Here is a 576,716-nt window from a genome sequence, read left to right as displayed (position 1 = left end):
TTCTTTCCTCTTCCCTCGCATGCTTCGGCAGGGACTTGCCTCTCCATTCCCCTTGTATGACACCAGCCCGCTATCCAATCCCTGCGTGTCGGTGCCATGAATCATCAGGTTTGTTCCCCTCTCTACCCTCTCACAATGTCCCCGTGGCCGGTATCATTCCTCCCCACCAACAAAGCCCCCTTTTAGGTCATGCAGACGCCTCACCCTCATTGGAATTTTTCAAAATGTGCTTACTCTGAGACATGGGCTTAGTTATCTGGGAGTTCTGGTCTATGTCGGCTACACAAACACAATCGTGCACTCAAGCAGTCATCAACAAAGCACATGTATGCACCAGGTCTATATCGGGGCAAATTGCAACTTGATTTTGCAGATAAAGAGGCCAAGGTGTCATTGTCTGAAGGTATGTTAGTTGGCAAGGGGGCGGTTGAAACCAGCAAGATGCCTGCAACTCTATCCTGCAACATCATGACTGTGCCCCCTTTGGGTGGTAGTGGTGGCAGCCTGTGACAGCTTAGCTCCAGGCCCTACAGGTAAGGGAAAAAGAAACAAAACATGTCGGCATGCACCTAGAGCTGCAGGGCCGCACTCTTCAATGGGCATCCCTAGGCAATTACCTAGCATGCAAAATGCATGCACCAGCCCTATCTGGACTGAACAGGCATGCCTGTGCAGTAAGGGAAGCCAGACTGAAAGGCATCTCCTTATATGGTTGCACTCATCTTTCGAGAGCAAGGTGCGCCCTGCTATCTTGGCATCCTTGCAGGTCTTACTTATAGAAAATACAGCCTGGATGTTGGCGCCACCTTGTTTAGTACTGGGGTGGCCAATAGCAATCACCCCAGATTACAGCTGTGAGATGCGCTATAGAAACTACTAGACCTGCCTGCCCCCCTCATCCCCGAACCAGTGAGTTTACACGTGGCTAGACTTGTGAGGGTACCCTACTGTGAAAAGGAGGGGGGGGGGTTCTTTTTGGTAACTATCCCTCAGGAACCTGAGGCCTCTGTGGAAGATCAGACTGGCCCCCTTTTCTGGTCTCGAAGTACCAGAACCTACAGGGTAAAGGTCAGAACACAGTAGATCAGACCTACAGGGTAAAGGTCAGAACACAGTAGGTCAGGATGCACAAATATAAAAGTAGAGGGCTATTGCAAGCTACTCCTATGTTACCTCTTTCATGTCTGATGTATGTATAAGCTCAAGTAGTAAAGTGTACCCATCTGTTGCCTTTGTGCAAACAGTGAAAGAGAATTTACCACACTCACAGGTCACCATAGTGTTCAGAAACCCGGTTCCTACCAAGATGTACACCTTAAGTTGATGTACATACAGTATTGATTCAGTCTAAGAATGTATTCCATCATTCACAGGGAAAATGCTCAACTCTTCTAGACTTTACATAAATAGATTTGGATAACTTGGGGTACATTTTCACCCTTATACCCTTCATGTGTCTTCCTTCAAAAGTGGAGTTTAAAAGTTAACACCAAAAATAATATGAACAGCTTGATGTCTATTTGTCTTGCTCTTGGCAGTCCAACCCTTTTGAACTGCCTTATTGTGAAACTGTGCCTGGAACATTTGGGCATAGGGTTCTGACATCTAAGGTTACCAGGGTCACTTTTCCCCCCTTTGGTATTGATCTTCTCCAGCTTGCATGTGAAATCAGTCAAATGTTTTAGAAACCGTTTTCTCACTTTGCTCAAGCCTCAGACAGAATTAATCCCCACTCTTAGACAAAGGTTGTACTATTCTGTTCACCTGGGACACTGCTGGGCGATATGGGGAATCAAAGAGAGGTATGCACTTTCAAGACCTTCTGCATCAGCAATTGTTCATACCATGGAATGGGGGCCCTTCCTCCTTCACAAGTAAGTATCAACACTAAACTGCCTCCCGGACACTTGGGTCCAGCAATGCTACACTAGTGCCAGTCCCCCACTACAACAAGAAACGGCAACAAGGATCAGTTTTTTCAACTATGGCCACGAAACTGTGCAACACACTAGCCAAACCTCCCCTCCTGGACGTGAACCACCTGACTTTCAGCAAACAGCTCAGGACTTGGATTTTCAAACAACCACTTTGAAAGAAATGAAAATAAATAGCAATCGACTAAAAATGGTGCACCAGAAACTCCGCTTCTTTACAACAAGCCATTTTCGAAACTCTTGGCAGTACGATCTTTGGCAAACCAATTTGGATTCATGGATTCTCTCCTGTGTGACACTATTCTCAGTGAAATCTACAACTAAGAGCCAGAAAGCGACAACAACCTAAACCCAACAAACTCCTCACTATTGAAATAAATCTCACATCCTTCCACCTCCCACACTCCTTCAGACAACCTCCAGGTGCAGTGTACTTAACAGATTCAGACCCTATCCATCTTATGTCAACTACAATTCTGCCATTTTTTGAACACCACAATCTGGGGGATGCCCATATTACTAACCTGCCCAGTAAGTAACAACCATAAACACAGATATTTTAATATTGGCACAAAGGTAACTGGTACTTCCGACATGCTATCAACACCAAAGGATTCTGCATCTGCCTCCCTGCTATCCAACTAACACACCCTGTCCTTCTTTCTAAGAGAAACATGTGTAGCAATGCCAACATTATTGGCAGAAGGGCCCTATATGAGACCACATCACATTATATTGCACTTTAGGCAAGCACAACATATATATGTTATGTGGTATTTGCTTAGCACCTGTTGCCATTTGTAATGGCTTTTAAAGCACCCTTGGGCAGACTGTAGTCTGAACTTATGTGAAACATTAGAGAATCGGATTGCGCGCAGGTGGCTGATATAGCTTTTGCTGAATAGCGCAACGGTAAAGAATAGGTTGGGGTGGGGTGAGATTAGGATTAAGGAGGACGGTGTCAATGGCTATGTAGTTTTTTTTTAATTTCTTTTTAAATTTATTTATTTGTTTTGGTAGCAAAAATTAATTTACACCTTTACAAATAATACATATCACATAAAATTCATGTAAAATCATAAAAACTTGATCAAAGTTGATCGATACTTGAACAACTGAAGCATGATAAAACACTTGAGCATATTTCCACTACATCATCAAAAATCGCAAATGGGAATCTACAACATCAGGTAGCATACCTAACATAACATGACAATAATAATATGGCATCACAGCCCTCCACCAACTTAAATACTCCCACAGACAATTGGCTAGTGCAATCAATCATAAGGAAGACAAAATCTCAGACACCCAAAATTACCCACTCCAGAAGGTCCTATTGAGTGACAACAGTTTCTCCTCAATTATTGCAACAAGTCTGACAGTTGCTAGTATGATAGAATTTGAGTTTCCTTGCATACATCTCAGCCATACTAGGTGACATTCAAACAGGGAATAGGAGGTAAGATATGCGTCTAAGCAACATTGCCTATGCTTGAAGAAGAAATTGCAGTACATGAAGAGATGTTCCATAGTTTCGGGCTCAGATGTATTTAGGCAAAATCTGCATCCCTCCCATTTTGCCAAAGCCCTATAACAGGCCCAATTCCTAATACGAGCACCCGTCTGGATGAGGTCCAGGCGGAAGCGCATGTAAGACCTTCTTGCTGATTTGTCTGGGAAACATAAGATATATGGCAGCCGAGGTGTAACTGCATGCCTAAAAGTGGCATAGTTGGAAAAGGAAGAGTAGCCTCCAATCTGATCGGAAATATGAGCCCAGGAATTTTTGAAGAAGCACCTTTTCACTTTAGCAGGGGTATAAATCAAATCCTCCTGCGTCATATTCAATGAAGTTAAGATCGCATGTGTCATCTCTTTCACTTTGGAAATCGAAATAGGACACTTTCCAGCAAGCATTGCCTGGAAGTCCTCGTAGAGTGAGTTTGGGGGTGGAGAAATCATTTTAGAGAATGCAATTACAGTCCGCCAAAGATATTTGTCTTCTAATGGATATAAGCGCAATTCATGTATAATGATAACGTTGGGTAGATATCCAGGAAGCCCCAAAATCTTCTTCCAAAGTTTACCTTGTAGGAGATTTAGGAGGGGCCCCAAATTCAGAAGGCACATGTTAACTGCATACAGGAGGATGGGCTCTATTTTCATGGTATAGTATTGTATAAGAGGCAGGAGGGAATAACGACAGTATTTGATGAAAATAATTCTCATTTGGGCCAATAGTGGGTTAAACTTGGCATTCAACACTGTGCGCCTCTTGCTAATAGACGTCCCATTCGATAGGTGATAGCCCAAATACGTAATCTCTTCTTTTCTCAAGATCGGCTGGGCATTTATTGTAAAATTAAATCTCGGAAGCTTTTTTTTGGCAGTGAAGACCAATATGTGTGATTTGGCTGAATTAATGGTCATATTATTCAGTGTACAATATTTACAAAACAGGTTTAATTTATTTTGGAGTCCAAACGGCACTCTATCGAATATTATGACGTCATCAGCAAATGCTAGCCAGTTGAGCCGCATGGAACCCAGTATTGCCGGGAAAGAATTGGAACCGTGCCAAATCTTGTCAATATCGGCGAGGTAAAGATTGAATAGGACCGCAGCCAAATTGCAGCCCTGTTTGACACCTATGTACGTAGGTATGTTGTCAGTTAATAACCCTTCCGCGTTGATACGGACCCGGTAGGATGTATTCTGGTGTAATGCTGCAATTAGCGCTACTAGTGGAGATGGTATACCATATGCCAGCATCTTTTGCCAAAGCCGAGTGCGAAGTACATTGTCAAATGCAGCCGAAAGATCCAGTGCTGCCATGTATATGGTGCCATTTGATTTGGAGTGTGCATTCCGAAGGAGATGGGCTAAAATTGAAGCATTTAGTTGAGTGCCCATTGCTCTCCGAAAACCGACCTGGGCTTTTGAGAGAATTTTTAGGTCGTGTATATGGACTTCCAATTCTGACAGGATCAATCGTGCAAAGATTTTCCCAGCTGTGTCTATAAGGGCAATAGGCCTAAAATTTAAAGGATTGCTTAAGGCACCCTTTTTGTGTATTGGAATAGTTATGGCCGTCAGCCATGATTTCGGAATATTGCCAGTTTTGTGGATCAGCTGATAGCAAGGAAGGAGGTACCTGGCCCAGAAATAAGGATCGTCTTTTAGGACGCAAGGGGGCAGCCCATCTGGACCAGCGGCTTTAGAAAACTTCAATTGGGAGATTGCCCATATAATATCTTTTATGTCCCAAGGACAGACCCGAGGAAAGGACAATTGCATATTACTACTTTCTATTTTGGAATGCATAGTTGGCAGAGCATATTTTTGAGAAAAAACTTCTCCCATTCCGGTCCCGAGATGGTTGCCACAGAGCGGATATCCGCCTTACCTGACGGGTTTCTTAAACTGGCCCATATCTCTGGCGTTTTTTTTTTACAGAGCAGGTTAATCATACGTTGGTTGGCGAAGGTGTAGGCAGCCTGGCGAAGAAGCTTTATTTGTGCTTAAATCGCCTAGTGATGTAATTTTTTTCACGATGATAGATAAGAGGGCTGAATGACTTTTTTCTTAGGTTAACCAATTCGCGATTTTTTTGCTTTTTTAAGATTGAAATCTGATTAAAGTTTAGATGGGCATCCGGGGGGATACCTTTACACAAGGCGTCCTTCACTAAGGATAAGAGGTGTGTCTGAATCATATTGATATTTATTTCATTAATTTTTTCGATATTTCCCAGCGATATGGAGTCATCGTGACATAGTATGAGATCTCTATTCACCAAGAACACCAGTTTCCTACACACGGCAGGATTCCAATTGACAGAGATGGTATTTCTGTCGGGAGCCGCCAAACAGGCAGGAGCTGAAGGCATATAGGCATCACACCCCATATGGAGTCGCGAGCACAGCATGTGATGGTCGCTCAGACCCAGGTCTAAAATTGAGACTGGTTCAAGCAACCCAGAACACACTTTGGATGCAAGGACATAGTCGATGAGGGATGATGCACTGCCCCGAGACCATGAAGTATGTAGAGAATGAGGTGCCAAGTGAATTGGGTAAATGCCCCATTTTTCAAAGAAACTTATCAGTTGTTGCCCTCTATGAGAAGCTTGTTGTGCGTAAAACGAGGAAGAAGTAGAAGAGCATAGTGTATTAGAAAACTGGAGATATGAGTTTAGGTCGCCTCCAATCACAATATCATGATTGGGGCACGAGACAGAAGCATGGCCCAAAATCCTGTCCAGATCCTCCAGAAGAAGAGTAAGAGAAACTGACTTAGGATTCCAATACAGCGACATTAGAAGCAAGGGCGAGACCTTGGAGTGTTCAAACGACAACTCCACTAAGATACATGATATAGAAGTATCCAGTATAGAGGTCACTGCTTTTAGACCATTTTTAATAAGAACAGCAATACCCCCGGAAGGTCGGCCTGCAAGTATGCGGCTTGCTGGAACAGAAAAGCTAGAATAACCATCGAGAGTAATCTCCTTTAGGGTCATAGTTTCCTGAAGAAATAAGATGTCTGGTTTCTTATCAGGGACAACCCGCTTATGCCATCCTACCAGGTTGGCCAGGCCACAACAATTCCAGGATGAAATAGTCAAACTGGCCGATTATGAGCCCTGAGTGGGCCCTTTGATGGCTGCGGCTGTTTTTATCAAGGGTTCCAGCCAAGCTAGCCCACACAGTGCTTGGGTTAGCGATGCTAGTTGGAGTGAGAGTTGAGTAACCTGGGAGTCGGACGAATCTAAGCCTGGACCCACTGGACATACTGGCAAAGTGGGAGGCACCCAGTCAAGAAAAGCCCATGCACTATCCATATCTGGAAATAGGCATGGTGTGATACCAATAGAGTGAAAGTCCTCAGCAAACTCCAATAGCATTTTAGTTATAATCTGCGATTGGACTCTGCAGAGGGCTCTATGGTTGTTGTGCGTTGCCAATTTGACCCAGTCGAGGTCCTTAGATGAAAGATTCCTAAGAGCTGGAATCTGGAAAAACGAATTCATCAAAAATGACCTATTTATGCGAGCAGGGCCATTTATCTCTGGATTACTAGTCCAACCAAGAATTAGTTTCATGTCCTTTGGTATGTGCGTGAAGGACAAGGCGTCAGGAATGGGTTTTCCAACAAGTGTTTGCGGGAAGTGCACAACCTCCACATTAGGAGGCCGTACCGGAGACGCCAAAATCTCAAGCGCTTCTGGTTGGAGAGTAGGACAAGCGCGATCTTCGACTACCGCAACGGGAGGTGCTGAAGGAATAGCATCTACTACCGTACCATCCAAAAACCCTTCCAACTGTAAGGGGGCGCTACTTGGGCTCACAACAGGTGTCACTATAGCATCAGCTGGGATCGTAGTGCTCGCCTTTCTAGGTTGGATGTTGGGAAAGAAGGAATAAAGCTGAGATTGCAGCTTGACCGTGGGAATTCCTTGAGGGCCACGAGGGGCGATCTGAGTGTTGCCATTTTTCAAAGCTGCAATCTGTAGATGTTTCCTACTTTCCTCATCAAGATCGCATAAAACCAAACCAAGGTCATCATTGCTAGTCCCAATACCCGAGTTTGCTTTAGCTTCAGGGAGGAACTGGGCACAAACGGGAGTTGGTGTTTTAAAGATAGATTTCTTCTGGCTAGCCTTGGTAAGGTTTAAGCGTTTTTGAGCTCTTAGGAAGGACTTCCTTGCTTTACGCGAGACAAAATGTCTTCCTTCGTGCACCACAGGTCCTTCCTTCAAGTCCGGGAATAAATCCGCCACCGTCGATACAGGACTAGGCGGGGCCTCGATAATGTCAGTCAGGGGAGAGGGGCTGTCCGGAGGAGCAACAACACCTTGAGTAACTTCGGATCCTTCTCTTGGGGAATCTATGGGATCCAAGTGATTCTGGGTTACGGCCAGCTTGTAAAGAAGCTGCTCTACCTGTAATAGACGTTCGTGCTGGAGTTTAAGAACCTCCACCATGTCTATAGCCTCCGAGTTTGCATCCTCCAACATGACCGGCTTATCCCCTTTCACAACCTGGAAATGAGAACTCTGTGGAGAAACTATAAAACAAAGTCCCGGATCAGTTTGGGAGCCTTGAGTGGAAGTCAAAATAGTAGTAGGGAGGTGGATTGCTCTAGCTAGGACATTCTCTAGCATTTTTTCAAAATGGGCCAGATAAAAGGATCTGGAGTGTTCTTCTGCTAAGATAAAGCCTTCCAGTCTGGCCATCTTGTATTTCATAAGAGATAATGAAGACTGCATCTCCCTTATGGAGCAATGTGTAAGCTCATGCCCCTTGTCCAGCAAGTTGAGAATGCGTGAAATTACGGGAAAGTTGAAAGGTTCATTGAGCTGAGTGTGTGAACAGAAATCCTCTGGGGTAGAAGCTGATCCAACTTCTCCCTTTAGAGCTGCAAGGTCTGCCTCTTCGTTCGCCAAAGAAAAAGGGTCCACACCTCTTGAAAGAAAAGGCCCTATCGGCAACTGTTCACCAGCCTGAATATTGTCATAGGGAGAGGGGGCTCCTCCTTCCAAACCCCTATTATGGGAGGTCGACGGGACAATCCCGTGGCCGCCATCTTTTTCATTGTTGGATTCTGAGGGGAGGTGTAAGTGAACTTGTTCACGAAAGGGAAAAGCAGACGACGCAGGAGACGAGGGGCCCAAAGATAGCCGCACTCTTTTGCTTAATTCGCTGACAATGGTAGGTGCCAAAATAGAAGTATCGGCGATACACGGAAGGCCTCGAAGGCCTTGCATAGGAGAACAATCTGATTCATGACCATGACTAATCACGTCACCCTCATCCCCGACATACTCATTGGCTTCTTGGACTGAGAAGGTTGACACTGCCAAAGACGGGGGCAGACCATGTAGAGATAAGGGGGTGACCAATGGTGGTATAGCCGTTATGACAGTCTCATTACACCCCTCTTGGCCCAGCCCAACCCCCCTCTCTATTAGTAAACTAGACATAGGTAATGAAGGTTCATATGCTGCCGAAGACTGAGGGAGGGGAGTGAATTGGGTGTTAGTAACAGACTCTTGAGCGGGTTCCTGCGAAGGAGAGCCGGTTTTACAGCCACTTCTTAGAATCGGGCTCATGCTCAGCAGCTGTACACACCCCAAAACCAAACAGTGAAAACCACCCCTTTTTATCCAAGGACAAGGGTAGTACCAAACAACAAAGGGCCAGGTAATGCAATAACACAGGCCCACACTCCTAGAAATACCCTCCGTTAATTCACTAAGAGATTTACCAAAGGGTATGCATAAACTCTAAACACATGAGAAAAACATATTAGAATTATGCCAGAGAAGGTACACATATATCTAGCCTTGGGCGCAATGAAGAAGGCGCCCCACACAAGGAGACTCCCAAGGACCTGACCCCCCGGTTCACAGACTGATGGGCCGCCGACTCCCAATGCAGGAATTGGCAACAAAAATATCGGATGGATTGCACCTTGACTGTGGTAAAGGGAATACCTGAGCACTCGCCACCCTAAACCATGCAGGACGCAACTGGAAGCCTAAAAGCCGCCCCCGCGCTCCACGCGAACCGCGAACAGCCAACAGTACTTAGATGGTACTTGGCAGGTGCGCAGCGCGGGTGCGCGAGGAGGCTGGATTTTAAGGAGGCTTCCTGGGCGTCACACGGCACAAGGGGGCGGGGCCTACTCTGAAAGGGAAACCTAGGGGGGAGGAACACAGAGGGAAAAACGTTAACCACACCTCCAAGGCAACGCTGTTAAAGTACACAATTGAAACAGTAGGGCAGCAAAAATAGTATGACGAAAAAGGTTCCCTTCCCAGGGAACAAATCAAGCGAGAGGAAGCAAATCAAGTGGGCAGGAGCAAGTCAAATAGTAGAGAACAGTCACCTCCTTTCCTCGTTCGAGGGCCAGGCAAACTGTGTGTCGCACAGTAAGACGTCCTCCCAGCTTTCAGGGAGTCCAAGCCGTGCACACGGCAACAAGAAAAAGAAGCGCGGTGCAGCGCAGGACAAAGGCAGCGCTGCGGGAATAATCCAAAAGACAGGGCAGTCCAATCCACAGCCACAGCCAACAGTACTTAGATGGTACTTGGCAGGTGCGCGGCACGGGTGCGCGAGGAGGCTGGATTTTAAGGAGGCTTCCTGGGCGTCACACGGCACAAGGGGAGGGGCCTCCTCTGAAAGGGAAACCTCCTTTCCTCGTTCGAGGGCCAGGCAAACTGTGTGTCGCACAGTAAGACGTCCTCCCAGCTTTCAGGGAGTCCAAGCCGTACACACGGCAACAAGAAAAAGAAGCGCGGTGCAGCGCAGGACAAAGGCAGCGCTGCGGGAATAATCCAAAAGACAGGGCAGTCCAATCCACAGCCACAGCCAACAGTACTTAGATGGTACATAGATGGCTATGTAGTGGGACTCAGTTGTTGAATGTGTAGCGCAGCGCTTCGTGGAACGGGCGAAAATAGGTTGCTAGATCGGCCCCAGAAGCAATTCATTGCAGTTGCAGGTTACTTTAGGCAATGATTTGGGAAGGTAATCACAGTGAGTAGTAAGTGGTTGCAAACAAGTAATCATTTCTGATATCGTGTGCTAGTGTCCAGAATTACCAAGAAAGGAAAGGCGAAAATGTCAGGTAATGTGCCTGAATATGGGCCAGTAGAGGGTACCAGTTGAGTTCCACTTTGTTCGGGTGGGGGACATTTCCAACTGTGGTGTATGTCGGATGGCGGAGCAGTTGAAGGCATAGTACAAGGTGTTGAGACTGTAAGACAAAAGGCACCTGCGAGGCTGTGTTAGTGGGTCACAGGAACAGCGTAGGGCTCTAGGTGATTCACAGTATCTTGCAACATGAATCTAGATGTTCCTAAGAACCAATTTAATCTTAATATTGGTGTGTGACGAATTCCATCCATACTGATGTTCAACCTAGGACATGTGGATTCCTGAGCACAAGAGGGGCACTTGAACCGCTTATAACATTGAGCCATCAAAGCGGAAGGAATAAATTACATAGTCCTACCTTGTCAGTGTGATTGACTGTCTCAGTCAATGGTGGTCCTTCGAAGGGTTCTTTGAGACAGCGGCAGAGGGAAGAATGAGAATGACTGATCAACCAGGATTTCCTTGAAAGTTTAGACAAACCGGTAGTGCCATCGCTCAGATGTACCTTGTTGGGACGATAGAGATCCAAAGATACAGGATATGATTGCTCGTTCCTAGGTCAAGGGTTTCTTGTTCAAGGTCTTTACTGTTGTGGCAAGTGTCCATCCTGAATGAGGTGATGGATTATTGATCACGTCAAGAAATTAATTGCAGGCTCACTTAGGTAAGTGAAATGTGAGCATGTTGGGGCTATAAGTGAAGGGCAAAGTTACCAATTTTAGACTTAAGATAAGTGAACATTGTTAAGGACTTGCGGATGGGACCTCACAGCATTCGTCCAGATACCTAGCAGAGAAACCTGGACCCATGAAGGACTCACCATCGCAAGAACGGAAGACTCAGCCATGGGGCAACATATACTGTCTTTATCATCCAATACAGACAGGGATCACACAGGAAGAAACAATTCTCCAGCATTCTCAGCTCCTGAGCATATGTCACATGGTTTTGTTTGCGTGTGATGTCACAAAAATCGAGTCCACCCTAAAAACCTACAGGGCGTCCTCATTTGTCAGTTTGGGCTAACTACATATACAGAAACTATACATTAGTATATTCTTTGGCTCACCATATCAGGTGGCTCTGTCTAAGACTACCCCTAAATGTTACACACTACACTGTTGCAGGGTCACAGGAATACCATTGGCCCATGCAACATTTCATACCACCTGACAAATGGAGCTTCTGGATTGCTCCCAAGCCTGGGATCCTGTCTGGTCACAGAGCTGAGCATATCTTTTCAAGGTAATGGGAAAGTACATGGAGTGCGGTGTGTTCCATATTGTTACCACTGTCTGTTCATGTAAGTGGAGAGAGTGCCTGCAGGTTGACGTTTTGGGGTGCAACACTTGTATCATTCCACTTCGTCTCGCTAGGAACAGCTTCTCTTCCCACCACAAGTAAATGAGTATTGTCCTGTTCTGCTGGGTCACTTGTGAGAGGACCGCAAATCGAGCTCTTCTATCTGCAATTATGATGATTTTATTCTGAATTCTTGCCGGTGGCTTGCTGCCTTGGGACAGCAAAGTACACAAAAGAGGTGGGGGGATTAAACTGTGGACCAAAACACCCCCTAACTTTAGGAACACCTAAAAAATATAAACTAAAGAATGATCCACAGTGTAGTATCACGGTATCACGTGTCCAGCCTCACTAATTAGAAGGCAGGAAGAGGGGTAGAGAGAACACAGTACACATATCTCTAAACATTAGTGCTTTGCTATTTTAGGCTCTACACAGTGGGAATTGGACCAGTTATACAATTGTCAATTTTATTTAACCTTCAATGGTAAATATACATCATAAAAATGCCAACATGGCATAATTCATCATTTCATACAAAACTAACACAATCCTTAAAAACTTTTGTACATAAAAAGAAGAAAAAAAAAAGAAAAAGACAAGAAAGAAAAAACACAGAAACGACCAAATCACATCAGTGACAATTTAAGTACACCGGGAGAGAAAGAGTGCACATATAATCCTAGGGAACCACAAAATCAAGGATTACAGCATAAACACAAAAAAAAAAAAAAAAAAAATTCTAAATCAAATTATTACTACTAAGTCTAACCACAATAATGGGGTTAAAAGGAAAATAACACAACTCAAATAACTACTAACTTCCACACTACTTCACTCCCATTTAACCCGACATGTTTCATTCCTCACTCATTTCATACACACGCAGTCAGGGGAAATTCATCAGGGGTGTATACTTAAAAGCACGATATATCTCAATCGGTCGTTTTACGCAGCGGAACTGAAGTTACCGCCTCTCAACCTGAATAGTTCAAGGTGAACATTTAATGTTCCACACCTATTCTGCCAACTTCCGCGTTTAAGAACTACGCGAACACTGGCTTTAGCAAAGGCACCTGGACCCATACAATTTACAATTAATTCAAAAAGTGAACTGTTATAGCGTCCGATACAAAAACAGTTATTTTCTTGTAGTTGTGGTAAAGTTCGGACTACCCTCTCGCGAGGAACGGACACGTGACACCTTACGGTAGCTTGCGCAATACTTCAATAAAGAATGGTATATGGTGGATGTCTGAGCAGATTCAAGTGCCCTCTATCAGATCTCTACACAGGTTCCACTAAAAGGCGCTTCCAGTCATCTTAAGTTGATGGCGTTGTGTGTAGCTCTAATACACTACTGCACATAACGAAAATGTTGCCGTGTTGCACCACTCAATCACGTATGTCGTTGCGAAGTCGACATCCCTTCGGCGCGGCCAGTAAGTTACTGGCGTGTCATCGGGTGGAATGCAGCCCAGTTTCTTGTGAGTCTCGTCGCGTTTGTCAAATTCTGGCAGGCATTTTCCATGCGCCCCTGTCCTTGGCTGTGAACACTAGCTCTGCGTCTCGTTCTGCAGAGATCATGCCTCCCCTTCCATGTATCCGAGGCCCATCTTTCCAACCTGGTTCACTTCAGTCACCCTATAGGTTCCCTATGTGTTTTCATGGTCTCTTATGGTTAATTGCAATAAAGCATATGCAAGCTTGGTCCAAGTATATTCTGCATATTGCGGTTTTGCTTTGGCGAAAGAAAGGAAATATTGTTAGCATTATGTAAATGTACCCATCCTCTACCTACAGGAGTTATAAGCATGTTTTTCATGTCTACAAGCAATAAAGTAGTGCAAGTTTGTCTAGCTTCATGAATGGATGCGTATTTGCTTCATGTCTAACATGGCTATGTCGTGATGTCCCTAATGACATCATCGATACCTGGCTTTATTGTCAGTCAACCCGGTCCATTGATGAGACCTCCCTCTCCTCAGAACCATCAACTGGATACCGTTTAAACGGCTGTCTGAGAGACATTTTAGCGTATAATGACCCAGCCTACCCCAAGGGATTCCCATTCCCTTCTTAATAGCCCTTGAGCCACTTTATCCTCACTTGTCTACCATACCATCAGTCTGATATGATGCTCTGGAGACGTGGTACCCTAGTCTCCCAGTAAGTCCTACATCTCCTACACCAATATTCACCTTGGTCTTATCCTTTTTTTTCCCTTCTACCCTTCTTACCTCCCTAATCCTCCTGTTTATAATGCCTCTTGAACACCACATCCTTTATATGCCCTTTGGCATATTTAGACTATTCCCCTTTTAGATTTAATATATTTATTTTCTGTAGCCCTTGTTGGTTATTACTTAAGACATACACTACCAGACATACACTACCAGAGATGGCTCCTTGATTTTTCTCCAGGTCGTTTCGTGAGTGCGTCGTGTTGCGCGATGACGTCACATGTTTACATGTGATGTCGTCACGTTCGTGACGTCGTGATGTGGATGGCACGGGACGCGGGCAGCCATTTCCTGCCTTTCAAAACGAATTTTTCTTCGTATAAACACACAGGGCGGATAGGCAGCCCTTCCTTCCAGTATATGGGAGCAGGATTACTCTTTGTTCAACTTTGGAGATCTAATAAGGTAAGACCCTGAAACAGATTACTTAGCCTACATTCTACACTTACACTCCAGTGTATTTCACTGGGATTTACCTACTCTTTATTATGAAACCTTATTGGTTATTGAGAGCCTCTCTACTATCCCCATTTCTCTCCTCTTTAAGAGATTCAACCCACTTTGGGACCTACCCAGGAAGGACAGGCATCACCCTTCACTTCTTTGAATCGGCATCCACCCCCACCACGGCAGGGCATGGACATGAAAACTTGAACCCCAAGAATTACTGAGAGTCTAGTTATGGCACCTTATGCTCCCTATAAATTTCAAACCAAGGTACTTATTCTTGCAATATGGCTTTATAACACTACATTCTTGTAAGTGTTTCATTAAAGTTTGGTTTCCTGTACCTAATGGACTTTCCTTGATTTTTAGGATATATACCCTCTTGGGGCCACAGAAGATTTGATTGAATTTATGTTCAACTACTTAAACCCATAGACACAACCTTGGGGCACCAATGTGAGATAGGAAGTACTTTGCTAGCTTGACTAATGCAATTAGTAAGAAATACCTGTTGTTAACTATATGAGCAAGATTGTATCTGAGAATTATTATTTCTCTTATAGATATCCAGAAACATCGTCCTTGAAGTTTAGAAACTGAAGAAAAGCTATGGATAGAAGTAGACCTTTACATACTTTAACACTTACTCCAGAAGAAGGGATTTTTCCCGAAACGCTTTGAGTTTTTAAGTATTGTCACGTGTGTGAGAGATTTCAGAGACTGATAAATGTTCTGTAGAATTGTACACTACGCAACCAAGTTAGTTGTGAATTATATGTATGTAAAACAGAGAACTACGGTAACAATATTTGTGAAATAAACAAATATATGTATGAATACTTCTCTCTGAGAATCCAGAGGAACTATATTATCTAATTTCTATTTTTTTCTAACCCACTTGTTGAAACATTTACGATGGAACTAATCGTAAGAACCTTTTTCATATTTTTATGGTCCTTTATGATTGTAAAGAATTGCATTTAAAGAACCAAATGTATTGGCTGTCTACGGACAGTAACCTTGAGTGTGCAGGGGACGCGAGGGGTCCACATCTCGTGGAATCCCTCCCTTTTCCAGTTTTCATAAACCCACAACCTAGTGTCAGGGTTGTGTTACACTCCTCTGCACCTCACTACCAACCCTAAAAACCAAGAAAGAGGTAGTTTCCTCAATGAACTTTAGGTGTGCACATGTGTTCTTTATTTTCCTCTTATGGTTAGTTGCAATAAAGCATATGCAAGCTTGGTCCAAGTATATTCTGCATATTGCGGTTTCGCTTTGGCGAAAGAAAGGAAAGATTGTTAGCATTATGTAAATGTACCCATCCTCTACCTACAGGAGTTATAAGCATGTTTTTCATGTCTACAGCAATAAAGTAGTGCAAGTTTGTCTTGCTTCATGAATGGATGCATATTTGCTTCATGTCTAACATGGCTATGTCGTGATGTCCCTAATGACATCATTGATACCTGGCTTTATTGTCAGTCAACCTGGTCCATTGATGGGACCTCTCTCTCCTCAGAACCATCAACTGGATACGGTTTAAACGGCTGTCTGAGAGAATACCTCTTCTCATATCTGTGATACATTGGTGCATTTGGTGACTGGACAACCAGCGAGTTACACCTTTCATTCTTCATTCTGCAAGTTGATAGTCGCGTAGGGGTTATAAGGGCTACTCCTGGCACACTCTCTTTAATCCCCAAGCTGGTTGACTTGTCGACCACACCTGTAGGCTTATGCACCTTCAGCTTTGGGAGCCAAATCTTGGTTACCCCTCCTAGGTGAAACAAGACCATACATCACTGTACAGTAACCCCCAGAATGCACTCCAAAAGGGTCCCTCCGAACCCACAATGACTTTAACAATATGTTGTTCTGGAACTTCGCACCACGTCAAAGCCCCCCTAGGTGTCCAATAAATCTTGCATGATCATCCAAACTCCATGTCGCGTAACTGCAATCTCCTCATAGTTGCACCAAACCCATTTTCCCCTATAGTCTTTGGTGCCTCAGGGATACTCTAATACTCCAGCCAAAAGCAGAGAACAGTCTGTTATTCGGGTTCTCAGCATATCTTGAGTTTTTATTATCTTGTCGTTGTCTGCTTCCAAGTCTACTAGAGCCCAAATCAAAGCCTTTGTCTCTACGGCCTCTGACAACACAGCCAAACTCTTCAAAATCTGCAAGGAGCTGGCCAATCCTACTGCAGTCTCCACCTCTCCTGCTACCTCCCAGACACTCTGCATGGCTCTGGCTGCTCACTTCACCACTAAAACTCAGGACATCCTGTCCTCTCTCTCCTCTTCCTCTCTTGGCTCCACTCTGGCTGCCTCTCCCTCTCCTCCTCCTTTCTCCTCTTTCTCCTGACAATGTTTCTAGACAAGTCCAATCTATGAAAGTGTCATCCAAGCAGGCACTCCCCTGCTCCTCCAGAACCATCAAGGACCACATCCTCACACTTGCTACAACCTTAGACGATTTCTGCTATTACTCTTTTGCCACTGGAACTTTCCTCTTCCCCCTAAAGCACTCCCTTGTGCACCCCTCTGAAAAAAACCTTCTGCTGATCCTTCCTGTCTGGGAAACTACCACCCAATCTCTATCACTCCTTTCCTGGGCAAACTCCTGGAAAGGCTGGCCATCTCCCAGTTTACTCTCCACACTGAATCTGTTGGTTGTCTCCATGATCATCAGTCTGGCTTCAGAGCAGCCAGAAGCACAGAAACTGCTCTCCAGAACACCCTCAAAGATCTGCTCACTAATTTCAACTCTAGCCTTCCTTCTGTCCTCATCCTACTTGATCTTTCCTCTGCTTTCGACATAATCATGCCATCCTGATCAATCGTCTCTATGAGAATCTGGGCATCACGGATCAGGCCCTAGCTTGGTTGACCTCCTTTCTCCTGGATCAACCCTCCCAGGTCCAACTTGGATCCTTTCTCTCCCCCACCTTTCTCTCCACATGTGGTGTTCCCCAGGGCTCTAACCTCTCACCCTGGCTTTTCAACATCCACTTGGCACCTTTGGCCCACCTTATCTCTGCCTTCTCCTCTAACTTCCAGTGTTATGCGGATGACACTCAGCTCTCCTTCAGGCTCCCCTCGGCCTCCTCCCCTCTCTCGCTTATTCCTGACTGTCTATCCACGATTCAGGAGTGGTGCGCCTCCAACGATCTCTGCTTAAATGCCAATAAGTCTGAGATGCTTATCATTGGGACCCCTTCTCCCGCTTTCCCTCTTTCACTCTGGCTGCCCTGCTTGGGCCCTCTTCCTGTGCCTTCCTGTGAGGCAACAAACCTTGGTGTGATCTTCAACTCCACTCTCTCTTTTTCTCCTCCCATCACTCTACCTCGCTAAGAGGTCAAACTGCCAGCTGCACCTGCTCAGAGGTACTTTTCCTTTTCTCACTTTCACCCAGAAGTTCACTGTCTCTAGAGCCCTGCTTCTCTCTAGGCTGGACTACTGCAACAGCCTCTTTCTTAATCTGCCTTCCTCTACTCTCCGCCCTCTGCAACTAATAGAACAGGACTGCAAGACTTGTCCTTGGCCTCAAGCCCAGGGATCGTATCTCTCCAGCCCTAAAATCTCTCCACTGCCTCCCCCCACACTACATCCAACTCTCTCTTCCTAAACACCTTCCTACTTGAGCGCTTCAATCAGCCGCCTCCAACTCTCTGAGGGTCAGACGCTTCTCCAGGCAGAGAGTGAGTGGTAGGTCTCTCTCCTCTGCAGGTGCCTCCCTCTGGAATGGCCTCCCTGCCCCTCTCAAACCTGAGCCACACCATTTGAGGTTCCGGAAGCAGCTCAAGGCCTTCCTTTTCACTTCTCCCTCTCACTCTCCTGCTGACCTACCTGTCTGCTGCGCTGATTAATTGCCTGGCTACCCTCAGAATCTCAATGGGCATCAGGCACCCCCATGACCAGTAGCCCCTGCACTTCCTCCGGGCCCACCATGGACTTGGGGCTGTATCTGTAACCCTACTGTCCCCTGCCTCCTTGCACTTACCAAGGACCGCGCTTCCCTGGCTGCACTTACTTAGAGAAATGCAGCCCTGATTGCACTTTCCCCGTTCCTCCCCCCTGCACCTGCACAATCTGAATGACACAATGCCTAGTGAGAAAGCTAGGGATATTCTCCCATTTGGACGCAGAGAAACCTCTATTCGGGTGCCCATGGCACAGTCATCACCTTTGGCTCCATACCCTGAGGGTGGACTAGTGCGGGAGCATCGCCTGGGTAGGGGAGTCTAGGGTCATTCTCATGAGAATACCCTAGGTGAGACATGGTATCCCCCTCTCACCAGTTATCCACAACCACACAACCCCTCTGTCTTTGTGGGGTATTTTCAAACACACATCTCCCCCCCCCCATTTTTGCATAATACTAAGAAGAAGTAACCTGGAGGGGTGAAGATTACCAGTGAAAACCCCACTAAGACACAGAAGAAAGACTACAACACTCTGACAGCAGGCTGTCCCCTTAATGAAGTCAGGCAAGGTCAGGCAGACCCAACCCTAATCACACACCTTTTACCCATTAACATCACACAGGTGTATAAAGGGAAGCTGCCGGGGAAGAAAGGTCAGATGCATTTGGGAGAGCAAGATTGAGGCTGCAAGGCTGAGACCGGCAGAGGATCCCGCTTCAAATCACAAACACCAAAAGCAAGCTGGGAAGATTGTCTGAAGCTGAGAAACCAAGGAGCTCTCAGGTAAGTCCTGAGGAGGACGGCATGCAGCGAGGCTGGCCTAGTGAGAAAGAAGGGCTGCAGCATGTCAGAGGAGCCATTCCTCCTACTTGTTTGATTCAGGCAGCCAGGACCTTGCTGTTTAGGTCCGGACAATTTATTGTTCCCTTGGCACCAGTGCCGACCCCAAGGATGTAGAGGGGCAGGTGGGGAGACACTGACCTCATCCCCACACCAAAGGATGGAGCTGCTGACCTTGCAATGCTGCCCGGTGTATCTGATCAAAAGAGAGAGTGAGAGAGACTTGGTTGAGCAGGTGGGAAGCGGAGCATGTGAGAGAAGGCATCGGGTAAAGAGGGCAAGTGGCCTGAACTCAAAAAGGAAGGTGAAAGCTATCGGAAGTCTCTGTAAAATGAAAGCCAAGTCCGTGAAGTGAAGGGAAGTGATGTGAACACTAAAAAGCAAACGAAAATAAAAGCCAAAACAGGGAAATCATTAAGTAGAGGAAAAGTGAATAGAATCCCCAAGAAGGCTTGTTTGAAATCGAACTGAATGTAAAGTAAAAGGAATTAATCTTAAGAAATACAAGCACCAGAATGCAGCAGTATCAGAGTGGTCATGTATGGGATTAAAGCAAAGTCATATAGTTTTGAAAGTCTCTGCCAGTAAAGCAAAGTGAATATGGAAGTAAGAAGTTTCTATAAGGATATCCAGTCTCAATTGCGTAAGCCTGAAAGCGAAGCGAACTTTAAACATTATTTTGCACTCCATGGTATTCTAAGAATAAGAGACTTTCAAGGGGAAAGAGACTTTGTCACAGAATGCCCTGGTATTTGTTCTGAAGTGCATCCTCATGCTGGAAAAGACAAAGTGTGTGCTAAGCTCGAGTATGCTGCCTTGCCCTGTGCTGAAAACATGGGGAAGGGAGGCCAAGGGTCTGAAAATCATGACATATAATTGTGAGAACACTTCTTTCTTTTTCGTAAAATTGTTTCCCACACTATTTGTGGACACTGTGAGAAATATGTAGTCTGCTTTATTTTTATTATTATTTGCTAATGTTTATTAGCATTGGCCCTTTTTATTTTGACAAGACACCACTAGGACTGCATTATTATTATTTGATGGTCGTACCTTGCTCCCATATGTAGATTTAGGATTAGATAGGTGTTTTTCAAACCCTTTTTGAAGTTCAATAAACACCCTTGAACTGTTGTCACTTGTGTCTGTCTTACTGTTGATACCACGCCTTTCTCACATAAGATTGTTTGTTTTGTCCTCCCTCTGTCTTCCCTACCTTGTCTTATCGCGCCTAGAAACACTTGTGTACAGGCATGTTATAAATACTCACATCGTATCATACTAGTACAATCATTCCTATACTCTTTTCAGTCATCTTATAGCATTGTGTGATGCATATTTTGATAACACAGAAAGCCAATAGTACTAATAATGGCGCTGCTGCTAATGCTTTCAGTCCGTTGGCCATCCATGTTGGTATGCATGAGAAAATATGACAGCCAACCTTCATCTTTTCCTGCAGCGTTTGCCTCTGCCTCCATTTTGCCATGCATCTCTGATAACCTGGTAAACGCCTCTGTGAGTGTGCCCTTTTCTTTCTCGTTTGCTAGGAAACGTACAGCAGGACGATCCGATTTTGGTGCAAACGCCTCCTTCCATGACTGTTAGTAGATCTAAAGATCTAAAGCAAATCTATTCTGTACCGCTATTAACCTCACTGCTCAGAGCTCTTCTTTGATTGCGTTTAACGCCTTGACGGTCAAATGTATTGTCTGCATCAGCTCCCATCTCGTAATCTGGAGCCATTTTGCGTTCGTGCTGGCCTGCACAGCTGGAAGGATGGATGCAAAGAATAATTCTGTGCTGCTAAACATAAAAAACACAAGTGAACAGGGTCACTCCTACCCATTCAAACAACCCAACAGTCTACTTCATGTAATGCAAAAGACACACCTTCAAAATAACTGTACATTTTTATAATTGAAGAACAAGACCAAATTGTCTAGTTGTATATTAAACACAGAACAATCCAATGGACAAAAGATATGCAGTAGATGCGTGACGCTGAAACACATACATCATCGAGACATATGAGACTCGGATTTCAATGAAAACATTCTAATGAATACATTTCCTACTGCTATGTAACAACACAACACGGGGTCAGGAACATAAAAAGCATTGACATAACACGATATTTACAAAGTAAAACAGTGATAGTGCTGGACACCGTGATTGAAGATGAAAAGAGTCTACAAAGAAGTGTTTCAGCTGTTTAGGTTACAAAATAAACCTTTCTTGAGATGGCCTTCATCAAGATGGATGAACTTGTAAGGTGGAGTGTTATATGTATGTACTGCCTGTCATATTGTTATATGTCAATGCTTTTTATGTTCCTGACCCCTGTTGTGTTGTTACATAGCAGTAGGAAATGTATTCATTAGAATGTTTTAATTGAAATCTGAGCCTCATATGTCTCGAAGATTTATGTGCTTGAGCATCACGCAGCTACTGCATATCTTTTGTCCATTGGAATGTTCTGTGTTTAATATATAACTAGACCATTTGGCCTTGTCCTTGTTATAATTATAAACATTAACAGCTATTTTGAAGGTGTGTCTTTTGCATTACATGAAGTAGACTGTTGGGTTGTTTGAATGGGTAGGAGCGACCCTGTTCACTTGTGTTTTTATGATAGAGCCCTCCTGGGCAGAATAGGGTCTCAACCACGAGCCTGTCACATTATATGTTCTGCTAAACAGCCTTTGCTCTGGTGGTTTTGCATCCAGGGCCTCGTCCATTTTTTATAATGCATAGTGTCCCCTCTTTACTCTGGTCAGCTCTACAGACTTCTTCATTCTCTTGTTAGAGTCCATCTTGGGGAATCCATCTACCTTGATGTCCTTCTGGGGTACTACTAGTGCCGGTGTGTTCAGATGCACAAGTGAGTCCATCCCTCCCCAGTTGGGTGGCAGTTTCACATATGCTTTTGATCCGCAGGCCCAATAATGGCCCATTAATACAGCTCTTCTGACTTTCCTACCTGTAACTTTTACTGTCAGCTTAAATTCCTTGTTTTCTCCAACAATGACTGGACCATCATTCTGGTAGGATAATACTGCTTCTGAAGGCACGCCAGAAAAAATGCAACCCGCTAGGGAAAAAAGGTCATGAGATTCTTGCAAGGATAACATGTTTTAATCACACAAAAATTAGATATTCCAACTAATACTGTGCTGCTCGAGAACGTTCTTCTGCAAAATAGTACAAGCAGAAAGTTATAAGGAGACACATCGTCAGTACTATGTCACATATACAGTAAAAACCTGCGTGGCTGGTTGGTGAGACCCTATACATGGGTGGCCTGCTGGATAGGGGATACCAGGCTGCTATTGGTCCCAGCCCCGCCCATCCATCTTCTATCACATGGGGTCAGCTGGGCTAATTTCTCCAGGGAATGAAGGTCACGTTCCTCATTCGTTACTATTGTAAAACAATACTACTCTATCATTATGGCATGCACCTGGGAAGCTCTGGGACTGGCACAAGAGGAGGCTTAAGATCCTGCTGACCCACACATTCTTCTCTTATTCCGTATTGCATTATCTGCTCACAAGGTTTCCAACCTCGCTTTGGGCTATGATTTATTCCACCATGCACCTCGTATTACAGAGTTTGTCATTATGAAATGAAGTTGTGTTCTTTTAGCTCTTTTATGACCACAGGGTTTTGGTTGGTGGTCTGAGGTCCCCTAATATCACGGAATTCAGGGGTCTTGGACTGGGGCAGTTGTGCGTGTCATAACTCATGAGGGCCTGTGTGGGGCTTGTAGGACTGCTTTTGGCCTGGCTGTGATAACCATGCATTTCAAGGCACCTGGTACTGTCTCGCAGCCTTGCAGGTCACATTCCTTCTTGGGATAAAATGTATTTGCAGCAGTTATGGAACAAAGGGAAGTTTCTATGGGAGCTAACAGTGTGGGTCTCTCCATCATCAGCGCTTGGTCCTGTTCAGGTTTTTTTGTTGGATCTGTGCTTACCGTGCAGCCATGTAGGACCAAATGTTCCTACCAGAACTACAAAAATGCTGCTTCCGTATATATGTGCGCGCTAAGTCTATGCATTTGTAACATTAGGTTTGCGCAAGGTGTCTTAGTACACCCTACTGCCCCTTGGTACATCGGGATTCAACTCACCCTAAATCACCTAGGGGGTGGGGGGTCGGTGAGGTTAATTTCCTTCCCAACACTCCTTTGATTGGTACTATAGAAATTGTCCCAGCTTCGATCTCTACCCATGTTAATAGCTTCGCACTTGCTTCCCATTCTTTTAGGCATTTGTCATTTTCATCTTGTACTACTCGAACTGGAACTATTAGGAGCACATGTGCCTTGCTCCCCACCACTCCTTCTTTCCATCTGTCAGCTGTGTATACTTGTCCATACACCAGCATCTGTGGTCTTTCCCAGCATCTTGATTCTTCTCCCATCTCCACTGGTCCTCTTTTGGGACATGGTAGCTCTTTTTGTGTCAATACCCTTGTTTCTCCCATTTGTGGACCTTCGGTTATGTATTCTATGGCCTGATCTTTCTTCCAGTATTCATCCATCATTTATTGAGTCTTTATATAGTTAGCTTCAACTGGAAAAGTCTTTTTGGACATCCATCTTAATGTAGCTCTTTTCCCTTGAAATCTTCCTCTTGTGGTGCACAACGATAAGTGCATAAGGCATTGTGGTGCTGGGATTTCAGTTGCCACAAACGTTCTTGAGGCACTCATGGCATAGGGCAGGGTTGCACAACTGGTTTTCTCAGAGGGCCGAATGTACATTCAAAACTGGGTACCGTGGGCCGGACTACTAATGTGTTGCATGGAGTGGTTGAGAGGTGACCACACGACATGAGCAAGGGGCTGAAGCAAGGAAAATTAAACAGAAAAAGCTTCCTGGTCATGAAGGTGGGGCCCTCGGAGAGTAAGTACTGTGACTAGGAATAACAGAACTAGGAGTATTGAAGATTACCGGTAAAACAGACCCCCAATCTTACACATTTTAGGTTATCGCCAGCAGATAAACACTTAATTTGCAAGTGCAGAGAGCTGCATCACCATTCAGTACCATATATTTCACAAAAATTAACACATGTTACCGTCTTCACATGTTTATCTTCAGCTGCTGCCCAACACCACATTCACAGTCTCTCTCTCTCTCTCTCGCACTCTCTCTCTCTCTCTTTCTCTGTCTCTTTCTGTCATTCTTTCTCATCCCTCTTCCACACTGTTACTATTTCTGTGTCTCTGTCTCTCCCCTCTTTCTCTGTCTCTCCTTATGTTACTATTTCTGTCTCTTTTTGTTTCTTTCCATCTCTTCCCTTCTTCCTCTCTCGCTAACATTCTGTCTCTTTCTCTCCTCTTCCTCTACCTCCCTCTCATGCAGAGGAACATTTTGCTAGAAGGTCCGGGGTGGGGCTCTGCTACACCCTGTAAGCAGCACTCCATAAGCTTGCTTCCTCCTACCTCTGGGCCCTACACTCAATCAATTGGCCAAAACCCTTATTTGCATTATGTGGTTGTGTGCTAGGATTATTTGGTATTTATGAAAGATCGCATCAGCATGAACATTTAATTTTGTACTGCCCTCCCCAAAAGCATGACAGGTGTTCATACACACCGATAGGGCCCCCATTCCACTCCAAAGATTCTAGCCCAGTCCTGGTTTTCTTTGTTAATTCTGGCACTTGCATTTCTTTTGGAAATTAAATGAACCGCAAAGTAGAGATTGACAAAGCCTTAATATACAGCTTCATTTAATGTTCCATTTGATGATTTTCACAGCTGCTTCTGTTCCTGGCACTCCCAAAAAGAACCATTGTGGACATCTGTCATAAAATACTGTAGAGGCCCTTGCCCTGGTTCCCTCTTTTTTGTCATTTTACAAAATGATCACCAATCACATTTCCCTCCACAGCATGCCCGGGCAAATAAACTTAAAAATAACACTGTGGCGTGAATATGAAATAGAATTCACCCCCCACACCCCTGGTTCTGTTGCTAATCTAGTGTTGAATCAGAACGTTTTTGTTACACCTACACTCTTGTCACTATGCAAGTGTGGCGCCATGAACTGGGCACAAAGTTAAAGTCACTTTGCATTTCAAAGGGCAATGACATGTTTCTTCTCAGCACCTTAATTCCTCTTGAAGGAACATGGAAGTGATGTTAAAATGTCCATTACAAATGACCCTCTCTACTGCTGGCCTCCTAGCCATCAATGGTCCCGGGCAAACTGTTTGTTTACTTAAGCAATTAAATGCAGCCGACTACTTGAAGTGGGCCGTATCTCATCGCAAAAGTAAACACTCCTGGCGGGCCGCACATCACAGGATGGAGGGCCGCATTTGGCCCGCAGCCGTATGTTGTGCACCCCAGGCATAGGGCATGAGTGAGCCGACATAACAGCTCTCTCCAGTAGTTTGTTTACCTACGTTGGTCATTTGCTTATACCACATGTTATTAGATAGCCGGGCCGAATCAGTTAGATATGAATCAATCTGACTTAAATCTAAGTCTGCACTGGGTCTACTTCTCTTTACTGGTTTGGCAGTGTTTGTCGCCTGACCTGATATGGTGGCTATGCCTGCCTGGAAATGTGTTACGTAAGTAGGGGTCACAGCGTGTGAATCCACAAAAAATAATCTTTGTACGATGACAACAGATGGCACAAAATACCAAAATTGCATTTCTAATAATATTACCCATTACTTACTCCTGTTCGGTATTTTCTGTTGCTCCGAATGTGATGAAAAAATGCACCTGAAATTCCTAACAAATGTGTGATTATGTTGTTAATATATGTTAGATCAAGCTCTATGGGTGTAGTATTGTGCAAGTGCGATGAAGAACAATCGCTCCCACATAATTCAGATTCTGGTGTCACTGAGCAATTCTATGACAGATGGGATTCCGCGATTAAGACGTGGATACGTTTGGGCCAAAAAAGCATGAAAGAATAGACCCGGAGGTGCCCTTTCCTCTGATTCAGACTGTATGACGAATTGTAGAAAGTAATCCTGGAACGGCAGGGGCCTCTGGGAAAGATTGGAACACAGAAATAACAATTGCTACTTTCACGATGAATAGCCATTTGTAAGAAAAAGACAGTGGGCCTCATTACAGGTCCAGCAGTAACCTTGCTGATGCTACAAGCGGATTGCCGCCGTACTCGTTATATTTTACCGGCACCTGACTTCCTGGTGCCACCATCTCATTACGAGTCCAGGGACCTCGGAAGTCAGGCACAGGTAAATTGTAAGTCCCCATTCCCATTGAGTCCTATCGGACTCTATGGGAGTGGGAACACAGAAGCACTGGCACCGTTAGCAATGGTGCTGGTGCTTCCATGACCAGTCTGTCTACCGTGGTCACTGTGCCCAGCTGCGTAAGACCTGTCAGGCACAGCAACCATGGCAGGCAGGCTCAGAGTTTGCCAATCCAGGAAGCAAGGGTGCCAGTGAGCTTACCAGCACCCTTGTTTCTGGACCGGCAAACTGCCTTCTTCTTCTTTGTGGCTGGCAGAGGTCTCTGCCCAACAGGTTTTCACATCTCCAATGTTATTCCAAGCTCTTTTCCCCTGTATTTTCACTGCTCGATCGATTGCTTCCTCCACGGTATAGGGGCCACTAAACTTAGGCATGTACCACATCCTGGTAAAGTTCCTAAGCAGCACCGAATCCCCTGGGTAAAGTGGTGGTGCTAAGCGATTTTCTTTGGCATCTGGGACGTTGTCCTCGTCGCTCTTCTTTGATCTCTCCCGCCGTGCCTGCAGTTGACGAGAAATAAAAGATGCACTAGCCATCAAAGAAGCTATACATTCATTTGATATGATAGTTTATTTATATATCGCCTATACACAATGTGTTTCAAAGCACTTCACGGCAAGGGAGGGAACAAGGGAAAATACAATGACATTCTTACAGGCCATGAACAACAAGACTGTGAAATTAACTATCGTACTCGGCCTGCCGACATTTCAGATAGTGCAAGAGCTAAAACACAGATAGGAAGGAAATGTGAAACAGACAGACGACTACCGTTCTAGGCCTGACAACATTTCTGGTACAGCCGGAGATTAACAAGAGGTGAGGGAGGGGGGAGGAGAAAGGAGGGCGAGGAACAAAACAAGCGACTATTATACTAGGCCTGACAGTTCAGATAGTACTGGGGGGGGAACAAGTAACTGGAAGGGAGAGAAGACAAACATTTGTTGTTATACTAGGTCCAGGGACAATTCTGATAGAGTAAGTGCATAGAAAAAAGTAAGGGAGGGCGGGAAGAGAGAGGGAGAATAGAGAGGGAGAAGGGAGAGGAGGAGAAAACAGAGAATAAAACTGTTAGATGAACACCTGATGCTCAAATGCAATCCTTCCCTAAATATTATAACATACACTTCCAGAATTGTTGTTTATTTCACAGAACTTCAACCTCAAGGGAAGCACTTACAAATATATAAAACGCAGGTGCCAATCTTGAAGCTGTATTTCTGTGAGGTTCCAACACATCAGAAATTAAAAACTGCAATGTTCAACAGTGGGTCTGCATCACTGTTGTCATCTGAGGCTGTTCCATACATCTGTTTACCGAAAACACTGGAGACAGAATCTACATGCGCTGTCCAGTTACCACCTCGTGTGGCATTAAACGGTGGTCGGTCGGACACAGGCTGGTTGCAGAATTGCAAACAGGGCTAAGGGCAGCCAATGGAGCCAGCTCTTATTTAGAGTGGCCTTTATTTTAACTATTTTAGCTTTCAATGGGCCGTTGAGGCATTCACACATTTCATTCGCTTGCGGATGATAAGCACAGGAAAACTTATGCTGTATCCCAAGTGAAGTTGTTATGTGCTGGAATACTTTGTTAGCAAAGCGAGGACCATTGTCAGACTGCAGGACCTCCCCCCTTCCATTGTGGGAGAACCTCTCTAACCAGGAATGTTGCAGCTCTAAGAGCATTGGGGTGTGAACACGGGTACAGCCTCGATCCATCAGGAAAATAGGCACACAACCACTATTATATAGTGGTAGCCCTGACATACTTGGATCATATCGATATACTCTACATGAAGATGTTGGAAAGGACCTATTGGACAAGCAATGGCTCCCCTCACTACCCTTAAGGTATGCCCTGCAGTAAAATGCTTTCAGGTAATAGAATTCTCTACAAAGCTGGTCACATGGTCCACTAAATTGGGACAAAACCACTCTTCCCCAATGTGAGCAGCAAGTACATCCTCCCCCATGTGGGTAGGGTGGTGTGGTTATGTGAGTGCTGTCTGTAATAATGATAGTGGAATCACCAGTTTGCTTGTACTTTCTTGTCACCATCAGACGTCTGACGGAGATATAGAACATCCCCTTCTTACCCATAATTCCTTTTCGTCCCATTGCACTTCCCTGTAACTCCATTATCTGTGTCAATGGCAGTGCACTGTACCCTTCCTCTAACACCATCATATGAACAAAAATACATGTGTGGGATGTATCAAAGTCTGTAATATCAACCAAATATGATGCACGCTTCTGCGTCTGCTGCTTCTTTGTTGCCCCTGGAGACGAGGTACTCTCCCCTCGTGTGGGCCTGGCACTTCACGAACGCTATGTCGGCTGGTAGTTAAAGGGCCTCAATAAGTCTGCCCAATAGGGGTGCGTGTTGCATTTGCGTGCCATCAGCATGCCGGATGCCCCTCCTCTGCCATTGTGACAACCCAGAATGTACTGTAGCCATCACGTAGGCGGAGTCCGAATACACTGTCACTTCCTGGTCCTTGCTCTGCTCTTATGCCAGTATAAGAGCCACTAATTCTGCTTCTTGTGCCGGAAAATGCGATGGCAACCATGCGCTTGCTACTACTTCAGATGTCCTGTCTGTCTTCATTCTCACTACTGCTGTCCCTGTGTATATTTCTCCCATTGTCTGGTCTATCGTCGAAGAACTGTCAATGTAAAGCTCTCCCCCCCCCCTCAAGTGGCTTTCTCCCACCTTTGGAAGGTCGTCATACTGCTCCATGTATGTGGTGCAAACGTGTATGTAGTCTCCATCCTCCATTGGTTCACCTACAGATGCTGCTGGGTTCACAGTCCTGCATCTTCCAATCTTTATGGCTGGATTTGAGAGTATTACCTCATACCCCGAAGCCCTCTGTGTGGTCAGGGTACTCTTGGGCCATTCGAGTATTGCAAAGAGAGCGTGCTCCACAAAATGGTAGGTGCTGCACCCCATTGTGTTACTCGCTGACTTCTCTACTGCAAATGCAGCAACAGCCAGTGCTCGCTCGCAAAGGGTAATGTCCCCTCATTACTGGATCTAATTTCCCATTATAGTTTGCCAAAGGCTTGTGTCCTAAAGTAGTATTCTGTGTGAATACTGCAGTCATCACTAGTCCATTGGAGTGTGAGAACAGATAAAATGTGTCCTGGTAATCTGGGATCCCTACAACAAGAGCTGGCTATATTGCTTTCATCAGCTACTCAAATGCATCTGACATCTCTTGAGTCCATTGCAGTGTGCCCTCTCCTCTTTGTGCCTCCTTGAGTGCAATTAACAAAGGTTTTGTGTATGTGCTGTAGTCAAACAATATAATAATTACATAGACCTAAAAACTGTTACCACTGCCTCACTTTTGTAGCTGTTGGCGTCCTACGGATTGCCTCTGCCCTTTCTGGTGTCACTCTTTGCCCTTCCTGTGATATTAGCTGTCCAATTTACAGCACTTCCCTTTGGTGATACTGCAATTTCGCCTTATCTACCTTGTACGCCTTCTCTGCCAATACTGTCAACATAGGAATGCTAAACAAAATTGTCACTGGATTTGGAACTAAAGGAAATTCTGCCTCAACAATCTGGTTCAAAGGGCTCAAGTCCTGTATAAAATGCCAAGACGCCCATGTTGCCTTTTTCAAAGGGTACACTGCAGTATTGCTTTGTGATTCGGATGGTACTAGAATGCCCTGTTTCACTAATGCTGCAATTGTCTCATAGACACCCGTATCTGCCTCTCTTGACAAGGGATACTGGTTTGCCCTTGGTAAAATTGATACTGGTTTGAGCTTTATCTTTACTGCCCCTATCCCTTTCAGTAGCCCCACATCATAGGGACTTGTGGTCCTTAAAATTCTCCCTAAGTCTTCCTCGCAAAATGGTGGTGGTGATTTCTGCAACATAGCCATTCCCTGTGCTACATCCCTATAGTATTCTCACCCAATATGTAATGCTGTTGTCAAACACCACTTTGTGATCGGATTGATCGTCCTGGACCTGTTCCTCATCAGTCACGTCAGTCAACCTGTACTCTTCCCACACTGCAAATCACTGTCCCCCAAGATCGTCTTGTGTCATCTGTCCCATGTAATGTTATCCTGTCTTCCCCCACTATTACCGCCTCAAATTCAATTGGGGCCACTTTCCCTTCAGGTTCATATAATGGAACTTCTGGCCTCAATATAAACTCACTAGGTAATCGCCATAGCGCTCCCTGAATCCCTGGAAGTCATGCTATCAATACCTCCACTCCATATTGTAACAGTTCAATGTCTGATGGTACCCCGTTTGTACTGTGTGCCTACAGTATGCCTGGATAATCTCCCTCACATTCGTGTAATGAATTCCTGGTGTTGAAAACACTATCCCCTGGTCTATAAATGAGCTGGTCATATTGAGTTTACTCATGTCCCTTCCCATTATGTTCAATGGTGTCTGTCGGGAATATAATAGTGGCAAAGCTAAGTCCTGCTCCCCTATAGAGTGTGACCGTTCATCTGTAAAAGGAACTGAGTCTGTCACCCCAGAGGATCCCTGCACATTCACAGCATTGGCTGACATTGGGTATCTTCCTTCCCTGATACAAGATCTAGTTGCCCCTGTGTCCAGAAGAAAGGAAAAAGTCTTGTCACCTATCGTCACCCATATACGTGGTTGGGTTTAACCAATAGGATTGAATACATCAGCTCCATCTGTGGGCTGTCCTGTTGTGGACATAATGACATCCCTGTCCATGTGAATGGGTTTCCCCCCAAAACAGTCACGCCCCCTAACTTCCAAATGGGAGTTGATCCCATGGAGTCTGCGAGTGTCAGTGACCCAGCATCCTGCTGTGCTGCTTCTGGTGGCTGCATGTGTCTCTGCATCTGTGGTACAGGTGGTGCATGTGGGTATTACTGTACAGGACCCTGCATTTTGCCTGTGTCATAGGCTGATATGTTTGCATGTGCGTGTCTTGGGTCTGTGCCTGTCACTGTGTTTGGTCCTGGGTATAATAGTCAGTCTGTTCTGCCTGGTATGTGGGTTGGTGCAGCATTCACCGATTCTATTGTGTCCCACCTCTGCTTCTACATACTCAAGAAATGTGCCCTTTCTGTCTGCACAATCAACACTGGTGGTCCTCCCATCGGTCTCCAAAAGACCCCCTGAAACCTCTCCAGTCCTTGCTGCATATGATGTCCATACCCTCTTCCCATTGGTGCTCCTCCTCTCCTTCTAAACCCTTGGTGCATGAAACCCAACCCCTCAAATCCCCACCACCCCCCCCGCTGGTGGCATCTGTACTGCGCATGCTGCACACCTGCTCCTTCCCCGCTGGTTAACATTGCTCCTTCCATTGTATACTATGATCATTTTTTCTGCACTAGTTTTCGTTCCCCCTGTTTTCTGTCCTCATGCTTCTTTCTTGCATTAGCCGACAATATTGTACTATAGTCAGCTGAATTTCTGACAAAGGTTTTTGTTTCCATCCCCGCTAGTTTCTTAAACTGCTTTTGCACCGGTTTAGGTAACTCCTGACACAATATATGGTAAAATAATCCCACTGTTTTTTCCCACGGTTCACGTATTTCCAACCTCCATTTCTCTTGAATAGCTTGAATCTATTGAAGTGGATCCTTGTTCCCTCATTTTGCATGCCATAATCGCGCTAATGTCTGAAGTATCTGGGTACTGTACTCTTAGAGCGTGCCACATATTACTGAACGGCGCACCATTGTGTGTCATGTTCTGTACTGTTACTCTGGGATAACCGTCTCTTTTCCATACGCTATCATCTGCTACATCCCCGAAAATTGCTGAAAGCAAACTTTTCATGTCACCCACTGCCAATGTTGTCCCTGCTGTCAGTCTCTCCAGCTCCAGCAGTCAACAACAGTAACTTACATCTTAAATTGTCTTTGTCCATCTGCTGCCATGGTATGTATTGAGGTCACCCTCCTCCCTTCTCTAACAGTGGACACTGTCAGTCCTATACCTCCGCCTTGTCCCCTGATGTCTTTGGTGGCTGTAAATGCCCTTGTAATTTCTCCTTTCCTCTGCTTCGACAGGTCCCTAAGCCTCTGTGTATTAGGGGCAATGTTGCCTGTACTGCACGATATACCTTTAGAACGCTGCAGCTGTCCCCCCTCTTCTTCTCTTAGTCTGTCCATGTCCTTATCGTCTCCTCATGATGTGTCTATCTGGGCTTGTCCCACAGGAGTGGCGAAGGGGCCTCTCCTCTTTGTCTTTGCTCCCCAATAAATCGTCATCTGATGCCATGTCCTCATCGGTACTGTCCCTGTCCTTCTCGAAGCTAAGCCTCCTCAATACTGTGCCTCCCCGCTGCTTTACTCCTGATTGGCCTGTACTTCTGCGTTCCCCACTCATTGTGGAATAGACCTTGTTTCGGTCTATATATGGGGTAGTCCTGCTGCTTTCCACACTTCTGTCTTGTTCTTTCTTCCTCTGTGTCTCCTCTTCCTCGTTATCCCCTGATCGTACTAAATCCATGTTAATCTGTGCTACCCTTAAGGAGTATCCTCCTTCTCTGCGCCTTCGCTCCCTGAGGAGTCATTCTACTTTTACCTTCCTTTTATCCTTATTTGTGTTTGCCTTTCACTATCTTCTTCTGCCATTCTTTTTGCTATATCCTCAAGCTCTCTCTGTCTTCTTGTTTCCCTTTCCTTTCGCTCTTGTGCTTCTATTTTCTGTTTCTCTCTGCGCACCCTTCAATTTTCTTCCATCTCTTCCCTTTACCGTCTTTCTACTTCCTCCATTATTTCTGCCTACTCTCTCACCTCTTCAGTGTACCTAATTACTTACTTTTTCCATGTTCATGCACCCTGCCTCTCTTGCAACCTTCCCGTCCAGCTTTAGCAATATCTGTCCACCTACCCATTCATTTGGGAAAATTGGCACTTGCCCCTCAATGCATCCCCCTTTCCTCAGGTCATTTTCTTTCAACCTTGCCTGGATCTTGCTGCACTCCTTGTAATCGTCGCCTGTGTTCTGCGCTCCCTTAGTTACCTGTTCGCCTTGTTCCTCCTTCTTACTGTAAACTGGAGGTGCAAATGTGGGATTGGTGTATCCTGCCACTGTTTTTAACTCCCTCACTGGGTATAATCCGTGGGTTCCCGCTGCTGCTCATTCGCTCTCTATTTGAGGAGGTGAGGGGGAGCCGAGGGTGAGTCACTTTCTGCCTCTCGCTGACTCAGCATCTATTCTAACCGTGCCAGGTCCCCTTCCTTGTCCTGAAACATTTTCCACAACTCTAATGTGGCCATTCATTTGCTTAACGTTTCCCCCTTGTAGGCTTTGTGTATGTACGTGTTTAATTGTTGCTGCACATATTTGGAAAAGCGCCCCTCTTTAGGCCAGGGTGTTGCCAATTTGCCCTCCGTACCGCAAGTCCATTCTGTGCTATATTTACAGATTCTGTCCTTAAATCGCGGGAGGGACTAGCACATATGCTGTAGGGGCGTGTCCTTCATGTTTTTACCTGAATATATCATATATCAATACTAACTTCACCTCAAATTGGGATTTCGATGCATTCAAGATACACGCAATTTTGTTCACCTCAATATCATGCAACAAATACCACTTGTAACCATTAAATTACCACATTAACCTCAGCCTCTCCAGCTCTCAACGAATGCCACGGGTGTGTTCCATGCACCACCCTTCTATAGCTCTCTCCGCCCCAAAGGCTCAACTGACAACTCTGCTCATGCGCTGTCCACGCTGTGCTCAAAGGCGTGAACACTGTTTCGATACTCAATTGTAGTTTTTCTCCACCTGAACGCTGCGCACTTCCCATGGACCTTAACTCCTACACAATAACCTTGTTGGTGACGTCACCACTACAATGAAGGAGAAATCGCTGACACCTGCCCTTTCAATTTGTCCGCTCATACAGTCCCAGAATACAATGACAAACCTGACAAAACATTAATAACCTATACGCAGCTGCCTTCCTGCCTAAACAACATGGAACACCAATAATTCATGTGGGCCTCTATCTATTGCTTCGCCTTACAGATAAAACGTTTCCGAAAGACTTAACAAGGAGAGCACCTACCATGATACAAGCTAGCTTTGTTTGCTAAGCCCTATACACATGGATACCATCATCCATGACCCAAGCTAAAATGTTTAACCCACAGCAAAACAGATATTTACATACCTTTTGTCATTCGTACCCTTAAGTCAGTCATTTAAGATAACTACCCAAACTGATCGGCCCAAGACCGAATGTTCCGTAGCCAAGAACAATAGTTAAACAACAACGCCCCTTACCAAACCAGAACCCTGACAAAAATATTAAGCAGAAACCTTTCCACACCTGTCCCTTTTTGCTATATAGCTTAGTCTATACTTACACTCCATGGTCCGTTGCCGTTGTTCGGGCACCGAATCTCCCCCAACCTGCCACTCTGCCTTTCTGGTCTGCTGGGCGTCCCATGGAAAGCGAGCAGGAATTTCTCCAAGGCAGTTCCTGACAACCTCTTCACGGTGTGCACTTGCCATGACTCTCGCGGTTTACGCGGGTCACCTCACAGCCTTCCAGGCATGCTGCAGGATGAGACGGTCTCTTGCTTATCGAACGTAGCAACCATCCTCTGCTGCCAGCTGTTAAGGACTTGTGGATGGGACTTCACAGCATTCGCCCAGATACTTAGCAGATACTTAGCAGAGAAACTTGGGCTCATCAAAGACTCCCTAGCGCAAGAACGGAAGACTCAGCCATCAGGAAAAATAGACTGTCTTTATTATCAAATACAGACAGGGATCACACAGGAAGAAACAATTCTCCAGAATTCTCAGTTCCTGCACATGTGTCACACAGTTTTGTTTGCATGCAACATCACATAAATCGAGTCCACCCTAAAAACCTACGGGGCGTCCTCATTTGTCAGTTTGGGCTAACTACATATACAAAAACTATACATTAGTATATTTATTGGCTCCCCATATCAGGTGGCTCCACTTGAGACTACCCCTACATCTTACAAACTACACTGTTGCAGGGTCGAAGGAAGACCATTGGCCTGTGCAGCATTTTATACCACCTAACAAATAGAACTTCTGGATTGGCTAGAGCAGGTCCTCCCAGGCCTGGGACCCCATCTGGTCATAGAGCTGAGTGTATCTTTTCAAGGTAATGGGAAAGAATATGGAGGGCTATGTGTTCCATATCGTTACCACTGTCTGATCACCTAAGCCTGAGAGAGCGCCTACAGGTTGCAGTTATGGTGGGCAACACTTGTATCATTCCACTCCGTCTCGCTCGGAACAGCTACTCTTCCCACGACGAGTAAATTATCATTGTCCTGTTCTGCTGGGTCACGTGTGAGAGGACCGCAATACAAAGTTCTTTTTTCTGCAATTATGAGGATTTTATTCTGAATTCCTGCAGGTGGCTTGCTGCCTCGGGAACCAGGTATTTTCCTCATGCTCCTGTTCTTGGCTCTTGGCTGTGAACACCAGCTCTGCCCCTTGTGCTGCAGCGATGATGACTCCCCTTCCCTGTATATGAGGCCCATCTTTCCAACCTGATTCACATCAGTCACCCTATAGGTTCCCCGAGTGTTTTCATAGTCTCTTATGGTTAGTTGCAATAAAGCATATGCAAGCTTGGTCCAGGTATATTCTGCATCTTGCGGTTTCGCTTTGGTGAAAGAAAGGAATGGTTCTTAGCATTAATTAAATGTATCCGTCCTCTACCTGCAGGAGTTATAGGCATGTTTTTCATGTCTACAAGCAACAAACTAGTGCATGTATGTGTAGCTTCATGAATGGATGCGTATTTGCTTCATGGCTAACATGGCTATGTTGCGATGTCTCTAATGACATCATCGATACCTGGCTTTATTGTCAGTCGACCTAGTCCATTGAAGAGACCTCTCTCTCTGCGAAACCATCAACTGGATACGGTTAAAATGGCTGTCTGAGAGAATATCTCTTCTCATATCTGTGATACATTGGTGCAGTCGGTGACTGGCTAACCAGCGAGTTACACCTTTCATTCTTCATTCTGCGGGTTGACAGTCGCAAAGGGGTCATAAGGGCCATTCCTGGGACCCTCTCCTCAACATGTTGATAGGTGGATGTGTGTCTGTTCTGCCTTATTAAAGCATGAGAATTTCTTGTCTGGGGGCTAGCCCTTGGATTGACAGGATGTCGCCAGGCTTCTTAACTCAAGTGAGTATACCATGACTCCTAGCAGCCTGTGGTGCTGCATGCCTTTTCTAATAACAGTATAGAGGTGGCAGAATAGGGTCCAGAAGGGCGATAGGTTTGCAGTTGAGGATGAGGGTTGAACTCAGCTCTTGCCACTGGTTGAGGATCCCCTGGGACTTGCAGGTTGAAGAGAACTATCCAGCGCTGTGGGGACCCAGAGATCCTAGAGAGGGGAAGTTGAGAGTGACAAGTCATGAACAACGTCTGGATCAGGATGGTCCGGTGACACTACAAACTGATCTGTCATGAACCATCGGACGCGTCCCTTCTGGACTTCCTGGTCCCTGACACATAGGGGCTTGCACTCAGCAGTACTCCCAACACGGTTGTCAAACACGGAACGCTGTTTACCAGCTTCCGCATCGGACGCATCACGTTCTATAAAGAAGACATGCCCCCGCGGCTCTGCGCGTCTCAACGCTACCGCTTGCAGTGGCTAGACGTGTGCTGCTGCTGTAGTTCGCTCTTGCTAACTTCTTTGATTCCTGGTTCCTGGCCCCTATTATTCCTCCTCATCCACTCCTTCCCTCTTTGCCCTCTCTTGCATCCTGGATCTCTGTGTACCCGTTTCCGAGTACACTCTTCATCGTGTTCCAGGACTTCCCGGACATTCTGAACATTCCAGGAGTCGGAACGCTGAACGCACGCTGGAACCCGAGGACATACGCACAGGGTTATACAAGACCTGAACTGTGCGCAAGAAGACCCCATCGAAGAACTCCAATAAACAACGCAGACAGGTGAGAAGGGGGGAAACCTGTGAAAGATCGAGACGCCAACAAACAGAAATTGATACGGACATGGAGGCAGCAGTTCAAGTCCTCATGCGCGGCATGCAGGAGTTAACAACAGAAGTGCAGAATCTTAAAGCCGAGAATGCAGCATTAAAACAATTAGTCCTGTCACGAGATTCCGCGACCAAGGAAAGCGTATTGCTGGGCGGAGTAGTGGATAAATATGATGGTTCATCAAAAACCCTTCGCGGATTCCTTGATTCGATTTTAGTCCACTTTACCTTTAAGCACTACTACTTCTCTACCCCCAGGGCAAAGGTGGGCTTTATGATTTCACATCTTTCTGGGAATGCATTAATTTGGGCTACGCCCTTAGTTAATTCTGGAGATGCCCTTCTGGATGACTATGATGGGTTCGTACAGGCTCTAAAGACCATGTTTGACCGCCCAGAACAGGTCTACAGTGCCCAGGAATGCCTACTGGATTTCCAACAAGGTTCCCAGGATATGCTTACCTATGTGACACGCTTTAAGCAAATAGCCAAAGAAGCAGATTGGTCCTCAGAAGCCTGCTTTACCCTTTTTCGAAGAGGACTGAATGAAGAAATAAAAGATGAGCTAGCCAGGGTGGCTCGCCCAGGTTCCTTCCAGGCTCTTATGGACCTCTCTTTACAGATAGACTTCCGTATCCAGGAAAGGAAGGCGGAAAAGAAGAAGACTAGAGTGCCTTACCAAAAGATCTCTATAGAACCTTCCTCTAAAGCTGAGACCACTCCTGCCCCCGCTACAGATCCAGAACCCAGGCAACTGGGGGCCTTCCGCGGACCCATATCCCCGCAAGAAAGAATGCGACGATTCATACTGGGCTGTTTATGTATTGTGCCTCAGACAAACATCTTGTGAGAGAATGTCCCTTAGCTCCTCCACGGCGTTCGGGAAATGCCAACTCCCAATCCTAGATGGAGCACAGCTTCGGGAGAGAGATGTTTGCCACATCTATTCCATCCTTGAACTCTCCTGGACAAAACAATCTTGTGATCTTGCAGGCCTTTCTATCGCCATCCAAGAAAGAAACCTACCCCATTTTAGCATTAGTGGATTGTGGAGCAATAGGGATATTTATAGATCAAGATTGGGTCACTCCCCACCACATTCCATATGAAACTCGAGGTATCATGCAACCTGCAGAGGCTATCGATGGAAGACCTCTCTCTTCAGGACCTATAACCCTACAAACCAAAGAGGTCCAGCTCTCGATAAACCATCATCGAGAGGTGATCAAATTTGATATCATAAAGTCTACCCATTATCCAATTGTACTGGGTATGCCCTGGTTACAGAAGCACGACCCTTACATCAACTGGGAAGCAGGATCCTTGTTTCTTGGTCCCGAGCATTGTATGTCTCACTGTCTATCCCTGGATTCCTCGTCGACATCTTCTGAAGGTATGCTGACAGACCACCAAGGCCCATTCACGGTCTCAAATATTATCCAGGTCCCTAGGGATTACCAGGATTACACTGATGTGTTTTTAACTGCCATAGTTCAGGCCCTACCCCCTCACAGACCCGAAGACTGCGCTATTGATACTGAACCCTCAGCAGTGATTCCTTTTGTAAGGATGTTCATTCTATCCGAACCAGAGAAAAGGGCCCTTCCGAGAATACTTGGATACCAACCTTGAAAATGGCACCATACGACCATCCAAATCTCCGGCGGGAGCTTTGTTGTTCTTTGTTCCCAAGAAAGATACTAAGGAGCTTAGGTCTTAGGCCTTGTCTTGATAATCGTGGTTTAAATCAATGCACCCTCAAGGACCGTTACCCATTGCCCTTAATCTCAGATATCCTGGAAGCGGTGAGAGGAGCTGTAGCCGTCACGAAATTAGATCTCAGAGGTGCCTACCATCTGATCCGTATAAAGGAGCGTGAAGAATGAAAAACAGCCTTTAGAACACCCTTTGGTCACTTTGAATACCTGGTCATGCCCTTTGGACTCGCCAATGCCCCAGCGGTCTTCCAACATTTCATGGATCGGGTGTTCTCCGATATGCTGTTCCTCTTTGTCATAGTTTACCTGGACGATATCCTGATATACTCCAAGGCCCATTTTAAGCATGAAGAGCATGTTAAGGCAGTCTTACAGTGGCTATGTGAACATAAGCTTCTGGCTAAACCCGAGAAATGCCTTTTCCATGTCTCTACTGTTCACTATCTAGGATTTGTCCTTAGTCCAGAAGGAATTGGAATGGACCACTCAAAAGGTAAAAGCCATACTCTCCTGGCCTGTTCCAACTACCGTGAAACAGATTCAATCCTTCCTGGGGCTTGCCAACTTTTACCGGAAATTCATACCTTCCTTTTCTGAGATAGTTCAACCGATCATTACATTGTTGAAAAAAGATACTCCCTTTCTCTGGACAGCAGCCCAAGACGAAGCGTTCCAACGATTGAAGGCGGAGTTTACACAATCCCCCATCCTGGCTCAACCTGACATCGATCGACCTTTCCTAGTGGAGATGGATGCCTCTAACTACGCCATCAGAGCAGTTCTAAAGCAGGAATCCGAGGACAACTTAGAACATCCCATCACTTATCTTTCACGAACCCTAACTCCCAGACTCATTATTCTGTTTTGGAAAAGGAACTGTTAGCCATCCGCCAAGCCTTCACAGAGTGGCGTCATCTACTCCTGGGAGCAAAACATCCTGTTCAGGTCCGTACGGACCATCGGAATCTTCAAGTTTTACAATCTCTGGAATGTAGGAATAGTCGTCAAGCCCGTTGGGCCTTCTTCTTCGCCCAGTACCAGTTCCAGATCCATCATGTCCCTGGAACTGAAAACATAATTGCTGACGCCTTATCCCGACGTCCCGACTACGAAACTCTTGAAGATTGGTCCTTCCCAAAGATGTTTCCCCACACAATTTTTGTAGCCCAAGCCATCAGCCTCCTGGAAGACATTCGGATGCAAACCCAGTCCTCTGAGATCTGGAAGGAATATACAGGGAAGAATCCATGGAATCTTAGAACAAAAGACGGGTATTTGTTCAAGGATAATGGCCTGGTCATTCCCACACAGACCACGACAAAGGATTATGAACCTCTGTCACGATACCCTTCACTCAGGACATTGTGGCATCGCCAATACTCTCCGTCTAATACAAAGACAATTTTGGTGGCCAAAAATGAAAGTTGACGTTCAACTGTACATCCAAGCCTGTGCAGTCTGCAATCAAAACAAGCATGATAACAAGAGACTGGCGGGTCTCCTACTTCAACCAACACTACCGACAAGGCCCTGGGAATTCATCGCTACAGACTTTATTGTGGAATTGCAACCTTCAATGGGGTTACACGACTATAATGGTCACCATTGATTTATTCACTCACATGGCTCATTTTACACCATTGTATAACATACCATCTTCCTCAGAACTAGCTGGAATCTTCCTGGAACATATATTCCGACTTCATGGACTTCCTTCCAAGATCATATCAGACAGAGGACCTCAATACATATCTCAATTTTGGAAACACTTATGCCGTATACTAGGAATTGAACGTGCCCTCTCCTCAGGTTATCATCCACAGACTAACGGAGCTACTGAAAGTGTGAACCAAACCCTAGAGCAATATCTTCGTTGTTTCACCACCAAGGTCCAGGACGATTGGTTACTCTTGATACCTGTGGCTGAATTCGCCTACAACAATTCGGATCACTCGGCTGTCAAGACCAGCCCTTTTTTTTGCAGCGAAGGATTCCACCCTTCGGTTCTACCATCCATTCTCCCACATCCTACACCAGTACCTACAGTCGACTCCTTGATTGAAACCCTCATAAACGTACACAAGGAAGCCAAAGAACACCTAGAAAGGGCCCGAACTAACACCAAGCATTATGCGGACTCCAAAAGAAGACCAGGGCCTTCCTATGTAGTGGGTGATAAGGTCTGGCTATCCTCGAAACTACTGCCCCGACATTTACGACTGAATAAGTTGGCTCCCCGGTACTATGGCCCCTTTTCCATAAAGGAAATCATAAACCCAGTGGCCTTCCAACTCAAACTACCAGACTCCTGGAAGAGGATCCATCCAGTGTTTCACACATCTCTAATGAAACCATACGTCCAGTCCTCCGGACTGCCCCAAGGTCTACCCCTGTAATTGTCGATGACCAGCTGGAATACGAAGTGTCCAGAATATGTGACTCCAGGTATAGACGTGGTCAGCTACAGTATCTGGTTGAGTGGAAAGGGTACCCTCCCAGTGAACGCACCTGGGAACCAATCTCAAACCTAAATGCCCCCAGATTATTCAGAAGGTATCATCTTATACACCCGGGCAAACCCGGAGGAACAGGCTTTCGGAGGAGGCATGCTGTCATGAACCATTGGACGCGTCCCTTCTGGAATTCCTGGTCCCTGACACATGGGGGCTTTGCACTCAGCAGTACTCCCAACATGGCCGTCAAACATGGAACGCTTTTTACCAGCTTCCGCGTCGGACGCATCACATTCTATAAAGAAGACACGCCCCCGCGGCTCTGCGCATCTCAACGCTACCGCTTGCTGTGGCTAGACGTGTGCTGCCGTAGTTCGCTCTTGCTAACTTCTTTGATTCCTGGCCCCTATTATTCCTCCTCATCCACTCCTTCCCTCTTTGGCCTCTCTTGCATCCTGGATCTCCATGTACCCGTTTCCGAGTACACTCTTCATCGTGTTCCAGACTTCCCGGACATTTTGAACGTTCCAGGAGTCGGAACACTGAACGCACGCTGGAACCCGAGGACATACGACAGGGTTATACAAGACCCGAACTGTGCGCAAGAAGACCCCATCGAAGAACTCCAATAAACAACGCAGACAGGTGAGAAGGGGGGAAACCTGTGACACTGATCTTTAAGAGAGTACAGTTTCATTCAAGGTTGCTTTCTGCTCTTATCAAAGCAGAGCAGGTCATGTGATTGCACATAATGCTTGATTAGATGAACCACTAGAGGTAGCAACTGTAGGGCGCCTAGTTTAATTTGGGGACAGGACATGTTATGCACTCAGTTGGGCCACCTTACTAATTATCAAGGGGCTTACCATACCGAATGCTCAATTCATAGGTTTTCACTGGAGATAGAGGGGAAGTGCACCAGTTTAACTTGGGGTATAGGACACTGTACGCACTTAGACAACCCTTGGGGGTAGGAATGGTGACGCAATAAGATGCTGTTGGGGGGCATAAAACACTACGCATTTAGACAGTTGTCTCTTTTGGTGACAGGAAATTATACCCTTGGTCTTAGACCATAGGTGGCAATGTCTATTTACTTTATTTGCCTATTGCACTCAAAGAATGCCACTGGCGAGTTACTTCCCAATCGTAGTATGCTAACCCCACCAGAAGATGCAATTGAATGCCCGGACTACCACTCTGGGAGATTTAGGGGTCAGTAAAAACCTGACAGAGCCACATCGAACATAAAATCAGTCCTGAGTTTAAGGTATGTATGAATGCACCATCTCTGTGGACACATGCTGCAGGCTCAGCTCTCCATCCGTGGACTCCAGAATGCTGCTATGGCTATGTCAAATTTGGTCTAGCTGTTCACATAGCCTTCCGCACGAAAACCCCAATGTGCCTCAATACCTCTTCCATTAGTATACAGCGACAACCTACATCAAATTCGGTCTAGCTGGGCACACACCGACTCTCTAGCACTATGTCTTGTCCACCGACAGCACCCACCCACTTACCCAATCAATTGGGTTGCTTGCTGGAGCCTAGCCAGCCCTCCCAAGTCCTAATCCTGGCAGAATGCACACACGCATCTTAAAGTCCACTCTTAGAATATTTTTGCCATACCTGGACTTATGTCCTGGAGGGCGTCCCAACCACAAAGCGCATTGAGGCCATACAAAAATGAGAAAATGTTGCTATATAAATGACGACTACAATACAATATAAGCAGGCTCTGGGATGGATTAGGTTAGTTGTGAGTGGGGTAGACTTGGGGCGGAGGCATGCTGAATTATGTATAAAATCTTGTATAGGTAGTTTATTGAGTGGTTCAGCATAATTAGACTGACTGTGGGGAGGGAGGGGAAAGTTTTGAAAGCTTTCCTGAAGAGGAGGTGGTCTTCTTTGTGGTGATGTTTACTGGGAGTGAGTTTCAACATTTTGGAGTTTGGGTTGAGAAGAAGGTGAGACCAATACGAGTTGAGTTGGGCACTGGAATTAGGAGTAGAAGAGCTGATCCAGATCTCAGATTTCTGGTGGGCCTATTGTGTGAAAGCCCTTGCTGCAGGTATTCAGGAACTTTATTTTAGAAGGCTCAGTGGGTGATATACACTGCTTTAAAGGTAGCTTGACGGGGTTATAGGTCAAAGATTCGAATGCAAAGGATCGAATGACAAAAGGGTCGAATTAAAAGTACCTAAAACAAAAGGGTCGATTTTTTTGTTTTTTTACATTTTTGGGGGGGGGTTCCCCCCCCCGAAGCCCCTTTTTTTGTGGTCAAAACCAAAAAAATAATCGACCCTTTTGTTTTAGGTCAAATTGACTCGATCCTATGGCATTCGATCCTTTTGGATTCGAATCTTTGACCGGACACCGCTTGAAGGCCCATCGGAAGCCGATGGAGAACTTGGAGGGCAGGTGAGATGTGCTCTCTTGGGCCTAAGTGTAGGAGCAATCTAGCCGTAGTATTGTGGACTCAGGGTTTGGACAGGTGAGAGGCGGGAGCTCAGGGTATAAAATGATTGCGGTAACTGATAGGAAAGGAAAGATCCGTTGGAGGATGCAAATGTGGAAGAAGCAGCGTTTTACCACTGAGCTGATGTGATGTGTCAGGAACAGGTTGGAATCCATAAAACAAACACAATTATTTACTTTGTTGGAAGGGGAAGGTGAAGATCCTAGAGAAGGGGGACAGATGATGGGTTAAGGGAAGAGGGCAATTTTTCCACATAGCATGATCTCGGTTTTTGTCAGGGTTGAGCCGGAGGTGGTTGGCCGTCATCCAATGTTTGATCTTGGAGAGGCAGGTTGTGAAGTCAGGAGGGATGGAGGAGGGATTATTAAAGATTTTGAAGAGAATTTGGGTGTTATCAGTGTAGTTATAGCCTGATAGCCTATGGGATCTTATAGGGACAGGCAGTGGGCTCAGGTAGAGTTAAAGAGTAGTGAGGAGAGTGAGACACTATGGCGTACCCTGTAAAGGGCAGGAAGAGGAGGAGAATGGCAGCAAGTGTACAGTTTGAGATGTTAGAGAGAGAGGATGCAATCCAGTTTATAACTAGATCCCTAATGCCGAGGTTGTGTAATCTGTTGGTGAGAATCGAGTGCTTTATGGTGTGTAAGGCTGCTGCAAGGTCGAGAAGGATGAGAGCAGCTCTTCCATCTGACTCTGTGTGACTTTTAAGATCAACCAAATGGGAACTAAGCAGGATTCTGTTCTCTGTAAGGGCTTGAAGTCTGATTGAGAAGGATCTAGAATGTTGTTGAATTCAGAAACATGACTATGTTGTGAATATGCTGCTCAGTCAGCCAGTTTGTCTATGAAGCAGTTGTTCGAGATGGGTCTGTCATCGGTCATATCAAGGGTAGGCTTTTTAAGGAGTGGTTTGACGGAGACGGTTTTCAATTCTGCAGGGAAGAGGCCAGAAGTAAAAGGTGTTTATGGTGGAAAGTGCAAGGTTAACCGGACAGGTTAAGGAAAGGATTTCTTTTAACAGGGTGGCAGGGCAGGTTTCTCCTGCTGGTCCGCTAATTGACAGATGCTTGAGGAATTCCTGGGGGTGATTGGAAAGAAGGAGGAGAAGAGAGGAATGTTTGTGGGAGGTTGTGAAGGGATTTGAGAGGTGGCTGGGAAGAAGGTGGGGAGGGTTGAGATTTATGACAGGATGGAAGTGTGTCTCTCGAGGGCTTTAGCATAGAAGTGGTCGAAGGATTGTCAGAGGGATTGTGTGAGTAGAAAGTTAGTGAGGGAGGCAGGGGCATCGAATTCCAAGATGAGTTTAAAGAGATCTCTGGCTGGGCGTATGGCTTTGGAGATTCTGTTATTGTAAAACATATTTTTTTTGTTCTGCTCATTTCTACATGATAGTGCTTGAGCTGACTAGCACAGGCAAGTCTGTTTAGTGTTGAATGGTCTGAATGTCATCTGCGCTCAAGAATAGGATTAAATATTTTCATTCTTTTGAGAGTTGGGGAGAAGCATCTGCATGGGTGGTGTCTTCTGTTTGACAAGGCTCTAATGGGCAAGGAGGAGTTGAAAGCACCAGTGAGCCAGTTATCAAAGTTCGAGACAGAGAACTGGGATGGGGGAAAGAGGTGGGCTGGGAGTCTAGTAGTTAATCTGCAAGGTTTGGAATCACTTTGATTCCTGAACAGTTGCAGCATTGGGTTTGTGGTCCAGTAATCACAGCAGGGTTGCGTGAGCCACATGAGAAGAGGTTGTAGATGAAAGCGGAGTGATCCGGCCATATGAGCGGTCGTGGTGGGAGGGCAAATATGTAGTCAAATGATTCAAACATTACATCTAAGGTATGTCCAGCTGAGTGAGTGTTGTCTAGGATTAGAGGGGTTAGTGGCATTGTTTCTAATATGTCAAATAGTGAGTGTGTCATGGATTTAAGGGGCATATCAAACCAAACGTTTGAGTCCCCTAAAACCGTTAGATGGGGTGCGAGACCATGATAACAGCAATGGAGTTATTGAAGGATTCAGCAAAGGTTCTAATGTATCCTGGGGGTCTATATAGAAGTAGGAAGGAGTATGATGAGATGGGAGAGAGCAGGACATTGACAAGGAGAAATTCATAGTCATGGATTTGGGGAGGGGTATCATTTGGAAGAAGGGGATAGGGAATCTTTTTGGAGATCGGCTATGCCACCAGCTATACTGGCGTAGGTCTGGATGTTCAGTTTGTATCCTGGTGGGAAAGCCTCATGTTGAACTGGTAGGAAGTCTTTGGAGAAACAAGTTTCACTGATGAATAGCATACCAGGACACTCTGTGATGATCATATAAATTGTGTGGATTTTTAGAAAATGATCTGGCATATATGAGTATACATTTAAAGATGCATTTCATTTGTTTTTTGGGGGCTCTGTGTGCTGTGGAGGGACCGGGTCCGAGGGGGGCACAGGTGTTGTCTGGGATATATTGGGGTTGACCTTCAGTAAGATGGGGCAATGGAGGTGACAGAGGTGATAGAGCATATGGCCTGTGGGGTTGTGTTGCAAAGGCTGGGATGGTAAAACCAGTCTGTGCACCATGACCTGAGGAATTAAGGGGTAGGCAGTGGTGGATCCCATTGACTGAGGTGATGGAGCATAAGGTCTGTGGGTTGTGTTGCGATGGCTGCGATGGTAGAACCAGTTTGGGCACCATGCTTTGAGGAGTTAAGTGGTAGGCAGTTAGTGATCACATTGCATCGAGACTGTCTGGGTAATGAGTGAGGGTCTGTAGTGAGAATGAGAAGGGGCGATCAGGAGAAACTTTCCTTTCTCTCTTGTCTTGACGGGAGAGTGGTTGGCTTGTGAACAGGGAGCAGCATACTGGGGAGGGATTTCACTGGATTATGGGGTGTATGGAAAGGGAGTCTGTGGGGTTTTACATTTTAGTGGGAGATGGGGGGGAATTCATAGTGAGGGTGTGCATGTAAGAATAGGGGGTGGTCCGATGAGTGGGGGGTGGAAGCTAACATTTATCTCAAGGTAGCTAATGATGTATGGCAAAGATCGGGAAGGATGGCATGGCCAAACTTGAGGTGATGATGCTGGATGAAGTCAGTGTTCTGTAGTTTCACTGTAGGCAGCTGAAGTGGGTGCGAGAGAAGCAGACTGGTAGGCCACGAGGTAGATAGTGGCTGCTCACTATGGAGCATATATGGGCACCATACACGGTAAGGTGGTTGGGATGTGAAGGGACGATTCTCGTAGATGGGAGGGGAGCACAGAGTGGGGAAAGATATAGCCAGCAGGTATAGTTGACAGGGGTGTAGTAGTTGAGGTGGCTAAAAGAGGAGCAGGTAAATGTGTAAGAGATGAATTGGGAAGGTGACCCATTGCTGGTAGGCATTCTAGGCTTTTAGATGAAAGGGCCTGTCGAGCACGTATGGTGCACAGGCTGTTATATGGAGTCGTTGGTTGAGATGTGGAGTGGATTGTGAAGCGATGATAGGGATGGGCAGGTAGTGCGTTGGAGTTAAAGCGTGTGCATGTGGGGAGAGGAAGAGTGCAGAAGGGGCTCCATGGTGGATGGGTGATAAGGGGGAAAGAGTTGTTTGAAGGGGGTTGGATATGGTGGTTGGGTCTACTGAGAAGACAGAGTGGAGATGTGGACGATGGTATTGTGAAGTTTATATCGGGTTGCGTTATTAAGGTGGGCCCGCCGGGCATATGGTGTGGTTGGTACAAATGGGTGAGCACTGGGGGTCTGATTGGGGTGGGATGTGTTTGAATGAGTTGAAGGCAGCAGAGGCATGTTGAATGGACAGGGGTACGGGAAGGATCCTTGATGGGGAGGTTGAGGCTGGAGGGCTAGGGGATCGAGTGGAATTTGTGTCTTGGGAGGATGGGTGAGTGGATTGGAATAAGAAAGAGTCAGGATTAAATGGCCTTGTAAAGAAGTAGTAGTGGCATTAATTAAGGCACAATACAAATTAAATATAACAAACACATTACACATAAAAAAAATAGCAGCAAATGCAATAAATTACAAGTGAAGGAAGGAGGTTTGGTGCAGGTCTCAGTGGAGCTTAAGCAGGGGGCGAAAGGGGCTAGTCGTGGAGAGTTTCTAACAGTTGGGTGATAGGGGACAATAGAAGGGTGCAGGTGGATTCTGAATGCCCGACAAGTGTGGGTTTTTTCGGTGCGCCATTTGTAGCCTTTACATTTCAAGCTGTTTGCCATATTTTGAGACTAGATGAGTGTTATTAGGGTCCTGGGGAATTTATCTGAGTCTCTAACCGGGGATGGTAAAGTCTAGAGGTGGAGATATAACTGAACCAGGAGACAGTGTCCTTTAAGACAAGGTAACTGTATCTGAGATGGATGCCGATGCAGATCTTACTCAAACATCAATAATCAGACCGGCTCAAGAAATTGGCAAATGGGTAAGCTGTTTAAATAACAAGTCTTTAACACAGGGAGTACAATGGACATCAACGGATGCCGCACAGACTTATCTCGAAGCATTTCATAAAAAAACAAAACATTTATAGTAAAAATTTGTCATGAGTGACATCAAGATACATCTAATCGGGATTATGGTTGGTCAACGGGGAACATCGACATGTACTTTCTATGGGTTACAGGGACCCGATAGGATCTCTAAGGTCAGGTGGGCAACTAAGCCCATCCCAAGTGAAAGTCCTCTTTCGTGTCATGAAAATATATGACATTATTGGCTCATCAAACTATAAACTCCTTAATACGTGGTCCTCTATAATTGGTTGGCACGCTACTATCCTTATGGAAGGCTCCACACGCTAGCAGCATGCCACTGGGACTCCAGGTGCTTGGGGGTTTAGCCTCATTATGTCTCCCCACCCAGTTAGCCCAACATCCATCATCACTCCTGTGGTCTGCCATTCAATTAATACCTTTGAACTCAGTCTTGTAGAGGCTCACTGCACCTGGGAATAAAAGGGAGTGAAGCATGGCCTTATCTTCTGGTCTAGGTGTAGCTCGACCGAAAGTCTATTCTCATCCGAGTACATGACTGGAGACCACGTTTCAGAGCTCTTAGTTGTATTTTAATAACATTAAATGAAGAAATCTTGACACCCTCGATGATTTTATTACACCTCAAACGGAAGCTAAGCTTGCTTCTCATGTTTTTGTATCTTCTTGAGTACATGGCTAGGCTCTCACCAGCCCCAACTCTTGACACTGAGCCAGGCAAGCCTTTCTCAAATCTTCCCTTCGCCGTGAGCTATTATTCTTTCTTGCGCCACACTTCAATTCTTCCATTCACGGAGTCCAAGGTTGCTAAAGTGCGTTGTGGAGCATCCAGATTCTATACATTCCTATGTATATATATTGGTGCATCGCTGCAATCCATTCACTACCTAGCCAGCCTTATGATTACTTTGTATACTTGCGTTACTGCATCTGTACAATTGTAAAATGGTTTTGCATTTTCTCTGGTGCTTCTTCGCACATGCAATCATTTTCTCAGGGGCGAAATGTTACATTTTACCTTACTTCACCATCAGGTTCTATAGGGTCTACATCTTTACTTAATTCATATCTCTTCTCTGTGCGTCACCACAACTTCATGTGACATCACCAGTCCTTTCCTACATTCTTTTTCACACTTCTTCCGGAACTTCCTTCAGAAGGTGCCCATTTCTTCATGGATACATATAGGGTCTGGGGGCGTGGCTAGGCGGCCATAGAGAAAGACGTGCTTCAGACCGTCTCCTGCCAATCCGGAATGATCCTTGGGTGCATCGGCACCGTAATCCTGAACATTCGCCACCAAAGACAGATCAGAGTCAGTGGGAACGCTAGCTGCTTGGAATGACTGCACTCCACCCGAAATTCACCAAGCATTGGTGCGGTTACCGCAGAAAATTGTGCTGGCGGTGAAGGACAGCGCCTGGAATCAAAGATGGCGGCTGTGCAGACTTTCTGAACATAGAAACGGAAGGAATGAGGAAGAGGCCTCGATGGGCAACCTGAGGGGCAGCGTCCCTGGTCGGCCGAGATGGCGGCTTAGAGGATAATCGTGAAAAGCCCAAGCTGCGCTGCTTATACAGGCGGTCATCGGAATCGGGAGTGCACGTGCGCTCCATAGAACTGGCGGCGCACAAGCACCATGCAGACCTGAAGCAGTCGCCACAGGACACTTCCGAGGGGCCCCGAGAGCGGTTGCACATACAGTGGTGGCATCCATCCGGAACTGGAGGGAGGCAGGGGCCAATAGTGGGCCCCCAACATACGGCTGGCCGGCCGGTGAGACTGCGGGCCTACTCATTTTACGGCACTGTGACAAGGGGCCAGTAGGCCTCACCTGAGACCACGGGAATGCCAGATGGCAGGGCAGCGTCCAAACTGCTCAAATCTAAGAAGAAGCAGCCTACAATGGAAGATTTCACCAAGACCCCGCAACAGGCGGAGGGGGCGAGACCGTAAGACAAGAATCTACCAGTGGACATCACCACTACACGCGTCGACCAGCAGATCCTGGAGGCAATTGCAGACCTTAAGGCATTGTGGGAAAGCAAGCTAGAGGCAGCCACTGCCGAGCTTAAGGCAGTGCTGGAGCTCAAAATCGGCGCAGTGCAGGAGGAGGTCAACTTGCTCAGGTTGGACTTGCGGAAAATGGCGGAATGCACATATGAACTAGAGAAAGAAGTGACCATAAACACGACTGCCTGGACCTCGCACGCGTCAGAGATTCATGTCCTGAGGCAACAGGTGACCAAACTGGAGAATAGAGCAGAGGAGGCCGAAGGACGAGCTCGAAGGAACAATGTGTGCATAGTGGGCCTTCCGGAGGGGGCAGAGGGCCCTAACCCGACGGACTATGTTGAGAACATGTTGCTTCAGGAAATAGGGGCTGAGACCTTCATGCAAGGCTTTGCGGTGGAGCGCGCACACAGAGCGCTCACGAGGAAGCCCCCTCCGGGTACCCGCCCGAGGCCGATCATCGCCAAGATTCTAAACTATCGGGACAGGTGAAAAGGAGATTACGAGCTGCTGTGTTGCGATACATGTTGATGTACCCAACTAAACCGAAAGTATTCCACAAAACCAAAGCTCTGTTTTTCGAGAGTCCGAAGGATGCGTTGGAATGGTTGGATGGCCAGAATTGCCCAGAGGAGGCGGACGGCCGCAAGAAGGACGATACGGACGAGTGAGGCCCGATCATGGGACCGAGGTGCTGTACATATTGTGACTCTGGGACTTGATTATAATATAATGTAGCGATTTGTTGACTCTCAGGGGCAAAGTACTTTATTGCAATACGAGGGATGCACAATGTATCACAGTAATCATTAGGAGACGAGTGGGAAGCACTCTTGACCCCAATAGTTAGTATATTAGTTAGGTCACCTAATATTGGTGACACCCTGCCGGGTTCCCGACCACAGTATTTTGAGGTGGGACCAAAAGCGGGGGAGCCGGAGATCCAGGGATGGAGCTGGGCATTAGTTTGGGCGGGGTTGGGGGGTGGGAGGGAAGGGGAAGTGTGCAGTGGGGAACAGCTGAGTGGGGGGTGGAGATCAGGCTAGTTGGAGAGCCCAAGTTGGGGGAGAGTGGGGATAGAGCTCAATTCCATGCTGGCCAGGACTGGAATGGTCACCCCTGGGGGGGGGGGAGGAGGCAGAACATTTTTTACACGGTTATGGATAGCCTCCGGAATGTAACCTGGAATGTAAGAGGTCTCAACAGCTACCTGAAAAGGAAAAAAGTGATGATGTATCTGAGAAGGCTGAAAGTCGATATAGCATTGCTACAGGAGACCCATTTTACCAGGGACAAATTAGAGGTGGTCAAGAGAAAGTGGAGGGGAACCACCTCAGGAGCTACATACTCGGCATATGCAAGGGGGTGGTCACGTGGGTAGCACCTCATGTACCTTTCCAGCTGCTCCAATCTACGCCAGACCCGGATGGGAGAATGCTAGTGGTGCGGGGGATGTTGGAGAATAGGGAGGTCAACATTGTGAATACATATGTTCCCAATCAGGACACAGCGGCCTATTACAGGGCCCTATATGACAAAATTAGCCCCCTAATGGGCAGCGCTAACATCTGGGGAGGCGACTTTAACTGTACAATAGATCCCAAGATGGACAGGTCTGATAAGAAATTCGAGAGACCTACCCCTGCGGCGAAGGCACTAACGGCCCTACTGCAGGATTTTGATCTAGATGATATTTGGAGGTTGCTGCACCCGGGGGACAGGCAGTACTTGCACTATTCGGCCTCCCATGACTTGTACACCAGATTGGATTACATGTTTGTGTCCTCGGGCATGGCCGGGGAGATGATAGGTTCGGAATACAAGGCCAGTGTGCTCTCGGACCACTCCCCCCTAGTGGTGGAGTGGAGGCATCGGCCCCCATGGCGAGAATCCCGACGTGGAAACTCAGAGCTGAGGCCTTGCAGGATTCGGGATTTCGAGAGGACCTAAGGGAGGCCATAACTGAATATTTCGATATTAACACTGGCAGTGTGCAGTCGGAGGGCACCTTATGGGAGGCGTTTAAAGTAGTAGTGTGGGGCGTGGTCATATCTAAGGGCCTCATTACACGGATGGCGGTGGACCAAGGTGCTCTTAGCACCTTGGTCCATGCCGGTAAAATACCGGCACCGCCTTGGTGGAAAGGGGAATTACCGCTCTATTCCAAGGTTGGTGGGGCAGTAATTTCCCCTTCCCCCATTGCCCTTCCCCATTCCCATTTTTGCCCCATAGGGCTCTATGGGAACGGGGAAGGCGCTAATTACGGCACCGCAAATTGCGGTACCGTAATTAGCTCCCTGGTCCCTTTGCAGGTTGGTTTTTAACGCCTACAAAAAGCAGGCGTTAAATTCCCCAACTCGCAAAGGGACCTCATAGTAAGGCAGTAAGGGTTTACCGGTACCGGTAAACCCTTACCGCCTACCGTGTAATGAGGCGCTAAGTCTAGAGTGCTCCAAGGGGGCATGGAGCGGGAGCTACAGGAGACAGAGAGGGAGCTTGAAGAGATAATACGGATGGGATGCACCTCACAGGAAGATGCAGCGAGGGTGGCCCCACTCCAGCAGGCTAGCAATGGGCAAAGGGACAGGCTCTGTAAGTTAAATTACAAAAAGTAGATTGAGAGGCAACATGCGGGAGGTGATAAACTGGGCAGGTTGCTAGCGTGGCTTTACAAGAACGAAACGCCGCGCCCAGTGATTAGGGAGATAAAAGGATGAAGATGGCTAGACCTGGGATACCCAAGGAGGAGTAAACGAGGGATTTCTCAGATTCTACAGGCGCTTATACGAGGACACGGGGGAGGAGATGAGAAGTGAGACCCGGGAAACCCTGGAGGATAAAGGACTGCCCAAGCTTAGTGATCAGGAGCGGGAGGACTTAGACGCCCCAATCACTCTCGATGAACTAGAAATGGTGGTACAGCACTTACCGACATGTAAGGTCCCAGGGTGAGATGGGCTGCCGAATGAATTTTATAAAGCATACAAGCAGGAGGTGCTCCCCCCGCTGCTCGCCATGTTAAACGAGGCGTATGAACAAGGGGAGTTGCCGATGTCCCTGAGGGAGGCAGTAATAATCCCACTCCTGAAACCAGGCAAACCAGGCTCGGACTGCGGATCTTACCGACCCTTGTCCATGCTTAACCAGGATAGTAAGATTCTCACTGCCGTGTTAGCAAACAGGCTTAAACGCGTCATAGGGAAACTGGTCCACACCGACCAAACAGGGTACGTACCAGGAAGGAATATAACGGACAATCACAGGAGACTCCACCCCATAATCGAGAAAAATGAGAAAGACCCTGGCGAAATGGCGATAGCCTCGTTGGATGCAATTAAGGCCTTTGATTCGGTGAGATGACCGTGGCTGCTGGCGGCGTTGAGGGAGTATGGCATGGGGCCGGGGTATTTGAGGTGGGCCAAAATAATGTATAGCTCCCCAAACGCCAGGGTGAAAACCGGCGCCATGATCTCGGACAAGTGGCAGCTCAGCAGGGGCATAAGACAGGGTTGTCCATGGTCGCCCATGTTGTATATCCTTGCTCTGGAACCGCTGACAATCTGCCTCAGACAACAGTATGGGGAGATTGGCATCCCCACAAAGGGATGGACGCACCTTACCTCGCTGTATGCAGATGACATCCTGTTATACCTGCGCTTCCCAGAGGAAAACTTGCAATTTGTCCTGGAGGTGATGGAACATTATGCCACCCTCTCGGGCATAGCGGTGAAACCCAGGAAACCGAGTCTGTTCCCTTTGGGAAGATCTAGAACGGTCCAAGTGGAGAACTTGCCGGTCTTGCCGATACCCTGGCAGACCAGGACCTTTAGCTATCTAGGCATTGATATATACCACTCAGTGGAGGACGAACACAAACAACACGGAGGAGGCAGTAGCAGGTATTAAGAACAGTACGGGGTTCTGGTCTAGGCTCCCCTTGGCCATGATGGGTAGGGCGGCGCTGCTCAAGATGGTGGTCCTGCCGAGACTGTTGCACTTCTTTGTGAATATTCCATGTATGCTCCCCAGACGTTTTTTTCGAATGCTCCATAGTTTATGTAGGGGCTTCATCTGGCACAATACCAGAAACAGGGTGGCTTTATGGAAGCTGCAAAACCCGAGCGACAAAGGGGGCATACATTTACCGAACTTTGAACTGTATTATCTGGCAGGACAACTTCAGTATGTGTCCAGGTGGCTGTCCGAGGAAGAGTCCGCTGAGACCAGGCTGCTGTATAAATACCCGGCCCCTTATTTTTTGAGGGAGGTGGTGTGGTTACCCAAAGCTAAGGTGCAGGGAAGGGCAGGGCTCCTGACACTGGGCTGGGAAATCTGGAACAAAACGTGGCAGCTGGTGGGGATCCCGATTCCGTGCTCCCCGCAGGTGCCGTTGGTAGCGGTATGCGGAGAGGACCCGCAATTGATAATGGCGGTCCGTAAATACTGGGAATCGATGGGAATTGTGACCCTTGGGGATGTATGGCAAGAGGGCGAGGCACTAGATTTCAGTAGGCTGATGGATGACACCGGAGTGCATGCAGGCCAACACATTACCCATACTAGAATTATTAGACTGGTGTTGGACAGATGGTCTGTGGAAGAGTTATCAGAGGAACCAGATATGGCCATTGAGACAAAGTATGACATCTCGGAGGGAGGGCATGCAGTGTCACGCATATACGAGTTACTGATGTCCAGGGTGGGTAAGGAGGTGTTGCAATTGAGACGGGATTGGGAGGATGAGGTGGGAGAACCCCTACTAGATGGACAATGGGACAGAGTTCAGAGGTACCACAAGAAGGTGTCTCACAAGGCAAGGCTTTAGCAGATACAGCTCTATGTCACCCATAGGGCATATATGACCCCCAGTAGGATTTCCCAGTTTGGGAACCCAGCGGCGCAAAAGTGTCCACGATGTGGGGAGGCGGAAGCAGGGTTAATAGACCTATATAACAATACTTTAGAACTAGCCCTCAACCAGATAGCTCCTCTCAAACAACGAAAAGCCAAACCTATTGCCCACTCCAACAAATGGTTCTCAGCAGAATTAAAAGCTCTCCGTAATATTAAAAGAACTGCAGAAACCAGCTGGAGAAAAGCCCCTTGTTTCTCCACTAAAGACAAATTTGCTTCAGCTGCCTCCACCTACAAATCAGCCATCTTAAATGCTAAGAAAAAGACCTATAACTTGAGAATACAAAATGCCAAATCTGGCACCAAAGAAATCTTCTCTATACTAAGAGAACTTGAATCACCATTGCCTCCTACAGAGGACTGCATCAAAGACAAGGCCTGGTATAATAATATCCAGCTCGCCGTCGCTAACAAAATTGCCCTCCTACAAACTAAGATAGAAGCAAAAAAAGCTAGCCTTGCCTCCAAGCAGAACCCCAGCAGCAAAATTAACCACACTATCCCTATCTGCCCATCCTTCCACTTCTCACCAGTCACAGAAGAGGAAGTAATCAAGATAATCGCCAGCCTCAAACCATCCAACTGCAAAGGTGACATTTGCCCAGCATCTGTCATCAAAGATGGCGCTAATGAGTTAGCCCCTCTCATCACCTCGCTGATCAACTCCTCTTTCAAAAACTCAGTGGTCCCCAACAACCTTAAAGAAGCGTGGGTCCTACCCCTGCTCAAAAAACCCAAACTAGATCCCAACATCCCCACAAATTACAGACCCATCACCACAGTCCCATTTCTTCTCAAAATCTTGGACAGGGTAGCCTATCTCCAAATACAACAACATTTGGAAGACAACAACCTCCTAGGCCTGCGACAATCCGGCTTCAGACCAAGGCAACTCCCCTCTTGGATCTAAAAATCCAAATGGATGACGCCAAAGACAAGTGCAAACTGGCCATCCTGCTCTTGTTGGATCTCTCTGCTGCCTTTGATCTGGTTGACCACCAGATCCTCACTCAACACCTCTCCTCGGCTGCTGCATTCTCTCAGAATGCCACTAAGTGGATCCAGTCATTTCTGTCTGACAGGGCGACTAGAGTCTTCGCCCCCACTGCGGCTGCGGACCCTATCCCAATCACATGCGGAGTGCCGCAAGGCTCCTGCATTTCTCCCACACTTTACAACATCTTCACGAAGCTCCTATTTTACCGTCTTGACGATCTGGGTGTCAGCTACACTAATTATGCAGATGACACCCAGGTCCTCATCACGCTCACTGGTAGCTATGAAGAAGATGTTGCAAAGCTTAATGATATCTATTTAGAAATCCAAGCCTGGATGGCCACACACAGTCTTTGCCTTAACGACGATAAGACAGAATTGCTTATCGTAGGCTCCCAGGCTCGCCTCAACAAACTGAACCAAAGGTACCAATCCTTTACCATTGATGGCAACATCATAAAAGTTTCCAAAGAGGTTAAAACATTAGGTGTATACCTCGACTCTACCTTATCACTAAAGAAACAAATAAACTCTACCATCTCAGCTACCTCATACACCAATAAATTGATCAATGCCTGTAGGCCTTTTCTCTCCACCTCTAGCTGCCTCACCCTATCTAGAGCGCTGATATTGTCTAAATTAGACTATTGCAACACACTCTACTTAGGCACTACCACTAAGAACTTGAATAGACTCCAGATCCTGCAAAATAATCCACTTAGATGTGCCCTCAACCTCCCGCGCAAGGCAAACATATCCACGGTTAGAAAAGAAGTCCACTGGCTCCCGATCCGTGACAGAATTAAGCTAAGAAGACTGGTCATCACCCACAAGTGCCTATCACGTACAGCCCCACGTTACCTTTCTGACAAATTCTCTAGACACTGCCCCATTAGACCCACCAGAACACCTTACCTGCACCAACTAAAGATCCCTAATTATAACCTTAAAACAGCAGGAGGCTCCAGTTTTCCATTGCTCGCAGCACAATGTTGGAACACCCTCCCCACTACAATTAGATCGGAAGCCGCATTCTGGCCACTCAGAGCCATGGTAAAATCATGGCTACTAGCCTAAACATCCAGACTCTCACCGACACGACCGGCCAGCCGCCGCTCTCTACCTGTAGTAATGTTTACTCTATCTACAGCCTATTCAGGACCAACCTGTAACCCGGTCCGCATTAGCCACTGTAACTTTTTTTGTGCCTATTCTCTGTACATACTTTTCTCAGTATATTCTACTCCTGTATGTAAACATTCAGAGCCTGGACTAATGTATGCTCTGTCTGTTGTATTATGATGTTCGTTTAACGACATGTAACTCTGCTGTGCACATGATTATGCGCCCAGCTACCTGAGGGTTCGGACGCGCTTTATAAATAAACAAACTAAACTAAACTAAATTAATATATATGTTCTGGGCCTGCCCGGAGGTGGGCAGATTCTGGACAGAGATCAAGCTGCACCTGGAGGAGAAAGGGATCCCATTGGAGGTGGAATCAGTATGGGCATGTTTGCTGGGGGTGCTCGCCAGACCGCGTAACCTGAAGCATGCTAGTAAAATGAAGGACCTGGCCTACATTCTGGCTAAGCGCAGAATCGCAATGTGCTGGAAGGCCGCCCGGCGCCCCAGAATAGAGGCGGGAACGGACCTCCTAAAATGGGCGGATGCTGAAACGACAGTCTGGTACGAAGCAATCAGCAAGGGTGGGGATGAGGAAGTGGGACCCTTGATTGAATGGAGGCAACTGGTGTCTACACTAGCAGGCACCCCCAAAGCGGGTCCTGATGGGGACTCTGCGCAGGAGATGTGAGAGCACAATGAGACTTTTTGGCGGGCGGCATGGAAATAGGGGCTCAGGATAATGGGGAGGGAGAGGGAGGACTGTAATGTTTGATGTATGACTATATTTTAACAGACTTAAATGTAAATGTCCTTTAAGTTGTAATGTTTGGTGTGTTGGTTATAAAAATAAAAAATATTTATTAAAAAAAAAAAAACATATAGGGTCTTCTCCATGGATACCTTGTTTCAAGGGCTTTTCGTGGTATTGGCACTCTCACTGGTACTGCACATGTCGCAATTTCCGGTGGCCAACATATAGGCAGAATAGGGGCGGAATCTCCGGTAGAGGTACTTGGCCCCTCCTCTACAAAACGTTTTGCGTTATTTTAGGGAGAAAGATCAATGGCCTGAGGTCAGATCAGACCGAAAGGACATGCTTGTATCTAAACCTGACTAGAAGAATTAGGCATCTCGGTAATATCTACAAAGATCCAAGTGGGGCGCCATCAGAGGAATTCTTCTGGTATCCTTAATCTGAATTATAAGTTGTTTGAGGTGGGAGGGAAGAGAGGAGGGAGGAAAGGAAGGGTGTGTTAAACATTTAAAGAGTATGGGATAGAGCTCTAATTACCTCAAGCTCAGCTCTCTCTTATGGGTCATTTGTTGTGTAGTTGCAGATTACGAGCGTAACTAGGTTCAGTTGAGGCAGTCACAGAGCTCAAGATGTGTAGGTGGTGCGGATACAGTGAAATCGAGGATCATTGCTGGCAGGTCCTACGAGAGTGCAGTGACTCAGGTAACTATGATGAAATGGAATGAAGGGTCTAGTACCCCTTCAGAGATGTATTGAGTTGTGTACAAGTATTTCAGGGGCACTCTTTAGTAGTTCCTGCTGGCAGAGAAATAAGTGGCCCAGGGCTCCGAGGAGATGATCGGCTAGTTCTGTAGTTTATTGATTAGAGGAAAAACCTTTTGTGCCTAAAAGAGGGTTACTACAACACTTCCCTTGCACACTTGGGGTAATTGCTTAATTGATTATGCTTCCTGGAGTTGATAAGCACGCTATGGAGTATTGTGCCAGTGACTATGTGGCAGCTGGAACCAATCTTGTGTGGGACTCTGCTGTATGCTATGGAGGTACAGCACACTCGTATCTAAACCTGACTAGAAGTTCTGTAGTTTATTGATTAGAGGAAAAACCTTTTGTGCCTAAAAGAGGGTTACTACAACACTTCCCTTGCACACTTGGGGTAATTGCTTAATTGATTATGCTTCCTGGAGTTGATAAGCACGCTATGGAGTATTGTGCCAGTGACTATGTGGCAGCTGGAACCAATCTTGTGTGGGACTCTGCTGTATGCTATGGAGGTACAGCACACTAGGCACAGTTTATTGTTATTATTATTCTGGTATTTATTGAGCGCAGACCTGGCTTCGCGAAGCAACAGAGCACCTCATGGAGGTATACAACAGTACAGATGCATAACGGAGTGCTTTTCAGAGGTACCAACAGAACAGATATACAGTGGGCAGTGGGATACAGAGGAGGGGTACAGCTGTACCGTGTGGCGGGGAGGAGAGGTGTGGGGGGCGTCTAGTGAGTCAGGTGGTGTGAGGAGCGATGTGATGGCCTAGGTGTTGAGGCAGAGAGATTTCTTGAAGTGGTGGGTCTTGAGTTCTTTACTGAATTGTAGGAGTGTGGAGGCGAGTCTGATTTTGAAGGGGAGGAAGTTCCATAGGCTGAGAAGGCTTGTTTTCTGGTCCTTTCCTTTCTGCAGTGGCGGATTTGAAGTCTGCACGTGTCCTGGCTTCTGGTGGTGCAGTGTCCGCCAGAGATGCTGGGTTTCTCCTCAAGGTAGCTGCTTGACTTGAGGGTGACTGCCTTATGCAGCCAGGCTTGAAGGTGATTTGTGCGTGCAGTGGGAGCCAGTGAAGGTCGATGAGGGCCGGTGTGATGTGGTTGCATCTGCATAGACCCTTGATGAGGCATGCAGCCACATGTAGGACACTTCTCAGGGGCAAAAGGACAATGGGAGGTCTTTGAGGAGTGCATTACCCCCATTCAGGCGGGTTAGGACCAGTGCTTGAACAGTGGATCTAAAGCTGTAGGGAGGGATGAAGGCTTGACTTTTTGCAGGAGGGAGAGCTGTTACCAAACTCTCTAAATTTTCCTAGCAATGTGTGTCTTGAAGGAGAGGTATTTGTCGATGTCGAACCCGAGGGACTTGTCACAGGAGCTGAGTGCAGTGTAGTGGAATAGAAAAGATTACGAACCTCAATGGCAACTGCCAACAATTAAGGGCTCTGCTGTACTACACATGCAGTGTGCATGCATATAGAATTAGTAGTAGGCATTATGTGAACAGCTGGACCGAATTCTTTCTTGTGACGCAGCTGTATGATATGGGGCGCTGTGCTGTGTCCATGAAAGGTATAAGATCACATGCAACAATCAATGTGGATAAGGAAAAAAGACATGGCCACCACATTGCTGCACAGATACTGACTGCATGAGATGGCTTTTCAGGCATTGAATATTGGACAAAAACATCTTTGAAGATAAATAATGCATAATTAACATAGACAAATACAGATAAGCCAGTTAAACGGGGCCATCCTTCCTCCAGACTCTGCGGATCCTTTGGACTCTCCTTTTCCCATCTGCCTCCGGCACTCATACTGGCTGAAACCCTTGCCGATTATAGGCTACCCCTACCATGGAAGCCGAGAATACGACCCCTTTCGCTTCTCAATTAGACTTTATCCAGCAGATAGATAAATGTATAACATTCCTTACAGAGGTGAGAGGGGATTTACTAAAGTAGAGCACAAGCCACATGTTGCCATGTTCAGGAACAAGCCATAGACTAGTTTAGGGACGGGGAAAGGGTGCTTGTGTATTCATATCCTTGATATTAACACAATTCAGGGCTCCCACAGATCCTGTTCTCCTGAAAGCCTGACTTCTTTGGTAATCCGATAAGTGACTTGGTATCCCTCAGAACACAGCACTGAAGGTTATACACCCCGTGCACCCTATAAAATCGCTCAACAGTTCAGTAATGTATCATCATTAATGAATTATGCTCACAAAAATGAAGGACTAACATATTGACAATTATGTTAATGCTCCTCAAAACATTCCTTTTCCTGCTGTAGCGATTAAAGATAGGTCAAGCAGGTAGGCATTTTTGGCCTCACTGAGTGATGTGTAGCTAATAAAAGATGCAAAGAAAATAATGGATTTTTCCATTGTTATCTAAATAGGATGAAGGCGCATTAAGACTATGGACTTCTTGTTTTTTGGTTAGACGCCAAACACACATTTTCTTCTGCTGCAAATGCGAACTGTGCCTCCAGGAATGTAATGGTAGTCACGTTCTTTGAGGGTGTCCCACACATTCCGAACCTCTGAGTATATCAAGCTTCAGGGGAATATCTAGAAAATTCGGACTCACAAAGAGCACTTGCTCTAAGGCTCTGGTCTCTTGTCGGAGAGTACTTCTAGACAGCACCTTCAGTTTAAGGAAATCCACCACGGTTAGCATTCTTTCTGAAAAAGATCCTATTGAATTGAAGGAGATCCTTCTTGCCGATCATAATCTGTGCCCATCCAACGGGCAGTAGGGGAGGAAAGTGGCACCAGAACCATAGAGGACAAACGGGTGTGTGGATTCATCCCCTTTTCTATGCTCACGAAAAGAAAAATCCCTAATCTTAGGGTTCATAAATGTCCTGAACCTCCCCAGTAAGGCTGATTCGTCTTGAAGTGAGCCGACTCTCAATGCTGCGCTGTGCCCCGGACGAAGACTGGCCATACATGGGGTAGATGAAGATTCCAGAAGCCTGAGCAATAATTTAGAAAATATATAAAACAAGGGGTCTTGGTGGAGGGATGGGCAGGATTCCAATCTGCTCCTTGTGTTCGAACGAGTCCGTCAGGAATGGTGAAAGCACCCTCTCAATCATGTGACACTGCTGGAAGGCCACCTGCTTGAGGGGGCAATTCTTTTAAAAAGGAGAAGGGGTCTCATTCATGGTCATCCAATTCTGCAAAATCTCCTGGGCCCGACAAGTCCTGGGAAGGGCGTGGGTTAGAGTTTTTCCCAAGACTGGCGAATGCATGATTTTTGTTTAAAGCTATTGCCATTCTTTCCATCCAAGACATGCTGGTGTTTGCGATGGTTTGAGGGATCCCTGTGAGAAGAGGAGCACTGCGTCCAAGGGGTGGAGTGGGACACAAAAGAAGCCCTGGAAATAATATTCAAAGTGGCCCCAAATTACAAATTTTCAGCAAGCCCAAGCCTTTTCCTGTGAAAACATTTGGAAATAAAATGTGTTACCACACAAAAGAGGCCCAGGGTGCAGAGGCCTACCGGGAAGTCTCCAGAGGCCCCTGACTGCATCCCAGCTTTACCTTGAGGACATACTATGCGGTATACTTTTTGTCGGTGCCTGGTGTATTTAAGGCTCCTTGGAGTCCTCCAAAACCTTAAGATAATTGGGAATGCATGAGAGAAAAAAGTTCCAACGAGTCTTTGGAGCGAATAACATGCCCAGACATTTCTGTAAAAGCATGCTTGCTGAGACGCTGCCCTTTGGCCTTCCGACTGGTGAAACAAACCACAGGGCTCCCCATAGCACAAGTCTTGCTATTAGATCTTTTCTCCCCGTTCGGAGGCTGGTATCAAGGTCTGGTGGATATCCCCTGTGAATGGCGGATATTTGGTGGTTAAAAGAACCCAATGGTTCATTAACAGGTAAGCCATGCACAGGAAACATGTCCCCCAGGACATGTATCTGCATCAGGGATGTATCTGCATCGGGGATGCCAATACTTCAACAGAAGGGGAGTGGGATGAAAAGCGAGGCGTTTTTGAAACGCATAGCCTTAGAGAAGCATAATCTGTAAAGACACGCACAATTGAGTGGTGGGTATAGAGAATTTAACAGAAGCAGTTCTGTCCTGCACTCTAGTCTGAGGCCTGGAGACCTCCGTTTCAATACTGGGGGTAGTAGCATGAATGTTTAGTGCTACACATAATATTAATGTTCATGTGTACAACTATGCCCTAGAAAGTTTAACGTTTTGAGCCTTCATTTCAATGTGATTAATTCTGGTTCAAACAAGATATTAGTTTTATGTTTTATTTGGCACAGATGTAATGAGATGCTACATGAAAGAAGGTTTTAGTGAACTATTCCTTTTGAAATAGACCGGCTGGTTAGAAGAGAAGGAGAGAATATATATATATATATATATATATATATATATATATATATATATATATATATATATATATATACAGCTGAGGTTGGTGACTTGTGCTGCATACCTTTTGGTGGTCGTGTTAAGGTAGCTCTACACATTAGAGTAAGAGGTTAACTACTGATTCTAAATTATGTCTCTGCAGATAAATTAAGGGTTATCCTGCAAGTATCAAGAGTGAACAGAGATTATTGCCCGTATCCATACTAGGAAGAAACATTTAGGTAAATGTTCTTCATAATGAAACAAATGGGAACTTATGAGATTGTAGAAAGAGTTCTGAATGGGCAGTGTTTTTAATCAGGTTTTATTTGTTGTTATTATTTTAGAAATTATTCAGATTTCTTCATTGGATGGTGTACAAAGAGATAGAAGAACAAAAAAGAAATTAAGAAGATACCAAAACATAATACTTATCTTGTTCAGAAAGTATAAGTTATAAGTCACTTTCTAGTCCTGAAGAAGACGAACATCAGTTCAGGTAGAACTAGATTAATTTTTCGTCTAAACTAAGTGTAAAAGGGATATTTACAAATTAACAATAGATGAGTATTGGTTATCCATATACTTCTCTGGGATACCTCTACTTGATTTGATTTAAATACTTGAAAAGATTGTGATCTAAACTTGAAATGATTTTTAAAAAGTCAGAACTCAAATATTTTGAAAGATTGATAAAAACATAGGAGAACTGGTGCAGTAAATGAACAGTGTTTCCTAATAAGCTAATTGTGCACACGTGTGTTCTATTCATTTTGCACACTGAATATGTTTTCAAAATATGCTTCGGTGTATATATATGTACGAAATAGGTGTTTTTAGAAATGCAATTTTTTGTTTGCAAAGATCTGAGAGACATTTAATGAATATATTTTTAATGTATTTCTTAAAATAAAGTATGTCATTTTTATGGTATTCGTTACTGACCGATGGCACTCTTCATTACAGTCTGATGTCCTGAATTTTTTAATAATTGGATGAAATTTTAAGTTCCGTGAGTCATAATTTGTTGTGTTTTTTCTAAATGCTTAATTCCTTCATGCCCACAAGGAATACCCATCCTTTTGGTGTAGGCTATGTCAAGTAACCATGCAATAGTACCTATGCCGATTCCTACTGAACCCAGCAGAAATGGTCTGTTGTGTCCATGGGGCAGTAAGGCGTATAGCGAACTGGTGAGACATCTATCCCTGCCGCTTGTGAAGGGATGCGAGTATTTATGTGGGGGCGGATCCCATTGACTTTGGGTGAACAGCGCTGGGATACTTGTATTATGGAGGTTATCAGGATGGCTACGTCTGAGGAGGTACCTAAATCAGTGGTGATGCATCCCCATCATTTTTATCCACATATTAAAGATTTGAAAAGACTTAAAAGATGTGTAATCAGACAGTTGAGGGGATTGAATCTTACTGATGAGGAATTTCTGAAATCTATGAAACTTGAGGCCCTAAGACAGACATTTTGGTAAGGCCTTGAAGTGTGAACTTCATCTTAGGGATAACAAGTCCATGATGAGGACCGTTCTAAAAACCAACTCAAGGGAATCCTGGCTGTGTATTAACAAATATAAAGGTCCAGGCAAAGCTTCTGGTGGGGATGTCATCCAAGAACATATATGGGTCTCCTTCTTCTCAAACAAATTTGGCATACTTTCCTCTACGGCTTCATGCTATCGTGATGTCTTGAAAAATCCTATATTGCATGAGTGCTGAGCATGGTATACCGAGGACATTGTTTGGGCGATAAATAGACTCAAACTGTCTAGAGCACCTAGAGCTGATGGCCTTCCGCCTTTCCTTTTGAAAAAAGATCTGGATGCTTGTGCCATTTTCTTGAAACCTTATTTTGATGAAATTTATCGTACCCTTACGATTCCTCTTTCATGAACTGAGTCTATCCTTATTCCGATTTACAAAAAGGCCAATGTAAAGGAGCGTAGGAATTACAGGCCCATTGCTCTTACAGATTCCACCAGCAAAGTATTTTCCATCTTGCTTTTAAGGGACATAAATACCTTCCTAAGCAAATCCAACAGTCTATCTCGTTTTCAGATGGGGTTTCGACAGGAAATAGGGACTTTGCTCAATGCTACGATGCTAAAACATCTTCTACACAAAGTGAAAACTACACAGGAGGGGGTCTCACTGGATCAATCCTCGGCATTAGATTTTGTAGTGAGGGAGTGTTTGTGGGATATGCTTCTTGGGCTTGAGGTTTCTAGAAAACTTGCCCAACTTATTGCTCTCCATCACCAAAACTCTAACTTACGAATCCGACTCAATAGTGATGGAGTTGTCAGACAGGATATTTCGGTGAGGGGTGGACTCAGGCAGGGCTGTACTCTTGCTCCCACACTCTTTAATATGCATTTGTGTGACATTGAGGACCTTTGGCGTATCCATGATCTGATACCGGTGAAACTGGGCCACCTTAGCATTCATCCATTGATTGGCATTCGCGGATGATGTCATCCTTTTTGATAAGAGACCGCAGGAGGCTTAGTATTTTTTATGATTACGCTGTGAGAAACAACTTGGTGGCAAACGCTGATAAATCAAAGGTGGTAGTATTTTCCAATAGGAGAAATCCAAAGACCGTGCGTTGGTCAATGGGGACAGGTAATGTCAAATGGGTAGCCTCTATTAGTTATCTAGGCAACAACTTGACTAAAATCTCATATGCCAAAATGTGGAAAGAGTTGCTGAGGGCTAAAATGATGCCCTTAAGGTCACACATGAAGCACATCATGAGGAAAGTGTGTGGCTTTTCACTTCTACCAGTAACCAAATCTTATCTGGGGAAGGTAGAGCCAGTTTTACTTAATGGGTTGGACTTGGCTTTGGTTGAACTGGTTCCATGTGGGGCTTTATGGAAGAATGCGTTGGGATTGGCATCCTCTGTTCCTAATGCTGTCATACGACACAAACTAAATCCTGTCTCTCTATATGCTAGACACCTCTGGTGACAACTGACAATCTATTCTAAGTTTCTTAGACCCCCAACTAATTCCTTGTATGTTGATTTACACCAGGTTATGGATCATGGCACTGTGTCCTCAGGTAACCAGTTTAGGTCATCCATGAGTCACCTTCTGGCGCGAATTGGGTCATCTGACATGGAACCTTTGGTCACTCCAGAAAAGGTGAAATCTAAACTGTTCCAAGATGATATGAGAATGGCCATTGAGTCCTTGTCCTTATACACATCTTTTCGTGAATATGCCAGATTTCCTCAGGTGCTCTTTATATCTATATCAAATGATTTCCCCGTTACAAGTATAGGCAGGCATTCCTACGTTACAAGTTGAACCAATTCCACACTAGAGAAATAATGAAGCATTGGACTTCGCCATCTGGCAATAATATCTCTCCTATGGTTTGTTTTTGTGAATTTTCCTCTATTATTGAAAGCCTTCAACATTGGATTATGGATTCTAAAGCCTTACAGATCGACTGTTTTCCAGAAGGAATTTGACAGCTTTTCTACAGTCTACTCCAAAGACTTGCTTTGGTCTCGTTTTATGTGGGGGACAAACTTCTCTAATATCTCATTGGTTCATTTTTTAAATATTATTGATTTTAATTGCTGAAATCATCTTTTTATCATGTTGCTGTATGTGTGTGCTATGCGCTTTTTCATATTACTTTTGGATTAATTTGTGAAAGGTTTCATGTAAACCAAAACACAATAATAACTTTTTTAAAAAAGAAAACAGCACTCAGCTGTAGGGCCAGTAAGAGGCTCCTGCAAGCCGATGGTGAGAGCACCATTAGTAGTGCTCCACCTTTTATCCCTGTGGGGAATAAAAATGGGCGTCAGGTGTGCGTGATTATGGTCAATTGCCTGACTTTGCCTGACCCTTGAGTTGGAACATGTCAGGTAAATAGTTTTGGTATCAGTCCAATGTCTTTCGTGGGGTAAGACAGTGTTTGTGTCGGAAAGGGGAGGGGTTAGTGTGTCCGATTGTCCTACGTGGCAGGATAGGGAAAAGGTGTTACATGGAATTACAACCTTCGTGCCAGGGTGGATAATAAACTCAGAAGAATGAAATTGGTAGAGTTTGGGTAACAAATGGGAATGACCAGGATTATTATCGTAAAATGAACAGGGGGATTGTGGGAACAATACTATTTTGTTAAAGTAGACTGGGTGATCGGGAAAGAATAGGCAGAGGGACGTGGAGAAGAACAATTGCGAGTATTTGGGCAGGAAACAGGAAAAGAGGGAGTCTGGGAGAGATAGCTTCTGGGTACAACAGGGTTTGGGATCCTAGAGCATTTGTTATATACATAAGTGTTATGGGAGTTGGGCAAGAGAGATTTATAGGAAGAAAGGGAGACAGATGTGGTACAACCTACAAAGGTCTCAGAGAGCTCTTCTTCCTCTCCTTCTCTGGTATAATACCACGTCTCACCTGGGGTATTTCCCAGAGCACAACCCTGTGTTCCCCTACCTAGGTGATCCTCCCTCGCTCGTCCACCCTCAGGGTTGGCATCTGAGAGCGCCAGTCCTCCCCATGCCACCTGAATAAGGGATTCTCGAGGTCTACTTGGGAGAAAACCCTCAGGTTTCTCACATAGTGCACTAAAAACAGCTCGATCACCTACCTCATGACGCAACTCCATGTAGTTCCTCAAATGTTCCGGAGCTCGAGGGTGGGAAATGTGATCCCAGTGGCCAAGCCTCCTCTTTAAGGGATGGTGTGACAGAGCACGTGTCAAAGTGATTGTCAGCACCAACACAATCCAAGGAAAGGCAGTATGGGCCCACGCCAAGTGGTGCTTCGCACATGAACTACTCCCCAAAAAGACTACCATTATGCCCAATAAAAACGTGGGGTGGGGAAAAGTGGATACCTTGTAAGGAATCAGAGGATAAAGAAAAAACAGAACTCTGCTGAGCTGCCAGTCTCCTCCACATGGCAAAAGGTGATCTGACTGCTTTCATCAACAATATGTTCCAGACAGGCTGCTTTTGCAATTAGCACATGCGTTTACTGTGCATACGGGAGGAGAGGACCAGGAAGTGGCGACTGAAAGTGTTTGAGGTTAGGCGGGTGGTAGGGCTGAGGCACGTGTGTGTGTGTGTGTGTGTAGTTGGTGAGGTGTGGGCAAGGGGAGTGTGCTATGAGAGTAGTTGTTTCAGCAGTGACACTGCAGAACACAGGCAAGCAGAGGTGGGGGGGATCAGAGAGGGGGAATGAATGGGAGTTGCAGGGGTGACCACACATTGGAGGGCACACACTTATAAATGAGGTTCCCCTCAGTGCCGAAGCCTGGCTCGGGAAAGTGGGCCTCAGCGAAAACAACAATGCTGCAATACATCGTCGATCCCAAAAAAGAGACGCACAGGCACTGCCGGTAGGCGCGGCTAATGCATGTCAAGGCCACCCTCCATGCGTGCACTGGCCCTGCCCGCAAATTTAAATAAATTTACGAAAATACCTTTTGCTAGGCAAAATGTGCCAGTACCCTCCCAACGGGGTGGACAAACAGAAGTATGAGGAAAAGTGAAAAAACAGAGCATTGGCCTCAAGCTTATTTTGGCGCACATTTACCCTGTGTTGCACATTTCATTATTCAAACCAGTCTACCTCTTGCATAGATCATTGGATTTTCTCATTATTCCTTCTTCAGTCATAGAAGTAGAGATAACTTGGAATTCTGCCTTTTCTGTTTTGGGAATTTCACGACTGTCCAACAGAGCTCTTTGAGGTCTTTTGGTATATCTATATCACAGGCCTGACTTACTGGGCTACCTTCCCAGTTGCCCTTTCTAGATCTTTGGCCTACCCTACTGCAGTGTTGGTGGAAGATTCTCCAGAAAACGCAGCACAATCAGTGCTGGACTCTAGACTATCCAGTGGCCAAATACAATATCTTGTGGAGTGTCATTGATACACACACCTAAACGGATTCATGAATTTCACTTAAGGTTTCTACCTAAAACCACACAAGCAATAAGGGGTCTTGAGGCTGGTGGGGGGTCGGGGGGATACTGCCTGATCCTCAGAGGTGTCACTCGAAAGTCATTAGTAGAAATTATAAACAGCTCTGGAAAATATGGGAGAAAGCGAGATTAAGAGACAGGTTACTAGTGCTAGCAGACGGTTCTGATGCACAGGACAGTGTTGCTACCCAATTACTAGTGTCCCCTGTGTTTGTCGCAAAACTAAGTTCAACAGGCAGGACGCAGTTGTAGAACTTCCGGGGGAGCTAAATTATCATTGTAAATTCTAAATTCAGACATGGCCGCCTCATTTTCTCAACTCCTCTCTTGCCTTGGTGAAATCCTTATGTTTCTTGTTATCCTCCTTCCCAGTGTCTTTCCCATTTCCTGCACCACCTTTTTAAAATGTTCTTTTTATTGCATTTCCTTATGTCTTGAATGGGCCAGATGAGTGTAATTCTTTTGTTCCCTTCCTTTGTCGCCAAGGTTTTTTTGTTTCATCGACAAGATTTCCGATGGCTACTCGGCTTCTTTTTTCAGGACTATGCTGCTGTGCACACTTCCTATATTGTTACCAGTGGGATTGGGTGTTCGGGGGGGGGGGGAGAAAGGGGGTTGGGTGACTTTGATCATTTTTGAGAGAAGGTGTCCATCTGTACGCAAGAATTCTCTCCCCCGATTTCCTCCAGCAAACCCAACTTTAGAGCTTTGTTACTCTTACCTGGAGTATCAAAGGGTAACAGGAGGGATCCTGCTCCCGAATTCTTTCAATGTCTACACCACAACTATAGGTTCTTGACAGAATACAAGGTGACAGAGTGGCATAACACCTCGAGCTGTCTTGAGAAACTCCAGAACAGGGTCTCTGAGCAAGACAATTACATGTGAAGAAATAATACACCCGTTTTGGAATTGACTAGGGCTGCCCCATTGGCTTTCTGCGATGCACAATTACAAAGTTCTTAAAATGGACCTTTCCTCCAGTGAGGGAAAACAATCAAAATGTAAAGGTCCTATAGACCATTAACCCCCAGACCTCGAGCAGACCCGACGCTTTGCGGTGAAACTTTTTTGCTTTTCATAGATTCCATCACTAATTGTGCCAGCGAGCTAAAGAAAGTAGAATGGAACGGGCACCATTTCAAACATCTCATCAGAGGTCTGGTTCAAAAACTATCCAAGCAAAACTCAAGGCCAGGGGGAAGACCTTGCTCTAAAATAGGTGCCAGTAAGGCAAGTTCAAGTTGAAGATAGGGGAACAGATCCACGTCTTTAGAGACCATATTAAGCTGTTTCTTTCATACACAATTACTCCCTCCATGGAAAATCATGCCCTCCCTGACTCTACCCAATAATCACATGTCCTAGTGTAATAGCTGTAGTATATATGCCACACCAGCAATAATACATTTGGAGTTGTTATGGTGGTTTTGCTCATGCTTATATTGGAAGCGGGACACTGTAGGTCTTCTGTTGTTTACCTCACCAAAGTAACAAATTCCAAGTTGGTGGTTTGTTGATTTTTGCCACCCCCAAACCTCTCCTGATCCAATGGTTATTTGTTTATGGGGTTCTCTTTGGGGCATAGGCCTTATGACGAATTTGGGGAATTCATCACTTCTCCCTTGTGAGGCTAAGGAGGTGAGCCTGCTAGGCAAGCCCCACCCTAGCTCTCTGGGAAAGTGGGACTTCACTGGGAGTGACAGGACAAGGACTCCCATTCCTATAAGGAACTAACTCCCTATGAGGAACACTCTCTCTTCTTATATGGGAGTGGAAAAGACTGCTGGTACTTCTGTTTTGCATTGCGTTCCAACCCTATTGACATTACTCCCATATGCTGGTTCAAGGTAATGCTGGAATCCCCTTGAACTCAGCAGCTGACAGAAAAATGTCCCTTTGAAGGACGGCAGTGGGAATAAAGAGCCAAGGAATAGAGGAGGAAAAATCCTATGCAGAGGCAAGCCTCATGATTTGCGAACGTCCTTTTGGGCGGAGCAGCACTACATCGCAGAGCAAGCAATAGCGTGGAGAACTGAAGAGAGGAATGTGGAACGCTGGAAGGACTGCACTGAGAAAGGCGAAACAGAGACAGGGCAAGAAATGAATTACCTGGTTGTGTGACCACGCTGCAATCGTGGTGGCCCTGGGACTCGCAAACCAATGCTGAGACCACAGGACAGCGGAGGAACAAATCCTCTGTTAGGGTGGTGAATACAGAAACTGACAAAACGGGCAGGAGACGAACCATCTTACCTGGTGGCATTACCTCACTGAAGTTGTGGTGAGGATGGGGCTCACAAATCGACATTGGGACAAGGGAACAGTGGAGGAAAGAATTCTCCACTCTCAGTGCGAGGATCACTGGAACGGGCGGGACGGGAAAAAAAGGAGCACGCCAGAGACCCCAACCAACTGGAGCACACCCAAAAGCAGAGAAGGTACCAGGTTTGCCCAGGTTGGAGGGAGGCGAGTGGAATTAAACAAAGAGAAAAAAATAAGTATGTTTCTACAAAGAATAAGGAATTCCGTGGACGAGAGGGGCCTGGAGAGTCCCAGAGAGATAAGAAGGGAAACTGCCATGTTCAATCAATATACGCAAGGCATGATACGGGGGAAACAAAGCGAGATAAAGAAGTAATCCAGAGGACCAAAGTGGCCAGGAGAGCACTAAAGATATAAGAGACATTGCTACAAGAAGAGAAACTGAATGGCTCAGTCAATCTATATAAGGCACAAAAGTAGGGGAAAGAAATGGTCCAAGTTGGTCGAAATGGGCTAATGGTATAAGCCCCTCCATTCGGTTTCTGTAAAGAATTGCAATTCTTTTCCAAAGGACGTGAAGAGATTTGAAAACTTTGCTTTTGCGAACTATCAAGAACAAACATTTGTCCTATGATCACTACATTGGGAGAGATCCAAAAAACATTCACCGTATGAAGCAAGAGCTGGGAGGCTAAGGCTGTTGCTCATTTTATGTTTTTTTTTTCTAAAGTGGTAGGGCCAGATAGTGAATAGGATTTGGACTGAGGACTACTTTTTGGTTTTGAAAAAAAAACGAGCACCCTTAATTTAGTTTGTACGTTGGGAAATCCTTCTCAGCAATAGGGACACATGGGCATTTTCCTTTTCTTAGTAAAAAAATGAAACCCTTGAAATGTCAAACTCAAGTCCGACTCCTTCTGGTTCACCACAGTCTCAATGATATTGTGTCAATTATTTTATTTTGATCATTAAAATACATTTCTCTGAAACACACATGTTCCCGGCACACACCATGCACTAGAGCGAATTGGTCTGTACAGGTCACGAAGAGAGTATTCCGAGACATGGCATCACCTGACATGGATGTGCAGCTTTATGGTGGCGGGAGGGTTGAGGGGTCTTTGGGTGAGGGGTACAAACGTCTAACTGCACCTGATGGCCCCAGTCTCATGGAAAATGAAGGTTATTTTGATCCCGCTGCTAGTGGTCCAGGTGCCTGGTTTTCTTTTTATGGCACTAGATGCTTTGCTCTGATCGTGTAAGCTACTGCCAACACGATCTATGTCCTTCATACTGTCCTAGAGCGATGTTAAGTGGTGTAACAGCAGAATTTACGCAGTTTGCATATTTCTAATGCTAGGAATGTTAAATTTGAACTGGAGGTGAAACAGGGCCAGGGCGTGCTGCTGACTACGCATCCAATACAGTTTCGTTAAGTTCTTAAAGACATCTGCTCTGTGGGTATCTCACAGGCTAAACCTTGTTCGAGGAAGTTTGGTGGTGGCATGTAGGGTGAATTCTAGAAAGGTTAGTAGGGCTGAATGGCCCGTGCTTGACTAGACTGCTTATCAACACTACTAGTTCTAGAAAAAGTTACTAGCTATAATTTGTATTGTGGGAGAATGGGAGCAGATGGAAAGGGTCTTAGTCGGCTGTCTTCCTATAAGGTGAATACTGGGAGTGGAGCTTCTGGTATTGCTATGAAAGATTTTCTTTTTGTTGTTTTAAAACGGACCTAAATTTTGAAGGTCCGTAAAGCCTATTTTTCCTTTACTTAACCCGCTTAGCTCATCTGTTTTGGGGGCCCCCGATCAGTCAGTCCCTATGAAATTCCTTGTTCGTTTTACACTGAACGCATCACCTTAAGTAGAGGTGTGTTAGTTACTTACCTGTAACTGTATTCCTCCAGCATTGGTATCTTTCATTGATTCACATGCTTGAATATTCTACGTTGTCAGACTCGGAATCCTCTGTAATCTTTTCTTTAAAAAAAAAATATATAAAGCTGATAGCACGGGTCCTGCGCAGGATGAAACGGCAACCATGTCAAATGATCCACATTGCTCCAGAGTGGGCTCACCAGGTTTGGTATCAAATCCTCCTACTCCAATCCCAAGAGATGCCCATTCATCTCAAAACACATCAAAGCCTGTTGACACAGCAGAACAACAAGGTTCTCCACCACAATCCAGTGAGCCCATCACTCAAAGCATGGTTCATGAGCAACGAAAGTAAACAAATCTTACATTACCTTCTGAATGTTGGGACGTCAGAGCATCCAGGGCGCAACCCACCCGGTCAACATACACCAAGAAGTGGACCCACTTCGCTGCATGGTGTGAGGCTTCTCAAATAGACCCATTTACAACATCTGTAGAGCAAGTGTTACCTACTTATTACATCTGGGTAAGACCAGACTTTCCCTATCCTCCAAAAAGGTACACCTTTCAGCCGTATTAGCATATACCACAAGCCTGCTTCCAGTTTGTTTTGTTACTTGCTGATTCAGCGGTAAAAGTCTTCCCCCCAAGGGATTACTCTGCACATTCCCGGCAACACCCGAACCGGTGCCTGCTTGGCTTGGAGCTTAAAAACAGTCTTGTCCGCGCTCATGGAGGCACCTTATGAACCCATCCATAGATGTGAACTAAAGTTTCTGTCCTGGAAGGTTGCTTTCTTAGTGCCCATTACGTCAGCTAGAAGAATCAGCGAACTCCAGGCCCTCTCAACGGAACCTCTCAACGGAACCTCCCTTCACCATATTCCAAAAGGACTGCGTCATTCTCAAAACACATCCTCAATTCATGCCTAAGGCAGTCTCTGAAATTACCCTCTCAGAGCGTATTGTACTACCTACATTCCTCAGTATTCACTCTTCAGCGGCAGAACGTGTGCTTCGCTCCCTAGATCTTGCACGAGTCCTGAGGTTCTACATAAAGCGAACCAAAGACTTCCGTACTTCTGCAAGACATTTTGTGGCATTCGCAGGTTTAACTAAGGGACAGTGCATTTCCAAACAATGCCTCTCGCATTGTGTAGCCAATTGCATCAGCCACTGCCTGAAGTGCAAGGGTGATCCGTTCCCTGGCCCACCAACAGCTCACTCCGCCAGAGGTAGAGCAGCATCTGTCGCTAACCATGCAGGAGTGGCAATAAAAGACAAATGTAGAGCGGCTACCTGAAGCACACTCCACAAGTTTGCCAAGCATTACTGCTTAGCAGAAGACACCAACAGGGAATCAGCAGTCGGACAGGCTGTCCTCCGCCACTTGTTCCTTTAAGGTAGGAGCAGCCTATTTTCTCCCTCCTTCCCTACTGAATGTGTAGCTTAAAGTAAGTTGCCATACGCTATTTATGCTGAAGTTTAACCTTCAATGTGTTGCCAATTATGGCATGCTTCAATGCTTGGTATTCTATTCAAGCATGTGAATCTATGAAATATCCCATTCTGGGGAAGTCTTAGTTATTTACCTGTAACTGTATTTCTCCAGCATTTGCATCTTTTATAGATTCGCATGCGCCAGCCCTCCTGCGCTAGGAGGCTGCTCCCATTTCCAGGCATCCATGAGTTGTAGTTTTATGCGGCTCAAAATCTGAAGATGGCTGACTGGGGTGGATCCTATACCCTGCCACCTCTTTGGTTAGGGCCATAAGAACCAAAGGAAGGTGGAGGGACTGCACAAATGAGTGCCTTTTCAGGCTCAATAGGCAAAGTGTATTGCTGTTTTTTTCTGTGAAAAAGGATATATATATTTTAAAAAACTATAAGAAATTACTGAGGATTCCCAGTCTGACAACAGGGAATATTCAAGCAAGCAGATTTATGGAAGATCCAATGCTGGAGAAACTTTGTACCCCTTTCTCTTTTGTTTTTAGGAAATTTATAGCTACTTGTATGATTTGTCCAGGACGGGCTGGTGGCAGCGGATATTTTTGTGCCATGTTTTATATATTCCATGTGCACATTTGCTTTTTACTGCATACTGTTATTTAGAGTACCATATACTATAAAATGGAAGTGCCACAAGATTTTGCCTTGTCCTTTGGCTGTGCCTCATCGCGAGTTGGACGGTAGCCCTTAAATGTGGTGGTAACGTAATAACCGCCACATTTAAGGGCTGGTCCAATCATGAATATGGATACACATACTTCCAGCTCTGAGCTGGAGGTGAATGCGCCGGCTGAGAGGGCATTTTTTGTGCTATTAGAGCCAGCGCAAATTGCGGTGACTCTAATAGCGCCCACACAGCCCTGTTGGGTCCAATGGGCCCAATGGGGAATGGGGATTTACTGCTTTGCCGCTACTCATGATCTGTCTCTAATAGTGCCGGATTGAGTAGTGGTAAGTGGTATTTGCGTTGGCAGTATCCCGGTGCAATTACCGGCAGGATAATAGCAACCTCGTTATGAGGCCCGCTGTCTCGTATTTTAGCCTTAATCCTGCCCTCTCAAGGTGGGATTTGCCATATATATGCTAAGCCCTTTCCCAAGCAAAGCCCTGGATTTCCTGGGCCAAGCACAGGTGTGTGTTTGTGGTCGGACGCGGGTACTGGGACTGTCCGGTCCCACTCCACCTCAAAGCCAATGTGTTGCCGAGCAGATATAGTGGCCATAGGCTGTCCATGATTGGACAGCCACTGCCAATTTGAATGGCACCGATACTTACCATTGGTGGGCTCGGGTCAACTCAAGCTCGAATTTAAAATGAAAAGAAGTCCCCTGCAGCCATTCTTGAGATCATTGTTGGAGCCAAGATCACTTTGAAGATGAGCATCCCACTGAAGACCCAGAACTCATTGCTGCACCCAACCAACATTGTCTTGTTCAAAAGCCCAACTCCTTAACCGATTACCTGAAGGCTTTCATCAGGGTTTTAACTCCTAGACTGTTGGAATAACCAGCCTCAATTCCTGATCGAGGATCCTCCCCTTGGAGTCCCTCGACTAATGGAACAAAAGGCAGTTGTAGCTCTTCAACATGAAGAGGGGCCTTCTTCGTTTCTGCTACAAGGGTCAACTTCTACTGTTTGATTGCGGTGGTCATCACCGTCTCCCACCTACATCGTGGCCTGGGGGGCTCTTCAGGGTCATCAGCAACACAGTGGTCCATTCTTTATTATAACAGGGGCGTCCAGCTGTCCACTGAGATTTAGCCAGAGTGTGGAACCGGCAACTAATCAGACCCGAACCCTACCTCGACCATCCCTGTTCATGATTGGTGGAGTTCTGGCCAAGGATTCCCCCCTGGGTCTGTCTCTAAGGTGGTGGGATTAGGAAAAGACATTTTAAGAACTTTGCTTCCTGTGTTCTTTACTACTTGAGACTTCTTTGCCAACACTTGTTAAGCCTACAAAAGACTCCAAGTCCCTGCAAAGAGTTACATTGTGACTTGTGACTTTTGGGGCACTTGGACACCATCTATTATAGCAAGGGAAGCACCTGTAAAGAATAGGGCCTTATTTCTTATAAGGCTGTGTACTGTGCTGTATTTCCTTTTATTTTTCTGTTCCCAAACTGGTTCAATACTTACAGTTTGTCTTCCCTCACTTGCTATACAATATTACAGTGTTCTATATTTGTGCTCTAACTGCATTTAAAGTGTTGCTCTGTAGCCAAATCACCCCAAGGTGAATCTACTTGTTTTGATAGAAGTGTTTGTTCAAGGCCTAAAGTAAATGTAACTGATTTGATGCATTCTGCCTAAATTGATTTCCTAAGAGAGCTCGGTGTGCTCAACAGAACCCTTCAACGCCCCTCAGACACTCCTAAGTCTAACCTTTACTGCTCGGCATCACTACCTTGATAGACTTTGGCTCGACAGTGGCTTATTTTCCTGTTCACCAGACTAGGGTGGCCTCTTAGAATCTGTCCATGGGGCAGATTCTGAAAATCCATCTGAACAGACATCTATATGTACATAATTATAATGCAGAAGTATGCTCAACTACATATATTGGTCAGGTGATCACTCACTTGTGTTTTAAGACGGTTGTCTTGCCCTGTGCATTTCGTGTCGACCATAGTACTCTGTGACCACACATCTGTGCCTGAGCATTCATATTGTTGGAGGAGGCGAGCCAGACGAATGGCTAACATTATGAAGTTGAGGAGCTGCACAAGGTGCTATAAATCTATCCTCTTGCCAGGTACACCTATTGAACTACCAAGAGTACGAAATGTGCATCATGGACTGAAAGGAGGAGGAACAGGCCCAACAAAAGGAGATCAATGTTATCACTACTGAAGAAGAACAAAGTTTCTGCACGTTCAGGATACAACCAGTACATTCAATAAGTACTCTGATACAGGTATATCTCGCGCAGACAGCAACAGGGGGGACTTCAGTCTGTTGAGTAGACATGCAATATGCACAATCTTGGATAATGTGAAAGATACAGAAGGGAGATATTTACTTGCAAAAATCAACATCAGCATCTCCTCAGATGTCCTTGCAATGTGTATGCATCAGTCATGGGCCAGAAAGAATTATTTGAAGAGGTGGGCCATAAGATTTCTAGTTTTGCAGAAGAGGCGGGGATACTTCCTGGCATCTAGCTTCACTTTAGAACCAGGTTGGATAGGTCTCCATTTATTCACATTATGGATGGACAGTACAGTTAAGGTTTTCATATCCTTAGAAATATTCTGGGTATGGTGGACCCCTATCAGATGGGACACCCTGATTCCTGGGAATAAACATGCTTCTCAGCCCACAGGCAAACTCGTCTCATATAGGCTTTTTCTAAGTTTCAAGGATTGTACTGGCAGATGTAATTACCACCAAAATTGGTTACATTTTCATTTCAGATCATGCTCCTGTGCTAAGAATGTTTATAAGTGGAGCGTATGTACTTGTTGAGATGATCTAAAACGATACAAGAGGGGTAGATTTAAAGGAGTTATTAAGCATATGCAAGAAAGTAGAGGAAAAACTGGAAGGTAATCTGTAAAGTCATATCTAGCGGTCCATGCTGAGAACCCCCTCAGGCAATTAATGAAAGTGCATGTCAAAATTAACAAGATCTCTAATAGCAAGGCAGAATTTACACTGAGGTGTACAAAACAACGGTATTGGAGTTTAGAGAATGAGTGGGCAAACTACTATTACTACTAGCCCACCCACCATCATGAGAAGCTAAAGAACTCCAGAGTGAACGATGGTCAATGGGTATTTCTTGCAACACTTCCTTAAACAAGGTGTTAATGGAAATTAAGAGATGTAGATAATTCTCTTTCAAAAATAGTGCTCTCTCTTGCTGATGGGAGTAAAGGTGCTGGGCTAACTGAACCGACCCCCCCAAGAAGGAAATGTGTGCAACTATTAGCAAAATGAAGCCAGGTGATCTACACGCCTAGACACATACCTTTTACACGGTTAAAAATTGTTTAGCTCCTGCTTCAAGCAAGCCTGAAATCGACAGCTACCAGGAGCGGCTTTTGGCACCCTAGGCCAACTGGTGCCTTACAAACATGCACACGTGACATTAACTTTGAGTATTTGAGAATGTTAATAAAGAAGAATTAGGACATATGTGATACACATTTAAGCATAATGGATTATACATAATGGGCACATCTGCCTTTCCTATGGAAGATAGGTTTGTGCTATGCTGGGTGCTAGCTCCTGGTTCTCCTGTGGTGACTCCTGCCTACTGGGTGATGCCTGAAAACCAAGAGCTCATTTTAGGTCCTGCTCATTGAATCCTAATGTCAAGCCCTGCCTTTAGGATTCTTCTCTGAGATTTTTGATGCAGTAATCACATTTTTAAAAGATGTTTTCAATTAGTTCTTGGCTTCTGGAAATAAGACAGATTCTAGGAATCGTACCTTCATATCACTCATACTCAAACCAGGCAAATGGTTGTAGTGCACAAGCTACAGGCCACTGCTTAACATAGATGGAACAAGTTACTTACCTGTAACTGTTTGTCTCCAGCATGGGTCTGGCATGGACTCACATGCACATGAATATTCCCTGTCAGCAGGCTGGGAATCCTTGGTAAGAAAAGAAAAGCAGTATTGCTTTAAAAGCTTGACTGCTGCCTTTCACCTATTATCCAATCACTGAAGACTGGGTCATACTGCACCCATCCAATGATGGTCCCCCAACAGGAAGGACTGGAAGCTTTAAAAATCTGCCTCAACAGAAGAACTGACATCACGTCCACTCCCACCAACTTCATCCTGGAGTGTATCAGGCTAGCGATGACCGAGAACTTCTTTCTTTTTCAAAACCAAATTTACCAGCAGGTGAAAGGGGTCAGCATGGGGGCTACCTTTGCCCCTGACATAGCCAACCTATACATGGCCCAACATGAGGACGACAACATCTACCATGATGATAACCCCTACAAAGCTCACATCTTGCTTTGGCGCCGATACATCGACGATGTTCTCCTAATATGGGAAGGGAGCAAAGAAGTTTTGCTTGAGTTCCACAAATGGCTGAATCAGAGAGACTCCCACATACAATTCACCATCGAATGGGATCATCAAGCGGTAAATTTCCTGGACCTCCACATCTACCGCTCTGGAGACTCTGTAAAAACAGAACTATACAGGAAACCAACCGACAGGAACAGCCTACTCCATTTCATTAGTTTCCATCCACTAGGACTCAAATACAACCTACCGTACGGACAATTTCTTCGTGTACGCAGGAACTGTACGGATAAAGACAAATTCGAACATCATGCCCACCAACTCCAAAAATGCCTAAGCGAAAGAGGCTATCCCAAAAAATCCATCAAAATGGCCCGCAAAAGAGCAGCCAACACCGACCGCACTATCTGTCTGACCAACAACACCAAGGAACCCATAGACCGGACGGTCTGTGTCACCACGTTCAACCCTATCAGCAACTTGTTACAAACCACCATAAACAAGCATTGGCACCTGATTAAAAACAAAGGCACCTTGGACAAAAAAACCTTTATTTGCTTTTAAAAAGAACAGGAACCTTAGAGATATGTTGGTACATACATTTCTCGAACCGGAAAAACAACAAGACACACTATGGGACCTACCGCCCATAGTAGGGCACTACTCATGTGGAAAGTGCTTCGCATGTCGCTACACCAAGACCAGCAAGACATTCACGCATAAAAATTTCATCTGGACAATGCAAAGCCATACGAATTGCGAGAGCAAAAACATAATCTATGTGATAAAGTGTCCATGCGAGCTCATTTACATTGGGAAAACAACCAGACCCATTAAACAAAGGATAAGTGAACATCGATCGTGCATCAAGAACTCCATACAGGATAAACCACTAGTGGAGCATTACAGCAGAAAAGGCCACACCAATGAGCAATTTACCTGGACCATCTTACAACAACTACAACAACAAAGAAGAGGAGGTGATATCAATCTAGCGCTCACGAGGCTCAAACAGAAATGGGTCCACAGACTGGACACAGTAAGGACTGGACTTAATATCACCGTAGAGTGGAAACACTTCTGGGACTAAGTGACCCCCGTGGATTCCACTGGCGATTGACCAGTACAGGTCGTCCCCGAGTACTGGTTCACATCCTGCTGTCCTCTGTCTGACACTGTATGTTTGCATATTTTTCTTGCAGTTTTTAACATCAACATATATGCCATTGAACAACTGTGTATATACAGCATTGTATGGTCCTGCTTTACATTTATCACATAAGAAACAATATTGCTTATACTGTCTTGCGTATATGTGGATTTTTCTACACTAGCTGTCGACTAGGACCTTAATAGTGTTTTGTGTATATCGAGCCTTCATCACACAACATTGTGTCCACCTCCAAAGGACATTTTTGTGCATAGTCAGGACTTTACATGACACCATGCTCAATCTCTCACATGTCTCTGACTTTTTGATTGACTACATTTCTTTTTAGCTATCCACCTCTTATAGTGTCCATTAATCTGTAGCAGTTTACTTCCTGCCGCACTCCCATTGTACTTAGTCCACAATAGTCCAGCCCGTTCTTTCAGACCTTCCGTGCCCCCTCGCAAGCTCACACATACGTGTCATATCTGTTGCTTGTCATGCCTCCTCTTTGTTGGCCCAATGTCGAACACCAATAACCACGGCCATTACTCAATCCTATCTTTGCCCTACCCTACTCTCATCATTTGGGCACCCTATTGGCTGGCCGGCCCGTCTGGTCTGTTTTTAACCTATGGTGTCTGCACTCCTCAGTAGCATCCATTACCGCGAGGAGCGCAGACATTGCCACAACAGGCGTCGGTAAATCACCTTGTCGATTTATGCTCTTTCTCTCATTTAGACAGTTCGGAACAGACAGCCTAGGTACCTCCAGCATTTCCCACCTAATCCACTGTCCTTTTATAGTCCTACTCGTGCACTGTAGAAACCTTTAGCCTTCTGGTAGACATCTTTTAAACGCGCACGACAGCACCATGCTTGGACAAATATTGGAAAACTTTATATACCAAAAAAACACGGCGATGGCTACAGCCAGCTTCCACCCTGATCCAGCACAAGTACTCCGGACTTTGCACCCACCACAAAATCGTATCTCTTGCACGCTCGCATCACCTTGAATCACAGTAAACTGGGTTTTACAGCCCATAGTTCACCGTGGCGTTTTTAACTTGATTCCTGCCACCGACAGGATACCAAATCGATAGGCATCACCTGATCGTTTTGCTGACAAACACCACTCTCACGAGACACCCCCACCACCGGTGTTCATCATTCCAGGTCCAACACTCACCACTCCAACACATCCCATGCTGGATGTACATGGGCCTCGTGTTGTGCTTGAAATACACTGACTCCCCCACATGCGGGGATAACGGTATACTTACCTTTGTCTCTACAGCTCCCAGAGACCATAGGCATTAATAGCCTGAGTGACCCGAGTCATACGAGTCTTCCCATGTCTCCAAGAGTCCGGCAACCATAACAGGACTCTAGCACAGCGTCCCCGCTGCACCACAGCAGACAGTAAGCTGTTCTATGGCAATACACTCAGAGTGTATTTTTAGGCACCATTCAGCCATTATTTATTAATACGTAAATGAAACCTTAACTACCCGAGATCCTGACAGCTCTCCCCTTCCTCACAGATTTCTTTTACCGACAGAACCTGTAGTAAGAAACCATCCTGATGAAGGCCACTACAACCTCGGGCTTAATCCCAGCCCAGCTTGGCCAAAACACTGTCGTGTCGATTTTCCGTGGCACAACCCCTGTTTATATATGTTTGTAGAATAGTGTTGTGTTCACTATTGCTGTTCTAGTACCCCCGGACCTATCACAGTCCTGGGCTGCACACTGTTGACACCTTCTGTCATCAATCACTTGTACTGTGTACTCGTGCATCACTGTGAAAATTGTTCCTCCAGAAAAGAGGACGATACTCATTTGTATTTCGCAAAAAAAGAAATATCTGTCCACCTAACCTTTCGTGCTTATCGAAAGTTGTGTAAATGTTTAAAAATACTAATCTGTGCAAAATCTTTTTGAAGGCAAAATAAAATAGCTTCAAAAACATGACAGCTGCTCTCGGATCTCTCACCCTGATTTCTATCTATTTACCTACAGGTTGCAAATAGATGCCTACTAGTTTAGTCAGAACTGAGGGAGCGACAAGGCCAGTGCCAGAATTCTGGTCACTATTAGGTTGTGGGCACGTTCTTTGGAAATCATGATAGCATACATTCTAGACAATGTATGGTGGCACGCAGAAAAGTGTGTGCAGCTCTAAGACGGATCCAGAATTATCTAGGAGTTCATCAGGGCTGCAGATGTCAGTTGCCTTTAGAAGGCTCTGACAGTGTGTTGAAAGGCTCATCAGGGGCTTTGGATCTATCAAGATTTGGGTCCAGGGTTTTGTTCCAGTTCCCTCCAGCAGTTCTACAACATACATGCTGTTTTTATATTTGGACACACATTTGCTGAAAGGGGGATAGGTCTCCTGATGTGGGAACACGGACATGAAGTCCTTACCTGCTAGATTGCCCCGCATAATGGCCCAATGTCCCGCTGTGTCTCGTGGACACATTTCATTCTGGAAGGGGACATTGTATTGAAGTAGAATTAGGACACAGATGGTGGGCTATAATAATATTGTCCTTTCCATCGTTCCACCATCTTTTGAGAGTCCCACTCCACCAAGGTGCGTTTCTTGTAACAATATGATCTTGGTGTGGTATTTTCAGATGTATGAAAATATCTTTGTTCTTTTGATGGATATGTTCGCCCCATTAACATTGTATGTGAGGAAAGATAATGTAGTTGGCATTGGCATTGGGACACCCACCCTACATGGTCTCTTAGATTATGTTAGCATTACAGATCCTTATTCGATCGGTTGGATTCTCTTGAGCGTCTTTCTGTTCTGTCAGGGTATCTCTTTGCAAATATTTGGGGTATTCGATTTGCCATCATTCTGTATATAGGTCTGTGGATTTGGTGATAAACGTTCATGAGGTAGTTCACGGGGATGCCTGCGGATCTGCCCCTATTGCCTTGTTTCCTGTTTGGAATCAAAGGGATACAGTCGCAAAGCCTTAAGTGTAGCATATCTTGTGCCTGATCAGTTCCTTTTTTACCTCCTCAAACTGCTTTCTTCTTTCCAGTATTTCAGGGGCCAGATCTTGGAAGAAATCAATTTTATGGGCATTCCTTAATAGCTCCTGCTTGTTAATGGCCAGTTTTGTCACCTTATCCTTAAGTGCGAATCTTAGAAAACCCACTATTCTGGTTCCTGGAGGCCGGTGTGGCTCTTGGTGAGGTTGTAGCGTGCGGTGTGTCCTGTCCATTTCTGTATGGTCCTGGATCTCCAGTTGCAGTAATGTGTCAAGATGCTTTAGGATAAAGGCCTTCATGGCCCTCTGCTTCCTCCGGTACGCTGATTCTTCTGTTATTGCAACTGTCCCTTGATTCTTGATCATCAAGCTGCTCAGAGAGGAGCTCTATACGTTGAATAATGTTTGGGTCTCCATTTTTCGGAGCCAGCATCTCATCTTCATGTGTGGAAATATGACCCTATGCCTCATCCATTCTGGTATGCAGCGAGCCCAAATCACTGCAGATCTCCTGTAGGTCACTCTTTATGGAGAACCCATCACCTAGCACTGACTGCAAAAGGGCATACATATCTCTGGCCATCTGCTCCGCCATCATCCAGTCCTTTTTCTTTGGCTCCTCATGAATCCTTACTACTTGAGACACTTACATTTGTCTGTTGGCTTTGCCAACCCTTGTTCAGCCTACAGAAGACTCCAAGTCCCTGCAAAGGGTTACATTGGGACTTGTGACTTTTGGGGCACTTGGATCCCATCTATTATAGCAAGGGAAGCACTTTTAAAGAATATGGCATTATTTCTTATAAGGGTCTGTTTTGTGTTGGATCTCCTTTTATTTTCCTGTTCTCAAACTGGTTCAATACTTACCGTTTGTCTTTCTTCTCTTGCTATACAATATTAGTGTTCTATATTTGTGCTCTAACTGCATTTAAAGTGTTGTTGCTCTGTAGCCAGATCACCCCAAGGTGAATGTACACATGTTGGTAGTGTATGTTTAGTTATGTACTTAGCAGTGATTTGTGATTGATAAGGGTTTATTCAAGGCATAAAAACAATAACTGATTTGATACATTCTGCCTAAATTGTATTACCAAGAATGCTGTATGTGCGCTCAACAGAACCCTTCACCACCCTCAGACTCTCTAAAGTCTAACCTTTACTGCTCAGTCACACTACCTCGTTAGAGTTTGGCTAGACATTGGCTTCTTTTTCTATTCACCAGAATAGGGTATCCTCCTAGAAACTGTCAACAGGGTAGATTCTGAAAATCCATCTGAACAGACAATTATAATGCAGAATTATGAACACCTACATATATTGAAGAGTTGGTCACTCACTTTTGTTTTGAGATGGTTGTCTTCCCCAGTGCATTTGGTGTTGACCCTAGTACTGTGTGGCCACACAACTGTGCCCAAGTGTTTGTTCATATTGTTGGAGGAGGCAAGACAGACAAATGGCTAACATTATGAAGTTGAGAAGCTGCACAAGGTGCTATAAATCTATCCACTTGCCAGGTACACCAATTGAACTACCACGAGTATGTAATGTGCATCATGGACTGAAAGAACGAGGAACAGGCCCAACAAAAGGAGATCAATGTTATAAATACTGAAGAAGAACAAAGTTAAAGAGGCTTTCCTGCAAGTTCAGGATACAACCATTACATTCAATAAGTACTCTGATACAGGGATCGCTAGAGCAACAGAATAGAGGGGGGACTTCAGTCTGTTGAGTAGACATGCAATATGCACAATCGTGGATACTGTGAAAGATACAGGAGGGAGATATTTACTTGGAAAAATCATCATCATCATCATCATCTCCTCAGATGTCCTTGCAATGTGGGTGCATCAGAGGCCTGTTTTCTAGCAGCCTCTCTTTGGGTAGCTTAATTCTTACCCAGTTGGAGAGCCATGTTGTTATTTCCTCTGCCCTGGTGTACTCAGGCTGTCTAGATCCTACCTGGGCAGTGTGTGTCTTCCTGGCTGCTAAACAACAATATATATTGCCGGGATCGCTTATATGAGGTTTGGGAGTTCCAACCCATCCGTTCCTGCTTCCAGGAGAGGCCGCAGTACCATTCCCTTAATGCCACTGTGGCCGCAGTCTTGCGTAGTCTGCAGACCCCAAGACGTGGAGCATTGGACCTACACAGCGATCAGGCCACCTCACGGACAGGTTTCTGCACTGCCACCGGCCTTAATTTGAAGCTGATCATTATGGAATTTTGTCTGGAGGGTCCTCACACTCTCATTGTCTATGTGGGATGAAGAGTGTGGTGGTAAGGGAGGCAATCCCCACCCCTTGTCCAGAGGAGCTCCCTAAAATGTGTCTGCATGAACCAGAGCTCAACAGTAACCCCTCAGCCCTATTGTTAAAGTATCTCATGTCCCTTCACAATGGGGCTAAGGCGAGGGTGCTACCGAATAGAAAGATCTCCACATTTTATTTCCTGGAGTGAACTGCTTTACTCTCTCTTTTTAACTGGGCCCTAGAGCCCTTATTAAAATATGTCCGTTCTGACCCCAACATCTCTGGTGTATTACTGAAAGGTCAAGATCATAAAGTTCTGTCATATGCGGATGGTGTTATCGTCGTCCTCTTGTTGAGATCCTTCAGGCATGCACTAGGTGTGATCCCGAGATAAAGTTTGTAATCGAAAACATCACTATATCAGAACAAAACAGAAGCTACGCCCAACTTGCAGAGCTGAGGGTTGGGAGATGTTAGCGGGTTGGGCACCAGGTGAAGAAGCAATGGATTCAAATAATTGGGCATGCACATATCCCTTGAGGTCATTATGGTTATGTGTCTCAACTTAAACATGAATTTTGATAAGGTGAGGGCTGAACTTAACGTTCACAGAGGTGGTGCAAGTGGTTAAAATGACCATCATGCCTGAACATGTATTTATTCAGCTCCATCCATTACCACGCATACAAAGGGGAACAAAAGCCACTATGTAATCTACTTGTGCAGACATTTCATGTGTAGACAACCCATCAACCCTTGTCCCGCCTCCCGAGCCCTCCTCTTTGCCCTGATTGGCCAATTCCTCCGTTTGTAGTTCTCCAGTTGAATTCGCTGCACATCCGCTCCCTGTGCCATTTCCCATCTTGGCAACAGGTGGGCGTGTGCTTTGTGACCCCCTGGTCACCCTAGGTACCATCATGGCTGTGCCACAAATTTAAGGACCATCGCGGGCTCCCCAGCCGTGTCCAAGCTTCCCCTTCCCTTGTCCTGCCTCCCGATCTCTCCTTCTTGCCCTGATTGGCCAAGTCATTACTTATCCTGGACCAGACCTGGGCAGCCCCCTGCCCAGCCGCAGGGGCTGGTAAGGGCCCCGAAGCAAAGGGCAGCTCCTACATTGGCGGCTCCAGACAGTATCTGCAGTTGTCCGCAGGGGAAGCCAGCCGTCAACCGACAGCAACTAAAAAATGAAGTGTGGCATGGGTGGGGAGTAAAGCAATCACTCTACTCCAGAAAGCCCTGCCACTCTACATTACCTTACCAAAACATAGACTGCCATGCGAACATCACTTACAACACTCTTACTCAGATAGAACTGTGAGCATCAGCCTAAGTCTATCCGAGACAAGATTGTAATTTTTGCCTTGCGTCGGATCTAGACAAATTTGTGCATGTTAGCAAGTTCCACACTTACATAGAATTTTGAGGGTTAGTAAGTATCACATTAGATAGAAGTGGGACCAGTGGCCGGCACTGGACCCAGACAGAATTTTGAATGATAGCATGTGCCACACTTAAATGAATTGTGAATGATAGCATGTACCACACTTAGATGGAATCGAGAACATTTGCCTGAGTCACATCTAGATAGAAATGTGAATGTTAGCATGTACCACACTTAGATGGAATCGTGAACATTAGCCTGAGTCACATCTAGATAGAAACATGAAAGTTAGCATGCTCCATACTTAGATGAAATTGTGAATGATAGCATGTGCCACACTTAGATGGAATCATGAACATTAGCCCGAGTCGCATCTAGATAGGATTATGAATGTCAGCAAGTGCCACACTTAGATGAAATTATGAGTGATAGCATGTGCCACACTTAGATGGAATCATGAACATTAGCCCGAGTCGCATCTAGATAGGATTATGAATGTCAGCAAGTGCCACACTTAGATGAAATTGTGAATTGATAGCATGTGCCACACTTAGATGGAATCGTGAACATTAGCCTACCTCACATCTAGATATGATTATGAAGGTTAGCATATCAAGTGCCACACTCAGATGGAAGAATGAATGATAGCAAGTGCCACATTTAGATAGAATTGTGAACATTAGCTTCCCCCGGACCCAGATAGAGCATGTGCTACACTTAGATAAGATTGTGAACTATAGCCTGCGTCACAACTAGATAGGCTTGTGAATGTCGGCCAGTGCCATATCTAGATAGAATTACTATCGTCAGCCAGTCCATGTCTAGACTACATCGGAAATACTATCAAGGCCAGATTTAGATAGAATTGTGAATACTACCTTGCTTCACATATAGACAAGTTTTTTTCGAAGGTGGGCCAGTGCCACATTTGGATACAGTTGTTGAATATTGGTGGGCGTCATATACAGAAAGGATTGTGAATATTAGCCAGTACTGGATCTAGAAAGAAATACAGAGATATTCACCCGCCACATCTAGAAAGAACAGGAACATTTTGCACATCACTTCTATACAGTGATGCCAAAACCCAACCCACTAACAATTTCACCCCTCTGCATACACCTCTCAAACTCTAACCAAACAACCACAATCCTATAACCCAACTAACCACACAAACTTCACTACACTGCAACAACAAAACAAACAAAACAAACCAAACCACACAGACTAGCACAACAGCACATGACGGCTACTGACCGGAAAGCACCCCAAGCCCAGCGAACAGTGTTTACTGGGCTGAGGCTGCCAATGGCACATCACTGCTCTCTTGCACTTTTCCCGCTCGTTCCCACAAACTCACCCCCCCTTCCCTTTTCAGAGCCGCCAGAGCGCCAGGGGACCACTCCGGTGGTGATAGTGTGCGGTACAAATATCCTTTAACATTAACATAATTTCTTGAGACGGTCTGCTGGACCTTGGTCAGCATCCTTCTTATAATAGGCACTCGTCCAGAGTGCTGAAGTGTCAGACCACGACGGTGTTCAAGCCAAATGGTCGATCAAATTAGGCCAGAATATTCCTGACTAGTAGCTGAAAGTTATAGCATACACATTTGGTTCAACGGTCACCATAACCTACATATAGTTTAACAGACATACTTGCCAGAGTATATTGGTCCCCAGAGAAGACTGCCAAGCTGGGGCAGAAAACAGACGACTCATGCTGGCCATGTAGAACCACCGGGGCCACAATCTCACATATGTTTTGGAAATGTAGACTGTCGAATACCTTTTGGGATAAAGTATTCACTTGACTAAACATGCTTCTGGGCTCCTACTTTACACACACGCACAACTTGAACATCCTATACCATGACTGGTCAGTAGATCTAGCACGTTTTGTAGGTAAGCAGAGGTTCCTTCTACTTTGGAGAACTCCTGGTTGTGTGAAAATTGAAGACTGCCTGGCCGACATGAACACCCTTGCTAGCTATGATAGAATTAAGTTTAAACACAAACACTTATAGAAGATAAAAGATAATTTGCCAATCTTTCCTTGATGTTTATGTAGTAGCTCCTTGCTCGGTTCTGCCATGGCAGGGCTCTGCCCCACAACTTGCATTACTTTAGTAGCCCTTGCACTTCCGGTCACCCCTATCCTCCATCCCTACTTGCTCAATCCCTAGGGTTTGGTCAAGTGTCCAGTTTCTGGGTATGTGTCACCTGCCACCCCTCCACCAACCCACCACAGCCTTTGTCCTTGCCTAGCAGATGTTGTATGTGTAGATAGACCGTGTGCAGGGACATCTAAACTGGCATGCCAGCTGATGGGATCTTTAAGGCGTCGTCCAGTATCCAGATTACGTAAAATAAATGTCTTTGTTCTTTATTAGTTTCCTTGCAAATATATATCTTGTTTTGTTTATTCTTGTGTAGATGTGAAAATCCCGTTTAAAATGTGTTACAATAGTGTCAAGACTGTCGTGTGTTTCTGGCACAGTGTACCTAAGACAACACATACAGCACCAAAACGCCCCCTTTGTAAGAGACACTGAAGCTGAACTTGCAGCCATCGGTAGCTATGTTAAGAATGTCCCAGTCCAGTCTGTGCTAGGACCCATTTCGACAAAGAATCTGCTGCAGGAAGAGGGTCATGGCAAATATGGTATGACTGTGCTTAGAAATACTCTGTTCTAAGACCACTTGTTTGTGCAGTACTCACCAATAGGGCAAGTGATTCCCAAGGATTGAGAGGTCTTTCTTTCTTTGTCACTTGAAGATATTCATCTCCAGCCAATCATTTTAAATAAACTAACTCTTTCAAAGCTGAAAAAGCAGGCAGAGCCAAGGGGAGTGAAAGTGAGTTTACGCTCCAGAGAACTCATTGTTTGTGAAGTGATTATGTTCAGTGTCCACAGTATGTGAGTGGGTTTCATTAGACCAAATCTCCAAACATCCAGACTGAGCCAAAATCGGTTGAACAACTTAAGTTTCCACGCTTGCTCGATCCACTTCTCATTCCTCACAAGAGCCTTCTCTCCTCAATGCCCTGGACAGAACTGGACTGGTTTAACAATTACTGGCATCGCCAGGGCAGCGTGGAGCCTCCTTGGAGTAGGTATGTCCATTACCTAAAGATTAAATCCAGGTGATTAGCACCTGGAACGCCACGCACACTTTACGGCTGCCAAAGACCCTCTCCAAACGAGATCCATTTGACCCAGATTTCTTTATTAATACACGAGCACAGGTCGTTACAGAGGTTTGTGCTTTTAGAAACGGGTACTGTACATGGGAAGAAAAGCAGGTCCTGTGGATTGGAAACCAATTGAAGGGCAGGAAAGAAGGATGCTAGAAAGAAAGGAAGGAAGACAAGGGAGGGAAGGCGAGATGAAATAGTTGTATGGGAAAGATGGAAGGAGAACCAAGGGATGGATCTGGAGTGAGGTAGGAGGAGCAGAGCCAATGAAACAGCAGGTAGAGGTTCCCCTCAGCTGATGGGAGAGCCTCCAGTGTAGATGGCCTGTAAAGGGAAGGGGCAGATTATTTTTTCACTTGGCAAGTGAAATCCTAACAATGATGCATTTGTTTGGGCTGGCAAGGGGGGTAGAAGAGTAAGAGACAACAACTCTTGTCCAGAAATGCAGCCACCAGCAACAGAAACGGGTCTGTGAGGCTTTCACACAACTTTACAAAGATAATCATGGGATTCAAGTTCCCACTCCCACCCCCAACGCTCCAAGGACCACATCCCATACTACCCACAAGTTGCGGGAATTCCCTGGTATGGAGTTCAGCAGACTGCATTAGTGGAGCAGGTTTTTATGACAGTAAGAAGCTTATCACCCACCCACTCCTACAATGAATTATGTACTTTATAACCTCCGCCCTCTTGCGATAAATTGGGAGCTTCTAAGACCTCTTCTTGCCTCTCACCTTTGGGTTGTGTTTATAGACCTCTCCCCCATTCCAAGCCTCACCCTTACCCTTACCCTTACTGCAGGAGCTGTAGACTCCACACCCCCTCACTCTTGCCAAGGGCTCTGCCGCTGCAGGTCCTAGTGTGAAAGTGCTAATCTGCGTATCCGCCCCTCCTGCTATAAACTGGGCTGCTTTAGACAACACCCCACGTTACAATAGGCTCCACCTGCTTCAGGGCCCATGGCTCTACTCTTACTCCTGGTTGGGCTGCTGATGTGATCGTCCCCAAATTCTTGCCATGAGCTGGCTTGCATAAGGCCTCCCTTCCACCCCCATTATCTTACCGTAGGCTAAACTGTATCCACGATACCCCACTCACCAACTATGGGCTGGGCCTTTCCAGCGGCAAACCCCCCTGTGCTGCTTCGATCAGAACTGCCGTAGATGCCACCATACATATTTAGCTCAGGCCTAGTGCTTCTGACACTCTTAAATTTATGAGCTACGTCATAGCATCCCCACCCCTTTATTTGGCCTTCTTTGGAAATCCCCTTACGCCCACCTACCCACCCACACTCTCCGCATATGCTGAGCTGCTACCATGCATAATCTTACCATGGCAAGCTTCATACCATCAGCGCATAGCCAACTGTTCCCATGCCTTCTCCAAGCAACTCAGGAGAACCCTTACCCATTGTTCCCATGGTCTACTGATGTGTTGATGCATTCCACAGGAAAGCATGCGGGGGTGGCAGAGTGTTGATGGTAAAACCTAAGCGATTATCAAATAAGCACAGAGGTGGGGGTATCAAACATCTGCTCCAAACCTGTCTCAGGCCCTTTCATTTCTGCAGTAATCCTAATGTCACAGACTGAGCCCATAGACGAAAAGCCCATGACAACGTCCGTCACTGCCAGGTTTCCTGATGCAGGACACCATGGTCCTCCCAAATCTGGGTGCTTTTTAATAGTTTATGAGAAGACCCAAGATGCATTGGGGTGAAAGGGACTTGCCTTAGAGTAGGGCCGCTGTCTTCCTATCCTTTCACCTCAGCGTCCTTCATTTGAGGATATGTTTCTTTGGGGCAAGTATCTCCAACATGACCTTAAAGGCAAACGTCATACTCTCCACCATTATGTGCTTGCATATACTAATGCTAGCTCATGGCAGGATGAGAAGTTGCTTCATAAAATGCTGTTAAAAAGGAAAAATAATCGACGGCTGGTAATCACATGCAACGTCTTCCATGTGTTTAACCTTCCACCTCCTACCATGCATCACCCACAAAAGATGTCAAAGTTGATGCTTCCAAGTGACAATAATCGAGTTCTGACATGAGGGTGGTGTGTTGGTTACGGGAGAGAGCCTAAGGACTGGAGCATAGGAGTCACCACCAAGGCCCCCTGCTGATACATTCTGTTCTCTCCTAATCCAAACCCATGGGAAGAGATTAGCAAATCAAATCTCAGTAGAAGGTGATTGCACAGTCATTTGGGAAAATCCAAGTGGACATTTCAAGAACAGCTTGGACAAATTGGGCAGCCAAAGATTCCAAGTTGGCCAATTGCCTGTCAGATTTCCAGAACGGATCAGGCCCTCTGGAGAATGAGCCACTCAGATTTCAAGAAAATACCATTAACCAGCTAAAGACATCTTCAAAGTGCTTCAGCTGCAGTCATTAACACCATATGTGACCAATGGCCATGGAGCACTAACTTCAGGTGTCTCCAGTTAGAGCCATGTCAAACTTCAGGACTTGACTCACATCGACACTGCCGATTGTTTCCTTAGCCCTGCCAAATCAAGGGCCTGCAAAAGAAGACTGGCAGGCAGGGTTCTCGATTTAAATGAATATGTAAGAGAACACAGGAAGAATTGAAGTCTATGTACTGAATGCAGTACAGGCTCATCTCTCGGAGAAACAGCATGTAGATTAGATGGCGGATGTACCTGGATGTTCCAGCTGCGGTCTTTAAAAAAAAAACATCAATAAAAACGCCCTTTAAAGTTACCATCGCAACTTTGAAAACCAGATATTCTGATTGTGAAGCAGGCAACCAATCCAGGCAATACCCCCGCCATAATGGCACTTCCATATAACAAGCTGAGATATGAACTTGTTTGGCTTGATTTTCTTCATCCCTTGAACAGTATTGGTACTTCTGAAATAAAAGTTCATCCTTTTAAGATTTGCAATAGATGGACAGAACGTGATCGACTGCTTTTTGGGGCTTAGGTTTCTTTTCCAAAGCACAAAAGCTTAATCTGCATTGTCTCATATTGCACTTGGCTGAACCTTTTCTGGCAGCACATAGATCTAGATAGGATACCGAGGAGAAGGGAGCTCGCCCTTTAGGGATGAAGCTTTCAAGTTTGGGCAACATGGTGAGAGGTGGAAAAGTATCCCTTCCTACATCTCAGCTCGAACATCAACACCCAAAAATCACAACTAGTGCTGCCAAGCCTGTGTCATCCGAACTAGCGATGCCGGTGTGCTGCAACCGAAGCTTCACTTGAACTTTGTGTACAAGCCTGGGCAGGAGCAGGGCAACGACAAAGCTAATGCAAGACTTGCATAGAAATGCAGCAGGACCGATATAGCGACAATTCCGACCAGGATTATTTGCAGTATTGTCCAACATTAACGCTACGATAAGCAGGGGTGCAATTAAGAGGGACGTGGAGGGATGGATTGAGGGAAAACTCAGAGGGAGGAAGAGAGAAGACTAGTGAAGAGCAGCAGGGTGCAGGAACATCTGAGCAATATGGTGTTCTGAGTGGGGAATGTAGCCTGATAGTTGCAAGGGCAGAATAGGAATTAGCTAAGTAGAGGTAGGTCTTGGGGAAAGTGGCTGGACAAAAATAGTCTTGGAAAGAGAGGCTGTTCACAGGGTAAAGGGGAACCCGGCAACAAAGGAGTTCTCAGAAAATGGATGCAGTGATGGAGGTCTCGTAAGAGTAGAACTTGGTAGAGGATTTCCTGGATCGGGCAGCTGGATAAAGGGTAGCCTTGAAGAGAAAAACTGGGTAAAAAGTGGTCTCAGAGAGAGCAGCTGTCAAGGGAAGATCTCATGGAAACTGACTGACCAAAGGGAGAGGTTGTGGGAGTGGGGAGGGAGTGTCTTGGGGTTGGGGGGGTCTAAGGTCAAGTGTCAGATGCACGAGGTAGAGCCAGAAGGCAGTCAAGGTTTCAGTGAAACAATGCTCTTCTTTTGCTCATTAGCACTGCTGTGAGCAGGAGATGCACCGCCTATTAAATATTTCCCCATGGCCTTATCAACCTCAAGAAGAGCTGGTACTAAACTGGAAAAAAGGGGATGCGGGAGGGATATGCAACCTCTACGTCACAAGACACTGAATCAGCACGGTGGTCTCAGTGAAGGTGACTTGCTTCTCTTTAGCACTCCTTACTAAAGTACGGCTGACTGTGATGAGCAAATAATTCAGTATCACGTGATTTGTGATCCATTTACTGAGAATTGTTTGCTGAAGAAATGATCTTCACCTGTATAGGCAATGGAGAAGAGACCTCTCCCCCCTGAACTAGCCGGTGGGAGGGGGGGGGGATAATATTTACAAAATTAGAAAGCCTCTGCTGAGTGTTGCAACATGGCCAATTTTTGCTCCTCTCACAAATATCTACTCTTTGCATGTCCTTTCAGTGCATGCCCTTGCCCAAAGTGCCGAACATGATTCATCCAGCTTTATTTAGAGGGCGCCATTGGTGTCATTTTGGCAAAAAAAACAGAAAGAAGGCTGAATGGTCTAGAGGGAGGTTACTAAAGCCTTGTGCCATTCCGGTATGTTGGCGTAACCACTGCACACTGTGCATAGCTTGAAGCAGTTATACAGACATACATCTGAAAAGAATGGAGCATGCAAGGACAGTTCATGGAAGGAATGGAAATCTTAGGGACAGGCTTAAGATAGAGGTGCTGCACCCAAGTAGAAGGTAAGACCCTCTGGTGCAGAGCGCGTTTTATTCATCAACCCGCAGGAAGAAAAGAAGGAAGTGTGTAGCCGGTGGCGTGGATAAAAATGCGTGTAGGTTGCAGGCCCTTCGTTTTTATTTTTTACTTTTTTAAAACAGCATCTCTAGGAAGCAGGTTTTTCCTCATCGCTATTTGGGGCAAGACCCCATAATTTGAAAATGGAGAAGAGAGTGACATAGAATTATTCAACACATTAATAATGGGAGTAGCAGAAAGGAGAAACGAAGAGTCAGGGGAGCAGTGGAAGGGTAGAAGAGATAAAAGGGGGAGGGAGGAGGAAGAGTTGGATGAGATGAGTGAGGGGAGGTAGGGTACGGACAGGGGAAGCGGTAAATTCTGATCTTCAAAGATGGAGGAAGCAGAGAAAAAAGGATTTCGATTAGAGGTAGAGTGAAAGAGCGGTGGGGGCGGTATAATTCCAGAAAAAAGAATGTGAGGGGATGACAAGGTACAGTGGGGCAAATAGAATAACGTACAAAGGTAAACAGGGGTGCGCAAAAGAAGAGGCTAAAAGACAGGAAAGGGGGGAGCTAAAATGGCTCTCCCTTTGGCGATGGCAAAAGAAGAAATTCTTGAGTTCGCATCACATGAATTATTGCCAAGGTTTCTAAATTCGTGCAAAATCTTCAAGGCCCTCGAAGGAATTACAAAGCTGGATTTTGAAGGAAAAATAAGGGAGTGGGATTGTTTCTCCAAACCAATCAGGAAGCAAAACAATAATGCTCCTAACCAATCACAAAACAAACTGAGTGTAGGCCCAAAACAGGCGAGAACCAGTCCAAGGAGGCAGGGGCGCTCTGAAAATAGGTGCTTGCACTACAGGCCACCTGAAAACAAGGATATAAAGAAGTCCTTGACAGTCTATACCCCCATAACACAGAAGATAGACCCCTGTACATTCCCTTGCTGTAAGAGGATTAAAGGCATGCACAGTTCTGCATCCCTGTACAGCCCTCATTCCCTCCAACTCAGGAGAGGAGCAAGGCCTGCAGTCTCCGCACACTTGGTAATTGCATCATCTGGCCTGGAGACATGGAGGAGGGGCGGGGGGGTTAGAAGCAAGGCAGCATTAAAAGTCCCAACCAAATTTAGAAACAAACAGGAGCACAGCGCTACTACCGACGAAGAGAAAACGGTCAAAAGAACACACGTCTGATCCATTACAAAAGACCCATGTAGAGCAGGGCCCTGGCAGCCAGCAGATGGGTTCCAGAAGCTTCCTGCGGTGAGCCATGGCTCGGGACAGTCCTCTCTGGTAAGGATACGCCCAGTGAGGCTTGACGTAATACTCCGTCACCGTAAAATGCTTCAGCAAATATGGGTACCCGGTGTTTCTAATTGCTTTATTGTCAGTTTTGTTTTCACGTAGAGTGTGCGTTTCACACACACGAGACGGAACACATCTTTCAGTAATGCTAAGCGTTTCCTCCAAAGCCTTCCTCTTCTTCATCTTCCTCCATTACGGGGTCTGCATCCCAGCATGTGATGTCAATTTCTACAAGAGGAAAGAAAGAGGGAGGGTCAGTACAGATAGCTTGACAGAGGTAGGTCAGTGCAGAAAGAGGCCTGGACCAAACTCTAGAAGAAATACAGGCTGGTTTTGTGGAAGTCAGATAACAAACAAAGAAAACAATTTGCATTAGTAATACCCCTACTCAGGGGAGTTGCTAGGTCTGGACAAGACCCCGGGCTAAGCTGATGTCGGAACTGTTGGGACTGGGGGCTAGCTAGTCTTTTGGCTGCATCTCCTGAGATTCTATCCGGGGCTACAACCAAAAGATCAGGGGCTATAGCCCACTTAGCCCCCCCCCCCCTAGCAACCTAAGGCTTCTCCACCTGAAACTCCATAGGCCAGGTTACTGCTCCAAAGAACAAATGCCATTGACGGCAACGAAAATGAAGAGCTGAAAAATGCCAGCTACAAACTTAAGAACTAAGTCTGCATTATACAGACCAGCTGATTTTCACACTCCAAGATACTTACTATAGAGGCCTTTGCAAATACACCACAGCCCACCATGGAAAATGGAGCATGGATTAATAGGAGTTATTTTCTCAAACAAATTCAACAAGCACCAGGGTTGGTCTAAGATTAATAAGCAACATGCCTACCGTCTTGTACAATGAGTGAAAATGTGCCCAAAAGAACCAACACGCTGATCGCTTGTTAAAGTCAATGCACCTCTTATGGAAAATATGTGGGTGGCACATACAAAAAGTATCACGATTCAACACAGTAAAGAAACAAAAAAACAAGATCCCAGCTACTTAATTAAAAAAGAAAATAAATGTAATTAAAACCTGGGAGGTATATTATACCTGAGTTCGTTTAAAACACAGCCTCCATAGCAGAACATGTGATTTTTTGGTAATGTTCTTTCTGATGGATACTGAGGTATTCTCATTACATGCTTGTGCTGATCTTTTAGTGTGATAGGTTTATAGTCCTGTGGATAGTCCAGTCCAGCACCTTTCCATTAGAATGTGAACTCTGAAGATTTCTGGTATCAGTGGCACTTGAGACACCGAAAAGGGAGGCGGCGTCTCTGGTGTTTGGGGAAAACCTTTTCAGCACCAACAATGTGCAATAGTTCATTACTACAGGTACGACATGGCCTTAGGAGCAGCTTTACAGATGGTTAAATGATGGATGCAACCCATTTAAATATTTATTATAGACACATATGACAAATGTTACTTCCAGTAATAGCTTTTCTGTTGCTTTGCATAATGTGACATCTAGTGGTTGATCTGGAATATTAAAAGTTGCTTTCTTCAAAAGTAAAATCGGGCATCTACAGGGGCATTCCCATCATACTATCCCTTATCTTTACATGTGCAGATGACCATTTGTTGTCTGTAATTTAGTTGGGCTGAGAGCATGCTGTGTTAGAGTAAGAGCAATGTGTTTTGGGTCATGCCTGCAAGGAGTGACTGGGTGAGCATATATCTAAACAGATACAAGCTCCAGAAATACTATTACTAATCGTCTATGCAAAGCATGTGACTCAAAACAGATTCACAAGCCTCAGAAGACAATGCCAGTATTTGTGTGTGGCAGAGTGTCAGTTGAAGGGATAGCAGAAAACAAGTTTCTAAGAACTGCTTGTTCAACCTGTGAATCTGAGTTTGTTTGCAGATATATGCAGTTGTGTTTTACAAAAGTATGCACTGAGTTCTAAGTTACCACCTTGCAAATGTTTTTTTAGTGGAACACTGCCTGTGAAGGCCTGTGTGGCTCCCATAGTACTGGTGGTTCATCTTTTGTGGTCTTGGTGTTTTATGAGCTAGTATAAAACACTCTTGAATGCACCTTTCAATCCATCTTGCAATCCTGGATTTGGTGACAGGATTGTGGATTTGGTGACAGAATTGTCTTCATGGGCTGCTACAAAAGACATGAACAATTTTGCAGTTTTTAAACATTGCTTTGTTGCATCCAGTTAAACAATAACATCCTTTCACATGACCAGTGGGACTAATGCCTGATTACATTGTAGCTTTTGAAAGAAATCTCCTTGCCCACTCGCATGGTCGAGGATATTTTATGTAGGGCAAGAACAATTTGCATTTTCCTCGCCCTTCATGGTGCGTAGTTAGCTATTTATTGAAAATAAACCTTCTTTTCAGTAAATAGCAAATACAACAAAGCCAGCTGTGAGACAGGCATGGTAACAAGCGAGACGCAGCCTCAAAGGATACGTTTTCAAAACCTTGATTTCTAAAAGTTCCTGGGTTGGTGTAATGCCTATCTGGTCCCAACACTAAAGGGATGGTTCTCTTAGCTGATGTTTATAAGGGCCATCAAAATCTAGAAGCCCAAAATAAAAATCTGTGTATAAACCTATGCTTGCCTCACTCTTTGACAAACATTTGTTAAGGAAGTCTTTCAAAAGAAAAAGGTGGTGGCTCAACAAAAATAGGAGACCAGGATTGGTTTCAGGTGTTCTTCTCACCAATGGTAGGTTGAAAAGCTTCAAAATGAGGAGTTCAATCAAAAGGGACAGTTCATAGGACCTTCTCCATAGTTAAAACAGATGTCTTTAATGCCTCGGGGTTCCCTTCCCCAAGCTTAGGCCTCTTCCCAGTTCAAACACAATACACCTAGTGGGCCTCAACAGGGTTCCCTTGCCCAAGCGTAGGCCCCTCTTTAGCTTAAATGAAAATATAAGTTCAGCTTGACAGGATTTGCCTTATTTTTCATATACAATTCTCTCCACGAGTTAGCATCAGAGGCTTTCGAAAACAGCAGGTTATTTTTTCATCCTAAGCGCGACCACTCCAAGCCTTACCCCTCCCCCCTCTTAGATTGTCTTGCTCTTGACTTTCCTTCTTGTGCCCACTGGCACCTTTCTTTTCTTTGCCTGCACACTTGCACTCTCTTTTTCGTGCCCAATCGCATCCTTCTTTCCTTCTCTTGCACACCTGTGCTTTCTCTACCTGTTCTTGCACACTGGCACCTTCCTTCTTGCTTTCTCGACCTTTCCGTGCCCAGGGGCACCTTTTCCACTCTGCCGGATCGTTTGCAACCTTCTCTCTCTTTTCGGGTCGCTTGCGCCCTGTTAAATATTGCACGTTTCCTTTGCGCGCTCTGCTTTCCGACTTTCTCTCACTTTCTCTCTATCTTAGTACTTTTATGTCAATCTGCTATCTTCACAAGTTTTCCTTTTCTTTCCACTTTTCCTCTCCATACCGCTTCATTCACATTCTTCTGCCCAATCTGCTTCAGTCAGTCGCATGTTCTAGAGTCTCTCTCAATCTCTCTCTCTATGAGACTCACCCAAGCAGCATTGCGGTGACCAGCGGTTCCTCCTGGTTGTGCGGGCCTGAGTTCAGGGTCTCACCACCTGCTCCTCACACACCATTGGGGCCGGCACTTCCCTGGCCACCTGACCAGAGGATCCTGGGGAGTAGGTGGGACAACACAGTTGGGTTTCTCACACAGCTCATTGTTAACACTAAGCCCTGCAAGAAGCAGTTGAGGGAGCGCTCTTGAGCTGACTTGAACTGTCAAAGGGAAACATGTTTCCCTTTGACAGTTCATACCCCAGTACGCATGTCCAAGGGGCCATGCAATGCCAGGGGAATTTTGCTTCTCCAGCCTTTTGCCCATTGGTGAATCAGACTGCGTTACTGCAGCTCTAAATGTGTACAGGGTGCACTCCTGCAGTCCCTGCACATTCTAAACTGCCAGCGGACCCTACCTGCTCCTGCGCTCCCCGATTCCAGTTCATGTTGCATGCGAGCCATTGGAGGAATCCAGTCCTCCTGATGGCAAAAGAGCAGTTTCTGGACTGGGGCTGCTGGTATGAAAAAAACAATGTGCATGTGTGCGTGGCATGTGTAGGAATGAGTGTGTGGTTGGGTGCGCACATGAATGAAGAATCTTCTGAATGAGAGAGTGTATGGTATGTGTGCTTGAGTGAAAAAGTTACGAATGCTGTTAATATGTGTGCGTGAGTGCGTGAATCCCCAACTCAGAGGCCCACTCACCAGCACAGTCAACAGGCCTTTGATTTGTGAATGAATCAGAGACCCGCTCGCTGTTCCGCTTTGAGAGCACCCACTTCGCAGACATCCACACATCAGAGGCCCGCTGACTGTGAACGGGTCTCTGATTTGGGGATGCAGGGGAAAGGGGTACATTTTTCACTGGTCATCAATGTTAAAACAAACATATCATCTTGTTTGCTTTAACCGTGACGCCCAGTAAATGCCATGCCAGAGACATAAAGGGTAACCAGACTGGCTGCAGCAATGCATTCCAGTCTAGCCACAAAACAATTTGGTTGAAGCAAACATGATAAGAGTTAAGTGGCTAGACTGGCCTACGTTGATGGAGACAGCCTGGTTACGTTTTCTGACTCTGGCATGGCATTTTTTACTGGGCAACACATTTAATTTTTTTTACATTTTTGGGCTTTTTACCTTACTTTACATTTTGTTTTGGGTCAAGTACCTAGACATGCAGGATTAGTGCTAGGTTTAAGCATTTGCGAAGTTGGAAGTTCAATAGATTATTTGACATGACACAGGGATATGAATTTGGCAAACTAGGGTCTGTCCTAAAAAAATAAAAACTTGTCTTTGTGTATTAGTACGAAGATTTCTTCCACTGAAGGTGGCTGTAACCCACTCATCCTGGTTCTGGAAGGGATAGCAACTAAAAGGTCTACCTTACATACGTAAGATGTTTTAGGGAACTTTTGTGAATGGAATCAAATGATGGCATGGTTAGTCACTGCAGGTCCATGTTTATAGCAGATGGTGAGACTGATGGATGTAAGCAGTCTACTCCTCCCATGAAGGCTTTGACAAAGTGCCCTCACCAACAATAAACCTTTTGTTGAGATCCAGTTCATACCGCAAGGACTGCTAAATGCACTTTAAGGGAGATAAACACCAATCCAGAGTCAAGACTTGTCACCAAGTACATGACTATATCCCTTGGAGTTCAATTTACAGTATTGATGTAATGTTTCTCACAGCAAATGATAAACCTTTTCCCCGGGTTGTAATAGCTGGTCAGAGTGTTAGGTTTGCTTGCTTCTTGTGGAATTGTAATGCAAATTGATGAAATATCGGCCCTTGGGAGGCAGGCTGCAAAAGTGAGCCCTTGTGGCTCTGGATGAGTGAACTACTGATGCTGCAGTGTAAGCAACGCACTTCATTGAGGCCAGTTTGATGGGAGGTTGTACTGCAATATGCAGAAGATGTATATTGCACACTTGTTTCGCCCACGCTGGGGCAATCAGTGTTGGTGTCCAGCTCTTGTGATGAGTTTTTACACTGTTCTGTGCATAAGGGGGAGGGGGGCAAAGCTTAAGCAAATATCCCTGAACAAGCAGGGGCATGGTCAAAATGGCGATCGGAACAGACTGAGCTCATGAAGCTCTGAAAGAGGCCCAATTTCAGGTAGGGAGGGGTAGCTGTGAGCCGCAGTGTAGAGAGGGAAGAATGGATGTTCTGGTTAGAGCACATTAGGCTGTCATTTTAGTGTAGATCTAAAAACACTGCACACTTTTGGAGATCATAGCTACAACATAGTCAGCGGCCATCTTGGTGTGACGTGAGAGACACTATATTCTAGGGAGTAATATTCTTTGGGAAATGTACATCCTTGTTCTGCCATATGCGAGTCCATTGGCAGTACTACAAACACTGCAAATCTCATACAAATCCATTTTGTTTACCTTAGACCGGTCTACTGAAGTGTGTACTCTCAAGTGCCTTTGGTGCCACTTGCCTGCTTTGTCGTTAGGAAAGATTTTCCTTTTTGCATCTGGTTTTCCATTTACCTCAATGGAACCCCCAGCTATTTGGTATGAGCTTGAACTCTGTAATGACTTTTGGTGGCAAGTAAAATCTTTCGCTTTCCTTCTCTTGCTCAACTTACCTATTTAGTGGTGCTCGTCAGTCCATATAGTCACCAGCTTAGTCCCTTGCAAGATGCCTGTGTTTTGCTGGTGCACATCACCTTACTGTGCAGTGCTACCGGGGAACTGTATAGCCTTTTACCACAGTAACATTTTGATACGTCTAGGACGGACTGATAGCAGTGGATTAAGTTCTTCTGATTTTTCATCGTACTTGTGTGCATGTTTGTTTTTTATTGCATCATATCTTTTCAGTACAGTGACCGTGCCATGTGGTTTTCGCCCCGTCCTATGGCCATCTATTTCTTTGGCCTTTCTTCCTGCTTTCTTAGGATGGAAATTGCCATATAAGGATTTCGCTTTGACGGAATCCAGCTTGGATTCCCTGCAAAAGTTAAAGTATATGGAACCTGCCTAGATATGGGGCAATGGGAGATATGGGGCAACGGGATAGTCATCCAAATCCACATTCCAGCCAGGGGATGTCTGTTGCAGGGCAGATTTAAGGCCAGAGGCGGTCTATGATTGGACAGCCTTGATTAGTTTGAATGGTGCAGACCGTTGCCATTGGAGGGCCGGGGCAGCCTCCAGTCCAAATTTGAAATACGAAAGGGTGCCCTGCAAGCGTTCAGATCGCCGAATGGAGACTTGACACAGAAGAAGAAAAGCACCAAGCTGAAGACCCAAAGAATGCCACTAGACAGTCCTGGTCAAGCCCACCTTTCCTGCTATACTTCAAAAAGACACTGTCAGTGCTTCGACCCTTGAACCTTAGGGCCAACAATTCAAGGCCTGCGCCGCAGGTCCAAAGAGCATGCTGCCTGATCGACATGCTACGTTCTACACAACGCTTGAAACTCGATTCCGCCATGCTTTAAACGCCACGCTCCCGACCCTCTGCGGCAAAGCCCGTGCAGGTCAAGGGAACAGTGTTGTGCGCCGCAGGTGTTAGGCGTTGCAGAATGAAGCATCAGATCTCGACCACCATGCCACCTCTACCGATCCCTCACACTACTGATTCGTAACTTTAATTTCAGGGCCCAAAGCACCAGATGGCCCCAATAAGATGGCCACCATCCTCCAGGCACCGAATCCACATGCCACCATGGAAGCCTGCACACTGCCTGGCCCTTGGGCAGCCCCACCCCACTGCTGCTACGACACCCCCACAGGCAAAGGGTAATCACGTGGCACCTTTGTGTATTGCCAGAGTCTACTTGACTGTGCGCACTGGTCTGGTTTCCCCAACGCTGCTGCAGACACACGTCCACTCCCTGCCTGACAAGTTTTCTCCTTCATGCATTACCTTTGGAACTTCTAGCATCCTCCAACCCCAAACGAATACTTGCGCCTCTTTGCATCCTCTGACAGAAGTCAGGATTGCACTGATCAATCCACTTGTGCACCTCATTAATGCAATCTCATGTACGCATAGACAAGACACTCGCAACAAGCCCACACAGAGAGATGCCACTGTGCCTTGCCCTGGCCCTGCCCGTAGCAGCATATGCACAGAGACACAAATGCGCTCCTCCCCACTTTGTACACACCCACGCAGAAACCGGCTATTGCCCTTATCCCCGCCCGATCAAGCATAGGCAGACAGCAGCTACCGCGCTCCTTCCCAACCCGAACACGCCCACACAGAAAGCGGCTACCACGCTCCCTCCCCCCCCCTGAACAAGCCCATGCAGAAAGCGGCTACCATGCTCCCTCCCACCCCGAACAAACCGACGTAGAAAGCAGCTATCACAGTTAGCCCCACCCCGAACAAGCTTTTGCAGAGAAGGGCTACCACGCTCCTTCCCACCCCGGACAAGTCCAAGCAGAAAGTGGCTGTTCCGCGCCGCTCCACAATTAACAAGCCCTTGCAAAAAGCGGCTTTTGCGCTCTGCTCTGCCTCAGTCCCGATCAAGCCCACACAGAGATCGACTACCGCGCTCTGCCCTACCCTGAACAAGCTGACGCAGAGAACGTTTACCGCATTCCACCCTTCCTCAAACAAGCCCATGCAGAGAGCAGCTATTGCTCTCGGCCCGGCTCTAGTCCCGAAGAGGACTACTCAGAGCAGCTACCACGCTCTGCACTGCCCCGAACATGCGTACGCAAAGAGCAGCTACTGAGCTCTAACCTGCTCCAGCCCTGAATAAGCCTACACAGAGAGCAACGTCTGCACTATGCAATGCCCTGATCAAGCCCACGCAGTGTGCAGCCTTCACGTTCCGCTATGTCCCAGCCCCGAACGAACCCAGACAGAGAGCTGCAACTGCGCTCCACCCTGCTATAGCCCCTAACAAGCCATCTCCCATAGACGGCACCTGCCCAACTACTAATGGGCCTCACAACACTACCCAAGGGGAGCCCTTTAAAACTACACCAGCTCCCATACGTGGTCGGAATGCAAGGTTACAATAGAGGCCACCCAGAGTTACCCCCCGCTATCTCCCAGCCTCCTCCCGAAGATGAAAGTCTCACCTGAGGGCCAGAACTCACCCTAGTTGCTCCACCTCAATCATGAAGACAACACATGACTCCAACAGCCCAGCTAGCACAAAAACTACCTACGCCACACCATCCCACCCTGCCACTCACAGCCAGAATTCATGTCTGAACCCTACCACCACTGTGCGCTGCCCCCACATTGAGGATCTCAGCAGGCCTCTTATTGAGCATGGAATAGAACATGACACCTCTACTAGTGCACCCCCCACCATTTCGCCTTTGAATCCCTTGACCGCCTTACCACCCGCCACCCTGACCCATCCCCCGGAGTGCAACCCCCTCCCCCTCTATTTGGAGCCCTCATTAATGCTAGGTCACTCTCGGCTCATAAGCTGCATATCAATGATCTGATAACCTCGCAGAAACTAGACCTTCTGGCCCTCCCCGAAACCTGGCTTCACCAAGCCTCTGGCTCAGCACTCTTTCTAGCCATTCCAGGCAGTTATTCCATCCTGAGCTGCGACAGACCGCTCACACGAGGCAAAGGTGTAGCACCTAGGTACAGAGACTCCCAAATCAGACTCTGCAGCACTTCTACAGAAGCACACAGAGCGTCTCTCCAATAAACTCAGCATTTCCTCCACAGACACTATCACTATACATATCCTGTATCGCCAGCCAGGCCCATCAGCCCCCACATTAGCCAGTGCCCTTACAGACCTCAGCTTTAAACACTGTGTGGCCTCACCCACCCATTGCAAAGACAGACCCTGGACTGGATTGCCGATCTGAACAGACAGATCCTGATCACCGCCAACACCCCTTGTCCTTGGTTTGACCACCACATACTGAGCTTCTCCCTGCCTACACCGAAACCTCCACTCCCTTCACTACCCACACTACCACCCATATAGCCCGCAGCTCCTGCAAAATCACCAAAGAGTCGATTACTCCCTCACTTTCACCACTGAGTCTGGATTGTCTTAAGGCCTCAGACCCCCAAAGCCTAGGTGACATTTATGCCAGCACCATGACCAATGCAGTAAATCTAGGGGCTGTGCTCCTCCCTAGAAAATCCAAACCAACGGGCCACCTTAACCCTTGGTTCACTGATCTCCAAGCTCTGCGCTCACAGAAGAAACAAGCGGAAGCCATTTGGAAGAAAAACCCATGCAACCACCATCATTTGAGATTAAACAAGATTGCCATAGATTACAAACTAGCCATCTCGGCAGCCAAAGCGGAAGTTTAAAACTCCAGAATCGCCAAAGCTAGTTCTAACTCTGAAGACCTATTTAAAATTCTTAGGGAATTAGAATCCCCTGTCCCTGCCCCCGATGGCCTCAATAAAGATGAAACTTGGTGCACTAACATACGGAATTCCATACGCATCCTACAACAATAGATTGCTAACAAACTAACCTTAATCACCCTGTCCAGTTCACCCCCCATCTCTAGAACACACACCACACACCCATTCTACTTTAGAAACATCTCAGAATCAGAAACAACCAATACCCACAGAAACCTCAAACCCTCCAACTGCAAAGGAGACATCTGCCCAACAGCCATTATCAAAAGATTGCTCCGAAGCCCTTGTCCCATTTATCACCAAATTTATCAACTCTTCATTCTCCAACAACTTGGTTCCGGCAAGCCTTAAAGAATCCTGGGGCCTCCCCCTACCGAAAAAAACATCTTTGGACCCAGAGGGGCCTAACAACTACTGCCCAATCACCACTGTTCCCTTCCTGCTCAAGATCCTTGACAGAGCTGCATACATGCATATCCAACACTATTTAGAAGCAAATCAGATTTTAGGGGTTCGACAATTTGGCTTCCACCTAGGCCACGGGACGGAATCTGCCCTACTGGATTTAAAAATCCAATTGGATGCCTACAGAGATGAGGGTACCCCAGCCATCCTACTACTGGATCTCTCGGCCGCCTTCGACCTGGTAAACCATGAAACCCTTTGTCACCCGCTCAACCACCTCTGCCAGCTTTTCCCTGGAGGCCACGGCGTGGATTACATCCTTCCTAGAGGGTAAAGTCATGAGAGGTACTGTTAACGAGTTGGTGTGTCAGGGGTAAATTGTCATTTGCCTGTTGAAGCTTTTGTATCATGAAACTGGTTTGCAACAGCACCCTGGTGCCTCAGGGTTTAGGCACTATACAAATGTAAAAATAAATAAATAAATAAATAAATAAGGACTCTGCACAAGGAGCATGCCATCAGAAGTCATTGCAAGTGTTCTGAGTCCACCCTGTGGGCTGCCTACTTTTGCAAAAGGCCTATCCAGTGCATTAGTCATCATCCAGAGTTGGAACTTGGGACTCTGCATATCTTTGTCTTGCAGCCCCAGGCTATCCCTCATGCAGTAGCTGCTCTCTTGCACGAAGAGTGGCCTTCCTGCAGCCGAATCTTCAATGCCACATTTTGCCTGTTGCCCCATGTTTGAGGTGAACTTCGGTACTGCCAGACTCTGACGCATTCTGGGGGCTCTTTGTTGTGGGACGTGCTGTGGCTGCCCTGCTGCAAGAAGATCTTCAGAACCATTCCATCAGAGTATGGACACGCCATCTGGCCGGAACCAACCCCAAAGCAGACTTCGGCCACTTCACCCATATCCCTTGGACCACATGCAACCGGACCAATTGCAGAAGTGGCCCATGGAATTCTAAATAACCTAGAGGTTGGCACTCAGAGAATACTACCCATTTTCACCCCGCCCCTCCCTCCCAATCCTAGGAATTGTATGGGCCTAAATCAGTGGATTACTGGCCAGAATCCCTTTCGATGGTAAGTGTGGTGGGGTTGGGAGTGCACCCATAAAAACTGGTTATCTTTGAAAATCCAAGTGCTTTATTCTGCAACCGTATCGAACTGTTGGCTTGGCCAAGGTTTATTCTAAGGAGACTTAAGACTTCATGATCCTTACACAGGTACATACCTGGAACTTTGACTATGTTGAGTCACTAAGGTCTATGTATTTACTTGAAACAGAAGGACTGATTAAGCGGTACAGGCTTTATATGAGGCAAGGTATATGTTTATTGTTTTTAATTCACTGTTTCCTCATGTAACTGCTTAAGAGTGGACCCAGTTTCAATGATTTGAACTGCTTTTACTGTGTATTCAAACGTCTATAGCATATGTTTTGGGAATTACTTCACTTGCTTAGATTTAAGGCCTAATACGTTAGCATATGTTTGTACTTGAGCTGCTGGTCTTGAGTACTTGTAAGGTTAACTGTCTACTATGCCACCACATATCGACTAGAGGCTGCCTTACTGCTCATTCTGCATTACCATGATAGAGTAGTTTGGCCACATCCGAGTGTAAATTACCATGCTCACCAACTAGAGTGGCTTCTCAGAAAAACAAGGCTGATCCTGAAAATTCAGCTTAACAATCATACAAATGAGCCAACTGAAAGCGAAGGGCATGAAAAGGGGAATTGAATGCCTATTAAGGATAGTTTTGCTGGCCGGCATGCACATGAAGACCTTTACATGGCAGAGGGTGGGGTGGTTATGGAGAAATCGCCTCTCGTCAACCTATAAACTGAAATGTCGGATTCTGAAAACTAAGTGCTCAGTGAGAAGATACAGAATGGCACAGAAACTCACATATATTCAGAAAGACAAACAAAATAAAGGAGCGCTTGCAAGTGAAGATAAACTACAAGGTCATGGAAGAGGCATTCAGCCATGTAAGTCAGAGCATCAGGAAATTATGGCGAAGTCGAAGGACTTTGAAGATGGAACCTATAGGAATAACATCAGACTGCTCAGCCTAGCCAAGGGAACAGAGACTGGCCATTCAGAGCTGTTCTTAGAGAAGTTGCTTCCAACATTATTTGAGAATCCCATCCAACTTTGAGGCACAATGGTTGGCGGAGCACATCACACTCCAACACAGAAGCCGTTACAAGGTGATATGCCAATAACTATGATGATCAGGATGCTAAGCTATCAAGACAAGGCTAAGATACTTAGAGCTGCACCTTTTCAGGGGAAGTTAAATGCAAGGAAAATTGCCTTACGTTTGGGTTATAATACAGGTACAAAGACTCAGGTAATTCTTAGATGGTGTGAAGAAGCTTCATGGAAAGAACATTAAAAATACTTGGTTACCTCCAGCCTTAGTTTGCACCAATATACATGGGAAGAGATCCTTATTTGCAGGTACGGGTGCTGCTATGCTATTTGCTTTGTGTAGGACATGATATAATATGTTTCCCATGGTTGGTCATATGTGTTGCTTTCTAGGTCATTTACTTTACAGTTTTGATGCAAGTTGCACAAAAGGTATCGGTCATGGGTAGCGCTTGTGGACATGAGTTTTAATTTATGAGTACATTAAACAGTTCTTGAGGTGGCTATTCCACATTGTCTTTGCCGGTCGTTCTTATTTCGTGTGTGCATTGGTCCGCTCCTTCTTGCTTAGCTTGGTGTTGGGAGTTGAGAGGTAGGCCCTCATTCATGCACCATTCATCTATTTGTTTTACTTGACAATGGTGTAGGTGAGCATGCTGGGATACAGAATGGGGAGGACCATTTTCATATGAGATACATGATATTAGGCAAGTTCACTTAGGGGGAGTTGATGGAAGGGCGATGAGTTATGGGATATTGTTTTCTTTTGTTTGTTTAGTGACAGATGTTCCACTCCTGAATGTATGGGCTCACGCTCTTCTGGTTAGATAGGTACACATGTTTTAATAGCTGATCTGCTATGAATCTGCTATGAATCGCATGTAAAGGCATCAATGGGGTGCTCAAAAGAGAGTGGGCCTTACATCCATAGAACAGTTAACATTGCACTATTGCACGAGAAGCAGCATGCTAAAGCAAAGCCTTTATTATTAGTTCAAAGATGAAGAGACTATTTTCATCAGCTGCGGGGGAGGTGTGGGGGGGGGGGTCTGGTTGAACCCTTCTGTACCAGTGCAGTTATCCAGAAGCTATTCTGATGAGCAGGGTAGTTTTTGGGATATCAGGGATGCTGTGTGGGAAGCATATCTTTATATTTGGTATACATGCACCTAGCATGGAAGCAGTCAGCATCATATCTAAGATGGTGCAGGCCATAAGGCTATGGAGCTGACTACGATTGCATGCTTCACATGGTTTGTTTTAGACACATAAGCTGGTACTTTCTGGCACTTGGGCACAAGAGCTCGATCATGAACTGTGGCGACAACTGACTTGGAGTCGATGGCTATGTGGAAGAAACAGCAGCTGCATCTAAGGGGATATTCCTTTCTCTCCCCGGTAAAGGGAACATTTTTTGATTATGGATGTGGGAGCAAATATTGTAGTAAAAACTAATTACCTAAATCGTTCTCATTCTGATCATTCCCCACTTAACGTCCCTCCAAGCATAGGCAGGGGTAGTACTTCTGCCATCTTGTTAATTGATGTGGAGTTCCATTCTCATCGTGGGGAGGAGGTGTGGGGGGGGTATTCCTCTTTGTTTTTAAAGAAATGAGGGTTTGGTTGGAAATGTGGGGACTTTTGTAAAGCCTTGAGTTTCTATATAAAGGGTTTCTGCATGTCGGTGTCTCAGGAGTTAACACTAAACAGGGAAATAACCCAGGAAGAAAACATTAAGTTATTTGGCAGTCGGAGCACAGATCTGATCTCTCACTTGGCTGAATGGCTATGGCGAGAGGGGACTGGTCAGAGAAGTGGGTCAAATTTCTCCAACCTATTTATTAGTCCTATGTTGCTATTTAACACGGCAAGGGGTATAAGGCAGGGAGAATGCTTACCTGGCTGTTAAACAGGCAGAGTGGTGAGAAACCTATTACTTGTGTGGTGACTGTGGAGCGTGGGCTATCCTATAACCAGCCAATCATCAATTGCATGTTTCAGGAACACAAATCTATCTACACTCAAAAAATTGGTTCAGATTCAGCACACATCTTTGATTGCTTGGTAGATGCCTATCTGCCTGTCTTTGTGCCATTCAACAGGAAGCCCTGGATGGCCTCAATGGGTTGCAGGAGGTGAAATAGTCCATCACTCAATTGGCTACGGTTAAGACGCTGGATGTGGATGGAATACCTGTGGAGCTATATTCAGAGTTTGAGGATACACGGTCAGCTTACCCATGAAGGGTATATACCAAGGCTGTAAAGGTAGGCATTCTCTCATGGTCTATAAAAAGCACCAACAGTTTTGGTATTGAAGCCAAGGAAACCAGCTATGACATTTAGCTCCTATAGGTCATAGTCCCTTACAAATGTTGATGGTCAAAGTATTAAGCCAAATCTTAGCCACAAGTTTGGAAATGGTGATTGGTGGCAGCTTTCCTCCCCCTGGGATGTGATCCAACTTTGTATCTCTGTTGTCAGTTTGTGATTTATGATTCAGCGAAGAACAAGTCGAGGGGCTATGTGTCCCGATGACAAAAAGACATTTGATCAGATAGATTGCGAGTTTCAACAGCAGCCAACTGAGCTTATGGGATTGGGGAGACTTTTGCAGGCTGGTCCCATTTATTACACAAGGAGCCTGGGGCTAGGGTTAAAACAAATGATAGATCAGAGGCCTTGTAATACAAAGGGGGACTAGGCAGGGTTGTTCACTTTGAACTTGCTTTACCTTTGCTGTGGATGCCTTGGCTTGTGCAGTTGGGTCACTATCTGGTGATAGCGGCAATCAGGTGGCTAAGGAATCACATGCGTCCCTCTGTGCTGACAACATCTCACTGTACACTAGTGCCAAGACAGAGGCACTTAAAATGCATGCCCGATACTTTTAATTAATTAGAAAGGATCAAGTGTTAATATAAATCTATGGACATCAGCAGTTTATCCATTCAAATTGCGACCCAATGACCGTGTGATCATTATCTCGATTTCAGCTGAGCCTCAAATATTTGGGGATATGGGTGGACATGGAGCATGATAGAATTAACCACATTAACAGCACTAAAAGATTGATAGCTTATCACAAGCTGTGGGAAGGGAAGATGGTGTTAACTGCGTTCATCATAGACGGGGAATATTGTGCTTGCTAACATGGTCATGCTGCATAGGTTTCTGTATGTGTTTGAATCTTATTTTCCTACCTAGGCAACTGATATGTAAACTGGCCAACTCCGTAAACTATTATTTCAGGCTCCTTACAGTGCTTGATGTCTCAGGAACAAACTTTACCTCAACAACAAAACAAAAAACACACAGACTCGCACAAGAGTACACGACGACTACCGGCCGCAAAACACCCCAGGCCCAACGAACGGACCCACCGGGCTGAGGCAGCCAACAGCACATCACTGCTCTCTTGCACTTTTCCAGCTACTTCCCACTAACCACCCTTCCCCTCCTCTTTCAGAGCTGCCAGAGCGCCAGGGGACCACTCCGGTGGTGATAGTGCGCGGTACAAATGTCCTTTAACATTAACATTATACTGGATGGGCTGGAAAGATGGGAACGATCCACAAATCTTCTGGGCATGTTTCAGGTGGGATTTAGGAAGGGTTAGAACACAACCTTCTTTTATGGCTGTTGGATGCTCTCACTAGGACAGCCAGAACCAAGGGCAATCCCATCATTGTATGTGGCTATGATAGACCTCCGAGGCATATTTTACACAGTTAATAGAAAGTAAGTGTGGATGAAAATAGAAGCTTTTGGTTGCCCGAGGGATCTCTTAGTGGTGGTACGCTGCATGCATGAGATGACCACTGCACAGGTCGCCTGGATAGTAGGGATGCCGTCACGCAGCCTATCAAAATTGGTAGAGGTGTGAAGCAAGGCTGTGTAATCTCCCTCTACTCTTTAACATATATATGGTGGATTTGCCTGACCATTTGAGACACGTAAATTCCTGCCCTCTGAGAATTTCAGGTGAAAGGGTCTTCTATCTGTCATATACGAACAAACTTGTTCTGTGTGACCACACCTTTTCTGGTCTCAAAAGATCTTTTCTTGAATTGCAAAGCTATGCGCAATGTTACGGATTAAAAAATTAACTATGAAAAGACCAAACAAATGCATTTCTCTTATAAACAGATCTCGACTCGAAGGATGGAAGTGGCAGGGAACCATATTGAATATGTTGACCACTTTAAATATCTGGGCCCGGAGCTAACACCGAGGGGTGAATACATGGCAGTAATAGCGGCAAAAAGCATACAGCGATAGCCCTAACACAAATGATAATTAAATGTATCAGGGAAGTTTCAGGATATAGCTTACACAGTATCCTGACTTTATATAAACAAAGTTTCTGTGCATCCATATTATAAGGGCTGCAGGCATTATGTATGGATGAACTAACATGGTTGAAAATGATTGAGGGCACATTTTGGAGGAAAATACTAGAACTAGGCCCTAGTGTTCCTGTTGAAATAATCAGACTGGAACTGGATCTTGTTTCATTGGTTGCCCAATCCTTGAAAAGGCGTTGCCTATTGTATTTAAAATCTAAATTAACTCTGACTTGTCCACTCTTGAAATAGCTGGGAGAGGCAAGTGTCTCTAATGTACTTTGCGGACTCGCTCATCTAGCGAATAAGAGCTTTTAGGTAATAAATTGCCAGACAGACTGGGATTAGGACTATCATGTGCTAAGAAATAGGTTTGTGAAAAAATTGGGAGGAATGGGATTGGTCAGCCAATTACAACCACTTGGCCACATTGAGTAGCCTTGATGCAGTAATGGGAAAGCTTGTGCACACATTCAAAGGACCACAAAATTATTTGAAAATATGTCCGTATGCTGAGCTATGTAAATTCTGCCTCTTGCCTAGAGTTAACAAATTACCAGTTCTGGCATCCATTGGGCCTTAACTTAATATCTCCATAGAAAATAGGGGATGTCGTCTGTTCGGTACCAAGGGAAATATGGAAACAGCACATCATGTTCTTGCAGAATGCTGTGAGCATGGCCCCCTTTACGAGCAATTATTGGGTCCTTTTGCGATTTACCTCGATAACATTAAAAGTGATTCATTATGGAGCTACGGCTTAAATATGGACAGTAAATCGCTGCACATGGAACTTTACCATGTATGGATGGGTGTTATGGCCACAGGGAATTTAGTTAACAGACAAGAATTATAGAAACCGACTACTCATCATACTTTTTCGTGATTTTATATTTTTTGTGATCTTTTGTACTAATTTCATCTGTGTAAATTAAAAGAATAGGATATTATGGATATAATTATTGTGACATTTGTGATATCAGATGGTTTTTATGATGTGAATGAAACATTTTGAAACAATTATTGTGATATTTGTTATATGTGAAAGTTCTTATGAACTGTATACATACACTTAAAAAAAGAATTTAAAACAAAGTATTATAGGTGAATAGGGCACCTACAGCAGCATACTATGCATTGAAAATGGTTGACGAGTAGGGGGGTCTAGCGGTACCAGACTTCTGGAAGTATCATATTGTTACTCAACTTCAACAGCCGTTGCTTGGGGTGGTGGCAAGTCTATAGATCATCCCAACAGAATGATCAGTAATTTGAATGCACCTGTAACCTTGAATAATCTGCTGTGTGCTGAACACAAATCTATTAAAACATTACCCAGCCAGATTAACAGAGATTGGGAAATCTGGCCCTATTGCATAGAGGCACGCAGGGTGTCCTGCTTTACTACACTGACATTCCCATTTGAGGGAAATAGATATTTCAAGGGTACAAGCCACACTACGTGAAGGGTCAAATTGAGTGACAAGGGCTGTGCTATATTGGGGACCTTGTACATCTTAATGAACGTTACTTTTCTCTTTAATGACTGTCGCCACCTGTGGTTGTGGAAACGGACATTTTTGAAATACTGCTTTTGTTGTAGCTTTTGTATCGAAAATGTCGCTGAGTTCCTTTTTCAGACCGTCTGATCTACAATTGTTGTAATTATGAGAGACATGACTGGGTGTAACCAGAAAATCACTGTACTAAACAAAGTTTTAATACCATGAAGATCTCAGATGCGTTAGAAGGCTCGGAGCAGCTGGGATGTGGACTTCGGTCAGCTAAGAGACAGGACACAGTCAGAAATATGGACTTTCCAACTCCAGGCCTCGAGGGACGATCGTGTTGGATTTTCAGTATACCCGTCATTAATATTCATGAGATAAATTGACAGCCAATGATTCTAACTGTATGCAAATGTTTGCGCTCATGAATATTAAGGAGGGATATTCTGAAAACCCGTCAGGTTTCCCGCACTCGAGACCTGGAGTTGGACAACCCTGTAGCCATACCAAAGAAGTCTATAGAAATGCACGTTTTAAGTTAATTAAATTACTTTTTGGGGAATGTATAACCACAATGCTTTGAGGTAAATTTAAAATGAATGCTATTAATGAATGTCCTAGCTGGGATAGTTCTTCGGTCAAGTGCCACGAAAAATAGGACAAAACTATGAATAGCCCAAGGCCTCCTCCTGGTTAACAGGCTGATTGCTATGCCATAATGTAATGTACCTTTCTCTCTCTCTCTCTCTCTCTCTGTATGGTTGATAGCCATATGTGTAATAGGTATGTTGGCAGCTGTAGGTATGTCACATTGCTCATTTATTGACATCTGGCTTGCTGCCTATCTGACATGCCTACGCCTTATAGATAAGACACTTTGTTGGGTATGGTGCCATATTTTATCATCCAAACTATTTTCTTTGTATTTCCTCTATTTGGTGTATCTGTCATGGCGTGTGAAATGCATCAACTGGTTATGGTTTTATGGTTTGAAGGTGGATGTTATTGTATAACCATAATATGTTTGTCTCTTAAAGCTTATTTACATGAAACTGTGACGAATCTAGCGAGGTCTTCACTACTTCACCGGGGGAAATCTTCCCTCAGGTGGCCAGGCAAAGCTACTCGACTCTAACCCTGCGGGTGGCTACTGTGGGAGGACTACATGAGGGAGGCCAGCCCTCGGGGAGGCGGAGTAAACCTGCTCAGTCAGAACAGACACTTTCTCATTTCTTTATACTCTGGCAACACTCACTTGCCCACTCCCCATTCCTGTATGGCATATTGTGGTTTAGGTGTAGAACCTCCAGTGCTGGCTAATCACCTACCATATTTATATTTCCCTTTGATTAATAACACTGAGACAAGGAAGAGGACTGGAGTAATGAAGATCACTAGAAGCGGAAAGCAAATGCTGCGTTCTAGCTTTTGGAAAAGGTTAACAGGTGCTGTGATGTTTATATACACGACGCCTAGAGATAAAAGGAGACTCACTTTTCCCGACATCGGTAGCGACACCAAAACACAGCGAGCTGCAGTGTGGAGCGGAGAAGATGCAAGAAGTGCTGTCCAGGGAAGTTTAACAGGGGATGGTTCACTGTGCTTTTGCCACTGACAGCAGGGGCTGTCAAGTTAAGGAGGAGGCAAAGTGGCAACCAGAGGGCTGATGTCACGCCCTCTCAGCTGACGAGCAAGCAGCAATGTGAACGGTGAGACGCCAAAGCCACAGACGGAGACCGGTAAGCCCAGAGAGAGAGTGATTAGGAAGCTGGTGCACTTCATGGCAGATGCTGCGTTTCCTTGATGAAACTGATATGCCCAAACAAGGGAGCTGGGATACCGGGACAAGTGAACAAAAAGAACAAGCCTGTTGAAAAGGCGGTTGCTGATCCAATTCATGAGAAGTATAATGAAAGAATCTTGGAACTGTATGAAAGAGAAGACGATTCCTGATGGGAAGTGCGAGTCTTGGACTTGCAACCAAAATATTGGACATAATAAGAAAGTCCTGGCAAGAGATTAAACCCGACATACACGCGTCTGGTACCCGCACCCAAGTAATGATATTAGAAAGTCCTTGCAGGAGAGCAAACCAGGCATAGAGCGAGTCTGTGACCCGCACCCAATCAAGATTATTGAACTTGAGAAGAGGAGAAACAGAGCCCCAAATATGTAGAATTTAGGGGAAGGGAGTATCTGCCCCTGTCATTGTGGAACTGTACAATATGTGACATGTGGAAAAGCTGAGAAAGCTCAGGTACCAAGACACACTGCTTGAGCTTGTGGAAATGTGGAAAGCTGCGAGCACATGTGCATAGACACAACTATTGAGCTTGTGAATTGTGCAACTGCAGAAACTTTTAAGGGAAGAAGGATATCACTTCATATTGTGGAATGGTGTAACTTGAAGTTAATAAACTATGTAAACTGGAGGAAACCCGGGGGAAGAGTCCTATCCCCCTTGAGAGTGTGGAGTATATTAATGTGACATTGAAAAGCCAGAGAAACACAGGGGAAGGCAAGACACCCTTTTCTAGTGGTACTTTATCGATTTCTTTTTCACTTCAGAGCTTCGTGTTTTGGAATTTTGGAAAGAAGCTGCATGTGTTCAGTTACAAGATATCAACACCATGTTATATTAAGTGTAGTGTGGGAGGTTCTGTTAGGGAGAATTCTCTAAAATGTGTTAATTCCCTCCCCCTTAGAGACCCCCAGCAACTTTGCTGGATTTTGAGGACTTGATTTTTTTTAACCTGGAGAAAGTGTGACCCTTTTTCCCACTCTCTCGTGCATTTTAATGTGTTTTTATACACTGCGTTTCTTTCGGTTATTGAGTCTAACCAACTTCATAGGCATCATCTTTTACAACTGTGTCACAAAGCACCTTCAGTGCTACTGATTTCCCAGAGCAGTAAAGTGAAATTGACTTTACTTAGCATTGTAACTTTCTAGACCCAGCACACACTATCTTACAATAGAGTGCTTCAGTGGTTACTTAGTATCCCCTTTGTCTAGCATCTAATGTAGCATATTATATGCTACCCTTTCCTCAATTGACTGGCTGGTGACAATGGGTTCGTTTTGAACTACCTTGGTTTGCATTTACCTCGACCGTTCGCGGGAGCCATCTTTTTCAAAATGGCGTACAGCCATCTTTACTAAAATGGCACCTAGTCTTCTTTTTTCGCCAGGTCTTTCTGGGAAGGTCCTTCTAGAGAGTTTCTCTGTGCGCCATACCAGGTTTGGTCACTTTGTTCATTTCGCCTTTGGCAGAGTTTCAGGAGTAAAACCCGCCTCTGGCTCCAGAGTGTCTGGGGTAGGCAGGAAGCGGGGGATGTCCCAGAAACTCCCTGTAATTAGTCTCCTAGGAGAGCCAAATGCACTCTGTGCTAATTGGCAGGCTGACTGTCCAGCAAGGACAGCCACCCTGCTGGGTGAGTGACAGCTAGGCTGGAATGAATGAGAGAGAACTGAATAAAGGCGAGTCTTTTGGCTTCGAGGGCAGAGTCGACCACTGGATGAAGGAACCGAAGAAGAGCTTGAAGAGGACGCCTGCTGCAACTCCTGGACCATTGGTTTGCCCGGTGAAGCCCTGCTGCAGCGACTACTTGCCAAGCCCCTGCAAGGACCACTTCTATCTTTGAGTTTGTGGGACCAATCAACTCCAAAGTAAGCCACCCGGACATCCATCTCAGAGCTGGTTGATTTTCCTCAGAGTTGCTGCAGGAAACCGAATAGGCAGGGAGAGGGACACAAGATTGTGTGTGTTGGACTAAAGCTTTTGGAAGATCCCACAGACTCTCAAGAAGCAGGACTGACTGAGCCCGATTCCTCCCCCCTCAGCCGAGTGCGGGACCCCAGAAGCCAGGAAAGTCCACCTTGACAGCCAGGAACCGCGCCTGTTATTTGCTGTACCGCAAGGAGCTGAAACGCAAAACAGCCACTGAAAGTGAAGTTTGCCAGTTGCCAGTTCTGACAGTCCCAGTGCAGTGCAGGAGTCCCCCAACGTCCTCCCTCTTCTTCCCACGACTGAGGCCCAGGAGCAGTAAGATCTGCAGAGCTGCACAGGAACAGAGGTCATCAGCTGCATATTTTCTTCTTTACCAATTTACTGTAACATAAGTCTAAGAGAACTTCCCTCTTACTGTAGAAGTGCTTGTAACTGTCACAACTCACAAGTCTAATCAGCTTGTGGCCCTACAATTGATTCTTCTTTTCATCAAAGACTCCTAAGAACTTGTGCAAAGACTTTTCCATTTACTTACCTGAAGTGCTGCATCCTATACAAAGACTTTTGCCTATGAACCTTGGCTTAGCCTATTCAATTGAATGACTCTTCTAATTGCTATCTGAAAGTGTTTGCCCTCGTTATGAATATTTGTAGTTTCTTGTGTTCTAATAACCTTTGCCTTTTACCAACGTTTTAAGAGTGTTCTGCATGCCAACAGTAAGATATTAATGTCCCCAGCACCCTTGTTACTGAAGTCACCTGTGAGTGTAGGTTGTGTCTCAGGGCCATCCCAAAAGGGTCTTGTCCGATTCAGAAACTCGGAGTTTACAGTATTGAAGTGTATTTGTGTGTTACTAGTATATTGCTCCCTTCTGAAGAAGGCTTTACAACTGACTGATAAATGAATAATTGCTTATGCAAGAAACTTTAAGTGTAAGAGTTTATACCAAAGGTTGGGTTGCCTATACCTGTAGTCATAGTTGCTTATAGTGTTCCCAGAGGGTACTGCATTCAAACTTTGCCTACCAGGGTCATTTATGGACACAGGACAGAGAACCTTTTGTTTTGGACATTCTGACACAGCCGTTCCTTTGTTTTGTTGAGGCAGGGAAACCCCTCCTGGAGTTAGGGATAGGTAGGATTTCCCCAACTCCCCCCTTTTCTGTTATTAATAAAGGTCTAATCAATATCTAAAATGCTACTGTGTCTGAGTGTAAGGAAATTGACCATCTGTGCGGTGGGTGTGCGCTTGCCTGGGCGTTTTTGAAATTTTAAAATAAATTGAACGATGGTAGATGAACCTCTGAAAAATGTGTGGGGCTAATCAGCATACATTTTGCTATGCTCACTGCACGACATACGCATATGCCTGTGTACTCTGGGTGGACACAGCCTACAGGCACAGTCACCCCCTGCCATATTTAGTTGGGATCTGACAGGTGGAGTACAGAATGCATCTTGTGTACTCCACCTGTCAGGGGGAGGGCCAAACCTTTCCCCTACCATGGCCAGCCTAATAAACTAACAAATGCACTGCCCTTTCATTTAAACAGGCCCACGTGGGTCCCGGCTGCAGAGGCCAAACAATGAAACAGGAAACCCCAACACCCTTTCATATGCACTGTGTCAACCTGAAGCCAGCACCCGCCCCCAGTATCAATTGACATTGAAATGTCATGTCTGGGACTGCGTGTTTACAGTAGCCATCTCTGAAGGCCCCTAGTGACATTTTACGACACATTGCTCCCTTTGTGTTGAAACCAATTATCCTTGAACTGTTGTGATTATTTACTATACCAACTACCCTGCTGTCAGTATCCAGAGTGCATCCCCTTTCCTTCTTTGGAACCGTCTGTTCTCTGCATTCCTTTACAGGGTGGGTTGTATTTCGTAGTGTGCTAGAACTGTCTGTTGTGAGAATAATAAAGTAGACCTTTTTATACAACCTTGTCGGGACAGTCCATTTATCATTGGGTAACAATTCTATTTTTGCTGTGTTGCAACTAACCAACCATCTACGACCTTTCGGCGATAAGTCTGCCGTTCCGTCCACGTTACCAAAATTGGACAAAAAGGTTTATTATATGCTTGTGTTTCCAACTCTGTTCAGATCCCTTGGTGTACTAGAGATGTGGGGCTGATTGATGGCTTAGAAACTGATATTCATCCTTGGACCACGTGTGCCCGGGAAGTTGATAGGTCACACCAAGACTTATGCTTGATCCCCTACTAAACCTAAATAAATATAATCCGCAAATAAAATATCCCTGGGTAGGATTCCTTTTCTGCATACCCCCAAACGTAGCTGGGGCATGCACCGTTTACACTTGTTGCTAAAATCTATCTATATTTGGAGTGCACTGCCTTGAGCACATTGGTCTGCATATTTTTATGTTGAGCTCGCATTCATGTTCTTGTTGAATATTTCTGCTCATGCCGTCTGCCAGACATGTGTCAACTGCTGGGATATCCAGTGCTTGAAACCAAATGTTCCTTTGAATGCCCCATTTCCAAATGTTCAGTGATCTTTCGGATGGGGTGACGGAAAGTGCCCCTCGCTTTTGGTTCAAATAAAAACATTGCTGTCGTGTTGTTCATTTTGTGTCTCAAAGCAGTAAAGCTTTGTGCACTGCCTTCAGTTCCAAGACACTGATGTACAATTGTGCTTTATTGGTTGTCCATCTTTTTGATAGTTGATGGAGATGTTCTCCTCACCACTGGAAAGAGGCATCTGTGCCAATGGTCACTTGAATGGTGGAATTCTGCCCTTTCATATGTTTTTGGGGTTCCACCACTGCAGATGTTTCCCAACATATCCAGTATGACCACTAGATTCCCACAGCCCCCCATTTTTTTTGTGACGATTGTGAATTGAGACATTTTTAAAAACAGCCTCATGTGAAGCGACCCTTCACATAGCAGGTAAATACATGACGTGAACATGCCTAGCCATTCCATTACTGTTGGTACAGGTGGAGGCGCTCCTGGCTGGTAAAGGGGCACAATCACTTCACTTGAAATGCTTGTGCTCTTTCTTGTGATGGAGAGGCTAGCGCCTCCTTTGTATTTTGCTGTGCCCCAGAAATGTCATGATTTTGGATGAAATTAGGCTTGATTTGATTTAATTATTGGAGAACGCCCAACTGATTAAGGAGAGAGATTGTCCTCCGAGGGTTCTTGTAGCACCGCTGTGCGCCATTTCCAGTTATCAGCAAGTTGTCTAGATGGAGTTATACAGGCATTTCCTAGGTGCACAAATCTGTGGCTACCACCAACAAAAACTTCGAGAATACACGAGTATCTGATGTTATGCCAAAATAAAGAACTTTAAAAATGAATAATAATCGATTTGCCCAACCTTGAATCGAAGGTACATGCGAGTACTCTGGAGCATGAACATATGAAAGTAAGCATCTCCCTTGTCGAGGGTTGCCATGTAATCCTCCTTTTTTAGTAGAGGTTTGACCTCTTATAAGGAATCATTTTGAAATGTTGTGGTCGGATCAACTTGTCTGCTGGACGCCAGTGGAGGCAGGGTTTCATTTGGCTGTCCTTCTTGGGGACAAGGTAGTAAGTTGAGTATACCCCCAAATTCCTTTATGGAAGAGGTACCTCCTCTATGGCCCTCTTTCCAAGACGTGCATCGATCTCGGTTAAGAGTTTAAGTTGTTTTGGGCAGCAGTTTTTTGGTGGCATGTTGGAAGGCTTCTCGTGAAATGCCGCACAGTATCCCTGTCTGATTGTATCTAGAACCCATTTGTCAGATGCAATGTCTTCCCATACTCAGGGGGGCGGGTGGGAGCCGGTGTTTTGTATGCGGGGGCCTGATCGATTTGCATGGGCGCGTACTGGTGTAAGGACGGTTTTTCTGAAGTCCAACTAAGGGACTCACAAAACCATACAATTGAGACAGTACAAAACCCCACTCTTAGGGCCTCATCACGAGTTGTGCTGTTGCCCATAAATTTTTATTACCGCTGTATTTAAAGGCTGGCCCAATAATGAGTTGGGGGCACTAAATGGGCTGTTTTACCTCCAGCTTTTTTTTCTGGAGGTGAAAATCCCATTTATAGTCCTGTTTTTGGTGGCATTACCGCCGGCTGTATTAGCGTGCGGTATTAGCACTGAAAATGCCCCATTGGATCCAATGACCCCAATGGGGAATGGGGATTTAATGTCAGCGCCCAACCTGTGATCTGGCGGTAATACCGCCAGACCGGTGGGCGCCAACGTTATTACAGTTGGACGGTATTACAGCCGGGATATTGCCCAACTTGTGATGAGGCCCTTAGTATAAGGCTGTACCCACCTGAGTATTTGGTAGTGTAGACAGAGCAGCCAGGTTCATCTTAGGAGGGAGAGAGGGCTGTAGAAGTACAAAGAAACTGTAGCATACAAATAGTTAAAAAGCCACCCTAACACCCAGAAGTGTTATAGAAAATAAAGATGTATTATAAATACAAATAGGCCAAGGTAAATCTTGGTGGGTAAGTACTTTGTAATAGAATCAAACACAATACAAAAACACAACCAATGCGTAAGGTACACAGACCAAATCATAGACTTTGTTCAGAATAACTAACAGTATTTCTAGGCAAGTCAGACCTAATCATACACATTTAGAACAGAACACACCTATTCAGGGGGAGTAAAACCACAAGTTACTTTTAGATTATTTACAGTAATTCAAGGGTAGTAGACCTTGTCAGTTATGCAGTGACACTCAGTTAAGGAATCACATAGTAAACCAACCATGTTACCCGGATACTTTTCTAAATAGTGGAACACAAATTCATGGAACAGTATAGACCTATAACTATATTCCGGATAACCCTCAGTTATACTATGCAACTAAGACCTGATGTTGTAATAAACTATTACAGTTGCTTTTCATATCAGTGGAACACAGACTGTTGTAAGAAGTAACTCTCTTATTTTAGGATGACACCAGGCAGACCAGGGTTAGTAAAACCCGCACTCTACTTATTAAGAATTGCACACAGCCATTCAAGGTAAGTAAAACCCAAGGCAGACTTATTCTAGACAGGCTATACATCAGGTCAGGGGTAGCAAACCCCAGTTGGTAAACATATACACTTATATTCTGAAAGAAATAGTTAGGTGAAGCCAACATCATTACTTTTGTGAAGAAGGGGATCCAATTCACAGGTGAGTAAAATGACCTTGTATATACTTTTAAGAAGGGCAAACCACATTCAAAGTAAGTAAAAACTTTTGTAACTGCTCATATTTCAAAGGGACAGTTACCAAACCAACTCTTTCACAAGTAAATAACTTTTTAACACTTATTCTACTTTTCAAGTCAGCATCCTTTTCTTATCCAGTCCATTTCTACTCTATTACAGGAGTTCTCTCAGAGGCAGAAGAGGGACCCTAGTGGTCTAGGTGCCAGGTGCCAGCTGTAGGCAGTGTGAGATAGGGTTCAGTTGCAGTAAAAGTCAGAGTTCCCAAGGAAGTCTCTTCAAAAATAGTACGTTCTTCACTTTAGAGTTAGGTAGGGTCCAGGGACTTCAGAGAAGACACCCTAGAGGGATTCCAGCAATGGGCCTGGGTGAACTGGATTAGAGGGGACTCCCAATCACATGAATCACCCCCAAAGCTTCACAGGAATCACAAAAAGTTTAAGGTAAGTAATACCCCAGACAATACAGTTAACTCTGCACAGAAGAAAGAAGAATTTGCAGCAGGACGCCTTCTGGATCTATAGCCAAAAGCCGGGTCAATGAATTCCTTGTTGTTGAAGACTGAAGACAGGGCACTGGAAGGGACTTTGCAACATGAACCAATGGGGGAATACTCCAGGCAAGAGTTACTTTGTTGCTGCATTCAGCTCTGTCGTTTAGGCACCCTATTTCAAGAGCCAGGTGAAGACTAAATATCGTCTGTCGGATTTGCGTCGCTAACCTGGTCCAGCACTCTCTGGTGAGGGCACTTCAAGTACTCAAATTATGTCTCTGGAGAATCAGGAGAAGGCCCCCAAAGTTTCAGAAGACCATGCACTGCACAATGGCTCGAGGGTCCAGGGTATTGGGGTATTGTAGCCCTGCAAGGTCGCAGCACAATGTGGAATGGCTCAAAATGCAGTCTAGTAATTCACACAAGGCTCTGCGTTGGGGGGGGGTCATCATTTCTGGGACCCCCAGGTTGATTGGAAGGAAGGGTTACAGCAGGCTCTGGTTACACAGCAGGCTCTGCATTCGCTGGAAATCGCTACAGCTGTCTTTCCTTCATCTTCCTCTTTGTTTTCAGCTTCAGTGGTTGACTGTTCAGCAGCTTCCAGGTTCAGAGTTTTTGTCAGGATCTACAGCACATCTTCTGCGTTCTCTCCCTGCATTTTACAGCAAGGGGCGGTCTGACTGTCCAACCAGGACAGCCAGGCCCCCACTGGGAGTCGGTTCCGTTCAGGCAAGGTGAAAGACAAAGGGCTGCAAAATTTTAGACTCGTCCGTTGCTTCCTGCCATCTCAGACACTCTGGAGCCTGGGCGGGGAATCCAAAAGAACTTCCACTAAGGTTGTTTCCACCTAGAAAGTCTGGGGAAGGCCCCAGAAACAGCAAGTACACACTAAATGACGAAAAAGGAAGGAGCTCACCATTTTAGGAAAATGTGGGCCCTTCTGTGCATTACCAAGGCTGAAATAACAGCCTGCGAGTAATAAAGACTAACAGTCATAAAGGTAAACAGCCTGCCACCAGCCATTCATGTAAAACTAGAAAGGGGATATATTTTATCCCCCCAGCAGTCCACATAAGGTGGGGTGTGCTGGCTCACGTATACAAAATGTAAAGGGGATGGAAATCCCTCTTTAGTACTTGGGAACAGGAGTTCACCCACGTATATGAAAGAGAAATTAACAGGGGAGCCTGAAGGGTCAGCCCAGCCTAAATCCAAAAGTTGTAGGAAACTATAACTTCAACAATACACTATGGAGAAACATAAAATGGACACCCATGAAAAGAGTAAAAGGCTAGGTGAAAGGGGAAAAAGATAGCCCCTCACCTAGGGATACAGTAAAATAATTAACAAGTCCAAGCAAAAGGTTCTGGGGTTGACACAGATCAGGAAGATTTATCATGAATATGAAAATCTTACCAAACAACTGGTAGTCACTGTTTGGTAATGGTACCAAGCCTTGCTAGGGTACCACATGCACAGCATCCTCTTTGGTGTTGCGTGTATTGTCCTAAGGGGAAGGGGAGAAAACAACTGTTTGGCAAGTACCTTGGGTTTGTGTACAATATAAGTTTGTGGAAAGTCTTCCCTGATAGGGTATTTGATAGTTTGTGGCATTTGTGTCCCAAAAAGTCTTTGTTGATGTGCCTCTATAGAATTACCGGCGCTCTGGGAATTGTCAGAGGGCCTTAAGGATATTTCGATCTTGTTTCGTCTCAGAGGCTTTCATCCATCTTTTTACTCATAGGTGTTCGCTATATAGTGGTTTATTAAAAACACCTGTGTTCCCAGTTCATTTCTGGTGACCCTATGCAAGGATTATTGTTTTAATACAGTGGCATGGGCCACTTGCGAGTGTCATCGCATTGGATATGCATATATTGTATACTGCCGTACAACCTATATTCTATCTAGGCCATACAAAATGTCTTCTGCTTTCCTTTTATGGGCAAACAATAAAATGATGTAATTCTTGTAAAAAAGAAGCATTTTTGTTGGGCTTCAAGAGGGTTTTACAATGTACCCTTTGTGTCCACCAGCTGGTTATCTCAAGTATTATTGAAGACTGACATGAACGTTTAAATCTACGAGAGAGAGTGTGTGTACAGCTGACTGCCAGGAAAATAACGTGGGCAGTAGAGGTTAGTGACTCAGTTATATTCCACTTAGAAAGGGTATGTTTTGATATAGCACCGCAGATGAGAATTGGAGGTTAATATCCTATTCTGCACTGTGTCATGCAAGTGTATATATATAAAAAATGTTTACCTGCTTTTGCGATTGGAGACGGAGGTTTTCCCCGCCATGTAATCAGCAACAAACGTATGGGGCCTTGTCCTAATGGAGATAGACAGAACACTGTGCCTCACCTATCAGACACAGTGAAAATGAGCCCGGAAATCACTAAAGGTGGTGGGAAGGATATGGATTGGGCTACTGTAATCTCTCTGTGGTAAACATTGGTCTCGTAAAGCAGGAGTTGGTGTGGGCACTACTTGGGATGAGTTGTCACTATGCCTAAAATCTTGGAACACTCGCAGCAATATTCATCTATTTCCTAATCCGCTCTGTATGAACAATCTGAGACAAGCAAACTGTATTTGCCTACAAGAAACTTGGTTGACCTTTATACCCTCTCTGGATGGCTATATTGTTTTCACTTAATCAGCCAAGCAAAGCGTAGACGGCAGGCCGACAGGGGGTCTGTTGACTGCAGTTGAAAATTCCTTGGGTCTGAGTGGGCTGATTATCACAAACTTACCATTTGGTGTTTTGGGGTAGACTTTCTACTGCAGATGGCAAGGCAAATCTTTTAGTTATATAACATCTACTGGCATAAGGGCATTGCACAGGTGGATTCCATTGTGAAGAGTGTGTCATGTCATTGAAGAATGGTCTGGGAAATTTGTAAATGGGAAAATCATAGTGGTGGGAGACCTGAATGCAGATTGTGACTCAGCATTCCCCTCGAGTTCTTGATGGGATTACAACTGGGCAATCAGGGAAGCGACTTTGGGGGCAGAAATGGTATGTGGGCTGAGGAGGTAGGGGTCTACAGCTCTTAGTGGGAAAGAAGTCTGATCATCACTTGCAGACTGATTGGCATACCTGGCATAGAGGTTATAGTACCGCTCTCCTTCACTACATCTATCTTGATCCCTTTCTAATGATTCACTGTGTATCATTCGATGTATTGATTAACGTCTGGAGCGATCATTTCATTCCATTTTAACAGCTAGGTTTGATTGGACATTGTGCTCTTGGGAATTCCAGCTGCAGACCACAGTTACTGCTAATATGGCTGGTAACGCATTAAGATGGACGGATATTAATATTTGTAAACTGAATCTGAATGTAAGGAATGCACTCAGTGTATCCACATTTGAGTGGAAGCTTAACAATTTCAATGTAAGTGAGTTTTAGACGTTTCTTAGCTCATTAGTTTCTGGGCTTGTCCCAGGGAATGGTAACGGGAGAATGGGACTGGCTAGACATACTCATTGTTACAATGTGGAGTTGTCTGATGCAAAAAAGAACATGCAGAGGGAATTGTGACTTATCCGTCGAACCAATCCAGATCAGGCTATCTGCAACAAGTTGATAAAGAAGGTCAAACAGGCTTACAAAAATTACAAATATTACTGTAACTCAATGAAACACTGTCTTCTACAACAGGATGCAGAAATGATGCTGGGGATTCTGATTAATGCCAAAGTTGGTGCCTTTTGACATTTAGTCAATGGGCAAGACCCTAATCACGCAATCTCCCTACTCAATACAATCTCAGAACTGGAATGGGTACAGTTCTATAAGAGTAGGTTGGACCACCTATGATTGCTTCTGTGATTGCCCCCGGTAGTCTGGGGGAGCTAATTGGGACCCTCAACTAGATCTTAATACCATCCATTCCTTGATTACCAAAGGCAAGAGATCTCGAGCCCCAGGGCCTAATGGCCTTACGAATAACACCTTTAAAGAGGATCAAAACATCTGGGTAAATCTTCTGTATCTGGAATTTAGGGACATTATCTCAAAGGGAACAATGGCTAATTCCTGGAGTATGGCCCATGTGGTCCCTATCTTCAAGTGTGGAAGCAGGGCGCATCCGACAAATTATCAACCTATCTCACTTTTTGATGCCGATTTCAAGATTTTCTCGATGTTCCTGCTTTCACATCTTGAAGATGGGGCAAGTATTACTCATCCGCTGGATCAATTCCAGACAGATTTTAGGAAAGGCCATTCCACCAATATCAATGGCCTTGTTCTCAAATGCGTGCAGGAAGAGGCCTGGATGTCATCAAGGGGCTGTACTTATATGGCCTCAATTGACTTGACTGCCGCATTTGATTGCTTTGACCAGGGCAGACTAAGGGCTAAATTGGCTAAATGGGGTATGCCAGAGGGGCTGTTGAGATTGATCAGTGGGGTATATGACAACTGTGGGTTCCAGGTTCGTATCAGCCAAAAAGGCGATGTATCTCACAGAATACAATCTTTTCGGGAGGTCAGACAGGGCTGTGTTCTGGCCCCCAGGCTTTTCAACCAATATTCTCTGATGTCGCGCTCTCGCTTGAGAAAGAAGAAGTCTAATTGCTCCAAAGGTAGACCAGGCAAAAATCATATGGCTTGCATATGCAGACGACCTTTTGATTTTTGACCTAACCAAGGTCGGGCTACAAAGGTCATTAAACAAATTTGCGAGCTATGCCAAAGACAATGGGTTCGTCATCAACCCTAATAAAACTAACATTCCTACCTTTAGAAAAGCGTGGGCAAAGAGTATCGGGCCTGTTGGTTTTCTTGGTGGTATCCCGCTGAAGCTCTCAGATACAGTTAGGTATCTGGGTTTGAACTTTGCCACCTACAAAGGGTCTAAAATAGTCACTGAGGCCCTGGTTCATAAGGCAAAGCTCTTGGAAGCCCAGATTGTCAAGATTGATAGAAAGTTTGGAAGATTCTCCCTCAAACCTGCGGTAATGTTCTTTGAAGGTAAGAGTGTCCCAAAATTGATCTACGGTCTGGAATTAAAATCAGATAAGGTACATAAAACCCTGAACAGAATTGAGGACAGTATTTGGAGGAGAATTGTCGGGATCCCTAATGCAGGACCCATACCAGCAATTCCTTTTGAATTGGGGGTGGTTTCCCTGTGGTTGATGGTACAATGGGCATGACTCTCTATTTTTGAAAATTATGGCTCCTATCCCTAACTCCCTGTACCAACTATTGGGAAGAAATCTGAATTACTCTTGTGTCTTAACCTCCCTTAAGACAAGATCAGAACTTGTTGTTGGTGATATTGGCGTGACACTGGAGACACTGGTTTCTAACCCCATGAAGGCTAAAAGGGCCTTATTTGATTTGATTCAGACCGTAGATTCTTTCCATTCTTACTCCTCCTTAAGCCATCTGATGCATGACAATAGGTGGAGAGGTTCTTTAAATAAGATCTTGCTCCAATTTCCGAATCGACTTTACCAAGGCATTCTACTTAGGGCACAGTGGAATCTGCTACCTACCAGTGAAATACAACTAAGGAGGGGGCAAATTGGGAATGAAGATGCCTCCTGACGATTCTGTATGGAAAAATAGGAGACCTTAAGGCACCTGGTCCTTGAATGTGAATCAACACAGGGCCTTAGAGCCAAATATTGGACACCTCTAGATATGAACTCCATATCTTTCAATGGAGACTTGGTTTGGAATCGTTGTCTCAACATCCATACTATTCACAACGGGTTGGCTCCATCGGGTTTTATTAAAAGCCTGAACCAGTAAAGTCTGTAAAATTAAGATGCCTGTTTCCATTCTGTACTTTGCTGGATGTTTTACGGATTAGGCCTTGTTAAGCTAAGCTACCCTAAGTCAACTACCCTAGTACCATCCAGGTCTTGATATTCTTATGTATTAAGTTTGTGCTTAGTAGATGCGGATTACATCGATTATGTCTCAATGTACTGTTAAATTTGAATGCACTCATTTTGCACTGATTAGATGCGGATTATACTGTCTGAACTTTATTCTACTGCTAAATATCCTGTATTATTGATTCTTTAGTAATCTTTCTGGTATTGTTTGCTCTTTTTCTTCTTTTCTTTTTTTATTAGTACTATTTCTTTTAAGTATTTTATTCTCATGAGCTAATGAGTATTTTATGATATGGGTTATTATATTTGTTTTTTTCGTTAATTAAGTACTTATGTCTGTGCTTATACATTTGTAAAGGTTTAAACAAACCAATTGCAATAAAAAGAAATATATGGTAAATGTTCTAAAATCTTTACATTTAAAATAATGGGAGCACATGAGATAATGTGGTTTTTAATTTGGTTTTTATTTGTTGTTTGTGTAATTTTTTAGAATGACTAAAGACAACACGGGATGGTGCAAGAAAACTAGAAATATATAAAAGAAAAACCGATATGCTGCCTTCAAGTCCTGAGGAAGATGGACATCAGCTCTATTTTTTAACTAGATGTACCGTCGAAACTAAGTGAAATGGAAACTTACTAAGTAAGTGTTGAGGGCCTTTTCCATTTATATTTGTGCTCCTTCTAACTACCTTTAGTTGATGAATGTTTGAATATGTTTTAGTTGCAATTTTTAACAAACAACAGTATATATATATATATATATATATATATATATATATATATATATAATATATATATATATATAAATATATAAATATATATATATATATATATGCTTAATGTTACAGATGCCTATAGTCGGGATTATTCAGACCAGTGGCACATATTTACGAATTTGCATTATTTACACTTGCAGATTTGCCCATGTATGCTTTGTACTTTTTGCACAATATAGTAACAATGCAAATTTACACACTGTTAACAATGTTCTTTTTTTATGAATAATGGATTGTTTATAATGACATTTTTAAAAATGTTAGAATAAAGAATATATTTCTAAATAAATTATTATTATGCACTTACCTGTCGCATTCCTCTACCACTATCTCAACCCGAATTTAATTTGATTTACATTGTTTTTGTTCCGTGGGGCATCATACTTTGTGGTTTATTCCTTTTATGGGAGAGCATCGCTAGTGAAGTGGAGGCAGAACATTGCTTTCTGGCCATAATAACAACCTTTGAATCTGTAATTAGTTGGCAACTAATGAACCTAGGGTTAGTGGCGGCTGGTTTGTATTTTTTACCAATGCTGGACCTGCCCACTTTAACAGTGGATGGAGAATCCATCGAGAACTTAATTTGTTTTTAAGTGAGAGTATAACAGGATGTACTGAGCCAAAGAATTAGGTTCATCACTATGTACCGACTAAAATCCCTCTTTTCAGGTTCCTGCTGCATGTCTGTATTAAAATGTGCTGCAGCCCGCTTGAGTAACGCCCCATCAATATCTGTTGGGGAATCCTAGGATGGAGGTTCTATCTCTTCTGAAAAGTCTATAGGTTACTTGTGTGTATCCATCCAGGCCTTGCACATTCTTAAAAATTCCACTAGATCTGCAAGTTGAGTTCCTTAGTTTACATACTCGACCTAAGAGAAATACACTTGCCCCAAGGTGACTGGTGACAAAATATTTAACATTGCTTTTTGTAAAATAGTGCATGTCGCCATAGGCACACTTCATATTTGGTGCAATGTTGTGAAGCATGAACAGTGAAACTTGTATTTGCCATTTACTGCTAACAAAGTGTGTTTGCAGTAAATGAAAAATAAGTTTCCAACATCCCCATACTTGCCAGCAAGTTGAAGTATTGTGCAAATAATACTCGCCCTTTTTAAAAAAAACTACTCGCCAATGCTAGTGGGCTAGTAGATTTTGTGAACCCTGTGTATATCCATCCTCTTCCTCTGGAGCAGTGCTTTGATTGTCGGATGCAATCACTTCTATTTAATCCACACCTACAAAGGTTTGCAACTTCCTACACTTTGAGGGTGGAGTTTCTTGCCCCATAAGACCTGCATTTTTCCTTCCATTTCCTTCCTTAGAAGGTTAACTTTGTATAAGGTTTGCATTCAAGCCTGTTCTTTCCATGAGTGGGTGTCCCCTCCTATATCATAAATGTTAACATTTCCTAATCCTCAAGATCCTCTTCTATATCTTCCTCTCTATAGACCTCTGCCTTCTCTTACTGTTCTTGTTGCGCAGTGTTTCCCTGTTGGGGTATGTAAGCATTGCTCCTTCATATGGGGTATTTACTACTCAATGGGGCTAAAGGAGAAGCATTTAGGGAGTCGCAAAATGGTGCTTGAAATGGCTCCCATTGAGGTTGTATGCTGGGTTCTGATGTTGTCTTCCTAGAGTCATCTTGTTGTGCAAGGTGCCCTTAAGGGCATGTATTTTGGGGCCCTTTGGGATCTGGGGTGGGGGATGTTAATTCGATGTTTTTTGGAGCCTTGCTTTTGATGTGTTTTTTCAGCACTGTGTGGTTCGGTGGTTTGCTTTGTATTCTCTCCACCAATCGTTTCGATGGCCTGTGTTCTTGGCACTAATCGTTTTGATAGTTGTGGTTTTCATGGACTAGGAAGTAGGTTTTGATTAGTTATAATCTTGGAGGCATGCTTAAGTGTGGAGCCTGCTATTTTTGGTGATGCACTTGTGTTTCAGTGCCAATATTTTGAAATCTTGACCTGTAAGAGATCAAGGGCCTTCTTTCCCTTCACACTCGTTTTGACTGCTAATGGTATGCCAGTGCCCATTGTTTGGTCAGATACCATGGATCCTTTCTTCCCCTCAGCCATACGGATGCCACAGGTTGCAGGCAATAGGCTGTTCAGAGATGGGGGCATCAATCCAACCATTGGGCAAAGCCAAGAACTAATCATTAAAGAGACAGCAGGAGGAAATGAGATCACTATCGAGTCCATTGCACCAGAGCCCATGGGGCTAAAAGGGGTTTGGCTAAGGCATTTAGCGCCTTGGATCCAAAGGTATCGCACATAGCTGCTGATGCTCCCCTGACAAGAGGAGTCTGCTGAAGTGGACTACTGGACGAACTGCTGCCCGGAGAAAGGCAATGCAAACCTAGAGAGGCTGGAGGAAGAGGGGGATATCTGTTAAGCACTGGAAGCCATAGAGGCGGAAGGCTGGCCTGAAGGGCACTACAGTGCCTCAACTATTTGTGGGTACTCAGAAGCCAAACCCTTGGGCTTTCCACCTGCAACATCTGGGGAAAGATAAGAGGTTCCAGGCCCTGGCAGCAGGGGCTAATGCCTATGGGTGAGACCTTCTGTGAGTCCTGTAAATTAAGGCCTAGTAGAGAGACCCGTTGTGAAGCGGAACCCAAAGCCCAAGAGGCATATTGTGAATGCTGCAACCACAGGACTATGAGTGAGGCCAACTGTTAATCCGGTACTCATGATTCAAAGTCGGCATAGAAAGAAGGAACCCTAAAATAAGGGAAGACGGAGGACAGAAAAATCCCAGAAGAAACTTGTGGTGAATCTTGAATGCAAGGTCCAGGATGGACTCTGGTGACCCTTAAGATGCCCAAGGAACACGTTTGTTTTTTTATTATGATAGGAATGGACTAGAGTAGGTTTTGAACTTCTGCTTTGGCCAAACCCTTGAAACATTGTGTGTTATTAGCATAGGTACCCATCAGGTTAATGACTCATTAGGTTTGACATTCATTTATTTTAAGACCTTTCTGTTGACCATATCATTTGGATATTTCTTTGTAGATTAGGGTTCCCCTGGAAGGGTGAGAACTTGATAGAATAGGTTTTGGATCTTATGTTCAATCGCGAATGAAACACTGGCAGAGATAAGGGACCATTAATTTCAACCCATCCTGACACGGTTTCATTTAGAAGCGCGCCTTCATTGTTAGGATTTCCTCAAGTACCTGTAAGGTGTTTACCTAAAGCTAACAATTCTGTTAATTAAAATAAAAATGTTTTATAGGGCAGCAAATCAGGAGTGACGTGCATCATTTCCTTGTGTTCCTCACAAAATATATATGCACACATATATACTCTCATCTTTTGAAGACCCCCAATTTCAACCGCCTCTCAATTGGGGAAAAAGCTTCCCGGTCTTGGGAGCCAAACTCTAGAACAATCTGCCCTTAGATCTCAGGAAAGAACAGGCCTACTGGACCTTCCAAAGAAATCCAAAGACCTGGCTGTTTAACTGACTATACCCCTCCTAAGACTATTGCATCCCCTTACTGCACTGCTCCCCACTGTTCTAGTGCTCACTATGTCCATTTTCTTTTACTGTTGATCCTATGTATTGCACTGCCCCCTCCCACTTGCGTGATCTCAATGTCACCAGCCTAGTAAGATTGTTTTCTCTGTCTTCCCTCTGTTCCCCTTCCCTCGTTGCGCTTTGAAACACTTGTGTATAGGCGCGTTATAAATGCCATATCATAGCATATGTCCTATGTAACATGTAACATTGCTCCATTGTACCTTCTTATAAATGTAACAAAGTAGCCAAGTATCCTAATGTAACTAGCGCTGGGATACCCAAGGGTTTTGTGCGCCGTAACAAATGAAAATACGTACATATGTACTACGGTCCACCTGTTTTCCATTGGGCTACAGAGACCAAAAGGTAGGACAGAACTGCCAAGTTGCCTAGTCTATACAGGTTCAGAGGTCTCTCAAAGTATCCACATAGTCTAATGGTAAGTGAATAACAGCAGTCTATGGGAGAAGAGTTTTATCCATCAGAAATAACATTTTCGGTTAAGTAATGGATATCTTCCTCCTACAAATCCCCCCCACCCCTCTTTTGAAAGCCTCCCAAAGCAGTACCATACCAGGATGGTGGGTGGGCATACTATGAGATGCAGAGCCCAGACGAGAAACAACTGCAAGAACTCAGGCTGGAATGCTTGGCCAAAGTGTTCAGATACAACATGTGGCAGCTTAATATCGAGCGAGGGAACATTCATCAAGAGATGGTCTGTTTGTGAACAACCTTGACCTTCTGTACCAGACACCCCAAAGTAGAGAATCCTAGATCTGGTAAACTTTGCACCTTGTAGTTAAGCGGTGTGACTGCTTCAAATAAAAGTAATGAAGCCTGCCTCCTATTTTAAAATGTGGAGGGATGAAGGCACCAGAAGATGTAGCTTCTGAGATCAATTAAAGCCAGAGACCATTTATGGAAGTAAGGAGAACCATGCGCCTATAGTCTTCTACAATGAAAACACATCAACAGGAGGGTTCACCTAAAGCACAGGTGGTTTATTCCACAGTAAGTGAAGTGATGACTGTTCGAACACATGCTTTCATTGTGAGGAGCAGCAGACAAGGATAATGCATAGGTTTAAAATGGAGCCATTGCAAGAAATATCAATAATATATAAAGGGCTCCAGAGAAAGGTAACTAAGCAACCCCTTCAGAAACTGTGTCAGTTGCAATGTCCACCCGGATACTGTGAAGGTGTGTTTTCAGAACCAGCTCTGGGGAGGGTTTCAAGAGAACACCATATTTTAGTGAACAGGGAAAAGGCACATCTGGCCAAACTCAATCAAGGTAGTAATGCTCAGCAGTAAGGCTGAGACTTTGGGAGGTATGGGGGAGGTGGTGTTTAGTGCTACAATGAGACACACCCACAGAGCACTAAAATCACATTAGACAGTATGTTCAAAATTCACTATTAGGCCTCAGGAGTCTAAGCAAGAAAAAACACAGGTAAGTAGCACTACCAAATACATACTGCACTTAAGGTAGTTGGAAATGGTTCAGCAATGAAATATGAAAACTAACCAGTAAGGTAAGTGAAAACAGTTAAGGCACATGTTTTGGTGTGCGTCCTAGTCAGGAGGCGGGCAATGCATGCCTTGCAACAATAAGGTTCTCTGAATATAAAAGGTTGGGGGTTGGTTTGTGACTGGGCACAGTCTATTGTTTTTTTTTGCCATTATCCTGCTTCTTCTTCGCTGTGCTGCCTATTGAGCACTTCAGTTGTTTGGCAGGGCTTCAATGGAATTATTGTTTGTGGAGTGCAGACAGCTTGACTTGCTCTTGTTTTCGGTTTTCCATTTACATTTTACGTTGGCACACAGCTGATTGATTCTATGCATTCTTGTTGACATGTATATACGGTAATGGTGATGTACATGATGGCTTTAAAATATGTTTGCCTGATTATTCTGGCTTCAATATGAATGTTATTTGGATAGGGGTGCTTTCAAAAGAGTCCCACGTTGTTGTTTCTCTTTTATACCTTGTTGTAATGATTTATACCTTTTGAATGGGAGAGTGATGATTTATGAGATATATATATATATATATATATACATATATATATATATATATATATCTATATATATATATAGGACTCTAGGGTTACGGTTTAGCAGTAGGGTTTAGTATTTGTGTACTTTATTATATTGCTCTGGTTATGGGCAGTCTACATTTGAAATGGTTGTAAATTGTTAAATGTTGTGTATATGTGGTATGTTATATGTATGGGGGTGACTTCAATGTTCTATGGCATTGTCATCATGAGAATCTCCTTTCTTGCAATATTTGGGAGTTTAGGTATGCAAGATTTAAATCCCAGTGATTCGTTGGCTGGTTTACATTCAATTGGTTTTACTTTATTTTACCTTTTCATTTTTTCTTTTTCTTTTATATTTTATTTAAATTTTATTTTAGCTGGTCTGGATGGGTGTCATGAAACCTCGCTTCTGTCCCCTCGCTTCTGTCCCCTCGGGTCAGGCATCGTACCAGAGTGACCTCACAAGCCCCCCCAATATGGCAGATGCCACTTTCGGATCTGCGGTCTAGCTCCTGGGAAAACTAACACAGCTAGATAAGCGCCCAGCCCCTGAGGTATGGTGCGTGTCAACGCTTGCAGTTTCCGGTCGCTGTTTTCCTTGTGTTCGCCTACCTTGGACTCTCTTCTCAAGCGGTTCCATCCTTTTTCCAACCTTCCTGGACTGTTCGACCGTGTCCGTGTCCTGCAGTCTTACCGCGGTTGCCCTCGGACCACGGCTCCTCCTTCCTATTTTTTCCAATAGCTGTGGTTACCTTCGGACCGCTGCTCCTCCTTCCTGGGCTTCCAAATAGTCACAGTGCCTTCGGACCGCTACAACAACTCTCTGGGCTCCTGAATCCACGAACTTACGTGGTTGCTCCGACCGCCCCTACTCTTCCCTGGGAATACTGTTTTCACATCGGATAATTGAACTACTACCCGACAGAGTGGCGTCGGAAGAAACCCGTCCTTAACTCCACGAGACCTGCACCTCCAAGAAGCACGGGCAGCTTGAATCAACAAAGAAGAAACACTCCAAACTCTCACAGGTGAGCCCACAAGCGGGTTGTGACAATGGGATCTTTGAATTTTATTACATGGAATGTTAAAGGGCTAAATTGCCCTAAGAAAGGGAGAAATGTAATGGCTAGATTGCAACGTGAGGAAGCAGATGTAATTTATTTTTACAAGAAACTCATCTAACAGACAATCCAGATAAATTTTATGGGGCCTCTAAGTCCATGAAGGTTCTGTTAAATTGTTATTCAGGAAGTTCGAGGGGAGTGGGTTTATTAATTCAGAAAAGACTAGGTATAGTAGTAGAGAATGTACTTATGGATGCAGATGGTCATTTTTTATTAGCAAATGTTAAACATGAAGAAAAAGTATTGACATTGGGTTCGGGATATAGTCCATGCTCTAATGGCATACATTCTTTTAAGGAGTTGAAGGATTCTCTCAGCAACATGAAGGGTGAACACATTATTCTTGGAGGTGATTTTAATTGTATTTTAGATGCCAATTTAGATAGGCTATCTTCATGCAGGTTTACGGGTCATGGGTTGAGCCGTGCTTTTCATGAGTTTATAGATACTTTTGCCTTGGTGGACAGTTGGAGATTGTTACACCCAGTCGAAAAAGGATTTTCCTTTTTTTCTCCGGTTCATAATTCTTATTCAAGGTTGGATTAGTTGTTGATTTTGGAGAGATTGGTTGGTGTAGTTACTGATATGGAAATAGGGGAGCGATGCCTTTCTGATCACTCATTGGTGAAGTTGATTACGAATCGGAGCATGTTTAGACCCACTAATATTAAATGGAGGCTTAAAACGTTTATATTACAAGAGGAGAACATATGTGATGCAATTAATGCTTCCATTGTTCATTTCTTTGAGGATAATGTGGACTCTGCTGATTGTTTGGTGGTATGGGATGCTTTTAAAGCAACTATACATGGAGAATTAACTGGACAGCCAGAGCGAGGAGGGAGGGTGAGATGAAAGTTAAGGATTTGGAATTTGACCTTAAGGTATTGCAGCAATCATATGCCTTATCTGGTAAAGGTGCGGATAGGTTAAAGATGGAGTGTGTTAGGGATATATTGAAGAAAATTTTAGATGAGCAAGCTGAAAAGGGGTTGCATTTTATGAGGCAGAAATATTGGGAGGAGGGGGATAGGAGAGGACGCTTACTGGCTAGAAAACTGATGAGTTTGTCAGAGAAATCGGTTGTACAAAAGATTGAGGATGAAAAAGGTGGGTTAAAGAGTAAAAGTGCTGTTATTTGTGAATGCTTCAGACTTTTCTATGATTCTCTTTACTCGGATACCTTGCAGGTTGAAGAGGACAAACTGAGTTTTTTTGCTAAAATTGACATCCCTTGTTTGTCCGAGAAAGGTAGGGAGGCACTCAATGCTCAGATTTCAGAAATGGAAGTTGGGGATGCCATTCACCAACTCAATTTGGGTAAATCTCCGGGTTCAGATGGATTACCCGTGGTGTTTTGTAAATCCTTTGATTCAGTTCTAGTGCCCAAGTTGTGTGTTTTATTTAATCGGTTTCTCTCGGATGGGGTATTATGTACCTCGATGCAAGAGGCGATTATTACATTAACTACTAAACAGGGGAAAGATTCTACAAAATGTGCTAATTATCGTCCCATTTCTTTGCTAAATGTAGATGCAAACATTTTTTGCAAAAGTCATGGCTATACGGTTGCAAAAATATATAGAGGACTTAATTGGTGGTTCACAAGTGGGGTTTATGCACAACAGACATGGATATGATAACATTAGGGCATTATTGAATATAATAGGTCTATAGCATGAGAAGGTGGAAGAAATACTCCTTATTTTCTTTGATGCTGACACAGCGTTTGATTGTTTGAATTGGTCGTTTCTTAATTTTACATTACTTCGGATGGGCTTTGGTCCACAATTCTTAAATGCAACAGGTGCTTTGCAATGTAATATTTCAGCTAACATTTGGGTTAATGTTGTTTTGTCTCAAGCTTTTCGGTTATTCAGAGGACCTAGAGAGGGTTGTCCACTTTTGCCCTTCCTATTTAATTTGGTTCTTGAGCAATTGTTGATATATCTTAGACAGGAACAGAATATTTGTGAGTGGAAGTTAAGGGATGGGGAGATGAAGGTTCTGGCTTATGCTGATAATCTGACAGTGGTTTTGATGAATCCGGAGATAGGGTGGCCGTTACTGAAAAATATGCTACAGGAAGTAGGGGTGTTATCTGGGTACAAGGTAAATTGGGGGAAAACTGTAGTTTTTCCACTTAAGATAAATCCACTAACTGAAAGATTGTTAGAATGGGATTGTCATTGGGCTGATGTATCAGTGAAATACTTAAGTATCTATTTAGTGCGTGACATTAGAAGATTGGTTGAGTATAATGTGGATAGATTGAAGGAAGTGATGATCAAGGATATACAATGTTGGGATAGATATTATTGCCAAAGGTTTTATATTACATTCAATCTCTCCCCCTCAGGTTTACTAAGAAGGTGCTCAAGAGTATTGATATACTTTTTATGGATTTCTTATGGGGGAAAAGAAATATGCCGAAGATCCCACGATTTATCAGGATACGTAAAGTTAAAGATGAGGGTTTGGGTTACCCAGTGCTGGAAAATTATTATCAGGGTTTCTTATTAAAGAAGGCTTCCTATTACTTCTGAGAAGTAGGGACTTAGACACGTATTGGCTTTTAATGGAGCGGGAGAGATTATATCCTTTCTCCTTTCTCTGTGAATTGTTTATATTCCTGAGAGAATACCAAAAATCTAGAACAAAATTGGAAACAATGGTAGTTTCGAAATCTGCTCCCGTCTCTTGGATTGAAGGGTGTGGACAGTCTTTATATTTTTATGTTTCGGTTAATTTGGCTGAATCCAGGTTTGCAAATTGAAAATAAAATGCTTAATTGGAGAGGTTGGGCCAACAAAGGAATTTTAAAGCTAGAAGATGTTTGGAAGGGAGGAATGATGGTTCCGTTTGAGGATCTGGTTAGCTGTTATGGGTTGAACAATAGGGAGTTCAGGAGATATAAATCTCTGGAGCAGTTGCTGAGGGAGAGGTTACACATGTTGAATTGACCTTTGAGTTGTAGACCTCAAATATGTGAGTTATTTACCATTATGCCAGGGGCGGTTTCAACCTTTATTAAGTCGATGCCTTTGCAGGAGTGTATGTGAAATTCTTGGGACAGACTGAGAATGGAATGGGAGTCTTAAATGGGATTAGCGTTATCTGAGGAATCATGGAATTATGCTTGGATAGTGGCGGTGAGAGCCAAAGTTGATCTAACCCTGCGATATATTCATCAGCGCTTTTTAGGACGTATTTATTGAACACGTGTGAGGATGTGTAAGAGAGGATTGGCAGATACAGATTTGTGCTGGGGGTGTAACTGTACGAAAAGAACTTTCCAACATATGCTTGGAAGTTTACTAGAGTGTTGGATTTTTGGAAGGATGTTTTGGATCGGGAGGATTTGGTGGCAAATGATTTGTTCCCAAGTCAGTAATATTTCTCTTGGTTGGTAGTAGAAGTGGAAGTATATGCGATTCTCTGGATTGGATTGACAGCGCATTGTTGATGGCTATCAAACATATAATGAAGGTGTGGAAATCTAGGAAAAAAACGCATTGTGAACATTGGATATCAGATATGCGAACACTTTCATGGTACGAAAAGACACAAGCTCTGAAGCATGATAGGGAGATTGAATATGATGAAATATGGGGATTGTTAAATAGTTTGATTAGATTGTAGAACTTGCTTAGTAGGTGTGACAATGATATCGGGGATGGGGTGGTGGGGGGGTGTTTGTCTTGACTACTGTGTTGTTTCTGCTATGGCTTGTAGTTGAACTGTGAGGTGGGGGTGGGTCTTTTATGGTAAAGTAATATGGTAATTGGTAATAATATGTGATGTTTGGAAATTGTTTCTATGGAATTTTGGCAATTCTATTCTCACATGTATGTTCTAATGTTTTGTAATTTTGAGTGAAAATGTTAAAGTTAGAAAAAAAACGAAAACAGTTAAGGCAATGCAAAAGCAATGTTAGCAAGGGAAGTAATGAAAAATCAATGGAAACAGTTTACCCTTCCTTATTAAATAAGGCCCCCATCATTTGAGACGCCCTTCCCTGCTAAGGTAAGTATGCCTTGTACCCAAAGCTTCACAACACCCAGGTAAGTACCAGTTTGCAGGGAGCTGGACACCTGAAGAGAAGAGACACGTACTGGTAAAGCCAATGGGTATACAAAATGTTCCAGTAGAGAAGAAAGAAAAGGTAAATTCAAAAGACTAGGCGTCCTCTCCCAATTCCACCACCACTCTAGGGGAAGCCTGAATAAGGATCTTTTGACATAACTCCACCATCACAACCAGACAAGAGAGGTAGGGCGAGTACTTTGTGCCCGTCAAATCCTATGGCGGGGTGTGCGGATACAGGTATGCAAGCCCCCCACCCCTTACTTCAATTACACCAGAAACCTAGCGTTACTAGATTAGTTAGTTGGGCCCTCTTACATCAATCATTGGTCTCGTTTCAGGAGGTCCAAAGGTTGCAGCTTAAGTAGTAGTTTTCTGGGTGGGTGGAGGCAGCATTTCCACATTACAGACTGTCCCAGGTACCTTGCACCTAGATGAACCAGCACCGTGAGATAAAGACAACTGCAGGTCTATCTGAGATTTAGACGGAAAACGAATCTTGGATAAGAGAAGGGGCTCTGCATCCATTCCAGGTCGATCTACTGAGGTTCACACTGATCTTCATAAGGAGCCAAGTATCCTTAACAAGAGAGCAGGCTTGAGAAATCGCTGGTGACGTGCTAGGAAGGTTTGGCACCCTGACCTCGCTGTTGTCCCGTCGGACCCCTGCTTTTTCATCAAACCAAGAACTGCAAGGGCGCTTTGCCCGTTTAAAGTCATGGGAACAACTGCTCTCTCCACCTCCTACTTACCCTCGCAAAGAGCCTCTTCATAAGTGTTCCTGAACCATTCAGTGAACTGTCCAGCTCAAAACCAGGGTATCCCACAGGAACACTGCCACCCCGAGTCTCAACTCGAGACTTTGGGAATCACTAGCTTGTGGTCCTGGGCCCTCTCCTGACAAGACTCATTGTCCTAGCTCCTCGTGGATACGATTTATGAGAGTGCGCCACGCCACAAGCATTTGTGGTCCCTGTGTCGCCACGCTGTAGTGACCATCGCTGTGCCTGCAGATCTACCCTATCGTATCCTCGGACATGCTGCACCGGAACAATCCTTCTCCTTTCTTCGAGAACAGAGTAAAGGCTACTTACTGTGCCGCCAAGGATGATTGTCCGGTCCCGCAGCCACCGGAGCATCCTGAAACTGCAGGGTTAACACCTAAGAGCGAAATGGGCTAGACTGCCAAAGTTTGGTACGCACTGTGTTGAGGGTTGGTGAGTCGGATTTTATCACTTACCGGTAGCCCCCTGGCACATCCATCCCTTTTTACGCATGAGATTCCCTTTCAAGATACTCACCTTGGCTGGGAGTGCCTGCACTCCCCAGCTATTCTCGAACTCCGAAAGTCACTCTATCCGCATGGGTAGACCCTCCTCAAGGAACAGGAATATATTCTTCATTGCCTCAAGCCCCTTCCTGAGCAGCTACAACCCCCTGAAGAGAACACGCCTTTTGTTTTACGCACGAACGCTCGTTGTTCACGCACAACTGTACTTCTAAATTCGTAGGGCTGGACTACATAAGTTAGGGATTGTTGATGAAGGACTGTCTAAACTGATCTTTGTACCCAACTAACTCCTTTCTGTTGCAAGTTGTGGTTATTTCCCCCCTCCCCAATCATCAGACTTGGGCTAATCTCATTATTGTATATATGTTACATAGTGAATAAGCTTGTGTGGTTATTTTTGTCTTGATAACTGTGGTTTAAGCGTGTTTTTTTTTTTTTTTTATAAAGGGCTATACTAAATGCATTTTTGATATACATCTGTCTAAGGATAATCTGTGGAGTTTTACTGTGTGTGCTCATTGTGGGCTTCCGATCACTCTTACTCCTCCTGAGACTTAGTCTTGACCACCTGCCAAGCTACCCTAGATTGGTCTGCTTTGTCCAGAAGGTTCCCCTGTTTCACTAAACTAGGGTGGCCTCCTAAACTTCTCTCCACCAGGCCAGAGTTTAGAAATACATCTTAACACAGAGCACCAGTACTTTACTTTTACAAAGGAAATTCAGCAATCGAGCACTGTATTGTAGCAAAGTAAGTGAAGAAAAGACAAGGTAAGTAATAAACCAATTTGAGAAGTAATATGTAAAAATAAAGGAGTTAGAACACAATACACAACCTTTTAATGATATGATTCTACACTTTAAAAGGCTTTCCCTTGCTAGACGAGTTTGGGCCCAGGCTCCTCACGGTCACAAGAGTCCAAATAAACCCTATGCAGGAAGCTAGGAGTCTTTTAAGAGGTCTGAATAAGTGTTGGCAAAGCCAACGTGTAGGCGCAAGTGTTTCAAGTAACAAAAAACAAAGCAAGCAAATCATTGGGCGGTCCTAGCCCAATCCTGCAACCATAGCAGAAGCCCAGGGGGGGATCATTGGTAAGAACTCTAATGATCATGACCAGGAAAGGAAGAGGTAGGGCTAGGATTTTGTGCCTGTTAACCGCTATGGGAGGGGGTAGAAACAGGTATGTATACTCACCCCCGTACTCAGATTCTATCAGAAATACCTTCTGAGGCTTCTGACTCTGCTGGCCCCACTTACTTTCTTGCCTTGATTCTGTTGAAGCGGGTCTAAGGGTTGCTGGAGCACAATTCACTTTCGGCATCAGGATTTAGGTTGGGCAGGCTGGTAGTTCTGCACTGTGGCAAGACAGTTCCTGACACTGGACAGCAAGACACTGGACAGCCGGACAACCCTAGAACGATGAAGAGGTGACCACCAGCACCAGGGGACCACCAGGGCACAATACAGGTGGGGGATGGCGATGAACACTGATCAGGCAGCGGAAGACCACCCCCGTGACAGAGATAAAGGATATGATACTGCAAGGATCTGCAGAGGAAGGCCTCTCATCGCAAGTTGGGGTTCTGGCGAGTCCCATGTCCGAACTTGGGATGGAGACCAATGCAACGAGACAGGATGATTGTGAGTCACTTCAGACTGTTTCCAAAAGGTCAGGATCCTCAAGCAGGGGTCGAGACTGGTTTTTTCCATCAGTCCAAGGCCTGAAGCACAGGTGAAGGCCCTCAGAAGATCCTACAAAGGAGTAGGGCTTTGCTGGGACAGTTGTTTAAGGCTATGCTGGTTGGATGCAATGGCGATCCACAGGGCTGCAGTGGGATTCTCCTCTTCAAATGGGGTCTTGGCTCCCATGACGATAGGAAGAAAGGCTGCAGGATTCTTCCTCTCAGCTAAATTCGAGCTGGAGTTGCACCCAAGCCCACTAATAGTGCAGATCTGTACCATTCAAACTGGCAGGGGCTGTCCAATCATGGACATCCTCCGACCACCACATCTGCCCAGCAACAGACACATTCTGACCAGGATGTGGTCTGGGACCAGACAGTCTGAGCCCCCACATACAGTGCTTTGCACAGAAAAGCCAAGGCTTTATCTGGGAAATTGTCATTGTAATTGGTTATTTATAACCTGCTTAATACCCAGAGGTTTCTAACCACGGACTCAGGGATTGAACCTATTTTGTTCAGAGTCATCTTGCTTCCAAGACAAGCGTGTTGCCCATAAGCTATCCTGACGGATAAGTTACCTTATAAGTTATTTTATATGGAATATACAACCTTGAGAGGGCAAGAAGGTGGTCAATGGATAAGATGGGCAAAGGACAGGGAGAAAACCCATGGCAGAGCCATTTTAGAGCATATGGTACACTAAATGGTATTATGGTGTAAAATGCACATGAGCTCGCGAGAAAGTTGAAAAAGAAAAACAGTAGAAGTTATCAGCTGCCACCAGCACTTCTTGGACACATCATGCAGTTACAAAAATGCTATTTAAAACAGAAGGAAAGGGAATAAAAAGCAACACTGCCACACATCACTCACTGTAAGGCAATAGGTGCAGCTTAAAAACAAGAATGAATTTCTTGTAATGGGGACAGTGTCCCACTGCACTGATTTCCTCAGGGAACGGATCAGTATCCCTAAAATAGATGAGCTATGCAAGCGAAACAAAGTAAATAGATTTTACTTACCTTCAAAAGTCAGATCAGGTTGCAAACAAAAGCCAACCTTTGGGAGGGTTCCATAGAGATCTATGTAGACTATGGAGAGAACGCAGCAAAAAGAAAAATCTTTCCCAACAAGCCTGAATGCTCTTCCCTTATTAGAAAGTTTGGTCTATTATCTGGTTGGAAACCCCCTGTTGTCTTTAGGTTAGGTAGTTTTATATAACTCAGAGGTATGTGAAATTATCTCCCGAACATTTAACACTTTATGTCACTGAAATAGTTTAAAATGTATGCATAGTTTAGAAGTGTTATATGTGCTCGACCAAGACACCTTTGAGTGTACATATGGTATGTTCATTTGTATATCTAAAGTACTTCTTCACTCAAGACCCCTTTGCACAGAGAGAAAAGAAAACAAAAACTGATGGGATAAGTAAAATAGTCAGTTCTCCCCATTTTTCTGTAGCACATGCAATTTCCAAATAAATGTGAAACTAGATGGTAATTTGTTCCAAAGGAGAGGGGCCAAATATGAGAGAGAACGTGTGCTAGAATGACTCCTCCTGATCCAAGGAACAGTCTGAAGAACGTTGAAGAAGATCTTAGATCTTGGTTTGGTTGATATCTAGTGAACTAGGAATAAATAAATTGAGGACCATTTTCATTGATAGCCTGATGAACAATACATACATTCTCGACTTGCACTCTTCTCAATTGTTAACCAGTATAGATATCTGATGACAGGTGACACATGTTCTCTAAGGGGGGTTCTAGTGAGCATCCACGATACTGGATACTTGCTAAACTATTTAATAAATATTAGGAAGGTCCCAGAAAAATTGTGTTTGAGAAATCTAAATGTGAAAGAATCAAGTCGATTACAGATTGGGCCCTGTATGGTTCTTCTAGGTATAGGAACATCTTACCTTTACTGTCTGATTAATCTTAGGCTCTAAGGTGAGGCCTTGATTTTTCTGAGTTGATGGTATAAGGGAGGCCCAAAGAAGGTGGCAAAACAGATGCTATATGAATTTTAGATGAATGATCTGGCTCAGTTTTGGTGTATTTGATTGTAGCTTATTGGCACTCATTCAGTTATTAATTGCAGGAAGACATCCATTTAAAGTTCTAGATATTCAATGTCCACACACTCAGTTCGCAATCTTCTGCGTATTATCCACTTAGTTGAAAAAGCACAATCCGTATGATGGTATTACTTTTAAGAGAAGGTGGAAGCAGATATTAAAATGTAAAAGGGATAGAGCAGAGCAAGGTGAACACCACACAATACTTTCCAAAATGATGACCAGATGCATAGAAATAAACTGTTGATGACCATTATACCTGGCAAAGGTTCAATGACCTTGTAGTAAGCAAGCTCACTGGCCCTCGCTGGGTCATTACCAGCCCAACAAAGCCTTTGTCGGGTCAGTTGTGTACGCGTCCTAGCCGCAGTGGCATAAGAAAAGGGACTACGTGTGGTCCCTTCTCACCTTCCGTGGCAGCCATTTTCTTGTTTACATTTTTCTTTGGGCACCATGGAAAGGGAGAAGGGACTTCTCCCTTTCCATTGGAGCTGCGCTCGACAAGGTTCACCGAGCAAAAGTCGTGGTGGACCAAAGACACACAGCAAATTGAGAACACACACACCCTCCCTTAAGGTGCATGCTCCACCCTCCTCTAGAAACTTGTGAATGGTAATCAAGGACCACTTTGCCAGTCTTACCTGGAGGCTTATTGTAGAACACTGGCGGCGCTTTAGCAGTTAATTCTTCTGCCTGTGCAAATTCGTCATCTTGTGATTGGCTGAAATAACCCTCACTAACCTGAAAGAAAAGGTAAACACTCAGGATTGGATGCTAACAGTTTTGACAATAAGCGCACACAACAGTTTCCTATCCACCTACGCTTCCCTCCTATTCTTGCTGCCCCTTGAGTTTGGTTTGATTAGAAGAATATTCGGTTTGAAAAACACGGATTTAGCTCGAGTATCGGCCTGAGTGAGTTCAAGGGATAGAAGGAATAATGGCAAAAGTGTTAATGAGGGAGATATTGTGTTTAGACATTTAAGATAGCTGTCTCCAGTTTGGGACAAAATGATTCATAGATGAGGGAGAGAGAGACAGTCACTGAGGGAGAGAGAGACAGTCACTCAGTGTTGGACAGATGAAGGAAATTGTGGAAAGGGATAAATATACTCCTCCCACCACACTCCCCAACAAGGGGGCAGAGGGAGCTCTGAGATGTAGATTTCCCATAAATCAGAAGACAGAAAACTTTAGTACAAAAAATCAAGCCCCATCCATTGTTGCAGAGAGAGGGGACTCTGGTGCTCACCGTGGCTCCTTCTTTCTGGGGAGTTTCTCCGTTGGTCATCAGGTGAGCTTCTTCTAACTCCACCAACACTACAGGTATTTCATGAGTGCTTGAGGCCTCCTGAAGAGCATGCTGGTAGCTGAGCGTCATTTGGTGAGGTCCCTCAATGTCGATGATGCTCTGAGGGTCATCTTCTGGCTCCAAGTCACAGAAGGTGGCTGGTGGTTCAGGCAACTCGTCAAAGTTCAGGAGATTATCGTCCATCACACCCCCCATGCTATCTACGGCTGTCATCTGCATGGGTTCTGTGGTGGCTGTAGGCACTGGGCCTTCCTCCAGGCCAATGCTAGCCTCCGGATTCCCTGGGCAGGGTGCTGCCCAGGCACCGGCCTCATCACTTTGCCAGAGGTCTAAAAGACTCTGGCTGTTCTCTGCAGCGATGGCCCCCACTTCCGCAGGGGCAGACTCTGCATTGTCCATGATTCTTTCTGCTTCCTCAGGTAGGGGTGCTGCTGGAACGGCCTCTGATTCTTTGGTTTCCATGAATACCAGGTCATCCACCTGTACCAAACCTCCAGCTGGGGCCCAAGAAACCTCGGGGTCTGGGATGTGAGCCGGGTGAGAAGGCGGGCATGCGTCCACCAGCTTGGCCTCTTGTGGCACCTGTCCGAAAGGGTTCCATGGCTCCTCTGTCTCCTTGGCACATGCAGGCAATGCCCCTTCCTGGATGGAGTCTGCCACAAAATCTGCGATTAGGGAACCTGTGGGGATAAAATAACTGGCATTATTATGAAGTAGAGCATGGAGGATTCTACCTACAATTGTTAGTAATAAGGGGGTGCCTGACACTTTGTCCACCTTTTAATGTACTTTGCCCCACGTGACCTTCAGTTTCCCTCACTACTCCACCATGTCTAGGACACAATCAGCAGCTCTGCTCCCTAAAGAATTAATGCCGGGGTGATTTAGCCTATGGTAGTCCACGGTCATTAATTGCCTATGTAACATTCTTTGCCTTCAATAGTGCATCATTTTTTACACAAAATGTCTCCCTTTCCAGTTTACTTTATCTCCCTCCAGCTGCGGCAATGCTGATGTTTGGCCACTTGTGCAAACGCAAGTGCCTTAAGAAATAAGCCAGCAGCGGGGTACTGCCCTAAACAGACATTTTAATGAGCATTTAAAGTGGTAGTATCCTAGGCCTGTTGTCACAACAGTGTTTTGTACCTCCTCCTGCTGAGGACACTACAATCACAGACCTTAATGCGGGGCTAATGCGCCTGACAATGGGGAGCTAAACTTCTCTTAAAGTGGGTGTTACATTGATACCCACTTAATTAGAAAAACAGTAAATGACTAAAAAAAGACTCTCCTTAGCCCGGTGTCTAGATGTGGGCCTATGGTTGGTAGAAAAACTGAGTGCTTCCCTTTTTTTTGTTAATTGGGGGGGGCCTGTTCAACAGGGAGGAGTATATATAAGAAACACAGAAAGGAAACAAGCTACCCTGCCCTTAATCACGTAAGTGCGTCGACTGTCAGAGAGGTGTAAGACATTTTTTTTAATGTATTCTGCTACACACAATTCATAATAAAACAAACCACAATACACAGTACATCCATAGACCCTCACAACATGGTACATTGTTGCTCTGTGACCTGCGCAACATGTCATTTAAAAAAAAAAAAACAGTTTGACCACTACGTCAAGGGAGTGAGGGTGAGGTTAGTAGCTTTGACAGGTATTCAAAAGAAGAGAGACTAACTGCTCTCTGTGGTCAAAACAAGAGCGAGTAATTGCTCTCAATGGTCGACAAATTGTGTTTCCGGCATCGTGGGTACGTTCTGTCTAGCATCAACTGTCAAGTTCATTTATCCCAAGGGGCCTTCATCAGGACACGAAACATTAAACATGATGTTGGTGTACTCCCTAGTTCCTAAGGATCTTCATCCGGTTTGTGTACTGCTATTTGTTTGGCGCGTAAGGGGTAGGTAGGGTCATGAAAAAACGTATCACAGGACCAAGTGGTGTGACATCACTCACCACCTTATAAATGGTACTTTACCTGCAGGGTGAAATCCTACGTTTTCAGAAGGAGACGCAGTCTATTTTTGTCTCTGAAATGTTCCTGTTGTGCAACTCTCACAGTCACAGATGTTAATCGGGGTGTTTAATGTTTTGTGTCCTGATGAAGGCCCCTTGGGACAAATGAACTCGACAGTTGATGCTAGATACAGCGTACCCAAGATGCCGGAAACACAATGCGTCGACCATAGAGAGCAATTAGTCACTCTTCTTTTGAATACCCGTCACACCTACTAACCTCCTTCCCTTGACGTAATGGGCAAGCTGTTTTATTTTTTTTAAATGACAAGTTGCGCAACAATGCACCTTGTTGTAAGTATTTGTTGATGTACTGTGTATTGTGGTTCATGCTATTATGAATTGTGTGTAGCAGAATACATTAAATAATTTTTCTTACAGCTCTCTGACCCAGGAACTGATTATTGATACAGTTCAGTGTTCTCCATAGTCCATGCACCTGCGTGATTAAGGGTGGGGTAGCCTGTATCCTGTATGTGGGCCTATTACATCAGGTAGGTACACAACATAAATTAACAGGGGAGAGGGAGGTCAAGGGAACTACAAACCACAAAACTCAACAAGCAGGAAAAGCCTGCCATGGGCCGGCTCAATTCCGTACAATCTCCTAAAGACACAGCCCACCCACGGTCAACGTAGAAGTCCCTAGAACTGGTGGTCAGCAATTAACACATAGGTAGGGACAGGGTTATGAAGGCAATTAGACATTTTAACCAGGGAGTAAAAATATACCAATGATCCTCAAGTCCTACACCAACACTTCACATTAATTTAGACCATCCAGGGCATAGTATTAAAAATAATGAAAATGAACATATACTAATCCATCATAGTCTTTGAGGTTGGGAAACAGTTTCAAACCAAAGCCAAAGGCTACCAAGATTTTGCATCAACAGTTACCTTAGCAATTCATTTCAAAATAGGTACACCAAAATTAGCTACAATGTTAAAAATCCATTCACCATTGGAGAAATGCACAACGTGAAATTAAAAATAAATGTAAAAAGAAAAAGCAAAAACATCAGTTAAGTACTAAAACTAGGATTCCTGGTCCAGAGCTTACTGAACCCCTTGTGGATGCAGGAAAAATGCCCAGGGGAAGGTAAGTACACCCAGAGCCAATTTAGGAGAGTTCCAGAGTATGTCATGGGAATCAATAGGAAGGAGGGTTTAAGTTACTTACCTGTAACTATTGTTCTCCAGCATGGGTCTGCCATAGATTCACATGGTCATGAATATTCCCCATCGTCAGGCTGGGAATCCTCGGTAAAAGAAAAGACTGTTTTACTTTCACTTACAAACTGTATTTCTCCTTTAAACCAATCACTGTCCTCTGGGTTATACTGCCCCCATCCAATGACAGTCCTCTCCCTAAGCCCCTCCTCTGGCAGCCATCTTCAGGTTTGGTAAGCATGTAAAGTGGCAGTCTGACCAAGAAAAGCCGGGGAGGGGGGAGGGTACGCATGTGAATCCATGCATGACCCATGCTGGAGAACAATAGTTCCAGGTAAGTAACTTAAACCTTCTCCAGCATGGGGTCTGGCATGGAATCACATGCTCATGAATAACGAATACATAGAAGTACAACATTACACAACCACGGGAGGTGGCAAGGCTCAACAGAAGCAATTACACTTACCCCTGGAACAGACTCACCTCAAGCAAACAGGTTGTGTAGCATTGCTTGGCCGACTCTGGACTCCTCCCTGGAATCCCTGTTGATGCAGTAGAATTTCGTGAAGGTGTGAGTGGACCTCCATGTAGCAAACATGCAGATGTCAAGCAGGGGCACACCAGACAGGAATGCCGGACAGCGGTCAGTAAGACAACAAATGACAGTGCGTGATGCAGTGGGAGAGCCATCTTGAAATGGAAGTCTTGGCCACGGCCTTCCCATGGTTCACAGCACCAAAGTTCACGAACACCTGTGAAGTCTTCCGAAAACTGTTTGTGCGGGTGACGGACTTTAGGGCATGAGCAACGTCCAAGGCACTTTCCAACTGAACCTTCGGCATGAAGGAGGGGTGCGTACGTAGCACCACCCACGATTCGTAGAAACGCAGATATGTTTGTTTGAGGATAGGGCATGGATCTCACCTACCCTCCTGGCAGAGGTGATGGCCACAAGGAAAGCTGTTTTGCACGAGAGGAACTTGAGCTGGGCCTGATGCAGAGGTTCGAAGGGAGCCCCCATGAGCCTCCTCAGAACCACGTTGAGTTGCCACGCCGGGGCAGGAGCCTTCACCAACGGGAAAGATCTGAAAAGTCCTTTGAGAAACTCCTTGACGAGTCAATGGGACCAAATTGAAAATCTTCCTGACGACCTGGTATAGCGGGAGATAGCCGCTAGATGTACCTTGATGGAGGCGTGCGCCAGTACGGCCTTGGCTAAGGATAGCAAGTACGGCAGGATCTGTGGGGCTGTGACCCTCAAAGGGGTAATCTTCTGTGATCGGCACCACGTAGCGAAACGCTTCCACTTGTGACTGCAGCACTTCAAGGTCGACGACGTCCTGGCTTTTGCGAGGACCTCCCTGCAGTCCACTGGGAACTCATATCCTCCAAACATTAGGGCTGCAGGAGCCAAGCCCTCAAGTTCAGTGATCCCGAGTAATGATATAGGATTGCGCCTCCTCTCGTGAGAAGATCTGGAACCACTGGCAGCTTGGGTGGAGGCGACACTGATAGGCTGAGAAGGTCCGGGTACCAAATCTGCCGCGGCCACGCCGGGAAGATGAATATCAAACTGCATTGGCACTGTCTGAGTGTGTTGATGACTCAAGCAGGAGAGCTAACAGAGGAAAAGCATACAGAAACAGCCCTTCCCACGAGAAGGGACCACATCCCCCAGGCTCCTCAGTCGGTGGAATCTGCTGACAAACGTCTGTCATTTGGAGTTTGCCGCTGTCGCAAACAGATCGATCTGGGGCCTTCCCCACTTGACAAAGATCTGGTCCACCTAGTCCTGTCGAAGTTCCCACTCGTGGCAGGAGCGCAATTTCCTGCTGAGGGAGTATGTAATGGTGTTCTTGACTCCCGTTAGGTGAAGAAGGACGAGGAACATCTCTTGTCCAACGGCCCAGTGCCACAAGTCCTGCGCTTCCTTGGAGAGCTCTCGGAATCAGTGTCCCCGTTTCCTGATCTCGAACATGGTGGTGGTGTTGTCCACAAAGATCCTCACCACCTTGCCCTTCAGAGACAGAAGGAGGGACTTTAGGGGCCAGAACACTGCCTGCAGCTTCAGGATGTTGATAACGAGATCCTTCTCCTCTGGCAGCCACAGACCTCTGGCGTGCAGGTGTCCGTGTGGGCTCCCCAGCATTCCAGGGAAGCGTCCGTGATGACCATCTCCTGGTATGGAGGGTTTTGCAACCCTGTGCCCCCGGACAATGTTGGAGCAGACACCCCATTATTCTATTGCCCGACGGAACTCCTTGTCGAGCGGGATCTTGTCCGCAAAGCTTCTGGACACATGTATCCAGCGAGCGTTCAGGAACTCCTTAAGGGGTCGCATTTGCAACCGGCAGAACCGGATGAGGTAGATGCGGAACAATATCATGCTGAGAAATTAATTGATGGCCTGCACCGTGGCTGTCTTCAACAACGACAGTTGCTGCACCTTCCCTTGAATGGTTGCTACCCTCTCCTCCGAAGGCGATGCCAGGTGAGACACCGTATTGAGTCTGGCTCCTAGGAACAGGGTGTTCTGCGATGGTGTTAAGCAGGACTTTGGATAGTTGATGGAGAATCCCAGATTCGTCAGTAGCTGGACTGTCTCCATGTGTCTCCCGCAAGCGAGCCCAGATGAGCCGGGTTTACATGAATGCCCTGTAGACGTAGATGAGAAGCCACCAGCGCCAGGCATTTTGTAAACACTCTGGGGGCTGACTTAAATCCAAAAGGCAGAGCCTTGAACTGGTAGTGCTGACCCTGCACTACGAAATGCAGAAACATCTGATGTTTCTGGTGAATGGGACATGGAAATAGGGGTCCTCCAGGTCCAGTAACGTCAAGAAGTCTCCTTCCTACAGTTGGCCGAGCACATGTTGCAACGCGACCATCCTGAAATTTTGGGACTTAAAACTCCAGGTTGTGCCCCTGGGCAAGAGCGTCCAGCACCTATCTGTCAGTGGTGATCTTCTTCCACTCGCTGACGAACCTGGTCAGACAGCTTTCCACCGGGATGCACGTAGGGGGCCCAATGCCCCAGCCAGTTCAGGCCTGCTTCGGAGCCGGCGTCCTGCCCTGCCGGCATTGACTTCACTGTTCTCTGCTACCGTAGGCCAAGGAACAGCCTTTGTAGGCTTCCTGAGTCGTGGATCTGGAGGGCTGAAGGTACGAAGAGGAGAAAACTTTTGGCAGACCTGCTCGACTTTCCCCTGGAGGAGCGAAAAGAAGAACAAGGCTGCTGCAGAGTACCCAGGGAACGGCCCGACTCCATATCCATCTTGATGGCTTGGAGGGACTCGACCTTCCCAAACAAGTTCTCTCCGTCGAAGGGCATGTCCAACACCTTCGCCTGGACCTCCTGCCATAAATTTGTGGCCTTCATCCAGCCTTGTTGACAAATGCAGACACTGTTCCCCCATCTGCCGAAAGCCTGTGTCCAGTGCCATTATGGCGTGATCAGATGCTACTTCCCCTTCCTAAAAGAGTGATTGCCTCCGTCCTCTTATCGTCTGGGAGGAACTTCAGAATAGGTCTCAGCTTGTACCACAGCTCTGTCGTACCTGGCAAGGATCGCCAGTGCGTTGGCCGCCTTGGTAGTGGACGCTGCGGTGTAAATCACCTTCATCCCATGGCGTCCCATGGCATCCATACTCTTTCCCTTGCGGTTTGCAGGGACCCAAGACGACAAAGACAGGTTAGCCGACCGTTTCCTCACAGCCAGTGATGCCACCAAATCCGGCGATGGTTGCGACCTCAGGCACTTGGGTGGGGGTCCGGCATCCGATACTTCTTCTCCAGTCTATCCTGTTTGGCTGGAACCGTGAAAGGGTTCTTCGTGAGGGCCAAGCCCTCTTCCCACACGTCATCCATCCAGAAGGGGCACTGCCATGATGGTCTTCCTCTAGGCCTTGCGCCTCTGGTACAAGAAACCCTCCTTCCTGGTTTCCCTCGGGCACAAGCTGGAATAGCACAGAGGCTCTGGAGATCATGGAGTGGAATGACCCCACCTTGACACCCTAGATGGAGAATCCAAATGTGGAGACTCGCTGTCCGCTGCAACGATATCTTCCTCATCGTCCGTAGTCATGGCCGTATGCGTCCCCGCGTCTGCCTCTGCTCGGGGAGAAGGGGCCCGACGCAGATGACGCTTCCACTTCTTTGTTGGAGGCTGAACAGGGACCTCGGGGGCCACCAAAACCGGGTCCTTGGGCATCCTCCTCTGGATCTGACACCTAGGTGTGCAGGGTTGACAGAATGTCCAGAGACGCATCCCTCAGCTGAGCTGGTGGGATCGGAAAACTAGGCCCTGAGCCATCGTCCTCCTCTTCCACATCCTCACGGACTGAGTGCCGGTTTCCCACCTTATTGCGTGCCAGCAGACTGCCAAAGTCACTGTGGCTGTGTCACACCTTGGGGGGCAGGAATACCTTCTGTGCTGCGGGGCTACCTTCACAAGGTCCGCTCCCTTAGCAGCCGTTGCCAATTCCATCGTCGACGAAGTCTTAGCCTGTGCCGATTGGGCCTGTTTGGGCTGTTCGGCCGCCTTCTCCTCTGTTTGCGGCTTTCTGGGATTTCTCCCCCAGTTTAGCCAGGGTAGAGGATTTCCTTTTCGAAGAGGAGCATGATTGCCGGCTGGCAATGGAGGCAGGGGGTGATGTTGATCGTGCCCTATCCACCTTGGGACCTGCTTCCGCAGTAAACCAGGTGGACTCAGACTTGCGGTTCTTGGCCTTGTCTTGGGCCCCCACGGATGAGGCACCCTCAAAGGACTTAGGAGACCGCTTCTTGGACCGGCCGGTCCTGGTTGAGGCATGACCCTGTTCAGATCAAGGGGCAGAGGGTGCCTGTCCCTAGTCGTCTTCATGGAGAATCTGAGGCATATTTCGCACTCCACCTCATTATGGTCTGGATGCAGGCAGTAGAGGCATTGCAGGTGCTTGTCTACTACACACACATTCCGTAGCCCGCATTTGGTGCAGGGCTTGAAGAGGGACCTTCAGTCTTTGTCTACCGTCATGGTCGGAGGATGCAAATTAGGCCAGATGGCCTTCACCCATCTTCGACGATCTTCACCGTTGAGGGGCGCAGAAATTCACTGACAACGGATCCCGCTGTCAGCAGAAGGAGAAGAGAGCACATGGGCTCTTTTGAAACAAAAATAGAACCTTTGTCCATCGAAAACACAAAAAACAGAAGTAGCTCGCAGAGCAAAAGGGAGGACTCCCAACACTGAAGTGTGCGGTAAAAATCTGAAGATGGCTGCCAGAGGAGGGGCTTAGTGTGACTGTAATTGGATGGGGGCAGTATGATCCAGAGAACAGTGATTGGTTTAAAGGAGAAATACAGTTTGTAAGTGAAAGTGAAACTTTTTTCTTTTACCGAGGATTCCCAGCCTGACAACGGGGAATATTCATGAGCATAGTAATCCATGCCAGTCCCCACCCCGGTGGAGGCAAGTCTGTTATAATCCACTGATGCAGAGTCTGCGGCAAACAACCCCAGGGAGGACCAAAGAAGACCCCAATGAAGAGGCACACAAGTTGATGGAGGAACCAGAAGCCCCAAAGGAAGATGCAGGGGAGGAGTCGTCTATGGGAAATGCAGTAGGGACCATCCACCAGAGAATCTTGGCACCTACGGGTGAGTTCCTCAAATAATCGCCCATCCCAGGGCCCAAAAGTAAGTACTCACATCAGTGGTTTTGATGAAAATGGCTCCAGCAACACAAAACAAACCGGTAAGTACAGGGCTTCCTTTCCAGATGCAGTTTACGGGATCAGGTAAAAGATTAGGGAAGGCGAGTAACCCTGAGAAGGTGGTGGTCAGCAGCTCAGTGGACAAAAGATAAAGGCAGAACAGCAATAAACGATCCTACGGTGGGGAAAATGTCTGCAGAATCCCTTGGACTTCCTAAACTGAAGATCTGACATTTGTTGAGGTCTCAACCAATTTCTTGAGGTGTGCAGCGACCCACAGCCAAGTGGAATATCCTAGCAGTAAACGGCGGGTGACTATGGTACACACTCCAGAAAATGGTTGCGTAGTTGTGGGCTCGATTCAACAGATGAGGAGTCACCAGGAGTCTTCAGGAAGCCTGGATTCGACCTCCAGTGGTGAAAACCCCAAATCAGGTCATGGCCAAGCCACCACACCTAGCAAGTATTGCCTTCAGCAGTTTGGCAGACCAGCCTCCTCCAAGATACAGCAGCAAGAAAGAGAGAAGCAGGGGCAGGACAAAGCCTAAATACGCTTACACAAAGGGGATAGTCAGACAGCCAATCACCAAAAGGGGCTCGGCAAAAGGTCAGATGAGCAACCATACAGGTTGGTCAGTGAGCCTGCCACTTAGCCACCCCACAGGAACAGAGAGGCCTAGTCCATATGGCTATATTGGCCTACACCACTGGGGACCAATAGGCCTACCACCATTGTGGGCTCACAAACCATTGTGGGCTCACAAAGAGCACCCATGCTTAAAACAGCAAATTCGGCCTACCTCCTGGTCACCTAGACAAAAGAAAGCCCTGAATCACTAAATGGCAAAGTGTATGATTTAAAAAAAAAAACATTTGTACCCCAATGGCTACCAAAAAGGTACACTGAAATGGCTTGAACTCCTGATGAAGCCAAAGCCAAAGCCAAAGTACAGATGCCACAAACCTATTCCCTGAAACCTGTGTATTGTGATAGAATCACCAATGGGGGAAATGGGGGGCCTGGGAGGCACCACCCCTGGTACGAGGAAACTCCGGGGCGACACAACACAATATACCTTTATGTAAGGTAAACAGGGATGCATGGCAGGGGGAATTGAGAAGATGTCACTCTGGCCATCAAAAAGAAGCCAATGAATCAAAAGAGCGCGGGAGAAAAAGGTTGATACACCCCAAAACCCCCAAAATAGGAATTCAGACATAACAGCCATGAATAGAATTCCTTGAAAAAATTCCACCGGTGAAAGAAAAGAGTAGCGAGGTGGCAGGCACATGGAGGCAGAACTTGTTGCCACATATTTGTGCTGTGCCCTCTATTCTACATTTGTATATAATTGCCAAAGGTTTTGTGCAGCTAGTCTATGCTATGAATCATCTGGAGGAAGGTGGTTCAGGTATATTAGTAACATCCAACTTATACGAACACTGCAAAATACTTGTGCCAAGGAGGATACAATTGTGTAACATTCTTGTACTTCCTATGTGTCTCTGCATTGTCGAGGTTCATTAAGGCAGCTCATCTATGGACATTCACAAGGACGTGGCTTTCAGAAGGCTGCACATAGGATCCATCACATGCCCCTCTACACTTGGTGGTACCTCTCATATATTACCTTTGGGTGCTTGGCAGGGCGTGTCCGGAGGCCCCTCACCGTCATCAAAGATGGGGGTGCTGGAGGAAGGGCTGGAGTCTGGTGGGCTGGTGGCAGAGGAGCCAGGTGTCCTTTGAGCAACATCTGATTGACTGCCTGTAAATAAGGGAGATCAGAGATCTTTGTGGAGGCCAGAAAAAGTATGTGAAAGTTTAATAGAGCAAGATACGTTCTGGGGAACAAAGTCCTACTGAGAAATCAAGAAAATAGTGAGGTCATCAATCAGAAACCAAATGGGGAGAAACAGGTGCCATGGAAGAAAGTAGAATGTGTTTATGGGGTGGTGGGGGGAGAGGAGCTTCACTTAAAGAAAAAAAGAGGAGGCATACATGAAAACCATAAAAGGAAACATTGTCTCATAGGAACAGAGGGGACAGGGAGGCAGGTGTTTGCAGGTGGCAACTTATTGACAGATACCAAGAGAATCCATGAACAACTAACTGGGAGAAGGGATCTGTCAAGGAACTGAAGGAGGACTACGGAGTAGGTCAATTAAAGAAAAAACTAAATGGGGAAGTAGATTACTCACTGGGAAACTACAAAGGAGCAGGAGTTTCAAAGGTAATGAGAACTTAACCAAGGTCTCACTGAAAAACCAGAGTGGAAAAGTGACATAATTGATGAACAAAAGAAGAACTCAGTGGGATTGAGGGTTGTCAACTTGGAAATAAATTGGGTTGGTTAATCAATGTTTGGAGGGCAGGATTCATGGAGAGAGATACGAAGGGGGTTCAAGATCACCACAATCATTTAGACTTGGAAAGGATAAATATAAACCACTCAATCAGGGAACCAAGAGGAAGGCAGGAATACATCAGACAATCTAAGGAGGGTGGATAAGTATCAGTGGGGAATAAAGATGTGGTGCAGCTAGGTAATCTGCAAACTGGGTGGGAGACAGAACAAGTATAGCATTGCAGAGGCTGGAGGTTGCCATGGCTAAGGGATACACAGATGACTCAAAACCATAGAAGAGTTGACTGTCACTTATTTTGTACATACAAAACAGGGAATAGGTTTTGACTGAGCGCACAGCATGGATTAGGGTTTGCACCAACAACAATCTGGTCCTCCTTAAGAGCATGTTCTTCAGTCCTTCCTTTCCTCTCTCCCTAGTTCAAGACTGCCTCCTCAGGGGGCACAACAAACACTCACAGTCTCTGACATTTGTATTGTCCAGAACTCTTCAACATGGTTCTGTACCTTTTACTGGATCGTGTCCGATGTCCTCAGGGTGACATGTTAGCCCTCCTCAAAGCTCCCATCAGGTACCTGGTACCATCAGGACCTGGTTAGGTCTTCCAACCGGTGCCTGGCAGTTTTCAAGGTGGTTGAACTCCGCGGACTATGATCTTCCCCTCCTAGTTGTTCAATAATCTCATCACTGAAGTGGGCCTAGGTTTAGTCTTGTTAATTCCTATACAAGACCTTGCTCTAGCCCCCTCTTACACAAGTTAAGAAGACCCTTTTCATCCAGAAGAGAAAGAACTTTACAGACTTCGCCTTCCTTTAGGAAAGACTTTCTTTTTTTCTGCTTTACACCTATAGACTTTAATGAGACGCTCTTTCTTTTTGATTTGTTTCAACTCCTGGCCTTACTTTGGAGCCAAATAGTTTTTTGAAACCCCTGTTGCACAGTTCAAAAAAATAAAAACAATACAGGGTCTGCAAGGGCAAGGCTTGGTGACCACCCCTCCCCATCCAAATTGTTGCAGGTGGGGTGGGGGAACGGTGGAGTCAGTGGACTTGCCTGGTGCTCTCCAATATTGTTTTGTATTTTAAAACTCTGAGCAACAGGGATCGCCCAGCCTGTCCCAAGCTGCCCCAGTTGCTGCAATTTTTTTTAATGATCGGGGCTCCTTCAGTGCACGGCCAGTTACCCCACTAGCAACAATTTCAGGGTCGCCAGGCCTTGGCCCAGCTGCTGCATTTAATGGCCTGGGGAGACGCCATGGTAAGGCCTTGTGGACCCCGAGCTACAATTGCAGAGGTCGCCGCGTTTTGCCCTGGCAGTCCAAGCTGCTGTTTTATTTTGATCTTTTAAGGGCCTGGGGGGATGGGGTGAGGTGGCTACCAGGGCACGGCCTGGTGCCCCCCTCCAGCAACAATTTCGGGGGTCACAAGGCCTTGCTCCAGCTGCCCCTAATGTTTCTTTGTTTTTTTTTAAACAATGTAGCATCAGGGTCACTAGGATAAGGCCCAGCGACCCCTGCAAAAAATGCAGGCGTCACCAGGTCTTGCCCGGCGCCCCCCGGTGCAGCTTTTTCTTTTTAAATTACCTGCGGGTAGGGGTGTTGCTAGGTCTGGAAAAGACCCCGAGCTACGCTAATGTCGGAACTGTCGGGACTGGGGGCTAGCTAGCATTTTGGTTGTAGCTCCTGAGATTCTATCCGGGGCTACAACCAAATGACCAGGGGCTAAAGTACCCTTAGCCCCCCCCTCCCCTTGCAAGGCGGCTGCCTACAGGGCCACCAGGACAAGACCAAGTCACCCACCAGCAGCAATGGGGGCGGGGGGTTCTCTGGGCCTTGCTCTGGCAGCTGCCGATGCCGAGTTGTTTTTTCTTCCTTTAAATGCAATATATGGCCCGCCGGTCAATCGTTGGAGCCAAGTCCCACATGAAGAAGAGCAGCCTATTGATGACCAGAGGACAAACCCTCCAGCTGATCAGCATCAATTCCAGTGAAGTCCTGGTGAAACCCAGCTCTTTTGCCTGATCTCAGAAAGACCCTTGTTGGTGCTTCCACCACTGGACCAGCGGGAACAACCAGTCTTGACCACTGCTCAAGAATCCATACCTTCTGAGCTTTCGGAGGTGTGCCTCAACCAACCGGCAGACTGACAAGCTTTCTCCTGGGCCACCTAACTGCAGCCATCACTGTTCCAAGTGCATACTTGGAACATGGAGGATCTTCAACTTTTACTACAAGACGCTTGCACCTGCATTTTCAGGCTTCTTGCATCAACGGAAGCCCTGCAGGAACAGCTTCTTTGTTTGTCCCTGGAATATTGACAGTTGCCACCTGATTGTGGATTAGAGTTTACTTACCTGAACTTTACCTACCTTTTTAACTTTTGTATCATAACCACTGCCATCATCCAATCCCTTGGTAAACATACCTGAAAAGTATAGCTTTGGAACTGATGACTTTAAGGTACAAGACCCCTAACCATTTTCGGGCTGGACTTACTGAATTGTCATGCACCCGACTACCTGCCTGTATTACCCTGGCTACTGAAACATATGCTTTCTTTCTTCTCCCAAGAGTGAATGTATATATCTGTTTTATAGTAAGTGTGCAACAATATTTTCTTAGAGTTTGTACTTGCTTAGTGTGTATTTTAAAAGGCATAATAAATCATTGTATATTTTTGTACGTACCTGTGTAAAGGGAATTATTGGTGTTATTCTGTGTGGGCATATTGTCATTGCCCACCTGAGTCTAAGCCTTGTCGCTCTGCTTTCCTCGATTGGGTTTGGCTAGATCGTAGTGTCTCCCTGTTCACCATAATAGGTTGGCCTCTCAAAATACACCAGCAGGGTTGATTTTGGAAATCCATTTTAACCCCTTCTTACCAGGGTTCCCCCCTCTCACTTCTGTCGAATGTTTCCCTCCTCTCCTGCTCTGACTAACTCTCTCTCTCACTCACTCACTCTTCTGGCTTGTTCATTGCCCTCTTCTCGCTCTTGTGTTGGTGTTTCTCACGCTCCTCATCCTTCCGTACTTCCTCTGGGACGCCTCCTCCTCTCCCTTTATCTCAAATCTCTTCAGTGTTCCTCTGATGTTCTTCCACCTCCAGCTTTACTCAGTTCTCTTTTCTTCACTCTACCTCGTTTTTCCCTTTCTCTCCAATGTTCTCCTTTTGTCCTCGCCTTCAAACTCGCTCTCTGTTACCCTCAAGACCACCACGTTCTCCTCTCCGCTCTCCTTAGCTCTTTTTGCCTCGTCATTTCTCCTCGGTGCTTCATGTTCTACTGTGCACAAGACTCCCCCCGTAGCTCAAGGCTCTGACTTCATACCCTTCCCCTCTGCTGTGATCAGTTATACTGCGTGTGAAATTCAACTGTCTTAGGGGTGTGAGAGGTTTGAGTGCTGTTGATGGCAGAGCAAACCCCAGGCATACTACCATTTCCAGATGTGGTTGGCATTGCATAATGGAGCATCCCCGCTTGCTAAGATAACAAAGCACTTGCCTGCCCTCTTGAATTTAGTTTGATAACAGTGCACACTTGGGCAACCCCCTACGAGGTCGTTCAGACCTTCAGTTTGGGATCCCCTAGCGGTACGGTTTCTTGCACATTCGTGAAACCTGTGGGCGTGCAGGAATGCATATGGGTGGCACCGAAGAAATTCTCTACTAGCACAATGCGTCTCGTGGTCGCCTACAGAGACGGGCCCACTTTATGTTGTCCTCCAATTTACTTTATTTCTCATGCATAGGATTCCTGGGCTATAATAGGAGTCCCAGGGAACTAGCGGTTTTCGTACGAATTAAGCTAGGAGTGGGATGCAGAATTTGGGAGTCCCAGATATCCCAGTTCCATTTCCGCTATACATAGCAGATGGCAATCCCTGGTACCCAGGATCCACTGGAGAACTGAGAAATCCATAATGTATAATGTGGCCCTGTTCCAAGGACACTGGTGGGGTGAGAAGATCACACTGTTCAGTAAAGTAATAAAGGAAGAGTGGTCAGGGTTATAGAGGGAAATAGTCATCTTAGAATATCACCAATTTTATAATAAGCATGAGAGGGATTGATCGGGGGTTGTGCGGGCAGTAGGAACCAGTGGTGTGATCAACCGTGCTGTAGAAACAGAAGGGGCAGACAGTCAGTGTTCCGAGGCACCAGAAAAGCAGGCAGGGGTTTCAGGGATATGCTTTGAGAAAAGTTTACTATTGGGATTAAAATGCAAGATGGCTGTGGTGCTACTTTTCACTACATACACATTTCATAAGTGCATAAATCATCGCTCTACCAAAATGCCACCCGAATTCTCTAGACACTTGGGCACTCACCGGAAGGATTCTTCCACTCACACTCCCGTACAACCCCAGCCCAGTCCCTCACTATCTAGAACAGTTCAACACCTGTCCACTCATCTAAACCTTCCTTCTGCTCATAAATCAGCATCACTCCACTTATCACTTGCTTCAGCTCCCACCCTGTTCCCAAAGTGGCCAGGTCTCACCATCAAAAATATGCATACAGCCCAAAACAACTGAAGGCCTGATGGCCCTCACCTCACATTTATTTCTGAACTGTCACTCATCATTTACTTGTAATTCTGCATGCCCTCCTGTGCATGTTGTACACTTACCTGGTCTGTGGAACACAAGGGGAGTAGCCGGATCTGAGCTGGAGGAAGCCACCCTCTCCTGCTGCTTAAAGAACTCCAGTGGGTTCTCCGTCCGCTGAGCAATGATAGCTGCTGCCTCCTGCCAAAACAAAGCGTGGGATGAGAAGGGAGGATGGATTGAGGCGAGGGACAATGCAAGAGGAGGCTAGTGGGGAAATAAGCAAAAGTAGGATGTAGAAAGGAGCAAATGAGCTAAGAATGGATAAGCAGAAGGAAGGAACGAACGAACGAACGAACGAACGAGGGAGGAACAGAAAGAGGGCGGGGCTAAGAAGGGAGAGAGTTGAACAGGCAAAGGGAAAGAAATTACCAGAGCAAGGGGAGACATTAGAAGTAAGTGACTGAGGAGGCGTTGAGGTAGAGGCATGAAGAGGACCAAGGATGTGAGGTGGCAAAAATGGGTCGATATCTTTGATGTCCAATGCATTACGGAGATGCACCATTGACACAGACTTTAAAGGAATGGTGGCAAAAGTTGCGAATCTAGAGAATGCTTCAGCTAAAAGGCACTGTGCCTGGTTTCTTACTGCAAAAGTAGAAATTAGAAGAATCGATTTCCAACCTTGCCATTGTTCTCTACCATTGCGTCAGAGCCCAAATTATGCTCAAGTGCTTGAAACGGTCTTACATTTACTAGGTCATTGCCAACACTTGCAGATCTCAAACATGTGGTGGAGTTAAGTTATATTCAGCTGAATAGTTTAGGTTGGTTGAGTACCTTTGTTACAACTACTTATGGTCTGCTAATGGACCTGCATGCTTCTCTACCGCAGCTCTGATCTACGCTGCTTCTCAGAACAGAAGACCTATAAATGAAATGTTAACACTATACTCTCATGGCTGAGATTTAGTCTGTGTGCCCAATGTTGGCACATAAGGCAATAAGAGCAAGAGCGGATGATCATGCAGTTTTATAAACAGGGGAGCTGGAATTAGAATCTGGGTGGCCTGATTTCAAAGACAACAACTGAACGCGGTTTATGGGCTTTCTTTGGAATCAGCAACAGAATTCTTTGTAGTTATCAAATCTCTATCTAATTTGCCCTAGTAGCTAGCAATCTGATAGTTCCTATGCTAGTCAGACATAGCTTTTTTCTGTGCACTTGCTCTTCCAGGTTCCTGTGGAAATTGGATACAGACAGATATTTGCTCTTAATGGTCAGTCATGGTCTATTTCTGAATGTTCTAAGTACAAGCTGGGCACTGCCGATTTCTATTGCAACAGTTTTGCTGTTCAACTTCTATTAGGGAGTCCCAAAGTCTTTTCAGTAGGCCACGATTCCTGCATCGTGTATCCTCTTAGGATACAACTCTCCAATAATAGGCTGCTCCCAGTTAGTCCATTCTTTACTTTCAGCCAAGTGGTTTTCTTCTATTTCGATTCCAAGCCCAACTGACCCAGTCATCTCTACCCCTCAATTTTCTTTCAATTGTGCTGTTAATCTGTTTTAGTGTTGCTAGTCTTAGTTTCTAGCAGCATGCGCATAGGGTTGAATTCACAATTTTCAAATGTGATATTGTAGCAAACACCGTGGGTCATGCTGTTTCATTTGATTATATTTGAGGGATTTATCAGGCACCACTTCAGACTAAACTGTGTCAAGGCATGGGAATTGCTGCTGCTAGCCCAAAGCTATTTAAATAGGAGAGTTAACAGAAAAGCCATGCCTTACGAGCTTTGAAATATTTAAAAAAATATCTAAGCTCTGAATACAGTAAAGAGGTAAGCTCCAGAGTTTCTGGACAGAGATAGCAAATCTTGCTTTCTAAGTATTTTGGAGCAAGACCATGTATGCACTTAACTCAACTTTTTTACTGGAAGCTAGTTCACAGATTGCCATCAGAGGGAAAGTGAAGCCTTTCTATGAAGGCTGAAAATGAGTTGGACTGCCCAGTTCTCAACTTTTTGTAATCAAGCTAATTGATATTCAGGAATGCCCATACACAAAGAGGTAAGCTCATTTATTTTAACGGATTTCCAAATCGACCTGCTTTCGTTAAGGTGTTATGGATTGACTTTAAATGTGCCAAATAGATAAAGCAGGCCAATTAGATGCCTTGGACAACTGAAGTGGGGCGATCTAGCTACACGAAGATTAAATATTGGCCAAGTAATCTGAGAAGGAGTGATCTGAATCTCTTTTGATCTTTCCCCAAATCAAGAGAAACCTATTTATTCTTACTATGATAACAAGACTTTAGAATGTTAGTGGATTGAAAAACTGGGAGGGGGTGTATAAATGTAAACACATCTGACATAATGATCTGACAATGAAACTTGTATAGTTTTGTTATACTGAATTGAGATAGCCCTGAAAAACTTGGTACGTATAGTGACACTTCTGTTGCGTGGCAACCCCCAGGAGAAAGTTCAAGTTTAACCCTGTAAGAATATCTTTGAAAGATTTGGCCACAAGTCATTCCAGGCTGTTGAAGCAAAAGGTTAAAGTCCTTTAACACTAACAAATTCTTGATGTCCAAAACCTCAGTACAAAGTCAAGCAAACATAATAGTTGTTCTTAAAAATAAGGCAATTCCTCCACCACAACACTCTAGTCTATGAAGCCAAATAATAGCAAAGTTGGGGGAGGGTGGATTAAAGTATGAAACATGGCTTCATACTTATATGAAAAAGGTTTTCGTGATAAAGAAAAAGGTCTAAACAATGATCAATTCGTAAATCCAAAAATATCATGAGCATGACAAATAGGAGATCTAGCCTTAATCATGGCACAGTTAACAAGAGAAGAACTAGAAATAGTCATTTATTCGATTGGGAAAAATACCTGGAGCAATTGGTAAACTACCATTTACTGCTGCGACCATGATAAATTTTTATGAAAACCTATATTTACACTATAAAGCCTCTATTTGGTACAATCCTGGTCTCAAGATTACAAGACCCTAAAGTGGCGGTGCTGGATCTTGAAGGGGATTTAAAGCATAGGAGATATAGTACGGGATGGGCAGATATTACAGTTTGAGGAATTGCAGCAGAAATTTGGTCTGCGTAATAGGGAGAGAAATAGGTTTAGAGAACTTGAATCCCTCCTGATACATGTCCCCTGTCATCCATGCCGTTAGACAGGGAACCAGCAGGTTGTGCTATTTTTTCTACTTCACCACGTATGGTATCCACTTACTTAATTATAATGCCAGTGAGCTGTTCTGTTGCTGAATCTTAGAGAAAGTTGATGGAGAAATGGGAGGAGGAAATGGGATGTAGAATTACAGATAGTGAATGGGGACAAATGTGGTGTGTGGGTTATAAAACTAACTTGGTCCGTAAATCGAGAATCATACATCAGGAAACTTTAGGGCTTCTGTATTGGATGCCAGTGCGCATGTGTAGTTTGGGTATGATTTACAATGATGTATGCTGGGGATGTGGAAGGGCGAGGGGAACAAGTATTCATATATTATGGAACTGTCCCAGGTCATCAGAGTTCTGGAGGGATGTGCTAGACAGATTAGACACAATAATATCAATGAGCTTTCCCAAGATGGCTCTGCAAGTTCTATTGTTATCCAGTAAGGGGCGATGTGAAATTGCTCTGCAATATAGTCAATGGATTGACAAAGTGTTAGTGATAGCAGCAAAACAGATACTGAGTGTGTGGAAGACCAGGAAAAAAACACAAGTTGAAAAGTGGGTGAATGATGTGCTGATATTATCCGAATTTGAGAGAGTTACATTTCAGAGACAAGGTCGGGAAGATATTTACTGGAATCTCTGGACACCTTTTGACAGCTTGTATGGTGGATGAATATTTGATTGAATTATAAATGGTTGAAGTAACATTGGGTTACTGAAAGGACTCCTGAGCAGTAAAACAAATGTGACCCCGTCCCGTTTTTTTCTCGTCTTTAACAATGTTTGAATATTTGTCTTGTGTTGTTTGATGTACACAGTTGATTTATTATTGATCCGATTATGTTTACAGAAAAGTAGAAATTTCTTCTGATCCACGTAATCTACACTTGATTCTGTGAGGTTAATATTTGACTTGATATAGTAGCTTTTGTAGAAATGTATGACTAAATGATTATATTGTTTGAAGTGTTCAGTGCTATAATCATTTATTTTTTCTATTGAAAACATTAAAGAAAGAGCTTAAATAAAAGAAATAGGCATGGCAAGTAGACAGGGCAAGTAGACAAAGTCTGATTAATATTAAAGAGTAATCATTTTAACTACTGCGCAAAGACAGGCCTGAGTATACATTTTTGTTCATACTGAATCATGGCAGCAGATTTGATCAGGAGAGGAGTGTTAAGTATTAGATCTTATGTTGTGGTAGTGTAAATAGTTTTTGGTTGATAATATGGGACATAAATTAGATATTCCATCCTGTAAATCATTTGGGCATAATCAGAATTGTATACATGTCCAAATAACTCAGGGTACTTGACTTTCCATTATAGATATGTCACCCACATTTCATCCTTAGTATTGTGCACACTGCTGGGTTACTTTATAAGTGCTCACAGATTTTCATCCATGTCTGGTTGTATGTGTAATATAGCAGTCTCTGCCCACAATCAGGCACCAATACAGTCATGACTACTTGCTCTCTTCATTTTGATCTCCCACGGTCTTAAATATATTGGAAGGAAAGTAGATACAAATTAACCTGTGTTAATATGTATGGGTCTGGGGCAGAAGGATGAGTGTTTCTACTAAATCCAGAACTAAAGTTAGTAATAAGTCTTGCATTGACTGCCCTACTCCGCTGCACTGCCCTGAAGTATTGGCGAAGTGGCTGTGCTGAGAACGCAACATGGCGAGAAGTTAGCGGTTTACTGGAGACCTGCTCAGTGATACATCTTTAAACGCACCTCCACCTCAGACTCTGTCCTCTTTAACTGGGTTTCCTCTTCCGTCTCTGGCTCAGCCTGCAGTGAAAAGAATCATGAGAGAAAAATCAAAAACAAAAAAGTCAAACAGTGAAAATCCACCTAAAAGTCAAAACATCAGATCTTCAATTCTCCTGTGACATGTGTGGGGGGAGGCCATCTTAGGTATCCAAAGTAGTGAGTACCTTAGTCATTATCCCCTCTATATCTCCCATGCTTACAAATTATTCTTCCTGGTTTCCCATGTTCCTACCATTCAACAGACATTTTGTAACAAACAACCTTTAGTGGAGATTTACAGGAGCACAGTGTCTCTTCTTTTCTTTCACAACATTTGAAATGCCTTTCTGATGTGCCTAAAACAGGATGGTGGCAAAGAACTGTGCGTTACCACTTTTTCTGGTGCACTTAGATGCACCATCTTTTTTACTGCGATAATGCTATTTTCAGAACCATATGTTATGTTATTTTGCACTTATATAGCGCCTTATATACCATTGGTATCGTATTGGTATACTCAGAATGGCTGCTTTTCATGGTTTAAGACCAGTCCAATATTCATATTCTTGCTATCTCAAGCTGGAAACCACCAAATAAGTGCATGCACTTTAGCGGGACCCAGCCTTTTTTGCCATTGCTTTGTAAGACTGAAAATGGTTGAAACTAGGATTGGGACTGCCTGGTTCCAATTCACATTTCTCACAGGTGATGTCTATTGCTTGGCAGATGGCGACTCCGGATTGGACAGTCATTTCGTGTTTGACTAGTGCAGACTCTTCCCATTAGTGGGATAGGGCAGCCCCAGTCTGGATTTTGGATAAGAGGAGAATACAAATATTACTTACCCAGTAATCATCTTTCTGTGGCTTGTATAGGCATAGAATCACATGCTTTGCTTAGTCTGCCATCTAGTGGTTGCCTGGGAGTATTCAACCTTTTTTTAAATCTGAAAAACAGGCGTAACCCCTTGTTTTCTAGCCCTGGCCCAAGTGAGTGCACACATTACATTTTGTCAGGGATAAAAACTGACCACACTGGAACCAGCCCATCACACTAGACCAACTGGCTTGGTGAGGTGCTGAACAACCTACACTTAGAAGATGGGCCACAAACCTGGGTGCCTGATAATAAATAAGGCATAGTACACCAGAGGGGAGTTTTTTTTGTAACCCTTGTGGTAGCCTATATTATAAAAACGTAACCGAACATTTACACTTTTTTCTGCAGTTTGCCTCCTTCATTCTTCCATTCATGGTTTGTCCCTGAACTATTAAAAGCTAAAGGATACCCTTCCCAGGCAATCCTTACACTACACCAATAACACAGCTGAACCTTTACAAATCTGCAAGGAACTTGCCCATCCTACTGCAGTCTACTCATCTCCTCCTCCCTCCGAGACCCTCTGCACTGCAGTGGCCTCCCACTTCTCCACCAAAACTCAGGACATCCTGTCCTCACTGTCATTACTCTCCTCCATACCCACCCTCTTCTCTTGTTTCCCTTGGCCCTCCTTCCCCCCATACTCTCCTCCTCCTCCTCCTCTCCCATTGCACCAGATGAGGTCTCTAGAGTAGTCCGCTCTATGAAAGTCCCCTCTACTAAACAGGTGCTCCCCTGTTCTTTCATAACTATGAACATCTTGCCCCTTCCTTGGCTGACCTCTGCAACCTCTCCTTTGCCACTTGCTCTTTCCCACTACCCCTCAAGCAGTCCCTTGTGCACCCTCTACAAAAAAAGCCATCTGCAGACCCTTCATGCCCAGCTAACTATCGCCCTATCTCCATCACCCCTTTCTTGGACAAACCCATGGAGAAGTTAGTCATCCCCCAACTGACCCACCACACCGAAGCGGCTGGCTGCCTCCATGACCACCATTCTGACTTCAGAGCATCCAGAGGCACGGAAACTGCTCTCCTGAACACCTGTGAAGACCTGCTCTCAAATCGCTGGATTCTATCTCTTCCTCTGTGCTGATTCTCACTGATCTTCCTTCTGCCTTTGACACGGTCAATCATGCCATCTTCATAAATCGTCTGTGATATACTGAGTATCACATACCGGGCACTGGCATGGCTGACTTCCTCCCTTTCAAGCACAAATGGGTCCCTTTCTCTCCTCCACCTCACTCTGTCTGTGGCGTCCCTCAATTCTCTATCCTATCTCCATGGCTCGTCAACATCTGCCCTCTGGCCCACTTGATCTCCACCTTCTCTCCTCACTTCAAGTGTTATTCTGACGGCACACAGCTCTCCCTTAAGCTTCCATCCTCTTCCTCTTTTCCTTCCTCTCTCATACCAGACTGCTATTCAGGCGTGTTGCTCTGCTAACGATCTCTGCCTTAATGCCAGTAAGACAGAGATCCTTCTCATTGGGACGCCTAGTACCTTTCCTCCCCACACTCCCTGGCCACCCTCCTTGGGTCCTCTAACCTCAGTCTCACCTCACCCCCTCACCTCAGAGGCTAAAATCCTTGGGGTCATCTTTGATTCCTTGCTCTCCTCTCTGCACATCACAGACCTTGCCAAGAAGTCCAACTTTCAGCTCAACCTCCTCAGAGGCATTCTCCCTTTCCTCACCTTTCCCCGGTAGCTCAATGTCTCCAGAGCTCTGGTTCTCTCTAGACTGAACAACTGCAACATCCTCTTCCTCAATCTGCCTTTCCTCCCTTCGCCCTCTTCAACTAATCCAGAAAAGGGCCGCGAGACTCATCCTTGGCCTCAAGCCCTAAAATCTCTCCACTGGCTCACGTGGACTCCAAGAAACAAATTCAAGACCTTCTGCATCATGCACAAGGCTGTCTGGGGCCTGAACCTCTCTACACCCAGCTTTCTCTCCCAAAATACCTCCCTAGTAGAGTTCTTCGTTCCTCTAGCACCAACTCTCTGCAAGTCAAAGTTTCTCCAAGCAGAGAGTGAATGGTAGATCCCTTTCCTCGGCAGGAACCTCCAACTGGTACTGTCTCCCTGCCCCCCTCAAACTTGAGCCGGATCACCTTAACTTCCCGAAACCTCTGAAGAGTTTCCTCTCCTCCTTCCCTTTCCCCCTCCAGTGCTAATGTCCCTCTGCTACTGCGACTGGTGCCTGGTCCTTATGATTGTTACAGGGCCCAGACCATCCTCAAACAGTGTCCTCCAGCATCCATTTCCTGCTCTTGCAGTCTGGCACCCTCCCTCCAGACTAGCACCAATCTGGACCACCCCATCCATTGCACTTGTTTTTCCCATCCTCCCTCCTCCCTGGTACTTTTCCTCGTGGCTCCCCTGAGCACCCCCCACACAGACCTGCCCCCTACTTCACTCTCCCCTGTACTTTTGTCTCTGCACTTGCACGGTAAGAATGTCCCAAGACCTAGCATGACCGTTATTGTTTTTTTTCCCTACGTCCACCCCGCCTTTTTTTGCCTCGAGGCACCTGGAAACAATTGTGTATAGGCGCATACAAGTGTCCCATAAATAAATACGTGAACCATAGGAACCATAATCACCTCTTTCCCTTGGGCTTCCCTTCCCTACCATTTTCTCCTCACCCTCCTACCCCTTTAGTTTACCAAATGGCAGCTGCAGTCTGCCCTTAACTTACAGTCCAAGTCCCTAGTGTGTCAGTCATGGTCTATATACAATAACCCCAATGTACAGTACCTTTAGAGTGTTGCATTTGTACTCTCCCCGCCGTCTGCAAACCACCGCTCTCTGCCATGGGTGGCCCATTAGGGGCAATGAGGGCTATCCTCATGAATCTTATTATTTCCTCCTTGTGGGGGGTGTGCAGCTGCTACTCAGGGCGAATGAAGTCCAAACGTCCAACGTAGTGCAGCATTGTTTACAAGCCTAGCCCGTGGTGAGCTGGAGCAGATAATGCCTCAGCTGGGCTATGCCCAGATTATATCCACCTGGATGGAGCCTATGACGAACTGCTGCACTTCGTCCCTGAGCTCCAGACGCCACGTCCGGGTCTCCAGGAGTCTTGCACAGCGTGCCGCTCTCCCAGTCTGACCCTGGGGAGGGTGCAGACCCCGCAGGCCCCTCGGTTGCGTCAAGGAAGCCTACTTCTTCCCCGCCTACCCCATATGGCCCCGGGTCGGGCAGCCTTCTCCAAGTACTCAATCTTCACCTGGACCACCACGCACATGAAGCCTGGTGCTTTATTTTCTCCCAATCCGTTAGGTCTGGCTGCGGGAGGGACATACGCCTCCAAGGCTGCGCCAGTGCCTGGGGCCGTCCCACTGACGCGGCCCAGGGCACTTCTTCACCCGAGCCACACCCATCACTTGGTCCAGCCCTTGAATCTTTGCTGACCCACTCGAAACCACAGGGTGGGCCTCTGTTCTTGGGCTGCGCTCTGTGCATTTCCCCTTTATGTCCTTCTCTGTCCTCTTCTCGGTCCTTCCAACTGTAACCTTTCAACGGTCCTCGCCTGGCTTGGAATCTTCACTCAGGTTAGTCCATTCTTGTGGGCAGGGGAGTCCTGTGCATTGTCCTTAGTACCAGTGATCTATGTGTCCCGAAGGTGGGGAAATTTAGCACGGTCAAATAAAGTCAAAACAGAGTCAAATGCATTCACATTTAATTAAACTGTTTAAAAACCCACACCGTGTCTGTGTTTTTCTTTTATCAGATTCTATCCTTAACATCCCCTTACCTATGCCTACCTATAACCCCATACCGGAAATGTCGCCATTTGGGATGGGTGTTAGACAGGCAATTAACAGGGGCCTTCCTGTCACACTATTCCTTTCCTATGTGTACAGGGACTCACAATCCCCAACACATTGACATTCTCAGATTGTTTGTTTTTCTGCCCTGATGTAGATTATTGTTGTGTACTTAGCTGAGCGGTTGGGCAGGCACATGAGATTCTAAGCAGATACGAGCCACAGAAAGAAGATCAGTGGATAGGCCTTCTGGGGTTGTGAATCTGCTTAGATTCCCATGCTTTACTTTGAGTAGCAAGCAGTACCTGCAGAAAGTGGTGGGCAAGCAGCGGGTCAGTAGGGAATGGATGTTAAGAACTTCCTGCCCTACCTGTGAATCAGCTCTTGCTTGTGTGTGGACGCAAGAGTGTTGTGTAAATGTACGGAATTAATTTCAATTAGCAGTTTTGTACATTTCATTTAGTGGTACGTTGGCAATAACAGCCAGTGATGCCCCAGTTCCAAGTGTGTAATGGCCCATTGGTGTAAATACCCATCTTTTATGAGCTACTGATCAACAAAGCTGAATGCATTCGACACTCCATCTAGCAATTGTGGCTTAGATACATGACCCCTCTTTTGGCCCATTAAAGAAAACAGGCCAGTTTTTGTTTCCTTTGCAGTGTTTTTGCCTTGTTGAGGTAGAACATTATCGCTCAACGAACATCCAATGGGCGTAAAGCTCTTTCTCCGCTGCTTTGAGGGTTTTCGAAGAGAGAAGGCAGTTCGATGGAGTGATTGACGTGGAATTTTAAAATGTATTTTGGTGGAAAAGCAAGGGTGAGTTCTTAAGATCACCTTGTGCCTGTGAATGGACACAAAAGGTTTTATAACGGAGTGCCTGTAATTCACTTACTCTTCTAGTGAATGTTATTAAATAAGCAACTGTGCAAGTGAGGCCCCTTCGTGTGGCCTTATGCGGTGGCTAAAAAGAATCCCCCATGAGCCTTTGCAGAACTGTGCTGAGGTCCCACACAGTGGGTGGACACACTCGATGCCTTCCATGAAAGCCTCGACTACAGGGACTTTCCAGCAGGATATTTTCTGTTGAGATGTATTCTAGGCTGCTAGTGCTGCCAGGTGTACCTATAGGCGCTAGAAGTAGACTACGATATCTGCAGGTGTGCAGTGAATATGCTTGATGCCTTTCAGGTGCACCATATGACAAAACGTTTCCACTTGTTGTAAATAACAATGTCTAGTCTTGGGTTTTCTGGTTTTCCTTAGTATTTCCATGGTCCTATGGTCATTCATCACCCGTTTTTATTTCGCTGCATTTTTTGCCTGAAAAAAACTCCTGGAATTGTGTAGTTTATTTGGGGGAGCCTCCCCCCCAAGGCAGCCTTCCCCAATGTATTCCCTATTCCCCTCCCCACCCCACCTCTTATATGCCCTTACCTCCTAGCCCCCTATTTTTCTATATTTTTTTCTCAGGCAAAAAACATTTGGGAAAAAAAAACGGGCGATGAATGAACGTCGGGCCATTTCCATGCATCTTGTTCTGAGTTGCAACTATCCAACCTCTAGGGCTTCAGGAGCTATGCGGCTAGGTTCCATGCCTCGGGGCACGGGTGTGTTAATTGTCCTTTTTGTTGTGTTAGTAAGCTGTGTGCTGTTTGAATTTTTTATGCAAGGTAGAATTGCCATCCTCAGGAGGTGGGGATACCATGTCGGTCTCGCCCACATTTGAGCAATTAGTATTGGAGTTAATGGCTCGTGGAGTAGCGTGTGTACTACTCTGCGGGATTGCGGTATGGGGGCGAATACAAATATCATGGACCAACTCATCCGTAGAGCATTTCCTAGTGACCCTTTCTCTGGGCACTTGGATGCACAGTTGGGGCATTCAGCATTCTGGGCTGTTGCAAACAGATTCAATGTTGGCTGACCCCACATATTTTAAAATCGGTTTGCGTTGATCATGGCTTCGTTGAAGCACTCGGCCTAAGTGGTCTGCCAGGTAGTTGCAATCTCCTGGTACATGCTGTGATTGGTTGTAAATTCCCTTTTTGACACACCAGTGCTGCATGTAAGCTGCGTCATCTGCATTCTTGCCCTTGTTTGAAACTCTACAACATCCCGCCACGGCATTCCTGGAGACAAAAGCGCTACCTCTAACGGTCCACAACCAGAGTAGGCTTTTGTTTAGGAGGGCATCCCTTGGTTCTAGCTTGTTCATTGTCAGTTTGGGTACCCGATGAAGATTGGCACATCTAGGCCCTCCTTGATCATGGCTCTTAAACATACTCCCTCTATGCCGTGGACCGTGCACTCTAGTTTCCTCCTGGCTGGAGCGTGGTCTACCCACAGAGCTTGAAACATGGCCGCCCAATAAAGTGGACTTTGCCATAGATTTGGGAACCCCGGATCTTAACATTACATTCACGGGGTAATCTCCCAGGTGCTAGTGTGTGGCGTGCAGCATTCACTTCAGGAGTTACTGGACTCAGATGGACCTGTTCAGTAGGGCATTCCGAGGGTAGATTATTAGGCCTCTTGCAAGCAATTAGAGAGGTACAGGACTCCCCCTGTGGCCTCCCTCCTCCTGTGAGTCTATCAGAATTGAAAGCAGTTTTCTCATTATTGCCAGCTCGACAAGCACTTGGTTGCACTTGCAACCCCCCGGCTGCGCAGTCGTCCTCAGCAGGAGAATCAGTGACCTTTTCAATACCAAGATTGGTCACGTTTCGTGGGGGCTTGGGAGCCCTAAGTGGGGTTACGGGAAGAAAATAACTAGCCCCTGAGCTTGTGGGCACCAAAAACTCACTCCAGGCACTAAGAGGGGGGCAAGAGGGGAGATTGCGTACAGATGCATCATGAATCACACTGACCACTTTGACCAGGGAGGGTGGAGCAGTCGTATATGATGAAATGTCAGTGCGAGGATCAGTGGCAGGTGCAGGAAGACGACCCAGGCTGGAGGTCGCAGAAGTAGAAGCAGAACTAGAACTTGGTGGCATGCTAATATTTGTGGATGCAGCTGGGATGACAGCCTCCCTTGCAGGGAATACCAGCTTTGCCGACCCGAAACATGATAGGTCAGATGGTGGATGCTGGATAGACACGATGGGGGCCAAAATGGAATCGGGGAGCTCACAGTGCTGGGAGGTGCCAAGTGAAGTTGAAGGGGGAGAAACAATCATGCCAACAGATCCGTTGACTTGGTCATCAACCGTGTCTCTACATGTAGAGTTCCCTCCAATGGTGGGCATACTTCCGTTGATGGCTGGGGCTTTTTGGTTCTACTCTATGCAACCTACACTGGGGCGCATATCAAACAGACTACCCAAATTACAGAACATCGCTCCGTGGTGGCAATCATCTGGTGCTGTAGGAACCCCTCCAAAAGAGTCTTTACTGTCCCCCAGAAAATGGTGAATCTTTTCTATCAGCATGTAGGCTTCCCCACAGGATCAGTGAGATTGCTGGTAGATTTATTAATTTATTTATTTGAATTTGATAGCTCAGTCATCCCAGTTATCCAACCAGGAGCAGGGTCAGTGGTGGCGACTTTAGATTACCCCCCTGTTGCCACTGCCTCCTTACAAACAACATCTTGCGCTGGGACTTGTGTACTGAATGACCTTGTGCATCTGGAGAGTATTACCGTACCAGAATGCTGTCCAAGCAATGACCCGCCACCCCTTCCCACAGCAATTTCCAGCTCGCCCCTGAATTACTTCCACCTTCACCTTCACCTTCGACTTACTCTCGCTTAAGATCCTCAAGAGAGAGTTTGTCCCATCCTGGGTTGGCCAAGTGTACCCACACTGCGCTGAACACCTGCCCCGCCAAACGCTGCACCCTTGCCCCACCGCTGGCTTCACCGCTGCAGGGCTGCCGATATATGTCCAGGGGAGTATGGCCTGTAGTTTGCTGGAACCAAGGAGTGTTTCCGTGCCGCCAAACACTGCACCGTTGCCCCACAGTGCAGCAGCAGCGGCCGGTATATGTCTAGGGGGGCATGGCCTGGTGTTTGCTGGAACCAAGGAGTATTTCCGGGTGGCCAAACACTGCGTTCTTGCCCCGCTGCAGGCTTCACCAATGCAGGGCTGCAGCAGCGGGTATATGTACAGGGGGGCGTGGTCTGGAGTTCGGGCTGCCAAACACCACACCCTTGCCCAGCCATGGGCTTCACTGCTGCAGGGCTGCAGTGGCCGGGATATGTCCGGGGGGGCGTGGTCTGGAGTTTGCTGGAACCAAGCAGTGTTTCTGAGCCGCCAAACACTGCGGCCTTTCGTCACTGGGTATTATTTTATGGAAGGCCCACTGCAGCCCACTGCGACCTGTTGTATCTGGCCATAAAAGACATAGCATTGGCTTTTCTGGCACTATATGCCGGGGTAGTTGCTGCCTTCCTGCCAAAGGCATATATGCCATGGGTAAATTTGCCCTTTTGCAGGCAGTGGGAACTACTAATGAGTCGGGTGCTAACTGGCGCGTGGTGTAAATCGTGTCAGATGTGTAAAGTTTGTATTTCTTCTCAACCCTCAGGTTTACTGGCTCAGTTGCGACTGGTTTAATTAAAGAGGTTATGACTTTTTCCTCCAAGATGTCCTCTATAAAATTGACATCCTCATCTGGATCCTCAGTGAGGAACCCAAACCATTGTGCAGCCCGACTTAACCAATCTATATTGAAAACTATCCTCCGGGGCAGTTTGGCTAGGGTTAAAGAGGATGAAGCTGGGGGTTCTCCAGGGACACCATGACGTAATCGTCAGGGTCGACATACTCCTGGAATCCTTTATGTGAGTCGGTATTCATGTATTCGGTATGTATCCCCCTGAATGTCAGGTTGGTCCTCTGACCTAGATTTCATATTTTAGTAGTTGCCGTGAGGTAGCCCTGTCTGCCGCTGCCAGTTCTTCCATGTTGCTCCATAAAAGAGACCATTTTAGATGTGGTTTCCTTAAAACCCTACATAGACCAATGTTTTTTGGGGTCGAGGGGTATTCTCCAACACGGCCACATTGAGATTTCAGGTATCTTGGCTCAGAACATGTTGACACCTGGATTGCTTTCCTCTTTCCACTCTTCTGAGTCCATAATATCGACTAGGCCCTCTTGCTTGCTACATTATCGCGGCTAGTGTTTTAACTCCCTCTGTGAAACTCTCCTTAATCTGTTTGTTTTACTGAGTGGAGGTGGAAATGGATGAACTATGTTTGGAAGCCCCCTTCTCAGCAGGTTTAGATGTGTGTGTGTGCCTTGTGGTGGAGTACTGGCCTATGATTCCTTCTTGGGGACCAAGCAGAAGGAATGTGTGAAAGAATTCAGAGTGACCCCCCTATCCCTTTCACAAACCGATTTTTCCCAAAGTGTGCATTTACCTCTGAAAATACCTTGAGCAGTGGAACTTTCGGGACTTCCTAAAACCCCTTCTCAGGTACTTGTGTGGACTGAATGCCTTGGGGACACTGGAACTTAACTTAAGCAGCCCTTCCAAAGCAAGTAAAGTTGCTTACCATTTTTGGTTGTTTTATAACTGTGCAACCACACTTTCTGCTCCCCACTTTACTTGAAATAGTTCTGCTATTGCCTTACTTGATTGCTTAGCACTGTGTGTACGTGGAAAGTGTGGTACAGTCCCCTTTGGGACAACCTGTTGTGTAGATACAGGAGTAGATACTAGTGTGTGTGGTGTATAGTATTAATTTTTACCTAAATGTGTTTGGGCCTAATAAGAGTACATTATAACATCTGTGTGGATAACTATTACTTGGCTATCACCGAGTGCTGTTAACTTTACCTTTATTCCAAACCCCTGATCACAGTCTTCGTTACTGCTTATCCTATGCTACCCAAAGTGAGTTTGCTAAGGACAAGTGTGAAAAACCCTAGTTCTGAAAAACCCTCCTAACAATTAAATGATGCATGTGTAACTGCAACCGGTTTCTGCACACGAGACAAGTTTGCTGCCACTCTTTCCTAGCACTTCAAAAAACCCAGAGGAATATTAAAGAGGCAGCACAAGATGTATCGGTGTACATGTCTAGAGAGAGTGCAGCACTCTGTATTTCTATCTTTAAGAAACGTGCAGGCATCAGTGATGAGACCCAAGGAGAAAGAGTGAACACCAACTCCTGGGGGAACGTTACCCACTGGTGCTGGGGAAAAGCTTGATCAGGGCATGGGATCTCGTGATGTTCCACGTGCCTTGGTAGCAAAAGGTATTTCTAGTTCCCTGCTGAGGGGTGTGAAGAGATATATAAGTGGAAAATAGGTCGTCTACCAAGTTAGACCAAAACTCTGGATGGACGGACTGACAGGTAGACTGCGCACGCACGCCCACACACACAAAATCTCCCACCATGGAGGGACAAGACATTAGTTCAAATTGCCACCTGGACAACAATGTTGGAGGCTAAAGTCCCAGATGGCTCCAGAAACACTCCTACTCGCAGAGAGAGTTCAAGGGTTTTATTGATCTTTTTTTTTTTTTTAAATCAGGTTGCTAGACCGTCCCTCTTTCTCGCATCTAAATGCACCAAACCCTTCCTAACCCAGGTGTCCATACCCCAAGTTAGTAGATGCTACTGGTTTCTCCCTACTGTTCTGACTGCACTCGGAGGGGAGCCCTTAAAGCCAATGCCTTTTCTATCTAAGCTCCCTCAGGGACTTCCTCTACTAACCATATGCCATCAATGTTGTTAGCCAACTAACAGTATTATAGGGTGTGCCTTTCAGACACACTACCCAGCTCATTTTCCTAGCATGCCCGTGTTCCTCTCCCTTTCTCTGTCTGATGTTCCCTTCTCAGTACTCTCCTTCTTACAACTCCCCCCACCTTCTTCCTTTCTACTGCTTAATTCTCCCTCGGCTGTCCCTCTAGGTCAGTCCCTCTCTCTCCTGCCTCCACCATTCAATGTTGAAACTCCCTCCTCGAGAATACTACCACTCCACCACACCTTCTCCCCAGTCACACTCCTTTCATTCTCACAAGAACTTTTCACTTACCCCCTAAATCCCCTCCAAAACTATTCACTGATCTTCCACACACTCCCCACATAGTACCACTTGCTCTCACCAACGAATACCTCACCTTTTCAATTCACATCCACACTCAAGTTCACAGTCCTTTCTCCTACTGTTCTTTTGGTCTGCCACTGCCTCCTCCTCTGACCTCACCCAAACCAAACGTCCTCTTTCCCGATACTCCTCTTATCCTTCCCCTCCTTCTCCCATTTAAGTACTGGCTGTTACCAATCTGGTATAGTCTGCTCCGTCAGGGAGGGTTTCAAACACTGGAAGTTACAAATAGCAGGCTAAGTCCAGCCCCTTTTCCAGGGACTCCATTTCACCAAAATGCCAGGGGTAGTGGAAGTGACCTCACATGACCCTTGACCCCCTGATGACATCACAGGAAGTGATGTCATTTGATCCCACCCCGAAGTGACATCACAGGAAGTGATGGAACATGACCGTTTACCCCTTGACAAAACAGGACGTGGCATCACATAGCATTGTTTCTAAGTGGAGTATGAAAAAATGGTTACAATATTACTGTAATGTGTTACACATTTCATACAAGAATGAATCCCACATGTAACGGCAGAAAAAAACATGCTATAACTGCAACTTGGGAAAAGCAAAATACATAGTCTGAAATGGATGCTTATTCTACTCTAAATGCTTTTCGGAGGATTTTGTCTGCATTGTGAATTTGAGGTGTTTAAGAACAGACTAAATCAGTCACTCACCCCCTGAAGTTTGCCTGAAATAAACCTTTAATGAGTCTAGCAATTAGTGTATGGAATTCCAGAAAGACAAATAGTTCAAATAGCCACTTGGCATTGGCCAAAGCCCAGGAGCTTCAATTTGTAAAAAAAAATATTTTAAAATAAAGAATAAATATATACATATATATATATATATATATATATATATATATATATATATATATATATATATTTTTTTTTTTTTTAGGGGTAGCAAGGGAGACCACAGCTGTAGGAAAGGAGACCTCAGGGGTCGCAAGTGCGACCTCTGGTGACCCCTAAATGACGTCCCTGCCCTTTTCACTATGCGTGGCCGCAGCAAGGACTGCCTGCGTTGTAAAGTGTCTAGGTTTGTGTTAGCCGGCCTTGACCCGACTTATCCCAAGTTCATTCATGTTTTGTTAAGCGGTTGCTGCGCCGGTATAAGTGCCCGGTGAGCTGGAGTGGATTTGCTAGGGCATTAATACATGCCACCGGTACTGGGGAGCGGTGCATGATGCCGCCGAGAGCCACGTGAGGGTTCCGGTTCTTTTCCCGCTGGCTCCCTCTCTGGACTCTGTATCTCAGATTGGGTGCGTCTTTGATGGGTTGCAGTGTTGCGGGGGGGGGGAGGGGTCAGGTCTGTTATTGCCTCATTCATGGTTCTAGGAAAGAAAGAGAAAACATAGCCAGTACTTTCTTCCAGGGTTATGGGGTGATGCAAGCTGGTACAGGGGGGGGGTCGGGGGCACATGATATTAGGCCCTCTCAACTGCCACTGTGCCCTGTGGGGTAAGACGGGCTCTGGCTTCCATCAATTCATCAAAATGGATAGAGTCGCCTGTACAGGCAGAAATCAAGTTGCCAAGAATGGCTTACAGGCACTGGTCCACAAAGAAGGTGGTATGCCGAATACTGGCGAGGAGTGCGCTACAGGTATAGAACGGACCAACGTGCCAGGAAGGAAGAGCTGGATGATGGGGGAGCAGAGGCCCACTACAGACAAAAGGATTCCATAGAAGGGGGAGTTGGACCTCAAAACCGCACTACTCCTAGACCCAGGAGCCTCACCTGACGACAGGATCAAGTAATATAACAGGACCTAGCGACAAGCACTCAGTGCAGAATGTGGGAAATCAGCTCCTGGAAGGGTAGGGGGCTAGCTAGCTGCCTTTGGGGCTTCAGAGTTGAGGGTACTTGAGCCCATGGCCCAGTAAGGATCCGGGCGACCAAAATGAGCAGAAAAGACACCTGAGAGAGCAGGTTACAGATAAGCCAGAGAAGAAAGGGGCAGCCAGCCAACAAGAAAAGGTCCCAAGATGGTGGTTGTTTAGGTGAGGGCTGAACAACTATTAACCCATGAGTGGGGCAAAAGCACATGCCCCAAATAAAGCCAAACCTATTAAAAGTAGGTAATGTGGCAGGAGGATTAGGTTTAGCTCTCAGGGCGGGGTTGCAGGCGGACACAAAAAAGGTAATATTAGTCCTAACACTTATCCATAGCAAGTACACTACACTGATATGCTAAAACATATGTTACACATATAAATATATCATCAGTCCAAATAAGTAATGGAGTACATTCAACAGTATAACAATACACAGTAGATCATAAAAATAGTAAATGTCGGAGGGCTCTCCTCGCCCCTTAGATGCACAACATAGTGACACAGGGTGGAGAGGGGGGCAGCGGGTAATGGAACCAGGCATTTTAACAAATAGTTAAAAAAATCCCCTGCATAACACCGTACATTGTCCTACTAGACACAAACAACCCATTCCTATTTTAGATTGTAGGCCCACTAGCTAGTGGTAGGAACACTAAATAGACAAGAGGTTGTAAGCAAAGTGAAGCAGACAATTTAACACAGGAAAAATAGGGCATACAGGCCCCAAAGGACAACAGCAAAGCTCCACTGCAATTCAGGCCTTCTAGCCATAGTATGTGAATAATATAATTGCACACATCAGTCAAAGACAGTTTTAGAGGGTGGAAAACAATGAAAAACACAGCCAACAGCCTCCAGTGCCACGGCTCCATTACAGACACAGTTTCCAGTGCAATTCATTTCTGGCAAAAAAAGGTAGTCCCCAAAATTAGATACAGTGTGCAGCTACATTCAGTTAAAGAAGTTACAGGCATTACATTGAAGCATACATCCAAAATGACAGGCAAGTGCTGCAACTCTAGTTCTTTGCCTAGAACTCCCTGAATCCCAGAGGAGCACAGGAAAAATATCCAGGTGCATGCAAGTACTCCCTGTCACTTTTGGAGAGTGCCAATTGGAGTACTTAGTTCCACAGATTGAAACAGGACAAAGTCAGTAGGCCATTCACGTGTATGAGAGTCAAGTCTCACCTCTGCCACACAGGTGCACATTCAGCAGGGAAGAAAAAGCAGGTAGACCATAGGATAGCCCAGTGAAGGTGGGATGACGAACCTGAAGTACCAGGAGGATGCAGCAAAGCAGGAAGAGCCCCCCCACCCCACTTTTATACCATGGGAAATGCAGTAAAGCCTTGCTTCTGAAAAGACTCGACCAGGGACCACTGGGGGGGAGGGGGAAATCTCAAAAATAAATGCCCACCCCAGGGACCAGGAGTTTAAGAAAAACTGCTCCAGCAGCACAAAGAACCTGGAGCCAACTATGACCCAAATGACCAAAAGGCAAAATAAACTGCCATCCCATGACAAATCCCCTCAAGCCAGCCACAAACATACCATTGACGACTTGAGGAAGACTAAGAGGATTTTGGTGGCTCGGTGGACAGAGGAGGATGGCCCAGCCACAGAAGATGGTCCCATATGGAGACGATGGTGAAAGCAACCCATGTCATACTAAGGAGCAGATGAGGCAGGGTAGAGGTGTCCCAGCACCCTTCCCGGCGATTGTTATGACCTGCATCAAGATGGGAGACTCTAGCATTACATAGCAAGCAGCCTGGAAACGTTTCCAGGATGGACAGCCCGACAACACATCAGTGGAGTAGGCAGGACATTGGAGGAAGTTTGCGATGGACTTTTAGCAGCAGAAAACCCTGACCGAGATGTACCTAATCAACTGTATTCACCATGTATGGCCAGATAAGAGCCCAAAAATGAATCAGCAGCTGGACATCTTCCAGAAGGTAGGTTAACCTGCTCCATCTGAAAATTCCAAGACGAGAGAAATGGCAGGGATGCCCCTTTATACCTCTACTCATAAGAGCTGGCCACCAGTCCACAGATGACTAAGGACAGAGGGTCCAGGTGGCCACCCATTCTGCCGGTCCTTCGAACTGCCGCTCAGCCAAGGGCATCCCCACAGAATACCAACAAACACTAATAAAGAGGCTGCCATGTGGGCTCACAAAGAGCCCACGTGTGCAGTACTAAAAATCTTAAGACTTCCTTGTGGTTCCCTAGAAAAAAGAAAGCCCTAAAATCCAAAATAGTTAAGAGCAGGACTTATACAGTGGTACCAAAAAGAACTACCAAAAAGGTCCCTTGGGTTGCCTGTGCGGTAAAATAGGTTGCATCCCATGTGAAGCCAAAACTAATGGGCAGCTGCCACCAGCCAACTCCCTAAAACCAATACAGGATGAAATAATCCTTATGGGCATAAATAAGATGCTTAGGAAGCACCCCTGGGACAGAGAGCCTTATAAGCGACCCAGACCATATGATCTATAACAGTGAAAAAGGTTTGCAATGGAAGAGAAACTTTGGTAGAAGTCTCTATGGCCACCAAAAATAGACCAGAGATAAAAAAAATAAAAGGGGTGAATAAAAGGTTGAGGAGTGGTTTCCTTATGTTCACCCTCTAGCTCCATTTAGACCATAGATGTATTGCAACGTGTGGTAAGTGATGCATGGATATCTTCAACTGGCGCTGTGCTGAATTGTTATCTTTAGTTGGAGTAAATCAGAGCTTTTCAGTGCCTACTACTGGTACCATGGTCACTACTAGAGGGGAACTGGCTGAAGGTCACACTCCGAAACCCTGCGGGGCGGTTGGAGAAGACAACTGAAAAGGAAACTAGCATCATCGCATCTCAAATCGATCAGGGCACGTTTAATCGAGCGTCACTGATGCAGGGCTATGGGGCACAGGTATAGACAGACCTTTGCCTGGACAGCATCACCAGCCCAGGTTAAAACATGTGATCATTCTAAAGTATGGGAGGCCTTATTTGCAGAGTCCAGCATCCACGGGACACCCTTAAGTCTACACGCGTGCGCCATGGCCTGCTGCCTCCATTACAGATTCTTAAATCCTCCACAAACACAGCTCTCCACGCATGAACTTACGAAGACAGACTGCTCCTTTAGTCTCTGCTTGGCCTCCTCCTCTTCAAGGGTAAGCTGCTTCCTCCTGAAAAGAAATGAAAAAGGTAAGAATGCATCAGGGAAGTATCAATAACCAGGTCAAGAGACAGCTCAAGGGCTCCCTTAGGAAATGCAAGGGGGCAGGAGGCAGTGGAGCACCTGAGCACACTGTTGTGGGATACGCCTACAGAGAGCAATGCCCTACCACTGCAAGCTTAATTCAAGCAGTGCCCTGACAATGCCTCAAAAGGCCACCAATGTGATTTCCTTGCAGAATTGAACAGTTCCTGGTGGAATGGGAGCATGCTTCCTTCTCAGAAGTGGCGAGCATGTTGCCAGTGTGAGCTTCCCCCTCAGCAGTGTTCTGCCATGGGTATACAATCAGATTTGGTAACCTCTCCTTTTGTGAGTGAGCCCAGCTAGAGGAAGAACATTTTTGGGAACCCTTAAGTGAACAATACAGGGTGGGGGGGGGGACACACAGTGGAGCCCCATTCACTGCCCCCTACCCTCCACAGGAGGCTAGCTTTGCTCGAGTGATAAAGCCGTGTTTCCATGTAACAGGTCTGCTGCAGAACATAGCGACATACATTGGGGCTTACCACCCGGAGCAAATATTTTGAAACATTAATCGTTAAGTTCTCAAAGCGCTTTCTTTCTCGGCACAATAAAAGCTGTGCACTGTTCTTTTGACAACTTGTTGGTCAGCACCACTTTGTTTGTTTTTGGTGATGCCCTCAGGTTTTATAAGTGTGTCCCCCTTTGGGGCCCCTTATGAGCCCCAAGGGTGGGAGATCCTGTGTAAGTGTCCTAGTCTGACTCAGACAGTTGAGTGGAACCTGGGAAGGACTAGGCAGAGTCATTTTCTGATTCCAGTGCCAGCCAGGAGCTCACAGAAGAATGTGGGTGTGCCTGAAGGGGGTGGCTATCTGGCATGCATTTGGAATTCATATCCCCTGGGTTTGTCCAGAAATGTTGGTGTACGGTCGCCAGCACAGATTGGCTGGCCGCCAAATGTTTAAATGGTGCCGTGTGTGTATAAATGGTGGTTATTATTTCCCTCTGGCTTGGCATTTAAGGTTACACTAAACACCAAGAACGTTGTCAATTGCTGGGATTTGAACTTACAGCACTATGTTGACTGACCAGAGGATAATGATGGAAGCCTGGCTCAGCACTTAATGAAGCTCGGCCTCGTCACTCCTAACCAGAAGGGACTGTGGCTGGAGCTCTTTTTCCTTGATTGAGAAGGGACAGCTGTATTTGCTCTACATAGGGTGCGTTTGTGACTCTTCAACTCTCACGACTTTCCTGTGGCGCTTAATCACAGAAACTGAAAAGTGCAGGCTCCTGACAACTTGACAGAGTTGTTGCCTCTGCTGGACCCTTTATTCGATGCTCCATCTGTGTAGCGGAACCCTGGTACCATTCTCCTTGCGGAAATATCTCCAGACGGCTAACCTGCAGTACTTTCTTTAACCTGTGACCCCAGGCTATGATCGCTATTGCTGAAACAATGATCTCGAGTTGCTGAGCCCCCATTTCTTCATTTGTATCTCTTTAGGGGGGATCCATGCGACCACAGGCTCCTTTTTCCCATCTTTAAGGGCCAGGATCTGCTTTTGCTGACCCTGTTATTCTGGCCGACATCCGTTACCCTTTCTGCTGCTGTTCAAAGGTATCCACTCCGCATTCTACCGAGCATTGCGGCTTAGGTTTCTTTTTTCATCAAATCATCTTTTCAGAAGTTCCTTAATACTGCTTGAACAATGATTCTGCTCTGCTGATGATGTATGCTGACACCTGCCCATCAGGAGGACAACTGCTAACTCTCCTGCTACTCAGGCTACCGCTGCAGGGTCCACACCTACGCTGATACAAGCAAACATCTTAGTTAGAATCTGTTGGAGGTCCCCTTAATCACCTCCAGTGGTTTGTTTTCATTCTTTCGTGGCTGCAGGGCTCCCTGGACGTCATTTCTCATCTCTGCAATCTCCCACCCTGGAGACGAAAGCCCTGTAACTGGACATCATCTTGGAGATCCCGTTGTCCCTCAAGAGGCCTTCATTGGTCTCCTCTTGCTCAAGGAGCCCCAAGCACATGCTTCTTACTTACCTTCATTGAATAACATTGGCACATTGACATCCACTGTTGGCCTCAGGAGAACGTTGTTTTGGGTTTTAAGTACTCGAACCACATTTCTTGATCTCGTGCAAACACTACTATGTCACATTCTAAAAATGTAGTAGTTATTCCCTATTTACAACTTCATAATAAAGAATATATTGTGTAGACCTTACCTTATTGCATAATCAAAACTATTCACTGAGCATCTGTTAGGCAGAATTCAATTTTGGGGGGTCATTACTGCTACTTATGGTTCCCCTAAACCTTTTGCTGCCGTTTTTGTTTTTTAGACAATTTTTTTCTGTCAGAGTAGGCTGATGGAAGGTATTTGTTTTCGGCTACATCTTGTTGTAGCCTTTTTACAACCAGTGGCGACTCGCTCACACTGGGCGACACCAACTTGCCCATCATCAGGTATGAACCAAGAAAGTCCTGTGAAAACTCTAGAGCATCCTTGGCTGCAGAAAGCAGCCGAGGGTTCTCCTGGGCTGTATTAGTTGTTAAGGAAACGTGTTTTTTCTTGGCTTCCAGTATCCCAGACAGTCATGACCAATGGGCCATGCAAAGCCTGGGGCGTTTTGCATCATCTAGTATATTTTATTGGGCAAGTAGGCTAGGATATTGCAGGTCTTGAGTTTTGTAAGGGGCACTGCAGGCATCCTTGCACATCCGGAAAGTCTGGTGTTGCATGTTGATTGTGCTCCTGCTCTACCATGCACATTAGGAGCCAGACAGCGAGAGATTTGATTAACACCTCCCACTGCTTTCTGGTTTCTGCCTGCAGGGTGCATGGGAGCCCCAGGGCCATCGGAGCAGTGCGTTTGGCAGAAACTCTTATACCCCTGCCATTTCATTTTGAAGTCTTGAAGAACAGCCATAATTGTCATTCTGCATGTGTAGGTTCTGGGCAGAGGCTATTCAGCATATTGTTTGCGACTTCCATCTGATTTTAGGTGGATAGGTCCTCCCACACACCTCAATCCACATGTGGGCGTGTCTGAAAGTATGGCTTGGACGTTTGCCAACACATTGGATGATGCCTTATTGTGGATTAGTTGGAAGGGCTAAACCCTTACCCTGTGTGTGTGCATGTGTGTAAGTAGGGGGACTCCAGGCTTTAGAACAGATTTGACTTGGAACTTACATGGAAGAAAGCTGGAGAAATCTCCAGAGTGTCTGGCCGGGCCCTGTCCAATTTGCTTCCCCTGCTATAGGAATCCTAGTGTAAGGCTCCCATCCTACTTCCCTCTGGTGTTTTACGCTGGGATTATAGGTCTACAGCCTCGGATGCTATACACATTGCCTTCCTGTCCTTTAGTATTTGCTGGGCCTACGTTGGAGCCTCTCTGCTGCCTGGATGGACTGAGTGGCTTACTGATGCTCCTTCTCACCTCTACTCCTTCATGGGACTTCTTGGATCGGCTCAAGCTACTGCTCTCCATCATGGGACTGGCCCTGCAGCCTTGACCAATCCTTTCTTCTCCACTAGCTCTAATCTCGAAACTGAAACCTACCTATGCAACCAGCATCCTGTGCCACCCCCCGACCCCCACCATGAGCCACTGCCGGGAGAAGCTGTCCCTGGGTCCTCCGATCCTGTTGCTGGACCCGTCCTCCAGGGCGCTGAGGCTCTGGGTGCACAGTGATTTATGTGCACCCCTCACGGTCACCGTATTAGGACTGTGGCCCTGTGCCTCACACTGCAGCCATCTTTGCCAGGGCCTTTGGGGGTGGAACCTGGGTCCGGAGCACTTCCGGCAGGGTCCTGCAGACTACAAAGCTGCATGGATTTCTCCTTTTGCACCTACGGACTGCAAGTAGTATATACTTCCCTTTTACCTACATCATTTAGAGAACTATTGGTTTGGCCACGTTAAACCTTGTGGCCAAACCTTCTGGAACTCTCTAAAAGTGACAACAACATGTTTTACCTGTAAAGTCATTGTCCCTTTGTTCCCCTTGGACTAGTGGATTTTCTACTGCAATCCTTTCTGTTATAACATTTCTGTGATTTTATATCCATTTTAGAGTAATAAACCACTGCAATTCACCCCCAATGAACCTACAAAAACAGAAAACATTGGGTCTATAAAGGTGCCTTTCGGTTTTTAGGGCATTTACTGTTTTTCTCACCTTTTAGTGATTTATGGGACATCTAGTACCAACTCACTGCTATTCCCATCTAGTAACATACAAGGTGACTAATATTTTCACCGATGTTGCTACTATTTACACATGCTGCGTCTATGTTATAGTACTTCTCTGAACTGCATTGATGCAATACTTCTATTTAAAAAAAAAGTATATATTTAGTATATATTCTGCTGCCAATTGTATTGTGTGGGGCGTAATTTGACCTTGATACTAGCGCTTTCTGCTGCTTAGATTGAAGAAACACTGCTGTGCCACGTTCCCTGGAGTGTGTTCTGGAATAACTTGTGGGACAGCTTCTGCAAATTCTACTGGAATGGTCCCATCACCAGAGGGCTTCTGAAAACTCTCTCCATCGCATTGGTAAGTGGGATCAATATACCAACACACCTGAGAAAATTAAAATTTTACTTAATTTATTAGGGTATTATTACTGTGCAGGGGCAATATTATTAAACAGGAAAAGTGCCAGGATATCCCAGTGTCTTCTAACTTAGGTTCTGTGAAAACTCAAAGTTCACAATAGCTCTCGGGGATCAGGTGGCGTTAACTTCGTAAGAAGGGCACCTAGATATGGTGCCCAAAAGAAAGTCTTTATACAAATAGTCTCTGGTTTTCCAATGTCCAGAGCTTGACTTTCTTTCAGATGCCTTGGTGTTTTAGAAGTGCTGGTCTAATGGGGACCTCAGCCCTTTCCGTCTCTTCCTCCTCCTCTTGGTGGGCTTGTTCTTAGAGGCCTTCGTTGCTTACTTTCGTTGGGGATTCCTCAGGTTTGACCCCTAAAACAAACCCCTCCCCTTCCAGGTATTTGTTGCTTTCCAGTAAGGAAAGAATAAGGGCATTGAGTGCGGCACTTCCCATAGACCAGGTTGAGAACTAAGGCAGTTTGTAAAACTACTCTCCACAAGTGGTTCATTCTGCCCCCATGTCCATTCAGGCTAGTCCTTCCAGCCCCCCTACCCCCAGGTGGAGTCTTCTACTAGCTCTGTTTCGCCCTCAGACATTTTCCTAGTCAGTCCACCTTTCCATGCCTTTAGATCTTCCACCAACTCTTGGTCTCCCCTCACATGCTCCTTGTTAGGGAGAATTCTCATAAATGTGCTAATTCCCTTCACCTTAGAGACCCCCAGCAACTTTGCTGGATTTTGAGGACTTGATTTTTTTACCTGGAAAGAGTGAGCGCCTTTTTTCCCACGCTTTCATGTGTTTTGATGTGTGTTTTACTCTTGTGTTCTTTGATTATGGAGTTTTTAAGGTAACTCTATAGGCATCTTTTCATGTGTGTTACACAGCACCATCAGTGCAGTAACACAGCAAAGTCTTTTTAAGCTATCACAAGGTTTAAATACCTTCTCTGGGATAAACTACTGTTTCCCAGAGACTGTAAGGTTCAATTGACTTTACTAGTCTTTTTAAATTCCTAGACCCAGCACACACTATCTTCCTATAGAGTATTGGAGGGGTTACCTAGTATCCCCTATGTCTAGAAACTCATGTAGCAGTCAAATGCTAACCTTTTCTATCGAAATGGCTGGTGGCAGTGGTTTTACAATGAACTACCATGATTTTTCCAGACCGCGAACACGGTAGTTAAAAATCGTGGGAGCCATGTTTTTCAAGATGGCGCCTTAAACCCCTTTGTTTAAACAGGTCCCGGTCTTCTTTTTTCACCATTTATTTTTTGGAAAGGTCCTTCTAGTGTTTGTCTCTGCATGCCAAACCAGTTTTGGTCCCTTTGTTGGTACGCCTTTGGCGCACTTCAGGACTGAAGACTGCCTCTGGCGCCTGAGTGTCTGGGGTGGGCAGGAAGTGAGGGAGGTGCCCAAAACTCCCTGTGCTTAGTCTCCTAGTAGACCCAAATGCACTCTGGCGTGATTGGCTGGCTGACTGACCGGCAAGGACAGCCATCCTGCTGGCTGAGCGGCAGCTAGGCTGGAATGAAAGGGAGAAAACCGTTTAAAAGGCGATTCTCTTGAAATGGAAAGCAGAATCGACCACTGGAACGAAAGAACCAAAGACGAGCTGGAACAGGACGGTTGCTGCAACTCCTGGACCGTTGGTTTGCCCGGTGAAGCCCTGCTGCAGGTCCGAATCACCAAGTTCACCTCGGCAGAGAAGCCCCTTCAAGGACGACTTCTTCCTTTGAGTTGGTGGGACCAATCAACCCGTAAGTCACCTGGATACCATTCTCGGAGTTGGTTACGATTAACCAGGGGGAAGGGCACCAGCTTGTGCGCTTGACGACAGCTACTCGAACCGAAGATCTTCCATTTTGCCAGCTTGTTTGTCCCGACCTGTGCAGTGCAGGAGTTGCCCAACGTCCTCCCTATCGTCCCCACGACTGAGGCTCAGGAACAGTGAGATCTGCAGGAACTGCCAGGTACCACCATCTTCAGCAGCATCTTTTTCTTCATACTAAGCTACTGTGCCAACCCGATTGAGAGAACTTGCCTCTCAGGGTGAAATTCTGTGAAACTTTCCCAATTTACAGGCCTAATCAGCTTGTGACCCAACATACAATTCTTTTTCATACAAACTACTTCTGAGAACATTGGCAAAGACTTTAGCCTTTACTACAAGAACTGCTCTTTCCTATCCAAGACACTAGTCCATTGACTTTGGCCTAGGCCTATTGAACTGAATCGAGTCCTCTAGTGAACTGAAACTATTTGCACTGCCTAAGAAAGTATTTGTGATCTATTCTATTAACTTGTGCCTTTTTACTCCCATTCAAAGCAACTGAAATGCCATTCTGCTCCTATTTCAGGGGAGCCTAATTTACTCAGAAATGTATTGGTTTGGTATTGAAGTGTGTTTGTGTATAATATTAAGTTGCCTCCTTCTAGTGAATGATGACTGTAATAAATGAATAAGTCTTTTACCAAGAAACCTTGAGTATACGTGTCTACTTGAACCACTGTGATTGTAAGACCTCTGTGTAACATCCTTGTACTGCTCACATTCCCTCTTGAGATAAGCCTGGCTGCTCAGCTCGCTACCAAAAACTGTGTAGTACAGACTTATACCAAAGGCTAATTTTGCTTGCACCTGTAGTCCTGATTGTATGTGGTGGTCCAGGAGGGTACTGCATGCAATTCTGCCTAACACTCCTTCATTCCGTATCCCCCTCTCCTCTGAAGATGCCTCCTCCCACTTTCTTGTTATCACCTTGTTCACCAGCTTAGGCACTTCTTTCACTAGTGTCCAATCACCTTCACTCCTTCACGTAGGCTGTCACCACTCTTCTGATCACCCTGTTCAGCCCCTTCATTACCCCTCTCCTGATCACATTGTGCATCCCTCTGTGCACAATTGTCTCTACTTCCCAGACCTTTTCATTACTGTCTTCACTCCTTTAAGCAAAACTGTCTCGACTTGCCAGATCTTTTGATCACCTTCAACCCTTTGAGCAGGACTTCCTCCCGGGTCCCCTTTACTGCATTTGGCCACCACTCCCATCTCTGAGGAGTCATGAGAACAGGATATGTAGAACAGTTTGGTCTCCTTGATCTCTCCTCCACATCCCAGTCACCCAGTAATCTGGACCTGCTCCCAATACAAGTCTCAATGCTCTCACCTCCAGCCTTCTGGAAAACAGCTCCCGACACCGATCGAGTCTCCCTCACCAGCTCCTAATCCAATCGCTTCCAATCTCAGACTGAGCCCTTGGGTTTTTATAGGGTTTTCCGCCCCCTATTTGACTGGTGAAAGGAGACTTGGCTTGTCAACTGGAATGGAGATTGGCTGTCTGGCTCTCTCCCCTGAGATGGCCAACTGCTCTGATATGGGAGTTAAGGTTGGCTCATCCAACCTTAACTCCCATACCCTGGGTGGTCTGCAGCGTTTGCTGAATCCTTTTCCTGCCTTCCGGTCTCTCTCTGGGAAAAGGAAACTCCAGTGTGCCTTCAGGACGATGGTGTAGGGATTGGCTGTAGTGCCCCACCCCAGATGGCTTCCAGTTTGGCTGTAGTGCTTGGAGCATTTAAGTCCCTCCTCTTTGGTGGTCCTTTCTAGGCTTGTCATGCTCTAACCCCGGTCCCCTAGGTGGCCTCCCAATGCTCATTGGTGCTTAACTGTGTGACAGTGGAGGCCTTACACGATGGATGGCTGGTTTACTGTTGAGAGTCCCTTCCCAATTCAGGTCCCCTTCTCCCCTCTCTAGATTTAGATGGTTTGTCTACACACGAAAGGGGGGGGGGACGAAGTTTTAAGGCACTCTTGATCCCATGCCATGTTCCTTAAGTCCCTTACAGCTTCATGGAAACAAAAGCACTGTTTTTGGTTTGGGCAGAACTGGATTTTCCTGATCTGATATCTTCTGCTTCCCAGGTGTATGCGCTTTGCCCCCAAAAGGGACCCTGTCCCTAGTTGGCTCCATATGCACTGACTGATCCCAGTCCCAGACAGGGTCCAAGTGAGGGTGACCAGCGGATCTTTCCCTTACCATCCACTGTGCCATCTCCCCTAACTTGGGGAGATATCCAGTCCCCTTGGTCACCCCACTGGAGGTACCCAGAGTGAACCAGCAAAATGTGTTACCTCTCCAACATATTTTATATCGTCTGAAGGGAAACCATGACTGCTCAGACCTTTCTACTCCTTGTAATATCAGGAAATCACAAAAACACCCCTGTAATCCAAACCGGTTTATATATCTGGGCCCTAGAAATAAGGAATAAGGCAAATTGCACTAGCAGTCTGCTTATTGACATTTTCTCACCTGATCCGAAATAAGGAGGTTTAAGTCGCCATTCGAAGTAAATAGTGCGATTGTGTAAATCCCTTGCAAAACCCGACCCGTTTGAGCTCATAGCTTACAGAGGGTGTGCTAAGCAGGAAGGCAGCCAGATGAGATGTCTCACTGCCTCGCCTGGTGTACATTCCTTGCATCAGTGATTGGCCCATAATTATTCCTTTAATCACAGTGCCTCATCTATCCCTGAACCTTGACCTAATGTGCCTGACCGCCAACTTGCATCCGCTCTTGGTACCTCGATGCCTGCTTTTGGGCCTTACAAACTTTAGACCCAAAGTGCACTGCCCACTCCTCAAACAAGCGCTTCACTTGTTCGCTTGCACCGCCATATACCACTTGACAACGACGCCATACGTACCCCAGTAATAAGACTTCCCCCCCTAGTACCTGTGCTCCTCTATCTGCTGCTCCCGCTCCTGGTATCTCCTTTCTCGCTCCTCTTGTTCCTTTTTTTCCAGTTCCATGCGCTCCTGTTCAAAGCGCAGTCTGTCTTCCAGAGCTTTCTGTTTCTCCTCCTCTTTCCGGAGCTCCTCCTCCTTCTGCAAATACCAAAATCAAAGCATAAATACAGGACGCAAATGCAGACTCTTTTTAGATAAACTAACAGAGGTTGCACCACGAGACCATCTTCAGCCAAATGGCCTTCCACTAGCATCTAGAACTCCTTAATCGCAAGACTCCTGCGCAAGCCACTGGAATACCCCATCAACAAGAACTCCTGCCACTCGGTCCTTTTTAGCTACAGGAATCCCCTTGGACTCCATGCCTCCAGCCGAAACAATCCTCTTCAGTTCCAAGTTTCATTATTAAGCCACACCTTCCACCCACCCCTGCATACACTAGAACTGGTGGTTTAAGGAGATTTGGGGGAAAACATCTGCTCTTGGGAGATAGTCGCATTTTTTTTTTTAACTCTGCACCCCCATATCCTCACCCCCCGCCCCCCCCCAACCTCCGCACACATGCATGCAGAGAAATGCGTCTGGAAAAAGGCAACGAATTCTCCTGCTAGGAACTGTAATGCAGAGTAATCTACCAAACCCGATCTGGTGACTGTGGTGAAATTTCTTAGAGGATTCCTGGGGAAAGAAACTTACCTTTTCTGTCCTTTTATTTCTTTTTCCTCACTGGACGATATGTTGCCCTTGTTCGACACAGTAATACCAATTGCCGGTGACCTATGGCCGGGGCCCAGTTTCATGTAGGTGGTAGAAAAACATGTGTAGGAGCCTTGAACACAGTTATTGCAAAGCATCTTTTTTGTTTGGGGGAAAAATAGCCCCTTTTCTAAGACAAACACTGCAGTTTACAGATCTGAAGCATACAGCAAATGTACAGGCCCAATGTTGATGCTCCCATTCAGTGCTTTAAGTGGGATGGTAAATCGAGGGGGGCTCTTGTTAGGGGACATGGCCTAATATGGGTGTACTTTGGCCATGCCCCATAACAAGAGCCCCCCCCCCCCTCATAATCCATTAATTGAAGGGCCTGTGTGGTGAAAGGTTTGCCTGCGGGGTCGATGGAAGAACATGGAGCAACCAGGATTTCCGGTCCTTCCATTAACTCAGCCCACCGATAGTAGCCAATCAGATCGAGGTATGGGCAGATGAGCGTCATTTGATGTTGATTTTTGTTTTTAAATGTGGGTGGAGTCTCTGGTGAAAGAGGCGGGGCATCTGATGACATTCTCCGGGTTTTTCTTTAGCAAATGTAGTCAGGTATGCTTCACCCAGGAGGGGAGTGTAAAAAAAAAAAAAATGAAGGAACTGCTTCAAAATGTTTCTGCCTGTGCATGGATGTCTAAGGTTTTCTCCCTTCTGGGCGTTATTGCTGTGGCTGCAATGTAAACCAGGGAGCGTCCCAGGTTTTGGTTTAGATAAAAAGGGTTGTCTTGATATCAGTGTTCTATCAGCCTTCACAAGGCTGTAACTGATGTTTCTTCCTCTTGTGTATGTTACCACGCTGCCATTTATGCTACCATCGGAGGTTTGGGGAAGAGTTTGCTGAGTTATGCATCCAACTGTGTGATCTTCCAGTTTTTCTTTAGCAGACGTCAAATGTGTGCAATTTGTCTCGAGAATTTCATTAAGATAGGAAATACTCTGGGCACAATGGGTGAAATGTACAACTTTTAATTCAGTGCGTTGACCAATGAGTATTGTGGGTCAGCCATCAAAAAGAAGAAAGTATATATTGTTTCGATATAAACTGTATAGTAGTGGGAATTTTGGCAAAGAAGGAACTCCCAACCAATTTGGTGGCCACTGTTACTCACTCTGGATAATAATGTAGGGGAGGAAGTATAGCTCAGGGGCAACGCGTTTGTCTTGGAAGCAAGACAATGCGGCGCAACACAGGTTTGAATCACGATCTCGCGCTCCACCACTCGCTGGTATTAAGTGCGCTATAAATGAACAATAAAATAAATAAATGTACCTGTAAGATTGTAAACATGGTAAATACATTCTTACTGCACCACCCATGTGGACTTATGCTGAGATAGGGATATCCATAAAATAGTCTTGCAAATTAGTCATCCAATGGTAGATATAAACGGAATAACCATTGCGCACCACAAACATAATGACCTTGGGAATAGGGTATTTCACACCCCTGTGAATTAACCCCAGTTGGTAATTATATATTCGATTGATCCATAGATATGGACTCCCATCCACGGATGAATAACAAACTTGTTGGGAAGATCGCACTCCTTATTTTTTTAGTCAAGTAACCTACAGAAATCTCACTAAAGATTGAACTTGCGTAGCACTCCTTTCTTTACATAGTTGACAGAATTGCGCTATGTGGTCATCATGTGCAGAACGTGAAAAAACAGAGGGCCATTTTAGCCGTCGCCGAATCTTGCCGATCATGTTAGAGTGCCGTTAGAGTGCCGTTAGAGTGCCGTTAGAGTGCCGTTAGAGTGCCGTTCCAGCCTTTGTGACCGCAATGTAAGGTAATTTTATTGGATTATGAACATTTATAAAACTATTAGTCTCTAGTACTAAACTAATACAATGGTAACGCATCCATGAAGAACACAGAATCTGCCTTTGGATGGTTATAAACACCCACGATCAGAAAGGGAAAACTGAGGAGGCTCGGCAGCCATTACACAGAATCAAATTGCTTACAATCGGGACACCCACGGTATCCACGCTGAGTTGCCACTCACTTTGTTCTAACCTGTGTTAATTTATTACCTTGATATACATGAAGGTCCTAAATTAGGATTACAAATGTTTTCCTACAATTTTCTAGCCGATGGACAACAGTTGAATCTACACCAATAACTATGTATTCTAAATTCATCGACCTTGAAGATTCAATCAAGAGACTGAGGGTCTTGACAAGTAGCGCTAGTCCATAGCCCTTATGCTGAGACAATTCTTAGACATATACTATGAGAACTGTGATGTTTGAATGCTGGGATTACTCACATGATCCACTTTTAAGCTGAGGTCCATAAGGAGATGAGATGCTAGAGAATTGTGAAGCGAGAGTCTATCTTTCGAAGCCAGGTGATTAATAATCAAATTCCATGTGAAATTCACAGAACTGAATTACTAATAATATAAAGCCGAATGAGACTTACTGTATCCTCTACTTATTCTTCAGAGGGCATATGAAAGTTGAAGAGAAGGAATCACTAATTGTGCTCCTGATGAAGGGAATGACGTGAAATGCATTGAGGTATTATTTCTTGTGTCTAATTTATAAAAATATTTTCGTGAATGTTGGCTGTCTAATAATTATATAAGCTGATTTTGACCATATAATTATCTAAAACAGATGCCACATATACTTCGTTTTTAGTAACCGTAAGAACGGTGAGTAGGGGACGGGAGTGTCCAATGCTTAAGGACACTGTATTTTCTTTTCATGACTATAGCAACTTCATGGGCCAGAGTCCAGCACCCTAAATATTATTAATTTCGTGAATATCCCCATTAAAGACTGCATTGAAACAGTGTGCGCCCTGCTCAGCGACGGTTAGACATTTCCTACCCCTGTCCAGAAGGAAGACAACCCAAGGGGACAGGTAAAACACGGCCAGCCATTTTGAGCACTGCAGTGAATACAAGGCTGCCATGCAGTGAAAAATATACAGTGCAGGAGTGCACCCAAAACGTGGAAAGCAAGCCACCAGGTGGTCTGTGCTTCACTGAGTATTTAATCATGCCTAAAGTCAAAAGAAAGGGGAAACTTGCTGTCCCTGCAAAACACATCTGGGAAGCAGCAGGGTAGTTGTGTTATAACAAGCATGGGATACAGTACCATCCAGCCCCTTGCACTGGTAGTACGAGGAAATGAGTCGAGCAAGGGAAATATGTTAAAAAGGAACTTTCAAAACAAATAAAAAATCATGTCTCCAAACAGCCAGCAGAAATGCTTGCAGTCCCATTAAAGTAGATGGGAAAAGTGCAAACAGGAAAACTTGTTCTGATTCCCCGCAGTTACAGTCTGTGTCTTTCTAACCTTGAGTGCCTCCTCGTGGACCCAAGCCCTGCCATCATAAAGAGGCTATAAAACCCAGGCCAAACTACAGAAGGGTCACACATGCTAGAACCATGAGACTCTATGGCCTTCACATCAGTCTAAGGTCCCAGTCTCTTCCAAAAGAGACACCATCTCTTTTTCTGAAACCAGTATTATCGCTAAAACCCTCCATCTTCTAGAGGTTACTGTCTTGAATTCTGTGACATGACCAATCTTGGCGACCTTTGGAAGAAAAACTCCAAGGGCACAGGAACCGCATCCTAGGTGTACCGAAAGCACTAGTTACATCAGTCGGATGTGTGAGCATTCAAGGTCTATGGCAGATAGTCTTGTCCATTGAGCCTTCCTGGCAAAAGGCTCCCAAGGCTTTTCAATTAGCCCTCTATTAACGTTAGTTTCCGCGTGAGCTGGAGAAATGTGCTTGGTGGGCACCCCACATATGTCAGGCTGGAGCTTGAAGGGCTGCAAATACTGGCGCAGGAGCCCAACCGCAGTAAGAGGGAGCACCCTTTATAAAAAAAAACGACGTATTTCCTCTTAGGACTCTAGTTTGTAACCCCCATGTATTTTTATGAAGGTTATTTCAGCTATACAACGGGTCCATTGGCTAAGATTAGATTACTTGGCCTGTGTATCTCTACAGTGTACCTTATGAACGGTCCATGCAATTTGTGGAGGCTAGCCTAACTCTACAACCTCGCTACCCTTTGGCAAACAGAGGCACTTGGTCCTTAATCACAAGTCAAAAGTGGGACTCCGAGTTGCTGCGTTGTCAGAGAACCAAGGCACACTTCTCAAAATATTCTCATCAGTGGCCATTGATAGCTACAGACCTAGTACAGGGTTACATTCACACCTCAAATTCCCCTCCCCTCCTTGGTTTGCCCCACACTTTGGGCTTCTTTTATACCTTCTAGTTTGAACCCCTCCCAACCCCTGCCCCCGTTGGTTTCACCTAAACACCGTCTTGCCCTAAACCACATTATTTGCCGCATACTTTGGTATTTACACCCCATATCTTGGCTAACCCCAGTACCTTGACTTGCCCTCTACTTTACAGTTTGCCCGCCATACCTTGGCTTGGCCATGCACCTGGGGTCTTCAACACCATACCCCAGTTCCCACTAAGCAATGCACTGTACCTTGGCTTGCTCCCAGAACTGCTCCCGGTTGAGGTGCTTCATCTCTACGGCTGCGTTTGTCTTCTGGTAAGTTGTGCCCTGGAACAGAGAGTGGGTCCGGCACGGGCCGGGGGAAGCGGGGAAAGGGTTAGGTAACGGGGAAGGGTTGAGATGAGGATGATTATGGGAAAAGGGGTAACATGTTAAGGTAAAGGGTGGGCAGATGGAGATGGGCAGGGAGAGGGTTAGATTGAGAGGGCACCATCAGGTAATCCATTTCGAAAAATTCAAAGCTAAACACATATGAGTGAACTTAAATAGCTGCCCACAACTGTGGGGGTTAGTGCATGCATCGTGCAGAAGACCATTAGCGATGGAAGCCACGAGGCCTCACCCCGAGAGTCCCAGCGATGTTACAGAACACCCGTGAGAATGGTGCAAAGTAAATGCAGCACAGAGCTCACTACAAACTACGGTTAAAGTGAGTACCAGAATTTAGGCACAAGAGTAAGGAACCAAAGAAAAGCCGAGCACAAGCATCAACGAAAGCACCACACACTAGAGCACACAAGCAAGTCAAAGACAACAAATGGGAGCACATTCACCTGCAACCACGATCAGACGACACAGCAGGCATAAGATCATACAAACTCTTCAATGCTGTTTCTTTACGCACTCAGTGTCCTAGGTGGGTTTAATACTTTTAAAGGAACACGATAGAGGCCTATACTGGACTGTAGAGTACATGTTTCTCGTGTGCTTTTTGAATTGTCTGAAAGCATGTTAGATATACAGAGCACGATCTAAGCCGTTTTCTATTGTGCCTTTTGCTGTCTGAGAAATTGATGTAATGCGCTCCTGACTAAGCAGTTGCACCTAGTAGCTAGGGCTGTCACTGTACATGGGGAACATAATAGGAAGTCAAAAGATGCCATGAATTGCCGCTTGGGTGGGGGATTTAGTTTGACCAAGTCTGTAGAATTATTTGAACTACCCAATTACCATCCCAAAAAGGGGGTAAAATGGAATGTTTAACTTGACAGACGAGAAGGGCATCGGGTTGACGCCCTTCCGTTCCAGTGGGGCCTGAAATGCTGCACGTTAGACCAAGACATGGCCTGCGACGCAGAACCACCCACATGGATGCATTCATCCCAGGACACTTGCCTACATCCTATATTAGACTATACCCAACCCTTGCGCCGAGAATAAGGAATGATGCAATCTAAAGGTGTGCATTAACAAATTAACAGACAAGCTTATAGATCTACAAGGTCCTATGAATAGCAGAATAGAGCTACACAATTCCAAAAGCACTTGGATGGCAGTGGTTGGTGTGGGAGGGGTTTAAAAACCTCTGTACAGTCTAGACTTTAAAAACATCTGCGTACTACATAGCATCCTTGGTCTCGACTGCTGCAGTCTAATGATGTCATCTTCTTTGTTCTCCAGAGGGAGAAGAGCTGATCATAGAACTAAATTGTGGGACGGTTCGCCATTGTAGCGTTTGTAGGGAGGCTCAATGTTTTAAATGGTGGCAACTTCCTCTAATGCTTGGTTTGGGAATCCGCTCTCTGACAAAGCATCAGTGAGATCTAAGCACACCAGAGCACAAGTGAACCCGCGCACACACCAGAGTATGAGCCACACTGAAACATACCCAGACCTACACACCCGAGTGCACAACATAAGTTGAACGTGGACACACCAAGTGTGCACACACAGTGAATCCAGGACACACCACAGGGTCCAGCCATCAGAGAAACCAGGACACACTGGAGTAAAAGTATCAGGGGAAACCAGCACAAGCAGAGCATTCCCAAAACCAGTGCACATGCCACAAAGTCTGCAAAACCAGAGCACCTGCAAAACCAGCTTACACAAGAGAAAACTAGCATCAATGCAACCAGCAGAGAGCAGACCACTGTCATACGTGCAACCAGCACACCGCAGCCTCAGTTACAGAAGCGCGGTTAAGAGCATTAGTGATAGCAGAACACACAAAGCATGAGGATCCGTGAATGGTTCAACGTAGCAGCGCCAAACACGGAACCCACACCGGAGCACAGATGCAACCAACACACAAGCGCACGTGCATCAGTGAAACCAGCATACACAAGAGCAACGTGAATCCACACTGTGCAACATCAGCTATGCAAGCACATCCCAGTGTACAACTAGCACAAACAAGAGGACTGGTGAAGCCAGCACACCAGACGGCACCCGTGAAACCAGCACACATCAAAGCATCAATGAAACCGGGACACACCAGTGCATCAGGTAAACAAGCCCTCACGAAAGAGAAAGAATATTAGTGACCTCTGCACAAACCAGAAGACAAGAATCAATGAAAGCACCCACTCACCCGACACCGAGCATGAGCCAAAGCAGCACCCACTAGTACAGAGGTGAAAAAGACTCCACCTAGAGGTACAGTCGTCAGTGAAACCACACACCAAACCAGAATCTTCAGTTCACAGACGGTGCACAAGAGTGTGCAAGTTGTACTGAGAGGACCAGAGTGTTTAGGCCACTTATGGAGCACCAGAATGTTAGAAATCGAGCCACTGCATGTTCCTTTACCTCCAGTCCGAGCGACATGTTCGCCTCTCCATCAGAGGACTGGTCGTGGGTCATGCCCTGGATGGGAGAAAATGGCCTTCAGCTAAAGATGCAAGGGCAGCATTTGGGTCAGAAAGGACATAAGCTACTCCTAGATAGGTGACCCATTGACCCATCCACTTTTACACGTCTCTGGGAACTTGCTGCAGCCTTACACCAAAAGCTGCGAAATGTTGGATGCAGTCTTGATCAGTCGAGAAGGCCCCATTGACTTCTCACTTTCCGTGTTAGAAGGTCCACACAAGTATGAAATGCCTGGGAACGCCAGCCCTCTATGGCTCACGCCTACGCGCATCAGGATACCTACAACTAGTGCACAACATGGAGGCTCCCCCAATTACATCGTTGATTGGTGCCTAACATCGGTCTCCAGCATGCAACTGTCAACAAACAGGGACATCTCGGTGTGTGCTGCGCCCCTGACTGTATCAACAACTACTGTATGCGCCAAATCCTGACCCGTCCCTTTGGTGAAAGAATTAGTAAATTGTCCTCCATGGAAATTCTAGACATAATAATTGGTTTGTTGACACTATTTGCTGATGTGCAAAATGGAAACACAAATTCTGTTTCACCTTCCCACAAAGCAGCACGCACCTTAAATGGTGTTTTCTGCAACACGAATGTCACACCATTATCTTCCCTCCTAATCCCACCTTGTGGCGGTCACCTTTCTTTCCCATTTACCATCTTCTCCGAAGCACCAGCAAAGGAAAAAACCCACTGAAGGACCCACAACAATTACTAGACCATAGAAAAAGACCCAAACGAACACCTTGTTAAAAGGCCTTCAATTAAAATCATCCAATCCCCAGACCACAACCGAAGATGAGAGCAGGACATTGGATGACCAACTCAACAAGATTTAGAAGCGGCTAAAACACCACCCTGGATAACAGAGCACAAAAAGGCATTCCCATTTTCACAGAAGAAAAGTTTCCAAATGGTTCACTCCCAAGCTGGACAGAATTAAAAAAAGGAAGTGCAAGAAAATCTGGAGAAGCAGCAACTTTCTGGCCAAATAAATGTTCTACCCCCAGCAGCTGTGGTACTAGGGAACAGAAACAAAGCAAACCATGCCTACTACTCACATTGCAATGAATCAGCACAACATTGCCAGAAAGAAGTCTTCAAAACCATCCAAGAATTCAGGCTCCCTGCAGCCTGAAACAGGACTCCTACACCCATGCAAGAACTCAGGAATTCATTACGACAGTTCAGAAACAGAATTCAATAAATCCAGCCGGACAGGAAACGACCCACAGTGCCCTATCCTACTTGGGAAGCAATAACCACAGATTTAAATCTTTCCCCCTAACTACCTCCTCCCCCCCTCATACCCTCCTCTCTCACCCTCCCCCCTTCCCTACTCCTACCATTCATCACCACTCCCCTCCAATCCTCTCCCTCTCCCCTTCCCTACCTATCCCCCTCAGTTAATTGCTCTTTTCACTGTTTTTGTTGAATGATTCACTATGTATTTGCTTCAGCTGTTATTGTTATTGTTTATGTATTATGTTGCTCATTTGTACAGCGCTTTGGCATAAGGCGCTTAATAAATCAATAAATAAATAAATAAATAAAAATTTCCCTGTGCCGTCATTAACAAATTTCCGTCCTTTTCACCATATACTCCAGCAACCTAGAAGTATTGCCGGAAGACCATTATATCCCCCTTTGCCCCCAAATCCACTATGCGATAACTAAGCAACCGGGACGAACGCCCATACTTCCTATTGCTCAAGGCCTCTATCAAGCAGGCATCAAGCCTGCTCACATTCAAAACAGCCTTTCTTACACTTCTCTCCCAAAAAACCCACGGTCGATCCAAACAATCCACCAAACTATCACACAATCTCTGACAACTCGCTCACTGACAAAATACGTAAGAAATTCATCTACCAACGGCGTTGAAAATATGCAGAAATCAACAACCCCCAACCATAAATCACAACATGGATTCCAGCAGAGAGGAACAGAATCATAAGAGCTCGATTTAGGACATGCTAAAGAAAAAAAATACAGACTGTTCGCCGAGTGCACTCATTCGACTGGAAATCTACTGGACACCACTAGTCAAATGAGAAGCTACTAAAGGCTTGACGATGTTGAGGCTAAAGGGAACCACCCTACGCTGGATTGCTTCCTTCCTGACCGAAAGAACAGAAACTACACTTGTGACCCCTTTCAGATCACTGACGCGCCTCCTGACGTGTCAAGTTCGCCTCCTGGGTCTCATCAGTGGCATGGGCCTCACACAATTCAATTACACAAACATACTAATTGTTCAAAAATGTACCAAAGTCCCCAATTACGGACTCGTCCCGACCTCAAGACACGGCTAGCACATATGAACTCTTGGATGACCGCCAGCAGGCACAAGCAAAACCCATCCAAAATGGAACTTATGATCTGTGATGCAATACCATCTAACCTTGTGGCACCTCCCCAACCGACGACTACCTCTTCTGTGAGAAATCACAATATATAGCGGTCTTAAGCTAGAACCACAGATTAATGCCATTGGAAGGTGCTGTTTTGTCCAAGTCTGCACCTTATGACACATCATGTCCTACTTGACCTCCGCAGACAGGACCTATGGTAGTTATCTCACTAGAGCTGTTACAATTAGACTAGGCCAACAGCCTTTACCTTCGACAGATGGAATATCTATTCAGCACACTGCAAACAATTCAGAATGTAGCAGCCAGACTACTGTTAAGACTAGAACGATACAAACAGCAGTCCAGCAATCCACACACTCCACTAGCTCTTAATAAAAGATGACCATTTTCAACACTCTGTGCCTTACCCACTGCTCTTACTAGGGAAGGGAACTAGACCCCATCACAAGCATACCATCGAGAACATTGATCTAGCAACAACACACTGTTAATGGTACCATATTTCTATGGAAAAATACATGGAGGGTCCAAATTCTCTGTTCTAAAAAGCACACTCCCCAGTCCATCACCCCCATCCTGAAGAGGACCACTCAACCTTTAGAAAGCAGCGAAACACTTATAGCACATAATTCCCGCCCAATTATATAAATACCTGCCTCATATTCACCACATGGAAGGTGCCTTTTAAAACTACACAAGCCACCAGGAATCCTTATAGCACATGCTGACTAACCCACTGGAAAACGGGCTTCCTTGGATTAGACTTCAAACAAGGGAATGAAATCGCATCAAACAATCAAGGACCACAAGATTGTATTGTACCAACCAACAGGGGCATAGCATAGCACCTTGAGGGCGCCCAACACGACTTGCCCCCCCCCCCGATACCTAGCTTGCCCTCCCCCTAGACTAACCGAATTCCCTGTAAATCTGCTACCACCTTACACTGCCTACACACATTCTCCACTGGTGGCCGCCACAAGCCAAGCAGATACCACATACACATTACTAAGCGATGACTAAACTCTACTCTTTAATCCCATCACATGCCCCACATCAGCAGGTAACGTAACCCAAAGTGCTTTTAGCAACTCCGATCTTGGGCTCTCCCCTCTGGATTACATAATATCCCTGAGGCTTCTCCACCAAAACATGTGTGAGCACCCCAGCACACAGGGACCACGTACTTCTCAATTGTGCCGATAAACACCTCAGGTTTCCCCATCTGCCTCTCCTGCCATCCCACTAAACCGCTACATCGGAGCTACACGTAGCAAGGCCAAAAACAAATAGCAGAAGGGCTGGGTATGGGCAAATGAGCTATAAATGAATACAAAGTTTATACTAACATTGATGTGTTTCAAAAATCTCAAAAAGACAATGTTTTACTATAGAACCAAGTCACAGATTTACATTTTTCACTTTTCACACTGACAGATACAATTCAGTGCCCAGTATATCAATTGGTACATCCACAAAGCTAGTACAACACGTCACGTTACGCGGGACCTTCATAATGCCATCTTTCATTAGATGTTTTTAATAGGAGGGCACACCCGGTAACAGTGCGCTTTGCGTGCTGTATATAGAACTTAGATCTTTGAGTTAGGACAATTTTTTCATTTTACTACAGAAGCTGCTCAAGTCAATTATATGACATGAAGAAGAATTAATTGGGTGTGGATACCGATAACTTAAGTTCTTGAAGTACCAATAAACGATAGGGTACACAACATCACACTAAGCGTGAGACCTACGTAATGCAATCTTGAGTTACATTTGAGTGCAAATGAAATTACATGCAGACAGTTTCTGTGGGATGCTAGCCTTTCTGGGATGCTAGCCTTTCTGGGATGCTAGCCTTTCTGGGATGCTAGCCTTTCTGGGATGCTAGCCTTTCTGGGATGCTAGCCTTTCTGGGATGCTAGCCTTTATAGGATGCTAGCCTTTCTGGGATGCTAGCCTTTCTGGGATGCTAGCCTTTCTGGGATGCTAGCCTTTGTGGGATGCTAGCCTTTCTGGGATGCTAGCCTTTCTGGGATGCTAGCCTTTATAGGATGCTAGCCTTTCTGGGATGCTAGCCTTTCTGGGATGCTAGCCTTTCTGGGATGCTAGTCACAATAGAGCGATGCCCTAGAGCAACAAGACGCAGTGAGGACTTTTTCAGCAGATGGGATCTACTACAACTTTGGTCTTTGCACCAATAAACTACAGAATTGACATCTGTGGCATACACATACTTTTATTCCAGCAGCTGCTGGAGGAAATGTGATCCCACTGAGAGGAATTCGGGTTTGGATACCCAAAAGTAAAAAAACCTTGCAGTATCAATAAATGGTACAATATCCCAGCAATTCGGAATACTACTCAAATCTTGCTTAACTGTAGGAAAGTACATATAGTGAATAGGGAACTTTAATGTTGATCCTATAAGGATTAGGAGTACATTAATGAGCAACACGAGTCAAACATATAATTGGAGCATGTTGAATAGTCTCCATAATGGAATTGAAGAGGTTACTTGGATATGTTATTATACCTCTATTGAGTGATGTACAGTCCACAAGCCTGAAATTCGTTTCAGACAGCAGTTCTCCTTTGCTTTTGATGTTTTTATAAAAAGACAAATGTTCTCTCCTGAAGAGGGGTCAATTAAGGCTAGACACACTTAGATAAGAGGCTCCCCCTGTGCTCAATTTGTGGGGGTGCTGCCAGGACTGAGCCCTAGAACTTATTTCTGATCACCTGCACTTATTGTCTCAGACTCAGTTTATGAGGTGGTGTTTTGCCAACTTTGTTATAATTGCCAGTCCACAGTGCGTACAGGCCACATGCCCTGGATCTGGGCCACCTAATGTTATCCATGAACCTGATGAGGCAAGCTGGTTCATTCATTTTCATGAATAATGATCCGAATGGTGTCAGCAGTGGGCCCTCTATATGGCCATGCCCGCGTGACATGGACACTGCTCTGCTACTTCAATAAATGGTAGCCCTGCTGCAGCAGCATGGATGGCTTGGGTGCATGATGCAGGCAGCAGATAGCGCCAAGGTACCTGCTACAGCTAACTAGTTCGTTGGACAGGTACAGCTCTGGCGCTGCTGCGCACCTGCAGATGGGGCCAGGACCTGGGGTGGACTGGGAACCAAAAGAGGCCCTGGAAATAATTTTCAAAGTGGACTCATATTTCACATTTTCAGCAAGCCGAAACCTTTTCATATGGATTTTTTTTGAAATACCACACAAAAGAGGCCCAGGGTGCAGAGGCATACCGGGAAGTCTCCAGAGTTCCCAATAGGCCAGTCCACCCCTGCCAGGAGCGGGCCCACGCGGGGCCGCCCCTTTCTCTTCTGGCACACAGGCAGCATTAGGGTGATACACACATGCTTTCCAGGCCACAAACTCAGTTAGCACCTGCTGGCACGATGCTGTGATAAGCGCTGCACAGTCATTGGTGTCATTTGTGGGGCAGACAGGAACATAACAAAAAGAACAGAGCTGCCAACAGGCAGCAGCAGCACCACCAAGGAGCAAGGGCAGGGAAAAAGCCACTGCTGAATAGAAGTGCCGGCGCGGAGTCCCGATCGCCGACATATAGAAAACGTGTTACACCGTTGGACAAATGTAGGAACAATATTTACGGAATTGCCTAAGATTTTACTATAGGAATAAAAAAAATTCTGACTGTTTCCTGTGGCTAGACGGTCAAAATGCTCCACTTGCCACCTATAGAATCAGAGGAAAATGATAACGAGGAGGAAGGGTTAAACAGTTTGTGTATCACTTCAAGAGGCTTTATTTTGAGTTAAGTGATATTTGTAAATCGCACATGTGCCTTGGGTAGAGCACCCATCCCCTGCACCACCTCCTCCATGGGAGTTGCAGCTGAAACCTCAAATATGTTGCCACTATGAGGGGGCCGCAGTGGGTGGGGGCAGCAGTGGGCGGCAAGCTGCTTCCTGGCTTGACACAAATGCCATGGAAAATAGTTGAGCCCTGGCACTATTTGTTTTTTTTTTTTTTTTAAACAAATTAAGCACCACGTGACCTATTGCAAGAGTGGACACTGAACGGTTTCGGTCAACGTGAAAAATGCAAACAAATGGATATTAATTTATTTGTTCTAAAAAAATAAATAGATTATGCCTTTGTGGTTTTTGAAATTCATGAACTTTAGTATGAGCGTTCTATTTTCTGACAATTAAATCAATTGTACCTGAAACTAAGACGTGTGTGCATACAATGCATACATTTTGAAATTAACTCTATATTATCTTTTGAATTTACTTCCATTTTGATTTGTTTCCATTAGAGAGTGCATTGAGGTTTGCACACAGCTAGTGCACACTAGACAGTGCATGGAGGTTTGCACACAACTAGTGTACATTAGAGAGTGCATTGAGGTTTGCACACAACTAGTGTACATTAGAGAATGCATTGAGGTTTGCACACAGCTAGTGCACACTAGACAGTGCATGGAGGTTTGCACACAACTAGTGTACATTAGAGAGTGCATTGAGGTTTGCACACAACTAGTGTACATTAGAGAATGCATTGAGGTTTGCACGCAGCTAGTGCACACTAGACAGTGCATGGAGGTTTGCACACAACTAGTGTACATTAGAGAGTGCATTGAGGTTTGCACACAGCTAGTGCACACTAGACAGTGCATGGAGGTTTGCACACAACTAGTGTACATTAGAGAGTGCATTGAGGTTTGCACACAACTAGTGTACATTAGAGAATGCATTGAGGTTTGCACACAGCTAGTGCACACTAGACAGTGCATGGAGGTTTGCACACAACTAGTGTACATTAGAGAGTGCATTGAGGTTTGCACACAACTAGTGTACATTAGAGAATGCATTGAGGTTTGCACGCAGCTAGTGCACACTAGACAGTGCATGGAGGTTTGCACACAACTAGTGTACATTAGAGAGTGCATTGAGGTTTGCACACAACTAGTGTACATTAGAGAATGCATTGAGGTTTGCACGCAGCTAGTGCACACTAGACAGTGCATGGAGGTTTGCACACAACTAGTGTACATTAGAGAGTGCATTGAGGTTTGCACACAGCTAGTGCACACTAGACAGTGCATGGAGGTTTGCACACAACTAGTGTACATTAGAGAGTGCATTGAGGTTTGCACACAGCTAGTGCACACTAGACAGTGCATTGAGGTTTGCACACAACTAGTGTACATTAGAGAATGCATTGAGGTTTGCACACAGCTAGTGCACACTAGACAGTGCATTGAGGTTTGCACACAGCTAGTGTACATTAGAGAATGCATTGAGGTTTGCACACAGCTAGCGCACACTAGACAGTGCATTGAGGTTTGCACACAGCTAGTGTACATTAGAGAATGCATTGAGGTTTGCACACAGCTAGTGTACACTAGACAGTGCATTGAGGTTTGCACACAACTAGTGTACATTAGAGAATGCATTGAGGTTTGCACACAGCTAGTGCACACTAGCCTGCATTGAGGTTTGCACACAGCTAGTGTACATTAGAGAATGCATCGAGGTTTGCACACAGCTAGTGCACACTAGACAGTGCATTGAGGTTTGCACACAGCTAGTGTATACTAGACAGTGCATTAAGGTTTGCACACAGCTAGTGTACACTAGACAGTGCATTGAGGTTTGCACACAGCTAGTGCACACTAGACAGTGCATTGAGGTTTGCACACAGCTAGTGTACATTAGAGAATGCATTGAGGTTTGCACACAGCTAGTGCACACTAGACAGTGCATTGAGGTTTGCACACAGCTAGTGTACATTAGAGAATGCATTGAGGTTTGCACACAGCTAGTGGACATTAGAGAATGCATTGAGGTTTGCACACAGCTAGTGTACACTAGACAGTGCATTGAGGTTTGCACACAGCTAGTGCACATTTGTTCCCAGTTTATCCTGTATGGCTTTTTCCAACCGACTCATTTTTCCTTGCACCAATACTGTTCAGGATTACATTAGACTATTATAAATAACAAGCCAGTAAGACCCCTTCAATATTACCTAATGAAATGTACATTTGAAGAAGACCGGATGCTCTAGGCCCTCATTGGATGGGCCGTGTTGAATAGAGGCTCCTCCCATGCATGAAAGCAATCCAACTGCAGGCTATGTAACCATTGTTGGTTAGACTGGAACACGGTCCGAGCTTCCAGTTCAGGCTCACAGGATTTGATTGGCACGTATGTCGAGGCACAGGAGCAGACTCAGAGTCCAGGCACCCAACTCAAAGTCTATGCCATCTTCTGGATGCTTCGCACATAGGCCTGCGGCTTATATTTTGAATGCCCTTTTCCGTCCATACCGGCATCTAAATACCTAGGAGTGGTAGCTTGGATGGCAGTTACCGACAGCTCAGCCTATAAACGGCTGGGCCTGGGGATGGGGATGGGGGTGGAGGGGATAGGGGCTATTTGGCCAATCTGTGCGATTGTAGTAGAGGTGAAACACGTCAAGAACGCAGATGTGAATCACGTGACATTAGGAGGATGAGAAGTCTGCGGGAGTGATTTTAGAGTAACTTGTGAGATGTAGAGTGGCAATAGGCATGACGTTTGCCCGAGAAGGGAAAGGCTGTTCAATCGGCAGTCCTTTGGGCCTGTGACCAGCCAGCAGAGTGCCTGGAACCTGTGCCATGCCTTTGGGGGCGAGCATGGGTCTGCTCAGGGCTTGCTTTGCTACCTTCTTCCCATTCGGTACTCCCACCACATTTTTTGGCAAATATGCACTGTATGTTATAAACTGGAGACTGCAGAAGAGCTAATGTGGATGAGAAGAGCTCCCCAGTGCAAGAGACTGCCTGGCTCTGCTGTGACTGCTCTCGCGTCCAAGAAGGGTCAATCTGCGAACCAGACCTAAGAGACTGTTCTCTGTAGGAGCATGTGTAGACTGTTAATCTGGATACAGTATAGGTCAACAGGTAATGAAGAGTAGTTCAGCAAAAAAGTATTCTATACCTGTCTGGCTATTTATGGATTGGTTATTCTTTTATTAATTTGCGAAAGGTTGAATATAAACCAATGCACAATAAAAAATAATATATATATATATATATATGGGATACATTACTCACCGTAATCGTATTTCTGATGCTTGTATCTGCTTAGATTCACATGCTGTGCATAGGCCGACATCTAGTGGAAGCTGCGGAGTATTACAGTTTGTTTTTCGAAACTCGAAAATGGGCGTCGACACAGGCGTGCCAGTAATACTATCCCTAGTGTGACGTCCACTGTACCCAAGATCCCTCACGCGTCTAGGATCCTCAGATTGTATTTTTTCTGACATGAGGAAGCATGAGGAGTAGCGTGAGTACAGATAATCCAAGCAGATAGACAGAACGGTAAGACTACAAGCAATCATGCGCCTTCTCTCGGAGGGGAGGAAGGGTGGGTCGCATGTGAATCTAAGCAGATACAAGCATCAGAAATACGATTACGGTGAGTAATGTATCCCTTCTGAGGCTTGTGGAATCTGCTTAGATCACATGCTGTGCATAGATTAGCGAGCAGTACCAGAAGAAGGAGGTGGGATGTGAGAAGGGTCATGAGCAAACAGGTGTCTTAGAACCGCTTGTCCCACTTGTGTATCTGTCTTGGAATGAGTGTCAATGCAGTAATGCTGAGTAAAAGTGTGAATAGAGCTCCAAGTAGCTGCTTTGCAAATGGTGTCGAGGGGAACATTTGCAATGAAAGCCAGAGTGGCCCCAATGCCTCTAGTAGAATGGGCCCTTGGCGTAACAGGCAGAGTCCTTTCAGAAAGAGAGTAACACAGCTGTATACAGTTGATAATCCACTTCGAGATCGCGCCTTTAGAGACGCGATCCCCCTCTCTGCCTGTAGCTACGGAGACAAACAGTTGATCTGTTTTCCTTAGCGGTCTGGTTTTATTTACATAGTAGAGGACCGCCCTACGCACATCAAGGGTGTGTAGTTTCACCTCAGCCGAGCTTTGCGGGTTCTGGAAGAAAGCCGGAAGCTCGATGGACTGGTTTACATGGAACTTAGATATAAATTTAGGTGAGAACCTAGGGTGTGTGCGTAAAACCAGTTTGTCCTTGTGGATAGTAAAGAAAGGATCCTGCACTGACAGAGCCTGAATTTCACTGACCCTTCTTATAGAGGTAATGGCTACTAAGAAGGCCGTTTTATAAGTCAGGTGTTTGAGACTACTTTTATGCATGGGTTCGAAAGGGGGGCCCATGAGCTTAGCTAGCACCACATTGAGGTCCCATCCTGGCGGTGGGTTCGAAATAGGAGGGTGAAGTCTCTTTACTCCTTCCATGAAGGCTTTAACTACTGGTACTTTCCACCACGATACTTTGTTATGGGATGTGGTGTAAGCCGAGAGGGCTGCCAGGTGTACTTTCAGAGAGTTAAAAACCAAACCTGCGTCCAGCAGGTGGAGCATGTATGTTACAACGTTGGAAGGAGTGCAATCAACTGGGTTGATTTGTTTATTCTGGCACCAAATAACGAATCTCTTCCACTTGTCAAAGTAACAGTGCCTTGTGTTTGGTTTCCTGGATTCTTTTAGGATGTCCATACACCTTTGTGGTAAATTGAGATGCCCAAACTCTATGACCTCAGGAGCCATGCTGCCAGGTTCATTGAGTTGGGTTCCTGGTGCACTGTTTGACCTTGTTGCTGGGACAGTAGGTTGTACCAGGCTGGGAGTTTGATGGGCTCGCACACCGCCATCCTGCGTAGGTGTGGAAACCATGGTTGTCTCGCCCACATGGGAGCAACTAGGATGAGCATCATCGATTCCTTGTTCATCTTGTACACCACCTTCCTGATGAGAGGAGTTGGTGGAAAAGCGTACGCAAACATCCCTGACCAGTTCATCCACAGGGCGTTCCCTTGGGAGTCTGGCTGGGGGAACCTGGATGCAAATCCTGGGCATTGTTTGTTTCCGCTTGTGGCGAATAGGTCTATAGTGGGGAAACCCCACTGAGCGAAGAGATCTTCTACGATATCTCTGTGAAGGACCCATTCGTGTTCTTCTGGGAGGGAGTCTCTGCTTAGGGCATCCGCTAGGGAATTGAGCTCCCCTGGAACATGTTGTGATGACAGGAAGATGTTCCGTCTGAGTGCCCATATCCAGATTTTCTGGGCAAGCTTGGACAGATTTGGCGAACGAGTCCCTCCTTGTTTGTTCAGATAGAACATGGCTGTCGTGCTGTCCGTCTGGATCTGCACCGACAAGTTTAGCAGATGGGGCTCGAACGCCTGAAGCGCTCGGAATACTGCCAGAAGCTCTAGCAGGTTGATGTGGTTCTTGGCTACTGAGTGAGACCAGAGACCCTGAGCTGTGTGGTGGAGATGGTGAGCTCCCCACCCAGTCAGGCATGCATCTGTAGTCACCACTGCCTGTACTTCGGGATCGTAAAAGGGTTTTCCCCCTGCGAGATTCTCTGTTGTCCACCAGTGTAAGCTCTGTACGAGTGTTGGCGAAACGACCACTAGATCGTCCCACTGACCACTTGCCTGAGACCACCGTTTCGCCAACCATTCCTGCATGGGACGCATGCGCAGACGCGCGTGGGGGACCAGGTAAATGCATGACGCCATCATGCCCAGTAACCGCATTGCTTTGCGTACCGTTATTTGTTGACCTGACTGATAATGTGGAATTTGCAGTAGTATATTCCGAATTCTCTCTTCCGAAGGGAAGGTCAACCCTTTCTGAGTATCTAGGATTGCTCCTAGGAACTGTTTTGAGGTGCTTGGCACCAGACTTGACTTCTTCTCGTTGATAGAGAAGCCTAATTCGTGGAGGAGGTCGATAGTCCTCTGAATGTTTGACCTGCAAATTCCTGGGGTTTCCCCCGTTATGAGCCAGTCGTCCAGATAAGGGTATACAGGGATTGCCTCCCTGCGTAGGTGTGCAGCTGCCACCGCCAGTACCTTGGTGAATACCCTTGGTGCTGAAGCTATACCGAAGGGCAGTACCTTGAATTGGTAGTGGCGACTGTCCACCTTGAAGCGCAAGTATTTTCTGTGCGCTGGGAGCATGGAAATATGAAAATAGGCATCTTTCATATCCAAGGTTGCCATGTAATCCCCCTTTTTTAGGAGGGGGGATTACCTCTTGTAGCGTGGTCATACGGAATTTTTGGGGCTTGACATACTTGTTGGCAGGCCGTAAGTCCAATACTGGGCGCATTGTCAAATCTTTCTTTGGCACAAGGAAGTAAGTTGAATAGATACCCTTGTTTACCTGGTGTCCTGGGACGAGTTCTATCGCGTCCTTTTGTAGCAGAATGGCGATCTCCTCGAGAAGGATCTTCTGATGTTCTAAGGAGTGTATTCTTTGTCGTGGAGGGTGGTTCCGGGGACGCTGCAGTAATTCTATACAATATCCTGCGGACACTGTTGACAGCACCCATCTGTCTGAGGTGATCCCTTCCCAAGCCTGGGTGAAGTTGGAAATGCGTCCCCCTACTGGGGTTGCGTGAGAAGGGACCCTGAACTGAGCGTCACTGCTTTGGCGGAGGCGTGCCACCTCCCTTGTTGGGGCTGCCTCTGCCTCTTCCACGACCTCTCTTGTTACCTTTACTGTAACTTTGGGTAGACTGCTGGTTGTTGTTCCATTGTGTACCCTGTCCTTGGGCATAGTTGCCTCTATGTGAATTTTGGCCGCGTGGGCGACGAAAATTATTGTTCCCCCTCTGGTTCGGGGGTTTGTTGGTAAGCTGGCCAAGGGATTTGAGAGTCTCGTACTCGTCCTTGGCATTTTTAAGTGCGTCTTCGACCGCTTTCCCAAACAATAGATCTGGTTCCACCGGCTTGTCTATTAATGACGCCTGTTTTTCTGTCTTGAAACCCGACTGCCGTAACCACGCATGTCTCTTGATAACAGTACCTTCTGCTATCAATCTTCCTGCGTTGTCTGCAGCGTCGAAAGTTGCTTTTAAAATGCAACCAGACACGGCTCTCCCTTCTGCCGAGATCCGAGCCAACTGGCCCTTTAACGGTTCAGGAGCAGAGGCTATGAGCGCCGCGACCTCTTCCCATTGATGGCAGTTGTAACTTGCCAACAGGGTGGTGGAGTTAGCAATCCTTGCTTGGTAGGCGGACGTTGAGGCTACCTTCCTGCCAAACCCGTACAGTCTTTTGCTCTCCTTGTCGGGAGGAGCTTCCGACGACGATAAGGGTGTCCCAGCCCTCTTCCGAGTGTTGGTAACCACTAGGGAGTCTGGTTTAAGATGACCTCTTATATAAAGAGGGTCAGACTGGGCTGCCCGAAAAAGTTTTTCGACTCTGGGGTTGACGGCTCTGGTGAGGATAGGATTCACCAGGGATGGATCGATTCTACGTTGGATGGATTTAAGGATAGGGATGGTCTGAGCGACCGGCCTCCTCTCTCCCACCAACTCTTCTGCGAAGTCCCTTTCCTCCTGTACACCGTGGGTGTCGATGTGAAAATGTTCTGCTGCGCGAGCAAGAACTTCATTAAGGAGGGGTTGGTTATCAACTGGCGAGTCGGTAACTGGGGCTTCGCTCTCTACCGGGGAATCTACTCTGTAAATTTCCTCATCTTCTACCTCCTCCAGGTCCTCATCCTCCGCATAGTATTCAGACCCGGTTCGTTCCTCCATAATTGAAAACTCCTGGTCCCCTTCAGGGAAAGGTTGTCCTTGGTATCTGGGGTGTGGAGTAGAGTATGGATTAGAGTAAGGCTGCACCTCGAAGGGGTCAGGTCTTTCGACCCGGGCCTTTTTACTTAGGGGGATAGGATCAGAGGAGCCTGAGGGTGTGGCCCCTTGAGGGTCATACGAAAGGAAATGTTCTGGGTTTTTGTCATAAAAATCCGCTAAGGAAGACATTCTTGACATGACCCTGTCTATGTCCTCACTGGACCATTCTTTGGAACAGGGTATGGCTTTAGTAGGCAACTTAGAGGACTTATCAAGGGTACCCTTGCTGGATGTTGCTGTCCCAGTAGATTTATGTTTATCTGTCTGCTTGGGGTGGAAGGATGGTCTTACAGGAGTGGAAGGCTGAGCTTTCCGCTGTTTCCCTCCCTCCCCGTGCGTGGAAAAATGTTTTCCCTGCCCCTTAGAGGCCCCAGAGACTTTCGACGCCTGGCGCCGAGGGTCGGGAGAGGTATTCTGTTTGGAGCGTGGGGCCTCGCTGGTGTTAACTGCGCTCTCGGTCTCTTGGAGCGCGGCCTGGGGGTGGAAGTCGTCTTCGTCTTCCGACGATGGAACTTCCGTTAATCTAGGGAGCGAGGCACTCTTGGCAAGAGTGGATGATTGCCTTGCGTCATGAGGCGATCTCGATCGAGAGCGCCCAGAGGACACCGAGTCGGACCGTTCTATCCGTGCCTCTTTCCGAGAAGTCGACGTCGTCGAGGTTCGGTTGGACTTAGTGTGCTTAGTGTGTGTAGGTGTAGCGCTTGCGTCGCCGGGGGTCTTCCCCATAGCCGCCCTGCCGGACAACCTCCCGAGGTCGGGGACCTGCGCTCGGCAGTCTTTCGACGCCGTAATGCCCTCGCCGTCCGAAAGTACGGCGTCGCTGCCATCGCTGAAGGCGCCCTCCGCTGCCATGGCTGCCTGCCTGGCGTGGTGGGCCCAACGCTTTGTCGACCAGTCCTTAAGTGTTTTAGGTTTAAACCTACTACACGCTCTGCAGTTCGCTTCGGGGTGGTCCCTCGGCAAGCAGAGATTGCACGTGGCGTGCCTGTCGACCCAAGGGTATTTGCGATTGCACTTGGGGCAGAATTGGAAAGGGGTACCCTCCATACGCACCTTGAGGCAGCGGGCTGATAAGTGTAGGAAATATATATGTACCTATATACCAAGAGTGAAGAGTATGTACCACCCCCCACTCTCCCTACTTGCAGGGCCGAGGCCAGCGGCCTACTAGGCCTGGGCCGAGGCCAGCGGCCTTCCGAGGCCCAGATCCGTCGTGCAGCAGCCGACGGTCGATGTCTTCTCCAGCCGTCGTCGAGATCGATGGTCGACGTTGGGGTGGGGAAGGATGTCAATAAATAATTTTAAATTGCAATATAATAGCAAAAGTATGGCTAAGGCCAGGGGACTCCGCAAGATGCTTCCGACCAGTATGGCGGAAAAAAACAATCTGAGGATCCTAGATGCGTGAGGGATCTTGGGTACAGTGGACGTCACACTAGGGATAGTATTACTGGCACGCCTGTGTCGACGCCCATTTTCGAGTTTCGAAAAACAAACTGTAATACTCCGCAGCTTCCACTAGATGTCGGCCTATGCACAGCATGTGATCTAAGCAGATTCCACAAGCCTCAGAAATATATATATATTTAAGGACTGGAATTCATGTGCAATAGGGAGATAGGCATCACCTTTTTGCTGTTTTGCACAAGTCTATGGTTTACTACCAGCTAGATGTTCACATGCACTAAGCACTTTATAGCTCAGATGCACTAAGCACTTTATAGGCTACTATAAACTCGGAGTATTATATCCGGGTAAATGCTGCTTTGCATATTTGCACCGGGCAGTTCGTTTACAGTGCATTCCAGCATCCTTCGATGCCAGTAAAGAGTCCTTTTTACTCTAATATGTGAATGGCCAGCAACATTGCTGTGAGGATAAATATCACAGCTACTAAAGCCCAATCCGTTCATATACTGCAGCAGTTTTATGGGCAGCACTGCATTACGTGCTTAACTGCTTAGATGGCATTTTTCCATCTTTCTCATTAGCAGTAATTCTGGACAGCAGATTAAAGCGTTCCACTGCCCACATAATTTTAAGGTAACAATTGTAGACACCCAATCACGTTGATATTAAAGGCATGCACAGACTATTAAAGCATGATAAATGCATAGCAGTTACTAATTTTGGGAAATGTTTTGCATTTTGTATTAACTTTCTCTGGTAATTATATTGCTCGTTTGAGATTTTTATCTAGCCTGTGAAAATGCAAACTGTAATGCAATTAAGTTGTGTGATCACAATATAATTTACATGTTTTCACTAGCTTGTAGCGACTGCGGTCTTTTGCATGTGTAAAGATGTCTGCCATTGAGGAATCGCATTAGCATTTAACTTCCATGGAGACACTTCATCCGGTGTGCAGGGGATAGAGATGTATGAGCCTTTTTAAAGTCACCTTGTCTATGTTTACACTTTTCTACGTGACCAAGCGATTTGTGTACCGCGAAACGCGTCGCTTTCTGTTCCTTTTTCCTTGCCATGCTGACTTTAAAATAAAGGACTGTTAGTCTAGACGAACTTTGGTGTTTTTGCCTCAGTGCAGAGAGTCACCTTGGCTTTCTCTACTGTTCTTGGGAGTGCATCCCGTCAACTTCTTCCCATTTCTATCACGGATCGGGCAATTAGTTTTATATATATAAGGTTGTCAGCAAGCGGCAAGTAACGCCGCGAAATGCGTCGACTTTTCTGGGAAGGCCGAGAATGAAAGATGGCTGGATATTTGAGAGCCAAGTTTTTTAACCAATAAAGAGGTTATTACGGATATGCTCGAGGCGGTCTTATTTTTCAAGCATGGTATGAAGGAGAGTGCTCCTCAAATCCTCGAGTGCTCAGGGCTGACGGCTAGTCAGTTTCTTGGGATATTTTCTTGTATTTTTATTATTTTTGTTTGCTTGGAGCACTCGTTTGCATTTTAAGGTTCCTGTTTTTTTTTTTATTTAAATATACTTGCACCACATATCCATGCCTAGAAAACCTGCTCTTTGTTTTGATGTTTAGGTTGTTGGGTTGCACTGCATGTTGGCTTCCCCCATCCCTTGATGAACAGCAGCCGTCTTGGGCTCAACTGCGCCTCAAGCGAGCCAAGGAAACCAATGCTTAACAGTGCACATTACTTCCCCCAAGGGTCCTCACCAGAATCCCTCCCCAGTGGTTCTAATCCAGAATGAAGGCCAAGCTGGGGGTAGGGTAGCGAAGACACATCCACAGTTGAGCGGGAAAAGTGTGGCAGTTCTCCAAAAAACTGGGAGAGATTTTCCAGAGCAGGTTTTTACCAATAGACCACAACAAGAACTAGATCACCTTGTAGTACTGAAAGCAGTCTTCCACAGCACTGTTGTCGGAGTCTTTTCTCCCTCTTTCCATTAACAACAAGTTTCAGACCATGCGTCTCAGTCTACGTGAGCGGAGAGTATCACATAGGCACTCAGGTCTGGCCTGAATGGATCACGTGAAGCAGGCCAGAAGCAGGTCACCCAACACCCTTTCCTCCTTTTGTCACATAGGAAAAAAGTAATAACAGCCCATTTAACAGTTGTTTTAACCTCAACATTAAACCACCTCCAGAAGCGGTGGGCATGCATACTCCCCGCGCACAGTGTACATCAGTCAGATGTTTGCATGCACAGTTTCTCCTTGCAGCCTAATTGTGGAGGGAAATCACTCAAAGGGAGGTAGGAGGCTGTGATTCACAGATTGTTTCTGCTACACTAAACGTAACATGGCTCAGCCTCACTCATGTTGTGAGACTTGCCATACCACTGCTGCTGTTCCATGTTGGTTGCGTATAACCCGGGGGCTCCAAGCAGGATTTTGTGGTTTAGTAGATGGCTGTTTTTGCAAATGACTGTAATATGAAGTTCTTGTTCCCTGTTGGACCCTGATCTACAAGTGCCATGATACAAAGGAACCATCAGGATAACTTCGGATACCTACGGACTCTGACGGGGCAGTAGAGACAGGTTTGACTAAGTGTGGGGGGTGGGGGGAAAGAAGAGAAAGGGCACACGACCACTCCTAGTACAGGGGCTCAGAGACCAAGCCACTGGCATCCTCCAAGCCAAGTCCTCAAAGCAGGAGGGTCTAGGTTACCTCCACAGCGGAGGCCCCACACTAGGTATGCATGCACATACACACAAACTGCTCAGTGCCAGACTAACACACACACACACACTAACACACACATACCCACACCCCACCCGGCTATAACCGTACACACAATGAGAAACTCCTGCCACACCAAGAGCACAGCAACGTGATGCTTACAGGGCACACTAATGAATAGACAAGGCACCCTGCCCCCACCCATCACTATCTGCATGTTTCAAGGCAGACCCCAAATGGTTTCTCCAAACCCCACAGCTCTATTGCTGTTTCCATTACCACAGGTTCGTTGCTTTCCTCCTCTCGCACCCGCAGTCGGTTCAGCACTGGACTGGAGAGCCGTGCTGTGCCATTGGATAGGCGCTGCCCGATTGCACCCGGCTCGATGTCCTCCACACTGCTGGCATTGACGATGATATCCACACCCTGTGGGAAGAGAAGAATGGGGGAGAAAGATGCACGAGGAAGTGGTGAGATGAGAAGAAAGAGGAGCGCAGAGTGGTTGAGAGAGCGGGAAGGGGACGAGAGGGGTGGGGAAAAAAGGAAGCAGGGTGGGGAGATGAGGAATAATGAAACAGGAGCACAATGAGGAACCAGAACGAGGGAGGGTGGCCGAGATGTGGCGATCACAAGGTCAGAGAAGTAGATGAATGGGAGGGGAGCGATGAACAGTGAGATGTGTGATATAGACATCAAGAGGGAAAGAGAAATGATGCGAAGGGGTTCAGTGGGGGGGTGTTGGAAGGAAGCAAGAAGGGGTGACATTTATGGGAGAGTGAGATAAGCGGAGAGAGGTGGGTAGACCGAGAAAGAGAAAAGAAACAGAAAGAGGAGGAGAGATGGGAAACCAAAGGGGGAGGGCGACGTTTGGGGAGAGGGTGAGATCGAAAGGAGATTAGGGGGAGATGAAGAGAGTTAAGCAGAAAGGGGGAAAGGCAGGTTAGATGTGGACACTAGGAATATTAATACTCCTAGACCTCGCTTCCTCGTTTATGCCTGTGTAGCACCATACAGACAACTCCTGGTAACAACAGAGGGGCAGGGCCACGAGGCAGAGGGCAAGAGAGCTGGGGACAGAGACAAAGAGAAAGGGCTCATGGAGACAAAAGGTCAGGTAAACAAGGAGGCAGAGGTAAGGAAAGGGTGAAATAATGAGAAAGAAGGTGGCGAAAACACAGAGAAAGTGGGCGTTGGATAGACCAAGAGATCGATAAGGAGAGGGCTAAACAGATTGGGAGTACGATCCAAGTCATCACTTGCCAACAGAATCTCACCAGTCAATCACCCAATAGATCCCCATTATCTCTCTCCCTATAGAATCTCAGGAGTCAGTCCCATCTAGACCTGACCCGGTTACCCCCCCCCCCCCAGAGCCCCAGCCTGACCTTCCCCTCTGTGGAATGCCGCACGGCACTCCTGTGATGAAACCCACATGTAGTTCCCCTATGGAGTTCCAACCTCTGACTTTCCTGACAGAATCTCATTCGCGGAATCTCCCCTTCTGGTTTTTTTTCCTGTATACAGCCCCACCGGTCACTCCCCTACAGAATGCCAGCCGTCACTCCTTCCACTATAAAATCCCGTCACTGTGGTCAGACCGCCTACAACCATGTGTACAGCTAAACATGGGCTCTCAATCACCTGAATCTTTAGACAAAAGCAGACGAGAAAGTGTGGCAGCAAAAGAGAGAGCGAGAGAAAAGGAGAGGGAGAGAAAAGGGGAAACATCATGTGAGCGCAGGAGGAAAGAGGAGCAAGTGCATGAGAAAATCAGGGAGAGGGTGAGCAAAACGGAGGGACGTGCAAAGAAATTGGTGAGAAAATGGAGAGAAAAGGGCAGAAGGAATAAAAGAAGAAATAAGAAAGAGGGAACAGCGAGAGAAATGGGGGAGCAAGAGAGAAGCATGGGTGAAGCATTAAACAAGAATTAGAAATCAGGGCGCTAAATAAAGGGGAGAACATCTTCAACCAAAAAAACGGAATTTCAGTAACAAACATTTATTTGCCAAGTGCGTGGTCTTTGCAATCCGTCTTTGGGCTAAGATGGCAGGCAGGGGTGGTAAATAAATTTGGGCCAAAATCACAAGTCTGGGGACGTGAGGGACAACTATTGGATGGCGATAGAACAGGGAAACAGATGGGGAAGAATCGGGTGGATGGTTCGGAGTCAATCAATGAGATGGGTTGCAGAGGCAAGGGGGAAGCCCCAGAGGGCAGGGAGGATACATTCTATTTGGTGGTGAGAATTCAATGGGTGAGGGGATCCATTCTGGAAAGAAGAGACATTTGATTGACAGGGTGGGGTCAGGGGGCAGGGAAGGTGGGGAGCAACCCCATTTCATCAGGTTGAGGGTCATAGCAATATACATCTTGCTAGCATATCTGATGTTCCCAGCATTCCTTTCATGTGCCTCGAGACTGCAGCCAGAGTACCCCCACTGAGACACTTGCTCATTGAAAATGGTGCTGGCAGTCAGGTGGAGCAGGGAGTAAATGACGCGAGGGACTGCCCAGCCAGTCTTGCTTTCCTTCCATTAAAATGTTTTGAGAAACAACAAATGGCCCTATTAATCGCGAGTAAATAAGAAGGGCCCCGTTTTAACCCCGACACCCCTAACCCATGCTGGTAGGTATAAGAAATGACAAAGGACCAATCCACATCCATCAACAGACTAGAACTAGTTCAAGAAATGTTGGGTTTCTTCTGATTGAGATGTCAAAATGAGCCAACTCCAGTAGCCTTCCACCATTTCTATCCAACAAGGAGTCTCCATCCTTGGGGAAACTGATCAGTCCTTCAGAATACCAGTACTGTATTTTTACATTGTACACAGCACCTTACGCTGCAGTGCAATGGGGATACTTTTGTATCATATTAGCTTTTCACACATGGGATTTTCAGCACCTTTTATATGTGCCTTATGACAAGCTGGTGCCAGCAGTTACATTTTGACAATGTTTTCATTATTTCTGGTGTGATCATTTGCCTTTACTCCGCATGGCTACTAAACATGGCTAGTAACAAAAGGTCTGTGCACAAGATTTTCGCTTGTTCTTTAGCTATATTGTAGTTTGGCCTTCTTCCTGCCATCTCAGGTCTGGAAAGTCCTTATAAGATCATGCACCTGCCCGGGAACGCTGCTGCATTTGCGGGCTAGTGAGCCGTTGTGTGGCCCAAGAAGGGGGCTGGGATGGTCTAGTCCCAGTCCACAACACCGGTAGTAGAAATGCAGCTACTGGGGCAGACGTGAAACTAGCAGTTGTCCCTGATTGGACAACTAATGGCTGTTTGAATGGTGCAGATCCTTACCATTGGTGGGTTGGACTTGCTTCCAGCTCGGACTTTGGATAAGAGGAGGTCTCCTGCAGCCATTCTTCAGATCTACATTGGAGCTAAGAATCCTTCTTAAGAAGAGCAGCCCATTGATGACCAAAGTACAACTTCTGCAGTGACCCAGCAAGCATTCCAGCGACCATCCCGGGGATGCCCTGCTCCTCTGGCTGATCTCGGAAGATGCTCGTCGGTTCTCCAGTCCTTGGATTAGTGGCACCAATGATTTGACATCCTTGAGGATCCATCCCCTCAGAGCTTTCAGAAGTGTACCTTGCCTGCCCAGTGGACTAACCAGCTCCCTCATGAGCTACCTTGCTAGAAGCGTTGCCATTCAGCGTTCAAGCCCGGAACTTTGACGGTCGCCTGCTTGTGCCGCAAGTCTCATTCTTCACGAATTTCAGCTTCCTATCTTTAAGAGCAGCTTAAGTGACTGACACCAAGGAAACCTGCCGTCGCCTGCAAACAGTGATCGTCGCAGGAACTCGCCTTTCTCCATCCTGTGAAATGTCCTGAAGAGGTCTGCATCATTGGAATCCACATTTCTCCATCAATAGAGATTGCATCTTGCAGTTGCAACCGACTAGAGAATCCTTGAACCGTCAACACCTGGCCACCTCTCACTGCAACAAAGGATGGAACGCTGCACTCCCAGTGACCACCAGTCGACCCATTGTGATCCCTAATCAAATCAGAGTCAGGGGGGTTAAGTAAGCATAACTGTGCCTAGGATAACATTGGGAACAAGTCCCTTTGTGTCCCATCTCCCTCTTACCTACCTTTGATCATCGAACCTTGGTCAAGCATCTTGCCCCTGGGTTAGCCTTGGGTCTGGAAGAGAGAGGAGAAGTTACCTGTCCTCTGTTAAACTGTTGAACCTTTAATACTATTCTGTAAGACCAGCAAACGTCTATTGCATCCGTCTACAGAATAGATACCCGTGAGAAACCCTGTATTGGAACCTGTCACTTTTGGGCACTAGGCCCCATACATCTTAGAGTTTGAACAACTAAAGTTTATGGAATTGAACTTATGACTGCTTCTGATCCTTTGAGCTGCATCTGTTTTACTTACCTGTTTTTCATGGAAAGTTATTTGATGATGTCTACTGATGATTGCATACATTTGTATTATAGGGTAGTGTGTGATCATACTACCTGCTAGTTTCATTGTCAGTGGGCCTCATTACACAGATGGCGGTAGGGATTTACCGGTACCGGTAAAATACCGGTACCTGTAAATCCTTACTGCCTTACTACGAGGTCCCTTTGCGGGTTGGGGGATTTAATGCCTGCTTTTTGCAGGTGTTAAAATCCAACCCGCTAAGGGACCTCGGAGCTAATTACGGCACTGCAAAATTGCGGTGCCGTAATTAGTGCCTGCCCCATTCCCATAGAGCCCTATGGGGCAGAAATGGGAATGGGGAAGGGCAATGGTGGAAGGGGGATTTACCGCCCCTCCAACCTTGGAATGGGGCGGTAAATCCCCTTTCCGCCAAGGCGGTGCCGGTATTTTACCGGCATGAGCCATGGCGCTAATAGCGCCATGGCTCACCGCCTACCGTGTAATGAGGCCCAGTGTGTTGTAAAGGTCTAAATAAATGACTATTATTTTAACTGATTGACCGCTCTACTCACTTACCTGGAATGGGTGTTGGCTAAACTCTCAAAGTTCCCCTCTCTACTATAACTAGGGTGGCTTGGTAAAATCTTCCCACCAGGCCTGAATTTAGAAATCTATCTTAACAGACATCTTTAACCCCGTACTTGCCAAGGACGAGGTTGCTTGTCCTAGGTGCACGGGGAATCCAGTAGGCTCATTTTTCTTGGCAGTTAAGAGTGCTCGCAACATAGCAGTGGACTTTTGTTGAGGGCTGTAAGCCAACCGAAGCTCCTTTTTTTAAAGCCAACAGGGGATTACTTTATGAATGGTAGAGGACCAGCAATTACTGTCTTTAGATGGTGTAAAGAGTCAACAGGAAACCTTACTTGGCTGGAGCAGTTTTGCAGCTTGAACGGTCAAAGGCATGTGATGCACATAGACTTAACGAGTGGTGATTGGATCGGTGTTGTAAACAGGGTCTTCAAAAATGTGAAATCAGTATGGATGAGTCGGTTTAGTGAGAATCGCTCATGATGTTAATCAAAAACACACACACACACTGTTCTTTGTATGCCATTCTTGTTAATTATTGCTGTGATAAAAACACGTCTTGCCTTCAAGTCCTCAGCTATTTGGGCGGGACATACCTAATGAATAACAAAAGAAAGCTGAAAAACTGTTGTTCCAAATGTACAATAGAGTTGTGACATTTCCTCTGCAATCCGTCAAGTGAAGATGTCAGATCGCAGTCCTCATTCTTTTTTGTCTTAGACAGATTGACTGGGGCCTACAAGAGACCTAAAAAAGGACTTATTCGAGTGCGCTTTGGAAGAGGCAAGGTAGCAGTGGTAACCAAGAAGTGTGGGAAGCATCAGCAATGGAGTAGCAAGCTGCACTGTGGGTAAGAGGGAAAGGCAAAGAAGTTCCCTGAGATCAGAACCAAAGAGTGTTGAGAGACAGAGATGCCAATGGACGCAAAGGGTAGGCTCTGCCGGGAGAGGACGTGACCAACCCAAACTAGAGATGCTGCAGGGGGTTGGGGTGGGACCTCTCAAACGCTGCTGTTGGACAAAGGGGAGTTTGCAAACTAACAAAAGAGCACACATCAAAGAAACGTGGTTAAATGGAAAGGCTGAAACATTTAGGAACACCGGCGGGGGTGCATCGCTGGTCCATTGAAGAGAGGCTCCAACAGACCAGTGTGATGAATCAAGGGTTCTCGTCCCTTCTCCTGAAGGTCAGCCTGCCCCACAAGACCCTACCTAGGGGTCTGGGCAAGTGGGACCTCACTGGGAGATATTACCCCTTAAGGGGACAAGGACTCCCGTTCCTATGAGGAACTCCCTAAGCGACACAGCCTAGTAGCATACATGGGACTAATTGCTACAAAGACTAATGTACCACATATCTGTTTGGTTGATGGCAGAGGCGTTGCTAGTTGGGGCTGGGGGGCTATCGCTCTGGGTCTTTTGGTTGTAGCTGTGGATAGGAGCTCAGGGGCTACAACCAAAAGGCTAGCAAGCCTCGAGTCCTGACAGTCTCAACATTAGTGTTGTCCCAGATCTTTTCCAGATCCAGTAGCACACCATGCTAAAGTAAATGCTATGTAAGTATCCTATGCCGGGGAACCTCCCTGATGGGAGCATGCCTGGAAGAGGTGGACCAGAGAACAGTCCCTGAGCCTGTGACTTTCAAAGAGTGACTGAATGCCCAAGTGAGACGCTGGAGACCCGAAGTATCCAACAACGGGAGAACCACTGTACTGCATGAAAGCAGAGTCCTGCTGCAGGTGATGCTGAGACCACGTCTCTACCATGGTCGGCAGAGCACCCAACCCAACACACCGAGACCATAAGAGAAGATTAACTGGAAGCACAAGCAGCTTCCAAGCCGTAAAGCCAGTGTACGCTGTAAAGGAAGCCGGGAACGGGAGACCAACAAGAACACAGAATTAAAGTGATTGGGAATGCAAGCAGCTTCCCAATCGCCAACTCTGCGAATGGCAGCAGGAGAGCCGGAGATGAGGGTCCCACAAAGAGAAGGAAGGAGAAACACAGTGCCTGAGAAGAGCACTCGAGCGTATGCAAATACCTGCAATGTTCCCCAGACTGCAGAGAGGTAATGGAGAACGAGAGAAGCAGGAGGCCGCCAATGAAGATGAGAAGATGAACTCACCCCAGTACTCACAAAGAGTTACTTAAAATAAACCTGTGTAATTGGAACTGTATAAAGCTGAGAACGAGTTAATTGAATAATCCTAGATGGGAAGTCTATGAAGGTTCCAAACCAGAACCTAATAACAAAGGGAAAATACTATACGAGTCACAATCTGCAAAGATAAGTAGCTGTAAACTAAAGTCTGGTAACAGAGGAGGACAGACAAGTTTGTCAAGTACATGAAGTGGCAGAATGAGAAAGAGAGAATCCATAAGTGGGCAGAAACCACAACCAAGCTAAGAGAATCTGGATCAAAGGACTGTGGGAGAGCTAAAACCTCCAATCAACAAATGAGAAAGTATCACGAAGAAGGTTGGCCCAAACACTCTGTTAAAGAGAGTATCAAATCCAAGAACATTGTACAGGAATTACAAGAGTTAATTCAAGAAATAAAGACTATTACTGAAGATTCTGCTAGATAAATAACAACCAGAATCAAGACATTGATAAAAGAAAATAGCTGTTGGAAAAGACTGCTATATCAGAAGAATCAAGCCAATCTCCTGGAACTGTTTAAGTTTAGTTTCTTAGTGGTAGGGTCAGGGTAGAACTAGTTTTGGACGGAGGACTTTTCTTCCTTTGGGACTTCCTGGAAACAGACAAGCAGCTTTCATTCCTTGGTCGTTCTCGTATTTAAATAAAAGTAGTTTGGAAATTTCTTCCAAGAGTCCGACTCCTCCTTCAGACCAGCTACATAGGGCAAGGTCCAAAAGGAGGGATAGAAGTTAAGTCACTGCGACAGCGAAGGCGCAGATCAAACTGCCAGGAACCTACGGAGTGCCGGAGCCACAGGCCATGAGGGAAGTGGGGAAACATTGCCAGAAAAAGACCATGGGTAACGCGCAATACAAATGGTAACCTCAAGGAGTTAAAAGGTTAGCCCGCAGTTGCCAGTTTAAAAAGGATCCAAGAGTTGAAAGACAACTGAACCATGAGTTAAAAACGCCAAATTATGGAAACTAGTACAAATTTCCAGAATCTGAGTGTGCACAACCTGCTCTTTCAAGAGTGCATTCATTTTTGTTGACTTTGCCAACGATAACATTGTCATCTTTAGGTAAAACCGGTACAAAGCCATCAATCAAGTGGAAGTAAAGGTTCAGCTTACTGTAATTGATGAATGGTTGAACAACCAGCTCAGTCTTAACCAGACTATGAATTAGCTCCATGTACCTCAAGCAGGTCTAGCCAGCATAAAAACAAAATAAACCATCCTATGCTGCCTTCGCTGTTGCAGGTTCTAGCATTGATGTCCTGTACAAAGTTAAAATTTGTGGTGCCATATTTGACTCTACCTTCTTCATGAGGATCTTTGTTAGTTCTTTTGTACCAGCACCTACCATCTCATGCTACTGCAAAACCCCAGGCAAATCGGACCAGCACCATGTAACTATTACACATACTGTCCTCGGTGCCAAAATAGATCACTGCAATGTAGGATTCCTGGGAGCCTGTCAGATCATGAACAGTTTCAAGATTCTGGTTAACACGGCAGCCAAGATAGTCTTTCCTTTCCCCAAAGAGTTCACATTATGCCCGTTCTCCAGAAACTCCTCCCCCCCCCCTTTCCAGTAAGGAACAGAGTTCAATTTCAAGATGCGGACTCTGAGGTATAAAGCCTTATTCTTCAAAGCTCCTACTTATCAGAAGGACAGAGCCACTTGGTACACCCCGGTTTGCCCACTTCGCCCTAGCGACACAGGGAACATAGCCGTCACTCGCTTTAGACGGGTCGGATCCATCGAGCTAGTTTTCAGAGAGTCAAGCTGTCACGGAACGGAACTCCTTCTCTGCAGGAATTATGCCTGACCACTCACTGTTGTATCTTACATGCACATTGAAAACCCTATTGTTTTTGACACCCTGCTATCCTCTGTCGATCTCCAGCACTTTGATACCTGTGAGGCTGCTGGTGCTATACAAATGCAAACAAAAGGAAGAGTGGAAAAAAGAACTAAAGGAAGAGTGAAAAGGATTCATTCTAAGAACTGTAGTCCAAATTTCCAAAGGATAACAACTGTGGACTGATGGTGGTGTGAAAGCTCTGCATTCTGGGAACTGTAGTGTGACAAAGCCTTGCTCTGGGGACATCCAATGGATTAATCACTGGGATGGGTGCCTGTCTAATGGAGCAAATTATGGGCACGGTGGGCTGAAGAAGATCCCATTGTCACCTTCACTTAGCCCCAGTCTCATGGCAGGGAACAGTCACATGGCACCAACCAGCGGCAGGGTCCCCTTTTAAGGGGCCCATTACCTATACCCAGGAAATAGACACCATATGGAAAAAGAGAAGCAGAGCACTCGCTTCATCTGAAACTGGGGACTCTGTAGCTACTGCTCCTTTAAGGGAAACGAGGAATAATGGTCCCACAGAACCAGCCGTCCCCTGCCTGCATGCTCGCCTCTGCTCCTGTGGGCACAGGAATCGCATCTAAATCTACACAGGGAGAAAGAGGGACCCGAAATAGATATGGCTACAGGCAAATAAATTGGGACTGGTCTAGTGTGACAAAGGTGGCAGTGTGGAGGCCAGAGTGGCTCAGGGCGATTGAAAGGCACAAGAGGGAGGCATGCTCCTTGTGAACATAGGTTGTAAGGGCAAGTCCATGAGAAGAAAGCAGAAAGGTTTGCCACCTTCTCAACAAGCCAAGCTCCTCATGTCCCTGCCCCGCGCGTTGGAACTTTCCACATCCGGCTCCTTGGCCCCTCACTCATTAGACATGAGATCCTGAAACTTCTAAAGTAGTAGGGCACGTCAAGCTGCAGAAGCTGTGGATCCAAAAAGCAGACCACAGCCACCGACAAGACCAAGATAAGCTGGAAAAAAATGCAGTAAGGGGGCACGTTGCCGTGAAGCCAGTGCTACTGAGGACCGTCAAAAAAGCTCCAGCGAAGACAAGCCCCAGAACTGGGAATCGGGGACTTATTTGCTCAAAATGTGCGGCCCTTTATTCACAGTTGGCCTCCAAAGGGAACGCCAGAAGCATGAGGGGTTGGAGAGTAGCCATTGTGAACTGTAAATTAGCCAGCGTTTCTACTTAACTTATCCTACTATTACATTGGCCCTTCATGCCTACCCAGTTAATTTTTTTGATTACTCACTGTAGAAGTTCACAAATAAAAAACTTGAAGTTTAAGTGAAGGAGCCTGTCCAATGCTTTGATCCGGGAGGATAGGCCAGAGGCAACGTGCTCGCTTTGGAAGCAAGACGACACGTAGCAACACAGGCTCTATCCCCGGGTCCGTGCTTAGAAACCTTTGGGTATTAAGCACGTTCTAAATAACCTTTCATATCCTATCATATCATATCCCTGCGACAGACAGGCCAGAAATAATAACTAGTGGACTGGAAGGTTGCCCGGAGAAACCAGCAATAGTTTGGAGTCATTCATAAGCTTCCAGCCATCAACTGTCCGCTCTGCATTTGCTCCCCAGAGTGGAATGGGGATTCCCAGAGGTGGATCTCAAGCATGCCTTGCCTAGAGAGCTAGGCTGCACCTGCAGATGCCCCGGGAGACCAAAATATGTCAAGGGTCGCTTGGGGACTTGTGAAGAAGGGATGCAAACTTGCATTTTAGGGTGGGCTGCCCCTTTTGGGCAAGGTCCAAGCCTTGCGTATGGTCTTTCCCTTTCTGCAATAGCATGGTAGGTCTGGGGGCTTTGCCTAGAGCAGTTGCCAGCGATTCCCTTGTAACCTTCCAGCCATCGACCTTCAGTTTTGTCGCGATCATTTGCAAAGCTTCACACATTTTGGAAAAGATGACTGTAGCAAGTATAATAACACTTGTTCCAGGAGCTGTAGGCAGAATCCCAAAGTCTCAATAGTCTCAAAGAGACAATTTAGCAAAGGAAGCAAATGCCGCATGCTGGGAATTGGAAGGAGGATCCTAAAAGCATTCTGAACATTGTTGCATATGAAGAAATTGAAAAGAGAGAAATATGGAATCGTACATAAAGAACTAGATCCTCACAGACACTGAAAGAAAGCTCATGTAAATAGAAATGTCAGTCAACTGAATTCTGATCGCACTAGACGAAGGGGAGGCAAGGACCTCTGTCACCCAAGTAAAATAGTTATCTCAAGATGTCCTTTAATGTACTCAGAGTGAGTTGAAAGGAGATAGCCGCCACACTAAAGAGTGCGGCTTCAGACCACAAAACAAACGGCACAGAGAATCCTGCTTAGGGCAAAACAAAGAAATGTTAACACAATCCCTCATCACTGGGCTCAACGACTCTGCAGAATGGCATAAAAAACGCTGTATGTAAACAGAACATACACACTTATCTAGAATCACAAACGGTACAGCACATGCCACGCTTGAGAAAAAGGAAGCAATTCTAGTGCCATTTATTAGTCAGCAATAGCAACTACAATACACATTCTAAAATACCTACTCCTACAAAGGGGAAGGAAGTGAAAGTATTTTTGATAAAAGAACTACAAACGATGCTGTAGAAAGACTAGAGTGCAACAGAAACAAACTAAGGACTCGTGTTCTACGCATAGAACGAACCCATTTTCCTGTTGTGTGGTCTTTTCCCATTAAGAGCATCCCGGGGAGACACTAAAAGCAGCAGAGCAAAACGGCAGGGCTGTCCTGTCCCTCCTATAGTATCCCCCATTCAGCCTACACCACCTGCTCCTATACATTCCTTCCTCTCCCCATCGGCAGATGCATGAAGCGTATACTGCACGAGGACGGAAGCGGACTCCAGAATCGACAAAATAGGTTTGCCTTTAGATTTCACAGTGCCCCTACAATACAATAAAGAGGTAGGCAAGGGAACAGGTTGGAAAGGGGTTAAACTCACAACTGAAACCCATTCAAAATGCTGTACCCCCCTACAGAACTTTCTCCCAGGATACGTCCTGGGTGGCCTCTCAAAACAGTGGCATGAATGACAACTACATGCATGCCCATTAGAACAGGTAACATGCTGCCATGCCATACACCAAAGGATAGGTGCATCCATGCAGGTAGAACGTGTCCTGACATTTCATTGCTATTTACAGGACTCGAAATAACCAGGTGGCATTTAATGGCCGAGGAGGGCCAAGAGCATTAGATGAGCTATTCTCTGCCCTCTTAATGCTGGGAAACAAGCGCTCTACAACACTGCGCGTGCGTGCTAGCCAACAGGCTTAAGTTAAAGTCAAACTTCCAGAAACAGAACTGGAACGGAACCCTTCTAGAAGAATGAGAATTCCAATTAACAACTTAACTAAGGATGAAATAACACTGAAATTAAAGGACACTTACTAAGAAGTGTAAAGACCTAATTGTGACGGGAATATATGAAAATTACCTCTACTGAGGACAATTGAATACTGCGTTGGTACAGAAGAGCATCAAAAACAAAGTCTCTGGAGAAGCATTTATCTGGTGCGCTTCCACTAGCACAAATAGCGAGAAACACGTGTTGGTCAAGTATTTTGTTTTACTAAATTCCTTTCAATTGTTGCTATGTGGATATTAATAATTTGTCAAAAACACTTACAGTTTATGCTTACACAATCATTACTCAGGGAAACAACTGTATCCCGAGCCAGGACATTTACTGTGATTACTATGTACAAAAATAAACTTTCTTTTGTTTGCTTTATATGAGTAAATACATGACATGTACAAAAAACAAAAGTACAGATTGCCCTGTCATTTACTGCAAATAATATGCCACTCGTGTCTTCATTCCTAATGTGGATTTCAGGTTCTGTAACACCTTCTGACATGGTTTTATTATCCTAAAATTCCGCTTAACATGGCACAAATACCTTGTAGAAAATCCTGGCACCCAATGGCAAGTAACAGTCTCGACTTAGCACCAATGCCTGTATTTCCTTTCTGACGCGGCACTAATTCCGCCATCTCCTGCCGACACAGCTCTGTTGCCTGTAAAAGCCCTAGGTGTGTATGAAAGGCACGTTCTGCAGGTGGTCCTGGTGCGACACCAGTGTACAAGAACTAGCACATGAAGCTTAACTGCATTTAGAAAGTAAACCCGGGTCTAGTGCCAAGAAGCCCCTTGAGATGTAGGGGTAGAGTGTATATGGAGGCTTTTGTACAGAAACGTGGATACTTCTCTCATTGAAAGAGCAGCTGCCTTTGCTTTGACCGGTTACACCGCAAAAGTCATTATGCCGCGTGTGTTCTGAAGTCTGGACACCAGATTTTCAAAAACCGTTCACTGCTTTTGGTTCTTCTGAAAGTTGACATAACCAGTAAGTGGTTAGTGGATAATGTAGCGCACTGGTTGGAGCAGATGTCTTAAAATGTGTGGCTGAGAAATGTAGGGTTCAGTGAGTGAAAAGGTCTGGTTACTAATCCTGTTTAATCTGGGCCCTTTTTTCACACCCATAAGTGTCATGGCACCAGTTTCCCACAAGCCCACCTAGTGCGGCTGACAAGATTGGAGTTAAGAGATAGTATTCGCGCTCAAAAGTCCATAATCATTTGATGAACCATACATTCAAGACATTTATTTTTTGATCTCCAATATCAAAATGTGTTTAATCTGTATTGATCTAAGAACAAAGACAGCCGACACGTGTTTTGACCAACCCAGCCGTTCTCAAGGCCCAAACTGGAACTAGTTCTTATAGAGCCTTTGTGATGTATCCGTGGTTTGTAACTTGTGATAAATGTGGTTGGTACCTTATTTGGATTGGTCCCCAATAGCTTCCATTCAATCGTCCTTGTCTAGCGATGCTTTTACTCTAGTGGGGCTGTGCAGTCCTATGACACCAACCGTCAAGGCCCAAATGGTCCTGTAATGTCTTGTGTCATGGCATCCATTTCCTGCAACTCACACTAATGTGGCAATATTGTCCCGTAAGCACCCTGGATGTGAGCCAATGTCCTTTAACCCCGCCTCATGTGGTACTACCACCGTTAACTTCTTTGGATGAGATTTCACATCCACATGCACCCCATAAATCCAGATACTAAGAAGCAGCCACTCACCTGGAAGAACTCTGCCACCTTGGCCACGTGGCTGGCACAAGCACACTTGCGGGCATCTGGCACATCTTCTCCAACCTGCAGCGCCACACCAAAAAAAAGGTAGCGAGAAAACACGAGGCATGAATTCAGGCACCACAGCACCCGCACCCCGAGATCTCAGCCAGGCTAGTACTGAAGGAGAACTTCACCCCACTTATCTTACCTACACCTCCCAACAGCTCTGCATTTAATCCAGCCCCCAACCCACATTCCTTCTCCATGCCTGAACATCTTCTGGTCTCTGGCCTCGTCTGGCCTTTGCCCCTAGCACCAGGATTCCCCCATGGCCATTGCACAGGAATAAGTGACCGTGCCAGATAAATGGCTCCGTTAGCACTGGAAGGAGCGCTCGCTTTCGAACCCGCACAACACCGGCAGGTGGTCAGTGAGCCAACCCAGTCCCGCTACAGCCTGCGTGGCACTGCGGTTTATTTGGAGCACCTCCACAAAGTAGATAAACCAGAGCAAGCAGATGGGGCACGACCAGACTTGTGGGTGCCAAGGAGAAAGGTGGTCTATGCTGCAAAAGGTAGAGCTTGTCAAGCCTGAACTTTCCTTGCCCCTTAAGGCACTGGAACTTAAGTAGGGGTGGAGAGCGGCGTAAGGGACAAGCCAAGCTAAGGCATTTCTATGGCATCGCTGGAACCAACTGCCCACTGTTCAAATGATCTAGCACCACAAGGAAACCTCTCACTGATGGCCTTGACCAGTCATTTATAGCACGGGACAGTGGTCTATGGGTACAGAACCCCATTTAAAACATTCTAAGGTTGTCTGTGCCCAGAACACCCCCCACACACCCCTCACCCTTCTTCCCCGTCCACATGCCTCAGCTCTACCTAAACCCACGCCTCTCGCTACCGCGCAGGCACGCGGCACACATTCTGAATGAAGCACTCACCCAGTTGACGAGGACGTATCGTGGCAGAGTAGCCTGGGGATCCTTAACACTGCAAAACCCGTACATCACCTTCTGATTTTCAAAATGGCTGGACAAGTCTGGCAGCCCCCCTCCTGGTGTGTCAGAGCAAAAGGAAAAAAGCGCATGAAGGAGGAAGGAACGAGAATTGGGAATGAAAAATAGAAAAGGGGGAAGAGCGAGAGAAAAAATGGGGCGGGAGAGAAAGAGTCAGAAGGCAGGGATGAGCAGGAGATGGAACATGAGGCGGGGGGTTGGAGGGGGAGAAATAAATGTGCCCAGTAGAGAAGAGGAAGGGAAACAAGGCAAAGGAAGAAATAAGAAAACGGGATTGAAAAAGATCGAGTAATACATGTACAAGTGCTTCCTTTTTGTGCCTAGACTGAAAGGTGTTTGGTTAAAAAAGAAATTAATTAGGGAAGGATGGACGGTAAGCTCAGGAAAAAGAGGGTAAGGGGTTGCGTAAAGGGGCAATACAGGGTGAGCAGGATGAGATGGTAAAGGGCAGTGCAGGCAGGTGTGGGTGAGATCTATCTAACATGCCAGAAGTCAAATTTAAGAGCAAATTAAAAATAGAATGAAGGTTTTGTCAAGAGAAAATCATAGCAATATTATGTAAATAGAATGCAGAAATATTCATTAGAGTTGTTGTGCTCCATGAGAAGGCGCGAATACCACGTGCTTGCTCAGGATTAACGAGGGCACCTTATTTAAAAGCGACATATATAGTTCAGGCAAGGGAACAATCTATGATCTAGATGGCTACAAGGAAACGTAAACTTCTGCTGCATTGAACGTTGAGTGGGTAATATTTATTTATTTACTTTACCGTGATATAGTTTAATACAAACTTTTCACAAAACATAAGAATTCCAATCAGTTTCAAAATCAAAAGAATCCATACAGCCATAAAATGATTGCATAGCAATACAACAGTACATCAAAGTATTAAGAAGGAAAAGCTCAGGTTATTATGTCCAGAGATGACAGACAGTTCATCTGTAAATGTCTAGGATAGTTGAGATCTTCCTCCACAGAAGTGGGAGGTAAATGATGCACGTGTCACTGTTCCCCCTTACAAACAGCTCCCATCCTCCATGCATCCTTTCCGCATCCGTCATACCCATAGCCAGCAGTGTAGTTTGTCTCAGTAACCCCAAAGCCTCGCACTCACCCAAAAGAGCTTTCTAGGATACCTGCCCCACACAGTCAGCATTCCCAACGGATACCATACCAAGCACCCTCAATCTCCCTAGTCCTGACGGTGTTGAATTTCAATTTAATATCGTTCCGAGGGAATTGCCAATAAAGTGTTGGATATAGGGGGCCGGTATGTTCCGATCTTGGATATGCAAGTAGTATTCAGATGCATGGTTTTTAGTCACTAGATTAGCCATTGACTGCTCTAAGCTATTCTCATTCAGCGTTTCCTTTAGTCAGTGCTTAAATGTGCTTAATGTCATGCCCAGCGTTGGGTTTCCTTGCTGTAGCCAACGGTTGGTGACGGTGTTTAATTGGGCCACGTGGCTCTGTGGCAGTAATGCTAATCAGGTAGATATGGCCATATGTATAAGGCTCACGGGTGTGTGAGCTGGCACGATTGCGAGATTCCACGCTGTAACCAGGCAGTTTACTTGGATTCTTAGGGCTACGGGCAACACGTTATATTCAAGGAGGACCATGTCAATAGTAGTTCGCTGTGGTAGTCTTGGTGGCCTTTTTAACAAGGTGCGCTCTAGTTTGCGGACCATTGCGAGGTTTCGCGTAGCCCTTACTTCTGCTGCATACAGGATAGTAGAGGACACCTTAGCTTGATAACGTTTGAGCAATGCATCAATTGAGAGCCCTGCTGCTTTATTGGCTAGAGAGCTAATGGTGCCAACGAGGATGGAGATTCTGGTCCGGATGTACTCTAGGTGCACTGTGCCTTGTAGCTTGTTATCAAAGTGCAGACCCAAGTACTTGTAGTTGTTAACCACTTCGATTTGTCTTCTGCCCTTCTCCCACTTTGCTTGCTTTACTTTTTTCCTGGGCAGACAAAATACCATGATTTTGGTCTTCAATGTATTCACCACCAGCGAATTGTAGTCTGTGTATTCCTTCAGGTTTTCCAGGGTGATCTGCAAGCCCCGTGGAGACAAATCAAGAACGGCAATGTCGTCCGCATAACCCAGCCACGTCACTGCAACTGAGCCCAGATTCGCGGGGATGGCGGCCTGACTAGTCAAAGTGTTGCCAATATCAGCTTGGTGGAGATTGAAGAGTATGGGGCAAGGTTACAACCCTGCTTAAGGCCTCTATGTGTGCCTATCCATGCAGTGGTTCTTTCATGTTGGTCCGTCCTCATTTTGACTCGGGTGTTCTCCTGAAGGGAGATAATCGTGCCCTGTAGGCAGGGAGGAATGCCCCAGTGTAAAGACTGGAGTGGGGGTGTCTGTACTCCTGCTCTCTATATGGCAGTGGAAGCACAGGGCACCCCAGCCAAGACTCTCTATTCGGTAGCTATGGGCGAGCAATCAAGGCTTAAGCTCTCAGGAGGTGATGCAGGCTGGTTCTTAAGTACAGTGTAGTCCCCAAGCACCCACAAAGGAATGTCCACACACTATGTTAGTGAAAACACAGTCATTATATAAATATGGATTTGATTATGTACACATCACCATAACACACTTTGTGCTCAGGTTAATCTAAAATGGTAAATATCTACAATTTCTATGTGGTACGTCAATTATTCTTTGATTCCATTAAAATGCATCAACTGTACTCAGTTCAAATGGCATACAAATCAGTTAATAAAGTGAACCACCAATAGACATAAGAGGAAAGCAGGTTGGTTAAAACAATAAGCAGAATACTGGGCCCCTCCCACTAGGCACAGTTCTGTATGAGGATCCCCCCACCTGGGCAACCTGTAAATAAAGATATAAAACAAGCCCAGTCCATATATTGTCTATTAGAGTCTTATTTCCTTCTATAAAGGTTCTACCACCCCAATGTACCTGGAATAGCCGATTTCTTTGATGGGTCGTCGACAGATCCTTCTTGAGTGACCCCCTTTAAGGCAGGAGTCACGGATCGTCGATAGTCCTTGTGGAAGGTGAACCTTGGTGTCGAGAGTCGTCGATTAAAAGTTTTGATGGTGTCGAGGCAGCAGCTTCGGTGCTGGCGGTGCTCGTAGATGATCAGTCGTGGACGTCCTGCGAGTACGAGGCGTTCGGTGCACCTCTGTGTCGATAGTTGCTGCAAAGAGTCACTGAAGAACTTTAGCCCAGCAAGGGCGTCGGGTCATTGGCGTCTTTGTGATCTTGGGGTGGCGGGAAGCGCACCTGCGGATTCTCCTCGCCACGTCGGCAGGCTCGACTTTCTCCGGTGGGACAAAGCAGTCGGCAGTGCTGGCGAGAGAGTCCTTGGATTCAAATGTCTTAATCAATGGAGCATTGCGGCTCTGGTCGTCGGCGGCACGGCGTCAATCTGGTCGCGCTTCTTGGCAACATGGTTTCGACAGGCCTCCAGCGGTTACGGCGGTCCTCCGAACCCTGGTCGATGATGGTGGATGGAATGTCCGCTTGCTTTACTTCGGATTCCTCTGCGGTCCCAGTCTCCGGTCCACAGTCTTTTGAAGGCTGGCTTCCAGGGAGCTTCGGCGAAGATTTAACTGTCTGCACGATTTTCCCTCGTAGCTCGGGGAGAGGTCTCCTAGCCAGGTCCTCTCTCGGATAAGTCCTCAACAAATTTGACAGCTTTTGGATCCGGTTGAAGTAAATGCAGCAGCATGTCTTCTTCCAGTTGGGCTTCAATGATAAGCATCACATATCAACTTCAGCTTCTGAACGATTTCTAGCAGTGAGAGGCCCACAGATTTACTGTTCTGTCTCATTCACTCTGCTGGGTCACACTCAGGCAACCAATCACTCAGAAGGGCATTCAGGCAGTCAGGGAGCCAATCAGGCTCACAGTGTATTTAGGCAATTCTCCTCCATCCAGACACTCACAACAAGTAATGTGTATTGGGGCAAGTACCCAGCCATTTAGCACTCCACACTGCATTCATACCTGTTTCGGGCATGGCTGTCTCAGTCTGTCTCACGTACCAGAAACCAGACACCCATAACAAGAAGTGCATATTGGTCAGACACTCCATTCACCCAGATCCCACTCCACGGGTGTACCCACAACATACAGTCACTGGGAAGGCTCCAGTCAGTCTGGCCTGGACTTCACCACAATACCATATATGGAACTTCCACCCAACAGCCAGTCAGGGGGAAGGGACAGAGTCAGGGCTTCCCAGGACTTTGGGAAAAACAAGGTAACAGGCACTAGAAAGCAAGAGGCCACAGGGGACATATTGTCTCCTAGCAGGAATCAACTGATTCCAATGGCAGGGCCTGGATATCCCAAAATGGAGGATACTCAGAGCACCTGTCAATTTCAGCATGGAGCTGCCACCAGCCCATACCCTGCTCTGTGAGCCACACACAGGTGCCCAAAAACATACACTAGGGGTACAGGGTTGCACCCTCATGCATGGGTGCCATAAGGGTATCTCCCAAGGGTCTGTACACCAAACCAAAAAGAAGAAAAGGGTGCACTGCCAGGATTCTCACATGGATTCCAGGGCAGAAAACAATACAGAACGCACATGAAAAAGGACTACAGAACAAGGACAGGGAGGCCTTGTCCCTCAAATGCATTTCCAGCATCTCACAAAGCCACCCAGTTTGCCCCAAAGACGGTTACGGTCTACAGTATTGAATGCGCGCCGAGATCGATAAATGCCACGTAGACTGGAGTTTGCCTTACTATCCATGCCTGCTGAATGATTGTGGTAAGGGCCAAGGTGTTAGTGGTGGTGTTGTGCCCCATCCAAAAGCATGTTTTATTGAGAGGGGGAGATTCCACAGCCCCCTGCCCATGATTCTAGTTCCTGTAGGAGTACTCTGGAAAAGATCTTAGCTGGGGCATTAATCATTGCCAGTGTACAATAACTTCCTGGATCAACTGGATTGCCCTTCTTATATACAGTAACAACAATACTGTCGTGCCAGGATGAAGGGATTTTCTGAGCGATTCCTGTAGTGGAGAAGAGTACATCTTGGGCCTCAGACCAAACGTCAGCGGCAGATTTGATTAGTGAGCTGCAAATGCCATTGGGTCCCGATGCCCTAGAGGATTTTGAAGTGCTAATGTGGCTAGTAATATCTCTAGGTGTGAGGCAGTATGACCAGATGGTGCGTCGGTCGTAAGCACTCTGTATCCCCCCCGGGCAACTACAAGTGCCTTTTCGATATGCAGTTTCCAAGACACTATTTAGGTCCCTAGTTGCCTTGCTCTGCGAGGCCCCTTCTCCGATGATATGCTAAAATTCACGTGAGTCATTAGATTGAGATTCAAAGACCAGAGCTTTCCACTTATTACATTCGATCAGGTACTTATGCATTCTCAACCATTTGGAGTACCCGATTTTAAGTCCTTGTGTTTTCAATGATGATCAGTAGGATCTAGTCCAGTCATTGCGAGAGTGCGAAGGTCACTCGGTAGGGCTCTCGTTTGCGATCTCGTATAGCCCTGTCATAGGAACGTCTATGTTTTTATTAGTAGTGATAGCAACCCTGCTAACTGACTTACTTCTGACCATGGCACTGTAAAGATAGCCAGCAGGACAAGTTTTGCCTCAACACAAAGTTCCTATACTCACGAGAAGCGCGATATAAATCAATTAGGAATGAAAAGTTCGGGAAGAGGAACGGACGCAAGGGTGTCCTCTGGTTCTCCGGTTTGCTGGCTCCCTAATAAACCCAGTGGAAAGTCTATTTGCAGTGGAGAAACTTTGCTGCAAATGTTGGGGGGGACATGACCTCTGAAGAAAAGGTGCCACATTCAAACGAATGGGGACAAAATAGTGTGCCATGAAAGTTGGGGGGACAAACACCCCCGTCGCCCCCTAAAATTACGCCCATTTCTATTTGTTTCCCTCCCACTCGTTCATTTCTCCGGTTCGGTCGAACAACACACAAAACAAGAACAAACAAATGCATTTGCGGTTTCCTCATCAGCCGAGCCTCTTCTGTCATTCCACCAATCAACAAACTTTCAGGAAACCGCACTGATAACCTGGGCATTCGTCCATTAGCTATGCCATTTGCATCCAACATTTCTCATCCTGTAAGCCCCTTTCCTTACCCTCCAGTAAGGTGCTGCATGAGACATTTCCTTTGGTTTGGCATAACAAGGCCGCAGGTTTATTTTTACATATACATAACCACTGCAAACAGGTAATAAAATAGTTCCAAAAGTGTGGCGACTGCTCCTCGTCCTGCTTCCCCCTTTACCTCCATGTCGATTGCAGGCACAACTCCCCCAAGGCCTTCGAGTCTGTGAACCGCCTGCCCCTGCAGGTCTTTGCGGACTGGGGGAGCGCCGTTTGTTGGGGGGAAGTTGAGCCCCAATTGCTACCGCCAGACACCCCCGCCGTTTAGGCTCCCAGGAGGCGCTGTCTAGAATGAGCGAAGCCCCTTCCGGTTTAGCAATGGCTCATTCGGAGTCTTTGTCTTATCATAGGTTGCCACAACCCGCCTGTCCATCCTGCGACAACGACGTCCAGGCTCTGTCATAACTGTAGGGTGGGAGGGTGGAAAACGAAATCCTCCAATTTAGGCGGGCGCCCGGCTGCTGGAAGAGCTGCAAGTGCTCCTGTGCCGGGTGCCCGCCGTTTATATCCCCAAAGCCCCTCCTCCTTCTTTTGTTGCCCTTCGCGGGCTTTCCAGGGCTCTTGGCGCCCTTTCCTTTGTTTCCTTTGCCGCCCTCTCCCCAGCCCCTGTGAGGAGGGGGGGGCGAGAGAGCGGAAGGAGAGAGGCCCCTGCCCCGGTTATCGGGGTGCCTCCTCCATTCACTGCGCTCCCCGTTCGTCACCTTCATAACCTGGGCATTCGTCCATTAGCTATGCCATTTGCATCCAACATTTCTCATCCTGTAAGCCCCTTTCCTTACCCTCCAGTAAGGTGCTGCATGAGACATTTCCTTTGGTTTGGCATAACAAGGCCGCAGGTTTATTTTTACATATACATAACCACTGCAAACAGATAATAAAATAGTTCCAAAAGTGTGGCGACTGCTCCTCGTCCTGCTTCCCCCTTTACCTCCATGTCGATTGCAGGCACAACTCCCCCAAGGCCTTCGAGTCTGAGAACCGCCTGCCCCTGCAGGTCTTTGCGGACTGGGGGAGCGCCGTTTGTTGGGGGGAGGTTGAGCCCCAATTGCTACCGCCAGACACCCCCTCCGTTTAGGCTCCCAGGAGGCGCTGTCTAGAATGAGCGAAGCCCCTTCCGGTTTAGCAATGGCTCATTCGGAGTCTTTGTCTTATCATAGGTTGCCACAACCCGCCACGCCAAAGGTGGGTTACCGCCCACGGTGGCTCCCCCCTTTCCTTGCTTATAACTCCAGTAATTTTGTGCAGATATTCCAGAAAAACAAGTCCATTCCTTGTTCTGACAAATGAACTCTGTCCTTCAAGTAATACTCCGTATTTTTAAGATTGATCAAACCATGTCTGATATGCTGAAAGCCTCTCCCTCTGCAAAACTTAGCCATAGCCCAATTCAGCTTCCTCCTTGAATTCTCCACAGCCGCCTGACTCTCAGCGCTCCTCCATTCGTACCTCGAGATGATTTCCGACCACACGATTTCAGTTTCTCCCATTACCGCCGATAGCTCCTGTAAGGAAGACATCATTTCCTTGAGCAAGATCCCCCTCCCCAGTCATTGCCCCCGAGGTGCACCACCGACACATCGGGCCTCCGATGTTCCTTCAGGAGTCTGCGCCTGTGCCCCTGTAGCTGTGCCCATTTCATACCCGGCACTCCGTGCCACTGCACCCGGTCTTCCCTGGCGGTCAACAAATCCTGCTTGGCTGTCCAGCTTGCCCTGGCCCTTGACACAAACGAATGATCCACCGCCCAGGCGGACCGTCGCCTTCCCTTCTTCGATGCTACTGCGAGGAGATAGGAGGGAAGAACCGCTAGTCTTACATTTTTTCAGGCCTGACGTACCTCTTAAAACAACCTGACCTCCAGCCCCTAATCTGCTTGATTGCCTCTGCTCCCAGGCCCATCCATGCCGCCGACGTGGCTACCCCTATCCTCAAGGAATGCGTCCCATAAACCCCTCCGCTGCCATTGTCATGTCCAACACCTTTTTAAACTGAAACAGGCTTAACACTGACCCATCGTTATGTACTAGAAAAGGGGGCCTCCTCCCCCGTGTGAATCCTCCAACTCAAATACCTGCTTACGCATCCTACTGGACAAGCCGGACTGTCCCGGGTACCCCCTTACACATGCTTCTGCCTTTCCCTGTCTGATCGGTCTTGGATCTTCTCAGAAATATGTATAACCGCTCTCCTTGTACCCCTATGTCACAGCTCCTAAGGAAACTTAAACCTTTACCCTTCTTGTTGGCTGGCACCAGCTCGCTTACCCTTAAGGCCCCAAAAAATGCCAGTGAGAAGGCTGCTGCGAACAATGCTTTTTCATAATCATCTCGACACGCCACCACCAAGCTCCTGATCAATTCGTGCAACCTCCCCACATCTATGGGCCGCCTCTCGTCGGGTTTAACTGTCACCTGTTTAGGCCAGCCCCTCATTGCTATAACAATGTAATGCTCTTTGGTGGGATCGGGTCTGCCCCCCAACTTATAGAAATGCGCAACCGTTGCCAGGTGATAGACCACCCAAGATCTGGGCCTTCCTTGTTGCCAACACCATCCCACAAAGGCCCGCACTGGCCATTCCTTCTCGCTCTCGGGCAAGGTGTTGTTTTGGAAGGCCATGAATCGATCCCAGCACCCTCTATATCATCGCATTGTGCCTGGTGCGAGTGCCGTGTCTATCAGCGAGCTCAGATCTCCCCAACCAATCCCCACCATTGTGTCTGGAAGGGTGTCATCCTTGTGCTTGCCTCTGGATGATTTTCCCGAAACTTTCCCCACTGTAAACGAGAAAGAGAATCAGCGGCCACATTCTTATCCCCGGGTATATGTTGTACCCTGACTTCTGCATTCAGCTGCAGCAAGCACTTTGTGAGCTCCCTGAGTAGCCCCAACGCCCTGCCGTTCTTGCAGGCATCGCAAGCCCTGCCATCATTCACCCCCCAATCCCGAGCAACTTGCACCATAACTTTAGGGAACCCCCTCAGCAAGAACCTACCCGCACCCCTGTAACAGCTGAACACTACCGTGCCATACCCATATCCAGCGTTTAATCTTTCCTCAGGGCACTGGCCCGCTGCCCAATTACTTCTCCGACCTTTGAAACCTTCTTTTTCGTATTCAGGATGCCCCTGTTATGCGCGTGTCATCCCATACTGAATGCCTTGATTCACCCGCATCATCCTTATCACCCCTGCCACACAACCCAGCCGAATGCACCTACCACTGTGGCTATCTCCGCTTCCCAATCCCCGTTACGGCCAGTAATTCCGTGTATAAACCGGGAAGACCTTCCATAATCCCACCTCAGTGCCCTAGGTGCAGCTCTTCACTCAAATACCCTGGCCCTCTTAACACGGGTGGAGCCCTACCATTCTATCCTTATCGCTTCCACACCACTTCTGTAATAAACCTCCAGTGGTTAGGGCCGGTGGGCAATGACCAAAATTTGGTGGACGATATGCCAGCCCCGTTAACTGCTTGTCCCCTTCTGGCCTCTTTCGCTACCCATTCCTTTCCATGGCCTCTCGGATGAATTTGCACGCCACTGCGTGCATTACTTACTGTTCCCGGGAGCCTTCACCTGCCCCAATCCCGGGTGGCCATATTTTCCAACCCATCTACTAGCTCTTTCCCCAATCACCAATAAGTCGACCTAGTTTACCAAGACACCCCGCAGCTTCCCACTATGCCGTGAATGATGCAATCACTGTCATAGTGTTTTGTGTAAACAGATCAGCACCCACACACGCAGCATCATGTGCCTATAGAAGAAACGCACCCAGCAACATTGTGCCTACCCATCGTATAATGCACATGCAGAAAACAATATACTGACACAAAATGGGGAGCGGCATTAGGCACGCGCAGCAGCGTGCAAGCAAGGTTATTTTGCCCCATATCGCCCCGCGTGTTTTTCAATTGAAAAGGGGGGGCAGCTCAAGTCAAGTATATTGGGTGGGAAATACCATAGTGGGAATGGGGGTAACACTTTCATGGGACGGGCGATGAAGATTAGTGAGCGGATGCTCCGGTGCAGCTCAAGCCTGCAGCAGACGTGGCGGTTGCCCGAAGCTGGGTCAGCCTGGCGCATTACATTGGTCTACCAATTTAAAAATGGTCCCGTCGTTGCAACGTCAATTATTTCCCTTTTGGACCGACTGTTCAAATAATTCCCAGGGTGGAGTTTGACGGTTACATGTGTTGTAAATTGTGCAATTTAAAGACTACCGTACAGTAAAACTGGTCCAAACTACTAGATGCACAGTGAAGTAACACACCATAGGTGCTCAATTGCAGTGTCCCATTCTTGGCGGGCATAACCGTGCATGCAATAACCAAGTTGGCCACTACTACTACCGCCAGCGCAACCGCAATGGAAGCATACACGCCTGCCTCTAATGAACACCTTAGTATTTGTGTCTGAAATATGATATGTTATTTATAACGCGCTTAATACCCAGTGGTTTCTGAGCGCGGGCCGAACCTGGGGTGCTTTGAATCGTCGTGCTTCTAAGGCAAGCACGTTATCCCTTGAGCTATCCTCCACCTGTTCATAAAGTTTGAATGCAGTTTTAAAACCTGTGTCTGACAACTCTCGCAGTGCTAAGCTAACAGAGAACACCTGTCTGTTCGCATGCTGCGGACACCCCCGCTCCCCACTTCAACATTCCCACAAATGTGTGACCTGGTTGTGCATACGATCAGTACCCCAAGCCCGACCAACAAGGTGCAATATGTAACCCCACAAGTTCTGTGCGAAATTGGACAACTTTTTCCAACAATTTTTCCTTAGTAAGAATGCTCCTACTTGACTCCACCACGGTTGCACTAATGCAGCTTCACCTGACTGAGATTTAGGAATGAACACCCTGCTGAAACCCCAACATGCTGCTTCTGCGTCACAGCCTTGTAAAAGCTATGCGTCCATTTTGTTCGCTCTCCTGAATCACACGTCCTCAATCGCTGCTGGCATTTTGGCCTCCCCGGCGCCGTAGCTCTACCTCAATTTTATTTAATGACGTGCTTCACAGCTCGCCTTTATCTGTCGCACAGGAATATTTGAGGCCCTTTATTACTCTAACTTTTTGAGGTGCTTTTGATTGGAAGGATCCCTGTGTGGCTTCTCGCTCCCTGTTTCCTTATTTCCTCTTCCTTTGTTCACTGCATGGGGTTACACTGGCGCCCTGGACCTCACCCAGAGGAAACAGACCCCACGGGATGACGTGAACCCAGCACAGAGACGTCATGACCCAAAACCAAGCCCGGGTACTATTTAGGTTTGCTGTGTGCCCTCAAAAACCCGATCGGGTCCATAGTCATATGACCCAAATAGTGGAGATGCCATAACATAACAATGGTTACCTCGAGTTAGCAGTAACCCCTATAAGCAACGCGAAGAGAGATAACTATTCATACAGTCTCCAATAGCTTTAAGGCTGAAGCCGGTCCTTTTAATCACGAATTTTTTTTTTTTTTTTTTAATTATTATTGCATCACTAGAACTGGCACGCGTATGTCTGCGTGTGGAAGTATGAGTGCATAACCCGATAATCTCGCCTCTGTTAACCCTCATGCGATATGATATTGACAGTGCGCCCCATCTGCATTCGCTAACCCTTAACCGCAACGGTCATGTAATCCGACCGCGGTATTACTTTAACGTGGCTAATGCGCCAATCCCCTCGTCAGACCACCGAGCCGAGGTATCAACCAAACACCCCCGCCCGCCTCCGTATCACACGAGTGGTGCTTCTAACCCTACCACCTAGAGATTTTCCTAGAGATTTTCCCAGCATTAAACGTGGGCCAGCTATCATTTGCGCCCCAGGGCCCCTAGTAAACCGCATTAAAATCGGTTTGGCTCAATGGCGCCCCTCTCACAGCAGAACTAGCTACACAGTGTTATATGCACCTACCACGCTCCGACGCACGCCTTTGTTGCCGTTAGTCCCTTACCCGACGCCGCCTTGTTGCTGTACGAAATTCCGCCTTTGGTGAAACAGTCATTCCAGCACTGGAACCCTCTTCTGCTGGAACCGAAACACGAACTGCCTCACGAACCAGCAACATGACCAAAACGAAATACTCCTTGCAGCTAGGTCTCCAGGCGAAGTTCCACGCAAGGTCCCCACGGCCTCGAAGTCCACAGGAAACGAAGTCCTCTGCTAAAACGAAATCCTCCAATTTAGGCGGGCGCCCGGCTGCTGGAAGAGCTGCAAGTGCTCCTGTGCCGGGCGCCCGCCGTTTATATCCCCAAAGCCCCTCCTCCTTCTTTTGTTGCCCTTCGCGGGCTTTCCAGGGCTCTTGGCGCCCTTTCCTTTGTTTCCTTTGCCGCCCTCTCCCCAGCCCCTGTGAGGAGGGGGGGGGCGAGAGAGCGGAAGGAGAGAGGCCCCTGCCCCGGTTATCGGGGTGCCTCCTCCATTCACTGCGCTCCCCGTTCGTCACCTTCATATTGGTCCTTCTCACCTCCTCCTCCTCCCACCCACATGGGCGGTCCCAATACTCAGGCCGCCATATATGCTGTCCCAGCCCATCCCTTGTTGCTGTCCTTGTCCGATCACTGCAGGCTGGGGCGCCGAGATGTTCGCGATGGGGGAGTGAGTGGGGAGGTAGTGGTGTCCTCCTTCCTTGCATGTGAGGAGGGACTAATATTTCTATGTAAATATTTTGGGGACAGCGAATTCCAGTAACTGTTGACTGCATGCGAGAGGGGGCAGGGTTAACCCTGATGTCTTCTGGGTTTTGTAGGGCCAAGTCGGGGTTGAACGCTGGCCGCCTCATACAAGGAACTGCTAACTGCATGCAGGGCGGTGCAGGGCTGACCCTGATGTCTTCGGGGCACTGCTGTGCGGGGTTGAACTTGGAGTTACCACTGACCACCTCACAGGCACACACGCTAATATTCTCTTCCATGCTCACGAATGCATCAAGGACTGAAGCTGCAAAAAGCAACACTTTGTAGTGTCCATTTCCTGGAACACCCCCAGAAAAGCATTTAGGGCAGGTCTGGTTACTGGCAGCGCATTTTCAAGTGGGTAATATCCTGACCGCTGTGCAGCATGGATTTTCAACACTTCTGCCAATCGTGTTCTGCTGAGATACAGTCACACTGTGTCTGCACAATGCAAGTTCTAAGCGCTTCAATTACTTTAAAAATGTCAATCCATATTATTAATAGATGGTTGTTTTGCGGCTGTGCGCTTTCTCAAGGCCTTTCGTGTATTTCTAGGTTGTAAATGTTTCCTATGTTTACGGCCAACTACCACCTGTATTTCAGGGCATTGGCGCCAGGTTTGTCAGACCTGCATTCGAATATATTGTTGCCAGTTTGAGGGCGGGGGTACAAGACCTGGCCTTCTTGGCGTTTTGGGTTTCATAAAACGCAAGGGATTATAAGAAGCAATGAGTGGCGTGGTACAATTGTCCGCCATTAATCTCACAGCATGACATTTTTCAAGATGGCAGCCTTTATGATGAGAGAAGATGAAAGTCTTGGAAATGCTTCCATGGGTTCTTTTGATCCATACATTTTCATGGGAAATGCTACCTGGGGATCTTTCTCGAATTTTGTCACTACCCTCCCGCAGACATGCTCAATTCTTTTAGAATTTCTTTTGCATTTTGGAATGGCCAAAATCAATTGCATCTCCAAAAGCACTCTTCCTATAGAGAGCCTAACTTCTCGCCAACTCTGTAACATACAATATATAGTATCCATGATGTATAACCATGTGCTATAGGGATCGAAATAAAGAGTTGATGAACATGAGCAAAAAGTAGGCGGTATCAAGACTTCAGCCAGTGAGCAGGAACTACCTCAAGTGAACGAGGAACTAATAATCCATAGCATTCCCCAGACCAAACTTCAACAGGATATGCAAACTATAACTTTTTGTCCATTACGAATGACCCGTTATATGATATTTTATTTATATCGCGCTCATACACAGGTGTATGCCTGAACATCTTCTATAAGATTCGTCAAACTCATGGTTTTCAAATATTCGCCAATGAATATACAGGTGAATTAAAGGGTTGGTTGGGCTTTACTCATTTGACTTTTTCAGCCAAGGGTTTTTTCGGATTATACATTTTGTAATTGCCTGCAAAGTAGACCAAAGTAGTGAGACACTTGACCAGCGCACGTGCGTACCAAAAGTCTCACAGTGTATTAATACAGTAGAGATGAATGCGATATACTGAGGAGGTATTGAATAGCTAGCCATCAGATTACGAACATGAAAACATTGTCATCTATGACCTTGGCATTTTATGAGATCTGATTAAATCATTGAAAGCAGCAGGGAAGTAATAACAGAGTCCATCATTGGTAGCTTCATTATTTATGTCTGTAAATGCCCTGAAGAAGCCTGCAAAGGGTGGTTCAAGTAGAATGCGTCAACCCATCTTGTGAAACACGTGTCGGAGAAGCTTTATTTTCATCATTAAGTTGTGGTTAAGGAGGTCAGCGTTGTAAACCAAGGAAATTGTTTTTTCATGGGCAAGGGCACATAATTCCAACATCTGGGTATAATCGCGCTTGACACCTGTATTACAAACGTGACATTTCTGATCGCACTTTTGGAAGTTTGGACTTTGGAACAAATGCCTAGAGACACAGAGTTAGTGTCACATAAGTACATTTGTGTGGCGCCAGTTGGTTGGGGGGAGCCAAACGTAGCTCTTCGTAGGTGTAGTGCTCAAGCTGGCCAGGCTCTTCAGGGCTATGAAGTAAATAGCTCCTAGCTCCCAGCAATTTCAATTGCGCTATTATGGTCCAATAATGTAATTAACAGGTAAGATAATGAATAACAAGGTAGAGCGGTGTACAAATGTGACAAACCACCAGGTGGCAAAATTGGACAATAATCTACAAGTTAGCCCTCAAGTGATGTTTATATTGCATGTTAATCGTAGGCTCCACAATGGCTGAAATCATGAATTTAAGCGAATGTTGGGCATATAAGAAGCCTACTATGTGATAACATCTATTATGACACACTATCAGCTTGCCAGCCACCACTGTCCCTCAGACGACATTAATATTTGGTTTCATAATAAATACTTCCGTTTGGTTTAGCAAGGCATATTTCTTCTTCAGACAGGGAAAGCGAGGTGAACGCGGGAAGCAGAATGAGCTGCCGAGAAAAATAAATACCATGCTGTATTTACATTCACCAGTGGGTCAGGAGTTGCTAAAAGGGGCTTGAACCTGCTGATAATGTTGACCTGCTGGAGGATTCCATTTCACCGCTCCTGTCGGCGGTATGCAGCTGTTAATGCCACCCCCAGCGTGTTGATACGCAGCGCTTTGTTTACCTTTGGCTGCTGATTAATCAAAGGATTCGTTAAGTTGCTTCACAGCCGCTGCCTGCTTTTTCCAGCTCGCAGTGTGCAGCAATGGACAGGTTTGACTGGGGAGAGATGTTCATAGATGGCTAATCACGTGCAATGATTTCGATTATTTAAAGTGACTTACAGGCTACAGAACAATAGGCCTAATTGACTGTGTTGATATTCTAGCCTCCCCATTGGTTGAAATACATAATTGTTATGTAATCGGGTCTTCGATAGTGGCACCTGCCAATTTCATGGTATCTTGGCACGTACCACAAGAATTATGTACGTTCCATGAATTATGGTATGTCATGGAAAAAAAACATCTAACTATGCAATATATAAGTGGCTTCAAAATACCAGGGACCATATTAGAAGCCATGTTATATAGGAATTTGTGAAAACATGTTCCTCTAACTTTTGACATTGACCATGGAGGTTCATCACATTTTGGCAATAGTTAAACCACATCCAAACACATGTGTCAAATTAGGTGAACTCCTTAATGTTAAAAAAAAAAAAACATTAAAAAAGGGGTTTGTTTGGATTACGTTTTCCACACAAACCCCAAAAAAACACTTGCGACAGTTCTCACAATTGTTCACTTCGAATGTCGCGATTTTTGCCAGAAACCCAGTTCGTAAGTGTAACAGGTGCACGCTATGGCATCGAATCAGGCAAACACGAGATTCTCACTTTTTATAACAGATAACAATTGTATCCATAATTCGGGCACACAAAGTAGAGGCTTAGTTACAAAAACAAGCAGATTAATGTGAATTATGAATAAAGATTATGCATGTTCTTACACACGTGCAGTAGAGGCATAGTTACGCAGACACTTACAGATGAGCCTCTCTCTCTCTCTCTCTAATAAGGATCAAGAAGGAGGATTCCATACCAACCCACACTACAGCACATCCATACATTCATAAGATTCGTCCTTTCTGTGAAAACACGAATGAAACATGTGCAAAAACAGCTTCCTACAACCACTCCCTACGTTTGCACACATACAAGGATCCAGATAGGCAGTGGCGCAAAATACAATCGTACCACCCACCAGTGGCGGCTGCTATCGTAGGGCAGCCGGGCGCCGCCCCCCCAGAAAAAAAAACAAAAAAAAAAAGAAAGAAGCTAAAAGAGATTCAATCAGAGGTTCTCTGATTGAATCTCTTTTAGCTACTAGTCGTGCTGCATTTCCTTTGCCAACAGCGCCGGGGCGCTGTGGCAAGGAAACAAATATACTATAGGCCGGCCCGGCTTTGACAGTGGGGCGTGTCCCAATTTAGTATAAATTGTTTCTATAGTAGAGTGCATGGAGCTCGTAGCTCCACGCACTCTACGTAGCCCTCAGAATTAGAAGCCTGGCGGGGCGCTTCAGGGGTGGCCCCGCCAGTAGAAAATGTGCGCAAACAGCGCACTTTGGTTTCCCAATCCCTCCCCTGACATGGATACAGTAATGCCACTGGCTGGCAAACAGCCAATGACATTACTGTATCTATGACTGGCGGCGCAGCGTGCGTGCGTGCACCTGCGCCGCCTTCACACGTCTGGGTCCGTTTCTCTCAGACGACGCGACGTCGGACACAAGTGCTGCTGCTCTGCACCAGGCCAGCCACCACGCCAGCCTACTAGAGCCCAGCAGCGCCGCGGATCTGGTAAGTACCCCCCCATTCCCATCCCCCCATGTTTGTTTGTTCTGTTTGGGCCCGGGGAGTGCATTTTACTTACGTTGTCCCCTCCCCAGGCCCAAACTACCGTGACAGTCCACCACGGGCAGGCCAGGCCCAGTCAACACTGAACGACGTGTAGACCATGGCCTACACATCGTTCAGTGTTGGCTGCCAGTGCCGAGCTAACTGCCCGTCAAGTCGAGCCTTGGTGGTAGCGGGCTGCCCGCTAACACCCAGGCAGGGGCACGCAGCCCTGGGGCCTTTTACCCCCGCTCCATGCCGGCACTGCCGTGGGCCAACTTGCCTTGGGCCACGCGGCCGGACAGGGCAAGGCCCAGGGCAGGCGTGCGCTGCTGCTGCCTGCTGCGGCCCGCATCGCAACTGCTAATTGTCCGCCGAAAATATAAAACGGCGCACAATTAGCAGATGCGTTACATCTGTGCAGACTGCAGAGCCTGCTGCCTGATGCAGGTTCGAATGAATCCCGGCAGGACCAAACTCGGCCTTTCATCCTTCCGAGATCGATAAATGATGCCACTCAGTGAGTCTCCAGTGGGCAATCTACAAGATGGCAATGGGTCAAAGAGGCAAGTGATCACTGTCTGGCGGTTAGGTGCATATGTAGAGGATGTTCTGGCCGCTTCAAGCTTCAGCGTGAATGTTGTGATAGAAAATCCAATCAAAGCCAAAACTATGTTGTTCGAAAATGACGGGATGCAGATGATTGCCACTGCCAGCATGAGATCTCATGCACTGTATAAGAACCACTGGGAGGTCTGCCGACGTATTTCATATGGTATGATAGGTTATGATATGATAGGTTATTTATTACGCGCTTAATACCCAGATATTTCTAAGTGTGTCCCCGGGGACCGAACCCGTTTGCTCCGTGGCGTCTTGCTTCCAAGGCGAGCACGTTGGGGATTTAACAAAATATTCCAGTCCGTATTGGTGGATGCAATTTCTCAGTTTCAGAATTAATGTTATACAAACTGTGGAAATTGCAAATATCCGTTCTGGCAAGAAACTGCCTAGTGTATGCTCTCTGTGCCAGGTGAGGGACAGTGTGCAGACTAGAAAGCACATTGTAATGGAATGCACTGCACTTAATGATGCGAGGGCGACACTGGTCAGCAGATTCGTCCTTGATGTGACATGGAGCTCAAGTAAAGACTTCTGGTATAGGGTCATAAGCAGCCACAAAACTTCCCTGTTGGTTCCTTTGATAAAAATGTTAGGCTCGGATTGATAATCATTAAAGAAAACTGAATGTTCGCGGGAAAGCAGAGGAAAGGGAAATTAAAGAGTAATATGTTTTTATTATGGAAATGTTGAATTATATTTTTAGTATTTTGTTGCTTATTTTCTCCTTTTTCTTTTTACAACTTGATGAAGCAGTATTTATAAGTGGCTAAAAAATGAGCACCACACACTGGGCAATAATAAGCAGGGCTCAGATATCTCATATCTGAGGGTTCGTAGCGCAATATAATAGCTAAATTATTACATTATTATTATTACCACTGTCTTTAGGCATGTCTGGTACTAAAGTAAAGATCTACCTACAAGTTACAAACAAGCTATTTGCAGTTATTTTGTGGGTTACCTTGAATTCTTTGTTTCAATGGCCTTATGCATGTTAGGATTTTGTGTAGAACAGTGAGAAATGTGAAGTATGTTTTGATGTTATGGTTGTTGGTTGATTATAAAGCACTCAACATAATAAACTTAGTAAACTATTTCTGTTGCATTTTTCTCCATGCAATATGTATGTGCTATTTCTGAGACCTGTGCATTCCACGTGTTGCAACTTTGAGAAACTGAAGCAATGGCAACTCAGCGTGGCAGATATCCATTAAAGGTAGGACAAATGTCGCATTAATTAAGTGGTTAAAAACTAAAGTAATATTTTAGCTTAGTTTCCCCCTTTCAGAAAATGCCTAAAATCCCACCTTAGTAAGAGGATGAGCGCATGTGAATGCCAGTAACAGCATGACAAACAGGTTTCCATCATTACTGACTATATAATTAATTTCTTTATGCATACACCATAGTACCAGCTATTCTCAATACAAGCTGCTGTAAAATACACCATCACACTTGCACACGTAAGAATAGTGTACCACCATTAATATGTAAAACCAAATGCTTTTTTCATATTTCGGTGGGTTTTTTGGACAGTAAATTGCACATTTTGTAGGCCATTTTTCCAAAATGTTCACAGGGAGAGAACCACCCCCGCACCCCTTTTGGGAGGGTGGGCTCGCGCACTCGCTACTAAATTCGCCCTGGAAAATTTACGCCCCACCAGCTTTCAAACTTACCAGCCGCCACTGCCACCCACAACTGGATCTGAACAGACATGGCCAAAACACATGCACAAGTGCCACCGAATGTGCTTGGACTTGCACACTGGTATGGATGACACATGAGAATATACACACAACTAGCATCAACATTTGCTTGTGTAAGACCCCAGACTCAGATAATTCATGCGCAACTGGCATATGTGCCACTCCCAGCTGGATTCTTCAAACATATACGCAACTATAGCCCACACACATAGGGAAACAGATTCACATGGGTACAGCAGTGTACTTGCCACACACAAAAATGGGGGCCATTTATTTTTACAAAGGGTTTGTGTTACTACCTGTCAAACGTCTCTTCTACAAACATTCCAAAAACTCAGTCGTACAAAGCCCACAACAGGAAAACTCAAACCTTAACTCCCCAAAAGCCACAATTTCACAGCACCTAATTTGCATATTAGGTAGCATACATCATCAATATAGTTAAAGTGAGCCTTGAGAGTCAATGGTGTAATTGGAGTTAATGTTTCATTTGTAGTATTGTGGACTTCAGTGTTTGTAGAACCCTGTTCATTGGCATGTTTTAACGTTTGTAGTACTACCTTTTACTACGTAGTAACCTCGACTATTTGTTGAAAACATGTTTTAAACTATTTTTATTTTTTATTTTTATTGTGCATTTAGTTTACAAATCGAAACTTTGCACAGAACAGTTAATGATAATTTGCCGATTTCGAACAATCTGCAAAACGTTTACAATAGTCTCAAAGTCATCAATTCATAAAATACATAGGGCCTCATTACAACGTAGGCAGCCACGGAATGAACGCTGTCGGTAAGGGACCGGCACTGTTCATTCTGGGCCACCACATTGCGAGGTCTGCAGCGGGTCCTGCTCTGGACGCCTGGCCAGACCAGATGTGCAGAGCGGGACCCGCTAGCAGACCAGGATGCTAACAACAGGCGCATCATTAACGCGCCCGTTGTTAGCATCCTCCCCATTCCCATTGAGCCCTATTCGGGCTCAAATGGGAATGGGGATGTACCGGGTCCGGGTCCCCCGAAAGGGAATTACTGGGCCCCCCGCCCATGGTCGGAATGGCCCGGTAATTCCCTATTTCTGGGACCCGGACCCGGTACCCGGTTTGGGGGTAGCCATGCCGCTAATAAAGCCATGCCTACCGCCTAACTCGTAATGAGTCCCATAGAGCTCAACAATCATACAATCTTAATAAAACTCCTCAATTTACACACCTTAAATGTTCATTAATAATCAATTCATGATTCCATCAGATTCATTCTCAATAAATATTGATACAAGAATTAAACTAATATTGATCAACTAAACAAAAAATGAAAAACTGCATCGAGATGGTTTGGTGCTGAGATGGGCAGTGGGGTGAAGGGAAAAGAAGGCAGTAAGGCAGCTGTTGGGTGGTGAGATCGGTGTACCAGGGCGTAAAACAATGGGGAGGCCAGACAGGAGAGATGCAGGGGTCCGAGTAGGCAAGAGTGTGGCGTAGGACTAAGGTGGGAGGGCAGTACCAGCAACTTACCTCCTGATGAGGATACGGTGAGATCATCTGTGTCTCCATCGTAGGTGTAGAGGGCCCTGTGAGAGAAAGATTTGTATGGAGTTACTAGCACCTGACCAAGCAGAGAAAAAACACAGCGAGTTTCAATAGGACCCCATTCTCCCCATGCGTATCCACTTGCTCCAGCTAGTGTACCCCTTCTCTCCTGTCCCACCATGCATGCTTGCTTGCCTAGTACCTCTGTAGGCATGCTAGTCTATCTAGATATAAACCCTATTACACCCCCCGTAGCCCGGCCACGCACTGTCTGCTCACATAAAAAGTGCATACAGTGGAAGCAGGTCATCAACCACACAAGCCAGGCAGACATGCCTGTAGATTCTTCAAGATGCATTTACCTGGAGCAACACATGTCGCTGACTGGCCTAGACCTTCGTATCTGAGCACAGAATGTGAGATATTGCTTATTAAGTGTTAAAGGGGTGACTGCAAAAAAGCAGATCAGCCGTGTTCCCTTTTTTATTTAGGAAGACTACATTATCTCCCCCAAAACTTTATCTTTAGCCAGAAGTAAACAGATGCTGTCACAAGATACAATGTTAAATGCCAAAGCATTAAGTATATATAGAGCAAGGAATGCTGCACTCCCAGATGTGTAAATACAAACAGTACAGGACATAAATGTTCTCATCAGTTTCCACTTGGTCCGCTATCCCCAACACCCCAGCACAGCAATACCTCTTATCTCGATTATGCTGGCCTACTACATCACATGCTAGAAGAAGACCAGTCTTAAGTAGTCATTTTAGACCCTCCAGGAGGAAATCCGCCATAAATTAACTCAATCGACTTTTAGAAACGAAGGTCTATTAATAAGCACCCTGGGGTGGGCTGGGGACCATTCAATTGGGATGCTCAGATCGCCTGCTGAGTCCACTGGTACAGTAATTCCAAGCAGGCTGTTGCTTCCGCCATCACTTCCTCGCTAGCCCTAATGGCTTACCCTGCTCCCTTCCCTTTCTTTCAAAACTATTTGCAACCTGGGCGTTTTGCTGGGGTTCTTATAAACATAAAGACCTTGGCACAGGCTGCATCATGACAGCTTACAGTCGTAGGTAATGACCCAGGCTTCACTCTGATCGCTAGCTTAGACTGGCATCCATTACTTGCAGGGGTCGACTGGGAACCAAAAGAGGCCCTGGGAATGTCTTTCAAAGTGGCCCCATATTACAAAGTGCAAGCATGATGAACCCCTTTCCCTTAAACTAATTGTAAACGAAAATGGGTAACCACACAAAAAAGGTCCATGATGCAGAGGTCCACTGGGAAATTTCCTGAGTTCCCTGTAGGCCAGCACCCGCCCCCACCACCCGAATACATGCCAGTACTGTCAGAACCCAAGGGCTTTATCGCTAAATTAGTAACAGACAACATAATACAGCTAATCTTGTATGAAATGGCACATTTCCTGCAGGAAGGACACAAAAACACATCCAAGCTGCTCTGTACCATCCACAAGCTAATGCGCACGTTGAGCGAGCTAACCGCTTCATGAAGCCTGCAATTGACTGCATCTAAAACTGATGGAAAGGGATTGCACTTGCAATGGTGACAGCACAGTGATTTAAGTCAAACGCCATTAGAAGAGTAAGTCCATTCCAAATGATTTGAGGCAGGACTTCCAAATTAAAACAAATCCGTCCCTAGATATCTAAAATGACAGTGGTGCCACATAAATCAAAACGTCACGCGCTTGGTGGAAAAGAAGCAGAAATTTGGAAAGCAATTTTATGATAAGCATGAAGTGACAATGGCCTCTTCAGCCAATTGACCTAATTAAAGCAAATCTTATCACAGAAGAAAGACACTCTCTCAAAGTAAACAATACAATTGTAAATGATTATGACTGGTTGCACTGGTATCTTCAAAACGATAATTTCAAACTCATTGGAGAGCCTGTTCGGGTCCATCTGCATGCAACTCATCCACAGGACGACTAGCCTGTGTAATTAGTTTGAGAATAGCCCAATACGTGATTAACAGTTATCTAATTAAAGGTCTGTATAATGCATCATTAATTTTTATTGATTCAGATAAATTCCAAACACAATCTTGGCGGCAACCAAAATGTTTCATACTACTACATGCATATGTTTCAGTCACGAAATTCTATGAGAAAACAGAATACCATGAATAGGTTAGGGTTATACTTATGATATTGTATTTATATCGCGCCCATACACGAGGGTTTCAGAGTGCAACGAGGCAAGGGAGGGGTTCCAGGGAGGATAAAAACAACGATCTTTCTAGGCCCAGTGACATTGAGAACGTGCAAGTGCGGGAGAGAGGGAAGGGGGAAAGTGCAACGGGGAAGGGAGGAGTGGAAAGTGCTGAAAATTTAGCAAAAATAACAACAGATGGCAAGTGCAAGAATTAGGCACAGACAGTGGGTGTCTGATAAGTGCAGTTAAGGGGACAGTAGGGTTGCAGATACAGACCCAAGTGCAGAGGTTGCCAGGAGGCAGTGCTGGTATGCAGCTAGGTTGGCAGGGAACTGGGCCCGTATTTAGAGGGTAGCCAGGAGCCCAGTGCAAAACAGGCAGATCAGCAAGGGGGAGGAAGAGAGAAGTGCTTTCAAGCCTTGTTTCTTTAAACACAGCAATGTCTACTGATTACAAAATTCAGGAATAGTAAACTAAGCCCATATATCTTGAGTATTTCATCGCCCAACGCTAATCCCACCCACAGGTCTTTAAATCTCTCCATGGTCTTGCTCCCCCTTATCTCTCCTCTCTCCTTTTTCTACACTCCCTCCTGCTCCCTTCGTTCTGCTGACCACTTCCTTCTCACTGTTCCTCCATCCCCTTGTGCCCCCTCCCGTTCCCGCTCCTTAAAGCTCCCAGCCCCCCTGCACTGGAACTCCCTACCTCTCTCAATCCGCTCTATTCCTACCTTCTCCTCATTCCGCACTTCCCTTAAATCTCTCCTTCTCCATTCCCTGCCATGAAACCCCTTCCCCCTTCTAGCACCCGCCCCTTCCGTCATCTTTTTCCCCTTGATCATCTCCCTCCCCCAACACCCCACTCTCATCCTTTTCCCCTCCGTTTCCCCCCTCGTTCTCCTCCCCTCCTTCTCCGTCCTACTGCACTACTCTCCCTACTCCCTTCAGTTTAATTGCTCTTCTTACTGTTTTGTTGGACTGATTCATAATTGTAATTTGCTTCTACTGTTATATGTATCAAGTTGTTAAATGTTCAGCGATTTGGTGTAAAGCGCTATATAAACAAAATAAATACAAATACAAATACACAGGTCTTTAGAAAATATATCTACTTGTTATGCCACAGGCAACTACCTAACCATATTCCTTAAAATATCACTGCTCTTACCCTTATTTCTTTCGGTCATTCCTCCCAATTTGTACGTCTGCATCATTCACGTGATGTTTAAATGTAAACAAATAAATAACAGATACTTTCCCAGAACTATTTCAATCTGTCACGCTGCTTGCCAAAGTAAGTGACCAAGATTCGGGTTAGGGCAAGAGTCACATGATGTTCCACAGTGTTTATGCGTGTGAATCTCATTCATCCAAACAGTGTCCAATAATAGCACCCTTAAATAATGAAGTGGCGAGAAAAGAGGTTAAATTCAGGAAGGGGAGGCGGGAGGGGTGGGTTAAAGGCCAGGTGGGTTATTGATTCAAGGGAGCCAATGGAAGACTGACTCCCTTCACCCCATTTTCCACACCAAGGTAGGGCAACTGGGCGATGGACTAAAGAGGCAGGTGAGAATTGGGGTGGGGAGGGTCATTACGAGACAGTAAAGATTGAGCAAGGGAGACTGGTATAATGATGAAATGGGGAGAGGAGATCGGTGGGTATAAGTAGGTGTATGTGGAGACTGAGAAGGGGAATGGCAGTAATAGGGTGCAGGTTTAAGTGGGTGAAAGGGTGCAGTAGAAGGTTGATGCTAGGGCGGTAGGAATGTATTTGGCAGCTCGAAAGACAGGTCCACAGAGCGGTGGTGTGAAAGGCGGGTTACAACGGGGGCAGAGTTATCAACTGACCCGCGACTTGAGGGTTTGGCCAGCAATAAAACTCCAACCCCTCGCAAGCCGCTATGTGGTCTGAGATGTCCTGCCCTCATCATGTCCCATCCGAGCAGGCGTGCCACTGGGATCGAACATCGGACCCTTCCTGTTTCAACGACATCCCGACAGATCTCCACCTGCCCGACCTAGCACTGTATGCAGACGATGCTGCAGTCATCTCCCAGTTGTTCAGTGAGTGAAAAGGAAGCGGTAAAGAACCTGCAAACTTCATTGAACACCATCTCGATGTGGTACAGCGATTGGCAGATAGAACACAACACCAGCAAGACAACTGCCACACTGTTCACCAGAAAGATCAAGATGCATGCGCACATCAGCCTCAACGGGGAGACCATCAAGTAGGAGAGCAGCAGCCGCTACGTAGGTGTGACACTGGACAGCAAACTCAACTGGCAAAGCCATATCGAGAAGACTCACCAGAAGGCATCAGGAAAGCTAGCAGCGCTGTACCCACTCCTGAAGACCAAGGCCATGCCACTCCGGAGAAAGATCAATGCCTACAAGGCTATCATCAGACCTACCCTGATTTATGCCTCCCCAGCATGGATGACCTGCCAGGGGCGACGCAGCACGAGTCTTCAGAAACTCCAGAACAAGGCTCTGTGGATAGCGGTTGGAGCCCCACTCTTCACAAGGACAGAAAACCTTCACAGAGAACGGGACATTGAGATGTTGGATGAACGTTTAGCTCATCTTCATGAGCAAGAACTTGTGCCAGGACTGGACTAGAACTCAAACCCTCTGAAAAGCCTTACTTGACAAGTCCACACAGACCATGAAGAAATCCAACCCATGACTATACACTCAACTGGAGAGGATACAGTAATGAGGCTCAAGCCTCAATTGCAGCTGATGGATAAAATCTGTCAGCAAGAAGAAGAAAGCAGAGCGAGCAAGGCCGCTAACAGTGTCAGCAAACCCGTGAGCAGGGCAGGCTGAGATAAAAGGTCATTACTTACTAAAGTGATGATCCTTTTACATACAGAGTCTTTAAACTCTGTACCTGGCTTTAGTGAGGTCTGCTTCTGCCAGTGACAGCTTGGACCTCAGGTGACCTAAGGTTTTTAGATTTTGCATGCCACATCTCCAAGAGAAAAAAAAGTGCTTTGGAGACAAGCACACAAGTTACGATTGGTGGAGCTGGCTTGAAAAGAATGTTCATTTTTGAAAATAAACCATGCAATGATATACAAGGGATTTCAAGTGGGTTAATTGCAAGTCCAGATCATTTTGCGTGCTCCATCCCTCCATTTAGTATTGATGTTTCAATGTGTCAAGGAAGTCACTGATATTTAACACACATTCCAAGGACAGTGCTGCCCAAGATCACAAGACACTTCAGTGCAATCCCATCGCTTCTGAACACCCATCAAAGTGTAACTCAAATGTACAAGGGAGAAGGTCAGGCTAAGCACAAATCAGCCAACAAAGGAACTGCCACCTATATTGGGGCAAATGCACGTGTGTACGCTATTCCAAAAAGGTACATAAAAGGAACTCTGCTGGTTTCTAATTCTAATCCTCCTCTAATCCGGATTCTGCAATCATCCTCATTGTGGAGGTTTGTATGTATGTATGCATTTTGCCCCAGATCGCCTGGGCAGAGCACTGATCGATGAGTTTCCTGCATCTGGAATGATTCTGCAGTTTTATTTAGTTTTTGTTATGTGTTAAAATGCCATTGGGGAAGGGCTGGACGGTTTGTGAACGTGAATGAGACCATATGGAATTGCGTGCACTGCATTGGTGGGGAATGTGAAGCGGCGAAGGTGAAGTTGGACAAGGGGTCGGGGCGGGCAGGTCTGTACGTCGGGGGCATGTATAGAAAATGTGCTAGTAGGCCGGGAAAGGGTGGGCGTTGAGTGAAAGGAGGCGGGTAACGAAAGGGTACACAAATGAACGGCAGCTGGGTCACAGGAGGATGCGTTAACTGTAAATGACACCGAACCCCGCCAGTGGAAAACGATTCACCATTTTGGTATTTTCACAACGGGCCTAACCCTCAGGCCACAAAACGTGTGCCCCCCAAACACCTGCTGCTGAGCCGCAGGGCCAGCTCGGGTCCCAGGGATATCGACACCTGCCCCGGCCGGGCCGAAAAGACCACCATGCACCAGGCAGCCAATGCCCCTCCATGCCATCCAGCAAACACTGGCACTGTCCCTACACACCCCTCACAGCGCTGGCATCTCCTCCTCACAACCACACCATCCTAAAAACCAGTGCATTTCTGTAACCCCTACCCTCGCCCCCCAGACTCCCTGCCCCAGGCAGTGGCATGGCCTTTTCTTTCCGCCAGCCCCCTCCATCGTTCCACCGAGCTCGATTAAAACGCTGACAGCAGCCCTCGTGTGACCTGCTCATTTTCCAGGCTAGGCTCACGTTTGGCCTTTAGAGTCATGCCAGGCTACCTAGCACTGCCCTGGCACTCCTAGTCCTGGCTGTGTTACCAAATACTATATGTGTTACTCTGCTTTCCTTCGAAATTGTGTTTTGTTGGGTTTCTAATGCTACATATGTTAGGCTACAACCAGTCATGTTAATTTCCTGGTGCATGTTATGTAATTTTGTTCTGTTAGAATCTAAAGGTTTTGCTCCCAAAATGTACAGCGACTCAAAAGGTTAAACCAAAATGGTTACCTTGGTACACATTTCCTTTGCTTTTATGGGGGGTATTCCTCACAGATGGCCGTTAGACATCCACATCCACTCACACACCCCATCTCTACCTAGTGCGGTTCCACCCACGTGCTTTTCCCCCATTGCAATTTCGATTGTGTAACCCAATTGCATTTTTCAATTTTACAGGACTTTGCTCCTGTTGAGGTGTCTCTTGCTTTCCTACTTTGGACAGAACATTGGCTGTTACGCCATATATTTTGCTAGCTCATACCCCATAGTAGACTGGACAGAGACCACCCCATGAGCTGAAAACCTGCTTCTCCCCCACCATTCATAGATCAGTTCCCTGGTCATTCCTATTGTACTCCATCAGAGAATCAGGGGGGCTGTCAATATGAGGCTTGAGCTCACCTGAGCCCCATCCACAAGGCCCAAAAGCCCCCATTCACTCTAGTCACCTCCATAAAGCTCCTAGCAGGCCTCAAGAACTTCCAGAAAGCCCGGTCCAGGCCATTGGTCCCAGAGGAGTCACAGTTCAAAGCACACTCATTTAGGGGTGCCTATAGCTGCTCCCAGGTTTTCCGCCTAAAAAGCCTGGCCATCCACTGCCTATATATATTCAGTAGAAGGAAATGTCTGCCCTGTTCATTATTTCAAAACCATTACGCTGACGTGCCCCTGTGTCACGCAAGGTCTCAAAGCCGACCACCTCAGACAAAGACATACATCAGACTGTAGTGTTGGGATGTTGCGCTGCCCCACACCCACCTTTGGGAAGACTTTCCTGAGGGCAACCCACTCATGGCAGAAAAACCTTGCCTCCATGACAACAGTCAGCACCCAGAAGCCCATGAAATGGAATACAATGCACTTTACAAATAATGCTGGATATAAAATTCTGCTGCAGCTCATTGATCTTGCTCAACTAGGTGGGGACACCCTCTCCCCTCTTTGAAGACATTCCCTTTCGGGCAGTGAGGACCGCAGGGGGAAGGGGGGAAATACTCAGGGGGCTGGGTTCCTGCGTGAGCCTGTGGAGGATGGGTCTGGGGGTGAATTGGAGAGGAGTCCCAGTTCACACTTGTCCCTGTTCCTAGGCTTGGGCCAGTCACTTTAAAACCATCAGATCCCCTCTACAGGCTAGTGCCAAGGGGCCAGTCTCTCACCACTCGACTAACCCTTACTATCCCCATTTTTAAAAAAAATGGAATTACTTGCAGTAATAAGGCATCCCCCTCCCAAATTCGGGCACCAGTAGCACCTTTAAAATAAACCCCCAGCTCCAGATAACAGAAACCTTTGCCTTTATGAAAAGACATTTGCGTTCATTACACGGACCCCTGTATTCATATCAGGAAACAAACGAAGTTACAGAAGCATTGTGTAATAATGGAAGACACTCATGAGTTAACTGGAGCTTTATTGTCAGCATAAAGCCTGAGCCCAGCAGGACTCAACCAGCATCCAGCTCAACTGTTAACCACTGGAACATGGAACACCCATCACAGGTAAACAAGCTCTGCTCTATGTTGAATCATAAGGTAAACATTCCACACCCATGATTCGACACCATCCAACTCGCAATATAACACATTGTCTCTTGCCAGAGTTTCCAGTATTGGATATAAACTCACCAAGCAACTGTCAGTGTGGGTTGCAGGGAGCTAGTGTTTGGTGAAGACAGGAGAGGGTGGCAAGAATTGGAGGCTTTAGGAACCGAGATGGTTGGAAATGAGGTGGCGAGAACTGAGAGAGTGGTGTTTTTGAAGAAGAGGCAAACGCCACGTGTCAGAGAGTGAACTAAAGGACATGTTGGTAGTAGGTTGGTGACAACAGGAGCGGAAGGTGAACAGAAGAAGGTGGTGTATTAAGATTAGGGAGTGAGAGTGGACAGAACGACGAGGTAGTAGTGAAGGAAGTGACAAGATCTGAAGTGAGGGATTGACAGGAAGAAAGAAGTTGAAGGGAAAGATGGGAACTAACAATAGCGAGGTCAGAGATCAACTATAGGGGGTGGAGTTGAAGGTAGAACCCTGGTTTAAGAAAGAGGAGCAGACCTCAGCATCCAGGAGTGCACAGAAGCTGTAAGAGGAAGAAAGTGGAATGGAGGTCTGAGGAAAACAGTTGAGATCAAGGAGTGCGGAAGAGGGCGAGGAAGGCCACGGGCAAGGCAGACAGAATGTGAAGTTACTGGAGTTGTGCGGGGTGCGGGCAGGATGTCGGCTCTAGGGAGGACTAGACAGTGAGAGGTGTTAATGGTCAGTTCAGAGGTGAAGTGGAAGAATCTGGCCATGCTTAGCCTGCCTTGTGGACCCCTCCCCCCCACACCCCTGTATAGCTCTCCCCTTTACTTTGACCAGTGACCAGTCTGCCTACAAGGGCCAGAGTTAATCAAGGGTTACAGAGCCCTGAAAAGCCTGCATCTGGTTCTTTGTCATGATTTCGATTTTAGGCGGCCTACAAAAGCGAACAACAAGACATTCCCTCGCCATCCCCACCCCTACCCCTACAACCCGACCTCTAATATCTCCCCCCTCTCTAGCGCGATGGATTTCATATCGGGGGGTTTCACCCCCAAACCTCCATCCCTCATCTCCCCCGCCTACTTCCCCACCCAAGACTTCCCCCAACCCAAAACATACAACACACACACTTACCCAGTCTCCATTGTCAGCGCTTCAAGGTCCTGGCATGGCTGTCAACCCCTGTGCGCACTTGTGCGCGGCAAGGGCATGCCAGATTTAGAATGACTGCTCTCTGCGGTCACGGAGCAGTCTTTCTAAATCGTTTTTTAATAGTAATTTTTTTTAAAAAGGTAATTTGACCTAATACCCGGCATCTAGATTAGTCAAAAGAAGAGGGTTTGGGAACCTGTGAACCCACAACGCGGCAGAGTGGGAGTGGGGCCGTCTCTAGAGTAAGCGAAGGACTTGAACATTGGTTCACAAGACTGAAAATCCTTGCGGCTACCCACATTTGGTGGGAGAGAAAATTACTTGCAGCATCTTGGCTATTGCTATTTCTTGTGGGAGTTCCCATTTTCGTTTTAGTTGGTCCATTTCCTGTACATAATCCCCAATTTAAATTATTGAACCACCATTGCGTGATCTTGGCATCCTTCCTGATCATAGGTGACCTGTGTGACATGCTGTCACAGCATATCTTCAGTGCAAGCAGAATTGCCTGGGCTTTTTTGATTTTTAATGTGAAATGATTGTGGTAATTGTGTCTCAAAGTGAGATGATCCAACTGGACCCGTCATTCAAAATGCTCCCTGCTAACAATATACAATATAGTGCAAACATGTAACTCTGCTGAGACAGTCTACTGCACCCACCAGAGCGGCCCTGTTGGGAATATGGCAGTCACAGTGTGACATGTGCATTTACATGGCTGGATAGGGCCTACTGCAAGCTCAGACCACCGAGGACAGGAACCTGCTCGCTGGTGTTGGCAGACCCCGCAAGTGCCCGATAAAAACCTCCCTGGCTGGGAGTTGCAAAACAAAAGATTTTACCTTGCCCCTGGAGACCACTGATTGGGTCCCCCAGCAACCAGAAGTCAAGAAACAGCTCTTGACCCAGTTTTCCAGCTTCAGTCCCTTTTCAAACTAGCTCACTCATATTCAAGCTTTTCTAACCACTGCAAGCACACAGAACATCCTTTAAAACTTGCTGCTTTTGATCTGGTTTCTAGCCGCTGACTCAGTGTATCATCTGTGTGTGATTCAGCCATTTGCACAGATTGCCACCGGAGAAGCGCGTTGCATTGTTGGGCCTCTAGTCAGACTCGACTCTACCCATCACCCACCCGTTCTTCATCCGATTTGAGCCTGTCACCACTAGAGGAGCGGCACCACATTCTTGGACCGTCTCAAGGAGACAGACTGTGCCGACACCCGTGATCAATGGGAAAGGAACGACACAAAATGCCTAGATGATGGCACAACCTATTCCAAAGCACCTAGAAGCCTGGATCGATATTGTTGAGCACCATCACACGGTACATGAGGTGGTTTGGTCTCCCTGGACTGCCTTAAAGCGCCCTTGTAACTAGTAAGCCCCTACTCTCGACATTTGTTTTTAAAGACATCTTCAGTGAACTTGATATGATTGCTGAAATGATTGCCTGAGCCCCCCGGTCTTCAGAGCCAGAGTGTCCCCTTTCATTACCGGTCTGAATATTCTGTGTCTTCCCTTAGAGGGGTGTGTTACAATTTTTTATTAGTGTGTTTGTATTGTTAGTTTAATTAAAGTATCCTATTTTTAGAGATCTTTGTTTGGACATTTGTGTATTTTGGTACCACAGTACTATTGTTACTTGGATTGATTCTGTGCTACCTCACATCACTCATGAAAAATATAGCCTGCACTTAAGCCATGCTCTATTAAAGAGGCAAATGAGGCGTTCCTGATTGACTGTGTCCATTTCACCTTTATAATTGTGATCATTGCTGGTTTAGTACTAGTCCAAGGCTGAGTAGGAGATGTATCCATTACTCAACCATATACTCTTGCAGAGCAGTAGTCATTTCGTCATAGACCCCCACCACGGTGTTGTTGTTGATACTCTTGTTCAGAGGAGAATTGCCTGGCGTTTTGGTGCTTTTATGGCTCTGTGGATGGGATTAAACTGATATGCAAATTGATACATTTATCCAATACTTGGTAAAAAGTCATAAGTTGTAGACCCTCCTAATATTTGAACGATCCAATTGAACATTATAGCCTGGTTCGTTCTCAGTAGAGGGGCTCTCAAAACATTAGAAAATGCATTCATCATAGGCACGCAGTCCTCCTTCAAGGGCATCACAAGATGGATGCTGAGTGAGAGGCAAGGAAAGGTGACATTTTAAGCTCGCGAAGGAGCACTAATCACCTCCAGGTGCATCTGAACAGGTCATATTGAGGGGTGCTCGGAGTGGATTCCCTTTTTCATACAGGATTACCCAGGATTAGATTACAGACAACACCTCTCAGGTGGTGCTTTTGCCAGACAATTCTTATTGGTTCGAAAGAGTTGATGGTCACTTTGGTTTCAGGGTCTTCAAAACAAACCCTGAACCCATGTACCAGTGAGCTTATGCCACTGTGGGTTATGCATATCCAGTGGCTCGGGCATACTCCTTTGACCTAGCCCCTCCCCATCCCTTTGCTAGCTGCATTTGAGGGCTCTTAAAAAGTATCCAAACGTACGTACTTAAGTGCCTGGTGAAATTTACTCCAATTGTGTCACCTTTCTTTGATTTTGGAATAACAGCTTTGGATCCAGGAATGACATGTTCCAAGCTGGAGAGGCTGGTATCTGGGGCATAGAGGTATGCATAAGTACAGCAGCGCATTTAACCAAATGGTGTTCATGGTAGCAGCCTCACCGTTCTTTCATCTCTTACTCTTTCTGGGTCAGTCTTCCCCTCCCGACCAGTCTCTCCCCGTGCCCATCTTTCGCACTCACCCCTTTTCTTGTAAACATACATCTTGGCGCTTCAAGCAGGATGCGCAGGCGGTGCTGTTTATGCCAAGGCAACGCAAGAGTGCCAGAGGACTGGGAGGTATGGGCGGGGGTGGGGCTGGGGAGTGAGTGGCAAGTTTGTATACGGAAGCTTTGGATGACCATCTGCGTATGGGTGATGAGGTGGCGGCTGCTCCGATCCCCCAGATCAGTGCCACCACGCCGACACGCACCCCAAGCCTTCCTGAGGAGATGAATCCCAGCCAGTGACTTCCCTTCTTGCTTCAAGTGTCTGGGAAGGACTCGTCCCACTCCCTCTGGGAGATCCAGCACGGAGGAGTCCTGATAGCACCAGTGCAAACGTTCCACCTCACTCCCACCTTATCAACAGAGTCGGCTCTTCCGTCTCTCGCCTTTCTACCACCCGTCTCTCTCCCGCTCCACATCGTCGAGTCTCAAGGCAAGTGTGCACCAACTGGGGAACAGCCTGGCATGATGCAGGGGAGTTGCACTCTCAATGACTAGTGCCACCCATTACTCGCTCTATGTTGGCAACATCCCCACTAGGCAATGGCTTCAGAGCTGGGGGTGGGGGGGGGGGCCCTGGGATTCCCAGCTCTTAGAGGAAACTCAATTCCAGGCTTGAATGATATTTTTGGTATTCAAAATACGATAATTTACCTGTTGGGGAAACTCCAAAATGTTCCAGAACATAACAAGACTGCACGTAGGGGAGGCCTCACATTGAAAGATGTTTCTGATCAGTAATGTAGGCATTCATGGTCCCTGATTTTATTAGATTTAGGGATGGAAGGGGCCCGGGAGGTGACCATTTTATACGACACCCCCATTACTGGAAAAATAAATAGGGAGGTCGAACAAGGTCGCCCAAAATGAGTCGACCAAATGTAAAACAACCAAATGGCGGCTATTTTAACCACAAACCAAGCATATTTGGTGGCGTTCACTCTCTCCGGGCCCTTTCTGGGAAAAGGAATTACTTTAGCATAAATAGCACCGAACATGCACTTCTCTTCACCAAGCCCCAGTAGAGCGAAAGTCGACTGATGTGACCTTTCACACATCATGCGCCAACACCCCCGCCCCAAAAAACAGCTCTTCTAGGTTTCCCATCATTTGCACCCTGACAGCATTAGCTGTTCCAGGGCTCTGCTCCTTGTTCCTGGAGTGAGTATCTGATCTCTGCCTACCTCGGTCCTAATTTCAACTTAAAAGGAAGCCAAATCCTTCTACATTCCTCCTCTCGAAGGGTTAAAGTACTTGCGTTAAGCTTCGTGTATTCTTGAGGTAAAAATATACTTTTTCTGCTCGTTGGTCTTATAAAGGGAATCACCCCTCATTGTGTGGTGCCTTCAAGCCCTCACGGTTCCTAGTGATTGCATCGAATGCAAAAGCATTGAATGCAAAACCATCGCAAAATAATACATCGAAAAAATGCATTGCTTTTTTTTTTTAATGGGGGGTCCCTCATCCCGTTTTTTTTACCCCTTAACCCCGATTATAGTAAAAAAAAAAAAAAAACTTTACCGCATTTTTCCGATGCATTTTTTTCGATACTTTTGCATTTGATACTATGTATTCGATGCAATGCCTGGATACCGCCCTCACCCGCCCGCCGCCCCCTCTCTCTACAATAGCTCCACTGCAGCGTTCACCATTGTCGGCTACCTCGGCCCCCCTTTGCCGCCCAGCATATTAAAATGCCCCTCCTACTCTACCAGCTTGTCCTCAACAACCCCCAGGCCTCTGTGTACTTGGCAGTTCTCTGGTCAACTTGGCTGTCTCCCACGCTCGCCCCTCCTGCCTGCAGACAGCGGGCTCTGCTGGCTGCCAGCCCCAGCTTTTGCGCTTAGCTGTCTGTTGCTACAAAACAGCAGTGGGGATGGAGTCTTCGAATTCCGCTTCTGAAAGTGGGAACGGTGCAGTTCAGGAAACACTATGGCCTGGTCTCATCCATATCTCCTCACTAATGAATCCTTGAAACCTTGAGGTACCCCCTGCTTATTGCATTTGTGGTGGCTAGGTACGTGCGCCCGACCCAAAACACGAAGACATTGCAACCTTGGCACACAGTACAACAAACTCAGAGTGACTTCTGTGGATTTTTGGTCTGACCATCCCTGCCCCGTGCATACCAAACATTGGGCCTCATCACAACCCTGCTGGTATCCTTGCTGTAAACCCTCCAGGATACCAGCAAATGCTATTACCGTTTGCGGCACTCGGTCCACCGCATTGCCTCTGGATTACGAGTGCCAGAGTGACAGTGTAATTCCCCATTCATGGAGTCCCATAGGACTCCATGGGGGGGATTTGCCATCATTACCGGCCCCGGCAATACCAGGACAGGTAATGACAGCATATTTGGCTGGTAAGGCGCCTGCCTTACCTCTAACTTTTAACTGGAGGTAACAGGTGCCCCTCCCACAAAGTGGACATCCAAGAGGAACCTTACTCCAATTGGGGTAGGCGGAAATGGCAAGACAACACTTCCTGCCAACACCTGGGTGACAATGGGATGAGAAGAACAAGTTACTTAACCATAGTAACGTTCTTTCGTCTGAATGTTCCTCCCACGTATTCCTCATCTTACGATCTCTTCATATCCAGCTTCTGCTAATTCGGAAATCTTTTCCAGCAGAGGGCGCTGCCCGTCAATGCTTGTCTACTCGATGTCCCTCGGAGGCCTCCGTCTCGCTGTCGACATCATCGATGGTATAATCCGCATGCAGTGACAGTTGCCTTCAGTTCCGTTTTTAAAGCATGTAGAGGATATCCTACACCCGATAGTTACTCCTCCAGAAAGAGCAAAGACTGCAATCACATGGAAAATTCTACTTCACGGCAGACTGGGAAGGGAGAAACATCCAGTGGGTAAGTAACTTGTTCTTCGAATGGATTGTGTCCTCCCACATATTACCCATTTTATGATAACCTCCCAAAGCAGTGAATGTATTCCTGGAGGAGGGTCAGAATTTTCAGACTCACTTCCTTCATAGGTCTGTGTGCACAGAATGCAGCACTGCCTTTCCAAATTAACCTTCCTGGTTTGAGGAAGAGTCCAGATTATAGTGTTTGGTAAAAGTGTGTACGGACCCCAATGTGGCTTGCGCACGAATATCTTTAATTGGGACACCCCTCTGTAATGCAGAGGAGATAGCCATGCCCCTGGTCGAATGAGCTCCAAGACCCTCCGGGAGATCCTTTGCCGCTAATCTGTAGCATTCAGATATTCCCAAAATGATCCATCTTGACAAAGTTTATTCCAAAATTGCCATACCAAACTTGTGGCCCTTAGGAGGAGAGGGGGGGGAGAAGAGAGCAAGAGGGCAAGAGAGAAAGAGAGAGAAAGAGAGAAAGAGAGAAAGAGTGAGAGTTCTCTTTGTGGATGACATATTGGAGGGCAGATGGACATGTCCAGAAGGTCCGGGTACCATGCCCCTCTGGCTCAATCCGGAGCCATTTGGATCATGAGTTTCCTGAGCCTCCTCAGCCTCCTGATGACTTGAGGAATGACAGGGACTGGAGGAAACGTGTGCAGGAGTGGAAACTCCCAGTCCACCATGAATGCGTCTCCTACAGCTCCTCTTGGGGGTAATTGCCTTGAGCTATACAGAGCGCAACTCTGAATGTTTCCAGTGCTCATTGCAAGCTTATGGCCCAGTGTAGGTGGAGGGGACCCCCACTTGCCGGATACTACCTGGGAAGGTTGCCTATGAGATTGGGTTATTCATCAAGATGGTTGAAAGGTCAATTCCCGTAAAGAGCACAGGTATTTCATTTTAAGTGCCACAGGTTTAACACCCATGTCTGGATAGGAATTGGAAACACTTGGACACTTTCGCCCTCAGAACCTCCATGGATGCAGTCCATCAACAAATTAACCCCAGGTCAGACAGTAACAGTAAGTGATAATGACAGTGAAACAGCCACATATGCAGTCTTCAGAATCACTGGGGCCATTTACTTCAGTCATTCATCTCATTGCAGGAGGTCAAATAGGTGCAGTTTCAGTAGGTGTTGGCTTTAGGTCTGGTTCAGAGTTCTGGTGCATGTGTGGTTATAGCAGACTTGCAGCGGGACAGGTCAGACAACCTGGCAGAGTGACCACTAGGACTGCCATGATGTGGATAAACCTCCCCCCCCCACATCCCACTCAGGACACAGCAGATAAATAGAAGCAGCATAGAAACCCCGGTCAGGGATCTACAGACTCAGTTCGAGGCAGCAGCAGATGATGAGCTCCATTCAGAATGGAGAGCAAATTATGCAGGATGATCTACTCAGGGTCACGGATGGAGGAGCTCTCTCATTGTTCGATCTCTCTGCGGCCTTCGACACAGTTGATCATGCTACACTGCTTAGCCACCTGAGGGAAATTGGTAACTTGCAATGAAATGGTTTGGTTGCTTACTTTTCGAGCCAATGCCAGCAGGTTATATTGGGTGGGGAGGGCTTTCTTTCAGATCCTACTCCCTTGGGCTGCAGAGTACCACAAGGATCTTCTCTGTGATCCCTGCTTTTTAATCTTTACCTAAGACCATTATTGGACATCCTGAGGAGTAATGGGATTAATCTTTGCCGATGACACCCAGGTGTTCATTAAAATAGGGAATGTTGATGAAACATTCCTCAGGGTCAAAGAGTGCCTCGATCAAGTTAGCCTTTGGAAGTCGGAAAACCAGCTACAAATTAATCCGGCTAAGACTGAGGTTGCTCCGTTTGGACCTAAACATCTTGCGGTAGGAAAGCATCCCCAGAACCCATGTCTTTGGACGCTGAGCCAAAATTTGCCTCCAAAATAAATAAATCTAGGGTGCATCTGGCAGGACAATCTTGGTATTGAAGGCCAGGTAAGTGCCACTGTCCAAGCAGTGTTCTATTCTCTGCGCATGTAACGAAAATTCTTGCCATTCATTCCAGACTATGATCATGCGGTTGTAGTAGGCTCATTAGTGAATTCACATCTAGAGTACTGCAACATCCTTCTTGCAGGGATTCCGGTCAAGCAGCACCAGGGACAGAACAGAACACACAACAGTTCTGTAAGACTTGTCTGTCGACTGGACAGCTGCTCTCATGTCTCGGCCGCTCGCCAGAATCTCCATTGGCTGGCGGTGGAAGACAGAATTAACTTCAAGGTGGCTGGTTAGATTTTCTAGAGTTTGAAGGATTCAGCATCTCCCTATCTAGGGGATACACTTAGCTGGTATCAACCGATTAGGATGTTATGCTCAGGGGATCATTTGTTGAAAATCCCTCGCTCTTGTATCACAAGGGGAGACACAAGGTTGGAACAACATGCCTCGAGAAATTAGAGCTCTGGAATCTATGAATTTTTAAGAGTCTTTAACACCTTCCTCTTCAAACAAAGGGCCGATAGAGGCTCTCTCAGGGGTTTAGTATGTCCTCATCTGAAAAAAGTGTCCCTTATACTATGTGTTTATTCTGTTTTGCTTCCTTTTATACCAGCTGCGCTTTTATATGATCAAGTTCGTTCTGCGTGCGTTTCATGAATACCTCAAATAGAATCAGGTCATGATGTTCCGGAGTCACAAGCTGATGATCCATCAGGTTCGAACGCAAGACAGCGTCGATTGCAGCAGAGAGCCCTGGTTGGTGAATGTCAGTTCACAGGATGGTCCCGGGACACCTGTGCTATCCACTGATAACAGGATGATTATTCCACCAGTCCAAGGGAGAAAGCCTCTGGGAAAAGGTCTTTACTGGTAACAGGAGAGGAAACAGGATACCCAATGATTGGCTTTGGCAATCCTGGATGCTTCTGCTGCAGTCCTCCGCTCTTCAGTGTTGGTCTTTTTGTTTACAGATTCTTGGCTACAGTGGGTGGCCTCCACAGTGGCTCCAGACCACCTCTTATTCAAAATCCTGGTGGCGTGGGGGGTTGCTTCAGCTTTCCAATGGCAAGAATCTGCACCATTCAAACAGGTGAGAGCTATGCCTTCATCGGCAGGCACTTTCCCCACATCTATCCATCAACGGACATGCCCTGGAATAAATGTGGTTTGGGAACAGGCAGTGCCAATCCCAGTATCAAGCAGTTCCAGTCACACAAAGGGAGCCATGAGCAGAACCCTGCAAACGTGCATGCCCTTATTTTGGGCATTTCCAGCTTGAGAGGGCAGCAAGACAATCAAAAAGGAAGATGGTTAAAGGACAGATCTTAAAACACGGGGGTGGGTTTTCTGAGCATATGGTACTCAAAATGGCATTATCGCAGTAAAAATTGGTTGGTAGTGTATAAAAAAGAAATCTGTAAAACACGATTCACTGCCGCCAGCATATGATATTATATAATATGGCATTTATAACGCGCCTATATACAAGTGTTTCAAGCATCTTCTAGATACATCACAAAGGATTCAAAGTTGCCTGGGAAAAAGGATACAAAGTGCCCCTATAAAACTCAGTGGCGTGTGTTACAAAATAAAATGAGGGTAGAAACATTGACCCTGTACTGGCAGACGTAGGAACGGACCAGTGGCACCAGAATAATGGAGTTGAGCAGGCAAGTGAAGCTAAAAAGGATTTGTGTACCTCCAAAGTCAGCCAGAATTCCAGAACAGACAAATATGCTGAGGACTCATTCAAATCAATGGTGGGGACGCTGCATAAAGAAACCTCCCCAACAGGTATCCTGGGAAGGTACAGGGCAAGGATTTACCTTGGATGGTAAGGACTGTAGGGTAAAGCATAGCTGTACCTGGGTAAACAACAGGATCCTCACACATGACATTCAAATCACTCTGCACACGCAATGTAGGAAGCAAATGCAGGTGTCTGATCTAAAGCAGTGTGTGTATGTGCATGTGTGTGTATATATATATATATCTCAAGTTGTGCGCCCTGATGCCCGCATGCTGTCGGCGCGTTATAAATAAAGTTTATTCAGGACATAGCATTTAATCAAACTCAAAACAGGGAAAATTGCCACATATTACATACGTTAAAACAACCGAGTACCATTGTGATTTAGATTAACAATCCGTAGTACACGAACAAATATACATGAGGACTATCAAAACGTGCCCCATAAGGTGTGCATAAAACGTATAAAAACCTGGCCCAGTAATCATTGTTTGAAAGTTTAAATTCAAAGATACATAGGTGAAATATATATGTACATATGTTACAAACTACATACGATGAAGAAAACACAGCTTTCAGACCACACATAGGAAGGACTGCCACTAATAAATAAATATATATATATATATATATACACATACATACACACCTCTAGTAATAGATGGTGTTTTGCAGAAAAGGCAGTCCATCAGCCCAAACCACCTCTCTAGGCACTACTACTGATGGCTATTAATATTGGCTCTCAAAATAGATGATCCATGACGCTTCTCATATTCATACCCAATGTCCAGAGATATTTCATCTGCAAAGGCTCCAAAAGGAGAATAACACTCTTCCCTACTAGCTTGCTTGAAGTACACAATATTCTATGGCTAGAAATGATGTAGAATTCCATTTAGAAAACTATGTGCAGGAAAAGTCAATTAAAGGCGCAGCGTTATTACCCAGATAGAGATGAATAAAGTATATGTATAAACCTTCATGGACTATTCAAATATATGCTTGGTGAAAATGTTTTTTTGATTATGTTGCAAGTACAAAAGAGGAGAATGTGGTGGCAGACAGTTGCATGAACCTTATCAGCTGACATGAAAGCTATAAACAGACACAAGCAACACTCTACACTGACGTAGTCAAGTATAGTACAATGGGAAGTCGTGTTGGCTGGCTCTGGAGAGCGAGCAAGGGCAAAGCTGGAGCTAGGAAGTGAGAAAACGCACGGTGCATTGTGCAAGTGCCAAGGGCGAGCATGCTAGTTCTAACTGCATAGACTTTCATAATAGCCTGGCACCTAAGTGACACGGCCCATAAGGTGTTGCGGGATGTAGTATCGAGGGACATAGCATGCGACAATATGGAGGCAGGATGTTCGAACTATAAGTGAGGCTGCTTAGACAGTGGCCTAAGCATGTGACTGCCAGACAGAAAAGTGCAAGGAGTAAACAGTTCTCACTCTAATAAGGGGTCTGTAAGCAGGGGCCTAAGCAATGAAGTCTTCTATGTTAGCAAGTCCAGCTGCTGTGTACACAAAAGGGGCTGCATCCCCCCCCAGGGATTTATTTGGTCTGACGGGATTCTTCAACGCAATGAAAGAACATTGTGACCTGTTGCTACCTGAAAATTGCAGTCTGGAGTTTGCCTGCTTCCACAGTGCCCATGCAGAGTGCACCCAGAGGGTCTGGGGGTTAGGCCCAACATCCTTGGACAATGGGAGAAGCAAGTCAGAGCTCCCATAGGCCCTCCTGTGATTCCAGGTGCCAGTCACTGGTCCCCTAGCAAATGCATAGCATCCCTTATGATGTTGGGGAAAGGTAGGTGGGACATACAGTGATGTGTAAAACCCACTGATCCAAAGGGGACACAGCGGGCAGTGTACATGATACAGGCTGTTAGTTACTGTTAAACTAGGGGTCAAGGTTACAGGACCCAACGTCTGGAATAACTAGTCTAGGACTCGGCCCAGAACAGGCAATGCCCCCCGCATACCCACCACTCTTACCCGTTCCAAGATGGGTCGTCTTCACCAACCAGCCTCTTCCTGCTGCGATGCCCATCGGTTAATCAGGCCGTCTCACAGGTACGACCTTGAGTCCAAGTCACACATACACAACAGCAGCTAGTCAGGGCTCACCCGCACCCAAGTCACCAGCACCAGCTCCCAAGAGTTGTCATGAGTGCAACTCTCTTGTATCAGTGATGTGGCACCGGCGTTCTTCAATAGTTGGATGCAACACACGTGCTGTGGGAGATTCTAAGTCATTCTACCATCCACAACCGATCTGAACCAGCAGATGGAGCCCACAGAATGCCAGGCAAAGATTCTGCTTGAAGGAATTGTATAAAGAGGTTTGGTTCTAGTGTACTGGTTGGCCATGTTTTCGAAACATTTTATCTCACCAAAAGCCCTTAAGCAGAATCAAAGTTCTGGTCCACATAAATAAGTTGCTCCAATACAATTCTCTAATTTTTGCAGTATTCCATTTTGCTTCCAGATTTGTAACCGTTAACCGAGTTCCCCTTTGTGCTCGTGAATAGTAAACAGCTGGGTATTGCCATGTCTAGATATTATACCAGTTGCACCATGCTCAGTTTCCTGAACTTTGATGGATAAATGGGTGCCTCCGGGAACAGGATATGTTTTGAGCAGTGCCTTTCAAGGCCTTCTCTCATAGATCAGTAACCAATACACGAATCTGCATTGCAGCTGCCCACTGTGCTTGGAGACTCCATTTTTCAAAATAGTCTACATCCCCAGCCTCTTACTAGGGCTCATCGCTGGCACCCTCAGTATGAAAGTGCCACTTTGGGCCCCTCTGTGTACCAGTGATGTGGTTTTGGATAAACAGGCGCCATGGGAAGCCTGTAAAGGTTATGCTTCAAGTCCAGTTGCAATTCCCATTTTCGATCATCCTCATCATAGCATCTATGTCATTTCCATTCTAATCAGCATGAGGGTCATTCCTTTTTGGAAATTAATTTGCAGATTTGACTTTTAGTGAAGGGAACATATTTCAAACATAAAACCTTTCAGAGTTAAAGGCAAAGATGTTCTCTTTAGTTTGTTGCGTAAACACTATTGGCCCCCAGTGAACTTTTCTTTCTTTCTTTCTTTCTTTCTTTCTTTCTTTCTTTCTTTCTTTCTTTCTTTCTCTTTCTTTCTTTCTTTCTTTCTTTCTTTCTTTCTTTCTTTCTTTCTTTCTTTCTTTCTTTCTTTCTTTCTTTCTTTCTTTCTTTCTTTCTTTCTTTCTTTCCAAATCCTCACATTGTTTTATGTAAAACTTCAGGTATTCGTTTCTCAGGGATGCCGAATATCATTTTTACTTCTTATCCGTTGTGTTGGTGAAATTGATCTACCGGAATTCTCAGTTGAAGACACCTATTAACTAGCAGAAGAGAACGTGCTACGTGAAATCTTACTTGTAGCTGATCTTTTTCACGATTGTCGCTTCTGGGGGTGAGACGTGCACGTTTCTGGACCTAGTTAGACAATCCCCCTTTCTGATGCTACAAAGAACTATTTTAATCTAAGCGTCTGTCAGATGCAGCTTGGGCGAAAATGGTGTGGTTGGCTGGGCGCTAAGTCCCCGTGATGAGAGGAAGCACTACGCTCAGAGTCCTGCCAGTGACTGGGACTGCAGAAGTCACCTGGCTTACCCTCTCAAAGGCCAATTTCCGGGCCAAACCCGATGTACAAGCCATACCGGCATGCATGGCAGAGAAATTGCCACGGGGTGGTTAGTGGGAGGGAGTTGGAAAAGTGCAAGAGAGCAGTGATGTGCTGTTGGCGGCCTCAGCGTGGTGGGTCCGTTGGCTGGGCCTGGGGCGTTTGCGGCCGGTAGTCATTGTGTACTGTTGTGCAAGTCTATGTGTATTTTTGTTTTGTTGTTGCCATGTTGTGAAGTTTGTGCGGTTTATTGTGCTGTAGGTTTGTGGTTGTGTTTGGTTTGGAGTTTGAGAGATGTATGCAGAGGGGGAAATTGTTAGTGCAATTGGTTAGTTGGCATCTCTATCCTGACTTGAGGTAGTGGGCTTCTGTAATCTCCCCAGATGGGTTTCGGGAGCACCACTATGCTTCTGTCCTGATCTGGGTCCGTCCGGCCTTCAAGGTCCCTTTCACATCTGGTCCCCTCATCCCCCAACCTGCCTCGCAGCCCTAACGATCTTCCCTTCCCACTCATATGGCCAGTGCACCTGCTAATGTCCACAGCTCAGCTATTGTGGTGATTGCCAATATCCCGACAATTCCACAACACTGTGGTACCTGGTGGCAACTAAGGGGCGAGTGAGGGTGTTGGGTGGGATTAGGGTGGGGTTGTTGACTCTGTCTCCATGGGTGTCGCCTGTGTTGCACTCTACCCGGCGTCACTCGTCCGGGTGCCATGGGAGCTTCCCAGTCGGTTCTGGGAGCTGTCCGTGTCTACTCTAGTCATCCCTTTTCCTTTCTGTTTCGGTTTTCAGTTTGAGTCTGTGGTGTTGAAGAGCCAGGTTTTTAGTAATTTCCTAAATTTTAGGTGATCTTTGGTGTTCCTTATTTGTTTTGGGATGTTGTTCCAGGTTTTTGCAGCTAAGTGTTAGAAGGAGGTGCCTCCAAGTTTTTTCTTGAGTTGTGGCGTGCTGGTTACATTTTAGCAGGGGGATTTGTTCAGGACTGCTCATAGATTCATCAAGTGCGGAAGCCAGGTTTTCTGGTTGCGCAGTTTGCAATATTGCAGGTTTCCAAACCACACATAGCATTGCTTCTTCAGTTTTGCAGCAGTCTGCAGCTGTGCCTGGCAGGCTCCAGATAAAACGCTCTGCGCCAACAGAAGATTCCATGCAGTTCTTCTAAGTATCACTGGGTGGCAGTGTCACTTTATTTACTTCATGAATGTAATGGAGAATGGGGCGATGATTGGCTCGGCTCCAGTTAGGCTCTTCTCGAACCAGAGCTGGCATTTGGAGTCGGGCTCCAGCCGGCTCGGATTCCCCCCCTTCCCAACTACCCATCCCCCCAAGCCCCCCCCCGCAAACCCCCCACCTCTAGCGTACTTACACGAATTCAATTGAATATTTAGACTTTTTTGGGACAAGCACCAGAAGAAAAGTCACGTTTAAGTCTCTTCACTTGCATCACTGAACGCTGCTCGTTCACAAGACTGAATGAAATACACCATCCCATAGATTATAAAAGGCAAAAAGGCACACGGAGGTCATCAGAGTTCCTTTCTAAGGTCTCTGAACGCGAAGGTGGTTTTGAATATGCTTCGTATGTAAAGTAGGGGACGCCCAAACTCCACTTTTAATAGATTACGTCATGCTCTGGCTAACCGAAAGGATCTTGCAGCTGTGCAGAACTTGGAATCCAAAAGCATGAATAAAAAAAAAATATATATACACACAAAACAAAAAACTCCCGTCCAGCATGTAAGGCGCACAACGCAGCCACCTACGCAGTTGGTGGCAATCCGTTTCCGGAAATGTACAGACAGACAGACAGACACCTGCTCTCGTGTCCTGAACTCCAGCAGTGCTGTAAATAAAACCGAGGGGCCAACCAGCGCCCCCTCATCAGCTAAAATGAACGCGAGCTGTCAGGGAAGGCGTCCACAAGGAAGGAATCTGAAAAAAGCCTCACTTTAATTAAGCGTTTAAGTGCCACTATGGGGGCTGCTGGCTGGCGTCGGAAGCCCACTGTGACAGGCCATTACAGCAGTGATGTACAGGCACACGCATTAGTACAGTGCGGCGGGGAAATTACAGTTTAGGAAGAGCGTGGCCTAAAGCACAGACCAGAAACTCAGGGTGCCAAGTGCTATTCACTTTTACTCAAGGTAGGGAAGGGCCACAAAGACTCCATTCGAGAGCCCGCCCCTCATGGTCCATGGCCCCTCCCCAAGCCCGGACCCAGCGCCAGTAATTGCAGCAGGTGCAGCTTTTACGTGCATATATTTACGTCAGGCCTGTAATTTGTGTCTGCGTGGGATTGGTCTACTTGCCAGGAGGACAGTCTCTTGCGATGTCCCAGTTTTACACGAGCCAAGAACCGGGTTTATTCTTCGTTGTCACCAATGCAATCCAGACCAGGACACGGGGTGAGCCTCGGGCACTACAATGAAGTTCCCTGTTGTTGTATAATCTTGTACAGATGACAGGAGGCGTGATGACTGGCAGGATGGCTTTATTCAACAATTAACAAACTGCCATCAACATATAAGTATTGTAAGGCCTGGGGCTAAGCAGTGTTGCCTAATAGCAGTTCCTGGTCAGGGAGACAGGAGTGTCCAACGTTTGTACAGGCCCCCAGGCCCAGATCTCGGAGGAGCCGGCAGGACGCGTCTTGCAGCGTCGTCTGGTGCTCCCGTAATGCGCGCGAAGCGCGCGGGGGCGGTCCTAGCCACCTACGCGAGATCTCGCGAGAGTAGGGTACTCTCGCGATATCTCTACACACCTCCCTTTGATAAAGAAAGAAGAGGTTCATTGCATAACATAGTCAGTGTATCTCACCGGTCTTCTGTGCTCTCTTCTCGGGCGGTCACCCTTCCCAGTGCGATCTTCCTGCTGCTCCTGTTCGGGTTCCGGCAAGGGTGATCCCGGTTCCATCTCTGTTTCTTCCCTTTCTTTGTCGTTTCTCTCGGGCTCCCGTGGTTCCCTTCGCTCGTTGTCTATTCCTTCTTCGGCAGATGTTCTCTCCGGGGTTCTTGCTCTTTCTTTTCTCTTCTGATATAAGGCTACCCTTTCCAGATTCCATGTGCGCCCGTCCTCTGTGCGGACATGATTGGTTCCCCTGTGGACCACTTTGGTGGGTCTGCTGAACCGAGAGCCCGTGATTTGGTCCTTTTTTGGTAGTCTTATTTTAACCCAATCTCCCCCTCCAATGTCTGACACTTGCCGGGTTCTTCTTCTTTGGTCACTCCATGTTTTCATGCGTGCCTTGCTGTTTTCAATTCTCCACACTACTTCCGACATATCCACGGCTTCATCTTCTCTCACTTTGGATAACCACGGTGGTATGAGCGTGGAGGCTGCACTCCTCCCTCTCAACATCCGAAACAGAGATATTTGCGTTATTCCGTTGGGGGTGAGTCTGTGGGCCGCTATGGCCTCCTTGGTAGTTTTTAGGGGGTCCATCCCCGAAGCCGTGGCTAGTTGTATGGCTCCCTTGATGAACCTGTTGGCCCTCTCAACAAGCCCATTTGCTTGGGGGTGGTACAAGGCCGCCTTCCTTTGGCCTATATTGTTCTTTCTTAGGAATTGTTCCATGTCCCGTGAGATCAGTTGCACCCCATTGTCAGTTACCACTTCCTTGGGGAGGCCTTCTCTTTGAAAAATTTCTGTGAGGACTTCAATTACCGTCGCTGTGGTAATGTTCGGGACGAACTCTGCCTCGACCCACTTGGATAGGTAATCAACCAGCACTATGCCGTACCGATGTTCTGGTGCCATCGCTTCCAGTGGTCCTATAAAGTCTATGCCCACTTTTGACCATACCGCCTCTGGTATTTCTGTGGGAATTAGGGGTGCCTGTCTGAGTTTCAGTCTTTTGTCACTATTGAGGCACTCATGACAACGCTCTATCATGGTGCGAATCTCTTGGTCCATGGACGGCCACCAGTAGGCCTCCCGGACTCTGCGCCGGGTCATCGTGTTTCCCAGGTGACCAGCGTGGGCTCTGCATAGGATGGTGCTCCTCATGCCAATTGGTGGGATTATCTGGTCCGTCTTCATTATAATTCTGTCTGTTTCCGATATCTCTTCGGCTACCTTCCAATAGGGTCTCATACCTTCCGGCACCATTTTTTCCCCTGGCCACCCTTCCTTGATCCACTGACGGATTTTCGCCATGGCCGGGTCTTTCTTGTCCTCTTCCAGCCAATGTTTCTCGCTGAGTTCCATATACTCAGGTGCTTTTATGTCAGTGATCGATGCTACTATGCATTCTCCTCTTAGAAACGTGGTGGCCTTGTCTTTACCTTCGGGCAATCTAGACATGCAGTCAGCCTGCGAATTCTTCCACCCCGATATGTGCTGCACTTCGAACGTGTACTCCTGCAGTTTTGCTGCAATGCGTGCCAATCTGGGTGTGGACACTTTGGTACCTCCTGGGCTGAGCATGTGGATGAGGGGTTTGTGGTCCGTCACCAACTTGAATTTCGTGCCCCACACATATGTTCTAAAATGTTCTACTGCCCATGCACACGCCAACATTTCCTTTTCTATGGTGGAGTAATTTTGTTCTGCCGAGGACAAAGCCTTCGAGGCAAAGGCTACCACATGTTCCGTGTCCCCCTTCTTCTGCGTCAGAACTGCTCCGAGTCCGTATGCACTGGCATCCGTGGTGATGACCGTATCCCACTCCGGGTTAAATGGCTGTAAACACGGTGCTTCCATGATGTGCCGTTTTATACTTTCAACCGCCTTCCTCTGGGGTTCTTGCCACGAGAATACCGAACCCTTTTTGAGTATGTCACGGAGTGGTGCTGAGGTTTCAGAGAACAATGGAATAAATTTAGCGTAATACTCTGCCAGTCCCAAAAATGATCTTACTTCATCTTTGCTGGTCGGTTCAGGTGCTTCTATGATTGCATGCATAAGGTTTTGTTTCGGGCTTATCCCTTTTTCAGAGATTTTGTACCCCAAGTATTCGACCTCTTTCACTTTAAATGCACATTTTTCATAGCGTAGTCTCACCCCTGCATCCTGCAATTTGGTCAGGACCGTTTTCAATGTGGCGTCATGCGTTTGTTCATCCCCTGCATACACAAGGATATCGTCCTGGAAATATGCGACATTTTTGACCTTACGTAACAACACATCCATCATGCGTTGAAACGCTGATGCTGCCGACGATAACCCGAATGGCATCTTGGTGAACTGATAGGTGCCAAATGGTCTGATGAACGCTGTGAGGGGTTTTGACTCTTCATGCAATTGTATTTGGTGGTATGCGTTTCTCATATCCAGTTTTGAGAAAATCTTGGCTTCCTTCATCAACAAAACGAGTTCATTTATGCTCGGTAGCGGGTAGTTGTCGGTGATGACTTCTAAGTTTAAGCTGCGAAGGTCTATACACACCCTTAACTCATGCGAGTTCGGTTTCTTTATCAGCACCACTGGGCTCAGCCATTCTGACGCTTCAACTTCTTCAATGACCCCCTCCGCTCTCATTTTGTCCAACTGATCCCTGAGCGTGTCTCTTGCGGTTGCTGGCACTGGCCGCACGCGATGTTTGACCGGGACGGCATTTTTTTTTAGCATTATTCTATGGACAAAACCCTTTATGTGACCCGGCTCCTCCGAGAAAAGTTTTGGGTAGTCACTCTTGTCTATGGGCCCATCCCTCGCGCAGACAGACAGTACCTGGTCTTCTGTGCTGGGGTCCAACTTGATTTTGAGCTTGTCTTGGTCGTCCCATCCCAGCACTGCTGGGCCTTCGTGGCTGAAATAAATTCTGGTGGTGGTTTCTCTTCCTTTAAACTCCACCTTCCCTTTGATATATCCCAGCAGTTCAACTGACGCCCCTCCAAATACTGTGGGTTTGTGGCGTGTGGTGAGAACTTGGACCTTTTCTTTTCCGACCATTTCCTTGTATGTTCGTAGAGGTATTATGGTGAGATCCGATCCAGAGTCCGCCATCACTCTTGTTTCGCAACCATCAATTTTGATCGTGCAATGGGGCTTTTCTCTTCTTGCCCTTGTGCTGTTTACCATGATGACTGTGGGTCTCCCCTCATCTTCTGAGGACGATTCTTGCTCCCTAGTGTGATCGGTGTTAACACTGGTGACCTTCTTGTTTCTCCGCCGACATACCACCGAAAAATGGCCAATGCGTTTGCAGATTGAGCACTCCTTATCTCTAGCTGGGCACTCCCTATCGAATGCCAGGTGTTTCGTGCTGGTGCACCTGTGGCATTTCAGAGGTTCTTTCTTACCTCCTCTCCCTTCTCTTGTGTCCGGTGTATATCTTTCTTTCTTTGAGTGAAATGTGACAGCTTGGATTTCCGCAGAACCCTGGGTTCCCGTGAGTTCTTTTTTCGTCTTCCCGCGGTTTCTTCAACCGCCCTGGCAATTTCGATCGCCTTCTCCAGTTGCAATTCTTTCTCCATGATGAACTTATCTTGAACTTTTCTGCTGTTGGTGTGGACTGTCAACATGTCACATATGAGGCTCTCTGCATTGTTGCCAAAATTGCACAGCGCTGCCAGTTCTCGCAGCTTGGTGACGTAATCGTCGACCGGTTCGGATATTTCTTGTCTGCGAGTGTAAAAGCGTATTCTATGCAACACCGTGTTCTCTTTACTGGCAAATCTCTTCACTATTCTCCTAACCGCCTCCTTAAAGACGTCATCGTTGTCGCCAGCCACCGGGATCGGGGTAAGACTCTCAAACACCCGCTGTCCTTCCACTCCCAAGGCATTAAGTAACATAGCCCTGCGCCGTGCCGCTGAAAATCCTGCCCCTCCTAGAGCCTCTACATACGTCGTGAACAGGGGTTGCCATTGCGGCCACGGAATTGCCGGTTTACCTGGAGTTTGCAGGAAGGGGGGTGGCGGCGTCGCTCCTTGCATGTTTCCACGTGGGTTGTAGTGGTGATCCTCATCGCCAAATTATGTTGTATAATCTTGTACAGATGACAGGAGGCGTGATGACTGGCAGGATGGCTTTATTCAACAATTAACAAACTGCCATCAACATATAAGTATTGTAAGGCCTGGGGCTAAGCAGTGTTGCCTAATAGCAGTTCCTGGTCAGGGAGACAGGAGTGTCCAACGTTTGTACAGGCCCCCAGGCCCAGATCTCGGAGGAGCCGGCAGGACGCGTCTTGCCGCGTCGTCTGGTGCTCCCGTAATGCGCGCGAAGCGCGCGGGGGCAGTCCTAGCCGCCTACGCGAGATCTCGCGAGAGTAGGGTACTCTCGCGATATCTCTACACCTGTCCATGGCGACCGTAGCAAAGGAGAACTCTGCACCACCCTTTCATGACGCTGGGCTGGTGTAACAGAGCATACATACAAAACAAATATCTCCAGCATAACAGTTACAATTGTTTAATAACTAAAGGGGATTCGTAAATTAAATATGGGTTGCCCGTCTGGGTACACAATTTACTTCTATTGACCCAATTCAAGAGGACACTACAGAGGAGAAAACAGCAAACCTAAATTGATGAGCTTTCTTGCCAACAAATTGCCTAATGCCCGTTGGAGGAAAAGAATAGGGGCAGGGAAAAGTCGGTAAAAGACAAAGCAAAAAAAAAAAACAGTGACAAAGCCAACAGTTTGAGCTTTTGTGTAGATGGAATCAGATTTTTTCCAGGCACTGCTATAATGGTACTACCTAGTCATAATATACCAACTGGCAGATGGTGTCAGTATCTGGGCATATCATGTCAGTGCATGGCAAACGCATATACCAGAGCCAGAACTGTTGGCTTTGCCAGTGCCTTTTTTTAAACCAGGATTTTAGTGCAAGGAATAAATGCAAGGATACACAAACCACTCATAAATCAGGTGGCCGAAGGCCCACCCGATTAATGCATTTTTTATTAAACCAGGAGCTGGTTTGTAGCTTGAAATAACCCATTACCCTTCACATGGCTGTGCAAAAAGCACAGTGCGAGCTCAAAGAGATCCCTGTGGGATGTGTTTTGGGAGGGCAAGGGAAGTTACAGATTGGGAACAGCCGCATAGATCATGGCCATGGATCCTCAATGAGTAGGTAAAGAACTAAACTAAAACCAATAGGCAGTGTGCCCTTACACACACACCATCGCCCTCTCATATGTTCACTTCTCAGGACAACAATTTGGCTTGTAGGCAGCACTTACAGCTCTGTCCAATAGCCCAGACTAAAAGCCAAACACGCATTGGCAAAGCTAACAGTTTCGACTTTTGTGCAGGCATGGGAAAGACACTTGTCGGCACTGCCATAGTGGTATTAACTGGCCATTGAGGGTAGCAGGTGGAAAATGGTGGGAGTACCTGGGCATCAAATAGCAGTGCCTGGCACATGCTTAATACCTTATACACAAGCCAAAACTGTTGGCTTGGCCAATGCTTGTTTTCAACAGGACTTCAGTGAGGAACATGCATAGTTCTTATAGATCGAGTGGCTGAAGGCAGACTTGGTTAAGACATTTTAATTGCAACTGTTGCAGGTTTACAATTCCAATTAAGTAATTGATTCTCAGAAGACTGCTTTGGAAAACACTGGCAGGAACTTGGAACACAAAGTTTGATGGTAAAGCTTGATAAAGTTAGCTCAAAGAGATCCCAGGAGGATGTGTTTTGGGCAGGGAGGGGCAGGACCTGGATGGGAATTACCATAGGGATTAGCGTAGCCCTGTGCAGTCAATGGGTAGGCAAATGACCAAACACCCACAAGCTTTGTGCCCTTCATCTTGTGCAATTTCTCCCCATCATTCCCGAGGGCGTTCAACCTGTCAGCGCTTTGAGGTCATACCAATGATATATAAGGCGCTATATAAATGGCAAGTAACATAACATCTGTACTCTAATGCAATGGTTTGGGCTTATGGGTGTGGCCAGCGCCACCTAACAGTGCAAACTAAAACGGTAGGAAGAGCCACAATTTACACAAGAAAGGAAAAATGCATACAGATATTGTATATCATAATGGATAACAAAGTGCTATAGTCCAATGTGTACTGAGGTGCTTTGGTGGAAAGGCTGGCTGAAACAGTGGTTTGGAGATGGCATTATAGGACATTAAAACACTCACTAGTTATGGATTCCTTTTTTATGAAGATATTTCCAGTTTAAATGCCGCCAGCGCCCCACATCATAACAGCAAACAGAGCAAAACGACCCTAAGACGACGTACATTTTGAGAATGAACTAAGAAAAGGCCACATAAAACGAACAGCTCTGGTCATGTCCCCAAACGTGATCACGGAGATCCTTTAAATGCTGCCCTGTGGACAGTCTGCCTCATCAGGAGTGCGGCAAGAGCCATGCTGGTAAATACCGGCACAGCTGCCGCCAGAGTCATGAATTTACCAGCACCCGGCAATGGGGACTTAACGGGGTATTCCAGCCCCGGCGGACCCGGTAAATCCCCATTGCCGGGTGCTGGTAATTATTACTCCCCATTCCCATTTGAGTCCCATTGGACTCAATGGGAATGGGGAGGCCGGATGCACCGGCACCATTCATGCATCCGTTGTGGTCTGCTCGCGGGGGCCCGTATGCCCACCAGGTCAGGAAAGGCACCCGCGAGCAGGACTCGTAGTTTGCCAGTCCAGTAACAACGGTGCCCTGGCACCGTTGCTACCGGATCGGCAAACTTGTAATGAGGCCCATATCTGTGCCAAAATGGCCTCCCTGAAGTAGAACGAGGTCAGCTGCTTCATTTCACCTTAAAGAGTCCCCACAGACATCTGTTAATAAATCTGTCCCAGATAAAGAAAACTCTTCTATGAAATTAAAAAACATATATATTTTTTTAGAAACATAGCTCCAAGGCTCAACAAAGCCTTGAAGGACAGTAAAACGGTGAAATTACAAAAAAACATGGGGTTGGATCCGGTTCGATGGGATGTTAGCATCCGCTGCAGGCAACAAGTAAAGCGAGAATGTGAAATTCAGATCAAAGCTGCATATTGTCAGGCCATGCAAGCAGCCTGGAATCACTGGCCACTCTCTTCCAAGAATATGCGGTTGCATTCGCCCCTTTCCGGAAACAAAGATGGGACGTTCCATTGTAAACCGAGGTGAAGAGCTTCCTCTAGGCTTCAGGCTACACCGAGAGATGTGCATGAATGGCACAGCTTCCTGGAGAAAGAGCGAAACCCTTGATCAGCACCATTCATTCCTCCTCAGATGCTATTTTACCATCTTGTATCCAAGATCACGCGGAAGACGCCATTACTCCTCTACTAACCCGGGTCCACTCCTCTCATAACTGCAAGGCATCTATTCGAGTAGTGTGTGTGTGGCACGCCTAGAAAAGGCACATTTGAATCCATCGGATTAGAATGACCCCTCTTCCCCTTCTCTGTAATGCCAGAGTGGTAGGACATCCGCTTCAGTTGCACATTGGCCAGGACATACTTCTCCAGTCCCAGCAATCTGGAGTCTAGCTTGTCACCTATTATTATATTATTAAACATGTGGCCGTTGGGGGGGGGGGGTCTTTGTGTTCGGGGGCGACGCAGTGGGTGTGGAGCTCCGTCAACCAATATGCAGACAACACACAGTTACAATTGCATCTGAAGAGGTCACCTGCTGTGGACATGCACTGCCCAGACACCAGTGCATCCTACAGGGACACCTGGGTGGCCTTGATCTAGGGGCCAGCTTCAGAATGTAAACTAATCTGGGAAGAGACCGAGGACGTCATTTAACAGAGTGCAGCCTGGGACTGATAAAGGTGGGTGAGCAAAGGCTCGAGCCAGTCCCGGCCTAACGGCTGGCTGGAGCACCACCCTGATGCCATGTAAGTGGCTGGGTAAAACACGAGGGAGTCCCACCCGACTGCAGGAAAGCAATGTGCGAAAAATACAACGTGCCCACCTAAGGAACTATCTGCTGCCTGACTTTCTGTCTGGTACTCACGCAATCCGGGAAGTGTACGGATCAGCCTTGGAGAGACTGATGGGAGAGATGCATTTCATTTATTTGCATTTATCAAGCGCGCACACAGCCCGGAGGCATCGAGGCGCTGTCACACGAGGATGGCTTAGTTACAATACCTAGGTAGGCGGATAGGTTACAATAGTCCACCTGATACATGGCATAGATACATTGCTTAGATAAGTGGCTAGATTACATTCGCCCGTACCTGCGTTTAGATACCCAGGATTGGTAACAAGTGTCATAGTGCTGCACAGGGTTACATGTTGAGCTGCAGATCAGGATGCTAGGTCAATAGCATACAGTTGTTTGACTTCAGGCAACAGTTCAAACTCAATAGGATACAGTTGTTTGGCATTAGACATGGAGCAGTGGCTGTGTAAGGGCCTTAGAAGTGGTGTGTGTGAAGTTGTGCGCAAATAGTCTGGTTTTGATTGCTTTCCAGAAGGCGAGATGAGAAGGTTCAGCTCTGAGGGCATGAGGCAGGGAGTTCCAGTGCCTGTACACAATGAAAGGGAAGCTGGCACCCCCACCTCTAGCGCCTCTCTAGATTGATCTAGAGATCTCTCTAAACACCCACCCCCCACACACACGCCCTCCATCAGTTCTTTCAGGCCCATAATTTCCTGAAGGCGTGTAGCTGGCAACTCGTGAGAGCGACATGCTGATGGAGATTGTAAGGTTAGCTCCCTAAACCCCAACATCTCTTTCGAACCCACACAATAACGGTCCAGGGAGGCTACTCCATCCTCACCCATGCCTACAAATAAATGCCCCCCGCCCTCATCCTGTGCCTGTTCCAGTTCCTCTCCCCAAGGTTACCCCCACCTGGTCTGGTCCCTCCTCCCCCAGGAACAAGGCGACGCAGCAAAGAGCGAAAACACAGATGTAGCCCCCGCTCAACAATGCCCAGACCACTTCCATTAAGCTGGGGCAGATGCTACCATCTCCACCTGCGAAAAAAAAAACGGTGGGTTGCTGTCCTGTGCACCCTTCCGTCTGTCCCTTAACCCCCATCAACTGGCATATTCAGTAAAAAGAAAAAAAAAGAAGAATACCACACCAGCAGTAGGCCACCTTGAAAGTTGCAGTGAACATGTACATTTGTACGCTGCACCATCCCTGCTTATTCAACCTGTGAAGACTAAAGCAGCATGCCATTTAAAAAGCACCCACTACCAGATAGAATGTACTCAGGAAATCAGGTGCACAAAAAGTAACCAATATAATATCACACGTCAATAAAGAAAGAAGGTTGAAGGGCAGAGTATGCCCAGTTGTGAGCTTGAACCCGGGTCCTTAAAGCTAAACAAAACTGCCTGACAGATTGCGAATATACCACCTGTGAAGGCATCATGAAATAAGACACAGACAACGGATTACATTTTCTAAATAAAATGGTTTATTTTCTAAAATGTCAGAATGGAGTAAGGACAAACTTGCCCTATGCTAAGGTGGGATTTGCCTACCTGAAGAAACTAACGATAGTCTTGTGTCAGTAAGTGCAACTCAAAAGTCTGTCTGTGTCCAGAACCTACACTTGCCCTCACAACTAAGGATAAACAATGTGTAGGGATGTCCGCAACATAAGAAACAGTGTTCAAGTACAGAGCTTCTTCCAGCTTCCCCTTCCTCAAGTTCAAAACAGTCAAAAAAGGTCTCGGGGTTCCCTTCCCCAAGAAGTCAACACAGTTCATAAAGGCTCTGGGTTCCCTTCCGCAAAAAGTCGGCTCTTCCAGCTTCAAAAACCTACAATCAGTTCACATCTCTTGGCTCTCAAATAAAGAGTTCCAGTTCAACTTTGTAATTATCCAGGCTTTCAATAATTCCCACAGATTGCTCTTTTTCTCATTCACTTCAGCAATCCCGTGCAGCTTCTTTATCTTGCCTATCCTTGTAGGGGTCACTCGGTCTAAGCGCAGTTGTCAGACCACACGTTTGACTAAAGGTCACGTAACCAATAACCAATGGCACTCTGTTATGCTTCTGTGTTCTTTGGCGGTCTCCCCAACAGGTTTTCTCTCTCTGCACCCGTGTCATAAGTTAACACTAATTTCTGATTCTCCTTAGCAATCTCTTGGCTTTGCCACAACGTTTTTTTCAACACAACTCACTTGTGATGTTCACCCTTTTCCACCACCTTGTTTTCACAGTATTCATAAGTGCTCAATTGCTTTGCACTTTATTCTTGAATGTCCATCACTTGCTTTTCACATGTTCATCATAACTTTCCTTCAGTTTGGTATTCAATATTACCGTGTTGTACTCTTAGTAGCATTCATAACATTTTGCAGCTTGTTCGGCATTCAAAAACCCTCAGTTGGGGTTCCAAACCTAATTATCACAGGTATCAGTTGGTTCGCCATTAACGTATGCATTCTCGTAGGCCCTGGAGCACCTGGTATGAGTGTTCCCTTTATTTCACTCACTGGTATACGCCACTCCTGCAGGCGTCTTTCTTCTTTCCGACTTCCCTTCTCTCCAATTGTGCTATTTAGGAGCCTGGCGGGCAGCGCTCGCCGTCTTTGAACCTAGCTGCTTTTTTGCGCCTAGCTATGCTTTCCCATCGCGGAAGCGACCAGTGGCCTGAACACTCAGGAGCCTTCAGTGTCCCACAGCTCTTGCTGTGGACACAAGGAAAGGGGCACTGCAGGTGGCTCTGGCCTCTCACAGCCCGCACAGACCCCCGCGCCACTTTCACCCTCCTGCTGCACACATCATAACCCCCCGGCCCATCTCCAGCCTGCTCCACGCCGGTCAGCCGTGTCCTGCCCTCCAGGCCGGTTTCTCCCCTTTTATCTCTGGTGGTCTCTCCTTGTATGCACCTGTGGCCTGTTAAATGGTTGCAGGTGCAAATGCTTGCCTTCAATTGCTGGACCATAATCAAGCCTCTTATCTAGACACGCCCGACTCTTGCAATGGTTCTTCTCTACAGTCCTTTTCCTCATCTCAGTATCAAAGTGGTGTAAATGAATAGGAGTGTGTACAACTCCCAGTCGCCGCCGCCTCCTCGTCCCAGTCTTAAAAGGTTAAAAGGTTGTGGGATATTTTGTGTGTTTGAAAGAGGGAATGACGGACAATACCCTATGAAGGCAAGTGGAGGGTAAGGTCACTTCTGACAAGGGAAAGGGGGATACCATGTCTCACCCAAAGACATCCTCTCCCCACGCCCTCCACCCAGGTGATCCTCCCTCGCATATCCACCCCCAGGGTCAGGATCCCAAAGCGATGGCCTTTCCCTGGCAACCTGAGAGAAGGCTCCCGAGGGAGTAGAAGTGAGGATGCTCTCAGGTTCCTCACACACCCCAATACGCATCACTGGCGTTAAATGCCATTATATGGGCATTTGAAGCTCAGATAAATGGTTTGGCTTGGTGCGCCTTTGGCTCTTATAGCTAAAACAGGCCCACCTCCTTTCTTTACTTACTGTCGGTTTTATTACAGAGTGCCAAGCCTCTCGGTTTTTCCTAGAACTGTACCATGAGCTATGATGACCCCCATGTACAGACTACCACCAGAATTTAGTAGATTTAGAGATAGCAGGTATTCGGAACGGTACCTAAACAAGGCCAAAAAGACAACGAGGGAAGTTAAGCGCGATGATCCGATGAGAAGAAAAGAAGTACAGGCAAGATGGTGGTGATGCAACACATGAGTCTTCTCACAGGCTCATTGCTAGATATTCAAATCGGACTTCGGAGAGGATAGGAATTATCAACATTTACCCACATCAAGAGACTCGCTTGTTGCCAACTATTATGAAAGAAGTCAGAATCCGGGGATAGATAGATATATTATGTATATATTTATATATTTTCTTTTACATAAATACAAGGTGTATAGTACATTTGCTTGAATTGGACACACTGGTGGAAACACACCTGGGAAATATGGACCTAGTTGTTGCAAAGTTGTATTAATTACAACAGTAGCCCTGTAATTTCCGCCCTGATATGCCCGGGCAATAGTCACTGTGGGAGCAGTACAATTAGACCACTCAAACAGAGGCCTCAGGAACACCCAAGGGCAATTAGGAAAGCTGATCACCATAGCCTATGGCCCTACATTTTAGAGATGAACTTCCGTCGGATCCAAAAACTATACATTTCTTCCAAACTAGTGGACACAATCCTAGGTTACATGTATTCTTGTTAGGGATGGTCTTTCATTGGCAATATTGGAATTCATATCATTTAACAGTATTGATACTGGTTGGATGACGATAAGTGATGGATATTCGCGAGTACCATATTTGCTCTGAAAGCTAGGATTAGAGTATGTGAATTAACAATGTAAAATGTTAATAGTACTATCGTATTGACGTAGGTATGTATATGCGCTCTCTACCAGTTTTCATGGAATTGGGATTGAATGTGTATCAGAGGTTTAAAAGCATAATGCTTGGATTTCATGAATATCTGTAATATCTATGCACCCAGTCCAATAACAATGTTCAGATTTTAGCTTCAACCCGGAAAGGATTGCCTTTAGTGCATATAGGTTGTCTGATGTCAAAGACTGATTATCCTTGAAAAATCCGGACATGACTTGCGAAGCACTTTGAATGTAGGTGGGGCATGAGGGGGATCCGAGCATAAAGACATGGCCAGATAATGCATTCATCTATGGAATGGAATGTGCATGTTCCCCCTTACTGTAGAATAAGCTCATGGAACTATGAGGCAATCCAATTGCAGCCTCGTTTTGTTCTTGAACCCATGTTATGCATGTATGGGATTTATAAAGCACAATCCTAACTGGGAAGCAATGGGGGATTGTACACAAAAAAGGGACACCCTGAGGAGATATTTTATTTATTTATTGCTCGCTTGTTAGGCACTTATACAGCAAGTACATACTGTTTCAAAGCGCCCACAGGGCAAAGGGAGGGAACAAGGGAGTGATACATATTGAATCTACAACAGACCAGGGGAAAGGAAAAAAGGACGAACCTACTATGCCTTGTGAGTATTCGGAATGTGCAAGTGCAGCAAGGCAGAGGGCAGAGGAGGTAGGTGCTGGAGTGTCCCTGCTTGTGAGTGAGCAACAGATGAAGTGCATGGTTTTGTAAGTGCTACACAGCCTAGAGCCGTGTTGGGTGTAAGTGTGAGCATCCAAGTCGGAGGGAGTGCCAAGGCAAGTGCTGAGAGTAGACAGAAGCTGGGCGATTGGGTGTGGGAGGTCAGGGGCCCTGAGGATGCATAAGGGCCCCGGACACCAATCACAGCAACTGTGAGATTAGCAGAGGAGAGAAGATGGGAAGGGGGAGGTAAAGAGGAAAATCTTGAGGAGTTTCCGGAATTTAAAGAAGTCCTGCTCAAGGCGCGGAGGGAGGGGGAGGCTGTTCCAGAGTAGGGAGCGAGCTGAGGGAAGCGATCAACCTTCTGCCCTCTGTTTAGCAAAGTGTTTTACATTCAAAGAGTTGGTGCCGGAGGAACGTGGAGGTCTGGAGGGAGAGAATTTAGTGAGATAAAGTTGAAGATAGTGAGGTCCCCGGGCCCAGACATCCTTGTGGATGATGCAGAGGGATTGGAATTTAATCCATGCAGCAACCGGGAGCCAGTGAGGACTTTTTAGGGCAGGAGAGATGCAGTCCCTGGGCTTAAGGCCAATGATAAGTCTCACTGCCCTATTCGGATTAGCTGGAGAGGTTGTAGAGTGGAAGAAGGTAGATTCAGGAGGAGACTATTGCAATAATCAATCCTAGAGAGAACCAGGGCTCGGGTAAAGTTGAGCTACTGGGGGAAAGTGAGAATTCCTTTGAGAAGAAATAGCTGAAAGTGGGACTTCTTGGCAATGTCCCGAGTGTGAGGGAGGAAGGAGCGAGAGAGGAGTCAAAGATGACTCCAAGGTTTCTGGCTTCAGAAGAAGGAGCAGGGGGAGAACCCATGGAGGAAGGCCAGAGTGAAGGGAATAAAAGGGGTGCAGGGGTCCAGATGTGAAGGATCTCAGTTTTACAGGCACTGAGACAGTTATTGTTGGAGGTGCACCGGGACTGAATGGCAGATAGGCAGTCAGGGATGATGGAAGGTGCATGGGGGTCAGCAGGAAGTTTGAGAAAGAGTAGAGTGTTGTTTGCATGACACTGGAAGTTGGGGGGGAGGAGATGAGGCATGCCAGCAGAGCAAGGTAGATGTTAAAGAGCCAAGGGGAGAGGAGAAGGTGCCCAAGATGACTTGGGACAAGCGGTCAGTTAGGAAGGATGTCAGCCAGTCCAGTGCCCGATCAGACGTATGGAGGATATCGTGGAGTCTTTGTATTAGATTGGAATGGTTCACCGTGTCAAATGCAGAGGAGAGATCGAGTAGGATGAGGACAGTAGGGGAGTTGGAGTCCAGAGATGCGAGCAGTTCTTCATGGGTGTTCAGAAGAGCAGTTTCCAAGCCTCTGGATGCTCGGAATCCAGATTGATGGTCGTGGAGACCACCAACAAGTTTGGTGTGTGAGTTGAGTTGGGACAAGACCAGCTTCTCCAACAGTTTCCCCAGCAAGGGAGTGATGAAATAGGGCAGTAGTTGGCAGGACAGGTAAGGTCTGCAGGAAGTCTGTAGGAAGGATATGAATGTAGCAGAGGTAGCCAGAATAGGTGCGTGGAAGAGGGGAGGTGCCAGGTATCCCCAGTGGTTATACCAACACTACAGTGCTCTGTGGTCCTGGACCAAGAAGACTACACTTCTCAGCATGCATGTCTGGGCAGACAGCATGCTGAATGTCATATTTGACACATGACACACAGGTGCTGCAGACTTAAACCAGAAAAGGGGAGTTGGGTACTGCTTACTAATGGAGACAGATGGCTATGTTTTGCAGTCCACATCAAACTCATGTGAGCAACAGTCCCGTTTCTCATTTCTGCCCTCACAATCCTCGTTTTCCTCTTCCACCCAGTCTGCATCCCAGTCTCCCTCTGCTCGGCGCTATGCAGGTGCCTTTCTGTACCCACCTCCTTGCCATCCCTGCTTGTTCTCAACACTGCTTCCTTGTCTTGTGCTAGTCCTCTGCTCTGAAGTGTAGGGTCACCTGCCACTGCTACTACCTTCTTAAATGGAGACTGCTGGCCTGAATGGTACTGCGACGCTCCTCTAAAACCCTATACAATATGGTGCTATGGCAATAGTTTAAAGTGCCCTTCTAGTACTTCTTTGAGTCGAGAACTGCCAGCTGTTTCTCTGCACTCACATTTTGGATCTTCTTGCACAGCGGGTGTGTTTTGGATTGAGCCTTTGCTCTCGATTGCTTATTGTGAATGGATTACTCCCCCTCCCCCCCGGCCTCCCCACGAGGCATCCCTATAATCTCTTACCTCACCCAACAGGACTAATAACCATTACATACAAAATAAATATTACCTTTGTGTTCCCAGAAGAAAGAGGTAATTGGTTTTAACCCGAGCACAATCCTTACCACGAAGGAAGGACATTTTGAAAGACAAAATGGTTGTATTCTCAGCAAAAAAATGGTAGCTAAAAATGGTACGAACATTGTTACTGGTTCTTTTTAGAATTGTGCAATGTTCATTTCTAATTATCACATCCAGTATATATTAAAACCATAATAAGAATGTCACGCTGGTCTTATTTAGCAAAGCAAGTCAAAACAACATAGACATGCACTCACCTTGCTAGTCTGTATTTGCTGCCCCCGATTCCCTCAACATGAATTGGCTCCTGTCAATACTATGTGCCGAATAAGTTTATATCCCGGCAGGAAGTGCAGCGGACAGGTGCATTGGAAGTGCCTTGCCCGTGCTGAGGTCCGGCCAAAGTCCTGCCCATCTGAAACCATCCGCGGCACAGACGCGCTTTGGGCCACAGCTCATATGCCTAGTATTAAATGCTATTCACGTGAAGAACCTATCCTTGCTGCTCCTGGTGATACTACCTTCCCGGTAGGATGATCTTGTGTCTCGATCTCGGCTACTTATAAGCTCCAACCCACTTGCGCAGAGTCACAGGTAAGATGTGTTTTACTGAACGCCAGATCTGTGGTGACCCATGCTGGAGATTGTTATGATCTCTTGAAGGATTTGTCACCTGACTTGACGTTCATCACCAAAACCTGGCTGAAAGATACATCAGAGTCTTCGCTTATCCACACTCTACCGGTGGAGTACAGTATTGATAGACTTGATAGATCTCCCCCACGGGCTCATGGGGGTATTGCACTTAATACACCACAAGGACCTCCTCTGCTCTATGCTAGCATTTACACATGCTCTTAATATGGAGGCATGTCTTTTACGTATGGAATTTTCACCTTCTTGCTCAATGCACACTTTGCTTGTCTATAGAACTGACTTTGTGGCTCTGCTCACTGACTTGTGTCTACAATATCAGTACTTTGTTGTACTGGGGGATTTTAATCTTGACCCCAATAATGTTAAAGATATAGTGGCAGCTAACTTTGTCTCGTGTCTGGGTGACCTTAATTGGCAGCAGCTGATTGTTGGTCCAACGCATATGTCTGGCAATTTTTGGATCTTATATTTGCCTCTTCCCTCTTTGGTCACGGTCTATCCCAGTTTTTCCATCCTTTGGACGGACCACTGGGTTGTGCCTTTTTCTATTCAGGTTGAGCCCACATGTCATCTCTCGGCTCTCTCCCATGTCCCCCCTCCCGTTGCTGGTTCAACATTCCTACCACCACAGTCGCTGTGGGGATTATGGAGTCCTTGGCCCTGTTTTTTTCAGTTGATCTCGATTCACTGGCTCTGGCCTTTCTGTCCACAGCCGACTCTCTGGCTCCCCTGAAACCCTCCAAACCTCGAGCCCACCCTTTAGAGCATTGGTTTATGGAGGCCCTGGCTGGGCTTGGTCAGCAGAGCTGTTGTGCTGAACGTAAACGGCAGTTAGTTTATTGCCCACTAGATTGTTTGGCTTTTTGCAAAGCCACGTCAGTTTATCAACTCGCCATCTTCAAAGCTAAGCAAGTTTACTTCTCTGGACGTATTGAAGCTGCTGTAAACTCCTTTCGAGAGCTGTTTTAAAGTGGTGCAGGCTCGTTCTGCCCTGGGCAAATATAGTCATTCCTTCTATGCAGCTTTGCACTTCATTGTTTAACTTCTTTCAAGACAAAATTGGAGCTTACCGCCAGAAGATCTCCAACTCTCTGGCTTCGGATAAGCAGGAGACGGGGACTTTTGTGGAAGCACCCGCCACAGTTCTTTGGGAGACATTTCCCACCTTCTCAGAGGCAGATGTTATCTTGGCCACCCCGCAGTTTGAAGTCCATTTTCCCGGTGGATCCTATTCCTCTTGCAACTTTGAAAGAGTTTTCCCTATATTTCTGCCTCTGTGTCGCCAGCAGTGAACTTTTCTCTTTTGCACGGCCATATACCTACTTCTCTTAGACACGCCATTGTGATTCCGCTTTTAAAAATGTCTGTCTTATTTCACTCCTGTCATTTTCTATGAAGCTGGTTGAATCTTTGGTTACCCCTCTTCTCCGCTCCTTTCTCGTGGGCTTTCACTGTTTAAATACTTTACAGACGGGTTTCATACCGGGCCGGGGCACTGAATCCGTTCTAATCTCCGTTCTTAATGATCAGGCTAAGATTGTCAATTAGGCAGGGTTGGTGCCTTGATCCTCTTAGATGTCTCTGTGGCTTTTGACACGGTTGTCCATTCCATCTTGCTCCAGCGACTAGCCACAGTGGGGCTCTCTGGACAGGTTCTGAAATGGTTCTCTTCCTTCCTTGCTGATCTTTCCCAGTCTCTCTTCCTTTCCCCCATGTATCTCTGCCCCTTGTCCTCTGACTTGTGTAGTCCCTCAGGGATCTGCTCTTTCTCCCCTTCTCTTTAATATTTATAGTCTGCCTTTGACCTCCTTGATACACACCCTTGGGTTTCAGTGTTATTCTTATGCTGACAACACCCAGATTCTGATGTGCATTGATTTGGCTCAGCCATCGACAGGGGAGCCGTGCCGACATTGCCTTTTGGCTATCTCAGTCTGGAGGGGTGCCAACGGGCTCCGGCTTAATGGCGACAAGAGCAAGATCTTGGTTGTTGGGGCTCGACCTGAGACACTTCTATGGTGGGCTGATTTCTGGCCACGCGAGCTGGTCCCTGCACCACAGCGGTACGCTGTAGTAAAATATCTGGGTCTGAAGTTCTCGGACTCCCTCTTCCTGCTCCTTCAAATAATCTCGGTCTGTCAAGGGGTTTACTTTAAGCTTCATACTCTTTGTAAAGTTCTCCCCTTTCTTCCCATGGGACATCACCCACTGGTGGTCTTGTCTCTGGTTGCTGGCTCACTGGATTATTGCAATTGTTTATACCTGGGCCAGTCGGCCTATCTGGTGCAGTTTTAACAGGAGGGAGTGCCCAACACAAGCCCAGAACAGAGGGATGTAGATAAATGTGTACAAAAGGAAGGTTTTGTCCTGGCTGTAAAAGTCTAAGCTAATTGCAACTTATTCAAATGCAAATAAAATTTGTTGTGTATTCACTACCCATTGGTGGCACCATTTATGAATATCCATGGGTAGGTGTACATGAACGACAATGATAATACACATGCGCTTACATTGTTCCTCTTTTTGAGAGTAGGTACAGCTTTTATTAAGTTGCTGCCCTCATCTACTTAAGCACTTGTTTTATGCAAATACAGAAGGGTGCAGTCATTCTGCACATTTAACAATCATAAATGAATAGAAACTAAATGAAAGTCAAAACAAATTGGTGCATGAGTATACTGCATAGTGGCAACAATAGAGTGAGACATATATATAAACTACTTCTAATACATCCTGTTTTCCTCATTATCCAACATGATGTTTTAAACAGGTTTGAACGTTTACCTCACCAAAATAGAGCTAACATAACTTGTTATTCCTCTAAAATAATGACCTTGGATAGGTCTAACATAGCCAGTCTAAAGGGTGACCAAAGTAATGGCCTCTCTGGTGCAGCACCTGCAGATTCTCCAGAACTCTGCGGCACGGCTTGCCACAGGTGCCTCTTGGTCCATCTCTGTTTCAGGTGTACTCAAATGCCTGCATTGGCTCCCGATGGCCAGCCGGATTAAGTTCAAGGCTTTGTGCAGTGTGCACCGTGCTTTTTATGGTATTGGCCCTCAGTTCCTGCAGGAGTGTTAGACGCGACCGTGTGGGGGGCTGCTTATTTTCTGTTGCAGCTGCACAGTTGTGGAACTCTCTGCCCACGCCTCTGTCTTACAGAGGATCATCTCAACTTTAGGGGGGCTGTGAAAACTGCTTTTTGGAGCCCAATTTCTGATGTTGGTCTTTGGCTTTCTTGGTCTGTCTCAGTATAGTGTTGCCTTAGTGCCATGATACCCATTGAGGCGAGAGTTTACGCTTTATAAATGGTTTAACATAACATAACAATCCTTTCTATTATACTCCATAAAAATAGCCCAATGAAAAAGGGCGGAGGGACAAATGAGGATGATCGGCTGCTTTGCATAAAATCAAAGAGCCTTTTAGAAACATAAGATTGACCTCACATCATTAGATTTGAAGAATATGGTGATAAAAGCTTGGATTACCAAGTACATGTTGCACAACGGGCTTGCTATTTATTAGGGAGATTTTACGTAAGCCCTCTGGTCAGTGTCTTTAGGTACATCTTCCTGACTTAACAGGACCAGTGTTAGCCTCAAGATCACCAGGCTCTCTAACTGTGAGTCATGGCAGAGGAGCTCAGGTCTCGCTCTCACATCGTGGAGTGGGGGGTTGGAGGGTAAGGGTAGAGTATACACTTCTCAAACAATACCACAGTGACTGGTTTTCAACACTATACTTTTATTAATTTTTCAATTACAGGCTTTATATTTAAAACTAAGGCAAGGGCTAAAAAGTTATGAGTACAGGAAAGTAAAACTTTGGGGGGAAAAAAGAAAAAGGGTTCAGAAAGAGCTTTTCTTGGGAGGAAAAGGCAGTAACTGAATGTAGAACACTTTCCCGAAATAGGCCAGAAAGTCACTAGACCACGGAAGACCAGTTGCACAGATCAGGGGCAGTCTTTGTCAGGGAACAGTTAAATGGTTCAAACGTTTCCCAATGTGCTTTTTCTGTAGTTGCACTGGGCGTCAAGCCTCAGAAGACCCTTGGTGAGGAAGAGGAGGCCCAGGGATGAAGAACGAAATTAAGAAGAGGCTCAGCAGCAGTGCCAGAGGCTCATGGGAGTGATACCCTTGGAATGAAATGGGCGTTGTACCGGATGCAGTTGGCAGTTTCCAGTGGCGGTTACTGCATACATTGTTTAGCGGCCACCGTAGATCACAGCTATGAGACTGTTGGGAAGGACAATTATTCTTGATTTCCCGGGTCGAGGGGAGTGGGCTGCAGTCGGTATTTGCTGGTGAAGCAGGGTTCCCACATCCTCCTCGGGCGCAGATTTTGGCTTCTGAAGATGGGGTCAGCTTGGAGAGACACCCAGGAAGAACAAATATTGAAAAATGGTTGAATAAGTCACCCCAGAGAGGAGGAAAATTCTTGCCCGAGGTCTTGGGATTAAGAGCGTCTAGTCAATCCAGCACAGAGTCTTTACAGTACTGGCAGCAAAGGGGGGGGAGGTGAGATCTGATCCAGTTGTTCCCAGTGGATCAGGGGAGGAGCACTGCACTCTGTTCCTAATGGCCTTCTTTTGAGAGTAAGAAGAGCTTTGCTGCTGGACTTTTTGGAGAGTCAAAGGATGCTGGTGCAGAACTTCAGTCCCTCATTGAGCGGCAGGCCTTCCAGAGTGCAGGTACATCGCTCCAGCTGTGGAAAAGGTGGGTGGCAAAGGGCATATGCTTGTATCCCCCTTGGGAGGTAGTGAGTGAAATCAGCACCCATTCACACACCGGGCCTCATTCAAACGAAGGAGTGTTCAGCCATTGGCCAGTCATCCCTCCATGCACAACTTTGCACACAGGAATGGTTCACACATAAAGGAATACATTTGCCCAGTCCTATACAGGCTACTTCCTCTTACACAAGCACACGCAAAGAGGGAGAATGGATAGTCATGTGACCAACTCGGGCCTTCAAGGCAGAGACAGACTCCATTTCATGAAATGGAGGAGGGGGTCAAAAAGGACCCAGCCAGGTAACACTGATTCTATCTGGGGGAGCCATAGTACACAGGCTAAAAAGCCACCACCAGCCTAGACACCCGACTACCAGAGAAGGGGTTGCTTTTCTGGGACACTATGGGGTACTCCTGCCTTGCGGTACAGAAGGACTATTAGAGCAGAGCACACCACAAAAACCGAGATACACTCAGTCAGTCTTTGGATTAAGCCTGGTTTGCAGAAAAAGAAGTCCAAAACCCAGAAAAGCGGGCAAAAAGGTACAAGTAGCTACATCAAGCGGTTGAAACAAAATATGCCTTCTACCAAACAGTGCCCATTTATTGGTTCACAGCAATTAGCCCAACATTAAAGTGTTTGTAATCTTGAACCACATGCCATATGTACTGGTAAGGACAGCCTCAGAATTCGGAAGCAATGATTAAAAGGCTGTGACATTTAAAACTGGTGTCTGGACTGCACCCCTCAGCTAGGTTGCGACCATGTATGTCCAACATGTGAGGCAATTCCATAAGGAGGCGTGTGCCAGTGACACATGACAAGGTACAGTTGGGGATGAACATGCATGGAGAGAACGTTGTGAACAGGACTCCCGGGTGCTTTGGAAGGCAGTGGAGTACAGCTACATGGACAGCATCTCTAATGGCTACCATGTTCTGAACACCTATTACAGAGGTTCCAAAGGCAACACAGCGTAGCAGTGACTATCTCATGGGGTGTGGCTACATTGCAGGAGGAGTGACTCCAACCCAGTGGTAAACCTTGGGTCTATTCCTGGCGAAATGGCCGGCCTAAGGAACCAAGTATGGATGAGAAATGGATGACGCATGCTTTGACGTAACAGTATCAGTATCCAAGCATGGTCCTCAGACCACGTAGTACAAACAGGAGCCTGATGGGCAGCCCAGAACAAAGCAGATGTGAGCTCCTAGTATCTGCCAGCTGATCAGGCACGGAGAAGTGTGCAAGCCAGAGCACTTTGTTGTGGCTGTAACACACACACCATAGCTGCAGAGGAAAAGTAACTTGTGAAACCAAAGGGGACTATGTGGAAGTAAGGTATGGGACTACTTCCATGGGAGCGATGTGTGAGGCATATGGGGTGTGGCAGAGGCAGCAGCCAAGGTAAGAGGAAGCATGGGCCACTGTAGACTTGAGAGACCGACTCTGCAGGCCAGCAGGCGTCAGGAGAACATATAGTGAACACGTTTGCAGACCATGAGTTGGGACCACATCCTTGGCTCATGGGGTCCAGACAAGTGTGGCAAGCAGGGTTTGAGGATGCTATTATGAATGTGGTGTGAATTGTTAAAAACAAAATCTGTCACTCCATTGGGGTGCACTATCCCTCCTCATTTCTGGAGAGAACATCTGCATTTTAGAAGAGGTGAGGTGGGCGCGGGGTCCGGGGGATGTTGGGGGGGGTGTGGGAGGGTGGTGCACATCCCAAGTTCCCAATGCGCAGTCATTCTTCACGAATGGTATATTTAGGGCAAGGTGAAGCCTCTCCTTCCCACCGAGAACATCGCAACAGTGGTGCGAGTACTGTCCCCATACAGAGGAGGGAATGGCCTCATAGAGGGCCGGGGGGGAGGGGGGGCTTTCTAAATAGCCCCTCTCATTGCATGGAGCACCGCCTTGCATGAAGCAGCTAAACTGATAGCAGGGGGAACATTCGACCAACAACATCTTCGCAATAGCATCCATTGAAAGCGGGCATCATAAACAGTGCAGGGAAAACCAGTGAATTTTACAGAAAAATTGCAACCACCGGAGGTGCTCAAACTACACGACATGTTGATACTGGAAAATAAGCGTGCTTGACCTCTAACTCCCGGCCCCTACCCCCACACATAGTCATCTTGAAATTACGTCTCCCGGTTCTGCACCTGGGGGAAGTAATATGAGCGCGCCTTTGCACACTCAGGCATCTCCAAAACGCTGCACTCAATCCTGCAGCTTAAATGTCAAACGATGATTTCATCCAGAGGTTCTCAGTCGGTCAGGCTCCCCTTCAAATCACCCTCATTTCTCTTGGTGAGGTGATCACACCCTGAGGAGAAACCTGAAGAATGTCTTCTGAGCTTACTGTGCAACTAACCATTCGGACTGGCGTATTGTTACATTTTTTGGGGCCTAAAAATTCGCTAAGTGGCAGTCGCGTTTTCCCCCCCCAGTGCAACGTTTACATTTCAGCTACAAAACGGCGCCGCGTTTCTACATCTTATTTTAGAGAGGTAAATTTGAGGTAAGTAAGTTCGGAGCCTTTTTGGATGAATTCTCGACTTAACGAAGCTAAAAAAGCGCGATATTACAGCCCAAATCGGCGAGGCACATTAGAATTCAGAGCAACGCGCCTTCTCGCGGCATCATAACGTGACGCATTACAAAAAACTGGACTGAGAACTGGAGAACGGACATAAAAAACACACACGCAGGCAGTGCTGCCCCGCTCGACGCTTCTTCTCTGCACGTGCCTTAGTCAACCTCGTGGAATTAGAACAAGCAGTACAACTAAGAGGCATTTCCACACCATGTTAGGAGCCATCTGAAGGCCCCAGAATGGATCTGCCCAGACGGTGCATGCAGCTAAACAGCGAGGGAGCATGGCGTGCTCCAGTTCACACAGAACCGAGGAATCCCTAACGGAGGGGGTTGCGCGCGAAAAATGTTCCCATGCATTATATAGGCCGCCCGCGTGGGAGTGGCGCGCTAATGGAAGTAATTGCCCCAAACTATTGCAGGCCTGCGGCCACATCCCGAACGCCATCATCTAGGCCACTGCTACCTTCAAATGGAGCGGCAAGGGCACAGTCTTGTGCAAAAACAAACCACAACCCAGTTTTGGAGGGATAAACAAGAGTGATGGATGGAACGCGTCCAATGAATCGCCAACAAAGGAAATAATAGCTCTGGGAACCCTGGTCTGCAATATTTCTTACTCCATTTGCACAATTACAGATGGGGACCGGCAATATGCCTAGCACAGTGGGCACAGAATGCTGCCATCTGGCCACACATTCCTCTATGCACTCCACACAGACCACCTATTTATTTATTTGTTTACGCTTCAGAACTGTACACATTAACACAGCAGCAAAGCTACTCTCGCGCAATTAAGCTAATCCACACCTCTCTTTCAGATGCGCCAGAGCACCTGGAGACTACACAAATGGAAGCAGGGCACTGTATAAATCCTAGTCACATACCCCCCTCCCCAAAAAAAGATGCAACCTAAGAAATATTGCAAGAAACTCAATTCAAGCCACACCAAGATGGTCCAAGACTGTGTCTAGGGTTGCTTGTGTTCCCATGCAGAGGAGACATGCGGTAGAAGTACGAGTTGGAGTTCGCCCATTGGGGGCAGGTTCAAGACAGACTGATGTATTCATTACTAGTCTCCTTCTGTTAGGAATCAGGTGGGCTAAAACAACTTTTGGCATGAACAGCTGTCCAGGGAAGTGCTAGCGGTTTCTTTGTGGGATCGCTATTGGATTGCGTGCGCTATTTACCACTCTTAAAACCTAAAAGAAAGGTCGGCAGCAAGTAATAATCTTCCCTCAAGATTCCCACAGAGCTTGTAGCAAGTAAACAGAAAAGATTGTAGTTCGAGAGGATATCTTGCGCTCACACCATACACTTGATCTAAGTTTTAAATTTTTACAAGTCCAACATCATTATTCATAAAGTCACTCCAAGTGTTTCTTCAATATGAATGTTTTTAATTCTTCTAGAGAAAAACACAGCCGACACGTGTTTCGACCACCAGGTCGTTCTCAAGGCCCATGCACACTCCCTATATCTCTTAAATTTGAGATCTCAATGTCAAATGATCACACTTGATCTTATGTTGACAATTCAGAGTTCCAATCCTGTACGGATGAGTTAATTGAGTTAAATGAGTATCGGAAATTCCTGTAGTCTTATAATTGTGAGTTCTAGGCTCCAAAATTCAAAAATCACCATTTACTGGGCTTGATCCCAATCTATGTTCATCTAGCTAGATGAGCATAGATTGGGATCAAGCCCAGTAAAGAAGTGAGAGAGGCTGGTACTGGCTAATACTGCTTCCCAGTCCTCGCTGTGAAGTACTGGAATGCCCTGCCACCCACACAGAGCTACAGAATCCTATTGGGCTTCCCGCAAAGCCTTAAAAATGAACTGTTCACCTAATCCCTATCCTTCTGTATTCTTGCCTTTATGCCTCTATGAGAAGTATTCTTTGCACGCATGCCTATATGACAACTTCATTATGTTAATAAAAAATAATAATAATAATTTGGCATTTATATAGCGTGACGAACCCTCAGGTATCTGAGGGCTGCTTATTAACACCCACGGTGTGTGGTGCTCATTTATCGAGCTCCGAAGGATGAAAGGCTGAGTTTGGCCCAGCCGGGATTCGAACCTGCGTTAGCAGGCTCTGCACGGATGTCAAAGCGAGTGCTCTACTCGCTGTGCCACTTGACCGGCTGTTAACTAAGCACTGTCCTCACGGGCCCTGTGTAACCGGATTAGCGCCCCAATGCCTCAGGGCTTGTGCGCGCTACATAAATGAAAAAAATAAAAGGCGAGGAACTGGTACCACGTGCAGTGCCAAGAGGCAGCACCAATGTGCCGCACTTGAAAAACCGCACTGGTGAGCAACCCAAGAAGCTGCCCTGGTGGGTGATGTGAGAAATGTCACAACCCAGAGGTGCTCACCCCACTTACCAGGATCATGGTGGAACATGGGTCATTGGTAGAGAATATATGGAGGCAGGCCAGAATGACACGTTAAGGCCTGCACACACTAGGATCAACGAGAGTACAATGTGTGGCACACATCACAATGCAATACAATGTTAGGGACGCACGGGGGTAGGACATCTGTCATGAGAGCGCAGATGCAAGGTGGAAGGGCATCACTGGTTGCCTAGCAACTCTCAAAACGAGGATTTGCCTTAAAGCCATGGCAGAAGCAGGATATAAATAAAACACCTTGATGATCCCACGGTTTATTGTTCCATTTTGCGTACCACCGTTTCCGTGGAGGGTGGCTTACTGACCTACGGTCTGGCATATTTGCCCCTTTTCCTGCGTGTTTTTCTAACACCATGTCTGGCTGTAGGCATTGCGTCCCAGTCTGACACTGCTGACTACTTTACGGCTCACTTCCAGCTCCTGCCTAGGCCTTTCTGGCAGCACACAGGCAGCTCCTATTCAATTTGCACCGGATGCAGGCCTACCGTTCCATCTCCGGCTGCTCCACATGGTAATGGCCCAAAAGGTCGGCCTCACAATTACGACGGCCGAAAATGCAGACTTTTTTTAGACCCCCCCCCCTACACCACATATATATGTGGGGGGATGTATATGATATAATATTAAAATGGGGGCCTGCAGGGGGTCTACCCCGCATATATGTGGTGTAAAGGGGGGTTAAAAATAAATAAATAAAAACATAAAAATAACAAAAAAAAAGTTGCAGTGATCACATAGATCCCACCACATCAGTTTCTCTTCAATCAACACGGACTTTGGGCTTGCATCCAATTTCCCCATTTCCCTTACGAACCATCTCAGCGGCCTTTCTGCTCCATAGTCCCAGTTTAGCCTCCGGTGGCTTCATTGGTCTTCCACCAGCCTAACCTGGAGAAGCTGCGCTTTATTGCCCAGCTCAAGTGCCTTGCGTGGTCTTCATACCACTGTCCATTCCAGCAATTCAGCAAGACGAGCTTTTCGTGACTGAGATCCGCCCCAGGCTCAGTTTAGGCAAACTTCTGCCTGACCAAACTCCAGAGTTGAGCCGAATCGCATACTCGCAGCCTGGCAGATTGCTGGCACTCCCAAACCACACTTAAACTCTCTCCTCCATAGTAGACGATGGCTGATGCAATGCACACTTAAATCAACCCCCGATAGAATTTCCTGCCCCCAATGAACTGAGATTTAGGTCTCCTTATAAGTCAGTCATTGACAAAAAATGTAAAGGACATGGATGTCATTCAAAGTGGTTATTGGGTCACTTTCGTTACCAACATATAGTATGTGTGTTTCATCAGTTAGTCAGTCACTTAATGTGATCTCATGTTTCCAGCAAACACTGGGATTTAGAAAAAAAACAAATGATCGCATTTAAATTTTACAAGCTCTCCCGCAGCAAGTCTAGCATCCCTTCCCCAGTCTCCACCTGCAAGACTGTTCAAGAACTCCCCCTGCACATGCTTTCTGTAACCAGCAAGGCCAAACTCTCCCGAACCAAACAACGGAGTTCACGAAAGCTGCGTCAGGCCCAATCAGGGGAAATTTAGTTTCAAAGTTCATCCAAATAAATTCAATAATGATCAGATACAGGGTGAGGGATTACAGATTGGATAGTGAAACTGTCAGAAACAAGCAAACTTGGAAATCTGGGGAGCACCAGATCTATTACCAGTGCAACATGGAACTCCCCGAAGACAAACCTCACTTTTCTCCTTCATTTTACGGACATAAGGAAAGTCGGTCGGGTATACCCCTACAGGGTGCACTTGGCCAAAGAACGTTAAATAAGGATATAAAATAAACCAGTCAACTGCGCTCAACCTAATACGTTTTGTTAATGGACCTTATAAGAGGGTGAATTGCTTAACACCCAAAGTTGATTATGCAACAGTATACATTGTAAACTGATCCTCTGTCTTATCAGATATAGTTATTTTACAAAATTCAAACACAGATCATGATTCTTAAACAGTCTAATTTAATTATTGTAGCCACAGCCGACATGTGTTTCAACCAATGGTCTTTATCAAGTCTGATATTCATTCAATGTTAACTTCCAATACTTTCACAGTAAGGCATGGTGCGGTATTCATGCAGAAATTGATGGAGGGCTCGTTTGAGGGATAGGCCCTGTCCCAGGGCAATTCTGAATACTTTGTTCAAAGTTCTCATGAACCGTTCTGCTTCTCCATTCGCTTGGGGCCATATGGGTGATATTTTCAGATGACAAATTCCATATGCTTGCATGCATGCCAGACAACCTTCATCTTAGATCGGCAGCCCATTATCCGAGCATACCTCCTTCGGAAAACCATGGGATGCAAAGACCGTTTCCAATGGCGGTAAGACATCACCCATAGTAGTGGAGGCCACAAACTCGACCTCTGGATACCTCGGCCACTGATCAATGACAACCAGGAAGTGTGTCCCCCAGCTGGTGGATCCGAAATCCACATGTTCCATCTCCCATGGTTTGCAGCTCCGTGACACGCACTCAACCCATTGCTCCTTTTGTACCAGGGCTGAAGCCTGGCACCAAATACAGTTCTTCACAAGACCATCGACATGGACTTCCAGCCCCGGAAACCACACCTTCATCCATAGGCGTGACTTGGTTTCAGCAACCACCTGATGTTCATGGTGTGCCAGCTCAATAACCCTTGGGACAAGGAATCAACCATCTTCAAACCTCTCATGACTAAACCATCTTCCATGAAAGTCAACTAACCCCTTACACTTCATAGCTGTTCCAATGCAATTCGTGCAGAATTTGTATGCTTGTCCACACTCGCCAATGCCCATTTCCAGTCCCCTTTTGTGACTGTCACGCAGAATCCTGAAACAATCATCACCTGCAGATGCCTCTCTCAGTTCCTCAATTGACAAAGAGTTTGACTTTGCAAATTCCGTTAGCAGACAAACAAAATCTTCTGTCTCCACTGTGTCCTGCTCCGAGATAGAACTAGTACTAGCAGGGTGCCTTGATAGGTAATCAGCAGGGTTGCTGGTGCATGGACAATAGATCAACTGTATCTCATACTCAAAAAATGCCAGCATCCATATTTCAATCCTCCTTGGTGGCCTGGACGAAGACCCTGCCATTATTGGCACCAGAGGCTTATCGTCTGTGATGACAGTTACAGGTGATCAATAGATATACAGGTGAATGTGCCTGCAACCCCACAGTACCGTAAGTGCCTCCCTCTCGATCTGTGAGTAACGCTGTTCGGCTACAGATAACGCCCTACTAGCAAAACACCCCTGGCCTCACACTTCCGTTTCTGTTGGTTTGGGCTACCACAGCCCCCAGCCCAAATGGGCTTGCATCCACCACCATCTCCCTGGCCTTCTCAGAGTCAAAAAACGCTATGGTCCCATCAGCACTGAAGGCCTCAATCTCCACAAATGCTGACTGCTCTAGAGAGGTCCATTGCAAGAGTCTTTTTTTGTTAGGTTGCGCAACGGCTCAGAGATCGTGGCAAGGTCTTTGATAAATCGCATGCAGTAACCATCCCCTGAAACTCCACACCTCTGAGGCATTCTCTGGGGGTCTGGCTTCTTTGATGTCCTTTACTATGACCGTATAAGCCGGGATGCCACCTTCCTGGCAAAAAAATAAATAAACTCGAGCCTCCTATGCAGAAACTTACATTTTTCCTTGCGCCGGGCGAGTCCAATTGAGCAGATTCGCTCCAGTACTTTCTCCAGTCGCTCCAGATTTTCCACCGCTGATCTATCAAACACTAGAATGGCATTACTAATGTTCAGCATGCCATGGATGCCAGCCAACGTGCCCCTTATGGAGCACTGAAATACCTCAGCCGCAGAGGAGACACCAAAGCTGAGTCACTTAAATCTGTAGAGCCCTGGGTGGGTAGTGAAAGTCGTGATGTGATGACTCCAGGTGCAGGACTAGCTGATGGTATCCCCATCTTAGGTCCGGTTTGAAAAACAAAACAGTCCCCTGCAGATCAGCCACCATGTCATCGATGGTAGGCGTTCTATGGCTCTCACGCCTGATGGCTTTGTTGGGGAGCCACATGTCAACACAGATGCATAAGGAATCCGGTTGCTTTGGTTTACGAGCCACCACGATCAGGGACACCCAGGGAGTGGGGCCGTTCACCGGTTCAATGATGTCTAACTTGACAAGATTATCCAGTTATCTTTTGGCCTGTTCCCTCAGATGGAAAGGGATCCTCCGATGTTTCAGTGCCACAGGCTGTACTGATTTGTCTATGTGTAGGCGAACCAGTTCTCCTTTCAGTTTCTTAATCCCAGAAAACACATCTGCAAATGTTGTCACCTGTGACTGTACATTCTCAATATACACCCCAAATGCAAAATTTACTATTTCTAGTGCTTCAGCAGCGGCACAACTCAGGAGCGGGTCTTGACTCAACTTTGTGACAAAACATCCCACCTTCATTTTTCTCCCTTCATGACTAAGGTCAGAGACGAACATCCCTCCAGCAGCAGGGAAGTCTTACCACCAAATGTAAATATTCACACTTTGGATATGCTCAACTCTGGACGACCCTTGTTGGGGAGCGGGGACGATCGTCCCAGGCCCCCAAAGAGGTTTTGGCGAAGGCAGAAGAATAAGAGTGCGCTCTAAGGACTCAAGGAGGGATCAATTAAGCTGGATTAGAGTTAGATCATCATATGTTTAGGTATAGATCGCAATGCTAGTGAAACGCCATTTTAGAAATCAGCAGCCATTTTAAAATTGAGGCCTAGCGCCGCGCTGCAGCAAGGGCATCAGGACCAGGCCCAAAACATAGAAATGAGTGTGTGCATGAGGGCTGTGTCATAATGTAGGCATCCGCGTGGAAGGCCAAAACCCTGTATATTCATAAACCTCTCATTGTTTGTTATGATTAGTCTTCCCTGGGCACTGATGTCTGCACTTCACTATGGTTTCCATGGTGGAACACAGGTAGCAAATTCCAGATTGAAATGTGTTGGTTAGAAAATCAGCAGTTGGTAAAGATTGCGGCAGAGGCTGTGCGCTGGGGTTTTTTGATGCTTAAACTAATTGAATTAAATTTGTCTGCAAATCTACCTCAAGAGTGGCATCGACTCCTTTCACTGGTGACGAGGACACAGACTCAAGAGAAGAAGCAAACCCCCAGCAGGTGCAGTGTCCAGCAGCGTGGTGGTGAGGTCCAGCTCGCACCCGGCTGAGGAGCCTGATCAGAGGTAAGAAGTAGAGAGTGAAGGGTGCCTCCCGCCAAGTAGCAACTGGCCCACTGCTAGCGAGGGGGTGCCGCCAAAGCAGCAAAGGAGAGTGGTAAAGCAGTGTGGGAAGTGACACGCTGCCTCTGCTGCATGCCCCACTCCGTCAGCAGTGCTGCACCACCATCAGTGTCCCACTTCGGGAGCAAAGATAAGACTTTCTGCCATATCCACGGGACACCAAAAAGGAGGGTCGCCTGTTGCGCGAGCGCTTCGTCGCCCTTTACATGCAGTGCGCGCGCACACGCCATACATGGAGAGGAGAGCGATGTGCGCAAGCAAGATATGCAAAATGTTCCATTCCAGATTCAGCTCTTTCAAATTAATGAGGGAAAGGAAACCCAACACCAGAGTATCTCCGCCTTGGTCAGGTAGAGCATGTGATACTGATTGTGTGGTGGAAGAATTGAGATTGAGAATGGATGAGAAGAAAAATAAGTGGGTGAGGAAGGTAAATGATAAAACAGGAAGGAGGTGCATGGAGGTGTCAGTGGGCGATTGGGTCCACATATAAAAAGGAAGTTGCGAAAAAGAAAGGAGAACTATTATATTCCATTCCTGTGCAGTGATGGAAGTTTTGAGAGGAGCACAGAGGGTTCGTGGAGGACAGGTGTGGAATTTGTCCAGAAAGGCACCGATGAAGCGTTTTCAACAGGGTGACCAGCTTCTCTGGATATTGAGATGCTATCTTCAAGCAAAATGTTCTGTGGAAATAGTTTTGGCAAATGTGTTCTTGAAAATCTCAAGTGTTGTGTAAATAGTTGAGGGAGGGAGATGCGTTATGATTAGTCTTCCCTGGGCACTGATGTCGGCACTTCACTGTGGGTTCCATGGTGGAACACAGCTAGCACATTCCAGATTGGAATGTGTTGGTTAGGAAAACAGCAGTTGGTAATGGTTGGGGCAGAGGCTGTGCGCTGGGGGTTGTTGATGCTTCAACTTATTGAATTAAACCTTTCTGCAAATCTACCTCAAGACTGGTATCGACTCCTTTCAGTTTCACACTAGCAGTACATGTTTCCCAGAAGGAATGTACCCTGCAAGGCCATGATAGGGCAGACAGCACCCTCTGGAATGCTATGCCACGAGAAGGAGGGACAAAGCCTCCGACCTTCACCGGTCCAAATCCTAAATTATTGTGGCCAGATAACCCCGCTCCAAAGACCCCAGCATTCAAATGTACCAGTCAACTTCAGACCACCGACCATAAAACTGTTAGGCTGCTCATTTATCAGGAGGACCACAGCAGAAAAGAGGTCACCCCACCTGGGGTCCCTGTGATCTGTGCTGCAAGGTGCCAGGGGGAAAAGTAACAAAATGTAAACTCGAGTGGGAAGAACTGGAATGGTGGTGACGCGTCTGGGAATCGAGCAGGGGTTTAGAGTTATTGTGACCTCGAAAGTAGCCTCTGCGCTCATGTCTGCAGTACAAGGTGCACATTAGGCCACAAATGGGAGATGCACTGAATTGTGTTAGTAATGGCCAATTAGGAGCTTCGCGCTTGATGACGTACGAAGAAGAATCCCACGTGGAAGGACCAATGTCCTGGCATCCCTTATGGAGCAGGCCACTCATGTATAGGGTTGCACCAACCAGCTACCTGGATTTGTAACCTATGTGATGTACATCAGTTGCAACGCTTTGTACCTTTAAAAACTATTGCTCATGCTGATTTTGTCAGAGTGCTCCATGGCAGCAGAGTTCTTTGCTGGCACATACTTATATTTTTGTGAGAATAAAACGTGTTCTCCTTGCAAGAGGTGTGCTGGGCATTTTTCCCTAGTAGGTTGTAATTTTTCTGGTGTGAGCATTTAGGGGTTACTCTAAAACCGCCAGCATTTCACCCTCCAGGTGAAACCGGCTCATATCGAAGGCTAATTTTTAAAGCTGCTGGAGCCTGTCATGCCCTGTCCTTCACTTGCATGCACAGGAGTGCATGTTCATACTCAGAGCCCAGGGCCCGCTGCTTACCATCTGCCTTCTGTAATCCTTCACAAGGACCAAACCCCTGCTAAGATTGCCGCTGCTACTGCCGTTACATCCAGAAGCAACTCGGATGCCCCAGAGCCCTCCTACAAGCTCCTGCATCCTGATTGGCTGCTCCCTGCAGCAAAAGAGGAATCCCCCTTGAACCACCAGGTGAAACCGGCTCCTATCGAAGGCTCATTTTTAGGGCTGGTGGAGCCTGTCAGGTCATGGCAGCCGGGCTGTCCGGGTGAAATAATGCCAAGTTCCACCCTTCAGGGACGCATTCACCATAGATGTGTGCCCTTTACGCAATCTGACCCACACCCCCTGTGCTAAGGTAAGCGGTGTTTTTAACTCTTCACTCGCATTCACAAATGTAATCCCATCTACATGTTTATGCCCACCCCAGCTCTCCCCTCCCGTCTCCGATGTATCTTCATAATGCAATACCGAATCAGTGGCTCCCTGCGTTATACTGAGCCCGATTTCAAGATCAGAATCACTTCCGATGGTCCCCGCATCCGATGCCTTTCCTACCCACCTTTTACTACCTTGGTGCCACAGCGCACTTGCCTTGCACTGACCACGACACCGATAGCACCATGATGCCTTTGAATACCCACTTCCGATGCTACCCACACTGCATGTAGGCGTTTTCAGGCAGATCTCACCTTATCCTGACTAACCGCTTGCCACTGATCCAGGCTTCTTACTTGCAACACAGACATTATGACTTTTAGCACCACGTTGCTGCTTATGTACTTCACCAGAATCGCTAACACAGCAACTACCGGATATGACCTCTAGCCTCCGACTCCTGTGTCTGCACTTATCTGCTTGCCCTATGTAGCCCCTGTACCATGAGGAGTGGCTACGTTGGTCCATGCATTTACCCCAACTTTAGTTTGACTTCTGTACTTGTACTATAGATGTAGCCCCCCCGCAACATGAGGCGGGGCTTTGCCAGTATGTGAATGTACTCCTACTTTGACTTACCAACCCTGCGCTGTGCCTGAATTTTTAAACTGCCTGTAACTACTGAATGTGACCTACCTAGCGTTGTGCTATGCCTGAATTTTACCTGCCTGTTACTACCGAATATGACCTACCCAGCCCTGCGCTGGGCCTGAACTTTTACCTGCCTGTAACTACCGAATGTGACCTTGCGCTTTCTGTAACTAGCGCCTAGATGCCTCTGGGTTTTGTACGCGGAAACAAATGTAAAAATAAATCAATAGCGTAATGCGACTGGACCATGACATTACCCGATGCTCCAGTGTCAAAGAGAACAGGGCCATTGGTCCCATTCACACACGCAAAACATCAGGGTTGGCGTTTCCTCTTCTGGTTAATCTCGCGCATACTTGATATGAAAAAGACATCCTCTACATCATCCTCAGTTTCCCAGACCTGCTCTTTCGGTTCCTCGACATGTTCTACCTAGGATATTCTGCGGCTTCCTTGGTGTGAACGGCCGAGGCCTGATGGTGTTGGGAAGGGGGACGATCATGCCAGACACCCAAGCATTTTCGAATGAGACAAAGGCCTAGATGTGTATGATAGGGGCTCGAGGCAGGTACAGGGGGAGGGGGGTGGCAGCAGGGGCTATTGTGTTGGGAGGGTAGTGCATGTTGTGGGTTTAGAACACACTGGGAATCCAAAGCCATCTTGGGTAATAGCAGCCATATTGAAATCCAGGCCCAACTCTACACTACAGCCGAGGCTGCAGGCCTTGGCCACACACATGGGAATTTGTGTAAAATAGGTTTCATCATAGGCACTGGGGAGAAAGGCCAGAGCTGCAGAGATTCATAGACCTTTCATTGTCTCATGTTGCCAGCATTTTGTGTCCAAGGAAGAATGGGCCCTGAAAGGCCACGAGGGGGGTTAACTGCTCCCTGCGAAAAGGGATCCCACAAGAAGGAGGGCACGAGCCTCTGACCTTCCCAGTCCCAGCTCTAAGTAATAGCGCCCAGCTGCCCCCGTCCCAAGACCCAGCATTCCAAGGTACCAGTCAGTCCCAGACCACCGACCATGAAGCTGTTAGACCCCCACCCACCCCGAATCGACCATAAAAGATCAGAAAGCAGGGACAGGCTGCCTACACCATGGGTTATTTGATTTGTGCTGCGAGGTGCCGGGAGGGGAAAAAACAACAAAACAATCTGTGGTAAGCTTTGGAAGAGCACCGACGTGTCTGGAATCAAGTTATGGTGACCTCGAAGTATCCTCTTAAATCTTGTCTGGAGTACCAGTTGCACACTAGCTTAGAGATAAAGATTGTATTGTTTTTCTTCACCCAACAAGCAAGAAATTGTAGCCACCTGCCTGGTGACGTAAAAAGAAGAAGCCCACGTGGAAGAAGATGGACAGACAGGGCTGGGACCAATGGCCTGGTATCCCTTATGGAGCAGGTAGCTTATGTATAGGGTCACATGAAACTACATCATTGATGATGCTGTATGCCTTAAGTATTGCTCATGCTGATCTTGCCAGAATGTTCCGCTGCAGCAGTGTGCTTTGCTGGTACATCTCTATTTCTGCGGAAATAAACCTTGTTTTCCTTGCAAGAGGTATACTAGGTCTTTTTCCTTAGTGGCTTTAATTTTTATTGGTGTGAGTGTCAAGGGGTTTCACTACACTGGGCCTCCGGACGGCGTAACTGGCACAGGAGCTTGGCACACCCTTGCAAAGTGGCTGATAACCCTGCACATTCACACGTGTGATCTTTTGCTGGACAGTCGGTCGAGTGCGGAAAGTCATACCCACACTGCGGGCAAGACCGTGGCACTTCAGCCACTTTCTCTTTTCTGGGCTACATGGTTTGCCTGACAGGCCTGGGTGATTGTTGCCTGCCAATGGTACATGAATCTTCCAGCTTGATTGAGTACATGGCAGAATCCATTTTAGATGCTCGAGCGTCTGCCAGCTCACGGGAATTGGCCTAATTCAAGGTTACAAGCCAACGTGATGCCAAGGTCTCTTAACATCTGCCTCCTCGCCATGCTAGACGAACAGCCTTGTATGAGCTGCTGACGAACAACCTTCTCATTATTCCATGCACATGAGATTGCCAAGTGTCTTAATCTGCCATGAAACTCATCTAGTGATCCATCGTCCTTTTGTTTAGTTGAGCACATCACAAAACGTTCATAATCAAGTTTTCCCACAGTAAAGCATTGCCTGCCCCGTATTAGTTATCTGCAGGTCGCAATGTTTTAAAGATGTTATTCACTGCCGGTCCAGCAGAATACAGCGGTGTGGATTTCATGGCATGATCATTTATCTCACCCAAAGCATTGAAGTACATCTCAAGCCACTCCATCCATAGGCTCCACCGTGGGCCAAGAATGGATGAGGCACCAGATACGGCCAACTCCAGTAGGGGGTGGGGCCGTGATCCATGTTGTCTCGGTCCCAGTGCAGTCACAGGTGCCGCTCCAGCGTCATCAGCCATCCTGAGGCACTAAAATAGGTACAGTTCTAGCACAAAGCTCAGTGTCCAAGCACAACCTCACTGCACACTGAGTGCACAAGCATTACCGTGGGAGCCGCAACTCAGGAGGTGAAGGGCACTTCCAGGTGTGCCATGACCGTAATCCTAATAGGGCTACACACCCAATGGGTGGATGACAAAGAGCTAGAGAGAGGGAAAGAATCCTTTCTTTGGTTCCCAGAGGCGCACAAGCACTCCCGGGAGGAGCCGTAACCTCAGGGAAAGGGGAGGACAATCCAACACATGCCTTGTTGAAGCCTGAGCTTCCACACATGGTGAACACACTCACCGCGTAGCACGGAGCAGTGTGGCACGGCTCTGAGCAAGCAGAATGGGCGTGCAGAGCATCACGTGCATCTGAAGAGCAAATGGCGTTGCCGGAGACGCACCGCTGGGTCCGTCGATGACAAGTGTGACTGATCAACAAGCAACCTCCTTGTCGCCAATGTTGTGAGCCAGCAGGGCCCGGTACAGCTGGAACCTAGGAACACCAATAAGGGCACGCAGACACTTATTTCAAGTTCGGGCTCCGCTTGTGCACTGACTTACGTGCCTTGCATGACGCCCCATTTACATGGGACACTTGTTTTGTCACACATTCGGTCTCTTAAAGGGACCTCAGAAAACCCACCATAAAAGAAACGCTAGAAAATTGCTGCAACATGGGAGGCGATGAGGTGGGCCAGATCCCATGGTTCACCTTTCTTTCAGTGTTGAAGCCTGTTAAGTGATCTGGTTTGGTTTAACCTCATACAATCACTTCCTACATTCTGGGTGGTGAAGATTACTCCTGTATCATAATTTAGGCAGCATTTACAACTGGCCACGTTTCTTATGGCTAGACTAACCCTTCCGGTGCATGTGAGAAGTTGGTGAGGCACTGGAGCGATATGGTCCATTCTGCATACCACTTTTAGAAGCTAGGTTAGAGCTCCCTGAATGGCCTGAAGCTAATGGATAAAATAGGCCGGGCACCCCAAATCAAGACATTCCCATCATCTAAGCGATAAGGGATAATCTTTAACAAGAGCAGAGGTTTACAAACTTATTTTGTGCCGAGCCCGACCTAGAGTAAAAATGGTTCCTGGGCTCAACCCAATGTTGGAAATTCCCTGATGTTTAAGAGTGTTGCCATCTAGCTCCCCCGCGTCAAATAGTCTCAAGGCCCCTCTAGGATAGCCAGCTCCACAGCCTGTAGACCACTGAACTAGAAGGCGAGAGAAATGGCAGAATCTGGCAGAGGACTAGGAGGTGCCAAATGAAACCAGCAGCCACAGCAAGGATAGCACATCCAGTGATAAGGGGTGTTTCATTGTAAAAACCAAAGTTCTTACTGCAAGAAACGGGTGGGGGATGCTCTAGTCAGAGGCGGCCTGAGGCAAGAGTCCCAGAGTTCCTCACTGGACAACTCTATACACACCTCGGTTGGATCAGCCTAGAGCTTGGGCCTGTGCCCACCCATCGACTAAGCGGAAGGCCATCAGACAGACACTCCACTGCATTACAAGTCAACCCCCATCCATGCAAAGCAGAATTGGGGTGTTGTCGAAATGGGAGGCCAAAAGGAGTGGATGACAGAGGCTAGACAGAGATTATAGCTCTATGAAATAGCAACAGAGAAAAGTAGAGGGTTTGAAGTAAAAGGAGGAGACCACAACAGATAGTACTCGGTCCTTCAGAAGCAGGAGCCACCATGCCAGAGCCAGGCCACCATTCCTGGCCGCTCCAGCCTACGCAGGCCATAGAGGAGGATGGTGTGGACAGATGCAACCCTCATTCAGATGCTGCTTTTGCGTCATTGTAAGACATGCAGTCACAGTACAGTGCGGTGTAAACACCTGAGGAATGGAGGGGCGGAGGAGGATGGCGGATTAAGAAGCGCCGTCTGGAGGGGATAGGGTGGTCCTACCAGGGGAATAGGCAGGGTGATTAAAGTACAGAGGGAAAAACGAGGGCTGCATACAAGGAGTACAGAGGGGACCGAGCATACCGGCTGGAGGGGGCAGGAGGGGGGAGGTTTGAGGTGGGGTATGGTCTGGGGCCGGGGTAAATGTGTTTAGTACTGTGAGGAGCATGGTGGCGGGCATATTTATGGAGACGGGCAAGAGGCAGGCGTACTGCATAGCTTGTTTTTTTTCTGCCCGCCAAGCTCCCTTTCAACCCGCACACAACATACCTTCCATTAGAGCTCTTTATAAAAGCACTGTCGATGTTCTGGTCCAAAGAAGGTACGCCAAGCTCCCGCTCGATATATAGATGTCCACATGAGGTTGCCAGTTCTTGGTCTCTTAGCAACAAGGACACAGAAGGAAGCCCCGTCTCCATTCTCCGATACCAAGCATACCTTCCCCGCACGCCTCTGTAAATCTAAGCGATTTTCTTTTCCGCACACGGCCCGTCGGCTTCCCTTTTGTTGCACACGGTCGCCAGCAGCGCGTGGACATGCAGCGTGCAACAGCGTGTCGGCGAGATAGCTCGGCGGGTTCACGTGTCGCCGGCCGAGGTCAGCTGGATTATGGAGGTGACAAGATGAAGTAACGATGGGGACGGGCACAGGTGGTCATCCTTCGGAGAGTGGTGAAATGAATAACACTTAGCCGGATATCTGCCACACCCAATGAGAACAGCTCTTGAAAGGTCTGGCGGGGTTTTCGGGATGTAAACAAGTATAGCGTGGAGATTCCTCACAGAGGGTCCAGGGGAGCAGCTCAAGATCAGCAAGGCGCTACGGTTTACAAGGAAAGAAACTCAGAGAGCAGTGGCATTCCAACGTGTTATGCGCCTCCCTCACCCACACACATGCCATATCTGCTTATATTGTCTACTGAAAGCAGGCATTGGACCCCCTTTCTGAAGAGCCTCCTTAGGGGGGCCAGCCCCACAGTTTGAAGACCACAGAATTAGAGTGAGAATTGGGTAGAGTGCCAGGACCGTTGCAATGCCAAGGTGTTCCCACTGGGCAGGAAACTGGTGAATACAGAATGACACAGCACATATCCTTCTCAGGAGGGAAGTTTGGGGATCACTTTGTAGACGGTGAGGATTGCATCTCTTGATGGAAAGCAAGAAAGGAGTTGGGGCCTTACAGACATGAAATCATTATTTACAAAGATGCAGAGTAGAATTGTAATTAGCAGGCAATTTTAAATGAATGAAACAAATCATATATGTTATAGGGCCTGCGGTAGCAGCCCTGCATTTATGATTAAGTTGCTCAACCCATAGGAAGAGCACTTTTTGGGCGGCTTATAACTTCACCCCCCCCCTCCCCCCCACATATGAATCCTCACAAAACTTTGCAAAACAGTATATGGCCCCGCCAGATCGATCCTGCAAAGTTTGGTGAGGTATTATGAAGGCGGGGGAGGGCAAAGTTATAGGGGGGTCGTAAAATGTGTGTTTTTTCCCATAGACGCAATGGAAAACATGTTTTGCTCACATCTACAGCCCAAATCGCTGGACAGATTTTCACCAAATTTGTGGCATGAGCGCCGGCTTGGACGTGAAAGTGTGATAAATTTTGTGTAAATACATCCAGTCGTTTTTTTAAAACGACCAAAAAGTAGGTTAAAAAAATGTGTGATATCTGGGTTCGGTCTGCGGACGGGCCTTCGATTGGCCTAAGGGGTGGCATGATGTTTGCGGACATTGGACGCATCAGCTGATTGGTCGATAAAAAAATGTGAGGTGTGACAGATTTTTAGAAATGCCCGCCATATTGGATTTGTGGGCAGTGCCCATTGTCCGCCGACATCGCATTAAAAACATTAAAAAACACAACATTGCACTTGTTAAACTAATTCAACCATCTCTGGGGAGGTGAGATGTGATGAGGATGGGATGGGATATGGCCTTAAAAAGCCAAAAAAACAGGTGTTTTTCTTCTCCGATGTCCGCTAACAGTCCGGGGCAGTCCTATGATGTTCACACACATATTAGATATTCAGGGGCATCTATGCTTATTTGTGCATTACAGGGTTGGTGAAAAGCAGTTTTTGGATGGCTTATAACTTTGGCGCCACTCAATGAAATTGCATGAAATTTGGGAATTTCATTCTAGACCGGATTCTGAATGGTTTTGAAAAGTGTGTTGCTGTTTTGTCAAGAGGGAACAAAATTAGAAGGGGGATCCAAAATATTGTAAAGGCTTATAAATGTGGTGCCATTTGACCAAACAGCAAAAAACATTGCAAAATGATTTTAGATCCAGAGATAAATGTTTTTACAAAGTTTGGTGGGATTCTGTCAAGAGGGGGAAAAATTAGAGGGGGGGGTCTAAAATATTGTAAAGGCTTATAAATGTGGTACCATTTGATGAATATGCACAAAAGTTTGCAAAACGATTTTAGATTTAGATATAAATGTTTTACAAAGTTTGGTGGGATTTTGTCAAGAGGGGGCTAAATTAGAAGGGTTCTCAACATTTTTAGATGGCTTATAATTTTGTTGCCATTTGACGAATGTGGACAAAGGTTTTCAGAAAGATTAGATACCAAAGCATGAATGGTTGTGGATTTTGTCAAGTGGGGGCTAAATTATGACTATTTTATGTACATACATTTTGATAATGTAGGAACATTCAACTGCATTCTTTTAACAGACACAGACAGGTCAGACTGGGGAATACAATTGTCTCAGGCACCAATGAAAAAGTGGCCCACAATTGCAAACAGCAATGTATTCCTTTTGTGAGAGACTGAGTTGTACCCAAGGGGGAGGTTTATGATCAAATGTGATGCAAATTGTGCATTTTTAAGAATATTTATTACATTTTTAAAAAAAAGACTAACTGCATAGTGAAGTAACTTATCAAACAGGCCCACCTAGGCCAAATAAATTGGCCTAGTTTGTCCCAAAATTCTAGCCCACATTTATGTTTTTGGTTCGAGCATTGCTATGTTGCCCTATAGGACAGTCCGAGACTGGGCACAGAAGATACACCTGGGTATCTTTGTAAAATACAAATAAAAAACATTTTGAACCTTTTGGAGAGGAAGGCAGCATCTATACCAGTTAGCAGCTCCTAGCAGCCTTTAAAAATAAATATAAAACCAAACATTTTGACATGCAACAGATGACACAGCAGCAAATCAGTGCCCACCTGCCACGGTTTGAGTTTCTTTCCCCAAAAATGTAATATGTAGACACCACAATATAATTAAGGCAGCTTCTAGTTGGCCAGGTTACCCCCTGCTGGGTTTCACAAGAGACTACTACTATAAACTTTGTTCGTCATTGGATAGAGCAACTTCGTGTGCCGCGTGTGAGCGGTTAGAACCATTTTGGAATTGTGCTGTGAACAGGAGAGTGGACTCAAAGAGGGTTTACATCATCTAGACGGCCTCCTGTTTGTGGGGGCGAGCAAAGGATGACTTGCTCCAGAAAAGCGGATACATCTGGCACGATGGGGAGGCTTGAAGTACCTCTGAAGCATACAAAATGTGAAAGCACTACCTGCCTCCCCTTCCTGGGTAGCGAGCTGGACAAAGTTGCACATGAACCATGCCTGGCGACAGTCAATGTAACAACCTTAGTGGGGAAGTGAAACTTGGCTGGGAGAGTAAAAAGGTGACCCAAAGACAGTTGCAGTCCCTTATAGGGCAGCTCAACTTTGCCACTGGGCTAATACCACAGGGTGGCAGTCCTGCAGTGGTTGACTAGGGCCACTGTTGGGTTAAGACGCCCAAGCTGAGGAAAGGGGTGAAGGAAGACCTAAGAATTTGGGACGAGTAACTTGTCAGTTTTCTATGGGCCCTCCATCTGGTGGGAGCGTGCGGGGGGTGGGGGGTTAGATCGGACAGTGTAGAGTCAAAAAATGAGTACCATTTGCTTTAATAAATGGCAAGACCCGTTATGAGCAGCTCTTGTAAACTCCGGCGGGGGTTTCATGCTATATGCACCTAGTAGAAGAGTTTGCTTTCGAAGGAAGAGCTTGTTAAATCACAATAGTGCAGGCCATCGACTGTTAGTGCATACTCTCTACATATAACCTCTTCCTTTGGAAATAGTGCGATACCTGAAAGGTTACCCAGGACTCGTCCCAACATAGATTTTAAAAATAATAATTCCGGATTTAGACTCAGTTTAGTAATAAAAACATTCAACTGTTTCACCTAGATAGCCTTGAACTCAAAGGGCCTGGAAAAGGGCGAGTGTTGCCGTGGAACACCAACAAAGAAGGCTGGGTAGCCGTGGTGGAGCCAGGGGTTGGGGTGCAGGACGGTCGGCTGCCCCCCCTCGTGCCCAGTGCGCCCCAGCCTCCCACTGGCGCCCAGTTATCTGCACCCCCGACCCCGCACCAAAAGCTGCCCCCGTCACTGCTGGGTAGATGGCAGATGCAGGTAGTGTAGCCGACTTTTCAACAGAGCTGGGATCCCAAATGACCAGACGCAGCCCAGGCCAAAGGCCAACTTGTTGGCAGAGCAGAAGCATTTGTGGCAGTGTTGACTGATGCGGCCGAGTAAACCAGTGACGGCTGCGGCACACAGGAGGCCGGTTTATGCCCCAATCATTCTGAAATGCGAGTGCTCAGAAGTGGATGCAAAGCTGCTTGGACGCTACACACACACTCTAAATAATAATTTAAAAAACACAATTAGTATGAGGTCAGTAAAATGTATCGCGCAGTGGTCCCCTCGACTAAGGGTGGGGCATGCCTGTGTTTAAAGTCCACTGCACTCACCCACCCACCCACACAACAAACTAAGACAGAGCCGGACTCAGGGACCTGCAAACGCAAGCGAAGAGAAGGGGGCTGCTGGACCAAACTGGCCTCTGGTGGTGTGGTGGTGCCGCTGACTGAGGGAGGAGGAGAAAGATGGAGCATAGAGGGCTGCTCCGCCCAATACGCACTTCCACCCAAAAAAATAAATAAATAAATAAATAAATAAATAAATCACCCCACTAGCCATGGCGAAGGTTAAGAATTCCCATGATGCCCATATTGGATGTCGCAAAACTGAAGAGTGATGGCTGGAAGGTTTTGACTTAAATCATAACAACTGGCATTGCTCTGGGCAATCCTCCAGACGTTTGGTTTTCAGCCTGCCTGGCCTTAACAGAAGGGGGAAGCTCGTATGTAAGTCAGATTTGCAAGGACCCAAAAAAGGGGCAGTTCAGCCACGACAGCTAGGCCACAGCTCTTCTGCATGAGGCGCAATACCAGACATGCACCAGGGTCGGTAGTTAACTGTAGTGTGGGTCTCTAGAGACAGAAAACTGGAGACCCAGATGTGGGCATAGCCGCCCACCTCGAGGTTACCGAAAAGTGAGGACCAGAACGTTTTCAATTCATCACACCCACTGCCATTGCTCTGGGAAGTCCATATTGGACGGCCAGATTTCAAAGATCTTCTATATTGTACATTGAAAAAAGACCTTCAGTGGTCATACTGGTAGGGAACTCTTGAAGGCCATCTCAGTCTGCAACACACCAACCGTTGCATATTATTCATTGAAATGGACTGGAAATAAAACAGCTGGCAGGTTTGCATACTACATGGAAGTACACCAAAAGGGGCCTTCAATGAGGAAGGACAACAACTTAACTCAGACAGCAAGCGGCACACGCTACCCAGGATTGACGCAGAGAACACCAACAGACTAGAGGATAAGTAGACAATCCCCAATATTTGACTTGCCGAACAGTAAGGAGTAAGGGTTTGAGCCATAGAGATGAGTACAATCAGGATTCATTTTTGGGGAGCCAGAAGTCAAATAAAAGTGTATGGCACATATTAAAGTTATGACAGAGGGCCTCCAGTCCACTGGAAGTAGGGAGGCCCAGAGAAAGACACTTATCCCCTGGGGACTCTCAGGTGTGTCCATAAGTGTCAGACTACCACAAGGCCGAAAATTGTTACCGCTTCCCAGAGTGGTTTCATTATGAGGGCAGGCAAGGGGAAATTGTTTGATACCACAAAACCTTATGAAGCATAAGATCACAGCCTTCCTTTGATCACAAAGCATTTTCGATTTCAGAAGAATGCAAATCTGTGAAATTGTTGTAGTCAAGTAAACTCCCTGGTAGTAGATGCAGTTGGAGAACACGTAGTACTCCGCTGTTGCCATCACCTTTTCTGTAGGATGGGCCGCGTTGGGCAGAGGCCTAGTGTGTGTCCCAGATTATATCACAGGGTAAGATACAGTGCAGAGCACAAAACCACCGAGTATGCGAGCAGGCAACAGCAATACATGACAGAACTCGGGGGGATTGGTCCACTGTTATCCACTAGAAATCAAGTTTATTTTGGATAAAAATCATTACAAAGAAAAAAAAGTTGCAACAGAGATCATTCGGAACCATTAAAGAAAAATAAATGCCTCCAATTCATATTTTTAAAAAGACTGTTCACACAATTTGAACATTCAGAATAAATTGCAGGAACCTATGGGCACGATTAACAATTGGATCACTGAAACTATAAAAGCAAAGAGGGGAAGAAACGCAACGTCATGACATATATACTATACGTAATTTGACTCCAACCATGCACTGTACCGCAAGGGAGGCTGTTGATGGGCTCACATCAAGCGCTGGTCTAATCTCTGATCTTATTTCAGAGCAGAAGTAGTTTAAGCCAAGTAGCTTGAACCGAATGTCTCTTAGCCAGAGGTCAATTTTTCGCCCATATACTTTTCAGTTAAAGATTTTATGCTATTCGGTAGATCATTATCTTCTCGGCACGAATGTACTGTTTCACATTACTTAATTATTATTTGATCATACAGCCATCAAATGGTAACCATTTGCCATATCGTTGTACAAATGGTATCCTGTCGTAGCCATCTTTTGAGAGAATATTCTACGCACTGAATCGGGCTGATTACACATTGGGTAGTCAATTTTGCAGCAAATGCAATTTTACCGTGGCCAAATACCACAAATCTCTGTCCCGCCCCCCTCCCCCAATTCAACCCCCCACTTAAGTTTTCCTGGTCCGCTGCCTCTCCTGACCCTGCAGCCTCAGTTCCGTCCTCTAACGCAGGTCGGATTCTGATGCCACAGGGTGCCCCTCCAACCTCCCCTCATGGCCAAAAATTCTGAACATGGGGAGCAGGGGACACCCCCGCAAACCCCGCTCCCCTTGTTCGGCATTTATTACCCAATTTGATCGATCGAATGGTGCTGGCCGAATTCGGTCAGATGTACCATTCGATCGATCAAATTGGGTAATACCGTACAGAGCTACCGTTCAAAGGAAAATCCTTGACTTTAAAGCTGACAGACCATTATCAAAATCACGGTAGGCTAGCCTGAACTCATAGTACTCAACTGAGGAGTCAGATACATTTTTGACATGTAATCTTTTCATATTTACCACATCTTCATGGGCTATCAACAAAGATGACCACTTGGGTCTTCACTAATGGAGGACTATATTGTACAGTGTTCATTCTGAAATATCTTTAGTGCTATGGGGAGTGGGGCAGGGGGAAGTGAACTGCCAACCAAACAAATTGAGTTGGCGATAAGAGCACTCCTCACAAGAGGGACTGGGTATTGGACATATCCAGATGAGATTTGTCTACTGGTTCCTTGTCCAGTGCCTCTGCTAGATAGAGTCCAGGGTTTCTTATCGCTTATGCAATTTGATGTAGTCAGTTTGTGAGCGACAATGGAATTATTGGCTACATCCTCCAATAATTGCTTTAGAAAATAATATAATCATCTCTTTTCTGGGATGGAGCCTCGACCAATTATGTGTTGATAAACTCTTTTTTTTAAACACAGTCTTTCAGTTTAGAGTCGTTCTATGGTCAATTGTAGGGAATTACTTTGGATTAGAATAACTATTTCCTGACTGCCCATTAGGTTAGATTTAACCTAGGGACTAGTCGGCAGAGTGACATCCATAAGGTAAGTTGAAGCTTTGTTGTGACAGCAATTAATAGCAGAGCAGGATAGCAGGCAAAATCGTATAGTCTGCGTGGCGACATTGTGTGCATTCGGAAGTACATGAAGATCTGCAATGACAGCAAAAGAATTCCAACTTGGAATCCTCAGGGTTAAATCTGTAACACTAACACTTCATGGTTACGCGATCACACAGAAAAAGTATTGTTAGGTGTTGAGGGGATAAAGTTAATAATAGATGCAAGATTGTTAAATGGCAAACATATGTATGCTTTGTGTATTTAGGAAGAGGATCTTTCTGTGTTAACCCAACAAAATGGCAACGCAAACAGGGAATCTCACACCCCACAGTGGGAAATCTCCTGTGATGCAGTCTGGCGATGGGCTTGGACAGACAATTAATAATATGGAATTTGAGGATCAGGAAATCATTAAGATAATTGGTGTCCCAGAGGAAGGGAAAGGGAAATGCCATAGCAGGCGAATGCAAAACTAATTACCCAACAAGAGTCTGTTGTGGAGACTTAAAATTCAGATCCTGAACACCACAGGCTGCTAGAGCAGACTGTGCCCTCTAACCCAGCCCCCAGGAGGGGACACCGGAAGTAACCAGCTCCCTGGGAGTCTTACAGAGGAATAAAACGTATGGCCAGAGGGAGGCGTCACAGGAATTGCTTGGAATGGTACATGCCCTCAGGAATTCTGAAACAAAGATGAAGATTGGTGGAAGCCTACTGAATGAAACTAGGCACACATCATTTGTATTCACATGGGGTTTCCTTTGGTCTTATATCCCTTATGTTAAATTTACAATCACTATGATTCCTCCAGAACACAAATCCTGTGGTGTTAAGGTAACAGTCTCATCTAGGTTACGGATCAGCCCTATTCAGCCGCAGAGCACAAATCACTGCAGGCCATTGCAAAGTAAGCCAACTGCTCTCTTGAAGGCCCAACATCATGGCACTGAAGCTTTGGCCTAGCTACAAAGAAACGTAAACCACAGATCAGGTGCTTTTTGCAAGAGGCTAGTCATGGTGGCAGCCTACGACCCTCTAGCACTAATGTTTGAGCCCAAACCGTACTTAATGCTTCTCCTGGTTAAACAGGAACATTCCCTGAGCCCAGAGCTCTAGGTAACTGGTAATATTGTTACTCCTGCTTTGTTGAAGGTGCTTCTTTGAGCAAATAACTATTCCTGTGCTCAAGTCCCAATCTTTGCTGCAGAGATAGCCCTTCCCGAGGGAGGAAGAGGGCCAAGAATGACAAGATGCTTGGTACTTGGGCTGTCGTCGTAGCCGGTGACAAATGGCTAACCCCGCACAAACTTTCCACCATCTTCAAGTTATATCCTGGAACGTAAAAAGGGTCAACAAAGCCATCAAAAAGTACTGAAGCCGCTTTCGTGATTGACATTTATTACAGTTGTTTTGTCAGCTTGTCTTTGATGAAGAGCTAAGCCTTAAAAAAAAGCATATTCATTTTTACCAACTGGGCCCCCCAGACACAAGGGGATAACCCATCCGAAAGTGCATCTAGAGGCGTGAAAATGTAAGTCTCTCTGGCCAGGACTATACTTTCCAATCGGCCACGTACTTGCCCCTTGGCCTATTGTATAGGAGGGGTTCCTATGCGACCCCAGGGTACGGGCGTAGGACATAGGGGAGAGGGGGGGACAAATCCCCCCACAATTTTAAGTTGGAGGGATGCAATGACATTTATACCGCCCCCCACTTTCCCCCAATGTGTGTGTGCAGAGTGATGCGTGCAAACCTGACTAAATTTACTTTGCACGCAGTTCACCCCCTTCAGCAGCAGCAGCGGGCATTACAAATTCTTGTAACAAGATTACAATCTTGTTACAACAACAACTCCCCCTCCCCACCCGCGCCTGTGCATTGGAGTGTCACGTGTGCCCAGGCCGGGCCTCGGGAACATACTGCACGTGCCAGCCCTGAGTGTGCATTGCACAGCTGCGCAGCCTCCTCGCCCTCACCTTCCAGAAGCCAGGGCCAACAGGCAGAGACGCATGCTGAGAGTGTGACACTCGACTCAGACTGAACTTCTCCTGCAACGCTGTCATGCCGGGGACAAACCCCCTGAGAGGCAGAGACTCAACGAGACGGTGACCTCAAGGTAAGTCAAAGTGGGCTGGCCTGGCCCCCCTGAGGGCAGGCCGGGCTGCTGCGCTGGCAGGACGCAGCGCGCATTGGAATGGGGAGGTGGGAGGTGTTGCTCATAGCGCAATTCTGTTTATAATGCGGTGTGTCTTGGCCACGTAAAGTGTGTGGGTTTTGAAGCTCTCTCAGTTGTGAATTGTCGCCTTTTGGGGTGGGCGTTCGGGGCAATGCACCTAGCCATGTTGTGTGCAACCATGGTGGGTCTACTACTTTCTAGTGAGTATAAGTAATGAGAATAAAATAGGCAGTCCATATAATGGAAACTTAAAAAAACAACACTCTGAGCCTGCTTGGAAGGCTGTGAAATTCCACGTGCAGGGTGCCCCTAAATACAGACAGGGAGTGGACACTAGGCTTTCCTTTCCCCTTTGCAGCAAATAGTGGTCGACTGGGAGCAGCCTAGTGTGGCGCCATTTTAGGAAGCAATGCAAGCAGCCTCCCCTTGCTACTGGCAGAGGATATGCCTTGTGCGCGGCAGCACCCGAGAGTGGGCCTCTCAATATCCTACCTCACCAGGTCAAGTCATCCATATAAACAACCCTCCGGCATCAGGCGGGAGGTAGCGCTACGAAGCGGCTGGAAACGGGACATGTCGGTGTAGTAGAGAGCAGCGTAAAGGAATGAGTTAGCCCCTGGTTGATGCTCTGCCTCTCACGCTTGTCTACATGGGGATGTGGGCCACTCAGTTTGCGCCAATCCAAAATGACCGCACTCATGACCTCTCCAACGTGCCCCCAGTCCCCAAATTTAAGGCAAGCGGGCATCTTTCCAGCGCTTACCCCCAGCCACCTGAAAGGCTTGCCAGCGAGTAACCCCTTCCATTGGGGCTCCATGAGAACTGTGCGGACCCACCTGCCCTGTCCCAAGCCTGCAGGGAATCTGAAGCATGCGAGCACAAAAAGGCAGTGTGCCCGGTGAGCCTTTAATTCTAAGCCATGAGCCCACAGAGCACATGCATGAGCTAATAGTGGCAGCACGACCTGTGGTCTAGTGGTTACAGTAGATGTGGTGTAGTGGTTACAGGAGATGTGATATAGTGGTTACAAAACAGGTGGTCCAGTGGTCACAGATAAACGTGTTCCAGTGGTTACACAAGATATGCTCTACTGGTAACATGATGTGGTTTTAGTAGTGGTAACAGTGGATGTGGTCTGGTGGTTACAGACGATGTGGTCTTGTGATGCATAAGATTAAATTTAGTGGTTACAGGCAATGTGTTCTTGTGGTTACAGGAGATGGTCTACTAGTTAATGCAGATGTGGTCTAGTTGTGCAAACCTATGTGTTGTAGTAGTTCTACGAGCTGTGTTCTAGTGTTACAGCAGATGTGGCCTAGTGGTAACAGGAGACGTGGTGTAGTGGTTGCAGATGATGGGGTTTAGTGGTTATTGGAGATGTGGTCCAGTTATGACATCAGAGGCGGTCTAATGGTTCTGGGAGTTGTGGTCTAGTGAGTTTTGGACATTTGTTTTAATGGTTTTTGAAACTTTCGGGCGATGTAGTCTGGGAGTAAAAGACGATGTTTTGATTGAAATCTTTGAAACTGCGCCAGATCATCACCATGGTCCTTTCAAAGCACTCAGGTGTGTATGGAAGTTGCTATACTGTGCCCCCTCCCGGGGTCTCCACATTGTAAACTGCACCGGAAAGGAAAAGGGAAGGAGTGAAGGGTTGGGGGAATGAGGCTACAGAGCTTTAAGTGGCAAAGTCGAGTTCTTTGACTAAAAAACAATACATAAATAAAAAAAGAAAAGTCCCAAGGTGTCACCTGTCCCCCCCAGATTTTACGGGTCTCCTACTCCCCCGCCCCGGGAGACATTCTCAAAGGTGGTTGGTATTTGATTTTCTAAGTTCCCAACTGAGACTCCTGCCTTGTGTTTGCTCTGCTGGCAGTCCTCCTTATCCCGACGGTTTTCTTATGGGGTTTCAAATGGTGATGAGAAGACCAGCCCCTTCTTCGGGCAGTTCTGGGGCCTTCAAGGAATCGTCTGCATATGCCACTCCTTTCCAAATGTTCTCTTTGTGCTGCGCTTACCTTCTTATATTGAAAGAAGGATTCATAGTTATTCAGAGACGTGCTCTCTACACACAAATCTGCAGGACTTAGGCCGTGTCAAGTCTGCTGAGGAGTGGCGAGAGGTTGGACACAGTGTTAACTCCTACTCAATACAAAAAGAAAATGCGCAAATTAGACAGTACCAAACGTATGCCTGGAAGTGTTTTGTGCGTGGGAGGGGCATGCAGGTGACAGGTGTCATGGATGACCAGTATGCCATGACAGTAATGACAGTATCAGGAATGAGGAGACTGAAACAGGATGTGAGGTGGAAAAACCTTGGCCACAAGCTTTATTTTAGTACCAACCATGGTGCAAAAGAAAAACCAACCATAACATCATCATAAAAGAGAATAACAGATTCCAAGATGGCCGCGATGCTCTGAACACCGCGGTCACCGAGCTCCTGACCCTGAGACTTGACCTTCAGCCCATCTGACCGGTGCTGCCCACCCCAGGCGACGGTGATCGGCGGCAGGCGACCCGCTGACAGAGGAACAGGACCTGGTCGTGCCTGCCACTGTGGCATTGTTGAGACCGGGCAGTGGAGAGCGGCGGCCTGGCGCAGCGAGGATAGTGGACCTGTCGCCGGGCACCGCCTTGGGCGCGCAGGGCGCCAGACCAGCAGGCAGTGGCGGGAGCGGTCATGGGGCAGGGTGTCCCGCGCCTCCAGACGAGCCTGGCCGGTGCAGTGTTGGGAGTCTCCGCTCCCCCTCCTGAGCTCTTTGCCAGTTTGTGCTCCGAAGCAGCCGTGCTCAGGACCCATCGCCGGAGTGAGAGTAGCAGACGGAGCCGCCGGTGCTGGGAAGCACATCTTGTGGAGGTCTTGGAGAGGGGGCTGTGCAGGCTCAGAGCTGAGCGAGGAGGGGGAGCTGGGGATGCCGTCGGGTACCCCCCACAGGTATCTACATTATAGGACACAGATTGCGCTCTGGTTGGGTGTGGGGGCGGCTCCTGGTCACCTTCATCGGCACCCACGAGGGCCTCTTCATTGGAGCTTGTGAGCCCCCCCCCATTGCTTACCCCCGTCAACAGACTGGTACCTGCTGACACAGGTCTTCAGAGACATATGTGGAGGAAGGGAGGGGGTCAAGGAGGCGGTGCACTGGGCCCCCCCTTCCCTCTTGTGCCTCCCCTCTTGCCGTGGAGGCACGGGCTTGGTTCAGAGGGGGAGACTCTATGCCTCTGCGCTTGAAGGACCAGGATTGCACCCCCCTGCTCTCGTTTGTCTGGAACTCTGGGGGCCGCACATCACTTCTCTGCTCCAGCACTCTCAGTAGATAGCCAAATTGCAGGATCCCCGCCGGGCTCCTGGGGGTGTCGCCGACGCGTAGAGGGTTGCTCCGACCGTTGGCGCCTGCAGGAGGGCCCTTCCCACATCTGTGCACAGTCAGAGCTATTCGGGTCAGCGGGGAAAACGACCCTCCAGTCTTTACCCATAGTATTCGGAGCACCCAACATTATGTCTAAGAATAAAGCCAAGGATCCCCAAGCCCTTCAAAGGCCCCAGAGGAGACCGCAGGAGAATGCCCTCACCAAGATATGGGCCAAGGATACGGAGGACTCCCAGCCAGCATGCCCCAGTGACTCCCCAGCAGAGGGCCCTCCAGCGGACGCGGGCGCGTTGGAGCAACCTGTCACCCAGGCAGCGCTGAAACTTTTACTGGCTGACATAGTGGAGAAGATCACCAATGCGGGGCAAAGGCAGATGGATGCCCTTAGGGAAGACCTGGCGGAAGGCCTCCAGTAGATCAAAAGGGACATTAGCAAGATTGAGGAAAGGGTGGACACTAATGAGAGGGCGATCCAAGATATTGCCGAGGACGCAAAGAAGGGCGACATTCTCTTGGATACACTGGCGACAGCGACGCATAACCTGGAACTCCAGGTGGAGGATCTAGAAAACAGGTCTAGGCACTCGACCATTCAGATCAAGGCCCTTCCTGAGAACACTTTGGATCAAGATCTCCCCCAGGCGGTGAAGGGTATTTTCGCGGACCTCCTGGAGGAGTCGGGATCAGAAGACATCATCTTTGACAGGATACATAGAGTGGGCCCTAAACGATCGGATCCAGGCGCCAGACCCAGGGATGTTTTGGTAGCCTTGCACAGTTTCATGGTGAAGGAGCGTGTCCTAACAGCAGCAAGGAAGGCTGGTAGGCTCACGTACAATGGTTCTGAGGTTGTGCTGTATCAGGATCTGGCGCAGGTAACCCCACACAAACAACAAAAGATGGCCCCGGTTCTTTCCCACTTAAGGGCACAAGTCGTCCGGTATAGATGGCTACATCCCTTTGGCCTGGCCTTTGAATGGCGAGGGAATGCCCAGAAGACCACCACATGTGAGCAGGGCCTCGCTTTGCTGGGGCTCGAAGAGGAGGTTCCGCAATCATTGCCCCCGCCGTCATCTCAGAAGGGCGCCCGCCCAGAGGGAGTGAGAGTGGTCCACGGCCCGCTCAAAGAAATCGAGGAAAAATTAGATTCGGTCACCCCCGGAGGGGCCCATCGCCGAGGAATGGCCAGGGCTTGCAAAACTGATTTCTTACCAAGCGGTATCCCTGATGGAGTTGAGATAAAATGCCTGGGGTGGGCACAAAGTTTCATTGCCAGGGGTGGGATATGCATCTAATACAGCAATGGTCTTGGGGTGGGGGGGGCGGGGTCACACATCTTGGAATGAGATTGGGATATCCCGCGTTGGAACACTTGGGGGGCACTCGATGGGACGACTCTCGAGATTCTTATTCAAGGGGGGCTGAGGCCAGTCGTCCCACACTGCCTGAGGCAAGTGGGGGAGGGCAAGGGGGGGGATAAAAGGGGTATGGGAGAGTCATGGGTTCAGATGGCAAACAGAGCTTCTGCAGTGCATCAGAATTGGGGAGCACAAGCAATGAGTGCCACTTACTTTACAAACCTCAGAGAGCTATATGTTATTTTTAGTTGATCCATTATGGCTAGCCAGTGGGCACTGAGGATCTTTTCTCTCAAACGTCAATGGCCTAAACTCGCCAATTAAGCGTAAGAAAGTGGAGCGCCTCATCAGGCGCGAAAGGCTGGACATAGTTACGCTCCAAGAGACCCACATTCGAACAGCTGACAGGGGAAGGCTCAAGTTCGGGGGATACGCCAGGTCTCTACAGGCGACTCAAGCGGTAAAGAAAGCAGGAGTCCTAATGGCTCTTAGTGATGGGCTGGAGCTACATATTGCTGGAAAGGTATCAGGTGACCAAGAGAGGTTCTTAACGTTTTCTCTAGAGGGAAACGGTGGCAACGCTATATGCCCCTAACACTGCACAAGACAGCTTCCTTCAAGACACCATGGGTAAACTGGAGAAGTTTGCCAAGTCCCCTATTATTCTTACTGGAGATTTCAATATTGCTTGGGACCCAGGGAAAGATAGAATGGCAGGAGGGGCAGCCCTACAGGGGAGACCATCACAAGCCCTGAAGGAGAAAAATCACTAACCTGGCCCTAGTTGACGCGTGGCAGGAGGTACGGGTTGAAGAGGGCGGGTATACTTTCTACTCTCACGTTCATCGATCTCATTCGCGAATAGATTACATTTGGCTATCTGTAAACCTCCTGGGGAGGGTCCTGGACATCCCGTTGGGCTCTACAACGTTGTCGGATCACACCCCTCTGACCATATCCTTGAAGGCGGGGGGAGGACCTCTGGGGTTGTGGAAATGGCGCTATCCTATCTCCCTATTTAAAGACCCACTACTGATCCGAGAGGTCGAGGAGGTAATAGATCGTTTTTTTTATTGAAAACCCCGCAGGGGACACATCACCGCAAGTCAGGTGGGATGCCTTCAAGGCTACCCTCTGAGGGTCCATTATAGGGATGAAGGCTAGAAGGGGGGTGTACTCCCAGGCTATCAAAAGGGAATATAGGGCAGTGCGTGGCCAGCTAGACCTGATTCAGACTTGGGCGGCAGAGCAGAACCTGCTGTATCTCCGGCAGAAATATTATATCAAAGCTAATAAGGCCGACCGGTTGCTTTCGAGGCTGCTTAGGAAGGACCAGGCAGGGAGGGCAATATCAAAGATCAAGGTGGGGGCGGGAACATAACTACCAATACTGATGATATCTTGAAGGAATTCTCTAGATTCTACTCTGCCCTGTACTCGTCTGTAGGCCCGGCGCTGGGGGAACAACTAAACTACTTAGATAGGGTCAATCTACCCTGCATAACGCAAGATGAGAAGGAAGCTTTGGAAAGAGATATTTCAGAGGACGAGGTAAGGGAAGCAAGAGACCTGCCCAATGTTAAATCGCCAGGTCCGGATCGCTATGTGGCCGAATTTTATAAACGGCATAAGGAATCACTCACTCCTATACTAACCAACCTCTTCAATCAAATGGGAAGGGACAGCGCAATTACGAAACCTATGGAAAAGGCGAAAGTTGTCCTCATTCACAAAAAGGGCAATGACCCAACTGCGTGTGCCTCCTACCGTCCCATAGCTTTAATCAATGTCGATTCAAAAATACATGCTAAGATTTTAGCCAAGAGATTAGATCACCTGGTCCAAAAGCTAGTTCACCCGGACCAATCGGGATTTGTTAGAGATAGGCAGGCCAGTGATAACGTCAGGAGGTTAGCCCATCTTGTGGAGAAGGCCCACAAAAGAGGAATCCCCGCTCTCCTCATGGCAATAGACGCAGAGAAGGCGTTCGACAGGGTGAAGTGGGGCTTCCTCTTTGCAACCATGCTTAGGATGGGCTTCAGTCCCAAATGTATGGACAGGATCAGAGCTAAATATAGAAGCCCAATCCTAAGGCTAGCGGTGAACGGACAGCTGTCGAACCCGGTACATGTCGAAAGGGGCACTAAACAGGGGTGCCCGCTCTCCCCGATTTTGTATGCTTTCCATCTGGAGCCGTTCCTCAAAGTGGTACGGTCTAATCACCTCATAACGGGATCCCCTTCGCAGGGGAGTCGCATAAAATCGCAGCCTTTGCTGATGATGTGATACTCTCTCTTACTAATCCGAGCACAGCCATACCGGCTCTCGAAACAGAACTGGCCCTCTTTGGGTCTGTGGCTGGCCTGAAAGTTAACCCCTCCAAAACTGAAATTCTCAATCTCACGGTCCCGACCTCAGCAGTCCGCGCATTGAAGGCCAGCTCTCCCTACAGATGGGTGGACCATTCTATCACCTACTTGGGAATTAAATTGACTGCAAAGCTGGAACAACTTTATCACGCAAATTATCCCCCTTTACTGGAAAAATTAAAAAACAAGATGATAGACTGGGGTCCTTTAGCGGTTTCATGGCTAGGACATATTAACAGCCTAAAAATAATAGTTCTCCAAAAGCTTTTGTACAACTTCGCGGCCCTGCCGGTGCACGTTGCCCCGTCTTTTTTTCAGGTATCTGAACAAAACCACCAGCAGGTTTTTTTGGGTCAACAAGCCCCCCCAAGGATAGCGTCCAAGGTGATGCGAACCCCCACAGAGAGGGGGGGCATGGGCCAACCTGACTTCATGGTGTATTATAGGGCGGTGCAGCTGAAGGTGCACCGGGACTGGCAGAAGGACGATCGGGGGAAAATATGGAGAGCGATGAATAGGGCGGTTGTGGGGGAGGATCTCGAAGGGGTCCTCTGGAAGACGAAGCAGGATAGGCCGCCTACGATGTACTGCAGTGCTATCCTGGCCCTGGTGGGCCATATATGGGACGAAGTGGTGCAGCAGGCCCACTTAATGACACATCCATCTCCCTTCACACCTCTTTTTACTAACCCGCAGTTCACCCCGGGTCACAACACTTCCGCATTTCAGGCTTGGCACCGGGGGGGGGGAGGGGGGATGTAGAATGCTACGGGATATGTATGGGGAGGGCCGGGTCAAGCCCTTTGATCAGTGTAAGACAGACTTCACTTTGGGTGAAGGGGAAAGGTTCCGTTACTGTCAGCTAAGGCATTGGCTCAGCCATCCCACTGTAAAGCAAGCATCGACTCGACAACTTACCCCCTTTGAGAAGTTTCTCAGTTAGGAATCGGGGGACAAGCACCTGATCTCAGCCCTATATAGGCACATGAAGGCAGGTGAGGATCTGCCGGTGCGACCCTACATGAAGGCTTGGGAAAGTGCTACGGGATCCGTAATTGAAGCCACTGACTGGGCCTGGTTATGGAAACAGATACCCAAATTGACAAGGTCCCTGCAAATTAGGCAAATGTGGCTAAAGCTGCTCACCCAGTGGCACTTAACCCACTCCAAACTTCACAGAATGTATCCCGGGACCTCTTCCCTATGCTGGAGAGAATGTGGCGCAGTGGGCTCTTGGGAGCACATATGGTGGGAGTGCCCGTTAATTGAGAAGTACTCGGCTGGGATTTGGGAGGCGTTTCACCAAGTTGTGGGTCTAGAACCTGGGGGTAAAAAAGGCTTGGCGATGCTGGGCCTGGGGGGGGGCATTGTTGGCAGTAATTGAGAGCAAGGCGGGTCGTAAGCTTTATGCAATAATAATGATGATGGCTGCGGCATTGGTGCTGGCCCGCAGGTGGAAAACGAATGTCCCTCCCCAAGATCATGAATGGGTAACTAAGCTCTGGAACTTGGTGGCACTTGAGTGGCTCACGTACTCCATTCAAGGCCAGCATCTTAAATTCAGGACGGACTGGGCGGCCTTACTGGAATACCTGCTGGACGGCCCAAGGCAGTGACGGTGTCCCCGGAGCATGAGACTCTTGGGCATAGTAATAGACGCACCAGGAGAAGAGGACTCTTGATGAGGTATATCGGTTCGGGTCACCTCGTTTTAAAAGGGCTCACTGGGGTGAGGCGGACGGGGATTGCTCTTCAAGGCATGCGCTGCAGTTCTGGACTGCTCTCATACCAGGTGTTGGGGGGAGGAGGGGGACTGTTGGGGTTTGTTGTTATTTGTTTGGTTTGTTTTTTGTAACATGAAAATGCCAATAAAAACTATAATAAAAAAAAAATACAAAAAAAGAGAAAAATAGTATATTTTGGGGACTGAGAGATCAGGTGAGCGGGGGGGCCCTACTCCCAATTAGGGCCCGCTCGAGGCTGATCCCTGCCACCCTTCATATGAATGCTTGTGACATTTGTTGGACCCAGCGTGTGACCTGTGTCTTGTTCATAACATGCTTGTCTTATGCAGCAGGTTTTCCCTGCTTCTGCTCGTCTTTCCCGTGTGAGGTGTGGAGGTATGCGCTTATGTGCCTTTCATTTGGCCCAACCTGACCAGGTTTAGCACTCGCGCCCTCGCCTGCTCATAGGGTGATTTTCACTGATATTATGGCTCTTGATCCTTTTTTCTATGAAAAAACAACCCCCTCTGTGCTTCCTTGCATTTGATCCTCCTCGGGCTGGGTTCTTTGAGCCATTTCAGTTTCTTGATCATGTGTTTTGTAGTTTTCCATGGAGGTGGTTTAGCCCTTTGGTGTAACCTTTTGGAGATGAATTTGGCATTTTCTACTCACATGATCCACTCGAGTTTTAGACGCCCCCACGCTCTGTGTGGGATAGTTATTTCTTCAGGGGTGGGTTCTAGGAGCCTTACTAGGGTCTTCCCTGCTCCTGATCCACTTGTGTTGTGAGACCCCCTCAGCGCTTGTGTTGTACTATTACGCCGCTGGGGTGGGTTCTAAGAGCCTTACTGGGAACGTCCCCTGCTCATGATCCACTTGTGTTTGGGCCCCCCAGTGTGCTTATCTTGGATAGTTTATGCATGGGGTGGTGGGTTCCTGAGCCTTACTAGGAACTTACCCTGCTCCTGATCCACTTGCGGTAGGACCCCCCTGTGCATGCGTGGAGGTGGGTTCTTCAGACTCACTAGTACATTTTCCTGCTCAAGCTCTTCACTCCTTTTGTTTTTAGTAAGACCCCTAGAGCGCTACCTTGTACTGAATTATTTTTTGCTGGACTGGGTTCCTGGAGCCTTACTAAAAAGCATTGCGGCTCGTGATCCACTTAGGTTTAGAATGAAAAAGCCCCCATAGGCGCCTTACTTGATTGGTTTCCCTCTAGGGAGGATTCTTAGAGCCGAACTGATTTTCTCTCTGCTCCTAACCCACTCTTTTCAGTTCCCCTCTGAGGTTTAATTGCGCGGTTGTCCTAGGCAGTGGCTTTTGTGCACCTGGGTCTTACAAGACTGAGTATTTTAAATAAAAATAAAAAATAAACCCTGGTGTGTTTTAAAGCCCTTCCTGGCATTGAGTTTTGTTTTTTAGCGAGGCGTTTTAGCCTCCCCTTGTGTTTGTGTAATGTCTAGAATCTACCTGGCCCCTACTAGTGGGGTTCTTCGAAGCTATTTGTAGGGTGGGAGGGAGGTATTTTCTCTTTGTGCAGCCGTCCTGCTGTGGTCTCCTTCAGATGGATGGGGGAAAGAATGAGAGGGGCTACCTTGACCCTGCAAGATAAAGGCATAATTTTGCCTGCGAGCAAGGTGGGCTCTTTGATCTATAAAGGTCCCCACTCCGCATCCACCCGGATGGGAAGGGGGACCCTTGATGTGAGGTGACAGAGGGCAGGGACTACCTGTTGTCCCTGCCCCCTTCACCTCGCTTTCCTGTAGTGTTAGCAGCCTGGATCCCCTTTGTCTTGGGGACCCAGCTGCCCGTCCCTACCATGCGCATGCTAAGTGGGGCAGCATCTGGCCCAAACCTCCCAGTTTACGGCCCCGGGCCTCCCATCGGGGGTTCTGGGGGGGCTGGGGGTATGTGTGCAAGTTGCGGTTATTTGTTTTTTGGCATTGGACTCTTTTCATCAACCAAATGCAGATTTAGGTGCATTTAATAATAGTTTGGAGCGGGTGTCACCTACACCAACTACGCTGATGACACCAAGATACTCATCCCAATCACAGGCGACTATCTAGTGGACACTAAAGCCTTGAATGACATCTATCAAGTCATCCAAGCCTGGATGGCCCAGCATGAGCTCTGTCTTAACGACGAAGACAGAGCTCCTCATCCTGGGCTCCCAACAACGACTGAATAAACTCGACCCTGCCTTCAAAATGTTCAACATTGATGGTAACACTATTAAAGTCTCTTCCAATACCAAAACATTAGGAATTTACCTCGATTCCACCCTATCACTTAATAGACAAACTAACACAGTTGTCTCAGCATCCGCCTATACATGTAAGCTTATTACAGCATGTCGCCCCTTCCTCACCACACAGAATTGTACTATCCTGGTCAGGACGTTGGTTATGTCCAAACTAGACTACTGTAATGCCTTATACCTTGGAACTAGTCAACGTAACCTGAACAAACTACAGGTTATGCAAAATAATGCAATCAGAGCGGCCCTCAACATCCCTAGATCCTCACACATCTCCGAGACAAGGAGAAGCTTACACTGGCTATCAGTGACACAAAGAATTTCTCTGAAATCTCTTACCTTTACACACAAATGTTTGAACAATCAGGCCCCTACCTAGTTCTCCTCTCGCTTCTCCCACTACACGCCTACCCGACTACTTAGATCGGCTCAAGCACATTGTCTGACCATCCCCGGATACAAACTCCAGAAAGCCGGGGGAATCAGCTTCCCTGTCCTTGCCTCCAAGCTACGGAACTCGATTCCTTTACCCATGAGATCTGCACATTCTCCTACCCTCTTCAAACAACGAACCAAATTATGGCTAGCTACCAATGTGGCTTAAATAACCAAACTTATTTCAGGACTCTCTCTCGGCTCTTCAACTGCGATCGCATATGTATGCATTCTTGCTAATTGTAGATACTGTGCACAGCTCATTGTAAACTACATACAGCTTTACCGCGACTGTAGATATTCCTGTACATTATATTGTATACCATGTATAACCTTATTGTATGCATATGCTGTGCTAACGTTCCACTTTAAACGTAACCAGCACTGTATTTATTATATTACCTTGTCAAGATATGCACCCGGTTGCCCTTGGGCCTGGCTGCGCTATATAAATAAATAAAATACAAATACAAATTCTGTGGAAACCACTTCAACGTGCGCGCCCACCTCGGACAGTGCATCCCCCAGTTCTACCACCTCTGTTGTGTTGCTTGAATGTGTCACCTAGCGGGTTATCACATTTTTTTTTTATACTGATCAGGTTTTGTTGTCCCATTGAGTTTGCCGGTTATTTTCAGCTGACTTCTTGTTTCATTGTCTGGCTGTCTTTTGTCAACATGGTCATGTCTTCCAACCCTGCCGATTGGGTCATCGTGAATGCATGCCCTGGTTGTTAAATGCCTAGCTGTGATGCTCACGAGGGCTGTGTCCACCCCATTTGCAACGCTGATTGTATAGCCCCTTCTCCCCTTCTCGGATGCGTTAGTGGTTATGTGGCGTTGCTGCGCTGCCGCCTTGTCTCGCAGCCGTTATGCACCCCTTGCCCCGCCCACTCTTCTCCTGGAGCAAATAACTACAGCCGAGTCAATTAGGTAAAATGGCGGGATGGGCGAGATGTGTTAATTTCAGTGAAATGATGTCTGGGCCTGGCTTGACGGAATCCCAAAACACGCACCCCCACTTGAGGGGCTCGAGCAGGGTTTTTGATATCAATTCCCGCACATTCCGCCCACTCCAGTTCTGCTCCGTGCAGATGGGATGTTTGGCCGATGATGTCATCAGCCCCTCGCTCTTCCCCCCGCTACGGACAATGGGTGAGCTCACCGGCTGCCAATTGGAGCACGCCCCGAAAATGATTTCAGAATCCAGAGAAAGTAACAGAGGGGAGCACGGGGGGGTGCGCGCGCAAACGCGGGAGAGAGGGGGGAAGCTGCACTGTGTATACAGTACGTGGAAGGGGGAGAATGCAGCATCATAAACACACGGGCGCTATTTGTAGCGAGATCATGAGGGACGAGAAAGATGAAACACTGGAGGGGAGAGTTGCATGGCAGGCAGAACGGTCGGGTGGAATGGTGGGTGCCAAGGAGGAAGGGCAAATTGTGGCTCCAAGAGGAAAAAACAAGCCTTTACGAAGCCAATGTCTGGCTTTATTTACCATAACCTGCAGCCCCAAGCCCAGCTCCCACATACCCAGGGCCAGCCCGCATATGCCCCATGAACATTCAAATGCCATGGAACTGCCATCATAAGCCAGGGGAAGACGCATATGCCCATCAAGGGCAAACCTCACGTGCCAAGTAGAACCATTCCATGCCCTTGCGCACGTCATACACGAATCAGGTGCTGGTACCACATGCACAGGTACACATGGCGCAATGCAACACTCCTGGATGCAGCACAGCGCTGTAGATGAGTCTGCGCAGAATGCGCGACCTCCCACAGAGCAAAAGCCCACCACAGGAATACATGTTCTAGAGTGCACTCTACCTCACTCAATACACAGGTCTTTACAGGACAGCAGGTTCTAAAATGCACTTGCACTCATGCACTACACGTGGTTCCAAAGAAAAGCGTGCCTTGCAATGCGCTGTCCCTAACCAGGTGCAGCAGCATCAGAGCACTGGGCGCCCCACAAACAAGTTGCATAGTAACCAGAGCTGCTCCCTACAGGACTACCTGTCCCATGATGCAATCTGGATTCCTCCTGCGCTATAGGATAAGGTCAATAACCTGGGCATTTGTCCATTAGCTATGCCATTTGTATCCCCATTTCTCATTCTTGCCAGCCCCCCTCCCCCATTAAGGTGCTGCATTAGACATTTTCCTTTAGTTTGGCATAACAAGGCCGCAGATTTACTCTACATTGGTGAGCAGAAGTTCTGCAAATGACTTTGTGCCCCAGAATTCACTCTGACTCAATCAGAGAAAAACTGCTCGACTACACGGGTCCCACATTACACTCGCCTTCAAGGGGTGACATACCCTCACCCCACCTCCCACCCCAGTGTAGTCAGCTGTGCAGTCGCCCCAGCCCCACCAATACGCCCGCCCACCAAGTGAGCCTAACTGGCTGTAGAGAACCTTCTACATTCAAAAAGTAAAGTGTCAGGCACCTGTGGTGGCTGATGGCGGCTGCCACCTCGTACCTTCTACAAACGCCCTAACACCATTTCTGAGCTGCACAGCTATTGCCGAAAGCTGCCCCCCCCCACACCGCACCGCACCACCCAGTTGTGGCCCTCTCCGTTTAAAGTTATACCCATGCTCGTTCCCATTTTTATAACCCCCCTTTCCTTGTTTTCAACATTCATTTGAAACACCCCTTATTCCCGAAATCAAGGAGTCTGCTAACAATGAGAACACCCCGATCCTTGAAAAGGTCTTACCTGCACAATACAACCAGACATCTGTGCCTTCACTTCACAGAATTGTTTCACAAAAGCATCTTCTGAATAAAATGTGCAATTGTGCATGCATTACCGTTTTTAAGGCTTATATGATGTAGGCATTTACTATGCAAAATGCACAGAATTAGGGGCTTTGGAATGCCAATGATGACTTGTCAGGGAAAGAGGACATTAGCACTCACCATTTCACACTTGTCTCTGCCCCATCCCAGTAATACGATATAAGACTTTAAAGAATCAGACTTGGGGGATGGCCTGGGGGCTGTGAAGCCCAGTTATGGCTTTTACCATCAGCATGCAAAAAATGAAAAAGAAACCCTTTTGTTAGGTTTTCAAGGGGGCATACCTCATTTTTGCACTTCAAAAAAGCCCCCTTTCACAGATTTTTGGGGACAAGGATGCGTACCACAAAGTAGTTTAAGTGCCACCACCCGGGCCGAACCAAAGAAGAGGGCGAGGGGGGAGTCAAAGTGGGCGGAAGAACAGAGAAAGAATGATTGGCCGAGTCTCGAGCGATGGATCCAGTAAAGAAACCGAGAGAGAAGAGGAGGGTCATACAGAAGAGCCGCATGGAGTAGTAGCCTGGGGGACGATGTAGGGTGGGCAACCCCTACGCAGAGAGGTGGTGTGGTTCCACTGGATGGGAGAGGTGCAGGGAGGCAACACAGTGTGACTAGAGAGGAAGGGAGAAGGTGGGGCTGAGGGAGAAGAGCAGGATATTTGGGGAGAGAAACATTGAGGACAGAGAGAGAGAGGCAGCAAGAGGATGGAGAGGAGGTAGAGGCAGTGAGGCAAGGAGGCAACAGCAGTGCAAGGAGGAAGCGGCAGTGAGAGGAGGAGGAGCAGAGAAGGTAGGGGCAGAGCTAGGAGATGCAGAGAGAAGGCAGAGGTGGGAGAAGAGAAGCAGAGGTAGTGGGGATGCAGAGCAGGGAGGGGAGAGAGGAAGAGGGGGGAGAAGGTTGGAGTGGATGGGGAGAACACTGGGAGGAAGATAGAAGAGGTATCAAGCACATGGCAGCTGTGTCCACCTACACCGTTAATCCTTCTGGATGTGATAAAATAAATATCAGCGATATAAGAAACTCTAAGCATTTAATTATACTAAGAAATGTAAAATGAATGCGACTTAAGTGGATCAATGAGATGGGGAAAACCTTCACATTTAGAACAGTATCTGCCACAGGTAAGGGAGATCGTAAATATTCTTTAAAAAATGAATACAAAAACAGAAATGAAAAAAAAAGAATAAAGTGGCCATTGTCTGTTTTCTAAAATTGCAAATTATACTTCCATTATTGCAGTCTCTCGGGTGCAGCAATGGAAGCTCACTGGCAGAGAGACAATCAGCAAGTCGATTAAGATTTGAGATACCTCTCCAACCACGACATGCACTCCTTAATTCCCTCTTCCTGGTATTCTGAATCATTCAAAAATGAATTTAAATAATGTATCATTTCTTTCAGAATGGTGATTTTGCAGCCATTGGATACAAAGATTCATTACCGTCTGCAAGCATTGATTCAGAAGACAATGCATAGTTAAAGACACTACCCATTTTGGATTTAAGTATTTTATATACTTTGATACCACATGATTCGGGTACAGCAGCAGTGGAGCGCATCTAAAGAATTAATCCTGTCACTTTGGGATTTTTTGTTACATCTGAGTATTTTAGGTATGCAAAGAATTACTACTTACAAGTTTCAGGTACCTTTATGGGAGCCACAGTGGCTCCCGCAAATGTAAATTGTCTATGTACTATTTTGAATCATCCTTGGTTGGAAACTAGGTTGAAATATTGGTGTGATACTTAGATGATGTGTTTGTTGTTTTGTGAAAACAAAAAGTTGGAAGAATTGAATTATTTTCGTTAATGTGACGGATAAGAGAATCCAATTCAGAGGCACTAACTGAATGAAAGACATTCACTATTTACTTGTCAAACTGGACATTGTATATGACACATTTATGACTTCATATTCTAAATCCAATGACAGGAAGACTGTGTTGCATAGTAGTAGTTTTCACCTTCAGAGTTCAAACAAGGGACTACCACATAGCCAGATGCTAAGGTTGAAGAGGATAGTGAATAATTAGCAGATTTTGACTCAAGAATTGGATAAGGAAAGAGGTTATGAAGTATGATGCGCTACCAAGCTCAACCAAAAGCGCGCACCCACAAACGACAAGATTTGTTACAGTCACAACCACAGAAAAGTCCACCCGAACTGGTGTGTGTAATACTTTTCTTTGCAAAATAATCTAATCAGAAGAAATATTTTCAATGATTGGAATATTTTGCAACATGATGGGAGGGCAAAGGAATTCTTTGTGCAACTTTTTTTTTGCATACAAGTAAATAGTAATTTGAAAGATCTTTTTAGTGAAAGTTAGCAAGTTTCTAGTGAGAAGCAGTTAAGATTGGTGATTCTTGAGAAAGGGAGTGTTCGCCCGATTAACATGCATCAAGTGTAACAATAAAGCAAATATTCCCCATCAGGCTGGGAATCCTCGGTAAAAGAAAAAACAGTTTCACTTTAAAACTGTATTTCTCCTCTAAACCAATCACTGTCCTCTGGGCCATACTGCCCCCATCCAAAGACGGGCTACGGAATGTGTTTGTGGAGGACAGCACCTACAATGCCTCTACTTCCTACACCCAAACTATAAGGGAGGTAGAGTGCGAGATATACCTAGGTTTTTCTAAGAAGACGACGAAAGACAGGCACAGTAGGCTGACGGCATGGCTTAACACGAACAAGGCCTCTGACCCGTGCTCCGAGCAGGGTCATGCCTCACCCAGGACCGGCCGGTCTGAGGAGCGGTATTCCAAGTCCTTTGAGGGCACCTCATCCTTGGGGGCCCAAGATAAGGCCAATATCCGCAAGTCCAATCCACCGGATTCGCCGTGGAAGCAGATCCCAAAGGGGACAGGGCACGATCACCATCACCTTTCGCCTACATTGCCAGCCTACCATCATGCTCCTCTTCAAAGAGGAAGTGATCTACCTCAGCTAAGCTACAGGAGAAATCAGAGAAGCGGAGGACAGAGGAGAAGGCACGTGCAGCCCAAGCAGGCTCAATCGGCACAGGCGAAGACCTCATTGGTGACCCCGTCGGCGGCTACTACTACCACGGCAGCTACGGTTGCCGATCCTATGAGGGTGACTCCCGCTGCGCAGAAAGACGCGACACTGATGCAGAGACTCGGGAAAAGTCTGCAGGCACGCCAGAAGAGGTGAAAATACCAGCCCAGGCCCTGGTTCAAAACAGTCAGGGAGGAAAAGGGGGAGGAGGGGGGAGGAGGGAGGAGGAGGCCCTGAAAGAGCCCTCCCAGGCCGTCACCCAAGCTATGGAGGTCTCGTCCATGGACGACGAAGATCAGGAGTTCATGAATACAGTCCACTAGGACGATGATGAGGAGGGCGACGACAACGGGGCAGGGCCTATCTTTCCTGTTTTGCCTTCCGCTGAGGGACATTTCCTTGGATATTCCGTGAACTCTCCACACCTTGGTTTCAGAGATCCAGAGGAGAATGCCCATGGTACCGGTGGTCTCCCAGATCCCTGATCAGCTTGCACTGAAGTAGAGGAAGCATCATCCTATTCCCTGATATCAACCTCCTTCTCCACATCGTCCCCAACTCCCCCAGCAGACCCAGACACGGATACGGCCATGACGACAAGATCATCACAGCGGAGGGTGAATCGCCACATTTGGATGCCCCACATAGGGTTTCCCCACCGGTCGAGGTGGGTTCATCCACTCCATGATCGCCAGGGCCTCTGCGCTATTCTAGCTGGCCCCCAATGAGAACAAGGAGGGCTTCTTGTATCAAAGGCAAGAGGCCAAGAGGAAGAGGATCATGGCAGTGCTCTTTCTGGGCGATGTTTGGGAAGAGGGCCTGGCCCTCATGAAAAACCCTTGCACATCTCCAGCCGAGTGTGATAGGCTGGAAGAGAAGTATAAGGTGCCGGATTCCGCACCCAAGTGCCTGAGGTCACAAACATCGCTGGACTTGGTGGTGTCAGCGGCCATGAGGAAACATCTTCGGTCCCTCCAGACAGCCAGCGGAAAAGGGTGGACACCATGGGGAAGGTGGCGATTTACACAGAATGTCTACAATCAAGGCGGCCAACGCACTAGCGATCCTGGCTAGGTATGACAGGGAGTTGTGGTACAAGCTAGGACCGATACTGGAGTTCCTCCCCGAAGATAAGAGGATGGAAGCCCTTGCCCTCTTCCAGTGGCATCAGACCACGCTATCACGGTGGCATTAGACGTCGCAGACACAGGTTTCCAGCAAAATGGAGAACAGTGTCTGCATTTGGCGGCAGGGATGGATGAAGGCCACCAACTTCCATCAGGAGGTCCAAGCAAAGGTGCTGGACATGTCCTTCAACAGGGAAAATCTGTTTGGGAAGGCCGTAGACTAGTTCCTACAGGCCATCAAGATGATTACACAGACAGCCCGTTCCCTCTGCACTCTCCAGGGGAAAAAGGAAAAAAAAGAAAAATAAATAAATAAAAATAATCGAGCAGGTCGTCAAAAGGGTTCTCCACATCTTACAGACAGCCTTGTTGATCCTCAAAGCAAGAAGCCTACAGAGGCCGCTTCCAGGCCTACGGTAGTGGAGGACAGAGTCGACGTCGCCCGCAGGTCAGGACGCCAGCACCCAAGCAAGCCTGAACCGGCTGGCTGACGAGGTTCATCAGCGAGTGGAGAAGGATCACCAACGACAGATGGGTGCTGAACACTCTCATCCAGAGGCACACCTTGGAGTTCAAACGCATGTCCTCGTATTCTGCCAGTTCCCCATTAGGAGCAGCAGATCCCCAGCTTCTGGAACAGGTACAAGCCATGCTGGGAAAAGGGGAGATAGAGCTAGTTCCCCAACGGCTCCGGGGCTCTGGAGTCTATTCCAGATACTTTCTAGTCAGAAAGAAGACAGGGGGGCTGGAGACCCATCCTGGACCTACAGCTCCTGAACAAATTCTTAAAGTCCCAAAAATTCAGGATGGTCACCTTGCAACACGTGCTTGGCCAACTGGAGAAAGGAGACTTCTTAACGTCAATGGACCTGGAGGATGCCTATTTCCACAACCCCATTCACAGGAAACATTGGAAAAGGTCTCTGTTTTGTGGTGCATGGCAAGCACTACCAGTTCAAGGACCTACCCTTCGGCTTAAAGTTGGTCCCAAGCGTGCTTACGAAATGCCTGGCACCAGTGGTGGCCCATCTAAGGGTACAGGGCATACATGTATACCTGTACCTGGACCTGGACGACTGGCTGATACGCTCCCGCTGGAGGGTGCTGGCCAGCGAACACACATCGGCGACCGTCCGACTATTGGCAGATCTGAGATTCCCTGTGAAAATCTCTGAAGTCCTGCTTAACACTGTTAAGATGGATTTCTGAACTCTGACCTGGTGGGCAGAGGTTCAGAAGGCCAACCTAGTTTCTTGGAACAGGATAACCTTCTCGACAAGCCAGATCAATCAAGGTAGCTATGGCGGTATTGAAGACTAGGTCTCAGGAGGGGTGAGGGTGACAAAGACCTCAATGAGCGCACAGAGTAAAGGACACTTACAAATCACTCCCAGTCAGGTGTGTGTGTGATATATATATATATATATATATATATATATCAAAAATACAAATACATTTATTCCAAGGCCTTTGCAATTCAACACTCAGTAAGAAAATCACAGCAATACTATTAAACCAACACAATCCCATCTATACACATATATACAAGAACAATGGGGTCCAACGGATGAATGCACCAAATGGGTCCACAACCTAAACAGGGAAGGAAGCAGGCAGTGCAAATAGTCTTTAGGCCCTTCTGTATCAAACACAATCCTAACTGAAAGGCAGTCCAATCCCTAAGATGAGAGGAGCCTAATTCTCAAATGTACTTGCGAAGCTGGCACACGCGGTAGTTCCAAATGGGCAAAGCAGGGTCTTTTGTAGGGGCTGTAGCAGCTCAGGAATGTAGGTGAGGTGATGCAGAATAGGTTCCCACTATTCGAGGAGGGCCTCCACTTGAGGGCAAAGTCGATTCCAAGAGTTGGGAATAGTTTTCTAGTTCGCACTAGCAGTGGAAAGGTAGAGGGGCCCACAGGGGCCACTCTTGCGTAAAAATGGATGGATGCACTAGGGGCCACCGGTTAGGGTTGCGATTACTCACAACCCCCGGTGCACTCCAGACCAAACGTCAGCAGTCAAGTCCACTTCGGTTGCAGGTTCAAATGTGGCAATCTCGCGGCTTAGCCGCTTTCAGCAACGAAGTTACAGCATTGATTCCCCTGCGGGACAGTGGCGATTTCTCCACTCCTGGTAGACGGATCAGGCCAGTTCCATTGTAGCTGGCTTCAGGGAACAGAGGACCACAGCTGCAATGATCTTGCAAAGTTTGTCACTATGGCTGGGTGACACAGCAACAGCATAAACTCCGGTTCAGGTGCACTCACATTACTCCAGACATGGGAATGCTAAGTATATGAAATTCGGTGTGAGAGTGCCGTGAACACAGAGCTTTTGATGTGCCAAGTTTCAAGGGCCTCCATGAAACGGCAGTGGTATCCGGGCAAGACGTCTGCACAAGCTTGTCAGTCCACTGGTTGGCCCAGGGGCACTTCTGAAAAGACTTACTTGCAGGTTAAGATGAAGGTGCCGAGAATAGTTGGTCCCACTATTCTAATGGGTCGAAGCGTCTTCGCAGACCTTCTAGGACGACTAGCTGCAGAGGGGTCCAGCGGGACAACAGCGGGCTCAGGGTACCAAACCTTCCAGCGGGTCACCACCGGTTCCTCGACTCGGCTTCTTAGTTTCAGGATACTTGGATCCTATCCTTCGTTCAGTGAGAACTCCAGAGATCAACATGGTATGGGTGTTTGGGGCCTTCTCTTATCCAGAATCTCTTTTGCACCAAAACAAAGAGGACCCAATGGGAGATATGCTCACATACAGGCGTACCATACGCGGACCAGTCATGGCCCACGGTGGTCCCAGGCATTCACAGCACTCCAGACTCTCTGGCACTCCAGGATGTGTATTGGAACCAGACGTTCCAGCCTACATCCCGGGGGCGCGCACACAAGACATGCAGAAGCCTGCGAAAGCTTGGCGGTTTGTGGGAAAATGCATGCCCAAATAAGGCTGACCCACGTCGGCTCAACCTGGGGAAGAAGGGGCAAGATGGCCAAAGGACAAGACAAAGAACCTTGTGGCGTGGCCATTTTGGAGCCAGGCCACCTAACCGTGCCAAACGCAGTAATCGCAGTTTACCTAGCAACAAAGGGTTAAGAATTTGCAAAATGATAAACTGCCACCAGCCCTGTCCAAGGCACATCTGCACTTCTCCTAAAAAGTCCTTCGAAAGTATCTAGGGTCTTTGTAAATGACTAGACCCAAGAGCACTGTACTGTAAGGTACATTGTACACTTGTTCCATGTTGTAGAAAAATTGCAACATGGACAAGGACTAAGGGAAACAAAGTATCCCAGTACTGACTGTCTTTAAGAGCATGTCAGTTTCCCCATAACAAAGTGAGCGAAAAGCCCAGAGGAGTGCAGGAGAAGGCTACACTCCTCTGGTAGAGTCACACTATGGTGTTTAGAAATCAGTAAAAAGTTGGGGGGTACACAACTGGAGGGAAAAATTGCACATGAAATGGAAATCTTTCTTAACAAACGCCATTGCAGAATGCGCTGTTCTTAGGTGCCAGACTCAACACAGTGTCTTGCCTGGCGTCGCTCACGGAGGAGAGGCTAGCAGCCATTCTAGGAAAGGTGCAATGGCTGTCGTCAACAAGGACGGCCACGTTGCAGGCCATCAAGTCATTACTGTTCATGATGTCGTCCTGCATCTACCGCGTCCGTCTCTGCAGGTTGCTGATGCCACCCCTTCAAGATTTCCTGGATGCCTGTTGGATACAGGTGTCCGGATGTTTCACCGACAAGATCCCCCTCAACGAGGAGTTCCGACAGGTGATAGAGTGGTGGGGGCGCACTCCCACATCACCCAGGGCACGGGATTTCAAAACCCCCCATACCAAGTAACAGTCACCACGGATACCTCCCTGGAAGGGTGGGTAGCGCACAGAGGATGTCTACATGCCAGAGGCCTGTGGCTCCCAGAAGAAAAGGATCTGCAGATCAACATCCTGGAGCTACAGGCAGTGTTCTGGGCCCTCAAGTCGTCCTACTGTCCCTGAAAGGCAAGGTGGTGAGGATCTTAACGACAACACCACCACCATGTTCTACATCAGGAAACAAGGGTGCACTCGTTCCCCATCGCTCTCCAAGGAAGCTCAAGACTTGTAGCACTGGGCCATTGGATGTTCCTCGTCCCTCTTAAGCCTGGCGGGAGTCAAGAACACCATTGCAGACTCCCTCAGACAGGAACTGCGCTCCTGCCAAATCTTAAGATGGCTGCCAAAGGCGGGGCTTAGGGAAAGGACTGTCATTGGATGGGGGCAGTATGACCCAGAGGACAGTGAGTGGTTTAGAGGAGAAATGCCATTTTAAAGTGAAAGTGAAACTTTTTTCTTTTACAGAGGATTCACAGCCTGACGATGGGGAAATTCATGAGCATGTGAATCATGCCAGGCACATGCTGGAGAACAATAGTTACAGGGAAGTAACTTGTTCCTCGTCACCAAAAATCAGGAGAATATAATTCCACTTGAACATTTTGCAACTTGTGATACAAGTGATATAAAGTAAGAGATACCCTTGTGGGAAATATTATGTAGGGCAGACTACACACAATACAAAAATAAGGCAGACTGAACACCAGTCCAATATCAAATTAATTAACTTGAACTCCCGATTTGTGAGACATTCATCGGGCAAATCGGATGAGTTTTCGGATATTAGAGGTGGGTTCTCTAACAAAATGAGGAGGAAAGATACATAATAAGTTATTACAGAGACAAGGCTATTAGATGATTCGGCATGATGCTTTGTTTCCGATTGGAATACACGATAAATGGAACTTTAATTGTTTTTTAGGAGTCCGACAATAATGCAGGATTTGGAATATATTTGGGAACTGATTAAATTGAAATATGTTAAATTGAATACCCACAATTTTATTTATTTTTAAAATGTGCTGGTTAAGAACTAGATTTATATTGTGACATAAGATTGAGGCAAAGTTTGGACTTTCTTGAAAATAAGCTATATATTTTGTTGCTGGAGAAAGATTCAAGAATGTTTTCAAGAGGACATTACTGTGGTTTTCAATTTTAAAAAGAGACCGATTAAGTTTCGAGTTTTAGCAGGCCGGTCTCTTTAGTAGTTTCAGAGCAGGTGGAGTACACTTAGGCAGCACATGCTAGATGCAATTTGATGGCGTTCTGTGAACTGCTGGAGGTCGATAGCAGTGATTATGGTTTCAAGTGGGCAACAGAATATAGCCATGTTAAAATCTGTATTGTAATATTTGTATGCAATGTGTCATTGAGATGGATTATAATAGTGAAGATGGTGATGCATCCAAAACCTCTTAAAGCACTTATTTAAAAAAACGTCGATGCCTGATGCTAAATAACAGATGCATTTGAAGAGTAAGTTATTGAAAGAAATGGTATTGTGAGGAATTCGGACATCCGCACAGGAAAAGTGCGCTTGACAGTGTTTTTTTGTTTGTTTAAAAAGAATGAATGATGGGGCAATTCCCACGCACATTTTCCACCGTCACCGCACAGCAGAAAAATAGTCATGTACTCTGGGTGGACACAGTTTACCAGCGCCGACCTCCCCTGTCATGTGTAGCTGACACCCAACAGCTCTGAGTACATCAAAAGCCATTGGCCATGGGCAGCCCGATTAGAATTTCAAGGCCCCATGGATGTGCATCTCCATTGTGAAGCCTTGCTGGTGGCGGCGAATACTGAAGAATGTTAATTAGCAGGCCTGGGAGCAGAGAGTGACAGTGGAGACCAAACGCCAGACACCTCTTTGTAATGCAATGTGTCAACTTGGTACTAACACCCCTCCTTGGTATGAAAGGGCAGTGCGTGTCCTGTCTGGAACCACTCCTTTCAGAGCAGGGAAGTATGTGAATTGTAGGAGACTAAAGTCTGCCTGCAACCCTCTACTTCAAAGTAGGCCCATATTGTGATCAAGCGCTGCATAGGGCTCTGTTAATTAGGGAGACCCTTTGATGTACAGCAGACAAGAAGATGGGTGGGACTTTGATGTATATGTTGTCATCCATCCCCTGTCTGTCGCCAAGCGCCCTGGTTCTGACCTGAAGCATCACTGAAGATTCTTGGTGGGGACCCAGGATTGGATCATTAAGGTGGGCTTAGCCTACAACAATCGCTGGAGCCCATTTGGCTTTAAAAGAGGGCTTCACCCCTCACTGATCAGATCATCTGAAGACTTTGCAAGGAGTAAGAAGAAGTACTCATTTGGACCCGAGCTGAAGGTACAGTGTACCATCCATCTTCCACCAGTGAAGGAAGGTCAGGAGTTCTAAGAGGGAAGCAAGATCCCTCCCCTAAACATCTCCCAGGGAACAGAGGGAGATACTAGACTCAGGGGACCTGTGTAGCAGCTCCAGAACCGGTACCCAGCCAGAACACAGCGTGCCCCGCTAGGTTCTGACAGCAAGTTCCTAGGTGGGAAGTGCCGGAGAGTCTCTGGACAAAGGACAAGGCTGTTGCCTGCCAACACACTCCTGAGCTTTGGGCTGTCTGCCTTGAAAGGGCACAAGCCCTGCGAAGAAGCTAAGAGGAGTGCCACACAAGCATCATCCAATGTCCATCTTTTTAAGGACAATTTTGAGACAGTCGAATCCTCGAACCGCATCTGGCTGCACCGCTGACTGTTGTCATGCCACAGTCACCAGAGCCGTTGGAGACACCTTGACCAGCATCCCAGATCCACCAACCAGCACAGAGACAATGATTCTTGGCCCCGAGCCACAGCGCCAACAGCCTGCAGACGTCCGTCTATCCAGCCTCGCTTGCCAAACTGCCTGCTGCCTGGTACCCGCAGCTGTCTCCTGCCACTAACTCTGTCTCACGGGCTGCGAAGCGCCCTGCAACCGCCTTGACGGTGTGGAGCACCAAGAATTTCTTCAGTACTAGTTACATTGTGGTTCTGCCCCCCTGGTCCTTCTTCAAAGTACCCTAGAGACAGTTACGACCCTTTGCCCTTTTGGTGTTGAAACCAAATAATCTTGAACTATAAGACTATTTACTTTAACTACCCTCCTGTCAGTATCCTGAGTGCATCCCTTTTCCTTTGTGAAACTGTCTGTACTCTGTGTTCCTTTACAGTGTGGGTTGTAATTGTAGTGTGCTATAACTATCTGTTGTAGTAATAATAAAGTAGATGTTTGTATACAACTTTGACTGGACAGTCCCTTTTATCATTGGGTAATTGTATTTTCGCTGTGTTGCAACTAACCAACGATCCACGACCTTGCAGAGATAAGCCTGTCGTTCCGTCCACGTTACCAAAATTGGAGAAGGAGGTCTTATAATTTACTTGTATTCCAATCTGTTCGGATTCCTTCTAGTGTACTAGAGGTGTAGGGTTGATTGATGGTTTAGAAACCAATATTCATCCCTGGACCACTGGTGCCCCGGAAGTTGATTTGTCATAGGTATAACTTTCTTTAAACGCATTGTTGAATGATTCAGTATATGTGAAATATCAGGAACAAGTGAAATAAAGGAGTGCACATCAAGATTGGGGAAAGATCTCCAATCCTAATCTCCATGCCAAGAAGCCCTCACTAAACCTTTTATTCTCAGAGTGAAATGACCTACCTGTTGAAAAGGGCCAAGATCATTACAGAAGAATACCTCTGAAGAATGGTAGGGATGAGGCAGTCATATGTCGGCTCTTAAGCCCTCAGAGGTTGATAACAAGAGCTCCAAAGTGGTGGGTAGTATTAAGCTGGGGGATTTCATGAGAGCCTGGTACCTCGGAGATGCTAGTTATGGGCATGGTCCATTACATAGTAGATGTGCGTACCTCAGCCTTTCATTCCACCAATGCAAGGATTAACATTACTTTAAATGCTGTTAAATATGGATGAAATGCTAAAAGCTGTAAAATGTCCGCTGTGCGGATGCAGAGTTCTTAGCCTGTCAGATGTGCTTTATTTTTCATGCAGTGATAAAACGAGAACCAATTTAAATGGAAAATATTTAAATGTGGGGATTCGGGAACACTTCTGAAGGGCTGACAAAGACGGCTAGAGTCAACGACATCAGTGGGCAAGGCCCATCCTCTCATCCTTTTTGAGGGCGACAACACGAGTACAGTTAGTTACCATTTTAATATACTAAATCTCGCCAGTCTTGTACCACCTAGACTAGCTGGGCTGGGGGAGAGCCAGTTGCATGCCTGCTGTGGAAAGCTTATCCTTCAGAAGGCGCACAATGGAGTACAATTGTGTTAGGTCTTATTAAAATGGGGAGATTTCGGGAAATACTGTTACAGCTGAAAGGATAAATATGTTGAGGCAGAGTTGAGTCACGTTTCCGTTATGTCTGGCTCACCATTTCACCCTTTTTAGGGAGATACTGGAGTACATTTCAAAAGAATACAATTAAAAGGGAGAGAATACATATTATCGTAGTATCTCAAAAGGCAAGTAGAACTGGGCCAGAGTGATTTAAAGCATTCATCATTACAGATAGACTGAAACATCTGGAAGGTCAGTGCGGCTGTAGTAAAGTCAGTCAGAATGACAACATTAGGAGAACCATTTAGATGGGCAATCACTTACTAAAATCAAAAGAAGTATTTTGTTTGCGGTGTGCGTCCTTCCTTGTTAGATTCCTAAAAATAGGTTCTAGACTAACATGCTTAGCATGACAGGCCTGACATTACAGAAAAAGACATGAGTGTGTGCAGTTTGTTGTGCGTTCTATAAAAGTGCTGACTACTCTGCTCTCGCCCCTTCTCCCTGCGGCTTCGTTTTAGTAAGACGGCCGTTTTTCTGATGCGATTGGTCAATTCTTCTGTGAAGCCTCTTTTGGGACGTTTTCACATACAGAAAGTCAAAACACAACCACACCAATTATAAACAGGAGCCATTTAGTGAAAGGGCTTCTACAGACGGAAAGATGGTAACATAGGACGTTCAACCACAGAGGCTCTAAAGCAGTCTCATAGAAACCTGCTCCAGGCAGTGTCCTGAGTTTGAGGCAAAGGAAGCAGGAGCGCAGACACGAGCTGGAGTGATGCTAGACCAAGGCCAGTCACCCTGAGAGTCCACAGAAACTAGAGTGCCATAACCATCACAAGGTACGAAGGGATCCCTGTCCATTAAAAGCGGGTCAGGCGGACTGATTTAGGGAGATAACCAAACACTAGGAGCGAGACAGAGGCGAAGAGCCATAGCCCCAGGGAGATGCCTCAAAGGCTGATGGGGCTGTCTCCTAGAGACTGGCTGAGACCAGGCACCAAGAAGAGACTGGCTGAGACCAGGCACCGAGAAGGAAGTAGAGGCAAGAGTCACTGATGACTAGATCTCTGACCTTGACAGGAGCCAGAGAGCAAGAACGGGAACCAAGAGCCTGAGCAGAGCTGCACAGCCTTGGCCCAAGAGGACCCGAGAGGGTTAACATGAGGCAGGCTGATGAAGGCCTAAGCAAGGGGGAAACAATACTTGCTGGTAGGAGCGTGGCAAAAGATAAGCGAGGGGGAAGGGAATACTTGCTGGTAGGAGCGTGGCAAAAGATAAGCGAGGGGGAAGGGAATACTTGCTGGTAGGAGCGTGGCAAAAGATAAGCGAGGGGGAAGGGAATACTTGCTGGTAGGAGCGTGGCAAAAGATAAGCGAGGGGGAAGGGAATACTTGCTGGTAGGAGCGTGGCAAAAGATAAGCGAGGGGGAAGGGAATACTTGCTGGTAGGAGCGTGGCAAAAGATAAGCGAGGGGGAAGGGAATACTTGCCGGAGGACATGGAAGCCTAGGACTGGAGACAAGCAGCACGATGGGCACAACCATGCAGAGAGTACATTGTGTGCCAAGAAGTAAATGGATGCTATATCCAGGTGTTTTAGACTCAAGATCCCCGAAGGGGCCAGTGGTCCCGAGCTGGGTTGCATTTACATCCCTCTCTTAGTGGTCCATCCTGCCCTTTTAAGAATGTTCTTTGTGTTCATTAGGCAAAGTATGCAGAGGATAGGTAAACATGGGGAGGGGCGTGTCTGACTGCAATGCCACCTACCCCCCCTGCACCCGGATTGCCCAACCTGCTGATTTGCTAAAGCTATTCCCAGTTTTAAGTGAAACCTCATGCCTGATGGGTATTTATCCCAAATGCACGGTGTTATTTAAAAGAAATGTGTTCAAGTCTATTTTGGTCTTGCCTTCTCTGTTGGTCCTTTGTCACAATGCTAGAAAAATGCAAAAATATTTTACGGTATACAGTGATTTTACAGAGGAAATTTATCAAAAAAATAAATAAAAGATATATATATGGTTAAAACGGGGTGGGGGTAAAACCTAGGGAAACAGGGGTTTAGGGAACCCCCAAATAATTTAAAAAAAAAAAATTAAAATAAAAAAATAAAAAGTAATCAGTGTTTTTTCTGATGGATTTTTTCTGTCAAAAAAATCCATCGAAAATAAGCAGGTTACTCACCGTAGTGACCACCTTACTCCTAGTCCATAGTCCCCTTTCCTCCATACTTATGGGACATCTCTCCGTCCTGTGGGACGGGACCGGAGCACTTTGTAAAAAGCATCCAAAAATGTTGCAAACATTTGTCCTTCCTCTCTTTCTTGCACGGGGCCCGGCACGCGGCCATAACCCCGCCCACCTCGGCTCCGCCCCGCGCATCGCCCATCAGTCCTTTTCTATCGCCAGGTCCAAGACCTATTAGCAATAACAGAGGAACCTTATTAGAGGGGACGGCGGACATTTGGAGGAAAGGGGACTATGGACTAGGAGTAAGGTGGTCACTACGGTGAGTAACCTAGTTATACTCCTACGTCCCATCCCCTTTCCTCTATACTTATGGGAGATTCCCAAGCACTCCTTACAGGAACTATGGGTGGATGGAAATACCCCTTACTGAAAAAGTTTCTTCAGCACAGCCTGACCAAACTGAGCATCAGCTCTTGAGCTCATGTCTAGACAATAATGCTAACAGAAAGCAGATAGGGAGGCCCAAGTAGCTGCCCTAGCGATGGTCTCCCAGAGGACATATTTCTGATAGGCAACCGCAGCTGCCTTGCCCCGCACCAGGTGTGCATGAATGCCTTTATGAGGCTTCAGCCATTGGACGGTGAAAGACTCCATAATGCAGGCGGCGATCCACCGAGAAATAGTCGCCTTAGATGCCTGCTTACCTTGTGGGTTACCAAAGGTCACAAACAGTTGAGAAGAAGTCCTAAGCTCGGATGTTCTGTCCGGATAAAACTTAAGAGCCCTTCTGACATCGAGACAATGCAGAACCCTTTCTGCCTCGGAGGCAGGGCTTGGAAAAAAGACCGGCAGGGAGATCGACTGATTCAGATGGAACTCAGATACCACCTTCGGCAGGAAAGCAGGATTTGTCCGTAGGACCACCTTATCCTTGTGAAAGACCAAGAAGGGATGCTCCACCGACAAGGACTGGAGCTCACTCACCCGCCTTGCTGATGTAACGGCGACCGAAAAGGACACCTTCCAGGATAGGTACTTGAGGTCCACAGTGGCCATCGGTTCGAAGGTTTTATGGCACAACACCGTCAGGACCACATTTAGATCCCACGTCGGGTGCGGATTACAAATTGGAGGATAGAGGCATGTCAAGCCTGCAAAATGCCTCTTAACCACTGGGTTACACCGTAGTAAGAGCATTGGTCCGTAGAAAGGTAAGCAGAAACCGCTGAAAAGTTAAGTTCTCCATGACAGAACGTGGAAACCCGATTCTGCTAAGGAGGACACAAACAACAGTACCGTGTCAATTGTAGCCTCCCTTGGGTCCAACTGCTTGCTTAAACACCAATGACAGAACCTAAGCCATTTGCTTCTGTACTGGGACCTAGTCGAGGGTTTCCTGGCTGCCTGGATAATACGCATGTTATCCGCAGACAAGTTGAGATGTTCTAAAGACTTGAACTCAGGCACCATGCCACCAAGCTGAGCGATTGTGGGGAGTGGTGCCACAGCTGCTGCTCCCCCTGATGAAGAAGATCGGGGCTCACCGGTAACCTGATCAGTGGATACACAGACAGGTGTTGAAATTCTGAGAACCAAAACCTGGCCGTCCACCACGGGGCTATGAGTAGAAGAGAACAGTTCACTGAGTTCTTCAATTTGCAAATTGCTCGGTGAACTAGAGGCAGAGGCGGGAAAGCGGAAGTCCTCATGTTGTGCCATGGAATCTCGAGAGCATCCCCCAGAGAGGAGGCTCCCAGTCCCCCTCTGGAGGTATACTGAGGAAGCTTCTTGTTTGCTGCCGTAGCGAAGAGGTCCACTTCCGGTGTGCCCCAATGCAGGAAAATCCATGAGAGGACCTCCACCTTCAATTCGCACTCGTAGCTGACCATTCTCCGCCGGCTGAGGGCATCTGCTGTGACATTCAGCTGGCCCGGAATGTGCACTGCAAGAAGCCAAACACTGTGAAGAACAGCCCATTCCCAAATCTGGATGGACAGGTCCACGAGAGGGGGAGACTTGGTTCCCCCTTGCTTGTTGATGTAATACATTGACACCACATTGTCCCTGCATATACGGACCACCCTGTTGGCAATGATCGGTCTGAACGCCCTGAGTGCTAGGAAGATCGCCAGAAGCTCCAGATGATTTATGCGAAGGAGCTTGTCCTGAGGCGACCAAAGATACGAGACCTGAAGGCGATCCAACGTCGCACCCCACCCCAGAAGGGAGGAGTCTGTCATGACCGTCACCGTAGGGACTGGGTCCTGAAACCCCGCACCCACCGACAGGTTGCCGAGAGATGACCACCACTCCAGGTCCACTCTCATGGAAGCCGGAATCATTATCAACTTGGAGTCCGGATCCACAGCTTGACGCCAAGAACTCAGAAGAGCCATCTGAGTTCGCCTTATCTTGAGACGAGCAAAAGGAAGAGCCAACACGCACGAGGCCATGAGGCCCAGAAGCCTCTGGAACCACCAAGCCGACATGCTCTCCGACTGCGCAAACATCTGAAACGTGGCTAACAGATCTGCCATTCTGTCCCCGGTCAGGTACCCCCTGCAGTCGATCGTGTTCCAGCAAAAACCCAGGAAAATCAAGTCCTGCAAGACCGTCATGGAAGATTTCCACCAGTTCACCAACAGCCGAAGATGGAACAGGAGCTGAAGGAGAGACTGAAGATTGCATGCGGCTTTCAACGGGCAAGGACTGCGTAAGAGCCAGTCGTCCAAATACGGATACACATTGATACCCTGCAGACGAAGATAGGCCGCAATCACCAACATCATCTTCATGAAGACACGCAGCGCCGAGCTGGGGCCAAAAGGAAGCACTCGATACTGGAAGTGCTCCTCTCCCAAAGAGAAACAGAGATATCTCCTGTGTGGATTCCAAATCAGAATATGCATGTACGCATCCTGAGGAGCAAACTCTGGTACAATTATTAGGCCCAACCGGCACCTCAGGGCAATCCCGGTGTCAAAGCGATCAACGCCCCTCCCGGGAAGGTGTCTCCTGGCCGGGGTGCTCTGAAAAGTAAAGAACTTACTGGGCGTTTCTTCTTTTCATCGATAAACGCTTGAAAATGGAGGAGCTGGACGAACACCTCATCCCACCGCTCCAACCGACGCTGAAGTGCCCGGACCGAAAGGGAATCACAGTAGAAACAGGAGTCCCAACGGTGATCCGGACCCAAACACTCTATACAAAGAGGATGGGGATCCGCCCTCGCAAAACGTCGGTGACACAATGAACAATCTGGAAAGTCTAGTTTGAAAGACATAGACAGACTAGTACACGATCGCTAGCGAGAACCAGAGAGGAAAAAAGGGAAGAAGTCTTCCACGATTGCAAGTGAATGTCCCGAATGACCGAAGAAAAGGACCGATGGGCGATGCGGAGCCGAGGTGGGCGGAGTTACGGCCGCATGCCGGGCCCCGTGCAAGAAAGAGAGGAACGACACATTTTTGCTAAGTTTTTGGATGCTTTTTAACAAAGTGCTCCGGTCCCGTCCCACAGGATGGAGAGATGTCCCATAAGTATGGAGGAAAGGGGACGGGATGTAGGAGTACAAAGTTTTCGGTAAAATCACGGGTGACCATTTTTACCAGCAGGGAAGATCGGTACAATTTTAAATGGCTTCCAAAATGGAAAGAGGTTGAGGCTTTTGCTCACTTTTAGTGCTAACTGTAAAAGACAAAACATTCACTCCTCGTTGTTTCAAGTAAATCCAACTTTATGTCTTTAGTGTTGTGATTTCTCCACTTTGTTTTGTTATTCGTCCATGTGACGTTTGAAGCATCAGCGCCCGAAAACTGGGTTTGCTCTGGTGTTATGCTGCAACTCATACATTATTTTACTACTACTGCTTTTCACTACTCGTGTAAATAGTGCCCTTTATTTTTCCATCAGTGTTTCATCAAAAACACTTCATTTCTTGCAGGCCCTGCATCGGAGGGGGGCAGGGGGGCTTAAGGGGCTCTGGCCATGGGCAATCCCTTGATTGCCTGGATGAACATAGCAAAACATAATTTGCCCAATAGAGGATCCGCGTCAGAGGATCACCAGGAAAGCAAAGAAAACCAAGTGTTGCCTCAAACAGTGCAGTGTTCAGACATTACCACCAAACCCAAATACCAGCAAAATAACACACAATCCAGTAGCTGCAATGCCGCCACTGAAAGCCAAAGCTTACAAGAAACCTTGCCCAGGATCCTACGTCAACGCATTCCCTTGGATTTTCCCCGAGGTCGAGACCTAAACATCCCAAGAGATTCCAAACACAGGCAAAGTTCACAGTGACACCCTGGAGACCGGTCACAAACACTGCCCAGAGCCGGGAAAGAATCGCAGAAGGACAGGGCTCTGAAAATGGAGCCTTTGTGTGCATCTATGGAAACTGTGCACATATTCCATAAGGTATGAAGGTGTTACGTGCAGCAAAAGGAACATGATTTGCAGAGAGAAAGGAGCATGGTCTTGGACCCCCTCTAAATGAAAAGTGGTTATCCTTAAAATGTAAGGCACATGCCAGAGTATGGCAAACGGGGAGCAAGGACAGCAAAAGGACATACACCTGTTCTATTCTTACACCTGTGCCATTCATACAGACGCGTAGAATTGAAAAGAGGTATTGTTGAAGTGCGTGCAAACGTAGTCCTGCTTGGTTTGGGATCAGTTTTCTGGAAATAAATATTCACCTCGAGTCTCAGGATAGCAACCACTGGACTCTTCCGCAGCCTCTGTGACTTTCTTTCCCTCATCATTCATCCCTCCGGTCCGATACACTTAGCCTGACACACCTTGGATGCTCTTATTTCAGCCGACATCCCCATCTCCAACCCTCTCGCTTCACCTCTCTCCTGGTCTGACCATGCTCTCCTGTCCTCTCACCTGGATCTCTTAGGTGCCCTGCTAAGTCTCTGCCTTCTCTACCAGTCTCCTTCTCGGTCATGCGACCGATGAAGCGAGTATCAGCTGGTGCCTTTGCTGCCACTTTCATTCCCCCTCTTTCCACAGACTCCCACACTGACTCTGCCCTTGCAAATCTTCACCTATCTAGCACCAACACCCTGGACATACTTGCCCCTTTCACGAGGATCGGCATGAAACCGACCTTCAAGCACAACATCTGGTATGACTCTGACATCGCCTCACTTAAACGCAAGTGCAGAGTTGCTGAGAGGAAGTGGTGAGCTTCAGGCACAACATCTGACAGACTGGTCTGCCACCTGCTTCAAAAGGCAATACAGAATCTCCATCCGCTCAAAGAAGAAGGCCCATATCCAAGCCCGCATCGCTGGGGCTACTGACAACATGGGCGAACAGCTAAAAATCTGCAAGGAACTCGCCAATCCTACTGCAGTCTCCACTTCTCCCCTGCCATCCCTGACCCTCTGTACTTCCCTGGCCTCCCCATTCTGTCACGTTGTGGGAATTCAGGATAAGTCACACGTCTTACCGGATGCCATTGTGTTGAAAGTGCGACACATCCGCGGCCAGTTAGCTGCATCCATCCACTCCATCAGGAGTAAGGGTTGTACAGCCTTGTGAATCTCCCAACAGGAACCCACTCCCCTCACCTCCACCCCCCCCCCCACCCTCCCGGAGCTCAAGAGGAGCAGTTTCCAAGGGCTGAGTAATTTCCCTGATTCATTAGAAGGCCTCAGTTAGTTGCACCCCCTGGAGCCATTTGCTTACCTTGGGGCATTTCTGGGGCATCATTTTCAGCTGGATACCAGAATGCAGCCTAGGCCTGCGGAAGTGCCTGATGCTCGAACAAAACTGCCGAAACTGGGTGACCGTCGTCCATGAGGAATCGTTTTAATGCAGACAGGGAGAACAGGGACGGCACCCGGGCCTATCAACTTTTTCAGTTGAAATAAGCCTCGAACTCGAACTTCAGGAGGATCCCGATCCACCCACCCCACAACAAAGGTGTGTGATGGCTGGGCGTCTGCTGGCATGCAGTCTCTGTCAGATGCCGCCCGGATTAAGAACAAATGGATGCTTGCAGTAGTCAAACGGTCTACCGGAAAGCAGGCATATATGCAGGCTTGCAATTCCGTATGTTTTTATCACTAAGGAGATGGCTGGCACCAGAGTGTCTGGGAGTAAAAAGCTGACACCTCGGCACATTTGCCTGGTACGAACACGGTGTTCCTAAGATCTAGTTTGCCATGTGTTCTGGGCATAGTGCACTTGGTTCAATGTTACCAGCTGCAGGTCTCTCGCAGAGGCCCAAGTGGTCCATTGGAATCCTCCTGCCACTGGACGAACTGGTCAGAACATCGGCACAGGTTGCAGAATGCCCCACTATCCCCAGGGGGCTGGGGGGTAATCACAAGACTGACGCCCCCACCCTCCCCGCGAATCTCCAGCAGAACTGCTTTTTTGATAGACGGATCTGAAGGACATGGGTGTCATTTTAGGGGGGGCGGGGATGTTCGCCCCACCCCCCCCCCCAACTTTCATGGCACACCATTTTGTCCCCATTCATTTGGCTGGGGCACCTTTTCTTCAGATGTCATGCCCCCCCCTCCCAACATTTTCAGCAAAGTTACTCCACTGCTGAAGGATTCCAAAGATCAAACGAAATTGCCCCTTCCGGGGCCTGGGTGGTCCCATGGGTGGCTTTAATGAGGAATCGCGGCTATATGACTGGAGACATTACTCTGCCTTCTGGCGTGGTGGGCTGGCCTACTGGGAACTCCGGAGATGTGCCAGCAGGCCTCTGCACTATGGATCTCTTGGGTGGGTACCTGGTACCCTCTCGCCCATGAAGCCTAAACCTTTCCGCCTCTCCTCATTGCGCACAAGTAATGCATGTGCTATAAAGCTTCCAGTATGGTTGCACGCCTCACTCTTGACAAACTCTATATGTACGTTTTTTCTTATGTAGGTGGTCAAACGTGCTTTAAAATCCACTATTTGGACATTTTCTCTCGTGGGAGAAACCACTAGACCCTATTTAGGGGGGTTGGACTTGCTCCCACGGTGTAATATCGGAGCACTGATATTTCCAGGGCCACTTTCGGTTCCCAGTCCAGCCCTTGGGGTGTACCGCTTGCCCAGGTGATCACCCCAATTTCCTGCAACAGAGTTGGCACTGGCAACACACAGTATGGTGCCCAGTGGCAATGTAAATCTCAAAACTAGCCCTCCTCTCGCTTCTGCATTTTTTAATCTTTGTATTTATTTTTATTTGCGCCATAGCCTGCAGGCATCAGGGCACAGGCAGACAAACACGCGGACAAGAAAAGAAAGAGCGAGACAAGCACAAGTGGGATAGGGCCAGGGCTTGTGGATAGAGATTATTCAAACAGCCAGGTCTTCAGCGGTTTCTTGCCAGAAGGCAGTTCTCATGGCGTAGCTTCAGAGGTAGCGCATTCCATGCTAGAGGCGCGAGGACGTCAAATGGGCGCTCACACACCCTTTGGACTTTTTTGCACGAAATACAACAAGTTGTCCTTGGGTGCCTCATCGGAGGCACCTGGAGGGGATGTAGCGTAATATGCATTTCCTGAGATAGCTAGGAGCTTTCCCATGTAAGCATTGATGTCCAATGGAGAGAGCCCCAAAGCTTGATCCGGCTGACATTGGCAGCCAGTGCAATTTCCTTCTGGCTCCGGAAATGTGTTCCCTCTTAGGAATATCAAAAATAATCCGGACTGCTTCATTTGTTTCATCTGGAGTTTGGCATGGCATTGTTTATTGGCTCCTATGAGGAGAGTGTTACAGTAGTCCCACCGTGGTATAGTGATGGCTCAGACCAAGACTTTAGGACTTTTTGGTGATAAGAATGGTTTGGCATATCTCAGTACTCTCAGATGAAAGTGTGAGTTGCTGACAACTCCATTGACGTGCCCCTTGGAGCTAAGAAAGGCTTCAATGTAGACGCCCAATGTCTTAACCTGCTCTAAAACATCTGTGCAGTTTCCACCCAGATGCATGGATTTATATTTAAGGCTTGGTTTAGCTCTCGCCCGTGTAGAACCAAAGATCATGAGCTCTTTCTTGGAGGGATTAACAGACATCCATTTCCTGCAGATCCACTCGTATTGAATCATACATGGAATTGAGCTGAGCCGAGTCGCTCTTGTAGTCTCCAGACAGCTCTAGAACGAGCTGGGTGTCATCAGCATAACTGGCAAAATACACACCGAGGCTGGTTAATAAGTCACAGAAAGGCTTCCTAAAATGATTGAACAGGGCCGGTGATAAGCAGGCTCCCTGTGGGACTCAGTATATTATTTTCTCTGCATCTGAAGAAGCTCTGCCCTAGCTCATTCGAGATTCCCTGTTGCTCAAGAAGCAGGGGATCCAATCTATGGCCTCTTCAGAACATTTCCCAGTCGTGGTCAGCGCGTCCAATAGGCGACCATGATCTAGCAAATCCAAGGCGGCTGACAGGTCTAAAAGTACTAGAAGGCCAGCTTTGCCTTTTCCGAAATAGTCAAGCATATGTGACTGCAGGTCTAATAGGGCACTTTCCGTGCCATGCTGTGGACGGAAACCAGATTGCAGGATATGCAATTTTTGTAAGTGCTGTTGAAATTGGATAGATGCCACTATGTCCACTGCCTTCAAGAGAAATAGAGTTTGTTATGGGGCGTAGATTATTTGGATCCTTTGTTTTAAGGTTGTTTTTTTTCCTTTTTTTAAAACCAAGGGCGTGATTGCTACCGGTTTGATTGTGTCTGTGACCAAGCCGTGATGAAAAGAAGAGTTCACAAAGCGAAAAAAGAATGGCATGAAGATATTCGGTTTATTTAGAATGAACTTTGAGGGCAGAATTTTTCCCCGAAAGTGGGTTGGCCGCATAGCTCTAAGGAAAGCCCATATTTTGGCACTTGTTATTGGTTGGAAGCAAGAAGAGTATGCAAGGTCCTCTTTATTGGCAGGTTGGACATTACAGCCCATCTCTTTTTCCGGTATCTTAGAGATCTTAGCCCTAACGGAGGAGATTTGTTTGGCAAATGCCAGTTTACCTCAATGCAATCTTCCCTAGATGGTGTATGGGGCTTTGGTTGAAGTAATAGTTTTTCCAGATTACAATGGATTTCAAATCATGTTTTGGAATCATTCTCTGCATCCTCTATTTCTTTCTTATAGAACGTCTGTTTTGCCTCTAGAATTTTGTTTTAGTAGATTTGTAGAGTTTTCCAGGACATTTTGTTTTCGTCTGTTTCATTTTGTCCCCATAGGCGTTCTGCTTGCCTTTTTTTTATATTTAGTGTTACCAAATCGTTTGAAAACCATATTTGCTGGCAGTTTTTGTCCCTAACCAGCTTTGTTTTCAGCGGGGCAACGCTATCCAGAAAGTCAGTTAACTGATAATTATATGCATTTACCAATGCTTCGGGGGGGGGTCAAAATCCGAGGTTCTTTTTCCATTACCCGTGTTAGATGCATACCGTCTGAATCCATTTTTTTCAAGTTTCTGTTGGTGACTATTTTAGGTACGTTATGGATTTTTGTGCGATTATTTGGGTAGTGCAGAAGGCATTCCATGAAGCAGGGATCAGACCAAGCACAGGGAGTCTTGGTAATGTTCATGGTGACATTCCTAACCGCGACCCAATCCAGGAGGTTTCCCCCTACGTGTGTGAAGGATATCAACATTTTAGGTTTTCAGATGTCTTGCCAATTCTTTAGCGTCCTTATCTTCTGAGTTTGCTAAGCATCTATTCCGGTCACCTAGCAGCATAGTAGCGCCATTAGGTTTATTAAGAGGTGCCAGCATATGAAGGGGGTCTTCATTAAACTCTGGCATCTTGACTGGAGGTCGATACACCAGAATGGAGTTGGTGCAGCAATTGACATTAGGGAGACATGCCAGATGGATGATTTTGCATCCTTAGCAAGTAATGGGGGCCTTGAAAAAGTGCGCATCTGACTTAACCAGTACGCGCCACTGCCCCTCCCCCCCCCCGTTCCCTGTTCGCAATTTTTACCAAAAAAACTAAAACCACAAGGGATGGCTAGACTTAGATTCGGGCCACTTGAATCTCTAAGCCAGGTTTCAGTTGCACACATGATATCTACGTTCTTTTCCTGTATAGAGTCATAAACATTGATAGCTTATTTGTTAAGGGAGTGTTTAATAGGGACATCTTGATGTTGGACCTGTCTTGAGTGGTCTGTTTGTGCGTAAGAGTTGGTGAGATCTTATCACCTTCAAAATGAGCAGTACTTATCTGAAGTGTTGTAGTCGAGAGATGCGAAGGCTCTGGCGCTACCTTATTTGTGGGGCACTTGTTCCTACTTGATATGCCTACGATCTCTTCTCCCAAGGGCTCTACTTGGGGCTGAGTTAGGACTGGAAATCTGGGTGAATGAGTATTGCGCCTGGTTCTGGTAGTAGCGGGGGGCCCAAGGCGTCTGTGCTACTGGAGTTTGCAACGGCGGCGTGTGACAATGGCTCAGGTAGCTCCACCATGAGTGGAACCGTATTTACAGTGCTGTCAGACCCAAGGTGCAATCTATTAGTGACATTCTCCTAGAATTCAGTAATGTAATTCTCTACTCGTTTCTCTCTTCTTAGTTTTTGTAGCACAAGTAGTAAAGTAAGTTCTGGATGGATACCCATACTGAGAGGATTCTAACATGGAGACAAGACACTAGAAGAATGGTGGCGTTCTGGGAGCGGTGCGTCCGTTGCAGACCAGCTGGTCGCAGAAGCGCCGGCGCTGGCTCGTATGACGTTTCGGTAAGGCAACTAGGGTTTCTGGGAGGTGTAGTTTATCGCTGAGCACTCGCTCTGTGTTGCTTTGAGAGTGCTTTTTCTCTCTGCTTTTTAATGGAAGTACAACCAGCAAGTCACAACAAACGCACAACTATACTAACACACGCAGTGTACAGTTCTTACCATAATAAGAAGGAATAAGAGCATTATAAAACGATGCCTGCTTATGGCTGAGTGCAGCAGCCCTGCTGCTTCATTCTATGCCACATCAGGCCAGTAGGAGTTCGGGCATTGTTGTGTCACTGCGGCACACAGGGGAGTCTGGAATGCAACATATCAGGTACGTTGCCCTAAGTGGAGGGCAAAGAAGGGGGCAACCGGAAAGAATATTGGATCAGCAGAACGTAGACTAAATCTCTAGTGATACCACCCCATGCCAAATGGTAGCAGCAGTGTCTAATCCACGCAAGTCAGATGGCCCACCCTAGAGAGGCCTTCTGTGCTGGAAGGGAAAATCAATTCTTTCAGCCCAAACTCTGCCCACTTCCATCCCAAACCCATCATAATGGCAGGGGCGGTCCTTCACATCTGGGAGACCTACTTGTAAATGCTTGGAAGGCTACCTTACTGCACAGGTGAACCTTTAAGGACTATGCGGCAAAGGTTCAGGAGTTTGTGGATAATTAGCATTCTTAGCCTGTGGACACATATGGGAAGTGGTTTGAAAGCAACGCAGGGCTCGGATCCCCCACCCCACCTTGATTCACAGGAGCTTAGAGGGGCAATGCACCACTCACCAACCTTACAGGAAGCTGGACAGGATCTAAGCCCAATACCTATAGCCCCTTGCGCCATGTGTCTTTAAAGGTTCAGATTACCTCCAGGCCATTTTCTAGTATTAGGTAGAAAGAGTGTCCCTCCACCCTCCCTTTTTCATAAAATCGAGGGTCCTTCTACCCACTGGGCAGTAGTCAAGCACTGCACTATCTGCCCTCTCGAAGGTTCAGCAACCCCTCCCCTGAGGACATCAGGAGGTATTGATTCACCTCTTGAAAACATGTCTTATTTGCACCTGGAAGAAATAGCATAACATAACAGGCGTATTTGTAAAGCGCACGTTCACCCCCAAAGGGGCATCTTGGCACCAATAACAGATGTTTATTGTTACCCAACTTAATGGTACTCATTTTATGGACCTTGGAAGGATGAAGGGCTGAGTGAACCCACCGGGATTCGAACCTGTGACCATGAGGTAAATCGCATGTCCCTGTAGTGGATGCATTAGTCCACTGAGCCACAGACGAGGTCACTTTCTCATGGTCCCTTCTTCGGCTGCGTGGCTTTGGGGCACTTTACTGTCTAGTAACAGGGTAGGCCCAGTCAGCACTTCAAAATCTCCCAACGTCCAGCCTAGGCATCTCCTAAATCTCCCGCTCTTCATTTGCTCTCCTACCCCCAGGCTGGCAACTTCGTGGACCATATAAGCCTCCTCGGAGTCCGCTTTCTTAACCACTCGGGTCAGGCTGCCATGCTGCAAGCACTCCTCACCGAGCTATCGCCGTCTGCTCCCAGGCCTAGTTCCCTCCCTGAGAGAGCTTAGACTGTGAGAAAGACTCGAGTTTCCTATCCCAGAAGTTAGTCCCGATACAGACTTCTCCGGCCATGGAAACTAGTCCTGCATCCCAGTCGCGCCGAAGAAGCAGATCTGCATCCTTTATGAAGAGGCCGAGGGGCTTGCAAAAGATTGGAGTTAGGCATCAATCCATGCATGCGCAGAGTGCCGATCTTGGTTGGCATCCAGTACATAGTTCTGGCTCGCAAGAGATTTCTGGCATGAGCCAATAGCATAAATCCCATGCCCTGGTGACCACTAATCTTTTCATTGGTAACTAAGGAGCTGTCTCATGATGCTGTATTTCCCATATTATATAGAAAGTGCCATATCCCCCCCCCACCAGCACCACTGGGAGATATCATGACATCACAGCCTTCCTTCAGCTTACACAGTGGTCTCCTTCTGCCGCGTGGGGCTCATTGCTGGTGTATTGACAAAGGATGCAATGGGTGGATTTTCCACGCAGAACAAATGCACATTCCGCACAGGAGATGAAAATAAAGTGAAGCCTCCAGAGTTGCCTCATGACAGTTCAAATAAAATAATCTAAAATCATTTCTTACTGCAACCCGAGACCAGAATACGTCTGAACTGGACTCGGTTTGCCATTTTGGTAGCACGTTAAAAAGGGCAAATGTGGCGGACAACATACGCGACACTGCTCGGGTCAAAATGGGTTCCATCGCCATCATTGTGCCATGTCAGTATGGTACATTTACATTTTGATATTTAATCTTGCTCTTCACTCGTGTGCGTAAAGCAGGGGAGAGCCAGAGCATCACTGGAATAAGGACAGCCACACGAACCATACCACCCCTCCCCCCCACATGGCATCCTTGCAGTGTTTCAAGGGGCCTCCGGACGGCATAAAAGCCACCAGCATGCCATGAGGATGCAGTTTCCTTAGGGCTGAATCCAGCCATAGTTATCCTTACGTTGCTGCAGGATAATTGCCAGTAAACGCCGCCATGACAATGAGCACAAAAGCTTGCCGCCCAACCATGGGCCAAGAACTCCGCAGATGTCTAAGAGGTGCAGCCAAGCAAAATAAAAAAAAGAAGAGAGTGGGGGGGGGGGGGGCATTGGGCGGGGGAGGTTTGTCAACAGATTTTGGGTATACTTCAGGCATGGACTTTCAGAATAGAAATGCCCAAAGCGAGCAACAGGCAGCGTCAAAAGTAGCTCATTATTGAGTGTTCTCTATTCAGGCAGCTGGGTTGCGGGTATCCCGGGCCACCGCGCAGGAGGTGCTACTGCATGTTATTTAGAGGGACACTAGACACCATCATAGATAGGAAAAGCATAGCGTGTCATCAAATTCATGTATCCGTTTAAGAGATGAGCCACCCGGAGTGGATCTCATTGCAAGCCCCAGGCGGTAGTGGGCCAAATAGCAGGTCATGAAAGGGGCTCGACCATTTAGTGTACATGGTCTTCACAGAGCCTATAGGTAGCGCTCTGTTTAGAGGAAAGGAATCTAAATGTGCTATTCATGCTTGACATTAGGAGATTGGTGTATAGCTGCGGCGTTAGATCTTTCCGCAGCCTTCGATACAGTCGTTCGTGCCGTTCTCCTTGCACGACTGTCATTTTGACTTGCTTGGTTGGCTCGGCGTTGACTTGGATTGAAGATTTTGTATCAAATCGAAACCGTTACTCCACCCGGTTTCAAATGATCTTTGTTATTTAACTATTATTTACAACAGATCCCAAAAACGTCCCAGAGGCTGATATGGAGTTTTATTCAGACGTTGATGACCCTCAAATCCTTTTTACACCTGGACGGCAAATCTGCTACGGGCCAACTTTGACGAAGCTGTGACCACTGTCTCCAAACAGATGCTTGAAGATAGTCTGGAATTGAAGAGAAAGAAGACAGACTGTGCCCTGTGGGCCACACTTATCGATCGTATTGGAAGCTTCACCTTTGGCATGTGACTGTGTGTCCTTGCACCAGCCCTTCCTTCCCTGTACATAATCTTAGCGGCAGTCTAGATTTCCAACACAATAGGACTTCATAGAGGACTGAAAATACTGGGCGAGGTTTTGTCCAGATTCGCCTGAATGAACCCTGCATCCTCCAGCGAGTGCTCGCTGGTGGTTTGTCGGTTTAGACCTACCCACTGGGGAAGCTGTTCATTTTCAATTCTTGGCAACACCCCCACTCCCCCACCCCCCCAACCCCAGTTCCCCCGGAAATCCCTCCCTAGAGGAATTCTGTTTTTTGACCTCCATAGGAGGTTTTGCTCATCACTAAAGGCATAGCCATTATACGTATTAGACGTCTGGCTGTTTACAGCTTTATTCTTAATTGCCTGTGGTGCCAAGAAACCATGTGGGTGAGCTATGCACTACAGAAAACAATGACTATAGAGGAAGGCATTAAAGCAGTACACTGCGGAAGCTGAAAAGGCAATTTAACATTGGTTGCTTTTGATTTACTGATCCCAGTTTTCAAACACAAGCAGGGTTGGTTTCTGTACTCAAAGGTGGGGGCTCCCCCTAGATGACAAAGCAATCTTTACTAGATGGTAAAACTGCAATCCTGTTTTTTAATGTAGCATTTCACGTGGAATCCCTCTAACGTCCAAGCACTGCAATATGATGTGCTACTATGCAATGAAAAGAGATAGGCTCTTGCACAGTGATTGGCAGCTAATAATTTCCAGTGGTTATCCAAACAAGCCTTGCAACTCCAAAAGAAGTGTAAACCGGTGTTATCCAGGGATCTACTCTGTTTGCCGATTTGTGTGCTTCTTACCAATTGTGTAATTGACCAATGGTTCCTTTGCATATTTAATTGGCGTGTTTAAAATGGTTGAACCCTAGTCTGTGGCCGGTTGGTTGGTTGGGTCAGAAAAGAGTCGGTCTGACGTAAGAAGAGTTGGTTCTTTATCTCAGTTTGTGCTTGTGGTACCTAAAACGCAAAGATTTTAATTGGAAAGGTTACTCGGAGCTCGTACAGGAACAGGGCCAATCTCTACAAATCACTACACAATTCAGAGAGGAAACTTCAGCATCTTTGACTAGGACCTAGCTGACCCTGGTGACAGTTGACCTCCAAGCTAAGAAAAGTGAACAAAAATTTAAAAAAAGGAGAGAGGGGAATGTGATGATAGATATTTGTACAGAAAGAGAAAGCTGATTGTGCACGTGCATAAAATAGAAAGAGGAGTGATATTTTGTCTTAAATTAAATCCCCAATCTGCCTTAGGACCTGGTTTTGCAGATCCATGGGTGCTAATTTAACACCAATGAATTTTAGGGTTACGAAAACTACCTGCTTGGCACCGAGGGACATTGGAGTGGACTTCGACCTACAAAGCTCATTTGAGTTAATGTATCCATTTACCTATATCAAACATGCATCTTGCACGGATTGTTCGAGAAATGTGCAATTTCTATTCATGTATACCGTGTTACACTGGCATGAATGGGTAGGCGAAGCAGTGATTATATAGTTAAAGTTTCTTATCTAGGGACTTACAGGTGTCTTTGCACCTGAAACGAGATAATGTCATGAATGAGAAGAAGAGTTCCTCCTTTTCCAGGTCTAGAACTCGGGTCCATCACAGGGAGGTCACCAAAGACACAACATGGATACCACAGTACAGGGAGGCATGCAAAATCCCACTGGCCGTTGCAATTTCCAGAAATCTTCCTGAACCAGTACACATCTGGTTATAACCAGACCACTTCAATGCGTTTGTGTACCTCTCAGTATGCAAGAAAAGTGTGTAGCACATCGGTTTGACACACATACGAGAAGACACACAGAATCAGAGAGACAGAGGGGGTGATCGAAAGACTGCTACAGGAGCATAGCAGTTGGAGCGCACGGGGGAGGGATGCTGCCAGGAAGCAATACAGAGTGGATTAAACCCACAGCACTGGAAACCAGAAAAAAAGGGTGCAAAATTAGAGACTGTTACGGAACCAGAGAATGGAGTCATAGTTGCCGGACTTTCTCTGTGGTTTATGTTCTGGACCCAACAGGGTCGAAAGCCTGTAGTCAAGCGCTTGGCCCACCAAACAACTTAATGTATTGGTGTAGCCATGCATAGCTATGGTAATCTCACACGGAACTATCTCACCTGAGGAACTTAAAACAGGGTCTGGAACTAGCAAGGAGTGATAGGGTGTGATAGAATGGCATCTGCAAGTTTGTGCAATCTAGAGCTCGTTTGATTTTGTGCTATGTGAAATGGTGGTGGTTTTCTCCAGAAAGGCTTCTCCCTGGGTCTTTAGTGACCATAATGCTGCAATGTAGGCCTTTCCTGAGCCATGTGGGATCCTTGCACCACGTGTGGCCGATTCTACAGAGTCGTGAGCTTCTTAGAACCCCCGTTATAGCCATTCTCCCTCCCTGGGATCTCCCACTTGTTCCAGAGACCTCTTAGGTTGGCAGGTTTGGTGACCTGAGGTAGGTCTCCAAAAATTTGGTCATGGTAGGTCACCTGTTTGATTATCATAACTCTGGCCCGCCGGTTATGCAAGATATGGTCTATTGTGTCCGAGAACAGGGATGACTAGTGGCTAAACCACCTACTCAGCCCCACACTACCACTAAACCAGCAGTGATCCCAATCATAAAGGTGAAAAGTCACAGTCTGACCAGTATACCTCTTTTGGTAACTTGGGCCATCGGAAGGTTATATCTTCAGGAGGGATGTCAGCTGATAACATAAGCAACCCCAGCAGGGAAGGACGTTGCACCTTAGCAGAAAACAAGATGGTGGAAATCCTCTCCCTGCCTACCCTTCTCCCAGGGCTACCCTTCCTCTTCCCCTTTTCCATGACTGCCGACGTCAAAAGGACTCCGGTGGCAAACACCCTGGTGTGAGTGTGGCTTTGTTATGCAAGTGCTAACTTGACTCCGAGGGGATCACTTGGGGGTCCTGTGCCATGGGAGGCGTTACCCCTTTCTGCAGGAATGTCAAAGAGGCAGCTTCCTGGTCATTGTGCCACATGGCAGTTGTGGAGGCATCCAGGCCAGGCAGCTAACACACATTACCCTTTCATACCGGAGCACTGCTGCACACAATGCTTACAATTATACAATATGAAGTTAGTGTGGCTGTACAATTGTGTGACCCTAGCAGCTATCACGCCAAAACTAGATGAGGCTTCTATTTAAAGTTTAATGTGCCACCAGGCTGTTATGTTACACAATTATTAGGATTTGAAGCAGAGATGAAGACAATGAAAAATCCAAGTCTGCCTCCTGTCACTTTGGGTTCCAGCAGTTGACAGAAATGCACCATAACCTTTGAACTTGCTCTGTGCCACTGCATGCCTCGTTCTCAGGGTGTCAGGAGACTGTCAGAAAAGGCACATCTTTGCACTATAATTTTGGCATGAAGCATGTATTACTGGGGCAGGTGTCCGATTAGCAGGCCTCCCTTTAAAAAAAACAGAATTGCCGACATCATTTTATTTAACAGAAATCAAAAAAAGCTGGGGTATCCCATCTCACCAGACTGCATTCGATTGCACTGCCCCACCTTACTGCAGAGTTCGCAGACCAATTAGCTCACTGCACCGGTCCCTCCTTTTTGACAAAGGTCTGACCAGGCTTCCACGTCAATCAAAAGATTTGCCCCTCGGCGTTCTTCGTTCGTCCTTTCTCCCTTTTCAGAGGCAGAAGCTCGTTTGCATACTTAGGATGTTCGCACGCTGGCTTCCTTTGGGAAACGCGACTTGCTTTAGTGATAGTGCAGCCGGTCAGGATTCTTGCCCCCCAACCCCACCCTCTTCGGCTACTTTGAACAAATGGGTGCGATCTGCTGATGCAGAATCATATTCCAGGGTCCAGGTGTCCTTGCCCCCTCCGACTGAAGTGAGACCCACTAGGGTGTGGCGTTCTCATGCGTCGAGGCCAGGGGTATATCCTTATCAGAGGCCTGCCCTGCCCTCACACCTTTTTTTCTCACTATGGCCCCAGTATAGGATGGGGCCGTGATCCCTGGCTTGGGAAAGGTGTGCCATCGGCAGCACATTGGTAACTCTTACACTCTGCCAGCTTCCTTCTTTCGTTATGATACAATAAAGGGTGCGAGTGGATAGCTTGGGAATGACTTCAAAATAGTGAGAAGGATGATGAGGAAGAGGTACGAGGAGGTAGCCCCGATTACACACAGTCATCTTCTTTAATCAGAATCCAACTCTGCCTCATCGTCACCCACATAGCCAGCCTAACCCGCGCCAGCAACAGGCCAAGTGAGCTGCCTCAGGGAGTACCACATGGGCGGGGAACAAGGGTGTTTGCCCCCCCCCAGCTTTACTGGCACACCATTTTGGCCCACTCATTTGGCAGGAGCCCCGTTCATTTAGATGCCATGTCCCCCTCCCCCACTCAACATTTCCAGCAAAGTAACTCCACCGTGGCGGCGTACTTGCAGGCAGAGCAGGTCCTGCGAGTACGTGAAGATGATGCGCTGTGAGGAAAAGGAGAGGAGACGTAAGGCACGCGAGCGATGTCTGGGAAAGGATGCAGAGATCACTTCATATAGGATGGCGACAAGGAAGAGTTGGACTCGGCGCAACGAGGGTTAGCGTACATGATCAGCGTTGGACATTAGCTCTGCAGACATTCAGAAAGTCAGTCTGCTTGAGGTGTGCTGGAGTTATATAGGGCATGTTAAATCGCGGAGATGGAGCCAGCCCTCCAGAGCCTGCCCTACGAAACGAAAGCCTGGATCTTCAGGGGTGCAATGCTGGCAAAGAAGCTGTTGCACAATTGGAGGTGAAAGCTTGGCCTGGACGTGGACGACTGGGTGAATGATATGCTTACTGCCTGGACTTCGGACAGACAGAGGGGGGTGGGGGGGAGAGAGAGGAGGGGGCAACTGCCCCTTCCTGGAGCTGTATGGCTATACCCTTCCCTGCAGTGATCTCGGCGAAATGTGGTCCCCTTGACAGCCCCCCCCCCATCTTGCTGGCTGGATACCTCAGTTGCCTGACCTTGCCTACTCCCAGGAAATCCCCCCCCTCTGCTCCCCAGGGGTGGACTGGCCTACAGGGAACTCAGGAGATTTCCCGGTAGACCTCTGCGCCCTGGGCCTCCTATGTAGGTGGTTACAAAATGTCTCACAGGAAAAGGCTTGGGGTTGCTCAAAATGAAAATTATGGGACAACTTTGAAAAGTATTTCCAGGGCCTATATAGATTCCCTGGCTCTCCCGTTGCATAGCCTATGCACCTACTCTGGTACAGTTGGCATCTGCATTAGCCATCCCCTTTGTGGGCTCCCTGTATGGCATACTCTGCTCAACAATGACACCTCCATTTTCTGATTGATTGGTTTGGATGTAGACATCTGATCCTTCTAAATAATGTTTAGAAACTTTTCTAAGCGTCCGCGCTTAGAAACCTCTGGGTATTAAGCGGTCTGGGGAGGATAGCTCAGAGGAAACATGCTCGCCTTGGAAGCAAGAGGATACTGAGCAATTCGGGTTCGATCCCCGGGTCCGCGCTCAGAAACTCTGGGTATTAAGCGCGTTATAAATAACCCTTCATATCATATCAATGTACTATGTATGCTATTGATCCAGAACCACCAACACAGCTCGGATGATCTATCTGGTGAGCAGACATGCACACAAAACACACCAATAATAGAAATGGGACTGCGCACAAGAGAAACCCAGAGAGGGCTCTGTTCGCACATAAGTAAGAGCAGAAGAGGAGAACGCAGAGCGGGCCAGTGTACACCAAGAAACAAAAGGGCTGCACGGCCCTTCCCAACCAATGAGACGGGCGCTTAGACTGCGTGTCCCGCCACCACATGCAGGCCAGACCCCACACACAGATGTAATTCATTCCGAGCACACGCGTGGAAGACCGCACACGCTACAAAGCGTGCTGGTGAAGATGCAAAACGCAACAGGAGGCCAAGCACCATGGCGCCATGTGCGCAGTTGCCACCAGTCCCAGTCCCGGCCGTGCACTGCTCAGCCACAGAGGCGATGGCGAGACAGCAACAGCAACAGCAACTCAGCAGAAGATCACGGATGGTGTCCAGGCCCGGGGCAGAGGCGAAAGTGCACGCTTAAGACCAGGAGCAGGGCGCAGGCCCTGGCAACCAGCAACATGCAGTGTAGGCGGCGGGAGGGGAGGAGAGGGGAGGGGAGGGGAGGGGGGCGGTCTGAAAGAAAGATGGGACAGGGTCCAGGAGCAGAGCGCAGTCTGGGAACCAGTCCAGTGGCAGGCCTCAAACGAGGAAAGGGGCAGAATTAGGAGAAACCCGAGAGCGGCGCTGGGATCTTCCCGCCAACAGAGGAGAGACAAATGAAGCAAACAGCTGCAGAGAAACACGGACAAGCTATGCGGAGAGCCGCGAATCCGGACTGGGTGGGAGGGGAGGGGGGGGGCAAGGCAACACTGCAACAGAGTAGCTCCCGCCCAACCCCTAATCTCTGATTGTTGGCACGATGCCTTCTATCCCCCCTCCCCCAACCCAACCACTTATCAGTCTACCTGGGATGTGCCCCTGTCTACCAACCCCCCACCCCCATCCCACAACATTACATCTGCCATTATGTCCAAGCAATGCCCCGCCTCCCACTTCCCCCGTCTGTCATCATCCCCTACCTAGGCGCGCCCCTCCCCATCTGTCATTCAGTACCTACCCCCAGCCAGCTGCCCGCCACCTTCGGTTTGATTGTGTACCTCGGATACCCCCACTCCCCATCTGTCTTTGAAGCTAGCGCCCCGCTCCCCTATACCCATCTGTCGTTTTGTTCCCGAGGCATGTACCCGCCCCCACTACACATCTGTGCTTGTATACTGGGGTGCCACTACCGACTCTCCAGCAGTGTGTAGACCAGCTGTGCACCCACAGGACTCTGTGCCTGTGGTACCGCCACTCTGCCGCAGTGCTGGATGGACCCTTCACTCGCTCCAAGCCTCGCGGCTGCACTGGGTGTGAAGGGAGGGGATGGGGGGAGAGGGGTCTCCCTTCAGCACTCGAGTCTCCAGGACATGCATCGGACGAGTCTGCCGTCGATGGCGTCAGAACATTTTGGAGCAGGGAGCCGGTGGGCAACCGTGTACGCGCGAGTACAGACACGTCATAAAAGAAACCCATTTCTTCGCGGTATTTTCGGACATTTGGGGGTCGACTTACCAAAGTATGGAGAGAGAGGCAGTAAAAAACACGCATTCGTTTGAAGTGGGGGGGGGGGTCTTTGGGGCGAGGGCCTCTGCCACGGACTAACTCCATTAATGGTGTGCTAGAAACCCGAGCTCCAGCACACCCCCAGAGACCCGTGTGTGCAGGAAGGCAGCTGTCGGCCAATGCAGCACAAGGTACTGTATTGGCATGACAAGTTAGACAAATATGTCCAAAGTAAACTCAAAGCGTCCATCAAATGTCGCACTTCTCTTGGCTCGTAAAGCAACATTGACTCTTAGGAAACCGTTTCTTCTTTGCGGACATGCATAAGCATACCTTGCTGTGCCCTCCGGCCCCCCAGGGCGTGACCCAATGCCCCCATGTAAACTGGAGAGCAGCGAAGACCAGACCCAGCCCTTGGTCTCTGCAGAGGCCAGAGCGGGGCCCAGAGGCTGCAGAACGTCTCAATGCCCCCTCAGGGTCTGTGTGTGGAGATACCAGAAACGCAGGGACCGGAAAGGAGGTGGTGGGTTGGGGGGTTGCTGGGAGACAATTCAGATACTATGTCCGGAGCCTGGGCAGATGTCGGACCGCCTGGGGGAGGGAGCGCAGAGTGGCTCCATATCCAGTTCTAGGCTAACACCCTCCGCAGATGGTAGGGAGGGAAAAAGAGGTGGGCGAGAGGGGCTCCTATATTCAGGCCAAGTACAAGGTACCAGGGAGCAATAAGACCCCGGCGAACAAGGCAAGAGTCACTATACGTCTGGAACAATGGGTACCAGACGTGTCCCACACACAGGCCCGGTCTGGGCAATGCCCTTAGTGGTGGCTAGTGGCGTCGCCAGGAATCAAATTTAGGAGGGGCACAGAGGGGGCCAAAGACAAAAGTAGGGGGAGAACATGGTCACTGCTCGTCTTAGGTAGGGGGGCACAAGGGGGAGCACAGTTTTCCACAGGGGGGGCCCAGCCCCCCCAGGTACCCCCTAGCGACGCCACTGGTGGTGGCCCAACACACTAGTGTGGGCCAGCTGCTCTGGTCAAAGCGTTTTGTCCACAGTGCTTTGGCCACAGTTGGCCAGTCTGGGTTACTTCACGGTGCCAATTGTAGTTTTGGCCAGTTATTTATTTATTTGCATTTTTAAACCACTCACACAGCCCGGGTGCATCGAGGCGCTGTTACAGGAATATGTCTTAGTTGCGTATTTATAACGCGCTTAATACCCAGAGGTTTCTAAGCGCGGACCTGTGTTTCTTCGTGTCGTCTTGTTTCCAAGGCGAGCACATTGCCGCTGAGCTATCCTCCCGGGACAAGCTATCCACCAGATTTACTGCAACCATGGGAGGGGGGCGTCTGCAAGACACGTTTGCCAACATCCCAGACTTAGATGTGCTGATACCAAAGAGCAGTGACCAGACAATTAGGATCATAGGGGATGGGGCACCACAGACCAATAAAAAAGCTCCATGGGCGCTCTAGAAAAATCAGATTAATGGTGAGTGCAGTCGACAGACCCGGAACATCCAGGGTAACCCCATTTCTCTCTGTCTCAGCGCAGCAGTCTTCAAACTGTGGGGCTGACTCCTCGAGAGGACCCGAAGTATTCCAATGAGGCAGGAGGCTCTTTAAAAAGGGATTACGACGACTGCTTTTCATTTTTCAAATATAAGGGGTTCAGTATAACAAACAATAATATCACAGCCCTTAGGAAAGCAAAGGGGAGAAACAAGAGACAAAAGTGCCAAAGAGGGGCCCGAGTTCACGCTATCATGGAGTACGTATGTTTGTGTGTGCTCAGAGGTAAAGTCCAGTAGGCTCTTGTTTCACTACCAACCAGGGCAGCCAGGTTGAGATACTAAACAACCCTATTATCTGGTGTCTGTGCACTTGTGCCACCTTCTGCCCTTTGAAGAGACCAGCTATAGATCAGTAAGCTACTGCCGCGTTAAGGCTGGACCCATTTATAGGTAATTAAATTTAAACTAAAAGGAAGATGGAGGTGGCCGCCATCTTGGCGGCAGATGGAAGTAGGTACACTCTCCCCTATTCATTTGACACTGCAACGTTAGTAAGAGGCGGGTTGTGACCCATTTTAAACTCAAGCCAAGTTGTGCTGATTTTCTTTGCCTGTAGACATGCTCAGAATGGCCTATAAAGAGCCTATAGTGCCAGGCCATGATTCTGGTATGGGCCAGGTACATTTTTGCCCAGAGTTGACCACTTTTTAGGCCAGCGTGGGTCAATTGCGTAAGTTACTACACTAGTTTTAACCAATGTTACTAAGCAAATATGTTTTCAAATGCATCATTTGCAACATATTTTTACGAAAAACAACCCCTTGGGTAGTACCGTTCTGGGTAGCAATGGATTGTAATGTGGGATTGTGGGCCACTTTTTCATTGCCTGCCCGCAAGTCTATCCGAGTCGTTTTGTGTGGTTGGGTGGTGGAGGGACAGGACTGTTATGGGTGGCACCGAAAAAGCCCACGGACTTTGGAGATGTCAATGAGCCAGACCCCACACCGATAGGCGGGGAGGAGTGTCAGGCCAGGCACAGACAAAGCCTAGCAAAAGAACAGTGAGTCTCCACCCTTGGACGCAGCGAAACAAGAAAGGAATCTCCATGGGGAAAAAACGGGATGCACCAAGCTGTAGGGTGTTGCAAGGAGGCCCAGGGGTGCAAATCAAGACCGGAAGAGCGCACCCATGAACGTGGGGGGTAGCAGAGGCCCCAGACTCGAGCAGACATACACGAAAGGCGCTCCCCTTTGCTGCCCAAAGAGAAGAGAATGCATTTGATTTGCCCACAGATTTTTATGGGAACCAGAAATATTTTTGGAGCGTGAAAGTAAAACGTTTTGCAAATACATAAGAGAATAGGGGCAAACAATGACTGTTTGTGCGGGCCTGAAAGGAAACTAGACTTAGACTGCACAAATGCTTAAGAACCGGACTCCGGCCTGTCGGTGCCTGGGGAGAGGGAGGGAGGCGAAGGTGGAGGGTTAGTTTAGGCGGCCGCAGTGCCCCAGACGAGGCCCTAATGGGGGTGAGTCAGACAGTGTGCGTGAGAGGAGGGGGATGCGAGATTTAAAAAGACATCTGGACATACTTTCAAAGTCTGCGAAACAAAATACTGCAAAACACAAATGGAAGAGGCTATCAAATTTAGCCAAGACTCATTGTTTTTTTTTGTCACAGGCCTAACCACAGTAACATTAGCGCTTTTAGTTTTTGGGAAACATAAAACACAGCTAGCTCCCGCGCCTCCCTCCCTCCCCCATCTCCAGAATGTCAAACCTCACGTCGCACTATTGCTACCCAGCACAATATATGATGCTCCGCCCCCCCCCCTTTGTCCTCCCACCAAGTGACAGGCTGCATGCTACCCTTGAAATCTCCCTCTGTATGTCCATCCATCCCTGGCCTGCAAATGTATCTCTTGGGGACTAGGCCAGAAATAATGTCTTCTTATAGCCCTCCCTGTCAGATTCCGCAAGTGTTCTCCAACTCAATGGTACTCAATTAATAGACCTCCGAAAGACAAAGGGTTAAGGTTCCCCTGCCGGGATTCGAACCTGTGAACGCAAGATACTTTTGCGATATGGTTACTGACTAACTTTTAAATGTAATAGAAGGAAAACAAAAAAATAATAATATCCCGAGTGGAAGAAGAGTGGGGGGGGGGGTGAGAAAGAGCGGGAACAGAACACCATGACCAGTACAGAACATGCCAAGAAAGGACTGCAAATCTGGCCGAAATAAGTCTGGAGACATAACATCTCAGACACTGATGGACTGCTTACCACCAAGATGCCAGAGTTATCCAGGGGAAAGCACTGAAGCAGTAGGGAACACCGACCCAGGGTTAGCCCGATACATAAGATAACCCTCAGTCAAAGTGGGATTCAAAGCTATTCAAAGTGGGATTTCCCAAAAAATGTATAGCAAAAAGTTAATTGCAATGCAAATATTCTCACTAACCGTCAAAAAAGACCAGCAGCACTATGCAGTATCTCAAACTAGCCCACTGTGGCAAAAAAAACAAGGCAAAGAAATATTTTAAAAAATAACAGGACCACACTAGCAGGTGGGCAGGCCCTTTGGGCAGTGCCCTCTAGGCCAGTCCGAGCATTCAAAGTCCTAAAACGACAGGATTCTTTTGTACCCGAGTTTGAGAATACCACCTCATAATCTCAATTAATGCTAATCCCCTAATTATCGGTTTTAATGAAACCTTTTCATTAAGCATATCGGCCAGCGACACAACACGTATCTTGACTCGAGTTGTCCGATGATCACTAGCCATGCCAGTTGCTTTAATATCAAATTCTTCAGCACTTCAGCCAGAAAAGATGCCCCAATCAGCACCCCTTTCCTTGGCTCAAAGGCCATACGTTTCCGTTTCAGACTGAATGGACACCAGCTAAGGCTATCCGGACTGTGCGTACCTACAACAATCTTTTTCACAAGTGGGATTTATGGGATTTCAAGCCAAACGTGATGATAATGTTTGGCTCCCTCTACTTTTACCAAATTCGTCAAAATAGGTCGGGGACGTTCAGTGAGGACAACATGACGCACACACGTTTCATGTCCCTTGTATTGATGAAGCCTTCTGGTTCTAGTTTGCACATAACTCCACGACTGAAGCAATCGTTTTGCAAGTCCCGCCCTCCCAGGTTTGTCTGTGTGACAAATCAACTTCAGGGGCACCAGGGATGAATATCGGTTTCTAAACCATCAATCAGCCGCACACCTCCAATACACCAGAAGGGATACGAACAGATTGGAAACACAAGCAAGTTATGCACCTCATTATCCAATTTTGGTAACGTAGATGGAATGGCAGGCTTATCTCCACAAGGTCATGGATCATTGGTTAGTTGCAACACCGCAAAAATACAATCATTACCCAATGATGAAAGGGACTACCCAGTCAAGGTTGTATAAAAATATCTACTTTATCATTATTGCAACATACAATTCTGCACACTACAACATACAACCAACCCATCCTTAAAAAGGAATGCAGAGGACAGACAGTGTCAAAGAAGGAAAAAGGATGCACTATGGTTACTGACACGAGGGTAGTCGGTATGGTAAATAATCCAACAGGTCAAGGTTACTTGGCTTCATCACAGAGGGAGCAAAAGGTTGTAAACATCTCTAGGTTCCTTCAGAGAAGGACCAAGGTAACAGAACCACAAAGTACCTTGTGCTTGTAGGTTTTCTTGGTGCTCAACAGGGTTGAGTCGGTTTCAGGGCTCTTTGTAGCTTCTGGAATAGAGTTCAAGACGGCAGACAGCTGTGGTTATCCGGCAGCAAACAGTTCAGCGAGCAAAGCTGGACAGACGGCTGCAGGCCGACCTACACAGTGGCTCAGGGTCAGAAATCGTCGTCTCAGTGCTTGTCGGTGGTTCTGAAGCATCGATCGAGGCGTCTTGGAAGTCTTACGACTCCCGCATAGCAAAGGTCAGCGTTGCAGCCAGTTGCAGCTCAAGGGACTCTAATGGTTCGAAAATGTCCTTTAAGGCGAACATCGGTAAGTGCTCGTCAATGCACTACTCCCAGCTTCTTCACTAGGCTTGGGTAGTCCTTTAAGGCGAACAGTTCAAAGCTGAGGAGTGTGTTGCAGGCAGCTGCCTTGTCCTTGGTTTAGGGTTCAGAGACTCTCTGGCACTTCCCACCTAGGAAGCTTGCTGTAGAGCCTAGCCGGGCATGCTGTGTGCTGGCTGTATACTATTTCCGGAGCTGCTGGAGGGTCTCTGGATTCAGTATCTCTCTCTGTTCCCAGGGAGATGTTTAGGGGAGGGATCTTGCTTCCCTCTGAGGTCCTGGCCTTCTTTCACTGGCAGAAGATGTAAGGTAGACTGTACCTCCAGCCATGGTCTAATGAAAAGTTCTTCTTGCTACTCTTTGCAAAGTCTTCAGATCTGCCAAAAGAGGGGCTCAGCCCTTTTTTAAAATCCAAATAGACTACAGGGATTGGTGTAGGCTAAGCCTACCTTGAGTCCCCACCAACAATCTCCTGTATGTGTGAGGTCATAACCAGAGAGCTTTGCAACACAAAAGGTAAAGAAGTGAAAACATATAATACTAAATTCCACCCATCTTCCTGTCTGTTGTGGTTCTATGGGTCCCTCTGTTTAATGGAGCTCACTGTGATTCCCGATTAAAGCGGCAGGGCTCCCTTAAAGCTGCAGCGAGACTAGACTTTCTGGCTCTGGCAAACCACATTCCCATACCTTATGAATGGGGTCCCCCTGCGCGGAGAACTACTGGAAACATGCAGTCCCAGGCATGAGAGTTCACTGTCAATTAATACGGAGGGCGGGAGCTGGCTTCAGGTTGACAGTTGCATATGAAAGGTTGTTTGGGTTTCCCCATCTCCTTTGTTAGCCTCTGCAGCCAGGCCCCGTGTGGGCTTGTACGGACTGAATCGTATGTGTAATGCTGCCACCAGCTAGAGGGCTCAACAAAAGGACATACAAGATCCATGGAACCTTTGTTAGTAAATTAGGCTGGCTATGGCACTCCCCTTCTGGACATGCATTGTGTACTCCTGCGGTCATATCCCAGCTAAATATGACAAAGGGGACTGCGCAGGTAGGCTGTGACCACCCAGAGTACATGGGTCTATGTGTATGTTGTGCGGTGAGCATAGGAAAACGTGTGTGGAATAGCCCTACAAATTTTCAAGAGGTTCATCTACCATCATTCAATTTAATTTAAAATTTCAAAAAAAGACGAGCGCACACCCACAGTGCAGATGATCGAATTCCTAACAATCTGTGTATTTTAAGTGTATATAGGTAGCACTGGGATTCAGCAACATCACTACATCACATAGCGGACATCACAACCCTCTTTGGTGCTATCTGCCAAATCAGCCATTCCAATCCCAGATATGTACTCCATGTTAGAGTGGATCGCTTGAGAACGACTTAAATGGACCAGATTTAGCTGTAGCATAGTATAGGAGGGCGGCAGCTGAATTGTTTATCGTTGATTTAGGATGCTAACGTCGAAACGTGGCTTCAAAATGCATTCTGGATACGAGAAAAGACAGGATGGAGCAAGAGTGGCTAGCAGGCATGCAGCCTGGGTACCGCAGCAGCTTGGTTAATTAAACCAATATTGAAAAATTATTCAATGCACACAATACATCGGAACCTTCAGAACGGCGTCACCCAGTGATAAAAAAAAGCTGCACAAATAATGTACTGCCCTTGCTAAAACATGCAAAATAGGCGTTAGCTGTTGGAGGGATTCAATACAAACGTATACATTCTGAAAGAAGCTACGTATAACAAACCTCCGGAGTGGTCAATTATTGAGCCAAACCTAAGAGGAAACGATATGAATTGTCTGTACGTGAAATCACCCACGCCGAGGCACGCGCACAATTCTACAGTCACATGGTAACTTCCAATCTCTTAGGCAGGGGAGGGCCCTTTCATTTAACTTCTGTGCTGCTGAGCTGTTCCCAGTATCTACCAGGAAAACACAGACCATTTAGTTATTATTCAGAAAATACCTAGGGTTGGCGTAGCTCAGGTTGTAACCTTTTGCCAATACCCATCAGGTGGGTATTCAACCCAAGTGGACAGTAAATGGTTGAGTTTGTGGGCGGTTTTTGGTTTTTCCCAAAATAGATTTTCAGTTCTGCAATGGCAGTGTCACAGCCATGTTCAATCGGAACAACACAGCTAAGCACGCTTTTCATATAGTACACGCGTACGTACACACACACAGTGCTTTTGAAGCCAAAAGGAGTGTGCTCCCCAAAGTACCCTCTTCAAGCAGAGCCTCTAGCACAGTGTTGTTCAAACCTTTTAGGCCCGGAGCCCACCCAAGCAAAATGTAGGGAGGCTGCCCCCATACCCCCCAAAATGCCAAACAATAAGTCCAAACGTCTATGAACTATTGTGCGCCATCACTGCACCCTACTTACTCCCAGTATAGTCCCTGGGCTCCCCCACCTGCTCCCACCACAGTCTCTGGACTCCTTCATCCCACTCCTACCCAGTCCCTGGGCTCTCCTCGCCCTGCTCCCACCACAATCCCATGGCTCCCACCCATCCTGCTTCCACCACAGTCCCTGGGCTCCCACCCATCCTGCTCCCACCACAATCCCATGGCTCCCACCCATCCTGCTCCCACCACAGTCCCATGCCTCCCACCCATCCTGCTCCCACCACAGTCCCATGGCTCCCACCCATCCTGCTCCCACCACAATCCCATGGCTCCCACCCATCCTGCTTCCAACACAGTCCCATGGCTCCCACCCATGCTGCTCCCACCACAATCCCATGGCTCCCACCCATCCTGCTCCCACCACAATCCCATGGCTCCCACCCATCCTGCTTCCACCACAGTCCCTGGGCTCCCCCACCCCACCAGAGTCCCTGGGCTCTCCTCGCCCTGCTCCCACCACAATCCCATGGCTCCCACCCATCCTGCTTCCACCACAGTCCCATGGCTCCCACCCATCCTGCTCCCACCACAACCCCATGGCTCCCACCCATCCTGCTCCCATCACAGTCTCTGGGCTCCCCCAGCCTCCTCCCAGCACAGTTCCAGGGCCAGTGGCATCTGAAGTGGAGGGGCACAAATGTTTCTCCCAGATATGCCGTAGCGAGGGAGCCCAAACCAATTAAGGAGGATCGGGGGGGTTTTCCCCACGGGAATCTTTTTAAAATAATGGTTTTAAATGTTGCATTTGAGAGCATACTTAAAAAAAAAATTGGGTAAAATAAGACAAACAGTTTACAATTGGTGCTGGAAGGTCCAGTGGGCAGGGATGATATTTTTTACTGGCATCTATGATAGATTTCCAATAAAAAGATACCATCCCTGTCCCCTGGGCCCCACAGTGCCTAACACAATCAACATGATTATATGTGTATGCAAGGCACTGGGGGGCACAGAGGAAAAGCATGGTATGTTTGACTGGACATCTATGATAGATGACCAGTAAAAAAAATACCATCCCTGTCCCCTGGGCTCCACAACACCTCAGAAGGAGAGCTGATTTTGGCATGTGGGTAGGGGGATTGTGCAATGCCTTTGTTGTACAACCCTCCTCCCCCCACGCGCCAAAATCACCTCCAAGAACCAACACAAACACACACATTCACACAGCAAGTACTTTATCATTCACACAAGCACCCATGATCATACACTCACAAAACAAGCATCCATACACATTTAAATACATAATAAATGAACATAAACTTCAACTTATTCCCCGGTCCTGAAGTTTCCTTGCCAGCGCTCTAGCTCCTGCATCATGAACAGGAATCTGGAAGCAAGAGCTTCCTGGTTCCTGCATATGCGTGCAGGGGCATGCGTGTGGTTGCTGAACACCCCGCTCTAGGCTGCCCTGTCCGTATGTGCGAGGTGGCGCAGGAGCGCCGCCTTGCACATACAGACATGCAGTCTCCCAGCAACATTTCCAATGAGCTATGCAAGGTTTGCGAAGCAAAATGCCCCCAGCCTTTCATGGCTCAGTGAGCATGTGCAGCTGGGGAACTGAGCTGTCAAAGGGAAACAGTGTTTCCCTTTGACAGTTCAGCCAGCCCAGGAGCACTCCCTCAGCTGGGAAAATGAGCTGAGGGAGTGCTCAGTCTTTCACTGGGCTGGCTTTTCGGCTCCTCAATAATGGCTGAGGGGGCCATTTGGTCGATGCCCCCTTACCCATTATGGATGAGCCACCAGGCTCGGACTGGTCTATAGGGCAATAGGGTGATGCCCGAACCAAAAAATGCAAGTGTGGGCTTGTTCTTTTGGTCTAAATGGGCCACTTCTTTAGCCAATGTGAGCCAGTTTATATATATAACATATGTGATACCTGTATTTAGCCTACCTGCATATAGGCATGGCTGCGCACATTTAACCTGCCTATTACCACCACTTCCTCCACTTCATGCCCCTAGCTTCATAATCGAATCTAGGCATTCCGGAGTATGTTTACCTGTGTCTGTTATTAACACTACGTGCATTTCATGCCCCTAGCCTGAAAACTGAATCTAGGCACGGCTGTAAATGTTATCTCTGCAACTTCCAGTGATCTGCCACCGCTAGATTAGACAACTATACTAGCTGCTCGAGCACATTATCTGCCCTCTCAGACGGCACCCCGGTTGCGTGCACCAGGCTCAGTGGACCTCTACTATCATGCTGCCCAAGGCACCACACTCCACACACAACAAAGACTCACACTCCCTCTCTCTCAGTTCCACACCCCGCCCAGCCCTCCTTATAACCTTCGCTATAGCCATCACTACAATGGCCTCCACTCTCCCACATACAGCACACCTAACCCAGCGCCATCCCCCTAACTCCCACACCACATCACAAGACCTCAACACTACACAGTCTCAGCCACCCAATCAGACTCAACAGTCTCAGAAACCGTTCACATCTCAGCCACTTTACCTGCTCACCTACACCCCTCACCTCAAGAAACTCCAGACTAGGCACTCGCACTGCACCAGTTCTCTACTCCAACAGGTGCAAAAGCACCACCCCACTCTCATCACTACCCCAACCAGCCACAGCACTACCACACACCAAGACGCACTGCACCACACACCACAACAAACATACAACATCTCACATTAACAAGGATAAACATGAAAGCAAACATTATCCTCCACTCAAATGTGCACTGCTTAATGTACGCTCCTTACCTGCACATGCCCTAGAAATAAAGGACCTCTTATCCACCCATAATCTTGACCTACTAAGTATCACCGAAACTTAGCTTAATGACGCCTCTTGCCCATCTATCGCTCTTGCCCTACCCCCAGGCTACGTCATCTTGAGGCAAGATAGATCTGACAGGATTGGAAGGGGAGTCGCACTTATTTCACAAAGACACACTATCCATCAGACTACTAGACCATAATACTTGGGATGGAAACGCTGACATCCTCTCAGCCAAGCTCACGCTCTCTCCCAACAACTCCATCAATATCCACACCCTCTACAGACCTCTACGACCCCCAGCAGACTTCCAAGAGCACCTCTCTCACCGTCTCAGTGACAACATCAAACAATCCTCCAAAATCCTACTACTTTGAGACTTAAACTTACGCTACAATGACCCAAAAGATAAATCCGCCGCATTCCTAGCAAAAGAACTAGCAGACTTAGGTTTCTCCCAAGGAGTACTCCCCCCACACCCAAGCAAAGGGTCGCACTCTTGACTGGGTCATGGACCACAACTGTGAAACCACCATTATATCTAACAACGCCTTTCCTTGGACAGATCACACTTTCATTGAATTCCTTATCCCCTCCACCCCTAGCCACAAAGCACTCACCCACGCACCACCTGCCACAACTAGAAGCTCTAAAAAACATAACGCTAACAACCTCCGACCTTACCTAAAAAACCCCTGCCTAGCTCCTCCTTTCTCGCAGGATTTTAATGTGCTAACAGCGATCGTTAACGATACGCTTACCAATGCCATAAACTTGATAGCCCCACTTGAGAGCAAGAAAGAAAAAAAATAATTTCACTGTAACTCTTGGTTCTCAGACGAGCTCAATTGCTCCGCGCACAAAAGCGCCAGTCACAAAAAACTGACAAGCAGATCCTAGTGACCTTAATAAGGGCCTCTTCAAACAGATAGCTATCTAATATTAAAAAAAGCCATCATAGCAGTTAAATCCAACTTCCTTAATGAGAGGATTTCAAAGGCCGACTCGCAAGCCAAAGAAATATTCACAATTTTCAATAAACTAGTCACACCCCCAGCTACTACAGATGAGATAATTAAAGACAAAGCTTGGTGTGCTCGCATCCAATCCGCTATGCTCAACAAAATAAACCTCCTCCAATATAAAATTCACAACCATTTTGAAGCTCTCCTGAACCAAAAGCTCAACCCTCCCAACACAAGTTAATAATAGCATAAACAAACACGCCCAATTCACTTTCAGAGACACTACTAAATCAGAGGTCCTTGAACTCTTCAAAAACAACAAACCATCCCTCTGCAAAGCAGACATCTGCCCCCTAATATCACCAAGGAATGTGCAAACGACCTAGCACCCTCATCACCGCGTTCATCAATGCATCTTTCAAAACAGGATCGGTACCAAACAGCCTCAAGCAAGCGTGGGTTCACCCCTTCTAAAAAAAGCCACACTCGACCCAGCACAACCTAATAACTATAGGCCTATAACGACAGTTCCTTTCCATCTGAAAGTCTTGGACAAGGCAGCTCACAACCAGATCCAATCCTACATAGAAACAAACTCCATACTAGGCAAAAGGCAATCTGGCTTCCGTACAGGGCAAGGAACAGAATCCGCCTCATTAGACCGAAAAAATCAAATATCCCAGATCATGGATAAAGGGAAACCTGCCCTTCCCCTCCCTCTCGATCTATCCGCAGCATTTGATCTGGTAGATCACAAAACACTAACCACCCATCTCACTCAAGCAGCTCATTTCTCTAATCAAGCAGCATCCTGGATCACGTCCTTCCTTGAAGACGTGAGCCATGAAGGTCTTCTCCAACATAGCTAACGCCGACCCCACCACCATAAACTGCGGCGTCCCCCAAGGATAATGCACAGCTCCCACTCTTTACAATCTTTTCACTAAACCCCTATTCAACCTACTTGACTCTATGGGTGTGGCATATACAAACTATGCAGATGACACTTAAGTACTCTTACCACTATCCGGCCTCTATCACCGAGATGCCATTGCCCTTCACGATATCTATGCTACTATCCAAACATGGATGGCGATCAATGGCCTTTGTCTCAACGGAGACAAGACTGAAATACTTATCCTCGGCCAGAAAAACACCCTAGATAAACTAAACCCCCAGTACGCCAATTTCAACATAGACAACTCCACCATCACTGTCTCAGCCTCTGTAAAAACATTAGACATACACATTGATGCAAACTTATCAATGAGCAAACAAGTCAGCGCCATAGCCTCGGCATCAGCATACAGCACCAAACTTATCAAGGCCATTAAACCTTACTTGTCCGCTCCTAACTGTCTAGCAATAGCCAGAGCAACAATAGGCGCCAAACTCGACTATTGTAACGCTCTGCTAGCTGGCACCTCTTCCAAAAACATTCACAGACTACAAACTACACAAAACAATGCCCTACGAGCCACCATGAGCATCCCTAGAAGAGACCACATATCCCACGTCAGACATGCAGCACGGTGGTTTAGCATTACTCTCAAAATCCTCACCATCACACACAGATGCATCTACAACACTGCTCCCACATACCTGAAGCTATATCAAGAACACATTCCATGCGCCCCACAAGATCTCAGTACACCAACCAACTCCACACACCACGCAACAAGAGAGATACTGCGGGTGGGCTAGGCTTCTCTTACATTGCACCAAAACTATGGAACTCACTCCCTGACACCCTCAGAGCGGAAACTTCCATCTCTGTCTTCCGTAATACCCTCAAGACCTCTTTCCTCGACTAACACTGTCACCACGCATTTTCCTTCAACCTGTATACTGTAATATGAACTATTTGTAATCTTTGTATATCTTGCATCACAAATAGAATCACTATGTAACAAATGTCGATACTTTTTTTTTTATGTAACTAAGCTCTGCCATGTAACAAGCGCCATGATTCTTACGGGCTGCTGTGCGCTATATAAATTTGAATTAAACAAACACTTTGATGAGTTACTTCACTATGCAGCTAGTAGTTTTGACCATTGTTGCTGAATAAATATTCCTTAAATATCACAATTTGCTTACATTTAAACAAAAAACACACCCCCTGGGTACTATTGAAACAGTCTGTCACTAAATGAATGAATTGCCATTTGCAATTGTGGGCCACTTTCTCATTGGTGCCACTGACGGAGCCGCCCCTGCCCATTTCCTCCATTAAAAAAAAAAAAAGATTATTTTTTAAACATTTAAGGCGGGGCACTCATGCCCCCTCACCGGGAATGCAGCCACACTCCTCCCTGTGGGGCACACCCCACAGTTTGATGACCTGTGCTCTAGCAGAAGGCTGTGAGTCGTCCATGGCCTTGCCCCAAAGGTAAGCCTAGGCTTCGGGGCAGTGGCCGAAGTGGACGGGAGCGGTGCTCCTCTACTTTTTTTAAATTAAGTTTTACTGTGCCTATACTTTATAGTAAAAGGAAACTGTAGCGGAATAGTTTAATTTTAAAATAAGTGTCGGAAGCAGTTGAAATGTGCACTTGTTTGTGGGTTTGTGTTGTGTGTGGGAGGGTTTGTGAGGCATGGGGCAGGCCAGCAGGCAACTTAGTTCCACTACTTTTCATACACTTCGACCACTGCTTCAGGTTGTGATTGGCGATCGGGTGGGGCTAGTTCCCCTGCTGGATTAGACTCAGGATCCGATAGTAGACCTTCTGGCGTGGCGCTAGCTTCACCTGGCCCACCAGAAGTGGCCCCAAGTGCTGGGGCCAAGAGCAGCAGAGACTCAGTCCTCTTGTAAGACAAAAGCCCTCCATCAGGCAATGTAGAAAGCATGGCTTTCAGGGGCATAGGTATGGCAAAGTATCCCCATCCTCTACCTCCCACGCCCCCCACACTCTTCTAAACAAGCATTGGCAATGGCAATAGTTTGGGCTTTTGTGTGGGTATGGGAAAGGCACTAGACAGGCACTGCCGTAGCGGTATTAACTGGCCATTGATAGTAGCAGGTGCAAAATGGCGAGAGTACCGGGGTCTCTAATAGCAGTACCTGTCAAATGCCCAATAATTACACGCAAGCCAAAACTGTTGGCTTTGCCACTGCTTGTTTTTAACAGGACATGCATAGTGCTTTTAAATCAAGTGGCTGGAGGTAGCGGCTATACAGCTCCAATTAAGTCATTAGCTCTCAGGCGGCTGCTTTGAAAAAACACTGGCAGGCACTGGAGTGCAAAGTTGATGGTAAGGCTTCATTAAAGTGAGCTCAAAGAGTTCTGATGTAGAGGGGTTTAGGGTGGGGAGGCACAGGAACTGTGCGCGAATGGCCATAGGGATTAGCATGACCATGGGCAGTCAATGGGTGGGCAAAAAAGCAAACAACACCTACAAGCTGTGCATCCCTCCTCATATGTCATCTCTCCCCATCTGTACTCCAATGCAATAGTTTTGGCCTATGGGAAGCACAAGCGCCACCTACTAGCCCAAACTAAAAAGGACCACAGGGTCAACACAGAGCACACGAGGGATCTACTGACAGAGACCTCCTTTAAATACAGGTCTGTTCCAGTCTATAGAAAAAATATATTTAGCAGGTCTAATACCTGAATTATCAAAGACAAATGTAATTAATTAAAAAGTCTGCTAATTTTGAGGTAATTGCAGATTAAAACCAATGCATATTTCTGCTGTAAACATTTTATAATTTAGTATTAGAAGTTAGAATAGTGCCGTGCAACTTGCAAAAAGCCAAAATAATCATGGGAAGTGGCTAGCACTGGAAGGGGATGATCACCAGAGAGTCAGTATAGAGGGAATAAGCTGCACTTGGGGGGTGGGGCAGGGTTGGGGAGTGGTGAATGACCATAACACACAATGGGCCTCATTACGAGTCCGCGGTAGCCGTGCCGAAAAAACTGGCAGGGTGCGGCCGGACCCGAAATACCATGATTGCCGGAATCACCGGGGCAATACAACCCCAGTGACCCAGTAATTCTGGAGGCGGAATTCCATAAATCCCCATGGGGATGGGGACAAGGGAAACACTGGCTCCGTCATAGCCAGAGCCAGTGTTTCCATTTCCGCCTGCAGGCGGGTGGCGTTACTCCCGCCAGGTCAGACCTGGCGGGAGTGACACCTCCCGCCTGCAGAACTCAAAATCAGCCGGTCCAGAAACAACGGTGGCAGCGGATTTACCACCACTGTTGTTTCCAGACCGGCAGGGTCATAACGAGGCCCAATGTCAATCATGTGGGGCAAAAATAAAAGGGACCATTGCTTCTTAAGAAATTCCATATTTCAGGACTGTGTACAGTTACCAGGCTTGGGAGACCATCTTCGATAAAAAAAAAGCTGTACCAGGGCAAGTGCGGGTTACTGGGAGACGTGCAGACTGGGAACCTTCCATTACTACATGAGATGCAAGAACAGATATGATAATTAGATCTAGTAGGGAGGCAATGGGACCCTGAACATCTAGACAAATACATTACATGGAACAAATATTTAGAAATGCTACAAGATTGTCAATTCGTATTATTTACATCTATGTACAGGATAAAGATCATGGGGCTGGGCAGCTCTGCTGATTCTTCAAGCGAGAGAAAGCGCTTCTTCGGCCAGCCTTGACGTCTGGTACAGTGGGGCCAGACTTCAGAAGGTAGAAATGTCCACTAGTGGGGTGTGATCAGGGTGCCAGAGCAAAAGGGAGAATGGAGGAACAGGGAAGTTGAGGAGGATTTGATGTCACTGGCAGTGGAGGTTGGTGAATTTTTGAACTGGAGGGGCGTAAATATATGTCTAATATGCAGGAGCGACCGGGTGCGGCGTGGGAGCCCAAACCAGAGATTTTCAAGGCGGTCTCTCCTCACCCGAAAACAATGATGGGTTAAAACGGTTCATTTTAGAGCGCTTTCTGTGAAGGATTCAGTAAAAATCCACACAGTTTTCAACCAATTTTGTATGGTAGAAGATGAAACAACCCAATAGATGCAAGTCACCAACAGTGCACAGGACCATTTTTCAACACATTTTCATTATGCCTTTGCCCACAACATATGCCAGTATATAAAGCATTTTCATGTTCGATGTGCCCATGCATGTCCACCTATGCTGCACTGATATATCCCAGTAATATCATGCCACAGAAATAAAGCATATCCAAACTGGCTATATCAAAATAGGCCAGTGTACCAAGTAATCACACTTCCGTTTGCTTTTACCCTTGATCCAAAGTAAAAAGAAATGCCATGACACAAAGAATATATGGCTAGACCGGAGCCACCAATATAAGCCAGTCTAGCCATGTAATAGCACTCATGTTTGCTTTACCCTTGATGTCAAGTAAAAAAATAACAAATGTCATGCTACAGTAAGAAAGTATAGGCCACGTAATAACAGTTTCGTTGTTATTGTGAGACAGTTTACAAAAACCTTTCACAAAAGTGTAAATTGAACATTACAAAGCATCAAATACTAAATTCATATGTACAAGAAATATAAAAAAGACGATTTTCTTTGAGTATAAAAGCTGCAATTCAAAACATCTACTGTATCGCTATGATTTCAAATATTTTGAATAAATAATTAATTGCTGCTATACATAATAAAATGTGGCTTTTTCTTTGATGCAAAGTAAAAAAAGCCATGCTGCATTAAGAAAGTATATGCAAACTGACACTAGTAGTTCCGGTCTACATATACTTTGGCTTTTTTCTTGGCATCAAGAGTAAAGCAAACATGAAAAGTGTTATTACGTTGCTGGACTGACCTACATTCAATATAGGCCTGTCGAGTTAGCACTCATGTTTGCACTACCCTTGATGCCAGGTAAAATATGCCATAAAACAATAATAAAGTATATGCAGATTGACAAAGATAATGTAGGGCAGTCTATCGAGGTAATAATGCTCACACAGTGCTGTGCATCAAGGGTAATGCAAAAAAATAATGCCATGACCCCACCCCTAAATTAAGGGGGCCCTGCTACTAAATTCAGGGTCGGGGCTGACACATACAGAAACACCTTCATCCGCGTATTCACACATCCAACTCCTTGCATGCAGGCAATCATAAAAACAAACACCAACATACATGCATACACATATTAAAAAACACCTTACCAGAATGCACCCTGCATGCGTGTCCACACCACCATGGGAACAACCAGTTGGCCTTCCTCTCTACAATGTACTAACACGCTGACCGACAGGAGAGTACTGGCTCTACTGTCAGTCAGCCGGTCTATGCTGATAGCGTAATTATGAGAGGCAGTGGGGCCTGCACTCCGACGCCTCCCATGATTATGTGCTACGTTGAATAGCAGGGGATGCTCCTCTGCTCAGATGCAAGCAGCACAGTCCCCCGTGCAAATAAAGCACATGTGGGGCAGGAGGAAAACTGCTGCATGACACTCAAGCGAGGGGGCCGGGCCACCTGCCAATAGTGGCAGCCCACCACTGGCAGTTTTCAAGGTGACTGCCAATATATTGGTGCAACAGTTTGAGCAAGCGCAGAGGCAAAAGTGTGGTGCAGCCGAGTATGTGCTAGGGCCAGGTACAAGCTATATTGTTACAACTTAGCTCATGCCCTATGACCACCTGGCATGTGACGCTCCTTGCACACAAATGTGTATGCCAGCGCTCAGTCACTCATGGAGAGTGGTCTTCTTCGCTTTGTGCCGTTCACTCTTTGCAGCATTGCCACTGGCCTGCTGCCTTCTTGCCCAGGCTTGGCTGAGCTTGCCTGGCCTCCCAATTGTCTGCTCTGCTAGGTAGGGGCAGATGGGTCGTCCAGGCTGGGCAGGTCCCGGTCCGGGAGCAGCAGACTAAACATGCAAAATATTTTAAATAGGCGGGCCATTTATAAATGTATTGGGCCTCATTATGAGGTTGCCGGTCTGGTGGTTACAGTACTGGTAAGCTTGCTGGTACCATTGTTACCGGACCAGCAAACTACGAATTCTGCTTGCTGGTTCTATTTCTCCTGCCAGGTCTGACCTGGCAGGCGGACCAGCACTCGTGAGCAGACCATTTCAGATGCACCGGCACCATTCCCGAATGGTGCCGGTGCATCCGGCCTCCCCATTCCCATTGAGTCCAAAGGGGCTCAAGGGGTATGGGGACTAATATTTTCCGCAGCCCGGGAATGGGCAATTACCTGGTCCGCCAGGGCTGTAATGCCCCAGTAATTGCCCATTCCCGGGTGCGGAAAAAAAATGACTCCGGCGGCAGCCGTGCCAGTAATTACCGGCACGTCTACCGCCATTGTCATAATGAGGCCCATTGCGTTCATTCTTATGTTCCCAAAATGCTATTTGATTGTAGGAAAGCAAAAGCAGCATGTTGTTTACATTGGTTCTATTTTTCCCTCTCGAGTGAAGATGCAAAGTAGGGTCATCAGCCCATTTCAAAATCATGCTCGAGTGGCCGCTAAATCGCTCCTGAAGCAGCTCTGTGGTGCATAGAATATAACAGAGCTGTTTCCTTCTGCAAATACAATGGGCGATTTCCTGGGTTTATCATACAGGGTGCAGAACATGAGCCACTCCCTTGAACTTCATTATCTCCCCCCGCACCTCCCAAGCACATTACCCTGCTTTCCCCTTGTTGGTGTGGGACAGGGAAAACAAGTCAGTAATAAGTTAACTTTTAAAAGAGATCTGTGGTCGGTGAGCAAAAGCCCATTTAAAGTGACACAGCCTTTAGTTTAAGATGGGTGCCTCTCTAGGGAAGGTGTCCTTTGCTAGCAGCCCTTCTTTTCTGCTGCATACTGTGGGAAAATCCTAAAGAAATGGGGGGCATATTACCACAGGAAGGCAGCTGGGTAGCTGCAAGCCTAAAGGAGCACTTAGGAAAAGTTGTTATTCACACTGGGCCATGGCCATTGAGTAATTTCAAAAATCTTGTCTCTACATGGGCCCAGGACCTTCATATTTGAAAGTGCTGCAATCCTCTGTAGTGTCGCTCTGACGAGCATTTTTGGGGGATTATGCAGCTCTCTAAATCTTCACCTCAGAATGGTATAACCGCCAGATTAATTTGTTCTCCGTTACCTCATGCGCGCATTTCATATGCTGAGGAGGGTTCCAGGCATAGAGCACCTGAATTTGGCAGCACTTTATAGGAAACCAGTCACAGCCGTGCACATGTATCGTTTTGTGGTGTGGATGTCTTTGTGCCGATGTGCAAGTTTGCATTGGCCATTACTGGCACCGATAAATTGTGACTGGTGCTTAATGCAAGTAATTTACACTGACCAATACTGGCATGCATAGATTGTGGCCACTGCTGCATCAATGCGATGTATACCAACTATTCAGAGTCATAGATATAATCAATCAGCTGTGTAAAGTGATTTACAGTGGCCACTACTGGCATAGAAAGATTGTGGCCACAACTTCATGAAAGTGACTTACAATGCTGGCATATCTTTCTGTCTTCCGTCTTTTCAGTGTTTCTTTAGGTTACATTACAGGAAGCCAAAATGCAAAACCTCTTTCTGTTCTACGGGTATAAACACAGACATTCTTTGGATAGGACGACTTTACTATATTCAAATACAATACACACAAAAACCTAAGAAACCCTGTTCATGTTTTTCCTAATGCATACCCTTTGCGCATGAAACTCGCAAGTGCACTCAATATTCCCCACCATAGTGCTGCACCTGTTTGAACTGTTGAGAACGTCCACTGCTTGATATCTCAGATTGTGAGGGCGTGAGTAGCGAGAGATGGAGGGAGTCAATGGATCAATTTGGAAAACAGAAGAAGAAAATGTAAAAAGAGGAAGCAATTGCACATGGTCAACCACCGCACTTGGAGGTGGATCACAGAGATGCATGTGGATTGAGGGTGTCAAGTTAAGTACCTTCTGAAGTGGGGGAAAGGAGTCGAGATATAAACATGCTGGGCAATGGGAGGGCTTCACGCAGGCCTGGATGTCCAAGTGTATTCCTTGTTTTAACACAGAGTTCCATCTAGCAGTGACTTCAAGGGTATCCAAGGGCATTATGCCAATTATGGTATGCTGGGTGTCAGTACAAGGCTTGAAATCACTAACAGGGGGGAAGAGATGTGGCAGTGAAGTCAGGAAGTGGAGGCAATACAGCACTGACAGACCCCTGTGCAAAATGCGAGCACTCAACCCGTGGCTAGTTGCGAACAAGGAAGAAGGCAAAGAAGAGAGATGGCAAATTGGACCCAAGTCCCAGGCCCGAAAGCAGGCTCTCCGTCACCTGCCTCCATCCACCATCCAAGACACTGCCAGTCTGTTCACCAAACGCATTGGAGGTGGTGCTGGCAGGTTGCAACTCCGGTGTAGCATAAGTCACTCTGCGGCTGCCTATGGTGGAACTAGCCATCGGCATAGCTCTACATGCCCCAACCACACTGCAAAAGGTGGGCTTGACTGCCCTATGTGGTAAAAGAGGGCAACCAAGTGCTATTCTACTTTATTTGCTTGCTCCTGTTGCGGAGGACCAGAAAAGAAGCAGGAGGCAGAGGCTTATTTAAATGCCTGGGGAAAAGAAGAAAGAAAACCAACCCCTGGGGCTTAAATCAAGGCCAATCTCGCTTTAAAGGGTAAATATGGATGAAATATGATGCATGTTAAACTAAAAGTTGTATAGGAATTTGTGTATTTACCGATTTTGTAAAAGTTCATTAGAACTAAATACAAAATGTATTAAAGGGTAAATGTGGAGGTTTATTTTGCTAGTTTTATTTCCGAAACACAGTGCCTACTTTCCAGCATCTATAGAAAAAGAAAACTTGGCCATGAAGCATAATTCTGGGTTTATACAGAGCCCAAGTCTCCCTGAACTCTTTCATCTCACAAGTTGGCTAGCCAATTTCCCTGGATTGTGATCAGGACCATAAGAAAAAAAACAGACCACGAGGCGCACAACCTCCTCCGGATCTTTAGAGATTGCAGGGACACGCAGATCCACGCAAGATTTGTTTTCTTTTTGAAAGAGAAGGGTCCTCCAGCAGAAACCAACCATAGCAGCGGGTGACCCGCAAGCCTGTACTGGGGAAAGGAGCTAGGGGTGGGAGAGCTACTTCGTGGCACAGGCGCCAGGGGCCTGTCTGTAGTTGCTCGGCAGCATTAGTTTACAGGTGCGTGAAGACTGTATCCTTCTCTGATCAGTGCGTTGCTTCCATCACTCTAAACCGACACTACACGCACACAAACCATCACAAACTCAATCCCCAGTCGCCTCCTTAGCCAGACACTCTTCCGTATGCGTTTAACCCTTCGCAGTTTCACCTCCACTGCTGCCTTTTGCTATTACCTCCCGAGCAAAGTGCTGGATACCTCTGGGAGGGGCACACCGTGCCACTCTCTAAACAAGCCTCTGTGCTTTTAGAGCACTATGGTTGGACTGGTGCAGTACATTAAGAAAAGAAAGAAAAAAAACTCAGAACATATGCCCACTTTTTTTTCTTCTACACCGTTTCCACTTTCAGTTGAAGGATGGGTGTGAATCCACAGATCTTTCTTCTGGCACCCCCCAGTTTGCTTATTGCATTCGATAACACAGGTGGAGCAGCAATGCAGCAATTTGGTGGCTGGTGGATGCTGGTCTGTGTCCAATGATAGGAAGCTGTGATTGGCTGCATCATTGTAACATGATGCCTTACATTAAAGAGCGGCATTGGGGGTGATACCTCAATTCCTTAGCAGTAATGCCCATCACTCCCAGAACTACAGCGCAATCCTTCCAAATGACAATGTAGCCGACTGAGGACAGAGGCTTGGAACCACACCGGTAGAATGCGGGCAGCTGGATCCTGACATGGCAATCACTGGAGAGAACAGGGCTTTTTATTTGTTTAGGAAAGAAAAAAAAATACAAGGACCCTTTCTTTGGCAGAGGGGCGACTCAGAAATGTAGGTTCTTCATACTGTAAGGAACAGGAGCACAAGGTGCAAGATTAATTGAGATAACTGGTAATATAGTCCAGGAAGCACACCAATAAACCAAATATATATATATAAGACACAGAACTGGGGAATATGGGGCAGAAGTGTCAGGGGCGATCTAAGAACAATGTATTTAGCAGCAGAGAATAAGACAGATGTATAAAAAAGGTAAGAGGATACAGTGGAAGTAGTTTGGAGTATAGAGAGCAAAGAGAAAAAAAAAAGTGCAGCATCCAGCCAAACATTGGCACAAAACATTTCAGACGTCTTTGTGGAAGGAGGAAGCACAAGCGTGGGATTGCAATGCGGCAGAAGAAAGGAGCCAGGCTGCAGCGGTGATCAAATAAGAAGAACCTCGTATGGAAAAGACATTAGACGAATACGTCTTACACCACATGATTGCATATCAAGTCCGCATCGTCGAACCAGGACGCGGCCATACCAGACATTGCTTTGGATTGCAGACTTGGATCAAGAAAGCACGGTTGGTGTGGCCTCCTCAGATTTGAACTAGGCATAAACCATCATCCCAACGTTCTTACCTAAAAACACTCCTCGTGTCAGAAAACCTCCCCCAGATTGCTGAAAAACTATCCTAGCTGAAACCTACCCATTCCCTTGCTGTCCCGTCTGCCCCAAATAGTCTCATTTGTGGGTGGACTTTTAAATCCCATATATGGATTTCAGCAAAGGTAAATGGCAGATGTACTTCTCCCAGGTTAAAGATTATTTTGAGGTTGCCCACAGCCCTTTTATGGCCACGAGTTAGATGTGTGGTCCAGAACAGCACAAACGAATGAACATGATTCTGCAAGAAATGTGATGCAATTCACCACATAAGACTCACAGGCAAGTGTGGTAACTAGGTACGAGGCCACAGGAGAGAAGAACATTCGAGGAATCTTGCCAGCGTCCATCTTCAAGACACTCCCAATGGAAACCCTCCCAACTATTAGGTAATCATCTCCATCACTGGCACCTGGCCCACCACGCTCAAAACTGGACAAGTCCTTGCGCTAAACAGAAAGGCCCTGCAGGACCCCAATGACCTCAGCAACTACGACTCCATCACACATCTTCCTTTTCTAGGCAAGACCCTTAAAGTCACAGCCACCTAACTTCAAGCACACATCGACACCAACGGCCTCTGACCGACATATGAATCTGACTTCCGAACGATGCAGCATAAAAGACAGCGGCCATCCAAAGAGTGAACGATGCACTTGCAGCCTTGCTGATTAACTTCTCTGCCTCCAGTTACCCCTTTAATTCTCCTGAGCCTTCAGACCCGCAGACCATCAAGCCCAGAACAACTTACTGCACAACCGCATTGGAGTCAGAAGCATGTCCTGCACTGGTTCACCTCTACCATGTAACGCAACCACCAGTTTGTCAAGAAGGACACCTCCAGATCACTGCCCCTGTCCGTTACCTTTGGAGTCCCGCAGAAACCCAAACCGCTCATCCATGATCTTTAACCTCTACCTGGAACCCCTCGGCTAACCACAACATCTACAAATATGCAGCCAATTCCTAACTCTACCTGCAATTATCATCATATATCATCCACCAACCTGAGACTTGCCTCTCCAGATCCTACCTAGAACTGAACCTCCACCAGTAACGAATTCCTGATGTTCACCAAAAACCTGACAACAACCGGAGTACCCACACATCCAGACCTGCCAGTTAGGCATTAACCTCTTAGGGTCAGTCCCCTTTGATTTCCAGATGTTTTGGCTAAACTCTCCTTAGCCCTAGCCAGCAAGGTCAATGGTGAAGAATTATGGGGGTCATAAAACTGGAGAGCTTCAGGTTAGAGCCCAACTCGAGAGCCTCATTGCACCAAGTCCTGCGGATCAAATACGCATAGTGAAGAAAACCAAAGACACCATGGTACCAATGAACCTTCAAGTGGACACATCAAGCCTTTGCTAGCAGACAGATCCCCCATACATGTCCTGCTCCTACCTTACTTAGATGGAGGAAAAGCACACATCACTTTCAATGCAAGTTGCATCATATGAAAAGCCATGACCATGCATATTGCCTCCTACCTGGTAGATAAATTGAACATATCTGATGGTCATCACTTCACCAAAAGCAAGAACCATGCCAGAGGAGCAGAAATGTGAATACAGAACATGAAGAAATTAGCAATCTTGGTATACTGCCACACATGGTGGAACCTCATACTCCGAGGAATTCGACCATCCACATGGTGGGTGTGCGCTCACCTGCGCGTTCTGGAAATTTTATATGAAATTGAATGATGGTGGATCAACATCCGGAAAATGTGTGGGGCCAATCCGCACACATTTTACTTTGCTTAATGAATGACATGCACATAGACCAGTGTACTTTGGGTGGACACATCCTACAGGCGCCGTTCCCCCTGTCATATTTACTTGGAATATGAACGCCAGGATTACACCATGTCATCTCTGAAGGTGGAGGGCCAATCCTTCCTCCTGCCATGGCCAGTCTAATTTACTAACAAAGGTTCCATGGATCCGCCCTGTCCTGTTTACCTCTGTTGCTGGTAGAAGCTTTGCATACTAATCAGAGTTTAATTGCCGGTCTGCTGCCCTGCGGTCAGTCTACTGAAATAGACACAGTTAGCATGTTTATGTCCAAAGACAGAGAAAGTGAACGTAGTCTCTGTGTAGCCCGGCGCACGAATATCAACTGATGCTGGGTTCGCATCAACTACTGTGAATCTACCTAGATTGAAAGTGACAAATGAAAGCTCAAGATTTCATAACACTAAAGATAGGACAGTTTATAGCCCTGATGATGGATACTACAGTATATCCGAAACGCGTTGGCCCTTAAAAAGTAGAAACCTTTTGATTTCATTTTTTGTAATATAAACTGTACTGTTGGTCACAATTTACGGATGTTAACATTTAAAATGTATGGATGCTTTACCAGGCTCAGAATCCAAAAGGCTCTGAAAATATTTAGGTTATATGTACTTATTCTTAAAGCATATGATAATGTGTTTCTGTTTCTGATTATGAAATACACTTTATTGTGCGAGTCATTAAATAAAAACACTGATATTTATACACATTGGGGAAGCCCTGCGTGAAAAACATTTTTGGAAGGATGTTGTCCGTAAGGAGTGCGTGTGGGTTAACTGTTGTTGACAAAGAGGCTCTCTTTCGTTCTTTAGCATCATTAGGCTCCGCAGGTCAGGGAACTAGCCCACATGCACCAGAAAATGTATTTAAGTACTTGTTCTTCTGGACAGTTTGGGTATGAAAACAAGCAATATTAGTTGTAACTTAGGCCCACATGGGTGCTGGCAGCAGGGGCTAACAAAGGAGACAGGAAACCCCCAACACCCTGTCATATGCACTGTGTCAACCTGATGCCAGCTCCCGCCTTCAGTATCGATTGACAGAGAAATATCATGTCATAGACGGCATGTTTACCGTGGGTATCCCGGAAGGGGACACCATTTAGGAGGTATGAGTATGCAGATTGATGGAGACAGAAAGTATGTTCTCGCCGCAGCTTCAAGGGAGACGGGCCACTTTAATTAGGAATCAGAGAGCTCCATTAACTAGAAATACCCTTTGATCCACAACAGACAGGAAGATGGGTGGGACTTAGTATTACATGTTCTCACCCCTTTACCGTTGCAAAGCACTCTGGTTATGACCTCATGAATACAGGAGAATGTTGGTGGGGAGCCAGGATTGGTTCATTAAGATAGGCTTAGCCTTATCAATCCCTGTGGTTCATTTGGCTTTAAAAGAGGACAGCCTCTTTTGGGCAGATCATCTGAAAACTCTGCAAGGAGTAACAAGAACTACTCACCATTGGACCCTGGCTGAAGGTACAGTCTGCCTTATATCTTCCGCCAGTAAAGAAAGGCCAGGACTTGCAAGAGGGAAGCAAGATCTCGCCCCTTAACATATCCTAGGGAACAGAGGGAGATACTGAATCCAGAGGACACTCTGGCACCTCCAGAACCGCAACCCAGCCGGCACACAGCATACCCTGCTAGGGTCAGCAAGCTTCCTAGGTGGGAACTGCCAGAGAGTCTCTGTACCAAACCAAAAATAATGCAGCTGCCTGCATCAATCTCCTCAGCGTTAGGCTGTCTGCCTTAAAGGATGACAGGAGTCCAGTGAAGAAGCTAGGAGGAGTGCATTGACAAGCATCTACCGACGTCTACCTTAAAAGGACATTTTTGAGCCAGTCAATTCCCTCGGGCTGCATCCGACTGCACTGCTGTCTGTTATGCCGCAGTCGGTAATTCCGTGTGAGACGCCTCGACTAGTGCATCAGAACCACCGACCAGCGCGATTCCTGATCCCGAGCTGCCATGTAGGCCAGCCTGCAGCTGTCTGTCCAGCCTAACCCACCGAACTGCCTGATACCTGCAGCTGTCTCCAGTCTTTAATTGTCGCAGAAGCTGCAAAGTGCCCTGAAACCGGCTTGACCCTGTCAAGCACCAATAACTACTAAAGCAAGGTACATTGTGGTTCTGTCCTCTAGTCCTTCTCCGAAGGCCCCTGGTGACATTTTACGACCCACTGCTCCCTTTGTGCTGAAACCAAGTATCCTTGAACTATTGCGATGAATTACTATACCAACTACCCTCCTGTCAGTATCCAGACTGCATCCCTTTTCCTTCTTTGAAACTGTCTGTCCTCTGCATTCCTTTACAGGGTGGGTTGCATTTCATAGTGTGCTAGAACTGTCTGTTGTGATAATAAAACGTAGATATTGTTATACAACCTTGACTGAACAGTCCCTTTTATCATTGGGTAATAATTGTATATTCGCTGTGTTGCAACTAACCAACGATCGACGACCTTGGAGATAAGCCTGCGGTTCCATCCACGTTACCAAAATTGGACAACGTGGTTTACAATTGACTTGTGTTTCCAATCAGTTTGGATCCCTTCTGGTGCACTAGAGGTGTGGGGCTGATTGATGGTTTAGAAACTATTATTCATCCCTCTACCACTGGTGCCCGGAAGTTGATTCTATCACACATACCCATCCACATCCGACTTGCTCCCACCGTAATCAATTCAGAAACCAAAATCAAGACTCCTCACCAAGAGCTCATTCTTTACATCCCCTAAGGTACACTTACGAACCCACTCAACTCCGTATCTCTTGCTCACCTTATTCCACCCCATCATCTCCTCTCCTCACAAATGCACGTTCCTCCGTTAACTGCAACCATTCCCTGATCCACTAAAAGGCCTTCAGGCAATAAGTGCTCTGGTGTGAGAAATGTTCCTCCTTTAACCATTTCATATTTGCCTACAGTCCCCATGAAAGGGCAGCGCTCCATTACTTTCCGAAGCTAGGTTCCTGCTCACGAATTAACCCAAAAGTACATAAATAAGAGTGGGTGCTGGTGAATGACGTTAACTCGGAGGTACTTTAAAAACACACTTACGCTGGTGGCGGTTACATATGACGGCTTCACACATAAGCTTGCAGCCTTTGCAGTTGACCAGTACACAAACCATAGTTTCTTGCAGACTTTGCACGGACTCCTCGCCTCCTTTTCAGAGGAACGCCGCATATGGCCAGAATTGTTCTTCTGGGGCTTTCTAATGGTCTTAAAACACATCCCAAGTGCTTGTGGTCAAACCATGCGTCTTGTGAAGCTCACTGGCTTTTCACAAGGCAATCGGATACCTTCCATGGGCTCGGCCACGATGCACATTGCCAGAACATGCCTTGTAGGGGATCTCGTCTTTGCACATGGCCAGAGCACACCTCTAATGGGCTTGCAACGTGCACATGTCCCCAGCACACACTGTCCCAGGTCTTGCAGCCTGCACGGGCCCAGGACGTGCAGTTTGAGAGGGGACAGGGAGATCATTAGAGGCTGAGACACTCAAGTCACCCGCAGTGCAGGTATATGTAGGTCACCGAGCAAGACACATCTGGAGATAAGGTTTACTGAGGATCCAACCCTGATTTCCAGAACCACTATGGTCCATGACCAGGCAAGGGGGTCTATGAAGGTTGCCATTAGTCCACCCGCTCTTTGCATTTTGATGCCCTGCCCTGTACCCGTCTATGGCCCTAGTTCCTTAGCTACCATTATTTAAATAGCACTCTCTTTTCCATGCAATGGCTTGCATTTTAGAAAATGAATGTAATGTGCATTTCTGTGGGAAAAATAAAAAATATATATAGTTACGGTTACTACCTATGATAAACAAGCATGGGCAATGGCAACCGTCTGGGCTTCTGTGTAGGCATGGGAAAGGCACTTGCCAGGCACCGCCGCACTGGTATTAACTGGCTATTGATGGTAGCAGGTGCAAAATGGTGCCGGTGCCTGGGCATCCATTCTAATATCACTACCTGGCAAATGACTAATACTTATACACAAGCCAAAACTGTTGGCTTTGACAATGCTTGTTTTTAACGAGACTTCAGTGAAGGAAACGCACATTGCTTATAAATTGAGCGGCTGAAGGCAGACCAGGTTAAGAACTTTTTCTTACACCAGTAGCGCCTTTACAGCGCCAATTAAGTCATTAACTCTCAGAAGTCTGCTTTGAATAAACACTGGCAGGCACTTCGAGTGCAAAGTTTGTTGGTAAAAATCGATCAAAACGAGCTCAATGAGTTTCCAAGAGGGCGTATTTTGGTAGGGAAGGGGCAGGAAATGAGTGGTAATAGCCATAGGGATTAGCATGGCCCTACGCGGTCAATAGGTGGGCAAATAACCCAACATCTACAATCTGTCTGTCCCTCCTCATATGCCATTTCTCCCCATATGTACTCTAATGCAATAGGTACAGCGCCACCTAACAGCCCAAACTAAAAAGGGGAAGTCTACAAATGCAGAGAATGAGAGCCTACAAACATTGGGAAGGCTAACATCAGGGTACAAGCAGTCCAGAATAACCCGATCCCTACTAAATAGTGGCCATTCACTGAGACTGTCTAGCAAGTAGCGATGTAGTCCGTTAAGGTTTCATGTGTGGGGTGATGGCCTTTGTATTAGGAATGAGTTCGTTTGGACGGGGTGTTTGGGCCTTAACGTTGCCATTCAGAGCATTTGTAGACTTCCCACGTTTATAGGGAGTAACATTATCTTCGGTTTCATCTCCTTTTTCCACTGATTGTATACTTTGTGCATGTTTAAGTTCTTCCTGAAAGATAGGTTTGTGCAGAATCCATCCGGCCTCTACGAGACTTGTGTGTGCCTCAAACCGTGTTATGTGTGTGCGTTCATTCCAAGCAGGATGCACTCTAGATAGTGGTACACAGCAGGCTCAGCCTTTGCTATGAGTGCACTCCTGTGTACGTTGTCCGGCCTATAACATGCTTCCCATTTTAATATTGGTCAAAGGGATGGGAATAGCCTTCGCTGTGATGGAGTTCCTCAGACTGATTTTGTCGCTCTGTTTTCACGCAGAACATGGACAAGTCATTTTTGGTGCATTCCCCATTCTACATGTGGTTTTTGGTTTGACACGATTAGTCTGTGCCCAGCTACTGTTATGTTATTAGGATGTGTACCGCACACTGCCGCCATTTGCATGGTCTGAAGGCGCTCAGTGTGTTGGGGAGGGTGGGCGGGGGGAGAATACAGATGTGTACTCTTGTAGCAGCTTCCATGTACATTCCTTCGTAGGCTGTTTTGCGCCTGTGTTCCTACATGCGTTATCCAGTGTTCTTCTCATCCGATTGTTTGCTGTTGCACTGGACGTGGGACGGTAGGTTAATGGTATTCAAACAAGTTTATGCCCATCTCCCCCCCCCTCCCGCCCTAGACTACAAATATTGTTGCTTCCATGCCCACCAGATGTCATGTCTGCTTATATTTTCTATTAAAATCAGTCACCTACTCACTTTTGGAAGAGCCTCGTGCACACCCCGCCCAGAAACACTTTGTCCCCACACCGAGAGGGGGGGCAGTCCCACAGTTTGAAGGCCACTGGTCTATGTGCATGCGTCATCTGCAAAAGTCCATACAGATTGTGATAATCTCGGAAGGATAGCTCAGCTGCAACGTGCTCGCCTTGGAAGCAAGAGAACACTGAGCAACACAGGTTCCATGCTTAGAAACCTCTGGGTATTAAGCGCGTTATAAATAACCTATCATAGCTGTTATGCACGTGTTATTGTTGATGCGGGTGCGTACACAGGCGTCATCGCAAATGACTTCCAACAACACTCGCACTGTTTGATACATTTCTGGATTTACTAAAGTGGATCCCTCAAGCCGATTTTTGCGCAAGCTCCAAGAAAGTGCAAAGTGTATGGTGAAAGTACGGCGGATCTTTTCAATATATGCTTCCAGAATGGGTGTTGTTTCGCATGAGTGTTCAGATCTGGCCAGGCCAGTTACTTGCCAAATGTGGTGAACTTTCATGGGGGAGGTCAAAAGTGACAGAGGAAACGGATGTCTCCTTTTCCTCTGCAACGTGATAGGTTAGGTCTGTAAGCTTTTGTGCTCCTGCAGTCAGCGCTGTGGTAGTCTCGCAGCCCCGGGCGTTGCCTGCAAAGAGGCATACTGTGCCCCAGCCCGGGGGTTCAGGGCAAAACAGGTGTTGTGCAAACAACCTATACTGTGGCTAGAGCCCATTTCACTAGTATCCGTGTTTTTGTTACTCAAATTCCAGTTCTTTCACCTCAAACCCATGATAGCGTCGAGGCCTTTGTAAATCAGATCTCGTCAAATTGCGCGATTATTTATAATTCTTACCCGCTCTCTGCCTCTCCTTGGCTGCCTTTTGTGTCTCTCTGAATAGACTTTGTTAAAAGAAAATCATTATGCAGATTTTCTAATCGGTTCCCCCCACCCCAATACATTGGTCAAATCAAAGTGCCTCGATGCAGCTGTGCGAGGCACACTTAACACCGACATGCAAACACTGGGTGGGTCACCATACACAAAGTTCAGGAAACGAGGCTGGTTGTGGCACACTCCAGACCCCATCTGAGGCGCTGCAGGGTTCCAGGGAGGCAGCTCCATCGGTGGTGACGCAGATACAGTACCAGGGCCTGCCCCAATGATGAGCTACTATATGAAATGGGCCAGTTGGTTCAAGCAGCTCGTATTCCCAGAGGCTGGCACAGCTTTCACGAGTTGGAAACAAGGGGAGTTCGAATGCAATGACCACCCCCGTTGCATTGTACCGGACCCATATAGTGGTGACGTTACATTTAAATTACATTACACACTGACTTGTAACGCAGGTAAAGACTAAACGTGGCCACGTGCCATGCTCAAGGGACAGAGCTGCAGCCCTCGGAGCAGCACCCCCCACTGTGAGTAAAAGCAGACAGTTGCACCTTTCAAACGGCATTACACGGCCTCTCTTAAATCCCACAACATGTTCCTTGAGTAAAAGGCGCCCACTGACTGGTTCAGAAGGAGAAAAACAAAACAATGGTCTTTTTGCTACTCTACAGAACAACGGGCCGCCATCGAGAGCATTCTGCGGACATATGAACTCCTCTCAGAGTCATGTGTCCGTTTAAGCCATGAATTCGCACGAACAAAACTCTGAAGTGGAGTGTCTTTCTTATGCGGCATACTGTTATCCTATGGGATAGCACCAGGGGCGTTGCTAGGGGGGGGGGGCTAAGGGGGCTATAGCCCCTGATCTTTTGGTTGTAGCCCCAGATAGAATCTCAGGAGCTACAGCCAAAAGGCTGGCTAGCCCCCAGTCCCAACAGTTCCGGGTCTTTTCCAGACCTAGCAACTCCCCTGGATAGCACACATGTCATCTACCTCTACGGGGTGAAAGACATGTGCCAAAAAGTGTGCCAACCCTGTGGCTCGGAGGTCAACCCCGGAATCCCAGTGGGGTGTCCGCGGCGCGTGCTGAGAGGTTTGTGACGCTTCCTCTGCAGGTACCAGCTGCCACCTTCCCCTGCTGCGTCATCCGGCCTGTCAGATATTAAAGCCAACGCGCGGTAACACTGGAAGACGTGCAGGCGGCAGAGGGCGGAAGTGTGCGAGCCTAGGAGGCCGGGCCCGACTCCTCGCTCGAGCACCCCAGCCCTCCGCACAAAAGACATCAAGGAAGCCCCCAGAACCAAGAGCTGGCCCGCAAAGTGTAGCTCATTTCTTCTGGATGTCCGTCCAACCTGACCCCGGCTGCTCGCAGCTTACAAACATCTGCTGGTGGAAGATTGATAGGGGGGGGGGGGGGGGGGTGGACTGGGAACCAAAAGAGGCCCTGGAAATAATTCGCAAAGTGGCCTCATATCACAATTTTTCAACAAGGCCAAACCTTTTCCAATGAGAAAATGTGGAAACATCACACAAAAGAGGCCGGGGTGCAGAGGCCTACCGGGACATTCCCTGAGTTTGCTATAGGGCAAGGGGGTGGGGGGGCAGATGGAGGCACAGCTACCCCCCATACCGTGATGCACATAGGTGTCCTTCAAGCCTGCTTAGGAAGAGACCTGGGGTGAGCTGTGCGTGAGAGAGGGAGGTTGAAGGACATACATCCGTCACCCTGATTTAGGTGCCCCAAGTCCAACCCCCACCCGAGGAGATGGCGGTGGGTCTTCATCGGCCCTCATTCTGCAAACAGGCATACGGATCAAATCTGCCGAGCTCTCCATCCTAGACGGAGAAGAAAGGGGGCACAAGCCAGAGGGCAAGGTGGGGGCCAGCAGAGAACTCATGGAGGGGGGCGTTGGTAACTGCCCCGCAAATAAAGTATTTCACTCGCCTCGGGGCCGTGCCGGTGACACACCTTCCATGCGGCATTCCCTAGAATGAGGAATGAGGCCTGACAAAGGATGCCAACTGAGCTCCGTGTCAGAACTCCCCCAGCCTGCGACGGAGAATGCAGCCAGAACCCCCCTCCCCAAACCACACTGGGAAGCCCCTCGCCCTTACAGCAGGCCATCACAGTACCACGTCCGGACCGTCTACACACTCGCAGCACGCGGCCCTGCACCCACCAGGCCATCACTCCTCCCAACAAACTACACTGCAGCAGTAAGCGCTATCTAGGGCATCACTCACGTGAGGCAACGTGGGAGGGGACGTGCTGCGCTGGCCTACTAAATGCATCAGCCTTTCAGTACCGCCTACCACCGGCGTGTCCCCCCCCCCCTGCAAAAAACAACTGCACTAATTCAGTCCAAAACAACGCATCCCCCTCTTGGCACAGTTGCGAGGTACCCCTTACAGCAAACCCAATGCATTCCCCCCACAACCGTTTATTGAAGCACCCAGCACTACCCTACCGACTCCTCAACCAGCCCCCTTGTCTGCCTCAATACTTTCCCAATTAGCCCCGCGTCCATGTCCGGCCTCCATCCCAACCTTTCTCCAACATAGACCCCTTCTTTCGTTCTACGTCTCCCCCATCCCCAATCTCTTTGCTCCATCCCCTTCCACCTGACGCCACCAGGTCCTCCCCCAGAGATCCCTGGGGCCCTATGTTTCTGCTGCTTCCTCTTATGCCCCCACATCGCCCCCTCCAGCAGAGGAGCGTTCCCTGCCCTTCTCAGATGGCGCCCTTCCCGGCTGTTGCCAATGCAGCATCTCTGAGCTAATGGCCGCAGCCTCATCCTGCTGCACCCGCTGCAGGAGTGCCAGCGGAGAAGGGGGGACCCCCGTACACCCCCCTCCCCCCGATGCCCCACCCACCAGGGCCTCCGTTTTCTCTCATAAACCTGCAACTCATATAAAGCTCTTGCATCCAGGCTCAGCACCATTATAGCCCGCCCACAATAAAACCTATAGATTTCCCCCACTCCCCCTCCCCCGAAAACCAGAACCACCCTGTACAGTCACCCAGTCTTCCATCTTTAGACACGATTTCTTAACCAGCCCCCAACCATGTATGCTACAAATCCGGGTCACCCTCTGTTTATACGCCTCCTCTCCCCGCAACGGCCTCGCGTCTCACAATGACATCAACCATCAAGACAGCAGGACCAGACCGGGCCGAGAGCAGCGAGAAATCAGAGAACACCAGAGAGACGCCCCCAAGAACAAAGACCTACCGGGGACGCGGGGAATGGGAAGGGGCGAGGGGGGAAAGGTGTCAGAAAGGGATTGGGCAATGTGGGCACACCTACAACAAGCGGGTGGGGGTACATATACCAGGGGGTCGGGGATGAGGTGCACATAGGCCAGGAAGGGGGTGCACAGATACGAGGGGCAGCAGGTATACCAGGAACGTGGGGGGTGGGAAACAGCTACCAGTAAAGGGGTTCACAGATGCTAGAAAAGGGGGGCGGGGGGGAACCAGGGATGGGGTGCCCCAGAAAGGGGGGTTCGGGGAGGAGTCGGAGCCGAGGGAGGGTGGGTGTCGCACGCCCCAGGGATGCTTACCAGTCAGTGGGGGTCTTCTCTTGTATCACGTCCTGGTAGGCAGCCAGCAGGGCAAGCCGATGGGTGCTGAAATTGACAGTGGCCATGCCGGGCATGGGGGGCTCCAGTCCGCCTGCAGGGGGGAGCTCCCTGATGAGGATGGGCTCCTGGCTGGGGGGGGGGGGGGCTCCCTGCTGAGGATGGGGTGTGAGCTGAGCCCGGCTGGTGCAGGAGGAGAAAGGCGCAAGGAGTGAATGAGAGAGGGGAGGCTGAGGGAGGGGCTACAGTGGGGGGAGCTTCTGGCAGAGAGGGGCGGGGGAGCACAGGCCGTCCTACTGGGTCCTAGTACCACAAACAGCATCTCCCACACATTCATCAAACAAAGCACCCGCTGAACATCCATCACATCACACTGCACGCCATGCACCCAACGCCACCAACCGCACTAGCAAACCACCAAACGAGCACGATGTACCCGTGCACACAATATAACCCGCACGCCAAGAGGCACCGCCACTCCCTTCTTCCTATCGTAGTTTGCGAATAACAACCCCGCTCAGTCCCTCTGTCGGATTCGAGCTCAAAACGACCCATAATAAACCATAGGTGTCTGAGCAAGAGCTCCACACAGCCTATATCTGTCCCACAAGTAGCCTCCGGCAGAACCTCAAACAGTCTCTAATACTGAAATGCCCTTACGCAGCCACTAACAGCGCCCCGCACATGACACAGGAGCCCAACACAGCCTCAACAACAAGACGCCCGGTGGCGATGAAAAGTTGGGGCATTCGCAGATGGGTAGTACAGATTCACTGAGGAGGAAACCTAAACCTGCGTTTGGTTCCCATATACTGTGACCTTTATTGAAGGGGCTACGACAGTCTCATGCCTGGTACTGGGTACCTCTACGACGACCAAAATGGCAGGATACCCCCAAACTAGCAGAAGATGAAGAAGGTGCAGAGGGGCACTCCTGATCACCAACCAGTCCCTGATAGGGCAGTGGGAAGTCACACGAGGCCAACTGGGGAAGGGTCCCTTTAGGGAAAGCAGCCCTTACACGTGGGGAGCAGAGACCACCCAGAATCACGGAAATCAGGCTTCCCCGATGCCCAGGGCTTTCGTTTTGAATGACATTGTGGACTCTGTATCTACTGCCACTCTGAGGGGGTCGAAGAGAAAGGGTCCCACAGAACCAGCGATCCCCTCGTCCAGATGCAGGAATCCCAACAAAATCTACAGAGGGAAAGAGAGGGCCCTGAAGAGGGAGAGCGGGGGAGCCAGCAGTCAGCCACCCATCCTTTACACAAGGCCTCCACTCTTACAGAACTATGAAACACTGGTGGCTCTCCAGGTCAGTGGCGTAACCAAAAAGCCCCCCCCATGCCCCAGTGAGCCACGCTGACGCCTCCCCTAAACTTGGCAGCACGGGCCGCGCCACACCCCAATGCAGGCCTGGGCCACCATGCATTTGTAGAGGAGCGGCTAAATGCCACTGCAGGAAGTCCCGCCCCCTTCCGCCTATATGTTGGAAGCCTGAGATTGTGCCATGTTTGACACAAGCAATTGTGAGCATTCCGCAGCAAATCTTCGAGAAAAGGTATCCGCTAAGAAAACCCTATCTTATGTACCCCCAAAGAGATGAAAATCTCACGGAGGAAATCCCTGAAGGAAAATGAAAGAGAGCAAGAAAAGGAGCTGGTGACATCACAAGAAGCGAGGGTGATGCACAGGGAAGACTGGTGGAAGAGGATGCATGACCCTTATGTTAGGAAAGATTTCCATTTGTTGTTTAATTTTCGCTCCAGTTGTGAACCCCCCAACTTTTTGCTGTTGTCTGACCACCCTAGACTGATCTTTGCCAGTGGAGCACAGCCTTCTGCTGCACTCTGCTGGGTTTTCGCTCACTTTGTTATGGGGAAACTGACATGCCCTTAAAGACAGTCAGTACTGGGAGACTTTGTTTCCCTTAGCCTTTCACTTTGTTGCAAGTTCTTTGCAACATTTTTTCCAATGTACAAAGTGCCTTACAGTTTAGTACGCTGGGGTCTTCCTTTCATTTCCAAAGGCCCTAGACACCCTCAAAGGATTTTCTGGTAGAAGTACAGATATGCCTTGGACAGAGCTGGTGGCAGCTGTTATTTTTCTCATATTTTTAACCCTTTCTTTCGGTTCTTATTGCGTTTACAGCGTTTGGCCCTGGGCAGGGGCTTGACCCCAAAATGGCCATTCCACAAGGTCCTTTGTTCTGTCCTTTGGCCATCTTATCTCTTTGCCTTCCCCAGGTCGAGCAGACCCGGGTCAGTCCATGTTTGGTCTTGCATTGTCCCACGAAACACCAAGCTTTTGCAGGTTTCTGCATGCCCTGTGTGTGTGGCTCCAGGATGTGGGCTGGACTGTCTAGTTCCAATACACATCCTGGGTGCCAGAGTGTCTGATGTGCTCGGAATGACTGGGACCACTGTGGTCCGTGATGTCCATGTCTGGCATGGCTGTATGCGAGAAGGTCGCTCATTTGTTTTGTTTTGGCACAAAGGAGATTCTGGATAAGAGAAGGGCCCAAATATCCATACAGGTCAATCTCTTGAGATCTCACTGAACCTACCATAGGATCCAATCATCCTGAAACTAAGAAGCTGAATCGAGGAACCGCTGGTGACCCACTGGAAGGTTTGCCACCATGAGCCCGCTGTTGTCCTGCAGGACCCCCCTGTTTCTTATCGAACTGGAAGGTCTGCAAAGGCGCTTCTCCCCATTTGAATAGTGGCAACAACTATTCACAGCACCTCCATCTTAACCTGCAAGTGAGCCTTTTCGGAAGTGTTCCTGGGCCAACCAGTGAACTAACCAGATTTTGCAGGACCTTTGCTTGGAACCGCTGCCATCTCGAGGTAACTCTTGAGACTTTGGAGATCGTAAGTACTGCGTCCAAGGCACTCTCCCACCGAGTTTCCTACACCTAGGCTCCCTAGGTCTGCAATTAGGAGAGTACGCCTGAACCCGATTACACACAGTCACTGTGTCCCTCAGCCGTGGTGACGAACTTTAGGCTGAGCTCCAATAGGTTGTTGTGTCGTTTGGACTCCGATGGAGACCAACAACTTCTGATGGTCAAATCATTGGCATGGGCTCCCATGAGTAAGGTGTCCGCCACTACTGTTATCTCCGGCCATGGTTGCCAAAATGATTGTCCTTTCAAGATGTTCTCCCGACAGGCCCACCACTGAAGGTCCAGTGCGACTCTGTTCGGAATTTGTAGGAGATCTGACATCTTTCCTGAGAATTGCGACCATTGGGTCTTTGGAGCCCACTGGAGAGACCTCATTCTCAGGCAAGCCTCTGGCACTAGAAACATGCAGGATACCATGAGGTCGAGCAACCTCAACAAATCAAAGGCCAGCAGATGCTGGGCATTCTGAAATTTGGTCACCATCTGTAGAATATCTTGAGCTCTCACCTCTGGTGGTGAGGATTTTCCCAGGGATGTGTTCAGGACTGATCCAGTAAACTGGAGTTTTTGTGGTGGTATCATATGGGACTTCTTGAAGTTGAGGGAGAAGCCCAACTTGTGGAGGAAGTGGCAAACATAATCCAGATGATCTCAAACTTGCTCCGGTGACACTGCTCTACCAATCATCCATGTAGGGGTAGATATGAATCCCTCCCCTCCTGAGACTTGCTGCCACAACCGCCATTAGCTTGGTGAAAACCCTTGGATGGAGGTCAGCCCAAATGTCAGAACCCAAAATTGATAGTGAGAGCTGCCAATGGCAAACCTCAGGTACTTCCTGTGCTTGAGATGGATTGGCACATGAAAGTAGGCATCCTGAAGGTCCAGAGATACCAACCAATCCTGAAGTTTGAGGGCCTGAAGGATCTGAGAAAGGGTTACCATCTTGAACTTGTCTTTCCTGAGGAATTTGTTCAATTCTCGTAACACCAAGATGGGTCTCATTCCTCCGTCCTTTTTCAGAATTAGGAAACATGGGGAGTACCAACCCTTGTTCCTCCCCACTGCAGGAACTGGATCTATAGCACCTTTCTCTAGCAGGTCCAAAATCTCCTGCGTAAAGAGCGGGTCTGGAAACATCAAAGAGTTGTTTCCGGTGGATGACTCTGAGGAGCATGTAGGAAAGGCAGGTAGTAACCTTGGGCAACTGTCTCCAAAGCCCAAGCACCTGAAGTAATAGCCTGCCATTCTGTCAGATGTTGAGTTAACCTGCCTCCTATTGGTGTCTTGTGTAGTAAGACCTCAGAGGGGTTTTGGGGCGGCTGAAGCAGATGCTGAAGGCAAGGCAGCACCTGCGGATGCGGACTTGGTACCTTTGCCCCGTCCATCACGGGTGAATCGTCTCTGGCCCCTTTGAGCTGGCTGTCCTCTGCCTTTTCCGTAAGCAGAGTAAATGCGAAAAGACCTACCCCTCCAGGGTGTACCTGTGGGGCGGTTTGGAGTTTGTTGAATTGCAGCTCCAAGGGATTTGGCCGCCGCTTTGGAAGTTTGCAACTTCTCCAAACTTTCATCAGTTTTTTACCAAATAGATGGTGGCATATTCAGAAGTCTGGTTTGCACATCAGGAGCAAACCCAGATTTCCGTAACCATGCAAATCTGAGGATTGTGGTACTAGCCGCCATGGCTTTGCTGACACTGTCAACAGAGTCGACACCAGTTTGGAGGAACTCGCACATCAGATCTCTCCCGTCCTTGATAATTTTGAAGAAACCGCCTCTCTCCTCTCCTTCGGGGAGATAGTCAGCCGCCATTGAAGCACACTCCCAAGGGGTGTGGCTGAATCTTTCCAGCGTGAATGTGGCATTTAGCAGATTTAAGAGCCATGCTGCATGCCGAGAAGACCTTCTTGGCCATGGCGTCATATTTATTATCATCACAATCCTGCGGGATTGAGGGGTATGCTGATTGCCTGATGAAGTTGCAGCTTGGACTATTGGACTCTCTGGAGTCGGGTGTTTAGATAAATAAGGGGGGTCTGCAGCCGATGTCCTATATTTTGCAGAGAGTTTTTTACTGACTGCAGGAATTACTTCGGGAGTCTCCTAATTTGTGGACATTTATTTCTGCACAGCTTTATGGAAGGGAACTATAGGGTCTTATTGAGGTCCCTTATCTAAAATGACAGTTTGGTCATCTTGGTCAAAAGTGGGTGTGGGTCTCAACCACCCCAAGTACTCCATTACCCTGTTAATAAGTAACCTATAATTCCCTTCTGCATGGTCACCAGGCTCCGGTTTACTGAAGTCCACCTCTGGAGAGGTATCAATACCACTGGCCTCCTGTAAGGATTCTTGCAGATCCTTTAGCCTGACCTCTTCTGGTAAAAATTCCTCTGGTAGAGGAGATCCCATAGGTTCTAGACCAAAAGGCCTTTCTGAATCTGAGTCTTCCCCCTCTTCATATATGGAAGATAAAGACCTAAAATAATCAGAGCGTGGAAGAGGTGTGAAGCTTTTCTCAAGTGATGAGGGGGCTATGTTAGTCATCACTGGCTGAGAAAAACTCAAAATCGTTGATGTAGACATCATATGTCTCGATGTAATTGTGAAAGGCTTCGATGTACTTGAGATTGACCTCAATGTTGTAGAGGGATTCGGAATTTTCTTCGATGTCGCCGATAGGGTCGACACTGGTCTCGATGTTCTCGAAGGAGACTTCGATGCCTCAGGTGCGAATGGCATCAAAGGAGTGGGCACACGAAGCGTCAGTAACTTCTCCTTCGACAAAGTCTTCGATGGTGTTGATGACGCAGTTTTGGACTTCGAAGGTAAAGTCGACGTCTTATGCGTCGAAGCAGCTTTTTCTCTACTCAAGGGTTCATGACGCTCTCGAGGAGTATGTTTTGCCGAGGTCGACGATTCACGGCTATTATATTTATTGGGTTTTTTACCCGGGGTACCGCCTCTAGGTATCTCTGAGGGGGGCAAGACCGCGTTCTCGAAGACCCTTAATATTTTTAAACAAAATTCCTCCCACTGAGCCGGGGAGCTGTACTTAGTGGGGCAAGCAACTTTTTCTGGGGAACTGGAGGACGAAGATGAGGGCGATCAATGGCACCTCTCTTTATTGTGTCTCGAAACGTATGAGAGGTGTGAGCCACTCCGAGACCTCGAAAGGTAGTGCTTTTTTTTTCAATGAGGAGACAACGGTCTCAACTCATCAGAGGTCAATTTTGAAGGGGTAACAGCTTTTACGGTCTTACCTCTCTGCAGCTTCCCCCTGCGCTCCCTCAAGGCTTTCTCCCTCATAGAAAGACATTCTTCACACTCTGAACACGGGTGCTCTAGGCCCAGGCAACATAGACAGATCCTGTGGGGATCAGTCAAGGACATCTTTGTCCAACAATCCCAGCATTTTTTAAAGCCGGATCGGGGTGTCGTTGGAGCCGGCGAAGATGCCATAGAGGATTAAAGAATTTAATATTTTCTCTTCACGAAACTTCCAAAGTTTTTGATTCACTGAGGAACCAAGCGTAATGTTTCTGAGGCTTACAAAGCGCGGAAAAACAGAACTGAGCAACGGACGCTGCGCGCGGCTACTTATACTTGTGATGACGTCGACATCGATACTAAGGCCTCTGAGGGACATCGACTCAAGGGACATCGACACGCAAAGCCCCCTACTGAAAAAAATATTCCGAGGCCAGCAAGCTGGAAATGGATATATCAAAAATAAGGAATACGTGGGAGGACACAATCCATTCGAATGAAACTTTGCAAGAAAAACCGAGATGGTGGGCAGGCATACCTTTGACAAAATCCCTGGCAGGTTTCCACAGACGCTCTACGGGCGGAAAGCGAAGTAGTCAGTTGGAGGAGGAGACGATACCAAAGGCCTTGAGTAGATTAACAGACGAATGGTGAGTAGACTAAGGGGAATGGCAAAATAAGGCGATGGGGTTGTGATAAATCTTGAGTAAAGGGAAATATTGTGTGAAGATAGAGCACCAAGAGTTTTAACACAAGTGAGTTCAGAAGGAGACATTTCAACCTACAGTCGGAGTACAGTGAAATATATGACGTGTGCACAGGTTTGCATAAGGTGATGTCTCAAACCCTGTACAGGGTATAAGTAAAGTAAAGGGAAAAGAAAAAAGTGTGATGATAGTGTTTATTTTATGTGTAACGTTGACTTGTCTTTCTGTTGTTTGTTGAGTAGAGATATTAAAAAATGATAGAAGTTGTGAAGGTATTGATAAAAGGATTAAGGAAGTATAGTAACTACCCAGTGAAGTGCTTGGTACCAATCCAGAGGTAGACATAGCAAAGTGAATAGTAAAGGCTTGAGCGGCGATTGTTGGTGCACGCTCATATTTGTTTTAAAAATATTGAAAAAGTGGTGAGAGTATTTTATAAAGTCTGGTAAGTATTGACAGTCGATTGAGACTTGTTACAATGGGAGACACTGCTCTGATGCACCTACGTAAGACACTGCCAAAACATATGCCCAAGCACAAACAGTGTAGTGCGCAGTGGGAAAAAGGCACAGCAGATAAGATATTCATGCCGTGACCTCAGGGGGGAATCACTGTCAAAAGCGGTATTGCAACACATGACTACATACTTGCACGCTGCATAGACAGGGAAGAAATTAGAGAAAAGATTAGCGATCCTAGAGCTTTGGAAGATGTACCAGGAAGAGAGTGAAGATCCGCCACCTGAGGAGTGGATGCTTAGCCAGTGTACGGAGGAAGGTGTTGAGCCTTCAGCTACTCTTACCTCGTTTGAAGGGAAAGGCGCTAGTGCGGAAGAAGTAGGGTTGTATTGTGGGGTGCATTTAAGGCCCTAAGCAGAAATCCCCTTCACCTAAAACCACATTTAACCAGTGCCACCAAAACGGCTGTGCTTTTGGCTTCTTGGCACATGTGTGACAAGCAGTTGAACCCTGAATTGAAAATGGCCCTGCGTTTGCATTATTTTCGTCTGCATAACTAGAAGTTATACCCTGCATCCAGAATGGCGCTGTGTCTGTTTTTCTTACATCTGGAGAACAAAAAGTATGCACAACATCCAAAATAGCCTTGTTTTAGTGATAAATCACATGGGGGACAAGGGTTTCTACATTACAACCCGATACGGCTTTTGTTTCTCTTTGATGTGAACCATCATGCTCAAATTACTGAAAATGAAAGAAATAGTGTGGCCTTTTCTCTTTTCTGTGTCAAAATCAAAGAAATCCTGTGCAGTATCCCTGTGTGTCCATGAACCAACAGTACATGCAACCACCCCAAGGATTAATTGAAAGACAATCCCGCGGTCTGCATAACCGCATTTGAAACTTTAAATGAAAGGCCTGCCCACGTGTGGATCAGTTCCTTGTAAAATAAGGAAAAAAATGTTGTTTAAAGGTCAACGTCAAATGACAGCTTTTCCTTGCACAGAAATATCTGTGAATATGTGTGGGTGGGCGTTTGGCGACACAATGTACATTATATTTGTCCCCACAAGATTTAGTTATCTTGGAAAAAGTCTCAGAAACTAGTAAAACTGTTTTTTGGCTCAGGCACAGAATCCAATTGCAAGCCTTGTCTTCCACTGGAAGTCACATTAATCACTGAACCGGTCTCCAATGGCATGTGATGTAGCAGAGAATGTGAGGATTCACTGCCCTGCCAGACTAGCAGGCATTCCGGGAAGAGGGAACAAAGGAAGCCAGTGTGGCTAGTGCGTGAAGAAGTGTGATTTCATCCAGAACCCACTCTGAAGGAGCAATGTAAAACTTCAAAGGGCATCATAAAAGTCCTTTGTTGCAAGCCAAGACAGTAGGTGACAGTTTGTTGTGGGGGTCTGCAGTACCGCCCCCATATGTGACAAATCCTCCCCATTGACATTAAAGGATTTCTTCATTTTAAGAAATTTTTCCCAGCACCCAGAAAAAGTAGTACGTTTCTATTATGCTAGTTTTCCATGTGATTTTTAGACAAATGTAAAAAGATCAAGTGCATGCTTCGAGCACGTTGTGAACTGAAATGGCCAGAAAAAGATGTGTTTCTGGATGATTGATACATGGGGCAGATAGTAAACCTGGGGGAAAGATGTAAAATTTAATTATGAACATGTGCAATCATTGGCAGAATTTTTACGATTATGCATTTCATGAAAAGAGCCAAAATGTGCTAAAGGGTGATGCTACCTCGCACAGAGCTGGCAATCAGTTTGTCCAATTCCCTATGAACCAATTGAATCTGCATATCTACTTCGTATGGCAGTGGCTAGTATGAGTTTGAAGTTTTGATCTATAACCCATTTTTGTTAAAAGTAGACTGGGAGACAAAGAAAGGTCATAAATGCAAACACACAAATTATGCCATTTCCCCTGAACCAATAGGCCCAGGCGGAGGGGAGAGGACTTGTAGGCTGTCCTAACACAGGATAGGGGTAATTCAAGAGTACTCACCCCATATTGTAAAATAGATGATGTCATTTTGGCTATATAAGGGGGTCACAGAGAGACTCAAGGGATCCATCCATCCATCCACAGCAAGATACACAAATTCCAGATGCAGGAACACACCAGAATCCAGGGAGAAAGGAGAGGAGGCAGCTGATCCCATCCAAGAGAGTGCAGAGACTAGACCTTGCTGAGCTGATCCCATTTAAGAGAGCGCAGTGACCATATCCCTTGGCCTAGCTGTCCAGAGTGACCAGATCCTTTGGCCTAGCTGTACAAAATGACCAGGGACATCGCTGGATTTCCAGAATCCCAAACTCAAGTTTACATTGTAAGTAGCAAATAACCCCAGTCCCAAACTGCATATCCCGCTCTTTTGACTCTTGCATCCCATTGAAAATCCCATTCAAAGTCCCAAATTGGCAGTATAATCCATTCACCTTTCCATACACTAATCTGTATTAGCCTCTGTATGTTAGTGTATTGATTTTATAAGTCTTTCAATTGGCTGTATAAATCCTTAGTATCATTTTGAAGTAAATCAATTAATTCCCCTAGAAAGAGATTCACGTTGTGAGTTGTTCGAAATTCGAAATTAACCACCTCGTGCCGAGTGCCTTTCTTTAGTAATTATAGCCATTTAAGTATAGCCTCAACAGAATTAGTCTTTGTGTACCAAAAACTGAATTTACCTGTGTACTGTGTGCCTTCCCATGAATTCCTGATTTGCATCTGTCCCATAGAAAATTCCAAACCGTAGTCCAATTGAGAACCATCCCTTTCTGTCAGTATCCTATCCGTTATGTGCCTTTGTCCTTCTCCTTAAAAGAAATTTCCGATTTTGACAGCTATGCCCTTTTCTTGGCTGCCTGTCATCCCCCATCCTGTGTGAAAACTAAATTCCCAATTGCCGTATGTGTTTTCTTTGGCATCAGTTTCTTTCCCAAAATTGACTTTCTAACCTTGTGTTCATGGTGCCTTGGTGCCCTGCTTAGTAGTCTGTAAGCTTCCTTATCTCTCGAGTGTAGCAACAACATTTATTTTCTAGCTGTCCCACCGTGGTTGTAAGCTGCTGTGCGAGTAACAAGTCATATCCACTGATGCCGTTTTGCTCATAAATCGGGTTTTCATTTTAATTTCTGGCCTCGTATCTTGGGGCGGTGGGCTGAATTATAAATCTGATTTTTCCCTCTTTAGCCTGACTCCTTGCCACTGCCTTCCATCCAAAAAGAATTAAGTTAGCAGATGTTTGGGGGTGAGTGTTGCAGGGGGAGTGCTTAACCTTAAGTACCATCACATGCTGTGAAATCATTTTTCCTGTTTTGCCATTAAAGATTCATGTGCATTGTGGGGATTTTGAACTAACTGTGTTGTAGGAATCTTTGCATCTGTATTGCCACAACATTGGTGGCTGCTGTCCAATTGTTTGATTTTGCTCTTACTTTCATTGAAGCATACCATGAATAAATATCATATTGATAAACACCAGCCTGGTTCCTTGTCCACTGTGACACAAGGTGTTTGGGAAGGTTGGGTGCGAGACGGGTTGGGGGCCTAGTCAAATAAAAGAACCCGTGGTTGATTAAAGATAGAAAGCGTTTTTATTGTGCGCCACATTCATTGTCAGGGGAAGGAGTCCCCTGACAATGAATACTTTATGACTCCAAACAAACATAAGACAATGTCCACCCACTGACCTGAATAATTAGAAAACAGGCTCTGAATAACTATCCCAATCAGAGAGTAAGCACAGTAGCCAATAGATATTCTGCAAAATAAATAACCACTATAAATCTTCAAAGCAAAAAAGGCAGGTGAGAAGAACATGCAATGAATATAACCAGGACAATAATCTTACCAGGGGGATTCCTGTTGTGTTGTATTTGAAATTATAGTGTTTTCAAGAAGTACTGGGTCCAATAACCCACTCGTGCCGGAACACGGATGCCAATGGAGAGCAACCTCACTCCGGATACAGAACGTACCGGACAAGTTACCTACACCCAAGTTGCAGCGGAGGCTGTTCCTACTCCCACATTGCAGTGGAGGCTGCTCCTGCTCCCATGTTGCAGCGGAGGCTGCTCCTGCTCCCACATTGCAGCGGAGGCTGCTCCTGCTCCCACATTGCAGCGGAGGCTGTTCCTGCTCCCACATTGCAGCGGAGGCTGTTCCTGCTCCCACATTACAGCTGAGGCTGTTCATAATCACGTGTTGCAGCGGAAGCTGAATATAAATCAATGTCAAAAAATATCCAGAGCAAAAATGTATTCACACCCGAACCGAGTGCTTGAGCACCAAAGTAACACAAAGCCTAATAGAAATTCAAAAGGAATCCAATTGCAGTCCGGGTCATAAACAAATGCGGGCAAAAATGAAACCAAAGGAGAGAGCAAGGCAAATCCAGTGACGAGAGCAAAAAGGTTTGTAATACCAGAGAGATCGAATATTTTCCAAAACAGACAAGGGTAATCCAAAAAGCCAGGTAATCCAAAATCCAGGTCAGAAACGAAGTAGCAGCAAACACGTAATTCAAAGAATTATAGAGGAAAATGCTTAATCAGAAGCACTGAGCAACTGACAAGGCAGGGCTAAATAGCAGAGGTCACATGATCAGCGTCGGGATCCCAAACGCAAGTTGCATTTCCTTAGCAATGATTTGCCTAGCTTCCATGGCAACCTCCAGTCGCCACGGAAAGCGGAGTTCCACACTAACTTACACCGACGCCCAATGCTCCTCACATGACTGATTCTACTCTGGGTTTTGGCTGCATGTGACTCACGTGAACTGTTGCCCAAAAGCCTATGCATGACACTACGCAAGAGCAGGGCACAGATTTGTCCTTGCATAGATAACTAAACAAAGGAACAACACTTCATAATGAGCACCGTGGATATTAACATAGCTAGGCAGCACCTTCTGTCCAAATTATTCAGTAGAGGGGAATGGGCAGAGCAGGAGCAAGAGGCCTGGCTATCCAGTATGATGCAACAGGTCACCTCCATAAGCATGGATGTGTGGCAGGACAGTGGCCTGTTACATCAAGCCCTGACTGAGTTCTATATGACTCAGTACATGAAAGAGGAGCAGATTAAGATGGTCCAACTCACTGCGTACATGTACCTCCACATGATAGTCATGGAAGAAAAGCACCAAGAAATTGTAACTTCTGGGCAAAATCAGTCTGACCTTTTAAACCAAACCCAGAGTGAATGAAAGCAGGTAGAAGAAAAAATGCGAGGGAGACAAAATTCTGAGTTGGAGGAGTTGGCTGTACAGCAACAAACTAATACAGAGCAGGAGACCCAACTATATGCACTGAAAGAGGCGTGTCAGGAAAGGGTTGATTCCCAAAAGAGAGTCAACTAAAATCAACTAAAATTAAACCAACAAGTAACATGCAATAGAATATGCTTAGAGGACATGGGCACTCTACAAAAACAGATTGAGAAATTGGTCGAGGGGACTAATAAATTAATCATTAAAGAAGTTCATTCCCAAATATAATTTGACCAGGAACGCTAAAAGTTAGGCCCTATTAAACAACAGAGGGATAACCTGAGTGGACAGAATCGTGCACTATATCAGGAAAAAGATCTCCTGTGCCAGTAAGTGTGCAAATTAAAGGCAGGCCTGGAGAGAAGTGAGTGAGGTCGTCAGGGACTGTCTGGCCTAAAAGCAGAGTATGCAAATGTAATGGGGCATATAAGACAAATATAAGGTGATGTAGAACAGACCACCCAGACCAAACATGCGCAGAGGGAGGAGATGCATCTCCTGCAACAAAAATCATCTGAGTGTTCCCAGACAATACAAGAAGCACAGAAAGAAAAGGAGGCCCTTTATGATGAGAACAGGGGACTCCAGAGCCAGGTAGCAGCACAAGGGAAGGTCATAGAGGCCAGTCAAGCCCTGATAGCAGAGCAGAAGGCTGAGGCCTTTGCCTACTGTCAAGAAATAGGGTCTGAGAAAGAGAAACTTGAGAGGTTAGAAAAAGAGTGTGCTAGGTTAAATAAGGACGTGAGGAACCCCGAACAGTTAGAGAGTGGGAGGGCAACCCTTGAACACCGTGGGATGCCACAGCTCTGTATCAAGCACCTCAAGCCAATTTACCACCCTGTATGCGCAAGGCACTGCTAACTTTATGTCCACCGGTTCACAAGAACCGGGAACCATGAGGCAGCCAGACTCAATTAGGCCTAGCATGATTGAGCCAGCAGGCCAGCGTCCATCAGAGATTGATTGATGGGGATCCCTGTTCAGGTTCAAAAATATTATGGCTGGTGGATCTGACTAGGAAGACTAATATGAAGAGAAAATCAGGGAGCTAGACTTGCAGAAACATCAGCTACAAAGGAAACACTTGGTTCACTTTGCAGAGAAAAAGGAGTCCCAGTTGAGGCCCCAAAAAAGAGTATTCTGAAAACCTCAGATGACTACTCCCCCGTGCGAAAGAGGGAGTCCAAGGGAAGTGACCCAGAGAGCCCAAAATACAACAGGGGAGAAGAGACTAGGCCCTATCATTCTGGGAGAGGCTCCCAGGCACAAAGAATCAGGGAGCACCTAGAGGATATGGATGGAACCTCAAATAGCAGCAGCTCTGAGTCTGAGGGCGAATGGACTCAGGTGCAGCGGAAAAAGAAGGCTGCCAAACAAAAGAGAACTCTGGTGAAAGACCCCATTAGACAGATAAACGCCATTAGAAGTTTCATGACTGTGTACCATAAAAATGCCAAATATTCATTCTGGAGCATCTGGAGCTATATGACCAGATGAGGACATATTTTAGACATTAAAAATTATCAGAATTCTATAGAGTTTGCCAAATGGACATTCTCCCCAGAATACTCCAGCTTCTTTGCTGGGCTGGAGGATCAGAACCATTCAAGGTGGTCTATCTACAAGGTGGCCATCTTAAAACACTTCTCCACGCACAGGAACACCCAGAAGGCCCGCAAGGCGGCCTACAACCTGCAGTGCGGAGAGGATCAGGCCCTGAGAGAATTTGTTCAGGAATTGAAGCGGGCATTTGCACAAACCACTATGTGGGTCCGCACGAATAGTAGGGAATTTATAAATACCTATTTCCATGCACTCCCTAAGTACATTATGATGCAGTTGGTAAGGGACGTCCATGATGAAAGGACCCTGGACTGGGTAATAGAGCAAGCTACCCGGATATATGAGGTTCAAAAGCCTGTGGAAAACAAGAATCCCCCCAAAAACCACAAAAAAAACCAACACCCCCGCTGCTGGCATGGTGGTGGAGGTGAAGGTAACCTCATTTTGGACCTAGAAACAGGGAGGCTTAAAAATACAGCTCCCCCTAACCAACCAAACCGGAGGCAGAGGAGACCCTGTGACCAGTCACAAACAGGTAGTAGTCAGACAGGGTACCCCACAAATGTGCCACCTGACTCCGACACTTACATCAGCCCTAGGTACAAGGGGACAAGACCCATCTTGGGGTACATGTGGACTCCCCAGGCCCGGGGGGGATCCAATCAGGTGAGTACGGCCCCAGGGAACCTCCTTCCAAACTGCCCTCAGTAGGGAAGTAATCTTCCAACCTCTAGTTTAAGTTTCTTCCCCAGGTACCCTCAAAACCCCAACATTCAGAATAACCCTCCTTACTCTCCCCACTCTCAGGAATCTAGACCACCAAATCAGGGAGAGGGGATGGAGGACTACCAGGGAAACCCTCAATATTCAAGTTATGCTGGGGGAAGGGACAGTTACCCTTCCCATGAGCAAGCCAGATTTGGCTCAAGACCCCCGTATCAGCCAGAGGGTGTCCCAACTGGAGTGCCAGGTCCAGAATTTGACCCAAGACCTGAGTCGCGTGTCGAGTGCTCAGCAGAACCCTCAGATGAACATGGCTGCTCAGAGTAGCTTGAGTTAAGGGTCTGGCACCCCGGAACAATGACTGCGAGAGAACCCCGACAACCAACAGGTTCCGGAGGAGGAGGCCTGGGAGGAAGGGGATGCAAAGTCCTAGAGGAAGCTTCCTTCCTCACCCGTGAAAAGCCCCTAGAAACCCAAGAACCTGAGCTCCAATCTCCTACCCCTGACAAACTGCAACCTCGGGAACAGAGGGTAAGTAGGAGAAACATAAGGACAAAGAAGACCCATTTTGTGGAGGAAGTCAGTGTCCTCCAGTTTGAAGGGGAAGAATGCTTGGAAGATTCTGGGAAGAAAGTCTTCTCTTTCAAGGATGGGGGAATTCCTCCCAAAGAAAAAAGGGCCCCAAAAGACCCTAACTCAGACTGGGTAGGTATGGGAACTGACTTGGAATCACCTATCCCAGAACCCCAGAAATGTCATCCTGAGAATTTAGCAATGACTGAGGCATCCTCCCCGCAAACCGGTTCAAGTGACTGGGACAGCACAGAATCAAGGGAAAAAGGGGATTCCAAAATCTCACCAATCGCAGGATGCCAAATTTTATTTACAGATTCCCGAACTCCGACCACAAAAAATGCACAAGATTCCACAGTGTCGGAGTCCAAAATAAAGAAACTAACTGCCCAACTCGCCCAAAATGCCCATTTCCTTTGCCCCTTGTGGGGGAAAGAAGGTAGGTTTTATGCCCCCGTCTGGGTGCAAGGGCAGTGTGCAATTTCTGCACTGGTGGACACCGGATCCAAAACCACTCTTAAGTCCAAAAGGGCCTTTGAGCAGCTTAATTCAGGAAAGGGGAGAGCCACCAAATTCCCCTCACCCCTCTTCCTCGACCACACTACAGAACTTCGACAGGAATGAAATTCTCATCGAGGGGACTGCGGATCTGGAGATCAAAATTAGGTGACACAAGGTGAAACATCCATTTATAGTTGTGACTCCAGAAGGGTGCACTGTCTATTAGGGAATAACCTCCTTCTGAGGATGTCTCCACTAATAAACTGTTTGAACAAGGTCTTCTGGACCCATGCTGACCGGCCAATAAAATTAAAACAGAGCACCAACTATGTCAGTCTAAATGGCACATGCCACATTGTTGAGTTCCATTTTCAGAACAATCAAGTCCCCAACATTACTGTAAATACTGTAGGACAACAAACTGGTGATGGGAACTCCTCTCCATTCCTGAAAATCAACCTTCCTTCCAGTTCCAAGTGGCATTGCACTCTGGAAGGAAATACCCTGAAGTTTTATACCAATCCACAATTTGAAAACCCAAGTCCCATGATAAAAAGTGATGAAAAACCAGTTCAAAGCTTGCCTGATATTCATTAAAAGGGTGAACAGCTGTTCCTCCCCATTCAGTTAAATAAGAGGAGGGATCCTGTACTCGCCAGAGTATTCCTGAATAAAGGAAAAAGCTTCATCAGCAAAGCATTGTTCAGGAAACTCCAAAAAGATCAGACCATACCCACATTTAAATTGGTTGATAAGTGGGAAATGGGCCTGGAAACTCCAAATTCCAAAAATCTCCTGCCTAACAAGTGCATGTTAAAAATTTCCATCGGTGATAAAAGTATAGAGCATAATTGTTGGGTCATGTGAGATGTCCGTTCTGCATTCTACTTAGGCAATGACAATCTCGATGGGTTCGCAATTAATTTGGACCTCATGAATTACAAAGCCTGGTCCCGACTGGGGGGTAACCCCATGGGCTTTGATGACATTTTGGTCAGCTCAATTGTTACTGGATGCAGTTGAAATTCAAATTGGAGAGGAGGCCACCATCCCAGGACGGACCCGACAATTCCCAATCTCCCTGAAAATTTAAGAGAGTACAGAAACTCCAAAACCCAGATGCTTATGTACATTTAAATCACCATTTCCAACAGCAGGGGTTGGGGTTGAACCCAACACCATTATTGGAATTAGAACACAACACCATTCCAATATTGGTGGATAACAGCGACACTAGGAGTATCACACTGGGCGCAGACACCATTATTGGAATGGCGGTTGATGATCAGCATTTCTCCATGGATTTAGGGAATTAAATCATAGGACCAGTCCCCAATGACTGCTATGACTGTAACAATGACATACCGCAAGGAAGGATCTTCACCTGGCAAGGGGGGAATTTCTTGCTGTACTCTTCCTGTCCTTATGGGGGGGAAGAGGTGGTCTGTGACATCAGGAAGGATGAGGTGATATTCCAGGTCCACAATGACTGCCTCTCCTACCTGAAACCTCCTTCCAGGTCAACACCCTCACCAGCTAGAGGATATCACTGAGATTGCAAAACCTGAGGTTTTTCCAGGCTTCAGACAGATGGTTGAGGAACGGGTCAACCTCGCTGATGCCTGTGAGACCGAGGAACAAAAGCAAAGGCTGAAGCAGTTGTTTTTAGATTTTCAAGAAATCTTTGCTGTGGACTCGTACGACTGTGGTCGCACCGAGATACAGTATACCTCGATTCCCACGGACCCTGGTGTGAAAACAAAATCAAAATATCGAGGCTGAGTACCCCAAAAGGAAATACACCGAACACGGGTTACAAAGGAACATACAAAGATCTTTAATTTATACTGAACAGTTACAGAGAAAAATAACAGATAGCTATCGGCCCTCAGTACAACACAACGAACTCCAGCGTGGCTCAGTGTGCTTAGTGATTGACGCTGTACATTAGAATTCGTTGCTCTTTTATACCATTTGCGAACATGATATCCAACCCTACTTCGGGTTAATATTCCTCTAATACATCACTGATCTAGGGTTCATGCCGAGTTCGCATATCCACATGCAACTAGTTTGCCTTTAATACATACGTCAACAAGCCTACTTGGTAACAGTGTATCTTAGGATCTCATAAAGGTCTTCTCAAACATTAATGCAATGTAGTTAAACAAGTGTTCTTAGTTCAGTATTTGGATACATTGTTCTTAACATATGCTCGTGGATTACTTTCATTGCACAAGTAATCCTTTACACACAGGTCAGTGAAGGACAAGGTCTCAGTTCACGACCCCAACAAGTGGCCTGCAGGCAAGTTACATATTAATTACACACAGAGGTCAAGATGGCCATGTTGTATTTCGGAATGACATCGTCCACCATTTTAACTCACAGGGTGACTTTACAGAGCGAACCTAAAATGGCGGATTGACCTAAAATGGCGGTTTACATTGATTCTATGGTCAGGACCTTGCAACATGGATTTCTTCGCAAGTGGCTTGTAAGCAGCTTGGCGTAGGCCAATATACATATATTCGTTGCAATAGGAGGTACGAATATTTTCCCGTTCGGCAAACCCTCCTTTTGGCCTATGCCAAGTGCTAAACTAGTTCGGATCTCCTTGCAAATAACTCCATGCATCATCGTCCATGCACCCTGAATCGCTGTCAGAAATATCTATTGCCATCAGGTCATTCGTTAAAATTTCCTTTAACATGTATTCCTTGGAGGTTTTATCCAGGGCATACACTTTATGTCTTATTGTACCTATCGCTTGTGCGCAACATCCCCCTAGCATCGAACATATACTAGGTAGACACTGGATACAATAACAAAGGAACAACAGAATTCCCAAAATGATCAGTAGGACCGAAAGTACCTTCCAACCCCAAGATCACAAGAAGTCCCAGAACCAAGCGCTAAGATCCCAGTTTCCTTCGGGAACATGCACTTCTGAACTAAGGACGTGCAGATTCTGTATTGCCTTGATGATAGTTGGGGAGGAATCTGGCACGAAAACACAGCAAGCGGACCCCACTAATTTACACACTCCACCACGTTCAGCCAGAATGACATCTAATGCCATCCAGTTCTGACGCGCTACTAGTGTTATCGCTTTCTGTTCTAATGTCATATTATAGAGTATGTCCGTGGTCCGGTTGATGGTTCTCTCTAGTACTCTCGCTAGTCTTCTGATATCTTCAGAATTCGCTATCTGTCCCCAAAACGGCACAAATGATTTTGCTACATCTCCCAAGACCTGTGCTGGAGTGTCACCATTCTCGTCCCACCGTGGACGAGCCTTTGAAACCTCTACTGTACTAGCTATAAATACCCCAGGTAACAGGATCCCTAAATAACAGGTTCTGTGCCAATCCCTGGGCAACCATGGAAATGCTACATTACCGCAAACAAAGTAGACAGGTTCGCCTACATACAAGGTTTGTCTTCCCCAGTCAAATTTGCAACGTTGGCACAACCTCTAAAATCTCCCATTGTCTGAGTTCCATTCCTCTGTATGCAGAAAGAAACTGAATCCGGGCTATGGTGAACAGTGTAAGAAGGAGGCATGGCATCCTTATTGCCTATCAGAGCCATCTTAAAGGAAATCAAAGATTGGAAGGCCTAATAGAAGCAACGTTAAGCTTACTCCTATTTGCGAAAAGCGAGAATCCCAGGAGAGTCAGAACACCTTTCTCAAAGCTATTCAAATTAGTGCCATCAAAGTTCCCCGAGATGCTATCGTTCTAATGGCCAAAGAACAGTGCTCTAAGAGAAGCATAACAAGCAGTTGTCAAAGGTAAAGGATGAATATACCAACCTAGCCCCTTATCCCTGTGTTGTGGTACATGTGAGCAGACCCAACAGCTGGACTTGATTAAATATATGAATAAGATAAGTAGCGGAGTATTATTGTGGTACGTTTGTCTATGCTGGAAGTCCCTAGGGGACAGAGTATCCAAATGCACAAAGGGAGTAGGAACAGTAGGTACATTTTCAGTCGGTAACAAGGACTCTAAAGGATGAGTTTCCTCGAAGTACCATAAGCCTAAAACAGTGACTATTATAAAACCAAATATTATTATAAGAACACAGCAATACGTTTTTGGGGCCCATGCACTTTGTCCATTATCCCGGTTGGTCACACAATCATTTACAAGTCCCATACGAGCGGTAGCGGTGGCAGGCATCGTAGTCTTCAAACGGAAACCCCCAATGTTCGTTGCTGGTGACCTCCCAGCCGCGCAACCTCTTAGTCCTTCCACAACCCTAGCCACCAGAATCCCCTTTCTCAAATTTGGGCAAAAACAAGCCCTCAATGATCCTTTCATTCTCCGAATGCACAGCCGAACCGTGCCTTAAGTCTATTTTCTTTGACGCAGATTGTACCTCGCTTTTCCCGGTACTGATTGATCCGGAAACAATGTGTCGTCACTTCCCGTTGGAAGCAACGTATCAAGAGCAAGTGAAGATGCCGAATTTGAAACGACAATTTCCGGAAGCAAAACTTTTGGAGAGTGTGGAGACAAAATGGCAGGTTTCCCAAGCCTCACAGGCTCGGAAAGATTCTCCGATACACTCTCAGCGCTATCTACTGCTTTGGGATCGTTGGTTGCAGGTTAGCAAGGGGTTCTGTTTCTTCTGTATCGTGTGGCACTGGGTGAGGAAGTTTCTTGACGTGCGACGCGTGGATCCAGTTCTTTCTGCCAGAAACCTGCACTGCCGTCGTGTGACCAACAGGACCTGGAATGGGCCCCGCCAGCGAGGTGCAAGACAGGAAGACCGCTCAAATGCCTTGATGAGCACCCAGCTCCCAGGCCGTATGCTGTGTCCCGGGCGCTCGTATCGCACAGGTAAAGCCTCTCGCACCTGGTGATAAATCAAATACAGGTTTTCAGTTAACTGGCTGCAATAATCTGAAAGTAATACATTTTCAACATTTCTCAAAGATCTACATTTAGGAGGGTTCCAGATATTGGCAGGTCTCCCCTTTACCACCTCAAATGGAGAGAGCCCAGTATTAGTTTGAGGGGTTGTATGCATGTCTAATAACACGATCGGTAAGGTGTCCGGCCACTTTAATTTAGTGCCGGCACACGTCTTAGTGAGCTTGTTCTTGATGATACCATTGTGTCTTTCTACTAGTCCGGCGCTCTGAGCGTGTCTGGCCAAATGGAACCGTTTGTCGATCTGTAATGCCACACATATCTGCAGAATTACAGCAGCGACAAAATGTGGACCATTGTCCGACCAGATGACTCTTGGTAGCCCGAACCGCGGGAAGTGCTCTTTTAACATGGTTTTTGCAGTAGTCATGGCTGTAGCATCTTTGACAGGGAAAGCCCCAACCCATTTACTAAAAGCACAGATGACCACTAATAGGTACTTCATATTATTACAGCGTTCCATTTCAATAAAATCAAAGTGGATAACTTCAAAGGGAACAGAGAGTGGCCCAAAACTTCCCCTTGGAGTTGCTGTCCCCTTTCCCACATTATGTTGTAGGCAAATCATGCAGTCCTGAACATAGCGCTGGGCAATTTTCGAAATTTTGTCATTTGCCCAAACTTTCTCTAACATTTTCGTAACTTTCTGGGCACATATATGCATAGGACCATGGGCCATGATGACGATCATCATTACATAAGCGTCAGGGAGTAGCCATTTCCCTTCAACTATGTCCACCCAACACCCATCATCATCGAGTTTCCCCAAGCCTTCAGCCCACCTCTTGCATTCCTCTAATGTGGCATCGGCTTGGATATCCCGTACAGACCCAACACCCTCGTCCATTGCATAGGCATTTACAGTCTCCCTTGAAACATACATCTCCGTAAAGAGATCGGTAGGCGTTTGTCTAGCTATCTGATCAGCGAAAGCATTCCCTTTTCCTATGTCATCTGTAATCTTTCGATGTGCTGCACACTTTATGATGGCTAACTGAGTAGAGAGCGCAAGCGCTGAGAGCAGTTGTACTATTAGGGAGCCATGTTGGATTTCGGTGCCATGTGAAGTTAGGAACCCTCTCTCTGACCAAAGTCTCCCAAAGTTGTGTACCACCCCAAAGGCATACTGACTATCAGTATATATGTTTACTGTAAGCCCTTCAGAAAGTTCACAAGCTCTGGTCAATGCTATAATCTCTGCGGCCTGCGCAGAGTTATGCGTGATTCTCTTGGTTTCCACAAGCATGCTTAATGTGGTGATTGCATAAGCAGCTTTGGATGTGCCATCCGGGAGTTTGAAGCAGTCATCACAAAACAGCTCTCCTTGCGGATTATTCAAAGGCGTGTCTTTCAAATCAATTCTACCCTTTGTCTCTTGTTGGGTAGTATACAGGCAGTCATGTGACTCTTCATCGCCGCAAGCAATACCTTGTGGGAAAAGTAGGAGTTCAGCCGGATTAAGAACACAACACCTCTTAATTTGGATGTGATGAGCAAACAAGATCAATTCATATCTCGTCAACCGTGCGGAAGTGAGGTGTTGCGTTTGGGTTCGGTTCAGTAGAACATCTATAGAGTGAGGCACCATCAGGGTTAGATCATGGCCCAGGACCATTCCCTCACTCTGTTTTACAGACGTACCAGCAGCGACAGCTCGCAAATATCTTGGCAAAGCGCATGCTACAGGATCAAGGGCGGAAGAAAAGTAATCGCACGGCCTATTCTTCCCTCCATGTTCCTGCGTTAATACAGCCAAAGCACATCCATCACATTCATGCAAAAACAACACAAAGGCCTTTTCATAGTTTGGTGTGCCCAAAACTGGTGCCGAGCATAATGCAGTCTTGAGCAAGTCAAACAATTGGTGGCGTTCCGGATTCCACGGCAATCGTGAAGAAATGCCCTTCTTTGTCAAAGCCAACGTCGGTTTGATCACTAGTGAAAAATGTGGGATCCACAACCTACAGTAAGAAGCCATTCCTATCAAGACTCTAACGTCCTTCTGTGTATTTGGGACAACATGCCAAAAATGTGTTTTATTCTTTCAGGTGTCAATCTTCTTCCCTCCTTTGACAGGAGATAGCCTAAATAGGCGACCTCCTGGAAACAAATTTGAATTTTTTTAAGCGAAGCTTTGTGACCATGTTTAGCCAGATGAATAAGCAACAGCACAGTGCCCTCCTTGCAGGCACTTTCAGAATCTGCAGCTAAAAGCAAGCCATCAACATACCTAAGCAATGTACAAGTAGAGGGTAATTCAAGAGTATCAAGCTGTTCTTTCAAAGCCCTACTGTAGATGCTAGGACTCTCTGTGTAACCTTGAGGTGCACAAGTAAATGTGAACGAGCGTCCCCTTAAGGTGAACGTGAACAAGTATCTACTATCCTTGTGTATAGGAATACTAAAGAAAGCATTCTTCAGATCCACAACACTAAAGTAAGTAGCTGTAGCTGGAATCATGCGCAATATTGTCGTCACATCAGGCACAATTGGAAATTGCGGAGCGGCGACTTTATTAATGGCACGTAAATCAATTATGAAACGGAATGGAATTGCATTATCTCCTTTCTTCTACACGAGTAAAATCGGACTATTGCACAAACTTCCTGAAATTTCCTCAATCACCCCGCGATGCACAAAATCAGAAACAATGCATTTCAAAGCTCGCTCGCCCTCAACTGAAATCTTATACTGGGGAATGCGTGGCAGCTCAATTCCATTTTTCAAGACTATCTTAACAGGCTCCATCTGCAAAACACTGACATCATTGTCGTCAACAGCCCATAAGCACTCTGGTACATCAATGAATTCTGGCGGCAAAGGTCTAGTTAAGAATTGAGAGACAGAAAGTTGCTGTGGTGAAATCGTCAAGCGCACTCCATTGGAAGAACAATACATTATTGCATTTAATTCTTTCCATAGATTTAAACCCAGCAAATTCTCTCCACAATTTGAAATCAAAAGGAATGGACAGTGGTCCGTAAAGGGACCCAAAGAAATAGGTACCGGAGAAGAAACTGGACAAACAACTGGTGTGCCAGAAAACCCTACAGAAACATTGGTTTGCCCTGACATTGGAATGTTTGGAACCCGAGAATGATCAATGGAACACTTCTATGCTCCAGTATCTATCAAAAATGGATGTTTCCTATTTCCCACTACCATTTCAACACCTTCTGATTGACGGGAATAGGTGTAGGTTCCAAACCCTGCTTCGGGCAATCCTAATGAAACAGAATATCATCAAAAGGAAGCTCTTCAGATAGATATGCAGCAGAAGCATGATCAAATATGTTCCTAGTATCCACACTCGGAGTCTGATTATCCGGTGAGAAAGGATGCTGAGGATCCTGTGCAAACTGACCTCTACCAGGGCCCCCTACACCCGGGTGACCTCTGCATCGTCTACCCATATTCCCAAATGTGTTATTCGACCTCTGTCGAAGGACGGAGCATTATGCACACCAATGACCCTCTTGTCGACAATAGGCACAATGGTTAATGTTCACAGGACCCAAGGGCACATTCCCTTGCAGAACATACTGACCTCTAACCTGCGAACTACCCCCCTGGGGCCTCTAACAATTTGCTGTAATAGTACTTTAGTCTTTAAATCACCTTTTTCGCTTTTCAACTCTATCTTGTTCATTGTTGACATGATTCTCGTAGTACTGAGCCATGTGCAGTACTTCTGATTGGGACTTCGCCTGCCAAGCTCTCTCAGAAGACATAATTTGTGACTGGATCTCAGGCAGCAATCCGCGCACAAATTTGTCCACAAATAATCTGTTCCCAGACTCTGTGCCTAAATCTTGGCCGCTGAAATCCGAGAATACCTGTTCGAACCGATTAAAGAACTCGGTAGCAGCCTCAGACTTCCCCTGGACACAGGCTGTAAGTTTGTAGCAAATAATTCTTTTCTCAGGAATTATAGTTTTCAATTTTGCAATAATTCTATCAGGCAAAGTTAGTATCACCTGGGGCGGTCTTTCACCAGCTGGCCTTTCTCCATCGAATCTAGTTATGTTCGCCCATGTATCTACCAACCCTGGTACGTCATCTATAGTCCTAACATGTTTCCATAAATCTACGGGCAGGAGTACAGGAAATAACACATCAATATCACCTAGGGTGAACACTGAAGACTGCAAGACGGACTCTATTTCTTTATAGAATCCTGTTGGATTTTTCCTAATATCAGGAATAGATTGTCTAATAGTATTCATTGCCTGTCTTGAGAACGGGACATGAACAAATTGTGATACATAATGTGCAGGAATGCTCACAGCAACTGCATTTGTTGCAGGATCAGCCGCAATCTCAACCTTCGGGACAAATGTCGGAGGAACCTCTCTCATAGGCAACTGAGAAGTAGGTAAATCCAAACGCTTACTAAGCAACAGAGCTAAGTCAAGCGCTAAAGCAGTCGAAGAAGTGTCAAGTGAAAAAGCTCTCATAAATACTCAATAACTCTGTGGGACAACTAATTTTTCTCTTTACACAATCCTCCTGTAGGTACTCTATCATTACCTGTATCACTTTCCTCTGCATTTCTGGCGTATACTGACTGTATGTGTCATATACCTCGACTGGAGTTATCGACATATCTGAAATCCATCTAAGCGCGTCTTTCGTACAAATTCGTGCTTCCTCAGATATCGATTTACGACAAGGAAGGAACCGTTTCTGTACATACATACTTTCCCCCTCGTCATCCTCATTCTGTAACCTTTCCAACTCCTTTCTATACTCAAATAACCTCTCAACATGCTCATTTACTTTCTCCACAGTGTCTCTTGAAAACGCTACAGTGTTTAGATCCCTTAACCCTTGCGGGAGATCTGTATTATTTAATTTGCCCCACATTACACATAAATGAATCCCTAAACCTTCAATAAATGCATTTTTCTCAGGAAAATTATCCATATTAAAAAGTGTGGCAAAAACATTAGCCTGATCATCTCTCTCCATACAATGCTTAGCCCATGCAATCAAATCACGTTTCTCCTCTGGCGGTACAGTATTGCGAGTAACAACCCTTGACCCCACACCCTGATCGGCTACAAGCGGCACAAGACCACTTGGAAGAGGGGGAGCAGGCAAATTCAATGGAGGTACTGTTACTGGTGCACTAGGAAGGGGTGGAGGAATAGGTGGAGGAACAGTAACTGGAGAAAGAGGAACATTAGGAGGAGCAGGAACAACAGGAAGAGGCAAAGCAGCAGGAAGAGGAACATACGGAGGTGGCGCAGAGGCACCAGGCCTTCGTTCATTTAGCAATTTGTCGATTAATTAATCAGAAACATGAAGATCTTTAGAAGGATAGATTTTCTGAATGCCAAGTGAGAAAGCCCTATCCATATTCCTAGTCGACTCAGAATGTTTATCTTGGTCGTATAATAATGCTTTTCGGCGTTCGTCTTATGACGGCGCGCATGTTTTTCTCTACTCTTAAATTGCTGTAACGCTTCTTTTTTCCAATTCTGCAAAACATCGAATGCTGCAGGTCTAGCCTTTTTCTTTAATAGAATTGACTCTAAATACTCAATATGAGGGATTTCAAAGCTACCATTGATTGGCCACTGAAGTTCTGAGGCATGTCTGGTTTGTCTGTGCCAAATATCATTAAACACTATACTTCCAACGCCATGCTTACAGTACATAGTACACGCCGGCGACCCCTCCTGTGGTGCTTGATGGCTAAATCCCAAAGATTGTCTATCGCTGTGGAATAACGCCCTGAAGCAGGTAGACATTCCCCAGGCATATCAAATTATTGGTGTTACCTGGTCAATAATTGTGTCTGCAGATACAATACTCCAAAATGAAATTATCAGGATTATTTAAGAGTCAGGTCACGACTCACCTAATTGATTCCTAAGGAGGTGCGATCGGATTACTAAGAATCTTACCTATCTAATCTTACCTCGTGTTTGGTGATTTCGGAAAATCTGCCCGCCTCGATAAGTGGACCCTCGTCAAGATGCCATCTCGGACCACAAGCTAATCGTCCAGGGATCAGGTCGTGCAGCGCTGCTGAGGTGTCGCGTCTCATTCAGAAGGGGCCCCTTATTTTGTCACACCGTCCGATCCCTACCGATAGCAAGCGTCAACCTTCAACAATCCGGCATCAATCTTAAGGGTCCCTATTTGGGCGCCAACTGTGAAAACAAAATCAAAATATCGAGGCTGAGTACCCCAAAAAGAAATACACCGAACATGGGTTACAAAAGAACATACAAAGATCTTTAATTTATACTGAACAGTTACAGAGAAAAATAACAGATAGCTATCGGCCCTCAGTACAACACAACGAACTCCAGCGTGGTTCAGTGTGCTTAGTGAGAGACGCTGTACATTAGAATTTGTTGCTCTTTTATACCATTTGCGAACATGATGTCCAACCCTACTTCGGGTTAATATTCCTCTAATACATCACTGATCTAGGGTTCATGCCGAGTTCGCATATCCACATGCAACTAGTTTGCCTTTAATACATACGTCAACAAGCCTACTTGGTAACAGTGTATTTTAGGATCTAAAAGAGATAAATAATAAAGGTCTTCTCAAACATTAATACAATGTATTTAAACAAGTGTTCTTAGTTCAGTCTTTGGATACATTGTTCGTAACATATACTCATGGATTACTTTCATTGCCCGAGTAATCCTTTGCACACAGGTCAATGAAGGACAAGGTCTCAGTTCACGATCCCAACAAGTGGCCTGCAGGCAAGTTACATATTAATTACACACAGAGGTCAAGACGGCCATGTTGTATTTCGGAATGACATCGTCCACCATTTTAACTCACTGGGTGACTTTACAGAGTGAACCTAAAATGGCGGATTGACCTAAAATTGCGCTTTACATTGATTCTAAGGTCAGGACCTTGCAACACGGATTTCTTTGCAAGTGGCTTATAAGCAGCTTGGCGTAGGCCAATATACATATATTCGTTGCAATAGGAGGTACAATATATTTTTCCGTTCCACACTGGGATGACTCCCATATTCGTGAAGCAATATCGATTGCCGCTCGCGTCTATGGTGTCCCTTACAGAAATCATAAAGAACCTAGAGTCCAGTGGGATAATTCGTCCTGTCCACAGTAGCTTTACCAATCCAGTACTGGGGATTTTAAAACCTAATGGCCAATGGAGACTCTGCACAGACCTTAGGGAGCTGCTGGAAAAACAGGTCCATATGTCCCAATGGCCTCTTCCCTACATTGACCAGGGACTGGCCCAGATCCAGGGGTCAAAGGTGTACACTGCCATTGACCTGACCAATGGATACTGGACAGTACCCGTAAGTAGGGAAGACCAGTACAAGCTGGCCTTCACCTTCAGGGGGCAGCAGTACACATGGACCCGAACTCCCTTCGGATATATAAACTCCGGCAATTAATTTAAAAATGTTCTGCATAAGGCCATGCCCCACTTGGGTGAAAGGGGTAACCTGGCCTATGTGGATGATGTCCTACTTAAAAACTCAACTGTGGAGGAATACATAGCGGAGATCCACTATGTTGTGACCCAGTTGAAGGTTGCCGGAGCAAAACTGTCCTTTCAGAAGGTGCAGTGGTGTAGGACCCATGTGAACCTCTTAGGGCATGAAATCACCCCCGAGGGTCTCTGTCCCCAGGTGAAAAAAAGTGGAAGCGCTGCTAAAACTGAAAGACCCCACAACTGTGTATGAACTAAGGAGTCTTCTTGCACTGACTAATTACAGTAGGAAGCTCATTGAGGTTTATGCAGAGGTCACAAGACACCTGGTCCATTTGTTAAAGGGAGGGGTCAAGTGAGAGTGCGGTCCAGAACAAGCTGAGGCAGTGAAACAACTAAAGAAAAGCTTCTCATAAGCGCCTTGTCGAGCTTACCCCGTCAAAAACAAGGAGTTCTATTTGGGGACTGGGTTCTCGAATACGTGCTTAACAGCCGTATTATACCAAAAGCATGACAAGGTCAATAAAGTAATCTCCTATGCGAGTAAGACTTTATCCTCTGTGGAGGAAAAATTCAACGATTGTGAGAAGGCACTCCTGGCAATGGTGTGGGCATTGAAAAATTACCACCCGTTCATCCAGGGGGAGCACATCATCGTCGAGACTCCTCACCAGCCTTTGCAATATCTCCAAAGTGACAGAATCCAGGCAGGGAATGTAAGTAATTCTAGAATTACTTCCTGGATTCTGTCCATGCAAGGCTTTCCTGTGGAGGTCAGATATGGCCAAAACAAGAAGAGTGCCCTCCGCAAAGGTTTGGATGACTTGCATGTTTGTGCCCGAGAACACTGTCTTGAGGAAGAAAGTCTCAAAACCCAAGACAACATGGAGGCGTACCAGAATTCCCTGCACAAAGTCTATGAAGAAGACACGTGCAAGGTGATGCCCACAGTTTATGTAGACGGGTGCTCCTACCATGTTAAGAACAACAGGGAATGCCTGGATGAATGATACCCGGGAGCCCTCCACTGGGTACAAGATCGGTCCCCGCAGTAGTCAGGTGGTGGAGTTGATGGCAGTTCACCAGGCCATCATCACTGACGTGCAACACTGATGCCACAAACTGGTCATAATCACTGATTCAACGAGTTTGTGGAGCACCTGATTAATTGGAAAACCAGAGGCATGCTGTGTGCACACAATAAACCACTCAAGCATGGCAAACTAATACAAACATTGATGATCTGGTCACGTCTAATGGGATGACCATCTATTGGAAAAAGAGTAAGGGTCATTCCAGAATAGAGGGACCAGACAAAACCGGAAATGACCTTGCTGATCAGTTGGCCAAAACCAGAGCCATTCAGGGGGATCTCCATGAGATTGAGTCCCTGTTGGGGGAAATCCAGGACTCTGCCCTCACTAGGTCAAACACACTTGCCCAAAATGAACTCTCAACTGCCCAGTGCCCAGTGGACTAAGGAGACCCCAGATGCTGATTTGATCATGCACAAAAATTATTGGGAAATGTTACCAACACATTGAGTACCCCATGAACTTTCCGCTGATGGAAAGAAAGAAGATCTCCGGGTGTTGATGAAGTTTCCTAAAATGTTCTGAATCCAAGACATTGGGCCTCATTACGAGTCCGGCGGTAACCGAGCCGGAAAAACCGGCAAGTTACCGCCGGACTCATATTACCATTCCACCTCCGTGATTCCCGGAATTACCGGTGCATTACGACCCGGGAATTCCAGAGGCAGAATTCTGTAAGTCCCCATTCCCATAGAGTCCCATAGGACTCCATGAGAATGGGGAAGTGGAAACACCAGCACCATGTTGTAATGGTGCCAGTGTTTCCATGTCCGCCTGCAGGCTGGTGGTGTTAAACCCGCCAGGTCAGACCTGGCGGGAGTGACACCTCCCGCCTGCAGAACTCGAGATCAGACGGTCCGGAAAGAACGGTGGTGGCAGATTTACCACCACCGTTCCTTCCAGACCGGCACACTCGTAATGAGGCCCAGTTTGTTGGTAAGGATATCCATATCTGTGGGTGATCAGTGAGTGGAACCTACCTCATTCCAAAGCATGATGCTAAGTCACTCCCATGATGCTGCCACAGCCGGTCATCGGGGATTTCATAATACTTTAGAAATCTTGCGAGAGGTTGCATACTGGCCACACGTGGGTCAGGACCTAGACCAATATTTGAAGGGATGTCTTGTGTGTGTACAATTTCAGCCAAGTTCACTCACACACCGAGCTCCCCTCCAGAAAAGGGGGATGGCACTGCCTTGGTCAGATTTACAAGTGGATTCCATTGGGCCTGTGATTCGCTCCTCTAGGGGAAACAAGTACATGTTAACAGTAACATGCTTGTTTACCAAATGGGTGGAATGTCTCCCGGCCCCAAATTGCAAGGCAGAAATAGCAGCTGCCCTGATGATCAATCACACCTTCTTGCATTTTGACCTTCCCCAAAGGATTGAGTCGGACCGAGGAAGTCACTTCGCCAGCGAGGTGATGACAAAGATGTGGGAGATACTTGGGGTAAAGAGAAAACTCCATATTGCATGCCACCTGCCTCTAGTGGGGGAGTTGAGAGGTACGTTGTGAGCATTCTTAAGAAGTTTGTGGCGGACTCTGGGCCTAGTTGGAACCATTATGGACCTGGAATATCACCTCATCCTTCCTGATGTCACAGGTCACCTCTCCCCCCCCCATAAGGACAGGAAGAGTACACCAAGAATTCCCCCCTTGCCGGGTGAAGATCCTGTCTGGCGGTATGCCATTGTCACAGTCATAGCAGTCATTGGGGATTGGTCCTATGATTTAATTCCCTAAATCCATGGAGAAATCCATGGAGAAATCCTGGTCATCAACCGCCATTCCAAGAAAGGTGTCTGCGCCCAGAGTGATACTCCTAGGGTCTCTTTTATCCACCAATATTGGAATGACGCTGTGTTCTAAGTCTAATAATGGTGTGGGGTTCAACAGAACCCCTGCTGTTGGAGATGGTGATTTAAATGTACATAAGCATCCGGGTTTTAGAGTTTCTGTACTCTCTTAAATTTTCAGGGAGATTGGGAATTGTCTGGTCCGTCCTGGGATGGTGGCCTCCTCTCCAATTTGAATTTCAACTGCATACGGTAGCAATTGAGCTGACCTAAATGCCTTTTCATGATAATCAAAGCCCATGGGGTTACCCCCCAGTCGGGACCAGGCTTTGTAATTTATGAGGTCCAAATTAATAGTTTTTCCTTGCACAGAAACATCTGTGAATATGTGTGGGTGGGGGTTTAGCGACACAAAGTACATTATATTTGTCCCCACAGGATTTAGTTATCTTGGAAAAAGGCTCAGAAACCAGTAAAACTGTTTTTTGGCTCAGGCACAGAATCCAATTGCAATCCATTAATCAGTGAACCAGTCCCCAATGGCATGTGAGGTGTCAGAGAGTGTGAGGATTCACTTCCCTGCCAGACTAGCAGACAGTCCTGAAAGAGGGAACAAAGGAAGCCAGTGTGGCTAGTGCGTGACCAAGAAGTGTGATTTCCTAAAGCACCAACTCTGAAGGAGGAACTGTCAAACTTCAAAGGGCATCATAAAAGTCCTTTGTTTCAAGCCAAAACCAGGAGGAGACAGTTTGCTGTGGCGGTCTGAAGCTCCGCCCCCATATGTGACAAATCCTCCCCATTGACATTAAAGGACTTCTTCATTTTAAGACATTTTTCCCAGCACCCTGAATAAGTAGTAATGTTGCATTATGCTAGATTTCCATGTGATTTTTAGATGGATGTAAAGAAACCAAGTGCATGTTTCTAGCACGTTGTGAACTGAAATGGCCAGGAAAGACGTGTTTCTGGATGATTGATACATGGGACAAATAGTAAACTTGGGGGAAAGATGCAAAATGTAATTATGAACATGTGCAATCATTGGCAGAATTTTAATGATTATGCATTTCATGAAAAGGGCCAACATGTGCTAAAGGGCGATGCTATCTAGCACCGACGACCGGTTTGTCGAATTCCCTGTGACCAACTGAATCCGCATATCTACTTCTTATGGTGGTGGCTAGTATACGTTTTAAGTGTTGATCCAAAAAGTTGACTGGGAGACAAAGAAAGGTCATAAATGCAAACTCACAAATGATGCCCTTTCCCCTGAACCAATAGGGCCAGGGGAGGGGAGAGTACTGGGAGGCTGTCCTATCCCAGGATAGGGGTAATTCAAGAGTACTTCCCCCTACATTGTAAAATAAATGATGTCATTTTGGTTATATAAGTGGGGCACAGAGAGACTCGCGGGATCCATCCATCCATCCACAGCAAGATACCCAGATTCCAGATGCAGGCACACACCAGAATACAGGGAGAAAGGAGAGGAGGCAGCTGATCCCATCCTCTTGAGTGCAGAGACCAGACCTTGCCTAGCTGATCCCATCCAGCAGAGCGCAGTGACCAGATTCCTTGGCATAGCTGTACAGAGTGACCAGATTCCTTGGCTTAGCTGTCCAGATTGACAGAGACTTGGCTGGCTTTCCAAATCCCAAACTCAAGTTTACATTGTAAGTAGCAAATAACCCCAGTCCGAAACTGCATATTCCGCTCTTTTGACTCTTGCATCCAATTGAAAATCCCTTTCAAAGTCCCAAATTGCCAGTATAATCCATTCACCTTTCCATAGACAAATCTGTATTAGCCTGTGTATGTTAGTGTATTCCTTTTATAAGTCTTTCAATTGTCTGTATAAGTGTTACGCTCACCTGGTCTCTGCGGAGGAATTGGGGCACGGTTGCAGCCCTCCCAGGAGTTAGATCACCCCCGTCAGGTCTTTCCCTCTGCGGATAAGCTGTGAGCGGCGGCAGTTGGTGACACTGCTCCTGCGTGGATATGAGAAAACATGAGTGCGCTGATCGTTGACTATCGTACCTCTCAAACCCTTCTACCCAAGGTGCGATTTCTGTGGGCATGTACCGGCCCATAGGGCTCACCTGTTAATTATTGATGGTAAGCTCTCCGTCCTGCTACTTCTGACAGTGGCGGTTGTCGATGGGATCTAGTTTCTTCACTGATTCCTGGTAAGTAATAGTCCAGTCCAGCTGTGACTATGCTTCTCCTCTTGTCTCTTTCCCTATCTGTTTTCTCTTTGCCTCTTCTCCTTTTCTGTCGTGGTATTATTGCTCTCAATATTGCTGTTAATTCCTGAATAACGTTTTCTCTTCTGTTTTTCTTCCCAATAGATGGAAATGTGGCCCAAAAGCAGCTGTGGGGGCGCAGAACACGGCCAGGAGGAAGATGGATGAAACCGTATTGTCCGACAACAGGTGAGTCATGGTTTAAGGCAAAGCGCGAGGTTCGGTGGTAGCGCAGCCTTATACTGAATGTCTTTTAAGTGTCTAACCTTGCCTTTTGTTTTTACATGCAGGTGCTGCAGTCGCTGGTGAAGCGCGTCGTGCTGCGGTGCCAAGATGAAGATTTCAGCGTCCCAGAAGATTTGAAGATGAGCTGGAGTACCAGGATGAAGATGTCAGCGTTCCGGAAGGCTTGAAGGTGATCTGCGGTGCCAAGAAGAAGATGTCAGAGTTCCGGAAGATTTGAAGAAGAATGTCAGGATCAGCAAAGACGCGCACAGGTCAGAGCAGGTTCCCCAGATGGTAAGTATGAAAGCAGGAAGCAGGATTTCCAAATGTAAGTTTAATCCCAGACGGCGGCGAGCATTACGCTGCATGGAAGTGCAGAATAACGGGAAACATCTGCCCCAGGGATCGGAGCAGCTTATATAGCTGCGATCGTGGGCACGCCCACTAGGCCTGGCTTGCCTGCCACACCCTGCCACTCCTAGAGAGTCAGCACGTGCAAGGCAACCCAATAGCAGCAGCAGCCACACCCAAGAGTACACGTGGGGCTTCTTTAGTGATGCAAGTTCCCATGTTAAATGCACCTTGCACCCAAAATGAGGTGTTATGTCCAAAATAAAAGCATTCTTTTCCCAAATAAATGTTCTTGTTTACTGTTATTCATGAGCCTGGCACCAAAGGCGCCAGGACTGTGTCCATCAGGCCCCCGTGTATGTGGCCCTTTAATGTTTGTGTTCTTGGCCCAATGACCATGACAGCACTCCCCCTCAAGGCCCCTCTCAAGGTTGGTCCTCCTCCCGGTCCTGGTTTGGTGGGATTATTGCGATGGAACTGCCTGATTAAATGTGGAGCATGGACGTGCTCACTGGGTTCCCATGTTCCGTCTTGAGGTCTGTAACCTTTCCAGTCTATAAGGTAATACAATTTGGACCGAACCACCCTGGAGTCCAGGATGGATTTAACTTCATAGTCTGGTTCCCCATCTAGTAATTCGGGCTCTGTTGGAGGGCTAATTCGTGTATTTGGTTTCATTGGTTTGAGGAGAGAGACATGAAATACTGGGTAAATCTTCATGTGCGATGGTAACTCCAATTTCATGGTGGCAGGATTGATTATTGCTTTGATAGTATAGGGGACCAAATATCTGGGGCGGATGGCCCTTGGTCCTTTGAACGGTATGTATCTGGATGCTAACCAGACTTTATCCCCAATCTGGTAATCAGGAGCATCTTTTCGGTGCCGATCAGCAAACAGTGTTTGTCTTTCTTTGGCCTTAGTCAAATGTTCTGTCGCTTCCTCAAGAACCTGAGTGATGGTTTTATGCAAGGTTGTTATTGCTGGCATTTCCAAAGTATCAAGTGGATCAAACACTGATGTCCGTGGATGTCTTCCGTGCACAGTATAGAATGGAGTTTGCCCAGTACTCGTGTGAACAGAGTGGTTGTATGTTGGCAATCGTAGGGTCTGTGCGGGGGCAAACTGTTGGCTTGCTCTTTTTGGAAGACATCCTGGTAATCCAGGTATTCAAGTGGTAAAGCGCCAGTGAGGCCCAGCACGATTCCTTTCTTTGGTTTCAGGGTGACAACGTCTTTGTTGTGACAGGTGTCGGCACACTCTTGAGGAAAGGTCAGAACTTGCTTTCACCAGTCGATTTTAGGATTATGGGTCTCCAGCCAAGGCATTCCCAATATCATCTAGAATGGAGGAGCACCAATGAGATTGAAGGGTTCCATGTAATAATGTCGCCACAAAAATCTCGCCATGCAAAAATATCGCCGAAAAATGGCCTTTTTGTTTGTGGCGACATTATTGCATGGAACATGCAGGGGACACCCCCGCAACCCCCAAACTTTTTTTTTTTTTTAAAAATGTTTTTTTTTGCCCCTGTCCCCATTTATATGGCCCATTATCCCTACAAACCCGGCGCGAACGCGCAGGCGCGGACGGCAGTCTGTGGTAAACTGGGGCGCTGTAGAGACAACCCTCAGTTCTACACCGCCTACTACCTTTCGAGTAGAGAGCACCCACAGGCATCAGTGGAGATGCTACGAATACTTCAAATGTCATCATTTCGTTTTTAAATGTTGTCTTGGTTACGTGGTCACCTGTATATCTCCTGATGAATGTTCCATAATAACTGTAGGAACTGAAACATGTCGAGCTAATACTCTGTACTGGCACCAGAGTTATTAAGTTTTTTGACATACTGATTCTAATTACTGTAGAGTACGTTGCACTTTCTGTAAAGCGTACCTCTTGATGTTGAGTGTATCCCTGTTTTTGATACACTGTCAATTAGCTAATTCTAGCTTATCACGTAACGACTGTTTGATATATGTTTAAATGTTTATGAATTGTATGTACTGTGGACCACACTATTTAATCACTTTTTAGGTCATAATTCTATTAAATCTGATGTTTATCATTTTAACCACGACTGGTCCTTTTGTGGCTCTCCCAATGGGAGCTCTTTATATGTGTGGCATCTACACTATAGCTCTGTCTCCTCTTTAAACACGCACCTAAATTATACCACCACAACATTTTCCCGGCGATATTATTTACGGCGACCATATATATGGTGATATTATTACCTGATACTGATTGAAGGTAATGTCCTCTTGATGCCCGTCCTGCAGCAGAAGCTTGACTTTCTCGGTCTATTGTGTCACCGGGCCGGACGATAGCTGAGAACCATCCACTGCAGTGACGTTTTCTGATTTTTGCTTTTGTTGGAGAGGAAGGCCTATTCCGATAGCCAGATCTTGGTCAATGTAGTTTCCCACAGCTCCACTGTCAATGTACGCCTCCAAGGCATGTATCTTTGATGGTTGCTTGTGATTCACCAAAGGTAACGGAAGGACTAGATGTGAGGTCGGCAAGGACTCCTTTTTCTCGCTCGACAAGTTGACCCCTACGATTGGCGGGCATTGGAGTTTTCCTTAGTCCTGTACTTCTTCTTCGTTGTTTTTGTCTGTTGCTCCAACTATTTTCTTGGGTGGTTTTACCGGGCATTCACGGAGGAAGTGACCTGCTTTACAACAATATAAGCAGAGCTGTTGCTGCCTTCTTTTCACTCATTCCACCTTGGTAAGAGGACTCCGTAAACCACCAATTTGCATTGGTCCCGACTGTTCGTGTGGTTTGGTCTGGTTCTCACAGGGTCACACATAACTCACCTTCCCTCTGTTCTGGCTCAATCCATTTTCCTATTCAGCAACCTATGATCGAGTTGCACTGTCAGGTCTATGTAGTCCGCACAACCCTCAGATGGGTTCACAACTTGAGCCGACACATCCTTAAGTTCTCCACGTAACCCTCGATAAAAGAGTGTAGTTCTCTTTTCTTCTGGCCAGTTGGTCTGGGCTATGAGACGATTGAAGGTTGCAATGTAGGTTAATAGATCTTGATTCCCCTGTCTGAGTGACAACAATTCGTTGTCCAGAGCTTGTCCTTGAGTATGTCAGGCAAACAATTTCTCCATCTCATGCTGAAAATCCCCAAAGTTCTGATGCAAAGGATCATCTTGAGTTACCAATGGTATTGACCAGTCCACCGCGTTGCCTCCTAGATATGAGAGTATGAATGCAACTTTGGCTTGATCGTTAGGAAAGGCTCCTGGTTTGCATAAGAAATTAAGGTGACATTGGTTCATGAATATGGTGAACTTGTTTGGATCACCGATGAAGTGTTCGGGCGGGGCTAGAGGCACTGCTCCTAGAAGGACGACCTGAACTGGTGTTGATTTCTGTGGCCTGGAAGAAGGGGCTATCCACGGCAAGGGAACCTGCCCTGCTTGTGCCTGTAGCATCTGTCTTGCCAAGTAGTCTGTTCTTTCTCGAGATACAATAAGATCCCCCTTTAATGCACTGGTTTCCTGCCTTGAAGCATGCACTTCAGCCCGTAATTCCCCAAGTAATTGGGCCAATTGGTCTGTCTCTGAAGTTTCCATAACGCCAAGGCAGAGAGTCGTAGAGGCTTCGTGTTCTGTTACGCTCATCTGGACTCTGCGGAGGCGTTGGAGCATGGTTGCAGCCCTCCCAGGAGTTAGATCACCCCGCCAGGTCTTTCCCTCTGCGTATAAGCTGTGAGCGGCGGCAATTGGTGACACTGCTCCTTCGTGGATATGAGAAAACGTGAGTGTGCTGATCAGTGACTATTGTACCTCTCTCTCAAACCCTTCTACCCAAGGTGCGATTTCTGTGGGCATGTAATGGCCCATAGGGCTCACCTGTTAATTATTGATGGTAAGCTGTCCATCCTGCTACTTCTGGCAGGGGCGCTTGTCGATGGGATCTAGTTCCTTCACTGATCCCTAGTAAGTAATAGTCCAGTCCAGCTGCGACTATGCTTCTCTTCTTGTCTCTTTCCCTATCTGTTTTCTCTTTGCCTTTTCTCCTTTTCTGTTGTGGTATTATTGCTCTCAATATTGCTGTTAATTCCTGAATAACGTTTTCTCTTCTGTTTTCTTCCCAACAGACGGAAATGCGGCCCAAAAGCAGCTGTGGGGGTGCGGAACGCGGCCAGGAGGAAGATGGATGAAACCGCAATGTCCGACAACAGGTGAGTGATGGTTTAAGGCAAAGCGCAAGGTTCGGTGGTAGTGCGACCTTAAACTGAATAGCCCTCATTATGACCCTGGCGGTAAGTATTGGTCATAAAAAGCGGCCCATTATGAGTTCGCGGGCACGAGATTTGTGCCATGCCGGTAATGAAATCACTGCCATGCCACTAAGGGCCGAAAAATCACACTTACCGGTATTGCATGCTGTGCAAATAGCACCTCCAGCATCCTAGCTATCAGCATTAGCGGTCACCGCAAATAGCGGGAACCGCTATTAGCGGTGACTGTAAATAGGCGGATCCGGAAGTAACGTCATCGCACAGGAACGGGAAAGAGCACGGCGGCCACCTTTAAAAACACAATCCATTGCCATCCACCACAACCAGGAGACATCTGACCCCCAGAACTCCCACACACCTCAACCACCACCTAGCTGACATCAGGATGCCAAAAGTTGTGAAGAAAAGTGGAGATCGGCTGCGCCAGGAGCGCTTTTCAAGAGAGGAGCTGAATATGTTGGCTGAAACCCTTCAAGAGTATGCAGACGTCGTGTTCTCAACAGAGATGACCCGACCGGCGCTGCTGCGGAAAAAGCAGATCTGGGCAATGGTCGCCCAGACGGTCAGTACTGTCGGCACAACACCCCGCACCCCAAAACAATGCTGCAAGCGATGGGACGATCTACATCTCCGTGTGAGGAGCATACTGGCGGCAAACAGGAATCTTGGGATGGTGACAGGTGGAGGTGCTGAGTCACCCCTAAAACTCCAGCCATGGGAGGAGATATGTGCCTCCACCATAGGCATGGAGTCCATAGAGGGAGTTGGGGACATGGAGAGAGGAGCCCCATCATCAGCCGATGCAGGTAGGTGTCTCAAATCTAACTATGCCAATACCACCACGAAGATGACCAGATGAATGGGAAGTGCAATGATGCATACCAGGGTCCACCAGACACATAAGCACAAGACTGCCTACAGGCAGTGCAGAGCATCTCCTTGTCCACATGCATAATGCACCCCATTTCTGTTGCTACCCACATGCCTCCATGCATCACCCTCCCAAGAGTGAGACAACCTGTATGTCACTCCCTCCAATGTGACTCATTCACCGATCCATATTAATGCAGCCACCACAATGCATGCTCAATGCCCATAAACCCATCACTAACCCTCTCCCTCCTTTGGTCCCCCACAGGCACACAATCAGACAGCGCCGATGACGACACCAGTGCCACCCCAGCTAAGAAGGCCAGGGCCAAAGAGTGACAACACCGGCCTTCCACTTCAAGGGGCATAAGGAAACCCCTACAACACGAAATGGCCAAGAGCACACCACAGGCCACAGTACCAATGTGCTCCACGTCCACAACTTTGGCACCAACAGCCAGCATCAGCCAAGTGTCGGCGGCCGAAGGAACTGCATCGGCTGCAAGCAGTACCATTGGGGAAACAGCTGCCACAGCAGCAATCTTGGATGACGAGGAAGGGGATGTGCTGCATGTTGATACTCCCCCCAGTGGCCCCCTGCATTCCCCCCACCTGCTCCATGCAGCCTGCCCGACACCAGCATACACGGGCTATCTCCGGCAAACTTGGGCCGGCAACTCCCAGCCCAACCACACCTATTCAGGAGGAACACAGTATTTTGGCCACCCCTCAACCATCCAACCCAGCCCCAAACACCCAAGAGAGGATGCAGGACATTATAAGGCACCAGCAGCAGCTCACTGGCCTCTTGACACAGCACATTACAGAATGTGGTAGTGCAAGGGAGGAATGCGGGAATATCCTGCTTCCCTGAGGTCAGCTATTGAGTCCAGCTCAAAGGACATATGCGCAGAACTAGCCGCAGTGCGGCACGTACTGTCCGAGATGGTGCAAGCAATGCGGGACATGCATCCATCCGAGCAACCGAGTACATCCTCGGCTGCCATTTCCACCAGGACCAGCCACGTGCGCAGGTCGGGCAGGAACCTGCGGCAATCAGACAGGGGTGCACCTGGTGCTGGGAGAGGGGGATGCCAGTAGGCACAGCCTTGTGTACTGGTGCCACGTGGTCCACTGGTGCACAGTATTGCACACCATGTGTAGGGGAGTTGAGGGGGGAGGGGGGAGTGGGTGTGTTGAGGGGGGGAGTGGGTGTGTTGGGGAGTTGAGGGGGATGGGGGAGTGGGTGTGTTGGGGAGTTTAGGGGGGAGGGGGGAGTGGGTGTGTTGGGGAGTTGAGGGGGGAGGGAGGAGTGAGTGTGTGGGGTGGAGGGCTTGTTCACTTAGTTTTGCTTATTCAATACACGTTTTGGTTAATCAGAATTCACATGTGTGGTCCTGCTTATTGCGTATGTGTGCTTAATTGGTTAAAGGTCTACAGTGTCCATGTCCCAGACACACCCTGTGCCCCGAGTGCCATCTCCATGTAACCCCCCCATCCATGTCTGCTAGAAACATTGGTTGATTAGAGTCTGACGCATGGCACGTCCCTCCTGTGCGTCGTTACGTCACTGAGGTGCTGCCCCATCCCCAACCTCCTTATCCTCATTGTCAGGTGATTGCAGTTCAGCATCAGGGGGCAGGGGCACATTCCGTCTGATGCACTTATTGTGTAGCATGACACATGCCATGACGATCTTGCCCACCTCGTGATGCCCGTACAGGAGTGCCCCACCAGACCTGCTGAGGCAGTGAAAACGTGCCTTCAAAAGGCCAAATGTGTGCTCAATCACCACATGGGTACGTGTATGCACACAATTGTAGTCCTCTTCGTGCCTGTTCTGCGGGTTCCGGACTGTGGTAAGGAGCCACCTCTTCAAGAGATTGCCTGCATCATCTGCATGTGGCCAACGATATATGTGTAAGTTACCACATCATATTTGACCTCATTGAGTGACAACATGGCATGCATGTATTTCTTATTTTCAAGCCCATTTCCATGCATGGATGGAGACACACGATGTGACTGCTATGTGTGTATTCCTCTTATGGACTGGTTCGCATGCCATCTACTAGTGGGCGCAGGGGAGTCAAGTTCCTTGTGAGTGCCCATGCACTGTGTTAATCCACAGTGGTTGTTTCTGTGATGTTGCAGATGTCCGGTGATTTGTATGCTTTCATCCTGGCACCGTTGATGTCAGCCTCATTATGATCTCACTACGCAAAACAAAAGGTGTCGTTCAATTCAGTTGGGCCCTTGTGTCAGTGTAGTGGTGTATTGATGTTTTTGACCCTCATGTGACTCCGTATGCAGTAATGGGGGACTGTCCTTTCAGTTGATGGTGTTTGGTGCTGTGTATTGGCCATAGTTATTGCTTGTAGCTGCATTTTGATGAGGTGGATGCAATCTGATTTCGTACAGTGCACATGCAGATGGCTGTGGAATGGTTGTGACACTGCTCCATTTACATGATAGGGCTGCTTACCTCTTGCATTATGTGGTCATGTGTCAGGTCCAGTCTGGGCTGCTTTGGGGCATGAGCATGCTCCATAACCTCTGGCACTCGCAGCCAGGTGAAGTATGCATGTATACGTCAGTCACCTACCCACATCACATTACCATGGGCATGACATGCAACTCGCCGATAAACCAGGATCTCTGCCCTGCATGTTGCTCCATGTAGCATGGTACCGTCGAGTTCCGCAGGATCCTTGAATCATGGATAAATCCGGGGAATCGGACACAACAATGTGTGCTGATCCTGTTTGAGCCACATACCATTTGCACATTGATTGAGTGGTATGGTTTTCGGTTGCTGTACGCTATCTCCATGGCATGTGGGACCACCAATTGCACATGGGTGCAGTCGATGGTGCCAATGCAACTAGGTATGCCAGCCAGTGAATGGGAACCTACTTTGGTGTTTGAGATATCCTGGGCAGACCGTGATAAGGAAATGTGGTTATCTGTGTGCTTCAGGAGGGTATCAAGCACTTGGTTCAGCGTACGTGACAATAATGGTTGTGAAATGCCATGCAAGTGCCCCACTATGTGCTGGTAGGTGCCTGTGGCCAGGAAGTGGAGCACATCAACTACCTTCAGTAGGGGTGGGATGGCGGTGCGTGTTTCATTCAGGCTGACAATGTCGTCATGTATTATGTCCCCAATGGTGGTGATGGTGTCCCGGTCCAGACGGTGCAGGGTGTGGATCTGCTCAGCGGTTAGGTTGAATGGACTGGCTCTGATGCGTGGGATTGGGGGCTGCCTGCGTGGTGCCACTGGCTGTGCTGGTAGGGCATGCTGGCCCTGCCTTGCCCTGCCTTGCCCTCCTTCTCCTCCTGAGTCTCCTCTGTGCTGCCTGTTGTTGTTGTTCTTGTTGTTGTTGTTGTAGCACTTCCACTGCAATCAGGTCCTTCAGCCCCAGCATTTCTAGTAGTATTGGGATCATTGTGGAGTGTGACTGGGTGTGGGAAGGGGTGGGGTGTGCTCCTTTTGTGCTTGCCCAGTCTGTATAGCCTCCACCTGTGCTGATTGTGTACACCTGTGGCAGTTGGGAACACTGCACATGGCCGTTTATGGTTGGTCCGCGATGGCGGTATTAGCACATTTACGCCCTTCACAATGGCGTTAATTGCATGTCCGCCCGACTCGTGATGTTCCCCACTTTGCGCCATGCCGGTATTTACGGCATGGGAGGTTGCGTGCCCGCGCCCTTGGTGCCGTTAATAGTGCATTGTCAAGTCATAATCGGCCAGAGCTATCCTTTACCGGCATCGTTTGCCACTTACCGCCAGGGTCATAATGAGGGCCAATGTCTTTCAAGTGTCTAACCTTGCCTTTTGTTTTTTGCTGTCGCTGATGAAGTGCGTCGTGCTGCGTTGCCAAGATGAAGATTTCAGCCTCCCAGGAGATTTGAAGATGTGCTGCGGTGCCATGATAAAGATGTCAGCCTTCCAGAAGATTTGAAGAAGAATGTCAGGATCAATGAAGACGCGCACAGGTGAGAGCAGGTTCCCCAGATGGTAAGTATGAAAGCAGGAAGCAGGATTTCCAAAGGTAAGTTTAATCCCAGGAGGCGGTCAGCGTTACGCTTCATGGAAGTGCAGAATAACACGAAACGTCTGCCCCGGGGATCGGAGCAGCTTATATAGCTGCGATCGTGGGCACGCCCACTAGGCCTGGCTTGCCTGTCACACCCTGCCACTCCTAGAGAGTCAGCACGTGCAAGGCAACCAAATAGCAGCAGCAGCCACACCCAAGAGTACACGTGGGGCTGCTTAAGTGATGGAAGTTCCCATGTTAAATGCACCTTGCACCCAAAATTAGGTGTTATGTTCAAAATAAAAGCATTTTTGTCCCAAATAAATGTTCTTGTTTACTGTTATTCCTGAGCCTGGCGCCAAAGGCGCCAGGACTGTGTCCATCCAGGCCTCCCCATGTATGTGGCCATTGTATGTAACCCGTGGTTGATTAAAGATAGAAAGCATTTTTATTGTGCGCCACATTCATTGTCAGAGGAAGGAGTGCCTTGCTGGAGTGTGCTGTATTATAAAACCATTATAAAACCATTACAGTATCCCTTTGCGTTCTTGGCCCGATGACCGATGACATGACATATTATTTTGATGTAAATCAATTAATTCCCCTATAAAGAATATCACGTTGTGAGTTGGTTGAAATTCGAAATTAACCACCTCGTGCCTGGTGCCTTTCTTTAATAATTGTAGACATTAAAGTATAGCCTCATCAGAATTAGTCTTCGTGTTCCAACGAATTCCTGATTTGCATCTGTCTCATATAAAACCCCAAACCGTAGTCCCATGGGGAAACATTCCTTTCTGTCAGCATCTTAGCCGTTATGTACCTGTGTCCTGTGTCCTTTTCCTTGAAACCGATTTCCAATTTGACAGCTAAGCCCTTTTCTTGGCTGCCTGTCATCAGGCATCCCGTGTGAAAATTAAATTCCCAATTGCTGTGTGTGTTATCCCAAAATTGACTTTCCTACCTTGTGTTCATGTTGCCTTGGTGCCCTGCTTAGTAGTCTGTAAGCTTCACAAATTTCTTTTCTATCTGTCCCACCGCGGTTGTAAGATGTAAAATCCGATTGTGCTGTTTTGCTCATAAATCGGGTTTTCATTTTCTTTTCTGGCCTTCCATCTTGGGGTGGCGGGCTGAATTATAAATCCGATTGTTACCTCTTTATCCTGACTCCTTGCCACTGCCTTCCATCCAAAAAGAATTAAGTTGGCAGATATTTGGGGGTGAGTTTTTCAGGGGGAGTGATTAACCTTAAGTACCATCACATGCTGTGAAATACTTTTTCCTGTTTTGCCATTAAAGATTCATGTGCATTGTGAGGATTTTGAACTAACTGTGTTGTAGGAATCTTTGCATCTGTATTGCCACACCATTAGTGGCTGCTGTCCAATTGTTTGATTTTGCTCTTACTTTCATTGAACCATAAGATTAATAAATATCATATTAATACACACCGGCCTGGTTCATCGTCCACTGTGACACAAGGTGTTTTTGAAGGTTGGGTGCGAGACGGGTTGGGGGCATAGTCAAATAAAAGAACCCGTGGTTGATTAAAGATAGAAAGCATTTTTATTGTGCGCCACATTCATTGTCAGAGGAAGGAGTCCCTTGCTGGAGTGTGCTGTATTATAAAACCATTACAGTATCCCTTAAAGGAACTGAAAGCGGCGACGGGGTATAATAATCTGATATACGATCCTCCCGCGTTTAGCAGCGATGATAGTCCAGGAGACAATAAGAGAAAAGAGGAGCTCTTTAAGATCATACAAGACAAAGAAGAGAAGAGTGAGCAATCAAATGTATCGACAGAAATGGAAAGAGAGATTAAGAGATGGAAAGGAGAGAAGGATAAAGCTAATGAGGTAAAGAATGTGCAGAATTAATGGATGGGATGACATATATTACTCGAGCTAGATGGGAAAAGCATCGAGGAAGTTAGGCAAAGAGAAGATAAGGACGAACAGGATAGAAAAGACCGGGAGTGAGAAAAGAGATTGAAGGAAGATGAGCATAAAAGACAGAGCAGGGAACCACGAGAATAGATGTATCAGTAAGAGCAAGAGAAAAAGGAGGAATGGGCAGAAGAATGTATGATAATAGACAAAGGGCGATGGAAGACAGGGATAAAAGAGAAAGGAAGAGAGAGGAGGAGGAAGCACAGAAATGAAGGGACAAAAGAATACACAGGCGAAGAGAGGAGTAGGAAAGAAGGGCAGGGGTAAGGAGAGAAGAACAAAGACAAGAGCAACACAGAATTAGACAGGAGGTGAGAAAATTAAAGGAATTAGAAGAAGAGCTAGAACGAAGAAGGAGATAGTGGGATCTTCATGTTAGCCTTATTCATAAGGAGCCAGAATGGCCAAGCCCAGCAATGCGATGGGATAGAATAGAAGAGTTCCTTCCGATAAAGGAAGCAACGTCAGGGGCCTCTAGAATAGTATTGGAAGAAGAAAATGTTGATATAGGAATCATAGGAGATAGAATCGATAAGGCCTATGAAGAATTAAAGGAAGGTAGAAACTATGGGTGTCGAGGGAGGAGGGAGCAATCCCCAGGACTCCAATCACAAAGTGAAAAAGAAAATCTGTTCAGTCTCGAGCAGAGTGCCTTGTCCTTAAGCAGACTGAACTTAGATAAGAGTGAAGGGGATGATAGTCACACTTCTTGGGGACGAGACATATCTGACAGGGAAAGTGAATCCTTCCCTGGGGAAGAGGGAGGAAGCACATGCACCCCCGAGTGAAGCCTGCAGATAGACAAGGAAGTCAGATTTAGAGCAACCTATGGATAGGGCGCCATATCCTGTAGCATATCCAGAGCATCCCTGAGGGTGATTGTATAGTGAGAAGGGATAATCACCGACATATGTGAGCAGACTAAGGTTGCGACCACCAAGGAGAATGTCAGGGGCGATCGTCCCACCATGGATAGGCTGACGGTGGGAGCCAACTGTGGGTTAGGTTTTACACAGTTACCCTTATTGGAAAAAGGGGGAGCAAGACCACAATATATTCCATGGCCACAGATGGATAAAGACAATTTAAGGTGCAAGCTCCTGAGCTTGACTTTGGGCGCTGGGAAAAGGATATACGAGTTAGAGAAAATTACAGGAGGAAACACATTGGCCAAAGGGGACATTAAGGGTCTCCTGGCAGCTATTCTTGGAGAAAGGGCTGATGACATATGGAGGAGAGTTGAGTATTCAAGTATGACCGCACAAAACACAGTGCATGATGGGGCACTGTTTAATGATTGCACAGCAGATGTGTGGAGGGCTCTTAGAGTACAGTATCCCGACACATCAGATATAGGTGCATTCATGACACGTATGATGAAGACCTTATTGCTTACATTCAGGATATTCAAGAGCAATGGCAACTTGAAATGCGTGAGCCATGGGAAAATACGGTGGCATTATTTTACCACATTTTATATCAGGGGTTGCTTGAGTCAGCACAAAGGCAGATGAAAAAGCAAGTAGGAATGGAAGAAAAACCATGGCCTGGGATACAACTGACAATAGTGCATCACTGTCGGTTGTTGCAAGAAAAAAATAGTAAGAAATATTAGAATAGGAAAATCGAGTAAGCCAAGTTAGTTCAGAAAAAATTGTCAAAATTTGCCATGGACGGGGCGTATTGACAAGCAGAGAAGGACTGGGAATGCAGGAAGCAGTTGCTACATCGCAGGCAAATAATCAGCGCCCGATGCACCAAGGTGGTTATGGTTTCATGCCACGAGTTAGAGGTATGGGCTGTAGAGGAAGGGGTGGATTCCAAAATAATAAAGGTGGGTTTCAGAATGTACAGAATGAGAATCGGAATACCCAGGGAGGATTTAACCAAGGGGGACTAGTCAGGTGGATTCCCCCTGTATGTTGGACATGTGGGATGACAGAACACATTGCACCGTAAGTGGGAGCCAAGGGAATGTACAAAATGGTCAATTCACAAGAGGGGGGATAGCTTATCCTCCACCATATAGAACACAAACGAGGGAAGGGTTTGCCCAAGATCAGCCAGTGTATCAGACAGAAGAGCCGCAAGTGCAGCAGGCATAACAACCAGAGCAAGTGCAAATTAATCCACCACAAGGGCAATCGCAGCAAGCCCCCATGCAGACACAGCAGTATGCAAACAGAGGACAAGTGCTGACACCCAAAATAAGAGGTGTCATTGTGGTAGGAGGAAATGCTTTCACAGGAACAGGGATGTGCTTGTACCCAAAATAGGACAGCTCACAGGGTGACTTGATGTGTTCAGTACTATCAGTGACACCAGATCCCCAAGAGGAACCAAGGGTTGATGTGACGATAGGAGGCAATCTTTTTCTTTTTTATTAGACACTGGGGCTACTCGTTCATGTATATGAGAGGGAAAATATCCAATGTCGGGAATTGCCATGAACGCTCAAGGGTTCTCTGGAGCTATGGGTCGAGTTCCTTTTACTGATGAATTACCAGTCTCTATAGGAGAGTGTAACATGTCTGTTTCCGTTGTTGTCTTCACAGCAGACACCAGTTAACATTTTGGGAAGAGATTTGATGACAAAACTAAACATGACGATTTCATTCACTGATCAAGGGATAGTGTGTTCCACTCCAGGAATACACTATTTAAACATGGCAAAATTTATAATGGTGTTCACAGGGCAAGTGGCTCTGTGAGGCGTTCCAGTAGAGCCACAGGTTTTCCTATATGGGGTGGCTTCCTGGATTAGTGGGAAAAATTGTGCGGATAGCTGATGAGTTCCTGTTTAGATCGCAGATACCTATGGACGAAGAGGGGGGGCAGATAATCTCTATAGAATTGGAAGCAGCCATTTTACGAAGGGAAATGGCAATGCTTGAAGGAATGGGCGATGAGGGTAGACCATGGAGGAGAGCAATATCTCTCGAAGAAGGGTATAGATTGACTGATATACCTGATGATGACATGTTCAGGGCAGACTGAACAGATGATGAAGTGGTGTTCTTTATGAGCATCACATACTGGATTAGAATAGAGAAGAGAGAAGTCCCATAGCAAATGGCAATAATGCGGCAGCGTCCAGCATTCTTTCAGGAAGACTTGGAGAAGGTGCCCAGCATCCTATGGACTATAGGCCCTTATCATGGAGGGTTGTTAAGGGGAATAGGGGAAGTCAAAATAAAACTGAAGCCAGGAGCAATTTTACCTTGAGCAAGACAGTACCTCACATCTTGAGAGGCTGATGTGGGTATGTTTAAGACAATTTCAGCACTGATGAAACTAGGCATTCTGGTGCCATCGGAATCATTGTGCAATACTGCGGTCTATCCTATCAAAAAATCAAAAGGAGGAATGTGTAGATTTGTACAAGACATGAGACCGATTAACCAGATTGTAGAAGCAGAGTTTCTCTAGTCCCTAATGCGGTGACGATACTGTGCAGTATCCCGGTGGAAGCTCGATATTTCACAGTGATAGTTTTAAGAAATGCATTTTTCTCAATTCCTTTGCACAAAGATTCACAAGGCTTGACTTCCTTTACATTTTGCCAAACTTGTCTGAAACACACTTGTTTGCCCCAGAGGTACTTTGAGTTCCCATCGATCTTCAATAGAGTCTTTCAGATGGACCAGGGCAATATTGATCTTAAGAGTGCGGTGATACAATACGTAGATGACATTTTAATTTTAATTTGTAGCACAACAGAAGATGAGTGCAGACAAGATTTGATTCAGCTGATGACTATCCTAGCAGACAAAGGATACAAGGTAGACAAAGAAAAGTTACAGTACTGTCAAGAAGAGGTGTTATACATAGGGCAGTTGATTTCACGTGAAGGAAAGAAGGTGACACCTGAAAGAGCCGAGGCTATTATGAAAACCGCAAAGCCAGTTACAGTGAGAAAAATGCTGCAGTTTTTGGGGCTCTGCAACTATGTTAGAGCCTGGGTTTTTGATTACAGTTCATATACGAGACCCCTTTTACAAGCTCTAAAGAAAGCAAAAGTGGATAAAGTTTAAATAGAGTGGACTGAACAAATGGAGCAAGGGTTTGAAAAAAGCAATTTGTACAACCCCAGTTTTAGGAACTCCCAATTATGCTGAGTTTTATTTATTTTCACACACAAATCGGACAGTGATGACAGCAGTACTTACGAAGAGGACCACATTAGGGTGCAAGCCTTTAGCGTATTACAGTGGGATTTTAGACACAGTTATGAAAGGACAATTTCCGTACAAACAGTCAGCCACCACGTTCGCAATTGAGAAGTCTACACGTATTGATATGGGCTGCTCTGTGACTCTCTTCATGAAACATGCTCTGTTTGCCATTTTAGAGAAACCCAAAGGTACATTGACATCCCAAAGAGCTTCCACCTATGAAGTAATAATTTCAAAACCCAGCAATTAAAATTGTCAGATGCAAAATAGTTAATCCTGCCACGTTTGTAGCTGAGCCAATAGCTGATGGCGATCACGTGCATGACTGTGCAAATTATGTTGAATTCTATAATGATACACCCCATGTGAAGGAAAATGCTTTGTCAGGAGGGGAAATTCTCTTTATTGATGGTTGTTCGAAAATTGATCAAACTAGTGGAGAAAGGCATTCTGGCGCAGCTATAGTGAGGCATAGATTAAATTGAGAATTTGAAGTTGTAGCAAGTGGAAGACTACCGTCTCACATTGCAGCGTAAGCAGCAGAATTGGTAGCGTTTATTATCGCACTCGAGAAACACGAAGGGCAGGAAGTGATAGTGTACAGTGACTCCGCCTATGTGACGTCAACCGTACACAACCGAAGACAGGGGTTACCTCCATGTGGATGGCACTCCAGTGCAACAAGCATCCTTATTGGACAGGCTTATTAAGGCACTTCAACTCCCAGTAGCCATAGCTGTCATCAAATGCACAGCAAATACTAAGCAAACAGATTTTATTTCTTGCGGAAACCAAGCTGCAGATGTAGAAGCCAAAAGGATTGCATATTCTCCAGATATTTCAAGTTTCGATACTCCGAGTATTAAAGAGAAAGTTGTCACGACTATGTTGATGCAAGAAGGGTTTAATAAATTACCAATGACCCGATTAATGGAGATTCAAGGAAGTGCACCACAGGAAGAGCAGGAATTATGTAAACGAAGGGGGTGTTCTTTATCCCCCACTGAAGCATTATGGCGACATGATATCACCGGAAAGCCGGTGATGCCAGTAGCATTATTAAAGGTAGCGCTTGAACAACTGCATTACCCCGTGCATGTAACAATGGACAGTCTTGCTGCAACAATTGCAGAAGACTGGTTTATTCAGAATTTATTGGAGCACGTTGCACTCGTTATAGTGAATTGCATCGTTGTCAAAAGTTTATTGCTGGATATACACTGAGAACAATTAGAGGGGTAATACCTCGACCAAATGGTCCATTTTAGCATTTACATATTGACTATGTCGATATGCTGCAGGTGTGCAATGGATATAGGTATCTGATGGTGGTGGCATGTCCCTTCTCTAGGTGATTCGAGGCAGGCCCGTGTACAGCAAAGTTGTTAGTAAGTGAAGTCTTTCCAAGGTGGGGTTTGTGTGAAGTGCTGAGAACTGATAATGGGCCACATTTTGTGAATTAAGTAGTCAAACAGATAGGGCTCCTATTAAACACACATTTTCTTCTGCTTGTCACCCGCAAGCAAATAGGCTATCAGAGAGACTCAATGGTCTCCTGAAAGAAAGGATTGCCAAAATCAAATTAACAATGAAGAAGGGATGGCTATATTGCCTGCCCTTAGCTTTACATACCCTTCAGAATCCACTTAGCTCAGACCATCACCTCACCACCCACAAACTAGTGACAGGGAGACGGATGAGATTGCATCTTGCACCTCTGTCTAGAAGTAGAGGTGATACCCAGAGTGTAGCCAAAGCGTTAGGTGATGAATTGAAAGGATATTTGACATGTATGACCACTAGCATCTCTCTCATTTCCGATCAACTCCGGTATCAGGGGGTTCGTCTGAGAACACAGATGAAGACCATTCAGCAACGGGATCACTCAAACCTTTATCGGCACCCAAGTTATTTCTTGGAGATCTTATCCTAATTAAAAATTTCACCAGGACGTGTCACGAACTACGTTTTCATGGCCTCTTTTGCGTTGAAAATATAACCCCCACAGCAGTAAAAGGCAGGCAAGCTTAACTTCACTTAAAGGATGTGAAGCAATATAAAGGCGAGACACACCTTCCCACCGTTGCCGATTCAGAAGCAAGACAATAAGAAGAATTTCAGCGTGTGCAGACTCGATCAATGACAAAGAAGAAGGACGATAAGGCAACTAGCTGCTGATGCAGATTTTGAATTTGGACTAAGGCTCACATGAACACTCCTTATAGATATTTTAGTAGGAGTACAAACCCTTGCTGAGAGTCTTAAGAATCTTGAAAAATTAACTTTAGAAGTACATTGACGTGTCAAAGTAATGCCTAAACACCAGTTTTTGATTTAGAACTGGAAACAAGCTCAATATGCATATTAATTTCTTGGTCTACCTCTTCTAACTGGTCAACTGCATGGATTTAACTGATAGGAATGTGCATAGGCTTGTGTTTGCTGTTTTTGTATTTGTCCTTCAAGCTTATCCTGCTCGTCAGAAGGCACGTTAATATTCACACTTTTTTACAGGATCCTAAAAAATGGCCCTGTGATTAGAAGGCTGATACTTGTGATCATTGAGCAAATACTACAACTGCAGGAGTAAAATAATTTGGTAAAGCATATTAAAAATGACACAGTTCTAGAGAATGGACATCTTCAACCAGCACCAGGATGGCGCAAGAGGTAGATGTCAATGCTTTTATGCATAGTATATGCCTGTAAAATTACTTTTTTTCTCTTTCGGTTTCTCCTCTTTCACACCCTCTATTATACTGGTAATTCTGATGCGACAAAGGCCCCTATTATTCTCCCCACTATGAAAACTGCTTTTTATTCACTTTTTGGGCAGTATACTAACTAACCTTGCGTATGGGAGTTGTAAAAGACATGAACAGGATGGAATGCCCAGATATAATAGAAATTGCTGGATCACCCGGATGTTGGGAACAAACAGTCTATGGACAAGTGAAATCCAAGAAGGGATGGGAAGGAGGACAGATGTCCTGTGCAGCTCATCTACTGAAGCCAGAATATGTGCAAGAAGTCCAAAGAGTAAACAATGGGTGTTTGAAGTCATGGGCCAATTATGTCAAATCACTGACATGGGTAGAAGATGATTCTGGTCCAAGGATTTTGGTTCCATTGGCAAATGTGACATTGTGTTTCTGAAGAGAAGGAAGGAAGCATGTGGGAGATAACATAGGCTGTAAAACTACAGTTGGTGTTACTCGAATGGGAGCAGGGACAGCAGTCCTGATGGATCGATATTGGGCTTGTGGGCCTTGCGCCTTCATGAAGCTGCCCAAGGATTGGGAGGAACGTGTTCCTTGGCACTCATTCTTGAATTTCCAAAGGTGTATGCTGATTTGAGAAGGAGAAGATCACTTACATTTTTTAATCAAACCAGAAGGCATAATTACTTCTCAGCCAAGTCAATAGAAGCCTTTCAGGCCATTCCGTATGAACACAGGTTGTTCAGTAAGACTGCTTCAATCGTCACGACTATCTTCATGCCTAGCTTCGAGATGATGGCTAATGCCAAATGGTTACAGATTACCAGATGGGAGCTTCTGCAGACAATCAACATCACCATAAAGGGATTCAATGCTAAGGGCCATACGATTGATGACCATGCAGAACAGATATGTCCTTGACATGATCAATGCGATGGGAGGAGGAGTTTGTGCCAACATCGGGCCATCATGTTGCACATTCATACCTTCTCACAATAACGAGAATGGGACCTTGACAGAGGCCATAACCTTGCTGATGAACCTGCATACCAAGATGGAAGATGAGACAGAGGACATTGCAGATGACAGTTGGTTTGCATCTATATTCCCATGGATTCCACAATGGATGGCGAACATCTTCAAGTTTCTTGGAGCAGTGTTAGTGTTAGTGATGTTTGGATTCTGTGTGATCAGGATAATAATTACCCTGTTCAAGAAAACAGAAAAGAAGGCCGTAGGAATGAAGATTATGATTGATGTCGAATCAGGGTTTGGACACAAGGAATTGACAGATGAAGATGTCAGAAAATATATAGAGGCCAGCATTGTAGCACCCGAGGGAACAAAGTTCCTGTTTCTGAAGAATCATAAGAAGTACGTGGGATGATGGATCTATTGCAATCCAAATGGGCAGTGCAGTTACATGACTTGGAGTGTGGATGAACATGTCAAATCAGCTATATCCCTAAAGGGAGTGATGAAGATCTTGACTCCAAAGAAGCACTTCTTCAAGAGGAAGTATCAAGATTTGGAGACCGGTGAAGGTGTGGTCGATGGATCAACCAAAGGGGGGAGTGTAGAGGAGCTGCCAAATGCCTCTGCAGGAAGTCCAGTCCCCCTCCCATCTCTATGTTGGAAGCCTGAGATTGTGCCATGTTTGACACCAGCAGTTTGCGGCGAATCTTTGAGAAAAGGTATCCACTAAGATAACCCTATCGGATGTACTCCCGAAGAGATGACACTCTCATGGAGGAAATCCCTGAAGGAATATGGAAGAGAGCAAGAAGAGGACCTGGTGATGTCACAAGAAGCAAGCGTGACACACAGAGAAGACTGGCTGAAGAAGATGCATAACCCTCATAGAAACTGATGATGAAACAAATAATCGAGTAAACTTTCATATGCAAAAAGAAGATTGCACGTGTGAAGAGCACTGCAGAAAATGCAAGTAGTCTAGTAATTGTACAGATGCAGCAATGCAAGTAGACTAAGTAATCATAGAAGCTGGCTATATGTAGTAAATAGACTACAGGCGAAGCCGCCATTGTTTAGAAACTGGACATCAGTGTCACAATTTAAGTAAGCTTAACCCATGGAGAGAAGAACCGAGAGCTGTGTCGCAGGAAAGAATTAGCTGAGATCATGGGTGAATTTGGAAGGGCTGTATGGCCTGTTGTCAAGGCTGAAGCAGCCAAGACTGGTTATCTATTCTTGAAGGCAATGTACGTGAGATGCTCAATCATTTCTTGTTAAGGTGCAAAGAAAGAACACCATGAGTGTCAAGTTTTAGTCATTTAAGACAATTAAATGCAGCAAATGGACCAGATCATGGTCTCCTGTCACGTGAGCCAAGGATGAAAATAGCAAGCAGGTGGAAAATTCAAGAACAGCGATAGTGCGTGCCTGCACTCCCTTATATTCTCAGAGGCAAGGATACTTTGCAAGGCAAAGTTCAAAGACAATCTTCATGGCAGAAGGCATGGGTGATGAGAGACGTTGGGCTAATAGGGTGGGGAGGTACAGTCAAGTCCACCTCCTGGCACCTGGGGTATGAGCTTACGTGCTGCTAGTGTGTCGAATGTTCCAGACTGACATGAGCATGCCACCCAATTGTAGAGGGCCGTATAATGAAATGCTTTATAGTTTGAGAGGCAATAATACACTGTGTACTTAATAACGATGAAGATGACTTGCACTAGAGGTGGGCCCATGACTTCCACCTGACAGAAGAGACCCAATCACAACCCAACCCCTTATAGAAAATATACTTAGATGTTCCCCTTTAGCGTATCACAACCCCCCCGTAGGTTTCCTTTATTTGCCACGTAGTATGACATCACATATGATACATTTTTGCTATATAGATGTAATTTTCTGTATGATGCGCCGAGAGAGCTTGTGCGACGTCTGTTGATGATCGTTGTACTCCCTGTTTTAGACAATTGAAAATAAAACAGAAGACCTTTGCCATCTTCCCAAGTTGGTTCCATTATTTGGTGTACGAGTTACTCTGCTTCCCATCCACTGCATGATATGCTACCCAAAGGGCCTCGCGTTCACATGTGCAATGCACATCATGATCATGCTGCTGCAGGGGCATTTCGTGCACTGCATGATGTGAAAGATGCAGGTATGTGTTTTAATCAAACTTTAAATCTTTCATCTAGTGTAGAAACAAGGGTGCTGTTTTCTGGCTTCTGAGTCCTGACTCGCAAACGTACTAGCCAACTCTATGAATAGCAAGTAAAATCACACACAGTAACATGTTCATGCGGACCCTTTCAGTATATGCCAGTATTCCCCTTTACAAGCATTCTCTTGTTGGCTTTGCTCTTAATGCCAGCAGAAATCTCCTGCCGCAGAAGAAAATATGTTGTTATTGCTGTTGCGCAAATGCCTACCCAGCCCCCCACCACCATGTAAGAAAACTCTTCATGTTGACTTGGCCCTCAATGCCAGTAAAACATGCAATGCTGCAGTAAGGAACCATTTCCTTGCTTGGCTGCTCAAATGCTCCCACCCACCATGTAAGAACACTCATCATGTTGGCTTCACCCTTAAAACCAGTAAAACATGCAATGCCACAGTAAGAAAACATGTACTTGCTGACTGCACAAGTGCCCCCACCCTTCCCATGTAAGAACACACATCATATTGGTTGTGCCCCTTATGTGAGCAAAATAAATGCTATACAACAGAAAGAAAATACCCAGTGTTCCTGTCTCATTGTACTATAAACCCCCCACCCCAAACTCTTCTCCCAGCAATAACATTCATGATGTTGACTTTACCCAAAAATAGCAGTAACACTTGTAGGAAAACATCCATGCTCCATTACTCTTGCTTGAGTGCCAGCCATGCATGCACACTTTCATATCCATTCAACCACCAGCCACTCATCCCATGGCAGCTGGTGAATGTTTTAATTGGAGAGCATAGACATTTTCCCAAAATATACCAGAATGACTGAGCGTAACAAGGAAGCCCAAACCAACCAAATGAGGCTTGAGGGGTTAACCCCCCACCAACTCCCTCCTTCACTCCAAGAAATGATTTTCAATAATGGGTTAAAATGGTGCATTACACAGCGCACTGTCTGTGGAAAAAATGGGTAAAAAGCCAGACAGTTTGCAACTGGTTTTGTAAACTCCAATAGAAAACTCACCAACAATGCACAGGAGCATTTCCCAATGCATTTTCATGATGCTTTTCCCACAATATACGCAAGTATAAAAACAAATTCACGCTAGCTGTGTCCATAAATGTCCGTAATGGCAGCACCAATTTATGCCAGTGTTGCCATGTAAGAACATATTGATGTTTGCTTTGTGCGTCATGCCAGTAGCAATACTATAAGAAAACATGTTCAGGCTGGCTCTGCCAATATATGGTAGTATCCCCACGTAAGGACATATTCCTGTTGACTTTGCCATTAAAAATGCTTTGCCACAATAAGAAAACATGTTCAAATTGGATGCACCCAAATGCCAGTCAAGAAACATAATAACAGTTATCATGTTTTACAAATGCCCAGAAAAAATGGCATGCCACAGTAAGAAATAGCTAGACTGGCTGTATCAAAAATGCCAGTGTAGAGGAGGAGCCAAGTGCCTCTACCGGAGGTCCCGCCCCCATTTTGCCTATATGTAGGAAACTGGAAATTGCGACATGCGCAACGCCAGTGATGGTACCTATACCGCGGAGAGTCCTTGAAACAAGGTATCCATTCAGAAAGCCCTGTACGATGTACCAGCAAAGAAATGACAGTCTTCTGAAGGAAGTTCCGGAAGAAGTGTGAAGATGAATGAAAGAAAAGACAGGTGATGTCACATGAAGCAGAAATGAAGCACCCAGAAGAGATGCCGATGAAGAGAGTACATAGACCATATAGAATCTGATGGCGAAGTGAAGAATTGAGCAACATGTCATGAGCAAAATAAAGATTGCACGTACGGAGAGCAGTGAAGAAAATGCAAGCTGTTTTATAATTGTACAGATGCAGTAACGCAAGTAGACTAAGTAATCATAAGGTTGGCCATACGTAGTGAATAGGCTGCAGGCGATGCCGCCAATATATATTACACGGCCCACGGTAGCGGCGTGTAGTTATGGTTAAGTTGCTAAACTTATAGGAAGAGCACTTTTTCGGCGGCGGCTTATAACTTAGCTCCCCCAGGAGGAATCCTCACACAACTTTGCAAAAATAAATTCTTCGCCAAGTTGGGTGAGGTTTCATGCAGGGGGTGCAAAGTTATAGGGGGGGTCCCAAAACATTTTGTTTTCCATAGACTGATTGGGCCAAAACTTTGCGCACGGCTGCAGCCCGAATGGCTGGACAGATTTGCACCAAATTTGCGGCAGGAACGTGCTTTTGTGTGTTTGGTGGAAATCAGACCAGTACTTTTGTTGCAAAGAACTGAAATGTACGTCCCAAATAATTTGTGATATCTGGGTCCGCTCCACTGACCTATTTCCCTGTTCGCTCCATGGACCGAAGTCTCATTGGCATGTGGTACGCCATACTGTCGCCGGACATTGGACGTGGCTGGTGGTTGGCTGGAGGGAAGCCTGCTGTGCGTCAAAGGTTTTGGGAAACGTCGCCATGGTGTATCGGAGGATAGTACCGCAGAAGAAGGGGTTGCAAAACATGGTTTGCAGGCTCGGGTGGGTGAAATAGGGCCAAGTAAAGGAATTGCCCATGTGTTGTGCTGTAGCCTGGGGCTGCCGGTGGTTATGTTGACTTTGTGCGTGTGCATTGTTTTATGGTGGTGGGTTTGTGGCGAAATGTTCCCATGCTTGGCTGCCCTGTCTTGTGGTGGTTGTTGTTAAGGCGTAGGCTTTTCAGTGCATGGGCAGAGGCAGCAGGGCTCCCCTTGTACCCAAGAGGCTAGGGCTTGGGCACCCCCCCGCAATGCAATGCTTCCATGCACGCAGCTACTCGCATATACTTTATTGGCGGGTAGCTGCACAGGTGACTATCATATTTTGGTCAGTGCAGGCAGGCTGCAGTGGGGATGGGGAGTGCATTGGAGATAATATGAAGATATTTGCAGCCTTTGTACTATGTTGTGTTGTGACTGCAAAGCCCCTACTGCCTTGTGTGCATGGCTACGGCCCTTGGCCCTAACAGTGTGGGCACTGGTTGGAAGTAGATGTGAGAATGTTGTCTTGTTTGGGTCCGTTAGTGTACCCATACGTACCGGTAGCCAGGAAAGCTCTGTGGCCACATGTTCCCATGCATGCCTCTATTTCCTAGCAGTGGGTGTGTACTAGGACTAGGCTCATGGAGGCATGGGCTGAAGCCGTTGACCGCCGCATGTACCCAAGAGGCTAGGGCTTCGCCACAGCCTTGTTTCAGGGAGGGCAGTAAGACATTGGCACATGGAAGGATTTTTTACCATCACAGTTTTGCGATATGGACCTTTTACGCAGCTACTCACTCACAGGCGGCTATCATGTTTTGGAGGGTCCAGGTAAACTCCATTGGGGATGGGGAGTGGTTTGGAGGCAATGTGAGGGCATTTGCAGTCGATGTATTATGATGTGTTGTGCCTGCAAAGGTGTACTGGCTTGTGTGCATGGCTAGGGCCCTTGCACCTAACAGTGTGGCCACTGTTTGGAAGTAGGTTGGAGAATGTAGCTTTGTTTGAGTCCGTTAGTGTACCCATACGTACCGGTAGTCAGGAAAGCTACGTGGGCACATGGTAGCATGCACGCCTCTATTGCCTTCTAGTGGGTGTGTTGAAGGAGTAGGCTCTTGGGTGAATGGGCGTAGGCCGTAGGCCTCCGCATGTACCCAGGAGCCTAGGGCTTGGCCACAGCCGTGCTTCAGGGAGGGCAGGCAGACATTGGCACATGGAAGTAATTTTTTACCATCACAGTTTAGCAGGTACTCCCATATACTTCATTGGCGGACAGCTGTAGAGGCGCCTATCCTTTTTTGGTGAGTGCAGGCAGACTCCATTGGGGATGCGGAGTGCATTGCATACAATATGAGGATATTTCCAGTCAGTGTACTATGTTGTGTTGTGCCTGCAAAACCTCTACTGGCTTGTGTGTATGGCTGAGGCCCTTGGATGAAAGTAGGCTTCAGAATGTTGCCTTTTTTGGGTCAGTTCTTATAATGATATGTAACTCCATCGTACACTCTTGGAAATATGTATGTCTCCTGTGGGTGCTCACCATTACAGAATGGTTGTGGAGGACATTTTGCAGTTGGTACACCAGTAGAGGTGGCGTGAGGTGCCTGCACTTGCATATGGTGTGCATCATTGGCCTTGTTGCCATTCAGCGACTGAGATGTCACCATTTATGTTTCATATGGTGTGCCTCTCATAATACCCTGTGCTTTGAGATTGAAGGAAGATATTGCGACATGACGCGAGTTAATAAGCATAGACATGTAAAGTATGGATAATGTACAGACCAACCCACGTACATTTGCAGCCGACAACATTATCAACGCCGTTAAGTGCAGCCAAATACAGGACAGCAGGCCATCTGACTGTTAGCTTTGTTTTGCGTACTTGTTGAGATGGCCAACAAATGCGGTTGGTGCTTCTACTCTGTGAGATTGTAATGTGTGCATTACTTCCATTGCCTATACTTGTGTGTGGCATACACCATCGCAGCAGTGACTGGCGTCACTGACTTTACTTGTGGACATTCGTTCCTCACGGCGTTCACTCCAGGTATTTTCTTTATGTGCGTGCCAAGCGTAGCGCACTCTGTCATGTGAGCACCTAGCTCCGGAAAGGAACAACATAAAGAAAAGCAAAAGCAGACATGCGCACACAGAGCTTACGGCTCCAGAACATTCCCATAGTTTAGTAACAGCACAATGAAGTGCTTTATTTTGCTACAGATGTTAACTACAACGTGTAAGTTGGCTGCATTCACCCCTCTTTTTGTTACGCTCACCTGGTATCCACGGGGATGCCACCCAGCCCTGGTTGGATGATTTGCAATCTCGAACCCTCTCAAGGTCCCTTGGTAATGCCTCTGGTTAAAGATGGGTCTGCAATATAGGAGAGTAGGATTCAATACCAGATTGTATTTGTTTTCCCACCTCCCTTGGCCTCAACTTCTTCCTCCCCCTTGGGCCTTCTCCTCACCTTAATATTGTAAAAGGTGGATTCTCCGTCCTGCTCCTCGTGGCAGGGGTGCGTAGATGTCAGGGCGAGCAGTGACCAAGTTCCTTCACTGGTGCAAGCCCCCCTGTGGGAATCCAGGCCTGCTGCGACTCTGTAGGTTTGCTGCTTTACAGTCTTTATATGCAGTTCTTATGTTCCTCTTAGTTCAAATAATAATGTCTTGCTTCTTTCCTTTTAGGTATGAAAAGGTATTTTGGTGTTTTCATGCAGTTTGAAGATGAGCATGGGCCGGTAGGCGAAAGCGTGGTGTGCGTGATGCTGTCCGGTGAGCAATGCGCAATGTTTCGCCTTTTATATTGCTAACCTGTGTCTTTTCTCTCCTTGCAGGTTGCAATGTTCCTCGCCGAGCGCCGTAATGTTCCAGCAATGATACTGACCAGGAGATGACTACCCAGGTAAGAATTGTGTGGCTTTCTTCATTCGGGAGGAAACGTGAGTAAACGCTTACTAATGCTGTCTTTCTTTCTCCTCTTTCCAGGTTATGGTATTCCAGGATGCATGCAGTGCCGGATGATGTAGTTCGTACCTTCAGGTGAGTGGAACTGAAGTCAGCGATGGATTGAAGACAGGATACTGTTCCAACTAAGTTTTGTAGTGTTCTTTCTCTCTCTACAGGTCCTTGTTTTCAGGTAAACTGGCATCAAATAACTGGACACGATGAGGGTTACGCTGCCCACAGCAGAATAACGCAAAGCATGTTCTGCTGTTTGGGTGTGTTTTAAATAGTCTCAGGTAAAGTAGTCCAGGTAAAATAGTCCAAGGCCTGCCACACCCAAAGTAGTCCAGGTAAAGTAGTCCCAGGCCTGCCACACCCAAAAGACTAGACCGCATAGCTCAGTTCCTTGTAACTGAGCTATGTGTGTGCCTCCATGTTGGCTGAACCCCCCCAAGTTAGATAGTCCCAAGTAAATAGTCCCATTCTAATGTTGGTCTTCATTTTGGTTATGAGCCTGGTGCCAAAGGCGCCAGGACTGACTCCAAGAGAGTCTTGGATGTGGTTTTAAGGCCTTTGACCTGGCCCTAACTGGAAGGCTGAGTTGCCAGTGAGGGCCAGGGGCAAGGGCATGACACTTTTATTTCACAAACAAAATTCAGTGACCAATGCTGTCTGTGCACTTCTGTACGTCTGTTCTCGTCTAGCAAAGTGGGAAAAGGAGTACTTAGTGGTGCTTGGTGGGCCATGTGGAAAAACACATTTTCTTTGAAAGGTAGACAAGGTACCAGCTGGTGCCTCTGGGATGCCTTACAGCATAAAGGTTTGCCGGTTGGTTCGTATTGCCGGAAACGCACATGCACATACCGGCCCATATCGGTCGGCTCAGATAATAACGACGGAAAAGAAATCGCTTATGTTAATCTTCCAGTGCTTGTTCGACCACCAGTCTATTGGAATGTGGAAGGTGTGGCACACGCAATAAGATGCCAGATATCTGAGAAGATAGAGGAATAAGAGTAGATGTAAGTAGCCGGTATAAGTGGCAGCGTACAGGACAAAACTTTGCGGGCAGGATGTTGTGATAGCTGGCTGCCTCAAGGATCATGTACTGTGTGTTAGTGAGTAGCGTCATATGTCACCCCATTGTCTTGCTCTCTGTTTTTGTAGGTGATACTGTGATTGTACAGCTCCACACAAGCAAAATGTCTTGGAAACGTTGCCACCAGACGCTCTTTTGCTGTGTTTCCTTTTTACAAAACATGACAGTGGTAGCGAGTGTTGTTCGACCCACAGCACAATGTGTCTGTCTGTCTGCAAAGAAAGTAAGAAAAGAAGAACTCTCATGGGGGTCACCTTGGATTGCTTGAGAATGGAGAAGCTGCTTTGCTAAGAAGTGCGTCAATGAAAAGTGAGCTGTCGATGTTTGTGTGTCGGTTGACCGCTGCATGCACCTGCGGCCGTTATAACGTTCAGTACACTGAGGGTGCGCTCACCTAGTAATTGTGTCAAAGGTCATAGAAAGGGCAAAATAGAGAATGTAGGACTGTATGAGTGAGTAGAAGATGTGTTGTTTTAGTGCACGACTTGCGTTCCCCTTTCGTCTTGCTCTTTATGTCTGCATTTGCAGGGGGTGGGGAAGAATGGTAGCAAAAGGAAGTACAATCACAGTTGCAATTTACGGGGAATGGTGGACACATGGCATAACAGAGCGTCCTTACTGCCATCAAAAAGCTCCGTACAATGTACAGAGAGAAAGTGTGTGGTAGAGTAAATTTATAAATATGCATACAGAAGAGCAGATTAATACTTTTTATTCGTAATACACATGGGATGTAAAGTTGTACTTACATAACTTGGGCAAATTACGTGCTTGTATTGGGTGGGTGAGAAATGGCAGTGTACAGCGTATGCGATCGTTGGAGACTACGTTTGGGGCACATGGGCAGAGCAACTGCAGTGCAAGTTATGTATCCTTCTTTGCTATACTTCCATACAATGTCTGACATTGGAGCTAAACATGCTTTCCCCGCAAGGCTGTTTTACAATGAGCGTGTGTCCTGTTCAAGGAGAGTTATATTAGGTTTTGCTTTCTGCAGATGATGCTGGGGGGAAAAAAGGAATCAGCCGGCAACGTGTTTCGATTGTAGCATGCATTTACGAATGTTGGCAGTGTCATTACGGTGAAGGTAGTACGACGTACAAGTAGAGATGATGGTGCCGTACACATGATGCTGTGAATGCACAGTTGGCAACATACATTAAATGTGCTTTTACAGTGCCTAAGGACCAGTTTATGTGCAGTGTGTTAGGAGGCAACGGCGGACGATGGCAGACTGTGTTCGCTCACTCAGAATATGTGGATGGGAGGCCCATCGTACGCAGTTTGGTGTCGTGCAGCATGAACTTGTTTGGGGCTGCCATTCAACAAAGAAAAGGAGTTAGTGTGTACGGTCGTCAAACAGTGTAAGGGGGTTACGGTGTTCAAATGGTATTTCCTTTACACAGTAAGAAAGAGAAACAGAAGTTTGAAAACGTAAGCAGTAAGGCAGTGGTTGCAATATGGCTGCCGATCTATGACGCATGCGCTGCACTGAAATATGTGTTGGATACCTTTTTTTGAAATGGTGTACACAAATGTTGCAGCAGTTACGACAGTTATGTAATATGTATGGATGCATTCATCAAGTTGTATGGTTGTGATTGTGCAGATTGTCGGGTAGGTTACTTTAGTGTTGTGCATTCAGTGTGTCCACTTATTATAGGCTTAGGTAACCAGTGTACGCAGGAAACAGGCTATGTATTGCATGGAAGAAATGGCAGCCAATGTCAACTGCAGTGGCTGAGGGATAGGTGGGTGTGTTATGTGTGGAGTTAGTGGTACGTGGATAGATGTTTATATGCATAGTTGTACAGTGCAGCGGCAATAGTGGGCAGGGTGTAGAATGTTGAGTGCATGGCTGGAGGCCCTGCACTCTACAGGGTGTAGTGAAGCATGTAGGGCCTAGGTGCAAGCTGCACAGTGTAATATAGGTGTGCATTGCAAATGGTGGCATTGCTATGTGTATAGCAGAAATAAGTGCACACATTGCACTGTAGAGAAGAATAATAGCAATCGCTGCAGACTTACTGTTTGGCTTGAGGAGGGCCTGTACTGTGGTTTGTGTATCGAGTGTGAAATGTTGTGGTCCTGGTTGCTGCATTATCTGTGGGAAAAGAGAACAGAACATGTTAGAGCAGGTATTTTGTTAGTTTGCAGTCCAGTAAATAGCATACATAGTTTACTATGTGGACCCTCATAACTAGTACTTCCTAAGTACTATGCTTTGAACCAGTGTACTGTGCAATGAGCGCAGTTCCTGTGTTCGTTTGCATAATCATTGGGCCTGTGGGGGAAAAAACTATGCTGGATTAAAAACTTTCAAATTTGTTTGCTACTATGGTGCACAATGAATAATAGTCATGTTTGGAGTGGTTGCAGCACTTTTTGAAGTGTACTCTTGAAGTAGGAGGAGATGTAAGGGTTTATGATTTGTGGCCTATACATGTTAGTAGGATGGGTGGTGTTGTATAGCACATGGTATTTTGTAAATGTTTACCTGCTTCCTTTTTGTACCACTGTTTCTTTATGCTTTTGGTTGCTGTTGGTGGTTTGCAAGTATTGTGCCATTGTACTATGCTAGTGTAGAATTTTTACTGTAGTTACGTACCTGTTGACGTACTGTAACTGCTCATACTTTGGAAGTGTTTTACAATATGTTTGTAGCACAGTAGTTGTTGAAGGTTGAGTTGGGTTGTTTGAATGCTGCAAATAGCATTGTCGTATTCTGGTTGCAGTTAGATGCCAGGTGGCGTATTCTAACCGTTTACAGTGTCCCATTCGTAAAGGGTATGTTTAGAAGGTTGTGCATTCCTGTTGCTACTTGGACATCTGTGTACATTCTGAAGGGGTAGTGTACCATTATGGAGTTACGTGATAATAGGTCCATATGTTTTGGAATTGTATGACTATTCCTGGAGAGCTGGTGACTGATTTGTGTACGTGGTGGTTTCAGAGGTTACTGAGCGTAGTTTTGAACCCTCATACTTAGCACTTTCCTTTCCACATATCCTGTGGAAAATAGGCTACTGTGATTTGTGTACACATATTGTTTGTGTGTGTGTATTCATTGGGTTCATTGGGGATAGAAATGTCCAACATACACTTTAGTGCATTACGTCAATACTTGCAGTATGCTAAGTTGCTTTAGGTCAACAGTGTGGAAGGAAAAACAATGTTTTTCCACTTACAAAGGTACTGGTTGGTGCTGGGGAGTAAGGTATAGTAGGTTTGTACATCAATGAGTACATTTTGGCTTCAAGAATATTAAGAAGACATTTAAGATTTGCAGGTAATCTCTGCTTTGGACTGATGGAAGTATCATTGCATTCCCACCATGACCATTGCTTTCTAACGTATGCAGTATTGTGGCCTCCATTGGTTGAGTCGCCTGTGTGGTAGAGTATGGCTACTGTTGTCAAGGTTTTCTTGCCAAGTGATACCTGTCCGTGTGTGAAGGCAGTAAGGTTGCATTTGTTTTTGGTTCCATCGGTATTGTATGTTAGGAGCATTAATATTACATATTGACTATGTGAGTGTATATGTAGCTTCGAACGAATATCAGAACTGCACGACGTACACAACATGCTATGGTTTGCATTTTGCACCAGTTGTTGAAATGGAATAGATTCCCAGTTAGGTATTGATATATACACAAAGCATTTGATAGCGACTTGTTCCTGAATGACATGGTGGCACAGAGTGCATGTATGTTTCCATATGTAGGAAATGTGAAAGATTTCATTTATTAGTATGTTTTTCCTTTCTCTAATATTTGTAGTAAGTACATTAGAAATTTCTGTGCATCTTCTTGTCGGTTTAAAGTGAATTTCACCATTCCAGCACTGTAGTCCAATTATTGCCTTATTCCTGAGACACTGTAAATAGTGTCAGGATTACTTACTGCATTTCTGTGAAGTACGACCATTTGCAAACACAACTGGTCTGCACCATTTAAATAAATATTTTCCACAATTGTTGGCATTTGGAATGGAACATTCATTGTTACGTTTGCATAGCAATTAACACCTGTTGTATTGGAAAATTTAAATGGGCCAGGTACGTCTGTGTCTGAGCACTTTGATAGAAGGGTATGTGGTTTCTTTGCAGAGGCATTTTTTGTGTGGGTGGAGTTGGGTATGGTTTGCCTTTTTGACTCCTTTTGTATGTGCTTTTGGTAGTTGATGTAGTATGAGTTGTTTTCAATTTCCTTGATGGTACTGTTGCCAAAATATCACATTTTCAGATGGGGTGTGCATGTAGTCTATTGTACTCTATGATGCAAGGAATGTCTGCACTGACTGCAGTTGCATCAACATTCAATAGATACAGTCCTTCCAGTGTACATAGCCGTGACAGTGCTACGTAACTCATGCCTTCTTTAAAGACTGTGCTGCTAATATCAATCAATGCTTGATCTCAGGTTAGACCTTGCAATTTATGAATAGTTATTGCATAAGCTAGCGACAGAGAAAACTGTTCTCTGCGTACATACATGTCAAATCGCACTGCTGTGCGTCCTATATGTTTGACTTCTGAAAGTTTGTCAAACTTGATGTTAACAAACTGAATGCTGTTGTCCCGTGGGTATGTCTGGAAGCCAACAACTGTACCAAGTGCTCCATTAACTAAACCTTGCTCTATGTCAATATTACACTTTAACATAACTCTACAGTTGTCACATAATGTTAACATTTTCTCCAAACCAGCTGTGTTGGAGATAGAGTTCTCTAAGGGTTGTATTCGCGCTATGCCTTGTTGACTCATAGCTATTGTAATACCGTGTACGTCCAGTTTGTCTGTGGCATGAATTTCCACAAGTGGTTGTTATTGTTTTTGCAGCATTGTTGCATTAAATTGTGCACAGCTTGCTAGAGTTGGCATTAAGGACATCAGCTGATATTTTTCTGAGCTAATTGTTCCATGACATCAGTAGCACATGTGTTATGCCCGTACAGCTCATGGATGCATCTAGTATTGAGGGTAGACTGCGCCTCCTTTGATAGTACACCAATACGTATGTTTTTTTAAATGTTGGTGTAGTTGAGGGCTGCAGACTGACGCATGTTTTGAGTTAGTTCTCTGTATTGGAAATGTTGCCAGATATTTACATTCCCGATGCTTCCAAGACTTTCACGGCACTCTTTGTGTCCTAAGGTTTTGAAGATAGGTTCACCTTTGACTGGTGTTAATTGAAGGAGATCTCCAAAAACAATAACATGTTTTCCTCCAAAGAGTTCTTCATAGTCTGTTTTGAGGACCTCTTGCAATCTGAGGTGAACCAAAGCCAACATTAGGTTGGAGACCATGCTCACCTCATCTATTAGGAGAATTTTCATTTGTTTCAGTACTCAGCATAGCTCCATAGCAGATTCTGCTGAAAGTTTATAGTACTCTAATTTGGTTTGGTGTTCTATTGGAAGGAGTAGCAATCAGTGTAGAGTGACTCCACCTCTGTTGTAGGCAGCCAAACTTGTAGGGGCGGTTACAACAGCAGAAAGGTTGTTTTTTGGTAATTGTTGGAGGTATATGCTGATAGTTTCTATTAAGAATGTTTTACCTGACCCATCTTCTCCACTTGCAGACAGCAGTACAGTTTTGTAGTTGTCAGAGGTGCAAGTTTTACTTTCGTGCTTTATACCATGTCCAATGGTTTTACTTACTTCGACAAAAATGGTAAGCTGTTCAATGTTTAGTTGGGATTTTAGTACTGCCAACTCTTCTGCACAGTGCTCATACTGAAGCATATTGGTGGCTACTTCAGTCTTGGCAGTCATGGCTATTTCTGCCTTATTTGATATGAGTGGCTGTCCAAGTGGTTCTTGGCTGCCCATTTGAAAAGGTTCACTGCTCTCAGGAGTGTCTACATTTAGTTGTGCTTTAAGTTCTTCTTCTTGTTGGCGTTCATTGTCCAATATGGTTTTGTACCGTGTAAAGTTTTCATCTGTAATTGTACTTTCACTGCCATTGAAAGCATCTTCATAGGAGGTGTAGGTGGTTCATAGATCTTCTTCTTTTCTCCCTGGTTTTAAAAGTTGCAGTAGAGCCATGTAGTACAGTTCTTTGTGTTGAGGAGTTTTTAATGACAACTTCATATGATTAATTAGGCTGCGTTTGGTAAGTTTCACCAGGTTGCCTTCACAACTTTCCACTCTGTATCTACCTTTTTCCCCATTTGGTTTGCTTTTGTTTGCAAAGTTTTGGGCTATCTGGTACAGGCAAGAGGCTTTTAAAGTAATACTCCTGTTCGGGTTATATGTGTCCAATAAGTTGTTCTTCAAAACGTCCTGGCTGTTGGGATCGCTTTTGGGTATTGTTTGTATGTCGTTGTACGATTTAAGTACTCTTTTTCTGGATGCAGCAGGGCCAAGGCTCAGCCACACTATGTTGTCAGATTTCCCATATAAGGCAGTGCTAGTTAAATGGTCAGCAGCTTTGTAGCTGCCACTTTTCTCTATGGGACAGCATTTTAATGCCAAAGCTGTACAATTTCTGTGCCAGTGTTTTGTCAGAGGATATGTCATCCCAGAGGTCTTTGAGCTCTGTTTTCTTTGCTTTGGTTAAGTATGCAGTGACATATCATGCAACTGCAGTGGAACTGTCTGCAATGTACTGTACATCAACATTGGCATTCCATAGGAGGGCAATAATTGCATTGTAATCATTGATGTACCTTGATTCTCCACTCCTTTTTATGCAGTATGTGTTCTTAGGAGGTTTTCCTTTCACACTGTGTCGAAACCATAGACATGAAGCTGTTTGCTTGGCCTGTTGTTGAAACTGGTCTAGGGAAACCAAAGCACCATTTGGTGTATTATTTGCCTCTGTTCTTATGTTTGCGTCGACAATACTTGCCACACTCGTGTCTTTGTGTTCGTAGGTCACTGTGTACTTTCGAATGGATTTAGCAAGTGACATATTTGTGAATGAACTGCAAAACAGTTTCATCACTCTCCTCACCAAATATAGGAGCATTTTTAATCCGCGACAGCATGTGGATGTGTGGTGCTCCTCTGGCTTAATATTCTTTTCTCCAAAAGAAGTGTTCCACTTCTCTGAGGGGAGGAACTGCTTTATTGCAAATGAAGTGCAGCATGGCAAGGAAGTGATGCTGAAAGTAGCATGAAACATTTACCGGATTGAGAGGACAAGGCTCTCCTGGTGTTTTCATGTCTACACCTGTTTTGTTTTTGTTTGCTATGTGTAGGAAAGTGTGCAAGTCCTCCTATGCATACTCTGCACAACTTAAAGTGACAAACCATGTGGGTGGCCCAAGGTTGCGTAGCATACACCGTACATCTGGTGCCGTCGGAACCAGTACTCTTTCGTACCACGCATGTTTGCCAAGAGATTTGTAAAACTTCATCCTTCTCTTGCACCTTTTGAAGTAGCTGTGTAGCAGACATGTTTTGAAAATGGGAACCTGTTTTTAATGTGTGGGCAACTCCATAACATAGCGTTGCCAGTTGACTTGCAAAGAGCAGGTGGAATATGTACTCCACGTACTGTCTAAATCTAGGGTCTTCAGAATACATTTGTAAACAGTGGTATTCTGATGCTGTTATTTGTGTGTCTCTTTCATCATATCTTCCACCTTTTCTAGTTGGGAAGAATATAGGAAAGGCTTGTGCTGCCACACTTTTTTCCCATATACAGATTGGCACTCCTTTGGCTTGCCGCATTTGATATGTTTCTAGTGCATCGTCTATGATGTCTTTGGGGTGCAGTGGGTGAATTGTATAGTGGTCTAAAATAATGTAGGCTGCACTAGGATCTAGACGTTCAAATTGCCCAGTTGTTGAGGAGTCCTGAATTATTTCGGTTGTTTCTCTCAGGTTTTCTTGAACGTTTATTTCCGTGTAGTATTCATTGTTTTCTATAAGGTATTGCAACACTTCCCTAACCTTGGTTAAGTCCACTAGTTGCTGCCAAATTCTTTTGTCTTTTGTAGGTACACCATTACCAGCATAATCAAAGATTCTTGTATTGGCCTTTGCACTCGTAGAGTATCTACATTTTCTTTGAGATCTAATGGTAAATAAACTACTATACCACGATTGCCTCTCAGTAATTCGGTGGGAGGCAATTTGGCAGTTTTCAGTTCAAGTCGTATTATTGCTTGCAATGGGTGCACTGTTTGGATTATAATGGTCTTATGCAAATTAAGCTGCTGCAGTCCGTTTGGCAGTGGAAATAGTTTCAAATTATTACTAATTGCCCATGAAGGCCTTTGGTTATTGTCAAGTTTTGTAGTGCAGTATGTGCACAGAATGGAGGTGTTCATAATTTCGTATGTTTCCAGCTATAAGGTACTGAGCTAATTGAAACCATTAGGATTCCTCATTGCCTTCTATTTTCTACATTATATCTATACTTTTGGTGCTCTTTCTATAGAAATTTCTATGACAACACACACATAAAAGCTGCACTGTTGTCAGTACTGTTGTCTGAAAATATAGGAGTTTGTAAGTGCTCTTCAGTTCCACAATATTTCCTTTGGATGTGCTCTATTTCATCAAGCACTTGTTTGGTTGTACCGTGCAGGAGAATATTATTTAAATGTTGGAGTGCTAAAGCTGAACTATTTGCATAGTACAGTTTGTAAACTAGATTTCAGACTGTTGAATGGTGGGTTGCTAACATTTTTATACAGTGGAAGGTGCTTTTGCAAGCAGGTCCAGAAATACAGGTTAATTAATGTCCTCGTATTCCAGTGTAGTTGCGCACTGGACAGGAGTCCATAGTTTGTAGTATTTTTCTTTTTCATTTGTCGTTGCCTTTGACATACCGATTGAGAAATTGCTGCAAAGATTTGATTAAGCAATGACGAATGTTACACATTGATGTGCAAGGCCATTTGTAGGTGAGGCGTGTTGCTTTGGTGGAATGGAGAGTGACATCTAAGTTTGATGAGGATATTTCTGAAAGCAGCGTTTCCTCTTCGATTATGGTATTGTGTATCTTTTCATACCCTCGTCCACTCCGATGTAAGGCAATTTGGTTTGTTTGTTCTTGTTTGTATGATTCTTCATTGAAGTATGGCTCGGTGTTGGTGTTGTGATTCCACTCACTTGTACAGATGTGGCCAAAGACTAGGCTGACATTGCGTTTGTTTCGAAGTAGTGCTTGCAATTTACCAATTAATCTTGTTAGTGGTTTCATTCTGTTCAAAATGACCATAAACAATTTCCATTTCACGCTCATTAAACTGTCTACAAGAGCTTCTAGGATGACTTTTCTGTGGTAGGTTTTGAGTGTTGAGCGTGATTTCTGCCCTCTATTTATAAGGTTCTGAAGGACTCTGTGGTGGAACATATTTTGTAAATTACTTTTTTAGAATGCTTGCTTGTGGTTACATTACCATTTGTACGTGCTCTCTTAGCAATAGTGTGTGTTGCACTGTTTCTTTTCATTCTCACATTTTGACAGATCAACTACACTGTCTTTACTGGTAGATGCATCAGTTTTCCTTGATTACTGAATTACCTCTTCTCCTTCAACTTTCTGTTCATGTTCAGCTTGTAGTGCATGGCTACTTTCTATGTTTTTAGGTTGCATGGCTCTCTTTCTGCGTTGCTTTCTACAGAGTTGAAGTTTTGTAGGCAATGTGTAGTAGCTGTTGGCGAAGAAAGGGAAGTGTGGGTGTGCAAAAATTGAAATGTATATGTGTGCAATGTGCATGAGTGGGTCAATAGGAGGGTAGGCATTTAAGTGAAATTGTGTCACTGTGCAGTGGTGTCTAACTTTCGGTTGGGGACAGTATTGTACTATCTGGGGATTAGTCTAATGGTGGCGACATAACAAACACTGAGCACATGTAGAGGTGTCATCAGTAACAATGAAGTCCATACTGCTGGATAGCCGCACATCTATGTGCTACAATACAACAATAGTGTACTCTTCTAGTAAGACATACAACAGTATGATGGTATTGTACTTACTTTGTTGCTTGCTGAGAGTAGGTTTATTGCAGGCTGTATTTTGAAGTGCACACTCCAGTGACTTTCCGGAGAGGGTTGGGTACTGCACCTGTATAAGAAGATGGTAACAAAATATGCTGGCTAATGGCATAGTGCTTACATTTGTGCAATACATTCTTCAAAACTATAGGGGGATGTCTTGGCAGGAAGATGAAGTGTGTTTGTATAAATGGAAGGCATACGATATGAATGGGCACTTCGGAGCATAAGCATGTTTGTTAAGGGGGTAGGTGGGTTATTTGGGAGTGTATTGTATGACTTGTTATGAAACACGTGTGTGTATTAGTGTAGGCTTATTTACTTTCAAAATACAGTACTTTACATTGTGGAAGGATGACAAAACGATGCGGAGGGATGTACAGAGTACAAAGCAAAATGTTTTTGTGTGTGCATTTGCATGTACTTCTCTGCATATGTATGCTTTCTACATGAGTGCCGGCATTGCTTTTGGGCTTTAATTTCCTTATGCATATTTATGAATGTTACTGTTGTGAATGCACACATACTTTTTTTTATTGCCTAACTACTGTTGTTATCTATGACGTGCAGCAGGAAACTGTTGTTATGCTTGCAATGCATGCACTTGGCTTAGTTTGGTGGGAAAGGCTGCGTGATCATTTTGTGTGCGATTTTTACAAATTTGATAGGAGGTGCGTTAATCGGGAAAACCATTGTAAAATTGATGGAACAAAAGAACAGAGTAACCGTTTCCATATACCAATGGCTGTTGGCAAATGGGCAAATGGCAACTTTGCCACCACCTACCACTGTAGAAGCCATTTAGTGGTAGGTGATGGGAGAAATAACAGTACGAATTTTGAGTACGTTATGGAGATTCACTGCTAGGTACCCTGTTGCTACGAACTTATAAAACAGTTGCCACTGTATTGTACAAAAAATAGTAATACCTACTATGCGTGGTGATGGGTAGTGATGCCAATGTATGTAGGTGCAGAACTCGTAGATCATTTTACAGTACTTTCCCGTGCAGGTGCTTTTGATTTACAGGATATTTGATTTCTGCGTGTTTAACGGTTGGTATGGACTGTTCAATAGATGTGCTAGCATTACATGCACAATTCTTGGATGTAATTGGTGGATGCGTAAGTAATCGTTTAACAGTAGCCAATTAGGGAGTGCTGGTAAAAGAGTAGTGGAAAGGGAAGAAGGACTGACCCTGCTTTCCTGGGGCGCGGCCCTCACGGTAGTTGGGCAAAGCGCACATGCTGCATGCTGTCCTTCTTGTGCTTGTCATGGAAATGGGACTACAGATTATCGATTCCGGTGTATGTATGCTTTTCTGTTCCATGCTAGGATGTTCGTCTGTGCCCATGAGAACCGTATTGCTTCTAGTGTGACGTTTGACAGTGGCGTTGATTTTTTGTTGAAATTAGTCATCTGTTGCACTATGTACAATGTACGCTGCAGACACTTGTAGTAATGTAAGGAGGAAAAGCAGAGAGCAATTCCTAACAAGGAGCACACAAGGAGCACACAAAAAGCAGTTTCTTTACATGTTACTTTAGCAAAATTAGAACAAAACACTTTTCACAACTTCCACCAAGACACCCATTTTCTATGACGCTTAAAATGTGTTTGTGCATCCCCCCCCGACACAGGGCAATATGTTTGCAAAAGCCGCACCATTTGAAGGTGTGTACGTGCTACATCCAGGTCTTTTCAGGGGGGCTGCAATGGAAATGGGACTGTGCAGGATTTGGGATTGGTCAATATGATTTCCTGGGTGTGGTGTGTAGCAAAAGATTGTGCCAGAACGTGTGTTTGCAAATAGGAGTGGAGATGGATATGGGTATGGTTGTGGCGTTCAGTAGGCAGACTACATGGCTTTTGGGCAACTCCTGGATACATTGGGTACAAGTTACACAGAGCGCTGTGCATTGGCAGCACACCTTGGGTTCCATAATGTTGACGTGCACTGGCACGGAATCTGTGGGATGAAGTGGGTCCATATGGGTCCTCTTTGTGCCAGATTAGTGACGCTCGCTCATCCAGACATTATTATTGTTCATTTTGGAGGGAATAGTTTAGGGCATGTTAGCAGCATTTCACTGCAGTTTGCAATGAAGGAGACAATTCGGCAACTCATGGAAATGTTTCCAAATTCACACATCCGTTTTTTCTCGCATTGCCCAGAGACAGATGTGGCTGCGTTCTTCCTTGTGTGGGCCACAAATGGAGAAAGTGCGGCGCAATGTGAACAAGGCTGTTTGCGCCTTTTTGCGCGACGTTTGCATGTTCTCCTTCCACAATGAAAACATTATGTTTCATAGTGCCAACATTTTTCATTACGATGGAGTTCATCTGACTGATGCTGGCAATGAGCTGTTTCTCCATAATATCCAAAATGCAGTGCAGCGCTTCCTGAAATTCTAGCAAACATTTTCCCTGTGGTTGTTCACCACTTCCAACGTTGCAAACACAAACAGCACAAAAAGGCTCATTTCAGAGCCATCACTTCATTTTGCAAATGCGTACAATGCTTTTGCCGGAGTTCTGTCACACATTGTTGCCATCTCTGTACGCGGCAGTCATAGGCTGCACCACTGCCTGCATGCTTTCTTTCAACTTCTATTTTTCAACGGTACAAGGTGGCTCTGATAAGAACCTTTTTGTGCCCCCATACCCCTTTCTGTTTCTGCAGCATTTTTCCTGTTGTTAAAAGACATGCCACAAAAGCCAGCAATGGAAGGGAGATTTGGCAAAGGGTACCAATCACAGCGGTAGGAAATCGTAGTTGGAGAAGATGTGGGGTGCACCTCACTTGGGTATGGGGTACTCTTTGTCATGCTCCTGGACCAAAGCCTCAAAAGCACTTCGAAAATGTTCCCCCCTACAAAGTACTGTGTCGCAGTATATGCACAATACAGTGACCTTTGAAAGGTACGGGTCTGTTGCAGTGCGTATGTCCTCCAAGGCTTCTTGCGGGACGTGGTGGCCCACTGGAGTGTCCCTAGTGGTGGCAGGACCAGATGCGGAGGATGCTGTAGAGGAAAATAACCTACTGCCTGCTTGGAAAGGGACAACCCTCCGAACAGCTGCCTGGTGGTTCACTTTCAGGTGCCGCCGCATAGAGGTGGTGCCGTAGGTGTACAAGCCAGGTTTTCGCGACTGAGTGCACTCAGTTCATTGTACCTGATGTGCACAAGATGTTGGCACATCTCCAACGGTCCTAAATAGTTTTCACACCCATGACTAACGCCGGCTCCAAGCAATGGGGATTCCTTCTACTTTATTCTCGTTTCCTTTTCTATGGCCCTCCACATTATGACGCCTATTCCCTTGCTGAGGACTTTCAGAAGGAGGTGTTGGTGGTGAGGGTGTGGGTGCTCCTGAGTCAGAGGTAGTAGCAGAAGCTCTGGTGGCCATTACTTGGAGAGGTACTTTGCAGGCACACAATTGGTGAGAAAGCAATTTTTGCATGAACCAATGTGTAGGATCTCTGTAAGGGTGCACTCTCACTGTAACACTCCATACATTTCAGAAAATTGACCTCTTTCGATGTGCACGGATCTGGCTTGTGTCTGCCAAATAAGGGACCACGCGCAGCAGTGTTCCATTACCATTGTTCTCCATTTGGATGCCTGTGTGCGGGATGTATATTGGGCGTAATGCCACGTGCATAGCTCTCCTACGGATACTCTTGCCATCCCAGGACTACTTAAATGTACGGCACACCTGCATTGAACATTTCTACATAAGCTTGGTGTGAGCACGATACAGTAGGTGGAATGTTTATGTGCAAAGGTACTCGCAGGACGTGGGTACGCGCTTCCACCTACTACAACTACATCACACATTTCTACGCATTTCATGATCAGGGACGGTGTTACCAGGCGTCACAGAACGAGATACGCATGTGCGCAGTTGTGCGACCGAGAAACGTACGGTCCTGCAACTATTTACAGGTGGTTCTGTGCATGCACACATGCGGCCCGTACTGGCGTCCTACTGATGTTTTCATTCTGATTGCGCATAGGGCAGCCAGGTGCAGCAGTCGTACGACTCCTCCATTTTCCTCACTTGCAATCATCCCCACTAGTGCTGTGTCCTTCACACTTACAATGGCCTTCTTAAAACAAAGGAAAAGGCACATATACAATCAGCACACATGAACATATCAATGTTTATTAGCAGACATTCATAGCAACTTTTCGGAAAGGGAAGGGGAACTAGAAACAGATACATATACTGGGGATTTTGGCATTTCAACAAGCTGCTAGTGAGGGAAAGATGGGATTGAGGTCTCATCGAAGCGTCTCTCATGACACGCATTTTGCGGGGATGGGTGGCTGGTAAATGGGGAAGGCGGGAATGTGCAAGTTGGGCAGTGAAATCTTATTTTCCCCATAATATGTTCTTCTACAACATTTTTCAAGACGTCAAATTGGAGGAGTAATTCATCCAATTACAGAGCTTCTCCTAGTCGGCTCTCGCAGCAACCTGTCCAAACTCAGTCCTCACTACAAAAACATTATTATCGACGGTAACACCATCCCCATTGTTAATAGTGTGAAAACCCTAGGCTTTTACTTTTATGCCAACACCAACCTCACCAAAAAAACTAATATGACCGCATCAGCCACTGCCTACACTGGTAAACTGATAAGAGCCTGCAGACCTTTCCTCTCGCCCCATAGCTGCCTCACACTTGCCAGAGCACTCATACAGTCTAAACTGGACTATTGTAACAGCCTATACCTAGGTGCCAACCAATCAATAATTAACAAACTCCAAGTTCTCCAGAATAACGCATTGCGCGCAGCACTCAACATCCCAAGACGAGAGCACATTTCCACAACTAGGAAAGCATACAAATGGCTCTCAATACAACAAAAAAAGACCTCAAAACCATCTGCCTCACCTACAAAGCCTTAAACAACCTAGCCCCACCATATCTCACCAACAAATTCACTATGAAATCCGCTCCCAGAATCACCAGGTCATCCAACTCCTTATGCTTGGTAGTACCTAGATTCACATTAAATAGAGCAGGTGGCTCCAGTTTCTCAGTGCTTGCCTCACTTCTCTGGAACTCCCTACCCCTCAATATCAAAACCATTGAGTCCTTCCCAAACTTTAGGAAACAGGTTATTCGCTGGCTACTGAACAAAGAGTAGCGATCACCTCTGAATCTCCTATGAACCTGCTGAAGTTTTGTAAATAATGTAAATTGCTGTAATTTGTAATTGTTGCACCATGTATAATGCATACCGCATTCCTGTAACTGAACTCTTTATGCGCACATCTACCCATGGGTCTGGAGCGATATACAAATAAAATAAACAAACAAACAAACAAACAATCCATTTTGGCATCCAGGCGGTGTACTTTTATATGTCCAGCGTTTACTTCAGTTTTGGTGACCGTATGTTGCTGTGCAAAAGGTGCCACTTCTGGTGTACTCCTTTGTATTCCAGTATGTTCTGTTAAAGGACAACAAATGTGGTTAATTTACATGAAGCACTACATTGTAATTGTCTTACTCTTACCGCTGTGTCCACTACCTATGGGGTTACTATGCTCACTCATTTCGCCATGCAGGAAATTCTCATCCAGCCATTCCATGGTGCTTGCCCTTGCAGTAACTCTTTCCATTTTCACAGTGTGGCGGGTACCAATAGGGCTACCATCCTCACTCATTTCTTCATGCAGAAAGTTCTCCTCCAGCCATTCTAGGGTGGTAGCCATTGCTAGCACAAACAGAAAACATCATGCTTTCCTACTATTGTACACTACCGGGCCTGTGCTATTACAACATAAACCTTTGTGTACTCACCACGTTACAGTGACGTTCTGCTCTCGGTAGTGGACGTCTCAACCTCTGCCTCTTCGTCCTTTGTTTGAATGTGAATCAGGTGTGCGGTAACATTGATGAAGGCAAATGTCACTTCTATTGTTGGTGCTTTCCATTATGCTACATACCCTATGCCTTTGCGCTCTTTGTTGCGAAAGTACAGACTTTGTACAGCTACTGCATTTTCCCTTCCCATTCACGCACTTGCTGCTGTTTCTATATGTTTTTTGTATTTGCTGCATGTTACCACTTTTTATGACCACCCCTCCTTTTCTCTGCACGTTGGACTCCACCCGATGTCCGCAAACATACGCAGTGTTCCCAACCACTGTGGCAATTAGTATATAGCCACCGGCTTCAGTATACTGTAGACTACATCTATACAAACTAAGCGTATCTTGTTAAAAAGTAATGGAATTTAGTGAAAGAAACATTATTAAGGGGACGCTATAGTTCAGTTGCGCTACTAAAACCCTGTCACCTTTCTTGAAAAAACTATGATAAAACAACGTTATGGTTAAAGTGCCCCACTAAAAACCTATGAAATTCACTAACATAAAACATTGTTAAAGGGACGTTATGGTTAAGTTGCGCTACTAAAAACATTTGCCCTTTATTGAAAAAACTAGCCTAAATCAACATCATGGTTAAAGTGCCCTACTAAAAACCTATCAAATTCACTAACAAAAAACCTTGTTAAAGGGACGTTATGGTTAAGTTGCACTACTAAAACACCTATGAAATTCAATGGAAAAACGTTGCTACATAGACGTTATGGTTACAGGTAAAACCGAAAAAACCCAGAAGTTCGCCCATTATGGTAAGGTAAGCAACTATAACTCACGCAACCATTGTGCACTGCATGGACTAGCACCCATGACCTCAAAGATGACATCACAAATGTCATTGATGACATCACTGATGCCATCACATGTGCCTTTAGTTTTAATAACAAGGCTCCACAAGGGAATGTCATTATAATGTTGCCACAAAACTATCATTGGGAGAACTATCACGAAATACATAATTCAGCACACAATTCAAGTGTTCATACCCTACCTGATTATCTTCATGCACAAAATGATTGCTGTGTGTCAGGCCTGCTTCTTCCCTTATGTACATGTATCACATGATGTGAATGACCCCTTAGGAAAAGAGTGTAAGGACATATGAGAAGGGTAAGGTCTACATATATAGTACCTTTTGCTTGTTCACTTCCTGCCTGTCAGTGAAGAAAACCACTTGCCCTACATATGTTAGTGAACAAAAAAAGAGGGAGCCAGACATGTGATGGCATCAGTGATGTTATCAATGACATTTGTGATGTGATCTTTGAGGTCATGGTTGTTAGTCCTTGCAGTGCATAGTGGTAGCACGAGTTATGGTTGCGTACCTTACCATAACTTGCACATTTCTGGGGTTTTTCGGTTTCACCTGTAACCATACCGTCCCTTTAGCAACGTTTTTCCATTGAATTTCATAGGTTTTTTAGTAGTGCAACTTAACCATAACGTCCCTTTAACAAGGTTTTTTGTTAGTGAATATATATATGTGTGTAGGTTGCAGAAAAGTCCTGGTTACCTTGCAATTCAAGTAGACTTATTTGACCCTTTTAGAAAAGGATCTCACGCATGTTGCTGTGTTTTTTTAAAGTGTGTTTTAATTGGTCATTGTGTAGACACATTGGGCCTCATTATGAGTGTGGCGGAAAGGCAACAACAGCGCCCGGTAGTGCTATCGGCACCGTTGTTACCTCTCCACCACACTACGAGTTCTGCTCGCAGGTGCCGGACTGCTGGTCTGACCAGGCGTGCATACCGTCACCCTCGAGCAGAACTCATGATTGCACCGGCACCGTTATAAACGGTGCCGGTGCAATCATGCTCCCGACCCCCATTCCGTCCTATTGGGCAGAATGGGGATCGCGAGGCCGGCCATAACGGCACCCACAAATCGGCAATTACCGGGTCCGCCAAACTTGGCATGGCCCAGTTATTGCCCATTCGCGGGTGCCAGAAAAAAAACAACTCCGGCGGCTGCCGTGCCCTTAATAAAGGCACGGCTACTGGCAGAGTTATAGTGAGAGCCATTGTCTGTAGAAGGTGGTCAGCCAACACGTGTTTCAACCCCAGAGGGTCTTTCTCAAGGCAGGGTTAGTTTGGTCTAAGGGGACCAGTGTCCCGTGTGGTCTCAGATACCGGTGGCAGGTTTGTCTCGCAGGGTGCCGTAGTTGTCCTTCAAGCTGTTGCTTTCATTTTCTCATTCCTTACTGTCAAGCGAGACGAGCTCCTGTTGAGATGTAATGGAAAAACCCTAGACCGGTTGTATTGATTTAATAGTGTTAAATGTGAAGAAGGAGCTAAAAGCATGGTCTCCTGTCACATGGTCAAGTTGAAAATAGACATTGGGCAAGCTGCATCGAGACCAGAAGAGTAGACCAAGGTCACACTCCCTTTTATTCTCAGGCACAGTGATCCTTTGTAAGGCTGAGAATAAAGGACTTATTGAATGACAGAGAGTAGGAGTGATGATGGATGTTGGACTAATTAGGTAGGGAGGCATGGTCAAGTACAACCCTCCAGCACCTGGGGTACCAGCTTGCATGCTGCTAGCGAGTGTTATATTCCACAAGGGTACAAGCGTGCCAACCAATTGTAGAGGGCCCTGTAGCAAAGAGCCCTACAGTGTGAAAGCCAATGAAACTTTATGTTTTTTTATGACACAGAAGATGACTTGCACTAGGGGTGGGCATAGCTGTCCACCTGACTGTAGAGACCCTATCACACTCCTGTTCCCCACAGAAAGTATACTTAGATGTTCCCCTTAAGCCTATCATAAACCCCCGTAGGTTTTCGCTTATTTTGACACGTAGTATGACGTCACGTTTGACGAGTTTTAGTTATATAACTGTGTTTTCTCATATGATTTGTTGAGGGAATGCTTGTGCGGCGTTCGTTGATGCCCATTGTACTCCCTGTTTCAGAAACTTGTTAATAAAACAGCGAAAGATTTGCCAACTTCCTGAGTTGGTCTGATTATTGGTGCGAGAGTAAGATCTGCATCCCCATCCATCCCCTAGAGTGCCGCCTCTCTTAAAGGGCCTACGGGGTAGCAGAGGATGGTTCTGGGCCATCGATGAGTAGGTCTTTAGTGTTTTTGGAAATTCAGACACCCTCTGCCATATAGCAGGAGGATCGTGAAGTTTCCTGTGGACAGCGGCCGATATAGAACTCTTGCAAGAAAATTGATACAGGTGGGACAGGTCCCTCTTTGATGAAATCTCTCCTGGTTTCCACAGGCGCTGAGCAGACTGAAGGCGACGGTGGTCGATTGGAGGAGAGGGACGATCCCGAAGTTCTTGAGCTAAAAAGAGAATGGTGAGTAGATTGAGGGAACTGGCAAAATAAAGGGGATGGGATTGTGGTATTAGAGAAAAGTAACCAGGGGTTTGTTTAGTATATGATGAAAAGTGTGTGAACGAGGAGCATTCTGTAGAGCCCGGTTTCCTACCTCAAGGCAGGTCTAGAAGGAGTCATTTCAAAACCCCAAGGGGTCCTTAGGCGGCGGCACATAAACATGTTTATGATAGGGAATGACTCAAACTCCAATCGGGGTATTTTAGGGGCTAAGAGAAAAGGAGTACCATGGTGAAAATGTATAAAGTCGACTAGTCTGTCTGTTTCTGTATTCTGTCATTGAAAAGAGGTGCTGAAGAGCGACAAGAGCAAACTGTGAGGTTAAAGAAGAGATAAAAAGTTGTTATCTATTTTTTAGTCATTGTCAGCACCGGCTGAAAAGATAGGTTTAGATAATTGAGAAATAGAGGCTTTGAGCGGGAAGGTTGGAGCGCGCTCATATTTGTTGTTTTTCTGAAAATGTATCTATGTAACTAATAGTAAGTATTGACAGTCAATTGAGACTTGTCACAATGGGGGATGTTACTCCACTGATGCATCTATGCAAGAAGCTGCCAAAGCACGTGCCCAAACTAAAACAGTATAGTGCGGAGTGGGTAAAGGACACAGCAGATAAGATGTTCATGCCATGGCCAAAAGGGGGATCGCTGTCAAAAGCGGTTTTGCAAGACCACTAGGGGGCGTGGAAGAAAATGGCTGCCTAACGTCCAGCTCCTCTCACTGAGGAATTAAAGAGAAGATAAAGACCGAATCCTGGCCCTAAAAGGAAAGACAAACAGCAAATTTGAAATTATGAACTGTCAGTGAAGGCAGGGGTGCGAAAAGCAGGCCCCCCAGCAGAAGAGCAGCCACCGAACGAGCGAGCTGCCCATCCCCCACCGAGGCCTCCATAAAAACGGCACCAAGCTGGAGGTGAACGGATCAAAGAGCAGAACACGCGACCCAGAGGCACTATGAGATCCGGTGAGGGTAAATAGTTCTGAAAGCCCCTGTTGGGCCATCGACGTGTTCAAGATGGAGCGGAAGCTTTGGGACCACAACTCGGGTCGAAACAGAGAAGAGGGTCCCAAGCGTGCAACCCGACTGTTGCAAGAATCACAGCGGGAAGGCTAAGACCGGAGAGGCCGAATCCCGGGGGCAGCTACAGCCGGAACCCCCATCCAGCACCAGAATCGCACTGAAAGGGAGAGATTCATGGCCAGAATGGCCCACCCATCCCGGCGTGGAGGCGTGGACTGCCCCACATGGGCCTCGAGCCGACGGTGCAACATAAGCAGGTGGGGCCTGGCACACGCATTACAGGAGAGCCCGCCCAACCTAAAAGAGATGAAAAGAAAAGTAATCCTCCCACGATAGCCCAGACAGAATTGAACCAAGGGACAATACCCCACACAACCATTCTCGGCACTGCGCATCAACGACCAGGAGGTGGCTGAACGCGCGGCCAACCCTGAAGCTCTGCTGGAACTGACACCCAACCCAGCGTGAGGCAAGAAGTGGACAGGAGCAAAGCTACTAGCAAAGCAAACAACGTAGAGTACCTCCTGGAGAACCCAGAAGATACGGTTACAACAGGTGGAGGGACCCCCTTCCCTAAGCACTGGCAAAGCACAGAGGAAAAGGGAAATGGCCCATAGCCCAGGGGGGCCCCTGCCACAAAGCCTCAAATAGGAGCGAGCCAAGAAGGCAAGGAGGTAGGTGGGGAGCCGCCACGTCACGCCATAAAAAGTCCCCAGACTCCCTGGGTGAGTCCTGCCCCCCAATCATCGGGGCCCACCTCAGACACTTTGGGGAAATAAGCAAACTCACATTCACAACCACCCACCCAACAAAAGAATCCACCCGACATCGGTGCATACAAAGGCACCAGGCCGGCCCACGCACCGGCGATCATATGAAGAAAGCGTAGACGCTGCTGCAGATGCCTCAAGTACAAAGCAGGTCCCTACACCAACAAAGGCCCCAAAACCCCAAAAGACCAAAGGAAGAGACAATAGAGGACAGATGCCAGTAAACACCGCAATCTTCATATAAGGGGAGACAACTGGGGAAAACAACACAAACCATCAGAAAGCACAAGAGACTCAGCCTCTCCTTATTGGAAAGAGTCCCCGAACAAGGAGCAAAAGACTACACAAGGATACCCCGGAGCAAACACTGATCACAAACGCACCTACAGACCCCACTTACCCCAGTTTAAGGAATAAAGCGTAAACAAGAGGAGAACCTCGAAAGAAAGCAAATACTGGAGAGGGTCACCTCCCCACCAACTTCACCATAGATCCCCCAAAGGAGAAAAATTGCCCACAACAGATCACCCATACAAGAGGCCTGGATAGGCTCCAGCAATACAGGAGGGAAGCACTACTCAAAGCTCATATCACAGCCATAAAATCCAGCACGATGAGCGTCGCCACTACTAAAGATGACATTGCAGGCCTGATGGCGGAAATCAAGGCACTCCGCTCAGACATACAATCCTCCATATCAGAACTAAAAGGGAAAGTCGACAAAGTAGAGGAAAAAATTGAAAACCTCGAAAACAACCAAGTCAACACGGATATGATGCAAATGAAGCTCACTACAAGGATGACAGACATAGAATTGAGAGAAGAGGCGATTACCCTCGAAATGGACGATATGGAAAACAGAGAGAGGAAATCGAATATCTGAACAATTGGACTTGAGGAAACGGAAGAGGAGACGCAGACTCAAGTCGAAAACAAATTACAAGACATAATCAACCAACTATTCAAAGCGGAGGGAGGCAAAATAGTGCAACTGGAAAGAACCCGGAGGGGTGGGGGGGTGTCGAGGATTCGGAGGAGGGCCGCACTCAATAACTGCCACATTTCTACGCTACAAGGAAAAATCAGAAGCCCTCCTCAGAGCCAAACAATCACAGACATTGAATACAAAGGTTCCAAAATTAAGATATTTCAAGACTTGTCAAGATTTACACTAAGTCGCAGATGGGGATGCAGGCCTTTGGCTACCTGGCTCACAGAACGAGGAATCCGGTACAGATGGGGCTAACCTTTTGACATGACATTTGAAGCCAAAGGGGAGGATTACAGAATCACAACACCGGAGGAAGCTAACCAAGTGCTAAAACACCTAAGGAAACCATGACCACCAGAGGCCCTACACCAGAGGCCCGCTAGGCCCCCAAGGAACCCACTCTGCAAGACCACTCAACACAGAGGTGCAACCCCAAAGGCGAATGAGAAGCAAGGCGCGAAGAAAATACATCAAGCTGGGATCCACGCCGACCTCGCAACCTGCCTGACCATGGAAACGAGATCTGACTGTAAAGACTGGAGGGGGCTATACTCCTGCTCTCTATATGGCAGAGCAGAGGCACAGAGCATCCCAGCCAAGATTCTCTATTTGGTAAATGTGGGCGAGCAATCAAGGTTTAAGCTCTCAGGAGGTGATGCAGGCTGGTTCTTAAGTACAGTGTAGTCCCCAAGCACCCACAAAGGAATGTCCATCCACTATGTTAGTGAAAACACAGTTCTTTATATAAATAAGGCTTTGATTATGTCCACAATCACAATCACACACTTTGTGCTCAGGTTAATCTAAAATGGTAAATATATACAGTTTCTATGTGGTACCACAATTACACTTTGATTACATTAAAATGCATCAACTGTACTCAGTGTAAATGTCATACAAATCAGTTAATAATGTGAACCAACAATAGACATAGGAGGAAAGCAGGTTGGTTAAAACAATAGGCAGAATACTGGCCAATACCAATAGACGCAGTTCTGTGTGAGGATCCCCCCACCTAGGCAGCCTGTAAATAAAGATATAATACAGGCCCAGTCCATATATTGTTTATATGAGTCTTATTTCCCTCTAAAAAGGTTCTACCAACCCAATGTACCTGGAATAGCAGAGTTCGACGTAGGTTCGTCGAAGGATCCTTCTTGAGCGGCTCACTTTAAGGCATGAGCTGCGGATTGTCGAGATCCCACGAGGAAATGGTGAACAAAGGCATCGGGGCAGCAAGTCCGGTCCTGGCGGTGCTCGTCGACGGTCCGTCGTGGACGTCCTGCAGAGACGAGGCGTGTGGTGCACCTCAATGACGATAGTTAGGTGCTGCAAAGAGTCACTGAAGAGCTTTTTTCCCAGCAAGGGCGTCGGGTTGTCGGCATCTCTGCGGTCTTCGGGTGGCGGGAAACCCACCGTCAGATGCTCTTCGGCGCGTCGGCGGCCTGGACTTTCTCTGGCGGGACAAAGCAGTCGGTGGTGCTGGCTAGAGCGTCTGTGAATTCAAAGTCTCTTAATCAATGGTGCGTTGCGACTCCGGTTGTCGGCGGCTCGGCGTCAAGCAGTTCCCGCTTATGGGCAACTCGGCTTCAATGGGCCTCCAGCGGTTATAGTAAACCTGCGAACCCTGGTCGACGACGGTGAACGGCTGTCCGGTCCTTCTCTTCGTTCTCCTCGGCGGTCCCTGTCTCCGGTTGACAGTCTTATGAAGCTGACTTCCAGGGTGCCTCGGCGAAGGTAAGCAGTGCACAATGGTCCCTCGTAGCTCGAGAAGAGGTCTCCTAGCCAGGTCCTCTCTTAGATCAGTTTCGACGGCACGGCAGCTTTCAGATTGTGGTGAAGTTAACAGCAGTCAACCTTCTTTGGGCTCGGATTTGCGATTGAGCATCAGTTTCGACTTCAGCTTCTAACGATTTCCACCAGTGAGAGGTCCACAGATATACTGTTTGGTCTCTCATTAACTCTGCTGGGTCACACTCAGGCAGCCAATCAGTCAGAAGGGCATTCAGGCAGGCAAGCAGCCACTCAGGCTCACAGTGCATTCAGGCCATTCTCCTCCTTCCAGACACTCACAACAAGGAATGTGTATTGGGACAAGTACCCAACCATTCAGCAGTCCACACTGCATTCAAACCAGTTTCGGGCAGGTCTGTCTCAGTCTTTGTGTCACATACCAGAAACCAGACACCCATAACATGAAGTGCATATTGGCCACACACTCCATTCACCCAGGTCCCACCCCAACTGTGTACCCACAACATACAGTCATTGGGAAGTCTCCAGCCAGTCAGGCATGGACTTCCCCACAATACCATATATGGAACTTCCACCCAACTGCCAGTCAGGGGGAAGGGACAGAGTCAGGACTTCCCAGGACTTTGGGAAAAACAAGGTAACAGGCAATAGAAAGCAAGAGGCAACAGGGGCCATCTTGTCTTCTATCAGGAATCAACTGATTCCAATTGCAGGGCCTGGGTGTCATAAATGAAGGATACTCAGAGCACCTGTCAAATTCAGCATGCAGCTGCCACCAGCCCATACCCTGCTCTGTGGGCCACAGACAGGTGCCAAGAGGAAGAGGGTTGTGCCCCCACCCATGAGTGCCATAAGGGTATCCCAAGCGTCTGTACACCAAACCAAAAGGAGGAAGAGATGCACTGCCAGGAGTCCCACATGGATTACTGGGCAGAAAATAACGCAGAACATACACAAAAAAGGACTGCAGGACAAGGACAGGGAGACCCTGTCCCTCCAATGCATTTCCAGCATCACAGTCAACACCCCCCAGACTGAAGTTAGGGCGTCTAATCTCCCGCAAGATTGACACCCTCATCCAGACGGTCAACATACCTTCTGGAAAGGCCATCTGCATTATCATGACTCTTCCCTGGTCTATGCTGAATGGTGAAGTCTAGCCCTTGCAGGCTAATGGACCACCTGAGCAGTTTCGGGTTTTCACCCTTCATCTGCATAAGCCACTCAAGTGGCTTATGGTCTGTTTGGACCTTGAAGGTAGACCCCGTTAGGTAAGGCCTAAAACGCCTGAGGCTCCAAACTATACTGAAACATTCCTTTTCAACAGTAGCTCACCTATGTTCTCTATCTTTGAGTTGCCCACTGATGAATATTATCGGATGTGCCCCCGTTTTGTCATCTAACTGGGACAAGACAGCTCCAAATCCAGTGTTGCAGGCATCCGTCTGGAAGATAAAGGGTTTGCTGTAATCAGATGCCCTTCACAGACTTTCCTTCAAGTCAACAAAGGCCTTCTGACAGTCTTCTGTCCAATTAACCTTCCTTGGTTGTTTGGGAGAAGTCAGAGCTGTCAGAAGGGCAGCTATGGTTCCATAGTCTGCCATCAAGTTGTGATAATACCCAGTGAGGCACAAAAACACTCTCACATGGGTTTGAGTAGTGGGAGTCTTCCAGTCATGTACATGCTGTACCCTACTGGGGAGAGGTTGGATTCGATCTCCTCCTACCTCATGACCAAGATATGTGACTTTCCCCTCAGCTATCTGGCACTTGGTGGCTTTGATAGTGAGGTTAGCCCTTTTCAAGGCCTGCAACACCTTATCCAGATGAGTCAAATGCTCTTCCCAGGTGGAACTTTAGACAGCAATGTCGTTGAGGTTGGCCACACAAAAGTCCTCCAGCCCACTGCGCACATGATTGACCAATCTCTGGAAAGTGGCCGGTGCAATTTTCAACCCAAAAGGCATGACTCTAAACTGGTAGAGCCCCTCAGGTGTTGAGAATGCAGTCTTTTCCTTGACATGGTCTGTCAGAGCTGTTTGCCAATGGCCTGAGGTAAGGTAACAGGTGCTCACAAATTTGGCTGCACCTATTGTGTCCACAAGCTCATCAGCCCTGGGAAATGGGTGCATGTCAGTTTTGGTGACGGCATTGACCCCTCTGTAGTCCACACAGAATCGCCAATCCTTGGTACCGGCCTGGAAACTTGCCTTGGGGACAAGGACCACTGGACTTGACCAGGGACTGGTTAAGGGTTCAATAACACCCAGATCCAACATCTTGGCGACCTCAGCCTGGATGTGTTCTTAACAATGTCTGACATCCTGTAGCATCTGCTTTTGACAGGTACGCTGTCACAGGTGTCAATTTCGTGCCTGCACCATGGGGTAAGGCCTGGTGTCAGAGAGAACAGAGGGGCATACTACCGGAGAAAATCCCTGCAGGCCCTCTGCTGCGCTGGAGTCAGATCTGGAGAGAGATGCACTCCCTCCACTGAGCCATCCTGAGGGTTGCTATGCAGCAAATCGGGAAGGGGCTCACTCTCCTCTTCTTGCTCTGAAGCCAGCAAGAGACATGAGACTTCTGCTTGCCTATGGAAAGTCTTGAGCCTGTTGACGTGGAATACTTGAAGGGCTACCCCAAGAACTCCCATGTCAACCAGATAATTGACTTTGCCTATCTTGGAGATTATCCTGAAGGGTTCTGTCCACTTATCTGCCAAAGCTCTAAGCTTGGTAGGCTCCATCACAAAGATCTCCTGTCCTTTAGTTCAATCCACTTGTGATGCTTTAAGGTCATTCCAGTATTTATTCAATTCCTGGCTGGCGTTAAGATTTGCTGTTGCCGGGCCCATCATCTGTGTCATCCTCCGTCTAAGGCCTAACACGCAGTCCCCCACTTTCTTGGCAGGACCTGGAAGGGAGACTTCCAAACCTTCTCTGATCAAGGCAAGGGCCCCCTTCACGGGATGTCCAAAGAGTAACTCAAAGGGGCTGAAACCAACACCCTCTTGAGGTACCTGTCTGTAAGCGAACAGCAGGCATGGCAGAAGGAGATCCCATTTCCTCCTTAGGGGCTCTTCCAAAGCACCCAGCATGCCTTTGAGAGTTTTGTTAAATCTCTCAACCAGATCATTGGTCTGGGGGTGGTAAGAGGTGGAGAACTTGTAGGGTACCCCGCACTCTTTCCACATGGTTTTCATCTAACTCGACATGAAGTTGGATCCTCTGTCAGAGACAATGGGCCTCATTACGAGTCCGCCGACCCGGACTTAATGCCACCGGTAAAACCATACTGGCGTCGTTTTGTGACCGTGCAATCACGACCCACGGACCCGGAAAACCACCACCACAAACCGCCGCCGCGCAGTTAAGGGATCCGTAGAATGCGACGGCGGCGAAACCACCCAGTTACCGGCAACACGAAACATCATGGGCATCACGAGTACCACAGACATGGTGGAAAAACTGTGGCCACGGAGGCGGTATCGACGCCACCGCGAACATGACGTTAAACAGTACCAGGTGAGGTGAATCAGGCCACAGGTGCCCCAAATGAGGCCAGCCGGACCCAGCAGGTCACTGGGAGGCTACAAAAGGGCCACACCCAGGCCAACTCCAAACACAACAAAGTAGGCAGTAGCAGCAGCATTGGGACTGGGACTATTGAACCTACAGGCATCAGTGCACATGGTGGCAGCAATGGTGCAGAGGAGGATGAGGTGGAGGCAAAGGAGGCGCAGGCGTCAGTTAGCAAACCCTGCACCCATGCCAAACCCAATTGCACAGCCGGCACGACCCCGCAGGCAGCCTGCAATACCCCGCATCAGGGCCTCACCCTGGAACCTGACCCCAGGACAGATCCACACATTATACCGGCTGGGTCGTCCAACAATCATATACATCACCGCCATGATTGAGGACGACATCAGCAGCCACATTGCCATCTCAACCGCAATCCCCCCCCTGAAGGTGGTGTCAGTGCTGCATTTCCTAGGCACCGGAACTTATCAGCACACAGTTGGTGAGCTGCACGGGCTCTCACAACCCTGTTTTTCAAAAATATTGGGACAGGTACTGGACGCTCTGCTGCGCCATGTGTCGGAACATATCGCCCTACCCCGTACACTTGCAGAGGTCATTGCAACCAAGTTGGCATTCCATGCCATTGCAGCCATGCCAAATTGCATAGGTGCATTAGACTGCACCCATATAGAGCTGACAGTACCACGTGCAATGGAGAAGGTGTATCGCAATAGGAAACAGTACCACTCACTGAATGTACAGATGGTATGTGATGCCGGACTTCTGATAACACATTGCTGCGCACGTTTTCCGGGGTCAACACATGACTCAATGGTCCTGCGGAATTCCACATTGCCACGCTACATGGAACGCTACGCTGGACAAAGCACATGGCTATTGGTTGAGTACAACTGCCAATGCATAGGCCCTGTTGAAGTGTGTTGAGTGCCCAGGCCAATGACCTGTGTAAGTGGGCTGCTACAACTGCACATGCATCCCCCCCTGGCCCATGTAATGGACGGTCAGCATAACCCACACATCACATATCTACACATGACCGGTTGCCACAGTACACACCCTGCCTATGGAGACATACGACCAAAGCTACCAACAGGCCATACAAGTTGATCCACTCAATCCAGCCACCCACACTTAGGACCACTTCCCACCCCAAAGCACATGACGGCTGCACATGAGACATCCTGCAACAGCCAAATCATCACAGGCCATGGATTGACTCCCCCATGTGTGCTTGTCATTGCACAGTGCCTTACTTACCAACCACTATCGTGTATAAGGTCCACTTCATATACACAGCAAGTAATAGTGCAATGTCCAAATGCCACCATCTACAACAATTACCCATGGGTGGCAATCACCCGCCCTTCCGACCACGGCTAGGCCCATATGGATGAATGTATGATGACACAATATTGCATTGCATCGGATCGTGAGATGAACCACAAACACTGACATGTCCCACACATTTACATCCCATGTAGGTGATGCTGGATATGCACTCACGCCATGGCTGATGACACCTGTACAGAGGCCAAGGAACAGGCATGAGGAGGCGTACAACAGGGCACACGTCTGCACACGTGGCATGAGTGAGAGGACATTTGGCCTACTGAAGGACAGGTTCTGCTGCCTGAGCAGATCTGGAGGATCACTGCTCTACAACCCAGTGAAGACGGGTAAAATTGTGCTTGTGTGTGCCATGCTGCACAATCTGTGCTTGCGCAGGAACATTCCGCTGCCCCCAGACGCAGAAGATGAAGATGGGGATGAAGATGGGGATGGCGAAGGGGATGGGGATGGGGATGGGGTGGCAGCACAACCTACCAGGGGTGCGCAAGATGGCCAACAAGCATGGGATGCACTTTACTTTTGAGAGACTGCACATTGACAGCAAAGCATGGATATGACGATGCCAGGGAATAAATGATTTTTGTCTGCTAATGAAATGACAGATGTCCACTCATTATGGTAGTTTTCAAAGGTTTTGTATTATCAATTGAACAGGGAAGAAAGTGCATTGGGTAGGGAAGCTGTACACCCATGCCCACCCACCACCCAAACCACCTAAATGTTCCCACCCCCAACCAGGCCTCTAACAACTAACCACCTAATGGGCAACCCCCACCACCCTCACCATCCAAACGTTCCCACCCCTCCAACAACCATGGTGTCCCCAAATGTCATGTTGACTGGCATCCCCACATGCCACTATTTGCAGGGGTGCTTGTGCGCAGGTGTGTCCTTGCTGGTGGATCCAGTCAACCGACTTGAACGCCTCCGTGGGCTGCCAGTGGCAGAGCTGGATGGGGTGGTGCTGACTGAGGTGACTGTCGGTGTATCTATGGGCAAGCGTCCTTGAAACGCCTGCTGGGCTACCAACATTGACTCGGCAATGCTGGACTGCACACTGTTCCCTTCCCTAACATGGCGTGCCAGGGTGAGAATTGTGGCCACAAATCGTCCAATCGACCTGGTGAGCCGACGCACCGATGTGGCATTGCTCTCCCGCTGCAGCCTGGACTCCTCCCTCTGCAGCCTGGCCTCCTCCCGCTGTTGCATGGCCTCCTCACGCTGCAGCCTGGCCTCCTCCAACTGTCTTTCCACCAGCTGCGTCAGGGTGGCCTGTTGTTGCTCGATGTGCTGCAATCATGTACAGAGCTCGCCCATGGATGGAGTTGGGGAGTGCATGGGGCTGTGCAGTTCTGGGGGACAGAACTGTAGGCCATGGATAGGTGACAGGCCATCCATGTTGTCCCCCTCACCCTGTTATACTGCTTCAGCCTGCATGGCCGGGGCACTCCCATCACTTGATGCAGCCTCCTCAGCTGTGCAGATGGGTTGTGAATCATCATCCGGGGCCAGGGTGGGTGGCTGCATGGGGATGGTGTCGTCTGCTGGTGTGCCTGCTGCAGCCGGTGTGCCTGATGTTGCCGGTGTGCCTGCTGCAGCCGGTGTGCCTGATGTTGCCGGTGTGTCTGCTGCAGCCCATGCCTGTGTGCCAGAGCAGCTCGCATCATCCTCCTGGATATGAGTGCTGCGTTGTGCGCCTGCAGGTGGCCGCTGCATAGCATCTTGTCCGTCGTCGCTGTCACATGTCACGACTGTGGGGATACAGAGGGCATGCGGTTAGTTGTGTCGTGTTACATAATGTGTCCATCACATGCATCAAACATCACAATCCATGTCCACTTGCAATTCAACACTTTTGACTATTGATACACACAGGTGTGTGTCTCTGCTTCCAATCAGGCATGCACTGTGTGAATTTCGAGGGATCGTGCTTTGGGGATGTGATACTCATCGTTTGGCCAGTCAGTGGGTCCATTGGGTCACTCCTGCCCTGTTTGGGGGGGAGCATTGGGAGTGGCTCCATTGGGTCACTCCGGCCCTGTTTGGGGGGGGGCATTGGGAGTGGGTCCATTGGGTCACTCCTGCCCTGTTTTGGAGGGGGGGCCTTGGGAGTGGGTCCATTGGGTCACTCCCAATCACACGTACGGCTTTGTACTCTGTGCACTTACCAGCATCTGCAGGTGGGCTCACTCCTGCCTCTGCCTCTCCTATGCCGTGGATGCCTTTGAGGTGCATGACACTGCTGCAGCGCTCCTCCCACGATTGCAGCTTCAGAGGGGATGCATGGCCTCCACCAGTACCAGTGCTGTGTTGGTGGTGTGCTGTGATGAGGTTGCGCACCCGGAGCCTGAGGTCATCCCACCTCTTGTGCCACTCCTTCACTGAGTGTGTGGTCACGCCAACCGCTGTGCACTTGCATGCTGCCTCTGTCCACACCTCCTTGCGGCGTTGCTGAGTAGCGCAACGCTTATCTGCACTAAAGCATGCTCAACAATGTGCTCGACCAGTACTGTGAGCTCAGCCTCACTGAAGCGCTGCTTTCTCTGTCTGCGTGCTGGTATCCTGGATGCCATGATGGTGTTGGATGGTTTGTCAGTCTCAGGGAGGTGATCTGACCTGTGGTGTCTGAGGATGGCAGTGGATTGTACTTTATATAATGGCCGCCTCTCTGTTTCCGTTTTTTTCCCCGCGGTCATGGTATTTCCGCTTCCGGTGTTTCCGTGTCGGCGGGGGCGGACACGGTTCTAGCGCCGTTTTCTGTGGCACTAAGTCCGCGTGCGTAGGTGTTTACGTGACGGCGGTGACTCCGTTTCCGCCTCGGTGTATTGCGCGCGACCCACATGCCATAATCGCCCCTTCTTTCCGCAACCTTGCGGTCGCGGAAGCGGATTCACCGTCGACACAGAATCACCGCATTCCAGCAAAGCGGACTCGTAATGTGGCCCAACCTCTTTAGGGAATCCAACAGGGGTAAAAATGCCCAGGAGAGCCCTGGCAACCACCTTGGCTGTAACAGTCCGAAGGGATATAGCCTCAGGGTACCTGGTGGCATGATCAACCAAGACCAGGATGAACCGATGTCCAGCTGAAGTGGGAGAGTCAAGGGGACCAACAATGTTGCTTCCCACCCTCTCAAATGGTGTTCCAACCACTGGCAACAGCTGCAGTGGGGCAATGACATTGCCTCCAGTCTTGCCAGACAACTGACAAGTTGGGCAGGTCTTGCAGTGGGACTCCACTTCTACTCCCATCCAGGGCCAGTAGAAATGGGCAGAGAGCCTCTACTTAGTCTTCTTGGTACCAAGATGACCAGCCAAGGGCACCTCATGCGCCAACTGCGTAGGAAGGGCCTTAAACTTGGGGTACAACCAACCTCTTGAGGGCACCAGGTTCAGGCTTGGTGGGCTCACTAACAAGGAGCTCACCCTCCCAATATATCCGGAAGGTCCTAGCCACTTCTCCCTGTGCCTGGGACAGGGCCTGTTTCCTCAGACCCTCAAGAGAGTGGCACTCTCTCTTTCCCTTATAGAAGTCCGCCCTGGAGGGTCCCCCTTCAGCCAACAGTCATTGAAGGTCATGGTGGTCTTCTGGGTTGAGCACCTCTCCCGCAGGAGGGTCTTCTGCCTGGTCTCCCTCAGGAGTTGAGTTTGGGTTTACCAGTGGACCCAGCCCGTCTGGAGCATGCATCCCAGTGGGTGCTGCTAAAGCAGCAGGACGAGAAGGGGCCCCCTTCGCAGAGGAGGCCTTCTTGCTCTCCCTTCTTCATGCCTTGGGTTTCCCTGTTGGCGGGGGTACTGGACTCACATCCAGACCCGGTGTGACCTGTGATCGGGTGACCGCCGCAGCAGCCATGGTTAGACCATCAGTGATCATCCCCAATTCCACCAAATCATTGCCTAACAAAATGTTAGTAGGTACATTGTCCTTAACCAGGACAGGAAGCTTTGCTGTCTTGTCTCCAATCGTAATGTTGACTAAGGCTACAGGCGATAATTTGGAAGGCCCACCGGCTAACCTGTTGGTTCTCAGAGGAGCACCTACATAGTCCTTTGGCTTGAGCAGGGTCCTGTCCACCACTGTCATGCTTGCCCCAGTGTCTCTCAAACCAGTAGAAGGCTGGTCATTCAGGAGGACACATCTCAAAAACCTACGGGTGTTCTGTGGAATTGTAGCCAGTACTTCTGCGTACTGGTCCCAGGCCCCAAGGAACACTATGGAAATCTCTACAGGAGCACCAATGGTGATTCCTGTAGAGGAAGGGAGGACAGTGGCCTCCACCTCAGGCATGGGGTAAGGGTAGGTCAGGCTGACAGCCTGGACTCCAAGTGCCTTACCTTTACACTTGGGGTCACCCTTCTTGTGGTCCATATCCCCACAGTGACAACAAGTGTCAGGAATGCAGGGTACAGTACTGGAACCACTGGGAACCGGCTTTGCAGCAGGTGGACAGCTACTCTTACTCCAACCCACATAGGACTTATCCCCCCTAGATTTTTGGGTTTTAGGAGAGGAAGGTTTTGGTTTACTTGACTGTGATTGCTTCTGGGACTCCTCAGCCTTCTGAGAGGTCCCCTTTTCTTTGTCCTTGTCCTTCCCACTGGAGTCCTTAGGGGACATCCGGTGGGAGACCCACTTCTCAGCCAGCCTGGCCAGCTTAAAGGGATCTAAAATGTTCTGGTCGGCAACATACTGATGCAGCTCCGGTGAACAGGCTTCAGAAAAATGCTAAAAAAACAAAAGGTGGGACAATTTAACAAACGTTTTCACTTTGTAACCATCAATCCAACCCATCATTTTCATATGTGCAGCACTCACTCAGTCAATCCAAAACAATTCTCTCTTTTCTTAAATCCCCTGAACCTTTAAAGTTATTGGGTAGGTGTCCTGCCAAACCTGGCAAACAAAGCAGACTCCATGCACTCATACTGACCCCTTTCTTCCATAGTCAGTTTCAGAATGCAGTCATACCCAGTATGAGGCACTCTGCTTAACAAACACTTAGCCCAATCTCTTTTATCAACATCATGGATTCCACAAGCCATCTAAAAGGCTGCAATCCATTGGAGGATATCAGAACCCTCCACATACACACCAACCAAATCTTTAATAAACTTGGTGGCTGGGGACCCGACACTTTCAACTGGTTTTGCTGAAGTCTCCACTCTAGCTCTCTCCAGATGAATTTTCTGGTGCTCAGTGTCCCTATCTTTGAGTATCACTTGTTGTGCCAACTCCTCTTTCTTCAGTTCAGCTTCTGTTGCCAAATATTTATTTTAAAAGGCTAACTGTTCCCGTTGTAGCTCCAATTTTAAAAGTTCAATCTTCAGGGCTTCCCCCTCAAGAGCAGTTCTGGGGTTCGGAATAGAGGCAGCAGGAATGGTGGCGTTCCCAGAATCAGATTCAGTAACAACCACAGGGGCAGAGTCCTCATTGGTTGCACCCCCCCCTTCAAGAGCTTCACAATCAGTCTGGTAGTCCACCAGGGCAGCTATCAGCTCAGCCCTAGACTTATCTTCAAAGTCTAAATCCCTGGCTTCACAAGCACTCTGGAGAGCCTCTAAGCTCATCCTAGTCAATTTACCATTTGCAACAGATTCCATTGCTTGTCATGTATATATCTAGTACACAACTAAACCTCAATTTAACAAAGTGTAGATATTTTTTAAGTAGCAAGGTTACACACTGATTCTTAAAACCATTAGCATCCGACTGCTGCCACCAGTGTAAAGACTGGAGGGGGTATCTGTACTCCTGCTCTCTATATGGCAGAGTAGAGGCACGGAGCACCTCAGCCAAGATTCTCTATTTGGTAAAAGTGGGTGAGCAATCAAGGCTTAAGCTCTCAGGAGGTGATGCAGGCTGGTTCTTAAGTACAGTGTAGTCCCCAATCACCCACAAAGGCATGCCCACACACTATGTTAGTGAAAACACAGTTCTTCATATAAATAAGGCTTTGATTATGTACACAACCATAATAACACACTTTGTTGAGCTCAGGTTAATCTAAAATGCTAAATATAAACATGTTCTATGTGGTACCACAATTACTCTTTGATTCCATTAAAATACATCAACTGTACTCAGTTCAAATGTCATACAAATCAGTTAATAATGTGAACCAACAATAGACATAGGAGGAAAGCAGGTTGGTTAAAACAATAGGCAGAATACTGGGCCGCTACCAATAGACGCAGTTCTGTGTGAGGATCCCCCCACATATTATAAAGATATAATACAAGCCCAGTCAATATATTGTTTATATGAGTCTTATTTCCTTCTAAAAAGGTTCTACCACCCCAATGTACCTGGAATAGCAGAGTTTGATGTCGGCTCATCAGCGGATCTTTCTTGAGCGGCTCCCTTTAAGGCAGGAGCCACGGATCATCGAGATCCCACGAGGAAATGGTGAACAAAGGTGTTGGGGCAGCAGCTCTCATCCTTAGCGGTGCTCGTCAATGGTCGGTCGTGGATGTCCTGAGGAGATGAGGTGTGCGGTGCACCTCGATGATGATAGTTTGTTGCCACAAAGAGTCACTGAAGAACTTTGGCCCAGCAAGGGCATCGGGTAATCGGCTTCTCTGCGGTCTTCGGGTAGCCGGAAACCCATCAGCAGATGCTCCTCGGCAGCCTGGACTTTCTCCGGCAGGACAAAGTGGTCGGTGGTGCTGGCGAGAGCATCCGTGAATTCAAAGAGTCTTAATCAATGGAGCGTTGCGGCTCCAGTCGTCGGCGGTTCGGCATCAAGCGGATCCCGCTTCTGGGCAGCACGGCTTTGACAGGCGTCCAGTGGTTATAGCAAACCTGCAAACCCTGGTCGACGACAGTGGATGGCTGTTCGGTGCTTCTCTTCATTCTCCTCGGCGGTCCCCGTCTCCGGTTGACAGTCTTTCAAAGGCTGACTTCCAGGGCGCTTCGGCAAATGTTTGCAAAGCACGATGGTCCCGTGTAGCTCAGGAAGAGGACTTCTAGCCAGGTCCTCTCTTGGATCAGTTTCGACGGCACGGCAGCTTTCATATTGCAGTGAAGGTAACAGTAGTCAACCTTCTTCTTCGGGCTAGGAATCGAGATTAAGCATCAGTTTCGACTTCAGCTTCTGAACGATTTCCATCAGTGAGAGGTTGGCAGATATACTGTTTGGTCACTCATTCACTCTGCTGGGTCACACTCAGGCAACCAATCATTCAGAAGGGCATTCAGGCAGGCAGGCAGCCACTCTGGCTCAAAGTGCATTCAGGCCATTCTCCTCCCTCGAGACACTCACAACAACGAATGTGTATTGGGACAAGTACCCAACCAGTCAGCACTCCACACTGCATTCATACCAGTTGCGGGCAGGGCTGTCTCAGTCTTAGTTTCACATACCAGAAACCAGAAACCCATAACATGAAGTGCATATTGGTCACACACTCCATTCACCCAGGTCCCACCCCACGGTCTGTACCCACAACATACAGTCATTGGGAAGGCTCAAGCCAGTCTGGCATGGACCTCTCCACAATACCAGATATGGAACTTCTACCCAACAGCCAGTCAGGGGGAAGGGACAGAGTCAGGGCTTCCCAGGACTTTGGGAAAAACAAGGTAACAGGCAATAGAAAGCAAGAGGCTACAGGGGCCATCTTGTCTTCTATCAGGAATGAACTGATTCCAATGGCAGGGCCTGGGTATCCTCAGGATACTCAGAGCACCTGTCAAATTCAGCATGGAGCTGCCACCAGCCCATACCCTGATCTGTGGGCCACACACAGGTGCCCAAAAACATTCACTAGGGGCACAGGGTTGTACCCCCACCCATGGGTGCCATACCGGTATCCCAAGGGTCTGTACACCAAACCAAAAGGAGGAAGAGCTGCACTGCCAGCAGTCCCACATGGATTCCTGGGCAGAAAATAATACAGAACATACACAAAAAAGGACTACAGGTCAAGGACAGGCAGGCCCTGTCCCTCCAATGCAATTCCAGAATCACACTGACATAAAACCAAAGAACCCTATCAAGGTACAGAGATAGGGGCAAGGGATTACCCAAGGGCTTCCTCTGTGAGGGGCGAACACAAAATCTAGTGGCCCTCGCTTTTAAGAGGGCGTCACAACCACAGAAACCCTGGAACATGATCGAGAGCAGCGACTACATTTTCAGAGACTTTAGTCGACGGTAAAGAACAGAGTCTCGTTTGCTTAGTTATGCCCAGATCCAACCGTTCCGGAGGGGGTGGAGCCCTGATCTTCCCTGAGTGGATTCCTGCCTCTGTCATTCCTACGCAGGCCTACTCCTCTTTCGAATGCCTTGTCTGCAGGCTCTCTCTCTCTCCTTGCCATTCCCTTACTGTGGCTACCATCTATCGGCCACCTGGTCAGATCTTCTCCTTCCTCTCTGAGTGGGCGGACCGCTCATCTTCCCTCCTGGTCTCATCCACTCAACTCCTCCTCCTTGGAGACTTCAACATCCACCTGGATGCTTCCTGTCCTTCCTCTGGACTCTTTCGTGACCTTTGCGACTCTCTCTCACTCTCTATTCTCCCATCTGGCCCGACTCACTCTGCAGGGCACACTCTGGATGTTCTGATCTCTTCAGACCGTCCCCTTTCTATTGCTCTCACAACTCCTCTCTCCTGGAGTGATCACTTTCACCTTTCCTCCAATCTCAAATTCTCTACCCCTCAGGCCAAACCAACTCCAGCACTGTACCTTCGCGGTTAGCCAGCCCATGAAACGTGTGTCAGTTGAGGCTTTCGACCGCTACTTTCTCACACCCTTCCCCTCCCCTTGGCTGACTCACCCCCTGACACAGCCCTTTCCATACTCCACTGTGCTATATCTGATACTCTCGATGTTCTTGCCCCTGTCATGAGGATCTGCTTGAAGCCCAAAGCCAAGTGCAACTCTTGGTATGACTCAGACCTCGTCACCCTTAAACGCAAGAGCAGGGTGGCTGAGAGCAAATGGCATGCTTCTGTTACACGCTCTGACAAACTGGCCTGCTGCCTGCTCCAAAGGCAATACCGGCTCTCCGTCGGCACCAAGAAGAGAGCCAACATTCAAGCCTGTGTCTCTGCAGCATCTAAGAACTCGGAGAAACTATAAAATCTGCAAGGAGCCGGCCAATCCTGCTGCTATCTCTAACTCTATTGTCCTCTCCCAGGCCCTCTGCACGGCCCTGGCTTCTCATTTCATCTCTAAACCGCAGGGCATCCTGTCCTCTCTCTCTTCCTCTCCCCCTCCTCCCTCTACTCCCTGCTCTTCCTCTGGCCCTTCTTCAGCCATCTCTCGTCCCTCCTTCTCTGCCTTTCCCCGTTTCTCCTCAAACTAGCTTTCTAGACATGTTCGATCTATGAAAGTCTTGTCAAAACAGGTTCATCCTGTTCCTCCGAAACCATCAAGGACCACATTGAGACCCTGGCTCCTGCTCTGGCTGACGTCTGTAACCACTTCTTCGCCACTGGAGTCTTCCCTTGCCCCCTGAATCACTCCCTTGTGCACCCTCTTCTTAAGAAACCCTCTGCCGACCCTTCCTGCCCGGCTAACTATCGTCCAATCTCCATCACCCCTTTCCTGGGCAAACTCCTGGAAAATCTGGCCATCTCCCAGCTTAATCTTAACACTGAATCTGTTGGTTGTCTCCATGACCATCAGTACGGAAACTGCTCTCCTGAACATCTGCGAAATCCCTGCTCTCCAACCTTGATTCCAACACCTCCTGTTCTCATCTTACTTGATCGCTCTTCTGCCTTTGACACGGTCAACCATGCCATCCTGCTCAACTGTCTTCGTGATAACCTGGTTATCACTGATCAGGCCCTAGCTTGGCTGACCTCCTTCCTCTCCAATTGACCCTCCCAGGTCCAACTTGAGTCCTTCCTCTCCTCTATCTCTATCTCTACCTGTGGTGTTCCCCAGGGGTCTAACCCCTCTCCCTTGCTGTTCAACTAATACCTGACACTTCTTGCCCACCGCATTGCCGCTCTCTGCCCCAACTTTCAGTGCTATGCGGATGACACTCAACTAATTTTCAAGCTCCCTTCTGCCTCCTCTCATCTCTGATTGTCTGTCTGCCATCCAGGAGTGGTGTGCCACCAATGATCTCTACCTTAATGCCAGTAAGACTGAGATTCTTCTCACCAGCACACCTGCTCCTCCTTTCCAGTCACTCTCTGGTCGGCCTCTCTTGGCCCTCTTCCTGCTCCCACGTGTGAGGCAAAAAATGTTGGGGTCATCTTCGACTCCACACTTTACTTCTCTCCTCACATCTCTGACGTCTCTAAGAAGTCACACTACCAGCTGCACCTCCTCAGAGGTATTATTCCTCTCATCTTCTTTCCACAGAAGCTCACTATCTCCAGAGCTCTGGTTCTCTCTAGGCTCGACTACTGCAACAGCCTCTTTCTAAATCTGCCCGCCTCTACACTCCGCCCTCTGCAACTCATCCAAAACAGGACTGCAAGCCTTGTCCTTGGCCTCAAGCCCAGGGATCGTATCTCTCCAGAACTGAAATCTCTGCACTGGCTCCAAGTGGTGGCAAAGATTAAGTTCAAAACCCTCTACATTGTCCACAAGGCCTTCTGGGCTACCTTCAACTCTCTTTTCCTAAATATCTTCCTCTCGAGCACTTCGCTTATCCACCGCAAACTCACTCAGGGTTAGTCGCTTCTCCAAGCAGCAAGTTGGTGGTAGATCTCTTTCTTCTGAAGGGGCCTCCCACTGGAAAAGCATCCCTGCCTCACTGAAACTTGAGGAGAACCATCTCCGGTTCTGGAAGCACCTCAAGACCTTCCTCTTTGCTTCTGCTTTCTCTCCTCCTCTCCCCTGCTGATCTCCGGGCTGAATCTGAAACTGGTTACCTGGCTACCCTCTGATCTCCGGCCCAGGTACGCTCCCCACCAGTTGTACACCTGCACTGCCCCCCTGGCAAACCTTGCACTCGCGGACTGTTTCTGTATCCCTACAGCCCCTATTAGCACTTGACACCTGATGTCTGCACTTACCCATGCACTTACCACCAGCTGGCCGCACTTTTATTTATTATTTATTGTCTCTATTTATTTTACTGTTATCCTATGTACTGCACTGCCCCCTCCCCTTTCCCCCTGCACTTTTTCCCCCTCACCCTTCCCCTGCACTTGCACGATCTCAATGTCACCTGGCCTAGTAGGATCGCTGTCTCTGTCTTCCCTCTGTTTCCCCTCCCTTGCCTCGTCACGCCTTGAAACACCTGTGTATAGGTGCGTCATAAATGCCATATCATATCATATCATCATATCATATCAAATCATATCATGTTCACAGTTCTAAATGGAGGTGGGAGAGACAGGCGGGGGAAAAACACGACCAAACACACGGGATAGGGCCACATAAAACAAAAACAATAGAAGGAAGTAAAAGAGAACACGAGAAAGGAACCCCAACGTAAAAATATTGTAGCATTCACAACTGGCGCTCAGCACCTCAAGCACTCCAATTAACGAGGCAATCACCACCTCACTCCTGCACAAGCACTTTAGTCAAAAGCGCAATTAAACACCCTAATCTTACGTTGCAGCCTATTAATTCACATACTTATTTCCCAGCAATTGCCAACGCCAGACCCAATTCTGGGAGAGACAACTCCTTATGCATAACTAAGAGGCACAACTGGGACAACATCCCTACCTTTCTTCAAATAATCCTGGTAAGAGCTACATATACAAAAAACATTATTACTTACCCAACTCTCAATCGTGCAAACGGCTAATTCGCTCTTGTTCTCTTTCTTTTCCTTCCACCTTTTTCTTTTTCTCCTTTTCCCTTATTACCATCATGGTTTGGATACCCCCATTCATAAATGGAATCAATGTACAATTCAAACAATGTAACCCACTGCAAACTAAATCAAATCCAATTTGTATTATCATTGAATATATGTAATGCATGCATTTTATTGTTTCACAAATTGTCACTCACTCAAACATCTTGCTCAACACATGTCATTGAAAATAACTAATGTGATGTATACCAATCTACTGTTGAATGTGATTTTAAAATATCAGCCTTGAGAAGGATCCCTCGGGGTCGAAACACATGTCGGCTGACCACCATTGGACGATATGTCTACTCTACACAAAAAATACAATATCTCACTTGAAAATACCACATCCAGCGTGAGAATATGCAAGGTAACCAGGACTCTCTACAATTTCCGCACCAGAGGTGTGGGTTCACCTCTACCAGCCTGTGACCTTGCACAGAAAGATCCAAACCACATGATTTAATAACGAGCTCAGCACAGGAGTGTTCAGACCGAGAGCCCAGCCTTATCTTTACTCTAAAAATGGAAGGGAACTCAAGATCAGGACCAGGGACCTACACCCTAAAAGTGGGCAAACTCAATATAAAGGGACTTAACTCCCCCACGAAAAGGTCACTAGTTGCGAGGGAATTTGACAGAGCCTCACTTGACATCCTTTTCATTCAAGAGACTAGGCTTAAAACAGGAGAGTAAAGGCTGACGAGATGGAAAGGAGTGGGTCACACATACTGGGCCTCAGCTGACCACAAGAGAGGAGGTGTAGGTGTCATACTCCACAAGAGGATCGAACTAACAAACCCAGAGGTACACACATTGATGTGGGGCAGGTTCCTACTGGTTCAGGTGAATGGGAGGGTGCCAATATCATGCTAGCGGGAGTATACACACCCAACTAGGGACAGAGGGCTTTCAACGAGGAGGCCCTGACCACCATAATGGACAAAAGCAAGGGCCCCACAATAATAGGAGGGAACTTTAATGCATGGGCAAACCCACACATAGATAGACAAACAACAGGGAACAAACCCAAAGACCCCCCCAAACACAAAAGGGAATATATTTAGGAAAAACCTCAGTGATGGAGGCCTCTTAGACATATGGAGATCACAGAACCTAGAAAAGAAGGGGTACACATTTAGGTCCAGCATCCACAACACCTTTACAAGGATCGATTATTTACTGACGAATAAGGAACTCCACCCAAGAATCAGAGGAAGCACCATCAGACCAGTCGCCTGGTCCGACCACGATATGGTGATTGCCACCCTAGACATGGAGGGATCTGGGCATAGGGACACTAGACGGCGTTGTAACGAATTCCTGTGGAGGGACAAGTTATTTGCACAAGAACTAAAGAGTGCAATTGAAGAATACTTCCAGATAAACGACAATGGAGCGGTGGGAACCACAACTCTATGGGAAGCAGGGAACGCCGCCTGGAGGGGACTCCTGATGAGAGATGGAGCTAATTGAAAAAGGGAACAGAGGCTCCAGGAGGAAAAACTGGTTAACGAAATAACTATCTTAGAAGATAGGTTGCACACCTAAGGGGCGTACCGAAAGGAACACCTGAACACACTAAAACAAAAAAGGGAACAATTAAAAAAGCTTGGAATTGGGGACACGATGCAAAAGTTGAAATTCCTAAAACAAAAATTCTATGAAAAAGGGGACAAAGCAGATAAAATGTTAGCAGCAAGACTGGGAGCCCAAAGGGCAGAGAGATGGGTTGATAATATCAAGACACATGAAGGGGATTACACCACAACACCAGAGGGAATAGCTGCAAACTACTACAAAGAACTATACACTATGGAGGGCACTGGGACAGAGACGGAAATGCAAGACTATCACCAGGGCGAACCTAACACACCTGTCTAACACAGAGCAAACACTCCTAAAAAGACCCATAACCTCAGAAGAAACAAAAGCAGCAATAAAGAGACTCCCAGGGGAAGGGGCACCAGGGGAAGATGGATACACCATGGGCTTCTACAAACAATTAGCAGATAATCTGGCCCCACGCATGGCTAAGCTATTTAATCACATACAAGAATCGGATCAGGCACCACCATCCTTCACAATAGCCCACATAATAATTATTCCCAAAACAGGAAAAGACCCAATATGTTTTAAATCATACCGTCCAATATCACTTTTAAATTCGATACAAAAATATATACAAGAATCTTAACATTGCGTACGGAGGGAATCATGCCCCGCCTGATTCACCCAGATCAGGTGGGATTCATAAAAGGCAGACAAAGGGCTGACGCCATGCGTACAACGCTGGACATCATGGAACACATGGGAGAAATAGAGGGGAAACGCACTACTGAACCTGCACTCAGAGAAAGCATTTGATCGAGTGGAGTGGGGCTTTCTCTGGGCCATACTTAAAAATATGGGCTTCAAAGAACGATGTATAAGAGGAATCCAAGCAACCTATAAAACACCCAGGGGAAACGTGGTGGTAAATGGCAAACTATTGCAAGAGTTCAACCTGATAAGAGGAACCAGACAGGGATGCCCCCTCTCTCCACTCCTCTGCGCCCTATCAATAGACCATCTGGGAAACTATCAGAAACAAGAAGAAAATAGAGGGCATCACGGTGGGGAGCAACGGATATATACTTGCAATGTTCGCTGATGAAATCCTCCTATACTTACCAGATCCACCAACCTCTATACCCATAGTTCTCAAGGCCATACAAGAATTCAGCAAATGGGCAGGACTAAAAATGAACAAAGAAAAATCCACACTATTCCCCTACAACAGCCCAGAGACCCCAGAAGTAAGGAATCAAGACATGGGTGGGATACCAACAGGGCACCAAAAGTTAAAATACATGGGGATTAACATCTCAAAGAAAATAAAGGACCTCTACGAAGCAAAACCTCCCACCCCCTTAATGCTGGACTTAATGTCAGACCTAGCCAGATGAGAAAAATTTACAATATCGTGGCTGGGCCGCCTCAACGCAATTAAAATGGCAACCCTCCCAAGGATCCTCTACCAGTATCAAATGCTTCCCATTGAAATCCCAGATAAACACTTCTCAGAGCTTAAGGCTAAACTCATAAGGTTCCTGTGGCAGGGTAAAAGAAAACAAATAGCATACCACACTTTGACGAAATTTAAAGAGGAGGGGGGACGGGGCTCCCAGACTGCTATACATACTACCGAGCCGCCCAACTCAGGGCCCTGGTGCCTCACCTAGTAAGAGGTGACAAACACAAGCAATGGGTAACAATCGAAAACCATCTCTTAAAACCAGTGACACTATGGGAATGGCTATGGGCCCCAAAATCATCATTCCCGTCGAAAGTCATCAACCACTTCGCAATGGGGACCCTCCTAAAGCTCTGGTGGACCAAAGCGGAAATGAAGGGACACACAACATGGCCCTCACCACTGAGCCACGTATGCCCCCCATCAGAAATGAAATCCGAGAGCCGCAGCGCTTTAAAAAATGGTTCGAAGCAAGCCTGGAAAGAGTAGGACAGATGGTGAAAGGAGGCAAATGTATCTTCCACCAAGAAATGGAAACACACCTATAACTGAAACCCCTCGGGCCATTCATGTTCTTGCAGTTGGGTGGAGTCTTGATGGCCCCTAAACGAAAGGACAAACTATAAAGGGAACTAACACCCCTGGAAAAAATAGGAAGTGAAGCCTCCTTCACCAAAGGACTAATCGCCACGCTATAGAAGGCCCTCCTCAGCAACCACCGGGAAAAGGAAGATTCCCTAAAAAAAAGATGGGAGACAGACCTAGGCCCCAAGATGAATGACCACCTATGGAAACAAATGTGTAAATCAGCCCACAAAACCTCCATCTCTGCTCAAAACAAACTACATGGCCTAAAGCTCTTAGATAGATGGCACTACGACCCAAGACGCCTAGCCAAAATGTTCAATCAGACCAGTCCCAAATGCTGGAGAGAATGTGGGGACCAAGCAGACTATTGGCACATGTGGTGGGCCTGCCCATGAATCCAAGAGTTTTGGAAAGAAGTCCTGGCGTGGATCAAAAGACTCGACAGAATCGAAAGGCAATGCGATCCGCGACTAGTCCTATTCGGCCTGGAAGAATGAGAAGACTACTGGGTGTGGCTCTCCCACATGCCACACTTCCTTCTGCTAGCGGCTAGGGTCTGCATCACCATAACCTGGAAATCACTAGCACTCCCGACAGAGACAGCATGGGCATGAAATGCCAGAGAAATATACGAAATGGAGAATGTAATGGGGGCACTTCACGATATATCCCCAAGCAGAGAAATGGAATGGGCTCCCTTCCTCAACACCTACAAAGAATGAACAAACCCATCAAAGGCATGAAGCCCAACAAAGACACATGTAGCCAAATTCCTTCAAATATTCAATACAACTAGTCTCATTTTAGGGGCCTAGGGGGGAGCGAGGGGAAGGGTCTATTAACATTTAAATGTACGCTCTAGACAATTATCCAATGCAAAAATTTAATGAGGCAAGTGTTCTGAGTTGTTTGTTAACTAAATGCCTAATAAAAACAATTTGTTTTTTAAGTGGTTTTGCAACACATGACCACATACTTGCACGCTGCGTACAAAGGGAAGAAATTGGAGAAAAGGCTATCTAGTTTAGAGCTTTGGAAAATGTACCAGGAGAAGCGAGAGGATCCACCTCCTGAGGACTGGATGCTTAATCAGTGTAGGGAGTAAGGTATTGAGCCTTCTGCTCCCCTTACCTCGCCCGAAGTAAATGGCCATAGTACAGATGATGTAGGTTTGTATCCGTTAAAGGAATTGAAAGCGGCGACAGGATATAGTAATCCAATCTATGAACCACATGCCTACAGCACAGCAGTGACGATAGTCCAGAAGAGACTAAAAGAAAGGAGGCGATCTTTACGGTCTTACAAGACAAGGAGGAGAAAAGTGAACAAACGAATATATCCACAGATATAGAATGAGAGATTAAGAGATAGAAAAGAGAGAAGGATAAAGCTGACAAGGTAACGCCCGTATATGAATGGATGGGTAGACAGATATTGCTCAAGCTTGATGGGAAAAGTATTGAGGAAGTTAGGTAAAAGGAAGATAAAGACGAACAGTATAGAAAAGAAAGGGAACAAGAGAAAAGATTGAACGATGAGCACAAGAGAAAGAACAGAGAGAAATGAGAACAGATGTATCAGGAGGAACAGCAGACAAAGGAAGAAAGGGCAGAGGAGCAAAGGAAGTATGACAACAGGCAGAGAGCAATCGAAGAATGAGACAGGTAAGAAAAGAAGAGAGAAGAGGAGGAAGCTCAGAAATTAAGGGATAAAAGAATGCAAAGACACAGGGAAGAAGAAGAGCATTGAGAGAATGAAAGAAGGGAAGAGAAAAGGCAAGAAGAGGAAAGCGTTAGATGAGAAGTGAGAAAGTGAAGGGAATTAGACGAAGAAATGGAGCGAAAAAGAAGACAAAGGGAATGCGACATTGATCGCATTCAAAAAGAGCTAATGGAACCAAGTTCAGTAATACCATGGGGCCAATATAGAAAAGTTCCTCCCGTCACATGGAGCAACGTCAGGGCCATCTAGGATAACCCTAGAGTAGAATTTTGACATAGGGAGCATCAGGGAGAGGATCGATAGAGCCTATCAAGACTTAAGAGAAAGCAGCAAATCGGGAAGCCGAGGAAAGGGAGAACAATCCATGGCCATCCAATCACAAAGCAAGGAATTAGACCTGTTTAGTCTAGAGCATAGAGCCTTGTCCTTAGATAGGCTGACTTTAAATAAGGGTGATGGAAACAAAAGTCATACTTGTTAATGATACGCTTGCCAAATATTAGTTATAACTCTACAGACAACTTTGAATGCTTTTATAGTTATTGTAAAGGTCACTACAGTGTTCGGAATGCAAACAATAGAAAATGAGAGTTACCAACCTGGTCTTTGAGTTGTATTGTGGAATGGAGTAGCTCACCTGATGCCCTCTCACGAAGCCTGGTATACAGGCACAGAGTAAAAGCTCCATGGAAACCCTTGTGGGGGAAAAAAAACCTGTGCTGCTAGGGTGTGCTGAATTGTGCGTCTGGATTGCCTCAGCAACTAGGGAGCGTAGGAAGAATACCGCTTGTAAGCGATGTGTTGTGTTCTGCCTGGAAGTTCTACTCCGGGGGGAGACTGTAAACAGAGAGAACCTGTTAGAGAATATTGGGGGCATTGTTATCAGATCCTGCTGGATGCGACTGAATACCTTAGCAAGGAGCCTTTGAAATTGTTTGTGCCAAGGAGGAAGGTGGTGCGTCAATCGCAAATGTAGAGAACCAACCTTCGAGAAAGTAATAAGAGCGAAAATGAGAAACAGAAAGGAAACAAGTGAAGTTAGCAATGGAATAATGATAGGTTCTATATCCTACCGGGTCTGGAATGTAAGAAAGGAAGTTGTGAAGTGGAGAATACCTCAGAGAAGCCAGAGCGCATAGAGGGCAATGTGGTCCAAGATGTCACGGCTGAGTGTAAGAACTGAAATGAAACAGGGGAATGTTATCCTGGAATGAGAGTATCCTGGGTTATAACTGCTCAAAGGTAAGTAAACCCTGCATTGTCGGAAGGGTGCCCAACTGCTACGCTGTTTGCTGAGACTGCTGTGGGATCACATGGGAGTCTGTTGGCGAGCGCGAATTTCCTACGAACATGAAAGAAGAATTAGACTCAGAGAAGTAGAATAGAACAAGATACCAATCCTCTAAGAATAGGGAAGTGATAACTCACGGAGCATAGCCGCTGACTACAGAAGCAACGCATGGTTGTGCGGGATCCGTGTCCAGAAGTACTATATCCGGTGGAAGGGGAGGAGCCCTGACCACCAAAACATCCCTAGGAACTATACTGCCACACTGCAGTGTGGACGCCATTTCGGGGGAAGACTTCAGTATGCCAGAGATATGACCCAAAGGCACCACAACGACCAATGCCAGAGTCGGCCCATGACAATACTAGTTGGTGACTAGATATGTCAGTCCAAGAGAGAGAAACCTTCTGTGGCGAGGAGGGAGAAAGAGCACGTGGTCCCGAGGAATGTCAGCAGGCAGACAAGGAAGTGAGATGCTCTGATCTAGAGCAGCCTAACGATAGGAAGCTAGATCCTATGGCTTTTCCAGAGCAACCTAAAGGACGATTGCATAGTGAGAAGGGAGAGTCACCACCATATGTGAGCATGCTGAGGTCATTGTCAGGTAGCAGGTGATCAGGAACCATTGTCCCCACTATGGATAGGCAGACAATGGGAGCCAATTGCGGATTTCGGTTCTCGCAATTCCCCTTATTGGAGAAAGGAGGGGCCAGACCGCAGTATATTCCCTGGCCACAAATGGATACGGATAATTTAAGGTGTAAGCTTCCCAGCTTAATGGCTGGGATGGGGAAATGCATTTATGAGTTTGAAAAGATGACAGAAGGAAATACTCTGGCAATAGGGGACATTAAGGGTCTCCTAGTAGCCATTCATGGAGAAAGGGCTGATGACATTTGGACACAAGCAGGCTACTCGAGTGTCACGACACAAAACACAGCTAACGATGGAGCACCATTTAATAATTGCAGAGGATATGTCTGGAGGGCACTCAGGGTACAGTATACTGATACGTCAGATATGGGTGCAATTATGGCTCGTAAGACGAAAGATGATGAAGATCCGCTTGCTTATATTTAAATTATTCAGGAATGGTGGACTCTTGAAATGAGGGAGCCGTGGGGGAAATCAGTGGCAGTATTTTACCACATTTTGTGTCGGGGATTACCAGAGCAGGTACAGAGACAGCTCAAGAAATTAGTGGGAATGGAAGCGAAGCCATGGGCAGACATACAGTTGACTATAGCGCATCATTGCTGGCTGTTACAAGAGAAAAATAAGAAGAAGGAAGATGCTAGAAAACTTGAGGAAGCCAAGTTAGTTCATAAGAAATTGTCAAAGTACGCCATAGAAGGGGCGGTATTGACAAGCGGCGAGGGACTGGGAATGCAGCAAGCAGTGGGTACCTCGCAGATGAATTAATCAATGCCAGATGGACCAAGGGGGGAATGGGTTTATGCCGAGAGGCAGAGGAATGGGCTACAGAGTAAGGCATGGTTTTCAAAATAACCAAGGCGGGTTTCAGAATATGCAGAATGATAATCAAAATGTGCAAGGATGATTCAATCAAGGGGGGCTAGTCAGAAAAGCTCCTCCTATGTGTTGAACATGTGGAATGATAGGGTACACCGTGCGAACATGTGGAAGTCAAGGGTATGCACAGAATGGGCAATTGTCAAAAAGGGGGACAGCTTATCCTACACCATATAGCTCACAAGCTAGGGATGGGTTTGCCCAACATCAGACAGTGTATCAAGCACAAACGCCGCAAATGCAACAAGCATTGCAACCACAGCAAGCACGACTGAATCCGCTGCAAGGGCAGTCACAGCACGCACCCACGCAGATACAGCAGAATGCAAACACAGGACAGCTATTGACACCTACAGTAGGGGGTGTCACTATGGTGGAAGGAAGTCCTTTTACAGGTATGGGGATAAGTATGTATCCACAATAGGACAGCTCACAGGACTACTTGATGTGTTCAGCACTATCTGTGACACCAGACCCCCAAGAGGAACCAAGGGTCGATGTGACCATAGGAGGCAAATCTTTTTCTTTTTTAGTAGACACTGGGGCTACTCGTACATGTATATAGAATATCCAATTTCGGGAAATGCCATGAATGCGCAAAGTTTCTCTGGAACTACAAGCAGAGTTCCTTTTACTGATGAATTACCAGCCTCCATAGGAGAGTGTGACATGTCTGTTCCATTATTGCATTCAAGGCAGACACTGGTTAATATTCTGGGTCGAGATTTAATGGCGAAGCTAAATATGACAAATTCTTTCACTGACGAAGGCATAGTGTGTCCCACTCCAGACATACATTATAGGAACGTGGGAAAATGTATATTGGCATTTACAGGGCAAATGGCTCTGCAAGGAATGCCATTAGAGCCAGAAGTCTTTCTTTATGGGTACGCATTTTGTTGACATGGCTACCCGGCCTAGTGGGAAAGATTATGAGAATACCTGATGAGTTTTTGTTCAGGCCACAGATACCTATGGATGAAGAGGGGGGACAGACTATTCACCTAGGCTTAAATGCAGCCATAGTGCAAGGGGAATTGGCCATGCTCAAAGGAACCGCTGACGAGGGCAGGCCCTGGAGAACAGTGATTGCCATCAGGGAAGGGTATAGATTGACTGACGTCACTGACAAGGATATGTTCAGAGATGATCCATCAGATGATGAAGTAATATTCAAAATGAGTATTACATATTGGATCAGAATAGAGAAAAGGGAAATCCCACAGCGAATGATGATAGTGCGGCAGAGCCCAGCATTTTTTTATGAAAATTTGGAAAAAGGGCTAAAATCTTTATGAACTAAGATGTAGGCCTATTGAAGGGATTTGGGGGGGTTAAGATTAAGCTAAAGCCAGGAGCAATTTTACCTCGAGCATGGCAGTACCCAATGTCTCGATAGGCGGATGAGGGTTTTTTCAAGACTGTATCACCCCTGATGGAACAGGTTATCTTAGTGACGTCTGAGTCACTGTGCAATACTGTGGTGTACCCTGTGAGAAAATCTAAAGGAAGGTCGTGGAGACTAATTCAAGACATGAGACCAATTAACCAGATTGTAGAGGCAGTGTTTCCTTTAGTTCCGAATCCGCTGACAATACCATGTAGTATCCCCACAGAGGCACGATATTTCATGGTGATTGACTTAAAAAATAAGTTTTTCTCAATCCCGTTGCATAAGGACTCCCAAGACCTTACATCATTTACGTTTCGTCAAACCAAGATGGAGAGCACTTGTTTGCCCCAAGGATACTGTGAGTCTCCATCGATATTTAATAGGATCCTGTAGATGGACCTAAGCAATATTGATTTGCAAAGTGTTGTAAAGCAGTACGTAGATGACATTTTAGTTTGTAGTTCAACAGAAGATGAGTGCAGGCAAGATTTGATTCAGTTAATGATTATTCTAGCAGACAATGTATATAAAGTAGACACAGAGAAGTTGCAATATTGTCAAAAGGAAGTATTGTATATAGGTCAGTTAATCTCAAATGAGGGGAAGAAAGTTACACCTGAAAGAGCTGAGGCACAACTGCACACGATAAAACAAATACAGCAGTTTTTGGGATTATGCAACTATGTTAGAGCATGGGTATTTGATTATAGTTCATATACAAGACCCCTTTTGCAGGCTCTGAAGAAAGCACAAGTGAACAAGGAAAAAGTAGAATGGACTGAGGAAATGGAGGGAGGGTTTGAAGAATTGAAAAAAGAAATTTGTACAGCTCGAGTTTTAGGAATTCCCAACTATTCTGATGAGTTATTTTTATTTTCGCACATGAATGGGACAGTTATGACAGCGGTGCTTACGCAGAGGACTACACTAGGGTGCAAACCTCTGGCATATTATAGTGGGATTTTAGATCCAGTTACGAGAGGACACTTTCCTTGCGAACAATCGCTGACAGCAGCCACGTTCGCCATCGAAAAGTCTACCAGCATTGTGATGGGGTGGTCTATGTCATTGTTTGTTGAACATGCTTTGTTTGCCATTTTGGAGAAACCTAAGGGTACATTGACATCTCAGAGGGCTTCTGCACAGTCATATCGGATCCACCAATCAAAATAGTCAGGTGTAAAATAGTAGCTGAGACTGTGGCAGAGGGTGTGCATGTGCACGATTGCGCTAATTACGAGGAGTTCTACGATGATATTCCTCGCGTAAAGGAAAATGTGCTAACAAGAGGGGAGGTTCTCTTTATTGATGGGTCTTCAAAAATTGATCAATCCGATGGGGAAAGGCATTCAGGTTCAGTTGTGGTAAGACACAGAGCCAATGGTGAATTTAAGGTTGTAGCAAGTGCAAGAGTACCGTCCCACTTTTTGGCACAAGCAGCAGAATTAGTGGCGCTTATTGTTGCGCTCAAGAAACCTGCAGGGTAGGAAGTGACGGTGTACAGTGACTACACCTTTGTGGCATCAACTGTGCATGCAGGGCTAGCATGTTGGAAAAGGAGGGGCTACCTTCAAGCGGATAGCACTCCAGTGCAACGCGCAGCATTAATGGACAGGCTTATTTAGGCACTACAACTCCCAGTAGCCATCGCAATAGTTAAATGCGCAGCACATACTAAGCCAACTGACTTTATATCTTGCAGGAACAAAGCCGTATACGAAGAGGCCAAAAGGGTTGCATAACCAGATATTTCAAGTTTTGATACTCCAAAGGTAAAAGAGAAAGTAGTCACAATTATGATTGTAAATGAGGGGTTTCATCATTTGTCAAGAACACAGTTGATGGAGGTTCAAGACAGTGCTCCACAGGAAGAGCAGGAATTGTGGATTCAGAGGGGGTGTTCTTTATCCCCCTCTGAAGCATTGTGGTGACAGGACAGCACCCGAAAGCCGGTGATGCCTGTAGACTTGTTAAGGGTAGCGATTGAACAGCTGCACTATCCTGCACATGTAACTAGGGAAAGCCTTGCAGCAGCTATTGCGGAGAACTGGTCGTACCAAAGCTGTTAGAACACGATGCATTTTATGTAGTAAATTGCATCGTATGTCAAAAGTTTACCGCTGGGCACACATTGCGAACATGTCATGACCTACAGAACGCACCCCTTTTGGACTTCCTTGTCCTTGTCTCAGCGGGGCTTACACTCCCTGGTACTCCCAACATGGCCGTCCAGCATGAAACACCTTCCTCGCTCCACACGTTGTACGTAGCGTGTTCTATTAGTAGACCACGCCCCCTGCGGCTCCGCGCGTCTCAATGCTATTGCGAAGTAGCGACCAGACATGTGCTCCGTAGCTCGCAGTATTGTTTTCCCTGATTCTGTCCCTTCTAAACTCCATTCCTAGTCCCTCTCCTTTCCTTCTTACTTCCTGGACTCATGTGCTGTGTAGTGTACCCTCTTACTTTCCCGGATTCCTGGATCGTTGCATCCCGGAACTTTGAACGCACGCTGGAGTCGGAAGAGACTCGTGCAGCCTTATTCAAGACCCGATCCGGCCGCAAGAAGGCATCGACCAAGAAATCCAGCAAAGATCGGACTCAGGTGAGAAGGGGGGAACTCCTTGACAGTTTGAGACGCCACCCGACCGAACTCGATATGGACATGGAAGCGGCCATTCAGGACCTGATGCGTGGAAATCAAGAACTATCAACTGAGGTACAGAATCTCAAAGCGGAAAACGCCGCTCTTAAGCAATTGGTTCTATCCCGTGATTCTGCCACAAAAGAAAGTGTGTTGCTGGGCAGCATAGTTGACAAATACGATGGGTCGGCAAAAACCCTTCGTGGATTCCTGGATTCATGTTTGGTCCACTTTACCTTTAAGCCCTACTACTTTTCGACTCCCAGAGCTAAAGTGGGTTTCATCATTTCTCACCTTTCAGGAAATGCATTAACCTGGGCTATGCCCCTCGTTAATTCCGGTGATGCCCTCCTAGATGACTGTGATGGGTTCATACAGGCCCTTAAAACCATGTTTGATCGCCTAGAGCAGGTCTATAGTGCCCAGGAACGCCTGTTAGACTTCCAGCAGGGATCCCAGGATATGCTCACCGTTGTAACCCGATTCAAGCAATTAGCCAGACAAGCTGATTGGTCCCATGAGGTGAGTTTTACCCTTTTCAGGAGGCGACTGAATGAGGAGATTAAGGATGAGTTGGCCCGAGTGGCTCGCCCAAACTCATTTCAGGCACTAATGGACCTTGCCATGCAAATAGACTTTCGAATCCAGGAAAGGAAGGCAGAGAAGAAGAAATCCAGAGGAAATCCTCCGAAAGTGTCCTGTGAGAGTACCACCAAGACGGACACAAAACCAGGCTCAGTCACTGAACCAGAACCCATGCAGATTGGAGCCTTCCGTGGACCTATATCCCTGTAAGAAAGGATGAGATGGTTCCATACGGGGTTGTGCATGTATTGTGCCTCAGATAAACACTTGGTTAGGGAGTGTCCTCTAGCCCCTCCTCAGCGTTCGGGAAATGCCAGCTCCCGATCCTAGATGGAGCAGAGCTTCGGGAGAGAGATGTTTGCTCCACATCAATTGAACTCTCCTGGACAAAACAATTTGGTGATACTGCAGGCCTTCCTATCGCCTTCCAAGAATAAGACCTATTCCATCTTGGCCTTGGTAGACTGCGGAGCTATGGGAATTTTCATTGATCAAGATTGGGTTGTTAGTCATCATATTCCATACGAGACACGAAGCACCATGCAGCCGGTGGAAGCAATCAACGGAAGACCGCTCACTTCAGGGCCCATAAGGCTGCAGACTAAAGAGATCCAGCTTTCTATAAACCTTCATCTTGAGCGGATCAGATTCGACATCATTAAGTCAGTCCATTACCCCATGGTATTGGGTATGCCCTGGTTACAGAAGCACAATCCGGATATCAACTGACAGCAGGATCACTATTCCTAGGCTAAGAGTTTTGTATGTCTCACTGTCTATTGCTGGAACCCTCCTTCACACCCCCTAAAGGACCACCAAGAGACCAGCAAACACCACTCATGGTTTTCGATATCATACAAGTTCCTGAGGCCTATCAAGGATGTGCTGATGTATTTTCAACTGCCATAGTACAGGCCTTACCCCCTCACATACATGAAGACTGCGCCATAGATACAGATCCCTCAGCAGTGATTCCCTTCGGCAGAATGTTCATCCTTCCGAACCTGAAAAGAAGGCCCTCCGAGAATACCTGGATACCAACCTTGAAAATAGCACCATAAGACCTTCAAAATCTCCAGCGGGTGCTTCATTGTTCTTTGTTCCCAAGAAGGACACGAAGGAACTCAGACCTTGCCTCGACTATCGTGGCTTAAAACAATGCACCCTCAAAGACCGGTACCCATTGCCCTTGATCTCGGATATCCTGGAAGCTGTGGGAGGCGCCGTAATATTCACGACGTTGGTTCTCCGGGGTGCCTACCATTTGATCCGTGTCCGGGAAGGAGATGAATGGAAAACAGCTTTTAGAGCACCCTTTGGTCACTATGAATATCTAGTCATGCCCTTTGGACTAGCTAATGCCCCCTCAGTTTTTCAACGTTTCATAGATAGGGTGTTCTCAGACATGTTATTCCTCTTCATCATTGTCTATCTGGACGACATATTGATCTTTTCCAAGGACCTTCTAAAGCATGAAGAACATGTAAAGGCAGTATTGCAACGACTCCGTGAACACAAACTTTTACCCAAACCCAAAAAATTCTTGCTTCACGTTACTTCTGTTCACTACCTAGGATTCATCCTTAGCCCAGAAGGAATTGGTATGGACCCTTCAAAGGTAAAGGCCATACTCGCATGGCCCGCTCCCACGTCTGTGAAAGAAGTTCAATCCTTCCTGGGGCTTGCCAATTTCTACCGGAAGTTCATATCCACCTTTTCGAGATCATTCAGCCGATCGTTGCTCTCTTGAAGAAAGACAGCCCCTTTATCTGGTCTACACCGCAAGATAAGGCATTCCAACGTTTAAAGGCAGAGTTCACGCAAGCCCCCATCCTAGCCCAACCCGACATAAATCGACCATTCCTAGTGGAAACGGATGCCTCTAACTACGCCACAGGAGCAGTGTTGAAGCAGGAATTTGAGGATAGACTGGAACACTCCATTGCTTACCTTTCACAAACCCTGAGTTATAGTGAGACACACTACCCCGTCCTGGAAAAGGAACTGTTAGCCATCCGCCAAGCCTTCACTGAATGGCGACATCTACTTCTGGGTGCTAGACATCCAGTTCAGGTCCGCACGGACCATCGGAATCTTCAAATTCTACAGTCATTGGAGTGTAGGAACAGTCGTCAGGCGCGTTGGGCCTACTTCTTTGCCCAGTACCAGTTCCACATCACTCATGTTCCCGGATCACAAAACCTGATTGCTGATGCCTTATCTCGACGTCCTGACTATATAACTACTGAAGATAGGACCTACCCTAAGATGTTTCCCCACACGATCTTTGTAGCTCAAGCAGCCAATCTCCTGGAAGAAATTCGAGTGCAAACCCAATCCTCTGATCTGTGGAAGGATATTTCAAGGAAGAATCAATGGAATCTAAGAGTCAAGGAAGGATATTTATTTAAGGACAATGCACTGGTCATTCCCACACAGAAATTACAACAAAGAATAATAAACCTCTGTCATGATACCCTTCACTCCGGACATCGTGGCATAACCAACACCCTCCACCTCATACAAAGACAGTTTTGGTGGCCTGGAATGAAGACCGACGTACAGCAGCACGTCCAAGTTTGTGCTATCTGTAGTCAAAATAAACATGATAACAAGAGACAGGCGGGTCTTCTACTGCAACCTACACTGCCAACAAGGCCATGGGAATTCATTGCTACAGACTTCATTGTGGAATTACCATCTTCCCGAGGATACACGACCATCATGGTTACCATTGACTTGTTCACTCATATGGCTCATTTTACACCTCTGTGTAAGTTACCATTCTCGTCCGAACTTGCTGGAATCTTTCTGGAACACATATTCCATCTGCATGGACTTCCTTCCAAGATAATTTCTAATCGAGGACCTCAATACGTCTCACAATTCTGGAAACATCTTTGTCGCATTTTGGGAATCCAACGCGCCCTCTCATCAGATTATCATCCCCAAACCAACAGGGCCACAAAACGTGCTAATCAGACCCTGAAACAGTATCTTCGATGTTTCGCCACCAAGGTTCAGGATGACTGGTCGCTCCTGATAACCGTGGCTGAATTCATCTACAACAATTCCGATCATTCAGCACTTAAGACCAGTCCCTTTTATTGCAACCAAGGTTTCCATCCATCGGTTCTACCCTCTGTTCTCCCTCATCCCACGCCGGTACCTACTATCGACTCCTGGATCGAAACCCTCATCAACGTACACCAGGAGGCCAAAGGTGCTCTGTAGCTCGCAGTATTGTTTTCCCTGATTCTGTCCCTTCTAAACTCCATTCCTAGTCCCTCTCCTTTCCTTCTTACTTCCTGGACTTGTGTGCTGTGTAGTGCACCCTCTTACTTTCCAGGATTCCTGGATTGTTGCATCCCGGAACTTTGAACGCACGCTGGAGTCGGAAGAGACTCGTGCAGCCTTATTCAAGACCCGATCCGTCCGCAAGAAGGCATCGACCAAGAAATCCGGCAAAGGTCGGACTCAGGTGAGAAGGGGGGAACCCCTTGACAGAACAATCGAAGGAGTGATTCCTTGACCAAACTGTCCTTTTCAGCATTTCATATTGACTATGTTGATATGCTGCAAGTATGTAATGGATACAGGCATGTGATATTGGTGGTGTGTCCCTTTTCGAGATGGATCGAAGCAGGTCCATGTACACACCCTGATGCCACTTGCGCTGCAGATTTATTAGTCCAAGAAGTCTTTCCTAGATGGGGAGTATGTGAGGTGCTGAGATCCAACAATGGGCCCCATTTTGTTGATTAAGTATTTGAACAGATTAGCCTATTGGTTAGCATAAAACATACGTTTTCTTCTGCTTATTTTCCGCAAGCAAACGGGATATGTGAGAGACTCAACAGCCTCCTTGTTATGTTATGTTAAATTATTTATATGGCGCCAAAGCCCTCGGGCGTCCAGGCGCTGCTCAATACAGAACGGAGTAAGAAAACACTCCGAAATACCAGACATTACATAAATAATGTGGTTTTCAAAAGTTTCATAAAGACAGTGTGGCTTTCCTCTTTTCACATGGATTCGGGCAGTTCATTCCATGCTCGAGCCGCCATGACCGGAAAGGAGCAACCTTTTCCCTGGGCTCTTTTTATGCAGTCAATCTTCAAGAAATGTACTTTTGCTGATCGTAGGTTTCTCGTGGGTTGGTTTAATACCAACCTATCTCTAAAGTACTGGGCAGCAATCCCCAATATACACTTGTGAGCAAGAGTCAATAATATCTTAGAGGCAACTCTAGCTGCCAGAGGTAACCAGTGTAGCTCTTTCCTGGCTGCGGATACTGGATCTTTCCATGTTAATTTGTACACAATACATACAGCTGCATTCTGGGTTTTCTAAGTGTTTGTATGGATGTTTTACTCTCTGCTCCGAAAAGGGAATTACAGTAGTCCAACCATGAATTAATAACAGCCCTTGCCAGCTTGGCACAGTTCTCTTTCTTGATCATTGGTCTGACTAACCTTAAAACTCTAAGATAGTGGTAAGTATTTCTTACAATCAATTGAACATCAGCTTAAGCATTAAGGTTTGGCTCCATGTAGATGACAAGCGCCTTGACCTTGGTCGCTACAAAAATCTGATTCTCCCCTATAGAAAAAGTCCCAACGGCCTGACTGAGGCTTTTCCTTAAAGAGATAATTCCTAAATTGAAGTTGACATTGAAGAAGGGATGGCTGTATTGCCTGCCCCATGCATTATATGCATTAAGAAATCAGCCTGGGTCAGACCACCACCTCACACCCCACCCCAGCTAGTGACAGGGAGAGGAATGAGAACGCCTCTGTCTCCTCCATCGAGGAACAGAAGTGAGGCCCAGAAGACTGTAGAATTGTTAGGAAATGAGTTACGTGCGTATTTGACATGTATGACCGCTAGAATCTCTGTCATTTCAGATCAACACAAGGGAAAAGCATGTCGGTCTCAGGACACAGATGAAGACCATTCAGCAACCAGTCTTAAAGAACTATTACCTGTACCTAAATTATTTATTGGAGATCCAGTTCTAGACAACTTCACAAGAAAGTGGCATGAGCCCCGTTTTAGTGGACCGTTTATTGTTGAGACTATCACACCCTCAGCAGTGAAAATTCAAGAAAGACGTGCCTGGATCCACTTGGCTGACGTGAAACCATATGTTGGTGAGACCGATGCACCCCCAGCCATTTATTCGGAAGCAAGACAAGAAGAAGAAGTTCAGCATGTGCAGACTTGATAGAAGATGAGGAAGAACAACGCTAAGATTGCTGATTAAATAAATGCAAGTGTGTATTTGGACTGTGGCTCACCACGGACACTCTTTATAGATATTTCAACAGGAGTGCAAGCTAAATTCGGAGCAGCAGGAATCTTTGAATTGGACTTTAGAAAGTGTTGATGTGCTAAATATGCCAGATCTAGAATTTGAGTTTGACGACTGGAAAAGGGAGCAGTTTCCCGATTCATTCCTCCCTGAGTTTCCCTTTGGTTAAGCCCATGGTTGTACCTTATATCGATGCCCATAGACTACTTCTCGCTATCTTTTTATACATACTCAGATCCTATCCTGCTCTTGTTGGGCATAGTACTAACATACGTGTGTTTCTGCAAGATCCTAAAAATGGCCCTGCAATTAGAAGGATACTTGCAGCGATAGTTGAACAGATCTTGCAGTTGCCTGACCATCTAACAGAGTTGCCTGATTAAAAAGGTTTTTTCCTTCCTTAAAGTAGTTCACAGGCACAATGTGGACTGTCGAGAATAATGCAGTTCCGGAAAATGAGCAAAACCAACGACGTGTGGAGAATCGAGAGTGCCGGGGTCTCATGAATTGGTGCATAATATATGCATGCTCATCATTTATTATTGTTTTTCTGATTTTGCTAATCCATACTGTCTATTTCATTGGTCCAAGTAAGGTATAAAGCCCTTTGATTCTTCCCACTCCAGTGATTTACACAGAATTATCAGTTGCAGAAAGACCAAGGCCATGTGTGATTATCCCTACACCAGTGACACATGTAAGGTCACTCATTTATCTAACAAGTGTTCCTATGATTCCCCCTGTAGGAAGGACACTTATTGATGTACTTCATGCGCATTACGCACGCACCCTCCTTACAAGAAAGAGGGAGACACAAGAGAAGCACAAGGGAAGATGATTATGAGTTAAATAATTTTCTAGACAGTGCAGCACATTTGGGGAACAACATGTGGTATCAGCACATGAAAGAGGTGGGAAAAAGGAAAAAAGGACCTCTAAGGAGAGTTGCTATGTTTGTGCTCTCCAGCCTTATGCTATGGGGAATTTCTTAGATCTTCATAGCTATAGAAATAGCAGTCCAGACAGCTCATTGCCTGACTCACCTTACACTCCGCTATACGAGAGGCCAGTTCCAGGGTTGAACAGCATCCTTGGTATGGGTGACTGAATGGACAGCTCCAGAAGAAGATGATTATGTGCAAGATTTAAAGACAAGTGAGAGACCCCACACCAGAGATCATGTGATAAGATACGAACAGACTGGAATGAAGGGAGCAGGAATCAGATGGGGAATAAATAAAAAGCTCAATTGTCAAGGAATGAATTATGAAGAAATACAAAGATGCAAGGAGAGAGGCAGATGCAAATCTGGGGAACAGTACTTTCTCCAGATGGATTGGAAGAAGGCATAGTTGCATGCAGAGCGGTGGCAGTAAGAGGACATCACATACCTGTTATAGATTGTGTGGAAAAGGGATGCAAACCTCTGTGGCCAAAGCTTGCAAAGCTACTGACATGGGTTGACGACAAGGGAGGCCCGTTGCAGATAGTGCCTCTGGCTAGTGCAGAACTATGCTTCAGAAACAATGGCACAAGAAAAGTTGGAGAGAATCAGCAGTGCGGTCGAATCTTCGATGTACCAGGAATGAAGGATGGAACAGTAATGATAATGGGCCACTACTGGGCCTGTGGATCCAAAGCATACATGAGGTTGCCATGCCCAAGGACTGGGGAGGGCTGTGTTCTATAGTACTTGCCATGTTCCAGCATTGATGATTCCGAAGAGTGACCTGAACATTGGGGAGTTTCTAAAAGCAGATGCTCACCTGTGAAAGAGGAGATCAGGTGAATTTCTCAATCGAACCAAGAGGGAGAACTACTTTTCAGCTAAATTGATAGAAACCTTTGATTCTATTCCATATGAACACAAGTTGTTCAGTCAGACTTCAGCAGTACTCGCGACAATCTTCATGACAGGGATCTAAACAATGGCTAATGCTAAATGGTTACAGATTACCAGATGGGAGCTCCTGCAGACGATCAACACTACCATAAAAGTATTCAATGCCATCAAAGAAGAATTGAGAGCAATAAGACTGATGACTCTTCAGAATAGATATATTTTGGATATGATTACAGCCATGGATGGAGGTATTTGTGCCAAAATGGGAAAATCATGTTGCACATTCATACCTTCTCACGATGAAGAGAATGGGACCTTGACAGAGGCCATAATGATGCTTGACAAACTTGCACATCAAGATGGAAGATGAAGTAGAAGATATTGCAGTTGACAGCTGGTTTGCGTCAATCTTCTCATGGGTTCCAAAATGGATTGGGAATATCTTCAAATTCCTTGGAGTATTGTTGGTGATGATCATTTTTGGATTCTGTGTGATCAGAATAATAACCACACAGTGCAAGAAGACAGCAAAGAAAGAAGTAGTAATGAAGATCATGATTGATGTCGAGTCAGGGTTTGTAGAAGCCAGCATTCATGCACCTTAGGGAATGAAGTTCCTGTATCTGGGAAACCACAAGAAGTATGTGGGAAGGTGGATCTACTGCTGCCCGAATTGACAATATATTCTCATGACCTGGAGTGTTGATGAGCAGATAAATTCAGCAGGATCTCTGAAAGGAGTAATGGAGATATAGACTCCAAAGAAGCAATTTTTCAGACGAGAAGGTCTAGATGTAAGACTGATGGGAGAGTGGGCGATGAATCAACCAGAGGGGGGAGTGTAAAGGAGGAGCCAAGTGCCTCTACCGGAAGTCCAGCCCTCATTTTGCCTATATGCTGGAAATCAGAAATTGCGACATGAGCGATGCCAGTTATGGTATCTATACCGCAAAGAGTCCTTGAAACAAGGTATCCATTGAGAAAGCCCTATATGATGTACCCGCAAAGGAATTACAGTCTTCTGAGGAAGTTACGGAAGAAGTGTGAAGATGAATGAAAGAGAAGACTGGTGACGTCACATGAAGCAGAAATGACGCACCCAGAAGAGATGCTGATGAAGAGAGCACATAGACCTTATAGAATCTGATTGGCGAAGTGATGAATTGAGCAACATTGCATGAGCAAAATGAAGAGTGCGTGTGCGGAGAGCACTGAAGAAAATAGTAGTGGCCGTGTAGTTATGGTTAAGTTGCTGTTTCCATAGGAAGAGCACTTTTTGGGCAGCCTATAACTCCGCTCCCCCTGGACTAATCCTCGCCAAACTTTGCAAATAAAGTATATGGGCCACTCTGAATTTTTTTGCAAAGTTTGGTGATGTTTGGTCCAGGGAGGGGGGAAGTTATAGGGGGGGTTCCAAAACATCTTTTTTTTCCATAGACAGAATGGGGGAACACTTTGTGCACGGCTACAAGGCAAACCGCTGGACAGATTTGCACCAAATTTGCGCCAGGGGCTTGGGCGCAAAAGCATGTTTTTGTGAATTTTGTGACAATCCATTCAGTTTTTCCCTGAAAAACCACCAAAAAGTATGTATGTAAAAATGTGTGATATCTATGTCTGCTCCGCGGACACACTTCCCTGTTCGTTCCGTGGACAAGATTGCAATTGGATATTCCGTGGCATGCTGCCCGCGACCATGCTGCGCTTGCACCGATTGGCTGTGGCACAGCATGAAGTGCGTCGCAATCTTTCTATACGGCCGCCATGTTTACTTCGTTTTCTGTTGAACGCAAACATCGGCGCTAAAAAACCTAACCCAAGAAGACACCAATGCACTTGTTGCACTTATGGAACACTGTTTGGAAAGGTGAGCATTAGAGAGACGTGGTAGACGAAAAACAAATATGGAATAATTATTGTTAGCACTGTCATACCGTACGGTGCACCTTACAACTCATTGTACGAAATTAACTTACTGCGTTCATTTTACAACACATACACATCATTACTGGAGTCAGGCTGGCATCCTACTGTTTGAAATCTGAGACTGCCATCTGCACTATTTCGTACACAGAGCCCTTCTGCACGTGTCGAAGATTAGCCGTTCTCATGAATAGCCGCTGATATGTTGTTGCAAAATGAGAATGTATTTGCATTCATAGTGAAGGCCACTCCGTTTTCTGTTTTCAATACGAGCTCAGTATGGCCGCACATTTGTCGACACCCATAAGGGTCCCTTGTTTTTTAACCTTGACGTACAGGGAAAGAGTAGAAAGAATGTAGGGAGTAACAGTTTGAAAAACATATTGCTTGATGAGGTTATGCTTCAAAAACATTTGCTCCGACCATGCAAAATTAGTTCCCAAAGAGCCACTGATCCCAATACACTACTGTCTGCCAGCAGCGCACGCAATGGAGGCTGTCCAAATCATGTAAATCTATGTCTGCCAACTATATAGCACATTGACGTTATTTCTTCACTTTGCCTGCATACAAAAAAAATGTTCCCTAATGATTTACAAGATTATTGTTCTGGTGCCATGTTTTTGCCCATTATGGACATTGCACATTGTCGCCGTTTGTAGGATACCACTACATTTTCCCAAATTTGAATCATATTTAATAAAAAAAGCATGTGTTAAAATTTTGTTTTGTGGAAAGGTTGCGTGGTGATACACGTTTTGTTTGCCATTCTACCACGCTGCTACCTCCAAACAATAATTTTATTATTAATAACGACATTCCAGCTTTCAGTACCGTTACATTATCTAACCATAATATGGACATTGCACATTGTCGCCTTACATAGGGTCCCACTGGATTTCGTCCTATTGAATTACATTTTCAATAAAAATGTTATGCGTCATAACTTTGGTTTATCCAAAGGTTGCATATTCATACATCTTTTTTTCCCATTTTCCCCGTCAGATATTTCCTTCCCTATTGTCATTGTCACGGATTACAGCTACCGAGTGACAGATTTTGCACCCGTCAACTCCAATTGTTTATCTCCGGTTGTCTGAGCATCATAATTGACTGGGATGATCGTGTCGCCCCTCTGTGTCCGTACGCTTCTGTCGTCATAAGAAGTAACATTCCATCCTTTCCACTGGTGTAGATCAGAACAGTTGACATCGTCTTGCACATCAATGTGGGAGGAAAACGACTACTTTGGCAGCACCGCTTACTTTTGGTGTGTGAAAAAACAACTTGGCCTTTCAAATTTTCATTGTCACCCAAAAAGACAACCTTTCCACTTCTATGGAAATGTGAATAGGGTGATCATTTCGCGCAGGTCATTGTGAAACCAAACCATTTCACTAATTACATAGAGTGATGATTTCGCTGTTTATTGTGAAATAAAACGTATGTACTAATTCTTATATGTTCGTGTTTTCTTTACGAATTTACTCTCTGTTTTTACAATGTGGTATGCTACGTTGCAGGACGTAATGTGTTCTTTTATAGTTTCTCCATCATGACACGTACATCCACATGGATGCATTTGTTTAAGCAGCCAACGAACATTATTGAGAAAGGTACTGCGCACCACTTGCATTGGGTGCGGGAGGGTCAGGCTCATCTCATATGCTTTAGTGCCGTCCGGTCATTTTCTGTCACCATCAGGCCAATTTCTGTCACGCAGAAGCCCTATGGCCAGAAATGGTTTTGAAATAATACATGGTTACACCCTCCAAATACACATATCTGCACACCTTTCGACTTGTTCCACTTACGACATTATATGTGGAAAGGTGAGTGGTAATGGTGTTGCTGCCAGTATTTCTGACGTCATTATCCTTCACATCACACAGTTTCATTGAGATTTTATGTTAACTTAAGTACAGTACTCCTCTGCGTTTTTTACTCATTTTTATAGAAAAAAAATTACTACATGCACAACACATGTATGTAAAGGTCATTGACAACGACCGAAAAGCTTTGTGTTGTGCATGTGATTGTGTTCTCATTTTTAACAAGTGTCATCATGTACATAACAACTGAACGGTACAGCTTCCGTCTCTAAGGGGGAGCCTCTATGTATGGTTAATGGCCACAATGTCGGGGATGTGGCTACTGGTCTTTACTGGAAGGGACAAAACATGGCATTTAGGTCGCCATGACCACCAGGCACTGTCTTTGTGCTAAAGATCTTGCTCATAACCACAAATTTGTCAAGGAACACAAATGTGGTGCTCCCATTACAGGGACATCGTTGAATTTTTGCTTTCTGCAGCCTGCAATGGAAAGCGAAGAAGGCTTTCTATCCTACACCCGTTTTCCCTTTCTATGGTGGCCATCTTGACAAAGGATTTCTTTTCTTCAGCCGGGAACGCCGGAGGCGTTCCGGGTGAAGAGAAAAAATCTTTTTTTGATACCACGCATTACTGCTGCAAAATCTCAATTGCTAATGGCATTCATTCCGCAGTCTTTGGAGGGGAATGGGGTTTAATGATCCAGATACGTCGGTATGCACTCGTGCCTCTATTGTGTTCAACACTTGCATTGTGGAATTCTGCGCCGGAAAATTTCCAATTACAAGTTCCAACCAGAACACCAATGTACTTTCCCACTATCAACCAGTTACACATGACATTGTGTAGTGTGTATGATTTTTCCAACACGCCCCCATGCGGTGCGACAGCATAGGATATTGTGCATTTCTTTGGAAGGTGGCCAGTTACTTCAAATATTCTGTTACAATACTATGCTTAAGTTTTACTATTAGAACTCTGATAAGTGTAGTAGAACGTTTTTGTTAAAGTAGTATTATGATGCATTTACACTACTAAAAACGTATGGCATGCCAAAAAACTTTGCTACAGGGACGTTATGATTATGTTGCCCTCCCAAAAATCTGTAAAATTCACTACATAAAAAACTTTGTTAAGGGGACGTTATGGTTAAGTTGCCATACCAAAAACCTGTGCACTTCACTACAAAAAATGTTTCGCCCTCCCTTTTATGCTTCACATTAAAAACAAAAATAAAACCTGAAATTCGCCAGTTATGGCAGACTGAGCCCCCTTACTTGTCATCACCACTGTGCACTGCTAACACTAACACCCAGAACATGAAAGATGTCATCTCAAATGTCACTGATGACATCACTGACGGCATTACATGTTTAGCCCCTTTGTTTTTGTTCCCTGCCATAAATAAATATGTACATTTGGTAAAGAAATGTGTTAAAGGGATGTTATAATTCACAGTGACACCAAACAACACTGCACATTCCCCCATTATGTTAAGCTTAGCAACCATAACTCGCACCATCTACGTGCATTGCTAAGACTAACACCCAGGACATCAAACATGACATCACAAATATCATTAATGCAAAAAAAAAGCAAAAAAAAAAATTGAAACTGTGTGACCATATTGCCATGAGCACATTTTTATTCCCATTGAATTGTATGGTTATGTGCAACAATTTACCACAAAGCCAGTCCCAGGTGGACATTGCCACTGTGATGCTATCTTTTCTCCGTTCTGGTCCTGGCCAGTAGCCATATTGCGCACATCATGATCTTATACCATGACCCTGACACTGTGGCCACTACCCATAGGTACAGCCTACCCCCTCAGCCATTGAAGTTGTAGCGTTGTTTTTTATTGAAAGAGCGACACTTGTCAAACACCAAAACACTGCAACATCTGCAACACCAGTCTTTTTCGGGCGTTACCAATCTTCCGTAGACACATTTTCACTAAATGCACCAAGTCTTTTTCCTCAAGACTGTCAAATAACTGCCCAAATGAATTTCATATTACGTGTGGAAAAAAATCCCAACAAACTCTGTGGCCTCAATCACAATCATGGCAGACATATTGAAACCATGAGCATTAGAACTCACATTCGTGCACATATTTTCATAAGGTGCCCAGGTGGAAAGGTCAGAAGATAATATTGTCCCGAGGATGCAACCATGTATGTTTGCAGAAACGTTGATGTAGCACAAACATTTGCAGTGTACCTTACCTCATTTTTCCTCTTTGACAAACATACTAAATCTGACAGCAGAGCGTGTTCATCCTGTTGTAATGTTCGCCATTGCTGCAGCTGCCTAACATAAGTGGGCCTGACGTCAATAAAACATAATGGCTGCCCTTGACCCTCACATAACCAACCCTAGTGATATGCAGTACCTTTCTCATTGATGATCCTCTTCAGCATAGCCAAATGCGCTCATAAGCACCTACGTGCCTTGACACAGCACCTGAAAATTAACACACAGGAACGTACAATGTAGCACGTGACATTTTGAAGTAATAAACTAGATTTTAAAAGAAAGAGTAACATTTTTGAATTTCTAAAGTAGTTTTATTTCACAATAAACTATGCACGAACATCGGAGTAATCCCATTGTTAATCACATAATAAAGTTGTTTCTTCGGTCGTCATCGAAAATGCTAATGGTGAAACACACGTTTTTTTTCCAAACACAAATGATGCGTTTTCGATAAAGCAACCCCTTTTGTTTCCGCAAGGATTGTCAAAACGTCGCCATGACCTTTGGCTACAGCACCGTAAAAGGTGTTATGTTACTCCTAGTAGACACTTCAGAGTACGGAGAGAGTGGGCCGGCACGATCATCCCACAGAATTATTACGGGCAGGCACCCGGTCACCAGCAACTGCATTTGACGGCTGAAGAAGCCATCACTCGGCAACTGGAAATCATGACATGCACAGTATGGAAGGAAGTAGCTGGTCGGGAAAGTGTAAAGAAAACACGTATCAATAACCAACCTTTACCAAACAATTAAAAAAAAGACAAAAAGAACGTACGAACTAAGACACAAATCGAAGTTGCCATACAAAAAATGTTAAGTAAATAGTAGGTTTCAACATGGGTGTAGCTAGTGACAGGCTACAAACGTCAACAATTTGCACTCTCTATAACTTTAAAAAAATGACAACTATACACAAAGATACTATTGCAGCTACCAAAGCAAAAGTAATGTGCAAGCATTTGCAAATGCCACCTCGTGATTTCAGAAAAGACCAACAGAACGTGCAAAGTGATACAGCTACCGCTATGGCCAAACATGACATTTTAAAGGGAAAATATTAGCGTTCAAAAAGGGTGAATGAACGCATAGCCTGAGAACGCGAACAATCTGCACTCTCGGTGAGGGTGAAAAAATAACAACTGCATAGAAAGGTAATACATCAGTAATATTGTCAAAAATAATGGTCTGGTAATATAAAAATTCAAACTCAGTGCGGTGTGCAGTCGTCATAATTCAACTTACATGATATGTACCACCTCCATTGGTTTAGGTGTAGCCAGACAGCAATGTTTTTGGCTCAATGATTCTTAGTGAAGTGATATTTCATGTGCCTTACAAATGTTTTTGAAACATAACCTTATCAAATGGTATGTGTTGCAAACTTTCACTCCCTCATTCTTACTGTGTTTTCGCTCAAGCTCAAGGTAAAAAAACAATGGACCCTTATGGGTACAGTTGAATGCGTGGCCCTACTGTGTTGGAAACCAAAAAAAGCATATCAAGTGACCTTCACTCAGAATGCAAATACATTCTCACTTTACAACAATATATTAGAATCCATTCATGAGAATCGCTACTCCCAGACACGTGCTGAACCACTGTTGGCAGCAAATAGTGCAGGTGGCTGTCTCAGATTTTAAAATGTAGGACGCCCGTCTCACAGTAACAGTATTGTTAAAGCGTTGCAAGACAGAGTATTTCTTCGCCGTATATTGAGCATCTACTGCCACTGTACCGTAAGACTTTGGTTACATGAAAACACCACTTTTTGGACTTACCGCTGCCACAGCCCATCCCAACCTCAGTAACGCTCACATTCCGAAACAGTGTTGCATAAGTGTAACAAGTGCAATGGCGGCTGCGATTGTATTTGTTAGGGGTGATGTCCACGTTCCCCAAAACACGAACGAAAGATGGCGGCCGCAGCGACAGAATCTCATGCACTTCACGCTGTTCCACATATATGTTAGGGATTTATCTTTTCCTAGAACAATGTATGCCCATTTCTCAAGGCCACTTAGTTGTGGTAGATTGTGGTAGCATGTTTGCAAATACTAGCCGTTTGTCGTTGACTGCCACACAATCCATGATGATATGAAAAAGGTTTCAGTCTGATCTCATTGTAGGTCCCAATTGGGGGAGTCTCTCTGGTCTTCCTCTTGTATCCTTTCGCTACTCTGATTGTATAGGTTTCTGAAATGCATTTTCCACGCTTCTTCTGTTACGCCAGATATCAATTTCATTGTATGGTTGTCGTCATTATTGATTAATTTCCATAGATCTTTCATATTTCTATTGTGCAGTGCTCTCAGCATCATTTCTGCATCATTTTATGATATCTGTGCCCTGTTGTTTTTGGTCCAATTCCTGTATTGTTGTTTTAATGAGTGAATGGCTCATGCGCGCTGCTCACTGGGCAAGCAACTCACAGCTTTAATGTTCTTTCTCACATCTTTTTTCTTTTCCTTGATCTGAGGATTAAATCTGTGCTTGTGTTTGGCTCTCTGGATTTACAGTCCGGCTTTGTTTCTCCTATATGGCATAAGTAACCACTGATAATTCAATTTTCGGTTGTCTGCTAATTTTGTGTCTAGAAATGCTGCCTTTATTTCTATTACATGGTTGTAAGAAATACACAATCTCTGAGAATTGATAACCAGTTCCAAATGTGGTAATTGATAGTTTGGAGTTCTCTTGTAGTTCATATTCCACTGGATCGTATCTTTAGAGTGGTCACTTCGATTGGTCAGAATCACTTCAGTTTTTTGGATTCTTGATTTTGTGATTTCCGTTGTATATATGTAATCCAAGACAGCCGTTGTTTTGTATTGTATTTGTATTTTATTTGTATTTTATTGTTTTATACAGCGCCTTAATCCAAGGCGCTTTACAGTTAACATGAAACACATGAAACATGGAACAGTAGAAGCAAAATAGTATACATGAATCAAACCATTAAATTGGCATTTTACAACAATTTGCACATAAAAAAGGAGAGTAGAGGAGGGGGTAGGGAAGGAAAGAAAGAGAGCGTAATGAGTGAAGTGAGCAACAAAAGAGAGGAGATCACAGGCAAGATGGGAAAAGATAAAGATAAGGAGAACAGGGAGAGGGTATTAGAAGGAGAGAGGGAATGGAGAGAGGGCGAAAGTATCAGGCAGGGGAGTGAAGAAGAAGTTCTTTCGATGAGGAGCGGAAGGAGGAATAGGTGGGGGAGGAGTGGATAGAGAGAGGTAGGGAGTTCCAGTGTAAGTGTTTTGTGACTCACACATGTGGGTACTATCCTCAATTGTTAATCAGGTGGATGTTCCTTTTTTCCATTTCTTTTTCCCACAGTTTTGCCTTTGTCGATAGTTCATTCTGAGGAATTTATAATCCGTTTCGACTAAATAAATGAATATTTAGATCTCCACAGATTATTAATTCTATTTGATCGTATTTTATCTGCAGGACATCGATCTGTGTCAGTAAAGATCATTTCTTGTAACCCCGCTGTACTCCAATACAAATGTATTAGTGCCAGTTAGGGTGGTTTCCCATTGATGGAGTTGTCATCATGTTTGGCTCTAATATGGTGATTTGTGTAAAGGAGTTTCGATTTTTGGTTTCAATGATTTTGATATTTGCCTCCAGTTTGATCAGTGTTAGGAGGCTAGAAGATGGGCGTCTTTTTTGTTTTATGATTGCTGGATTTAACAAACTTGTAAATCCGTCACATGTGGGTTGTTGTGCAATCCACATCTCCTGTAAGCAAATTAAGTCAAAGGACTGTACATCTGTGTTATTGCTTCCACATAAGTGTGAGAATCCTCTGGTGATCCATGAGCAAAGGGACATTAAGTCGTTGTCCTTAGGTTGTAATTGTTATTGCTGTGAAACTTGTTGTTCATTCAGTCTTCTATACTCAGATTTTCGCTCCACTTTTTTCCTTCTTTGGTTTTCCTTTTCAGTAGTCCTTGATGATTTGTTATTCCCTCCTATGTCATTTCTTTCTGTGTATGACATATATTGTGTGATGTTTATCGTAGTCTTGTTGGTCTCGTTATGTCTTAGCTTGTGATGTGTGTTTCCTATTTTGGATTTGTGTTGTTTAAATTGATAGTCCTTAGTGATGCAACAAAAACCCAATTTTTTTAAATTGTCTTTGCTGGATATCACTTGATTGTGTATATTTTGCATTATAAAGTGGATATCCACTATATCTGTTTCCTCGTCAAATGGGAATTCTACTAGTCGAATATCCTGTGATCGAATGTTCATTAGTTTGCATATTGCATGTATCAATAGCAACGTGTTTGTTCTGGTTAGGATTAAATTATCTTTGTTATCATTAATCTGTTCAATCCTCACCCTATATATGTCTAAATTCCCTCGCTGGTCAGTGAATGTTGGCAATTTCAGGTATTCCTTAGTGAGTGGATGTATGATGGTTGTTCCATCGTCTTCATTATGCCAGCAAAATGGTCCTCTCACTGCTCTTTCAAAGTTGTGATCATGATGTGGAGTGTAGTTTGATGATTTTTTTCTTTGTTGATGTAATTCTTCCGACATGTTCCCAGCCCTTCTTTTGTCCTTTAACTCACGATCAGAGATATCCTCATACGTAGTCTCCAGCTCACTATCAGAGATGTCTTCCATTGACAGCATGTCACTCTCTGATGTGTAGATGATGTCCCAATTATAGCCCACCTATTGAAGTATCAGTAGCAAGGAAACCAATAAAACGAAATGAAGATCGTCTGAGTACAGTCCCGGAAGAAACCAAAAAGGTCTTAATGAAAGACGAATGGTGATGTCACGAGAACCCGCACTGACCCACATATATAAGTAATGACGACCAGAGAATGACGTAAAGAGACGAAACACCATGAGACAAGGATATCGTGATCCTAAAGTGAAAGGACGATGTCAAATGTAAGAAGCTTAAGCCATAATCAAAATGAAGATATTCAACCAAGTTTACACGTGTGCATATGCTTGGAACCGCAAGAAAGCTAAGAAAATCGTGTGGCTTGCTATGCTTAGTAGAAAGATAGTGCGGCAAGCGCCACTATACATAATCTACCTCAAAGAAGTACGTTATATAAGTATACTTCCACTTTGCACAAGAAGCAGAATCAACCAAAAGGTTACTAAAAGGCCACACAAGAGGAGTTTCATATTTGGTGAAATCGAGACTACAGCGTCAGAAACGAAACTCAGCAGAGGCACATCGTGCCTGGAGAACCAAGGTTGTATCTGTCAAGATGGACGAACAGTGGCTACAATTCATTGAAGCAAAGAACAGAATACACTGCTCTGAAGGGCCAAGATAAGAAGCCGGAGGCAGGAGGTGGGTGAAACGAAAGTCAAACACACAAATTGTACGAAGAAGAGGCAAATTCACGGTGTCTGAACCACGTGACCAGCCGAGCGAGCAAAAGTAAGCCTTTCACACCTACGCATGCAGCCTTATCGTACCCATCCTCCTTAAACTTTCTCAGACCAAGAGGCAGACACAAGGCCAAACTACAAGGCAGTAATTGACACACGGCCACTAAGGTGAAGAATGGCTGTAACATAAATTGAAGGAAAGCTGATGTACAGACTTACTCCCTGGTCTTATTATTCTGCGTGTGGCTAAGCGAAGTGGAAAAGTACGTGTGGGGTTGGCGTCAACCCAATCACAAGGGACCAAGTAATCTAGGGTCCTATAGTTAGTAGAACCAATCAGACGTCCTACTTTTAGTGATGTCTACAGTAGCTAGTGTTTAGTGACAGTGTTTACCCAATCCCCTTACTCCGTTACCAAATACAGATATAGTACCTACAGTAAAGTTACCTTTCTTGAACCAATAGAATTGTATGCCAACTTTTAAGCGTTACACGTCAATGGTGACGAGTTTTCAGTATAAATGTTATGATTTTTATGAAGTTCGCTGGAGTTGTGAAGCGAGAAGGAAGATCAGGCATCCGCTGATGTTCATGAACTACCTGTTTTTTGTACTTGTCATTAAACGGACTCCCTTTGCCAAACCGTCTAGTTGTCATTATTGATTTGGTGTTGGAGTATTGAATCTGCACCCCCATCCATCTCACGGGTGCTGCAATCTTGTCTTAAAGTTCTTCTGGGCAAATCCCGACTCTATCAGCCGGTTGGGGGTCCTGGAGCACATATGTTATGGTGTCTCCTTGTTCGTATTCGTCAACTATATATAGTGAGTCAGTACAATGATCACTTATTAGTTCCTCCGGTTCTGGTGTTGGCTGTTCACCGTCCTTTTGCTCACTATATGTTGATACATTTATTAGGAGCTCTATCATTTGTTGATCCCTGGGATACAAGGTTGACTCAGTCTTGTTGATGGATTTGGTACCTTTTGTGGTTTCTTTCTCTGAATCACTGTACATTGATGTCTGTTTTTTTATAGTTGTAATTGGTACCGGGTGCATTACTGGTAGTGTCAGATTACGATGAAAGGCTCTAGATCCTCTTCTCGTAATAATTTTCCCCTTTTTCCCTTGGTTTTAATTTTGGGTTGTTGTTTTATTTTCTTGTTTTTCTGTTTGTCTTTTCTCTTGTCTTGACTTGGCGTCAAAAATGGAGAAACTTTCTATATTTGCTTGTGAGCCTTCTTTCAATTTTCCTGTTCATGTTTTGTCTTCTGTCTTTTTTTCTTTTTCTGCTTTACTTTGCTTTGTCTTTTGACTAGTTTGATACTTTTGTTGTTGTTGTACCAATTCAGCTCTTCCTGAATTTGTTTTTTTTTTATCTGCGCTGTTTGTTTTTTCCTCAATATTTCTGGATTAGCCAAATTAACGGGTTCAGTTGTTACGTCTGGTGCGTTTGCTAGTTTGTCTGCTGTTGTTGCTCCATGATGTTTTCACCTTTTGCCAGACTCTGGAAAGTAGTCCTCTTACTACCGTTGTTGAGGAGCGTTGATGTCATCCCTTTTGGCCGTTCTAGTGTTGGCATTGTTACTTTCGACTTAAAGATCCTATGTCCTTTTTCATGGTTCCTCATCAATTACTCTATTTCAGTCATGTCTAATGAGAGTTTAGCAGCTCTCTGTCTTTTATCAGTGTAGTTTTTTGATGAAGTTTCTTATTTTGTTCTGCCCTTAGCAAAGTTCAGTTGCCATAATTGCTTGGCCTCGTCAGCTTTCTCTCGTTGAGTCAGCTGTCTGGTGATGTTTCCTTCATTATTAAATGATTTGATATCTTCCTCTTCTTGGGTATTTTGTTCTAATTAATGTTTTGACTAATCATTATGGGATCCCAATAGGCATTTTCTGTCGTCGTTTTGTATATTGGTGAGTTTGGAATCTGCTCGCTTTGTTCCTTTTGCAATGTCTGTTGTGTCACAAAATGAGTTAACATTCTTCATCATTTCTGATTGAAGTGTTGTATGAGATTTCTGTTTTGTTAGTTCTAACTCAGTATATCTATAGTCACTGGTTAGTCGCTCAGCCACTTGAGTTATTTTCCTAATTTCTCAATTTTCCCGTTCGTCCTCCGTTTGCAGTCCACTTTTTTGTTTAGGATCTTCTGTTGTCACCTTATTTGTGGTTGGTAGTATCAAATGATTTTCTTTTATTTTTTTGTTCGTTATCTGTGAATCAATTCCGCGCATCTGATCGGTTCTTGATCTTTGCCTTGTATGGAGGCATGTTGCAGCATCCATATCCTGATAGTGATTTTAGCAGTCTTTTAAATGCTCACTCGTCGTTTCCATTAGCCGCAATACCACATGTAGGAAGTGATTCGGATTTATATATAAAGTGTTTTTCCATCTCGCCTGATGTCAAGTATTCTGCTGGCTCTTGTTAGTGCTACAGCCGTGTTGCACTATGAATTCTCAGTTTGGCAATATCTGTCTTCCGCGTGCTGAGTTGTTTAATATTCGTGACTGCTGCTCGTTAATTGTTGATGTTTGCCGTGTTCGTTATGAGCATCAGAAGGGTGGGTCAAAGGCAGCTGCCCGCAGTCCCCAACCGTTCTGACTGCTGATCGGCTTTGCTGGCACTTCTCAGTACTGCTGCACCGCATCTCAGTTATTCACTTGCCGTGCTTGCCCCGCACCACGGTGTTCCATATCAGAAAGAACTTGGTGTTTACAGATCCATACATAGTTCACAGCAGTTCTACTTCCAAGTTTATCAGCTGTTCAAATTAGGCAGAGTTATATCGCAGATTTGATAGCCAATACCTTACAAAGATTCGACGCAGCAGCAAGTCCAACCCTCCAGCACCTGGGGTACCAGCTTGCGTGCTGCTAGCGAGTGGAATATTCCAGAAAGGACAAGCATGCCAACCAGTTGTAGAGGGCCACGTAGCAAAGAGCCCTATAGTTTGAAAGTCAATGAAACGTTGTGTATTTTTATGACACGGACGATGACTTGCACTAGGGGTGGGCATAGCTGTCCACCTGACTGCAGAGACCCAATCACACTCCTGTTCCCCATAGAAAGTATACTCAGATGTTCCCCTTAAGCCTATCATAAACCCCTGTAGGTTTTCGCTTATTTTGCCACGTAATATGACATCATGCATGATGAGTTGTTGCTATATAACGGTGTTTTTTCATGTGAATCGTTAAGCGAATGCTTGTGTGGTGTCCGTTGATTCCCGTTGTACTCCCTGTTTTAGATACTTGTTAATAAAACAGCTAAAGATTTGCTAACTTCCAGAGTCAGTCTGGTTATTGGTGCGAGAGTAAGATCTGCATCCCCATCCATCCCAAAGAGCGCCACCTCTCTTAAAGGGCCTATGGGTTCATCAGGTTCATCAGTCTAGCCATGTACTAACACATCATGCTTGCTGTATTATAAATACTGCATAAACTATGACATGCCACAGTACGAAATGGCTAGACTGGCTCTGCCAAAATGCCAGTCTAACCACATAACACTTAACATGCTTGCTTTATCATGGATGGATTCCCATTAAAAAATGTAGTAACGTACCCCGCCGCTCACCTGCCAAAATCAGACCAGCTTAAACACATGCGCGCACCCGCTAAAACACCATTCACTCGTTCATTACATCATACACTCACTCACACATTACATATTACATAGCACACCCTTGCATGAACACACACATACATACACACATACTTCCATTAAACATGCAGCGAAGATGAACCCGCACCCACGCTTACAACAATTTGTATTCTTACCCCCTCCGGACCGAAATCTGTCTTCCCTGAGGAAGGCATCCACTACAGCAGTGGTTCCCGCACTCCAGGTTCCACCACACAGACAGGAACCAGGGAGCTGGTATGTGCAGTGGGGCTGCAGCGCTGGGCACCAGCACCACAAATTAACTTTTCTCTTTGATTTCATTTATTTGTAAAATTGGAGCGCTTGCACTATTTCACAAAGCAATTAAATACCTTTCTGGGAAGTCAAAGCACATACACTCTGAATTCACAAAGAAATGAAATCTGTGACTTGTCGCTCCCCCTCCACCCTCCAGGAGATGGTGCAACAGGACTCCTACACCACTAGAGCCACGGGGTCTCCCACAATACCAGTGGTGCCAATCAGCTTTCTATAGGTTTGTCGGAAGAAACTTGGGTATATGTTATCCGTAGGGAAGAGCTCAAAATCCGATAGACTGCAGCACTTTGGGCCTGGTTAGCCGCTAATGTGGGAGAGTGTGACAGGTCTGAAGAGGAGAGCTTAGTAGTGGGGGAGGAGTTGTGTGTTTGTTGTATAAGGTGGTAAGGGATCTTAGAGGGGAGTCAGTTAGTGCAGCACACCAACCTTTGGATAGTGAGGTTGCATGCAAGAAAGATTCTGCAGACTCAACTCCGAAATTGGAGGCCATGTCGGAATCTCAGGCTCGTTATGTGTGAAAGATCAACCAAACGTATGGTGTATTCATGTAAAAAATGATTTTTTAATTGATAAATATCATCCTAAAGCATGTTTTCAAATTCCATTTGTGAGCACCGACATACATCAATTTTATCCATAGAATTATTATACAAAGCTAGGGGGATCGAACAGATGTGCAAACGAAAGAGTTAGTGCAGTTCCTAAACAAAGAATTCCTAAGTGCCAGAAAATGTATCAATATAAAACATTGAAACAACGTAAAAATATGCATTAATACTGTTTGTACTGGTTGGTCAACATCCAGCAAAAATAACAAATACCCATTGCAACAAAAACGCCTGTTTTTCATATTCTTTTTGGCTGCATCGAGAATTTACATAGTCAACATTCCTTTATTTAGACCATTACCAATATTTCTCATAAAAACATACATATGTCCAGTATACAATTAATTATCGAAACACAATCACATATATACAAAAATACACATTTTATTTAAGGCATTAAGAAAAATCATTTGGTTTATTTTTGTGAAATTTGTGTAATGATCTATATAAAGGAATGTTGACTTTGTAAATTCTCACCACAGCCAAAAATAATCTGAAATTCTGTTGCAATAGGTGTTTGTTGCTTATGTATATGCCGGTTTTCATATTGCATACATATGGCCGGTGGTCCTCTTTAAGTTGGGTCTGGCCGTGATCATAAGAAAATAGAGAATGCAATAATGTCAAAGCCCAACGTACCAACAATAGAGACCCCCATTTTACCACATATATATGTGGGGGGTGGGTTAAGTAAATATAAAAGGTGAAGGGGTATTGATTGAGGGCTGCAGCCCTCCCCCCGAATATATATGTGCTAAAAAGGTGTACAAAAAAATTAAAATCAACGTTATTTTTTTGCAGTATTCACATAGATCCATCTTGTCAATTTCCTACTACATCAAATGTCTACATGAACGTTTCAATCATTGACTGTTATTTTTGGGTCTTCTTCAGGACCTTGATCCCTCTTGTTGTTCTTGGTTATTAGACTTCTAATTTATTCAAACATGCAATGAGTCACAATAGTTGCTCAATATATAGATATTGCATTTATGTGTATAAAAAATATTTTTTTGCAAAAAGTGCAGGTGCTAAATATTCCTAAATAATTTGTAAACAATTTAAGTTGTCTACTTCCATAGAATAAGCATAGTCTTGTTTTCATTCATTTCCACTTTCCACATAGTCCTTAGTGTTTATTTCCAGGCGTTGTTGATTATAAATTGTGGTCAACTTCATTTGATCCACAACAAGCACATTCGTTTTTGTTTAAATCTGCTTATGTTAAGTATAATTTATCTATTTGAACACTTGCTGTTAATCAAATGAAAAAAGTAAAAAATGAAAAAATCAAGGGATGGGTCTGAAACCACTCGTGTTAAATATTACTCTTCCTCTCTTTTCTACATATGTTATTATTTTACTTCACTTTGTGACGAGTCCCGAGATGTCGCTGCTTCTCCCCATGGGGAGAGCCCATTCCCATGAGGCCAGGGTGATGTGGACGCTACCTGATAGTCCCCCTGGGGGTGGTTCTCAATGGGAGGATCCCATGGGAAGAGACCTCCCCTCTGGGGACAGCAGAGAACATCTCTGGAGAATGTGGTATACTCACCCTCCCCCCATGACCTATTGTTGTGTTATATGGAGACCACCCTTAACCTGGGGAGTTCCTTCCCACCTCCAATCAACGAGCCGGCAATATTCGGTTATGTTTTTTGGCGCTGGCCTGACTGAAGACTCATATAGAGTCACACAAATCTGCCCCCCTTTGCCCACAGTGAGCCAAGAACCAGGCCGGGGTATAGGAAATATATTTGTATTTATTTGGAAGATAGGTGATAGAGATCACACTAAACGACACACACCACCTTCTTTGGGACTCAAAATTAAACTTCTTGTTACACAAATCAAGCAAGTTGGTTGGGAAAAACTAAAATCACAATAGTTTCCTTCATACATATTTCTCTTCAAGAAATAATCAAAACTGGTCAATGAACACAAGCAATTTGCATCTATAGTGTTTGTTTGTTTGTTTGTTTGTTTGTTTGTTTGTTTGTTTGTTTGTTTTAATATATTTATAATGCGCGCCAGACCCGAGGTTATCAGGGTGCAAAAGGCATAAAGAGGGTTGTTCAGCTTCGGTTACATTGCTATAAAATATCATACATTATATACACAGTGCTGTAAAATATCATGAATTATATACACAATATGGCAAGAGACATCGAGAAACAGTTATATACAATATGTACATGCATGGCAGGTGATGTAATCAGAGTGTAGTAGTATGTCAGATGTCATGTTCCTTACTCCAATGGATGAGGTTTGATCCACAGCGTAAATAGGGTAGGTCTTCCCATAAGGTAGGTGGGAACGAGTTCCAGTATTGGACAGCTTTGACCGAGAAGCCGCTTCCATCAGTCTTCATACTTGTATATTTGGGCACTAGTAGGAGGTTGGCGTTGGCTGTTCTCGCAGGGCAGTTGGAAGATTGTCTCGAGAATCTGGCAGTGAGGTATTGTGGGGCAGCATGGTGTAGGCATTTATGTGTCAGGGAAGCTGTTTTGAGGAGAGTTTTGTCTTTTGTGGAGAGCCAGTTATTTGATCTTCTGATGTCAGATATATGGGCTTTCTTGGGAATACTAAGGGCTGCTTTCAGGACATTATTTTGTAGAATCTGGATTTTATTGGTAATATATTTGTTACTCCCTACATATAAGGCATTACAATAATCCAGTTTGGATAAGACAAGGGCTCTTGCTAGGGTGATGCAGTTATTAGATGAGAGGAAGGGCTTGACTGCTCTGATTAGCTTGCAGATATAAGGAGTAGCTGAGGCCATGGAGTTGACATATTTTTTTAAGGTTAGGGTAGAGTCTAGATAGAATCCAAGGGTTTTGACTTCCTTGGCTACTGTGATATTACTGTTGTCTATTCTGAAATTCGAGTACAGATAGCCTAGTTTGTTGAGGTTAGCAGGGGTGCAGAGAATTAGGAGTTCTGATTTGTCATCATTCAGGCATAGTCCATGAAATGCCATCCATGCCTGGATGATGAGGTACACTCTGTTCACAAAGGCCAAATCCTTGTTGTAATCTCCCATCAACGGGATGAGGATCCGTGTATCATCCGCATAGTTAGTGTAGGTGATACCCAGGCCATCTAGATCATCAAAAAGGGGCTTTGTAAAGATGTTGTACAGAGTAGGTGAGATGCAGGAGCCCTGGGGCACATCGCAGGCGATAGGTATGGGGTCAGCGGCTGCTAAAGGTGAGAAAACCTGCATTGTTCTTTTGTCAAGGAAGGATTGAATCCAGCCTATGGCTTCTTGTGAGAAGTAAATGGCAGAGTCCAAGTGGTTGCAAAGAATATTATGGTCAACCAGGTCGAACGCCGCTGAGAGATCAAGTAGCAGTAATAGTGCTGTTTTACCATTGTCTCTCAGGGTGTCTATTTGTGCTTTAAGGTCGATAAGCGCGGTTTCCGTTCCGTGTTGTGGTCTGAAACCGGACTGACGTACTCCTAGAAGATGGTTGCATTCCAGATAATGTTGGATTTGGAGGTACGCTGTCTTATCTATGATTTTTAAGCAGGAAAGGAACTTTGGTGATGGGGCGATAATTAGTGGGTATAGACGGGTTAAGTGTTTGTTTTTTAAGAAGTGTGAGGACCCACGACTGTTTCAGGTTGTTGGGAATGATGCCGGTGGAGAAGGAGGCATTTATGAGCTTGGCAATGAAAGGGGAGAGGTCACGTGCAGCATCTTTTATAATTTGTGCTGGGCAAGGGTCGCTGTGGCAGTTGGACAGTTGAGGGTTAGGATGACTTTTTCAACTTCTAGGATGGATACTTTCTTGAAGTTGAAGAGGGGCATGGGTGGAGTGGGGAGAGTAGGAGGCAGGGTGGTCAGGGGCAAGGTGCAGAACTTTTATTAGGAGTAGGGGCAAGGAGGAGAGTTTCTTTTTTATTGTTAATCTTAGTCTGGAGATTCGTCATCTTGTTAGATAGGGCACTCTGAATACTGGTGCACCAGTTTTTGTCCTTGAGGCAAGTGTCAGGGGCTTGGATGGGCATTTCTATCTCTTTGCGGATTGTGAACAATTCCTTAGTATTAGAGTTTGTTTGGGTAATACGCAGGTTCTATGACTCTTGTTTGGCAAGGATGATTTATTTTATGTAGAAGGAGGCTAGTTTGCTAAGATTGTTTTTATTAGTGTCAGACGGCTCTAGTCTCCAAATTTGTTTGCTTTTACGTTTCTCTAGTCTGATTGCTTTCAGGTGAGGAGAGAACCATGCATTTACATGATTTTTCGGTTTGCTCTTTCTGATTTTCAGTGGTGCTATGGCGTCTGAAGCAGATAGCATTACTTTGTTGGATTCTTCAACCAGGATAAATGGGTCTGTGTAGGCAGGTAGAGAATTCAAAGTGGGAAGAATGAGAGGAGTGAGTTTATCAGCTGTAATGTTTTTATTTAATTTCTAGTGAGAATGGCAGGAGCAATGCTATCAGCGTGTTTGGGAGCTGCAACGTCTAGGGAGAAGGAGATCAAGTGGTGGTCGGACCAGGGCAGCAGTGTTATGGAGGTGATGGATGTCTGGCAATTATGCTCTGCTATCCAGTCGAGGGTCCTACCTTTGGTATGGGTCGCACCTGATACCTTTTGGGTGAACCCTAATTCTTCAACAAAATCTTTAATCTGTGTAGAGTTAGGATCTGATGGGTCTTTGAATCCAAGGTTGAGGTCTCCTAAGAGAAGGCATAGTGAGGAGTTTTTAAGGTTATCAGAAAGGATATTAGTCAAATCTTTTTCGAAGGAGCCTGGTGGGCCCGGCGGTCTGTAAATGAGGTGAATGCATAAGGTCTGGGTGTCCGAAATGGTCAACTTGGCAGTAAGGGATTCGCATGAGTCTGCATTTAGTGGGGAGGTGAGTCTCAGTGCTAGACTAGTTTTTGCAATTATGGCAAGGCCTCCACCTGAGGAGGTGGTGCAATCTATTCTTAGAAGGGTGTAGTCCTCGGGGATGGCTAACATGATCGCTGACCCAGCTGCTGAGTGAAGCCAGGATTCAGTGATAGCAAGGAAGTCCATTTTTTCTGTTAAGAGTAGATCGGCTATATCTGTGGCATGGGCCACCATAGAACGGGCATTTATCAGACCTCCTTTTATGGCGGTCTGAGTGGATTCCATGGGTAGTGTCTGGGTGTTGTGGTGGTGTCTTGGGTGGGTATTACGGTCTCGGGTGAGTCGGCTATTGAGCTGGAGTGGATTCTGAATGTTGGTGGCTTTGTGAGAGGGGGTTTTAGTGATAGGCTCAGGTCCACTTAGGTATCTGGTGTTATTGATAGAAGGAGGATATAAGGTTTTGGCTAGAGGGTCATATATTTTGGGAAGTCTAGCGCAAAGTTTAAGGTTTATTTGGAGGAAACTGCAGGGTCTTGTGATGGGGTCATTTTGACAGAAGGGTTTGTTGGGGAGAGTATCTTACGCTGATAAAGGCAGAGTGACTGGCATGGTAGGGTCTAATGTACTAAATAGGTATAAGATAGTCCTCAGTAGGATAGTGTAGATTGCAGGCATAAACAGGGTTTGTGCGTGGAGTGGCTAGCTAATGGTTGAAGTGGCATTAACGTTGGTTCAGGCGTATCCAAGCGCAGGCGTAGGTGGCTAGGTAGGGTAATATTACGGAAACTATAGCAGATATGTGAGTGGATAGAGGCGATCTGTCTAGGGTAGGGTGATGGCAATGAATTAATAAATGCCAAAGTGTCTAGATGCAGTACCTTCCCATATTGCTGTGTAATTTCATTTTTCCTGTACACTTAAAAGGTTAGCAGTTTGGTTTATGGATTGGTACAAATGCATATGGCACTTATGTTTCACCCACACTTTGGGTTTAAAATAAACACAGGTTTATTTAGCGGTTTGTTTTCAAGACCTCCTCCACTTAAAGGCCTGTGTTTGGGAAGCTGGACAGAAACAAATAAAAAGATTTGAGAATTTTGGATTTCAGACCCCCTCCACTTAAAGGCATGTGTTGGGGAAGGTGGACAGAAAACATTGGGATGATTTGAGAATTTTGGATTTCAGCCCCCCCCCCCCCCTCCACTTAAAGGCCTGTGTTGGGGTAGCAGGACCAGATAAAATTGTGTTGATTTGAGAATTTTGGATTTCAGACCCCCCCCCCCCTCATCCTCCACTTAAAGGCCTGGGTTGGACCAATAGGATTACCCACTTAAATGACAGTCTATAGTTTTCAGCGCCCACTGGGAATGAGCTTTGTCATTTTCGAATTTTAACAACATTCACCCATGGTGTTCTGCCAAGGGGAATTAATTAAATTCATATTTTTAGTTATATAGGCTAAGGATATACACAATTTGCCCCCCCCCTCTTACCCCCAACCCGCTATAAAGGGGAATGATTAAAGGCAAGCAGATACCCCACCTTTTGGTTTCAAAGGGTTACATTCTACTTACATTTTAAACCTATGTTTAGAGATCAGAAAAGCCAGCCAGCTGCATTTCAGGACCCTCTGAGAGGACAGGGCAGGGGTATGGTCACTCCACTGGTCCCCAGGTCTTCACCATAGGACCCAGTCAGCTTTTAGCCCTTCCCAGCAATAGACCACTCCACCCAGATGCAATTTCAGCAAAACCTCCATTTAGTGTTTCCTTACAGCTGTCAGATGGTACATTCTCAGCAGCTCTCCCTTTTTCCCATAGTGCATCCACTTTATATAGCAGTGATGACATCATCAAGATTACAGTTTTGGGCAGTGCCCTGCAAGATGTCTCTCAAATAGGATTGGACAGTTATATTTCTCTCTCCTCCCAAGTCTAGCCTCTCTCTAAGGATTGATTTAGGAGTCTTGAGCAGACATATGGCAACTCCCATTTGCAATTCGCTTTTGTTTTCATGTCAAATTTTGGCAAAAATCTAGTTATGTTTCAAAAACGTTGTGATTTACTAGCAACTGCCATAATATATGTATATCACTAACAAAGGACCTTGTTTAAGGGACGTTATGGTTAAGTTGCACCACTACAAAACCTATGAAATTCAATGGAAAAACGTTGCTACAGGGACGTTATGGTTACAGGTAAAACCTAAAAACCCCAGAAATTTGTAAGTTAGGGTACGCTACACAACCATAACTCGTGCTACCACTGTGCACTGCAAGGACTAACACCCATGACACCAAAGATGACATCACACATGTCATTGATGACATCACTGGTGACATCACAAGTCTGGCACCCTCTTTTTTACTTTAGTGAGATATGGACACTAGGTGATTTTCTTGACTAGCAGTAAGGAATTGCAAAGTGAGAAGGTACTACATTTGTACACCTTACCGTTCTCATATGTTCTTACACTGCTTTCCTTAGGGTTCAGTGACATCATATGCTACAAATGCAGCACTTATTTCTGTTCATTAAAATAATCAGTTAGGTTATGAACACTTTGTGGTAGTACTGCTACGTTTTTGCTTACTTTACTTTCTTTGTATATGCTGCTATTTCTGTGTACAATAGTATATTTATAAAGTAACTGAGGGATTGGTAGCTAATTAGTACATGTTTATCAGTCCACAAAAGTCTAACAGCAAAGCATGCATCATTTCACTATGCAACATGGGAAAAATCTAGATATTGCACCTGTTTTATGCATGCTGCACACACTGCTTACGTTTGTATATGAGTTTGGTCTTGTAATGGAAAGAAATGTGTAATGCAATACTGTTTATAGCAATGCCTTGTGTAATTACCTACGTATGTAATGATAGTTCTCCCCATGATTTCATATAGTTTTATGGCAACATAACAAAGACAATCCCTTCTGGAGGCTTTTCATGACAACTACATATACATGTGATGTCATCAATGACATTTGTGATGTCATCTTTGATGTCATGGGTGTTAGTCCTTGCAGTGCACAGTGGTAGCGCAAATTATGGTTGTGTATTGGTTGGGGTTTTTAGGTTTTACCTGTAACCATAACGTCCCTGTAGCAACGTTTTTCCATTGAATTTCATAGGTTTTGTAGTGGTGCAACTTAACCATAACGTCCCTTTAACAAGGGTTTTTGTTAGTGAATTTCATATGTTTTTAATATTGCACTGTGACCATAACGATGCTTTAGGCTAGTTTTTTGCAATAAAGTGGAAATTGTTTTAGTAGCGCAACTTAACCATAACGTCCCTTTAACAATGTTTTTTTGTGAGTCAATTGCATAGGTTTTTAAGAGTGCACTGTAACCATAACGATGCTTTAGGCTAGTTTTGTGAATAAAGCGGAAATGGCTTTAGTAGCACAACTGAACCGTAACGTCCCTTTAACAATGTTTTTTGTTAGTGAATTTCATAGGTTTTTAGTACGGCACTTTAATCATCACGTTGGTATGTTATAGTTTTTGCAGGAGAGATGATAGGGTTTAAGGTGCACAAGTGAACCATGTTGTCCCTGTAATAATGTGTCTTTCACTGAATTGCATTAGATGTGTACAGGATATGCTTAGTGTGTAAAGATGTACTGTGCAACATACTGAAGCCGGAGGCTGTATAGTAAAGGGCACAAAGGTTGGGAACACTGCGTCCGTTTGCAGGGCTTGGGTTGAGTTAAACGGGCCCAGAAAGGGAGGGGGGGTCATAAAAAGGTGTAACATTCAGCAAAGACAAAAAACATATGCAAAAAGCTTCAAGTGCGCCAATTAGAAGGGAAAATGTCGTACCTATGCAAAATGTGTACTTTCGCAACAAAGTGCACAAAGGCATAAAGTATGTAGCATAAAGGAAAGCACCAACATGAAAAGTGACGTTTGCCTTCATCAATCTTACCACACACCTGCTGCACAATCAAACAAAGAAGGAAGAGGCAGAGGATCAAACGGTAACTACTGAGAACTGAACGTTAGAGCAACGTGGTAAGGAGACAAACGTTTTTGATGTAATTGCACAGGTCCATTAGTGTACAATAGTAGAAAAGCATTGTTTTCTATTTGTGCGCAGCAATGTCTTCCACCCTAGAGTGGGTTGAGGAGAATTTTCCACACAAAGAAATGAGTGATGACGATAAGTCCACTGTTACCCACCGCACTGTCAAAAGGGAAAGAGTTACTGGAAGGGCAAGCACCCTTTAATGGCTGGAGGAAAAGTTTCCGAATAACCAAATGAGTGAACATAGTCACCCAATAGATAGGGAACGAGCTGGCAAAAAGAACACAATTGCAATGTAAATCCTAATTTGAAGTAACCACATTTGTTAGTTTAAAACGATTTTTATTCATCATTTCAATAAACAACAAACAATCAACATTCCCCAAAACTTGCAGTTATTTGTCATCACACTTTAGCATCTTGTGTATATCATAAACATCTGCTGTTGGCCCCTTACCCACCCCCCAACTCGAGCCTACACCACCTCGCACTCTGCTTTTGCCCCTTCTGGGGTTACCTCTCCAAAGTAACCACATTGTTCTCTTTTAACAGAACATACCGGAATGCAAAGCTGTACAACAGAAGCGGCACCTTTTGCACAGGAACATACAGCCACCGAAACTGAACTAAACGCTGGGGATATCAACGTTGACCACCTGGATGCCAAAATCGAGCAGTTGCTGCTCCTCCAATTTGCTGCCTTGAGAATGTATGTTGAAGAACATATATGGGGCAAAATAAAATATCACTGCCCAACTTGCACATGTCTGCCTTCCCCTATTCCCAGCCCCCTTTACCCGCAAAATCAGTGGCATGAAAGATGCTTCGATGAGAGCTCAATCCCTTCTTCCCCTCAGCAGCAGCTTGTTGAAATGGAAACATCCCCAATATATGTATTTGTTTCTTGTCCACCTTACCTTTCCGAATAGTCACTATAAATGTGCGCTAATAAATATTGCAATTTTAATTCATACAGATTGTGCATGTCCTTTTTTTTCGTGTAACAAGGTCATTGTAAGTGAGAAGGGCACAGCAGTAGTGGGGATGAATACAAGTGAGAAAAATGGAGGTGGCGGACGACCGCCGCACCTGGCTTCCCTTTGCGCAATCACAATACAATCATCCGTAGGGCGCCAGTACGGGCCGCATGTTTGCATGCACACATCAGTCTGAAAATAGTAACAGCAGCATCCGTTTATCTGTGGCAAAACTGTGCACATACGAATATCGTGCTGTGATGCCTGACAACACTTTCCCTGGTGAACATAACTGAATAAACGTGGTATAGTCGTAATAGCTGGAAGCGAACACCCTCGTTCTGTGCGTATTTCTCCACGTAAACATCCCACATACTCTATAGTGCTGACAGCAAGCAGAGGTAGGAATGTGCAAAGTATGTGAACCATATGTTTAAGTAGGGCAGGGGGTGGGAAACGTATCGGTTGTACAACTATGCACGTGCAACAAAGTGTAACGTGCAATATACGTCCAGCAGACAAGCTTGCAAATGGAGAACAATGGCGAAGTCACCATAGTAACGTAGCAACGTTGCGCATCGTCCCTTATTTGGCGGACACGAGCCAGATCCGTACACATTGAAAGAGACCATTTCTCTGCATTGTACCGAGCGTTACAGTGACACTGCACCCTTACAGCGAACCCCCACCCTTCTTTCTACATGTATATATTGTAGGGAATGAGTTAATGGCACTTTGCGGTGTCACATGCATAACATGAGCCCTATAAAAGAGCACACCCCATAATTGCTCTGTTTGGCTTTCTATACAAGAGCACCGGTGCACAGTGCTTGGGGCAGAAATAGCTTTCTCACCAAATCTGTGCCTGCAAACAACTTCTCCAAGCAATGGCCACCAGAGCTTCTGCTACTACCTCTGACGCCGAAGCACCTACACCCTCACCACCAACACCTCCTTCTGAAAGTCCTCAGCAAATGGACAAGCATCATAATGGGGCGGGACATCAAAAAGGAAATGAGAGTAAAGTAGAAGGAATCCCCACTGCCTACAGCCAGCGGCAATCCTGGGTGTGGAAACTATTTAGGACCATTGAAATGTGCCTAAATCTCGTGCTAACCAGGTGCAGTGCACTGAGTACAACCCAGTCACGGGAAACCTGGCTTGTACAGCTATGGCACCACTTCCATGCAGCAGCAACTTAAAGCCCACCACCAGGGAGCTATTTGTAGAGTTGTCCCCTTCCAATTGATGGATTGATTGATATTTTATTTCTATCGTGCTTGTACACAAGTGTTTCAGAGCGCGACAAGACAAGGGAGGGGAACAGGGGAGAACAAAACAGCGATCTTACTAGGGCCAGTGACATTGAGAACGCGCAAGTGCATGGGAGAGGGGGGAGGGGAAAAGTGCATGGAAGGGGGAGAGGTGGAAAGTGCAGAGCAGAAGATAAATAACAATAAATAAATAATAAAGGAAACAAACAGTGGTAATGCAGCCAGCAATTTGCAAGTGCTAGGTTTAAGGCAGCAGAGAGGGTAGGTCTGATAAGTGCAGGAAGAAAAAGGGGGGGCTGTATGGGTACAGATACAGACCCCAGTGCAAGGGGGGCCCAGAGGCAGTGCGGGAGGGTGGCAGGATGAGCAGGTACCTGGGCCCAAAAGACAGAGGGTGGCCAGGTGCACGGTGCCAAGAGAGAACAGATCAGCAGGGGAGAGGGGGAGCGAAGGCAGAAGAAAAGAGGAAGGTCATGAGGTGCTTCCGGAACCGGAGATGGTTCTCCTCAAGTTTTAGAGTGGCAGAGAGGCTGTTCCAGAGGGAGGCCCCAGCCGAAGACAGAGATCTATCCAAGCAGGCAGTACGTTATTGTCCGCTACAGCATCCTCCACATCTGCTCCTACCACCACTAGAGACACTCCAGTTGGCCACTGCGTCCCGCACGCAGCCTTGGAGGATTTGCACAATACAACAGACCCCTACCTTTCAAGGGTCACTGTATTGTGCATATACTGCGACGCGGTACTATGTAGGGGAGAACATTTTCGAAGTGCTTTTGACTCAGCGGTCCGGGACATGGGAAACCCTGCCCCCTACCCAAGGAAGGTGCACCTTACATCTTCTACTCTCCACTTACCATTTCTTATCCCAGTGGTTGGTACGCTTTGTGAAATCTCCCTTCTACTGCTGTCTTTTCTGGCGTCTCTTATAACGACAGGAAAAATGCTACACAGCCAGAAAGCGGGGCGAACAAAAAGGCTCTTTTCAGAGCCTTCTTCCAGTGTTCAAAAATAGAACTTCAAATGAAGCATGCATGCAGTGACGCAGCCTATAAGCGCCGTATACAGGGATGGCAACAATTAGCGGTGAGATGCCGTCAAAAGCACTGTACGCATTTCCGCAAAAAAGTAGTGGCTCTGAAAAGAGCCTTTTTGGTACTATTTGTATTTTAAACGTTACAATTGTGGAAGGACCACTGGGAACATGAATCCTACACTTGCAGGAAGCACTGTACGGCATTTTGGATATTACGCAGAAAGATCTCATTGCCAGCATCAGTCAGATGAACTCCATCTGAATGAAAAAAGTTCCTACTACGAAAGGTAATGTTTTCATTGTCGAAGGAGAACATGCTAATGCTGCGCAGAAAAGCACACACAGCCTTGTTCACATTGCGCCGTGCTATCTCCATTTGTGGACCACAGAAGGAAGAAAGCAGCCACATCTGCCTCTGGGCAATGCGAGAAAGGATTATGTGTGAATTTGGAAATGTTCCATTAGTTGGCAACATGGTAACATGCCCTAAACATGCCACAGTCTGTTCGTACACACCACACCCACAAATTCATATTGACCAATCCCAACTCCTGCATAGTCCCATTTCCATTGCATCCACCCTCACAATACCCAGATGTAGCACATGCGCTCCCCAAAAGGAGCGGTTTTCGGCAACATATTGCCCTGTGTACGGGGCTACACAAACACATTTGAAGCGTAATAAAAAATAGGCGTCTTTGTAGAAGTTATGCAAAGAATTTATTTCTAATTTTGCTAAAGGGCCATGTCAAGAAACACCTTCTTCTGTGCTCCTTGTTATGGGTTGCTCTCGGTTTGTCCTACGTATATTACTACATGTGTGTCTGCAGTGTACATAGTATGTACTGCAACAAATTACTAACTGCAATACAGGAAAAAAAAATCACTGCCACTAACAAACATCATACTACAAGCACTAACTTTATCATGGCCACAAAACAACATCCTACCATGGAACACAAAAGCATAAATACACGTGATCGCTCAACCGTAGTCCCATTTCCATACCAAGCACATTACGAAGAACACCATTTAGCACGTGCGATTTCCCCTACTACTGCGAGGGCCGCGGCTCAGTAGAGCAGGGCCAGTCCTTCTTCCCTTTCAAGTAGTCTTTCAGCAGCACTCCCTTATTGGCTACTGTTAAGCTATTACAGACACATAAACCAATTACAACCAAGAAGTGTGCATTTAATTCTATCACATCTAATGAACAGTGCATAACAGCCGTTACTCACACAGAGGTGACATATCTTCTAAAGGAAAAGCACCTCCACGAGAAATTACAGTTGAACGATCTACACGTTCTGCACCCACAAACATCAGCATCACTACCCATCAGCACACCCAGTAGGTATTACTACTTTTTCTACAGTACAGTGCCAACTGTGTTATACGTCCGCATACCTCTCAAATCACACACTTTTGGTGGCTGTCACCCGCCACTTATGCAGCTGTCTCATCCGCCAAGCTCCCTAAACGCCCATAACAATCAATGGGCTTTCACATGCCAATTACGACATCAGTTGTTTTCACCCGCCCAAGAGCCATGAAAGGTTGAGAATTATACACCATGCATAGCAACAGAGTACCTAGGTCTAAATCTCCATAACATACTCAAAATGTGTACTATTGTGCCTCCCATTACATACCATGAAATTTCTCTTACAGTGATAGGTGGGGGAAAAGATTTCATTTGACCGCAACACGCATTGGTAGATGAAAAGGGTTACTGTGTTCTTTTGTTTTGTGTTTTTTACAATTGTTTCCCCCATCACACCACCTCCTAGCACTTTTGTACAAATCGCAATACACAACTATCAGGCAGCCTTTCCGATCAAATTATGCAAACTGCATACATTTCAAGCATAACGACAGTTTCCACCCGTAAGTCATTCATAACAACATCAGTTAAACAATAAAAAAGGTTATCGCCACAATCAAAACAGTAACATACGTAAATGTGCATATTCAAATAAAAAATCCTGAGCAATCCCTCCACTCAGGTACTGGGCATACATATGCACAGAACTGCATGCAAATGGATGCCCAAAAACATTGTACTTTCCGCTCTGTACCTCTTTCTGCACCTTTGTCCCATCCTCCCACACTGCACAGCACTTACTGCATTTGTCAAGTAAATAGGCCTACACTAATACACACACCTTTTCATAACCTGTGACACACTAAACTCCCAAGTACGCCACCTACTCCCTTAACAAACATGCTTTTACTCCCAACCACCCTTCATATTGTAGACCTTCCATTTACACAAACACGCTTTGTCTTCCTGCCAAGACATCCCCCTACAGTTGCCAAGAATGTAATGTACAAATATAAGCAGTATGTCATTAGCCAACATATTTTCTTATTGTCTTCTTATACAGGAGCAGTAACCACCAGTCTCTGGGAAGCTACTGGAGTGCACACTTCAAAATACAGCCTAGACGACACCTACTCTCTGCAGTCAACAAAGTAAGTACAATACCAGCATACTCTTGTATGTCTTACTAAAGCAGTACACTAATATTCTACTGTAGCATATACATGTGTGCCCATCCAGCAGTATGTACTTCATTGTTACTAATCGCACCTCTACAGGTGCTAAGTGTTTCTTATGTCGCCACCATTACAATAATACCCACATATTTATTTATTTTTTAATTTATTTTACATTTATAAAGCGCTCACACAGCCCACAGGCATCGAGGCGCTGTTACAGGAATTGTTTTTTTTTTCTTGGTTGCGTAATTGTGTTTTTTTTTGTCTTAGTTACGTATTTATAACGTGCTCAAACACCCAGAGGTTTCTAAGCGCGGACCTGGGGATCGAACCTGTTGTTGCTTCGTGTCGTCTTGCTTCCAAGACGCGCATGCTGCCGCTGAGCTATCCTCCCGGGACATACTAACATAGTGTCCCCAACCTAACCTTAAACACCACTACACAGCCACACACTTGCACTTAAATAGCTGCCTACTCTCCCATTCACCCACTGAAGCATATTGTACACATATGCATGTGAAAATGTGCACACCCACACTTCGTTTTTTTCGCCAGCAGCTACTACACAATGCCTACCAAACGGCAATTCCGTAGAAAGCAATGCAGAAAGAGAGCCACGCAACCTAAAAACACAGAAAGTACCCATCCACTGCAATCTGAACGTAAACAGAAAGGTTCAGGCGAAGAGTTAATTCAGGCATTAAGGAAAACTAAGCCATCTACCAGTAAAGACAGTGTAGGTGATCTGGCAAAATGTGAGAATATAAAGGAAACCACAAAATACAGTCCAACACAGACTACTCACAAAAGAGCACGTACAAATAGTAGTGTAATCACAAGCAAGCATTCAAAAAAACTAATTTTATAAACAAATTTCCACCACAGAATCCTTCAAAACCTTACAAGTAGAGAACAGAAATCACGCTCAACCCTCAAAACCTACTGCAGAAAAGTCATCCTAGAAGCTCTTGCAGACACTGCAATAAGTGTGAAGCAGAAATGGTTTATAGTAACTTTAAAGAGAATGAAACCCCTAACAAGATCAATTGGTAAATTACAAGCAGTACTACAAAACAAACGCAATGTCACCATAGATACCTTTGGCCACATATGTATAGGTGAGTGGAGTCACACCACCAACACAGAGCCATATTTCAATGAAGAAGTCTACAAACAACAACTAACTAACCAAATTGCCTTACATCAGAGTGGACGTGGATATGAAAAGATAGCCAATACCATAATGGAAGAAGAAACACTTCTTTACAAATATCCCTATCAAACTTAGATGCCACTCTAAAATCCACCAAACCAACACGCCTCACCTACAAATGGCCTTGCACATCAATGTGCAACCGTTGCCCATGCCTAATCAAAAATGTGCAGAAATTCCTCAATCAGTATGTCAAAGGCACCACCAAAAGAAAAATGAAAATACTACAAAGTATGGACTCCTGTCCAACGCGCAAGTACACTGGAATACGCGGACATTCCTTAGCCTGCATTTGTGGAGCAGCTTGCAAAAGCACCTTCCACCGTATTAAAATAAATATAGTCTACAAACTGTACTATGCAAAAACTCCAGCTTTAGCACTCCAACATTTAAATTATATTCTCCTACACGGTACAGCCAAACAAGCGTGCAATGAAATTGAGCACATCCTAAAGAAATACTGTGAAACTGAAGAGCACTTACCCACTGAACATAATCAGCCAACAATACTGACAACAGTGCAGCTATCAACTTTTTACATCACACATACACAAAAGAAATACAAAAGTTCAAAAGCACATCTGCTGAAATGCCAAACCAAGTATGTGTGTGTTGTCGTAGAACTTTCTATAAAAAGAGCACCAAAACTCTTGATATAATTCAGAAAATAGAAGGCAATGAGGATCCCAATGGTTTCAATTAGCTATGTACCTTCTAGCAGAAAACAAGTATGACATTACCAACACCTCCATACTGGGATCATGCTGCACTTCAAAACTTGACAATAACCAAAGGCCTTCACGTGCAATTAGTAATAATTTGGAACTGTTTCCAGTGCCAAATGCACTGCAGCAGCTTAATTTGTAAGAGAGCGTTACTTTACAAACAGTGCACCCATTTCAAGCAATAATACGTCTTCAACCTAATACTGATTAAAAATTACCTCCCACTGAATTACTCAAAGGCATTCATGGTAAAGTAGTTTATTTACCGTTAGATCTGAAAGAAAATGTAGACACTCTACGAGTGCAAAGGCCAATACAGGGATCTTTGATAATCCTGGTAAATGGTGTACCTACAGAAGACAAAAAAATGTGGCAACACCTAGTTACTTAACTAAACTTAGAGATGCGTTGCAGTACCTTAAAGAGAACAATGACTACTACAAGGAAACAAACATTAAGGAAAACCTGAGAGAAACAACCGAAATAATGCAGGACTCCTAAACAAGTGGCCAATTTGAACGCCTAGATCCTAGTGCAGCCTCCAGTATTTTAGACCACTATACAATTCACCCACTGCACTCCAGAGACACCATAGACGATGCACTAGAAACATATCAAATGCGGCAAGCCAAAGGAGTCCCAATCAGTATATAGGAAAAAAGTGTGGACGCACAAGTCTTTCCTCTACTCTTCCCGACTGGAAAAGATGAAAGATATGATGAAAGAAGCACACAAATAACAGCATCCGAATACCACTGTTTACAAATGTATGCTGAAGACCCAAGATTTAGACAGAACGTGGAGTACATATTCCACCTGCTCTTTGAAAGTAAACTAGCAACCCTATGTCATGGAGTTGCCCACACATTAAAAACAGGTTCCCATTTCCAAAACATGTCTGCTACACAACTACTTCAAATGCTGCAACAAAAGGATGAAGTTTTACAAAGTAGTGTTACAAATGTCTTGGCAAACATGCGTGGCTCCAAGGAGTACTGGTTCCGACGACACACAGATGTACAATGTATGCTACGCAACCTTGGCCCACCCATGTGGTTTGTCACTTTAAGTTGTGCTGAGTATGCATGGGAAGACTTGCACACTTTCCTACACATAGCAAACAAAAACAAAACAGGTATAGACATGAAAACACCAGGAGAGCTGTGCTCTCTCGATCCAGTAAATGTTTCACACTACTTTCATCATCGCTTCCTTGCGATGCTGCACTTCATTTGCAATAAAAGACTTCTTCCCCTCGGAGAAGTACAACACTTCTTTTGGAGAAAAGAATATCAAGCCAGAGGAGCACCACACATCCACATGCTTTTTTGTATTAAAAATTGCGCTAAATTTGGCGAGGAGAGTGATGAAACTGTGTTGGAGTTCATTCACAAATATGTCACTTGCGAAATCCCTCCAGAAAGTACCTATAGTGACCTACGAACCCACATTTTTCAATTCCAATGACACAAGTGTGGCAAGTATTGTTGACGCAAAAACAAGAACAGAGGAAAATAGTAAACCAAATGGGGCTTTGATTTCCCTAGACCAGTTTCGACAACAGGCCAAGTAAACAGCTTCATGTCTTCACGTCGACACAGTGTCAAAGGAAAATCTCCTAAAAACACATACTACATAAAAAGGAGCGAAGCATCCAAGTACATCAATGATTACAATGCAATTATTTCCCTCTTATGGAATGCCAATATTGATGTACAGTACATTGCAGACCATTCCACTACTGTTGCATGATATGTCACTGCCTACTTAACCAAATTAGAGAAAGCTCAAAGACCTCTGGGATGACATATCCTCTGAGAAAACACTGGCACAAAATACAGCTTTGGCATTAAAATGCTCTCCCATAGTGAATGGGGGAGCTACGAAGCAGCTGATCGCTTAACCGGCACAGCCTTATATGGGAAATCTGGCAACATAGTGTGGCTAATCCTTGGGCCTGCTGCATCCACAAATAGAGTACTTAAATTGTACGAAGACATGCAAAGAATAGCCAAAAGCAATCCCAACAGCCAGGACCTTTTAAAGAACAACGTATTGGACACATACTACCCAAACAGGAGTACTACTTTAGAAGCCTTGTCCTTGTACCAGGTAGCCCAAAACTTTTCATACAAAAACAACATTACACCAAATGAGGAAAAAGGTTGATACGGAGTGGAAAGTTGTGAAGGCAGCCTCGTGACACTAACCAAACGAAGCCTAATTAATCATATCAAGTTGTCCTTAAAAACTCCTCAACAAAAAGAACTGTACTGCATGGCTCTACTGCAACATTTTAAACCATGGAGAAAAGAAGATGTATTAGCCACCTACACATGTTATGAAAATGCTTTCCAAGCCACGGAAAGTACAATTAATGATGAAAACTTTACACGGTACAAAACCATTATTGGACAGTGAACGCCAACAAGAAGAACTTCAAGTACAACTAAATGTAGGCACTTCTGAAAGCAGTGAACCTTCGCAAACAGGCAGCCAAGAACCACTTGGAGAGCCACTCATAGCAAATGAGGCAGAATTACCCAGGAAAGAGGTAACCACCACTATGCTTAAGTACGAGCACTCTGCAGAAAAGTTTTCAGTACTGAAATCCCAACTAAACAATGAACAGCGTACCATTTTTGGAGAAGTTTTAGTTACTTACCTGTAACTGTATTTCTCCAGCATTGGTATCTTTCATAGATTCACATGCTTGAATATTCCCCGTCGTCAGACTGGGAATCCTCAGTGATAAAAAGAATTATTAAAACATTTCTAATATACACACATTGCTACATAGCCATGCATGTACATAGCCCATTATGGCCTATGAGCCATTCTATTGTGTAGTCCCTCCACCTCATTTTGGTCCTTTATAGACCCAACCAATGAGGTGGCAGAGCTTAAGCTCTGCCCCTGGCAGCCATCTTCAGATTTTGAATCATAGAGACTACTGTACGATGGATGCTGAGCATAGGAGCAGCCTCTCAGGGGAGGCGGGCGCATGTGAATCTATGAAAGATACCAATGCTGGAGAAATACAGTTACAGGTAAGTAACTAAAACTTCTCCAGCATTGGATCTATCATAGATTCAGATGCTTGAATAGAATACCAAGCAGTTAAAACATGCCACCATCATATACATATATGCATAAATACAGAAAACATATTTCTGATCAAACCTTTACCATGCAGCAACACAATGGTTACATACTCCGGGAAAGGTGGGAAAAAAGGAGGCCGGTCCTACCTTATGCAAAGAGATGGCGGAGCACTGCCTGTCCAACTGCAGCTTCTTTGTTGGTATCTTCAGCCAGGCAGTAGTGTTTAGTGAACGTGTGCAGAGTGCTCCACTTGGCTGCTCTGCATATATCCTTCAAGGCCACCCCTGCGTCGAATGCTGTTGACGCTGCCCTCCCTCTGGTGGAGTGCGTTGATGGCGGTCTAATTAGAATGTCGCCTTTCATCTGATGGCAGTGGGTGATGCAGGACGAAACCCAGCATGCCAGACTTTGTTTAGAGATATGCTGTCCCTTGGTACTGCCAGAGAAAACAATAGTCGGTTTGAGGATCGGAACTCCTTGGTTCTCTGCAAGTAAAACTTCAAAACTCTCGCAACATCCAGAGAGTGTTATGCTCTTCTGCTTCAGAAGTGTGATTCCGGAAAAAGGTTGGCAAAACGATGCGCTCAGTGAGTGTTATTTCCGACAGTACCTTGCGAAGGAATTTAGGATGTGGCCTTAAGATGACGCGGTCGCGCTGGAACAAGGCAAACGGAGGCTCAGACGATAAAGCTTGCAACTCACTGATCCTTCTGGCTAATGTAATGGCTATCAAAAAGGCTGTTTTCCAAGACAAGAACTTTACGTCACATCTGTGTATGGGTTTGAAGGGAGGTTCCATGAGGGCTGTCAAGACGGTATTCAGGCTCCAGTTCGGGACTGGCGTGGGCGTAGGAGGATAAGTATGCATCAGACCTTTCAGAAAGAATTTAACCGCCAGCAAAGAGAGCAAGGGTTGCATCTCCGGAGTTGTTGTGTATGCCGCTATGGCTGACAGATGGACCTTGATGGAGGACAATGAAAGCCCTATCTTAGCTAGGTACAATAAGTAGGGTAGAACTTGGTCAACCCAAACAGTGAGAGGATTGAGGGCGGATCTCTCGCACCACTTGGAAAATCGAGTCCACTTCCTGGTGTAGGTGACTCATGTTGATGGGGCTCTTGCGGCCCTGATGATGCGACCCTGATGATATCCGAACAATCTGATGGTAGCTTATGATTCATCAGTTTACGCTGCTCAGGAACCATGCCTTGAGAGATAGGCTCCTCGGGTCGTGGTGGAGGACCTTGCGGTTTTGTTGCATCAACAGATATGTATGTGCCTTGAGGTGAATCGGGGACCACCAGGATATATGCTTCAGAGTCGAGTACCAGACTTGTCGCGTCCAATCCGGCGCAATTAGGATCATTGAACAATTCTGTTCCTTCAGTCTGCGCAGTACTCTCGCAATGAGGGGAATGGGGAAAAGGCATAGAGGAACCTTCTTGTCCAAGCCACTGAGAACGCGTCTCCCAGTGATTGATACTCTGGATACCTCGAGGCAAACCTTCGGCACTTCTTGTTGTCCTTGGTGGCAAAGAGGTTGATCTGCGGATGGCCCCACAAGGCAAAAATCCGTTGGATTTCCCTTTCGTCCAGCTCCCACTCGTGAGATGACGGGTATTCTCTGCTTAGCTTGTCCGCTAGGACATTGTCCACTCCCGGAAGATGCTCTGCTTTGATCTGCACCCCGTGGTGCAAGGCCCATGCCCATAGCCTTTGAGCCTTCTTGCTACAGGATCTCTGACCTCGTGC

General features: G+C 46.3%; 1 protein-coding gene and 1 long non-coding RNA gene across 7 annotated transcripts; one reads left to right on the top strand and one right to left on the bottom strand.

The window, feature by feature from the left end:
• Positions 1–91,334: 91,334 nt before the first annotated feature.
• On the bottom strand, positions 91,335–417,365 carry DBN1 (drebrin 1). Of its 6 annotated transcripts, none has more exons than XM_069651515.1 (15): positions 417,127–417,365; positions 257,987–258,042; positions 236,879–236,991; positions 235,939–236,013; positions 222,100–222,246; positions 203,544–203,600; positions 200,982–201,059; positions 195,724–195,875; positions 186,285–186,348; positions 169,587–169,643; positions 164,709–164,826; positions 159,347–159,481; positions 148,770–149,509; positions 148,159–148,258; positions 91,335–97,533 (listed from the first exon to the last, which is right to left on the bottom strand). In XM_069651515.1, exons 1-15 carry the CDS (start codon positions 417,219–417,221, stop codon positions 97,454–97,456), a joined length of 2,067 nt encoding a protein of 688 aa, XP_069507616.1. In that variant the 5' UTR covers positions 417,222–417,365; the 3' UTR covers positions 91,335–97,453. The 6 variants fall into 6 exon arrangements, with proteins under 6 accessions (XP_069507616.1, XP_069507617.1, XP_069507618.1 ...); XM_069651516.1 differs by having other exon boundaries at positions 200,982–201,044; XM_069651517.1 differs by having other exon boundaries at positions 200,982–201,041.
• LOC138580742 (uncharacterized) lies at positions 331,698–565,054 on the top strand. The gene is made up of 3 exons (XR_011304343.1): positions 331,698–331,825; positions 498,053–498,131; positions 564,684–565,054. It is a non-coding gene; the product is annotated as an uncharacterized lncRNA (long non-coding RNA).
• Positions 565,055–576,716: the final 11,662 nt, after the last annotated feature.

Source organism: Ambystoma mexicanum, chromosome 3p (genome assembly GCF_040938575.1).
Source record: "Ambystoma mexicanum isolate Mex_15411 chromosome 3p, UKY_AmexF1_1, whole genome shotgun sequence".
Taxonomy (NCBI): Eukaryota; Metazoa; Chordata; class Amphibia; order Caudata; family Ambystomatidae; genus Ambystoma; species Ambystoma mexicanum.
This window is presented reverse-complemented; position numbering and strand designations above follow the sequence as displayed.

What these genes read in the sequence shown, in the direction of transcription:
- DBN1 (XM_069651515.1), bottom strand. Translation starts at nt 417,221, where the DNA reads ATGCCCGGCATGGCCACTGTCAATTTCAGCACCCATCGGCTTGCCCTG. An exon ending in AGGTGGCAGAGTTCTTCCAG is followed by an intron (nt 222,247 to 235,938) that starts GTGAGTGGCTGC and finishes CTCTTCCCACAG; the next exon opens with GGTGTGGATATCATCGTCAA. An exon ending in GCCCTGCCAAGCACCCAAAG is followed by an intron (nt 149,510 to 159,346) that starts GTAATATATGAG and finishes TTATCCCCACAG; the next exon opens with GTTCCCTAATCGCAGATTTT.